Source organism: Triturus cristatus, chromosome 4_1 (genome assembly GCF_964204655.1).
Source record: "Triturus cristatus chromosome 4_1, aTriCri1.1, whole genome shotgun sequence".
Lineage (NCBI taxonomy): Eukaryota > Metazoa > Chordata > Amphibia > Caudata > Salamandridae > Triturus > Triturus cristatus.
The window spans coordinates 25,311,225-25,887,940 of NC_140585.1; the positions used below are offsets into that span (position 1 = coordinate 25,311,225).

The 576,716-nt window shown below is 48.6% G+C and overlaps 1 protein-coding gene across 2 annotated transcripts; it reads left to right on the forward strand.

The window, feature by feature from the left end:
- The first annotated feature begins 32,301 nt into the window (after positions 1 to 32,301).
- Positions 32,302 to 298,141, forward strand: LOC146839356 (glutathione S-transferase P-like). 2 transcript variants are annotated; one of them, XM_085651353.1, is made up of 8 exons: positions 32,302 to 32,331; positions 92,437 to 92,587; positions 92,935 to 92,970; positions 112,260 to 112,369; positions 112,455 to 112,542; positions 181,594 to 181,697; positions 256,964 to 257,071; positions 297,785 to 298,141. In XM_085651353.1, coding segments are annotated over exons 2-8 (636 nt in total). In that variant the 5' UTR covers positions 32,302 to 32,331; positions 92,437 to 92,586; the 3' UTR covers positions 297,974 to 298,141. The 2 variants fall into 2 exon arrangements, with proteins under 2 accessions (XP_085507479.1, XP_085507478.1); XM_085651352.1 differs by lacking the exons at positions 32,302 to 32,331; positions 92,437 to 92,587 and adding an exon at positions 82,475 to 82,541.
- Positions 298,142 to 576,716: the final 278,575 nt, after the last annotated feature.

Here is a 576,716-nt window from a genome sequence, read left to right on the forward strand (position 1 = left end):
AGACCTGTGCTCTGCCACCACAAAGCCGGCGCCGCCCCCTGTGGGGCGGCTGATGTCTCTGCCCTGCTGCTGAAAGGAAAGAGCAGAGTCACCATAACAAAGTGCTCCAGAACTGGACTGAGCCAGGCCTAGGCCCCCTGGCGCTAAAGAACAAAAGAATCATGGTATAAAAGTAGGAGCCTGGCTCCTAAGAAATCAGAATCCTGTTTACCACAAAGAACCTCTGCCCGACTAGAAGGAGAAGGAGACGCTGGAGGAGCTGGCCTGCTGCCTGCCTTGCTGAGAAAGGAGAGGAAGAGACTATTGAAAAGACTTTGCTACTTTGTGCTTGAACATTCTCCAAGGGCTTGATCTGAGCTTGCCCCCTGAACTGAACCCCAGGACCAGTGGGTTCTCTGTGCTTCTTGCTCGTCCTCCAATTCGAGCCGTGTGGGCATCCCGCTGGAAAAGAGACTGCGCCCCTCATCGCCCCTCCTAGGGCCGTGACACTCAGGAGCTCGCCTGCCGCAATCCCGTGAGAGCCCCGCTCCGTCCGGAGCCGCTCTCTGTCCCCGGGCTAGGCCGCCTGCACCCCTGTCACCGCCTGCCATTGGAGTGCGCTGAACGCGCTATCACCCCTCCCGCCGGAAGCCGTCCGACGACTGTGATCTACGCCGGGTCATCCAGCTGCACTGACTGTGCCCTGTGACCCCGCTTCGCTATCCCCGGACATCTCAGGCCGCGCCGCCCCCGCTGTGGAGACCCTCCTGCACCGCCGTGCCAAAGGGTAGCGGGCCGCGCCTGCCTACTTGCCCACACCTGCTGATTGCGGACCCAAGAACACTTCCCGAAGTTGAGAGTCGCACCGACCTGTGCCGACTCTCCACATCACGAAAGAAGTTCCAGTATCGGGCTCGGGGCCCGCAACGCCTTATTTCCCCGTTCGCAGGAACCAATCTCTGTGAGTACTGGAACTACAAGTAACATTTGCAAGAGACTGCAAGATATCTATTTGAAACTACGAACCAAGAACATTTGCCTGCTGTATAACCTGGTGGCCTAGCGAAAACGTTATTGGTCTTGTGATAAGTCTGCTGAGATATATATACCTTATTTTTACATAAAGAAACGTATTTTTATATATATCCAAGTCTGGTGTCCATTTCTGGGGGGATTAATGTATTTACTGTGTGTATGATTGTAAGTGCTTAACCAACAACGCCTGAGGAATCGCCTTGGCTGCTCACGCCACGCACCTAGAGGGTGAGCAAGGGTCATTCAAAAGGGGTTATCCTGCGCCCTGACGTGGAGGAGAGGGTTCCTGCTTGACACAAGGGCAACCTTGCGCCAACCAGAGATCCCCGACTCTAACACCATCCCTGGACATGTGTTTCGAGGTAGTTGCCTCTCGTCAGCAGGGAGCAGGACAATGTAAAGGGGTGCCGAGTGGACTGCCAAAATGTAATTAAAACACGTCAAATACCTCTCATGGCGCACAGGTGCAGACCCAGGGCTCGTCAGCCCGATAGCTCACGGGAGCCGTAATAATTTGAACACAAGTTGGTCGCACACTGCTCGTCACACCAGCAAGTTGCCCCGAAGGACTGTGGTGAATGTAGTGGCGACGGCGGGTACGCCTATGCCACGATGTGTAAAAAGAAAAAAGTATGTGTTGCATTTAGCCATCCCTGGACACGTGTTTCGAGGTAGTTGCCTCTCGTCAGCAGGGAACAGGACAATGTAAAGGGGTGCCAAGTGGACTGCCAAAATGTAATTAAAACAGGTCAAATACCTCTCATGGCGCGCAGGTGCAGACCCAGGGCTCGTCAGCCAGATAGCTCACGGGAGCCGTAATAATTTGAACACAAGTTGGTCGCACACTGCTCGTCACACCAGCAAGTTGCCCCGAAGGACTGTGGTGAATGTAGTGGCGACGGCGGGTACGCCTATGCCACGATGTGTAAAAAGAAAAAAGTATGTGTTGCATTTAGCCATCCCTGGACACGTGTTTCGAGGTAGTTGCCTCTCGTCAGTAGGAAGCAGGACAATGTAAAGGGGTGCCGAGTGGACTGCCAAAATGTAATTAAAACAGGTCAAATACCTCTCATGGCGCGCAGGTGCAGACCCAGGGCTCGTCAGCCCGATAGCTCACGGGAGCCGTAATAAGTTGAACACAAGTTGGTCGCACACTGCTCGTCACACCAGCAAGTTGCCCCGAAGGACTGTGGTGAATGTAGTGGCGACGGCGGGTATGCCTATGCCACGATGTGAAAAAAAGAAAAAAGTATGTGTTGCATTTAGCCATCCCTGGACACGTGTTTCGAGGTAGTTGCCTCTCGTCAGCAGGGAGCAGGACAATGTAAAGGGGTGCCGAGTGGACTGCCAAAATGTAATTAAAACAGGTCAAATACCTCTCATGGTGCCCAGGTGCAGACCCAGGGCTCGTCAGCCCGATAGCTCACGGGAGCCGTAATAATTTGAACACAAGTTGGTCGCACACTGCTCGTCACACCAGCAAGTTGCCCCGAAGGACTGTGGTGAATGTGGTGGCGACGGCGGGTACGCCTATGCCACGATGTGTAAAAAGAAAAATGTATGTGTTGCATTTAGCCATCCCTGGACACGTGTTTCGAGGTAGTTGCCTCTCGTCAGCAGGGAGCAGGACAATGTAAAGGGGTGCCGAGTGGACTGCCAAAATGTAATTAAAACAGGTCAAATACCTCTCATGGCGCGCAGGTGCAGACCCAGGGCTCGTCAGCCCGATAGCTCACGGGAGCCGTAATAATTTGAACACAAGTTGGTCGCACACTGCTCGTCACACCAGCAAGTTGCCCCGAAGGACTGTGGTGAATGTAGTGGCGACGGCGGGTACGCCTATGCCATGATATGTAAAAAGAAAAAAGTATGTGTTGCATTTAGCCATCCCTGGACACGTGTTTCGAGGTAGTTGCCTCTCGTCAGCAGGGAGCAGGACAATGTAATGGGGTGCCGAGTGGACTGCCAAAATGTAATTAAAACAGGTCAAATACCTCTCATGCGCGCAGGTGCAGACCCAGGGCTCGTCAGCCCGATAGCTCACGGGAGCCGTAATAATTTGAACACAAGTTGGTCGCACACTGCTCGTCACACCAGCAAGTTGCCCCGAAGGACTGTGGTGAATGTAGTGGCGACAGCGGGTACGCCTATGCCACGATGTGTAAAAAGAGAAAAGTATGTGTTGCATTTAGCCATACCTGGACATGTGTTTCGAGGTAGTTGCCTCTCGTCATCAGGGAGCAGGACAATGTAAAGGGGTGCCGAGTGGACTGCCAAAATGTAATTAAAACAGGTCAAATACCTCTCATGGCGCGCAGGTGCAGACCCAGGGCTCGTCAGCCCGATAGCTCACGGGAGCCGTAATAATTTGAACACAAGTTGGTCGCACACTGCTCGTCACACCAGCAAGTTGCCCCGAAGGACTGTGGTGAATGTAGTGGCGACGGCGGGTACGCCTATGCCACGATGTGTAAAAAGAAAAAAGTATGTGTTGCATTTAGCCATCCCTGGACACGTGTTTCGAGGTAGTTGCCTCTCATCAGCAGGGAGCAGGACAATGTAAAGGGGTGCCGAGTGGACTGCCAAAATGTAATTAAAACAGGTCAAATACCTCTCATGGCGCGCAGGTGCAGACCCAGGGCTCGTCAGCCCGATAGCTCACGGGAGCCGTAATAATTTGAACACAAGTTGGTCGCACACTGCTCGTCCTTTGGGGCAACTTGCTGGTGTGACGAGCAGTGTGCGACCAACTTGTGTTCAAATGATTATGGCTCCAGTGAGCTATCGGGCTGACGAGCCCTGGGTCTGCACCTGCGCGCCATGAGAGGTATTTTTCCTGTTTTAATTACATTTTGGCAGTCCAATCGGCACCCCTTTACATTGTCCTACTCCCTGCTGACGAGAGGCAACTACCTCGAAACACGTGTCCAGGGATGGCTAAATGCAACACATACTTTTTTCTTTATACACATCGTGGCATAGGCGTACCCGCCGTCGCCACTACATTCACCACAGTCCTTTGGGGCAACTTGCTGGTGTGACGAGCAGTGTGCGACCAACTTGTGTTCAAATGATTACGGCTCCCGTGAGCTATCGGGCTGACGAGCCCTGGTTCTGCACCTGCGCGCCATGAGAGATATGTGACCTGTTTTAATTACATTTTGGCAGTCCACTCGGCACCCCTTTACATTGTCCTACTCCCTGCTGACGAGAGGCAACTACCTCGAAACACGTGTCCAGGGATGGCTAAATGCAACACATACTTTTTTCTTTATACACATCGTGGCATAGGCGTACCCGCCGTCGCCACTACATTCACCACAGTCCTTTGGGGCAACTTGCTGGTGTGACGAGCAGTGTGCGACCAACTTGTGTTCAAATGATTACGGCTCCCGTGAGCTATCGGGCTGACGAGCCCTGGTTCTGCACCTGCGCGCCATGAGAGGCATTTGACCTGTTTTAATTACATTTTGGCAGTCCACTCGGCACCCCTTTACATTGTCCTACTCCCTGCTGACGAGAGGCAACTACCTCGAAACACGTGTCCAGGGATGGCTAAATGCAACACATACTTTTTTCTTTATACACATCGTGGCATAGGCGTACCCGCCGTCGCCACTACATTCACCACAGTCCTTTGGGGCAACTTGCTGGTGTGACGAGCAGTGTGCGACCAACTTGTGTTCAAATGATTACGGCTCCCGTGAGCTATCGAGCTGACGAGCCCTGGTTCTGCACCTGCGCGCCATGAGAGGTATTTGACCTGTTTTAATTACATTTTGGCAGTCCACTCGGCACCCCTTTACATTGTCCTACTCCCTGCTGACGAGAGGCAACCACCTCGAAACACGTGTCCATGGATGGCAAAATGCAACACATACTTTTTTCTTCATACACATCGTGGCATAGGCGTACCCGCCGTCACCACTACATTTACCACAGTCCTTTGGGGCAACTTGCTGGTGTGACGAGCAGTGTGCGACCAACTTGTGTTCAAATGATTACGGCTCCCGTGAGCTATCGGGCTGACGAGCCCTTGTTCTGCACCTGCGCGCCATGAGAGGTATTTGACCTGTTTTAATTACATTTTGGCAGTCCACTCGGCACCCCTTTACATTGTCCTACTCCCTGCTGACGAGAGGCAACTACCTCGAAACACGTGTCCAGGGATGGCTAAATGCAACACATACTTTTTTCTTTATACACATCGTGGCATAGGCGTACCCGCCGTCGCCACTACATTCACCACAGTCCTTTGGGGCAACTTGCTGGTGTGACGAGCAGTGTGCGACCAACTTGTGTTCAAATGATTACGGCTCCCGTGAGCTATCGGGCTGACGAGCCCTGGTTTTGCACCTGCGCGCCATGAGAGGTATTTGGCCTGTTTTAATTACATTTTGTGTTTAAAACATTTTTATTAAGACAAAAACAAACCATGGGGGAGGGGGATAGGAGGGCAGGATACATGGAATACAGTCAAAGAAAAAGGGTGCAACTCCAGAGGGTTGGCAATAGGTAGCGCGGTGGGTCAGGGGAAAAAACACAGTAAATGAGAGCTAGAAATACAAGCTGTGGAATCCCCGCACGCGTATCCGACACCCCAAATCTAAGCAGTAAAACCCCCCCCCCATCAACACCTCAGCAGAACACAATCCCCCCCCTTCCCATCCCCCATCCTCCCAGTGACAAAACAACAACCCTCCCCCCCGCCCCCGTCCTATGGTCCCGCATCAGAGTGATCCTAACCAGGAAGCCCCGCGCCCCCCCCCCTCCCCGGGGGGTCCCCGTCTCACATGTAAGCTAGTCCGCCGGGGTCACCGGCGGCATCAGCCTAAGAAGCCTAAGATACCTCGGGCAGGTGAGCTCCCGGAATTCAGTGGACAGCAGCGCTAGAAAGGGTTGCCACAGCTCTTCAAATTGGTCTATCTCCCCCGCAACCGTCAGCGACAGCTTCTCCATCCCCAGCACATGCCAGAGCCTATGCAACCAACCGGTGATGGAGGGGACGGTGGTTGTGCGCCAGTGGATTAGAATGTTCTGAACCGCAGACCCCAGCGCGATTGCGATCTGCCTACCCCTACGGGACTTCAGTGGATACATTAGGTCATTGGGGAGGCCCAACAGGACATACGCCGGGAGTCGCGGCAGCTCTATCTCAAAGTGCTTATCCACCTCGTCCAGGACTTCCCTCCAGTAGGCGGTCAGCACTGGGCAATCCCACAGAATGTGTGTAAGGGTACCTTCCTGCCCGCAGCTCCGCCAGCACCCCCTGTCAGTGTGTTTATGCATTTCATACAGCCTCTCCGGGGTGTAGTACCAGTATGTGGACACCTTAGTAAAGGTCTCCGTAAGGCCCGTGTGATATGCCGAGTGCCGCGCCCGATACGCAATTTTGTCCCATTCCTTGTGGCTAAGTGTCCTACCCAATTCCCTGTGCCAACGCTCCCTCCCCGGGTTGTAATAGTGAAACGGCGGGGGTTGTAGGTATTTGTACAGGTCGGTGATCAATTTAGCGTCGGAGGTCCGCGTAGCCAACCACCTCTCATACGGTGTAATTGGACGGGCGGCGGTGGCACCCACCTGGGGCTGGAGGGCCCAATGCCGGACTTGCATGTAGCGCAATCTGTCCAGCTCCGTCAGGCCGAACTCCTGGCGGAGTTGCTGAAAAGGAACCACTCCTTCCGGGCCATAGATCTGGAAGAGTGCCCTGCAGCCCGCTTGCACCCAGTGGGAGAAAACCCCCGGCTCCATCCCTGGGGAGAAGTCCGGGTTGCCCGCAATGGGCGTGAGCGGCGAAGGGAAGGTGGTAAGGCCCCGGGCCTCACAGACCGCGTCCCACACACGCAGGGGGACCCGCGTAACAAAGGAAGCGTAAAGATTGGGGGGGCGGTGCGCGCGGCGCAGGAATGGAACCTCTTGTAAGGTGCGGCCCGCCACTGCTTGGTCTTGGAAGAGCCAATGTTTATCGGACTCCCACCTGCTCCACTCCACCAGATAGCGAAGCTGCGCCGCCTGAAAGTACTTACGGAGGTCTGGAATGCCGAGACCCCCCGCTTCCGGAGCAAGCGTGGAGAGGACCCTCTTCATGCGTGGCCTGCGGCCCTGCCAGACAAAGCGGGAGATGTCAGCCTGCATTTGTCGTATCCAGCCCACCGGGGGTTGGAGCGGAAGGGCCCGAAAAAGATATAGTATCTGGGGCAACACCGTCATCTTGACCGCCGCGATTCGCCCCAGCCAGGACAGCAGGCCTTTGTTCCAGCGGCCAAGCTCGTCCTTGATCTTCCTGCTGAGGGAGGCATAATTGGCCGTAACCATCTCCGGTAATGTGGGCGCCAGCAGAATCCCCAGATACGGCACCGTGGACGAGGACCACTGCATGGGGAAGAGCCGCTGAAGATCCCTCCTGGTTTCCGCAGCCAGGGACACGTCTAATGCCATCGACTTGCTCATATTCATTTTGAAGCCGGCCACCCCCGCAAAGGCGTCCAGCTCTCGGAGGCAAGCAGGCGGCGACCTCCTAGGGTCGTCCAAAGTCAGCAGGACATCATCCGCGTAGAGACTGACGGTGTGAACGTACTGGCCCATCCGGACCCCGACTGCATCCGGATTATTACGAATCCTCTGAGCAAACGGCTCCATGTAGAGGGCAAATAAGAGCGGCGAAAGAGGGCAGCCCTGCCGCGTGCCGCGCTCGATGGCAAAGCCACCAGAGCTACACCCATTGACCCGCACCGACGCTGAAGGATGCTTATAGCAGTTAAATACCATGGTGCGGAACTTGTCGCCGATTCCCAGTTTCTTGAGGACCAGCTCAAGATACGGCCAGTGAACTCTGTCGAAGGCCTTCTCCGCATCAACGGACAGCAACATCCGCTCCCCCGAGATCCTTGAGGCCTTCTCCAGAACATGCGTCACCCTCTTGGTGTTGTCAACCGTCTGTCTGCCGGGCACAAAACCAGCCTGGTCCGCCTCCACCAGGTCGGGGAGGTGTGGACTCAGCCTGGACGCGAGAATCCCCGTGTACAACTTGAGGTCGACATTTAAAAGTGAAATGGGTCGGTACGAGCCGCAGAGGGCCCGGTCCTTCCCAGGTTTCGGGATTACTGCGACCGTCGCTCTCAGGAGATCCGGGGGGATGGCTCCCGGTTCGGCGAAAGAGTTAAATAGCCGAGTAAGGACAGGGGCAACGGCCGTGCAAAAAGTCTTGTAAAATAGCGACGTGTACCCGTCCGGGCCCGGGGCCTTTCCATGTTTCAGCCGCGCGATAGCGGAAATCACTTCCTCAACATGGATGTCCGGCTCCAGGTGGTCAGCCTGAGCCGGATCCAGCACCGGGAGGGTCACCGACTCCAAATAGCCGTCGGCATCCCGTGGCGAGGAGGGCTCCTCAGAATACAGCGCCTCGTAGAAGCCGCGGAAAGACTCCCCTACCTCCGCGTCCCCGGAGACAACCCCCCCGTCCGCGCCCACCAATTCTTTCACAACGCTGCGTTGTTGCGCGACCCGGTGCCGGTGTGCTAGGAGCCTGCCACATCTGTCCCCCCCGGTGTAGTAGGCATGTTTCAAGCGTAGGGCGGCGTACTCCGCCCTGTCAAGATCCAGAGCCGACAGGAGCTTCCTCGCTGCCTTCAGCTGCCTCCACACCCTCGGCGCCCCCGTGCGGCGGTGGACCTGCTCAAGCTCCCGGACTTGAGCCGTCAGCTCATCCCTCTTCAGTTGCCGCTCCTTATTCTCAGCTGCAGAGATAGAGATGAATTCCCCCCGAAGGACGGCCTTCAATGCTGCCCACTGTGTCGCCTGCGAGGTGTCAGTGTTGCTATTGTGGGTGAGATAGTCCTGTATGACCTCCCGATGCGTTGCACCACCGACTTTTTGTGTAGAAGTGTATCCCGGAGGCGCCACACCCCCCGAGAGGGGGAGGCCGCCGGCCACTGGAAAACGCCGGTGACTGGGGAGTGGTCAGATAGGGTCAGGACCCCGATGTCCGCCGCCGTGGCAGCGGCACGCATCGGTCCACTCACCAGGAGGTAGTCCAGCCGTGAGTAGGTGCGGTGTGCGTGCGAGAAGTAAGAGTAGTCCCTATCCGTGGGGTGCATGGAGCGCCAGAGGTCGTGCAAATCCATTTCCGCAATCCGGGCCCTCCCAGCCTGGGACAGTTCCCCCGTCTGCGGGAAGCGCTGCGCCGATCTGTCCATCATAGAGTCAAAGACAATGTTGAGGTCTCCCCCCAAGATAACGTGGCGGTCGGGGGAGGCAGTGACATCCACCAGCGCGGAATCTAGGAAGCGCTCTTGGTGATCGTTTGGGCTATAAACGGAGCCGACCGTAAATGCTATGCCTCCCAGGCGCATGCGATACGCAAGGAGCCTCCCCTTCTGTTCAGCACACTTATGCAACACCTCCCCCCGAAAGGAGCTCGCTAGGAGAATAGCTACCCCCGCTGTCTTGTTCGCTGCCGAGGAAAAGAACTGGGTAGGGAACCTAGCAGAGCGCATCCTGTGGCAATCTCGGGGCAATAAGTGTGTCTCCTGCAAAAGGCAAATGTCCACCTGCGTCCCCTCCAGCAACGACAGGATCGCTCTGCGCTTCACCGGGTTGTTCAGACCCTGAACATTAAGGGTCACAACCTTTAGGCCCGGCATTCCTCGCGGGGGTCGGGAGCGCCATGCAATGGGCAGGGAATCAACGGGTGGGGCGCGCGAGGCCGCAGCGCAGGACAAGCCAGAACAAAGCGGGCATAGACAACATCGGACGGGACCTTCTCAACCCCAAAACAACCCCCCCCCCACCCAAAACACAACCCTGGCGACTAGCCACCCCCAAACTCAAACACCCCATAGTCTCAGTCAAGCCCCAAAACGGGCAAGTCCGTAGGAAAGAGCGAAATGGACGTCCAGCCACTCACCTCCAACCGCTCCCCCCCAACCCCCCCGCCCCGTACCAAGCAAGTAAAGAAGCTAAAGACATCTCCCCCCGGAGTGTGTGTTAGGCCGTCAAGGCCACGCTAGAGGAGCCGGTCGAGTCCCCGGCCGCTGCCCTCAGGGCGTCTGCCATGTCCGCTCTGATGGTAGGGGAGTCCGGGCGCCCCGCACTGGTCGCTGAGCGCCGCCTCGATGACCTCCGCCGGTTCCGTCTCTCCGAGGACCTCCACGACGGCGTAGCTCCCTCCTCCTCCGCCGCCGTGAGCCCCAGAACCCCACAAATGTCTTGCAAGGAGCGTAGCTGGTGTAACACTCCGTTCCACCGAAAAATCAGGCGGAAGGGGTGACCCCAGGAGTACGGCGTCTCATGCTCGCGCAGAAAGTCAGTGGCAATCCTAAAGGACCTGCGCTTTTGCAGAGTGATGGCGGAGAGGTCCTGGTAAAGCGCCACCGGCCGATCCCGGAAAGTCAGGGGCTGTTTCCTGCGGGCCTCAGCCATGATGCGTTCCTTTAGTGGAAAGTCGGGCAGGAAGGCCAAAATGTCCGGTGGAGGTGCCGATGACTGGCGCTGCCGGCCAACCCTATGCGCCCTGTCAATGCTGATGGAAAAGTCCGCAGCTTCCCCCAGGATCTCTCGGAACAGGGCCCGCAGGTAGCCCCCCTGATCGGACCCCTCGTCTGCAGTCGGCACACCACGCACTCGAATGTTGTTCCTCCGAGATCTGTTCTCAAGGTCCTCAGAGTGGGCCTGGAGCTCCACACACTGTTCCCGGAGGCGAAGAACGTCCTGCTGGAGGTGGACTATCTCCTCCGATCGCTGTTGGCCCTCCGTCTCCACCGCTTCCACACGCTCACCAAGGCCCTCCACCTCCCTGCGCACTTCTCGGACCTCGCTGGCCACCTCCCGCTGCAGTGTCTGGAAGTCCTCCCTGAGGGAGCTAAACAGTTCCTCCATAAAGGCCCTCGTGACGGGTGGCTCCCCTCCAGTCACATCCGCCGGAGCCCGGGAGGGCCCCGGTGAGGGCTGCGTCCTGTCCCGCAAGTGCTGGGCCCTGCCAAGCATGTCCGGCAGGGTACGGTCCCCTTTTTTCGGGCCTCCTTTTCCAGACATCGCTAGCTCCGCAGTCGGGCCCCGATCCAGGCGCCCCAGGGATGCTCAGCCGCCGGCCAGCACTCGACCTGGGTATCCCCCACGAGTGAAGTCGCTGCGTCACAGGTGACAAAATGGCGGCCCAGTCCGGTCACCGTCAGCCGCAAGAGCTAGTGTGAGACAACCAAGGGGGCCGCAGCAGAGGGGTCCCAACAGCACATCCCTCCGGTAGTCAGCCCAGCAGTAGCGGGGGTCGCCTGCATCCAGCAGCCAGGACTCCAGCGAAGGCTGCCACCACTGCTCCTTCGGGGACAAAATGGCGGCCGGGCGGAGCAGGCCAAAACGACCAGGCCCGGCGACACCACCGGGGCCCCCGAGGCACCCCGCAGTAAAATAAGTTCCACCACCGGCCCCCGTTTGTCACGCACAGGGGCCCAGATGGACCAACCCCATCAGAGAGTCCGCTGTACCTCGGCTAGGGGTCAGGGCCTCCGCAGTGCGAGGTGTCGCCGTCACCAGTCCGAGTGCCGGGGCACCCGTCCCAAGCCTTCCACACCGTCGGGCCCCTTCCCGCAAGGCTCCTTCAGTCACCGTCGAACGGCGGGCCAAATCCCCACCAGATCGCAACTTTCAGCACCAGGCCCAGCCGAGGCGCCCGGACAGCTCTCCAATGCGCTCCGCCCCTCGAGCTCGCCGTCGTCGTTCCTTGATCTCGGTCGAACTTTTGGGGGGGTTCCCCCGGGGCGATCCGGACCAAAACAGCACCGATGTGCGCCCCTGATGTTCCGCCACGCTCCTCTCCCGCGCTGAGCCTCAGCGGGGGGAGAAAAGCATAAGAAAAGGGCTCTAGCTTGGCCGGGCCGGAGGAGCTACGGGAGGAAGCGTCCGCTCACCCCGCCATCCTGGCCACGCCCCCCTTTAATTACATTTTGGAAGTCCACTCGGCACCTCTTTACATTGTCCTACTCCCTGCTGACGAGAGGCAACTACCTTGAAACACGTGTCCAGGGATGGCTAAATGCAACACATACTTTTTTCTTTATACACATCGTGGCATAGGCGTACCCGCCGTCGCCACTACATTCACCACAGTCCTTTGGGGCAACTTGCTGGTGTGACGAGCAGTGTGCGACCAACTTGTGTTCAAATGATTACGGCTCCCGTGAGCTATCGGGCTGACGAGCCCTGGTTCTGCACCTGCGCGCCATGAGAGGTATTTGACCTGTTTTAATTACATTTTTGCAGTCCACTCGGCACCCCTTTACATTGTCCTACTCCCTGCTGACGAGAGGCAACTACCTCGAAACACGTGTCCAGGGATGGCTAAATGCAACACATACTTTTTTCTTTATACACATCGTGGCATAGGCGTACCCGCCGTCGCCACTACATTCACCACAGTCCTTTGGGGTAACTTGCTGGTGTGACGAGCAGTGTGCGACCAACTTGTGTTCAAAGGGTATTATAAGGAATTATCACAGACTGCAGACTCATGCATTATGAATTTAGCCGACATAGACATGTTATTTGGGAATGTTGTTCCACAGCCTTTGTGGGGATTGATTCGCCATACAGATCATGCGCAAGAGTTAGGTGACTCATGGGCTAATATTAGTACTGCAAATGATAGACAAGTTGGTGGTGCCAAGCCTGAGACTTTGGTAGCAGAACTTCCTGCTAGGATCATTACTTACATGAAGACTTTAATGCCTGCGATGCGTGTGAATTGGGATAAATTGTCTGCGTGTAAGCAGAAGAAAGATGAAACAGTGTCTGATTTCTTCACCAGGTTTGAAGAAACGTTTATCGACCATAGTGGTCAAGATATGAATACAGAAGGTGGTCAACGGTTGTTCGTTGACAAGTTTGTGCACAATTTGCTTCCCGAGCTGTGTAAGAAATTGAAAGATTCAGAGAGTTCTTGGGCCGTTTCCTCCTCAGCACAAATATTGGCTACTGCACAGTATTACGAAAATAGGGATAAAGATGAGAAAGATAGAGCAGAAAAGAAAACTAAAGAATTAAAGACGAAGGTTCTTTTGCAGCAAGCATACCCGCCTCGCAATACCCAGCGCGATTATCAGCAACCACAACAATATCAGAGAAACTCGCAAAGGTTGGAGTCTTCTTAACAGCGTTTTTCTGTAGGTCCTAATCAGTGTGCGTATTGCAAAGAAGAGGGTCACTTCAAGAGTAGTTGTCCTATTTTGTTACAGCGTACGAATGGTGCTTCTGGCGCAAGAGGTCGAGGTGTTCAACAAGCTCCTAGAGGTAGAGGACGTGGGAGTTTACCCCAGAACGCGCGTTCCCTTCCATCTCAGAATTCAATGAATAGTTTTGACCAGCAAAATAACGCGTCTGGTAGGACGGCTCAGTACTATGCTGACGACTACTATGCAGAAGATGAGAATATGGAAGGTAATGGCTGCTAGGACAGCCATAGACAAAGAGAGGGAGTTGTTTCAGTTCCAGTAGATCAGAGTGGACCATATGTTAAGGTGATTACATCAGGTGTGTCAGAGCCTTTTCTGTTGTATACTGGTGCTACTAAGAGTTCTATTATGCACTCAAAACTCCCTGGCGCACCTTTGTCTGGCGAGATGAATGTTTCAGTAGGTTTTTCTGGCGCCCCGGTTAGGAACCCGATTTCTAGTCCTATGTCCCTTTCTGTTGGACCTTGTGAATTGGAAGCACCCCTTATTCTGACAGGTTGTGGTGAAAACTTGTTAGGATTGGATTTGTTGAAAAGATTGTATGCGACATTATATTGTTCTCCTTCGGGAGTACAACTTACACTGGGTAGGAAAGTGATCTCTCCAATGTATTTGTCGAAGGATAAACTTCCGACCGAATTGTCGTTTCTTCCTGATATCCTTTGGGCTACTTGTCCTAATGATGTGGGTCTTTTGGAAATACCGCCATATGTTGTGACATTGAAAGCCAATGTTAAAGTGCCACACATTCCCCAATACAAGATCTCTAGTGAAGGTGAAAAGGCGTTGCTAGCGATTATTTATGATTTGATTGAAAAAGATGTAATTGAAGAGACAAGAGGCAACGTTTGTAATCGTCCTGTTCTGCCTGTTTTGAAACGTACTGACCCTTCTCAGCCACCTGTTTACAGGTTCGTGATTGATCTTAGAGAAGTCAATAAAATAGTTGTGCCACAGTTTCCAGTTGTTCCTGATATCACTGCCCTATTGACTATGATTCCAGCTTCCGCCACCTGGTTCTCGGTGATTGACTTCAAGAATGCTTTCTTCAGCATCCCGATTGCCGAGGAGAGCAGGGATATTTTTGGCTTCAGTTTAGGAGGCCGAAGCTTCCGCTTCAAACGCGCTCCTCAAGGCTACTGTGAAAGTCCATCAATATATAGTCAGGCTTTAAAAACACAGCTTGATGCAATTGTTTTACCTGATGGCGCTACCCTTATTCAGTACGTTGATGATTTACTAATCGCTGCAGATACTGAAGAGATTTGTAAAGAAGCCACCTTGTCGTTGTTGCGTCATTTGTCTGATTTACATCACAAAGTGTCTCTTTCAAAACTGCAATATTGTCGACAAGAAGTGACCTACTTAGGTCATCTCTTATCGAAGGAGGGAAGGAAACTGACCCCAGAAAGAATTCAGGCAATTGCAAAATTGAGTGTGCCAAGGACACAGAGAGAAGTACGTGCTTTCTTGGGCATTACATCATACTGCAGACAGTGGATACCAAATTTTTCTTTGCTGGCCAAACCTTTGGTAGCATTGACCTGTAAACATACACCGAATCCCGTTCCGTGGTCTGAAGATTGTCAGAAAAGTTTTTCCGAATTGCGTAATGCATTGTGTTCGGCTCCTGTGTTGGGTACCCCCGACTACAGTAAGCCCTTTACACTGTATGTCCATGAGAAAGAGGGTTGTGCATTGACAGTACTGACACAGTCTTTTGGAGCCAAGCAGCGTCCACGCGCGTATTTTACGTCGACTTTGGATCCGGTAGCTAAAGCATTGCCGAGTTGCTTGAGAGCCACAGCGGCAGCAGCTGTTTCTATTCGACAGTCTGCTGGGTTCGTGATGAATAATATGTTGATTGTGATGGTTCCACATGCAGTGGACATGTTGTTAAACAGGACCAAGACACAGCACTTAACTAGTGATCGATTGTCAGGTTACGAGTTGGCACTGTTAGCGAGTCATGTGCACATAAAGAGGTGCAATACGTTGAATCCAGCCACGTTATTGCCAATTTCAGTAGAGACAGATGATGTTGAACAGCATGATTGTTTTCTCAGGACAGAAGAAGAAACGAAAGGGAGAGTAGATCTTAAAGATACTCCTCTTGTAAAGTGTGATGGTACCTTATGGGTGGATGGTTCATGCTTCAAGCTTCCGAATGGTGATACGACTGCAGCATATGCTGTCACGACTTTGCATACGATTGTCGAAGCTGCACGTATACCACATAATTCAGCTCAAGCAGCAGAGTTGATTGCACTTACGAGAGCGTGTGTGTTATCGAAAGGAATGAAAGTGACCATATATACCGACAGTCAGTATGCGTTTGGTGTGGCCCATAGTTTTGGACGATTGTGGAAAGAACGTGGGTTCCTGACTTCGCATGGAGCTAAAATTCAGCATGGTCAGTTGGTGAATGAGCTTCTTGAGTCACTGACCTTGCCGTTACAAGTTGCGATTGTGAAATGCAGTGCACACAAGAAGGTTACTGGTGATGTTGGTCGTGGCAATGCATTTGCTGACGAAATCGCAAAAGAAACAGCAAAAGATGTGATGAATCGAATGTATGTTGCAGGCCCTGCAAGATGGGTTGGTGACGTTGGAATGTGTGAAGATACGATAGAGAGTGTGAAGTCTCTTCAAGCTGAAGCTTCAGAGAAAGAGTTGAGTGTGTGGAGAGAAAGTACGGGTAAATTGGATGAAAATGGTTGTTGGGTTGACTTGTCAGAACATCAGCGATGGTTGTTACCCGATGCGTATGTGCTTGCAGTGGTGACAATGGCTCATGGAATGGCCCATATCAGTGTGAAAGGGATTTGTAAGTTGTTGGCTCCAGTATGGCAAAATGCTGGAATTCCTAAATGTGCAGAGAATGTGGTCAAGAATTGCATGGTGTGTCTGAAATACAATCCTGGTAGGGGAACCCCAACTCCAGCTGGTCATTTTGCGCCTCCAACGTATCCGTTTGAGGCTTTGCAGCTAGATTTCATCCACATGGAAAGGTGCAATAATTTGAAATACGTACTCGTTGTTGTTTGTGCCTTTTCAAGATGGGTAGAAGCATATCCCTTAAAAGACAACACTGCCTTATCCACAGCTAAAGCCCTTGCCAAAGAATTTTTCCCTAGGTTTGGAATGCCGAGAATGGTCTGGAGTGATAATGGGAGTGAATTTGTGGGTCGAGTGATGAAAAAAGTATGTGAGGGGCTAGGTATCCAGCAAAAATTCCACGCTGCAAATCACCCCCAATCAGTTGGACTAGTAGAGTGCTATAATGGCACGCTAAAATTGAAATAGGCAAAGATACAAGTGAGCTCTGGTCTTAAATGGCCTGACGCTCTGCCTTTAGCACTCCTATCAACAAGAATGACTGTGCATTCGCGAGTGGGACTTAGTCCCTATGTAATTGTGTTCGGCCGCCCGGCCAACATATGGGGAGTGCCAAGGCCGACAAAATTCAGTGAGATCGAACACCCTGTACTGCTTGATTATTTGTATGAATTGACGGCTAAATTGCGTGTATTACACCAACAGGTTCACGATACTCTGCCTCAGGTCTCTGAAGCTCCAGGACATCCTATCGATCCTGGATCATGGGTGCTGGTCAAGAACTTCCAGCGGACGAAGAATGATCAGCCCCGTTGGACTGGCCCCCACCTCGTCCTTCTCTCAACAAGATCAGCTGTTCGAGTGGAAGGGAAAAAGAACTGGATCCACGGCGTACACTGCAAGAGGGTCCCTTTGCCTCTACCGTACGACCGGTGGGTCCAGGAGGGGATCGCTGACTCTGAAACTGAGACTGTGCCTCGTTTTTTGCCTTTTAGCGATGCACGTGTAAAAGGAACAATTTCTGAACAAGAAAGTGACAATATTTTGCAAGAAGCTGTGCCACCGTCAATTCGATTGAACACTACAGAGCCTGAACTCTTGTTCCAGAACCAGACAGTACCTGGAAAAACCCGTTATAATTTGAGGCCGAGAACTATGGACAAATAAAAAATTCTTTTTCTTTGCTATTTTTGAAAGTGCAGCTCTCTCATCTGAGAAACTTTCTTATTTTTGTTTTTCGAACCACCATCCGGGTTCAGCTGTAGGGTCGCGGTTGCCCAAGTCTTTGGAGTGCAGCTGAAGACGTTAGGTCTGGTCGGTCTAAGGGAGTTGCCCTGGACTGACAGAAGCATTCCTTAGCATAGAACACCCTACCACCGCGAGCAGCAATTAGAGAGGATGGAGTTTTTCGAGACTGACGATTTTTGATATTATGTATTTTCATGTTGCTTAGTGTAATGACGTTTTTAATAGGATATGTTTTATTCTCTTTTCAAGTGACATTTGCACCCACTACACAGCCTATACCTCCTTCTACTGCTTCCTCGCATTCTTTTCACCCTCTGCCTGAACACAAGTCTGCTAGAAGATTAGAATTTGTCAATAATTCATTCATTCAGCTTCTACACCAACACCAATTAGTAGTTAACACAACTAACTGTTGGGTGTGTGGTCTTATGCCTCATACTACTGATAAAGGTATCCCCTATCTGGTCCTGCCTTTCAGCCATGATGGTTCTGTGTGGGCATATAGAACGGTATTCATATACGCTCATGAAGCCAACCCCCTACGTTCAGTGAAAGATAATCCTAAGAATAGTGCTCTAGTTAAGGGTATAGTAGATATGATTAGGGAAGATATTTCCTATGAGACTATCCCGAGAGATGAGACACTAGCATATATTGGATGGAACATAACAGGATATGGAGTTACTCTGAGTGAGAACCAGCGAGCAAAGAGATCCTCCCCGATTTGGATTGTACCCCATCAGGGTCACCTATGTCTGCAAGGTAATGGCAAGAATCCCAGAGCTCAGTTAGGGAGAAGTATCTGTACTGAAACATATGTTTTTGCGTCTCAGACTTCCCCTTTGTTCTTAGCAGCTAAGGGTACCTATTTCATCTGCCATAATAGAGCCTATACATGGTTGCCCCCTGACTTCTCAGGCACATGTTTTGTTTTGTTCCTGTTGCCTCCCACCTACACGGCCGCGGCAGATTACCATAAGACAAGGATAGTTAGAGGTGTCATCAGTAAAGAAGACACTACAGGACAAGAACTTGGAGATTTTGTAAAGGGTTTTCTGCCGTTTTGGGGGCCTATGGTTAACAGCAGGAACATAAGGCAATTGACAAGGGTGGTTGAGTCCACGGTAGATGAAACCGCCGGTGCCCTTAGTAATTTGACTGCTGAGCTCCAGTCGGATCGCCTTATGACTCTTCAGAACAGGGTTGCATTAGACGTCATACTTGCAGACCGGGGTGGGGTATGTAAAGTGATCCAATCAAGTTGCTGTGTTTTCATTCCAGATAACGCTCCGACAGTCTACCAGGCCATTTCCAAACTGCATAAGATCTCCGAATCTATTCACGTGGATAAAGGAGATTGGTCATTGATGGGGTGGTTCTGGGAACTGATATCCGCCTGGGGATGGAAGATCCTGATAGTCATTGGGATGATCTTAGCCATTCTTTTCCTGTTCTGTCTGTGTGTACAGTGTGCTCCTGCAATATGTGGCCTCTGTGCTACATCGTGTGTAAGTAAACCTTACACACGATGCTAAGTAATAGGATGATGCTACAGCAACATCTCAACGACTTTATGAATATAGACCTGGACTCAGATTAACGTGAGTATAGGTTATTGCCTATGTAAGGGCAAAAGGAGGGTCTGTGGTACTGAAAATTCTAGACCCGTGTTATAAACATCGTCGTACCATGACGATTTTGGTATCAGCAGACCGAGAATGATTAGAATACTTTGCACAAGTATTTTCGTCATATTTGGGTGACGAAATCACCCTGAAATCAGAGTTTCTGTCCTGAACCCTCGGTTTCTCTTTTTGAACGGCAGCCATTTTGTGATTGCCCTCACATAGGCCAATGACTAAGGCCAAAAACGAGTCTGAAGGACACATGCACCTTTGCTGACTCCTCTGTGACCCGGGCAAGCTGACTCCACTGCCTGGAGCCAAACCTGTTCGGCCAGTTCCTTTCCCAGTGGCCGAATGAGATTAGTATCAAGGCACAGCATGTCATAAAACCTTTTCATCACACACGAACCATTCCTAATCTTACACACACCTGTCCCTGTTTCTTTACGAGTGACTTGCTTTACGAGGAGGAGGTGCCCGTTTTTATTGGGGGTCCTTCGATATCTGATGAAAGTACCGAGCCTTGCCGGGTAATTGATTGAGGGCTGGACAAACTGAAATATGGGCTTGTCATCATGACTTTGCTTTTTCTTTGTAGTGAAAATATGTGAATGGTCAACTGTAAAATAAGGAATGTTTGCCTAAAGCATAATATTTTGTATAAAAAGAGAAGGCTGGCTTTGTAAGGTTGAGCAGTCTCCTGAGAATATACACCGTGATGTACTTCTAGGATACCTGTTACTGGTTGCAGCCAATAAATACGATCTTTGACTTCACCAAGACGACTCTGTGTTTCTGTAGTCTGAAACAGGAAGGACTCGAAGTCTTAGGGTGTGTTCCCTGGCACCGCTGGGTTCTGAAAAACCCAGTACTTCAAGCAGGGACCCTTTACTTCTAGTCAGGGCGAAGGATGGCTCCTCAGAATGACCCCTGCTCACCCTCTAGGTGCGTGGCGCGAGCAATCAAGGCTAAACTTCAGGGCGTACACAGTTAAGCACTCGTCATTATACACACAGCGGAATCATCACATGCACCACAAATGGACTCTAGGCAGGTTGTATAGAAAAATAAGACTTTTATGTATATTTAGGCAGAATTGGTACAAGGCCCATAAACGTTGACAAGGTGGGGCCACAATCTCTATTCTTAAGGAAGTTCTTTAAGGTGGGACAACAAGGAGAACTGGAGGTCTTAGCGCGCTTCGCGCTGAGGCAGCGACCGGGTAGAGCGCGTCGGGTGACAGGGAAAACAAACGGTGTGGACCCTGGATCCGATGCGAACTCGCGGTCGAGTTCAGGTGTTACAGTACCTTGTTTCTTGCAGCAAAGGTGGTTGCGGGGCATCCAGCGGCTCTTAGAAGGGCGAGGCGGCGTCCGGGGCTCCCACACTTTACGAGGGGAGGGTTCTGATCCTTCAGACTCACAGGGGGAGTGGGGTGCTCAGGTGGGGCAGGTGAGCAGAGTGGGGCAGCCGGGTACGTAGTCTACGTCCGGGCCGTCCGAGGCTTCGGGATGCTCACAATGCCTATTCCGGCGGGAGGGGTGAAGATGCGCAGCGGGCCTCCAGCGGGCAAGGTGATGGGGGCAGCCCAGCACAGCATAGAGGGAGCGGCTCGGATTGAGCGAGTCTCGGCTCAAGGCGGGGGCAGCCGAGCAGCCCGGTCACGGCTCGAGGAGGGGCTGACAAGCACGAGGGTCACAGCTCCGGCGAGGGAAAGAACACCACAGTCCAGCAGCAGGCGGGTGAAGGTCAGGATGAGCCCAATGGTCCTGGGGCTCAGTTCAGGGGGCAAGCTCGCTTCCAGGCCCTTGGAGATCGTTTTTGGAAAGCACAAGTTTTCTTGAAAATAAAAAATGCAGCAAATCTTTAGTGAAGGGTTCCTCTTCACTCCTTTGGCAGCAAGGACACCACTGCAGGCCAGTCCCCCGGGATAAGGACAGTCTTACTCCTTACAGCTTTCCTGGCGCCTCCTCCTCAGGCAGAGCTTCTTCTTGGTTCCAAGCAGGACTGATTTCTTAGGAGCCGGGCTCCTACATTTATACTACATTTCTTTTGTTCTCGCAGGCCAGGGGGCCCCTTGCCAAGTTCAGTCCAGTTCTGGAGCACTTTGTTGACGCGATGCAGGCTTCTTCTTTCAGAGAGCAGGGCAGAGTCACAGACGCTCCACAGGGGGCGGAGCCGGCATTGTGTTGTCAGAGCACTGTCCTATTCAGAGTCCAGGTGTACTCCTCCCCCCATCTACCTGTCAATCTTTCTATTCACCACCAGGCTACCTAGCCCTGTCCACCTGGGTTTCCCCAGCCCTGTCACTCACACAAGCCAGACAGCAGATACACATCACGCAGAGGCGGGCTGAAATGGTTAGGCAAGCAAAGGCCAACTTTCTAAAAGTGGCATTTGCAAACGCAGAATATTAAAATAAACCTTACGAAAAGATGTACCTTATTATTCTGAGTTCAGGCATACTAAACTCGATCTTCTACCATGTTCCCTGGGCATGTTAGGATCATAGGATGTAATAATCTTAACAGCCCATTCTGGCCTATGAGAACAGGGTAGCCTTACAATAGTGAAAAACGAAAATGGATGTAATTCACGATTAGGACATGCCACACACATCAGGGCTTGTCCTACCTTATGCTTACAACGCACCCTGCCCTTGGGCCTACCATGGGGGTGACTAACATGAAGTTAAGGGAAGGTTTGGGGACTGGCAAGTGTGTGCACTTGCCAGTCAGCATGTCAGTACCAGACTGCACGCAGGTTCTGCAATGGCAGACCTAGACACATTTTACCAGGCCGCTTCTGTGGGTGGCACAACCAGTGCTGCAAGCCCACCAGCTGTATTTGTATTTACACACCCGGGCACTCCTGGTGCACTTTACTGGGGTCTGACATTAAACCAAATAAGCCAATCAAGGAATCCAACCAACATATACATTTTGCATAGGGAGCACTTGCACTGTGGCACTGGTTTGCAGTGGCACAGTGCACTGAGCGGCCAACACCATAAAAACACATGAGGCACAGTGACAAAAAGTGGAAGGGAGACTCACGCCAAGGTGCCAGGTCTAACACGTGTCCCCTCCAGCTGAATAGTGGGGAGAACTACCCTACCCCAGGGAGTTCCTCATCACTAAGGCGGAAAAATCTGGACAGACCGTCAGCATTGGCGTGATCTGTACCAGGGTGATGTTCCACCGTGAAATCCATACCCTGTAGGGAAATGGACCACCTTAACAGCTTTGGATTCTCACCCCTCATATGCATCAACCATCTGAGGGGCCTGTGGTCTGTCTGAACCCGGAAGTGAGACCCAAAGAGGTAGGGTCTTAGCTTCTTCAGTGCCCAGACCACAGCAAATGCCTCACGCTCAATAGCACTCCATCTCTGTTCCCGTGGAAGTAACCTCCTGCTAAGGAAGGCTACAGGTTGATCTAGGCCCTCTTCATTAATCTGTGAAAGAACAGCCCCCACACCATGCTCTGAAGCATCTGTCTGAACGATAAACTCTTTGGAGAAGCTGGGAGCCAAGAGCACGGGCGCCGTGCATATAGCAGCTTTCAGGGCCTCAAAAGCTTTCTGACAGGTGTCAGTCCAAATCACTTTCCTGGGCTGCTTCCTAGAAGTCAGCACTGTCAAGGGGGCAACAATGTTGCCATACCCCTTGACAAACCTCCTGTAGTACCCGGTGAGACCTAGGAAGGCTCTCACCTCTGTCTGGGTTTTGGGCGACTCCCAATTCAGGATGGTTTCTATCTTGGGTTGAAGGGGCGCCACCTGGCCGCTCCCAACCTGGTGCCCCAAGTACACCACGGAACCCTGCTGATCTGGCACTTACTCGCCTTGATCGTGAGGCCTGCCCTCCGCAGTGCCATCAACACTTCCCAGAGGTGGCGCAGGTGTTCCTCCCAAGTGGAGCTGAACACTGCGATGTCATCCAGGTAGGCAGCACTGAACGAATCCAGTCCAGCCAACACCTGGTTGACCAACCTCTGGAAGGTGGCAGGGGCATTCTTCATCCCAAAGGGCATAACCCGGAACTGGTAGTGCCCCATCTGGGGTGGAAAATGCTGACCTCTCTTTGGCCCCATCGGTTAAGGCGATCTGCCAGTACCCAGACGTTAAATCAAACGTGCTGAGGTAGTTGGCAGCCCCTAGCCGATCTATGAGCTCATCAGCTCTGGGGATGGGGTGTGCGTCAGTCCTGGTGACCGAATTGAGTCCTCTGTAGTCCACACAGAACCGGAGTTCGGGTGTGGCTCACGGCGCTGCAGCCTTTGGGACCAAGACCACTGGGCTGGCCCAAGGACTGCTGGAGGACTCAATTACCCCGAGTGCAAACATCTTGGAGACCTCCTCCTTGATGCATGCCCTCACCCTGTCAGTCACCCTGTAGGCCTTGTGCCTCACGGGTGGATTATCCCCAGTGTCCACATCATGGATGCACCAATCAGTGACACCGGGAACCAGGGAAAACAGATCAGAAAATTGCCCCAGCAATTGGCGAAAATCATTCTGTTGCTCAGGGGACAGGGCGGAAGAGAGGTTGACACCATCCACTGACCCATCTTGCTCCTGGGCTGACAGGAGGTCTGGAAGAGGCTCGGTCTCCTCCTCCGTCCCAGCATCTGTTGCCAGGAGCATGCCCACTTGGGACCTCTCCAAGTGGGGCTTGAGGCGGTTGACCTGAAGGACCCTTAAGGGGTTCCTTGGAGACCGCAAGTCCACCAAATACGTCACAGGACTCTTGCGCTCCACCACCTCAAAGGGACCGGTCCACTTATACTGGAGCGCACAGGGCTCCACTGGGGCCAAGACCCATACCTTTTGTCCAGGCTGAAGCTCTACCAGAGTGGCATTCTGGTCGTACCACCGCTTCATCTCCTCCTGGCTGGCTTCCAGATTTGCCTCAGCAAGTTGCCTGAATCGCCTAGTCTGATTCCTGAAGGCCAGCATGTAACTATATACATTCTGGGGAGGTTTCCTGGGAGATTGCTCCCAGCCTTCCTTGACCAGACTTAGAGGTCCTCTCACGGGGTGGCCATACAGGAGCTCAAGGGGCTGAACCCTAGAGACTTCTATGGCCCCTCACGGTAAGCAAAGAGAAGGCATGGTAAGAGGACGTCCCACTTACGCCTCATGGGTCCTTCTAGGCCCATTATCATGCCTTTGAGGGTACGGTTGAATCTCTCAACCAACCCGTTTCCTTGGGGGTGGTAAGATGTGGTGAACTTGTAGGTTACACCACACTCTTGCCAAAGGGATTTCATGTATTTGGACATGAAATTGGTACCCCGGTCAGACACCACCTCTAGAGGGTATCCCACTCTGGAGAAAATTCCCATCAGTGCACGTCCCACCACGGGGGCCGTCACTGTCCTCAGAGGGATGGCTTCCGGGTACCGGGTGGCATGGTCCACCAGGACCAGGATGAACCTATTGCCCATGGCTGTCCTGGGGTCCAGTGGCCCCACAATGTCAATCCCCACTCACTGGAATGGGGTACCGACCAAAGGGAATGGCTGGAGTGGAGCCTTCTGCTTCCTTCCACTCTTTCCACTTGCCTGGCAAGTCTGGCATGTTCTGCAGTGAGTGTCTGAACTCCTGCGCATTTGAGGCCAATAAAAGTGGGTGACAAGCCTTTCAAAGGTCTTGTCCTGCCCCAAATACCCTGCCAATGGCACATCGTGAGCCAGCCCCAGTAGGAAGGCTCTGAATTCCTGGGGTACCACAAGCGCACGGGCTGACCCAGGCTCAGCAACCTTAGGCTCTGTATATAGGAGGTCGTTCTCCCAGTAAATGAAATGTGACCCAGACTGATCACCTGCGGCCTGGTCTGCAGCCTGCTGCCGCATACCCACGAGAGAAGGTCATTCTTTTTGCGCCTTACAAAAGTCCTCCCTGGAGGGGCCTCCTTCCTGCTGCCAATGGGTCAGCTCCGGTAGGTCCCCCAGTTCAGCTATCTGTTCCCCTGTAGGCTCCAGGGCATCCCCTCAAGGTCTGCTTCCTCCTGGAACGTGGGAACCTCAGGGGCTGGTTTCCCGCGCCCCCTGCTCCTTCTCTCTAAGGCCGGTTCCTGGGCCTCCCTCTCAGGCTCCAGGACCTCTTGAGTACCTCTACTTGCTGCCATGGATCTTGTGGTGACACACGCCCAATCCGGCATACCCAACATCTCCAGGTGAGCACTCCGCTCCACCTTAGCCCAAGGTGAGCTCTCCAAATCGTTCCCTAACAGACAGTCTACAGGCATGGCGGGCTTCACAGCTACCTGAAGAGTACCAGAGACCCCCCCCCCCACTCAAAGGAAACCTGAGCCACCTTGCAGTGACTCTCTGTGTTGTCAGCAGCAACAACTGGATAGAATGCTCCTGGGACTACCTGCTCTTGAGACACCAGGTGACACTTGACAGCTGTCACACTGGCTCCTGTATCTCTCAGAGCTTCCACCCTACGGTCATTGATGGTCACCCACTGCCTGTATTTCTTAGTGTTATCAGGCAGCTGGGTTTGGGGGACCACTTCACAGTCTCCTAATGATACAAGGGACATCTCTGTGGGACCCCACCCACCTTGGTCACCCATCTCCGCCCCCAAGGCTACACTAGTCACCTGCCGGGGTGGAGCACCAGTGGGTGCTGGCTTACCATACAAAGGACACTTTACATCAGAGGCAAAATGCCCCATGTTACCACACTTGTAACATTTTAGGGGCTCCTTCTGAACAGGAGGACCTGTTGGGGCCCCGGTCGGTCTCGGGTGTGGGGGAGGCTGAGAACCTTTTCCTTGGTTTCCTTGGGGATTACTTTGGGGCCTTTTTGGGAACTCTCTCTGGTTACCCCTGTCCCCCCCACTCTTCTGCTGGGGACCCTGCCCACCTTTGGCGGAATCTCCCACGTGACCCTTGTGGACCCTGGTACTGACCCAGCGGTCCGCCTCCTCAGCAAGCTTCCTAGGGTTAGTCAGCCTACTATCTATCAGGTGCTGGCGTAGCTCAGGAAAACAATTACTGGACAAGTGCTCCCATGCCATTACATCAAGAAGCCCTTGAAAATCATCAACCTTGCTACCCTTTACCCAACCATCCAGTGCTCTGCAAAAAATAGTCACATACTCCACATACGTACTATTGGGAATCTTAGTGCAACCCCTGAACCTCTGTCTATACATTTCAGGAGTTAACCCCATACCTAGCCATTAAAGCATCCTTCATATGGGGGTAAGACTGATACACATCTGAGGGCAAATCTGGCAATGTGTCCCACCCTTCACTCAAGAACCGCCCCCACAACCCCGCTCCCCAATCCTTCTCAGGGACCCGGTGGGAGGACATGGCTACTTCTTAGGCTTTGAACCACTGCCCTATGTCATCATTCTTAAAAAACTCCTTAACCACATCTTTAGGAATATATACCCTTGATTCCGCCGGTACTGGCGGTGTGCTACCACCAGAGGGATTACGCTCTAAACCTTTTGCTTTTAGCTCCAGCTCCCTCAGCTTCATCTCATGTTTCATTTGGGTTTTTCTTTCTTCCATGGCTAATCTTTGCTTGTCCATATCCATCTGCCCATTGAGCTTTGCCATCTCCACTTCATGTGCCCTGGTTGCTACCCTGTCTGCCAACTCTTCTGGTGACAGGCCTCTGGCAAACTCTTGGACGCTTTCTGGGGTAACCACTTCCACCATATTCTCTGGTGCCCTTGACTCATACCAGGCCCTTAGCGCCTTTACAAGTTGGGCCTTGTTTTTCAATCCAGTTTGGGAAATTCTGAACTTTGAGCAAAATCCTTTCAAATCCTCATTTGTGCAGCTCTCAAGTGCGCCTTCTCCCCAATCTACATAATTCATTCCAGAGACTATAGAGGCTGCCCTTCCTGCAGGGAGTGAACCAGGCATGGTTTCTCAAAAGTGGAGATTCTTGGCAAAACAAAAAGTCAATAGTATTGTGGCTGCGTTACTGGTCTGCACTCACTATGTGGTGATCAATGATCCACTGTATGCAAACTACCAATGCAAATCCGAAAATCCTCACCGCTGCCTCCAATGTTAGAAATGAGGGGGCTCTGGTTGGCGCAGGTGAGTACCAGCGACAAGCAGGGACCCTTTACTTCTAGTCAGGGTGAAGGATGGCTCCTCAGAATGACCCCTGCTCACCCTCTAGGTGCGTGGCGCGAGCAATCAAGGCTAAACTTCAGGGCGTACACGGTTAAGCACTCGTCATTATACACACAGCGGAATCATCACATTCACCACAAATCGACTCTAGGCAGGTTGTATAGAAAAATAAGACTTTTATGTATTTTTAGGCAGAATTGCTACAAGGCCCATAAACGTTGACAAGGTGGGGCCACAATCTCTATTCTTACGGAAGTTCTTTAAGGCGGGACAACAAGGAGAACTGGAGGTCTTAGCGCGCTTCGCGCTGAGGCAGCGACTGGGTAGAGCGCGTCGGGTGACAGGGAAAACAAACGGTGCGGACCCTAGATCCGATGCGAACTCGCGGTCTAGTTCAGGTGTTACAGTACCTTGTTTCTTGCAGCAAAGGTGGTTGCGGGGCGTCCAGCGGCTCTTATAGAAGGGCGAGGCGGCGTCCGGGGCTCCCACACTTTACGAGGGAAGGGTTCTGATCCTTCAGACTCACAGGGGGAGTGGGGTGCTCAGGTGGGGCAGGTGAGCAGAGTGGGGCAGCCGGGTATGTAGTCTACGTCCGGGCCGTCCGAGGCTTCGGGATGCTCACAATGCCGATTCCGGTGGGAGGGGTGAAGGTGCGCAGCGGGCCTCCAGCGGGTGAGGTGACGGGGGCAGCCCAGCACAGCGTAGAGGGAGCGGCTCGGATTGAGCGAGGCTCGGCTCAAGGCGGGGGCAGCCGAGCAGCCCGGTCACGGCTCGAGGAGGGGCTGACAAGCACGAGGGTCACAGCTCCAGCGAGGGAAGGAGCACCACAGTCCAGCGGCAGGCGGGTGAAGGTCAGGATGAGCCCAATGGTCCTGGGGCTCAGTTCAGGGGGCAAGCTCGCTTCCAGGCCTTTGGAGATCGTTTTTGGAAAGCACAAGTTTTCTTGAAAATAAAAAATGCAGCAAATCTTTAGCGAAGGGTTCCTCTTCCCTCCTTTGGCAGCAAGGACACCACTGCAGGCCAGTCCCCCGGGATAAGGACAGTCTTACTCCTTACAGCTTTCCTGGCGCTTCCTCCTCAGGCAGAGATTCTTCTTGGTTCCAAGCGGATCTGATTTCTTAGGAGCAGGGCTCCTACATTTATACTACATTTATTTTGTTCTCCCAGGCCAGGGGGGCCCTTGCATAGTTCAGTCCAGTTCTGGAGCACTTTGTTGACGCGATGCAGGCTTCTTCTTTCAGAGTGCAGGGCAGAGTCATCAGACACTCCACAGGGGGCGGAGCCGGCATTGTGGTGGCAGTGCACAGTCCTATTCAGAGTCCAGGTGTACTCCTCCCCCCATCTACCTGTCAATCTTTCTATTCACCACCAGGCTACCTAGCCCTGCCCATCTGGGTTTCCCCAGCCCTGTCACTCACACAAGCCAGACAGCAGATACACATCACGCAGAGGCGGGCTGAAATGGTTAGGCAAGCAAAAGCCAACTTTCTAAAAGTGGCATTTGCAAACGCAGAATATCAAAATAAACCTTACGAAAAGATGTACCTTATTATTCTGAGTTCAGGCATACTAAACTCGATCTTCTACCATGTTCCCTGGGCATGTTAGGACCCTAGGATGTAATAATCTTAACAGCCCATTCTGGCCTATGAGAACAGGGTGAAAAACGAAAATGGTTGTAATTCACTATTAGGACATGCCACATACATCAGGGCTTGTCCTACCTTATGCCTACAACGCACCCTGCCCTTGGGCCTACCATAGGGGTGACTAACATGAAGTTAAGGGAAGGTTTTAGGGACAGGCAAGTGTGTGCACTTGCAAGTCAGCATGTCAGTACCAGACTGCAGAAAATAAATGCGTTGTTTCCCGTAGGAGTAATGTCTCTTACTCAGCACTCCGATATTTATTGAATTTTTAAATGATTGTACAAAGATTGTAGAATTGTAGTTTTGAAGCGTCTTTTATTTCAAGAATCCTTATAAAGTTCATATGATGTTCATTCTATTTTACTCATAGATTTCAATCAATAGGTTTCATTATTCATCACATTTCTGCCCAATGCATTTCGGGTGAACCCTTCATCAGGGGACTTGTATTCTGAAAACATTAAACGAATATCATATAGCAAGGTATAACACAAATAACAAACAATCAATTTCGCTGTTCTCATGCTAACAGTGATGGTTATAACAGAGCTGTGAGTTGGTGTGTCGGGTAAAAAAGGAAAGGGTGCCGGACCACGTGAAAGATTTAGTTATGAGCTGGTATTGTGAACGAGGTTATTCGTAAAAAATAAACGCACAAGCACACTTATCGTGTGAAAATTGTTAACGTGAGCAAAATACGGCAGTTTGGAAAGAAAAAAATATCGCAGTTACCGGAGGGTCGTGAATGGTAACAATGAAGTGCATGCTCAATAATCGTGAAGAAAAGAGAATTTAACGCTGTGGTGCGAGCGATATACAAGGTTTGATTCTAACCTTTCTGTTTAGGTTCTTGGGAATCTTGGATGCATGGCGAGAAGAACCACAAGGTGACGGAGCGATAAAAATAAGCTTTCTGAAAAACATGAAATAGTTTCGTGTAAACATTATACCATATGTGAAAATTAATCACTGGGTATGTAACACAATAATAATGTAGACATCACCCGTATGTGTGAGCTTACCGCGATGTGAGGTTTCGATCGGATTCCTCTATCAGACTTCCCGAGCTCCTTCGAAAATGTTTAGATCCTGTGTGTTAAGGATATGACGGTGATTTGATCACGTGATCATAGAAATTAAAGAAAGACTACCATGCTATAAAGTCGGCTGAACTTTCATAGACGAAGTTATCATAGAATTTTTAATTGTGATTAGTTGCTGTTTGAAAAAGATAGCAACCTCTGGTATTATCACAAGAATGTGATAGTTAGTGTACTGAATTGAACCTGAGTGTGAAAGCGATTATGTAAACGTCAACGTATGTGTGCACTTTCAGCGGTGTCAATAAAGTTAAATACCGGAAATTCGGTGAAAAAATGCGAAAGGGGTGCAAGAAAAAATAATAAATAACCCAAACTCTTTGGAATCAGAAAAAAGCAATATGCAGGGTGGTCTATTGAGGTAAGAGAAAGTGATCAATGTAATGGTTAATTCAGCTCAATACATAGAAAAGGATAAAGATCAAAGTCCATATACATATATGCATCTGTTGGTGTGATGTGTGAAAGGAACAGTATTTCACAAAAAACAATTAAGGTCTAGCCGTTCATTCAGACCTTTTGGCTGGAGGGTATTGAGATGGGTAATCCAAAATGTCTCTCTGCGTAAGAGATGTTGGGGATTATCTCTTCCAGGAAGAATGGGTACCTGCTCCAGTATACAGAAACGCTGTTGACTTGGGTTGTGGTGCTGTAAATTGAAGTGCGTGGCTACGGTGGATTTAGTGTTCTTGAGTCTAATGTTGCTTTTGTGTTCTATAATTCTTGTCTTTATTTTTCTCTGGGTTTTTCCAACATATGCTTGACCGCATTGGCATTTCAACATGTATATGACGTTGTTACTGTCACATGTACCTGTTACTCGTAATTTTATAGCTGTTCCTTTGGTGGGGTGTAGTATTTCATTACCCTTGATTATGGCGTTACAGTTACTACAGTTGTAACAGGGCAGGGTGCCACGGTATTGTACTCTGGAAACGTCATCTTTTGATTGTAGGAGTTCCTTGAAGTTGCGAGTACGTTTGTATGCAAATCTCGGGCTGTTGGAAAAAATTCCTTTGAAATCTTCTTCGTGTGCTAATAATGGCCAGTGTTTGAGAATAATTTTCTTAATGTTGTAGCTTCGTGTTGAAAATTTGGGATTGAACACTTGTCTTTGTTCCTCGACTTTGGATTGTGGAATTAACAACTGTGCTCTTTCAAGTTTCCGGACTCTTTCCTGGGCATCATTAAGTGTGGTTTCGGGATATCCTATCTGTTTGAATTTGTGAATGGTGATGGTTTTCGATTCTTTGTAGTAATCCTGGTTTGAAGAAATTATTTTAATACGTAGTAGTTGCGAGAAAGGTAGATGTTGTTTAATGAGGGTTGATGAAAACTTGAAAAGTGTAGGAAGTTGTTTTTGTCGGTTGGTTTGGTAAATACTCTAGTGTCGAGTTTTCCGTCATTGTTGATAACAAGTACATCCAAGAATGGAATTTCCCTTTTATTGATGTTGAATGTAAAGCCAATTCTATCATCAACTTGATTGAGATCTTCAATAGCTGTCATTAATGCTGATTCTGAGCCACTCCAAAGTATGAAAATATCATCTATAAAATTCAATAAATATCGGAGTGCTGAGTAAGAGACGTTACTCTTACGGGAAACAACACATTTATTTTCTGTATATACTTCACCCTCTAGCCCAGGAGGGAGGCACTTACCAGGCACCCTAAATCAATCCAATCCAGATTACCTGATCATAAGGAGTGCGAGGATCCACATTCCATTTGAAGTACCAGACTGCACGCAGGTTCTGCAATGGCAGACCTAGACACATTTTACCAGGCCGCTTCTGTGGGTGGCACAACCAGTGCTGCAAGCCCACCAGCGGCATTTGCATTTACAAGCCCTGGCATTCCTGGTGCACTTTACTGGGGTCTGACAGTAAACCAAATAAGCCAATCATGGAATCCAACCAACATATACATTTTACATAGGGAGCACTTGCACTGTGGCACTGGTTGGCAGTGGCACAGTGTGCTGAGCGGCCAACACCATAAAAACACATGAGGAACAGCGACAAAAAGTGGAAGGGAGACTCACGCCAAGGTGCCAGGTCTAACACCTTTTATATGTTATGTGATTCCTCATGTTACCGTTTATGTGTTTGGTCAATGATCATGTCATCTTTTACATGCTAGGTGATTCCTTATGTCACCTTTCACATGTTAGGTGATTCCACATGTCACCTTTTACGTGTTTAGTGATTCCTCATGTCATTGGTTACCTGTTTGGTGATTCCTCATGTCACCTTTTATGTGTTTGGTGATTGTTTATGTTGTCTTTTAAGTGTTAATTGATCCTTATTTCATTTTTTGTGTGTTTGGTATTGAGCCAGGCTGACAAGCCCCTAAGCACTGGGAAACGTCCTCTCTTGCTTTAATGATTTGGCAGTCAGTCAGGGCGTGGATGAATGAAATCACATCACATGACCTGGCTATATAAGAAGCTGTCGGTCCCACCCTGCAGTGCCAGGCCAGCATTCAGCAGGAGCTACGGGACCTCTTTGGACAAGTAAGAACCCCCGCCTCCCCCGTGCCTCTCTCATCCCCTCTTCCAACCCAGAGACAGCCCCAGGTCTCCCCTGTGCCTCTCTCCACCTCTTTTCTATCGCAGAGACAGGCCCAGACCTTCACCCCGTGCCTCTCTCACCTCCTCTTCCAGCTCAGCGACAGCCCCAGGACTTCACTCCCCCTCCCCGTGCCTGTGTCATCCCCTCTTCCAACCCAGAGACAGCCCCAGGTCTCCCCTGTGCCTCTCTCCACCTCTTTTCTATCGCAGAGACAGGCCCAGACCTTCACCCCGTGCCTCTCTCACCTCCTCTTCCAGCTCAGCGACAGCCCCAGGACTTCACTCCCCCTCCCCGTGCCTGTGTCATCCCCTCTTCCAGCCCAGAGACAGCCCCAGGACTTCACTCCCCCTCCCCGTGCCTCTCTCATCCCCTCTTCCAACCCAGAGACAGCCCCAGGTCTCCCCTGTGCCTCTCTCCACCTCTTTTCTATCTCAGAGACAGGCCCAGACCTTCACCCCGTGCCTCTCTCATCTCCTCTTTCAGCTCAGAGACAAGCCAAGGCCTATACCCCCACCTCTCCCTTCTTCCTCATCAGTGTTGTATCCCTCCTCTTCTCACCCTTCTGTGTGTCCTTGCTCGTCCCGGCCTCTTTCTTCCCTCAGAGTTCTTTTTGTTCTGCGTTCATCCCCTTTCTTTCTCCCAATCATTCACCCTCTTGCCTCACTTTGCTTGCCCCCTCGCCTTTGCTGTCGTCCTTACATTCCCCCTCTCCTCTCTCTCTCTTGATTTCACCCTTTCCTCTCTCTCGTGATTCAACCCTTACCTCTCTCTCTTGCTATTACCCTCTCCTCTCTCTCTTGCTATTACCCTCTCCTCTCTCTCGTGCTGCCACCCTCTCCTCTCTTTCGTCTTACACTCCCTCCTCTCCTCTCTCTCATGCTTCCACCCTCTCCTCTCTCTCGTGCTTACACTCTCTCCTCTATCTCTCATGCTTACACTATCTCCCACTCTCTCTCGCTTGGTTTTGCCCCTTTTTCTCTCCATCATACTTTCACCTCCGCCTCTCTGCCCGCCCTCATCTTCTCCTCTCCCCTCCCCTTCCATTGCTTTTATCCTCTTCTCTCTACTTTACTTCCACCCTCTACTCCTCCTCTCTCACTGTCTCCTTTGCTCTCTTCTTTACACTCACCCTCTCCTCCTCCCTCTCTCTCGCTCTCTTCCTTACATTCACCCTCTCCTTCTCCTCTCTTTCTTTCTCTCCCTCGTTCTTTTCCTTACACTCATCCTCGCCTCCTTCTCTCTCTCTCTCTCTCTTACTCTCTTCCTTACACTCAATCTCCCCTCCTCCCTCTCTCTCTCCCTCTTTCTTACACTCACCCTCTCCATCTCTCTGTCGCTCGCTTCCTTATACTCACCCTCTCCTTATCCTCTCTCTCTTTCCCTCACTTTCTTCCTTAAGCTCACCCTCTCCATCTCTCTCTTTCTCCTTCACTCTCTTCCTTACATTTACACTCTTCTCCTCCACTTTCTTTTGTATCACCTGCCTTGTCCTCCTCCTCTCTCTCCCCCTCGATATCTTCCTTAAACTCACCCTCTACTCCTCTCTCTCACTCTCTTCCTTACACTCATCCTTCCCCCTCCTCCTACTCCTCTCTCTGTCTCTCTCCCTTGCTCTCTTCCTTACTATCATCTCCACCTCTCTCCCTCACTGTCTTCAATGCTCTCATCCTTGCGGTCTTCTGTACAATCATCCTCTCCTTCTCTTCCTTCTTCTCCTCTCTCCCCCTTGCTCTCTTCTTTACACTCATCCTCTCCTCTATCTCACTCTCCCCTTACACTCAGCCTTTCCTCCTCCTCCTCTCTCTCTCTATCCCTCTCTCCCTCACTTTCTTCCATACACTCACCTTCTCCACTTCTCTCCCTTGCTCTCTTCCTAACACTCGTCCTCTCCTCCTCCTCTCTCTCTCTTCCTTACACTCACCCTCTCCTCCTTCTCTCATTTCCTTACACATCGCTGTAACATAATCTTGGGCACTTTACACTGTTGATGTCTCATTCATTGTCCAGACTTCAGAAACTGTTGACGCAAATTATAAGATTTCTTCACAGGAAAGAAGCAGGCAGTCTTTAACACAATCTTAACAGCCCTTGTTTCTTTCCACTAGAAGTCTCACAGTAAATGCATTTGTACTAGGCCTGGGAGTGAGATTCTACTATGCTTGCGGAGTATGCAGAGTTGTTCCCACTCCGCGCTCCACGTAGCGCGCGGAGTTACGAAAAGCTCTGCTTTCCTCGATCGCACTCGCTAACAGTAAGTTGGCGAGCGAGGAAAATCTTACTCCAGTCCACATCTTGGAGAGATTTCTGAACACGAGCAGTCACAGATGGCTGCTACTTCTCGTGTTGAGAAACCTTCATTTCGCATTGAGGAAGTTGGCGCTCGAGTAGAAAATCTACTTGAGAGGCAGAGAGAAGCAGCACCCTCTTGGGCTGCGTATGGTCCCGTTCACTCTGATTTTCCAGCGCGACAAGCACCGGGCACTAAAAATCATCACGAACGGGGTGACGTAACACGCTCCACCGCTTCTGGAACTCTGCGTAGCGTGGCAGAGTTTTTTGGTCACTTTGAGGAGGTCCGCTTGGTAGAATTCCGTGAACTCTGCCCAGGCCTAATTGATATGAAGTAGAGAAATGTTTCCTGTTCAATTGATTTGTGAATAACAGTTGCATGTGGTGCTTTTGTGCATGTGAAAATGTGCTTGCAAACATAAATGCTTTTTGTCTGCAAAGAAACAAAAGAATATGTATTTTATATTCACAAATTGTGGTGTCTACAATCAAGGAGTAATAAAAAGGCGAGTGTTAAGAATCAAACCTGAATTCTGTGAGCAAAGTAACAGTTACATTTGCCCTCTTTGTAACTATAACATGCATTCGCAAAGGCTTCGTTCATTTTATTTTTTTTACATGCTGCGCAGCAGTTGAGCTGCTGGGCAACATGGCTTAACATAAAAAGTAAAGCGCTATGACACAGCCAGTATCTTCCATGTCATAGCGGTTTTTTTTTTACATTAAATCATGTTCCTCAGAAGCTCAACTGCTCTCCAATATGTAGAAAAACATTGACGAAGTCAATAGGATTTGCATATGAATAACCTATTGGCTTTGCCAATGCTTGCTGTCTTTTTAATTTCACAGTGTGTGGCAGCCTGTTGTAATTGCATAATGCAGGTTTGAAACAATAACTTACTCATTCCCAGGGCTTTCTGTGACAGGCAGTGACCACCTTGCACTCAAAATACACAAGGCACTTTTACTTCTGGACCAAACATGATTCAGTTCTCTGCGCCTCTGTTACACACACATAAGTCTGCAGTAATCAATTAACCAACGGAGGTTTCATGACATAAAATAGTGCATTTCCCACTGATGAGTGTAACTTGCATTCATTTCTCATTCAAGGTGCGTGTTATTTATCTGATAGTGAAAGATCAACAGAATAGTTTCAGAATATTTTGTTCCTTCCGGCCACGCATTCGATTCTGTGTCCACGCTCACTGACCTCGTACCCATTGCGCTCAGGACCACAGCATTCAGACGATTTTAATGCACTTTGACTGCTGCATCCATACGATTTTAATGCACTTCGACTGCTGCATTCATACGATTTTAATGCACTTCGACGGCTGCATTGACGAGCTATGTAAAGTCTGAGACGGCCAGTGATGTTAGCCGATGAGTTCCTGCAGATCCTCACCTTCACTATGGGCCTGATTACGAGTCTGGTGGTCTGAGCACTGCCAGACCCGCGTGGGCTGGTGGGTGGTGGTCCAGCCACCGCTGCACCGGCGATCCGACCTCCCCATTACGAGTTGGGCACTCAGACTACCCTGGGACCACTGACACAGCCATAGAACTGCCGTTCCCTGGAGGTGGCGCGGCAGTCAGCAGGCTGCAATATGCTTGGCGGGACAGCAACGGTCCTGCCACGCATATTACGAGTTTCCTCTCCACTGCCGGTGACTTGGCATTTCCTCCTCCAAGTCAACCCTGGCGGAGAGGAAACAAAGGGGGCCCTACAGGAGCGCCTGTGCCTCCTCCGTTTATGCATGCACACAGGAGGGCATAACATGTGCCCCCATTGTGCATACGCAAAAGTTCCTGGACGGCATGGACTTTTCAGTCCATGCCATGCAAGAACCTTGTGAGGAGTTCCCATTGTGGTGCCTTTTTACAAAGGCTCCGTGGCCTTTGAACGAGGAACCACCCAGGGAATGCCACGCCGCCCGCTAGTCAGACTACAAATAATTTATAATCTGGTGGGTGGGCGGTGGTGAGTCTCAGTGGAGCGAGGGCACGGCGGGGAAGTACCACACGCCCCCGCACTGCTGAAACTCGTAATCGGGCCCTAAGTGTCTTGTTTTATATATTGTGTAAAATTTACCTGCGATCTGTAATTATCTAACACGGTGCACTATTCATCTGACAGAATTGTACAAAAACATGGTCTTCTGGTGTTACAGGGGATTCAGAAAAAGAAACAAATCTGGTCAGTGGCTTAATTGCACCGTGTATGACCAGGAAACCTGGATTCAAGCCACGACTTCTCTGCATGACTAAGCTGTGTGATTTAAGTAAAATCAAGTTACCTCATGTGTTCAATTCACAAGCTAGTGACATTTGAGAGCACTTTGAGTAATTTAGTTCAAGGGGATCTGTTAGACCTGGCACCTTGGCGTGAGTCTCCCTTCCACTTTTTGTCGCTGTGCCTCATGTGTTTTTATGGTGTTGGCCGCTCAGAGCACTGTGCCACTGCCAACCAGTGCCACAGTGCAAGTGCTCCCTAGGTAAAATGTATATGTTGGTTGGATTCCATGATTGGCCTATTTGGTTTACTATCAGGCCCCAGTAAAGTGCACCAGGAGTGCCAGGGCGTGTAAATACAAATACCGCTGGTGGGCTTGCAGCACTGGTTGTGCCACACACAGAAGCGGCCTGGTAAAATGTGTCTAGGTCTGCCATTGCATAACCTGCGTGCAGTCTGGTACTGACATGCTGACTGGCAAATGTGCACACACTTGCCAGTCCCTAAACCTTCCCTTAACTTCATATTAGTCACCCCTATGGTAGGCCCAAGGGCAGGATGCATTGTAGCATAAGGTAGGACAAGCCCTGATGTGTGTGGCATGTCCTAATAGTGACTTACGCCATTTTCGTTTTTCACTATTGTAAGGCTACCTTGTTCTCATAGGCCAGAATGGGCTGTTAAAATTGTTACATCCTATGATCCTAACAGACCCAGGGAACGTGGTAGAAAATCGAGTTTAGTGCCTAAACTCAGAATAATAAGGTACATCTTTTAGCAAGGTTTATTTTAATATTCTGCGTTTGCAAATGACACTTTTAGAAAATTGGCATTTGCTTGCCTAACCATTTCAGCCCGCCTCTGCTTGATGTGTATCTGCTGTCTGGCTTGTGTGAGTGACAGGGCTGGGGAAACCCAGAGGGGCAGGGCTAGGTAGCCTGGTGGTGAATAGAAAGATTGACCTGGGTGGGAGGAGTACACCTGGACTCTGAATAGGACTGTGCTCTGCCACCACAATGCTGGCTCAGCCCCCTGTGGAGCGTCTGATGGCTCTGCCCTGCACCCTGAAAGAAGAAGCCTGCATCACATCAACAAAGTGCTCAAGAACTGGACTGAACTAGGCAAGGCGCCACCTGGCCTGAGAGAACAAAAGATTTGTGGTATAAATGTAGGAGCCCTGCTCCTAAGAAACTAGATCCTGTCCTGCCAAGAAGAAACCTCTGTCCGACAAGGAGGAACCGGGAAAGCTGCATGGAGGAGTACTGTCCCTGACCTGGGGGATTGGCCTGCAGTGGTTGCCTTGCTGCTGAAGAAGAGGAAACGACCAAAGGAACTTTTATTTGACTTGTGCTAAAGATCTCCAAGGGCTTGGGAAAGAGCTTGCCCCCTGAACGAAGTCCCAGGACCAGTGGACTTCACCGCCGTGAGAGAGCGCTGGAAAACGGACCGTTTTCCTGTACTGTTGAAGAGAACTGCTGTGTGCGCTTCCCGATCGAAGCGTACCCCCCTGAAGCTTGTACCCGCTGTCCGGCCCGAACAAAGTGACTGAGGCCCCTCTACGAGCCGTAGCTTGCACCGCAAAGGAAGGTTTCCATCCGGCCTGAGCAACGCGGCTATCTGGCCCCTACGAGCCGTAGCTCGCACAGTAACGGAAGGACTGTGATCCGTACTTGCGTTTACCCCCCTACGAACTGTACTGCCAGCGTACGCTCCTTTCCCCTGCTTTTGGGAAAGCTGCGGCGCGAGTGGTGGTCGTGTACGTCTCCCCTGTGCGGAGCGTACTGTTGTTGTATCCAGCACTTCGAACCAAGATTACCGATCTCACGGTACGGCGCGAACGCTGCGACGAGCTGTGAAGTGCCGTGCCTACGCACCGTCCCCTGCCTGCACACCCAAGGTCCAAAGTACTGTAGTACGCAACGCCCAGGAAGACACCGCACCGGACACCGCGCCTGATGCCTGTGCAACCTTCGTGACGAACTTCCCCAAGATAAAGGTACTGTGCCAGATCACACCGTAGGGTGTACGCTCCTGCCTGGAGCGCCTACAGTGCATGCATGACCCGTTCCACGAGCCCCTGTTTAACGCGTCTGAAACAGACTGAAGGGAATGACGCGCACGGAACCGTAACATTACGCTAAAGTGAAGAACTCTTTTGCTACCAAGTATTGTGGGCCCTTTAACAGCTATCTGGTCTTGTGCTAATCCTATATCTCTATATAAAATCCTATTTTTGCATATATCCCAGTGTGGAGTCCATTTGTGGGGTTGTCGCTGACTTACTGTGTGTGTGTTCACAAATGCTCAACCATTGCGCCTGAGATAACGCCTTGTCTGCTCGCGCCAAGCTACCTAGAGGGTGAGCAGGGGTTATTGTTAGAGTGTACCCCCTTACCCTGACTAGAATAAAGGATCCCTGCTTGACACAAGTACCTACCTGTGCCAACCAGAGATTTCCAGTTCTAACAGGATCTTATACAAAAACCTTATTTATATATGATTTAATAGCCTGTAATGTTCCACCATCCATGAAAATAATGTTGGCCATGATGAAAAGGGCACCAGACAATGGGTTCACTTCGTTCACTCCTGGTGTTTCTTGATCAGTGAGTTTATCAATGTTTTGAATTTTTATTTTTAGAAACTTTCACTTCAAATGTCAACGCAATGTTGTGATCTAATGCACTAAATTGAAACATTTCCATATGTTAAAGAAACATTTTCTACATTTTGAAGTCTTTATCGTGTGCTAACATTTTACTGTAATTTGCACACCAAATATTTTGAAGCTTTTGCCTGTTTTTGGCACTTGGGGATGAGTCAGGTCACTGGCCCCGCAGTGGGCCCACCGCAGAGCCATTTAAAGTCATGGCCAGAGTGGGCAATTGCCCATGGCCCACCCTTCCAAGAGGCCTGTCTCCTTCCCATTCTACACAAGCATGACCAACAGACCACTGCATGAGCAGAGTTTACTCGGGTTTGGGGGAGCTGCTTATTCAACCACTTGACAGGGCCTCTTTTGTTTCTGGCCTCTCTGCTGAGACGATTCTCCGGGCCCTTTTCACACTCATGTCCCACCTTGTTGTTCTCCTCCTAGTTTGTTCGCTTCTACACAATGATCCTTTGACTCCGTTGCTGTGAATCTCCCGCCTGACACTGGTTTTAATCCTGCTTTTCCATTCTCTCTCTGGGGGTTCGGGCTCCCAGTTCCGAGGTACATAGAGTCCCTGATGCACGCTCTAATGCAGCAGTTAAGCCTTCGTGGCTCTGTGAGACTACAGACAAGTTGTGGGTACCTCAATTATTGGCACTAGTTGTGGAATTGTTGCCCACACCATCTGCTCTGCCTCCTTCATGGTCAGGCTTGACATGGCGAGGTGAGCCAGATATGTTTGTTCAACTTGTCTAAACTAGTAAAAGGTGAAAAGGTCACTTACCTTAATGCCTCCAAACTGTTTGCATGGGGTTTTAAATGTTTAGAAACATCATCAAAATGTAGCTGTTGTTTTCTCTCCAAGAAACATTGGGTATGGGTGATACCCTCTGACCTTTGACACTGTGCTCAAGGGCATCAATTTACTATTGAACAATGATGCAATTCACTATCTGAATGTAGCATCCCAAGAGGCGACCTCATACAGAGCACAGTGAATAAACAATGCCATGGAAGAAGTTGTAAACCAGTGTTTGATAAATTAGTGGTGTGTGGCCACTCCTCGGATGTGTCTGTAAAGTTGAGTTTTTTGTCCCAAATGTTGACCCTTTTCCTGAATGTTAACAGCTCTCTCCCGTATTGGCTTCCATGCCAGGTGGTCCCTCTAGCTTTAAACATAGAAATGTGAAAGTTCACTGGATTTTTTGCAGTTCGTTTTGACACTGGGACTGCGGCTGTCTGCAAAGTACATCCCTGAACATGACATTCTCACGAGCTTCCATTTCTCCAATAGTCACTTCAGTGTGCCAGCAATGGGGGGTCTCGGCAGGGGAGAGCACAGCGCCTCTGAGTGCCTCGAGGCACTTGTGACCTGCATAGACTCTGGCACAGTGCACTGCACGGATTGCGTTTGCGTGCCTTAGAAAATGAAAACAGTAATATCTGTCTAACCTGCCCCTGCCCATTCAAAGATTAATGGGGGTAAATCTCCTCTGCTCCCCCAACCCCATTGGTGCTCTCAGAGCAGGATGGGCTGCCATGACCCAACCATGAGCCCTGGCCACATTGTCCACATAACCTCTTGCACTATGGGCTGGATTGAACTCTTCGCCAGGGCAGATTTTGATTTCCAGTCTGGCACTGTTGGTGGCCCCTTTGTCCAAGTCACCTCTGCTCGAGGGTACATTTGAGTATGGACCCTCCCCCAGCCCTACCTTCTTCCAGGCGCATGTTCACTCTTTCTAAGTGCGTGCCAATCCTTTGTGTTTCCCACTGCACTGGTTAATCTCTAGAAATCTGTCTTGTCAGCTTGTCTTACCTGCCTGACCTTGCTTCAGGTACCTCCGCCTGCCTCCCCTGCCCCCTCCTCCTGCCACAAATATCCTGTAATTGCCAAGTAGCCGAAGCTGCGCCCAAGGGAGCCGTGCCAAGGCTGAGGTCAGACCAGGGTAGCGACTCGAGCGTGAGACCGAGAGAGTGGCATTGCACCACCTGTGCCCAGGAGGTGTGGTCCTGGCACTCTGCCTGCTTGCATGCAACTGTCACCTCATGCTCTTGCACAACATTCCCCCACAGAAGGTGCCAGCCCTGCAGGTGCCCTGGGCAGGCCTGGAGCATGGCTGCCTGTGCTTGGGACAGCGGTCATCACAATGCCCGCTGCTGCCCTGGCCAAACCCTGAGTCATGACTGCTAATGAAGGCCGGTACTAAGCGTGCAAGCGTCTGGTCCTGGGATCTGGCAGGTGCTAACCATGATTCCGGGCCCCAGTATAGGTTCAACAGTGCATGTGCCTGGTCCATGTTTGGAGGAACCTCCTTAAAATCTCTCATTCAGAGGTTATTACTAATAAGATGGGCACAGAGCATGTCCAGTGGCTCCATGTCCTTCGTATGTCGCCGATGAATGTGATTGATTGACAACATTCACAGCACACATCCTATAGTGTAAGATCTCCTGGTTTCAGGCCTGCACATTATAAGATAGGATCGCTTGGTGCAGGTCTGCACCTTATGACATAGGATATCCTGGTGCTGGTCTGCACCTCTTGACGTAGGATCTCCTGGTGCAGGTCTACACCTTATGACGTAGGATCTCTTGGTTCAGGTCTGTACCTTATGACGTAGGATCTCCTGGTTCAGGTCTGTACCTTATGACATAGAATCTCCTGGTGAATTTCTGCACCTTAAGATGTGGGATCTCCTGGTGCAGTTCTGCACCTTATAACATAGGATCTCATGGTGCAGGTCTGCACCTTATGACGTAGAATCTCCTGGTGCCGGTCTGCACCTTATGGCGTAGGATCTCCTGGTGCAGGTCTGCACCTTATGACGTAGAATCTCCTGGTGCCGGTCTGCACCTTATGACGTAGGATCTCCTGGTGCAGTTCTGCACCTTATGACGTAGGATCTCCTGGTGCAGGTCTGCACCTTATAACATAGGATCTCCTGGTGCAGGTCTGCACCTTATGACGTAGGATCTCCTGGTGCAGGTCTGCACCTTATGACGTAGGATCTCCTGGTGCAGTTCTGCACCTTATGACGTAGAATCTCCTGGTGCCGGTCTGCACCTTATGACGTAGGGTCTCCTATTACAGGTCTGCACCTCATGATGTAGGATCACCTGATGTAGGTCTGCACCTCATGATGTAGGATCTCTTCATGCAGGTCTCCACCTTATAACATAGGATCTCCTGGTGCAGGTCTGCACCTTATAACATAGGATCGCCTGGTGCAGGTCTGCACCTTCTAACATAGGATCTCCTGGTGCAGGTCTGCACCTTATGATGTAGGATCTCCTGGGGCAGGTCTGCACCTTATGATGGAGGATCTCCTGGTGGAGGTCTGCACCTTATAACATAGGATATCCTGGTGCAGGTCTGCACCGTATGATGTTGGATCTCCTGCTGCAGAGCGGCACCTCATGACATAGGATCTCCTGGTGCTGTTCTGCACCATATGAAGTAGGATCTCCTGGTGCAGGTCTGTACTTTATAACATAGGATCTTCTGGTGCAGGTCTGCACCTTATAACAGAGTACCTCTTGGTGCAGGTCTGCACCTTATAACATAGGATCTCCTGGTGCAGGTCTGCACCATGTGACGTAGGATCTCCTGTTGCAGGTCTGCACCTTATGATATAGGATCTCCTGGTGCAGGTCTGCACCTTATAACATAGGATCTCCTGGTGCAGGGCTGCACCCTATGATGTTGGATCTCCTGGTGCAGGTCTGCACCTTATAACATAGGATCTCCTGGTGCTGGTCTGCATCTTATAACATAGGATCTCCTGGTGCTGGTCTGCATCATATGACGTAGGATCTCCTGGTGCAGGTCTTCACATTATGGCGTAGGATCTCCTGGTGCAGGTCTGCACCTTATAACAGGATCTCCTGGTGCAGGCCTGCACCTTATAAGATAGGATCTCCTGGTGCAGGTCTGCACCGTATGACATAGGATCTCCTGGTGCTGGTCTGCACCTTGTGATGTAGGATCATCTGGTGCAGGTCTACACCTTATGACGTAGGATCTCCTGTTGCAGGTCTGCACCTTATGGCGTAGGATCTCCTGATTCAGGTCTGTACCTTATGACGTAGGATCACCTGATGCAGGTCTGCACCTTATGGCGTAGGGTCTCCTGGTTCAGGTCTGTACCTTATGACGTAGGATCGCCTGGTGCAGGTCTGCACCTTCTAACATAGGATCGCCTGGTGCAGGTCTGCACCTTATGGCGCAGGATCTCCTGGTTCAGGTCTGTAACTTATGACGTAGTGTGAGAAGTTGGCCTGATATATGTTGTCCACTAGTTATAGTGGGCACCCTGTATCAGTCCAAACAACCCCTTATGGTTATAGGTTAAAGAGAACCTTTACTGAAAGCTATCCTAGTGGTAGCTATGGAGAACAGCCTTCAGGCTACGTCGTGAAGGAATGTAAATCAGCTTGTTTTACCAGTCTATAATCTCTTGAATGATCAAATGAAAAGACTACCACACCAGGAATATATTTTAAATATATTTATTTAAGATAAAACACACCCCTCTAGTCTCTTTATGAGGCTGGAGTTCGAAGTACTAAAGTTACAAGTCAGTATTCAACAGAAAAAGCACAAATACATGTTTGGACCCTAGGGGCGTATCAAACCATATACCAATAAAGTGGTAAAGGAACCACGAATGAACTAGACACAAGGCCTAGAGCCTGTAGAAGTGCTTGGACCACAAGGAACCACCCAAGGCAGTGACACAGGGGACCCACGAGGGACATGTGCAGTGTGAGAACACAGCCGTGAATCGCCGTTAACTTCTATGGGGAAAGTCGCGGTTGGAAATTAAGAGTGTAAGGACACTTAGAGGATGTCTACGAGCGAACCCTTTTGGACTTATAGGTATCTAGGGCCAACACCCACGGGAGCACCGGAGCACTCGAGTTACCTCACCCCGGTTAAGCCGGGTGAATAGGTGTCAAATGGTGTCGGGTCGTGGCGCTGTTTTCAATAGAAGCTGCTCAAGAAGTGCCGCTGCCCTGAAGAGCAGAAGTGTTCGAATCGATCCAAGTCCGGATCAAGGATGGAAGGAACCTGAAAGCAGAGGGGACCGAGTCTGGGTCACTTACCAGTGACCAGGGGCACGATAGTCCAATGCCCACAGATGTCGGTAGCTTCAGGTGAGTTGATGGGTGTCTTGATTCTTCAGCCACGAGGTCCAGGAGTCGACGACGACCAGGAGCTGGATTCGAGCTGTCCCACAAAGTCTGTCGAGTGCTGCGATGTCGGCGACCAGATTGGACACAACAAGCCTTGGCAAATATGAAAAGGACGTCAGTGCAGACCAGCAAGGTCTGGGGGACTCACCCAGCGAGGGTAAGTCGGGGCACGTCTGGAGCAACCAGGACACAAGGCCTAGAGCCTGTAGAAAAACCCAATCAGAAGAGGAGTTGCTTCATGGGGACCTACTAGCCAACGGACTAGCGATCGCGAAGGAGCCTCGAGCGGTCGTACTTGAAACTGGCCAACGGGTCACTCGTGGAATGGAGGCCAGAGATCTTCGGTGCAGGAGGTGCTCAAGGCCGGGGCTACTCGGAGCCCAAAGCACAACTTCGAGGAAGACCAGGAAGATGATGGATCAGCAAAAGATCACGGTGTCCAGGGGTCACGGTTCCACGTCACCCACGATAGCCACGGGCCTTTGCTGTGGTTTCAGGGTAGCCTCGGTGAAGTCTGGAAATCTAGCTCTGGGGTTGCAGAGACTTCGGCGTCCGGCAGGAGCTTCAGATTTGCACACCGGACAGTTGCTTCTTTGGTGCCTGCCAAGCAGGGGAGTCTCTCCTTGACCCCAATGGAGATTTCTTCAGTCTTCTAGTTGAAATAGAACGTCAAAGGTCCAGGATATATTTTGCAGAGTTTCGTCCAGGGTAATCTAAAGTCGCAAGGACTGGGTTCCCATACTTATACAAAGTTTGGCGGTTGGACATACTCTAGGGACCCACCTATGGGAGGTTTTGGAAAGAGGGGTGGATACACCCATTTCCTTTGTCCAGTTTCGCGCCAGAGCAGGGGCAGGTAGCCCCTGCAACCGGTTTGATCTGGACTATGCACAGGAACACCAAGTGTGCCCCCAGTGCAGGACTTCAAAGCACCAGAGAGTGCTCCCGCCCAGCCCTAATACACATCTGCCTGTCTGGGGAGGTGGGTACACCTCCCTGGGACAGGAAACCTATTGTCCAGGCCTCCCCTGCCGGAGTTTCGGTCAGCAGCAGGAGGCCACACCCGTGTCTGTGGCAGTGGCATCCATTTTGTGATGCCAGGGCTGTAGAAAGTCTTTACCAGGTAGACCAGCGTGAACATGTCTCTCCCTCTAGAAGGGTGGAATGCTACCCCCGCTGCCAGAACTGGCAGGGGGTAGTATTCCAAAGCGTTTGACACCAAACACGACATGTTTCCCTTCAGCCAGTCCAAAGTTAGCATTTACCGCGAGGTTATAATGCACTTAAGAATATATGGTCAGGCTGCACCACAAACAGCATCAGAGGAGGTACTCCGAATTCTGCAGATGGGCTCTGCTCATGCAGGGGCACCCTCTCACATAAGAACCAAGCACTCTGCCTTCAGGATTGTTAAGGCCTGCCATACGAGTGACTTATAGGTTTTATATGTGTGTGCAATAGTAGTGATATAGGTAGCCTATACCACAGTAAGGGGTGCAGGCACCACCTTACCCAGGCTGCAATAGCAGACCTGTGGTATCATTTTGGAGTGCTTCCCAGGGGTGGCATAATACATGCTTCAGCCCCTGGTAGGCCTCTGAGGTACCTACGCCCTAGGTACTTAGTATACCATATACTAGAGGCTTATAAGGCACTCCAGAATCCAATTAGAAATGTACCTAATGTACATGGAAACCATTTTAGAGAGGAAGCAGCTAGGCTGGGGTCCTGATTAGCAGGGTCACAGCCAGACTAAGGTCGAAAAACAGTGAAACACCAGCAAAAAGTGGGGGTACCCATGTGAAGCAGATCCTACTCTCCTACAGGTACCATATACTAGGGACTGAAAAGGGTACCCCGGTATCCAATCTGGTATGTACCTAGGCACTGAAAACAACAGTTTAGGGAGAAAGCAGATAGGCTGGGGTCTGATTAGCAGGATCCCCGTCAGACTAGTCAAAAACAGCATCACATCGAGCAAAAATTGGGGTTACCATAAGAAGCAGATCCTACTTTCCTACAGAGATTGAGTAAATGCGGTGTTTTTGAAATGCTGTGTCTTTGCGACCTCGCCGTGTAATACACTCACCAAGCCCTTTAGGACCCTTTGGTTTCATTTGCCAAACCCTCAGCTCAACCCCGAGTAGCTGTGACACTGAGAAGGACGACTTACACAGAAGAACACGTGCAAAGCACTTCAACGGCACCAAAACAATTGAAGAAGAAATCAACACGACACTTCAGAAATCCGACACCAATTTATAAAAATAGACTGTATTTTTATAAGAATATTTTAGACTCTTGAACAAAAAAGACCCATTGGAAGATTCCTGATTTTACAAGTGATAATAATTGAAAGTATTTTCACCTAACTGCAAACAAGCCTTGGCATATTCAACAAGTTTGACACTTAGAAATGCAATTAAAGAAAACTTGGGTAAGTGTCAATGCAGTGGGGTAGAGGTACTTGGGCCGACCAACTCCATAAGGGAGCTAATCAGGGGTACCATCAAAGTGGAGTGGTCTTGATGCAAGGGATGAAGGATGCTGAAGATGGTTCAAGGATGCTGTGGATATGACGCAGTCACCGGTGGTCTTCTTGCCGGTAACTCTTTTATCCACAAAGATGGTGCTGGGTCCTGGTTGCAGGGTTGACATCCCACTTGGTCCTCTCCAGTCTGGTCGAAGTCCAGTCACCACCAGTGTCCTGTTGTGTCCATGTGCTGAAAACAGGAGGCCAGGCGACTGACTCTTGGAGTCTCCTGGTTTTTCTGGGCTCTGGTGATGACTTCTCATTTAGAGGGACACAGCAGGCACAGCCCCTCCCTTCTCTAGTCTCCAGGTGCAGCAGCTACAGTCCTCCATGGTGCAACCTCTCTTTGCTGGTCCCTCGGTGCAGCAGGTGCCGTCTTAGTCAGTGCAGCCTCTCTTTGCTGGTACCTCATGCAGCAGGTGCAGTCCTCGATGGTGCAGCCTCTCTTTTCTGGTACCTCGGTGCAGCAGGGCAGTCCTTCTTTGGTCCTCTTTCCAGGACAGTTGAGATCTGAGTTGTAGGTGCCAAGGGTGCCCTATATATCTTCTGAAAATGCCCTCGGCTGGAAGCGGTTTTTAGCCAATGGTCTACCCAGATTCACTCCCTCCTGATGACCACTTCCTGGGAAGCGTACCATCTGGCTATTGCAGGATGCACCATTCTGTTCCCTTCCAATATGGAAAGACCTCTCTCTCGACACTCAGAGCTTCTTAGCCCCACCCCAGAGGTGTGGCTGCCAAGGGGCTACATGCACCTTGAAAAAAAGTATGACATGCGGGTTCCACTCTCTGCTCCCTGTGCCAGCCTGTCTGCCTCAACAATAGAGTGCCCCTCTGCCAGGTGTTGACCATTTGCCCTCCAAAGGCGGATTCTCTTTTAAAGCCTGCCTTTTGAGGCTAACACCTAAGTTGCCTAAGAGTTGTAGGCACATCTCTCTAAGAGGGCAGAAAGCTGACCCGTGGCAGAGGCCCCATGTGTGCCAAGGAAGGCACAGGAGTTTTAAGGGCAACAAAGTGCCAGCTTCGCTGAAGCTGCCCGCTGGAACAAGTTGCTTTACTTTTGACTTGAGATACAAGACGGAGTTAATGGAACAAGTTGTTTGATACCTTGGAGTGCCCACTTTGGTCGCACCATTCAGGAGTTAGTGCTGATGAGGGGTCTGCGTGTAATCCTGTACTCGCCAATTAGGCGACCAAGCCTTACGACAGAAAAAACTATGTTTCCACATGTTTACTGTCAGGGCATGCAAGCTACATGTCCTGCATATGTTGTATGTTGCACCCTGCCTTAGGACTTGGTAGGCCTGCCAGAGGGGTGACTTACACAGATGTGCAAGGGAAGTAGTGGCTTTCCCAATGCTGTCAATTGCAAAATTTGGGTAGCATTGCATGACTGCTCTGCCAGTCTGCAGTCGCGGACTGGGGGACTCGTTTTACTTGGGGGACCTCCAGGGTGGCACAAGCATTGCAGCAAGCCCTGGGGCACCTCTTTAACATACATGCCCTGGGGCACTTTATTAGGCTTACATGTAAGTTAGCCATTTCCATTTGAGTGCAGCCAATTCGACATACACTTTAGGTTCAGGGCACTGGCACTGAGGCATGATTAGAGGCCTCAGTGTACTCTCAGAGTCGAAACACCAGCAGCATCAGTCAAACAACTTGACCATACAAAAAGAGGCATTTCCTTACAGATACCTCCACAGTATCACAGAGGAGGCACCCGGATACCTTTGCTCACCTTCCACAGGGGTAACCAGACACCTCTGAACAGCAACGGTACATTTCTCCAGGTTCCCCAGTAAGGGGTCAATGGAACGGCAGGTCTTGTGTACAAAGATTCCTGAAAAGAAATCGTAATTGCATCAAATAACGATTAGGAATCGACTTAATAGATTCGGTAAAGGTGGGTGCAATTTGCACACCGACTTCTACTGACTGCAGTAGTATTTTGTGAACCTACCTATGTCTTAATAGGTTGGATCACAAAATACCAATTTGTAGTGGGATGCAATGCGACGAACCTCATGAAAATGCATGAGGCGGGTCATAACTTGAGACAGAGCACAATTGATGAGAGTCACAGGCATAGTTACCTACTGGGGTCGGCACACACCACCATGTCTGTGATTGCTTTTAAACAAAGAAATCTTTTTTTTTAAAAGCAGCCTGGGATGTGTTTAAAAAAAAGGAACCTTTTATAAGAGCAGGCAGAGGCTCTAGGTAGAGGTGGGAATGTAAATTCCCCTCCACCGGCAGAGTTGGCGGAGTCTTGGCCAATCCGCTATTCACATGGAGCTCTGGCCACATTCTGCAGTGCATTGCTAGCCAGTGGTAGGTTGGTGAGCGCATCCCCTAGTGCTATTTTCAGCCGCTAGGAGGGCAGCCGGCTAGATTTCCCCAACGTGGGCGGTCGCTGTCAGAAAACTATCACTCAAGTAGAAAATCAACTTGAGAGGTAGCAAAATCGACTCGAGAGCCGGCGCCCTCCGGCACACCGCATGGTGGTGTTCGTGCTGATTTTTTAGCACAAAACAAGCTCCCTGCACCATGCCAAATTCCTCCTGATTGCGGAGCTCTGCAGAATCTCGCAGAGTTTTCATGTACTTAGGGCTTCTCACTGCTCTTAAGAAATATTTTGTCAACATTAACTATTTGGATCTGCTTGTTTCTGAATGACTGTCACCAATTTGGATTTGGTGGTAAAATATGAATGTTTTGCAACTAGATTTTGGTCGCAAAACATTAATGCATAACTTAAGGAATTGGTATGCAGAAGGGACGTCTTTTAGACACTGCTTCCAAATAACAATTCGGGGGCAGATTTACAAGCCCTTTACGAGACATTTACGCCGCCGTTGCGTCCCTTGTGTGACGCAGCGGTGGCGTAAACCATGCGCCATGTTGCACCTTATTTACAATGTGACGCATCTAGGGAGATGCGTCACGTTGTAAAGCCCTGCGCTACATTAAACCTGCGCCAGGTTTAATGTATGCAGGGTGGGTGTTCCCTCGGAAAAAGCCTCGGAAAAGTGACGCAGTGAAATCTACAAGATTTCACTGAGGCACTTTTCCGACGCTGCTGCGTCAAAACCCTGCGCCTGCTTGAAGCAGGTGTAAGGCATGACGCAGCATGTGAGGTATGGGCAGCCCCTAAGCATTGCTGGAGTTGCGTCGTGCTTGCGACACGACTCCAGCAATGCGCCGCCCTTATGCCATCAGATGCGTCACGCATCTGTTTATCCTTGCTCTACGATGCGCTGCATTGTAAATGCGACGCATCTGTGGTGGCGCAAGGGTAAACTTGCGTGACGCATCTTTCCTGGCGCAACCCTGCTGATTTGCAGGGATGCGCCAGGAAACATAAATCTGCCCCTCTGTATTTAGTCTTGTACCCAAATGGCAAGTAAGTAACTGGTTACTAAATCTCAATTTGGGTTTTGTACATTTAAAAAGCCAGTTTGCTGTTGCAAAGGATAAAATTTAACGTGTGAGACTGCAAAACTGCTTTGTACATTAGGCCCGCCATCCCGTCTATTACTTCCCGGCTGAGGTGCAGACTTTGGAACTGCGAAAGCATGTTTGAGTGCCAGCGTCTGCTCAGCATCCTGTGATTCTGGGCAAATCACTTTACCCCTTAACCCCCCCCCCCTCCCCTCCCCAGTGGCCAAAAAATTACTTTGTCCTTGTGCAATGTAACTGATGCTCATGTAAAGTGCTTGAATACCTTTGAATAGTGTTTGCCAAAAAAAAAATGCTGCAGGTCCCACAGAGGCATCTTAAACCAAACTGGACACAAAATGTCACTTTGCAGCATGAAAAGAGGGTATGGGGTCGGATATGGGATCTCGTCGTTTTTCCACAGGTTGGGCACAGGATATGAAATGCCTTGTCCAGGTTCAGATAAAGGAAAGTGAGTGTCCATGTGGCAGGGTCAGCATTAAATCCTAGGCAGGAAGCCACTTGTTCAGATGGATGTAAATGAGGCATTATATAATGTATAGCAGGGAAGCTCTGTTGGGTAATGTTCCTAGAGGGATCATTATCTGAACTTCCTTAGAGGTGTCTATTATATATATGATGCAATCTCTCTATACATTTTATCAGTGTTTGTTATCAGTGTACCTTTCCAAGTGTGACTCATTTAATTACCAGAGAACCTGTTTCACAAAGTTTTCTCTTTCACATTAGCTGGGTGGAGACAATTTCACATATTTGTTTTTTTAGGTCACAGAACTGAGTTTAATTTGGGAAAACAGGCTCATTTTAAGTAGAAAACTGCCATTTTAAGAACTGTGGACTGCCTAAAATCATTGAAAGTAACTGGAACCTCATTTAAGTGAAGAACTGTACTTTTGAAGCCTGCGTAAAGACATCTTTTATATAAAGAACTTTATTATTACATAAATACAGCCTTGTGTCTCTGTGTGGTGGGTTGGTGGTTATTGTGTGGGACACCTTGAATGCTTAACCTAATGCCCTCTGGAATGTAGCCTGACTGCTCGCACCACGTTACCTAGAGGGTGAGCAGGGGTTATTTTTAAAGAGGTAATCCTACGCCCTGACTTAGAGGAAAGGGTCCCTGCTTGTCGCAAGTGCATACCTGCGCCAACCGGAGACCCCGGATTCTAACATTGGTGGCAGCGGTGAGGATTTATGGATTTGCATTCTTGGTGTCTGCACAGTGATTACTAACCATTGCACGGGGAAGACAGTCCAGTAGCTTGAGCCACAGAACTTTTTAATTTTAATTTCTCTTGCCAAGTAAAGAAGATCCCTTGCGTTTGAAGCCATGCCGGGCTCAAACAGCACAGAGAATACAGCATCTGAAAGTGGAGAATCAGTATGGGATGAGTCCAAACTGGACAGCTACTCCAGAGCCCAACTCCAGCGTTTCTGCAAGGAACTCAAGGTTCCACATAAAGGATGCAGGCTCAAAGGACAACTCCAAAAGGCGATGACAGCCTGGATAGAATCAAGGGGTGCAGCTGATAATGTTGTACCTGAGGTTGACGGAGTGGAACCAGCGGAGAGCATCCATAGTTTTGGCAGAGGCCTGTCGCCAGAGGAGCTGGCAGACAGACAGGCCGCAAGAGAACAAGAGGTCACTTTGGAAAAACTGAAATTAAATGGTCAATTGGAGCTGGAAAGCAAAAGGCTGGCTCTAGAAGAAAAAAAATGGCTCTGGAAGAAAGAAAGATTCTGATGGAGCACGACGCGAGAATGAGGGAACTGGCGATAAAAGAGAAAAGTTTGGAAAACCCTCCCTCTGGTGGCAGGGCAACGCCGGTGCAGGTAGAGCCAAGGGTGTACATGCCAAAAGATGTAGTTAAAGAGTATTCCAAGAATGATGACATAGGGCAATGGTTCCGGGCCTATGAGATAGCCATGTCCTCCCACCGGGTCCCTGAGAGAGATTGGGGAGCGGGGTTGTGGGGGCGGTTCCTCAATGAGGGGCGGGACACACTCTTAGATTTGCCCTCTGATTTCTACAACTCTTACCCCCACGTGAAGGAAGGTTTAATGAATAGATATGTGCTCACTCCTGAATTATATAGACAGAGGTTCAGGGGGTGTACCAAGATTGCGGGGGGTACGTACGTGGAGTATGTGACCTTTTTCTGCAGAGCACTGGATGGCTGGGTGAAGGGTAGCAAAGTTGATGATTACCAAGGTCTCTTTGATTTAATTGCATGGGAGCACTTGTCGCTTAATTGTTTTCCTGAGCTACGCCAACACCTGATCAATAGCAAGCTGACTAACCCTAGGAAGCTTGCTGAGGAGGCGGACCGCTGGGTCAGCACCAGGGTCCACAAGAGTCAAGTGGGAGACTCCGCCAAGGGTGGGCAGGGTCCCCAGCAGAAGAGTGGGGGGGACAAGGGAAAACAGAAAGGGTTCCCAAAAGGCCCCCAAAGTAATCCCCAAGGGAACAAGCAGAAAGGTTCTCAGCCTCCCCCACCCCCAAAGCCGACAGGCGCCCCGACAGGTAAACCTGTTCCCAAGGGGCCCCCTCAATGTTAGAAATGTGGTGAACTAGGTCACTTTGCCAGTGATCCCAAGTGTAGCCAGTATGTGAAACCATCACCCACTGGTGCTCTACCGAAGCAAGTGGCTACAGTAGCCTTTGGGGAGGAGGTAGAAGTCCCAGGTGGGTGGGACCCCGTCCAACTGACCTTAGTCTCACTAGGAGACAGGGAGATGGTCCCAAACGCCGACTTGCCCTCTAACACTAAGAAATATGGGCAAGTGGTGACCGTCAATGGGAAGAAGGTAGAGGCTCTTAGAGACACAGGAGCCAGCGTGACTGCAGTGCGGCAACACCTGGTATCTCAAGAGCAGGTCGTACCCCATGCCTATTGTCGGGTTGTCAATGCTTATACTCAGAAAAAGGAGTTTAAGAGGGAAAAATCAACCAGGCCACCCTCCACTCAATCAATGATACACAATACAGGACCTGGAGATATCAAAGCACTATTTCCGATTAAATGGGATTGTTAACAGGGTAATATAAACATTTGTTATACCCTCAACAGTAGTTCATATCATGAACTATCAGTACCAACCCTAGTGCCTCAAAATTCAATATTTAAAAAAAGGCAACCTAACATGTGCAAATGATTCCACCTAGAACATAAACCAGAAAAAGTGTGGAGAAAGAGAAAGCATCTCACGTGCGCAACACCACAGGAGCTGCTGGCTGGTTCTCGCCAGTGTGCTCACGAGTTTCTCATCATCGATGTCTTTCTCATGAAAATATTGATGTGAAAAAATGATGTGAAAAAGATCATGTGTAAAGTAAACCGGGGAGGATTTATTTAGGCAGCCCAAAACCAACAAAAGGAGAAAATAGGAAGAAAGACCCGTGTGGTCTTGCAGATAAGATTAGGTATGACCCACGTATATAGTTCAAACTGTTTTATTCCGCTCTGTGAGTCATCCCAAGGTTAAAAACACGGTCATGTTCAATAACCACATCTATGAATGGCCAACATGTTTCATTGCCTACTTATCTTCATCGTAAGGTTTAGGAGCTCACACCGTTCCTGGAATGAGTTACGGTGTGAGCTCCTAAACCTTACGATGAAGGTTTAAGCAACACAAAAACAACGGATGTGCTTTGTATTAGGACTAATAGAGCTCTTCTAAAACATTGACAACGTGAGAGCTGGTACATGGGCCCTTGGCTTTCACTAGTGATTTCTGTCTCAAAACAGATTAAATCCAGGGAAGTGATTGCAGTTCCATGACGCCCTGATGAATTTGCCGCAAAGATAAGTAGGCAATGAAACATGTTGGCCATTCATAGATGTGGTTATTGAACATGACCGTGTTTTTAACCTTGGGATGACTCACAGAGCGGAATAAAACAGTTTGAACTATATACGTGGGTCATACCTAATCTTATCTGCAAGACCACACGGGTCTTTCTTCCTATTTTCTCCTTTTGTTGGTTTTGGGCTGCCTACATAAATCCTCCCCGGTTTACTTTACACATGATCTTTTTCACATCATTTTTTCACATCATTATTTTCATGAGAAAGACATCGATGATGAGAAACTCGTGAGCACACTGGCGAGAACCAGCCAGCAGCTCCTGTGGTGTTGCGCACGTGAGATGCTTTCTCTTTCTCCACACTTTTTCTGGTTTATGTTCTAGGTGGAATCATTTGCACATGTTAGGTTGCCTTTTTTTAAATATTGAATTTTGAGGCACTAGGGATGGTACTGATAGTTCATGATATGAACTACTGTTGAGGGTATAACAAATGTTTATATTACCCTGTTAACAATCCCATTTAATCGGAAATAGTGCTTTGATATCTCCAGGTCCTGTACAGGGTTGTCAATGCTGACAACACAGAGAGTCATTGTCCAATGGCTCAAGTTCCCTTTGAGTGGGGGGGGTCTCTGGTACTCTGCAAGTCGCTGTGAGAACTGCCATGCCTGTAGACTGTCTCCTAGGGAATGATTTGGTGAGCTCCTCTTGGGAAAAGGTGGAGAAGACAGCTCACCTGCGGATGGTGGGCTTACCTGATTGGGCGTGCGTGACCACCCGGTCGATGGCAGCCAGTAGGGTTGTTGAAGGGACCCTGGAGCCTGAGGGAGAGGCCCAGGAACCGGCTTTAGGGAGAGGGCGCGGGAGGCACGGGAAACCGGCTCCTAAAGTTCCCACGGCCCAGGAGGAAGCAGACCTTGAGGGGGATGCCCTGGAGCCTACCGGGGAACAGATAGCCGAACTGGGGGACCTGCCTGAGCTGACCCATTGGCATCAAGAAGGAGGCCCCACCAGGGAGGAATTCTGCAGGGAGCAGAAAGAGTGCCCCTCTCTAGTGGGTATGCGGCAGCAGGCTGCAGCCCAAGCCAATGGTGATCAGTCCGGTACTCACTTAATCTACTGGGAGAACGACCTCCTGTACTCAGAGCCGAAGGTTGCTGAACCTGGGTCAGCCCATGCGCTGGTGGTACCCTAGAAGTTCAGAGCCTTCCTACTGGGGCTGGCTCACGACGTTCCGTTAGCCGGGCATTTGGGGCAGGACAAGACCTTTGAAAGGCTTGTCACCCACTTCTATTGGCCCCAAATGCGCAGGAGTTCTGACACTCACTGCAGGACATGCCAGACTTGCCAGGCAAGTGGTAAGAGTGGAAGGAAGCTGAAGGCTCCACTCCAACCTTTCCCTGTGGTCAGTACCCCATTCCAGCGAGTGGGCATTGACATTGTGGGGCCACTGGACCCCAAGACAGCCATGGCAACAGGTTTATCCTGGTCTTGGTGGACCATGCCACCCGGTACCCTGAAGCCATCCCTCTGAGGGCAGTGACGGCCCCCGTGGTGGGACGGGCACTGATGGGAATTTTCTCACGAGTAGGATTCCCTCTAGCGGTGGTGTCTGACAGAGGGACCAATTTCATATCCAAATATATGAAATCCCTTTGGCAAGAGTGTGGTGTGACATACAAGTTCACCACCCCTTGCCATCCCCAAGGAAACGGGTTGGTTGAGCGATTCAACCGAACCCTAAAGGGCATGATTATGGGTCTTGAAGAACCCATGAGGCATAAGTAGGATGTCCTCTTACCATGCCTTCTCTTTGCGTACCGTGAGGTGCCACAAAAGTCTCTGGGGTTCAGTCCCTTTGAGCTTTTGTATGGCCACCCCATACGAGGACCTCTTAGTCTGGTCAAGGAAGGCTGGGAGCAATCTCCCAGGAAACCTCCCCAGAATGTATATAGTTACATGCTGGCCTTCCGGAACCAGACTAGGCGTTTCAGGCAACTTGCTGAGGCAAACCTGGAAGCCAGCCAGGAGGAGATGAAGCAGTGGTACGACTAGAACGCCACTCTGGTTGAGCTTCAACCTGGTCAAAAGGTATGGGTCCTGGCCCCTGTGGAGCCTTGTGCACTCCAGGACAAGTGGACAGGACCCTTTGAGATTGTGGAGCGCAAGAGTTCTGTCACCTACTTGGTGGACTTGCAGTCTCCTAGGAACCCCTTAAGGGTCCTCCATGTCAATCGATTGAAGCCCCACTTGGAGAGGTCCGAAGTGGGCATGCTCTTGGCCACAGATGATGGGACGGAGGAGGAGTCTGAGCCTCTTCCTGACCTCCTGGTAGCCTCAGAGCAAGACGGGTCAGTGGACGGAGTTAACCTCTCACCCACCCTGACCCCTGAGCAACAGGATAACTGCTGCCAGCTGCTGGGGCAGTTTCCTGACCTGTTCTCCCTGGTTCCTGGTATCACAGATTGGTGTGTCCATGATGTAGATACAGGAGACAGCTTATCTGTGAAGCACAAGGCTTACAGGGTAACTGACAGGGTCAGAGCCTGCATCAAAGAGAACGTCTCAAAGATGCTCGCTATTAGGGTGGTTGAGTCCTCCAGCCGTCCTTGGGCCAGCCCAGTGGTCTTGGTCCCTAAGGCTGCAGCGCCGCGTGCCACACCCGAACTCCGGTTCTGTGTGGACTACAGAGGACTAAATTCAGTCACGAAGACTGACGCGCACCCCATCCCCGGAGCTGATGAGCTCATCGATCGGTTAGGGGCTGCACGGTACCTCAGCACGTTTGATTTAACGTCTGGGTACTGGCAGATCGCCTTGACTGATGGGGCCAAAGAGAGGTCCACATTCTCCACACCAGATGGGCACTACCAGTTCCGGGCTATGCCATTTGGGATGAAGAATGCCCCTGCCACCTTCCAGAGGTTGGTCAACCAGGTGTTGGCTGGGATGACCGAGTTCAGCGCCGCATACCTGGATGACATCGCAGTGTTCAGTGGCACATGGAAAGAACACCTGCAACATCTCTGGGAAGTGTTGATGGCACTGCGCAAGGCAGGCCTCACGATCAAGGCAAGCAAGTGTCAGATCGGGCAGGGTTCCGTGGTGTACTTTGGACACCAAGTAGGGAGCGGCCAGGTGGCGCCCCTACAACCCAAGATCGAAACCATCCTGGCTTGGGAACCCCCAAAGACCCAGACGGTGGTGAGGGCCTTCTTAGGACTCACAGGGTACTACAGGAGGTTTGTCAAGGGGTATGGCAGCATCATTGCCCCCTTGACAGAGCTGACTTCGAAGAAGCAGCCCAGAAAAGTGATATGGACTGACACCTGTCAGAAGGCCTTTGACACTCTGAAAACTGCCATGTGCACGGCGCCCGTGCTCTTGGCTCCTGACTTCTCCAAAGAATTCCTAGTGCAGACAGACGCATCAGAGCATGGTGTAGGGGCTGTCCTACTCATAAGTAGGAGGTTACTTCCACGGGAACAAAGGTGGAATGCGATAGAGCGAGAAGCATTTGCTGTGGTCTGGGCGCTGAAGAAGCTGAGGCTCTACTTGTTTGGGACTCACTTCCGGTTTCAGACCGACCACAGGCCCCTCAGATGGTTGATGCAAATGAGGGGTGAGAACCCAAAACTGTTGAGGTGGTCCATCTCCCTACAGGGTATGGACTTTACGGTGGAGCATCGCCCTGGCACAGATCACGCCAATGCTGACGGTCTGTCCAGGTTTTTCCGCCTTAGTGAAGAGGAACTCCCTGGGGTAGGGTAGTTCCCCCCACATTTCAGCTGGAGGGGACACGTGTTAGACCTGGCACCTTGGCGTGAGTTTCCCTTCCACTTTTTGCTGATGTGCCTCATTGTGTTTTGTTGGTGTTAGCTGCTCAGGGCACTGTGCCACTGCTGATCAGTGCCACAGTGCAAGTGCTCCCTTTGAAAAGTGTATACATTGATTGGTGTCCATGTTTGGCTTATTTGGTTTACTATCAGCCCCTAGTAAAGTGCACCAGGAGTGCCAGGGCTTGTAAATACAACTGCTGCTGGTGGGCTTGCAGCACTGGTTGTGCCACCCACAGAAGCGGCCTAGTAAAATGTGTCTAAGGTCTGCCATTGCAGAGCCTGCGCGCGGTCTGGTACTGTCATGCTGACTGCGCAAGTGCACCTACTTGCCAGTCCCCAAACCTTCACTTAACTACATATTTGTCACCCCTCTGGTAGGCCCAAGGGCAGGGTGCATTGTAGGCATAAGGTAGGACATGCCCTGATGTGTGGCATGTCCTAATAGTGAATTACAGCCATTTTCGTTTTTCACTATTGAAGGCTACCTGCTCTCCATAGGCCAGAATGGGCTGCTGGGATTATTACACTCTATAATCCCAGTGGACTCAGAGAACATGGTAGAAAGTCATGTTTAGTATGCCTGAACTCAGAATAATAAAAAACTTATTTTAGTAAAGTTTATTTTAATATCCTGTGTTTGTAAATACTACTTTTAGAAAGTTAGTATTTACTGACCTGGCCATTTCAGTCCGCCTCTGCTGTGTGTGTGTGTTCTGCCTACTAACAGGGAAGAGCAGGGCTGGGGAATCCCAGGAGACAGGCTGGCTGGCAGGTGGTGGGTAGAGAGATTACACCAGGATGGGTGGGAGGAGTAAACCTTTGACTCTGAATAGACCTGTGCTCTGCCACCACAAAGCCGGCTCCGCCCCCTGTGCAGCAGCTGATGTCTCTGCCCTGCTGCTGAAAGAAAAGAGCAGAGTCACCACAATAAAGTGCTCCAAAACCGGACTGATCCAGGCCCAGGCCCCCTGGCGACAAAGAACAAAAGAAACTGGTTATAAGAGAAGGAGCCCTGCTCCTAAAAAATCAGATCCTGTTTGCGCCAAGAAGAAACTCTGCCTGAAGAGAAAGACCTGGGAAAGCTGCATGGAGGAGTACTGTCTCTAAGCCTGAGAGACTGGCCTGTGGTGGGTGCCTGCTGCTGAAGGAGAGGAGGAAAAGACTGAAAGACTTTGAAATTCAACTTGTGCTTATCAAACAATCTCCAAGGGCTTGCTTGTGAACTTGCCCCCTGAACTGCGCCCCAGGAACAGTGGGCGCTACCTTTCCCCAAGAAGAAGAGAAGCTGCTGGAGGTGATTCTACAAAACGCTGACCCCAGAGAACCTGTGTGCCCCTCATCTGAGCACCGCGACATCTGCCACCGGGGCTACTGTGAGCACAGCAAAGGCCTGCCTGCCTGGCCCGAGCACAGCAAGCAACTGCCCCCCGAGCCGTAGATCACACAGCAAAGAAGAGACTGATCAGGCTCCAAGCGCCGAGCCTCTGCGACCCCCCTAGCCGTGGAAACTCCTGTAAGGACCTGCGACGCACTGTTCATCCCCTGAGCAAAGCCGACAGCGCTGCGACGCGCTAGAAATCACCCCCGGCCGGCCCCTCCTTCTGCCGACCTCGTTGTGTGCCTGGGACTGTCCTGAAGCGCCCCACGAAGCATCGCCGCCCACTGACTACGAGGGACGACAACGCGACGTGGGACACTCCTCTGAGGACCCCTGAGGCTGCTACGACCATCTCCCCCAAAGAACAAAGGTACTGTGAGCTGCGCGCGCTGGTACGACCCGTCCGTTGATTGTTCGGGCCGTACTGGCGCTGCCGTACCGCTACGCTGTTCACGCATGTCTTGAATTGGCTGACTATAAGAGTGTGCTTGGTTTAACATGTCTTGAATTGACTGACTATAAGAGTGTGCTTGGTTTAACATGTCTTGAATTGACTGACTATAAGAGTGTGCTTAGTTTAACATGTCTTGAATTGACTGACTATCTCACAACAAAATGGCGGGACTGCGGGTAAACAAATCCATCCAGAAATCAAAAAGAACACCTACCCTAGGAGCAGGGCTGAATGGGGAGGGCAAGACACCAGATCTGGAATGAGGAAAGGCTGGATTTCGTCGATCCCTCGCAAGTCTTCGATTGTTAGAGAAGAAGTCAGCACAGGCACCAGCTACGGAAGGGGAAATAAAGCGGGAGATAAGGAGGGTGCGAAAGCACAAAAGAGGGAAAACAGGCTCAGGAAAAAAAGGCAAAGGTGCATCAGCGTCACGGAGCTCTTGAGGAAGTTCCGACTGGGAAGCAGGACCCCCACGTCTCAGCTGCAGCCGGAGAGGCACCTCAGGATGTCAGGAAACCGCAGCAAAGGTTCGGAAGGCAGGCGGTAATCAGAGGGGTCACCAGGGCAGCAAGGCAGGCATCGGCAGGGACGCAGAGGGCCAGAAGCTGGCAGATCCTCGCTGTTCACCAGATGGCAAGGGAAGAAAGGAGAAAAACAGCTGAGTGGCGAGGAGAACTGAGCCCGCTGTCCGGCTGGGTAGGTGTTGGCAGAGACGGTGAACCGGTGCCGATCTCCTCTATAGCTGTCGGTGCAGCTCCATCAGACATCTACCATGTTGCTCGTACTCTGCAGCCAGGAACACCAACCACGATTCCTCAGAAGGTTACAAGTCTAAAAGCGGGAGACCAGAAGGGCGAAGAGCGCAAACATAAATGAACCCAGGTATGTAGAAAAGGTCCAAGGAGGGGGAGGATTTCAGGGGGATTTAAACCAGAAAAGGCAATTCCAAGCCGGGAGCTCCCAGCCGGAGCTCCTCACCTGTCGGCCATCTTGTCGAATATGACGATATTTATCTTGTGATGTTCTATCTGATAAAGGGCCAGATATGATGTTAAGATCCCCCCAATGATAAGTGGAATATTACCTAACTGAAGCACCTCCGTAGTAAAAAGAGACCAGAACTCAGGATCATTAGTTGTCGGACCATTTACATTAATTAAATGAAGAACTGTGGCATCAATTTTAGTTTTGACTTTAATGTATTGCCCTTCTGCATCCGATCATTTACTCAGTATTTGAAAATTAAGGGGTATATTCACAAGAACGTGTGATAACCACCGCAAGAGTAGCGTAACGCAACTTTTAATATCGCAGCCCATCGCGGGAAAATAACCCCGTGACAACGTGGGATTCACAACAAGGCGGTAGCATACGATAGTCACCAGATAACGCGCCAAATGTCCGCGCCAAAATCAACACCACGCCGCAGAAATGCGATACACGAACGCAAAAAAACATGCGATGAGGCCAACTGCGACACAAAAAGTGGCGAAAACCAGCCACAGGCCTGCAAATCCCACGCATCTGGCTGAACAATGTACTATAAAAACCACAGAAAAAATACACCAAAAACAATCCAAAGTGCGTAGCAACATGGATGCACCCTGACACAGCACAGGGGCCAACCCGAACCCCACAACCCTCACAGACTACCAGCAAGGAACAATGGGGTCGGGGAAGGCCAAAGAGAAGAGGGAGAGGAAGACGGGGTGCAGAAAGCAGAAAAAGAAGACCAGCGTCACGGAGGTGACAGAACACTACCAGCAACTGACCCACTAGCAGACCACCTGGATTGCAGTCGGAGTGCCCAGGAGGCCAATCCAGGAGGCCAATAGGCGCCGGCATGACGTGACTACCTAAACCAGGCACAAACCCGCTGCCAACAGGAAGGAAGCAACGGCGACAGGAGGTGACAGGCCAGCGGCACGGGAGGAGCTAAAGGAAACCCAGGCCACAGTCATCAGTGTGGAGACGGTGCAAGGAGTAGGGAGTACGGACACAGCTCGAGAGGACCTGACACAACATCAACAGGGAGTGGGGTGACGGGGGGAGTGGGCACAATGGCACACATTCACAACGAGGTATAGCACACTGCACACCCACAATCACCCAGGTCCATGGGCCCGATCCCGTTGGCACCCGGCAGCACACACACATAGCACGAACAGCACACCCACATTGACGACAATGAGGAGCAATGCGCATAGCCATCACTGCAGAACAGAGGACACAACTGGCTCAGCACATGCACAGAAATGTACGCGTATGACTTCACATCCGTCATGTAGACCAAATATACACTGTCCCGCAGAAGAATCCAGCACTCCACAAACAGTCACAATGTACATTGCCATACAGTCTGCATGCAAACCTGCACAATGCGCCAGCATATATGTCAACGCAAAGTCAATACGCACCTCCCCTTCACTTCGCAGAGGGGCACACAACACCTTCAACAGAGCACGTAATACAATACATCAGTGATGCCGGAGAAGAGCACCACACCGTTGACACCGACGCCCTACAACAGCACATGGATATCCCACGCAACCCCCCACCAGGACCCGGATAGCTAAGCTACTCAGAGGAGAACACCCAGCCTGCAACAGACAAGCACAGCTGGCCCACGACACTTCACCCACCCACATATCGCACCCCAATGCCATGTTCCTGCATGCCCAACAGGTGTGGGTGGGGGCCGAACTCATGGAATGCGAAGCAGGACACATACGTTGGTGTCCATCACCCCTCAGGGGCCACCAACACCCCATTAAGGAGACCCACACTGCTATAGAGACACATGCTGTTGCAGTACAGAACCACGGGCAGGGGCGCTCAAATTCCAGTCACACACCCATGTTGGCTCTGTGTACGACGGCCCTGGCCACTCCCCTTATGAACTGAGTGGGTGACGACAAAGCTACATGTCCAAGCTCCAACCCGCTGCCTGCGGTGACACGTCTGCATCCGATGTACACAGCACAATGTAATGGCGTAGGGCCCAGGGCCTTCATGCATACAACAAGACCACAGGGACACAAGCAGATACCATGTTGAACTGGCTACGGGCACATGCGCCCGGCCCCTTTATTGGCAGGGCCACATGTACAATGACACCTGTGCTTTATGTGTGTGGGGTGAGTGTAAGCCAGCGCGCACGGAATGTCTGGTGCTGGCAACCGCTTGAACATTGGACACCAGTGCAACGGAAACAGAAAACACATGCATAAAAGAGTCAACTGCTGAGCAACATGGAGGGAGCCGGAGAATGTCCAGAGGACAGCCAACATGCAAACAGAAGTGTCCGTGAGTTGAAGTGCACTGGGGATGGGACAGTAGAGATGAGCGCACCCATGTGAAGAAAAAGTCTAGGATTGTGTCCCTCCGACAGACACCTGATGCAGATGCAGTGGGGTGTGTCATACCTGCATCATCTTCCCCATCAACGTCTCAGGGCTCCCACACTGTTTGGGGTGACATAGCTGCGCAACCTCTCCACAGCTCATAACTCTATCAGTAACGGACAATGGATTGCGGTGCACTGAGTCACTGGCACCTGGAGTGCTGAGCAGGGTATCAGGCCGATGATGGAATCCACGACAGGTCTGAGCAACTCCCTAAGTCTGTCAGGACCACCGTGTCGACTGTGGTAGATGGATGTTGGAGGTGGTCCTTTCGGTGGTGGCGTGTGCCTCCTGCAGTGATGCCAAGTCCGGGCCGGTCAGGACTCGATTTGGTGTGTGAGCCCTGCTGGGACGTTCTTGGGCCCGGAGGCTGCTCACAGTGCAGGGCCACAGAGAAATGGCGTTGATGACCCCAAGGCCAACCCTTCAGGGGCCATCCAATTTCTCAGAAGAAGGGGTCCCGGACATGACTAGTACAGAGTTAGTGGCCCCGGATGCACAGTGGCCGGCACAGGCACCCAGCCACGGAATGGTGACTTGTGGTGCAGTCAGAGGGGCCATGCGACCTGAGCGGGTCACCATCAATGTCCGAGGTGTATGTTGCAGAGGGTATCGGAGGACAGTGGAAGGTGTCCTCCAGGGCATGATGCCGAAAGGTTAGATTTTATCCGGAAGCAGCAAATGGAGGAGTGGAATGCGACAGCCTCGTTGCCACCACCAATTCGGTATCAGCTACATGAGGATGAAAACTGCTCCCTGGTCCATAGACTCAGAAGCCACCAAAGTTAGACCAGAGAGTGTTCATGATTGTCGGGGAACAGGCTTAGTGGCACAGGGGCTGAGAGGGGATGCAGTCTGCGATGATGCCGGTACGCTGATATGAACTCAGCCAATGCAAAATGAAGAGTCTGTGACCTACTGGACCGCAGTGTAGGCTGGAGGCAGCGGTCAGCACGGGCCATTCACCGAGTGTTGCCGGCATAGGTTGGTGGCCCCACCGGCCTGTGTAGTTCAGGTTCAGTGGCACCACGTGTTCGCTCACCCCCGTGACTGTGACCTGGTTTCGTCCGGACTGAGCCGCATCTTCCTCTTACTCCTCTCCGTGCAACCACTGTTGTGGACTCTGCCATTTGTGATTTGAGCCAAGATGCTGGATGTGGGACCTACTGGTCCGCAGGGTAGTCCTGGTCCCTCATCCATGTGTTGTTGGCTGGCGTTGAACAGGGTTAGTGGCACCACGTGTCTCAAATAGTCCATATGGAAGTATGCCTCACTGATCGGGGTGGGTCTGGTGCTGTGGCCGCTGGCCCGGAATTGGGGTCACTGCCATTCATGAATCTGGACACATTTTCGCACATGTGACCAACTGGGCCGAAGAATAGTCCAAAGGTGGCAGTAGAGTACGTCAACGAGAAAGTAGTTAAGCAGGCCTGTGTTGTGGAGGCCGTGATGGACTGAGGAGGCTGCCAAGGTCGCAGCCCTCAGACTTGGAGCTTGCGCCAGCATGTGGTGGGCCCTCCTTGACACACTCCGGTGTCGGCAGGTGATCAGTGTGGCCTGGCTACGCAGGGGCGGGCCTGGCGGGTTCGTGTGCCTGCGTGCCGGGTTCCGGTAGGCGCACGGCATCGCAGACAACTCCGCTCACGAGGTCGGCCTCTGCCTCATGGTGGGGTGAGAGGTGCTGCCCTGGCAGAGTCGTTGTGCTTTCCGGAAGAGGACCACGCCCAGGGCTACGTGCTTTTTATTCACACCCCTAAGCTGGCATGGCGTACGCCGGGCCATCCCACTCCGGTCACGCTTGGGGGGGGCGTAATAGGCAACATTTCTGCAAGGTCCCCCACTGGCAGGGGTGAAATGGTTGCGTCCACTGGACTCCATACCCCAGAGGTGTGTGCCCCCATGGATATGGGTGTGTTCTGCATATTGCGGTCTGTCCAGCACATCTCTGCCACTCTTGGCATTGTGTACTTTCCCAATCATGGGTCTACTGCATCCTTCACACATGCCTGGTTGCCACCTCTCCCCACATTCAGATGTTGTGTGGCTGAGGTGCCATGCCATTGATGGCTCATGTTCACGGCTTGGGCAGGTAACCATTGTGAGTTGTTTAGTCATGTCTGGTGGGTCGTCATGTTGGTAGTGATTTTGTGATGTGTGCATTGCCAGGGTTGTGAGTTGCATGGTTGTGGAGATGAGGGGAGTAGGGTGTCCATTTGAAACTTACCATGGGGCTGTGCATTTCCCTTGCTTCCATCCTGGGTACGCTGGTTGCTGATGGACTGTCGGAGGATGGAGGACTCATGCACACTGGCTGTGTATTTGCAGGCGACATTGTTGGAGGTTCCACGGTGTTCTGTTGTTGCCTGCATGTTGATGTGAGATGTGTGCTTCCTGTTGCGGTGATTGTGTGCGGTGTCAACAGGGGACAAAGGTGGGACATGTGTGCTGTGGATTGCCCCCAACACGTGCGTGCATCCTGCTATGGCATATGGTCCTTGCTTGGTCTCCATCTGATCCAGCGCATTGTGTTGGACGTATGGGGACTGGGGTACCAGGGTGATGGTGATGTCCAGGACAGGTGTGGGGGACTTGGATGTGGCTGGCTGTGAGACTCCTCCGACTCTGGTGGGTGTTGTTGGTGGGGGTGCCAGGGGCCAACAGGTGCAGCCAATCCAGCAGCTTGGTGTGGGGTAGAATGTTGGTTGTCCGCTATGTTGGTGCCGTCGGCCTGTTAAGCGATGATGGTCAGGATGCGTAGGATGGTTTTCCTTTTCAGCCTGTAGTGGACGGTGACATTATCAGATGTTGTGTCTGTGAGGCTGGTGCGTTTCCTGGGGGTCTGCTGTCTTTGTCTGCGCTGCCTCTGTGGTTGTCCGGGGGGGGTCCTGGTGTGGGGTCGGTGGGTATTGTAGCCCTCTTGGGTGTTCAGGCCGCATGATGAGTGGCTCCTTGACATCTGTTGCACTTCCGATGTGGCCCTGGGCTGGGCTCCCTTTTGTGGTCCTGGCTGCCGTCTGACTTAACACCAGGTCAGAGCAGGTGTAGATTTCCTGGTGCTAACGCGCCTTATCGCCTGTTTTGTGTTTTTATCCCTGATCTGTCTGGTCGTTGAGAACGTTGAGGAGTGGTGTGGTTGCAGCTTTTGGCACGGGTACGCCCACTCTGCATCTCATTAGCTATAGCTGCGGGGATTCTCTGTGGCGATGTTTTTTGCGGCTGCTATCGCAGGTAAACTGGCGCTGTGGGCTGTTAGCACCAGCTTGTGAATGGGGAGGTAAATTTATCACGACTTTGGCTGCAATAAAGTGCCGTTAATTCGGCAATAGTTCCTTGTGAATATGGCCCTTAATCTTTTTGCAAAAAGAATAGCCATACCAATTTTTTTTGTTAGCTGCAGGGGAAGAAACAACAGTACCGACCCACTTTTTCTTCATGTAAGCTAAACACATTTCATCAATAGGTGTGTCCTGTAGTAAACAAATATCTGCTTTGTAACTTGCTCAATAATCTAAAATCTTAATGCGTTTAACAGGGTCTCCTAAACCTTTAACGTTCAACGCAACAATTTCAATATTATTTGAATTAGTCGTATTAAAGATAAAAGAAAAGAAAAAGGAAGCAGATGAAAATGGAGAAGAAAAAGAGTAGCTCTAAAACTAAATGATGGGGATAAAAGGAAAGACAAGGAAAACATAAATCGGACAACAAAGAAACGTAAATAATACTGCGGAATGACACACACACATCAGCAATATTGACCTGGCTAGGACAATGCCCTCCTAGCTATGCACAGAAGAAAGGCAAGTTATAAAGAGAAATATCGCAGAAGAATCATGTATCTGGCCCATTCGTATCCATAGACAATGGAGATTGTTGATCTAAGATAGCTCGAAGATCTTCCAGGTGTTGAAATGATTTGCAGAAACCATCTTTCCAGATTTGCACGGTAGATGGGTAAAAAATGCATATTTGAAGCCAGAACTTCTGAATTGTGGTTGCAGTTCAGGACATTCTTTGCATATTTTAACAGTTTCTTTAACAAAGTCTTGATGAATACATATTTTATTACCATTCACCATTAATGATCGGATTTCCATGGCTGCCTTTCTGATCACCACAAAATGGTGATTGCGCAACACTTTAAAAATCATGTGTCATGGCTTATCTTGACACGGTTTGTGATGTGATGGAATTCTATGTTTCTTGTCAATTTCAAATCTTTCTGAAAACTAAATGGAAAAGATCTGGAAATAACTTCTCTAAATACTGTCTGCAGTCATTTCCTTCTACTTCTTCCAGGAAAGTAAAGATGCGTAAGGTTTATTGTCGATTATGATCTTCTAACTCCAATAGAAGCTTGCTCATTGGTAACAATTTTGCTGTCATAGGAATGCAACTGTAAATTTTGGATTCATTATCTTGAATTTTAATTGTATTATCGGAAACTTTCTTAGAAAGACCAGTTGTGTCTTTGTGAATAGTTTCAGACACATTGGAATCTGTATTCAAACGAAGAGCCTGCAATTCCTCCAACAATGTAGATAATGAAGGCAATTTTTTATTTAACTGGTGGAGAAGATATATTTTGTTTACACTTAAAATTTCTCGTCAGAGCACTTTTTCCTTCCATTTTGGCTGAATCAATGATGTTAAAATCAGTTGACTAAGAAATACATTTTTAAAAAAAAGTAAAAATCACCACATAAAATGAATGTGCAGCACCTAAAACCGGCTGTAGGAGGGGCCTTGGCCTCAGCCACGCCCTTTTATGAAGCAGACTCCTCCCTCGTGAGAAGAACAGCAGCAGGTCAGGAGCAGAGAAGTTGGAGCTGCACACTAGGAGCACAACAGGCTTACAACTGCTCACAAGGCCTCATAAACCACACCACAATGAGGCACTGATGATGACACTAGGAGCACAACAGGCTTACAACTGCTCACAAGGCCTCATAAACCACACCACAATGAGGCACTGATGATGACACTAGGAGCACAACAGGCTTACAACTGCTCACAAGGCCTCATAAACCACACCACAATGAGGCACTGATGATGACACTAAGAGCACAACAGGCTCACAACTGCTCACAAGGCCTCATAAACCACACCACAATGAGGCACTGATGATGACACTAGGAGCACAACAGGCTCACAACTGCTCACAAGGCCTCATAAACCACACCACAATGAGGCACTGATGATGACACTAGGAGCACAACAGGCTCACAACTGCTCACAAGGCCTCATAAACCACACCACAATGAGGCACTGATGATGACACTAGGAGCACAACAGGCTCACAACTGCTCACAAGGCCTCATAAACCACACCACAATGAGGCACTGATGATGACACTAGGAGCACAACAGGCTCACAACTGCTCACAAGGCCTCATAAACCACACCACAATGAGGCACTGATGATGACACTAAGAGCACAACAGGCTCACAACTGCTCACAAGGCCTCATAAACCACACCACAATGAGGCACTGATGATGACAAGCTGCCACACGAACTTCGAATGAGCAGAAATGAGCCTTTAAAGTAAAAAAAAATCAATGCTAAAATGGGCTAATGAGAGCGTTGGAGGGGGGCGGCCATCTTGACTTTGCGCACTCGTGGGACTCCCCCGAAAGTTGTCTTTTGAAGAAAAAAGCAAATCCTGGAAGCATTAGCAGGAGAGGACCTAAGAGTGGGATTTCCAGTGTTTGCGCTTCTGGCTTCCTCCCAGGGCTGAGAGACAGTAGTACTGGTAGTGCTATAGCTAGCCCTGAAGTGCTGTAGCTAGCCCTGGAGTGCTGTAGCTAGCTCTGGGGTGCTGTAGCTAGGCCTGGAGTGCTGTAACTAGCCCTGGAGTGCTGGAGCTAGGCCTGGCATGCTGTAACTAGCCCTGGAGTGCTGTAACTAGCCCTGAAGTGCTGTAGGTAGCCCTGGAGTGCTGTAGCTAGCCCTGGAGTGCTGTAGTTAGCCCTGATGTGTTTTAGCTAGCCCTGGAGTGCTCTAGCTAGCCCTGGAGTGCTGAAGTTAGGCCAGGAGTGCTGTAACCTGCCCTGAAGTGCTGTAGCTAATCCTGGAGTGATGTAGCTAGCACGGAAGTACTGTAGCTAGCCCTGAAGTGATGTAGCTAGCCCTGGAGTGCTGTAGGTAGCCCTGAAGTGCTGTAACTAGACCTAGAGTTCTGTAGCAAGCCCAGAAGTGCTGTAGCTAGCCCTGGAGTGTTGTAGCTCGCCCTGAAGTGCTGTAGCTAGCCCTGAAGTGCTGTAACTAGCCCTGGAGTGCTGTAACTAGCCCTGGAGTGCTGTAGCTCGCCCTGGAGTGATGTAGCTTGCCCTGGAGTGGTGTAGCTAGCCCTGGAGTGCTGTAGCTAGCCATGGAGTGCTGTAGCTCGCCCTGGAGTGCTGTAGCTAGCCCTGAAGTAAAGTAGCTCGCCCTGGAGTGCTGTAGCTAGCCCTGAAGTGATGTAGCTAGCCCTGGAGTGATGTAGCTTGCCCTGGAGTGGTGTAGCTAGCCCTGGAGTGCTGTAGCTAGCCCTGGAGTGCTGTAGCTCGCCCTGGAGTGCTGTAACTAGCCCTGGAGTGCTGTAGCTAGCCCTGGAGTGATGTAGCTAGCCCTGGAGTGATGTAGCTAGCCCTGGAGTGATGTAGCTTGCCCTGGAGTGGTGTAGCTAGCCCTGGAGTGCTGTAGCTAGCCCTGGAGTGCTGTAGCTCTCCCTGGAGTGCTGTAGCTAGCCCTGAAGTAAAGTAACTAGCCCTGGAGTGCTGTAGCTCGCCCTGGAGTGCTGTAGATAGCCCTGAAGTGCTGTAACTAGCCCTGAAGTTCTGTAGCTAGTCCTAATGTGCTATAGCTAGCCCTGAGTGGAGAGTCAGGCTTCTAAAGGATGCTCCTTGTCGTTCTCCACACACCGTAGATGTCTGAGGCTTCTGCCCTATAGAGGGCCTCGGAGTCACTGTGGAGACGGAAGGACAGGGCTTCGTTGCAGTGCCGTATGCTTGATAGATAAGGCTCTGAGGTGCTCCCTCCTGGCTGACGAAGGCGGTGGAAGCAGCACCAAGTGAATCAAGGACCCTCCCTGCCTGTAGTGCTTTGGCAGCTTCTCATGAAGGTTTGACCGGTGGAGTTTTAATAAATGGTGACCCTTTCATGTCTGGAAAAAGATTGTCCATGTAAGGTTCAAAAACTGCAGTTCGAATCGAAATTTAATCGTCAAAGCGCCCCTCACTTCAGCTCGTTGACGCTTCCGGGTTATTCCAATAAACTTCACAGCCCAGGGACAGAAGATTTCTTGAGATGTAATTGAACCATGGGAAAGCTGCTCACTCCAGGCAGCTCTACCGTAGGTGGCCAAGTCGGGCTTTGTCCAGATCCGTGCCAAATATAATACTGGTTTTAGAGCTAAAAGCGTTTTAATTGGTCTGATACCCCGTGCCAGCCGGCCAGGAGCATCGCTTGAGGTCCCTGGTCCCAAGCAGAAGAGGAGACGTAAAAATCTGTTTGCCACCTTGACAAATCCCTTTTGGTCTCTGAACCCCCAGAGCTCTGCACCGGAAGGTACTTTCCTGTACGAATGTCATGTAAGGCTGCCCGGGGGGGGGGTCGCGCAGCGGCCCGCCCCTTGGAGGGCGGCCGCCTTAGTGCCACAGGAAGGCACAGGGGTGGGAGGTCGAGTCCCTGGGCTAGTCCGGGGGAGACCCCAACAGATAGCTGTTTCCGGCAAGGGCGGGCAGGAGACAGGGGTACTTATACTGTCTCCGCCCCTTCCTCGTCCTCTTGTCCGCTCGTTCGCCTTGGGCCGAGGTCGCAGTTCGTCGTCGCAGAATCATCGTGTGCGCGCTCAGCCTGCTACAAGCCTACGCGGTGAGTTTGCCGGTGACCTTCCTCTCGCCCCGGCCCTGTCCCTGGGCAGTACCAGGAGACGGGGCCCTGTGGTCGGTGTACCACGGGCGGGGGGGGGGGGGCCGTGCGCGGAGTGCTGTCGGTGTTGCGTGGTTGTGGGGGGACTAGGGGGGCTGCAGGGTGGAGACGCGGTTCGTGTCTCACACTGGTGGTGTGCGTCAAGATTCCATCATGCGTTAGCAAGCGATGCATAGGAGGCCTGGTTTGTGGGAAGTGGGCCCAACTGACCCTTCATCGCGAGGCTACTGGGTCCTCTGTATTCACACCGTTCACCTGCCCGACATTCTTGCAATCCCCCGACGTCAGTACCCCCTGCCAACACGACTAAGTCTCCTGTCCGGAGTACGCCGCGGGTGGGCCCGGGGGGGGCTTCGCCCCGGTGGGGTTAAGACCCGGTGAAGCCCCAGGCCGCCACCACTGCCGCTACCAGTGCTGCCACGCTCCCTGGTGTTCCGGGTTCGGTTCCCGGTCAGGGAAGGTGCACTTTCGGTTGGGGCGGGCTCAATGTAGAAGGGTCCCCCTTCTCCGTGGCCATGTCCGGGGATAGTTTTGTCGCGGGCTGTCCCGGGGGAGTTAGGTCCCTTACTTCGGCGGGAAAGGTGTTGTGGGGATTTTCTCCCGGATTCGATGCTGATTAGGCCTGTGTTCCGGGCCAATCCCGACAGACGCTTTGTGGCCTAAGGGGCGGTCGGAGACTCCAACTGTTCGCTTGGAGAGGCTTGCGGCTGCTGAAGCGACGCGTGCACGCTGAAAAGACTCACGCAGCCACAGAAGTTCAAGCTCGCGCTCACCAAGTAACGGCTTTCAGTCTCAATTACGGTTTTTAAGGCGTACACGCAATTTGTGGTCTGGCGGCTAGTTTGCCGATTCTGGTGCTGGAAACCGGGGGTTCGAGCCTCGGGGACGCGTTCACATCCTGTGATTCTGGGCGAATCACTTAATCTTCCCGATCCTGAACCCAAGCTGTTGTCCCGGGTTCGACAAAAACGACGGGCTGCACCATGCTCCTCGTGTGTATGTTGAGTTTTGCTATTTGGAATAATTGCGGGCGCCTTGATGCCCGAAATGTGGCGGGTGCGGCCCTCTAGCACAGTTTGGGGTCACGTGACCAGGCATCTTGTTGAGGGATATGTTGCAGGTCCTATTTGGACTTGTAGGCGCATTCTTGTTGTCTAGTGGTAGTGTCTGCGCGGCCCACTGTACAGTGTTTGCTATCTTTGGTGTGATGCTTTTGAACTCTCACGCGTGGGCCCAGGCCTGACGGCATTCCACCAGACTCGTTAGTTGGTGTGAATTGTTTCTTCGTCGACACAGGTGCGTTAGTGCCCGACTGGCGCGAGTTGGCAGGCGCGTGGTCGCTTCGCCACTTTGCGACATGTGGAATTTCACCCCCCCTTCTTACTTTCATTTGGCGGAGTGGCGCGTGCCCTCCCCGCTCACCCTCGGTGACCCAACATTCAGCGAGGGAGCGGATGTGACCTGGGGAACTGGGAGATAAACTCGAGTCTTGTCGATAAGGCCGAACAGCCTATATTCTGCGCAATCACTCTACCTCCATTTGGCCTCGTGGCACGCGCCGGTGACCGGTGGAGGGGTCAGCCTGGTCGATGCGGGGTCACTCTTTAACATGGCGGTTGAGCCGGAGCGGGGGCGGTCGCGTTATCTGTGGGCATTTTTCGTATTCCCGGGCCGGTAAGGTTACGCAGCCGTGCACCGGGCCAGCGCTCCAGCACCGTCGGGTCGAGTCCGCGCTGGAGAAGGGGCTATGTGGGGGTTCGGGCCCCGGTTATTGGCATGCTCCACTGTTGTGAGAGGTTGGTTACCGGCTATAGTGCGTGTCCTCGGACCGGGGGCTGTGGTTTTCGAGTGTACCCATGTACGCATTTGGTGCGCGTGCTAAGCGCTCTGATACTTGGTTGGATTCGGGTCAATTTCACGCTTTAATAAATATTATTGTATGCGGCGGCCCTCGTGCCGGGGATGCAGGGTATCGGCGACAGTCATCTTGTGTTGGGGGCGGCCTCGGGGTCGGTGCGCTCGGCAGCCCGCCGCGAGCCGCTTTCGGGCAGGAGGGGGGGGGGGCAGCGCCAACTTCTGTTGTTGCGACCCCCCCCCCTCCCCCCATGAGGAGCAATTAGTAGCTTGGCTCTAGTGCAAGCCTTGCACAGGTGGTTGTCCAGCTCTCACAGGACAGGCCCTGTGTCCCGCCACTGCATTCCAGTACTCTAGTGGGGAACATTTCATCCCCCCCCCCCCCCCCTCCGCGCCTAAGGGGCCCGGGGGTGCATGGCTTAGATTGTGACTGGTGCCCGGCCGAACGGTGGAACTCGCTCGCTGCTGGACAGTCGGGGGAGGGACACGGAGAGTATGCACCCGCCTGCAAGCACAAGAATAGCTCGTGTATCTCGCTCTGATGCCTGATTGGATCCAGGCCAAGTTCGTGTTATATCAAACTGCTATTAAAAAAAAAAAAAAAAAAAATAATAATTATTTGCGGCGGCCCTCGTGCTGGGAGTCACTGAGTATCCGCGCTCCGGTAATCTCGTGCTGGCGGCGGCTTCAGGGTCAATAGGAGCCTGGGGCAGGTGCAAGTCTTGCGCAGGTGGTTTTCCAGCCCCCACAGGATAGGCCCCGTGAAAATCGCGTACTAGTGCTTTAGTGGGTAACATTTCTAATCCTCCCCCACCGCGCCTAGGGGGTCGGGGGGGAATGTCTGCAGGCCACAGTAGCAAAAAAAAAAAATAAATAAATAAATAAATATTGTTATTAACTTGTTCATTTTCCTCCTTAGATTGTGCCTGGTGTACGGCCGACCGGGGAATACGCTCGCTGCTGGACAGGGGTGTAAGTTCGCTAGGGGACGGTGGGGGACACGGAGAGTAAGCTCCTGGCCTGCAAGCACAGGATAAGGTCACCGTTGGGCGCAAGGCATAACCGTTGTTGTTCTCTGTTTTACACAGGTCGATAAAATGAGTAACACAGAGTCGGGTAACAAGTACCATCGGTTATTTAGTGCCAGGTGACCTAATTGCTCAGCCTTTCATCCATCATTGGTTGATAAAATGAGTACCATTGAGTTGGGTAACAGCAATCATCGGTTATTGAGTGCCAAGTTATCGTACTGCTCAGCCTGTCATCCACCTGCAGCGATAGAATGAGTTCCATTGAGTTGGGTAACAAGAACCATCCATTATCTTGCGCCAAGTTACTTACGGGTGAACGTGCTCCCTTGTGTGCTCCCTTGTGGTTAAGATTACTTGGGATTCGAGAGGTAGGGAGATTTGGTTAGGAAGTTCGAAACAGTTGAGAATAAGCCTTGATCTAGAAAGAAGGGATCAGGATTTCCTCTGTTTTAATCCGCTTCTGTTGGTTCAGCTGGTTAGCCAATAGATGGGCTTGTTGTAGGGAGTGCTTATTTTGTAGTTAATATAGGGATGCATGACATGTGAATATATGGCTTAATGAAACATAGGGGCTGCATCACACTATTTGGTACTGAAGTAGTCGCTACGCTGCACAAACGGCGAACTGCAGCTATATGCAGGGGCTTTGTGCCTCGACAGTTTCCTTTATTTAAGGAACGGTTTAGGTCTTCGGTGCTTATGTTCTCAATTAGTGTGCTGGTGAAGGGACAATAAACAGGCCTTTAAAACTTGTTCTACCACATGTGCTGTGCATTCAAAGACAGGTCAGATGTCCCTTGTTGCGGTTTGGGTTAGCGGTGGTCGATTTGCCTTCCTCCCATGCATTGACATGTCATGCCATTGTTGCTGGTCTTAGAGATTGGGTGACGTTTCTTGAGTTCTACCGGGCTGAAAACTGTCGGAGTGCACGTGGTGAGTCGTCCACCTGGGAGGCATGCTCCTGAAGGGGTAATGTGTATACAGCATCCATCAAGGGGGTAGGTGTCCTCCGCCACAGTAGATCACCTCATGGGCCGGAGTCGGTCAATGGCATAGGGTGAGGGGCCCGTTTTGTTGTGTCCGTCAACGTCCCTTGTCCAGGAAGGAGGTGGGATTTCCCGGCTATTGCCTGCGTGGGGCCAGGCAGGTTCACCTATTGTGTGAGTTCTTGGTGGCCAAGGGCAACATCTGTGTCCACTGCTTTACCAGCCTTTTGTGTACGTCGTTCATCGCCACCGGCCCAAACATCGTATTCGGGTGGTTAGGCATTGTGGATGTCCTTAATGTATTTGGTAACCCAGTAAATGTTGTAAATAGACCTGGGGAAGCAATGATCTGCCTGACTTTGCCTGGTCTCACCAGTAATGAGTACGGCTCTCACGGTTGGTAATGCACAACCTTCATCGGGATGGGCTTGGGGCCCGTAGGTATCCCTGTGCCTTCTGATTCTATAAATATTCACTCTGAAAGGGCTTGGGAGTGTAAAACTTTAGTAAGTTTGGCTAGTAGTGTTGGTGACCCGGCCTTACCATGCCTGAACGGAGGCATTTTTCAAGAGGATATGCCTGTTAGCCACAATGATGTCTCATTGTCCTATGCACCAAAGAGGCATAGTCTAGCCAGTACTGATGCGAGATGGGAGGTTGATTGGTAGTATTCCTGCCTCAGCGGTTCTGGGGGGGGGTGACTCTTCACCACTATGGTCGGGAGCAGGGTGAGGTGTCACTTTGCATCCAGCACCTAGGCTAAGCAAAGAGTTACGCCTAGTGTTGAGTGAGGGTTAATGTCACCTGGTCGTCCATTGGCCTCCTGAGGGTAGGATGACCTAGCGGCAAGGAACAGCTAGGGTGGTTTTCGTGTGCTTCAGTGATCAAAAAAAAAAAAAAGTATGTATATATATATATATGCTACGGGGGCCCTGGCTCACACGGTAGTGGGCAAAGATCACTCACGCCACAGGTGCCGAGGCCTGTCCTGATGCCTGGCGTTGGGCCCCCAGGTTACTTCTGAAGGGCTAGGCCTTCAGATGCTGAAATGATGTCCGTTGTTATTTACTCGATTGTTAAACGATTGGTTATTTCCTGGGTCATCCGCGGGTGTAGAGCGTTAGGCGCTTGTCTTTCCATCGGGTCGGTTTGATGCGGGATGGTGGTTTTTGAGCACAGCCACGTGGTGGGTCTTTCTGTGTCTGACTGGGGTTAGCCTTCCGTTAATCTCCCTGTGTCGCACACAGTTGTAAGGCGGGGGGCCACTAGCCCTGTTCTGATTTATTTGCTACCACTGTTATTAGTATTAAACACATCAGGTACTCGTTTGAACCCAACTATAGGTACGCTAGGACGCATGTCCTCCATCACACACATCTTCAGACCATACTGCCCCCCCTCCCCCCCTCCATCCTTGGAGCAATAGGGTTCCAAATACTTGGGGGGTGGCAGGCTGGGACAGAGGTTGGTGGCGAGCGCCCACATCATTCGGTAGGAGGATTTCGAAGAGTCTTTGGGCAGGTCATTGGTCGCTCCTCCCGCTGTATTTGCTGTCATCTTATTCTCACTGTAAACCCCTACTCCTTCACACCTATTGTAAGCGGAGGATGCTGGTTGACACTGTTAGACCTGCTATTAGTTATTACACACTCCTGTGTGCCTTGGCATGGTTTGTTTCGCATCAGGGTCAGTTTGGGGTTACTGGCGAATTGTTTGCTCCAGGGCTGAAGCAGGCGCTTCTAGAACAGGACTAGATTGCTTAGGCCAGGCAGCAGGACAAAGGTCTTTTCGGCACTGGCAGACTGGTGCAGGCTGCAAAGTAGTGCCATTGCAGAACATTGATTTGTCAACATTCTGCTAGGAAAGGATGAGCAGCAGGAAGGTATTGAACGTTGGTGAGAAATTGTTGTGGGTTTCGTGCTCAACAGGAGCAAGGGAATTGCATTCGGTTCGCAAGCTACAGGTACGGTCTACAGCACCAGAAACTGTAAAGCTGCTATGTTCGCCCGGGACCGGGCTGCCAATGTCATCTGACTTCACATCCAGCCACTAAGTGTGCAAAGACATACTTGCGATGGTGCAAGGGGCACTCAGCAGTAGAGTTAGTTGAGTGTCATCACACCCCGATATAACGTCAGTGATAAAACGTAGGTTGTGGCCACACACGACCAGGCACTCTAGGGCAGCTGGGGCGGGAGTGTGCCAGTGCCAGGAGGGTGCGGGTTGCCTGGTTAGGGCGGCTGGTTTGGAGGGAACACTAATACAGAGCACATTTTGCATTCATAGAAGGCTGAATTGATACTTTTATGGCATGGTGCCAGTTGCTTTAGTTATGCGCATGTTTCTGGGCCGCGTCAGGAACATTCAGAATGCAATGCTGGTGGTTAGCCTGTTTCATGCTGTTCAGAGGTGTTTTAGCTCAGGCTTGACCAAACATGGGTCATAGGCCGGTGGTCTGCGCTGGGATTCATGTTAACAATCAGGTGAAGCAGCAGAACGGGGGCATATGGTCCATATGATCAAGGGAAACCCCGGGGTAACACTCTGATAGCCACAATTTAGCAGGAGACTAATTGGCTTTCCCAGTATCCAAAATAGAGAAGAATTTTACACGTTGTTTCTCCTCTGTGGGCACCCTGTCCTGTCTCTCCCTGGTATACTAGCAGAATTTTGGGAGGGCAAGGGTTTACAGTTGGTGGTGACTGATGGAATATGATGGGCGTACTCCAGCTGAGTGGAAGAGGAAGTAAGGGCGCTTGCAACGGTTACCTCCTCCCGCATTGGCACTGCCAGGCAGGAGTGTCTTGTCAAAGGGATTGTTCTTTAGCCAGGCAAAGGCAACTTTGGACCATCGCCTATTCAAGGTTTAAGGTCATTTCAGTCAATTCCACGGGGGATTTTAGAATGGTTGGGGGAACCTGTCCTGATGGTACATGCTGGCCGTCGGCCCGGTTGGGCGGAGACTTGTTTTGGCTGGACCTGGGAGAAGTCCTAGTTTAGGCATGGATCTTTTCCTACTGGACCTAGGGGAAGCGTTGGCTGCAGCTGGTTGTAGGGAAATAGGTCTACCTTGGTGGGGGGCCCTGGTAGTGACGGTGGCCACTCCCAAGGCTGTGGAGGAGTTACAGGGCGATCCAGGGTCTGCACTTACCAAGGGGTACAGCATGCAGCAGCACCCTGGGGTGCTAAGCCAGGATACCCAGGGATGTTTAGCGGGTCCCCTGGAAGAACGACGGCGCCCCGTTAACCGAAAGGCGGTTGTGGGTCTGAGCAACCGGGGGCTGCCATTTATGCTCCGCCCACCCATCACGGGGGGCGTGTGAAGCATGTGGACTGGTGGTCCACGGATGGGAGGGGTGGACCCTCCCAATATTTGGTATACACCAGTTGGCGTTGCCATGGTGACTCTAGGCTTATCAGACGGGCAGGCGGCATAGGGCTGGCCTGCCCTGGGATCGCCCGTAAGATAACCCACCTTGTTTGCATATTGGTTATGCTAATAAACCGGCAGCAATATTTCTCCACTTACATTACAGTGTCGTGTGTTTTTATTTATGCACTTATGTCTTATGTGCTTTGTGATAACTGTTGCCGATATTGGCACTATGTAAGGCTGCCCGGGGGGGGGGGGTCGCGCAGCGGCCCGCCCCTTGGAGGGCGGCCGCCTTAGTGCCACAGGAAGGCACAGGGGTGGGAGGTCGAGTCCCTGGGCTAGTCCGGGGGAGACCCCAACAGATAGCTGTTTCCGGCGAGGGCGGGCAGGAGACAGGGGTACTTATACTGTCTCCGCCCCTTCCTCGTCGTCTTGTCCGCTCGTTCGCCTTGCCCGCCCCTCCGCTTACCCGGCGTCCGGAGGGACAAAAGGGGGGGGGGCAGGTTTTTTCTAACAATGTTACTTTGTGTTGCAGGAGGAGTTACAGGGCGATCCAGGGTCTGCACTTACCAAGGGGTACAGCATGCAGCAGCACCATGGGGTGCTAAGCCAGGATACCCAGGGATGTTTAGCGGGTCCCCTGGAAGAACGACGGCGCCCCGTTAACGGAAAGGCGGTTGTGGGTCTGAGCAACCGGGGGCTGCCATTTATGCTCCGCCCACCCATCACGGGGGGGCGTGTGAAGCATGTGGACTGGTGGTCCACGGATGGGAGGGGTGGACCCTCCCAATATTTGGTATACACCAGTTGGCGTTGCCATGGTGACTCTAGGCTTATCAGACGGGCAGGCGGCATAGGGCTGGCCTGCCCTGGGATCGCCCGTAAGATAACCCACCTTGTTTGCATATTGGTTATGCTAATAAACCTGCAGCAATATTTCTCCACTTACATTACAGTGTCGTGTGTTTTTATTTATGCACTTATGTCTTATGTGCTTTGTGATAACTGTTGCCGATATTGGCACTATTTGATAGGCGCGGGGTGCTAGTGAATGCGTTTGTGACCTCACTTGTAAAATGACCTGAGCTCTGCGTTGCTCTAGGGACGCAGGGCCGACCCTATATCAGGGTCCCTTTGCTCTTACATAGTTGACATACATGCCAACTCTCCCGATTCAGGCGGGAGACTACCGATTTGAAGGCTAGTCTCCGCCTCCCGATTCCTGCAAGCAAAAACCCGATCCCTCGGGGTTTCAGCTGACAGGGCTGGGAAATGTGTAACGTGCTAATTCTTCCAGCAATAGTCAGAATGGCGATGCAGGGGCTCCAGAAGGGGTGAAATACCAACAAAGCCCCATTAACAACCGAATGGTCTTTTAAACACCTGTGAAGTACTGGGGGGGATGGGGGGGGGAGGAGGAGGGGCGCGGCTGCGTGCGTGCCCGGAAGCTGGTTCAGCCCGGGCTGACGGGGGAGGGAGGGGGGGGGGTGTATGCACCGACCGCAGCCTGCCAGGCCAGTGCACAACTCTTGCATCCCCCTCTTTCTCTGCCTGCCATTGCGCTCCATGCTTCTGAAAGGTGATAAAACAAAACACATGAATTTGCTTTCAAATGTCCGATCCTGCAGCAGCACGCTTCCAAAGTCCATACATGACAGAAACCCGATTGAAGGCCCCATTCTCCCGATTTTTTATTTTTTTTCTTTTTTAAATCTCCCACTTTGCTCTTCTGAAATGTTGGCATGTATGATAGTTGAGCATCCCAGGGCAGCTGTTGGCTTCCCATCGACACGAGCCCCCGGTATGAAAGAGCGGACCCGAGTCAAGGGCTGTCCCGTACATTTCAAAGAATGACTTCGGAGCCTTCCTCGAGTCACTACCGGGAATGTCGTTTTTGTCGTGTTTATCACGAGGCTCTTGTTAGTGTGATAGATCTCAAACCCGTCAAGTAATTTATGCATTGAAAGCTGGGTGCAAGAGAGTAGAACTCCATCGTCACCAAAGAGCAGTATTGGGGTTCAGTCCCCCGATAAGGGGGAAATCCAGGTTCAGATTGATGAACGCCACCCTCATCATGTATGTGAAGACTTAGTGCCAATATCGGCAACAGTTGTCACAAAACACATAAGTACATGAATAAAACACACGACACTGTAATGTAGGTGGAGAAATATTGCTGCAGGTTTTATTAGCATAACCAATATGCAAACAAGGTGGGTTATCTTACGGGCGATCCCAGGGCAGGCCAGCCCCTATGCCGCCTGCCCGTCTGATAAGCCTAGAGTCACCATGGCAACGCCAGCTGGTGTATACCAAATATTGGGAGGGTCCACCCCTCCCATCCGTGGACCACCAGTCCACTTGCTTCACACGCCCCCCCGTGATGGGTGGGCGGAGCATACATGGCAGCCCCCGGTTGCTCAGACCCACAACCGCCTTCCGGCTAACGGGGCGCCGTCGTTCTTCCAGGGGACCCTCTAAAACATCCCTGGGTATCCTGGCTTAGCACCCCGCGGTGCTGCTGCATGATGTACCCCTTGGTATGTGCAGACCCTGGATCGCCCTGTAACTCCTCCACAGCCTTGGGAGTGGCCACCGTCACTACCAGGGCCCCCCACCAAGGTAGACCTGTTTACTTACAACCTGCTGCAGCCAAAGCTTCCCCTAGGTCCAGTAGGAAAGGTCCATGCCTAAACTAGAGAGGTGCACGAAGACAGTATATGTACCCCTGTCTCCTCCCCCGCCCTCGCCGGAAGCAGCTAGCTAGTGGGGTCTCCCTCGGTCAAGCCCAGGGACTCGACCTCCCACCCCCTGTGCCTTCCTGTGGCACTAAGGCGGCCGCCCTCGAAGGGGCGGGCCGCTGCGCAACCCCCCCCCGGGCAGCCTTACAGAGTGATCGGCAGCGCGGATGCACCCAGCCTTACACGCTCTTTGTGTCAAAGTTCGGCGTAAAATCCCTTTTACGCCGTATCTGACGGCTGCTGTGTTGTTGTGATGTTGCTGTTGCACAGCTGTCACAAGGTCATTGTTTATCATTTGGGGGAGGGGTTGAAAAGGTTACAAAGTTTGTGAGGTCCACATAACTTTGGGCTTGATTTAGAGTTCGGCGGATAGGTTACTCCATCACAAACATGAAGAGTATCTTGTCCGCAGTAGTGGGAATAAAGCACTTGTAAGAGGGCGGACGGCAAACTAAAGGGCATATTATCAAGCACAGCGTTAAAATTATCGCAGCTTTAGCGGCAGAAAACTGCCTGTAAAGCGGCGATAATGGGCTTGATAATATGCCGCAGAGAATTCCCATAGAAGCCCATGTTGACACCAGAACATGGGCTTCTTTGGGAATTCTCTGTGGCATATTAACAAGCCCATTATCGCCGCTTTAGCGGCAGTTTTCTGCCGCTAAAGCGGCGATAATTTTAATGCTGTTTCTTGATAATATGCCCCCAAGTATCTGTTTGTGACGGACTAACCCACCAAACTTTAAATCAGGCCCTTCTTTGGCAGCCGAAATTTCCAACTATTTTGTGGCTGGAAAATATTTTGTATAATGTTTTGTACTGATTTCCCTATAAAACCCGTTTCTTCCATCGTATTTTTTTTTTTTAAAGAGGCTTGTGTGGCATCTGCTTGCACCTGCGGCATCTATACTGAAGTGACGGTTACTGAAGAATGTATGTCGCAATGCCATGGTTGCAGCGTGCTCAGCATGAGCTGGAATGCTACTATGTGAAAGGTAACTGGAGAGCTGACTGACCTGTTGCCCTGCCTGGATGAGATCTTCTTACTCTACAATAAACCTACATCTTACTGCTTCAAACCGGCCTCGCGTCATCCTTTTGCCAGAATCTCAGGATCCTACAGCTTGTGGGATTTTTCTGTTGCCAAATCTATTTTTAACTATTGTATTAAAAACGTCCTTACAGTTGAGGTGATGACAAAGTTATAGAGGTAAAAAAACTTAATGAACTTGGCAGAAACCATCTTTCCAAAAATAATAGGTTTAATCAGTTAGGAGGTTTTGCCCATTCCACCGGCCAGGGGGTTGCTGGGTATTGCAAAGAGCAGTATCGGTTGACCAGAGGAGTTTGCTGAACGGCCACCAGATCATGTCACAGAGCAATGTCCATGAGGGAGTAATGAGTGGTCATTCCCTAGAGACGACTGAGGCCTGCTCTTGAGTGTGTAGAGACTCTCAGTTATTTGATAGTCGCTTATTTCAAAGGATCTACCATTGAAGACCTGCAGAAGGTGTAGAGCCGGGTTCAGCAGCGCGCTCGCGGCTAACGGCGTGCCAGAACCTGCAAGACCAGCAGATTAGACTCTTCGTTTAGGGTGCGAGTGACCTCTTTAACCCCTTGGCTGCGGCAGGAATTCCGCCACAGCGCTGGGGTGGGGGTTTGGGGGCACTACGGTGGCGCCGTGCTCATGACGGAACCACTCCGTCATGAGTCACGGTTGAGCTGTGCTCATGACAGAGTGGTTCCGTCATGACTCCGCCCACGGCGCTAATCGCCCGCACAGGCGGGGAATTAGCGCCGCGTGGGCGGAGCGGCCGCCAACGGCCGCAGCATGACGGAACCACTCCGTCATGAGCACACGGCACCCGTGGCTCATGACGGAGTGGTTCCGTCATGAGCAGGGAAGGGGTTAAGAGTTCATGGGTCTTGGGAGCATCCAGGGAGCCAGAGCTAGGACTGTCGCTCCCCAAGGTCTAAGACCTAGAACTAGATGGAGGGCAAGCAGCGCCCATGTGGCTGCAGATGAGGTGGATGTGAGAGGCTGGCCTGGCATATGCCGCCCACTAATGTAAGTCAGCATCTTGTACCAGTCCAGACAATCCTTACGGTGATTTAAGAGGTCTCAGACAACCTTAGAAAGCTATCCAAGTGACAGATGTGGAGAACAGCCTTCAGGCTTAGTCTTGAAGGAGTGTAAAGCAGCTTGTTTTATCAGAATGCAATCTTATGGTAGAAGATTAAACGAAAAAGAACCACTCAGAGTATTTATAGAAATATGTATTTATAATATAATACTCTCTAGAATGTTCAAGTATCTCCAACATGGAGATAAACACAATGCACACGATACTTTAGCAAAGAAAAATAGTAAATAGCACGAAATACACAGTTGTCCCGGTGGTGGGGGGGGGGGGGTGGTACCAAACCATGTACTAAGTAAGTGATATAAGAACCACGACTCAAGTCAGGACGATGTCGAGAGGATGTAGAATTGCTGGGGACCCACAGAACCACCCAAGGTAAGTAGATAGGGACCCCACGGAGATCGTGTGCAGTGTGGAAACACGACTGCGTGCTCCGTACAATTCTATGTGCAAGTTGCGGTTGGATTTTTAAAGATTAAGGATCCTTCCTAGTGGACCCTGAAGAAACCCAGTGGAACACAGAAGGTTGGAGAGCCAGCCCACCTGTGGATACCCTAGTACCCATGTTACCTATACCAGGGAAGCCGTATGCATACGTGTGAAGTGGTGTCGGAAACCGCTCTCGAACCCAACGGAGGACTTCAGGAAAGTGCCGCTGCTGGAAGCGAAGAAACTGTCTGTTGGAATTCAAACATGGATTCCTGAAGAGGAGCACCTGAAAGCAGAGGGGACAGAGTCTATGTCACTCGGGAGTGACCAGGAGACTTGGAAGACGAATACCTTCTGATGTCGGGTGCTTCAGGAGAAATGACGTTGACCTTGACTCTGCAGCTGTGAGGACCAGGCGATGCTGAGAAAGACCAGGACCCGGGCACGAGCTGTCCCACAGTGGATGTTGATTGCTGAGGGATCAATGTCTGGCAGGAGCACCAACAAGCCTTGGTAAAGGCAAGACACACAGTAATCAAAGAAGGTGCAAAGTCGGGACCAGCAAGGTCCAGGGGTCTAACCAAAGGCAGGGGAGTAAGGGCAGGACCCAGGCAATCAGGGGAGCTGAAACTAAACAAGTGAACCCACAGGCTTGAGGCACTGTAGTCGCAAGAGGACCTCAAGCAGCTCACCAAAAGATGCAGGCCATGGTGCACACGATGCTGTGCGGCTGAAGATTCTGGTCACAGGAGAAGCTCGAGGTTGGTGCTACTTGAAGCCCAAAGATCTTGTTGCAAAGAAGCCAACAAGCCTTTGCAAGTGCAAGTTAGACGTGGTACACAGGGGTTTGGTTATTGCAACCCGGGCGACTTAGTTGCAGTGCCTGCGAATGCAGGGGAGTGACTTCACTCCAAGGGAGATTACATCAGGTGTCTTTGATGCTTCACATGCCTTGGAGGTTCCTGTATGATGCACAGGCACAGACAATGCAGCAGACTGGAAGGGAGATGAAGTCAGGCCCAAAAGAAGTCCACGGTGCCCAGACGGAGGAAGTGCAGTGGCTTCAATTCAGAGTCTTGTCCACAACGAATCTAAGGTCCTACAGCCAGGTAAGCCCTTAAGTACCCATGGGAAAGGTTTGGAAAGATTCAGGGGACCCTCCCAAGGAAGCGTCTAGGCAAGGGGGAGGTTACTCCCATGTCCTTTGTTCAGTTTCGTGCCAGTGCGGCTCTCAGAACTGGTTTGAACTGGACTAAGCATGGGGACCAGATTTTCGTACCAAATGTGCCCCTGTAGCAAACTGAGTGGCACTGGCAAGCGCACCCACCTGGTCCCAATACACTAAATCCTGTCTGGGAGGTGGTCTGTGACAGGATGCCTATTGTTCTGCCCTCCCCTGCTCGAGCTTGGCTCAGCAGCAGAAGGGCAAAGCGCCGGGACACTCCATGGAGTAGCCGCGCGCTATATAAGACCCTACATAACATAACATAACATAACATAACATAACATAGATGTGCCTCTGGTCGTCAACAACCATTTTGTGCTGTCCGGGACTGGAAGGGTGGCACCGGGAATACTGAGAGCCTTGTGTGATTCCAACATGTTTGATACAAAACATGATAGGATTTGTTGCAGCCAGTTTCGAGATGGTCATCGCTGCTTCACTGACAACCCAGGAGAATGGACTCCATAGGCTGCAGGGGTGTCCTGCTCATGCAGGGGCAACCTCTCACTTACAAGCAAGCACCCTGCCCTCAGGATTGTAAAGGCCTGGTATAGGGGTGACTTATAGGTTTTAAGTGCAGTGACTCTAGATATAGGAAACCTATATCTTTAGTAAGTGGTGCGAGCACCAACGTACACAGGCGGTAATGGCAGGGCTGCAGATCCATTTTGAATGGTCTCTCATGGGTGGCATAATACATGCTGCAGCCCCTGGGAGGCCTCTGGGGAACCTATGCCCTGAGTACATGTTTACCATATGCTAGGGAGTGACAAGGGTACCCCAGTATCCAATCTGGGATGTACCTAAGTACTGAACAAACCAATTTAGGGAGAAAGCAGAGGGACTGGGGTCTGACTGGCAGCATCTCAGTCGGACTAGTCAGAAACAGCATCACATCGAGCAAAGAGTGGGGGGAACCAAAAAAAGCAGATCCTACTTTCCTAGAGTGGAGACCATTAGGCGGCCATCGAAGAGGAAGCAGAAGAGTCAGTAATGCTAGTGACAGTAGACCAAGAGTTGTCCCACCCTTTGTGAATGACAGCTTTCTATTGGTGGTTTCCGTGTATTGGCCTGTCTGGCCAGCATCTAGCCAAACGCTGCACTTTGCCCTCATTTACTGGATTACGCCAAAGTGAAAGGACAGGAGTGCACCGTATTTTTGCAATACAGTGCATTCCTGTCCTTTCTCCCTGCACTGGCACCGTTTCGGCAGCCTAGCACCAACGTAGGTACCCTTGCAGCCCTCTGTTGCATGCTGGATTGTTTTTGTGCAGGAAGGGGCACCTTCCGGTACAAAAACAATCCTAAGAGATGCTTTTCTCTTTCGCAGCACACATAGAAAGAGGGAATACCTAGGAGAAATAAAGATATTTCTGCTCGTTACGCCTCACCTCAGGAGGTGTAAGGATCTGGCGCTTCCCCGGGTTTACATGATGTTCTAAATCCAGGCAGTATCAAAATCCATGGATGTTGCGTGGGAAAAGCGACCGCAACGCCCGTGGAGCACCTCCCAGACGCAGAGTAAGGTGATGCAGCGATTTGCGCTGCGTTGCCTTACTCAAGGTTTATGCGGCCCCTCAAAGCCACGCAGCGAGGCTTTGATAAGGCTTCATAAATCTGATTGAGAGCCCTCCGCCACGCATGTATCACTTTAAGTGGTGCAAAAGTGAAGCAGGGCTCTTATGAATAAGTCCCTTGGCGTGTACTTCGGCACTCCTGCTGCACAAACTGCACTAGCATTACGCGTGACGTGACCTGGAGGTTTGTTCCGTGGGGTGTCTGACTGTTGGAAAGGGGGTGCAGCAGCAGGTGAATGCAGTAGAACGCGGTACAAAAGCTGTCAATCCTGTGCCATATGCCTCACTGACGTCATGAGTTTCGGGAAGGACTCGTGCACAAGCCTTACAATGTGCTCTTCCCGCGTTAGTAGTGAATGTAGGAAAACCTCTCAGAGATTCCCAACCCATGGTGGAAGAAGGGTGTTTCCTGTGATGTCATTTCCTGTTTCTGTCATATCTAAGGCAGCATCTGAAAGAGATGGATACATTGTAACTCATTTTTCCCTTATTTTTCATTCCTCCCTCGTTTGCTACTACTTCTATCCCTCATTTTTGACCCTTTGTAGCTTGAGATTTCGTTGGATTTCTCTTGATTGAACCCTCCTCCTTCCCGCTGTCTAAGGAACATGGGGCCTTGTTACTCATTTCTGCGTTAAGCTTCATTTACAATCAAGAGTTACAACACTGCCACAGGAGTTTTACTTCTTGTTTTATGGTAGAAAAGTGCTTTCACATTCCAAATGAATAGCTTTATAATCAACATAGACCGATAACACTATTGGCCTAGCCTTATCGAATCGATGCTGATAAAAACTCAACCACTCCTTCCCCCCATTTCTAACAGAGACTTCTCTTTCTGTAGCTGGGTTCATTTCAGTAGTATCTGAGTTTGTTAAGGCTATAGACTCCTTTCCTTTTCAAGATAAAGTGACTTTCCATGCTCAACAACAAAAGTAATAATGTGCATGATGTGCACAGCGATGAGTCCAGCTGGAAGCCCGACCTTCTAGTCCTGGACCAAGTCGGCCTCTGATAGAAGGGTGGCCACCAGGGGCGGAACTTCAGGGGGTGTTTGTGGTGTGACATCAACCCCCCCAGCAAATTCACTCTTGGCTTGGTTGTTGGGTCTGGGCTCCCTGAGTCGGGTCTGCCATGTCTGTGTCAGTTTTTCTTGTCTTGTGCCAAGAATAAAAAACAGCTAAGTGAACTGTGATGCAAAACAGGAGAAAGACAGTGAGACAGAGGGACAGAGACATATGCATGGTGGCTGAATGTCAAAGTGTGAAACCAGATAACCTGGAATCAAAATCAACACATCCCAGGCAAACGTTTTATTTCACAAAGCCTCCTTTGTCTGTATTATCACATGAGAACACTTCTAAATACTTGAGTTCAAGTGTGTGCTGTAAAAGCACCTGCTCTGTTTGATTTATTAGACTATAATGTTGCTCAAAAATCTAAGCCCTGTTAGGGTTTGCATGGCTACTGGCGTGCCTCTTAGTTCACTAGTGACCTCTTCGTTGTGTTGCTTAAAATCTAATACTTTCAATAAATGTCTATATATGCTCAGCTCTGGCTCAACTCTGGCTCGGCTTGCCCTATTACTTTGCTGATGTGCCCACCTTCCCAAGCCCAAATGGCCATTGGTGCCCCCCATCCCCAGGGCCAAAGTATAATTATAAGGGAGGGGGGCACCCAACCCCCCTCCACAAGCCTTAAGAGACCAAACATATTTATATTAGTGGATTGGGTGTGTGCCCTCTTTCCCTGAGTTCAAATGGGCTCTGGGGGCCCCATCCCCTGGGGCCAACAACTAATAATATAGGAGGAGGTGCATGGCACCACCTCCCGAGCCTTAAGCGCCCCCGGGGACCCCTTCCCCTGCATCCTTTGGCTTTTTGTGCGGCAAGGATACAGAAGTTTGTTTCCACCCGGCAGAGCTTTTTTAAATCTCCCGCCAAGTAAGAGCAAACGTATGTTTCCCTGCCCGTGCTGGTGCGGGGAGGAAACTACTGTGTCCCAGGGGTGGCCTTCCCGGGACACAGTCTGTTAGTTAGCACTGGGTGACAGGGTCTCCGACGACTTAAGAATCTCAGGGAAAGGGGCTGTGCAGCCCCCCTCTCGTTAAAGTTTTCTTTAGCCCCAGGGGGTAGGGTCCCCGGGGCCTTTTAAGGCTTGGAGAGGGGGGGCTGTGAGCCACTTTCCCTCCTTTAAAAGCCGGCCCCAGGGGATGGTGCCCCTGTTCGCAAAATAGGCACGGGCGGGGGCCCCATTCACCCCCTTCCACAAATATTAATTAAAAATTGTGTTGCGCCTTTTTTTCCTGAGTTCCAGCGGGACTCCAGAAGGAGCGCGAAAAAAACTCCCAATTTTTAAACTTTTTTGAGCTGGGGGCTGTGGTACTCCCCACTACAAGGGTTAGGGGGCAGGGTATTCCTACCCTGGCCCCTAATATTTCTGTATTTTGTATTAATTGCAGGACTGAGTCCAGTTATGACGATCAGTAACATTTTTCTTCATGTTTGGGAAGTCAGTCACAGCCTGGCTCCAAGCAAGTTGGCCCAAGGGTAAAACAAAGACCATGGCCAATTAGAAGGCTCTATTTTTTAAAACTGGGCTCAAGAGATTCGCACAAGAGTTCCTCCAACCCAACCATTGAGATGTACACATTTTTTGGGAGTTTAATATCTCCAAAGCTACTAAACAGATTTACACCAAACCAGCAAGCGCACGCTTTCTGGACCAAAGTCTAGCTTTATGCCAAATTTAGTATTCGGTGCAGCAGATTTCGAAGTACTGCTTCTTCCATGGAAAATGCACTAGGATTTTGCATTTTGGGCCCCCCTTTTTAGGTCGAGGACGTCCGGTCTGCCGAAAGGCAGAACCGGAAGTCGGAGATTTAATGACTTGGAGAAGAGGGGCTTGAACCCGCCCCTCTTCTCCCCTGTTCTCCATTGGCTGGCCTCTTGAATGCTGGCCAGCCATTGGAGAAGAGGTCAGTCATTCAAATCAGGCCCCGTCCTTTTCGGATCGGGGGGCGTGTTTTTTGCAAGAAGTCTCAAGGAGGAGACAACAGCAAAACACGCCCCCGAATCCGAAAAGGACGCTGCGTTTCTCCGAGGCATTTCTGCTCTGCCTCGGAGAAAGGCGGTGGTGTCTTCTGGTGCCCTCGGCTTGTCTAATGAAATCCGCCGAGTGGGAGATTGTGTTGTAACTTAATGTAAACCACTCTCCTTGGTTTGGAACAGAAGATTCCCGGCTCATCAAAGACTATTTCTCATTTTGGTCGTATGGCCACACCTCTGGTTCTCCCTTCTGCGCGACGATACACTTCCAGTACCCCAATTCTGAGTTCCAGGGTTCTAGACAGACAAACCCAACCAAATTCTGGAAAACAGGATTCTTAGAACAAGCAGCTGCTCTCTGCTCAGTTCCGGAAACCTAAAGCCACCCTTGCCCTCCACACCTGGGTTGGGCCTCCCTAAGGCAGGATATCTGTGTCAGCTCTCGCGCTGGCTCTGTGGTTCCTTGGTTCAGCACCTGCTGGTAGTCTCACGTTGGCTTCGATAAGTGTGCGTTCTCTGTCCTCCGTTCATATCCTGGCCTTAGACCCGGTAGCCCTCACTATCGGCCCTGACCCTGTGCACCTGTATCCGCTCTCTCTAACTCTCGACTCTCTCCCTCCCACCCACCCCCCAGGGGCCCCTTCACTCTCTCCGGCTTTGGAGTCACTGGCTCTCTCCTTTATTCCAGTGCTGCTCTCCAGCTCACGTTCCTTGTACCCAGCTCCCAGCCTAGCCCGTACCTGGCTCTCGGTGCGCCGCTGGTTCCGGTCTCTTCCTGGTCTCGCGCACCTGCAGCCAGGGGTATCAGCCTCTCCCGTGGGATTCAGAGCCGCAAATCTGACTCCAGGCCACACCCTTACCTTGTGTCGTAGGCCGGAGGGAGGAGCCAGGCGCGAGCGAGCGCAGCCGTCAACCCTCCCCGAGAGCACGCGCACGCTGTATCGCGCTTATTGGGCACGCGCACTTCAAACATGGGTGATGAGGTAACCCCGCCAGTGCTTTTCTTTCTCCTTGGCAACTAACTCTCATGCTAATGACCCCGCAGCCTGAGCTCTTTAAGTTTTGAGAATTCTAAGGAGTGAAAACAAATAATTACATTTGATGACATGGCAGAAAATTGTCACATAACCTTTGACATCTATGATACGTATCTGTTACCTTATCTGAATTAGGAAGTCGCCCTTTTTAGGTAAGAAAACAATGTATTGGAGTACAAAAATAAAAAAAGTGCTGTTTTCCCTTTTAGCCTTGAAAAAAGTCTCTCAGATTCATTGTCCAAAGGATCAGTATATAAAATCAACATACAATATTAACAAAAAGAGTCATGAACAAAAGTGCCCACTTTCATGGGGCATGTGTAGAACGTAGACGTATCACTCGTTGTATAAACATTGCAATCGAGTAACATAACCTCTCAGTAGATGACTTATGCAAAACCTCAATTACAACCCTGCACTGCCTTAAATCTGCCTGCCTCAAACGTGGTAAAATATAAGCAGACCTCAGTGTTGAATAAAATTTGCAGAAGAGGATAAAGTGCAAGGTGCTTTGTGCAGACAGTCCATCGCCGGGACAAACCGGAAGATTCACAGAGAATGTACCCTGACTCACGTAAGTGACAAGAAAGTGAACAACCCTGTTAAGACACAGTCTTATTAGCAACAAGCATTTACAATGCAATGGTCTCGGCATTGGTAAAGTTAGAGCTATTGGCATTGCTCATGACATTATTTTTGTTTATGTTCTTGTTTTTAAAACATTTAAAGAAACGGCATTGTCATGAGCACTGCCAATAGCTCTAACTTTAACAATGCCGAGACCGTTGCATTGTAAATGCTTGTTTTCTCAGCACCCACTTGACGGATCAACCCGAAACTTTCCAAGCACAAAGAAGGCAAAAAAAGAGAAACGTTTCGGAATGTTACAAGTGGCGATTAGCCAAATGGCGCCAAAGTTATTAGGAAAACAAAAAAGGTGTTTCCTAGGAAACGCTGACCTAACTATAACTACACAGTGGGCACTGCCGCTGGGTAACAATAAATCTATATTTAGTGATTAGTTACCAAAAAACTAGTAAGAGTACATTTGCAGCCATAGAATTGCTTCTTGAATGGATGCAAGGTGACTACTTTTTGGAACTCACAAACATTGGCAGTGGCAGGCTTGTTAATCTACATCAGTCCCAGGAGTCCATACATACTTCTGTCAATCAAGCACCTACGATAGGATGGGATGAATGTTTAGAAATAGTTTAACCAGTGGCTATTGCTCAGGTAGCATTCCAACCCGTAGTGTTTTGTCCACTTTACCACTCAGTACTGACCCTGTACCTTTTGGGAACAATCTATATCGAACTGTGGCCATCTCACCCCTTCACCACGAAGCTCACTGCTTTTTCAGGTGGAAAATTTGAGATTCACCCCCACCCCTGAATCTAACTGACCAAGCTATGTCCCTGGTGGCTACAGGTGCACCGGACCAGGGGACGGGGTCAGGAGAATGCGCCTGGATGGAGCCGGCAAACATCCGCACATCACTGAGGATTCAGGAAGGAACTCAAGACCTGGTTCTCTGACTGAGACCCTCACACCAGAGCCTGGATACCCTCACGTGTGATAAGTTGAGCTATATAAGAGCAGTTTGATCAATGTATTGATTGATTGAGATTTTGGCAAAACGATGGATGTAGATGAACAGGAAATTCCTCTGTTGCTGTAGGATATATTGTGTAGGGTATATTGTGTAGGATATATTGTGTAGGGTATATTGTGTGCCTGTAAATGTCTGAAATGAATATCCTTTTGGAAACAGTTATTGGCAGTTGAAGAGAATGAGTTATGGCCAGAGAAAAATGCAGAATTTGTGCTGGAACTGTTGACTGAAAAGTTACCCCTAGGCTTCATTGCCGAAGGGGGTTTAAGCGGGGTACACGTCAGTGAGTGAATAATGTGTTTTTTCTTTCCTAGTGCCTGGATACATCATCACGTACTTCTATTCGCGCGGTAAGTAGCCCATTTCCTCTGTCTCACTAACTCTGCTCTCTGTCAACCACTTCTCTTCATTGTGGGTAACCAGAACTTTCTGTTTCCTCCTCTGCTCCCTCCCTCGCTCCTTCTGCCTCAGCCCCTTATATCTCCTCGTCATGCTGTGGAAATGTGGATTTTCCTGGTCAGTTATGTCCCCTATCTTGGACCCCAACGGTTCTATATGCATGTTACAAGTACATGTATGTTCCCTCCAGTTCCAGTTTCTAAGACGCAAACATATGTGTGTCTACCGTCGACATGTTCTCTGTCAGATCCGCCATCAAAGGGCTGGATATTCGATTCATAAGTATAAAAGGCCACCGACTTTATATGGCTAAATTACTCCATTTTTACAGTTCAGGCAAGTAGGCCCGATTCTGTCCTCAAAGCCTTTCCCTGCTCTCTGTCTTTGACAGCTTCAGCTTGAGTTCGCATCTGTATCCATGAACTTTGTCCTACTCCCTGTGCAGCTAACGGTGCCTGCCTCGGCCAGTTTTCGCATGCCTGCCAAGAAGCTGTATTTCACCTTCGAATTATCTATTTTGCTCTTCAGCCGATGCATTCCTGTCTAGTGATTTAGGTAAACATTTCCTTTAGCTCACAAGCAAAGGACTCAGCCTTTCCGTCCTCCTGCAAGTGATTCATAGCCCTGCTGCCATGGAAAGTTTTCTGCCCCTCGCATCTCATATAGACACTTAGACGTTTGTGCACGCACACAGTCAGTATAGAATAGATTCTGTCCGAGAGTCCTTCCTTGTGGATAACATAGTTCTCCAAACATAGGATGGTAGATATGATTTGGGATTAGGTTGACTTGACCCCCCAGACTTCTCGTCTCCACATGTAGAGCTAAATGTCAAGTCCCCTTCACCCCCTAGTTGCACGTCAATTACACGTCATGCTGCTGCGCGCGCATCTATGCCAAGTATTATCTTATAGATCCACCTATGTCTGATAATGCAAACCAATCATGTTTCTTTTATTCCTTATTACGCCTAGTTTCGATTACGTACCTGTTTTGTCACTCTTCTTATCAAATGTTACGCCTTCTTACATTCGTTTCATTGTAATGCACTTATTATAAAAATACATGTCTGTCAATAAATTATTGTACTTCACTTCCTGAACCCTCGTGGTGACGGAACCTGAAGGCCGCGACTCGAGTCGGCCATTTTTGATGGAATAAAGCCCATTTAGAAAACCTCTTATACCACGGATTCTGCCTCTTGTTATTTTGAGCTATTTATTTTATTTTAAGATTCCGTATGAAATTCAGTCCGGTATTTTTATTTACCACATAATGGCGCCCGAACAGGGACACTTTCTCATCTCACGCGCCGGCGGTGCGTTGCAGGCCCGGTCTCCTGCCACAGCTGGACGGACCATAAACGCGTACCAGCAGGATTTCCTGTAAGCTCCCTCCGGTCAAGCGGGGGCGACTGAGGCTGCGATCAACCCAGACGAGGCGGTGAGAAGTGCGAAGTATCCCGACCAGAGCCTAGCTGAGAGAGCAAGATCCGAGGTATACTGAGGCCCACCAGGTTTTCCGAAATCCCGACGTCCAGAGGGTCCGCTGTCCGCAGTTATCGAGTCCTGTCCATTCTCTGAGGCCTTCCGTTTCAAGGAGCTACTCGGTGAGTACCATCGCCGGGGAGGCGTGTTGACGCGCACATAGGTTGTGCCGGTCAAGACGGATTTGGGTACACAAATCCGGTCTGCACTGTTTAGCAGTGTATATGTACTGTTTAGCAGTATATCAAGTATTCCGAAGTATCCAGTTATTGTCAAGAATTCAGCGTGGTGATTAGTTAGGCAGACTGTCATCATTGTCGATCATTGTTATAATGTTTAATGTTTAATGTTTAAAGTATTCAGAAAATGTCTTGCATATTGTGGTATGAATGACTGTTCATTGTTCACCGTTCATTTTAAGTAAATTCAAGAGTAAGTATCAGATCAGTTGTAAATATGCCGCTCTTCTCGAAGTTAAGACAGATTACTACTAGAAAAGGGGTGCTTGAAGAAGCAGTTCCTATTCCTCCTAGGGACACTCCAGGGCATTTTATGTACCATAAACATGGCTTAGATGCCATATTGTTTCTTGATCTATGGGTAGATTATACCAAGGGATTGCCGGAAAGTCAAAGGTGGCCCGTAGCGGGAACCTGGGATGCAGAGTGCATCATGAAAGTGGAGGAAGAGTTATGGAAAAGAAAGGTCAGACAGTCACAGAAAGACGCTGTTGAGTTATGGCGTAAAGAATCTCATAGACGAACAGAAAAAGCACGTAGACAAGAAGAGAGGAGTAAAGAAAGTTCAAATAAAGTTGAAGAAAATCTATTAATTAAGGAAGGTATCCGAGTGAAATCAGAACAAGTAAATAGACAAAGAAATGCTCTTATGAATGGTATGTATCCCCTTCTAGCCGAAGGACTACCTAAGGCTGATCCAGAGATGCCAAAAGACTTGCCACCCCCATTATTTCCAATTAAGGTACATCCAAAAGGGCATCCCAGAACCGCAGAAGATGTTTTTCTTTCCTCATATCTAGACGATGCAGCCCCCGAGTATGCTAACGCCACACCACATAGACCGTCTGGCGGAGGGGTTCAACGTCAGGATCAGGTATCTGTCCCCGTGCAACAGCAAGTTCCGACACAAGCGTCGGCAAGCACATCTGTTTCCGCATCTGTCTCCGCAGTCGATTCTACAGGGGCATCGACGCCCATAGTTGCTGTGTCACGTTCGACGAACCCATTCACACCCGACGCCCCAGATGGGGCCACGGGAGGGGCTAGCAATACCTTTACACCACCCAGAATAAATAAACTTGTTTTTCAAGAGTCAGCGCATTCACGTACACCTAAATTCGTAAGTGAACGTACGCTTAAAGAACTCCTTGTAAATTGTAGATATGACCCGGTGGTTGGTAAAGAGGATGAAATGGTCCTGGCATCATTACGTATCAGGCGAGCCGCAGAGTATTTAGCGAGGTTACCAGGGATGATTACGCATCTAGATAACATATATCATTTTGTTCAAACAGGACGAGATCCAGGATGTATTAACAGAGCTATGGAATTCCAGAAAGTAGAGATACAGGGGGAACTGTTACGTTTCCTCATAAACTGTGTAATCAGAAACCAAGATCGTCCAGGGGTAGACCCGAATGCAATGCTTACTCTTACAAGATGGAGTCAGAATATATCAGAAGGGAGACACGATAAGCAAAATTGTATAATAGCCATGTGCCGAAAAATACGTAAAGAAATAGAGCGTATTCATGAAGAAAGATTGGGAACAGACGAGTTTGAGCCAGATGAAGTGTCCGAATCAGGGAATTCCGCAAGACAGTCAGAGACCATAGCCTATGTAGGCAGAGGAAGATACTGTGAAAGTACTAGATGTTTTTCTGATCCCATACACTCTGTATGTCCAAATAATAGCAGAACGTATCCGACGCCTGTAATAAATCTGAAGTCTCCTGAACATTCGTTTCAAGCCGCAGATAAGATACTACGAGAACGAAGGGGTTACCACCTCCTCGATTCCATGGATGAGCAAGAATTAGCCAGATCAGCCGTTCACTGGATTGACAGTCCTGAAAAATACGGTGATGAGACCGTAGCACACACGTTTTTTAATCTCAGTACAGATGAACAACGTTTAGCTGGAATCTATATGATTCAGCAACTCCTCATATTATATAAGAGCCAACATGCTGACCCTGGTCCTTTACCTGATATATTAACGGAACTACTCACGAACAGATGGAGAGGTTCTAGTAACAAGCTAATTAAAGAGATATTAGTGTCACGTAAACAGTATGTCCTTTTTGTAAGTCCGGATTCTCTCTCGCTGCCCCACAGAGAAAGAACGCCGTACTATATGGATAGACAAAATCCTTTACGGGAAGTGCACCCAATAAAAGGCGAAGACAATGAGTTTCACCGTGTATTTGTTTACACACCCATATCAAAAATGGAATTATTAGAAATGAAGAAAGTAGTACCTAGTCACGACAAGGACCCAGCGGGTTTCCACCGAGAAATTAAAGACATGTTACTGATGGGAGAGTACACCTTTCCTGATATTATGACGATATTAAAGGTGCTTTTGCCTGCTGGCATTTATGAAAAACTGAAAGAAAAAGAGTGGGAAGTGGGAGACCAAAAGATAGACTGGACAGCATTAGCAGAGGAAGAAAGGGGCCGAACTGCAGGTTCAGGGCTCGGGGATAAAGTTAAACTGTTACCAGGTTTACTAGTACAGGTACTGCCACGTTTATTAACTACAAAAAAGGAAGATTGGGGTGCAATCACAGCCTGCAAACAAAAGCAAGATGAAGACACAAGCGATTATTATGCTCGATTTGAAAAATGTTTTGGTATAAATAGTGGTATAAAAGCAAGTAGTGATTCATATCCACATTTATTTGTGACAAAATTAGTGGAAAATCCAATGCATTACCTCCAGTAAAGAATAGAATATTGAAATTCGAGAGTACCTGGCAAAGTAACACTCCGTCGCAAATGCTACAAATGTTACAGTATCATCACAATAGAATTAGGGATGAACAAGAACACGAGCATAGACGCATGAAGGATACAAAAATGAAAATGCTAGTTTCTCAGACAGTACCAGCAGATGGTCACAAAAAGGGTGTGACACATTCTGGTGATTCTGCAGTTCCTGTAAAAGGAACCTGCAATTACTGTAAACAACTAGGCCATTATGTACATGATTGTCCAGTCCTGAAACGTAATATAGCTACAGGTATTGCAAAGGAGAGACCACGATTAGTTAGACAAGATCAGAATGAACAAGGAGCTATGCAGCATGGACAGTCCATGCCAGTTCAGCAACAGTCCATGCCAGCCTCACAGCAACCCATACAGTTTGTGCCAGCTGCACCACCGTTGCCTGCTCCTGCCACACAAACAACAACACGACAAATGTATCAGACTGCACAGTATGAATACCCTGAATATCAGCATTACGCATGAACCAGCCTAGAGAGGGAAGTTGACTTACCGCTTATCGAGATTCCTGTAGATCAAGAAGGACCTTATGTACATAGTGAATTATTAGGTCAAGATAGAAAATTCTTACTCGATACAGGGGCAAGTCGAACAACTATAAAACGTAGTGAAGTTCCAGGGGCACCCCTCTCAGGCTCTCAAAATGTTTCCCTTGGTTTTTCGGGAAAACCTATTGTTAATGAAGTATCACAGCCTCTACCACTTACGATAGGACCTTTGACACGAACTACAGATTTATTGCTTACTAAATCATGCCCAGAAAATCTGTTAGGAATTAAAACTCTGAAAGCACTAGGAGCCATAATATGTTGTTCTCCGGAAGGAGTAAGGTTGTTTTTGCGGGATTTTAAAGGTCACTATGTGTCTAGAGACATGGATCCCCGACTACAGACTTTACCAGTACATCTATGGGCACAAGGCCCTACGGATGTTGGCTGCATGAACATTACACCCTATCGAGTTACATTGAAAGCAGGAGTGGTACTACCACGAATGCGACAATACAAGTTACCGCATGATGCTGTAGTGGCTTTGCTGAAAATCATTGATGAGCTGATTGCCCAGGGAGTAGTTATAGAAACAGACTCCAATATATGTAATTCACCGATAATTCCGATTCTTAAACGAACTGACCCTACTGCCCCACCAGTATACCGATTGGTTATTGATTTGCGTGAACTAAACAAGTGTATTGTACCACAATTCCCTGTGGTCCCTGATATATCATCATTGTTGACAGCAATTGATTCCGAAGCAACATTTTTTACTGTAATTGATCTCAAGAATGCTTTTTTCAGCGTCCCAATAGATCCGGAAAGCCAATACTTGTTCGGATTCAGTTTAAATGGGCGCAGCTTTAAATTCTCACGCGCTCCCCAAGGATTTACAGAAAGCCCCAGCATCTACAGCCAAGCACTGAAACGAGAACTTGACAGTATCCACATGCCAGTCAATACTGCACTGCTTCAATATGTCGATGATCTGCTGATCACCGCAAGAAGCGAGCCAGAATGTGAAAAGGCTTCTCTGACAGTTTTACATTTCCTAGCCGACAAGGGGCACAAGGTGTCCCCTTCTAAGCTGCAATTCTGTGTTCAGCGAGTTATTTATCTTGGTCACTCGCTGTCCAAGGAGGGAAGGCAGCTTACACCAGATCGCATCCAGTTAATTGCTAACATGTCAATACCCCAGACACAAAAGGAGGTGCGAGCTTTCATAGGCCTCACTTCATATTGTAGGCAGTGGATCCCTCAGTACGCATTTCTAGCAAAACCACTCATTCAGTTAACCACACAGGAGGCAGCCACATCGACTGTTCTCCCTTGGACTCAGGAACATACACAAGCTTTTGAAAGCCTAAAGAAAGCTTTATGTCAAGCACCTGTTTTAGCAACACCATGTTATAGCAAACATTTTACACTCTTTGTTACAGAACGCGAAGGTACTGCCTTGTCAGTACTCACTCAGGATCAAGCAGGATCACGCAAGCCATGTGCTTATTTTTCCAGTACATTAGATCCCGTAGCTCAGGCTTTGCCTGCATGCCTGAAATCAGTGGCAGCGACAGCTTTAGCAATCAGACAAAGCGATGCCATAGTATTAGGACACCCATTGACAGTTCAAGTACCACATGCAGTAGAGGTTCTTGTGAACCGAACACAAACACAACACTTGACCATAGCAAGACTTACCGGTTATGAACTGACATTGTTTCAACCACACATAGAGATCCGACGGTGTAATACATTGAATCCTGCTACACTATTACCTGTAATTGGAACAGACCCACTAGCTCATGATTGTGTTGAAATCATTGAAATAAAGACGAAACCTAGACAAGACTTGACAGACGTTCCATTGTTAGATCCAGACCTGACGTTGTATGTAGACGGATCGTGCATGAGAACAAGTACAGGAGATTTAGTGGCCGCGTATGCAGTCACAACAGACACTGAAGTTATTGAGACACATTGTATAGATACTCTGTCAGCCCAAGCAGCAGAACTTATTGCTCTAACGCAAGCCTGTATTCAAGCCACAAATAAGAAAGTTAATGTATACACTGACTCACGTTATGCATTCGGAGTTGTACACGACTTCGGCGTGCTGTGGCGAGAGAGAGGTTATTTAACCTCCCATGGTGCCCACATTCAGCACGGGCCCCTCATTCATGCTTTGTTAGATGCAATACATCTACCCACTGCTATATCGATTATGAAATGTAAAGCACACACGAAGGTTACTGATACCATTTCTCAAGGCAATGATTTAGCTGACAAAACAGCTAAACAGACTGCTCAGAATCGCACATTAGACATGACAAAGCCAATAGTTCAGACACCAACACAGTGTATGACAATTAAGGATCCCGCACTTGACGTAATTGACATACAGACACATGCCACAGCAGAAGAAATAAAGAAGTGGACTGAACTAGGAGGGATCCAGACAGATCAAGGGTGGATGACGAAGGAGAAATCTGTATGGTTTCTCCCTGATTCCATGGTTCAAGCCATTATAGCTACAGTTCACAGTCCAGCACATTTAGGAGAGAAGGCTATGCTAGACAGCATTCAGCACATTTGGTTCAATAAACATTTACGAGCAGCAGCTAAACAAAAAGTTCGTACCTGTATGATATGTTGTCAGTTTAATCCAGGAAAGAGTGTTCCCGTAGAGCAGGGTGGATTTCAGCCTCCTGACCATCCTTTTGAAGTCCTCCAGATGGATTATATTCAGATGGAACGTTGTCGAGGATTCAAATATGTCCTCGTAGTTGTCTGCGCTCTCTCCCGTTGGACAGAGGCGTATCCCGTATCAGATTACACTGCTCCGACTACTGCCAAGCAGCTAGTTCGAGAATTCTTCCCACGGTACGGTTTACCACGTGTTGTATATTCAGATAACGGTCAGCCTTTCTCATCCGAATTAATGAAACATGTCTCACTTTTGTTGGGATATCAGTGGAAATTCCACTGTGTCCGACACCCCGAGGCAGCAGGTCTCGTGGAACGACATAATCAACTTTTAAAAATCAGATTGTCTAAAATATGTCAGGAAAAAGGTGTGGACTGGATAGTAGCCTTACCAGTTGCGCTATTCTACATGAGAATGGTAGCACACTCTCGAACAGGGCTATCCCCTTATGAGGTGATCTTTGGTAGACCACCGAATATGTGGGGGACGCCTATACCCCGTAAAATAACTGATGTTGACTGTAATATGCTGACAGATTACCTGGCTTCCTTGATGTCTGCACTACAATCTTGTCGTTCACAGGTAGTCGCAGCTTTTCCCGACAACACCGAGGTGAAACCTCATGATGTAATTCCCGGTGATTATGTTCTCATCAGAAATTTTGATCGGAAAACCCAACTGGAGCCAAGGTGGAGGCTTCCTAAGTTGGTCCTGCTGACGACCAGAACAGCTGTGAAGATCGAAGGGAGGAAAGGCTGGGTGCATTCCAGCCATATAAAAAAATTTCATGGACTTCCTCCTGACACAAACAGTACTCCCCGTGTGTCTTCCCCCATTGACTCAAAGCTACCTTTGGCTGAGGCCAGTAGCACCGAACTCTATAAACAGAAACTCAGGTCCAGATCTAAACTGTCGGACGATTTGATTGTTTAAGTCCTCTCCAAGGTGAAGCGGTTGAATCTGTCCCGACATGTATCCCTTAGGTCTGAATCATGTAGAGTCCAGAATCATAATGAAACGACATGCTTATTGTAAATCACTGCGTAGCCACTGTATTGTGACTTTATTAATTTTGTTTTCCTTGAGTTTTTTAATAGTTACTGCAAGTATATTGTTGCATATGTATTATCCTGTTTCTAAACGTACTTTCAATATAACTGGTGAACATTCTTTTAGTGACTTACCCCCACATGAGTTGTCCTATAGACTTGCGCTGCGTAATAACACATTCATTAGTATGTTACATCATTCCCATCAGACTAGTAATGCCACCAATTGTTGGGTGTGTGGCCGACTCCCTCCCTATCAGAATAACAAAGGAGTTCTGCCTTTCTTTCCACATCCATTCACACACAATGGCTCCTGTGGAGCATGGTTTAGTTTATTAAATTCCATAGACCCAGACACAGCCGTTTATCAACAACATTGGATATGGGGAAATCTGAATCTAGTTTTATTCAAAGTCTGTCACCCAATAAGGAGGGTCACCCCAGTAGAACAGGAACTGATTTAGAAAATGAAGTGTATAAATTAGGTAATTTTACGCCTAATCTTATGATTTTGAATGTCAAATCCGAAGTTGAACTAATTCTGCCCACTATGTCTGTATTTCCAGTTAAGGGTGAATTATGTGTGAGAAAAGTTGGTTCCATACATATGGGCCATAGCCAATGCATTACTATAGTAGAATATAGTGATCAAGGTAAATCTTCATTTAGAGCTTCTCGCCATTCTTACTTTATATGTGGTCAGACGGCATATATGCGTCTGCCTCTAGATTGGGATGGTACCTGTTACATAGCATTCCTTTTGCCACCTGTTTTCCTAGCTCCCCCTGATTATTATCGACATGTTCATTTAGTACACAAAAGAGAGCGGAGAGATCTCCCAGTTGTCGATTATACTGAGACGGCATGGGACAAGTATGTAGATTTCAATAAAGGTATCTTTCCCTATATAGGTACTATATCAAATAGTAAGCTGATACGCAGACTCACCAAGACTCTTGAAGCTGTAGTAAACGAGACTATAGCCGCCCTAGGCAATCTGACAGAGGAACAATCAGTGATGAGAATTGTTGTTCTCCAGAATCGTCTTGTCCTTGACGTCATCCTGGCCGATAGGGGCGGAGCTTGCAGGGTCATCGGATCCAGCTGCTGCATATTCATACCAGAAAATTCGCCATCTGTATATAAAGCTATAACACGCCTTCATAAGATTGTAAGCCAGATACACGAGAATCCAGGCACTTGGACGTGGTCCGGGTGGTTTTGGAGTGTGATATCAGCCTGGGGATGGAGAGTTCTATCCTTCCTAGGTATTGGCCTTCTTATGCTCTTCAGTTGTTGTTTATGCCTACAATGTGGACCAGTGATTTGTGGTCTGTGTGCCACATCATGCATTCCATATCAAAGTTCTCGTTCAAAATGCCGGAAGAAGAAGGAAGAAGAAATGATGCTCCATGAGCAAATCGATGGAATGATGAAGATTGATATCTCTTGAAGGGCAAGAAGGGGACAAGGAGGGAATGTGGAAATGTGGATTTTCCTGGTCAGTTATGTCCCCTATCTTGGACCCCAACGGTTCTATATGCATGTTACAAGTACATGTATGTTCCCTCCAGTTCCAGTTTCTAAGACGCAAACATATGTGTGTCTACCGTCGACATGTTCTCTGTCAGATCCGCCATCAAAGGGCTGGATATTCGATTCATAAGTATAAAAGGCCACCGACTTTATATGGCTAAATTACTCCATTTTTACAGTTCAGGCAAGTAGGCCCGATTCTGTCCTCAAAGCCTTTCCCTGCTCTCTGTCTTTGACAGCTTCAGCTTGAGTTCGCATCTGTATCCATGAACTTTGTCCTACTCCCTGTGCAGCTAACGGTGCCTGCCTCGGCCAGTTTTCGCATGCCTGCCAAGAAGCTGTATTTCACCTTCGAATTATCTATTTTGCTCTTCAGCCGATGCATTCCTGTCTAGTGATTTAGGTAAACATTTCCTTTAGCTCACAAGCAAAGGACTCAGCCTTTCCGTCCTCCTGCAAGTGATTCATAGCCCTGCTGCCATGGAAAGTTTTCTGCCCCTCGCATCTCATATAGACACTTAGACGTTTGTGCACGCACACAGTCAGTATAGAATAGATTCTGTCCGAGAGTCCTTCCTTGTGGATAACATAGTTCTCCAAACATAGGATGGTAGATATGATTTGGGATTAGGTTGACTTGACCCCCCAGACTTCTCGTCTCCACATGTAGAGCTAAATGTCAAGTCCCCTTCACCCCCTAGTTGCACGTCAATTACACGTCATGCTGCTGCGCGCGCATCTATGCCAAGTATTATCTTATAGATCCACCTATGTCTGATAATGCAAACCAATCATGTTTCTTTTATTCCTTATTACGCCTAGTTTCGATTACGTACCTGTTTTGTCACTCTTCTTATCAAATGTTACGCCTTCTTACATTCGTTTCATTGTAATGCACTTATTATAAAAATACATGTCTGTCAATAAATTATTGTACTTCACTTCCTGAACCCTCGTGGTGACGGAACCTGAAGGCCGCGACTCGAGTCGGCCATTTTTGATGGAATAAAGCCCATTTAGAAAACCTCTTATACCACGGATTCTGCCTCTTGTTATTTTGAGCTATTTATTTTATTTTAAGATTCCGTATGAAATTCAGTCCGGTATTTTTATTTACCACAATGCCCCAATCATCACTCTGCTCTCATCTATAAAGAGCTCTCTCCCCTCTTCTCTCCATCTCATTCTCCTCCGCTCTCTCTCTCCCTGCTTTTGGCCTCTCACCCTTCCTATTCACTAACCTGTTATGCGCGTCCTCCACAATCACCCCTCCTTCTCTCTCCTATTCACTCCCCTGTTATGTGCACCCTCCACAATCACCCCTCCTTCTCTCTCCTATCCACTCCCCTGTTCGGCGTTTCCTCCACAATCACCCCTCCTTCTCTCTCCCATTCACTCCCCTGTTAGGCGTTTCCTCCACAATCATCCCTCCTTCTCTCTCCCATTCACTCCCCTGTTAAGCGTTTCCTCCACAATCACCCCTCCTTCTCTCTCCTATTCACTCCCCTGTTAGGCGTTTCCTCCACAATCACCCCTCCTTCTCTCTCCTATTCACTCCCCTGTTATGCCTCCACGATCACCCCTCCTTCTCTCTCCTACTCACTCCCCTGTTATGCGCTTCCTCCACAATCCCCCCTCCTTCTCTCTCCTATTCATTCCACTGTTATGCGCATCCTCCACAATAACCCCTCCTTCTCTCTCCTATTCACTCCCCTGTTATTCGTTTCCTCCACAATCACCCCTCCTCCTCTCTCCTATTAACTCCCCAGTTATATGCGTCCTCCTCAATCACCCCTCCTTCTCTCTCCTATTCACTCCCCTGTTATGCGTTTCCTCCACAATCACCCCTCCTTCTCTCTCCTATTCACTCCCCTCTTATGCGTTTCCTCCCCAATCACGCCTCCTTCTCTCTCCTATTAACTCCCCGGTTATGTGCGTCCTCCACAATCAACCCTCCTTCTCTCTCCTATTTATTCCCCTGTTATGCGCTTCCCCCACAATCACCCCTACTTCTCTCTCCTTTTCACTCCCCTGTTATGTGCGTCCTCCACAATCACCCTACCTTCTCTCTCCTATTCACTCTCCTGTTATGTGCGTCCTCCACAATCACCCCTCCTTCTCTCTCCTATTCACTTCCCTGTGATGCCTCCACAATCACCCCTCCTTCTATCTCCTATTCACTCCCCTGTGATGCCTCCACAATCACCCCTCCTTCTCTCTCCTATTCACTCCCCTGTTATGCGCTTCCTCTACAATCACCTCTCCTTCTCTCTCCTATTCACTCCCCTGTTATGCGCGTCCTCCACAATCACCCCTCCTTCTCTCTCCTACTCACTCCCCTGTTATGCGCTTCCTCTACAATCACCCCTCCTTCTCTCTCCTATTCACTCCCCTGTTATGCGCGTCCTCCATAATCACCCCTCCTTCTCTCTCTTATTCACTCCCCTGGTACGCGCGTCCTCCACAATCACCCCTCCTTCTCTCTTCTACTCACTCCCCTGTTATGCGCTTCCTCTACAATCACCCCTCCTTCTCTCTCCTATTCACTCCCCTGTTATGCGTTTCGTCCCCAATCACCCCTCCTTCTCTCTCCTATTAATTCCCCGGTTATGTGCGTCCTCCACAATCAACCCTCCTTCTCTCTCCTATTCACTCCCCTGTTATGCGCTTCCTCCACAATCACCCCTACTTCTCTCTCCTTTTCACTCCCCTGTTATGTGCGTCCTCCACAATCACCCCACCTTCTCGCTCCTATTCACTCCCCTGTTATGCGCGTCCTCCACAATCACCCCTCCTTCTCTCTCCTATTCACTCCCCTGTGATGCCTCCACAATCACCCCTCCTTCTCTCTCCTATTCACTCCCCTGTTACGCGCTTCCTCTACAATCACCTCTCCTTCTCTCTCCTATTCACTCCCCTCTTATGCATGTCCTCCACAATCACCCCTCCTTCTCTCTCCTACTCACTCCTCTGTTATGCGCGTCCTCCACAATCACCCCTCCTTCTCTCTCCTATTCACTCCCCTGTTATGCGTTTCCTCTACAATCACCCCTCCATCTCTCTCCTATTCACTCCCCTCTTATGCGTTTCCTCCCCAAACACCCCTCCTTCTCTCTCCTATTAACTCCCCGGTTATGTGCGTCCTCCACAATCAACCCTCCTTCTCTCTCCTATTCACTCCCCTGTTATGCGCTTCCTCCACAATCACCCCTACTTCTCTCTCCTTTTCACTCCCCTGTTATGTGCGTCCTCCACAATCACCCCACCTTCTCTCTCCTATTCACTCCCCTGTTATGCGCGTCCTCCACAATCACCCCTCCTTCTCTCTCCTATTCACTTCCCTGTGATGCCTCCACAATCACCCCTCCTTCTCTCTCCTATTCACTCCCCTGTTATGCGCTTCCTCTACAATCACCACTCCTTCTCTCTCCTATTCACTCCCCTCTTATGCGCGTCCTCCACAATCACCCCTCCTTCTCTCTCCTACTCACTCCCCTGTTATGCGCTTCCTCTACAATCACCCCTCCTTCTCTCTCCTATTCACTCCCCTGTTATGCGCGTCCTCCACAATCACCCCTCCTTCTCTCTCCTATACACTCCCCTGGTATGCTTGTCCTCCACAATCACCCCTCCTTCTCTCTCCTACTCACTCCCCTGTTATGCGCTTCCTCTACAATCACCCCCCCTTCTCTCTCCTATTCACTCCCCTGTTATGCGCATCTTCTCCAATCACCCCTTCTTCTCTCTCCTATTCACTCCCTTGTTATGTGCGTCCTCCACAATCACCCCTCCTTCTCTCTCCTATTCACTCCCCTCTTATGCGTTTCCTCCACAATCACCCCTCCTTCTCTCTCCTATTAACTCCCCGGTTATATGCGTCCTCCACAATCAACACTCCTTCTCTCTCCTATTCACTCCCCTGTTATGCGCTTCCTCCATAATCACCCCTCCTTCTCTCCCTTATTCACTCCCCTATTATGTGCGTCCTCCACAATCACTCCACCTTCTCTCTCCTATTCACTCCCCTGTTATGCGCGTCCTCCACTATCACCCCTCCTTCTCTCTCCTATTCACTCCCCTGTGATGCCTCCACAATCACCCCTCCTTCTCTCTCCTATTCACTCCCCTGTTATGCGCTTCCTCTACAATCACCTCTCCTTCTCTCTCCTATTCACTCCCCTGCTATGCGCTTCCTCCACAATCACCCCTCCTCCTCGCTCCTATTCACTCCCCTGTTATGCGCTTCCTCCACAATCACTCCTCCTTCTCTCTCCTATTAACTCCCCGTTTATGCGCGTCCTCCACAATCACCCCTCCTTCTCTCTCCTATTCACTCCCCTGTGATGCCCCCACAATCACACCTCCTTCTCTCTCCTATTCACTCCCCTGTTATGCGCTTCCTCTACAATCACCTTTCCTTCTCTCTCCTATTCACTCCCCTGCTATGCGCTTCCTCCACAATCACCCCTCCTCCTCGCTCCTCTTCACTCCCCTGTTATGCGTTTCCTTCACAATCACGCCTTCTTCTCTCCTATTCACTCCCCTGTTATGCGTGTCCTCTTCAATCACCCCTCCTTCTCTCACCTATTCACTCCCCTGTAATGCATGTCCTCCACAATCACCCCTCCTTCTCTCCCCTATTCACTCCCCTGTTATTCGCTTCCTCCACAATTACCCCTCCTTCTCTCTCCTGTTCACTCCCGTGTTATGCGCTTCCTCCACAATCACCCCTCCTTCTCTCTCCTGTTCACTCCCCTGTTATGCGTGTCCTCCACAATCACGCCTCCTTCTCACTCCTGTTCACTCCCCTGTTATGTGCGTCCTCCACAATCACCCCTCCTTCTCTCTCCTATTCACTCCTCTGTGATGCCTCCACAATCACCCCCCCTTCTCTCTCCTATTCACTCCCCTGTTATGTGCGTCCTCCACTATCACCCCTCCTTCTCTCTCCTATTCACTCCCCTGTTATGCGCGTCCTTCACTATCACCCCTCCTTCTCTCTCCTACTCACTCCTCTGTTATGCGCTTCCTCTACAATCACCCCTCCTTCTCTCTCCTACTCACTCCCCTGTTATGCGCTTCCTCTACAATCATCCCTCCTTCTCTCTCCTACTCACTCCACTGTTATGCGCTTCCTCCACAATCACCCCTCCTTCTCGCTCCTATTCACTCCCCTGTTATGCGCTTCCTCCACAATCACTCCTCCTTCTCTCTCCTATTAACTCCTCGTTTATGCGCGTCCTCCACAATCACCCCTCCTTCTCTCTCCTATTCACTCTCCTGTGATGCCTCCACAATCACCCCTCCTTCTCTCTCCTATTCACTCCCCTGTTATAAGCTTCCTCTACAATCACCTCTCCTTCTCTCTCCTATTCACTCCCCTGCTATGCGCTTCCTCCACAATCACCCCTCCTCCTCGCTCCTCTTCACTCCCCTGTTATGCGTTTCCTTCTCAATCACGCCTTCTTCTCTCCTATTCACTCCCCTGTTATGCGCGTCCTCTTCAATCACCCCTCCTTCTCTCACCTATTCACTCCCCTGTTATGCATGTCCTCCACAATCACCCCTCCTTCTCTCCCCTATTCACTCCCCTGTTATGCACTTCCTCCACAATCACCCCTCCTTCTCTCTCCTGTTCACTCCCGTGTTATGCGCTTCCTCCACAATCACCCCTCCTTCTCTCTCCTGTTCACTCCCCTGTTATGCGGGTCCTCCACAATCACGCCTCCTTCTCACTCCTGTTCACTCCCCTGTTATGTGCGTCCTCCACAATCACCCCTCCTTCTCTCTCCTATTCACTCCTCTGTGATGCCTCCACAATCACCCCTCCTTCTCTCTCCTATTCACTCCCCTGTTATGTGCGTCCTCCACTATCACCCCTCCTTCTCTCTCCTATTCACTCCCCTGTTATGCGCGTCCTTCACTATCACCCCTCCTTCTCTCTCCTACTCATTCCTCTGTTAAGCGCTTCCTCTACAATCACCCCTCCTTCTCTCTCCTACTCACTCCCCTGTTATGCGCTTCCTCTACAATCATCCCTCCTTCTCTCTCCTACTCACTCCACTCTTATGCGCTTCCTCCACAATCACCCCTCCTTCTCGCTCCTATTCACTCCCCTGTAATGTGCTTCCTCCAAAATCACCTCTCCTTCTCTCTCCTATTTATTCATCCTTCCTCCCCTCTGCGCGGCTCTTATATTCCTTCTTCTCTAACCCTCTTCCTCTCTACATTTCTCTCACTCTCACTATTCTCTCACCCTTCTTATACTTCCCCTTCTTTATGCCTCTCTTTTCAGTGCTGCTTTTACTCACCTCTTCTCCCCCCTCTCTCTTTTCTACTCTGATCTCACTCGCCGGTTCTCTCACTTTTCCTCCTTTCTCAACATTGCACTTCTCTCACAATCCCCCTCTCTGCCTTTTTCATAATCTTTCCTTCTTTCAACGTTATTATGACTCCTTCTTTCACTCTATTCTCTTGGCACTGCTCTTACTTGTCTTTCTCTCCCCCTTCTCTACTCTACGGTACTCCTACTCTCTTCTCTCATCCTTCCTATCTGTACTTTGCTCATACTCTCCAATTCTCTCTCACTCCATTTCTCTCACCCTTCACCTTCCTACTCAGCTGTTACCTGCCCTTTTCACCTCTCTTCCTCTGTACATTGCTTTTACTCTCCTCTTCTCTTGTATCTCCTCCTCTTCACACTGATCTTTCTCACCTCTTTTCATCTCCTCTTCTCTCCTCCTCTCCTCTCTCCTCCTCTCCTTTTTTCTTCTCTCCTGCCCTCCTCTCTCCTCTCCTCACGCCTCCTCTCCGCTCACTCTCTCCTCTCCTCTCCTCTCCTCTCCTCTCCTCTCCTCTCCTCTCCTCTCCTCTCCTCTCCTCTCCTCTCCTCTCCTCTCCTCTCCTCTCCTCTCCTATCCTCATGTTTCCTCTCTTCTCACTCCTCTCCTATCCTATCCTTTCCTCTTTTCTCCCCCTCCCTTCCTCTCCCCTCTCCTTTCATCCCCTCTCCTCCCCTTTCCTCCCTTCCCCACCCCACCCCTTCTCTCCTCCGCTCCCCTTCCTTCCCCTCTCCTCTCCACTCCTTTTCTCCCCTCTCCTCACTTTTCATCTCCTCTCCTCTTTTCTCCTCCCCTCCCCTCCTCTCCTCTGCCCTCTCCTTTCCTCTTCTTACCTCTCATTTCCTGTTTTCTCCTCCCCTCCTCTCTCCTATCCTTTCCTCTCCTCCTATCCTATCCTATCCTCTCCTCTCCTCATGTCTCCTCTCCTCTCCTCCCCTCCCTTCCCCACCCCGCTCCTCTTCTCCCCTCTCCTCTCCTCCCCCTCTCCCTGCCCTTCCCCTCTCTTCCCCTCTCCTCTCCACTCCTCTTTTCTCCTTCCCTCCCCCCTCCCTTCCGCTCCTCTCCTCACTTCACCTCTCCTCTCCTCCCCTCCTCATCCTTTCCCCTTCCCTCCCCTCCCCTCCCCTCGCCGCCTCTCCTCACCTCACCTCACCTTCCCTCCCCTCCGTGTTGTTTCTCACTTCACTCCTGTCCCTCTAAAGGACCTCATCTGTCTCAGTCACATAGTACCCAACCCTACCTCTCTCCTCCCAGGGCAGGCTGAGCTCTCCCCTCCCCTCTCCTCTCCTTTCCTCTCGTCTCCTCTCGTCTCCTCTCGTCTCCTCTCCTCCCCCCTACTCTGCTGTTTCTTCTCTCACTCCGATAAGGAGTCACATAGTACCCAACCCTACCTCACTCCTCCCTTGCACGGGCTGAGCCCTCCTCTACCCTCCCCTCCACTCCACTCCACTCCCCTCCCCACTCCTCTCCTCTCCTCTCCCCTCTGCTGTTTCTCCTCACACTCCTGTCCCTCTATAAGGAACTTATCTGTCTCAGTCACATAGTACCCAACCCTCCCTCTCTACTTCCAGGGAGAGCTGAGCCCTCTCGTCTCCTCCTCTCGTTTTCTCTCACCCTCTTCTCTCCCCTCCCCTCCATTCTCTTCTCCTCTCCTCTCCTCCCCTTCCCTCTCCTCCCCTGCCCTCTTTTCCTCTCATTTTCCCCTCATCCTCTTCTTTCCCTCCCCTCCCCTCCCCTCCCATCCCTTCTCCTCTCCTCCCCTCCACTCCCTTCCCCTCCCCTCCTCTCCTCCTCTCCCTTCCCCTCCCCTCTCCGCTCCTCTCCTCTCCTCTCCCCTCTGCTGTTTCTCCTCACACTCCTGTCCCTCTATAAGGAACTTATCTGTCTCAGTCACATAGTACCCAACGCTACCTCTCTCCTCCCTGGCACGGGCTGAGCCCTCCTCTACCCTCCCCTCCACTCCCCTCCCCACTCCTCTCCTCTCCCCTCCCCTCTGCTGTTTCTCCTCACACTCCTGTCCCTCTATAAGGAACTTATCTGTCTCAGTCACATAGTACCCAACCCTACCTCACTCCTCCCTGGCACGGGCTGAGCCCTCCTCTACCCTCCCCTCCACTCCCCTCCCCACTCCTCTCCTCTCCCCTCCCCTCTGCTGTTTCTCCTCACACTCCTGTCCCTCTATAAGGAACTTATCTGTCTCAGTCACATAGTACCCAACCCTCCCTCTCTACTTCCAGGGAGAGCTGAGCCCTCTCGTCTCCTCCTCTCGTTTTCTCTCACCCTCTTCTCGCCCCTCCCCTCCCCTCCCCTCCATTCTCTTCTCCTCTCCTCTCCTCCCCTTCCCTCTCCTCCCCTGCCCTCTTTTCCTCTCATTTCCCCCTCATCCTCTTCTCTCCCTCCCCTCCCCTCCATCCCTTCTCCTCTCCTCCCCCCCACTCCCTTCCCCTCCCCTCCTCTCCTCCTCTCCCTTCCCCTCCCCTCTCCGCTCCTCTCCTCTCCTCTCCCCTCTACTCGGCTGTTTCTCCTCACACTCCTGTCCCTCTATAAGGACCTCATCTGTCTCTGTCACATAGTACCCAACGCTACCTCTCTCCTCCCAGGGCGGGCTGAGCCCTTCCGTCTCCTCCTCTCCGACCAGGGCCAGACCTGGACCGAAGAAGTGGTGTCCGCAAGGAGCTGGCGGCAAGGACAGTACGACAAGAGCTCCTTGGTGAGTGCTAGTAGGCGTTAGTTGTGCACTCCCCTCACTGTCCATGGTGGGCACTGACACCTCTCTCTTTCCATGACATACACAGCTCTTCGGGCAGCTGCCGAGACTCCAAGATGGCGACTTTGAGTTTTTCCAAACTAGCGCCATTCTGCGGTACCTGGGCAGAAAATACGGTGAGCAAAGGCAGGGACCATGGGCAAAGGGGGCTTCTCCAGGGTGGCCCACTATGATCACTCATATCCAATGGGCAGGGCCTACTGGGTGTATAGAATGACTGACAGACTGCTGATAGAGCTGTTGTGTATCTAGAATGGCTGACAGACTGCTGATTGAACTGTTGTGTGTATATACTGACTGCTAATAGAAGTGTTGTGTGTATATACTGACTGACTGCTGATACAAATGTTGAGTGTATAGAATGGCTGACAGACTGCTGATAGCGCTGTTGTGTGTATATACTGACTGCTAATAGAAGTGTTGTGTGTATATACTGACTGACTGCTGATACAAATGTTGAGTGTATAGAATGGCTGACAGACTGCTGATAGCGCTGTTGTGTGTATATACTGACTGACAGACTGTGGGTAGAGCTGTTGCGTGTACATACTGACTGATTGACTGCTGATAGAAATCTTGTGTGTACAGAATGGCTGACAGACTGCTGATAGAGCTGTTGTGTATCTAGAATGGCTGACAGACTGCTGATTGAACTGTTGTGTGTATATACTGACTGCTAATAGAAGTGTTGTGTGTATATACTGACTGACTGCTGATACAAATGTTGAGTGTATAGAATGGCTGACAGACTGCTGATAGCGCTGTTGTGTGTATATACTGACTGCTAATAGAAGTGTTGTGTGTATATACTGACTGACTGCTGATACAAATGTTGAGTGTATAGAATGGCTGACAGACTGCTGATAGCGCTGTTGTGTGTATATACTGACTGACAGACTGTGGGTAGAGCTGTTGCGTGTACATACTGACTGATTGACTGCTGATAGAAATCTTGTGTGTACAGAATGGCTGACAGACTGCTGATAGAGCTGTTGTGTATATCTATGTATGTATGTATGTAGGGAATTTGTAAAGCGCAGGAATCACCCCCACAGGGGTATCTCCGTGCTAACATAGAAAACAGAGCAGACTGACATAGATTTCCATAACTCAGACCTTGAATAATTCCGTCTTCAGGAGTTTTCTGAAGCGCGTGAAGCTAGAGCATTTTTCGAAGCTCCTCTTGTAAGGAATTCCAATAATTAGAGGCCAGGAAGGCAACTGTTTTACCTCCAGTTCGAATTTTCTTAAAGCGCGGGACCGCCAGCAGCCCTTTGCTTTCTGATCTAAGACACTGGTTCGGGCGATACAATTTAAACTTATCTGCCATATAACTCGGGCATTTGCCAAAAACAGCTCTATGGGTAAAGCAGCAGAGCTTAAACTTTAGTCTCTGGCGAATGGGAAGCCAATGAAGCGACTTCAGAAGTGGCCCGGAGGTGGTGCAAGGTGGTTTATTAAGGACTGAGCGTGTGGCCACATTTTGAACGATCTGTAATCTGCTAAGATTATATCTGTATTTACTGACTGCTGATAGAACTGTTGTGTGTATATACTGACTGCTGATAGAGCTGTTGTGTGTCTATACTGACTGACAGACAGCAGATAGAGCTGTTGGGTGTATATACTGACTGACAGACTGCGGATAGAGCTGTTGTGTGTATATACTGACTGACAGACTGCGGATAGAGCTGTTGTGTGTATATACTGACTGCTGATAGAACTGTTGTGTGTGTATATACTGACTGCTAATAGAAGTGTTGTGTGTATATACTGACAGACAGACTGCTGCTAGAGCTGTTGTGTGTATATACTGACTGCTGATAGAGCTGTTGTGTGTATATACTGACTGCTGATAGAGCTGTTGTGTGTATATATTGACTGACAGACTGCGGATAGAGCTGTTGTGTGTATATACTGACTGCTAATAGAGCTGTTGGGTGTATATACTGACTGACAGACAGCGAATAAAGCTGTTGTGTGTGTATACTAACTGACAGACTGCAGATAGAGCTGTTGTGTGTATAGATTGGCTGACAGACTGCTGATGAAGCTGTTTTGTGTATATACTGACTGCTGATAGAACTGTTGTGTGTATATACAGACTGTTGATAGAGCTGTTGTGTGTATATACTGACTGCTGATAGAACTGTTGTGTGTATATACTGACTGCTGATAGAACTGTTGTGTGTATATACTGACTGACAGATGGCAGATAGAGCTGTTATATATATAGAACGGCTCATGGACTACGGATGGAGCTGTTTTGTGTATAGATTGGCTGTAGGACTGCGGGTAGAGCTGTTTTGTGTATAGATTGGCTGATGCACTGCGGATAGACCTATTGTGTGCGTAGAACGACTGACGGACTGCGGATAGACCTGTTGTGTGTATATACTGACTGACAGATGGCAGAAAGAGCTGGCGTTTGTATATACTGACTGACAGACAGCAGATAGAGCTATTGTATGTATAGAATGACTGACAGGCGGCAGATAGAGCTGTTGTGTGTATAGAATGACTGACAGACGGCAGATAGAGTTGTTGTGTGTATAGAATGGCTGACAGACTGCTGGTAGACCTGTTGTGTGTATAGCATGACTGACCTACTGCGGATAGACCTGTTGTGTGTATAGAATGACTGAAGGAGGGCAGATAGAGCTGTTGTGTGTATAGAATGGCTGACGGAGTGCAGATGGAGCTGTTGTGTGCATAGAACAACTGACAGACTGCTGATAGAGCTATTGTGTATATAGAATGACTGACGGACTGCGGATAGAGCTGTTGGGTCTATAGATTGGCTGACGGACTGCAAATAGAGCTGTTGTGTGCATAGAACGACTGACAGACTGATGATAGAGCTACTGTGTGTATATACTGACTGACAGACTGCTGATAGAGCTGTTGTGTGCACATACTGACTGACAGACTGCGGATAGAGCTGTTGTGTGTATATACTGACTGACAGATGGCAGATAGAGCTGGTGTGTGTACAGAACGGCTAATGGAATGTGCATAGAGCTGTTGTGTGTATAGATTGGCTGATGAACGGCGGATAGACCTGTTGTGTGTATATACTGACTGACAGATGGCAGAAAGAGCTGTTGTGTGTATATACTGACTGACAGACAGCAGATAGAGCTGTTGTGTGTGTATAGAATGACTGACAGATGGCAGATAGAGCTGTTGTGTGTATAGAATAACTGACGGATGGCAGATAGAGCTGTTGTGTGTATAGAACGGCTGATGGACTACTGATAGACCTGTTGTGTGTATATGATGACTGACAGACTGCGGATAGACCTGTTGTGTGTATGGAATGACTGACGGACGGCAGATAGAGCTGTTGTGTGTATAGGATGGCTGATGGACTGCGGATAGAGCTGTTGTGTGCATAGAATGACTGACAGACTGCTGATAGAGATGTTGTGTGTATAGAATGACTGACAGACTGCGGATAGACCTGTTGTGTGTATAGAACATCTGACAGACTGCGGCTAGAGCTGTTGCGTGTATATACTGACTGAGAAATGGCAGATAGAGCTGTTATGTGTATAGAATGACTGACAGATGGCAGGTAGAGCTGTTGTGTGTATAGAATGACTGATAGACTACTGATAGAGCTGTTGTGTGTATATACTAACTGACAGACAGCAGAGAGCTGTTGTGTGTATATACTGACTGACAGACTACTGATAGAGCTGTTGTGTGTATAGAACGTCTGACAGACTGTGGATAAAGCTGTTGTGTGAAGAGAATGGCTGACGGACTGCTGATGTAGCTGTTGTGTGTATATACTGACTGCTGATTCTTAGTGCAGTGTTGTGAGAAACGAGGAAGCTAAACCCCTGAAGTCATCTGGCTTAGGAGCTGACAGTGTACAAGGTCTGGTTACTGGGCGTTGGGTCAATATAAATAAATATTGCCACTCGCCGAAGGAGTACCTGCCTGATCCAAGCCCTTGCCAGAAGCTGTGCGGAGCCCTGCCGGGCATTGATTTTATTGAACCTGGAAGCGGGGAGCCCCTGTGGACCTAGTGAATCGCCAGAGGGAGTGTGGGGGAGGAGGACGGGACGGCGAGGTCCAGCAGGCTGTGCGGGTTGTATTGAGCACACCTGCAGCCTCTTCCCGTGACCCCGCCCCTTGCTGACCGGAGAAAACAGCTCGCGGCCCCCGCTACGCGGGTGCCACTCGCCGAAGGAGTACTTGCCTGATCCAAGCCCTTGCCAGAAGCTGTGCGGAGCCCTGCCGGGCATTGATTTTATTGAACCTGGAAGCGGGGAGCCCCTGTGGACCTAGTGAATCGCCAGAGGGAGTGTGGGGGAGGAGGACGGGACTGCGAGGTCCAGCAGGCTGTGCGGGTTGTATTGAGCACACCTGCAGCCTCTTCCCGTGACCCCGCCCCTTGCTGACCGGAGAAAACAGCTCGCGGCCCCCGCTACGCGGGTGCCACTCGCCGAAGGAGTACCTGCCTGATCCAAGCCCTTGCCAGAAGCTGTGCGGAGCCCTGCCGGGCATTGATTTTATTGAACCTGGAAGCGGGGAGCCCCTGTGGACCTAGTGAATCGCCAGAGGGAGTGTGGGGGAGGAGGACGGGACGGCGAGGTCCAGCAGGCTGTGCGGGTTGTATTGAGCACACCTGCAGCCTCTTCCCGTGACCCCGCCCCTTGCTGACCGGAGAAAACAGCTCGCGGCCCCCGCTACGCGGGAGCCACTCGCCGAAGGAGTACTTGCCTGATCCAAGCCCTTGCCAGAAGCTGTGCGGAGCCCTGCCGGGCATTGATTTTATTGAACCTGGAAGCGGGGAGCCCCTGTGGACCTAGTGAATCGCCAGAGGGAGTGTGGGGGAGGAGGACGGGACTGCGAGGTCCAGCAGGCTGTGCGGGTTGTATTGAGCACACCTGCAGCCTCTTCCCGTGACCCCCCCCCCTCTATTCCCGACTAATATAAGACCGGAGGACTTCACGCGTTAGCGGGACGCGTGTGCGGGACATCGCCCGGGACAAAGCCCGGACTAAGGGCGGACCCTCTAAGACCCTCATAGACACGAGGAGACTGGACTGGGCAAGAACCTCTGCCCGACCATCGTTCAACATAGACCAATCGTGTAAGTGTTTGTTTTTGGGGCTCATTGTACGTACATCATGTCCATTGAAATCCCAACATTGGAGTTACCTGGCCATGTGAAGTCGGTGGGCTTGGTAGACGGAACATTAGACAGGTATTTTAAGAAATCCCTATTCGATCCTTCTATTACCCCTACCCTTGAAGAACTACGAACTGAACGACGGCGGTCGATTGAAAGTTTAAAGAACAGACCATTGCCGCTGTCACCGGTGCTAATGAGCTCCAAGGGCGATATTTGCACTACCTCACAGGATAGTATCCCTCTAATATTTAGAGAAGGTACATCTACGAGGGAACCTGAACTCTTGGGCACAAATAGCAATCAGGTAGACACAGTTACTACTCCCGGTATCATTAATCCAGCTGTGATAACTAAAGCGCAAATTACCCCAATTCCTACACATATAAAAGTAGTCAACAGTAGGGTCAAAAAAGTTACGCAAGTTAAAATTCATGGCCCCCCTCCGGCTAAACGGCGTAAAAGTAACCTTTCCAAGAGGAAATTTAATCATGCAGACTTTGGTACGAAAAAGGGTGTTAGTACCAAAGGAGGATTGGTTAAAGTACTAGACGAAGGAAGGAAAGGAATTTCTCCAACGCATACATGTGTAACTACGTTTACCGACCCTGTTATTCCTATTATCGATAGCCCCCCTGCGATGGGAAAGATACAGGCATCTCCAGACAGGGTCCTGATTGGGAGCATAGAGTCCATAATGAGGACCTATTCCCTGGCTATCATAGAAAGACTTGATAAACTAGAAGACAGACTTGGGAATATAGAACAAGAACTGGAGAAAAAGCTCGTACCCAACAAAGTACCGTTTATTCTCCCTATACAAGCCCCAACGGTACCTTCTTCATCAGGGACATCCGCTACAATAACATTAACTACCCCTGAACAGATTATTACTCAGCCTCAACCCTCAACTTGTATGAGTGGAAGTGTATCAGGGAATATCCCTGTTGGACCTAATAGTAAATCTATATCAGAACAGGCTGAAATGTCCAACGGACAGCGGAATAACTCTGGCCAAGCCGTAGGGAATATAAATAGAGAGAGAGGTAACGAGCAACTGGCCCGAGATAAACTTAACAAGGGTCCTCTTCCAGAACTTCCGCCAGAAGCAGTACCCCTAGTGGTAGTTCTTACTGGGGTGCCGGAGCTGGAGAAAGATAAACGGGAGAGCTTTACCCAGTTGAGAAATAAAATATCACACTGGCTAAGTCTACATAGACCTATTACAAATAATATAAATGGAGAAATTATTCATGTCCGCCGCCTTCCCTGGTTGGGAGGAAGACCCAAGGATATTGAGGGTGATATAGTGGTCATTAATTTTAGAGATCGGAATGCCGTCCACTTTATACTTAATTGGCCGACAGACCACGATAGCAAACCTATTACCCCCCGCCCTCTAACCTATTTTTACCCTCGCTCAGTGGTGTTTCCACCAAATCATCATTCACAGCGAGCTCCCCCCCCACTTTTATCGAGGCAATTGCAACCAAACCCATATTGCCCACCCATCTACAATAATGGACCTATGTTTAGTGAGAGGCAACCTCCACCAGCAGTAGATCTGTATGGGTGGAATATTATAGGCCCAAGATATAACCCTCTAATACATAGGAGAATGGAACAGCTCAAACCTTTTACACCCCTAGATACCACCAACAGGTTTGAGGTGTTTAGTGGACTGGAAGATTGCGATTGATGCCATCGAGTCATAGGGAAGGGGGAGAGGGATTTTGGTGGGGATAGCGGGGGAGATATGGGCGGACGAACGGGGGAAAAAGGTCTAATAGATATTGATACACCCATTGGATACAACGTTATATGTAGTACTGGGGGTTGTACAAGTAATTTTGCCCAGTTTGACTGCAACCTCAAGGCTCTTTCCCCGGCTAACGGAAGCAGTAGTCAAATCTTACCAATTGTAGATCACGTGCCAAGGGATTTAACCCATGTTCACATCTTGCCCCCTTTATCCACTGAGGCTGATAGCTTAATGGAACGGGGTTATAAGATGGCGAGCTGGAATATAGCGGGATGGAATAACAAGGTAGAACGTCTTGGATGGTTAGAATTTATAACCCAGTTTGATATTCTGTGTCTCCAGGAGACTTGGGCGGCAGAAGATGTCTATCTTGATGGGTATGTTGCCTATAATTGCCATGCCCAACCATCCAACATGGGGAGAGCCAAAGGAGGAATGGTAATACTGCTTTCTGTGAGTCTACCGGTTCGAGTAAAAATACACCGGATAGTCGGTCAACACTCTCAGTTGCTGTGGTTACAAAATAGGAATGGGCGAAATGTTTTAGTTATAAATCACTACAACAATGCCTTTAACCACTTAAATACTGACACGGTTGATGAACTTGAAGCTGAGGTGGAAAGCCTATATGGGTGTAATGACGTGCACTTTGACATTTTGTGGGGTGGTGATTTTAACATCTACATGTGTCCACTTGCTGGCGATAGGGTGTGTGGGTATGAGGATGATGGGGGGGATGAACAGACCCACTTTATGCACTCGGTTTATGGGGATTCTCTTAATTCGTTTTTGTCAAAAATGGATTTATGTATTATGACACCTAGGGGTGACAGCGAGGGTAATTCGGTACCAACCTTTATTGGTAGGAACTGTGCCACGATTATCGATTACCTCATTGTCTCTACCAGTATTGTAGCCAAGTGTTCCTTACCTGTAATAGTAGATCCGTCACTTAGTGATCATAATTGTTTAACAATGTTTCTTTCTTTGTGGGGGGTCAAAGAAATGATGGTACATGGTGTAGTGACAGATATAGCCCCACACAGACCCAATGGCCCTAGAATTAAATGGGGTAGGCAAAACGAGGAACATCTACTTTGCACTATCGTGTCAGCCTGTATAGAAGAGGTGGAATGCTGTCTTGAACCTGGAAAGAATAATGTTGACATTCTAGTTAGTTTCGACACTATTAATAAAAATGTTGCTGAAATTTTAACTGGAAGAATAAAAAAGGGCCCTAGGAGTAATGGGGGATGGTTTAACAGAGAATGTACCAAATCTTTACAAAGACTTAAAGCTGCTCTCAAGGGAAAACCGAGAGATAAGGAAGCAGTTAATACCCTCAGAAGGGAATATACAATTCATCTGAGGGATAGGAAACAGGAATTAAGGGAAGAGGCTTGGAACAACCTGACTAAAGCAGTGGACCTTAAGGATACCAAGCTTTTTTGGTCCACGGTAAATAGCCCCTTCCTTCAAAATGAAGATGTCCCGGTAATGTCAGCCCAGGTATCTGAGGAACAATGGGTGTCTCACTTCACTAGTATTTTCAACCCCGAAGGATTAGCTGAAGGGGGGGATAATGAAAGCATGGCATTAACCCCCATACCTCTTAATATTACAATCTTAGAGGTAGATGCAGCCATTCGGGCTAGTAAGGGGGGAAAGGCACCGGGCCCGGATGGGGTACCCGTTGACCTTTATAAAGCTGAGATCTCCATTTGGAGCCCATTGTTAACAAAAGTTTTCAATGCAGCTGCGACGATTGCGGCTCCACAGACCTGGGGGGAATCAATCATTATTCCGGTATATAAAAAAGGGGATAGGGGCGAGGCAAAAAATTATCGCCCGATCTCCCTTCTTACTGCTTCCCTAAAAATAATGAGTAGAGTATTATTAAGTCGTCTGGAAGAATGGGTAGAAGACAACGGGATCCTTGCGGATTCACAGTATGGATTTCGCAAGGGGTTGGGCACTATAGAACAGTGCATCAATCTAGATCTCATTATATGTAAATATACACGAGCCAAACAAGGCTCGTTGTTTCTTTGTTTTGCCGATTTATCCAGTGCCTTTGACTTGGTTGACCATGGTCTTCTGTGGTCAACCTTGTTGGATATGGGGGCACCTCAAGATATTATTTATTTCCTGGCCCAATTGTACAGGAATCTGACAGCAAAAATACGATATGGGCAATCGGGGGAGTGTACCCCTAGTGTTAAAATAGGATCAGGTATCAGGCAGGGATGTGTTCTTGCACCTCTTCTTTTCTCCCTTTTTATTAATGCGATTGAGACGGAACTTCGCTCCATAAGTGCAGATGTACCGACTGCAGGCGGCTTGCCCATTCCAATTCTGCTCTACGCGGATGACGCGGTTCTGCTCTCTCAAACCCCTTTAGGGCTGCAAAAACTAATGAATAAATTTGCAGATTTTATCAAGGGGAGGAAATTAAAAATTAATAATTCAAAAACTTTTATAATGCCCTGTGGGAAGAAAATTAAGAACTTAAGGCCCTTTACAGTTATAGATCAAACCATAACAGTGGTGGATAAATTTTGTTATTTGGGTATCACTTTTAATAGTGGGGGGATGTGGACCTCTGAAATGACAAATGTTAGAGCCAAGATGGCTAAGTGCTCTTTTGGCCTATTTAGGTTTGCATCCAAGCTAGGCTCAAGACGGATATTCGACATGTTATACCTATACCGTCATAAATGTGTTGCTCTGGCTCTATACGGATCAGGAGTGTGGGGCCACTGTAACAATAACATGCTCCAGGTAGAGGAGAATACATTTATTAAAAAACTCCTTTGTCTGCCATCTTCTTCTTCAACAAAGTTGATCCATCAAGAGTCTGGCTTAGAACATCTATCAGACCTGATTAGATTAAGACCCCTGTTAGTATGGAGATCTATCTGGTCGAAGGAACAGACTGGTTTTACTAGAAAGATAATCTCCGATTGTCTAAACCTGGATAAATGTTCCCGTATCCCGTGGCTTAACTATATCATTCGAACGTTTGATGACCTTTTTAATTTTAGGGTTTGTGATAACCCTTTCTGTGTTTTAGACATCACGAAGACTGAGATTAAACATGAATTTCTGAGGGTTAGCAGGATGAAGCGTATCGCAGCTACTGTCCAGTTTTCCACACATGTTTTTTATGACAAATATAACAAGGAAGAAATGGGGCCCCCAGGATACCTCAAAATGGTTAATATTCGTTCCCACCAATTTGTGTTAACAAGACTTCGGATGGGGACTGTTCATTTGCTTGTTGCATATCCTGAAATGAAGATATATACTACTGCCCCCTGTCCGTGTGATGGGACTACTAAACAAAGTACGGAGCATTTTTTACTGCTATGCCCTCTTTATCTCTATCTTCGAAAAATATACCTGAAACCACTTTTTAAAAAATATAAAGTATTTAATATTGTTTCAGCCATGGGGCTTTTATTTGGGCTTAACTCACAGGACATTTGCTATTTTACTGCTGTATATATTTTAAAATCGATATGTATGAGGAAAAGCACCGTTTTTTTGACATGTGATTAATTTAAAATTTGCTGAAACCTCATGTTTTTATATCTATGTATGTATGTACTTTTATGATCATTAATTTATGATCGAATAAAGTTTTTTGAATTGAATTGAATTGACTGCTGATAGAGCTGTTGTGTGTATATACAGACTGACAGACTGCTGATAGAGCTGTTGTGTGTATAGAATGGCTGACTGATAGACCTGGCATCTTGGCGTGAGTTTCCCTTCCACTTTTTTGCTGATGTGCCTCATGTGTTTTGTTGGTGTTAGCTGCTCAGGGCACTGTGCCACTGCCAATCAGTGCCACAGTGCAAGTGCTCCCTATGAAAAGTGTATACATTGATTGGTGTCCATGTTTGGCTTATTTGGTTTACTATCAGCCCCTAGTAAAGTGCACCAGGAGTGCCAGGGCTTGTAAATACAAATGCTGCTGGTGGGCTTGCAGCACTGGTTGTGCCACCCACAGAAGCGGCCTAGTAAAATGTGTCTAAGGTCTGCCATTGCAGAACCTGCGTGCAGTCTGGTACTGTCATGCTGACGGCGCAAGTGCACCTACTTGCCAGTCCCTGAAACCTTCCCTTAACTGCATATTAGACACCCCTCTGGTAGGCCCAAGGGCAGGGTGCATTGTAGGCATAAGGTAGGACATGCCCTGATGTGTGTGGCATGTCTTAATAGTGAATTACAGCCATTTTCGTTTTTCACTATTGAAGGCTACCTGCTCTCCATAGGCCAGAATGGGCTGCTGGAATTATTACACACTATAATCCCAGCGGACTCAGAGAGAATGGTAGAAAGTCAAGTTTAGTATGCCTGAACTCAGAATAATAAAATACTTCTTTTAGTAAAGTTTATTTTAATATCCTGTGTTTGTAAATACTACTTTTAGAAAGTTAGTATTTACTGGCTTGGCCATTTCAGTCCGCCTCTGCTGTGTGTGTGTGTGCTGCCTACTTTCAGTGGGGAGCAGGGCTGGGGAATTCCAGGAGACAGGCTGGCTGCCAGGTGGTGGGTAGAGAGATTACACCAGGATGGGTGGGAGGAGTACACCTTTACTCTGAATAGGCCTGTGCTCTGCCACCACAATGCCGGCTCCGCCCCCTGTGGAGCGGCTGATGTCTCTGCCCTGCTGCTGAAAGGAAAGAGCAGAGTCACCACAACAAAGTGCTCCAAAACCGGACTGAGCCAGGCCCAGGCCCCCTGGCGACAAAGAACAAAAGAAACTTGGTACAAAAGAAGGAGCCCTGCTCCTAAGAAATCAGATCCTGTTTGCGCCAAGAAGAAACTCTGCCTGAAGAGAAGGAGCTGGGAAAGCTGCATGGAGGAGTACTGTCTCTAAGCCTGAGAGACTGGCCTGTGGTGGGTGCATTGCTGCTGGAAGGAGAGCAAAAGACTGAAGAAAAGACTTTAATTTCAACTTGTGCTGTAAAAACAATCTCCAAGGGCTTGCTTGTGAACTTGCCCCCTGAACTGCGCCCCAGGAACAGTGGGCGCTACCTTTCCCTGGAAGAAAAGTAAGCTGCTGTGGGTGGTTCTGCTAACGCTGACCCCAGAGAACCTGTGTGCCCCCCATCTCGCTGAGCAACGCGACTTCTGGCTGCCCGTGCTGCTGTGAGCACCGTGAAGGCCTGCCTGCCTGGCCTACACAAAGCGAACAGCTGCCCCCTCGAGCCGGAGCTCGCAAAGTAAAGAAGAGACTGCCTGTGCCCAAACGCCGAGCCTCTGCGACCCTGAGCCGCCGAGACCACTGTGAGGACCCCAAGGCGCACTGATTCGCCGATCCTGGCCGATGCCGACAGCGCGACGCGCTGAGAATCACCCCCGAGCTGCCCCTCCTGCTTCCGACCTCCGTGGTGTGCTGTGAAGTCTGGGAGCGCCCCACGAAGCATCGCCGTCCACTGAAGAGCCGGGACTGCAACGCGACGCGGGACGCCCTTTGTAAGACTGCTGAGGCCGCCGCGAACTCCCTACGAAGATCCAAGGTACTGTGAGCCCAAAGCGCCTTTGTACGACACGTACTTTCCTGTGTACGGTCCGTACTGCGCCGACGTACTGCTACGCTACTCACGCGGGAAGCGTGAGGCTTTGAGTGGTACGTACTCAGCTCGTACGGCGCGTCCCTGCACCTGTACGGTCCGTACAGCTTTGAGAAGATAGACGCTGCTCACGCGGGAAGCGTGAGGAGTGGCAAGAGGCGTACCGGACTCGTACGACGCGTACCTATGAAGGTATGGCCCGTACGGCTTGAGTCCGAGTACGCGTGCTCACGCGGGAAGCGTGAGGAATCGTACGACACGTACAAAAAGGCCCTACGAAGTGCAGAAAGTGCAGATTGCACCAAAAGTGACCATTTTAAGAACTGTGGCCTCCTGAAAAGTCATTACAAGTAACTGGAACCTCATTTGAAGTGAAGAACTGTATTTTTTAAGCCTGCTTGAAGAAATCTTTTATATAAAGAGTTTATTTTTACAAAATACAGCCTTGTGTGTCCGTGTGGTGGGTTGGTGGTTATTGTGTGGGACATCTTGAATGCTTAACCTAATGCCCTCTGGAATCTAGTCTGACTGCTCGCGCCACGTTACCTAGAGGGTGAGCAGGGTTTATTTTTTAAGAGGTAATCCTTCGCCCTGACTTAGAGGAAAGGGTCCCTGCTTGTCGCAAGTGCATACCTGCGCCAACCAGAGACCCCGGATTCTAACATTGGTGGCAGCGGTGAGGATTTACGGATTTGCATTTTTGGTGTCTGCGCAGTGATTACTAGCCATTGCACAGAGAGGACAGTCCAGTAGCTTAAGCCACAGAACTTTGTACTTTTTTGCTTGCCAAGAGAGAAGATCCCTTGTGTTTGAAGTCATGCCAGGCTCAAACTGCACAGAGAAAACAGTATCTGGAGCCTCTGAAAGAGGAGAATTGGAATGGGATGAGTCAAAACTGGATAGCTATACAAGAGACCAACTCAAGTACTTTTGCAGAAGGCTAAAGGTTCCACATGTTGTCACGATTATGAGAGCTCCTCAGGATCCGTGTGGTGAAATAGGGTTCCACCTCCAGATCTCCCCGGACTCCAACCAAAGGTTACAGAGCCCAGAGGGGATCAGGCGAGGGAATGGATAGGGGTAGGATCAGCAGGGAAATAGGATCTGCAAAAGACAAAAAAACAACACTTCATAACATTCAATACAGAAGCAGGAAATAATAGTCTACACTCAGGTGATCTCACTAAAGTACCGAGTACTACACAAAGCTCACAACACCTACACTCGATTGGTCTCGCTAGTGTGAAGAGATCCTAACAGCATAACCACAAGAAACATGGCTTCCTACAATTCTCCCAGAAACTACTATGGTCTCCCTGCCTCCTAAAAGGATAATGTCACGGCCTCTTTCCACAGGTAAGGTGGCTTCCACGGTGAGACACCGCCGCCTAGGTTCTCTACGTAGCAGCGCTCCTTCACCGGGGAAATCAACACGCTGGAAGTTGACACTAGAATCCCTATAAGCAGCGCCCAAGGCCGGGTTAGCCAAGTCTCGTAATTCAAGAGGCGTAGGCGCACTGAGGCGCAAGAGCTAGCCAAAACACAGGGGGACTTGAAGGGTTCGCTCCGCCGAGCGCAACACACGAAAGTACTAAACACCCCTGGCGTTAAGATACCAAGAGCCCTACTATATTTACATCACGGGTAGGCTCCGTGAAACGAAATCCAAGTCAGCTCCTCCGAGCTGATTGCCTTCTCTCAAGGCTGTTCTCCCCAGAACACCCAGTACTAACACCCTGGGAGGGAATAGGGGGGGGGGGGGGGGGGTTGACAGGTCCGAGTCTCAGGTAGAGCAGGCACCGCACTCTCCGCCGAGAATGCTTCCTTCACGGGCTCAGCCGAGCCTCGATACTCCTACCTCTCGTTCTTCTTCCCCCTTCGTCAGTCTCTCCGGCCGTGTCTCTCCCCGCTTGGTCGCCAAGTTCCGAGGGGCGGGGAAAGCAGGTCCGTGGTGGTTTAACACCGGATACTCCGGATCCTTCCTGGTCGCTGGGACGCCGAGCTCCGAGCAGCGAGCAGGACGCGATACGAATTCAAAATAACGCACGCCGGGAGACGCGCGTGACGGCCTTAAGAAGCCTCCCACTTCCTGGTTTCAGGGTTGCTGGGATATGTAGTCCCGAGACGCTGGGTAGGCGCTTCGGTACCCGAACCCTCACAGTATGTCCTCTCCCCCAGCGCCTCCTAGAACCAGGCTTCTCCGGATGTTTAGCGTAAAACCTTCGAAGTGCCACAGGGGCATGCACTGCGTCCGAAGGTTCCCAGGAATCCTCTTCCGCTGGGTATCCTTTCCAGGATACCAGGAACCACAGCTGGCCCTTCCTATACCGGGCGTTTCGGATGCATTCCACCTCATACTCCAGGCCCCCCTCAACCCACACCGGAGGGGGAGGTCTTCTGGACGCTGTCAACGCAGGTTTCAGCAAACTGCAATGAAACACGGGGTATATGCGTAGAGATCCCGGTAACTTGAGCTTGTAAGCCACCGGGTTGATTTTCTTCATTACCCGGTACGGGCCTATGTATCTTGGGTGAAACACGCTTCTCAACTTAAATCGGATATACCGAGTGGAGAGCCACACTCGATCGCCCACTTCATACTCTGGACCCGCTCTCCTTTTCCGATCTTCCCACATCTTGTACTTCCTTTTCGCCGCCCTCAAGGCCCTTTGTGTGCGCCGGTGCAGTAGGCGTAATGCCCGCAGCCTGGAGTAGACCGCCGGTTGTTCTTCCACGTTTTCCGGCAATGACACGGGTAGCGTTTTCGCCTCATACCCAAAATTGGCTTTAAACGGGGACCCCCCAATCGAGCTATGCCATGCTCCATTGTACGCCAACTCTGCCATCCATAACATGGATACCCAGGACTCCTGAGCATGCGACGCGTAACACCTCAGATATTGTTTCAATGTTTGATTTAGGCGTTCTGTCTGCCCGTCGGATTGGGGGTGAAAACTAGTGGATGTAGCGGACTCGATCATCAGGGCTTTGCACCAGGCCTTCCAAAAACTGGCCACGAACTGAGGGCCCCTGTCTGACACGATGACTTCTGGCAATCCATGCAACCTGACCACATGTGTCAACAAGAGTTGCGCTGTTTGAGCCGCCGTGGGCAGATTGTGGCAGGGGATGAAATGACCCATCTTTGTCAGACTATCTACAACCACCAAAATAGCTGAACAACCGTCGTCATCAGGCAGCCCGGTAATGAAGTCCACGCTGATCGTTTTCCAGGGTTGTTGGGGCGTGGGTAAGGGAAGCAACAGGCCCTTTCTCTTTCCTCTTTCGCTTTTGTTCCGCGCGCACTCCTCGCAGGCCGCCACCCAAAGACGGATGTCCCTCTGCAAGGTGCTCCACCAAAAATGTCTCGAGACGGTCACCCTGGTCTTGTGTAGTCCTGGATGTCCTGCCAGCGGGGAGCTGTGACACCAGTGAAAGGCCTGAATCCGCAACGTCTTCGTTGGCAAAAACAGTTGTTGCCCATGAAAAGGGAGACCATCCTTGAGGCTGCGATTCGGTGCACTGCTTCTCCAAGCCTTCCAGCTGTCGGTCGATCGGCTGGCCCGTAGGTTACTCAAGAAATCTTCGGCCCTCAAGGCGCAAACCACCTTAGTCGGGTTGATTATCGAGAGAGGCGCTGGGGTGACGCACCCTTCTGTTAAGTTCAGTCGGGACAACGCATCCGCCTTCCTGTTTTCCGTGCCTGGACGGTAGGTAATGAGGAAATCGAACTCTGCAAAAAAAAGGGTCCACCTCATCTGTCTTGGCGTTAAGTGGCGCGCCGTCTTCATATATAACAAATTCCGGTGATCTGAATAGACCAACACCTGATGTTGCGCCCCCCACAGGTACTGACGCCATTCTTGGAACGCCTTTTTTATCGCCAGAAGTTCTTTTTCTGCTATCGTGTAGTTGCGCTCTGCGTTGTCCAATTTCTTGGACAGATACGCTACTGGATGGAGTCTACCCGTGCCCCTGTCTCTCTGTGACAGAATCGCCCCTATGGCTTCTTCCGATGCATCAGCTTCTACAACAAACTGTACATCTGCTTGGGGGTGCCTGAGGATGGGAGCCGTTGTAAAGCTGTTTTTCAGTGCCTCGAAAGCCCTCGTCGCTTCTGTCGTCCACTGGAAGAGCACCCCTTTCCTCAGTAATCTTGAAAGGGGTACCGCAGTACGGGAGAACTCCTGGATAAACCTGCGGTAATAGTTCGCAAACCCCAAGAAACTTTGTACCTCCCTTACTGAACGAGGTGTGGGCCAGTCTCGAATGGCTTGCACTTTCCTCTCCGACATGCCCAAGCCTTTAGGTGTTAAGATGACTCCCAAAAACTCCACCGTGGTGACCCCAAACTCACATTTACTGAGTTTACAGTACAAGCCATTGTCTCTTAATTTATCCAAGACTAGTTTCACGTGTTTGATGTGGTCCCGCTCTTCCGCGGAGTATATTAAGATGTCATCTATATAGACCACTACGATAATGTCCATGTACTCTCTAAGCACTTCATTTAAGAAATATTGGAAAGCCGCCGGGGCATTACACAGCCCGAACGGCATAACCAAATATTCGTATAGTCCAAACCGGGTCTTAAATGCAGTCTTCCACTCATCCCCCAACCTAACTCGTACCAGGTGGTAGGCACCTCTGAGATCTAGGCGGGTATATATTACTGCGTCTCTTACTTGATCCAACAAAACCCCTATCAGTGGTAACGGATATCTGTTTCTTATGGTGTTTTTATTGAGAGACCGATAGTCGCAGCAGGCTCTTAAATCTCCATTAGCCTTTGCTATAAAAAAGAGTGGAGAAGCAGCAGGAGAACAAGAAGGCCTAATAAAACCTAGCGCCAAGTATTTGTCCAAATATTCTCTTAAATGCCGCGTTTCTGGGTCAGATAGGGCGTACACCCTGCAGGACGGTACTACCGTCTCGTCTATTAGATCAATGCGACAGTCAAAAGGTCTGTGCGGGGGCAGTTGTTCCGCCTGGCCTTTATTGAACACATCAGCATACCCCTCATAAGCCGCCGGCAGTTCTACGTCTTTTTCCGCGGCAGTAGCCACATGAAAGGGACTTGCCAGTGCCTTGGCCGGTGATTGATGCCCTGTCAGGCAGTGGTCGACACACCCGTGAGACAGGAAGCGTACTGTTCTGTTCCTCCAATCCACAGTGGGATTGTGGCGAACAAACCAGGGCATTCCTAGTATTATTTCATACTGTGGGGCGGCTATGATATTGAATTCAATCAATTCCTGATGTTGTTGTTCTCCTTCTGTTAGTGTCATTTTTAGATTACCGGTGTGCAGGGTGATGTGACCCGACCTCAGAGGTTCTCCATCCACTGCCAATACCTCTTCTGGGGATTCTCTGGGAACTGCCTTAATGGAGAGTAGACTAACCAGTCCACTATCCATAAAATTCCCTGTGGCTCCCGAATCCAACATCACCAATACCTGATGCTCCTGTTCCCCTACCTCTAACCCCGCGGTTAACACAATATGTGCTTCCGTGGCGGTGGATTTGGTGTTGGCTAACGAGGGTATCCTCCATACGGTGGTCTCCGGTGGAGAAGAGGAGACAAGCTCTGGATTGCTTGCCTCAGCCACCCGTGTGGATACTGCGGCTTTCTTTCCTCGGTACGGTACTCCGGTTGTCTTGGGTTTAGAAGGGCATTCGCGTACATAATGCCCCCTTTTTCCGCAGTACATGCAGAGTCCTAATGCTCTCCTACTTTCCCTCTCAGCCCTGGTTAATGATGGTCTCAATGCCCCTACTTCCATAGGCTCATTCGTCGTCGTTGTCATTGGGTTATGTTCTCTCCTTAGGGGTTTCGTCGCCATCCCGCTCCCCTTATATCTGTCTCCCCCTCTTTCCGCTAGTCGGCCGTCTAGCCTTAAGGCCAGAGTCATCAAGGCCGCACAGGTCGTGGGTTGGGGGTCTATCTGGGCGACTATGTCTTTTAGCTCTTCGCAAAGCCCTTGATAAAACAGGGACATGCGTTTTTCCTCCGGCCATGCCGCCTCCGCCACCAACCGGTTAAACGCCGTTAGATACGTTACTAAGTCGTTCTTCCCCTGTCTTAACGTTAGCAGCTCTTTGTCCGCGCTGAAGGTGGTCGTGCGCCTATCAAACACCCCCTCAAAAGCTATTCTGAAAGCTTCCCAGTCTGAGAGCACCCCATCGTTATTCCGTACCAAGGGGACCGCCCAAGAGGCTGCATCTCCCACCAAATAGGAGATGGCGAACGCCACTCGAGAGTGGTTGGTGGGAAATGACGAGGGCTTGCAAGAGAAGTGTAACAGCACTTGCGTAAGAAAAATCTGTACTTTTTGCGGGTCTCCCGCATACCTTTCTGGATTGGCCAAGGGAATCGGAGGTGGTACGGTCACCTGTATATGTTGCCCAGCTGGTGCGGCTACCTCAAAGGGATTGCGCGACAGTCTCTCCACCCTGTCCCTTAAAGCGGCTGCCTCTACCCGGGAAGCCACTAGCTCTTGTTGCACCAAAGCCAATGCCTGCACTACCTCATCTAAGGTGGCCATACTCTATTCCGCCCCACTCCGGATCAGGAGGAGCACCAAACGTGGGTGCGTTATTCTGTCACGATTATGAGAGCTCCTCAGGATCCGTGTGGTGAAATAGGGTTCCACCTCCAGATCTCCCCGGACTCCAACCAAAGGTTACAGAGCCCAGAGGGGATCAGGCGAGGGAATGGATAGGGGTAGGATCAGCAGGGAAATAGGATCTGCAAAAGACAAAAAAACAACACTTCATAACATTCAATACAGAAGCAGGAAATAATAGTCTACACTCAGGTGATCTCACTAAAGTACCGAGTACTACACAAAGCTCACAACACCTACACTCGATTGGTCTCGCTAGTGTGAAGAGATCCTAACAGCATAACCACAAGAAACATGGCTTCCTACAATTCTCCCAGAAACTACTATGGTCTCCCTGCCTCCTAAAAGGATAATGTCACGGCCTCTTTCCACAGGTAAGGTGGCTTCCACGGTGAGACACCGCCGCCTAGGTTCTCTACGTAGCAGCGCTCTTTCACCGGGGAAATCAACACGCTGGAAGTTGACACTAGAATCCCTATAAGCAGCGCCCAAGGCCGGGTTAGCCAAGTCTCGTAATTCAAGAGGCGTAGGCGCACTGAGGCGCAAGAGCTAGCCAAAACACAGGGGGACTTGAAGGGTTCGCTCCGCCGAGCGCAACACACGAAAGTACTAAACACCCCTGGCGTTAAGATACCAAGAGCCCTACTATATTTACATCACGGGTAGGCTCCGTGAAACGAAATCCAAGTCAGCTCCTCCGAGCTGATTGCCTTCTCTCAAGGCTGTTCTCCCCAGAACACCCGGTACTAACACCCTGGGAGGGAATAGGGGGGGGGGGGGGGGTTGACAGGTCCGAGTCTCAGGTAGAGCAGGCACCGCACTCTCCGCCGAGAATGCTTCCTTCACGGGCTCAGCCGAGCCTCGATACTCCTACCTCTCGTTCTTCTTCCCCCTTCGTCAGTCTCTCCGGCCGTGTCTCTCCCCGCTTGGTCGCCAAGCTCCGAGGGGCGGGGAAAGCAGGTCCGTGGTGGTTTAACACCGGATACTCCGGATCCTTCCTGGTCGCTGGGACGCCGAGCTCCGAGCAGCGAGCAGGACGCGATACGAATTCAAAATAACGCACGCCGGGAGACGCGCGTGACGGCCTTAAGAAGCCTCCCACTTCCTGGTTTCAGGGTTGCTGGGATATGTAGTCCCGAGACGCTGGGTAGGCGCTTCGGTACCCGAACCCTCACACATGTAGGGTGCAGGAACAAATCAGAGCTCTACAAGGCGCTGAAAGCCTGGATTGAATCAAGGAGTGCAGCTGAGGATGTTGCACCTCAGGATGTTGCACCATTGGAACCAGCGGAAAGTGTTCACAGTTTTGGCAGAGGCCTGTCCCCAGAGGAGCTGGCAGACAGACAGGCCACCAGGGATCATGAGATAACATTGGCAAAGCTGAAATTAAATAGCCAACTGGAGCTAGAGAGCAAGAAGATGGCTCTTGAAGAAAGAAAAATTCACATGGAGCACGACATGAAAATGAGGGAGTTGGAGATAAAAGCCAAAAGTTTGGAGAACCCTCCCTCTGGTGGAGGCGCAACGCTGGTGCAGGTAGAGTCAAGGGTGTACATGCCAAAAGATGTAGTTAAGGAATACTTTAAGAATGACGACATAGGGCAATGGTTCAAGGCCTATGAGGTAGCCATGTCTTCCCACCGGGTCCCTGAGAGAGATTGGGGAGCGGGGTTGTGGGGGCGGTTCCTCAGTGAGTGGCGGGACACACTTTTAGATTTGCCCTCTGATGTCTACAATTCTTACCCCCACATGAAGGAAGCTTTAATGAATAGATATGGGCTAACCCCTGAATTATATAGACAGAGGTTCAGGGGGTGTACAGAAATTGCGGGGAGTACGTATGTGGAGTATGTAACCTTTTTCTGCAGAGCACTGGATGGCTGGGTGAAGGGTAGCAAAGTGAATGATTACCAAGGTCTCTTTGATTTAATTGCATGGGAGCACTTGTCCCTTAATTGTTTTCCTGAGCTACGCCAACACCTGATTGATAGCAAGCTGACTAACCCTAGGAAGCTTGCTGAAGAGGCGGACCGCTGGGTCAGCAGCAGGGTCCACAAGGGTCAAGTGGGAGACTCCGCCAAGGGTGGGCAGGGTCCCCAGCAGAAGAGTGGGGGGGACAGGGGAAAACAGAAAGGGTTTCCAAAAGGCCCCCAAAGTAATACCCAAGGGAACCAGCAGAAAGGTTCTCAGCCTCCCCCACCCCCGAAGCATACAGGGGCCCCGACAGGTAAACCTGTTCCCAAGGGGCCCCGTCAGTGTTATAAATGTGGTGAGCTGGGTCACTTTGCCAGTGATCCTAAGTGTCGCCAGTATGTAAAACCAGCACCCACTGGTGCTCTACCCAGGCAAGTGGCTACAGTAGCCTTTGGGGAAGAGGTAGAAGGCCAAGGTGGGTGGGACCCCGTTCAGATGACCTTAGTCTCACTAGGAGACAGTGAGATGGTCCCTAAAGCCGACTTGCCCTCTAACACTAAGAAATATGGGCAAGTGGTGACCGTCAATGGGAGGAAGGTAGAGGCTCTTCGAGACACAGGCGCCAGTGTGACTGCAGTGCGGCAGCACCTGGTATCTCAAGAGCAGGTTGTACCCCATGCCTATTGTCGGGTTGTCAATGCTAACAACACAGAGAGTCATTTTCCAATGGCTCAAGTTCCCTTTGAGTGGGGGGGGGGGTCTCTGGTACTCTGCAAGTCGCTGTGAGAACTGCCATGCCTGTAGACTGTCTCCTAGGAAATGATTTAGAGAGCTCCCCTTGGGAAAAGGTGGAGAAGACAGCTCACCTGCGGATGGTGGGTTTACCCGATTGGGCGTGCGTGACCACCCGGTCAATGGCAGCCAGTAGGGGTGTTCAAGAGAGCCTGGAGCCTGAGGGAGAGGCCCAGGAACCGGCCTTAGGGAGAGGGCACAGGAGGCGCGGGAAACCGGCCCCTAAAGGTCCCACGGCCCAGGAGGAAGCAGACCTTGAGGGGGACGCCCTGGAGCCTATCGGGGAACAGATAGCCGAGCTGGGGGACCTGCCTGAGCTGACCCATTGGCAGCAAGAAGGAGGCCACTCCAGGGAGGAATTCTGTAGGGAGCAGAAAGAGTGCCCCTCTCTAGTGGGTATGCGGCAGCAGGCTCCAGCCCAGGCCCATGGTGATCAGTCCGGTACTCACTTAATCTACTGGGAGAACGACCTCCTGTACTCAGAGCCTAAGGTTGCTGAACCTGGGTCAGCCCGTGCGCTGGTGGTACCCCAGAAGTTCAGAGCCTTCCTACTGGGGCTGGCTCACGATGTGCCATTAGCAGGGCATTTGGGGAAGGACAAGACCTTTGAAAGGCTTGTCACCCACTTTTATTGGCCTCAAATGCGCAGGAGTTCAGACACTCACTGCAGGACATGCCAGACTTGCCAGGCAAGTGGTAAGAGTGGAAAGAAGCAAAAGGCTCCACTCCAACCTTTCCCTATGGTCAGTACCCCATTCCAGCGAGTGGGGATTGACATTGTGGGGCCACTGGACCCCAAGACAGCCATGGGCAACAGGTTTATCCTGGTCTTGGTGGACCATGCCACCCGGTACCCTGAAGCCATCCCTCTGAGGACAGTGACGGCCCCCGTGGTGGGACGGGCACTGATGGGAATTTTCTCACGAGTAGGATTCCCTCTAGAGGTGGTGTCTGACAGGGGCACCAATTTCATATCGAAATATATGAAACCCTTTGGCAAGAGTGTGGTGTGACATACAAGTTCACCACCCCTTACCATCCCCAAGGAAACGGGTTGGTTGAGAGATTCAACTGAACACTAAAGGGCATGATTATGGGTCTTGGGGAACCCATGAGGCGTAAGTGGGACGTCCTCTTACCATGCCTTCTCTTTGCGTACCGTGAGGTGCCACAGAAGTCTCTGGAGTTCAGTCCCTTTGAGCTTTTGTATGGCCACCCAGTACGAGGACCTCTTAGTCTGGTCAAGGAAGGCTGGGAGCAATCTCCCAGGAAACCTCCCCAGAATGTATATAGTTACATGCTGGCCTTCCGGAACCAGACTAGGCGTTTCAGGCAACTTGCTGAGGCAAATCTGGAAGCCAGCCAGGAGGAAATGAAGCGGCAGTACGACCAGAATGCCACTCTGGTTGAGCTTCAACCTGGCCAAAAGGTATGGGTCCTGGCCCCTGTGGAGCCTTGTGCACTCCAAGACAAGTGGACCCGACCCTTTGAGATAGTGGAGCGCAAGAGTTCTGTCACCTATTTGGTGGACTTGCAGTCTCCCAGGAACCCCTTGAGGGTCCTACATGTCAGTCGACTAAAGCCCCACTTGGAGAGGTCTGAATTGGGCATGCTCTTGGCAACAGATGATGGGGCGGAAGAGGAGTCTGAGCCTCTTCCTGACCTCCTGGTAGCCTCAGAGCGAGACAGGTCAGTGGATGGAGTTAACCTCTCACCCACCCTGACCCCAGAGCAACAGGATGACTGCCGCCTGCTGCTGGGGCAGTTTCCTGACCTGTTCTCCCTGGTTCCTGGTATCACAGATTGATGTGTCCATGATGTGGATACAGGAGACAGCTTACCTGTGAAGCACAAGGCTTACAGAGTGACTGACAGGGTCTGAGCCTGCATCAAAGAGGAGGTTGGTTGAGTCCTCCAGCAGTCCTTGGGCCAGCACAGTGGACTTGGTCCCAAAGGCTGCAGCGCCGGGTGCCACACCCGAACTCCGGTTCTGTGTGGACTACAGAGGACTCAATTCAGTCACGAAGACTGATGCGCACCCCATCCCCAGAGCTGATGAGCTCATTGATCGGTTAGGGGCTGCACGGTACCTCAGCACGTTTGATTTGACGTCTGGGTACTGGCAGATCGCCTTAACTGATGGGGCCAAAGAGAGGTCCGCATTCTCCACACCAGATGGGCATTTCCAGTTCCGGGTTATACCATTTGGGATGAAGAATGCCCCTGCCACCTTCCAGAGGTTGGTCAACCAGGTGTTGGCTGGGCTGACCGAGTTCAGCGCCGCCTACCTGGACGACATCGCAGTGTTCAGTGGCACATGGAAAGAACACCTGCACCACCTCTGGGAAGTGTTGATGGCACTGTGCAAGGCAGGCCTCACGATCAAGGCAAGCAAGTGTCAGATCGGGCAGGGTTCAGTGGTGTACTTGGGACACCAAGTGTGGAGCGGCCAGGTGGCGCCCCTCCAACCCAAGATTGAAATCATCCTGGCTTGGGAGCCCCCAAAGACCCAGACAGAGGTGAGGGCCTTTTTAGGACTCACAGGGTACTACAGGAGGTTTGTCAAGGGGTATGGCAGCATTGTTGCCCCCTTGATAGAGCTGACTTCGAAGAAGCAGCCCAGGAAAGTGATCTGGACTGACACCTGTCAGAAGGCTTTTGACACCCTGAAGACTGCCATGTGCACGGCGCCCGTGCTCTTGGCTGCTGACTTCTCCAAAGAATTCCTAGTGTAGACAGACGCATCAGAGCATGGTGTAGGGGCTGTTCTCTCCCAGATGACTGAGGAGAGCTGGGACCAACCTGAAGCCTTCATTAGTAGGAGGTTACTTCCACGGGAACAAAGGTGGAGTGCAATCGAGCGAGAAGCATTTGCTGTGGTCTGGGCGCTGAAGAAGCTAAGACCCTACTTGTTTGGGTCTCACTTCCGGGTTCAGACCGACCACAGGCCCCTCAGATGGTTGATGCAAATGAGGGGTGAGAACCCAAAACTGTTGAGGTGGTCCATCTCCCTACAGGGTATGGACTTTACGGTGGAGCATCGCCCTGGCACAGATCACGCCAATGCTGATGGTCTGTCCAGGTTTTTCCGCCTTAGTGAAGAGGAACTCCCTGGGGTAGGGTAGTTCCCCCCACATTTCAGCTGGAGGGGACACGTGTTAGACCTGGCACCTTGGCGTGAGTTTTCCTTCCACTTTTTTGCTGATGTGCCTCATGTGTTTTGTTGGTGTTAGCTGCTCAGGGCACTGTGCCACTGCCAATCAGTGCCACAGTGCAAGTGCTCCCTATGAAAAGTGTATACATTGATTGGTGTCCATGTTTGGCTCATTTGGTTTACTATCAGCCCCTAGTAAAGTGCACCAGGAGTGCCAGGGCTTGTAAATACAAATGCTGCTGGTGGGCTTGCAGCACTGGTTGTGCCACCCACAGAAGCGGCCTAGTAAAATGTGTCTAAGGTCTGCCATTGCAGAATCTGCGTGCAGTCTGGTACTGTCATGCTGACTGCGCAAGTGCACCTACTTGCCAGTCCCTGAAACCTTCCCTTAACTGCATATTAGTCACCCCTCTGGTAGGCCCAAGGGCAGGGTGCATTGTAGGCATAAGGTAGGACATGCCCTGATGTGTGTGGCATGTCTTAATAGTGAATTACAGCCATTTTCGTTTTTCACTATTGAAGGCTACCTGCTCTCTATGGGCCAGAATGGGCTGCTGGAATTATTACACACTATAATCCCAGCTGACTCAGAGAGCATGGTAGAAAGTCAAGTTTAGTATGCCTGAACTCAGAATAATAAAATACTTCTTTTAGTAAAGTTTATTTTAATATCCTGTGTTTGTAAATACTACTTTTAGAAAGTTAGTATTTACTTGCTTAGCCATTTCAGTCCGCCTCTGCTTTGTGTGTGTGTGCTGCCTACTTTCAGTGGGGAGCAGGGCTGGGGAATTCCAGGAGACAGGCTGGCTGCCAGGTGGTGGGTAGAGAGATTACACCAGGATGGGTGGGAGGAGTACACCTTGACTCTGAATAGAACTGTGCTCTGCCACCACAATGCCGGCTCCGCCCCCTGTGGAGCGACTGATGTCTCTGCCCTGCTGCTGAAAGGAAAGAGCAGAGTCACCACAACAAAGTGCTTCAAAACCTGACTGAGCCAGGCCCAGGCCCCCTGGCGACAAAGAACAAAAGAAACTTGGTACAAAAGAAGGAGCCCTGCTCCTAAGAAATGAGATCCTGTTTGCGCCAAGAAGAAACTCTGCCTGAAGAGAAGGACCTGGTAAAGCTGCATGGAGGAGTACTGTCTCTAAGCCTGAGAGACTGGCCTGTGGTGGGTGCCTTGCTGCTGGAAGGAGAGGAAAAGACTGAAGAAAAAACTTTCATTTCAACTTGTGCTTTAAAAACAATCTTCAAGGGCTTGCTTGTGAACTTGCCCCCTGAACTGCGCCCCAGGAACAGTGGGCGCTACCTTTCCCTGGAAGAAGAGGAAGCTGCTGTGGGTGGTTCTGCTAACGCTGACCCCAGAGAACCTGTGTGCCCCCCATCTCGCTGAGCAACGCGACTTCTGGCTGCCCGTGCTGCTGTGAGCACCGTGAAGGCCTGCCTGCCTGGCCTAAACAAAGCGAACAGCTGCCCCCTCGAGCCGGAGCTCGCAAAGTAAAGAAGAGACTGCCTGTGCCCAAACGCCGAGCCTCTGCGACCCTGAGCCGCCGAGACCACTGTGAGGACCCCAAGGCGCACTGATTCGCCGATCCTGGCCGATGCCGACAGCGCGACGCGCTGAGAATCACCCCCGAGCTGCCCCTCCTGCTTCCGACCTCCGTGGTGTGCTGTGAAGTCTGGGAGCGCCCCACGAAGCATCGCCGTCCACTGAAGAGCTGGGGCTGCAACGCGACGTGGGACGCCCTTTGTAAGACTGCTGAGGCCGCCACAAACTCCCTACGAAGATCCAAGGTACTGTGAGCCCAAAGCGCCTTTGTACGACACGTACTATCCTGTGTACGGTCTGTACTGCTACGCTACTCACGCGGGAAGCGTGAGGCTTTGCGCGGTATGTACTCAGCTCGTACGGCGCGTCCCTGCACCAGTACGGCCCGTACAGCTTTGAGAAGATAGACGCTGCTCACGCGGGAAGCGTGAGGAGTGGCCCGAGGCGTACCGGACTCGTACGACGCGTACCTACGAAGGTACGGCCCGTACGGCTTGAGTCCGAGTACGCGTGCTCATGCGGGAAGCGTGAGGAATCGTACGACACATACAAAAAGGCCCTACGAAGTGCACAGACCCCCAGAAAGTGCAGATTGCACCAAAAGTGACCATTTTAAGAACTGTGGCCTCCTGAAAAGTCATTACAAGTAACTGGAACCTCATTTGAAGTGAAGAACTGTATTTTTAAAGCCTGCTTGAAGAAATCTTTTATATAAAGAGTTTATTTTTACAAAATACAGCCTTGTGTCTCTGTGTGGTGGGTTGGTGGTTATTGTGTGGGACATCTTGAATGCTTAACCTAATGCCCTCTGGAATCTAGCCTGACTGCTCGCGCCACGTTACCTAGAGGGTGAGCAGGGGTTATTTTGTAAGAGGTAATCCTTCGCCCTGACTTAGAGGAAAGGGTCCCTGCTTGTCGCAAGTGCATACCTGCGCCAACCAGAGACCCCGGATTCTAACACTGAGGGACTGCCATAGAGCTGTTGTGTGAATATACTAACTGACAGATGGCAGATAGAGCTGTTGTGTGTATAAACTGACTGACAGACAGCAGATAGAGCTGTTGTATGTATAGAATGACTGACAGACGGCAGATAGAGCGTATGTACAGAACTACTGACGGACTGCTGATAGAGCTGTTGTGTGCATAGAGCGGCTGACGGACTGCAGATAGACCTGTTGTGTGTATATACTAACTGACAGACGGCAGATAGAGCTGTTGTGTGTATATACTGACTGACAGACAGCAGATAGAGCTGTTGTATGTATAGAATGACTGACAGATGGCGGATAGAGCTGTTGTGTGTATAGAATGACTGATGGATGGCAGATAGACCTGTTGTGTGTATAGAACGGCTGATGGACTACTGATAGACCTGTTGTTTGTATAGAATGACTGACGGACTGCGGATAGACCTGTTGTGTGTATGGAATGACTGACGGACAGCAGATAGATCTGTTGTGTGTATAGAATGGCTGACGGACTGCGGATAGAGCTGTTGTGTGCATAGAACGACTGACAGACTGCTGATAGAGCTGTTGTGTGTATAGAATAACTGACAGACTGCGGATAGACCTATTGTGTGTATAGAACGTCTGACAGACTGCGGCTAGAGCTGTTGCGTGTATATACTGACTGAGAAATGGCAGATAGAGCTGTTATGTGTATAGAATGACTGACAGACGGCAGGTAGAGCTGTTGTGTGTATAGAATGACTGATAGACTACTGATAGAGCTGTTGTGTGTATATACTAACTGACAGACAGCAGAGAGCTGTTGTGTGTATATACTGCCTGACAGACTGCTGATAGAGCTGTTGTGTGTATAGAACGTCTGATGGACTGTGGATAAAGCTGTTGTGTGTATAGAATGGCTGATGGACTGCTGATGTAGCTGTTTTGTGTATATACTGACTGCTGATAGAGCTGTTGTATGTATATACTGACGGCAGATAGAGCTGTTGTGTGTATAAACTGACTGACAGACAGCAGATAGAGCTGTTGTGTGTATAGAATGACTGACAGACGGCAGATAGAGCTGTTGTGTGTATAGAACTACTGACGGACTGCTGATAGAGCTGTTGTGTGCATAGAACGGCTGACGGACTGCAGATAGACCTGTTGTGTGTATATACTAACTGACAGACGGCAGATAGAGCTGTTGTGTGTATATACTGACTGACAAACGGCAGAAAGAGCTGTTGTGTGTATATACTGCCTTACAGATGGCAGAAAGAGCTGCTGTGTGTATATACTGACTGACAGACAGCAGATAGAGCTGTTGTGTGTATATACTGACTGACAGATGGCAGATAGAGCTGTTGTGTGTATATACTGACTGACAGACAGCAGATAGAGCTGCTGTGTGTATAGAATGACTGAGAGATGGCAGATAGAGCTGTTGCGTGTACAGAATGACTGACAGATGGCAGATAGAGCTGTTGTGTGTATATACTGACTGACAGATAGCAGAAAGAGCTCTTGTATGTATATACTGACTGACAGATGGCAGAAAGAGCTGCTGTGTGTATATACTGACTGACAGATGGCAGATAGAGCTGCTGTGTGTATATACTGACTGACAGATGGCAGATAGAGCTGTTGTGTGTATAGAATGACTGATGGATGGCAGATAGAGCTGTTGTGTGTATAGAACGGCTGAAGGACTACTGATAGCCCTGTTGTGTGTATAGAATGACTGACAGACTGCGGATAGACCTGTTGTGTGTATAGAATGACTGACGGACGGCAGATAGAGCTGTTGTGCGTAGAGAATAACTGACAGACTGCGGATAGACCTATTGTGTGTATAGAACGTCTGACAGACTGCGGCTAGAGCTGTTGCGTGTATATACTGACTGAGAAATGGCAGATAGAGCTGTTATGTGTATAGAATGACTGACAGACGGCAGGTAGAGCTGTTGTGTGTATAGAATGACTGATAGACTACTGATAGAACTGTTGTGTGTATATACTAACTGACAGACAGCAGAGAGCTGTTGTGTGTATATACTGCCTGACAGACTGCTGATAGAGCTGTTGTGTGTATAGAAGGTCTGATGGACTGTGGATAAAGCTGTTGTGTGTATAGAATGGCTGATGGACTGCTGATGTAGCTGTTTTGTGTATATACTGACTGCTGATAGAGCTGTTGTGTGTATATACTGACTGACAGACGGCAGATAGAGCTGTTGTGTGTATAAACTGACTGACAGACAGCAGATAGAGCTGTTGTGTGTATAGAATGACTGACAGACGGCAGATAGAGCTGTTGTGTGTATAGAACTACTGATGGACGGCTGATAGAGCTGTTGTGTGCATAGAACGGCTGACGGACTGCAGATAGACCTGTTGTGTGTATATACTAACTGACAGACGGCAGATAGAGCTGTTGTGTGTATATACTGACTGACAAATGGCAGAAAGAGCTGTTGTGTGTATATACTGCCTGACAGATGGCAGAAAGAGCTGCTGTGTGTATATACTGACTGACAGACAGCAGATAGAGCTGTTGTGTGTTTATACTGACTGACAGATGGCAGATAGAGCTGTTGTGTGTATATACTGACTGACAGACGGCAGAAAGAGCTGTTGTGTGTATATACTGACTGACAGATGGCAGAAAGAGCAGTTGTGTGTATATACTGACTGACAGATGGCAGAAAGAGCAGTTGTGTGTATATACTGACTGACAGAAGGCAGAAAGAGCTGCTGTGTGCATATACTGACTGACAGACAGCAGATAGAGCTGTTGTGTGTATATACTGACTGACAGATGGCAGATAGAGCTGTTGTGTGTATATACTGACTGACAGATGGCAGAAAGAGCTGTTGTGTGTATAAACTGACTGACAGAAGGCAGAAAGAGCTGCTGTGTGTATATACTGACTGACAGACAGCAGATAGAGCTGCTGTGTGTATAGAATGACTGACAGATGGCAGATAGAGCTGTTGTGTGTATAGAATGACTGACAGATGGCAGATAGAGCTGTTGTGTGTATATACTGACTGACAGATAGCAGAAAGAGCTCTTGTATGTATATACTGACTGACAGATGGCAGAAAGAGCTGCTGTGTGTATATACTGACTGACAGATGGCAGATAGGGCTGCTGTGTGTATATACTGACTGACAGATGGCAGATAGAGCTGTTGTGTGTATAGAATGACTGATGGATGGCAGATAGAGCTGTTGTGTGTATAGAACGGCTGATGGACTACTGATAGACCTGTTGTGTGTATAGAATGGCTGACGGACTGCGGATAGACCTGTTGTGTGTATAGAATGACTGACGGACGGCAGATAGAGCTGTTGTGCGTATAGAATGGCTGACGGACTGCGGATAGAGCTGTTGTGTGCATAGAACGACTGACAGACTGCTGATAGAGTTGTTGTGTGTATAGAATGACTGACAGACTGATGATAGAGCTGCTGGTGTGTAGAGAATGGCTGATGGACTGCGGATACAGCTGTTGTTTGTGTAGAAAGGCTGACACACTGCTTTCCGAGCTGTTGTATGTATATACTAACTTTCAGACTACTGATATAGCTGTTGTGTGTATAGAATGGCTGACACACAGCTGATAGGCCCATCAGTGTCTAATGGCTGACAGACTGCTGAGAAGGGTGTTTGCGTGTATAGATTGTATGGCAGCGCACAGGGCAGTGTGTAGCGATATAATGTCTGATGCACAGCTGACAGTGCTGTTGTTGTGTCATGGCTGACAGACTGCTGTTGAGATGTTGTGTGTTTAAAACGGCTGACATACAGCTGAGAGTGCTCCTGGTATGAATAGATTGTATGGCAGCAGACAGGACAGTTGTAGTGTCGGAAAGAGCCAGGTGACACCACTGTGTACGTTATGCACAGGGAGGTAGACTAGTGGACCCCGTGTGCGTGGGTGTAATGAGAGCATTGGCGTATAGGCAGATGCATAAAAATAAAAAGCATGGGGGAGCCGGGCGTGGATTTAATTTTGGAGACCATTAAACTGATTCCTGTGTCCATGTGGTCTTTCCCTACGCGCGTGGGGCCTAATCATGAACACTACATTAGCGATGAGTTGGCCAGCGTTATCCACGTGTGCCTCAGCCCTCGTACCCCACCTGCGGCTCCTCACCGCGCTGGAACGGCTGTGCTGCCGGCACCGCGCTGGGACGGCTGTGCTGCCTGCACCTCGCTGGGACGGCTGTGCAGCGAGGTCTGGGGTCTGTGCTAGCTCAACAGCAGGAGTGCGGAGAATGGGCACCAATGGTATATGCCAGCCGCATGCTCACACCCACGGAACATTGCTATTCCCAAATAGAGTGTGAAGCAATCGCCATCTTGTAAGGTTGCAGGCATTTTTACATCTACCTACGGACCACAAGCCACTGATCCCGCTGTTCCGAGGACCTACATCGAGGCCTCCTCCCTGGATCAAAAAATGGATCCTACAACTGCCTGCAGGAGTTCCAGTTCACCATGAACTACCAACCAGGCACTCGGTACACAGCGGATTTCTTATCCCGGCTCGCTCTACCGGCCACCCCTCACAAGACGCTGAAGCCCGGGGAACAGAAGAATATGCCCGGCTGATTGTGGATTGCTTCAGGCTGCTCCCGATGTCTTTGGCGGAAGTATTGGAAGCTACATGGCAGGATGACTGCCTGGAAATAGCCATAGAGGCAGCTACCACCGTTGATTGATGGCTGCTTCAGAACCCAGCATCTTTCTGTACAGATTCAGCTCAGTCCATTTCTGTGCGCCGCACAGCGCCCCAGGAACTGTCAGTTACAAGTGATGGGTGACTTCCACGAGGCCTGTGGCTTGTGCTACCATAAAGCCTGACACAGAAGGCAGCCCTCCTCACACATGGAGCACATCAAGGCATAGTGAAGTGAAAGAGCAGGCTTAGGAGCAAGGCATGGTTTACCGGGCTGGACCAGAAAGGAGAAGCGGTAATAAAAGAATGCCCATTCTGCCTTGCAATGAGCCAGCCCGACCAGCCCGCACCGGTCATCCCGGAGGCAGGTCCTAGTGCCCCATGGCAGAGAATAAGCAGAGATACCGGCAGCCTCATGAATGGAGCACACATGCTAGTGGGGGTAGACGACTACTCACGCTATCCAGAGGTTGAAATCGTAGCAACAACATTGGCCTCTGAGGTTGTCCTGAAGCTCGAGAGACTCATTGCCGCACATGGTCTATTTGCAGTAATCCGCACCGACAATGGCCCCTGTTCAACGGTTCTGAATTGGCCGACTACTTGAGATCCCGAAGCATCAAACACTGCCGCATAATCCCCTGGTGGCTCCAAGCCAATGGGGAGATTGAACGCCTGATGAGAACTCTCACAAAAGTGATTCAGATTGTGGTAGCAGAAGGCACCAGTGTTAAATATGCCCTGTACCAGTTCCTGCGAGAGTCACCCCCCATTCCGCAACCGGCGTCTCTCCCACCAAGCTGTGCTTTGGAAGGTGCATGGTGGACCCAATTCCCCACCACCCTGCAAGGGAGGGAGCACCTAATCCATGAAACCGATCTGACTCTCGAAGACTCCGTAACAAAAAGTACACTTCACAGATGTAATCTCCTGAGGCTTGAACCGGGAGAATCGCTAGCTGCGTGTCGCGCTGGGTATCTTTTTCGCTAATCCTTTTTAGGTCTCGCCTGAGACAGCGCTTTAGCGCTACTCTCGCGAGAGCTTTTGTAAATGTGGGATCTGGAAGTGCAAACGAGTGCTTTCAGGCTTCCAAATACAGTGCATGTGCGCCGGGTGCGCGCACCATTTGGCAGCCTACACACCGTTTGCTTTCACTTTCGCGGGCCGCACGGCCGCATTGATGTGATCTCTCTCCCCTACCCCCTCCCTTATCCTACTTCCTTATAGCGCGAGGAGCTGTCTATCCCTAGCGCGCGCGCTTCAACGTTCCCCCCCCACCACAGAGTGCGACGCGCGGCAGCGCGTCTTCCACAACTCCTGGGCTTGTTTAATTTTAATTTTTGTGCGCGACAACTCCTGGCTGAGTCGTGCCGCCAATGCTTGTATGCACTGCTCTTTCGCGCGGCCGCGCGTCTTCCACAACTTCTGGGCTTGTTAAACATGCGAATGGAGTGCCCTCGGACACGCACATGAAGTGCTACTCGTCCCTGGGAGCCACGCACCACCCACGTTTTAAGCTACAGCGGCATGACTACTTTGAAAAGTGTAAATAACGTAATAACTTTTTCGTGCACATTAACGCAGCTGGCATATTTCTGAAGTACTTTGTATGGTGCCGCGAGCTCCGGTAAAATCATGCGTGTTCCGTCATTTGTTTTATAGAGTAAAATCCAGTGTGACATCTGATTTGTTCACTGTCTAGTACATATTTCGTGTAGCAGTTCCTAACATGTAAGACACTCCTCTCTGCCACTTGAGCTCACGATCCCAGCATGACTTTTACACCTGATTTCATGAAGCGCTTACGCCTGGCCTGCAGCGCCTACCAGACACGTCAAACGCCAGGCAGCTATCTGCAATGTCACTTTCCACTTGTGTGCGATATGGCCAATGCCTCGCGCTGAGGGGTGTAAGTTAGCAGCGCCTCCATTAATAACTGACTCCGCGCCCTCCCTCCCAGGTCTGCCAAGTTCTCTCAGCCTCGAGTGGGAGCTAAAAGCCCCGCTGTCACCTCTTGGCAACGTCAAGCGAGATATCCCCGCACCAGGGCCTGTCCGCCGCTTCCTGGAGTGCCTTGACGTTTACAAGACGGGACGCAATAAAAGCATCCTTATCCATAACAGATAAGCGCAGCGGGCTTTTCACTTGTTCCACAACTACTTTTCAGCATTCCTACATATCTAGCCCAGAAGACAACAAGAAGACGTATTTACAACTATTCCAGCCAGCTCGTCATTGCGATTTCAACCCTACTAGCAAAGTTGCATATGTCGTCATCTGTGTTTATTTTCAACCACCGTATAAAATATCACTTAAAATCTGGCCATTTTAAACATTATTTTCGTGAAATTAGACTACTTTGTCAATTTTGCCCAACCACAAGCTAGTGCAGGTGTAAATTTGTTACAGTCAAAGTCTGCTGTCACGCTGAAAATCGTTTAATTGGTAACTGCACAGTTTTATTTTTCTATCATTTTAGGCCACCGCCAGCGCAACTGCACATACAAGACCATGGGAGCCTTGCTTTAATTTCTCGCGTCACTCCATCCCTTACAAAATTAGCTCGCGAGGTTATTTTGTACGTCACGTGCCAATCACCTGAACTGAATGAGGCGCATGTGCCAACCCCCTTGACCCTTCATGTAGGATGCATCAATCACAGTTACATTTTGTGGAAGGGAAAGAAAATTACACGCTCATTGCATCCAAAGTGAACAAAGTCCGACACTCCTGCCCCAACCCTTCTCACCAAGGAGCCCAAACTCACACTTCCAGTAACCGCAACAGAGTCTCGGCACCACAAACCCGCCTCCCAGTACCAGCTGCACACAGAAAGCTACTCATGTTGTCACAGTGCAAGAAGGCCTACCCTCCACTAGTAACTCCACCAACAATACGTGCTGGATTTATTGTACACTCAAGAGCATTTTGTCTCGTTCATATCACACATAATTACCCTGACACTTCTGTTACAGGTCACGTCAAGATGCCTAACACGCAGCTTTCAGATTTCAGAATGAAACCACACGTTTGATTTGTTGTGTTTTAGTTAAAGGTGAGATATGTGGCGTAATAAACGTTCAAGGGTTCGATTCCTGGATATCTCTTTTTTACTTTAGCGTGATCTTGGATTTTATTTTGTAATTTGGTTACAGTACGTAACCCACCTGGGCCTGCAGTCTTCACCTCGGGCATTAGAACATATTTGCTTATCGGCTAATTGTGTTACCTACCCTAAAGGGAGAGTCGTACCGTTCCAAGACGGGGCGCTTAGTACCCCCAGGGGCACCCCGCTTTCCCCCCTCCCCCAAATTAGGTTACCCAATGAAAACACAAGAAACAGTTGTAAGTGGGTAACAAATGCTGCAGGTTTATTACATAATTCCAGTATATGTAATAGGTGGGTTATCTTACGGGCGATCCAAGGGCAGGCGGCCATCTACTTCACCTGCCCGCCTGATGAGCCGGGCAGCACGGGAACGACCCGCATGTGCTGCTCCCCAAGTGATTCTTTTTTACGATTGAAATTCTACTCACACCCCCCCTCTCGGGGCGGAGCGTCGCATAGCAAGCCCCCGGTTGTTCAGGCCCACAACCGCCCGCAGGCCTAGCGGGGCGCCGACCGGCTTCCGGGACCTCTCTGGAGGCTCCTCGTTTTGGCTCAGGCACCACGTGGTGCCGCGCAGAGGTACCCTTTGTACCGGCCTGCTTCCAGATCGCCCTGTAACTCCGCCTGCAACGAAAAGGAAAACATTACAACGCTCAGAAACCCCCCCCCCAACCACGCCTACGCCGGGTAAGCGGTAGGGAGGGAAAAGGCGAGGTGGGCGACAAAAGAGGTCGCCAGTGAGGGTGGGGGAAGGCTAAATAGCCTCCCCCTCACACCTGGGCCCGGAAGTGACGCGCATTGCGCGTCACTTCCGACCCTGACACGGAGGGGGGCACCAGTCTGTGTCCCTGCCCCCCCCCGAAGGAGGGAGTGGGGAGGGGTGACCGGGGCCCCGGGGCCACTAAGGCGCCGACCGCCGAGTGGCCCCCTGCGGGGGCCGCGGTCAGCGGCATAGTACCCCCAGGGGCACCCCGCTTTCCCCCCTCCCCAAAATTAGGTTACCCAATGAAAACACAAGAAACAGTTGTAAGTGGGTAACAAATGCTGCAGGTTTATTACATAATTCCAGTATATGTAATAGGTGGGTTATCTTACGGGCGATCCAAGGGCAGGCGGCCATCTACTTCACCTGCCCGCCTGATGAGCCGGGCAGCACGGGAACGACCCGCATGTGCTGCCCCCCAAGTGATTCTTTTTTACGATCACGTGCCGTTGAAATTCTACTCACACCCCCCCTCTCGGGGCGGAGCGTCGCATAGCAAGCCCCCGGTTGTTCAGGCCCACAACCGCCCGCAGGCCTAGCGGGGCGCCGACCGGCTTCCGGGACCTCTCTGGAGGCTCCTCGTTTTGGCTCAGGCACCACGTGGTGCCGCGCAGAGGTACCCTTTGTACCGGCCTGCTTCCAGATCGCCCTGTAACTCCGCCACAGCCCTGGAGGCGGCTAACCGTCGCAGCCAGGGCCCCCCACCAACCTAGCTCTTACCTGCACCTCTCCTATCTAAGGCTTCCTGCAACTAGCTGGAAGGGAACCATCCCTGCAGACAGAATAGTTTGACATTCTGCCACCTCATGACAGTTTGACAGTGCTCGCGGGACTCAAACCCTGTGAGATCCCTTATAACCACAGGCCCAAGACTTACCAGTGAGCTATAGCTCCTGGAGTTGAAGATGGCCCCATCTATGTCCCCAATCCCTAGACGCTATCCTAATCGGATAGGGTCTGTTGAAATAAAGGGGCCTGTGAAGATGTGCAATAACTATTCGCCCCCCAGCGGGAAGGTTACACCTATTCACAATCCTGGGCCTGCCCGCTTTGACTATTATGACGAGAAGGGTTTTACTTAACATTTGCCTGGGCCTATCTCCAATTGATGGTGATTACACCCAGCTGAAGGCCAGAGGCCCGCCTAAGGAGCCTATTCACTTGTTTTGCTACCCGGCTCCCTTCTGGGAGGGCCACAGAGTTAGGGCAACGCGTGTGCTCCCAGGGCACGGTGCTGCTGGAAAGCAGATATCTGATACTCACACGCTGGTACCTTATCTGTTGCTAAATGCCCTACTGCAGGAAGTTTCCCAAGAACCGTAGACTTCGCGGTCCCACCTAACTTGATCCCATCACCTGGGGGGAACCCAGTGGTGGCAGGACCTGCATGGTAACTCCATCCCGGCATAGCTATCGCTTATTTGTGCCGCCGAAGCAGGCAATGCCCCCTTAGTCTCAAGTTCTACCCCTAGAGGATAACCTTGGGAGCAGACAAGTCTGTGGGAACCAACCGGAAACTTTGGTGCAAATACCGGCCCTATTCTGAACGTAGCGAATGCTGCACGGTCAATAATGCCCTGATGCCCTGGGGCTCTACGTGGTCTTTACCAAACTTTGAACGACCGCACACTTGCTATATAACAACCATACCACCCACCAGCCGGGTGGAAGGTCTTCATTGAAGCAACCCGAAATCTGTCTTTGGTTGCAGGGGAATGCCCCCCAAAGTACATCTGGACCTATTCCTATATGGTTCCTTCAGCTACTCCTCCTGCAGGCCTAACTCTTGGTTATGGTGCCCAGCTCAGTGTTCTGCAGGCCAATCGGCTTAACCATGAACTATCGGTCGATTTGAGACAGAGGTAAACCACGGGTTGCAATCCGCTCGCGAGCGGCGCACCCGCAACCACTTGGACAATCACGCCGGTAACCTTGTGCCGTGATTTAGGCCCTAGTGATGCGCTATGTGGTGACCACTTATTCTTTTGCCGCTATGTCAGTGCGTCCCCGAATTCAATACGATTGGGGCACTGAGCTGCACCCATATCTAACCCATCTAGTGGCTCAATCCAGACTTCCTTTAGCATTAGATAATAACTACCATTCTATCTCGGTTGCGTTGCCCTGCCCGACTAGGCACCCACCCGGGTGTCTAGGTTACAGTTAGATATGTGTGAGTTCCCCATATCAGTGACCGTTGAAGGCGGCCCACATAAGCATGTTGGCGGGGCCAAGTTGCGGGCTTAAGCATACCTCTTTTAGACTGTCGGCAGCGACCCGTGTTTAACTGTTACTAACATGGCAATGACAGTTCTACGTTAGGACTATCCCCACACTGGTCCGCCCTGCCCAAGGACTGATGCACCTGGGAGGGCGAGGCCGTAAGCAATGGGGGTGGGTATCGAGACAACAACAATGACAAGCGACCCAAGCCCCCTTTCAGCAAAAGGTTGGAGACGAGCGACACGTGGTCACGTGTGGTCAGAATCGGACTGCGCGACCCTTACTGTAATTAGCACTTATATGTTGCGCGAACTCGACCCGAAGGTAATGGCGCGCCGTTCATGAGCACCGTATATACATACATCATCAGGCACGTCGATAATAATGATCTGGCCAGAGTCACCGCGTGACCCGCCCGAAGGTGTTGGGAGTGCAGTACATGAGCCCCGTATTTACATACCTTATTCGGGCACGGTCGATTAGTGATTAGCTCAAACCGTACTGCGCACCAAATTATTAGAGCGCCGGACACAAGCACCGACCAAATAACCCGTTCAGGTGCAGGAGGAGTCGTAATGCCCGGGATCGCCTAATGCGCGCGAATGTGGGCACGAGCAACTTCTTGTGAGTAATACATGTACCTGTATCATGTGTCTGCATCATAGGAAGCCAGCCACCACATGTTGCCTATTTATCTAGCGCGCGCTCGACCGGAAGGTATTGGTGCAAATTTTGTGAACAATGCCTGCACTTGTATCAAGTATCTGCCTTATAGGAAGCCAGCACATACATGTTGCATATTTGTGTCGCGCAAACTCGACGCCAAAGGTATTGAAGCGCTGTATATGAGCACCGTACTTACACAAGCCGGCACGGGGAGAATAGGGGATTCGTACCATATAACACGATCGCCGTGCCCGGCCACACGAGCACCGCACCAGATTAACCCTTGAGGAGCGGGGGGGATTAGTAATACCCGTAATCGCGTGATGTGGACAGTGCATGTCTTGGTATCATGTGTCCGCCTTATAGGAAGCCTGCAATTACATGATGAATAGTTATATCGCGCGAACTTGACCGGAAGGCATTGGAGCACTTTAACATGAGCACCGTATTTATATTACCTCTTCAGGCAGGGGGTGTTTACGACATTCATACCATATTACCCGCTCCCCGACCGAACCGCGCGAGTACCGCACCAGATTCTCCATTGAGGTGCGGGGGGTTTATTAATGCCTGTAATCACGTATGTGAAAATTGCATGCACTTGTAATATTTATCTGCCTTATAGGAAGCCAGCAATACATGTTGCATAATTATATAGCGCAAGCTGAAGGTGTTGGAGCGCCTTACCTGAGCACCTTATTTACATTACACATTCAAGCACGGGGAGCTTACAAGATTCGTATCATACTAAACGATCCCCGTGCCAGGTCCATTGCGCCTGCCGCACGCAGCCCACTGCATGCCCCCCCACCCTCATGGCAGCGTAGCCGACGGGAGGGGGGGCGATAACCTTAACCAGGGAGCGCCACATGTGTTGCACCTCCCGCGATCAGCGGGGACCCAGGCAGCTCCCAGCCGTGCAGTGCTGGTGTTTTGGGGCCGTGAACCCACGCCAGTCTCCTACCGGCTCCCACGGCACAGGGTATGCGGCTTCTTAGCCGGCCGCACCCCCCTTAATATACTTTGCTCGCGAGGCCGACCGCCATTGCGAAGTATGCCCCACGGACGAAAGGCCGACGGACACGCGATCACTAAAATGTGTGCTCTGCCGGACGGTAATTGATCTTTACACCGCACTATAGCTCCCGCGTGCGACGCGTGAGCAGGGGGTGACTTAAACCGAGCCCATGAGACCCCCGAAACCTAAGATGCGCAGGGGGTGAGGGGTACGCCACGAAAGGTACGCCAACGGAAACAGAATCAATGTAACTTGAACCTGCGACCTTGCGAGCAAGAGTCCCAGGGCCCAGGACCCACGCACGCTCATGCCCGCTCCCACCGTGCGCCGGGTGCGTGGCTTATTGGCCAGCCGCTCCCATATCAACTAACGTGCGCGAGGTCCACCGCCATCATGAGCACCGTAATTACATTACACCTTCAAGCAGGGGGTGCTTAAGAGAATCGTACCAAATTACACGCTTCCCGTACCGCATCACGCGAGCACCGCACCAGATTATCCATGGAGGTGCGGGGGGTTTAGTAATGGCCGTAATCGCGTAATGTGAACAATGCATGAACTTTGCTCGAACTCAAACTGCGGCGCTGTGCTATGAACTAGAGCCTGCCATCTGCCAAGTGATTAGCCCAAGATCACAGGAGGTGGGCACATCCTCGTCGCGGCGATTACGTGATTTGATCACGGAATACACAACTAAACCAGGCTATCTTTTATAGCCACAACTTTGTGTACCTGTCCCACTCGCTTGAGTCAACCATGCTAACCACACTCCCAAGCCAGTGAACTTTCCCTTGGACGAGAACTGCACCTCTTTGAAAGGTTGTGAAAATTGTTGCCTATTTATATAGCGCGAACTCGACCCGAAGGTATTGGAGCGCTTTAGTGGGGCGCTTCCCCCAGCACAGCGTATGGAGCTGAAAGGCCACCACGTCAAACCTGCCGGCCCCAAAAGTCGCGAGGCCAAACAAACATGGAAGCGCGAATGCCTGCATCCGGGTATGTATATGTTTTGCCCCTTGAATGGTAGGCCAGCTAGAGGTGCAGGGGGGCGAGGTGGGCGACAAAAGAGGTCGCCAGCGAGGGTGGGGGAAGGCTAAATAGCCTCCCCCTCACACCTGGGCCCGGAAGTGACGCGCATTGCGCGTCACTTCCGGCCCTGACACGGAGGGGGGCACCAGTCTGTGTCCCTGCCCCCCCCCCCAAGGAGGGAGTGGGGAGGGGTGACCGGGGCCCCGGGGCCACTAAGGCGCCGACCGCCGAGTGGCCCCCTGCGGGGGCCGCGGTCAGCGGCATGTTTGCTATATCATAACCTATAGGAGGGAGTTTCGTAAGCCAGGGGACGTAGCTCCGTGTTAGAGCGCATGCGTTGTAGGAATGATGCCCCGGGATCAAACTCCGCATTTCCAGTTGCTCATTTTTTTTATTAATTAATTCGGAGCTCAGAATAAATATACTTATATTTTTAATTTTACCCACCGGATAATGTGACATCGTGTTTCAGTGTTTGTGAGAGAAGTGCAAGCAGTGACGTCCTATAACAGCCCTCGAATGCTTTCGATATTTCTGTTCTGTGATGATTTATAGCGAAAGGAAGCGGACTTGACTAGATTAGAAACACTGCTCACGTTTGGTATGAGATTAAGGTACGCACTTCATTTGTAAAGCGCCACAATACTGCTGTGTGTTGTAGGCGCTTCACAAGCGGCATGCTTTTATCTTTAACTTGCAGCTTCAACACTGCATCTCACTGTGGGGTGCCTTCCCTCCCACCACCAAGGAAATGCCTGTAATGCAGCAGAAACAGCCCTCTGGTGGTCTCACAATGCTCCGCACAGGCCTTCTGGAACTTTGCTTCCATTCGTGTGATAAACCCTCCCCCACCCTCCCAGCACAAACACAGCAAAAACACTCCTTCAGGGGTCTGTCCATGCTCCAAGCAGCCCCCCTAAAACTTGGCTCCCAAGCTCTACCATCCGCCTCACCCGGTCCGCACATAGTCAGCTGCTTTGAGTGGTGTCTTTATGTCACTTTCACAATCATTTCCACCTCTCGAGGACACTGTATGCTCAAATGAAAGAGCTGCTCCAATAATCCTAATCTGCTTTAATGGGTTACGGGCTCCTTTTAGGCAACAGGGAGGCCTAAAATCCCCTTTACTTTCTGTTAAAATACCAGGTCCCTCCCGCACCTGATCCCTTCCATTTCACTCTACAGAGATTGGATCTGGAGCAGGAAAGAACACGCTAACCCCCCTCTTCATTACCCTGGTGGGGGGGCAACCCGCGCCCCACATGGTACTCACCTCTCAAAAGGGGCTGCAGCGGAGTCCCTTTGGACCGCCTGCCTCCTAAACCCCATAATTCTGCTGATCAACACAGTTTCTTTAAAAAGAGAGCTGAAGGAGAATCGTTTGCTCCTGATACTTGCACAATTGTCACTATTGCCTCATGTAACGCACCGTTTGATTTTGTAACATGCTCACTTGTAATTTTTCTCCTTATGTATCATTACTGCTCCTATTGTGAAGCGCTCTGAAACCTTCGGGTAAAGTCCGCGCTATATAAAAACACATTAAATAAATAAATAAAAAAATAACAAGCATTGGCATAGCCAATAGGTCTCGCTTTTGGGACCTTATAAGTATTTAGTTATGCAGCACAATATGTTTGGTGCAACAACATAAACTATTGCATGGCTAAACACTTATAAGGTACAAGGTTTAGCCATGCAACAGCTGATGTTGTTGCACCAAGGATATTGTGCTGCAAAACTAAATACTTATAAGGTCCCAAAAGCGAGACCTATTGGCTATGCCAATGTATAATTTCATAGTTTTTTTTTCTTCGTCCTATTTTAACGTTTTGAAAGTGCAACTGTTAGAGCGGGAACGGAAAGGGAACTTTAAAACAACATTCTGGTCTCAGTTTGAAACTTCCCACCTTGTTCTTTCCATCAATATGTACAAGTTGATGAAAGCCGCATATACAGCTCCTACCAGTGATAACGATCTTAACCAGGAGGCGACGTTTCTCTGTATTGTACCACTGCAGACTCCACATCAAACACATCTACAAACTATTCAAACGTTTCACACCGCTCCAGACTTCTTGGCGCATCATTCGGTCTTCTTCCGAAACCAAGGTGTGAACGCTTTTCAAACACATTCAGCTGAAAGGCTGCCACGGCAACACTGATAACTATCTTAATTAGGAGGCTAACTTTCAGTTCATTGTAGGATTGCTGGTTCCTTTCACAGCAGATTCCTAAACAATTTAAATCTGTTGGGCCACTCCAGACTTAGTGGCACACTGTTTTTTTATCCTTTCTTTTTTTCTAAAACAACGTCTAAAGTTAATTCAATGCCTTTGCTGGCTTTCGTTTTACATTTTGCTTACACAAACATTTACATGTAAAAATGCAAGTGCAGAATGCTTTACTCACTATTTTGCTCGCATAGTAAACATGAACTCACCATAACAAGCATTTGCAATGCAATAGGTCTCGCAGTTGTTGAGAGTTTGAGCTATTTGCACTGTAAATGGCAATGCCTTTTATTTATGTGTGGGTTTTTAAAACATAAATAAAAGGCATTGTCATTTACAATGCCAATAGCTCAAACTCGTATAAATGCGAGACCTATTGCATTGCAAATGCTTGTTAAAGTTTTAATGCTCATTTGCTGCTAATTCGTTTTATGTGGATGTATTTCTTGTTTTAAAAAAACGCTGGACACTATTGCCATTTTGCACAAGCTCACGAGGGTCTGGATCGGCAGGGACGGGGGGCGCCATCTTGGGGGGAGTGGAGGTCGGCGGTGCAGCTTCCGGGTCCATATCGGTACTTTAGGACGCATGACGCGGACGCGCAGCCCTGTAATCTCCTGTGGCTTGAGCCGGGAGAATTGCTAGCTGCGTGTCGCGCTGGGTATCTTTTTCGTTAATCCTTTTTAAAGTTTTAATGCTCATTTGCTGCTAATTCGTTTTATGTGGATGTATTTCTTGTTTTAAAAAAACGCTGGACACTATTGCCATTTTGCACAAGCTCGCCTGCTTAGGAGGGTCTGGATCGGCAGGGACGGGGGCCGCCATCTTGGGGGGAGTGGAGGTCAGCGGTTCAGCTTCCGGGTCCATATCGGTACTTTAGGACGCATGACGCGGACGCGCGCAGCGGGCGCGCCTATGGCAAGCCCGTCTGCGCCCAGCGCCAAAACTCTTGGTCAATTATTCTTAGGTGAATCACCTCTTCTCAGTTATTCTAGTGGGCAACTACTAGTGATGAATAATGTTATAAGGCTGCCTGAATGTGTTTGTGTTACACCCGGGACTGTGTTGGGTTCCATACCACTGCTATGCCCGGCAAGTTCTACAAACTTGCCAGGCTTAGGTATTAGCAAAACGCTAAGGGAAGCTCACGAGAATGGATTAAATATAAATAAAAACAGGACAGCGGCTGCGTTCAAATGTTTATTGGTGAATGCACACTCGTTAGTTAAACACAGTGTTAAATGTGCAACACTGATAGAGGACGATAACATTAAAATAGCGTTTATAACGGAAACCTGGACGGATGAAGCTTCGGGGCCAGATCTTGTGAAAGCTACACCCCCTGGTTTCTCATGTTATACTGCAAATAGACCTTTTAAGAAAGGTGGAGGACTGGCAGTGATCTACGACAGCTCTATTAAAGCGACTTTTGACATAATTGTCAATTCGTATTTTGAAGCCGTGTCCTTCTCTTTTATTCTCCACCATGTCACATGTTCAGGGTTTTTCTAATTTATAGACCACCGGGTCCTAGGAACCCGTTTTTAGCAGAGGTGGGAAGGGTTCTCGAGGAAGGTTTGACCCTGGATTCACTTACCATCTTGGGTGATTTTAATTTCCATTTGGAAATGGATGGTGATAAAGACACAGAAACATTTCTTGACCTCATGAGCAGTGTAGAGCTTAAACAATTGGTACGGGTTCCTACTCACCAGGCAGGGCACACTCTGGACGGGATTTTTTCAAATTCCCCACATCTTTCGGTCACTGATGTTCTTCCTCTTGCCTGGTCTGACCACTATGCCATTAGGTTCGAGGTAACTGGCCTGAAAGATCAGGGCAGAGACCTTTCTGTGGGGAAGTTTAAGGAAATTAGAGCTTGGAACAAGGTTGGAGGGAACCATCTTACGGATCTTTTACTTTCTACACAGAGACCCCTCCCTACAGAGGTTGAAGAAGCTTCCTCTGGATATACAGCATGGATTGAGGATGCCTGCCTTACTCTAGCACCTAAAAAAGTAATTATCCCTAAAAGGCTACAGCCTACGGCTCCTTGGTACTCGCCAGAATTGAAATCTCAAAAACTGAAATGTAAACAACTGGAACGGGCCTGGAGGAAGGACTATCTTACATCCGTAAAAGAGATTTATAAACAAAGCATTCGGTGTTATAAACATTTGTTGATGGAAACTAAGCGAGAGTTTTTTACAAAACAGATTAAACTCGCGAGCAACTCAACTAAGGAACTCTATAAAATAGTTACTAGGCTAGCGCACCCATTGCCTGTTCATTTTACTCCCACTCGGGATTTCTGTCAGGAAATCGCTTCTTTTTTTCAGACTAAAGTGGAAACAATTTTTAATACTTTTAAAGACCCGGCAGGCATTAATCCAGGCCCCAAGGCCTGTCCGGATTTAAATTACACTTTGGATATTTTTCCACCAATAGCGTATCTAGATACCCTCAATCTTTTGTTATCTGCTAAATCTGGGTCCCCTTATGATTAGGCCTGGGCAGTAAATTCCGTTCCGTTCGCGGAATTTGCGGAATTTGGGTAATTTCGCGTTCCGCGGAGAACGCGAAATTGCCCAAAAATCTGCGTTCCGCGACTTCGCGAAATTTTTTGCTTGTTCGCGTTGTCAATATGCGTGTTCGCGAGATATTTCACCCCGAGCACGCAAACAGCGATCGCGAACAGGAATAAAGTATCGCGAACAAGCAATTCCGCGTGTTCGCGGAATTTCTGCGTGTTCGCGGAGATTTTTTACCGTTTCGCGGAGATTTGCGGAACGCGATTACGCAAATTCCGCCCACCCCTACTTATGATCCTTGCCCAGTTGCGATATCAAAGTTGGCATCTAAACCCATAGCTATGACATTGACATCTCTTTTCAATGCTATGTTTTCTCATGGGCAGTTTCCTAACCGATGGAAGGTAGCCTCGGTACTTCCATTGCTGAAGAAACCTAACCTGGATACTAATGATCCAAGCAGTTTTCACCCTATTTCGCGTCTTCCTCTGCCGGCGAAATTGGTGGAAAAGCATATGAATAATAAACTGAGTGCCTTCCTGCGTGACGCTAATGTCCTGGATTCCAACCAATTTGGTTTCAGAGAAGGGCATAGCACTGAGACCGCCCTTCTCAAATCTACGGATGAGATTAGGAGAGGGCTGGACCAGGGTGGTAAGGCGGTGCTGATTCTGCTCGACCTTTCCGCGGCCTTCGACACGGTCCATCATGGAGTGTTGATGGACCGGTTGTCGGCGTGCGGAATACAGAATAAAGCATGGTCTCTTATAAAGTCCTTCCTTTCCGACAGACTACAGTCAGTGGCTTTGGGTGACTTTGTCTCCAATTCTTTCTCTCTCCCCTGTGGGGTTCCACAGGGTTCCTCCCTTAGCCCCACGCTCTTCAATGTTTAAGTATCTCCTTTGGCCCCTTTGATTGAGTCGTTCGGCGTTTGTTTAACATCATATGCCGACGACACTCAAATAGTAATTTCTATGCAACCAGGCCAGGAGTGGGCGTCAGGGGAGAGGTTACATGACTGGATGGGAGCAGTGGGAGGTTGGATGTCGCAAAATTTCTTAAAGCTTAACGTGAGTAAGACAGAGGTGATGCTATTCGGCAATAATGTCAATCTCTGGACTCCCAATTGGTGGCCTGAGACTATGGGTACTCTTCCAGTTCCTTCAAGAAAAGTTAAAAATTTGGGTGTAGTGCTGGATGAGTGCCTCTCTATGCAAGATCAAGTGAATGCTAAAGTCTCTACCACCTCCTATATTCTTAGGAGTCTTAGGAAGGTGCTTCCTCTCTTGCCGACTGACTGCAAATTTACAGTGGTTACGGCCTTGATTATGTCACGACTTGACTACTGTAATGGTCTATATTTGAACATGCAGGAGGGCAATTTACGAAAACTCCAAATGCTCCAGAATTCAGCAGCCAGGTTGCTTACGGGAACATCGAGGTTTGCCCCCATTGCCGGCTCAATAAAAAAACTGCACTGGCTGCCTGTAAAAAAGCGAATTCTTTTTAAATCCCTTTGTTTAGTTTTTCGCGCTCTTCAGAATACAGGTTCACTACATCTGAGACAACAATTTCGTTGTTATGTACCGGCAAGATCTTTGCGCTCCTTAGGAGCAAAACTGATTGTTCTCCCCATCATAAGGAAAGCTAGATGGGGCGGTAGAAGCTTTGTCGCAGGGGCGGCTAGGGCCTGGAATGAGCTTCCTTTTAGTTTGAGAAACTCTAGGGATCTTTTATCATTTAGGAAAGCGCTTAAAAAGATTCGCCTATCTTTTTGGGTGTTGGGAGGACTGCAGCAAGCGCCGGGACACCCTAGGGTAGCCGCGCTCTATAAAAGTCTCACTAACATAACATAACATAACAGAAGGGGTGAGCTTCAAGTGGGTGACAATGGGTTGATGAAAGTTTTCCACCCCGGATAAAAAGTTCAGACTGCCGTTTGAACTCAACCCATGAATCGTCCCCAAAGCCAATGGCACAAAAATAACAGCTCAGAAAGGCACAGAGAACGTCACATGGAATGTGTTCTAATTCAAAAGGATTCCGCTGAGAGCCGCAGCAGAATCCGCATCCATCGACCTGCGAGAGGACGTCGGAGGGGATGACCACCCTGATCAGGAGGAAGATAGTAGCCAGAACCAAGAGTGGGATACTTGCTCAGAAGACCTGTCCCCAGCACTCTCACCTGTCCCTCCGTCACATGCACTGAACACGCCCCAGGCAGCCATCAGCAGAAGCCAAAGACCGAGTCCAAGGGGTCCTCACCAGATCCCTCCGCCACAGGTGGTCAAGGATGGTACCGGTTGCGACCACACCCTAAATCATCCCTGAAGTATAAGGACTTCGTATTTGAAGGAGCAGATGCAGATGGTGGTGCTATGGTCATGAGTAAGCCTGGGCAGTGAACTCCGCTCGCGTTATGCGCGGAGCGGAGTTTTTTTCCTCACTCGCGTTCATCAACGTCAATTTGGCGAGAGCGAGTGAGGAAAATCCACCTCCTGGCGAGATTTTTCCTTGTTAGCGATCGTTAACATCAAGTTCGCAAGTGCGAGCGTGGAAAATAATCCCCCTGGCGAGATTTCTCAACGCAGGGTGGTAAGGGTTCTCATTGCGATTGGTCGCGTATGTTCGCGACCGCTAGCATTGAGAAACTGCCCGTTTGCGTTGAGAAAGCTGCCGCTTGAGAAAAAATCTACTCGAGCGGCAGAAAGGAAAGCTGCGCCCGCTTGCGCTGTGCATGGTGCCGTTCGCGATGACTGCACAGTGCAGACAAGCATTCGGCACTGAAAATCACCCCGAACTGCATTTTTCTATCGCAATCCGCTGCTTGGGGAGCTCCACGTAGCGTGGCAAAGTTTTTTTCACTCCGCGAACTCCGCCCAGCATTAGTCGTGAGTGACCCTGAAGAGAACTGTCATAATGGTCATGATATTGATGGACTAGAGTAATGTGTTTCTTGAATGTTTGGCATTTAATGTTTGAGCTTTTGTTTCTCATGTTATAAGAGGAATGTAGTGTAGTAAAGAGCCAGGCGACACCACTGTGTATGTTACGCTCGGGGGGGGGGGGGTAGACTTGTAGACCCCGTGTGCGTGGGTGTAATGAGAGCGTCCGGTGTACGGCAGACGCATAGAATAACTAGCATTTGCAATGCAATCGGTCTCGCCTTTGGGACTTTATATGTATTTAGCTGTGCAGCACATTAGCCTGGGTGCTGTAACATCTACTGTTCTTTAACATGGAGGGAAAGTAAGCACGCCAGGTATGGGAACACGTGGAGAGAAATATTGCCTTTCAGTGGGAAATGGTATAGTCCAAAGCTCTGTTTTTCGTATAAAATCAGGGCATTTGGTGGTCATAGCATTGAAGAGACAAGATTTGAAAAAAATATAATTGTCTATGGATGCTTGTGGAAGACAATTTCTATGGACTGGAATCTAGAGAATGTTAAGGGATTCTGGTAGTTTACTGATCTCTGCTGGTCGTTTTCTTTCAAGAAAGTTAAACAGAGGCAGTTGCCAGGAAAATTTAAAAAAAAGAAAGTCCCTCAGCTGAAATCAATTCTGGTATTTTACTGACTTCTACTGGTCGTTTTCTATCAAGACAATTAAATAGAGGCAGTTGAACAGAAAAAAAGTTCCTATGCGGAAGCAGACAAGTCCTAAGGCTGATCTCCAGAGCCCACAAATTACATAGACATATAAGTATATACTAAAGTCTATACAAGAGGTCTCGAATGCTCGACCTAAAAAATGTTGCATAGATTAGCATGGGTCCCCTATGCTTGTGGGGCCCCCGAGCAACTGACCAGCGTGCCCATGCGTTAAGAAGGCACTGCTTCACTCCACTCCAAAGCCCTCGGGCCCCCCTTCCTCTGCCCTCAAACAGAAACAATGAATCGGATATCTTACGACCCATCCGAGCAGATTTCCCCGTCACTCGCCCTTCGTTAGAGACTTTCCGCTGACACCCGTCTAACCAGGGCCGGTCCTAGAACTTCTGGGGCCCCTGGGCGAGAGGGAAGATGTGAGGCCCCTCTAATTTGCATGTAACATGACAAGAAATGACATCACATAAAGTGACATCGTAGGACTATTGATCTTATTTGACATCACTGAAGAGACCTAATGAGATATCCGTACCATGGACAAAAAGATAAATATACAAGTGAAAGAAGTCCATATATTTGAAGACTGTATTAAATGGATTACATTTGTCATATTGGATGAAAAAGCTAGGTGCAGGTCTAAAAAAGATGGATATTTTTTACTCCATGTTTCCAGATTCCATGATTGTTTCTAGATGAGTGCATGATAAAAATTCCAGTTCTATCTCAAATGGGAGAGATCCTGTTGAGGTAATCAGGGGTGGGATCATTCAAAATATAAAATTAAACAAGACAAAACCCCTCACACCATGGATATAATCGCAAATTTCGTAAGGCTCCGTTATCTTTCCGTGCCATTATTGTGCCACCTTAGTATGACATTAATACTTCGTAAGTTGTTATAAAGTTAATCCTCTCACCAGTATCCCATACGCACATGCTAAGACTCGTAGGACAGTATTTTTTTGTGTGTGGGCTCTTTACTCACCAGAATTATGTTAAGTGTAAAAACACAACACATATATTACAAAAATACAAGACACCATTGCAAACAAATAAAGATTGTACATACATTTAAAAAAAACTACTCAGAACCACCGAGACCACTACTAAATCATAAATTGGCTTGAAGGTATGCTGCAGATTCAAGGGGTTTTCAAATCAATGTTTTTGATTTAGTGTTGGAGCAGTAGGAAGTGGTAGAGGTCAGCTTTAGTGCTGGTGGAGCCGTGTGTGACAATGTTTGTTGGTGCTCCCCAATGACTCCCTCTGCCACAGATTCCCTCAATAGTGCCCGTCAAGCCTCCGCAACCACATTCTTGCTCAGATGCATTTATTTTGATCTACAGAGCCACTGATACCAGCGTAGGCTGTCAGACCACTTTACATCACACACATTACACAGACAATCAATTATATGTATGTGAAACACTGCATAGGAAATGTTAGATAAGACAAAGGTCTACAAGGTGTAGGAGTCACATGACAATCATACCAGTAGGCAGTAAAATGGAATAGTGATTGGTCTGGAGAAACACAAACTCTAAATTTAGAACGTAATACCATGGTTGGGTGTTCTCTTTAACAACCAGAATTGATTTCTATCTAAATGAACCCTTTTTGCAACACTGAGATATTCAAAGACTGGGCAAATAACCACAATGCTCTAATGTATACCTTGCAGTGTGCATGCAGCTCTAAGATGGCAGTTAATAGCTCACTGTTCTATGTTAATATTTTTGATTTATAAACTGCAAGTAACAAAAGGATCTCACTGACAAAAGCAGTTGCCCACTGACCTATTTACATTATGTGCACTTTGTGGTCTGCATGGTACATGTTCTTTGCAGCAGGCACACTAACCCTCTGAGCTACCTTTCCATGAGTCAAAACTTCCACTTGACAAAACTCCATCATTCTCTAAGAGGAACATTAATCAATGGAGTTATCATGACATTTTTATTGTTGCTGAACATTGCTGGAGTCCAGGAAGGAGGCAGCAAGTGCTTTTAAAAACATAATTTACTTTCAAACATGACGCCCCCACCCAAAGTGAGCGGTCGGTGCGATCGCACCGGTCGCACTGCCTTAGAGCCAGCCCTTCTCTAGGGTTCTATGACCTCAGTGGCAGGGTCACTGCTGCTCTAAGGTGTGCTGTTTTATAGGCCTGCCCACAAGACTGGAGTCAGTATGGATTGCGGTGGACAGGCCTTCAAGGTTAACCCACACTTGCCACCGCTATGGTCCACCTGCGGGCGCTAAGACACCAGGGATTCTATAGTCTGGCAGGACCTTCTAAGGTCTAGCACAGGAATGTGCCCCCTCAAGAGTGGCCTGGGAGACTGGTCATGAAGGCTGAACCTGTTTCCCCAGTCCCATGTTCACCAGCTCTGACGATAGTGCCACGTTGCTGACCCCCCCCCCCCCCCCCCACCCCGAACACCATACTGTCCCACTGGGAGAAACTCGCACGGCCTTCAATTACAACCCAATTGTGCCTCGCTATTAACATCTGGATGTGACACTATTCAAAATTACGATTAATTGAGAGTAATATTCTGGCTAAAAAAAAAGTAACAACATCCTGGAACAAGCAAAGACTTATAGGGAATGCAAGATAAGTAAAGTATGTGAAATGTAAGCGGGAGCAACATGGTCACCTTAACGCTTTCGCACTTATCATTCAGATACCAGCGAGTGCTTTTGCCTGTAAAGCTAAGGACATGACCAGAGGGCCCAGAAGGGACCCATTTCAATCTTCTTTACTTATATCCTTCAAAATCATAAGCAGGATGGTTTAAAAAGACCACATCTGTGAACACAGAGCCGCGGTACGCTTTTTATTTTCCAATCAACCCGGTATTGCAGTACCTCCAGGAATGGTGCACTTCCCCACCCTGGGAAAACAATGCTGTTCAAAGAAAGAAGAGAAAATAAAAGTAGCCCTTCACTGGAAACTCTGTAAAGTGAGGCTAATGTGTTTTGGGTGTGAATAAAATCAATCTGACCACTTTGTGACCCACCCTGTTTTGCTTCATTTAGTTATTTCTCCCATTTTGAAACTTTTATTTCTCTCCCTCCCGAGGCTGCACTTTGCAATAGAAAAATTTCCCAAAGAAGACATTTACAGCGAAGTGTTTTTCTTTTTTGGTCAATTTCACGTAGGACCAAAATAAATGAAAGGAGAGGACAGAGGGAGTAATGGCTACAAGGCCCAGGGAAGGGGGCCCCCACACCTAGACCTTACAGCTGGCTCCAGCGCTTCGAGGCCCAAGAAAGGGGGCCCCCCAACCCTGGGCCTTGAAGCAGTACGAAGTATTTTGCACAACACTCCCTAGAACCGGCAGCTCGACATACAATTTTAAATGCGCATTCACATTGTGAGAAACTGTCTCTATATACACTACACCAAAATGAGGTATAGTGGGGCAGATTTATGAGCCCCTTGCGCCACTTTTGCGTCACTTTTCCCATGTTAAAAGTGACGCATAAGTGGCGCAAGGGGCTCATAAATCTGCCCCAGTGTGTATAGAGTCCAGGTGACCCCAGAGGTAGGCAGAGGTTAAAGTTAGATATAACCTTACTCTCTAAAGTGGTAGCTTGGTCGAGCAGTAAGGCAGTATCAGAGGACAGTGTTAAGCATTTGTTGTACACACTCAGCAAATGAAGTCACACACTCAAGAACTGAACTCTAGGCCAATAGTTTTTGTATAAAAAATATACTGTTGTTTCATTTTAGAACCAAGAAAGAAAGCCTGGTACAGGGAAGCATAAATACTTTGTAGCAGTAAGTTGCGGATTGTAGAACAGTTCGAAAATGCAATAGAAATTGTACTTTGTTTAATTTACAGGGAATGCAGTAGGTTGCAACACTTAGCAAATGGACTACATTGAAATGAACAGGCTTTTTCAGTAAATTACAGGTAAGTTATTTTTTACGTTACTTTTCCGACTCAGTGCTGGATACCTAGATTCAGCACGGGGACATTTCCTGCAAACAGGTAAGAAAATACGTTTTGGTTATTTGTGCAATTTTTAAGGAATATCTTTAGTTTTCAAAAATCCACACAGAAACGTTTTGGAAGAAAAATTGTCAATGTTATCCTATGGAGGAAAAACAGGTGATCGGTTTGCAGGTAGGTAATCGACTGTGGGAGTTAGGTTTCTGGAGTTAGACTCAGGGGTCCCCCAGGGTCAGTGATGCACTGTTGTTGCACTCTCAGCGGCACTAGGTTGGCCGGGTGCAGAGTGTTGAGGCCCAATGTTATTCTACGGAGGATAGGGGGTCTCCGGTTGGTGGCTACTGACAAGTAGGCCACGGGGTTTTGGGAGCAAAACTCCTAGGGTTTAGCTCAGGGCAAATAGGGGACCAAATTAGCACCAAAGATGCCCCCTCAGCGGCACTAGGGCGGACGGTTGCAGGGTGCTGGTTTGAGGTCGGGTGCCCTGTTGTTTCCAATGGAAAATCTCTGGTACAAAGGAACACTGCAGGCTCGGGGACGAGGATCTTTTGGGTGCGACCACCACTTCGAGGGGTAAGTTGGGATGTCATGGGTTGGTTAGGATCTATTGGTTTGGGCACACAAGGCAGTGGGGCGTCGGGTGCAGGGGTGCCTTGGGGCATCGGAAAGTCTTACCTGCTCTGGTCGCAGTAGAGGGGATACTCTGGATTGAGGCCGGTCAGGGGTTGCCGGATCTCGGGTCAGGATCGCCAGGTGACCTCCTTGGTGTTTTTCCACTCAAGCTCGGCCAGGTTCGGCAGGTGCAGAGTGGCTGGATTCGCGGTGTCCGGCCGGAGCCAGAAGCTGCAGTTTGAACAAGTCCAGTGTTCACAGGGGATTCAGTCTTTGAAGTGAAGGCAGGCAGGTCCTCTGGGGTTTGTGAGGTTGCTGGCTGCGGGACACACCGGGATTTTGCAGGAGCAGGTTCGAGGGGAGACAGGCCTGTAGAGCTGGGGCCAAGTCAGTGGGCGTCGTCCTCTTGTTAGCTCTGCACGGCTCTTCGGTCCTTCTTCTTATCTTCTTTTCTTGTTGTTTCTGTATCTGAGGAACCCCTTCCCCCCACGAAAGATGATGAGACTAAACTTGCCCTAGAGAGTCTTCATTGTCTGAGTGGAAGAACCTGGAAAGTCCATCTGCATTGGCATGGGCAGTCCTAGGTCTGTGTTCCACTTCAAAGTCCATTCCATTTAGGGAGATGGGCCACTTCAACAGTTTAGGATTTTCTCTTACACCTGTATTAGCCATCTGAGAGGGCTGTGATCAGTTTGAATCAGGAAGTGAGTACCAAGCAAGTATGGTCTCAACTTCTTCAGGGACCAAACCATAGCAAATGTCTCCCTCTCAATGGCACTCCAACGCTGCTCCCTGGGGAGAAGCCTTCTGCTTATAAAAGCAACAGGTTGGTCTTGGCCGTCATCATTGGTGTGGGATAGGACCGCTCCTATCCCTAGCTCAGAGGCATCAGTCTGCACTATGAACTGCTTGGCATAATCTGGAGCCTTCAGAATTGGTGCTGAGCACATTGCTTCTTTCAGGGTGTCAAAAGCCTTTTGGCAACTACCTGTCCAGTTAACCTTTTTGGGCATTTTCTTGGAGGTGAGTTCTGTGAGGGGAGTCCCAATAGACCCATATCCCTTCACCAACCTCCTGTAGTATCCAGTCAAGCCAAGGAATGCCCTGACTTGGGTCTGAGTGGTTGGAGCTGCCCAGTCCAGGATGGCCTGGATCTTGGGCTGTAAGGGTCAGTACCTGGCCTCCACCCACAAGGTGGCCCAAGTACACCACCGTCCCCTGCCCCATCTGGCATTTGGATGCCTTGATAGTTAGGCCTGCAGTTTGCAGAACTTTTAAAACCTTCCCAAGGTGGATCAGGTGATCCTGCCAGGTGGAACTAAAGACAGCAATATCATCAAGATAAGCTGCACTAAAGGATTCCAACCCAGCAAGTACTTGATTCACAAACATCTGGAAGGTGGCAGGGGCATAAACCAAAGGGCATAACAGTGAACTGATAGTGCTCATCAGGTGTGGAGAATGTTGTTTTCTCATTTGCTCCAGGGGCCATGCCAATCTGCCAGTACCCTGGAGGTAAGTCAAAGGTACTTAGAAATGTGTCTGCCCCAATTTGTCTATCAACTCATCTGCTCTTGGGATAGGGTAAGCATCTGTCTTGGTGACAGAGTTGAGCCCTCTATAGTCCACACAGAACCTCATTTCTCTCTTTCCACCCTGTGGATGAGATTTGGGGACAAGAACCACTGGGCTGGCCGAGGGGCTCTCAGAGGTTTCAATAACCCCTGTCGCCAGCATCTTGCTGACTTCAGCTCTGATGCTTTCCTTGACTTCGTCTGACTGTCAATAGATTTTGTTTTTGACAGGTGCACTGTCACCAGTGTCCACATCATGGGCACACTAGGTTGTCAGACCAGGGGACAAGGAAAAGAGCTTAGCATACTGCTGCAAGATTTGCTTGCAGTCAGTCTGCTGTTGGGCAGAGAGGGTGTCTGAAAAGACAATTCCATCCACTGACCCATCTTTTGGGCTGTAGGAGCGGAGGTCAGGGAGAGGTTCACTCTCTGCTTCCTGTTCCTCATCAGTCACCATCAGCATGGTGATGTCAGCCCTGTCATTGTAGAGCGTTAGGCGGTTCACATGGATAACCCTTTTGGGTGTCCTGCTTGTGCCCAGGTCAACTAAGTAGGTGACCTCTCTCTTTTTCTCTAGGATAGGGTAAGGGCCACTCCATCTGTCCTGGAGTGTCAAGAAAGACGACTGGTGTTGTAGGGCTGGTCCCACAACATACATTGTGTACAATAAACCAGCGTGATTTTCTGATTGTAAAAATCCCACCCCTTTCCCGTGCTCCAGCACTTCCGTAGTGTATTGTGTTTATGTAACTTATTGTGTGAATGAATGAACCCTGACAAATGTTTTTGGAGACTTTTTATAGTGCATATGTTTTCAGTACTCTTTTATGCTTCACAATCTATTGAGGAATTGAAACATTGTTCTTTAAAATGTCACCGCGTTTCAAACATTTCTTGGTTGTTTGGAATATCATCGCGTTTCAGAACGAAACCTGAACGCGTTTGAAGTTTTGAGTCAGCTCGCACCGCCCGTACTACGTGACGGAGCGTGCGAGCGCTTAGGTGAGGTGACGGAGCGTGCGAGCGCTTGGGTGCGGTTGCCTATTTAAACCGCACCCAGCGTTCTGGAAGGCGCTTTGCCTTCCGTTTGTTTCACACGAAAGATCGCGTCAGAACTCCTCCTGTTTGGAAACCTGCAAACTTACCTGAACATTTTTAAGGCAGATTTCAACAGCTCCGGTCTTCCGTTTTTGATGGCTCTCATTTCTAAGACGGCAGGACCTTCAAAGGAAACAAAGAGAAGGAGATAAGTACTGTTTAGCATTTAAGGCGCCCTACGCAAGAAAGGCTCACTTAAAGAAATCTAAGTAATATTTGGAACCTTCTGTTCTGGAAGGACAGTGATTGATACATTAAAGACTTAAAAGGATTCAGCTACAAAAAATAAGGACAAAAGAACATTGCAGCATATAATTTGAGCGTAATAATCTAGTTTTATTATTTAGTGAAACACTACAAATATGATAGAAGTGTTTAGCAATTTGCGGTGTATTTGTTTATCACCTTTATGTTTCACAAAAGAATTTTAACAACAGGCTCAGAAGTGCAGAATGGCATTGTATCCTTGCGTCACCAGATAAACGAGTCAAGTAAGTTGAAGAAGAGACTGAAACAAAAGAACTCCAGGGTTGTTTAGAATAGATCTGATTTTTTGTTTGTCTTTTTAGCTCCAGAAATACACGGACAGAGACGCTTTTACAAGACACTGCCTGACTATCATCTACCATCATCAACACAAAACTACCTGACTATCATCTACCATCATCATCAACATGAGACAAGAAAATACTGGGACGTAGGCCAGACAAGTGTTGTTCGCAGGTAGGCTTCATTTAGTAGACAAGTCTCACTTCTGAAGGAACTAGAAAGGAACTAAAGATAAAATCTGTTAAAATGAATTAGATAGTAGATTTCTTGAACCTGTCTTTATTATTTTTGCAGGTCGACAACTGAACCCGACATCACGTCCAGTATCCGGCCCTCCTCCCTGATTTCTAACTTTTATCTTGGAGTGTGTAAAAAAATTACAAGTTTTAAATTAGTTATTTGGGAAGTTGGTCCCTTGCATCCCTGCGAAATTTTACTACGTCTCAGAAAACACCTTAAGGTAAGAGACGACGTAGTACCTTGACATGGAGTGCCCTTGGTGCCACTGGCTCCAAAACCCACACCATTTGCCCAGGTTGAAATTCAACCAGTTAAGCTTTTTGGTCATACAAGTACTTCTAAAGCTCCTGGCTGGCCTCAAGATTCTTGGATGCCTTTTCCATGTACTCAGCCATTCTGGACCTTAAGCCAAGCACATAGTCCACAATAGCTTGTTTGGGTTCTTGGAGAGGCTTCTCCCAACCCTCTTTTACAAGACAGAGTGGTCCCCTCACAGGATGGCCTAACAGAAGTTAAAAGGGGGAAAACCCTACTACCTTCTGTGGCACTTCTCTGTAAGCGGAAAGCAGGCATGGTAAGAGGACATCCCATCTCCTTTTGAGTTTCTCAGGGAGCCCCATGATCATACCTTTCAATGTCTTGTTGAATCTCTCAACAAGGCCATTGGTTTGTGTGTGATAGGGTGTAGTAAACTTGTACTGCACCCCACACTCCTTCCACATGTGTGTTAGGTAAGCAGACATGAAGTTGGAATCTCTGTCTGAAACCACCTCCTTAGGAAACCCTACCCTGGTCAAGACACCAATGAGGGCCTTGGCTACTGCAGGAGCTGTAGTAGTCCTAAGTGGAATTGCTTCAGGGTGCCCAGTGGCACTATCCACTAGTATGAATTTGTTCCCTGAGGCTGTGGTAGGTTCAAGTGGACCCACTATGTCCACACCTACCCTTTCAAAGGAAACCTCCACCATAGGCAGTGGTATCAGAGGGGCCTTTGGGTGGCCAACTGTCTTGTCATTGGCTGGCACAGGTAACACAGGAGCTGACAAACTCCATCACCTTTTGGTGCTTCTGGGGCCAGTGACAGTGGCTAACCAGCCTTTCCCAAGTCTTGGTTTGGCCCAGATGTCCAGCTAGGAGGATGTCATGAGCTAATACCTCCAGGATTGGGGTTTCTTGCCTCAGTGTACAGTAAACCCTCTTCCCAATAGACTCTGTGGGTACCACTGACATCTCCCTTTGCTCCTGAAACAGCTTGCTGCCTCAGGCTTTCAAGAGTGGGACAGTCTTGCTGCCCCTGGCACAGCTCTTCCCTAGAGGGTCCCCCTGGGCCCAAGAGTTCAAACTGGTAAGGGTCAAGCTCCATAGGCTCAGTTCCCTCTGGGGTATCCAAGTCCTCTGCCTGAGGAGAGGGGTCCTGATCCTTTTGCTGAACAGAAGCTGGTTCCCCAGTCTTCTTACCTTTTCTCTTTGTATGTTGGGCCATACTTTCAGGCTCCAACACTTTTTCACCCTGCCTTTTGCTCTGTAGCTTGTTTTCACACACACCAATTCAGGGATATCCAGCATTGCTGCATGGGATTTTAGTTCAACCTGAGCCTAGGCTGAGGTTTCCAGGTAATTGCCAAGCAGACATGCGGCTGGTAGCTTTGGAGAGACGGCTACCTGTTTCAGGCCAGTACCCCCCCACACCCAGTCTAATGTCATCATAGCCATTGCATGATTAGTGGTAACACTGTCAGCATTAGTGACTGGGTAAGTACGCCCAATCAAATATTGCTCAGGGGAAACCAGTGTGTCTCTCACCATAGTGTTGGTGAATAACGCACATCACGGTATGTAATTTGATCAATTCTTCTCAATTGTATCAATTTTGTGGGCGTGTGAGGAGGTATCGTCCTCTAAACCAAAGCATAATAATATGAAAAAGGTTGCATTTCCCTTCACGGGAGATGTCCCTTCATGCGCACTGCCAATAATGCAAAGTTCATAAGTTTATAAAGTGATCAATAAAGTTTGAACGGTTCAAATCAAAGATTTATTGCTCATTGTATGATGACACATACTCATTGTATTCATGAGATGATGATGTTTTTACTCAAATCCATTAAAGGGTTATTCTTAATCTTGAAAGAACATCTAGAGGAGAAACCCAATGCATACAATGAACAATAAACCAGTCTAAACAACCCCTTATGGTGAATAGGTTAAAGACAACCTTTAGTTAAAGCAGAGGGGACAGAGTCTGGGTCACTTGCCAGTGACCAGGGGCACAATAGACGAATGCCCACCGATGTCGGGTGCTTCAGGTGCGAAGAGGGGAAGCTAGACTCTTCAGCCACGAGGACCAGGAGGTGTTGAGGACAACCAGGAGCTGGATTCGAGCAGTCCCATGAAGGATGTTGAGTGCTGCAGCGTCGGTGCCCAGATTGGACACAACAAGCCTTGGCAACAGCAACCCATGCAGGAAGAGAAAAGATGCTTTAATGTGGACCAGCAAGGTCCTGGGGACTCCCCTAGCAACGGAGAGTCAGGGCATGTCTGGAACAACCAGCGAAATCCAATTGAAGTGAGAGTTGCCTTCACAGGGACCCACCAGTCAATGGACCAGGGATCGCGAAGGAGCCTCGAGCGAACACACAAAGGGCAGGCTCACGGAACACTCGTGGAGTGTAGGCCAGCAATCTTTGGTGGAAAAGGTGCTCGGGGTCTGGGCTACAAGTAACCCAATGCACAGCTTCAAAGAACATCGAGAAGCTGATGCACTTGCAAATGTGCACCCTGTCCAGGGGTTCCAGTTCCACTGTACCCACGAGGGCTATGGGTCTCAGCTTTGCTGGGGACTTGGGTCAGCCTCTGTGAAGTCTGGGAATCCACTTCCTGTGTTTCAAATTTTTCGGCGACCGGCGGGAGCTTTAGAGATGCAGACCGGACAGATGCATCTTTGGTGCCTGCCAAGCAGGGGAGTAACTCCTTTACTCCAAGGGAGATTCTTCAGTCATCTAGTCATGTAGATCGTCGAAGTTCCAGGACTTCTGTAGCAGAGTTTCATCCAGGTGTAATCTAAAGTCCTGTAGCCAGGGGTTCCTTTCTTATACCCAAGGAAGGGGTTGGACATACTCTGGGGACCCACCTATGGGAGGGTCAGGAAAGAGGGGTATCTATACCCATTTCCTTTGTCCAGTTTTATGCCAGAGCAGGGGCTGGTAGCCCCTACAACCGGTTTGAGCTGGACTAGGCACAGGAACACCAAATATGCCCCCAGTGCAGACTGCAAAGCACTCCTGGAGTGCTCCCATCCAGCCCTAATCCACTAAGGCCTGTCTGGGAGGTGGTAACACCTCCCTGTGACAGGAAACCTATTGTCCAGGCCTCCCCTGCCGGAGTTTCAGTCAGCAGCAGGAGGCCAGACCCGTGTCTGTGGCTGGCAGCATCTATTTTGTGATGCCAGGTCTCTGTTAGCTGGTACCGGGTATACCGGTGCTGTCAGGTCTCTCCCTCTAGAAGGGTGGGAATCATACTCCCACACCAGCTACTGGTGTGGGGGGTATGATTCCTAGGTGTTTGACACCAAACACGACATGTTTCCGTGTAGCCAGTCCAAAGTTAGCATTTACTGTTTGGTTATAATGCACTTAAGAGTATATGATTAGGCTGCATCACAGACAACCCTAGAGAATAGATTCCAAGGCTGCAGAGGGGCTCTGCTCATGCATGGGCACCCTCTCACATAAAACTAAGCACCCTGCCTTCAGGATTGATAAGGCCTGCCATAGGGGTGACTGATAAGTTGAAATGTGCAGTGATATGATGAGATATATTGAACCTATATCTCTGTAAGGGGTGCATGCACCACCTTACCCAGGCTGCAGTAGCATACCTGTGGTGTCATTTTGGTGGGCTTCCCAGGGGTGGCATAATACATGCTGCAGCCCCTGGAAGGCCTCTGGGGTACCTATGCCCTGGGTACATAGTATATCATATACTAGAGACTTATAAGGGCACCCCAGAATCTGATCTGTGGAGTACCTAAGGTACAGGGAATCAATTTATGGAGGAAGCAGCTAGGCTGGGGTCCTGAATAGCTGGGCCCCAGCCAGACTAAAGACGAAAAACAGTGAAACATCAGCAAAAAATGGGGGTAACCATAAGAAGCAGATCCTACTCTCCTACACCCTCAAACTCCTTTATGAGAGCTACTCTCACATTCCCTCACAGGAGCTGCCCTCACACTCCCTCACAGGAGCTGCTCTCACACTCCTTTATGAGAGCTACCTTCACACTCCCTCACAATAGCTGCCCTCACATTGCTTAATGAGAGCAGCCTTCAAACTCCCTCACAATAGCTGCCCTCACATTCCCTCATGGGAGCTGCCCTCACAGTCCCTCACGAGAACTGATCTCACATACCCTTACTAGAGCTACCCTCACACTCCCTCACGAGAGCTGCCCTCATACTCTCCCACAAGAGCTGCCCTTATAATCCCTCATCATAGCTGCCCTCACACTCCCTCATGGGAGCTACTCTCACACTCCCTCACAAGAGCTGCCCTCATACTCCCCCACAAGAGCTGCCATCACACTCCCTCATCATAGCTGCCCTCACACTCCCTCATGGGAGCTACTCTCACACTCCCTCACAAGAGCTGCCCTCATACTCCCCAAGAGCTGCCCTCACACTCCCTCATCATAGCTGCCCTCACACTCCCTCACAGGAGCTGCTCTCACACTCCTTTATGAGAGCTGCCTTCACACTCCCTCACAATAGCTGCCCTCACACTCCTTTATGAGAGCAGCCTTCAAACTCCCTCACAATAGCTGCCCTCACACTCCCTCATCATAGCTGCCCTAACACTCCCCCTACAGGAGCTGCTCTCACACTCCTTTATGAGAGCTGCCTTCACACTCCCTCAAGAGAGCTGCACTCCCTATCAACGGCCGCCCTCACACTCCCTCACAAGAGCTACTCTCACACTCCCTCACAAGAGCTGCCCTCATACTCCCCCACAAGAGCTGCCCTCACACTCCCTCATCATAGCTGCCCTCACACTCCCTCATGGGAGCTACTGTCACACTCCCTCACAAGAGCTGCACTCATACTCCCCCACAAGAGCTACACTCACACTCCCTCATCATAGCTGCCCTCACACTCACTCACAGGAGCTGCTCTCACACTCCTTTATGAGAGCTGCCTTCACACTCCCTCACAATAGCTGCCCTCACACTCCTTTATGAGAGCAGGCTTCAAACTCCCTCACAATAGCTGCCCTCACACTCCCTCATCATAGCTGCCCACACACTCCCTCACAGGAGCTGCTCTCACACTCCTTTATGAGAGCAGCCTTCAAACTCCATCACAATAGCTGCCCTCACACTCCCTCATGGGAGCTGCCCTCAAAGTCCCTCACGAGAACTGATCTCACATTCCCTTACTAGAGCTACCCTCACACTCCCTCATGAGAGCTGCCCTCATACTCTCCCACAGGAGCTTCCCTCATACTCTCTCATTATAGCTGCCCTCACACCCCCTCACAGGAGCTGCTCTCACACTCCTTTATGAGAGCAGCCTTCATATTCCCTCATGATAGCTGCCCTCACACTCCCTCATGGGAGCTGCCCTCACAGTCCCTCACGAGAACTGATCTCACATACCCTTACTAGAGCTTCCCTCACACTCCCTCACAATAGCTGCCCTCATGCTCCCTCATGAGACTGCCTCATATTCTCACAAATGCTGCCATCATGAGAGCTGCCTTCACTCTCCCTTATGAGAACTGCCCTCAAACTCCCTCACAAGAGCTGCCCTCAAACTTCCTCATAAGAGCTGCCCTCACACTCCCTCATGATAGCTGCTCTCACGCTCCCACATGGGAGCTGCCCTCACATTCTCACAAATGTTACCATCATGAGAGCTGCCTTCACTCTCCCTTATGAGAACTGCCCTCAAACTCCCTCATGAGAGCTGCCCTCAAACGTCCTCATAAGAGCTGCCCTCAAACTTCCTCATGAGAGCTGCATGAGAGCTGCCCTGACACTCCCTCACAAGAGCTGCCCTCACCCTCCCTCATGACAGCTGCCCTCACGAGAGCTGCCCTCACACTCCCTCATGATAGCTGCTCTCACATTCCCTCACTAGAACTGCCCTCACACTCTCTCACATGAGGTCCCCTCACAGTCTTTCACAAGAGCTGCTCTCACACTCCCTCACGAGAGCTGCCCTCACACTCCCTCGTGAAAGCTGCCCTCCTACTCCCTCACAAGAGATGCCCTCACACTCCCTTGTGAGAGCTGCTCTCACACTCCTTCATGAGAGCTTACCTCACAGTCCTTCAAAAGAGTTGCCCTCACACTCCCCCACGATCACTGCCATCACAGTCCTTCATGAGCACTGCCTCCCCAATCCCTCACGAGAGCTGGCCCCCCACTCCCTCACGAGAGCTGCCCTCACAGTCCTTCATGAGAACTGCCCTCACACTCCCTCATAAGAGATGCCCTCAGAGTCTTTCATGAGAGCTGCCCTCACACTCCCTCCTGAGAGCTGCCCTCACAGTCCTTCACAAGAGCTGCCCTCACACTCCCTCATGAGAGCTGCCCTCACACTCCCTTGTGAGAGCTGCTCTCTCACACCATCACGAGAGCTTCCCTCACAGTCCTTCACAAGAGCTGCCCTCACACTCCTTCATGAGAGCTGCCCTCACACTTCTTCACAAGAGCTGCCCTCACACTCCCTCATGAGAGCTGCCCTCACAGTCCTTCATGAGAGCTGCCCTCACACTCCCTCATGAGAGCTGTCCTCACACTCCATTGTGAGAGCTGCTCTCAAACCCCCTCACGAGAGCTTTCCTCACACTCTTTCACAAGAGCTGCCCTCACATTCCCTCACGAGAGCTGCCCTCACAGTCCTTCATGAGGGCTGCCCTCCCACTCCCTCACATGAGATGCCCTCACACACCCTTGTGAGAGCTGCCCTCACACTCCTTCATGAGGGCTGCCCTCCCACTCCCTCACAAGAGATGCCCTCACACACCCTCGTGAGAGCTGCCCTCACACTCCATCATGAGAGCTGCCCTCACAGTCCTTCACGAGAGCTGCCCTCCTACTCTCTCATGGGAGCTACCCTCACACTCCTTCACAAGTGCTGCCCTGACACTCCTCACAAGCGCTTCCCTCACACCCCTTCCTGAGAGGTTCACTCACAGTCCTTCATGAGAGCTGCCCTCACACTCCCTCATGAGAGCTGCACTGACAGTCCTTCACAAGAGCTGCCCTCCTACTCCCTCATGAGAGCTGCCCTCACAGTCCTTTACGAGAGCTACCCTCCCACTCCCTCACCAGAGCTGTGGAGGAGCGGCTGGAACCATGCTTTCATCTTCGGCGAGCTGTTTCTTTGATCTTTAAACTTTATGGACTCTCGATTCATGCCCCCCCTCTCCAAGGGGTAGGTTGTGCTCACCTGAACATCAGCAGCACAGAGTTGCCTCTAGCCACAGCAGGTGTAGGAGAGTAGGATCTGCACTTATGTTGCCCCCACTTTTTTCCTGATGTTAACACTGGTTTCTGGCTATAGTCTGGCTTGGTCCCTGCTAATCAGGGCCCCAGTCTCTCTGTTCTCTCTAAACAACTTGGAGTGCATATTAGATGCACTAGTGATTGGATACTGTGGTGCCTTATGAGCCCCTAGTATATGGTACCCTAGGTACCAAGGGCATAGGTACTTCACAGGCCTACCAGGGACTGAAGCATATATTATGCCACCCCTGGGAAGCAGACGAAATCTGACACCACAGGCCGGCTACTGCAGCCTGGGTGAGGTAGTGTTAGCACTCCTCACTGAGGTATAGGTTCCCTATATCCCATCATACACACACATATAAACCTATCAGTCACCCCTAAGGCAGGCGCTATCAATCCTGAGGGCAGGGTGCTTGGTTTACAATGTGAGGGGGTGCCTCTGCGTGAGCTGGGCCCCTTTGCAGCTGGCAGAGTCTATTCTCTGTGGCTGTTTGTGAATGCGGTTAAACCACATACTCTTAAGTGCATTATAACCTACCGGTAAATGCTAACTTTGGAATGACTGCATCAAAACATATCATGTTTGGTGTCAAACAACTTGGAATCATACCCCCACACCAGTAACTGGTGTGGGAGTATGATCCCACCCTTCTAGAGGGGACGACATGTCCCTACTGTGGAAACACGGTCGAAATCTGAAAGAGCCCTGGCATCACAAAATGGATGCCACCAGCACAGACACTGGGCTGCCCTCCTACTGCTGACCGAAACTTGCAGTGGAGGAGGCTCAACAATAGGCATCCTGTCACAGGGAGGTGTCACCACCTTCCAGACAGGATCTAGTGTATTGGGGCTGGGTGGGTGCACTTCTAGAGTGATTTGAAGTCCTGCACTGGGGGAGCAGTAGGCTCCTCTGTGCATATGCCAGCTCAAACCGGTTCAGGGGCTACCTGTCCCTGCTCTGGCGCGAAACTGGACAAAGGGAAGTGGGTGTAACCACCCCCTACCCTGACCCTCCCAGAGGAGTGGTCATAGAGCTAGTCCCTCCCTTACCTTTAGTATAAGATAGGGAAACCTTGCCATTGCAAGTTAGATATCCCTGGACAACGCTTTACAAGAAGAATCCTGGCCCTTCGACATTCCACTATCTTTGGAAGACAGAAGAATCTCCCTTGTAGTCAAGGAGTGACTCCCCTGCTTGGCAGGCACCAAAAACTTTAATCAACGGTCGCAAACTTTCCCGCTCTGGCTGGAATCCCAAGTCCCTGCAGCCCCGGAAATGGATTTCCTGACTTCTTGGCGGCCATTGTGAGTCCCCAGCAAAGCTGAGGTGAGTGGACCCCACGAGTGACGAGGAACAGCAATACCGTGCACTATTGTCAAGTGCAACCTCTTCACGACGTTCTATGAACTTGTGCATTGGACCATTTGTAGCCCAAGCCTCCAGCAAGATTTCCCTTTAAAATCAGAGGCCTACCTCGCCCCGAGTGACCGTGAGCTCCTGTGAAGTGAATCCTCAGGAGGCGTCTTTGCGATCCCTTGCCTGTTAGCTTGTGGGTCTCCTGAAGACTTTCTCATCAAACCAAAGGGCTCCCCTGGTTGCTCCAGGTCTGCCCTCACTTACCCTTGCTAGGTGAGTCCCTCAGACCTTGGTGGTCTGCACCGCTTACTTTATAAACTTTCCACAAGACTTGCTGTTGCCAAGGCCTGTTGGCTCCAATCCGGTTGTCGACACCTCAGTAAGCTGCAGACGTTGTGCGTCAGTCCGAATCCAGCTCCAGGTTATCGTCGATGCCTCCTGGACCTCGTGGGTGAAGAGTCAAAACACCCTTGATCGCCAGAAATACCCCGACTTCCATGGGCATCCATCTTCCTGGCCCCGGGTCACTGGCAAGTGACTGTGAACACTGTCCCTTCTGCTTTCAGGCCTTCTTCACCTTGAATCCAGCCTTGGATTCCACCGGACACTTCTTCAGTCTTCGCAAGCAGCAAATCTTCTTCGGCTTCCATAGAAAACGACGACGCGACCCAACACCAAAAGACAACTATGCACCTGGCTTCCCTGGGTGAGGTAACTTGTGCACTCCGGTGCTCCAGTGTGTGTTGGCCCTCGAATTACTTACCTTATAAGTGGCTTGCTTGTAGACTTCCTCGAAGTACCCTAAAACTTTAAAAATCCAACCGCGACTTGCTCCATTGAAATCAATAGGGAACCCGCTGCTGTGTTCTCACACTGTACGCGTCTTCCGTGGGTCCTTTACTTACCTGCCTTGGGTGGATTAGTGAGGCCCCAGCGCTTTTGAAGGCCCTAGGCCTTGTCCCCTTGCAAGTCTACTTTCCTAACCCTCTTTTTTAGTATATGGTCTGATACACCCCTAGGGCCCCAGCCATATTTGTGATTAACTTATTGTGAAACGTTGATATTTGTGAATGTCCTTGACTTCTAATCTCATAAAGAGATTAGTAGAGTGTGTCTAGTAATAAATACATATATATTTTATATATATATACCTGTGTGGTGTCCTTTCATTTAGTAATTCAAGAGATTATAAGGTAACACATGCTGCTTTACATTCCTCTAAAGACTTAGCCTGAAGGCTGCTCTCCACAGCTACCACTTGGATAGCTTTCTTTAAAAGGTTGTCTTAAACCTATCTACCATAAGAGTCGAATTGGACTGGTGCAAGGTGGCCACTTTAACTAGTGACCAGCATATGCCAGGCCAACTTCTCACAGCAGGACTCTCAAAGATGCTGCCTTCCCAAGTGCAGGGGTAGTCTGGTCTCTGGAGCAAGTGCTGCTGCTGTTTCTAGCCTTGTAATAAGAAAGTGAGGTGTACCGCCCCCAGCAGTGAGTGTCACCTGCTTCATCTTCACCCGCCCCTTCATTTATTCCACCCAAAGAAGTAATTTAGGCTCTTCTGAGAAACAAAACCATCCCTGAAAACAGAGTGAAAAAGGTTGGCAATAGCCAAAACCAGTTTAAGAAAGAGTGGGTGATAGCAGCACCGACTGACCGCCCTGGGACTGAGAGAAAAGAAGTGGGAGCATGCAGTGTTTGGATGCAGAGCTGGTATGGGTCCTGGTGTGTATGGAAGGCTTGCCAGACAGCAAAAGGGTTGTCAGTTCATGTGGAATGACTGACAGCATTAGGCCTGTCAGCACATGTGCAATGACTGACAGACAGTTATAGGGTTATCAGTTCATGTGGAATGACTACAAAACAATAGAGCTGTCGTCACATATGCAATGACTGACAGACAGCGATAGGGTTGTCAGCTCATGTGGAATGACTAACAGCGATAGGGCTGCCAGCACATGTTGAATGTCTGGCAGCGAAAGGGCTGTCAGTGTGCAGGGAATGGCTGACAGCGATAGGGCTGTCAGTGTCCATGGAATGGCTGACAGCGATAAGGCTGTCAGTGTCCATGGAATGGCTGACAGACAGAGATAGGGCTGACAGATCATGTGGAATGACTGACAGGCATAGGACTGTCAGCAGATGTTGAATGTCTGACAGGGATAGGGCTGTCAGTGTCTATGGAATGGCTGACAGCGATAGGGCTATCAGTGTCTATGGAATGCCTGACAGCGATAGGGCTGTAAGTGTCTATGGAATGGCTGACAGCGATAGGGCTGTCAGTGTTAATGGAATGGCTGACAGCGATAGGGCTGTCAGTGTCCATGGAATGGCTGACGGACAGAGATAGGTCTGTCAGATCATGTGGAATGACTAACAGCAATAGGGCTGCCAGCACATGTTGAATGTCTGGCAGCGAAAGGGCTGTCAGTGTGCAGGGAATGGCTGACAGCGATAGGGCTGTCAGTGTCTATGGAATGGCTGACAGCGATAGGGCTGTCAGTGTCTATGGAATGGCTGACAGGGATAGGGCTATCAGTGTCCATGGAATGGCTGACAGCGATAGGGCTGTCAGTGTCCATGGAATGGCTGACAGACAGAGATAGGGCTGTCAGATCATGTGGAATGACTGACAGCGATAGGACTATTGTGTGTAGAATTTCGTATCCAAATAATTGAATTGACTTCCAAGTGGCTGAACCTACATGTTCAAACTATCAATGACCAGAATGTCTTTATAGATTAGAGCACCTTATTTTATTTCTCTTTAATGCTCGTGTGATTTCCACTCATCCTCAATGTGGAGGGACAGGTAATCAAAGGGTGTGTAATAGGTTTGTCTACTTCCCGGCTCAACGGATTTATATCTTTTTCTCTCCCCAATCACTCCTCCCCATCCACAACCTCTTGGACAGACCTCTGTGGAAGTAACATACACGAAGCTGGCTACATCGATATGGTGACCGATGGCGTGGAGGATCTGAGGGTGAAATACTTCAAGCTCATCTATGAAAACTATGTAAGTCCTTGAAATTGCTCTGCTCTGACCTGAACTGTGCTATGCGCTTTTCTGCTGTAAAAGTACTTGTTTGTGGGCCCACACTCAGCTCTACCTGGAATATGAGCCTATGTTGGCTCCACTTGAGCTAATGTTCGTGGTCCCCTTATTACAATACCCGATACTTTAGGCGTTGGTGGACTCTAGCAGAACCAAGGTGGGTCATTACTCTGCCAGATACTATGCTCCTATGTTGACTCCATCTGAACAAAGGTTTGACGGCCCCTCATCTCTCTGGCAGATACTACAAGCCTATGTTATGTAACTGGATCTATGAGTGGGTGCATAACTGTCTGTGTGGGTCTGTGAGGGGGTTTGTGAGTCTCTCTGTGGGTCTGTGAGAGGATACATCCATTTATGAGTGGGTCTGTGAGTGTATACATGAGTGTGTGGACTTCTGAGTTGATGCATGAATGTCTGAGTGTGTCTGTGTGTAGGTGTGTGAGTGTCTGAGTTGGACTGTGAGTAGGTGATGGGTCTCTCAGTGGGTCTGTGAGTGGGTGTGTCAGTCTCTGACTGGGTCTCTGAGTGGGTGTGTAAGTGTCTGAGTGGGCCTGTGAATGAGTGCTTGAGAGTCTGATTTGGTCTGGCAGTGGATGGATGAGTGTCTGAGTGAGTCTCTGAGTGGGTACATGAGTCTCTGAGTGGGTCTAAGAGTGGGTGGATAAGTGTTGGAGTGGGTGCATAAGTGTATGAGTGGAGCTGTGAATGGGTGCCTGCATCTCTGAGTGGGTCTGTGAGTGGGTGCATGCGTGTCTGTATGGGTCTGTGATTGAGTACATGAGTCTCTGAGTGGGTCTGAGTGGGTGCATTAGTATCTAACGGAATCAATGAGTGAGTGCATGAGTGTCTGTGTGGGTCTGTATTAGGGAGTGTAAGTGTCTATGTGGGTCTGTGAGTGGATACATGAGTGTCCAAGTGCATCTGAGTGATCATGTATGAGTGCCTGTGTCAGTTTGTGAGTGGGAACATCAGTGTCTCAGCGAGTTTGTGAGTGACTGCATGACTGTTTGAGAGGGTCTGAGGGAGTGTGTGATTGTCTTAGTGGGTCTATGAGTGGGTAGGTAAGTGTCTGCCTGGGTCTGCCAGTGAGTGCATGAGTATCTGAGAGAGTGTTTTATGTTTGTTGTTTCAATTTTTTTTCAGGATTTATGACCCCGATGCAAAGTTAAATGGGGTGCCGCGCTGAGCATCACAACAGAGTTTTGACTCCACGCATGTGGGAAAAACCATTTAAGGGTATCTACTAGGCCATAAGGGGTCCCTCACTGACCTCTCTATTGCCCTCAGGGTACCTCTACTCTGCCCCCTTCTACTTCATTTGATCTTTTGTTTATTGCTGGGGACTGTCCCCCAATTTCTAACATGGCGGCAGCAACTTTCTATGCTTGTTGCGGTCAGCCATCAAGACATCGTTGTTGTCACTGGGATGCATGACTTTACTTAGGACTTGCGGACTCTCCATGTTCCCATATATACAAATTAGTTTAATATCTCAAATGCTACTGAATGGATTTACACCAATTCACAGAAAGGTCACTTTCTGGACCAAAATCTACCATTCTGTCAAAGTTGAGGTAATTCCGTTCAGCGGTTCGGGCTGTAGTCGTGTGTAAAATCTCTATTGGAATTAACAATGTAATGCACTTTTTTTGACCCCCACCTTTTTCTCTGCCCCCACTTGACGGATGATCCTGAAGCTTTTCATGCACAAGACCCAACTTGACACTTTTTGTTTGAAAATTTCTTGAAGATTCGTCAAATGGTGCCAAAGTTATAGGCAAGTCAAAAAAAGCTTTTCCTATAAAAACCAGGCCCTAACTATATGGGTAGAGGAGTTGACCTAACGGCTAGGGCGGTCGCCTTAAATCTGAGGAACTGGGTCTAGTCTCGGCAATGACGCTGAACATCCTGTGATTTTGGGCAAATCAATTAATCTCCCTGTGCCTAACAAAAATGAATGTGTCCTCATGTAACGCAACTGGTGCTATGTAAAGCACTCTGATTCCCGATACGGGTCAAGTTCGCTCTATATAAAACTCCGTAAATGAAAAATAAACAAATAAATAAAAAATGACTATGTACTGGCAACCGCCAGTAGGTAATATATATATACCTACCTCATATGCAGTGGTATATATTATCTACTGGCAGCCACTAGTAGGTAGTTCTAGTTAGGATCTAGTTTCCATAGGAAAAGTATTTTTATTTTTTGTTTTGCTAATAATTTTGCCACCATTTGATGAATCTTCACAAAATTTACAAAATGAATTTGCCAGTCACTTCAGCTGCTGTGAGGTGTGATTTGTCAAGAGAAAAAAGGGGGATAGATCTTGGTCCAGAGAAGTGCCTTTTGGTGTAAATCCAATCAGTAGTTTTAAAGAGATTAACCTAAATCCAAAATTGTGTATCAAGGGGTACAGACCTGCCGCGGAGGTTCTAAAGCAGGGTTCGGATTGGCGAGCCGCAAGCTGAGATAAAAGTTGCCGCCGCCATTTTATATCATGGGGAAAGGATTCTTGGGGCTTAAATGTTGTTTTAAATGTAATTGAATGGGTCAGGTGAGAGGTTCCCTCATATACACTCTTTCACAACCCCTCATATACTCATGCACACACTCTCACACCCACTGATATATTAATATTGACATTTAGATACCCAGTCACAGCCCCACTCCGGCATTTACACTTTCAGTCACAGATTGACACACAGTGAAAGATCCACACAGAACCCTCAATTTTGATGTGTTGCTTTGCATTGAATTTGTGCTTTTGTTTTGCGGACATGCGGGGGATCCACGGATCTGAGATACATTTCTTTTTTTTTTAAAAAGGATTTACAAAGAAAATTAACAAGTTTTTAGTGAATAGAGTGGCACTATAATCATCATCAAGTCTTTATTTGGATTAAAATAATCATAAAAGACAGCACAAACAGTATTAAGTCAAAATGCTTAAGATAAGACCACAGAGCCGTAAATAGCAATCATAAGAAATATCGCTAAAAACATTAATTAGTACTAAAAATTGTATCATGTAAAAAGGCTCAAGAGTACAAAAACCACAATAAAACCATAGAAATACATCGATAAAATGTGTGAGACCAAATAATTCAACACCATTGTAAGTTCATTAACAGGGCCACACTAAAATAACTTTACGTAAGAGTAGTTATAACTAGACTTGGGTTTCTCTTAGTTTTTTGGAACGGATAAGCCAAGCCCATTTCAAAAATTTCGCCATAGCATTAACTATTGGGTCGTTAGTGGATGTCTGCAGAATCCTTAGCGCCTTCGTGGCAGATCTAGTACCTAGGTTCATACAGATACGTTTCAACCATTTAGTCCTGGGTAACTTATAGGCCGGACACACTACGAGAATATGAGATATGGATTCCGTCTGGGCCAGGCAAACAGGACAGTGATCTGGCCCATGCAGAAGCCATTTACTTGTAAAGGTGTTGATCGGAAGAGAGCCAACCCTAAACTGGTGGTATAGTTTCCTATCCATTGGTTTTAGGATGACATCCCAGTAAGCTTCAAGCACAAAGTCCTGTTTGTGCGTCAAAAAGTCCCTCGACAGGGTGGGCCTAATAGTAGAGGAAAAATAATGACTCTTAATCATGTCCCAATGGGCAGTCTTAAACTCCATTTTTGTTGGGAACGGGTTTTGTTCAGGGTGCTCATAGACCACTTATCCCCATCCCACACAGGGTGTTTTTTACATTCTGTAGCCATTTGATCTTGCCCAAACAACCAACCCCCCTGAAATCCAGAAGAGATTTGGCATATTGGGAAAGCTTGGGAGTGACCCAGAGCCGTCTCCAGAATGCCACTGGTCTATATCGGGCTAAATCCTCAATACGTAAACAACCCAAATCCATAAAGAGGGGCAACAGTGGTGAAGATTGCGGAAGGCTCGTGATAGCCCTGACAAATTTATTCTGGGCTTGTACCAAGATGGAGATGTTCTCATAACCCCATAATTCGGCACCATATAGGATTGAAGTGGTGACCTTGGTGGTATATATTTTAAGAACAGGGGCTATGGGCTTGGTAAACGAGCGGCTATGTTCTTTCACAAGAGCTCCTGTCAGCTTTGCATGTTTTAAAGCTAGCAAATCAATGTGAGGTTTCCAGTTAAGCTTCCTGCCTAAGGTAATCGCCAGGTACGCAAACGCATCTGTCTGTTCTAAAAGGGCATTGTTCATGTACACACTGCTTTTAATGATCTTGTGTTTGTGAAAAACCATGAACTTTGTCTTGTCCACATTTACCACCAGCCCATGATCTTGACAGAACACCTCAAACCTAGATAAAGCAGCCTGCAGCCCCTTCTGTGTCTTAGATAGGATCAAGGTGTCGTCTGCGAACATGAGCAGTGGTATCCTCAGCCCCGCCAAACTCGGGGCATCAGTATGACATGTGGAGTAATAGTGGACCACCCTGTCAATAAACAGGGAAAATAGTGTGGGCGCCAGGTCACATCCCTGGCACACCCCCTTTAGGACAGGAAATTTATCGGTGACCTCACCCTTTGAGCCCCACCTAACCTGTGCATAGTTCAATTTGATTAACATGGCTAATAGCTCCTGTTGTATCCCTGCGTCCGAGAGGACGCTCCACATTTTATTAGAGTGGCACTAAAAAGAGCCTTTGTTTTATCATGTGTATGTCTTTGTTCTACGTAAAACAGGATGCAGTCTTTCAAATTGTTCAGGAACAACCTGTTGCCTTTCTCTGTAAAACAAACTCCATTTTGTTTGCAAATGCCATCCATGTCAAAGCGTAGGTTATTACTGTAGACAGAGCCCATGTTATGGTCCCTCAGGAATGCAGAATGGATGGATGACGGCTTTAAGTGAGGAACTAATTCCCTCAAAGCACACCACCAGAAGGGTAAGAGAAAACTACAGAACGATCAATGGTTCACAAAAGATCTAGCAAAACAACATCTACATTGTAAACAACTAGAACGTAGATGGAGAAGGGGATACAAATCTATTAATGAACATGAGATGGATCATAGGCAGGGCAGGCCCGTCCTTCAAGCCTTTCAAACTGTTACGTTACCCCAGACACATGAAGCCATTTTAGCATGCAAATCAGGTTTGCCACTGGATGCTTGCCCCCCAACGATACCACATCATATTATTGACATATATGAATCCTGTGATTAATAACATTGTAAATTCCTCTTTATCCTCAGGCATAGTACCGGATAAATGGAAATTCGCCATTGTAAAACCATTAAAGTAAAAACAAAATATAGACCCATCTAATCTTTCCAATTACAGGCCCATACGTACTACCTATTTTAGGTAAGATCACAGAGAGAATGGTCTATAAGGAACTCTCCAATTTTTCAGAATCAGCTCATATCTTCCACCCCCTTCAATCTGGCTTTCGCCCGAAACATTCCATGGAATCCGCGCTACTGGAGATATCGGACACCCTGAAATTTATTACAGACAACGGCAGGATGGCAGTTCTGATCCTTTTGGATCTGCCTGCTGCGTTTGACACCATCTCTCTTAACATTTTGCTATCCAGACTAAAATCTTGCGGCATTTCCAATATTGCTTTGGCCCGGATCACATCCTTCCTGTTGAATCAGAGGCAAGCAGTCTCCCTGGGTACCTTTGTCTCCTCAGAACGTACCATCACCACAGGTGTCCCACAGGGTGCCTCACTTAGTCCTCTTCTCTTTAATATATACATGGCCCCACTTATCTCCCTCATCTCGGCTCACGGGATTGAAACGACTTCTTAAGCTGATCCTGTCACTGGAAAAAAAAACCACAGAAGCTGAAGAAAATTTCAAAGCCTGTCTTACGGCGGTCATCAAATGGATGAAAAACAACCACCTCCGTTGCAATACAGATAAGACCGAAATCCTATTGATAGGGAAAAATAACCCCTTTCAACCAAAGGAATGGTGGCCAGAAGAGGCAGCAGCCCCCCCATCCACCGTAGAAGTGGCAACAAATCTGGGGGTGTGGTTTGATTCTTCCCTTTCCTTCAAACCCCACGCACTTAAGGTGGTGGGTACATGCTTTGGTCTAATTAAAACCTTAAAAAAATTCTTTGATTTGATTCCGCTTGCTGCAAGGAAAACAGTGGCAGTGGCCTTAATGCTCTCACGCCTAGACTACTTCTGGCAGGGGTTAACAAATCAAACCGGAGGAGACTACAGATAGTGGAACAAGCAGCAGCTAGATTGGTCTTAAAGCTTCCACGCAGGGCGTCAGTCTCAGCAGCTTTGAAAACCCTCCATTGGCTCCCGTTAATCAAAATAATTTTATTCAAACTACTCCTCACGACCTTCACTGCAACTCGCCCCCAACACTGCCCGAACACCACTGCACTGCCCTAAACCCTGAAACACCAGCCCCAGCATGACCACCTACACTGCCCGAACAGCACTGCACTGCCATAAACACTGAAACACCAGCCCATCACGACCCCCTACACTCCCCGAACACCACTGCACTGCCCTAAACCGTGAAACACCAGCCCCAGCACGACCCCCTACACAGCGCAAACACCAGTGCACTGCCCTAAACCCTGAAACATCAGCCCCAGCACGACCCCATACATTGACCGAACACCAATGCACTGTCTTAAACCCTGAAACACCAGCCCCAGCATGACCCCCTACTCTGCCCGAACACCACTGCACTGCCCTAAACCCTGAAACACCACCCTCAGAACGACCCCCTTCTCTGCCTGAACACCACTGCTCTCCCCAAAACCCTGAAACACCACCCCCAGCATGACCCCCTACACTGCCCGAACACCACTGCACTGCCCTAAACCCTGAAACACCAGCCCCAGCACGACCCCTCACACTGCCCGAACACCACTGCACTGCCCTAAACCCTGAAAAACCAGCCCCAGCACAACCCCCTACACTGCCCGAACACCCCAGCACTGCCTTAAACCCTGAAACACCACCCCCAGCATGACCCCCTACACTGCCCGAACACCACTAACCTGCCCTAAACCCTGAAACACCACCTTTCTGCACGACCCCCTGCTCTGCCCGAATACCACTGCACTGCCCTAAACCCTGAAACACCACCCCCAGCAAGACCCCCTACATGTGTGGAAATGTGGATTTTCCTGATCAGTTATGTCCCCTATCTTGGACCCCAACGGTTCTATATGCATGTTACAAGTACATGTATGTTCCCTCCAGTTCCAGTTTCTAAGACGCAAACATATGTGTGTCTACCGTCAACATGTTCTCTGTCAGATCCGCCATCAATGGGCTGGATATTCGATTCCTAAGTATGAAAGGCCACCGACTTTATATAGCTAAGTTACTACATTTTTACAGTTCAGGCAAGTAGGCCCGATTCTGTCCTCAAGCCTTTCCCTGCTCTCTGTCTCTGACAGCTTCAGCTTGAGCTCGCATCTGTATCCATGAACTTTGTCCTACTCCCTGTGCAGCTAACGGTGCCTGCCTCGGCCAGTTTTCGCATGCCTGCCAAGAAGCTGTATTTCACCTTCGAATTATCTATTTTGCTCTTCAGCCGATGCATTCCTGTCTAGTGATTTAGGTAAACATTTCCTTTAGCTCACAAGCAAAGGACTCAGCCTTTCCGTCCTCCTGCAAGTGATTCATAGTCCTGCTGCCATGGAAAGTTTTCTATCCCTCGCATCTCATATAGACACTTAGACGCTTGTACACGCACACAGTCAGTATAGAATAGATTCTGTCCGAGAGTTTCTTCCTTGTGGATAACATAGTTCTTTAAACATAGGATGTTAGATATGATTTGGGATTAGGTTGACTTGACCCCCAGACTTCTCGTCTCCACATGTAGAGCTAAATGTCAAGTCCCTTCACCCCCTAGTTGCACGTCAATTACACGTCATGCTGCCGCGCGCGCATCTATGCCAAGTATTATCTTATAGATCCACCTATGTCTGATAATTCTAACCAATCATGTTTCTTTTATTCCTTATTACGCCTAGTTTCGATTATGTCACTGTTTTGTCACTTATCTTATCAAATGTTACGCCTTCTACATTCGTTTCATTGTAATGTACTTATTATAAAAATACATGTCTGTTAATAAATTATTGTACTTCACTTCCTGAACCCTCGTGGTGACGGAACCTGAAGGCCGCGACTCGAGTCGGCCATTTTGAATGGAATAAAGCCCATTAGAAAACCTCTTATACCACGGATTCTGCCTCTTGTTATTTTGAGCTATTTTACTTTATTTAAGATCCCGTATGAAATTCAGTCCGGTATTTTTATTTACCACATAATGGCGCCCGAATAGGGACACTTTCTCATCTCACGCGCCGGCGGTGCGTTGCAGGCCCGGTCTCCTGCCACAGCTGGACGGACCATAAACGCGTACCAGCAGGATTTCCTGTAAGCTCCCTCCGGTCAAGCGGGGGCGACTGAGGCTGCGATCAACCCAGACGAGGCGGTGAGAAGTGCGAAGTATCCCGACCAGAGCCTAGCTGAGAGAGCAAGATCCGAGGTATACAGAGGCCCACCAGGTTTTCCGAAATCCCGACGTCCAGAGGGTCCGCTGTCCGCAGTTATCGAGTCCTGTCCATTCTCTGAGGCCTTCCGTTTCAAGGAGCTACTCGGTGAGTACCATCGCCGGGGAGGCGTGTTGACGCGCACATAGGTTGTGCCGGTCAAGACGGATTTGGGTACACAAATCCGGTCTGCACTGTTTAGCAGTGTATATGTACTGTTTAGCAGTATATCAAGTATTCCGAAGTATTCAGTTATTGTCAAGAATTCAGCGTGGTGATTAGTTAGGCAGACTGTCATCATTGTCGATCATTGTTATAATGTTTAATGTTTAATGTTTAAAGTATTCAGAAAATGTCTTGCATATTGTGGTATGAATGACTGTTCATTGTTCACTGTTCATTTATTGTGTTTTTCGTATTAAGTGAATTCAAGAGTAAGTATCAGATCAGTTGTCAATATGCCGCTCTTCTCGAAGTTAAGACAGATTACTACCAGAAAAGGGGTGCTTGAAGAAGCAGTTCCTATTCCTCCTAGGGACACTCCAGGGCATTTCATGTACCATAAACATGGCTTAGATGCCATATTGTTTCTTGATCTATGGGTAGATTATACCAAGGGATTACCGGAAAGTCAAAGGTGGCCCATAGCGGGAACCTGGGATGCAGAGTGCATCATGAAAGTGGAGGAAGAGTTATGGAAAAGAAAGGTCAGACAGTCACAGAAAGACGCTGTTGAGTTATGGCGTAAAGAATCTCATAGACGAACAGAAAAAGCACGTAGACAAGAAGAGAGGAGTAAAGAAAGTTCAAATAAAGTTCAAGAAAATCTATTAATTGAGGAAGGTATCCGAGTGAAATCAGCCGAATCAGGGAATTCCGCAAGACAGTCAGAGACCATAGCCTATGTAGGCAGAGGAAGATCCTGTGAAAATACTAGATGTTTTTCTGATCCCATACACTCTGTATGTCCAAATAATAGCAGAACGTATCCGACGTCTGTAATAAATCTGAAGTCTCCTGAACATTCGTTTCAAGCCGCAGACAAGATACTACGAGAACGAAGAGGTTACCACCTCCTCGATTCCATGGATGAGCAAGAATTAGCCAGATCAGCCGTTCACTGGATTGACAGTCCTGAAAAATACGGTGATGAGACCGTAGCACACACGTTTCTCAATCTCAGTACAGATGAACAACGTTTAGCTGGAATCTATATGATTCAGCAACTCCTCATATTATATAAGAGCCAACATGCTGACCCTGGTCCTTTACCTGATATATTAACGGAACTACTCACAAACAGATGGAGAGGTTCTAGTAACAAGCTAATTAAAGAGATATTAGTGTCACGTAAACAGTATGTCCTTTTTGTAAGTCCAGATTCTCTCTCGCTGCCCCACAGAGAAAGAACGCCGTACTATATGGATAGACAAAATCCTTTACGAGAAGTGCACCCAATAAAAGGCGAAGACAATGAGTTTCACCGTGTATTTGTTTACACACCCATATCAAAAATGGAATTATTAGAAATGAAGAAAGTAGTACCTAGTCATGACAAAGACCCAGCGGGTTTCCACCGAGAAATTAAAGACATGTTACTGATGGGAGAGTACACCTTTCCTGATATTATGACGATATTAAAGGTGCTTTTGCCTGCTGGCATTTATGAAAAACTGAAAGAAAAAGAGTGGGAAGTGGGAGACCAAAAGATAGACTGGACAGCATTAGCAGAGGAAGAAAGGGGCCGAGCTGCAGGTTCAGGGCTCGGGGATAAAGTTAAACTGTTACCAGGTTTACTAGTACAGGTACTGCCACGTTTATTAACTACAAAAAAGGAAGATTGGGGTGCAATCACAGCCTGTAAACAAAAGCAAGATGAAGACACAAGCGATTATTATGCTCGATTTGAAAAATGTTTTGGTATAAATAGTGGTATAAAAGCAAGTAGTGATTCATATCCACATTTATTTGTGACAAAATTAGTGGAAAATGCATTGCCCCCAGTGAAGAATAGAATATTGAAATTCGAGAGTACCTGGCAAAGTAACACTCCGTCGCAAATGCTACAAATGTTACAGTATCATCACAATAGAATTAGGGATGAACAAGAACACGAGCATAGACGCATGAAGGATACAAAAATGAAAATGCTAGTTTCTCAGACAGTACCAGCAGATGGTCACAAAAAGGGTGTGACACATTCTGGTGATTCTGCAGTTCCTGTAAAAGGAACCTGCAATTACTGTAAACAACTAGGCCATTATGTACACGATTGTCCAGTCCTGAAACGTAATATAGCTACAGGTATTGCAAAAGAGAGACCACGATTAGTTAGACAAGATCAGAATGAACAAGGAGCTATGCAGCATGGACAGTCCATGCCAGTTCAGCAACAGTCCATGCCAGCCTCACAGCAACCCATACAGTTTGTGCCAGCTGCACCACCGTTGCCTGCTCCTGCCACACAAACAACAACACGACAAATGTATCAGACTGCACAGTATGAATACCCTGAGTATCAGCGTTACGCATGAACAAGCCTAGAGAGGGAAGTTGACTTACCGCTTATCGAGATTCCTGTAGATCAAGAAGGACCTTATGTACATAGTGAATTATTAGGTCAAGATAGAAAATTCTTACTCGATACGGGGGCAAGTCGAACAACTATAAAACGTAGTGAAGTTCCAGGGGCACCCCTCTCAGGCTCTCAAAATGTTTCCCTTGGTTTTTCGGGAAAACCTATTGTTAATGAAGTATCACAGCCTCTACCACTTACGATAGGACCTTTGACACGAACTACAGACTTATTACTTACTAAATCATGCCCAGAAAATCTGTTAGGAATTAAAACTCTGAAAGCACTAGGAGCCATAATATGTTGTTCTCCGGAAGGAGTGAGGTTGTTTTTACGTGATTTTAAAGGTCACTATGTGTCCAGAGACATGGATCCCCGACTACAGACTTTACCAGTACATCTATGGGCACAAGGCCCTACGGATGTTGGCTGCATGAACATTACACCCTATCGAGTTACATTGAAAGCAGGAGTGGTACTACCACGAATGCGACAATACAAGTTACCGCATGATGCTGTAGTGGCTTTGCTGAAAATCATTGATGAGCTGATTGCCCAGGGAGTAGTTATAGAAACAGACTCCAATGTATGTAATTCACCGATAATTCCGATTCTTAAACGAACTGACCCTACTGCTCCGCCAGTATACCGATTGGTTATTGATTTGCGTGAACTAAACAAGTGTATTGTACCACAATTCCCTGTGGTCCCTGATATATCATCATTGTTGACAGCAATTGATTCCGAAGCAACATTCTTTACTGTAATCGATCTCAAGAATGCCTTTTTCAGCGTCCCAATAGATCCGGAAAGCCAATACTTGTTCGGATTCAGTTTAAATGGGCGCAGCTTTAAATTCTCACGCGCTCCCCAAGGATTCACAGAAAGCCCCAGCATCTACAGCCAAGCATTGAAACGAGAACTTGACAGTATCCACATGCCAGTCAATACTGCACTGCTTCAATATGTCGATGATCTGCTGATCACCGCGAGAAGCGAGTCAGAATGTGAAAAAGCTTCTCTGACAGTTTTACATTTCCTAGCCGACAAGGGGCACAAGGTGTCCCCTTCTAAGCTGCAATTCTGTGTTCAGCGAGTTATTTATCTTGGTCACTCGCTGTCCAAGGAGGGAAGGCAGCTTACACCAGATCGCATCCAGTTAATTGCTAACATGTCAATACCCCAGACACAGAAGGAGGTGCGGGCTTTCATAGGCCTCACTTCATATTGTAGGCAGTGGATCCCTCAGTACGCATTTCTAGCAAAACCACTCATTCAGTTAACCACACAGGAGGCAGCCACATCGACTGTTCTCCCTTGGACTCAGGAACATACGCAAGCTTTTGAAAGCCTAAAGGAAGCTTTATGTCAAGCACCTGTTTTAGCAACACCATGTTATAGCAAACATTTTACACTCTTTGTTACAGAACGCGAAGGTACTGCCTTGTCAGTACTCACTCAGGATCAAGCAGGATCACGCAAGCCATGTGCTTATTTTTCCAGTACATTAGATCCCGTAGCTCAGGCTTTGCCTGCATGCCTGAAATCAGTGGCAGCGACAGCTTTAGCAATCAGACAAAGCGATGCCATAGTATTAGGACACCCATTGACAGTTCAAGTACCACATGCAGTAGAGGTTCTTGTGAACCGAACACAAACACAACACTTGACCATAGCAAGACTTACCGGTTATGAACTGACATTGTTTCAACCACACATAGAGATCCGACGGTGTAATACATTGAATCCTGCTACACTATTACCTGTAATTGGAACAGACCCACTAGCTCATGATTGTGTTGAAATTATTGAAATAAAGACGAAACCTAGACAAGACTTGACAGACGTTCCATTGTTAGATCCAGACCTGACGTTGTATGTAGACGGATCATGCATGAGAACAAGTACAGGAGATTTAGTGGCCGCGTATGCAGTCACAACAGACACTGAAGTTATTGAGACACATTGTATAGATACTTTGTCAGCCCAAGCAGCAGAACTTATTGCTCTAACGCAAGCCTGTATTCAAGCCACAAATAAGAAAGTTAATGTATACACTGACTCACGTTATGCATTCGGAGTTGTACACGACTTCGGCGTGCTGTGGCGAGAGAGAGGTTATCTAACGTCCCATGGTGCCCACATTCAGCACGGACCCCTCATTCATGCTTTGTTAGACGCAATACATCTACCCACTGCTATATCGATTATGAAATGTAAAGCACACACGAAGGTTACTGATACCATTTCTCAAGGCAATGATTTAGCTGACAGAACAGCTAAACAGACTGCTCAGAATCGCACATTAGACATGACAAAGCCAATAGTTCAGACACCAACACAGTGTATGACAATTAAGGATCCCGCACTTGACGTAATTGACATACAGACACATGCCACAGCAGAAGAAATAAAGAAGTGGACTGAACTAGGAGGGATCCAGACAGATCAAGGGTGGATGACGAAGGAGAAATCTGTATGGTTTCTCCCTGATTCCATGGTTCAAGCCATTATAGCTACAGTTCACAGTCCAGCACATTTAGGAGAGAAGGCTATGCTAGACAGCATTCAGCACATTTGGTTCAATAAACATTTACGAGCAGCAGCTAAACAAAAAGTTCGTACCTGTATGATATGTTGTCAGTTTAATCCAGGAAAGAGTGTTCCCGTAGAGCAGGGTGGATTTCAGCCTCCTGACCATCCTTTTGAAGTCCTCCAGATGGATTATATTCAGATGGAACGTTGTCGAGGATTCAAATATGTCCTCGTAGTTGTCTGCGCTCTCTCCCGTTGGACAGAGGCGTATCCCGTATCAGATTACACTGCCCCGACTACTGCCAAGCAGCTAGTTCGAGAATTCTTCCCACGGTACGGTTTACCACGTGTTGTATATTCAGATAACGGTCAGCCTTTCTCATCCGAATTAATGAAACATGTCTCACTCTTGTTGGGATATCAGTGGAAATTCCACTGTGTCCGACACCCCGAGGCAGCAGGTCTCGTAGAAAGACATAACCAGACACTGAAAATCAGACTGTCCAAAATATGTAGAGAGAAAGGTGTCGACTGGATAGTAGCATTACCAGTTGCACTCTTTTACATGAGAATGGTAGCACACTCTAGAACAGGGCTATCCCCGTATGAGGTGATCTTCGGTAGACCGCCGAATATGTGGGGGACGCCTATACCACGTAAAATAACTGATGTTGACTGTAATATGCTGACAGATTACCTGGCTTCCTTGATGTCTGCACTACAATCTTCTCGTTCACAGGTAGCTGCAGCCTTTCCCGACAACACTGAGGCGAAACCCCATGACGTTGTTCCGGGTAATCTTGTCTTTGTGAGAAATTTCGACAGGAAAAGTCAACTGGAGCCCAGGTGGAAAGCACCCAAGTTGGTCCTGTTAACCACAAGAACAGCCGTGAAGATCGAGGGACGCAAAGGGTGGATTCATTCCAATCACATAAAAAAATTTCATGGACTACCTTCAGATATAGACACTGTGCCCTGCACTCCCTCACAGACTGATTCAAAACTTCCTTTTGTTGAACAGAATGACTCTCAGTGCTATAAATTAAAGCTTAGGCCCAAACAGTCGAGCAATTTGATTGTTTAAGTCCTCTCCAAGGTGAAGCGGTTGAATTGTCTCCGACATGTATCCCTTGGACCTGAGTAGAGAAAATACCCGAGAAATGTTGAAACGACAGGCGTATTGTAAATCACTGCGTAGCTACTGTATGAGGACATTATTAATTTTGTTTTTATTGAGTGTTTTAGTAATTATTACGAGTGTAATGTTGCACATATATCATCCTATTTCTAAACGTGTTTTCAATATAACTGATGAACATTCTTTTAGTGACCTACCGCCACATGAGTTGTCCTATAGACTTGCGCTGCGTAATAACACATTCATTAGTATGTTACATCATTCCCATCAGACTAGTAATGCCACCAATTGTTGGGTGTGTGGCCGACTTCCTCCCTATCAGAATAACAAAGGAGTTCTGCCTTTCTTTCCACATCCATTCACACACAATGGCTCCTGTGGAGCATGGTTTAGTTTATTAAATTCCATAGACCCAGACACAGCAGTTTATCAACAACATTGGATATGGGGAAATCTGAATCTAGTTTTATTCAAAGTCTGTCACCCTAATAAGGAGGGTCACCCCAGTAGAACAGGAACTGATTTAGAGAATGAAGTGTATAAATTAGGTAATTTTACGCCTAATCTTATGATTCTGAATGTCAAATCCGAAGCTGAACTAATTCTGCCCACTATGTCAGTATTTCCAGTAAAGGGTGAATTATGTGTGAGAAAAGTTGGTTCCATACATATGGGCCATAGCCAATGTGTTACTACAGTAGAATATAGTGATCAAGGCAAATCTTCATTTAGAGCTTCTCGCCATTCTTACTTCATATGTGGTCAGACGGCATATATGCGTCTGCCTCTAGATTGGGATGGTACCTGTTACATAGCATTCCTTTTGCCACCTGTTTTCCTAGCTCCCCCTGATTATTATCGAAATGTTCATTTAGTACACAATAGAGAGCGAAGAGATCTCCCAGTTGTCGATTATACTGAGACAGCATGGGACAAATATGTAGATTTCAATAAAGGTATCTTTCCCTATATAGGTACTATATCAAATAGTAAGCTGATACGCAGACTCACCAAGACTCTTGAAGCTGTAGTAAACGAGACTATAGCCGCCCTAGGCAATCTGACAGAGGAACAATCAGTGATGAGAATTGTTGTTCTCCAGAATCGTCTTGTCCTTGACGTCATCCTGGCCGATAGGGGCGGAGCTTGCAGGGTCATCGGATCCAGCTGCTGCATATTCATACCAGAAAATTCGCCATCTGTATATAAAGCTATAACACGCCTTCATAAGATTGTAAGCCAGATACACGAAAATCCAGGCACTTGGACGTGGTCCGGGTGGTTTTGGAGTGTGATATCAGCCTGGGGATGGAGAGTTCTATCCTTCCTAGGTATTGGCCTTCTTATGCTCTTCAGTTGTTGTTTATGCCTACAATGTGGACCAGTGATTTGTGGTCTGTGTGCCACATCATGCATTCCATATCACAGGTCTCGTTCAGAATGCCGGAAGGAAGAAGAAATGATGCTCCATGAGCAAATCAATGGAATGATGAAGATTGATGTATCGTGAAGGGCAAGAAGGGGACAAGGAGGGAATGTGGAAATGTGGATTTTCCTGATCAGTTATGTCCCCTATCTTGGACCCCAACGGTTCTATATGCATGTTACAAGTACATGTATGTTCCCTCCAGTTCCAGTTTCTAAGACGCAAACATATGTGTGTCTACCGTCAACATGTTCTCTGTCAGATCCGCCATCAATGGGCTGGATATTCGATTCCTAAGTATGAAAGGCCACCGACTTTATATAGCTAAGTTACTACATTTTTACAGTTCAGGCAAGTAGGCCCGATTCTGTCCTCAAGCCTTTCCCTGCTCTCTGTCTCTGACAGCTTCAGCTTGAGCTCGCATCTGTATCCATGAACTTTGTCCTACTCCCTGTGCAGCTAACGGTGCCTGCCTCGGCCAGTTTTCGCATGCCTGCCAAGAAGCTGTATTTCACCTTCGAATTATCTATTTTGCTCTTCAGCCGATGCATTCCTGTCTAGTGATTTAGGTAAACATTTCCTTTAGCTCACAAGCAAAGGACTCAGCCTTTCCGTCCTCCTGCAAGTGATTCATAGTCCTGCTGCCATGGAAAGTTTTCTATCCCTCGCATCTCATATAGACACTTAGACGCTTGTACACGCACACAGTCAGTATAGAATAGATTCTGTCCGAGAGTTTCTTCCTTGTGGATAACATAGTTCTTTAAACATAGGATGTTAGATATGATTTGGGATTAGGTTGACTTGACCCCCAGACTTCTCGTCTCCACATGTAGAGCTAAATGTCAAGTCCCTTCACCCCCTAGTTGCACGTCAATTACACGTCATGCTGCCGCGCGCGCATCTATGCCAAGTATTATCTTATAGATCCACCTATGTCTGATAATTCTAACCAATCATGTTTCTTTTATTCCTTATTACGCCTAGTTTCGATTATGTCACTGTTTTGTCACTTATCTTATCAAATGTTACGCCTTCTACATTCGTTTCATTGTAATGTACTTATTATAAAAATACATGTCTGTTAATAAATTATTGTACTTCACTTCCTGAACCCTCGTGGTGACGGAACCTGAAGGCCGCGACTCGAGTCGGCCATTTTGAATGGAATAAAGCCCATTAGAAAACCTCTTATACCACGGATTCTGCCTCTTGTTATTTTGAGCTATTTTACTTTATTTAAGATCCCGTATGAAATTCAGTCCGGTATTTTTATTTACCACACATGGCCCGAACACCACTGCCCTAAACCTTGACACACCACCCCCAGCAAGACCCCCTACACTACCTGAACACCACTGCACTGCTTTAAACCCTGAAATACCACCCCCAGTACGTCCCCATGCACTGCTCAAACACCACTGCTCTGCCCTAAACCCTGAAACACCAGCACCAGCATGACGCCCTACACTGCCCGAACATCACTGCTCTGCCCTAAACCCTGAAACACCACCCCCAGAATAACCCCCTACACTGCCTGAACACCACTGCATTGCCCGAATCCCTGAAACACCAGCCCCAGCACGACCCCTACACTGCCCGAACACCACTGCACTGCCTAAACCCTGAAACACCAGCCCAAGCACGACCCCATACACTGCCCAAACACCACTGCACTGCCCTAAACCCTGAAAAACCAACCCAAGCACTACCCCCTACACTGCCCAAACACCACTGCACTGCCCGAAAGCCTGAAAAACCAGACCCAGCACAACCCCCATACACTGCCCAGAACACCACTGCCCTAAACCCTGAAACACCACCCCCAGCAAGACCCCCTACACTGCCCGAACACCACTGCACTGCCCTAAACCCTGAAACAACACCTCCAGCAAGACACCCTACACTGCCCAAACACCACTGCCCTAAAGTCTGAAACACCACCCCCTGCACGACCCCCTACACTGCCCGAACACCACTGCACTGTCCTAAACCCTGAAACACCACCCCAGCACGAACTCCTACACTGTCTGAACACCACTGCTCTGCCCTAAACCCTAAAACACCACCCCCCACACATCCCCATACACTGCCCGAACACCACTGCCCCAAACCCTGAAAGAACACCACCAGCAAGACCCCCAACACTGCCCGAACACCACTGCACTGCTCTAATCCCTGAAACACCAGCCCCTGCACGACCCCCTACACTGCCCGAACACCACGGCACTGTCCTAAACTCTGAAACACCGCCCCCACCACGACCCCCTACACTGTCTGAACACCACTGCTCTGCCCTAAACCCTAAAACATCACCACCCACACATCCCCCTACACTGCCCGAACACCACTGCTCTGCCCTAAGCCCTAAAACACCAGACCCAGCACGACACCCTACACTGCCTGAACACCACTGCACTGCCCTAAACCCAGAAACACCCCCCTGCATGACCCACTACACTGCCTGAACACCACTGCACTGCCCTAAACCCTGAAACACCACCCCGCATGACCCCCTACACTGCCTGAACACCACTGCACTGAACCCTGAAACACCAGCCCCAGCATGACCCCCTACTCTGCCCGAACTCCACTGCACTGCCCTAAACCCTGAAAAACCAGCCCCAACACGACCCCCTACACTGCCCGAACACCACTGCACTGCCCTAAACCCTGAAACACCGCCCCAAGCAAGACTCCTACACAACCCGAACACCACTGCACAGCCCTAAACCCTAATACACCACCCCCAGCACGAGCACCTACAATGCCCGAACACCACTGCATTGCCCTAAACCCTAAAAGCCCACCCCCAGCATAACCCCCTACACTGCCCGAACACCACTGCACTTCCCTAATTCGTAAAACACCACCCCAAGGACGAGCCTTACACTGCCCGAACACAATGGAACTGCCCTAAACTCTGAAACACCACCCCCAGCACGACACCCTTCACTGCCCGAACACCACTGCACTGCCCTAAACCCTGAAACACCACCCCCAGCACGACCCGCTACACTGCCCGAACACCACTGCACTGCCCTAAATCCTGAAACACCACCCCCAGCATGACCCCCTACACTGCCCGAACACCACTGCACTGCCCTAAACCCTGAAACACCACCCCCAGCACGATCCCCTACTCAGCCAGAACACCACTGCACTGCCCTAAACCCTGAAACACCACCCCAGAACGACCCCCTTCTCTACCTGAACACCACAGCTCTCCCCAAAACCCTGAAACACCACCCCCAGCACGACCCCCTACACTGCCCGAACACCACTGCTCTGCCCTAGACCGTGAAACACCACCCACAGCACGACCCCTACTCTGCCCGAACACCGCTGCTCTGCCCTAGACCCTGAAACACCACCCCCAGCATGACCCCCTTAACTGCCCGAACAGCACTGCACTGCTCTAAACCCTAAAACACCACCCCCAGCATGACCCCCTACACTATCCGAACACAACTGCATTACCCTAAACCCTAAAACTCCACCCCCAGCACGACCCCATACACTGCCTGAACACCTCTGCACTACCCTAAACCAAAAAATACCAGCCCCAGCATGACCCCCTACACTGCCTGAACACCACTAACTACCCTAAACCCTAAAACACCAGCCCCAGAGCGACCCCCACACTGCCCAAACACCACTGGACTGCCCTAAACCCTGAAACACCAGCCCCAGCATGACCCCTCACACTGCCCGAACACCACTGCACTGCCCTAAACCCTGAAACACCAGCCCCATCACAGCCCCCTACACTGCCCGAACACCCCAGCACTACCTTGAACCCTGAAACACCACCCCCAACATGACCCCCTACACTGCCCGAACACCACTGCACTGCCCTAAACCCTGAAACACCACCTTCCTGCACGACCCCCTGCTCTGCCCAAATACCACTGCACTGCCCTAAACCCTGAAACACCACCCCCAGAAAGACCCCCTACACAGCCCGAACACCACTGCCCTAAACCTTGACACACCACCCCCAGCAAGACCCCCTACACTACCAGAACACCACTGCACTGCCTTAAACCCTGAAATACCACCCCCAGTACGTCCCCATGCACTGCTCAAACACCACTGCTCTGCCCTAAACCCTGAAACACCAGCACCAGCATGACGCCCTACATTGCCCAAACACCACTGCCCTGCCCTAAACCCTGAAACACTACCCCCAGCATAACCCCCTAAACTGCCTGAACACCACTGCATTGCCCTAATCCCTGAAACACCAGCCCCAGCACGACCCCTACACTGCCCGAACACCACTGCACTGCCTAAACCCTGAAACACCAGCCCCAGCACGACCCCATATACTGCCCAAACACCACTGCACTGCCATAAACTCTGAAAAACCAACCCAAGCACTACCCCCTATACTGCCCAAACACCACTGCACTGCCCTAAAGCCTGAAACACCAGACCCAGCACAACCCCCTACACTGCCCAAAAACCACTGCACTGCCCTAAACCCTGAAACACCACCCCCAGCACGACCCCCTACACTGCCCGAACATCACTGCACTGCCCTAAACCCTGAAACACCAGCGCCAGCACGACCCCCTACACTGCCCGAACACCACTGCCCTAAACCCTGAAACACCACCCCCAGCAAGACCCCCTACACTGCCCAAACACCACTGCACTGCCCTAAACCCTGAAACAACACCTCCAGCAAGACACCCTACACTGCCCAAACACCACTGCCCTAAAGCCTGAAACACCACCCCCAGCAAGCCCCCCTACACTGCAAGAACACCACTGCCCTACACCCTGAAACACCACCCCCAGCAAGACCCCCTACACTACCCGAACACCACTGCACTGCCCTAAACCCTGAAACACCACCCCCAGCACGACCCCCTACACTGCCCGAACACCACTGCACTGCCCTAAACCCTGAAACACCAACCACAGCACGACACCCTACACTGCCTGAACACCACTGCTCTGCCCTAAACCCTGAAAAACCACCCCCAGCACGACCCCGTACACTGCCCGAACACCACTGCTATGCCCTAAACCCTGAAACACCACCCCCAGTACGTCCCCATGCACTGCTCGAACACCACTGCTCTGCCCTAAACCCTGAAACACCATCACCAGCATGACACCCTACACTGCCCGAACACCACTGCTGTGCCCTAAACCCTGAAACACCACCCCCAGCATGACCCCTACACTGCCTGAACACCACTGCATTGCCCTAAACCCTGAAACACCAGCCCCAGCATGACCCCTACACTGCCCGAACACCACTGTACTGCCTAAACCCTGAAACAACAGACCAGCACGACCCCCTACACTGCCAGAACACCACTGCACTGCCTTAAACCCTGAAACACCACCCCCAGCACGACACCCTAGACTGCCCGAAAACCACTGCACTACCCTAAACCCTGAAACACCAGCCCCAGAACGACCCCTTACTCTGCCCGAATATCACTGCCCTAAACCCTAAAACACCAGCACCAGCACGACCCCCTACACTGCCCAAACACGGGACTGCCATAAAGCCTGAAACACCAGCCCCAGCACAACCTCCTACACTTTCTGAAAACCCCTGCACTGCCCTAAACCCTGAAACACCACCCCCAGAACGACCCCTTACACTGCCCGAATATCACTGCACTGCCTTAAACCCTAAAACACCAGCGCCAGCACGACACCCTACACTGCCCGGTGCAATGGCGGCCGCCATTGCACCGGGCGCGCTCGCCTACCACGCCCACTAGAGGCCACGCCTACTCCCCCTAGAAATGTGCTTGCATAGGAAGCGCAGCGGACGAGCGCAGCGGGAGCGCCGTTTGCGCGCCGAAGGCGCGCCTAAGGCAAGCCCGTCTGCGCCCGTCCGCGCTAAGATCGCGCCAGACGCCGGAACCCCTGCCCAAATTCCATCAGTCCTCAGGTACGCCTCTAGCGACCTCCACCAACTCCGAGGTAAGCTCGATTGCCCCTGCAAATTTGATCTATCTACGGTACTTGTCTCCTCCAGCTGCTCCAAATGTCACTGGACCCTCAATCTAGAAGCCGAACGGACAACATCCCCCAAAATCTTGCGACCTCTCTTTACAGGTGCCCTGATAAATGCCAGGTCAATGTGTAAACACAGTCAGGACATCCACGATCTTATCATTGACCTCGATCTGGACTGTCTCATGATCACTGAGACCTGGCTCACTGAAGACAGTAACCCAGACATTGCCACTGCCCTCCCCCCGGGCTACTCCTTCCACAGGCAGGATAGACAGAAAGGCAGAGGAGGAGGTGTCGCAATTATCCTTAGGAACACCTTTAACTGTCACACCTTCTGCCTTGATCCCCTCACCGACGCAGAAGGCATAGGATTTTGCATAAACCTTAGCCAAATACTCTCCTTCACCGGTGGCCTTATCTATCGTCCACCTGGTAATGCAACGAAATTTTTGGATTCGTTAGACGACGCTCTTGGAAGCTTCCTTCTTCGCTACCCACACTTTACCCTCTTGGGAGACTTCAACATACATCTCGAATCCACAGCAGACCCGCATACCAGTAACTTTCTGCAGTCGTTGGACATCTTCAAACTACAACAAAGCGTCAAACTTCCCACACACTCCCTTGGTCACACTCTGGACGGTATCTGTTCTAACTTTCCATCCCTCTCCTCCCTATCCCCCATACCTCAAATCTGGACTGATCATTGTCTAATCCCCTTTCATATTTCCAGCTGTCACACCCCTATTTGCAATAAACGTATGCGCCATCTCACCCACCCCATCAATTGGAATACTGTCCAGAAAAACCTCATTCTTCATCCTCTTTCCCCATCTAATGCCCCTTCCCCCTCGGGTGACATAGACAGAGACGCTACAGGTCTCAACAATTGGCTCACTCACGAAATTTCGAGTCGTTGCCCTCCCCACAAACTGGACAGGGCCTCGAAAACAGCTAAATACAAGGCCCCTTGGTACACACCGGACTTAACTGCCGCTCACCTCCTTTGCAGAAAAGCAGAACGGAGATGGCGTAGAACCTACGACATCGGCGATCGCAAGAATTACATCCTACAGAGAAAAATCTATCTTGCATCCATTAAATCAGCTAAAAAAACTTACTACGTCAACGCCATTAAGGATGCTAGTCAAAAGCAAAAAACCCTTTTTGCAATAGTTAACTCCTTTACCAAACCTAAAGCTCTTCAACTGGAAATCCCTCCATCTCAAGAATTTTGTGATAAAATCTCCGACTACTTTGATGACAAGATCATCTCCATTCACAAACATTTTCCCCCCCCTCCCCCTGTTCCTTCACTCCTGGACCCGGACCAATTCAACCAGCCTATCCATAGCCTCAAAAGCTTTACTCCTGTCACCTTGTCCCAGACCAGAGAAGCGATCCTCGCCTGCAAATCTGGCTCCCCCTCTGACCCCTGTCCACCTAAGATTCTTCACCTCATCATCGACGATGTCAACCCCTTCATCAATGCCATAATCAACCAATCCCTCTCATCCGGTTCTGTTCCCCGCTCTTGGAAAAAAGGGGTGGTCAAGCCGCTCATGAAAAAGTCAAACAAACCCCCCTCCGACCTGACTAACCTCCGCCCGATCACCCTCCTACCTGCACTAGGTAAAATAACGGAACAGTTGGTCCACAAGGAGCTCAAGACCTTCCTGGATTCACATAACTTACTTCACCCCCAGCAATCCGGCTTCCGGTCGAAACATTCCACTGAGACGGCCCTGATCGAACTGACCGATACCATCAAAATCCTTCAAGATCAAAGGAAGAAGGCCATCTTGATCCTTCTCGACCTCACGGCAGCTTTCGACACCATTTCTCATTCTATTCTGATCAATAGACTCTTAGATATCGGTGTCACCAACTCTGCCCTATCCTGGATTAGTTCTTTCCTCAGTGACAGGTACCAAACCGTCACCCTTGGCCCCTATCATTCCAAGGAGAAAAAGGTGTTCTGTGGTGTCCCTCAGGGTTCCATTCTGAGTCCCCTCCTCTTCAATATCTATCTTATCCCTCTCCTTACCCTCATAGAATCGTTCGGCATAACCGTCACCTCTTATGCCGACGATACTCAGTTGATCATTCCTCTTGATGACAATTCCAACACGGCTGAGCTCAACCTGAAACACTGCCTTACAGCAGTCTTCCAATGGATGGACTTCAATCACCTGCGCTGCAACTCGAATAAGACCGAGATTCTTCCCATCGGAAAAAATGCTTCCTTCTGCCCTGCCCTGTGGTGGCCGGACAACTCTGCTGCCCCACCACAAACTGTCTCATCAGCCAGGAACCTCGGGGTTCTCTTCGACTCCGAGCTCTCCTTCGATCTCCATGCCTCGACCACAGCTGGAAAATGCTTCGGCATAATAAAGTCCTTAAGGAAATTCTTTGATTTCCTCCCGCTCGACTCAAGAAAAACGGTGGCAGTAGCCCTCATTCTCTCCCGTGTAGACTATTGCAACGGACTCATGGCAGGGACCAAAAAGTCCACCCTTGCCAAACTACAAAGTGTCTTGCACACTGCCGCCCGGCTTGTCTTAAAACTTCCACGAAAATCTTCCATCTCTGCAGCCCTTAAGGCCTTACACTGGCTCCCCCTGCACAAGAGAATCCTCTTCAAAATTCTCATTGTAGCTTTCCGAGCCTTCAACAAATCCGGTCCTTCCTACCTGACTAAACGCTTCCCCCATTATACTCCGTGCCGCTCCCTTAGATCCTCACAAGATAACCTCATGACCCTGTCTAAATTCAACCTGAAATCCAAAGGCGGCAAAACTCTTAGCACCTTAGCCATTAAAGCCTGGAATAATATGCCAAGGCATCTCAGGCTTCAAACAGTCGAGAAGCCTTTCCGGAAGCTTCTAAAAACCTGGATCTTCAAGCTTCCCGACGACTGGTCCAAAGCTGCCATCTAGCCTTCCTCACTCCACCCTGTGACTTGGAATCAGGACTCATAGCGCCATGATGCTCCTTCCGGAGCGACCGTCTGCGCTTTAGAAATACTTTTCCAAATTCCAAATTCCAATAAAGCCTGAAACACCAGCCCCAGCACAACCCCCTACACTGCCCGAAATCCACTGCACTGCCCTAAACCCTGAAACACCACCCCAGCATGACCCCCTACACTGCCCGAACATCACTGCACTGTCCTAAACCCTAAAACACAACCCCCAGCAAGACCCCATACACTGCCTGAACACCACTGCGCTAAACCCTGAAACACCACCCCCAGCAAGACCCCATACACTGCCCGAACACTAGGCCTGGGCGGTAAATTCCGTTCCGCTCGCGGAATTTGCGTAATTTGCGTAATTTCGCGTTCCGCGGAGAACGCGAAATTGCTCAAAAGTCTGCTTTCCGCGATTTCGCAAAATTTTTGCTTGTTCGTGTTCTCAAAATGCGTGTTCGCGAGATATTTCTCCCCGAGCACGCAAACAGCAATAGTGAACAGGAAAAAAGCATCGCGAACGAGCAATTCCGCGTGTTCGAGGAATTTCTGCGTGTTCGCGGAGATTTTTTACCGTTTCGCGGAGATGTGCGTAACGCAATTGCGCAAATTCCGCCCACCCCTACCGAACACCACTGCACTAAACCCAGAAACACCACCCCCAGCAAGAACCCCTACAATGCCCGAACACCACTGCACTGCCCTAAATCCTGAACCACCACCCCGAGCAAGACCCCCTACACTGCCCGAACACCACTGCTCCAAACCCTGAAAGAACACCACCAGCAAGACCCCCAACATTGCCCGTACACCACTGCACCCTAAACCCTGAAACACCACCCCCAGCACGACCCCCTACACTGCCCGAACATCACTGCACTGTCCTAAACCCTAAAACACCACCCCCAGCAAGACCCTGTACACTGCCTGAACATCACTGCCCTAAACCCTGAAACACCAAACCCAGCAAGAACCCCTACACTGCCTGAACACCACTGCACTGCCCTAAATCATGAACCACCACCCCGAGCAAGACCCCCTACACTGCCCGAACACCACTGCCCCAGATCCTGAAAGAACACCACCAGCAAGACCCCCAACACTGCCCAAACACCACTGCACTGCTCTAAACCCTGGAACACCAGCCCCTGCACGACCCCCTACACTGCCCGAACACCACTGCACTGTCCTAAACCCTAAAACACCACCCCCAGCAAGACCCCGTACACTGCCTGAACACCACTGCCCTAAACCCTGAAACACCACCCCCAGCAAGACCCCGTACACTGCCCGAACACCACTGCGCTAAACCCAGAAATACCACACCCAGCAAGAACCCCTACACTGCCCGAACACCACTGCACTGCCCTAAATCATGAACCACCACCCTGAGCAAGACCCCCTACACTGCCCGAACACCACTGCCCCAAACCCTGAAAGAACACCACCAGCAAAACCCCCAACATTGCCCGAACACCACTGCACTGCCCTAAACCCTGAAACACCACCCCCATCATGACCCCCTACACTGCCCGAACATCACTGCACTGTCCTAAACCCTAAAACACCACCCACAGCAAGACCCCGTACACTGCCTGAACACCACTGCCCTAAACCCTGAAACACCACCCCCAGCAAGACCCCGTAAACTGCCCGAACACCACTGCGCTAAACCCAGAAACACCACCCCCAGCAAGAACCCCTACACTGCCCGAACACCACTGCACTGCCCTAAATCATGAACCACCACCCCGAGCAAGACCCCCTACACTGCCCGAACACCACTGCACCAAATCCTGAAAGAACACCACCAGCAAGACCCCCAACACTGCCCGAACACCACTGCACTGCTCTAAACCCTGAAACACCAGCCCCTGCACGACCCCCTACACTGCCCGAACACCACTACACTGTCCTAAACCCTGAAACACCACCCCCAGCACGACCCCCTACACTGTCTGAACACCACTGCTCTGCCCTAAACCCTAAAACACCACCCCCTACACATCCCCATACACTGCCCGAACACCACTGCTCTGCCCTAAGCCCTAAAACACCAGCCCCAGCACGACACACTACACTGCCCGAACACCACTGCACTGCCCTAAACCCAGAACCACCCCCCCTGCATGACCCACTACACTGCCTGGACACCACTGCAATGCCCTAAACCCTGAAACACCACCCCCGCACGACCCCCTACACTATCTGAACACCACTGCCCTGAACCCTGAAACACCAGCCCCAGCATGACCCCCTACACTGCCCAAACACCACTGCACTGCCCTAAACTCTAAAACACCACCCCCGCATGACCCCCTACACTTCTCGAACACCACTGCACTGCCCTAAACCCTGAAACACCAGCCCCAGCACGACCCCTACTCTGCCCGAACACCACTGCACTGCCCTAAACCCTGAAAAACCAGCCCCAGCATGACCCCCTACACTGCCCGAACACCACTTCACTGCCCTAAACCCTGAAACACTGCCCCCAGCAAGACTCCTACACAACCCGAACACCACTGCACAGCCCTAAACCCTAATACACCACCCCCAGCATGAGCACCTACAATGCCCGAACACCACTGCATTGCCCTAAACCCTAAAAGCCCACCACCAGCATGACCCCCTACACGGCACGAACACCACAGCCCTAAACCTTGACACACCACCCCCAGCAAGACCCCCTACACTACCAGAACACCACTGCACTGCCTTAAACCCTGAAATACCACCCCCAGTACGTCCCAATGCACTGCTCAAACACCACAGCTCTGCCCTAAACCCTGAAACACCAGCACCAGCATGACGCCATACACTGCCCGAACACCACTGCTCTGCCCTAAACCCTGAACCACCACCCCCAGCACGACCCCCTACACTGCCCGAACACCACTGCACTGCCTAAACCCTGAAACACCACCCCCAGCACGACCCCCTACACTGCCAGAACACCACTGCACTGCCTTAAACCCTGAAACACCACCCCCAGCACTACCCCCTAAACTGCCCAAACACCACTGCACTGCTCTAAAGCCTGAAACACCAGCCCCAGCACCACCCCCTACACTGCCCGAAAACCACTGCACTGCCCTAAACCCTGAAACACCACCCCCAGCATGACCCCTTACACTGCCCGAACATCACTGCACTGACCTAAACCCTAAAACACCAGCGCCAGCACGACCCCCTACACTGCCCACACACTGGACTGCCATAAAGCCTGACACACCAGCCCCAGCACAACCCCTACACTGCCCGACAACCACTGCACTGCCCTAAACCCTGAAACACCACCCCCAGCATGACCTCCTACACTGCCTGAACATCACTGCACTGTCCTAAACCCTAAAACACCACCCCCAGCAAGACCCCATACACTGCCTGAACACCACTGCCCTAAACTCTGAAACACCACCCCCAGCAAGACCCCGTACACTGCCCGAACACCACTTCACTGCCCTAAACCCTGAAACACTGCCCCCAGCAAGACTCCTACACAACCCGAACACCACTGCACAGCCCTAAACCCTAATACACCACCCCCAGCATGAGCACCTACAATGCCCGAACACCACTGCATTGCCCTAAACCCTAAAAGCCCACCACCAGCATGACCCCCTACACGGCACGAACCCCACAGCCCTAAACCTTGACACACCACCCCCAGCAAGACCCTCTACACTACCAGAACACCACTGCACTGCCTTAAACCCTGAAATACCACCCCCAGTACGTCCCCATGCACTGCTCAAACACCACGGCTCTGCCCTAAACCCTGAAACACCAGCACCAGCATGACGCCATACACTTCCCAAACACCACTGCTCTGCCCTAAACCCTGAACCACCACACCCAGCACGACCCCCTACACTGCCCGAACACCACTGCACTGCCTAAACCCTGAAACACCACCCCCAGCATGACCCCCTACACTGCCAGAACACCACTGCACTGCCTTAAACCCTGAAACACCACCCCCAGCACTACCCCCTAAACTGCCCAAACACCACTGCACTGCTCTAAAACCTGAAACACCAGTCCCAGCACCACCCCCTACACTGCCCGAAAACCACTGCACTGCCCTAAACCCTGAAACACCACCCCCAGCATGACCCCTTACACTGCCCGAACATCACTGCACTGACCTAAACCCTAAAACACCAGCGCCAGCACGACCCCCTACACTGCCCACACACTGGACTGCCATAAAGCCTGACACACCAGCCCCAGCACAACCCCTACACTGCCCGACAACCACTGCACTGCCCTAAACCCTGAAACACCACCCCCAGGATGACCTCCTACACTGCCTGAACATCACTGCACTGTCCTAAACCCTAAAACACCACCCCCAGCAAGACCCCATACACTGCCTGAACACCACTGCCCTAAACTCTGAAACACCACCCCCAGCAAGACCCCGTACACTGCCCGAACACCACTGCGCTAAACCCAGAAACACCACCCCCAGCAAGAACCCCTACACTGCCCGAACACCACTGCACTGCCCTAAATCATGAACCACCACCCGAGCAAGACCCCCTACACTGCCCGAACACAACTGCCCTAAACCCTGAAACACCCCCCCCAGCAAGACCCCCAGCACTGCCCGAACATCACTGCACTGCCCTAAACCCTGAAACACCATGCCCTGCATGACCCCCTACATTGCCCGAACACCACTGCTCTGCCCTAAACCCTAAAACACCACCCCCGCACATCCTCCTACACTGCCCGAAAACGACTGCACTGCCCTAAACCCTAAAACACCAGCCCCAGCACGTTCCCTACACTGCCCGAACACCACTGCACTGCCCTAAACCCTGAAACACTGCCCCTGCATGATCCCCTACACTGCCCAAACACCACTGCACTGCCCTAAACCCTGAAACACCGTCCACAGCAAAACCCCCTACACTGCCTGAACACCACTGCACTGCCCTAAACCCTAAAACACCATACCCAGTACGACCCCTACAATGCCTGAACACCACTGCACTGCCCTAACCCCTAAAACACCACCCCACCCCCAGAAAGAACCCCCTACACTGCCCGAACACCACAGCACTGCCCTAATCCTTGAAACACCACCCACAGCACGACCCCCTACACTGCCCGAACACCACTGCACTGCTCTAAACCCTGAAACACCACCCCCAGCACGACCCCCTACACTGCCTGAACACCTCTGCACTGCACTAAACCCTGAAACACCACCCCCAGCACGACCCCCTACACTGCCCGAACACCACTGTACTGTCTTAATCCCTGAAACACCACCCCCAGCACGACCCCCTACTCTGCCCGAACATCACTGCACTGCCCTAAACCCTGAAACACCAGCGCAAGCACGACCCCCTACACTGCCCGAACACCACTGCACTGCTCTAAACCCTGAAACACCACCCCCAGCACGACCCCCTACACTGCCTGAACACCTCTGCACTGCCCTAAACCCTGAAACACCACCCCCAGCACGACCCCCTACACTGCCCGAACACCACTGTACTGCCTTAATCCCTGAAATACCACCCCCAGCACGACCCCCTACTCTGCCCGAACATCACTGCACTGCCCTAAACCCTGAAACACCAGCGCAAGCACGACCCCCTACACTGCCCGAACACCACTGCCCTAAACCCTGAAACACCACCCCCAGCAAGACCCCCTACACTGCCCAAACACCACTGCACTGCCCTAAACCCTGAAACAACACCTTCAGCAAGACACCCTACACTGCCCGAACACCACTGCCCTAAAGCCTGAAACACCACCCCCAGCAAGACCCCCTACACTGCAAGAATACCACTGCCCTACACCCTGAAACACCACCCCCAGCAAGACCCCCTACACTGCCCGAACACCACTGCACTGCCCTAAACCCTGAAACCCCACCCCCAGCACGACCCCCTACACTGCCCGAACACCACTACACTGCCCTAAACCCCGAAACACCAACCACAGCACAACACCCTACTCTGCCTGAACACCACTGCTTTGCCCTAAACTCTGAAACACCACCCCCAGCACGACCCCCTACACTGCCCGAACACCACTGCTATGCCCTAAACTCTGAAACACCACCCCCAGGACATCCCCATGCACTGCTCGAACACCACAGCTCTGCCCTAAACCCTGAAACACCAGCACCAGCATGACGTGCTACACTGCCCGAACACCACTGCTCTGCCCTAAACCCTGAAACACCACCCCCAGCACGGCCCCCTACACTGCCTGAACACCACTGCATTGCCCTAAACCCTGAAACACCAGCCCCAGCATGACCCCTACACTGCCCGAACACCACTGCACTGCCTAAACCCTGAAACACCACCCCCAGCACGACCCCCTACACTGCCAGAACACCACTGCACTGCCTTAAACCCTGAAACACCACCCCCAGCACTACCCCCTACACTGCCCAAACACCACTGCACTGCTCTAAAGCCTGAAACACCAGCCCCAGAACGACCCCCTACACTGCCCGAAAACCACTGCACTGCCCTAAACCCTGAAACACCACCCCCAGCACGACCCCTTACACTGCCCAAACATCACTGAACTGCCCTAAACCCTAAAACACCAGCGCCAGCACGACCCCCTACACTGCCAAAACACTGGACTGCCATAAAGCCTGAAACACCAGCCCCAGCACAACCCCCTACACTGCCCGACAACCACTGCACTGCCCTAAACCCTGAAACACCACCCCAGCACGACCTCCTACACTGCCCGAACATCACTGCACTGTCCTAAACCTTAAAACACCACCCCCAGCAAGACCCCGTACACTGCCTGAACACCACTGCCCTAAACCCTGAAACACCACCCCCAGCAAGACCCCGTACACTGCCCAAACACCACTGCGCTAAACCCAGAAACACCACTCCCAGCAAGAACCCCTACACTGCCCGAACACCACTGCACTGCCCTAAATCATGAACCACCACCCCGAGCAAGACCCCCTACACTGCCCGAACACAACTGCCCTAAACCCTGAAACACCACCCCCAGCAAGACTCCCAACACTGCCCGAACATCACTGCACTGCCCTAAACCCTGAAACACCATGCCCAGCAAGACCCCCTACACTGTCTGAACACCACTGCACTGCCCTAAACCCTAAAACACCACCCCCAGTACGACCCCCTACAATGCCTGAACACCACTGCACTGCCCTAACCCCTAAAACACCACCCCACCCCAGAAAGAACCCCCTACACTGCCCGAACACCACTGCACTGCCCTAAACCTTGAAACACCACCCACAGCACGACCCCCTAAACTGCCCGAACACCACTGCACTGCTCTAAACCCTGAAACACCACCCCCAGCACGACCCACTACACTGCCTGAACACCTCTGCACTGCCCTAAACCCTGAAACACCACCCCCAGCACGACCCCCTACACTCCCGAACACCACTGTACTGCCCTAATCCCTGAAACACCACCCCCAGCACGACCCCCTACTCTGCCTGAACACCACTCCACTGCCCTAAACCCTGAAACACTACCCCCAGCATGACCCCCTTCTCTGCCTGAACACCACTGCTCTGCCCTAAACCCTGAAACGCCAGCCCCAGCATGACCCCCTACGCTGCCCGAACACCACTGCTCTGCCCTAGACCCTGAAACACCACCCCCAGCACGACCCCCTACTCTGGCCGAACACCACTGCTCTGCCCTAGACCCTGAAAACCCACCTCAGCACGTCCCCCTACACTGCCCAAAAAACCACTGCACTGCCCTAAACCCTGAAACACCACCCACAGCATGGCCCCCTGCACTGCCCGAACAACACTGCACTGCCCTAAACCCTGAAACACCACACCCAGCACGACCCCCTACACTGTCCGAACACCACTGCTCTGCCCTAAACCCTGAAACACCACCCCCCCTCCATTACCCCCTACACTTCCCGAACACCACTGCGCTGCCCTAAACACTGAAACACCACCCTTAGCAAGACCCCCTACACTGCCCGATCACCAGTGCACTACTCAAAACCCTGAAACACCACCCCCAGCAAGACCCCCTACACTGCCTGAACACCACTGCCCTAAAACCTGAAACACCACCCCCAGCAAGACCCACTATGCTGCCCAAACACCACTACACTGCCCTAAACCCTGAAACACCGCCCCCAGCAATACCTCCTACACTGCCCGAACACCACTGCCCTTAACCCTGAAACACCACCTCCAGCAAGACCCCCAACACTGCCTGAACACCACTGCTCTGCCCTAAAGCCTGAAACACCATCCCCAGCAAGACTCCCTACACTGCCGAACACCACTGCCCTAAACTCTGAAACAAAATCCCCAGCAAGACCCCCTACACTGCGCGAACACCACTGCACTGCCCTCAACCCTGAAACACCACCTCCCGCACATCCCCCCACACTGCCCGAACACCACTGCCCTAAACCCTGAAACACCATCCCCAGCAAGACCCCCTACACTGCCCGAACACCACTACAATGCCCTAAACCGTGAAACACTACCCCCTGCGCGAGCCCCTACACTGCCTGAGCACCACTGTACTGCCCTAAACCCTGAAACACCACCCCCAGCATGACCCCTACACTGCCTGAACACCACTGCTCTGCCCTAAACCCTAAAACACCACCTCCCGCACATCCCCCTGTACCGCCCGAACATCACTACTCTGCCCTAAACCCTAAAACACCAGCCCCAGCACAACACCTTACACTGCCCAAACACCACTGCAATGCCCGAAACCCTGAAACGCCACCGCATGCACGACCCCCTACACTGCCCGACCACCACTGCACTGCTCTAAACCCTGAAACACCACCCCCCGCACGATCCTCTACACTGCCCAAACACCACTGCACTGCCTAAACCCTGAAACACCACCCCCTGCACGACCCCCTACACTGCCCAAACAACACTGCACTGCCCTAAATCTTGAAACACCACCTCCACCACGACCTTCTACACTGCCTGAACACCACTGCACTGCCCTAAATCCTGAAACACCACCCCTGCACTGCCCGAACACCACTGCACTGCCCTTAACCCTGAAACACCACCCCTGCACGATCCCCTACACTGCCCGAACACCACTGCACTGCCCTAAACCCTGAAACTCAACCCCCTGCATAACCCCCTACACTGCCCGAACACCACTGCACTGCCCTAAACCCTGAAACACCACCCCCAGCACGACCCCTACACTACCCAAACACCACTGCACTGCCCTAAACCCTAAAACTTCCCCCAGCATGACCCCCTACACTACCCAAACACCACTGCACTACCCTAAACCCTAAATCTACCCTCAGCATGAACCCTACACTACCCAAACACCATTGGACTACCCTTAACCCTAAAACACTACCCTCAGCACGACCCCCTACACTACACCAACACCACTGCACTACCCTAAACCCAAAAACACTACCCCAGCACTTCCCCTTACACTACCCAAACACCACTGCACTACCCTAAACCCTGAAACACCACCCCCAGCAAGACCCCCTACACTGCCCAAACACCACTGCACTACCCTAAACCTTAAAACTCTACCCCTAGCACGACCCCCTACATTACACAAACACCTCTACACTACCCTAAACCCTAGAAAAGTAACCACCAGCCCATTCCCAATCCCCCTTAACTCTCATTCCTCGTGGTTCATCTCTCCTCATGGTTCCTGCTTCCTGCTTCATGCGGTGCACGTCGTTGTGAGGAAACGGAACAGCCTCTGTTTCCTTACAACGACGTGGATCATCTACATTTTTTTAGAACTCATGATCATTTACCATACATACCTTTACAACAAAATTCGTTGTAAAGGCATGCGTGATAAATGACCATGTGTTCTAAAAATATGCGTAGTAATGACTTCGCGATGTACAACGCATGCGTGGTAATGCATGCATTGTAATGGTATCGCGAAGTAAAAAATTTGTTGTAACGGCTGTTTACCGATCGAAGCTGGCCCCTGTTCTTTAGTGAGTCGTTTTTTGATAAATTAGGAGGAAGGAATGTGTTTTTTTTGCCGAAAAATGCATTCCCGGCTGTTGTATTGTGAAAGTGTCCGCGTGGCCTGATTTCACTTCCGGTGAGAGAGTGGAAGAGTCTACTGTTGGACGGGGCCAGCGCGATACGTCATCAGAAAACACAGAAAGCGTTGTCCCCGAAGTGGGGAGCAGTGCCATGAGAGGTCTACAAGTGTGCGTCCCACCGCAGTATGACCGTACTGCGTGACCCATGTACCGCCTCCAGTGTAGGGAAGGCAGAAGCGGCATCCATCGCAGGTCTTCTTGAAGACAGTTGTAGCACTAATTCTACATTTTGGAACTACGGCATTTTAACCTTGTTGTTCCTGCCAGATACAATGAGAAGATCCTGTGTTATTCAGTGCCCTTGTTACCTTTTCTGTGTGTAGTGGTGCTTGTCACTTCGCTGCCCCGCCGGTGCACACGACTGGGCTCCCCACCTCGTGTGCCATCTGCAGGGCCTCTGCCCTCGGATCACTGGTTTCGGTTTCCGAAGTGGTAACATAAACAGTTGCTCCCAAAGGCCTAGCCTGAACACGTAGGTGAATATCCTCTGCACCAGCATTCCACAGAAATTCTTTCCTAGCTCTCTCACGCCGACGACGATGTTATAATAGCACGACTCCGCTCTGGACACCGTACGACGTCATAGGAGCCATAAGAGGACCTCTTCGGCGTGCTGATGTCAGTTCCACCCATTTTTTCCATGCCACCGAGGTAAACAGGTGGACCGACACATTTTCACATGTATACATAGTATACTAAATATTTATATAACTATATATATATATATTCACTGAAAAAACCATAGGTTTCACACACGTTATAGTTAGGAATTAGCATTTAAAAAACCTTGCAAATTCACTTAAAAAACCATAGGTTTCACACATGTGATAGTTAGCTGGGCATTTCCCTCGTAAAAAACCAATGAAATTCCCCCGTTATAGTTAGTGCAGGCAACTATAACTCACGCGACCGCACTCCTCTGCTGATGACGTCAGATATTACATCACTGTATTTAGACACTTATTTACCCATGTCTTCTTCCATTCATCTTTAGCTATACATATATTACATTTTTTTTTTTTCAGAAAGACACATATGTCATCAGTGATGTAATATCTGACGTCATCAGCAGAGGAGTGCGGTCGCGTGAGTTATAGTTGCCTGCACTAACTATAACGGGGGAATTTCATTGGTTTTTTACGAGGGAAATGCCCAGCTAACTATAACATGTGTGAAACCTATGGTTTTTTAAGTGAATTTGCAAGGTTTTTTAAATGCTAATTCCTAACTATAACGTGTGTGAAACCTATGGTTTTTTCAGTGAATTTGTACGGTTTTTTAAATGCTAAGTTATGTATTTATTAATATATTTTTTTAAACAAAACTTTTTCACGGCGCGCGCACCGCGCGCCCACTTTACGCAGTTCGGGCCGTCGCCAGTAGATAGTTATAGTTACAACCTATTTTCCATAGGAAATCTCAAAATTCTATTTTGAATAACTTTGGCGCCGGTTGACGAATCCTCGCGAAATTTTCAAAACAAATGGGGCGCTCCGTTCAGCTCCTACCCTGAAAGTCTCGGGGTGATTCGTCAAGCGGGGGCCGAGAAAAAGGGGGGGGTCCCAAAACGCGTTTTCCCCATGCATTTTTCCATAGGACCTTTAGTCGCAGCTACAGCCCGAACGGCTGAACAGAATTACGTGAAATTTGGCAGAGAGGTAGCCATAAGGTCAAGGAAGTGCCTTTTGAAGGTCTTGTGTAAATCTGTTCAGTATTTCCTGAGAAAATAGCATTTAAAACCATATCAATATCTATACGCGCGCACCCTTACGTGCGCGAGCGGAATTCTGATTGGTTGTTAGATGTCGGTAAACATTTGAATTGGTCGAAACCAGGAAGTGTTGGCCGCCATTTTGTCTCTCGCAGTCTGAGGGGGTGAAAAACAAAGGTGGAGAACGTGAAAAGGGGGAAGGGTGGACAGTTCCTGACCCCCTAGCCTTTGTCATGGGGTCCCAGAAGGACCCCCATGCGCACGGTGAAAAAACTGAAAAAATTCCGCGAAGTGCGCGCAAGCTGAAAATTCCATAAAAAACAAAACCATACATAAATTAGCATTTAAAAAACCTTTGAAATTCACTGAAAAAACCATAGGTTTCACACACGTTATAGTTACGAATTAGCATTTAAAAAACCTTGCAAATTCACTTAAAAAACCATAGGTTTCACACATGTTATAGTTACCTGGACATTTCACTCGTAAAAAACTAATGAAATTCCCCCGTTATAGTTAGTGCAGGCAACTATAACTCACGCGACCGTAATCCTCTGCTGATGACGTCAGATATTACATCACCGATGACATATGCGTCTTTCTGAAAAATAAATATTTGTAATATATGTATAGCTAAAGATTAATGGAAGAAGACATGGGTAAATAAGTGTCTAAATACAGTGATGTAATATCTCACGTCAGAGGATTGCGGTCGCGTGAGTTATAGTTGCCTGCACTAACTATAACGGGGGAATTTCATTGTTTTTTTACGAGTGAAATGTCCAGGTAACTATAACATGTGTGAAACCTATGGTTTTTTAAGTGAATATATATATATATATATATATATATACACATATATATACACAAATGCATAACCAATAAAGGCATAAAGAAATAGCAACAGATCAAGCATTTCTCGCTAGTAAAACATAAGCGTGATGAAGACATATTAAAAACATTCATGCCAAACAGTAAAAGCATCTTTTTGGTAGAAACAGGTGGACAACGGGGAGGCGGGTGGGACAGTGAGGAATCCACAGGCAGATACTGTATCCACCAGAAAAAGCGTTACCGAAGGTAAGTAACTTGCTCTTCTGATGGATACTTCTGCCTGTTGATTCCTCACCCTTTGAAAGAATCCTCAAGCCGTACCTCACGCGGAGATGGGTGTCCACCTGACTAGACAAAAAAATATTGCAAAACAGGTCGAGCAAAATGGCCATCACTCCTAACCTCTGAATCCAATAATAATCGAATAAGTTTTAGTCGAAATTATATTGAAAATAATACTTTAAAAATACTTTTATTAATACATTTAGACAAACACTTAAAGGAAAACTTTTATTTGTAATTAATTTAAAGATATTTCAAACTTTACAAATTACGCCGAAGTCACAACCCCAGCGCGACTTTTCAAAATGGCTACCAGAATGCACACAGCCATCGTGTAGGGTGCGCGAAGGTTGCGCGACTTCTGTATATTATTTTTTTTTAAAAAAGAATGAATATAGTTTTCCTTACTAAAAATTATTCACAATTTTTAAAAATATATATATGTATTTATATACCATTGTGCAATGTCAGCTGACACAGTACAGGAAAGAGAAGCCGCAGCACTAATGATGTTTAGTGACTGCAGGACTGTGACCAACAAAGAAACCAACACTACCTCCAAACCTAATGAGCACAACACATCAATGAGAGAACAATTTAAACTACCAGAGAAAAAGAGCCGTTCCGAACAAAGTAAAGTAAATGGTGGGAATCCCGTTCATTGCAGATGTATCTTGATATGGACAGGGTCCCACGGGGCTTAAGGATACTTTTGGCACCAAGTTACGAGGCACCCAACCCACTTATGATGCGCGAGTGGGCTGAGTGTAACTTAGAATCCTCCAAACGGATCATGCGTATCTTTTTTTTAATATTAGTTTGGGAAATTTGGAACCCATGTAAGTTAGGATTTTGGCGAAGTTTTGAGAGAAAGGGTTCCAAGGCCAGATTGAAAAGAAAGGGGGAGAGAGGGCAACCCTGACGAACACCTCTGCCTAGATTGAAAAAAGGGGAGACTAGACCATTGGCGCAAACCGCCGCTCTAGGGCTGGAGTAAAGGAAGGAGATAAAAGAAATGAAATGCGGACCGAACCCAACCCACTTAAGGGCGGAGAAAAGGAAAGTCCATTCCACCCTATCAAACGCTTTTTCCGCGTCTAGGGCAATGGCTGCTAATGAGTCTTGGAACTGTGGAGATTTGGAAAGAACATTAAACAAAAGTCTGGTGTTATCTGTGATGAAACGACCCTTAACAAAACCAGATTGTTCAGGGCCTAGCAGTTCGGGAAGAAAAGGGTCTAGTCTTATGGCGAGAGATTTGGCATATAATTTATAATCAATGTTAACCAAAGAAATTGGTCTGTAATTCTTACAATGCTGGGTATCTTTTCCTTCTTTGGGTATAACACAAATGTGGGCGTCTGAAAATGTACCTGAAGAAGAGCCACTTAATATGAAGGAGTCAATAAGGGAATGTAGCCTGGGTTGTAATAGTTTAGAAAAATGCAAATAAAATTCAACTGTGAATCCATCTGGGCCAGGGGCCTTGTCTTTCTTGAGTGACTGAAGTGCGGTAAGTAATTCATCTCTAGAGATTGGTGATTCAAGGCCAGATAGGTCAACAGGGAAATTGGAAGGTGGTTGAATACTGGCAAAAAAAGTAGCAAGAGAGTGAGCAGTGGGGTGCGTTTCAGAAGAGTAGAGTTTGGAATAAAACTGGGAGAATTGCTCTAAAATATCGACATCTGTATGCTTTAAAACAGAATTAACATCGTAGACAGATTCAATATTCAGTTTGTTTTGCTTGACTTTTAGATAATTGGCTAAAACCTTCCCCGCTTTATTTTTACCCCCATAGAATTTTGAACTGGATTTCAACAAATACAATGAAGCATCTTCAGTGGATTGTTTGTTAAATTGCAACTTGGCATCAATGAGAGCAGTCAAACTTTCTTGCGAATGGGAAGTATAGAAAGAATGCTCTAATTTTTTAATTGTAGAAAGGAGGTCACTGGTGCGTTTACGAGCATTCTTACGTTTACTAGTCACAAAGCTGATAATAAAGCCCCTGGCAGCTGCTTTATAGGCGTCCCAGATAACATGGTTGGGCATGGTGGGTGTGTCATTAATGTTGAAAAATTCTGTAGTGAAATCAACAAAGGAGGTGGAGAATTTGGGATCGAGGAGTAAGGCGTTGTTAAAACGCCACCTCTTTGGTCCAGTGGACTTGGGTAAAATGTCAATGTTAATCAAAACGGGGACATGATCAGAAAATAAGATGGGACCGATGTCAGCATGGGAGAGGGATTGGGACATGTGATGGGAGAGAAAAATATAGTCAATACGCGATTGCGAATGATGGGTCGGGGAGTAGAAGGTGAATTCTTTAGAAGTAGGGTTACAAAGACGCCAAGCATCAATGAGTTTATGTTGGGATATCGCTTGAGCAAAGAGCTTGTGGGACTTATTAGGGACAAAAGATGCCTTGGAGTTTCTGTCTAAAAAAGGATCAAAGGGTAAGTTACAGTCACCTGCTAGGATAAAATTATCATCAATATATTCAGTGATGCGGGAGGCCATTGCGCGCCAAAAGACAGGATCACCACCAGTGGGGGCATAAACATTAAGTAGGGAAAGAGGGACACCCTTCGAGGAAAGTTTGACATACAACCATCTGCCTTCGGGATCTGATTCAGAAACCAAGAACAAATGAGCAAGAGATTTGCGGACTAGTACAACCACACCGTTTCTCTTACCATCACCCGGAGATGAAAATACAGCACCTACCCATCCTCTTTTAAGTTTAGCAGCTTCAGCATCAGACAAATGGGTTTCTTGTAAAAAGGCAATGTCTACATTTAATTTGGCTAAATGAGAGAGAATTTTTTGTCTCTTGATAGGAGAATGCAGACCTTTAACATTCCAGGAAACAATTCGAACTGACATTAAGGGTTAATCAAAGAGTGGACCAAATAGGGAATAGGACAACGAGGAAAAGCCTCGGACCGAGAAAGGGCACGAGAAAAAGAGAGGATGAGGTGAGAACAAACATGATGAAACATGAGCGAAAGAAAAAATGAGAGATGGATCAGAGAAGCCATGTAAATAGGAAAAAGCCAAGAGAATAATAAGAATGATAAGAAGACATAACAATTCTCAGAGATAATGGTAAGTAAGGACCCAGGGAGAGAAAGATAAGTAAAGAGAGATAAACACAAGCAAGAGATCCAATATACAATGGGGAGAAAAAAGAGTGAAGAAAGAGAAGAGAAGAAGAACCATGGAAAAGGTAATGACACCAGTAAACCTGAGAGCATCGGGGGAAAGGGTAAGTTAAGAGAATACAGAACAAAGAGAGACATGATAAATAAGGAATGAAGAGTACTTACGGGGGTAGCACGGGAGAAATACAATCAGGAATTGGGAACAAGCGAAGACATACGTAGAGACGAGGGGAGGGAGGTAGGGCCAACTGGGAGAAGCAAGGCATTCGGGGTGAAGGAGACGTCCAACCAGAGGAAACAAAACGGAACGCAAAACAATGATCTGTGAAGGGAGGAAAAGAACAAAGTTAGGCAATCAAATACAGTGAAGATAAAAAACAAACATATGATCAGCTGAGGAACCAGAACAACAATATCGGAAGCTAAAATAAAAGATATAATCTTAACGAGAGAACATACAATCTGAAGAACCAGTAAAAATGAAAGCACTGAAGCATAGTAAATTGGGGAATCAAACTGCAACTACAGAAAAAAGTCATGGTGGGTGGGAAGAGGGACCAGAGAGCTCCATATCAACTTGACCGCAGGAATTCAGGAAGCTTCGAAGTCGCGCAGGATCCTCATATGTTGTAGTCTTATTATTATGAGTGACCTTAAATAGACAAGGATGAAAGAGCCCATATGTGGCACCGATGGAGCGAAGGTCAGGTCTCATGTCTAGGAAGGCCTTGCGACGATTTGCAGTGGTCCTGGCATAATCGTATTGTATTGTATTGTATATCGATTTGTAGAGCGCGATTGCTGCCCGACGGGCGTCCAAGCGCTAAGGATGCAGCCAGAGTGGGGTGGTACGGCGGGAGTTAGGACAGGGATTAGGTCAGGGCGGACCTAGCAAACAGAAGAGTCTTTAATTGTTTGCGGAAGGATTGCAGGTTGGGATTGCATCTAAGTTGAAGTGGGAGTGAGTTCCACAGTTTTGAGGCATTCAGAGCGAACATTCTGCCTCCAGTTCTCGCTCTCTTAACTTTTGGAACCATGGCCTGTGCAAAGAACAGAGTGGAGCCTGACCATGTGAGACGAGGAGAGGCTCTGGCGGCTGAGAGAACTTTCAACAAGTCTGTGTACTCTAAAAAGTACATTATTACACCTCTAGGCTTCGATGACGCGGACAGTGAGGAGGATGCTCGACCAAGCCTATGAGCACGTTGGATATTCAGTGAGGTGTCATCAGGCAGGTGCAGAAGCTTAGGAAGAAAGGACTTGAAGAAGCTGATGGGATCATTCCCCTCACAACCCTCCACCAGGCCATAAAGACGAAGATTATTGCGTCTGTTGTGATTTTCAAGGTCCTCCACCTGCTTCTGGAGAGAGGAAATCTGCGCATGCATGTGAGAGACCTTGGTCGCAGAATCCTGAAGAGAGGAGACGTCGCGCTCCACTGACGACACTCTTTCATCCATCGAAGCCCAATTGTCAGTGAGAATCTGCAACTTAGCATTAGTCTCTTCCATGTAAGGGCGCAAGGCCCGTATCTCTTCGAGGAGTAACTCCATAGAGATGGGCGAAGAGGACTTAGGAGGCGAAGGCGGGTCCTTTTTTAACCTCTTAGAGTTCGCTTTTGCAGAAGATTGTGAGGAGGTGTCCGCAGTCGACGTCATCTCAGTTGAAGCTTCCAAATGGGCCAGTGCCGTGAATAACTTGGAATTTTTAATGAAATTACGCTTTTGAACTTTGCTGGAGCAATCCGCCATCAGCACGCCTATGTAGCGTGAGGTCTTAAGATATCCTATTGCCCGACTCAAAGAGGACCAGAAAGCAAATTAATACAGAAATATGCCAGGCTGAAAAATTGGAGTCATGAGTGTTGGAAAACTGGAGTCATGAAAATGGCCGCCGTATATGAGGAGAGTTGAAAATTCCAGTCATATCATGTAAGGTGATTATTATCTCAGCGCCTGACTAAAAAAGCTCCAAAGGACAGATTAACGTAGAGGTGTGCCAGATAAAAAAAAACTGGAGACGTAAGTATCAGAGAGTAAAGTCATAAAATGGCCGCCGTGTATGAGGGGAGCAAAAAATTCCAGTCAAAACCATGAAAAAGATCACCATTACAGAAGAAAAATAAAGAAGAGTCACCTTAGAGTATTGGTCCACCACATTTGTGCCTCAGGGGGTGCTGGGGTCATTTGAGTGCAAACGAGGCATCCAGGAATCCTATGCGCGTTAGGACCCGCTGCTGAGGCGTTCGCGGGCAAAAATAAACAAAATGGCGGTCGCGGCCGATGACAAGCCGCGACCGGAGGTAAAATGAGCTATAAAACCTAGAATAGCTGTGCCTTAGGAGCGAAAAGGGAGTGAAAGTGAGCCTGGCATTTTCCGGTTCGAAGGGCTTCCCTCCGTTACTGGAAACAAGTACGTGAACCGCCGATATCCTCCGGTTCGGACGGAGCTGTCACCCGGACGCCGCCATCTCCCATGGGCGCCTAGCCACGCCCCGATCATGCGTATCTTGATCAAATATGCCGACATTGACCGCACAGCCCTTCTGGAGGAGATAGCTAAAATTAATGAAGAATTAGACGCAATGGATCAAACTGAATATAAACTAAAATTGCACCAAGAAATGACATCCAGACTCAAAAAAGAGGAAGAGAAAATCAAGGAGCGACAAACCTATACATTTTTCCGTGATAAAACGGACTATGAGGTGGGCCAGATTTTCACTTTTTCAAGAAATTATGAAGTCCTAAGATCAAATAAAGACAAAAACATAGGAGCTGCTAAATCGTGTGCAAAGAAAGCCAGTGAAATATCCTCCGGTACACCTGTTGTAAAAAGGGGCGTGACCTCTGAACACCTCTCTGCAACCCGGCTTCCTGGCGCATACTGGAGGTACCTGGTGGACTAGTTGGCCCCCAGGGGACCTCAGGATTGAGGAGGAATTAATTCCCCAACTTAAAAAGCGCCACAGGGCGTGTTTGCACACATATCACCACAGGCCCCGCCCCCTTCCTTCACCATTGTGCAAATATTCCTCTAAAATCAGCCGAACTACGAATTCTGATTTACTCACCTGTTATCGGGAGAGAACCCAGTGCTGCATCTTTTAGACCAGCACTGACCCTGAAAAGTAATTCTAAGCATACTTACCAGTAACTTTTATTTCCTTCCATAGGAATCCATTGTGTGGTTTTCACCAGAAAAGTTTCGAAGTGTCGATTTTGGAAACGTACAAATATTCCTCTAAAATCAGCCGAACTACGAATTCTGATTTACTCACCTGTTACCAGGAGAGAACCCAGTGCTGCATCTTTTAGACCAGCACTGACCAAGAAAAGTAATTCTAAGCGTACTTACCAGTAACTTGTATTTCCTTCCATAGGAATCCATTGTGTGGTTTTCAGCAGAAAAGTTTCTAAATGTCTATTTTCACAAACTAAAAATAGTCCTAAAAAATCGTCTGTATGACTTAAACACATTCTTTCAACTGTTTACAAGAGATTCACCAGTGCTGGATCCAGGATCAACCACTGAATAAGAAAAAGTAATGATAACACTACTTACCTGATAGGTGAATTTTCTGCCATAGGATAACATTGGTGATTCTATGTGAAAAAATGTATCAACTTTTAAAATACAATAATATTCCTTAAAAATCACTACTGTAACCAAAATGCTTTCACTCAACTGTTTACAGGAGATGTCCAAGGACTGAATCTAGGATCCAGTCCTGTGGTTAGAAAAGTAATCCATAAAGTAACTAATTGCATTTGACTAGAAATTCACATTGAGCTCAATGTTGCATTGTGTTTGAAATTGTGTTGCCCATTGCAACAACTGTAACTACTGTACTTAAAAGTCTATTGCCTATTTGCAAAGTATTTAAACTAAAGTAATTCATTCTGAGAAAGTATATTTTGTATTGTAATGTATAATGTAATTATAATGTAATTAAAAAAATAAAATATCTAAAAATAAATAGTTTAAAAAATGTAGTAAATCAGTATAAAAAAAATCAGTATAACAATTAATACATTAAAAATTGTCATTTACAAAACCTTTGAAATTCACTGAAAAAACCATAGGTTTCAGGCCTGATATAGTTAGGAATTAGCATTTAAAAAACCTGTGAAATTCACTGAAAAAAACATAGGTTTCAGGCCAGATGTAGTTAGGAATTAGCATTTAAAAAACCTTAGAAATTCACTGAAAAACAATAGGTTTTAGGGGTGTTATAGTTAGCTGGACATTTCACTCGAACAAAACCATTGAAATTCCTCCGATATAGTTAGTTGTACTAACTACATCTCGCGCGCCCGCAATCCACTGCTGATGATGTCACATATTACATCCTTCATGACATGGTCAGTGACATCACTGATGACATCTCAAATGACATCACTGATGACATCATCCAGTATTATCTACTGGCGGTCGCCAGTAGATAGTTATAGTTAGGACCGAGTTTCCATAGGAAATCTGAAAATTCTATTTTGAATAACTTTGGCGCCGGTTGACGAATCCTCGCGAAATTTTCAAAACTAATGGGGCACTCCGCTCAGCTCCTACCCTGAAAGTCTCGGGTGATTCGTCAAGCGGGGGCTGAGAAAAAAGGGGGGTCCGAAAACGCGTTTTCCCCATGCATTTTCCCATAGGACCTTTAGTCGAAGGTACAGCCCGAACGGCTGAACAGAATTACTTGAAATTTGGCAAAGAGGTAGTCCTCAGGTCAGGCATGTGCCTTTTGCATATATGGTGTCAATCTGTTCAGTAGTTCCTGATAAAAATGCAGTTAAAAGTACATAAATATCTATAAGCGCGCACCGTGCACGCACGGTGCGCGCACCCTAACGTGCGCGAGCGAAATTCTGATGGTGGTTACATGTCAGTCAACATTCAAATCGGTCGAAATCAGGAAGTGTCGGCCGCCATTTTGTGTGTGACAGTGAAAAAGGAAAGGTGGAGAACGTGAAAGGGGGGCAAGGTAGAGAGCTCCTGACCCCCTAGCCTTTGTCAGGGGGTCCCTGAAGGACCCCGAAGGATGAAATTTATTTATTTATTTTTTCAAAAAATTGCGGGTGCGCGCACCGTGAGCGCATGGTGCGCGCACGGTGAAAAACCTTAAAAAAAACATTTTAAATGAGCCATTCTATATTACAGGATACAGTCAATCTATAACTATATACATAGGTAGTTTATTGTAAAATAAATATATAAAAAATATAATAATACATACATAACTTAGCATTTAAAAAACCATAGGTTTCACACATGTTATAGTTAGCTGGATATTTAACTCGTAAAAAACCATTGAAATTCCCCCGTTATAGTTAGTTCAGATAACTATAACTCGCGCGACCGCCACTCTATCACAAGGATGATGTCATCAGTGATGTCATTGGATTTGTGGAGTTTATGGGCGAATTAGATTTGTCCGTAAATTTGAGCAAATCGTATGTCATGATAGCTGGCAAGAAACCAAGCAGGAAATTTGCTTTTAAGATAGGGTCGCACAAATTGGAAACAGTGAGCTCTTTTTCTTATCTGGGTCTACTGTTTGACGGGGATACAAATTTTGATCTGTTAATGGAGGATAGATGCAGAAAGCTGGTATCGGCAAATGAGGCTATTCATAACTTTGCTCGTAGACTGGGGAGGTGGTCGCCGGAACAGGTGATGAATCTGTATGTGGTGGTTAGCACTGCAAAAGCCATTTACGGAGCGGAGGTTTGGGGATTTAGAGATGTAAGGCACCTGCAATTGGAGGAAGATACATTTTTTAGGAGGATATTGAAGCTACCACAGGGTACCCCAGGTATAACACACACAGAACTGGGGTTACCTTATATCACCGACTGGGTAAAGGTGAGACCCATTATGCTATGGCTTAGGTTATGGGTGAATCCCGCAGCGGAACTAAGCAGGCAAATAGCTCGGGACTGCTTGCAAATGGACAACCACCTACGTATCCCATGGCTGAGGTACATAAAAGAGACATTGGATTCAATCGACCACCTATCTCTTTTCAGTGATCCTACCTCCATTACCCCCACATGTAGAAACCAGATTAAGAGAGAGCTACTGGATAAATTTGAAGCACAAAGAGCAAGCACTGACTCCTTAAAGAAATCAGTTATAGCACACCACCGAGTGAGTAATGGAGCAGGAATGGAGCCCTATTTATATCTAATGCATAATCACCAGGACAGATTTTTAATGTGCCGTTTTAGGCTCAACCTGTTACACCACATTTTAGCTTATCCTCCAGGTTTCACAGTCACGGTTGAGCAGAAGGGTGCCTGCGGCTGCGACAATAAGTCTCCGCAGGACACCCTTCATTTTGTACTTCTGTGTTCTTTTTATCAAATCCCCCGTCACAAATTTCTTGTTCATATCCTAAAGGAGGCTAAAATACGTGAAGCCAAGAGTGCCCTGAATTTCTTACAAATGGCCGTGGACACCCGCACTTTGTGTTCGATTGTAAATTTCTTGAGAGTGTCGGTAAGATTGAGGAATACCCGTGACTGAATAATGATAAATTAATAGTGTAATGTGCCCTTTGCAAAGTGCCTTTTTAAAGTTTCGTTTTTAACCTGTTTTTAATGTCCGTCGGCTCAGATCTAATGTAAATATACTGTACACTGTATATTGCATTTGTATTTTGTACTTTTTATGTTGATTTTTAATCAGCGAAATAAAGATTTACTGAACTGAACTGAGTGATGCCACTGACCATGTCATGAGTGATGTAATATATGACGTCATGAGCAGTGGATTGCGGGCGCGCGAGTTATAGTTATCTGAACTAACTATAACGGGGGAATTTCAATGGTTTTTTACGAGTGAAATGTCCAGCTAACTATAACGTGTGTGAAACCTATGGTTTTTTAAGTGAATATACATATATATATATATATATATTTAAAGCTCCAAAACACCCTATCTGCCGAACTCTGGACGGGTGCCTCTGTTTCCATGAAAAAACGTGCAGGGTGAAGTCACGGTCAAAATGAAGGCTCAAGCATGGAGCACTCACGGGACACATTTAAATGAGCAGTTTTAATGAGCAAATGCATTTCGGCGCAATGCCTTCTTCAGTGCTCAGCTACATTTGCACCACAATTTCCGTTGGTTTAAATTGCGTGATTCAAGTATTTTCATTGGAGAATACAACTTTAAACAGCAACAAAGGACTGTGTGTAAGTGAAAATAAACACTTACGTTTTGAAGACATTATGCAAATGAAAAAACGTTATGTGAATTGCACGCTAAGGTGGCAGCCGTTTATTTTGTGCATTTGGACACTGATTTGAGACAGTCCTTTGTTGCTGTTTAAAGTTGTATTCTCCAATGAAAATACTTGAATCACGCAATTTAAACCAACGGAATGCTAATTCCTAACTATAATGTGCCTGAAACCTATGGTTTTTGTACAAGTGAAAAGTCCAGCTAACTATAACACCCCTGAAACCTATGGTTTTTTCAGTGAATTTCTGAGGTTTTTTAAATGCTAATTCCTAACTATAACGTGCCTGAAACCTATGTTTTTTTCTGTGAATTTCAAAGGTTTTTTAAATGCTAATTTCTAACTATGCCTACAGAGATAGGACATGTGAAGAAAGAAGAAAAATGCACAGAAAGAAAAAAAAGAAGTGCAGAAAGAAGCAACAGAAGTCCTCAAAGACGAAGAAAAGTGCAGGAAGAAGGATAACGTGCAGAAAGAACAAAAAGAAGAGCAGAAAGAAGCCTTGTTGCAAAATCATCCTGTACCCTCAACTTTTTCAGACGGATACTGGTGGTAACTGAGTCTGACTAACCAGTCCTAGAGCCAGTGCTATGTTAAAAGACACTTAGAATACAGTGAAAACACCTACATACACTAGGGAACATTATGCGTTGGGGTCCCCCTGTGATTAGCATGACCTCCTCTGTAAGCCCCTAGTATATAATAGGGCAGGGGGATTAAAACTACCTCTTAAAACAGGCCACAGGGCGTTTTTGCACACGTTAACTCAGGCCCCGTCCCCTCCCTTCACCACTGTGTAAACACGCCTTGTGTCCGTTTTTAGTTGGGAGATTAAGTTCATTTGAATCCTGAGGGTCCCTAGGGTCCAACTAGCCCACTAGGTACCTCCAGTAAGTGCCACAGAGCTGCATTGCAGAGAGGTGTAAAAAGTGGCACGGCCTGGACCACCTCTCTGCAATGCAGCTCATTGGCGCTTACTGGAAGCACTTGGTGGCCTAGTTAGCCCCCAGGGGCCCTCAGTATTGAAGGGAAATTATATCCCCAATTTAAAACGTGCCATAGTGCGTGTTTGCATACGTCACCTCAGGCCCCGTCCCCTCCCTTCACCACTGTGTAAACGCGCCCTGTGGCTGTTCTAAGTTGAGAGATTAAGTCCCCTTGAATCCTAAGGGTCCCTAGGGTCAAACTAGACCACTAGGTACCTTCAGTAAGCGCCACAGAGCTGCGTTGCAGAGAGGTGTAAAAAGGGGCTTGGCCTCAGAACACCTGTCTGCAGCGCAGCTCCCTGGCGCATACTGGAGATGCATGTTGGGCTAGTTGGCCCTCAGGGACCCTCAGTATTGAAGAGGAATTAATTCCCCAACTTACAACTCACCAGGGGGCGCGTTTGCAGAGTGCTGCAAGGAGGGGGCGTGGCCTCCGGCACGATGCCAGTCTTTTATTTATTTTAATTTTTTAAGAAGGGGGGCTGTGTGGTTCCCCTTCTTATTCTAATTTATTGGCCCTGATGACCCCATCCCCCAGGCCCTGTCTCCTAATTATATTTTTTGGACCGGCCACTGTTTTTTATTATTTTTAAGAAATATATATTTATAGACACACCTAGGACATGCTTGACAAACCGTACGTACCTATCACCATGACGATTTGCGTGATATTCATTAAAAGGCGACTATGCATACAATGAATCCACGTGGAATGTATTTACACCACTAGTGAAGCTCTGACATGTCTGTTGCCCTACCGTGCCTAATCCCGGTAGACACCCTTGTCGTTTATTTATACAAACATGGGTAGCTATTGACGGGCACATTTAATACACATGCACACCAAGCCATTCAAAGGGGATTCTACAAAAATTTGACCAAAACTATGCAAGAAACCCCCCTCACGGTTAATAAAACACACATCCACTGCCGGATGTGTAATACTTTTTATTTTACTCTCTGGAAAGGGGACGAACATCACTTGAGAGTCACAGCGCGCTCCTGGCAGAGCCCAATGCTGTGTTACACCCACCATTGCCTGCTGAGTGCCACACACCTCTGTGTTGTATTCCACCAGCTAGTGCATATGCTATGACACTCTCTAGCCTATGTGCACTGTAACACCACCCCGTGAATATGTCATGCCACACTTGTCTTCGCACTGGTTATATTGCCCCATCTAACGTGCCTTCCTCGATGCCTATGTTATAACGCACAGTGCTATGCCATACATATTACAATCTGGGATCCATATCTTTGTCACAGTGCATATGCAACGTTACACTCCCCAGCACATATTTTATATTACAACTTTAGAGACTAGTTAGGTTACACAACACTGCCCTGTGCATATTACACTCCAAGGCGCATATCGCACAGCACGCGCTAGTGCCTGTGCTATCTCGCGCTCTCCAATGAATCTGTCATTGCGCACAATGTATTGCATATTATATTTCACGCCCGGTTCATCTTATATCACACTTTTTGGTGCATAGTTTATACCATACACTATATCTAGTTTTCATTTTCAATCGTGCTCTCAGGACTATGTTCTATATAACACTGTGTTCACCTACCCTTTTCACGGGCATTACATTTTGCAATAGGGGGTGGAGGGTCAGGGGGTGTTTCTGCCAAGTGAGCCCGGAGTCACAGTCACAAACGTCCTCTTCTTCCTGAATAAAAGTGAGATTATGCTGCATACTTGTTCATATTTTAAGTAGTTCGCGCAGACACACGTTTTAAAAACAATAAAGTTCCTAATACCCGCCTTCTCTGAACAGTTAGATTGCTGCCCCATCCCCCTCCTCCCTATCCTCTGTTGTGTGAATCCATGGACTAGCCTCCTCCCTCCTGCCATGCATGGTCTGATGTGCTGCCACTGCCCTCAATTGAGTATGATGGACCAGTCCACTCCTCCTGCCTTCCATTGCCCAATTCTATGCACCATCATTGACCTCCTGCTTAAACTCTGTGCTTAGGTTGCTGCCCCTATTCTCCTTCCCCCTGCCCTCCGATGTCTTTGTGCATGCCCCTGCTCCATCCTTTTTGCCCACCATGTTCCATGGAACTGCCACTCCTATCTACTCTGAGTGTTCTGTTGAGCTGCCACTCCCCTCCCACCTGCCTAGCATTGTCAGATGACTGTAACCTGTCCCTGCCACCTCCACCCTGCCTGTCCACATGCCATGCCCCTATCCTCTTCCTCCTGTCCTACATGGTCCATTGTACTGCCACACCCTTCTGCCCTCCCTGGTCTGTTGTGCTGCAACTGCTCCTCCTGCCTGCCCTGTGCGGTCTGTTGTGAGGCCCCTTCCCCTGAACTTTCTTGTCTGTGCACAGGTCCGGACCCTCCCTTCTATCCTCCATCGTCCTTTGTGCATGCCCCTGCACCCTCCTTCTTGCCCATCATAGCCATTGTGCTGCCACTAACCCTCCCACTTGCCATGCATGGTCTTCTGTGCTGCCATGGCCCCTCCCACCTTCCCTGTGTGGTCAGTTAGCTGCCCCTGACCCCCTCCCACCTTCCCTCCATGGTCTGTGTGTATTGCATCACAGTCTCACTGTTGCTCTTCATGGTGTGTCTTGCTTCTAGTGCCCATCCTGCCTGACCTCCATGGCTATCTTGCTGCTCCTGCCCTGCCCCCTTGCCCCCAGCCCTCTGTTTACATGTGCAGACCCCTACTCCCTCCCTCCTGGCTTGTCTGTTCCATTGTAATGCCCCTGATCCGTCCCTCCTGCCCTTTATGGTCTGCTATGCTGCAGCTTTCTCTCCTGTCTGTCCATTATGGTCAGCTAGCTACCATTGCCTCTTGCCCCTCTGTTCTCTGTTGTCCATGTGCATAGTCCTGTCCCCTCCCTCTTGCTTTCTATGGATTGTTGTGCTGCACTCCCGTCCCGCATGCCCTGTGTGGTGTATTGTGCTGCTGCAAACCCTGATGCCTGCCCTGCAGGGTCAGTTTGGTGCATCTCTCCATGTCCCTCCTGTCCTCTGTTATCAAAGTCCATGTCCCTACCCCATGTCCTTCCATGATCCAATGTACCATACTTGCAAACATTTTGAACTTGGTAAGAAGGAGATTTTGAAAAAAAACTGGGGTATTGATTTTCCCCTTTGAGTTACATTGAAAAAGAGGAGATTGTAGACAGGAGACAGATCAAATAAAGCCCATTTGAGCTTAAAAACATTGGACGTTTCCTGGCTGAATCGGGTCTGTTGGCATGTATGGTTGTACTACCATTGCCTCTTCCTTCTGCCCACAATGGTCTATTACATTGCCACAGCCTCTCTTGCAAGTCCTGTATTGTTGGTTTGTTGCCCCTGCCCCCCTTTCCACTGCCCTCCATAGTCTGTTGTGCTGCCACGGCCCTTCCTGCCTGCTCAGTGTGGTTAAATTGTTGCCTTTGCACCCTCCTACCTGCCTTCAATTTTCAGAGTCCGTGCCCCTGGCCTCTGCCTCTCAACAGTATCCTAATGAACAACTAGATTGCTAACATTCTATATTTATTACAAAAGTGTGGAACGCCTGACGTCATCTTGATGTAATCAAAACTGTAATACCTAGAGCATTTCCTTTAGAAATTACAAATATGAGAGCGTCTTATTGGCATCAAAATTATGGTTAGTGCTCTAAAAGACTAAAATAAGGACATATTTTCTGAGTTTTCAAATAGCGACAAAGCACTTTTAAATTATTTGTTATCTTTATGTTTTTTTATCCAGTTGACCACTTGATTAAATGTTGCACTTAGGGGAGAGGATGTGGTGTTACTTCCAGAACTGCAGACTTTGCAACTGGGGAACCAGGTTGGAGTTTCTGCTTCAGCTCGACATTCTGTGATTCTGGTCAAATCACTTAGTCTCCCCATGTCTACAACCAAAATGAATTTGTTCTTGTGTGATGTAACCAATGTTCATGTAAAGCACTCCAATACCTGACAAGTCTGCACTATATAACACTGCAAAAACACAAAATAATAAGTGTTTTGCACACTTCTGTCATTGGGCTATATTTGGGCTACATCTTTGTGATTTTGGGCTATATTTGGGCTCTTTTGTCTCCGGTGGCCATCTTGGGAGATTTATTTGTTATGAAGTTTCCTAATTTCCTCATGTACTGCAGTCTCCTCAGTAGGAAATGCTTTCAGTTTTTTACTTTGATTCCATCATGAAGGTATTCAGATATGTCACACATTTGCCATAAATTCTGAATGTTAGCACTCTAGTTGCTCATTAGATCACTGTAGTAAAACTACTGTTCACCATGGAAGTCTGCTCCTGGAATTAAAAGTGCATGTTTCAGTCTGCATGTCAGAATATTTTAATGAAATAGAAGAGGATTTGAGAAGTCACTCAAAATGTGCCCTCATTTTCTTTCTTCAGCATTAATCATAATTTCTATGGCAAAATGAACCCCCTCATTGTGTTCCTTTTTAAATTAAATGTTTTAAGTGTTACCAGTTTATTCCAATCAAGATGGCTTCAGGTGTGCCATACTTTTGTCATAATGAAGACAGTAAGTGCTCTAGTTGTTTTTAAGAACACTCTGGGACATTCTGTCATTGGGCTATACTTGGGCTACATCTTGGTGATATTTGGGCTACATTTGGGCTCTTTTGTCTCTGGTGGTCATCTTGGGAGACTTATTTGTTATGAAGTTTCCTAATTTCCTCATTTACTGCAGTCTCCTCAGTAGGAAATACTTTCAGTTTTTTACTTTGACTCCATCAAGAAGGCATTCAGATGTGTCACACATTTGCCATAAATTCAGAATGTTAGCACTCTTTTTGCTCATTAGATCATTGTAGTAAAGCTACTGCTCACCAGGGAAAACTGCTGCTGGTATTGAAAGTGCATGTTTCAGTCTGCATGTCAGAATTTTTTAATGAAATAGAAGAGGATTTGAGAAGTCACTCAAAATTTGCCATAATTTTTCTTTCTGCAGCACTAATCATACTTTTTATGGAAAAATGAACCCCCTCATTTTGTTCCTTTTTAAATTAAATGTTTTAAGAGTTACCACTTTAATCCAAGCAAGATGGCTTCAGGTGTGCCATACGTTTATCATAAGTAGGACTGTTAGCGCTCTAGTTGTTCTTTGGAACACTCTGGGAAGCTGCAGTAGAACACAAAGGAATCAACTGACAGCCTCTGCCCTTGTTGGATGTACATGTTTTACTGAGAATGTCAGACTTCATTCTCACATGACTGAGAAAGATAATGTGAATTTACAGAAAATAAGCTCTCAGTTTAGCTTATAGATCACCTTCCAAACCTCTGTGGGAAAAGCATGAGAAAATATTTTTCTCTCAATCATGATATCCCAGCAGAAGGCTTTTTCACATGGTGAAATCACCTTAGAACATACCACAATTCCTAAAATGAGTATGGTACCATCAACAAATGATTTATAATGTAACTAAAGTCTTAAAACCTTCTATTAACTGCAATGCTTTTTAATGAGGTGCTATCATCTATATTGGTCCCAAGATGGCTGCCAACACTTCTTGGATGAAGTGCTGACAGCCAATCAGATCTCAGGATGAGATGTGTCGTTAGGCTCCGCCCACATATATATATGATTTTACTTTTGATTTTCTCAGGAACTACTGAACAGATTGACACCATATATGCAAAAGGCACATCCCTGAGCTGAGGACTACCTCTCTGCCAAATTTCAAGTAATTCTGTTCAGCAGTTCGGGCTGTACCTTGGACTAAAGGTCCCTATGGAAAATTGCATGGGAAAAACGCGTTTTGGGACCCCCCTTTTTTCTCAGCCCTCGCTTGACGAATCCCCCCGAGACTTTCAGGGTAGGAGCGGAGCGGAGCGCCCCATTTATTTTGAAAATTTCGCGAGGATTCGTCAACCGGCGCCAAAGTTATTCCAAATAGAATGTTGCGGATTTCCTATGGAAACACGGTCCTAACTATAACTATCTACTGGCGACCGCCAGTAGATAATATATATATTATCTACTGGCGACCGCCAGTAGATAATATATATATTACGCTTAAATCAGTGATGTCATGAGTGATGTCACTGACCATGTCATGAGTGATGTAATATGTGACGTCATCAGCAGTGCATTGCAGGCGCGTGAGTTATAGTTAGCTGAACTAACTATAACGGGGGAATTTCAATGGTTTTGTACAAGTGAAAAGTCCAGCTAACTATAACACCCCTGAAACCTATGTTTTTTTCAGTGAATATATATATATATATATATATATATATATATATATATATATATATATATATATATATATATATATATATATAATCTACTGGCGGTCGCCAGTAGATAGTTATAGTTAGGACCTATTTCCCATGGGAAATCTGCAACATTCTATTCCGCATAAGTCTGGGGCCGATTGACGAATCTTAGCAAAATTTTCCAATCTTTTGGCCAGTTCCGCTCCGCTCCTACCCTGAAAGTTTTGTGGTGATTCGTCAAGTGGGGGCTGAGAAAAAAGGGGGGGCCCAAAACGCATTTTCCCCATGCAATTTCCCATAGGATCTGTTGTCGCAGCTACAGCTTGAACCGCTGAACGGAATGACACCAAATTTGGGAAAGAGGTAGTCCTCAGTTCAGACTCGTGCCTTTTGCATAAATGGTGTGAATCTGTTCAGTAGTTCCCGAGAAAATTAGGGTAAAAAAGTTAGTGATACCTATGGCCGGGGAGGATCCGCAGACCCTACCCGCACCGTAAGCGCACCCTCCCCGAACCGAGCGCGCACCCTCCCGATCGCGCGCTGAATGCTAATTGGCTGTCGAGTGTCTCTCTACAATCGAAACCAGGAACTGTTGGCGGCCATTTTCTGCCTCGGTAGAAGCGAGGCTGAAGAAGCAAGGGGAATAACTGTGTAAAACATATAAAGGGGGCAGAGTGGAAATACTCTGACCCTCTAGAGGTGCTTAGGGGGTCCCAGAAGGACCCCTTTGGGCCCCCATTTAAAAAAAAAAAGAAACCGGCGAAATGCATTCACGGTGGGCGCATCCTATAGCGTTGGATGCACGGATCCTCTCGCGGTGGGTTCGCGGATCCAAGGGGAAAAAAATGAAATTGTTGGGAGATAAAGATTAAGCTTAAGTGTTTTGTTCTTGAGTGGCTCTAAAAAGAGCCGTTGTGTTCATTGAGAGTTTTTGGCACTTATAAGTAAGTACCTATACAGAGTCTAAAGTTGTTGAGGAAGACTCTGTTTCCTTCATCAGTAAAGTGTACTCCATCTCTCCTATACATCTCTTGCATATGAAAGCGCAGATTGTTATTGTAAATGGACCCCTTTCTGTAGTCTCGGAGAAAAGCAGAAACAGATTTATTCACATGTTTCCTAGCTTTCTCAATCTGTGGACAAAAATGATTGGGCCAGTTCCATTTCTGCCTTTGGCATATGTTAGAGTACACAAAGGCAGTTTTAGGGAAAAGTGAAAGCAGTTCTGTAAAGGTGTCCTTCATAAGCATTTCCAGACCTACCCCAGTCAAAGTGTCTAGGTCATTGCCACCACAGTGCACTATTATGAGGTCAGGGTGTTGGATTTGCATGAAGGATTTCACCAATGGCATCAATTGGTGCCACTTTAACCCTCTCTGTCCAATCCATTTAATGTCTACATTTGGCAAACCTAGGTCTTTGTGAATGCCTTTGTTTTCTGCATACCTTTGGCTCCAGAAAATGTAGCTGTGTCCCACAATCCACACTGTAAGCATCTTGTAAGGAGGTCTGGATGCACTCAGATGGTCTCTGTAAATGAAATGGCTGTTTGGAAAGTAAGATGTTTCTAAAATGGTGGCTAAGATGCAATTTTGAAAAAAGACAAGAAATCATTGGTTGTTTGACAACATTCTACACTGAAAGGTAGGGTGCATATTTCTGTTTTTTAAACGCATGATTCTTATTGGTGAACAAAAACTGATTGTAAGGAACATTATATATGATAAGCTGATATGTTGAGAAGTCAAGCACACTTGCTGTTTTGATTAGCAACATTGTGTGTGCTGAACTTGTGACCTGTGTGCTCAGTACAGTGTTCCATGACCTGTTTCTATGGTAACGGGCAGAAGGCAGATTGGGGGAAGGGTTGAAGTTTATGTCATTTGGAAAGGGTTGAAATGTTTAACCAATAGAAATGTGTGTTTGCTTTTGAATTTATGTGGGAAGGAATGTGATTTGATGTTTACATGTATATGTGTGGAAAATGAGAGGGAAACTTTGCCATTCTTTGGTTCTGCTGACAGGTGCAGAGTGCAGAGATTCTGTATAAGAAAATCTGGTGTGTGACTGATATCTGGTGTGGGACTGATATACTTTTTCATCTACAAAACATCTTGAAAGTTGAGTTATTTAATTGTGAGGAGATGTATGTAGACTATTTTTATTTTAATCAGACTAATGTATTTCTTCTGCTAAAGTGTAGGGAGTACTTTTTTTTCTCTACAATCTTATTGACAGTGTGTGTGCATGTAGAAACCATTTTGAGATAAGGATTTGTTTTTTTCATGCGTTTGTAGACAGATAACTATGCAGTTTTTATATTTTGGTAGAATTAGAAACCAGTCATTGTTTATGAATTTGTGTAATGAGTTATGTTTCTGCAGTAAAATGTAGTACTCTTTGTAGATGAAGAAATGTGTTTTGGTATAGTGGAAGGGATAGTGTTGTTTGTCTAGAATAACACAGAGAGCCTGTGTGCATTTGGGAACCACTGTGAGAGAAGCATTTAGTAATATCTTGTATTTGCTGACAGATCACTCTTTTAAAACCTGTCATGTTGTCAAGTTTTAGTAGCATTAGAAGCCAATCTTTGCTCATGCGTTGATTAAATGAGTCAGGCTTTGATACAAAAGTGCACTTTTGAAATATGCACATTCTGTGCAGTTCCCTTACCACTTCCATAGTAGGAAATAAGGTTTGATAAACTCGTAGGGATAGTGGTTGTTGTCTAGAATCACACTGCGAGTCTGTGTGCATTTGGGAACCAATGTGAGAGAAGCATATGGTAACATTGTGTATTTGCTGACAGATTACTATTTTAAATCCTGTCATGTTGTCAAGTTTTAGTAGCATTAGAAGCCAGTCATTGCTTATGTGTTGATTAAATGAGTCAGGCATTGACACTAAAGTGCAGTCGTGAAATATGTAGATTGTGTGCAGTTCCCTTACCACTTCCAGTGTAGTGAATGAGTTTTGGTAAACTCCTAGGGATAGTGGTGCTTGTCTAGAATCACACTGTGAGTCTGTGTGCATTTGGTAACCACTGTGAGAGAAGCGTTTGGTAACATCATGTATTTGCTGACAGATAACTGTTTTAAAACCTGTCATGTTGTCAAGTTTTAGTAGCATTAGAAGCCAGTCTTTGCTTATGCGTTGATTAAATGATTCAGTCATTGACACTAAAGTGCAGTCGTGAAATATGTAGATTGTGTGCAGTTCCCTTATCTCTTCCACTGTAGTGAATGAGTTTTGGTAAACTCCTAGGGATAGTGGTGCTTGTCTAGAATCACACTGTGAGTCTGTGTACATTTGGGAACCACTGTGAGAGAAGTGTTTGGTAACATCGCGTATTTGCTGACAGATAACTGTTTTAAAACCTGTCATGTTGTCAAGTTTTAGTTGCATTAGAAGCCAGTCTTTGCTTATGCGTTGATTAAATTATTCAGGCATTGACATTAAAGTGCAGTCGTGAAATATGTAGATTGTGTGCAGTTCCTTTACCACTTCCAGTGTAGTGAATGAGTTTTGGTAAACTCCTAGGGATAGTGGTGCTTGTCTAGAATCACACTGTGAGTCTGTGTGCATTTGGGAACCACTGTGAGTGAAGCGTTTGGTAACATTGTGTATTTGCTGACAGATAACTGTTTTAAAACCTGTCATGTTGTCAAGTTTTAGTAGCATTAGAAGCCAGTCTTTGCTTATGCGTTGATTAAATGATTCAGTCATTGACACTAAAGTGCAGTCGTGAAATATGTAGATTGTGTGCAGTTCCCTTATCTCTTCCACTGTAGTGAATGAGTTTTGGTAAACTCCTAGGGATAGTGGTGCTTGTCTAGAATCACACTGTGAGTCTGTGTACATTTGGGAACCACTGTGAGAGAAGTGTTTGGTAACATCGTGTATTTGCTGACAGATAACTGTTTTAAAACCCGTCATGTTGTTAAGTTTTAGTAGCATTAGAAGCCAGTCTTTGCTTATGCGTTGATTAAATGAGTCAGGCAGTGACACTAAAGTGCAGTCGTGAAATATGTAGATTGTGTGCAGTTCCCTTACCACTTTCACTATAGTGAATGAGTTTTGGTAAACTCCTAGATATAGTGGTGTTGTTGTGCATGATTGCACTGAATACTCATAGAACAAGACACATCTCCAGATTTATCAGAAATCATAAATCTCGATATGTGGGTGAATGCTGCACCATTCTAAAATTGGTGTAGGAAAGCACAACAAGGAGAATTGTTTTCATTTCTCCACATTTTTTTATCTTCAATGCATGCTGAAATGTTCAGCATACATTGAAGGAGAAAAATGCATTTTCTCATTGTTTTTGTGCAGGAAGGTGTGTCTTCCTGTAGAAAAACAAACAGCACATGACACAGATATCCTTGCACTATGGTGCAAGGGTGCCTGTGTCACCACATGGCTGCAGTTTAAGCAGCCGTGCAGAGAGAAGCATAGATTTGCAACATATTTATGTACATATGTTGCATCCCTGTGCTTCGGAAGTACTACAGCACACTGCATTTATAGAGGTTACTGTGTGATGCTGCAGCACTTCCTTATAGTTCTGCACTTATACATTCACCATACGCTACTAATGCATTCATTCAGTCAATTACGTACTACAGATACATTCATCTAAACTTTCACACACTAACAAAGAAATTTCGCTCTTTTTTTAAACCAGGAAAGTTAGTTCTTACAAGAACTTTTTTTTTCTTCTTTCTTCTTTTATATATTTTTTTGGGGGGTTTTCTAACAATTTTGTGATTTTTTTGTTTTTTCTGAAAAAAAAAAAAAAAAAAAACAAAACAGGAGAAACCAAACAATGAACTTCAGGGAACAATAAAAAAACAAAAAAAAACCTAGCAAATGTGAGTTTCTTGGCGGCGGCAGATCAGATCGATCGACTGCTCGCCATAGCACAAAGTCTTATTGCACTTAGTGCAGAGCACTTTTAAAAATTGAAGTTGAGGACGGATGTCCAAGGTTGGGGCTGATGGGTGCACTCTTGATGTGCTCGGCTGCGATGAGGTGGATGGCGCAGGAGCACGAGTGTTTCTCATCCGTCGGCACTCTTCTTTTGCAAGATTGTTTGGATGAAGGGTCCTCATGTGCTTCATCATACTTGCCCCTCTCGATAGGACTCTTTTGCAAATCTTGCACGTGACCAAGGTGGCATTGGTATTCTGCCCCTCGGGAAAAGTAAAAAATTTCCACACCACTGAAGGAAAACGTTTTTTGAGTGGTGCCTCCGGTAAAAATTCATCCTCAGAACTATGAGGTGATGCAGGTGATGCCTGGTGCCCTGAATCCATTTTTGGTTGAAAAAAGTTAGAGCTAAGTGTAAACTTAGTCTAAAAAATCTTCTCTTCTCCAAAGAGGTGGTTCTCCAAAGAAGCTCAAAGAAAAATGATTGAAATGGGTGGGGTCTTTCAGTAGTTAGAACAGGAAGTGTAATGAACCAATCAAATCTCTTTTTTTGCAGGTCACATGGGATCCGCACACCCTGCGCTTACGCATCACGCACACAGCGCGCATCTGCGAAATTGACCTAAAAAGAAATATATGATTAGATGTCAAAATATATTACTTTTAAGACTAGTTTAGAGTTTGTCTTCAATTAATATTCACATGAAATACATAAATATGTTTTTTTAAATGTTAAATACTTCACGGGATCCGCGCACCCACCGCGTCTTAGACGCAGATGACACATCGCGGAAGCGCGTAAACGTCGCGTTACGTACATCGAACGTGTCGCGTATAGGCTGGGAGTCGCGTATCGGTCGCATTGGAATAGCGCACTAACCACGTACCCGATGCATACCATGCGCAGATGCTATCGCGTAGGGATCGAGAGCGGTGCGCGGATCCGAAAACATGGAAAAAATATACATAAAATAAAGTTTTGCACATATAGTTAAAAAAATATTTTGAAAAATATAAAAAAATATGTTTGAAAAACCCATTAATTTTTAAAAGAATTAATTGAAAAAATACGTTTAAAAATGGTGATAAAAAAGTATTTTAAAAAAAATGTAACTAATGAAATGACACACTGAATTTGAAAAATATAGAAATCCAATCAAAATCATTAAACATGATATCTTCAGAGATAAGTTATAGATAGGAATTAGCAATTAAAAAACCTTTGAAATTCACTGAAAAAACCATAGGTTTCATGCACGTTATAGTTAGGAATTGGCATTTAAAAAACCTTTGAAATTCACTGAAAAAACCATAGGTTTCAGGCACGTTATAGTTAGGAATTGGCATTTAAAAAACCTTAGAAATTCACTGAAAAAACCATAGGTTTCAGGGGCGTTATAGTTAGCTGGACATTTCCCTCGTACAAAACCCTAGAAATTCCTCTGTTATAGTTAGTTCAGCTAACTATAACTCGCGCCCCCGCAATGCACTGATGATGACGTCACATATTACATCACTCATGACATGGTCAGTGACATCACTGATGACATCTCAAATTACATCATTGATGACATCACTGATGCCATCATCCAGTGACTGTGTGTTTCTGTAAAGTTTAAATATGTTTTATATATTTATAGTGAAAGGCCTGTGGAAGAATGAGTGGCTGTACAAGTGTGTAAATGGATGATTTTCTAGGTGCGTAATTGACTCTATAAGTGAGTCATTAAATGTATCTTACTGCAGACTAGTGACTAAACTGTGTGAATGTCTGTATGTGTCTGTCTGTTGGTGTATAAGTGGCTGCATGGTTTTGTGAATAGCTATATGAGTGTCTATATGGGTTATTGATTGGTTGTCTGAGTATCTGTATGGGTGCCTGAGTGTTTGTGGTGTGTGTGACTCTGTGCATAGATATGTGAGTGGGTGATTCTATGGGTGCATGGTTTTAAGAGTGCATCTGTGATGAACTGTATGGTTGAGTGAGTGTATGTATGGGTGTGTTAGGGATTGAATGTATATCTCAGTGGTACATTTGTGACTAACTACATGTGTGAAAGGCAGTATATATGCGTGTAAGAGTATATAAGTGGGTATATGTGAGAGTGTGTGATTGTGAGAGTGGCTGTATGGATGAGTGTGTGCTTGTATCAATGATTGTATAAGAGCGTAAGAATGTGGTACTATTTTTATGAGTAAGTGAACTTGAGTGTATATAACTGCATAGGTGAGTAAATGGGTGTGTGATTAATTATTTGCATGACTGACTAGGTGTGAAAGTACCTCTTTGGATGATTGGTGGTGTGTGAGTGTCTATGTAGGTGTATAATGCATATGATAGTCTTGTACAGAGTGACTGTAAGTATGAGTGACTGTACAGGTGAATGAGTGGAGGTGTATGTAGACCTAAGAGTTAATAAGTGGGTATGTAGTTATTGGTATTGGAGTATCTATGGTTTTGAGAATGGACGTCTGAAATTTTGAGTCGGTGTATCAAAGGTTATATTAGGGTGTGAGAAGATGCAGTAATTTATCACATGGATGATGTCATCAGTGATGTCAACAGTGATGTCATTTGAGATGTCATCAGTGATGTCATCAGTGATGTCACTGACCATGTCATGAGTGATGTAATATGTGACGTCATCAGCAGTGCATTGCGGGGGCGCGAGTTATAGTTAGCTGAACTAAATATAACAGGGGAATTGCTAGGGTTTTGTACGAGGGAAATGTCCAGCTAACTATAATGCCCCTGAAACCTATGGTTTTTTCAGTGAATATATATATATATATATATATATATATATATTGGTAGTGCCTACATGTACTAGGTTGTCTTCACAAATGTTCCATATTTTCAGTGAATATATATATATATATATATATATATATATATATATATATTGGTAGTGCCTACATGTACTAGGTTGTCTTCACAAATGTTCCATATTAGTCAAGATATGCACTGAGAGCTGTGATAATGCTTCATCAGCATAGACCAGCTTTACCATATGTACTTATCTCATTGAAACCAAGTACAATTTATTAAAGTACCAAAAGGTGATGTGTACATCTTTATGTTGAAGCCATATCCCCTCAACTTTGTGAAGGAAATCTCAAGAAGTTGTATCTAACTCAAAAGTGTCAGAAGTACCGGAATCTCCACAGAAGCAGAATTGACAAATATTTCCCAATGCCCACTCACCGGTGCCGTCACCTCTTGAAATGGGTAACCTCACCAGCAGAGGGGGAAAGGGGATTTGGACAGAGAAGAATAAACTCCAGATGGGCGATTGCTCCCTAGCTGCCAGGATCTCTTCGGGTACCTCTTCTGTTCTTCAGTAACCCAAAATAATCCCAGCCGGACTCAAGCACCTAATGCACACAATTGGGAAACAACAATGTAACCACATTTTCTCTATTTATCTTCAATTCAAGCTATCTTTTGACTAAACTCTTACCCAAAAAAGTCTGGAGTTTTGGCCTCTCTTCTAATAGTTGATATGCACCCTTATGCATCAAGCCAAAAACCAGTCGGTAAAATACCGATTCCTTATTAGCTCCCGGTATTAAGTAAAAAATACCCAATCCCAATGCATCAACCCAAAAGCAGAAATCGGTATTTAAGGAATCCTTAAATACCGATTCTTTAAATAGGGATTCCTTAAATACCGATTCCTTAAATAGCGATTGCATTTAAGGAATCCCAAAGTGAGATTCCTTAAATGCAATGCATCAAAGTTAAAAAATTAGCGATTTCGCTAATAAGGGGAGCAAATTACCATGAAGATGAACTGCATGGTAATTTGCAAAAACTTTGAAAAATGCACTTTTGTGCATTTTTCAAAGTGTCATGTTGCGCACACACATGCCCTTAGAGCATGTGTGTGTGCAACATATGTGCACATATCATTTTCAGGGGTGCAACAGGGTGTCCTTTTGACACCCTGGCACCCTTGAAAGTGCTCCAGCTATTAGCGATTCGGTAATACCGAATCGCTAATACAGAATGGCTTTACATTCATTCCTATGGGCCTCCAAGCCCATAGGAATGAATGGGTAGGTATTCCTTATTACCGATTCGGTATTACCGATTCGGTAATAAGGAATGTTAAGGAATCGCTATTTGAATAGCGATTCCTACATGCATAGCCTTTTGCTATTCCTTATTAGCGATTCCTTATTTTTCGCTAATAAGGAATCGCAAATGCTAATGTTGATGCATATGCCCCATGATGTCTTAACTGTATTTGTTGCAACCAGTATACCTCTCTGACGGGTCTGAATTACCTAATACACACAATAGGAGACAGCTATGTAATTTCACCTCACTAGTTCCTTCTACTTTAACTAATTCTAGTCCATTCTTACCCTGGTTATCTGGAGCTCTAACTTCTTAGCTTTAGATGATGTGCTATACCTTTTCACATTATTTACACAGTTTTGCCATGAAAATTAATTACATTACTGAGACTGTGCAAGGACTTCTGTCAATGCCTCCTGTAGACTTTTTCTGAGTGGAAGTTCTTAGTCTAACCTCCAAGCGCTGCCTCAGCTGGCAGAAGATGCAGGCAAATAGGAATGAGGGAGGGAAAGAGAGGAAGGAAAAGACAGGGAAAAGTCATCAAATAGGGGAATCCTGTGAAGGACAGTTCAACAGTATCTTTCCAACTGAATGTCAGAGCCTTACTGACTTTTCCAAATGTTGTTGCTCCCAAACATCTCTGCTTGGGAATGGGGGAGAAGGCACGCACAGGTACTGAGTCCTCAGGTGACGAGCTTGCAGCCTTCCTGAAGGGTGTGTCACCGCTCACTGCCAGATGCTCCGAAATACTAGACAGAGGGTTCGCTAGGCTGGGAAGTCTCCATGAGCTCCCACGAACGTCTGCAGCCGCTCTGCAGTTCTGTGAAAGCGAAACAAATTCAAAAACAACCTTCCCTCACAAAATTCAAATTGAAGTTTGCCGCGTAGAACGCCTGCCTGCCACTGGCACCCCCCAAATATCGCGAGAGTGTTCCTCATCCAAAATGGCTGCGAATAACAAGAGAACACAGCAATGTACATCCATTAACAGTCTTACAGCAACTTCCAGTGATTGTTCACTGAAAGCTTCCTCGCCAATCTTCTCTTTCGATTCCACCTTCTCCTCAACCTGCTCTGAACTAAAGATGTCACATTAATCTGATTCCTGACAGTAAGGGGCATTTAGTAACAATGTGAGTTATTGCTGTTTTGTGACAGACTTATTAGTAGATCATTCTGACTTGAGAGGGGCATCTAGTAAAGTTTTGGAAGGCTGCAGTCTTGTTAAAGACTTCACGCTTCTAGTAATTACCATACTGTAGCTAAGTGGAAGGCCCGACCAATTGGCTTTGCCAATGCTTGTTTGAATGGGACTTAAGGTGTAATAAGTTGTTGATTGCATGAATGTCTACAGGGCAGTTTACACACCTCAACATCACTAATAATAGAATATAACTTCTACTAAATATGTGTGTTTTCACTGATATGCTTCATGTCTTGTATGTTATGAAAGGTTCTACTCATTAGCACTGAAGAGGTGATGGGAAATAGGGTCTTCTCTATCTTGCCGACTAGTGATCAGTTAGATAAGTGCATAGCAAACTGTCACATTCATTGGATGATATCATTAATGACGTCATCAAAGATCATCAGTGATGTCAACAATGTTGTCAGTTAACATGTCACAAGTGATTTAATATGTGATGTAATATGTGAGGTCTTAAGCAGTGCATAGGAGGGGCACAAGTTAGCTCAGTAAAATAACTGGTGAATTTCAGTGTTTTTTTTTAAACATTAGTTGTTGTGTTATTTCAACATCTAACTATACAATCACTTTAAACTTTGTTTTTTTCAGTGAATTTCTGACTTCTTTAACATAAGTTCAAATCAAATTCAAATTCAAAATGGTATTTGATTCAGACCTCGACTGAGGTCAACAAATGCAAATACATAATATGAAATAGTTGTATTTATACTTTTAGGACTGCTTTAAAACTCATTATAGGCATAGTAAATTAAAATTGACAAAAAATACATGAGTTTATGATTGTTAGATTTATGCATTTTTAAAATAACTTTTTAAAAAACTCTTTAAAAAGTTAAACAAGTTATAGCAAACAAATTCATTTGGGGGAGACTTGCAAAGCATAATTAAATCTTCAGTTAAAATAGCATTGTATCTAGAGTGGATGGTTTTTGTAAACCTTTGTCGAGCCTCTACCAAAGTCGGATTTGGACAAATGAAAAGAACGTGGAAAAGGTCTTGTACTCCACAGTTACACAAGTCACAGATACCTGAAGAATGCTCAAGGGAATTCCATCTGAACGAATAAACTTTTAAAGGGAGGATTCCTAGTCACAGAAGAAGAATACAGCACCTTACTCTATTTTGTAGCTGAAACTGTAAAAAGTGCTTGAGAGTTTTACATACTATATTTTCCGCATCTTTTTTGTAATACTTTAATTGAGTACAGTGCTCCTTATCTATTACAAAGCTTATTCTCGGCATCGTATGTTTTAAAAAGAGCTTCAGATGCGCTAGAGCCCAGACCTGCAAAAGTGCTAATGTGCATTGTGATGCCACGAAGGCTACTTTAAGATTCCTATTAAAAGTATTCATTGTCGATTCTTCTCTAAAAGTCTCTAATTTTAATATATGTTTTAAGGAGCCGGGAGCTCCTTGTTAAAGGTTAAAAGCTCACAGTATATTCGATACAGCTCGAGCATATGTGCTCGTTAAAGAAAGCTCGAGGCATTATGCTTGTACGGGGACTGATTGGGAGATTTCAAGCACTTTCTGTAAAATAATCCCTTCTTCCACTTTTATTGTTCGCCAGGTTTTAATCTGTATATCTTCCAAGGCATAAGATATAATGGGTGTAATTTTCATACTGTAGACCTCCAGCAGGGGTTTAATGTGTCTATTCCCAGTTGAGGAATACAATTTCAGTAATGCTCCAACATGGGAGTCTGCCTTTCACCTGAGGTGCTGAAAATGGGAAGGGTTTTGAAGGTTATACGAAAAGATTCCGCCCAAATAAATGTATTCTTTCACTATCTCAATCAATTTACCTCCCAGTGTCCAGGTGAAAGGCGGAAATTTCCTTCTTCCTCTAAAAGGTAAAAATTTTATTTTAGAGATGTTAGGGACCAAAAGGTTTTCTTTTGCGTATCTATTTAATTCGATGAAATTACTTTGTAGACCGATTGGGGTACGATCAAACATAACGATGTCATCTGCGTACATTAGGCTATGGATATCACTTTGTGCTAGTTTTGGGGGTAAATTATTAATTTGGGAAAAGTACCCTGGTAGGTTGCTTGCATAAATGGAAAACAACAAGGGGGCGAGGAGGCATCCTTGTTTCAAACCATTCATCATGGGGATTGGACTAGTTTCTCCCCCCATTTTGACGCTACACCATATTGCTGTATGCAAAGATATGATTATTGTAAGGAGATCAGCGCTTAGAGACCCCTGTGGTTATAACGCGCCATATAAATTAAATAAATAAATAAATAAATAAATCACGGGGATCCCTAAACTCTCACAGAAGCAGGTGCTGACGCACCTGTATACCGGGTGCACAGCGATAAAAGTACTTGTTTGCTATTACATAATATACATTGGGTTGAGTAAAATTGTCATTACTTGAATGAACCACAAGAAATCAGTGAAGCTTATCATAACAAAAAATATATATACTCATTTACTTGTTGAGTTTTCAAACACACAAGTGAGAAAAAATTCAAAACAAATTTTTGTTGAACCAAACATGATAGAAGAATTAAATTAAACAAATCAATTGTCAATCTCAATACTTTGAAAACATCAGCAATAAACTTGTAATGCTGAAGAAAACGGCGATTATAGTTGATGATGCCCAATGCATTTCGGGATTCTCACAAAATCCCTTCTTCAGGGGCCTGTATTTGAAAAAATATAAAAAACATTTGCAACAATTCACTGTTTACAATAACGAAACTCAAATTACATAGATTGTTAGCTGATACAACGTACAAGACCAGAGTGGTACTAACACACCTGTACTTGTCCTTAGCCAAACATGTATCGGCTCCTATAGTGAAAACTAAAAAAGCAAACCAAGTGAAGATGTGGCTAAGAAATTTGGAGTCATCTTAATTAATAGAAATGAGCCAGAACATAAGACCAAGAATCAATAGAGACCGCTCCCTTAATTAGTGACGAATACTGTGCTCAATAAAAGAAAACTCAGGAAGAAATGAGAAGAAAAGGAGAAAATGTTTATGAATTAATAAACCTTACGGGAAATCGCCGTAGTTTGTTGAGTTGATGATAAGTGTAGAAGTTTGTCCCCTCTCAGCTACAAAAACAAAGCAACCATGCTTGTAATGGAAACTACCACCAAAAGGACCTGGATGTGAAATAGCTCGGTGCATGTTTGTGTACTCACTATAAAAAACTGTAGACCATACTCCGCTGGAAGATGTACGGCAACTTCAACAAACATACTGTGATCTATGAAGACAAAGCAAACTTGAACTCGCAATTCTTACACTAATGTAATGCGAACATATGGAGGGAAATTGAGAAAGCTGATGGCTGAAATACCCAAAGACTCGTGGCTAAAACCGTGGATTATTATAGAAACCGTGGCATTAACAGAATCCAAGAGACGACGCGTTACGCTGTTGGAATGGGTCCCAAATGTAACCATGCACATATAGCTGGCAACGGTAAAACCTGTAGGCAGAATAAACAAAACCGAAGAAACTGATTAACCGCTATGCTATCGTTGTTATGTACTGCTGGACATCGACAGAAAGCTGTACTATTGAAAAAAGGTTCCCCTTTACCTTGAAAATACATAAATCTTGAACAAGCTGATCAGCAAGGCAAATGCATGATGCGAAGTATGGAAAAGCGGCGTGATGCCGCTGCAGTTTTAGAATCCTATTGCCACGTCTGACGCCTTCGCGTGGGTGCTTGTAGTAGCAACCGAAAGAGGACTGAAACAAATGCCTGCTCGTTAGATGCCTTGCTTGTATCATAAGGGAAACTGAACTAAAATAAAATGGTGAACAAAATCTCTATACCGGTGAATACTCATGCAATTACAATGCTCAAACCTGAGGTCATACAATCTGAGAACCATCAGAGTTCAATGAAAAGCCGACTCAATGATGTAAAAATAATAATATGATAAGTGAACTCTATTAAACAGTCAAAGTGTGTAAACAAGATAGCAAACACCTACCAAATACATGGAGGTGACAATGCCCTTGACAAAACTGTGAACTAGTAATCATGAATGTAAAAATCATTAGACCACCGCTCTAAACTGCTTGTAAATATTTATGTCGGTATTAGACTTGTGAAATTTCAAAGTTTAAACACAGGTATATGAACTGTGATCCTCTAGGTATTCAATAAAAAGAATACACCACGTTGAAAAATGCACACGAAATGATGACTTGAAAAAATGAATAATGAAACTTGTGGAAATTGGAAACAAAAAAGTGAATAATCAAAAGTGCTGTCGAAAGATGACCAGTGATAGAGAGTCAGTGCTCTACTGAAAGTGACATTAATAATGTGCTAACGATTGTTAAATGAATGGTAAGGACAGTACTTACAGACTACACAAGAAAACAAAGCAATTCCAATTTATCTTTAAGTCCTGCTGGTACTAGTGTATGAAGAAATTTGGTCCACCAGACCATTCGAGTTTTCACCCGCCCTCCTTGTTACCTAATTTGCCTTTTTCTCAAACGCTACGTACTAATAGAATAACATCGGATCCTAGCCAGTTAGAGGAGGCACTTTCTGAACAATGCACCAAGTTTCGAGCTCGTGGCTTTCCAGACCACGTGCTTGATGCTGCAGTGGTCAAAACCAAACAAAGAGATCGACGAGAATTGTTATCATCGCAACCAACCAGAAGTCATAATAGACAAGTGTTTATTTCTAAATATTCCACCAACTCATCGAATATCAGCAAAATAATTAAAACTAGGTGGGAATTACTTCAACATGAACCAGATTTTAACGGTTTATTTTTGGAACCACCTCTCTTTGCGTACACACGCAGCAGGAACATCAAAGAATTGCTTAAAAGATCTTCAGCAGAGAATCAGACACCCTTCACCGGCATGCGTAAATGCTACAATTGTGTCAATTGCAACAATGTGATGACTGGGAATGTTATCAATCATCCACATTCTGGTAAACCCATTATACTTAAATACAATGGAGATTGCAACAGTACCAATGTCATTTATACTATCAAATGTCCCTGCGGACTTCTCTATGTAGGTAAGACTTCGCGCAAGATTAAAATTTGCATCTCTGAACACAAGAGCTCTATGTGAACTAAAAGCCACAAGTCTCATTTGGCCGCGCACTTGTTAGAACATCAACATACCAATGCCCAACTGAAATTCACAATTTTAGAAATGGTTCCATTTAGACCAGATACAGATATTCCAAAGTTGTTAGCTCAAAGGGAGGTCTGGTGGACCAAATTTCTTCATAAACTAGTACCAGCAGGACTTAACGATAAATTGGAATTACTTTGTTTTCTTTGAAATGTGTAGTCTGTAAGTACTGTCCTTACCATTCATTTAACAATCGTTAGCACATTATTAATGTCACTTTCAGTAGAGCACTGACTCTCTCTCACTGGTCATCTTTCGACAGCACTTTTGATTATTCACTTTTTTGTTTCCAATTTCCACAAGTTTCATCATTCATTTTTTCAAGTCATCATTTCGTTTGCATTTTTCACGGTGGTGTATTCTTTTTATTGAATACCTAGAGGATCACAGTTCATATACCTGTGCTTAAACTTTGTATTTCACAAGTCTTATACCAACATAAACATTTACAAGCAGTTATAGCGGTGGTCTAATGATTTTTACATTCATGATTACTAGTTCACAGTTTTGTCAAGGGCTTCGTCACCTCCACGTATTTGGTAAGTGTTTGCCATCTTGTTTACACCCTTTGACTGTTTAATAGAGTTCACTTATCATATTATTATTTTTACATCATTGAGTCGGCTTTTCATTGAACTCTGATGGTTCGCAGATTGTATGACCTCAGGTTTGAGCATTGTAATTGCATGAGTATTCACTGGTATAGAGTTTTTGTTCACCATTTTATTTTAGTTCATTTTCCCTTATGATACAAGCAAGGCATCTAACGAGCAGGCATTTGTTTCAGTCCTCTTTCGGTTGCTACTACGAGCACACACGCGGTGACGTCAGACGTGGCAATAGGATTCTAAAACTGCAGCGGCATTACGCCGCTTTTCCATACTTCGCGTCATGCATTTGCCTTGCTGATCAGCTTGTTCAAGATTTATGTATTTTCAAGGTAAAGGGGAACCTTTTTTCAATATTACAGCTTTCTGTCGATGTCCAGCAGTAAATAACAACGATAGCATAGCGGTTAATCAGTTTCTTCGGTTTTGTTTATTCTGCCTACAGGTTTTACTGTTGCCAGCTATATGTGCATGGTTACGTTTGGGACCCATTCCAACAGCGTAACGCGTCGTCTCTTGGATTCTGTTAATGCCACGGTTTCTATAATAATCCACGGTTTTAGCCACGAGTCTTTGGGTAATTCAGCCATCAGCTTTCTCAATTTCCCTCCATATGTTCGCATTACATTAGTGTAAGAATTGCGAGTTCAAGTTTGCTTTGTCTTCATAGATCACAGTATATTTGTTGAAGTTGCCGTACATCTTCCAGCGGAGTATGGTCTACAGTTTTTTATAGTGAGTACACGAACATGCACCGAGCTATTTCACGTCCAGGTTCTTTTGGTGGTAGTTTCCATTACAAGCATGGTTGCTTTGTTTTTGTAGCTGAGAGGAGACAAACTTCTACACTTATCATCAACTCAACAAACTACGGCGATTTCCCGTAAGGTTTATTAATTCATAAACATTTTCTCCTTTTCTTCTCATTTCTTCCTGAGTTTTCTTTTATTGAGCACAGTATTCGTCACTAATTAAGGGAGCGGTCTCTATTGATTCTTGGTCTTATGTTCTGGCTCATTTCTATTAATTAAGATGATACCGAATTTCATAGCCACATCTTCACTTGGTTTGGTTTTTTAGTTTTCACTATAGGATCCGATACATGTTTGGCTAAGGACAAGTACAGGTGTGTTAGTACCACTCTGGTCTTGTACATTGTATCAGCTAACAATCTATGTAATTTGAGTTTCGATATTGTAAACAGTGAATTGTTGCAAATGTTTTTTATATTTTTTCAAATACAGGCCCCTGAAGAAGGGATTTTGTGTGAATCCCGAAATGCATTGGGCATCATCAACTATAATCGCCATTTTCTTCAGCATTACAAGTTTATTGCTGATATTTTCAAAGTATTGAGATTGACAATTGATTTGCTTAATTTGATTCTTCTATCATGTTTGGTTCAACAAAAATTTGTTTTGAATTTTTTCTCACTTGTGTGTTTGAAAACTCAACAAGTAAATGAGTATATATATTTTTTGTTATGATAAGCTTCACTGATTTCTGGTGGTTCATTCAAGTAATGACAATTTTGCTCAACCCAATGTATATTATGTAATAGCAAACGAGTACTTTTATCGCTGTGCACCCGGTATACAGGTGCGTCAGCTTCTGTGTAAGTTGTTCAAGGTTGGCTACCTTTTCCGGTTTGCACGCACATCATGTTCTTGAGTCATTAGCATATGTTCAACATTAATCGTTGTTAAAACTACAGTAGTGCGCTGGCTGACTTTGAATTCTTCTGATCCCTAAACTCTCTCGTTTTTTTCATAACCTTGTCGAAAGAGGTTGAAAAGTCAATAAAAGCTCAGTAAAATATTTGTGAATTTAGCACTGCATACTCATCGAGGACAGTCTGAAGGATAGCAATATTGTCCGTGACTGAATGTTTTGGGCGGAAGCCAGCCTGTGTTGTAGGAATCACATTGTTCGAGAATGCCCAGTCTTTTAGGTGGTCCAATATACATGCTGCATAGATATTTCCAGTGGCATCTAGAAAGGCAATTTGTCAGCAGTTAATTGGATTCAGTTTTAGGGCCTTTTTTTAAAAGGGAGACAACAATGCTCCCTCGCCAGGATTTTGGTATATTCCCTGTATCAAAACAGTATTGAAAAAGAGGGTTTCATTCAAGGGCATAAGTTAAAATTGTCATATAATAAATAGCTGTGATGCCACTTCAACCTTTGTTTTTTCAATTAATTTCTAGGGCTTTTTGATCATATTCAGCCAACTCCACTGAAGAGCATTGTTTTTGGCTGTGCTCAGTAGAGGTTGGAAGCACCCAACTTGTTGCCCCCGATATGAACAGCCTCTGGAAGGCACCCAGCCCCCCTGATGTGTAGTGGGTGTTGGGCACAGTGCCTTGCCGGAGCCCTAACCCCCCACAGATACCAATCACCCGCAGACCTCCACCTGACATTGTATATATATCTTTTTTTTCAATGTGGTACAGTCATACTTCTCCGTTACTGCTACTTAGCTCAAGCTTCACCTCCATGGTAACGCGGGACCATGCATGCATCCCTCTGGAACCCCGCCCCCACACAAGTGCTAGGGGGTGAGGAGATGTCTACATTGGCCCCAATACCTATTTTTCTTCCTTCTGAACATAGGGAACGAGTCCTCGAGTCCTATAATGGCAACCGTAACATCTTTGTCAAGGTTGCAGCTAGCCAATCAGATCTCTTGGTACAGTGGGACCCGTACCAAAAAGGCTGATGGGAGAAAAGGTTCCTCTGACTAGGAACTCCAGTGTTGTAGAGAAGAAAGCAGGGAGGAGTGATAATGGATGAAAGATGGGGAGAAGGAACAGCAGTGAGTTTATACTAACCAGAAAACCATGGCAGACATGAAACGCTGAGAATGAGAGCTTGAGATGGTGCTTATCCTCTGGTGACCCTGAGCCTGGGGGGGGGGGGGACCGTCCTCATGGAAGATGCCTAACTACAGGAGGCCGAGTCTGACCTTCGTGCAGATGGGCCTAAGCGTAGAGTGGGCTATATTGCTGATGGAGTCTTCTTTGTTGCAAACCACCTTCAATGAGATATAGATGTTAGGGAAGACCATGTCTGCCTAGTGTTCCATAGGGTCCTAAAACCGTATATTATGGTGAGTTATCTCTGCATGGTATCCCATGGGGTCCTCCTGCTGTACACCCAATGGGTCATGTCTCTATGGCACCCCACGGGGTTCATCTTTGTGTAGGGTGTATCATGTCTTCATGACGTCCAGCAGGGTCCACCTGCTGCCTATCAGAGTGGATCTTGTCTTCATTGGGTCCCAGGTGGTCCTCCCTGTCTTTGGTGGGTCATCATTGCCTGGTGTACCATGTGGTCTTGTACATGACCCAGGGTATTCCTCTTCTGAACAACATCTCTATTCCATCTGACGGACCAGGCTCTTCCTCGAACAAGTGGTGATGAGGTCCAGAGGTCTTCAATTCCTTGGGACTGCTGCTTCTGACTGGTGGGTACAACAGTGGAGGGCTCAGCTCACCAGAGCTGCTTCTCACCACCTGAGTTTCTAACAGTGACATCTATTCTCTACATTGTCTCCTCAGGAAGAAGGAAAGGACAAGTACATCGAAAACCTGCCCAACCAACTCAGACCATTTGAAAGCCTCCTGGCCAAGAACAATGCAGGTGCTGGATTCATTGTGGGAACGAAGGTAAGCCGAACAACTACCCCGAGGATTGGGTACCACAATGCCATCCTCGGAATATCACCATACCTATCCTGTCCTAAATACCCTCTAAACATTATCTACCTAGTGGACTTAATAAAAGAAAGTCTACACTTAATGGGTTACTGGATTTGTAAATGAAATTAAGGGCAAAATATTAATGTCAGATTATATTTCTGTATAAAATTTTCTGGCATTAACCCATGCACACCTGGCTTTCCATCACCACCCATACTGCAGGCACCGCTCTACCAAACACCACAGCCAGTGCTCCCACAGCATCATGTACAGCCAGTGCTGTCACGCCATACATCACAATCAGAAGCCATAAACCATCCACCAGCACCCTTACAAAACTCCAATCCATCTACCACAACCAATGCTGCTACACCACTCCCAAACATCAGTGTAGTTCATACACCATCACCCCACAGCCACTGCTCCTGCAACATCCCCACATTTAAAGCCCGAAACAATCTTGACATCCAGCAACCTCACACCTACACCACAGTCAACACCTTACACCATCCCCCAAAGTCTGTGCCCCGCAGTCATGACCCACACCATGCCAACAGCCAGCACTCCTGCGCCATCTGCCATAGTAAAGGCCCCTCGTAATCCATCCCCAAAGCCCGTCCTCCTGCAGTGTCTCCAGATTCAGTAACCCATACTATAACCACAGCATATCCTCGTACAGTGTCTCCAGAGTCAGTGGCCTACACCATCCCCACAGGCCATCCTCCTTCAGTGTCTCTAAACTCAGTGCCCTACACCATACCACCAGCCTGTCCTCCTACAGTATCACCACAGTGAGTCACCTATACCATCCCCACAGCCAGTCCTCCTACAGTGTCTCCAGAGTCAGTGACCTAAACCATCCCCACAGCCCGCCCTCTTACAGTGTCTCCAGAGTCCGTGACCTACACCATCCCCACAGCCTGTCCTCATACAGTGTCTCTAGACTCAGTGACCTACACATCCCCACAGCCCATCCTTCTAGTGTCTCCAGAGTCAGTGATTTACACCCTCCCGACAGCCCGTCCTCCTACAGTGTCTCCAGAGACAGAGACCTAACCCATCGCCAAAGCCTGTCCTCCTACAGTGTCTCCAGAGCGAGTGACCTACACCTTCCCCACAGTCCATCCTCCTACAGTTTTTCCAGAGTCAGTGACCTACACCATCCCCACAGCCCCTGCTCCTACATTGTCTCCAGAGTCAGTGACCATCCCCACAGCCGGTCCTCCTACAGTGTCTCCAGAGTCAGTGACCTCCACAATCCCCACGCCCGTCCTCCTACAGTGTCTCCAGAGTCAGTTACCTACACCATCCCCACAACCCATCCTTCTACAGTCTCTCCAGAGTCAGTGACCTACACCATCCCCACAGTCCGTCCTCATACAGTGACTCTAGACTCAGTGACCTACACCATCTCCAAAGTCCGTCCTTCTACACTGTATCCAGTCAGTGACCTACACCATCCCCACAGTCTGTCCTCCTACAGTGTATCTATAGTCAGTGACCTCCACCATCCCCACAGTCTGTCCTCCTACAGTGTCTCCAGAGTCATTGACCTACACCATCCCCTCAGCCCCTGCTCCTACAGTGTCTCCAAAGTCATTGACCAACACCAGCCAAACAGCCCGTCCTCCTACAGTGTCTCCAGAGTCCCCACAGCCCTTCCTTCAAGTGTCTCCAGAGTCAGTGAGCTAAACCATCCCCACAGCCCGTCCTCCAACAGTGTCTCCAGAGTCACCTACACCATCCTCACAGCCTGTCCTCCAATAGTGTCTCCAGAAGCAGTGACCTCCACCATCCCCACAGCCCGTCTTTCTACAGTGTCTCCAGAAGCAGTGACCTACACCATCCCCACAGCCCGTCCTTCTACAGTCTCTCCAGAGTCAGTGACCTACACCATCCCAACAACCCATCTTCCAAAAGTGTCTCTAGAGTCAGTGACCTACACCATCCCCATAGCCAATCCTCCTACACTGTCTCCAGAGAGAGTGACCTACACCATCCACACAGCCCGTCCTCCTACAGTGTCACCAGAGTCAGTGACCTACACCATCCCCACAGCTTGTCCTTCTACAGTGTCTCCAGAGTCAGTGACCTACACCATCCCCACAACCCGTCTTCCAAAAGTGTCTCTAGAGTCAGTGACGTACACTTACCCCACAGTCCCTCCTCATACAGTGTTTCCAGAATCAGTAACCTACACCATCCGCACAGCCCCTGCTCCTACAGTGTCTCCAGGGTCAGTGACCTACACCCTCCCCACAGCCAGTCCTCCTACAGTATCTCCAGAGTCAGTGACCTACACCATACCCACAGGCAGTCCTCCTACAGTATCTCCTGACTAAGTGACCTACACCATCCATACAGCCCGTCCCCGTACAGTGTCTCCAGAGTCAGTGACCTACACCATCCCCACAGCCCGTTCTCCTACAGTGTCTCCAGAGCAAGTGACCTACACCATCCCCACAGCCTGTCCTCCTACAGTGTCTCTAGACTCAGTGACCTACACATCCCCACAGCCCATCCTTCTAGTGTCTCCAGAGTCAGTGATTTACACCCTCCCGACAGCCCGTCCTCCTACAGTGTCTCCAGAGACAGAGACCTAACCCATCGCCAAAGCCTGTCCTCCTACAGTGTTTCCAGACCGAGTGACCTACACCTTCCCCACAGTCCGTCCTCCTACAGTTTTTCCAGAGTCAGTGACCTACACCATCCCCACAGCCCCTGCTCCTACATTGTCTCCAGAGTCAGTGACCATCCCCACAGCCGGTCCTCCTACAGTGTCTCCAGAGTCAGTGACCTCCACAATCCCCACGCCCGTCCTCCTACAGTGTCTCCAGAGTCAGTTACCTACACCATCCCCACAACCCATCCTTCTACAGTCTCTCCAGAGTCAGTGACCTACACCATCCCCACAGTCCGTCCTCATACAGTGACTCTAGACTCAGTGACCTACACCATCTCCAAAGTCCGTCCTTCTACACTGTATCCAGTCAGTGACCTACACCATCCCCACAGTCTGTCCTCCTACAGTGTATCTATAGTCAGTGACCTCCACCATCCCCACAGTCTGTCCTCCTACAGTGCCTCCAGAGTCATTGACCTACACCATCCCCTCAGCCCCTGCTCCTACAGTGTCTCCAAAGTCATTGACCAACACCAGCCAAACAGCCCGTCCTCCTACAGTGTCTCCAGAGTCCCCACAGCCCTTCCTTCAAGTGTCTCCAGAGTCAGTGACCTAAACCATCCCCACAGCCCGTCCTCCAACAGTGTCTCCAGAGTCACCTACACCATCCTCACAGCCTGTCCTCCAATAGTGTCTCCAGAAGTAGTGACCTCCACCATCCCCACAGCCCGTCTGTTAGACGGCGACCTCAGAGGAGCCCGGAAGGGGGTCCTGACTACCCTGAGTCCCACCCGTGTAGTATTGTAGCCGGGCACTGGTGAGAGATTCCCCAGGGGGAGGAATCTCGCAACTAGGATCGTACTTCTGGCACCACGCGACACAGAGAGACCACACTGGGTATTCTCAGAAAACAAGCTTTATCAAATAGGTATCACTGCAAATATGTACAAGGTGAGCACGGGCTCAAGAGTCTCGGAAAGGTAGGGGGTAGCGGGACTGTCTCTGGTAACGGTTCAAAGCAGGGACGTATCCGGCGCACAGCTCACAATCCTCGAGCTGGGGGATACGTGGTCGGAGTCGGGGTCCGGCGGGACCGTGAGAGTCTGGGGGAGCCGCGAGTCACTCAGCGGGCTCAGGTACAAGTTTCGGAGGTCTTACGATCTTCAGGGAGTCGCGAGTCACTCAGCAGGGCTCAGGTACAAGTTCGGAGGTCTTACGATCTTCAGGGAGCCGCGAGTCACTCAGCAGGGCTCAAGTACGAGTTCGGAGGTCTTACGATCTTCAGGGAGCCGCGAGTCACTCAGCAGGGCTCAGGTAGGTTCAAGTTCCAGGAGCCGCGACCGCGTCGGCAGGCTCTCGTTGTTCCAGCGTCGAATCTGCCGGACAGCCTCAGAGCACCCCTTGTTATAGGTCGACCCCATCTTTGATGTCCGGAGTCTGTGCAGGCAGGGGTCTTGTCACCTGGGGGCCGCTTGTCGGGGTTTCCTGCTATTGTCTTTTGATCCTTTCAGGGCCGGGTCGGGAGGAGTCCCAGACACCCAGCAGGCACGGAGCCAGCCCGCAGGGAGGCCGGAGGGCCGATCGAAACCCATCGTCCCAGGGGAGTTAGAGGTGCGATAGAAACTGCTCCTCCCTCTCTCATCCCCTGGAAGCGTGATGTCCTCCAGCCGGAGTGGCGCCTCGAGGCCCGGGTCTCGCTGGGGCCGGGCGGCCATCTTGTTGCATGGAGTGGGCACGCGGCCCCGGGGTGGCCGAAAGGAGAGAGGCCATGGACGGGGATGTCCGGGGTTGGTGCGGGTGTCCTGGTGGAAAGGGTCGGCTGGGCCGTGTGCTTGGGCTGCAGGCCCAGGTTTCGGTGGTGCGGGGGCACGGAGGGCCATTCTACGAGGCCGGGTCCAACATGCGTCCCCCCCAGCTGAAAGCCGGAGAGAACTGCCCATCACCTTGGGGGGTTCTCTTCGCTGAGGCGGAAGAACCGGGAGAGGCCGTCAGCGTTGGCGTGGTCCGTACCAGGGCGGTGTTCTACGGTGAAATCCATCCCCTGGAGGGAGATTGACCACCGCAGTAGCTTGGGGTTTTCTCCTCGCATCTGCATGAGCCATCGCAAGGGCCGATGGTCAGTTTGGACTCTGAAATGAGTGCCGAACAGGTAGGGTCGTAGTTTTTTGAGTGCCCAGACCACGGCAAAGGAGGTGCTCCACCTCTGTTCTCGGGGCAGCAGCCGCCGACTGAGGAAGGCGACGGGCTGGTCTAGGCCTTGATCATTCACTTGGGACAGGACGGCCCCAATGCCATGCTCGGAGGCATCGGTCTGGACTATGAACTCCTTGGTGTAGTCGGGAGCCTGGAGGACGGGGGCAGTGCACATGGCCTTTTTTAGAGCATCGAAAGCTTCCTGGCAGGCAGCCGTCCACTGCACCTTCTTTGGCTGTTTTTTAGACGTGAGTTCAGTGAGAGGGCCGACCAGGCTGCCATATCCCCGAATGAATCGGCGGTAGTAGCCCGTGAGTCCCAGAAAGGCTCGGACTTCCGTTTGGGTGATGGGTGGTTCCCAGGCCAGGATGGCGTCGATCTTTGGCTGTAGAGGGGCGACCTGGCCACTCCCGACTTGGTGCCCCAGGTAGACTACGGATCCTTGCCCGATCTGGCACTTGCTGGCTATTACGGTGAGGCCTGCCTGGCGCAGGGCGGTTAGCACTCTCCGGAGGTGCTGGAGGTGCTCACTCCACTCTGAACTGAAGACAGCGATGTCGTCCAGATAGGCCGCGCTGAATTGTTCTAGCCCGGCCAGGACCCTATTTACCAGTCTCTGGAAAGTGGCCGGGGCATTTTTCATCCCGAAGGGCATCACGCGGAAGCGGTAGTGCCCATCGGGGGTGGAGAAAGCAGACCGCTCCTTGGCCCCTTCGGTGAGCGCAATCTGCCAGTAGCCGCAGGTGAGGTCGAAAGTGCTGAGGAACCGGGCGGCCCCTAGTCGGTCAATGAGCTCGTCGGCTCGTGGAATGGGGTGGGCATCGGCTCGGGTAATGTGATTGAGCCCCCGGTAATCCACGCAGAACCGGAGCTCGGGGGCGACACCGGGGGCTGCTGCCTTCGGAACCAGGACCACGGGGCCGGCCCAGGGACTGTCAGAGGGCTCGATCACCCCCAGGGTCAACATCTTCGAGACTTCAGCTTGAATGCAGGACCGGACCCGGTCAGGAACCCGGTAGGCTCGGTGTCTCACCGGCGGGCTGTCCCCGGTGTCCACATCGTGAACACACCAGTTGGTGACCCGGGGGGTCAGGGAGAAGAGGTCGGAAAATTGTCTGAGGAGCTGGCGGCAGTCCGCTTGTTGCTGGGCAGTGAGGGCTGGGGAGAGGTTCACTCCCTCCACGGAGCCATCCTGTTCCTTGACACACAGGAGGTCCGGGAGGGGATCCGACTCATCTTCGGCCCCGTCATCGGTGGCCAGCAGGAGGCTCAGTTCTGTCCGCACGAAGTGAGGCTTGAGGCGGTTCACGTGCAGGACCCGGAGGGGATCCCGAGGCGACTGGACGTCCACCAAGTAGGTGACTTGGCTCTTCCTCTCAACCACTTTGTAGGGCTCGGTCCTGGAGGGCGCCAGGCTTCACGGGGGCCATGACCCACACCTGCTGGCCCGGCTGGAACTCGACCAGAGTAGCATTCTGGTCGTACCAGCGCTTCATTTCTTCTTGACTCGCCTCCAGGTTGGCCTCGGCCAGTTCTCGGAACCTCCTGGTCTGATTCCGGAGGGCCAGGACATATTGGAACACATCTCGGGGGGTGGTCTGGGGTGCTGCCTCCCACCCTTCCTTAACCAAACTGAGGGGACCTCGGACGGGGTGCCCATAGAGTAATTCAAACGGGCTGAACCCTAAGGACTTCTGGGGGACCTCCCGGTAAGCGAACAAGAGGCAGGGGAGCAGGACGTCCCACTTACGCCGGAGGGGCTCTTCTAGGCCAGCGATCATCCCTTTCAAAGTCCTATTAAACCTCTCTACTAGGCCGTTCCCTTGGGGATGGTACGGGGTGGTGAACTTATAGGACACCCCACATTGTTGCCACAGGGACGTCATATACCTTGATATAAAATTAGTGCCGCGATCGCTCACGACCTCGCGGGGGAAACCCACCCTGGAAAAGATCCCCATCAGGGCCCGGCCCACCACGGGGGCCGTAATGGTGCGTAGGGGAATAGCCTCCGGATAGCAGGTGGCGTGGTCTACTAGGACCAAGATGAAACGGTGACCTTGGGAGGTGGGGGGGTCCAGTGGCCCCACGATGTCGATTCCGACTCGTTCGAAGGGGGTACTGACGACCGGGAAGGGTTGGAGGGGAGCCTTGCGCTTCCCCCCACTCTTCCCACTGGCTTGGCACGTGGGGCAGGACTTGCAGTGTGCCTCTACCGCTGCTTTCATCTTAGGCCAATAAAAATGGGTCACGAGACGGCTGTAGGTCTTGTCCTGACCCAGGTGACCGGCGAGGGGGACATCGTGGGCTAAGCCCAGGAGGAAATCTCGGAAGCGGAGGGGTACTACCAGTACCCGTCCGGATCCCAGCTCCACCGATTTCTGCTCACTATACAGGATGTTATTCTCCCAATAGATTCGGTGCGTTCCGGTCTGGTCACCTGCGGCTTGGCCCTCGGCCTGGCGCCGCAGCCCGATCAGGGAAGGACAGGTGGCTTGCTCCCGGCAAAATTCTTCCCGGGTGGGCCCGCCCTCGTGGCGCCAATGGGCCAACTCGGGTAGATCCCCCAACTCGGGGACCGGGGCGGGGTCGGATGGGGCGGGTTCGTCGCTGGCGACGGACCCTTCCGATGGGGGAACGGGAGGACCCTCGGCGGGGACGGTACGGGTTTCTTCGACCGGGGTGCTCTCGACTTCTCTCCGGGGAGTGAGTCGGGCTGTCATAGATCGGGTGGTGGCACACACCCACTCGGGGAGTCCCATCATTCCTAGGTGGGCCTTGCGCTCTACGTGCTTCCAGGGAGAACTCTCCAGGTCGTTCCCTAGGAGGCAGTCGACCGGCTGGGAGGTTCTTACGGCCACCTTGAGTTTACCTATCACCCCTCCCCACTCAAATGGCACCAGGGCTACCTGACACATACTTTCCCTATTGTCTGCGGATACTACGGGGCAAAAGACATTGGGGAGGATCTGCTCCTCGGGAACTAGGTGCCTGAGGACACCGGTGATACTGGCCCCGGTGTCCCGCAGGGCCTCTACCTGGTGGCCATTGATCTTGACGAGCTGCCCGTATTTCTGTGTGTTGGAGGGTAGGAGGCTACCAGGGATCATCTCCCTATCTCCCAGGGATACTAGGGCCATAGCGGCGGGTTCCCACTCCTCGGCTTCCTCAACCTCCTCCCCCAGGGCTACGTTGGCTATCTGTCTCGCAGGGGTGGTAGGGGTGACTTGTGTGGCCATGGAGCACTCTGGGTCATTGGCGTAGTGCCCGGGTTTCTGGCAACGGAAACATGTGACGGTCACCCGATGTCCTCGTCTCCCAGGGGGCCCTGTTACTGGTGGGGGGGGCGCCGGGAAAGGTGGAGGTGGTGTCTTCGGGGGGCTAGGCTGGGACTCTCTCGGCCCTCCTTGGTTCCCTCCCCCTCTCTGGCGGGTGGTCCCTGACTGGTTTGGGGGTATTCTCCTACCATGCCCCGGGAGACCCGGGTGTTGGTCCAGCGGTCGGCCTCCACAGCCAGCTTCCGGGGATCTGTGAGCTTGCTATCCAGCAGATGTTGACGTAGCTCTATGAAGCAGTTCGCCGCCAGATGTTCCCATAACATGAGATCAGTGAGTTCGGCAAGGGTGGTGACCTTGCTGCCCTTGACCCACCCATCGAAGGCCCGACTAAAAAAGTTTACATACTCCACCCAGGTGGTGCCCGGGATCTTCCTGCAGTCCCGGAACCGTTGGCGGTACATTTCTGGGGTGAGGCCGTATCTTGTGAGGAGAGCCTCTTTCATGTGGCTGTAGGAGGTCTGCAGGGAGAGGGGTAGGTCGAGCAGGGTGTCCCTTCCTTCGCTCAGAAACCGCCCCCACAACCCCGCCCCCCAGTCCTTCTGTGGAATCCGATGGGAGGTCATGGCGACCTCGTAGGCCCGAAACCATTGCTGAATGTCATTGTTTTTATAGTATTCCTTGACCACATCCTTGGGGATGTGGACCTTCTGTTCCGCTGGGGGGGCCGTCTCTCGGTTTCCCGAGGGCCTCCCGTCCTCATTTCGGGCCTTGAGCTCGAGTTCTTTTAAGCTGCGTTCGTGCTCCAGTTGGAGCTTCCTTCCTTCGTGCTCCCGTTGGAGCTTCTTTTCTTCCAGTTCGCCTTGTACGCGCATTTGCTCTACCGCTAGCTTTTTCTCCGCTAACTTCAATTCGCCCTCGATTTTGAGTTTGGCTAACTCGAGTTCATGACTGCGGCTTCTCTCTCTGTCCGCGAGTTCTTCCGGGGATAGGCCCCCGTCTGGTACACTGCCTCGCACCTGATTGTCGCTGCTTTCACTTGGAGGGGGTTCGGCTTCGTCGGGGCGCTCCCCCGTGCCTTCCGGGCGGGAGGCCCCGGTCTCCACCCAAGTTTTCAGTGCTTTCTGCAAGTCTTCCTTAGTGTTGAGGCCAGTGGTAGCGATTTTAAGTTCTTTGCAAAATTGCTTTAGCTCTTTGTGTGTGTATTCTTCCAGATGCTCCACCTGGAACACTCTGTTGGCGTTGGTTTCTGCGGAGCTCATGGCGCTTCCTTCTGCCATCTTTGTTGGTCGTGCGTCCGTTGTTCACTGTACGATCTCTAGGTGATGGGCCCGAATCCCGTCGCTTGCCACCAATGTTAGACGGCGACCTCAGAGGAGCCCGGAAGGGGGTCCTGACTACCCTGAGTTCCACCCGTGTAGTATTGTAGCCGGGCACTGGCGAGAGATTCCCCAGGGGGAGGAATCTCGCAACTAGGATCGTACTTCTGGCACCACGCGACACAGAGAGACCACACTGGGTATTCTCAGAAAACAAGCTTTATCAAATAGGTATCACTGCAAATATGTACAAGGTGAGCACGGGCTCAAGAGTCTCGGAAAGGTAGGGGGTAGCGGGACTGTCTCTGGTAACGGTTCAAAGCAGGGACGTATCCGGCGCACAGCTCACAATCCTCGAGCTGGGGGATACGTGGTCGGAGTCGGGGTCCGGCGGGACCGTGAGAGTCTGGGGGAGCCGCGAGTCACTCAGCGGGCTCAGGTACAAGTTTCGGAGGTCTTACGATCTTCAGGGAGCCGCGAGTCACTCAGCAGGGCTCAGGTAGGTTCAAGTTCCAGGAGCCGCGACCGCGTCGGCAGGCTCTCGTTGTTCCAGCGTCGAATCTGCCGGACAGCCTCAGAGCACCCCTTGTTATAGGTCGACCCCATCTTTGATGTCCGGAGTCTGTGCAGGCAGGGGTCTTGTCACCTGGGGGCCGCTTGTCGGGGTTTCCTGCTATTGTCTTTTGATCCTTTCAGGGCCGGGTCGGGAGGAGTCCCAGACACCCAGCAGGCACGGAGCCAGCCCGCAGGGAGGCCGGAGGGCCGATCGAAACCCATCGTCCCAGGGGAGTTAGAGGTGCGATAGAAACTGCTCCTCCCTCTCTCATCCCCTGGAAGCGTGATGTCCTCCAGCCGGAGTGGCGCCTCGAGGCCCGGGTCTCGCTGGGGCCGGGCGGCCATCTTGTTGCATGGAGTGGGCACGCGGCCCCGGGGTGGCCGAAAGGAGAGAGGCCATGGACGGGGATGTCCGGGGTTGGTGCGGGTGTCCTGGTGGAAAGGGTCGGCTGGGCCGTGTGCTTGGGCTGCAGGCCCAGGTTTCGGTGGTGCGGGGGCACGGAGGGCCATTCTACGAGGCCGGGTCCAACACCGTCTTTCTACAGTGTCTCCAGAAGCAGTGACCTACACCATCCCCACAGCCCGTCCTTCTACAGTCTCTCCAGAGTCAGTGACCTACACCATCCCAACAACCCATCTTCCAAAAGTGTCTCTAGAGTCAGTGACCTACACCATCCCCATAGCCAATCCTCCTACACTGTCTCCAGAGAGAGTGACCTACACCATCCACACAGCCCGTCCTCCTACAGTGTCACCAGAGTCAGTGACCTACACCATCCCCACAGCTCCTCCTTCTACAGTGTCTCCAGAGTCAGTGACCTACACCATCCCCACAACCCGTCTTCCAAAAGTGTCTCTAGAGTCAGTGACGTACACTTACCCCACAGTCCCTCCTCATACAGTGTTTCCAGAATCAGTAACCTACACCATCCGCACAGCCCCTGCTCCTACAGTGTCTCCAGGGTCAGTGACCTACACCCTCCCCACAGCCAGTCCTCCTACAGTATCTCCAGAGTCAGTGACCTACACCATACCCACAGGCAGTCTTCCTACAGTATCTCCTGACTAAGTGACCTACACCATCCATACAGCCCGTCCCCGTACAGTGTCTCCAGAGTCAGTGACCTACACCATCCCCACAGCCCGTTCTCCTACAGTGTCTCCAGAGCAAGTGACCTACACCATCCCCACAGCCCGTCCTCCTACAGTTTTTCCAGAGTCAGTGACCTACACCATCCCCACAGCCTCTGCTCCTACAGTGTCTCTAGAGTCAGTGACCTACACCATCCCCACATCCTGTCTTTCTACAGTATCTCCAGAGTCAGTGACCTACGCCATCCCCACAGTCTGTCCTCCTACAGTGTATCTATAGTCAGTGACCTCCACAATCCCCACGCCCATCCTCCTACAGTGTCTCCAGAGTCAGTGACCTACACCATCCCCACAGTCCATCCTTCTACAGTGTCTCTAGACTCAGTGACCTACACCATCGCCAAAGTCCGTCCTTCTACACTGTATCCAGGGTCAGTGACCTACACCATCCCCACAGTCTGTCCTCCTACAGTGTATCTATAGTCAGTGACCTCCACCATCCCCATGCCTGTCCTCCTACAGTGTTTCCAGAGTCAATGACCTACACCATCCCCACAGTCTGTCCTCCTACAGTGTCTCCAGAGTCAGTGACCTACACAATCCCCACAGCAAATCCTCCTACAGTGTCTCCATAGTCAGTAACCTACAGCATCCCCACAGCCCCTGCTCCTAGAGTCTCTAGATTCAGTGACCTACACCATCCCCATGCCCGTCCTCCTATAGTGTTTCCAGAGTCAGTGACCTACACCATTACCACAGCCCGTCCCATATTATCCCATTTTATCCCAAGGACAGAAAACCTATGCCTCATTATACTATCTTCCTCCTGTGCACACAGTCCAGTGTACTCATCAGTAAGTATCAGTGCTTAATTTGAGCCGGTGTTTTTTGTGCTTGGCACCAGCACTTAATTGTGAAGGCTAGCACTTCTGACAGTTAGCCACATGGTGTCACTGTTTGTCTAATTTAGAAATAAGCACAAGAATTGTTTATTAATTGATTATACATAAATAAAATAAATGACTAGTACCTGCCGCCCAAGCCATTCTTATAGCTGAGGGAGCCTGGAATAGGCTGAATTGTTGCACTTGTAGGAGTGCGAGGGTTTGCAGGTGTGTTTGTACTGTCATCGACAGCACTTGCAGGGGCATTGGCTGGTGTGAGTTGCAGTGGCCTCCTGGCTAGAGGACTGGAACTTATTATAAATTTTTGTTTTTACAAAGTGGGCACTGAGATGGCACTCAATCAATACGTAACTATCCTGCCTCCCTGTAAGCGGTCGATCGCTTCACTCAGCACCCTTACCTGAAGTTGCCCTGTGATGGAACATCCCCACTTCTTTAGCAATCACTCTTAAATTGATAGTTATGTGTTGGACAGGCCACACGAAGGGCTTGCTCCCTCCCCGCATGACAGGGCCCAAGCCCCGGCCCCCCAGGCGCGACCCACGAGAATCACCCGCACCCCGTCTCCCGACGGAACTCCTGCCCTCGGACCTCCATGTATCACGGGCCCAAGCCACCACCGGCTCCCTCGGCCGGGTCAAGCCGCCATCTTGGGCCCTGCGCCACGAGGCCGCGTGGCCTCCCCCCGACCCTAACCCTGGGCCTGGCCGGCCCCGACATCCCGGCACCACCATCCACCCAGGAGGTGAGCGGACCACTTGGCAGGTCAATGGGAGAACGAAGCGCCAAGGACTCTCCCCCGCCAGGTGACGATCGCCTCCAGCTCCCCCAGGCACCGGCTCCACCCCCCCGCTGGGTGTCTGGACACCTTCATCCCGGACCCTCCGATCTCCAAGTGCGAGGGTCCGGACATCAAAGGGCACCTGCCCTATAACTGGAGCAGCTCCGGAGCAGGAAGGCAGTTGTATCCTGGAGTCGAGAGACACCGAGAGAACTCAGCCTTGACGGACTACTGGCGCTGCCGTAGCCCTATCTTGTGAACTATCGACCTGCCTGCTGGCGCTGCCGCGGCCTTCTGCAACATCCATCCTCGTCGGGACCTGCTGGCGCTGCCGCGGACCGTACATCGACCATCTTCACTGGGACCTGCTGGCGCTGCCGCGGACCGTGTATCGACCATCTTTCACTGGGACCTGCTGGCGCTGCCGCGGCCCGTACCAGCTAGACCACCAAGCTCGAGGATTGTGAGCTACCCACCATACCACCTCAACTACCAGACTGGTAACCAGACTATCCCGCTACCCCCTTTCCCCATCATGAGAGACTTGAATCGAGGGGACCCCTGAGTCCAGACCTCCTTGTACCTTTTCATCGTACCTTAAGAAGTGCTTATAAAGAACGCTAACTCATCTCCTTGTGTGGTATCTGTCTTTGGGGGGGGGAAGTTATTTGTCTGTACGATCGCTGGAGACGGCTCTCCCCGGAGACCTCTCCCCTTGTCCTCGGCCGACCCTCCCGGTCCGTCTAACATTGGTGGCCAGCGGCGCGATCCGAATCAACGCGTAATCGTACAGAGAGTAGCTCACCCCACGACAAAACCACGATGTCAGCCAAAGATAGCGGTTCCACTGAAAAGTTCCAAATGGATAAGTTGGAAGAGTATAGCCACCGCGAACTTAAACAATTCTGCATGGAACTAGGCATTGCTACCACCGGCCTGAGTACCAAAGATGATTTGAAGCGCGCCCTTGAGTCGTGGGCAGAAACTTGGATCACCGGATCCTCCGACCAAAACAGTGTCGCACCAGAGAGGAACGCCACGGCTCCCGAGGAGCGGGGAACGGGCCTCTCGCAGGAGGAGATCCAGGAAAGAGAAAGGACCAGATTACACGAGTTGGAAATGGCACGACTCAAGATGGACGGTGAACTAAAGTTAGCCGAGCAGAAACTAAATCTAGAGCATCTGCGGCTCCGAGAGGAGCGAGAAGAAAAACAGAGACAAAGAGAGCTTGAGGAAAAAAGAATAACACTCGAACACGAGCGCAAACTGGCGGAAATAGAACTTCGGAAACAGAATAAAGAACCGGGGGTGCCTGAGCGACCGCACACCCCAGGGGCAACCGAGAAAAAAGTCCACATCCCCAAGGATGTTGTCCGAGAGTATGTCCGAGAAGACGACATACAGCAGTGGTTCAAAGCCTACGAGATCGCCATGACCTCCCACCGGATCGACCGGAGTGATTGGGGAGCTGGACTATGGGGGAGGTTCGTCAACGAAGGTCGCGATGCCCTGTTGCAGCTCCCAGATCACCAAATGTCGTCCTACGACCACATGAAGGCTGCCCTCCTCACCCGCTACGGCCTCACACCCGAGATGTACCGCCAGAGGTTCAGAGATTGCACCCGGATCCCGGGTACAACTTGGGTGGGGTACGTAAACTATTTCAGCCGAGCCTTCGAGGGTTGGATCAAGGGGAGCCATGTAACGACCTACGAACAACTCTTTAACCTTATGGTATGGGAACACCTGTCGAACAACTGCTTCATCGAGCTCAGGCAGCACCTCCTCGATAGTAAATTGACCGACCCCCGGCAGCTCGCCGCTGAAGCTTACCGATGGGAGAGCACCCGAGTGGGCCGGAGAGGACCGCACGAGCAGAACCGAAGCAACCAAGGCCAGCACCGTCCTCGGGGAGGAGGAGGAGGCCAGGGGCGAGGGAGAGACACCCTCCCGGCAACACCCGTGGCCAGCACCCCGCCCCCGGCCGGCCGGGGAAACCCCCGATGCGTCCAGGGTTCCGAGCCAATGTCACGTGCCACCGATGCCAGCGAGTCGGCCATTACGCCAATGACCCGAGCTGCCCGCAGAACCAAACACCCAAGCCCCGCCAGGTAGCTGCCGCCGCCCTGGGGGAAGAACGACTATCAGAGGAACAGGAAGAGTATGAGCCGGCCCAGCAAGAGTGGGAACCGGCCGCCATGGTTCTAGCATGCCTAGGGGGAAAAGACATAGTCCCGCGGGCTCCCCTACCCGCCAACACCAGGAAATACGGTCAGTGGGTGACCATTAATGGGCATCGGGCCGAGGCCTTACGTGACACAGGCGCCAGTGTGACGGCCGTCCGCTGTCACCTGGTGAAGCCCGAGCAGATCCTGCCGAACATTCTCTGCCCCGTCCGCTCAGCCGACAATTCCGAAAGTCTGTGTCAAATGGCCTGCGTCCCCTTCGAATGGGGAGGGGTCTCCGGCCTGTTGAAAGTGACGGTCCGGGATGATGCCCCCGTGGACTGCCTCCTGGGGAATGACCTTGAGAGTTCCCCGTGGGCCACCGTCGAGAGAAGAGAACACCTGGGGATGCTGGGCCTCCCGGACTGGGCCTGCGTAACCACCCGGTCCATGGCCGCCCGTGCCGTTCCCCGACCAGAAGAATCGGAATGGCCAGCACCTCCGCCCCCGGTCGCCCCAGTAGAAGACAACGACGAGGCCAACCCCCCGGAGCCAACGACCGAAGGGGACGCGCAGCCCCAGGACGTCCCCGGCCTGGCTCAGTGGCGTCAAGAAGGGGGGCCCACCCAAGAACAGTTCCGCCAGGAGCAAAAGACCTGCCCCTCCCTCGAGGGACTCCGCCAACAAGCCAGCGCCCAGAGCGCAGGGGACTCCACCGGAACTCACTGGGTCTACTGGGAGAACGACCTGCTATACAGCGAACAGAGAATCGCAGAGCTAGGGGCCGGTCGAGTACTGGTGGTACCTCTCCGCTTCAGAGACTTCCTGCTCAACCTGGCCCACGATGTCCCCCTGGCTGGACACCTGGGCCAAGACAAAACTTACAGTCGCCTAGTGACCCACTTTTTCTGGCCGAAGATGCGGAACGACGTCCTGAACCACTGCCTGTCCTGCCCCACGTGCCAGGCCAGCGGGAAGAGTGGCCGTAAGCTGAAGGCCCCTCTACAACCCTTCCCGGTGGTCACCACCCCGTTCGAGAGGGTAGGAATAGACATTGTGGGGCCCCTGGACCCCCGCACGGCACAAGGACATAGGTTCATCCTGGTACTGGTGGATCACGCCACCCGCTACCCCGAGGCGGTGCCTCTACGAACTGTAACAGCTCCGGTGGTTGGCCGGGCCCTAATGGGGATCTTCTCCCGGGTGGGCTTCCCCCGAGAAGTCGTCAGCGACCGAGGCACGAACTTCATCTCCAAATACATGAAGTCCCTCTGGCAACAGTGCGGGGTCACCTACCGATTCACGACCCCCTATCACCCCCAAGGGAACGGACTAGTGGAGCGATTCAACCGCACTCTCAAGGGGATGATTGGGGGATTGGAAGAGCCCCTCCGTCGCCAGTGGGATGTACTACTCCCGTGCCTCCTCTTCGCCTACCGAGAAGTTCCCCAGAAGTCCCTCGGTTTTAGCCCTTTCGAACTCCTGTACGGGCACCCTGTGCGAGGGCCCCTCAGCCTAGTCAAAGAAGGTTGGGAGATGGCCCCCCTAAAGACCCCTCCAGACGTCTTCAAGTACCTCCTGGCCCTACGTACTCAGACCCGGCGCTTCAGGGAGATGGCCAAGGCGAACCTCGAGGCCAGCCAGGAAGACATGAAGAGATGGTATGATCACAATGCCTCCTCCGTCGAGTTTGAACCTGGACAACAAGTGTGGGTGATGTCCCCCACCGAACCATGTGCCTTGCAAGATAAGTGGACGGGGCCCTTCAAGGTGGTCGAGCGCAAAAGCCCCGTCACTTACCTCATCGACATGGGGACCCCCCGGAACCCCCTTCGGGTCCTCCACACCAACAGACTCAAACCACACTTTGTGCGCTCAGAACTCAGCCTCCTGATGGCTACAGACAGTGGAGCAGAGGAGGACTCCGAACCCCTCCCGGATCTCCTGAAGACCCAGGAGAACGACGGTTCCGTGGACGGGGTCCGGCTCTCCGATGCCCTCACCCCAGAGCAACGCCAGGGCTGCCGGGACCTCCTGCTGCGGTTCGCTTCACTGTTCTCCCTCACTCCCGGGGTCACCCCTTGGTGCTTGCACGACGTGGACACCGGGGACAGTCCCCCTATCCGACACCGGGCCTACCGCGTACCAGATCGGGTACGGGCCTGCATACAAGAGGAAGTGGCCAAAATGCTCACGATCGGGGTCATCGAGCCCTCGGACAGTCCCTGGGCCAGCCCGGTTGTATTGGTCCCCAAAGCCGCTGCCCCCGGCACCACACCTGAACTGAGATTCTGCGTCGACTACCGGGGCTTGAACGCTGTCACCCGAACCGACGCTCATCCTATCCCCAGAGCGGATGAATTGATCGACCGGCTGGGGGCCGCCCGCTACCTCAGTATCTTCGACCTAACAGCGGGCTACTGGCAGATCGGTCTCACACCCCGGGCTCAAGAACGATCCGCCTTCTCTACCCCCGATGGCCACTACCACTTCAAGGTCATGCCCTTTGGCATGAAGAAGGCCCCAGCTACATTTCAACGTCTTGTGAACCAGGTCTTGGCGGGGCTCGAAGAGTTCAGCGCTGCCTACCTGGACGATATCGCTGTATACAGCCGCCACTGGTCCGACCACCTCCTCCACCTCCAGGAGGTCCTACAGGCCCTCCAGCGGGCCGGCCTCACGATTAAGGCCGGCAAATGCCAAATTGGTCAAGGGTCCGTGACCTACCTGGGGCACCAGGTGGGGAGCGGGCTGGTGGCCCCACTGCAACTTAAGATTGCTGCCATCCAGTCCTGGCAGCCCCCCGTCACCCAGACCGAAGTCCGAGCCTTCTTGGGGCTCACCGGCTACTACCGGCGGTTCGTGAGGGACTACGGCGGCATTGTGGGGCCCCTCACGGGTCTCACGTCCAAGAACAAACCGAAGCGGATTAACTGGACCCCCGATTGTCAAGCGGCCTTCGAAAAGCTGAAGGCCGCCCTGTGCACCGCCCCTGTGCTCCAGGCCCCCGATTACAGTCGGGAATTCGTAGTACAGACAGACGCCTCCGACCACGGCATCGGAGCGGTTCTTTCCCAAGTGAACCCCGAGGGTCATGACCAGCCGGTGGCCTTCATCAGCCGACGTCTCCTGGCCCGAGAACAGCGCTGGAGCACCATCGAGAGGGAGGCCTTCGCAGTGGTGTGGGCCCTCAAAAAGCTCCGGCCCTATCTCTTCGGTACCCACTTCCGGGTACAAACCGACCATAGACCCCTGCAGTGGCTGATGCAGATGCGGGGGGAAAACCCAAAACTATTGCGCTGGTCCATCTCCCTGCAGGGAATGGACTTCACCGTGGAGCACCGACCGGGCCAAGACCACGCCAACGCAGATGGCCTGTCCCGCTTCTTCCGCCTCGACGAGGAGAGTCCCCAAGGAGATGGGTGACTCTCCCCGCCTTCAGCTGGGGGGGACGCATGTTGGACAGGCCACACGAAGGGCTTGCTCCCTCCCCGCATGACAGGGCCCAAGCCCCGGCCCCCCAGGCGCGACCCACGAGAATCACCCGCACCCCGTCTCCCGACGGAACTCCTGCCCTCGGACCTCCATGTATCACGGGCCCAAGCCACCACCGGCTCCCTCGGCCGGGTCAAGCCGCCATCTTGGGCCCTGCGCCACGAGGCCGCGTGGCCTCCCCCCGACCCTAACCCTGGGCCTGGCCGGCCCCGACATCCCGGCACCACCATCCACCCAGGAGGTGAGCGGACCACTTGGCAGGTCAATGGGAGAACGAAGCGCCAAGGACTCTCCCCCGCCAGGTGACGATCGCCTCCAGCTCCCCCAGGCACCGGCTCCACCCCCCCCGCTGGGTGTCTGGACACCTTCATCCCGGACCCTCCGATCTCCAAGTGCGAGGGTCCGGACATCAAAGGGCACCTGCCCTATAACTGGAGCAGCTCCGGAGCAGGAAGGCAGTTGTATCCTGGAGTCGAGAGACACCGAGAGAACTCAGCCTTGACGGACTACTGGCGCTGCCGTAGCCCTATCTTGTGAACTATCGACCTGCCTGCTGGCGCTGCCGCGGCCTTCTGCAACATCCATCCTCGTCGGGACCTGCTGGCGCTGCCGCGGCCCGTTGTAACGACCATCTTCACCGGGACCTGCTGGCGCTGCCGCGGACCGTACATCGACCATCTTCACTGGGACCTGCTGGCGTGCCGCAGACCGTGTATCGACCATCTTTCACTGGGACCTGCTGGCGCTGCCGCGGCCCGTACCAGCTAGACCACCAAGCTCGAGGATTGTGAGCTACCCACCATACCACCTCAACTACCAGACTGGTAACCAGACTATCCCGCTACCCCCTTTCCCCATCGTGAGAGACTTGAATCGAGGGGACCCCTGAGTCCAGACCTCCTTGTACCTTTTCATCGTACCTTAAGAAGTGCTTATAAAGAACGCTAACTCATCTCCTTGTGTGGTATCTGTCTTTGGGGGGGGGAAGTTATTTGTCTGTACGATCGCTGGAGACGGCTCTCCCCGGAGACCTCTCCCCTTGTCCTCGGCCGACCCTCCCGGTCCGTCTAACATTATGTATCTGCCGTCAGTGAGTGCTTTTGTCTCAGTGAGTCCTGCTACCTGTGCTGTATGGAATTGTTTTGCCAGTGCTGGATCCCCCTCTCTAATGTATGTGTAATTGTGCCCTTCTTTTGGTATGTGTAATAGTCCCCTCTGTGCTTGATTCCTCCTCCTGGTGCTGTGTGTAATTGTGCCAGATGTGCTTGATTCCTCCTTCTGTTGCTGTGTAATTCTCCCCTCACTGCTGTACTCCTCCTTCTGGTGCTGTGTGTGGATTCTTCCTTCAAGTGCTGTGTGCAATTGTGCCCTCTGTGTTGGATTCCTCCTTCTAATGTTGTGTGTAATTATCCTCTCAGTGCTGGATTCCTACTTCTAATCTGTGTGTGATTGTCCCCTCAGTGTTGGATTCCTCCTCTTGTGCTGTGTGTATTTGTCCCCTCAGTGCTGTATTCATCCTCTTTTGCTGTGTGTAATTGTCCCCTCAATGCTGGAGTCCTCCTCTTGAGCTGTGTGTAATTGTGCTGAATTCCTCCTTCTAATGTTGTGTGTAATTATCCTCTCAGCGCTGGATTTCTCCTCCTGATGCTATGTGTAATTGTCCTCTCAGTGCTGGATTGCTACTCCTGGTCCTGTGTGAATTTGTGCCCTATATTCTGGATTCTTCTTTTTGTGTTATGTGTAATTGTCCTCTGTGCTTGTCAGATTTGGGGGTCTCTAGTTGGCAGAGGTAGGTACCTTTGACCAAATAGGGGCCCTTGCGTCTAGTCAGGGTAAGGGGTACACACCTAAAATAACCCCTGCTCACCCCCTTGGTAGCTTGGCACGAGCAGACAGGCTTATCTCAGAGGCAGTGTGTAAAGCATTTGTCAACACATACAGTAATCCAGTGACAATACTACAGATGCAAACCACACAGCTTTTATATAAAAAATAAGTATTCTTTATATAGACTTATCACAAGACCACAAACAACAAAAATCTACAATACTGTACTTAAAACGGTAGAATCTGTTTAGTTCTCTTTAGATGTTAAAATGCGACACTTTGAGTTCAATGTACCTTAGGATGCGTAATGCTATACAAGGAAAGTGTTGCAGGAAAGGTGATGCATCGGTTCCTTACACGCAGGAACGGTGATTCTTACTGCGCTTCCGTGGCGATGCGGCCTGCAACGCCGTGATGCGATGAAGATCCGGTGCAATGAAACAAAGATGGCATCTTCTTCTTGATGCGACACGATGCGTGCACGCCCGACGGCCGTGCGGCGACTTAACGATTCTTCTGAGCACGCTTTTCTGGCGATGCGAGACGCTTCGGTGATGCGATGCGACAGCTGCAGCAGCGACACCCTTCTTCAATAATGCAACGACAGCGGCTGCGGCGGCGACACTCTGTCATGTGTAATCGTCCCTTCTGTGCTGGATACCTCACCCTGGTTCTGTGTGTAATTGTCCCCTCTGTGCTGGATTCCTCCTCCTGATGCTGTGTGTAATTGTCCTCTCAGTGCTGGATTCCTCCTCCGATTGCTGTGTGTAATTATGCCCTCATTGCTGGATTCCTCCTCCTGGTGCCATGTGTAATTTTGCCCTCTGTGCTGGATTCCTCTTCCTGGGGCTGTGTGTAATTGTCCCCTCAGTGCTCGATTCCTCATCTAGTGCTTCTCCGGTGATGCGAGATGCTTCTGCGATGCAATGCGACAGCTGCAGCGGCGACACCCTTCTTCAGTGATGCGACAACAGCGGCTGCGGCACTCTTCTCCGGTGATGCGAGATGCTTCTGCGATGCGATGTGACAGCTACAACGGCGACACCCTTGTTCAGTGATGTGACGAATGCGGCTGTGGTGGCAACATGCTTCTTCTTTGTGAGTCACTCTTCCAGCTCCTTGCGACACGCAGTCCCTCAGAAAACCCAACACAACTGTAGGCACTTCCAAAGAACTCTTCGGGAGCTGGTCGTTGAAGTCTGTTGTCCCTGAGACGTCAGCAGGAGGCAAGCTCTTTCTCAAGCCCTTGGAGATCCTTTACAAGTTGATGAAAGTACACACAAAGTTCCTCTCTCCTCTCTTTGGCAGTCAGGCAACCACTGCAGGCCAATCCCTTCAGCTTAGGGATAGTCTCTCCTCGGTCTCTCTGGTTCCTCTCCTCAGCAAAGGTTTCTTCTTGTTTCCCAAAAGTGATCTAAAGTTCTGGGGTATGGATCCCCCTTTTTATACACAGTTTTTCTTTGTTCTCTGAAGGCAGAGAGGCCTTTGCCTAGTCCAAACCAGTTCTGGCCAGTCCTAGAGCACTCTGTTTACATGACTCCTTCTTTCCTTTCACTGTGCAGGGCAGAGACATCAGACGCACCACAGGAGGTGGAGCCAGCATTGTGGAGGGAAGGCACAGCCCTATTCAGGTCCCAGGTGCAACTCCTCCCACCCATCTGCATGCAGATCTCTATTCAGCCCTGTGCTGACTCACCCGGTCTCCTGGAATCCCCCAGCCCCTGTCACTCAAACACCAGACAAGGAATACACAACCTAGCAGAGGCAGGCTTGGGTGGTTCGACAAGAAAATACCTACTTTCTAAAAGTGGTATTTTCAAACACAGAATGTTAAAATCAACGTCACTAAAAGATGTATTTCATCATTCTGAGTTCAAGCATAGTAAACTCGAATTTCTACCTGGTTCTGTGAGTCAGTTAGGATTTTAAGATGTAATAATAAAACTGCCCATTCTGGCCTATGGGAACAGGTAGCCTTGCAATAGAGAAAAACGAAAATGGCTGTAATTCACTATTAGGACATGCCACACACATTAGGGCTTGTCTTTCTTATACTTACAATGCACCCTGCCCCAGGGCCTACCATAGGGGTGTCTGATATGAAGAAATGGGAAGGTTTAGGGACTGGCAAGTGGGTGCACTTGCCAAGTCAGCATGGCAGTACCAGACTGCACACAGACTCTGCAATGGAAAGCCTTAGACATACTTTAACAGGCAGCTGCTTCTGTGGGTGGCACAACCAGTGCTGCAAGCCCACTAGCAGCATTTGGATTACCAGCCCTGGGCACTCCTGGTGCACTGTACTGGGGTCTGACAAGGACACCAAATCAGCCAATGATGGAATCAGTAATCCATACATCAATTTACAATAGGGATCACTTGCACTGTGGTACTGAATAGCAGTGGCACAGTACCCAAAGCATCTAACACCAGCAAAAAACACATGAGGCAACAGCAAAAAATGGAAGGGAGACCCACGCCAAGGTGCCAGGTCTAACAGGTCTAACAGTGCTGAATTCCATCTCTTGTACTATGTGTAATCGTCCTTTCAGTGCTAGATTCCTCCTCCTGATGTTGTGAGTAATTGTGCACCCTCATTACTGGATTCCTCCTCCTAGTGCTGTGCGAATTACTCCCTCACTGCTAGGTTTCTCCCCCTGGTGCCATGTGTAATCGTCCCTTCTGTGCTGGATACCTCACCCTGGTTCTGTGTGTAATTGTCCCCTCTGTGCTGGATTCCTCCTCCTGATGCTGTGTGTAATTGTCCTCTCAGTGCTGGATTCCTCCTCCGATTGCTGTGTGTAATTATGCCCTCATTGCTGGATTCCTCCTCCTGGTGCCATGTGTAATTTTGCCCTCTTTGCTGGATTCCTCTTCCTGGGGCTGTGTGTAATTGTCCCCTCAGTGCTCGATTCCTCATCTAGTGCTATGTGTATTAGTCCCCTCTGTGCTGGATTCCTCCTCCTGGTGCTGTGTGTAATTGTGCCCTGTATACTGGATTCCTCCTCTTCTGCTATGTGTAATTGTGCCATCTGTGCTGGAGTCCTCCTCCTGATGCTGTGTGTTATATTCCTCTCAGTGCTGGATTCCTCCTCCGAGTGCTGTGTGTAATTACCCCCTCATTGCTGGATTCCTCCTCCTGGTACCATGTGTAATTTTGCCCTCTGTACTGGATTCCTCTTCCTGGGGCTGTGTGTAATTGTCCCTTCAGTGCTCAATTCCTCCTCTAGTGCTATGTGTATTAGTCACCTCTGTGCTGGATTCCTCCTCCTGGTGCTGTGTGTAATTTTCCCCTCTGTGCTGGATTCCTCCTCCTGGTGCTGTGTGTAATTATCCGCTCTGCGTTGGATTCCTCCCTCTAGAGCTGTGTATAATTGTGCCCCCTGTGCTGGATCTTCCTCCTAGTGCTATGTGTAATTGTGCTCTCAGTGTGGATTTCTCCTCCTGGTGCTGTGTGTAACTGTCCCCTCATTTCTGGATTCCTATTCCTAGTGCTGTGTGTAATTACTCCCTCACTGGCGGCTTCCTTCTCCTAGTGCTATGTGTAATAGTCCCCTCTGTGCTGGATTCATCCTCCTAATGCTATGTGTAATTGTGCTCTGTGTGGATTCCTCCTCCTGGTGCTGTGTGTACTCATCCCTTCAATTCTGGATTCCTCCTCCTAGTGTTGTGTGTAAGTGTCCCCTCGTTGCCGGATTCCTTCTCCTGGTGCTATGTGTAATTTTGCCATCTGTGCTGGATTCCTCTTCCTGGGGCTGTGTGTAATTGTCCCCTCAATGCTGGATTCGTCCTCCTGGTGAAGGAAGTAACCCTTTTAGGGTCACTAATGACCACCCCTTAGCCTTCCGTACCAAATGAAGAGTCGGTCAGACAGTAGATAATACAAACCAATAACTGTTTATTCATATGTACTCAGAGTGGAGCCTCATCTATACAGTCGCTAGGAGTGCTACAGAGGGAACTAAAATCAACAAGCACAGAGATAGTGTGGCTCAATGATTAGAGCGGCAGACCCGATGCAGAGATCTAGCCTGGGACCAGGGTTCGATTCCCCGCCTCGGCGGGTCTTGGGCTCAAAAAATTTCACGGACCTGATAATTCTCGCCTCGGTGCCTATTCCAATCATGGAGTCCCACTCTGCAACTCTGGGCAATAGTTTGCTTAATCTCCACAGTGGCCCCCACAACGCTAAGGATGCCTGGCCTCCACCTTGGGGGTGCCCAGGAGTGGACGCCTCACAGGGAAAGCCAGGATGGGTTCCACAGCGGTATTCATATAAGCGCCTTGAGACCCTTGTGGGTAAGTAGTGCGCTATACAAGTATCAAATTTAGATTTTTTACATTTAGATACATTATGTACGTTTCATACCCGGGCAAACTCAAGCCCACAGTGGAATTTTCCAGGCAGCTGCAGCTAACAGCGAAATGCAGAAAAAACGGTTACAGCTTTATAGCTTACAAAAGGGAACATGAATCCAAGGTTGTTCCATCCGGAGCCGGATGCGCTAATAAGAACATTGTATTCATTACTGAAACAAAGCCCAAGTGAAGAAACGAAACCCAGAGGTGAGCACTTCTCAGAATTAAACTAGATCAGTTTCGAATAACCTAAAATGGCGCCCCCAAAGAAAATGGCGCAGCAAATTCTAACTTACATAGGGCAGTGCGTAAGCATAAACATTTTTATTCTAACAGAACCTCCTTTTAGCATGAGCTAAAACATTTTCCAACAGCAACAAGAGAAAAGAAAACCATAAACAGTAATAAGAAATCTCACTAATAAACTGTTATGAGAACTCCATATTCTCAACACCAGGAAGTAAAACAGTAAGGAGGGAGGAATTCTCAAAACTTCTTTCATCAATATTCATCAGATCCTCAATATCCTTTTGAATCATTATAGCGGCATTTGTATCATGAATTGATATCTTATTTTTGGGTGTGAGGATTGTGGTACAATAAGAACAACAAAAGGGAAGACACTGGACGAGAACACAGCAAAGCACCAATACCACAAAAAAGATAAATCACATTTTCGAGAATCCACCCCAGCTGCAAAATAAAGACCAACTCTAATTCCCAGTTTCCATTCCTTTGACATGTTCAAGGATATCTAATATGTGTTTGGTGATATTCTTTTCCATATTCTTGATCTCAACTACACACTGATCACCTACTACCGCGCATACACCACCACTCTTAGCTAGAATAAAATCAACTGCATATCTGGTTTGTTCCGAATATATTCCCATACGCTCCAATTGAGTGGTGATGTCGCGTGAAGCTGCCACGGTAGTGTTAGATACAATTTGCAGCTTACATCTAAAATATTCTTTGGCTTTCTCACCCCTGGCCATGGAAGTGTCACCCAATGTGAATATGGAAGAAAGAATGAATTCAAAAGTGATCCCATTGCTAGAAATAGTGACCTCTATATCGGTCACTCCCTCACTGAATTCTTTCGTCAGAGTCCTTATAACCCATCTTATGTTAGGCTTAGTGTATTTACAAGGTACACCCAAGTGCAATACCATTCCCAGAGCTACATCATCTGTACCATTGTGAACATTAGAATACGTCCCATTAGACACAAAGAAAAACCCTGGATGCGCATAAATCGGTCCCTCATAATCCACTGCTGCGTACCTGGAGTTCATTCCGAAGGTACTTGGGTCCTCAGCTTTTACCAAGGGAATCCTATTTTTGTATATCCCTATTCCCGAGCAATTCATACACAGCGAAGTGTCAGTACTATTCACAATGGGGCAACAAGCAGGGTAATCCCAGCCTCTTGGGTAACTATCAGTTCCCTGTAATGCCAGCCCACTAATTATCGCAATATGTATTTTTATCACAACCTGGATAACCCATTCCCAGTGGCTTTCTATAATATAGACATGGCTCCTGATAACCAAAACCAAATACTCCCTTCACCTCTGTGAACTGGGGTGGCCGGGAGTAAGTATAATTTACAAGTGGCAATGGATATGCAGTCCACAAACTAGTGACAGATTCAGTGGGTTAACAAGCTGTCCCTTCTCCAAAGAACCTCTGTATGTCCCCAAAAATACATTCCTTGGGGCCATTCTTTTGCTTCTTTTAGGAGAGAGAATCATTTCCAAAGCCCATGACAGTCCACACAATACTATTATCAGCAGAATCAAAAGAACAACACATATGATTTTGTTTTTCTGTGACCACGTCACATTATGCTGCGCAACAAGAACCATTGGCTGCTCTTCGCCAGTGAACTTTCTACCAAAGGGATGCATAATGAATTGCAAAAAGGGAGAAAAGCCAAAAGAAATAAACAAGTTCCCAGTGTCCATCAGAGCCTCACTGGTACAGGCTCCTGTTGTCCATCAATACGTTGGCGCTCCTGAACACCGGCGGTGGAGCTTGCTCAGTCCTAAACTTTTTTAATGTATCCCATGTTGGTCCAGATGGTTTACCTTCAAGGTATTCTTCAGCTGTCCCTAAAACAATGTTCAAACAGCTAAGGTACAGTAAGCACACAATTCTCCTCTAATTTCTGGTAATTCCTTTGGTACTGTATCTCAGTACTAGCTACCTTACGCAGTCCATTCCTAATATTTCTTCTCTTTAGACTCAGTATCCCTCAGCGAAGGGCACAAATTGTACCTGCTAGCCCCAGGCACCGTGTGATCAATAAACAAAAGCTCGTGGATAGGTCGTATTTCTGGGGGGAACAGCCTAATTCAAAACATCCTTGTTCTCCTATTTCGTCTGCATCCAGACCAACTGGGCGTCACTGAAAGGAACAAACCTGGGCACCTGCTCACACTTGGTTTCGTCCACGCCCTCCTTGGCCCACTGGTCGTATGGCAATGGCAAAGGAATCCTCCGACAATGGGTGACATGCACCCATTTTTTCGACCAGCAACATTTATAGCCGTTCGTGTCATTAACAAAACCATGCTCAGGACCCTTCCAGTGAGGCTCCAAACTTTTCTCCCGTTGGTAATTCCTGATAAGCACGAAATCCCCAGGCTGAATATTTTGGCTGGATCCCTCTGCTGTAGAAGGTAGGGACTCCCGCACCTGTTGGTGAATAGAATGTAAACTTTCAGTTAACTGGCCAAGGTAATCAAGCATTACAGGATATTAAATATCTGAATACCTACGAGGACGTGGTACGCCCCAGACATTCGCCGGGTGTCCGAACACGACCTCATAGGGTGACAGTCCTGTTCTAGAATGAGCTGTGGTTCTTGTTAACAGAAGACCTAACGGTAGATCATCTGGCCATTTCAACCTTGTTGTCTCCTGAATATTTGCCATTTCAATTTGAGGGTACCGTTGTACTTCTCAACCAAACCCGCTGATGTGGATGATTGGCAGCATGAAATTTCTGTTTTACATGTAAACCTTCACAAATCAATTTAATCACTTTCACATTAAAATGACTTCCGTTGTCACTCCAGATAATTCGGGGCAAGCCAAAACAAGGAAAGAACTCTTTAAGGAGTACCTTTGCAGTCGTAATGGCTGTATTATCTTTAGTGGGGTGAGCCTCAATCCATTTACCGAATGCACATACAACCAACAAAACATATTTAAGATTATTGCATCTCTCTAATTTGATGTAGTCCATTTGGAGGACTTCAAAACGAAAAGTAGGTGGTGCAAAATTACCAGGTGGTGTAGGGGTACCCTTCCCAAGATTATGCATTATACAGACCATGCAAGATTTCACCAAATGTGCAGCCATCTTAGAAATGATGTCATTATGCTATACAGGGGCTAACAATTTACAGATGCCTTTCGCACTGATATGAGCTCGACCATGTGCCATATTAACCACTGGAAGGACATACGCATCCGGCAACATCCATTTCTGCTCTCCAGATTTATCAATCCAACACCCTTCCTCATTCATCTGTGCTGCACTCTCTTGCAATTTTGCAAATTCTTCTATCGTGGCTTCACTTTGTATCTCCTTTACACTCTCAAGGGTATTCTCATACATGACAACCTCGGAAACCCACCTAGCAGGTCCTGCAACAAACATGCGTTTCATCTTACTTTGGGCCATTTCCGTAGCTGTCTGATCTGCATCATCATCATCATCAGTAACCCTTTTATGGGTGCTGCACTTAATTATTGCCAATTTCTTGGGATGCGTTAAAGCAGACAAAAGCCGCAATATAAGGTGCCCATGCTGAATCTTGAAACCATGGGAGGTAAGAAACCCTCTCAGCCCACAGTCGCCCAAAATTTTGTGCAACCCCAAATGCATACTGGCTGTCAGAATAAATATTGACAACCAACCCTTCACTCAACTCACAAGCTGGAATAAGGGCAGCAAGCTCAGCAGCTTGAGCCGACTGATAAGGGACCTGTGATGTCGCGACCACCGCACACAATGTAGTGATAGTATAAGCTGCAGTGATGGTGCCATCTGGTAATTTGAAACAAGAGCCATTGACATATAGTTCCCCTTGAGGCTCAGATAACGGAACATCAGTCAGGTCTACCCGTCCTTTTGTCTCTTCTTCCGTCCAGAAGATAAAATCATGTTTGTCAACTGCATCATTCTCAGAAGGGAGGAATAGTAACTTGGCTGGATTCAGAGTGGCACATCTCTTGCTCATAATGTGTTGTTTAGCAAACAATGTCAATTCATAGCCAGTAAGATGTGCACTGGTGAGTTGCCGTGTCTTCGTCTTATTTAAAAATGTATCCACAGCATGGGGTACCAAAGCTGTGAGGTCAGTATCAAGTGCAAGTCCAGCTGACTGTCTGATTGAAGTGGCCACAGCCGCGACCGCTCTCAGACAACTCGGGAGGGCTCTTGCGACAGGGCCATGCACAGCAGAAAAATAGGCACAGGGCCTCTATGTATCCACAAATTTCTGTGTTAAGACAGAGAGTGCGCAACCAGCCGTTTCATAAACATAGAGCACAAACGGTTTGTTATAGTTCGGCGTGCCAAGCACCGGACCCAAACAAAGCGCAGTTTTTAATTGCTCAAAAGACTGCTGACATTCCGGCGTCCAAGGCAAAGGATCATGCACTGCATTCGTTGTTAATGCAAGCAAAAGTTTGATTAGTAGCGAGTAGTTTGGGATCCACTGGCGACAGTAGGAAGTAATACCTATAAAAACACATACATCTTTTTGAGTTTGTGGAATGGGCGTTTTAACAACAGTAAAAATACGCTTAAGGGTCAACCTCCTACCCTCCTTCGACAGTAGGTGACCTAAATAGGTGACCTCCTGTCGACAATACTGAAATTTAGAAAGAGAAACCTTATGTCTATGATGAGCTCTATGAGATTATCGACATACTACACTAATACACTACCTGAAGGAAGTGATAATGAATCCAACTGACTTTTTAATGCTTGACTATAAATACTAGGACTCTCTGTATAGCCATGAAGAGTGCGATAGGACCAAAAGCTTCTGCTGGCCAGTTTAAACCCCAAAAAATACCTACAGTCTGAATGACTAGAAAATGACTTAGCAGTAGAGGGAATTATCGTTAAAAGCGTAGTGATATCAGGAACCACCGGAAACTGCAGAACTACAATTTTATTAACCTCACGCAAGTCAATCACAAAACGGTAAACATCGTCAGGGGTCTCAGAGAAACCCGAGGGTGTCCTCTTAACGACCGGAAGATTAGGACTATTACAAATGTTGGCAGACGTTTCTTCAACTACTCCCTTTCAATTCAAATCCTGAATAATCTGCAGCAGAGCCCGTTCTTCTGCCAGTGGTCTCTTATACTGAGGAATGCAGGGTAAAATAGCATTATCTTTAACTTGAATAGAAACTGGTGATATATTCAACAAACTAACATCCATTCTCCTACAACGCCGCAAGGGCCTGGAACGCCCTGCCGCTGTCTCTCAGAGCCAACCCCAAGCTAACGGTCTTCCGCAAACAACTGAAAACCTTATTATTTCACTCAGTCTAACCTTCTCTTCCTTCCCTCTCCTGGGTCCACTGGTCGGATTACTGGTACTCTCAGTGCTTGGACGCCTTCGGGCAGCAATTCGCGCTCTACAAATGCACTTCCAATTCCAATTCCAATTCCAATATCACCTTTGGCCCACAGTGCGGGTGGTACGTCAGCAACTTCAGCTCAGAGGGGCGCATCCTGAGACAAACACTGTTTAGTACTTACATCGGGACCCATAGTAATATAAACACCTGCAGGGTAACAATAGATAGTAGCATGCAATTTCTTCAACAGACCCAAACCCATTAAATTTTCACCACAATTGGATGTTAACAAGAATAGAGATTCCACAGTGAAAGGACCAACACTTAATGCAAGGGGTCGTGAAATGGGGCTCATAACCGGTACACCTGAAAAACCTACCAAAACTTTATTGTGGCCAGACAGAGCTGCCCCAGGGACCATATGTCGAGAAACAGAACTCTTTGTTGCACCTGTCCAACAAAAATGCCTTAGTCGAATCTTGCAAATCTGCTGTGACATAAGGACCACACTGATCCACAGGTATGTAAACTGGTCCCTCACCCTGTACCTGGCTCTCCTAGCTATAAGACATACCTGTCACATCATCCATGTCATAATCATCATGATAATACTGTCCGTCTCTAGGCTCATCAAAATAATTATTAACAGAGCGGCCCTGAGAAGCCACAGCATTCTGATTTCTATCTGTCCCAAGGCCTCTACCACCACAACCTCGTCCTCTAGGGGATGCAGCCTTGTGTAGAAGCACAGGGCACTGGCTACGCCAATGACCTTCCTCCTTTCAATACGCACACTGATTCTGCCCTAAAGGTGTCATTGAAGGCTGTCTAGTACGTGGAAGTTGTCTAGAAGGACCTATTCGTCCCCTATTGTCCCCTATTGTTTCCTCTAAACGCTTGCTGCAGCAACACCTTTGTCTTTAGATCCTTATGGTTCCTATCAATTTTATCCTTTTCCTCCTGATCTCGGTGTTCATAATATTGGGCCTGATTCAAAATACCAGCGGGGGAAGACGTAGACCAAGTACCCTCAGATGCCTGCAAACTAGTCATTATCTCAGGAAGAAGATTAGTAACCAATCTATCAACAAACAAACTGACTCCTCCCTCAGGTGGACATATCCTGCCCACTATAATCCAAAAATGTATCTTCAAACCGAGTTAATCAGACACACTGTCATCCTTCTTCTGTCGATAAGCCGCCAATCTGTCCCTGCTGACCTTCTTGGGAGGAATAAGTGTGTGCATGTATGTAATAATACGACCAGGGAAAGCAAGTATCTCAGCACAAGGATTATCACCTGGCTTCCTTTCCTGATCCCATCCTTTAATCCCATCCCATGTACAGTCCCACTCCGCAACATGATATTGGGTGTGCACCTGTCTCCAAATATCGACCGGAACAAGAAGACCAAAAAACATTTCAATATCAGCAAGAGTCATTACAGTAAAAGAAGCAGCCTCTGTTAATTCCTTATAATAGGCAGTGGGATTTTTCCTAGGGTCGGGCAGATTAGTTTTAAGGGCTAAAACCTCACTCCTTTTCTACTGAGTTTACACCCATTGTTCCTGAAAACGAGCAGCTACAGCTGCTCTGGTGACATTACCGTGCTGATCCGTTAACTCAGGTATTTCTGGATGATATATTGGATGGACATCACACATAGGGAACTGAAAATTTTTAGTGGGACTCTTGTCATACAATCGAACTCTGTAAAAACAATAGTAGAAATATATGCAAGCACCTGACCTGGAGCTAAATCAGCGACATAAACACGATCCTTAATCTCAAATAACACTTGTGGGGTCTCCATCTTGATGTGTCTTCGCCAAAGGCCAATCAATGTAGCGAACATGTGTTGGAGAACGTGCTGTTGTAAGAAAGACTCAAACTCCTGCACAGCTTGCCAAATGTCCTCAGTCCTATAAAGCAGATTACTAGCCCACTTCATAGCCTGCCTCGCTAATACATCTTTCTCATCCTCCCTTCCTCCAGAACACACCAACTGGCCCATTGGTTCCCTAAATTTCACCCAATCCCTGTCATCAAACCCCCGTACTATTGTGTCCACATTCAAAAGGTTGGAGGGTGAATAACCATAGAAGGAGAAGCGGCAGGGGTAGTAGGTACTACTGTAGTTAACACTGGTAACAGAGGGGGAAGAGCAGATGACACAGGAGTTGAAACAGTGAATGCACTAGAGGTCACAGTCATCAAAGATGGCGAGGACAGAGAAGAAGCAGGGGGTGCCATAGCCAAAGCTGTTGAAACAACAGCCATAGATACGGGAACAACCGAAGCAGATGAAACAGGCTGCTGTGACTACAAAGGAACAGTGGGGTATATCCTCTGCAGGGCATAGGGAGGCGGGAGTCGAGTATCTAACAACTCCTCTACAAAAGTGTCATTTTCCTCTTTGGCCAAATAAGACTTATCAATGTGCAACCAAATCCTCCTAGTTTCACATTCAATTCCTGTCTCCTGTTTTTCTCTATCATATGCTACAGCTTTCTGTGTCAATGTTTGCATTCTCCCCTTCCGTGCATATCTTTCCATCTTTAACCGCCTCTGCATAGCCTCCTTCTGCCAACTTCGGAGAGAATCAAACATCGACATTCGGCTCGGAAACAACTGTTCCTGTAAAAACCAAATCTTTTGCTCATCAAAGGTGTCCGTCAAAGGCCACTGCAACTCAGCATTGTCCCTGGTATTTTTGTGCCATAATGTACTAAACATAATATGACCAAAGTCATGTTTTACATACATATAAAAATTAGGGCTACCCTCAATAGGCGCCGGGTGAGCTTCCTCCAACGGGGCATCTGCAGAATAGCAACGACAACACAAATTCAAAAATTTGCTTAGGCCAGGCATTTCAAAAGAAAAACAAAATCATTAGTTTTACCTGTCAAAGTATTTGCAAATACTTTTCAGCAAGACAGTCCTTAGACTGTACGACAACTAACAGAAGGTGCTAAGTCCGTTCATAAGGAACAGCAAGCCACTGAACGCTGTGAAAGAGTGCAAGAAACTCCTCAGATAGTTTGTACATCACCTGGCGGGAGTTAAGAGTCCATCAGCCCACCCTTACTGGCGGAGCTTCATCATCTGAGACTCTCGGGGGTCACGGTCTGGGCCCACAATATCGAGCCAACAGGCCCTGCTGGGTGCACAACCTGATGCTTCCCGAAAAAGGAGAACTCCTGCCAAGGTGTGTGTTCAAACTCTGAGGACTCCAGTGATGTGCAGTGCTCTAGTGTGAATGTGAATTAAAAATGGCTACCTGGGCAAAAAATATGTTTATTGGGAATTGTCCAGGTGTCATATTTAAAAAAACCAATAGTCTTGAAAAAATTTACTATTTCCTGGCTCAGTCTAATAAGGTCGACATGTTTCAGCCGGTATGGTCAACTGACCCGGCTTTCTTCAGGAGCTAAATACGGTGGAAAATAAAGGCTACTGCAGGGTAAACACGTTCAATGTAAATCGTGAAAAACAATATTTAGACAGTGAAGGTACAATCATCAGGTAAGTCTGTGGCAATAGCCACCCTACCGGACAAGCAGTCTCGTGCTTGGACGTAAGAACTATGTCTTCTTTCCTAGAAAGAATCCGGAAAATCAACCGTCAGAAAAGACATCTTACACATAAATCACAGCATTCATGACCGCTATTCAGCAGTGCCCATTATGCACTGCCTTCTTTACAAAAAGCCAAACGATGGTTGCATACAAACAAAATTGCAGAAAAACTGTTTTAAACTCACCCAGCCTTTTGTGGGAGAAACGCCTCACCTCACCCGGCTGACTGCTCGGAGATGGAGGCACCGCTCTGTTTAAATGTGAGGACAAACAGACAAGTTGCATACTGATACTCATCTGTCCGGACTCTTCACATATACCTTTAAACATTCTAATAAACCTATGAAAACTAAAATGTCAAAGACCTAAGGAAACCCCTATGGACATAATAGTGCAGGTAAGTCAAAAGATGTTCCTTTCAAAACTTCTTCATTTTCAAATGCAACAGGGTTCGGGAAAAAAACCATATGCCCTATGCAAGGTTTAAAGTGAGGAGTTATTACTATTTTACTGTTGACACCAAACAAAATATTGTTTGTTTAAATAAAGATGGACCTAAAATCCTATGCAGAGTTCAGAGCGAGGGGTGTAACTAACTTACTCTTAACTTCAAGCAGAACACTCTTTGTTAAACAAAGATGGACCATTAACCAAACACGCGGAAGCTCCCTCTCCTTACCTGTCCGTCGGTACTTCAGACCAGCCTTCGAGCTGTCTGGGAGGTGGCGGCAGGAAGGAAGGGGCTCCTTAAATACCCGCCCTGATTTAGCTGAATGACTCAATTAGAATCAGGTACGGGTGTGTTCTTAGTACCCGCGCGACTATACGTCAAATGGAGCATGCGCCAGCATTGAGACACTCGCCTCAGAGCAAGCGTGTTATACGGACTAGCCAAGTCGAATTGTGTGGCTGGCATGTCCTTGACAACAAAAGCGCATGCGTGTCAGGAAACCTAAGGAAACGCGAGCACCAAGACATTCACTACGGTGCATGCGTGTTTCAAAGTCGAGTTTTGCGGCTGGAGTGTCCCTAACGGCAAAAGCGCATGCGCGTCACGGACCCTTAGGAAACGCGAGCACCAAGACACTCACTATTGTGCATGCGTGTTTCAAAGTTGAATTGTGCCGCTGGAGTGTCCCTAACAGCAAAAACGCATGCGCGTTAGGAGACCTAAAGAAACACAAGCACCAAGACACTCACTACGGTGCATGCGTGTTTTAAAAGAATGAGTATATCGACAGGAACGGCCTCAGTAGAAGCCTTGCCTCGAGTGACCCCACTCTTTTAGGTTCATGCGCGGTAAACGGAACCCTAAAAACTTCGTGGTTCCGTACCCGTGCATGCGTGCTAGTATAGAAGCTAAATGGTTGTTTACAATGGCAGAGTCAGCACAAGCCAAAAAAGACCCAAAGCACGAACCAAACCAAACCACTCCATTGCTTGCTTTTCTACAACCTAAAGGGTTTGCTCTTATATCGGTGGACCTCATATCACGGTACCTGTCTATACTTTTCAAGATATGTAGCAGCTACCGATCCTGGGCTGTTTATCAAGTATGGTATAAGTACAGAAAGAGTGAAACCAAGGGACTTAACCACCAAAACACTTACTCTAAATACAAGATAGAATAATACAAATGTAGCCAACAGGGGAAACCAGCAACTGCAGCCGATTTCCATGTTCACATACATTGACCAAGGATATATTGACAAACCATAGAGACAGACAGTGCGTGAAGAATGGCGGATGCCTAGCTGTGAGATGGAGTATGAGTACTCCTATACACAATAGCGCAGATGTCCTTTAGGATCAACTATCCTATCAATGATTAGGAATATCGTGTGTGATGGAGTCTCTGATAAAGTATCTATGCAACAGTCGATTTTCAGACTGATGATTGTCAAATAGGATTTCAGATAGAGGCCCATGGTATACTATCATTAAGGCCGTATGTGTCTGTTTTCAATCTGAAAATCCACCTCTGCTCTTTGGAGAATAGAAACCTTGAAATATCTGTTACGTGCTGGGGAATGAAAGGACGTTCCAGCACAAGCCACCTCAGATCATCGGCCTTATGTTGCTTGGCCAGAAAATGATCTGTCAGACAAGTGGACCGTTTCATGCATCGGATAGTACTCTTATACTCACTTATGCGGAGCTTCACTTTGCGTGTGGTATACCCGATGTAATGCAGAGTACAAGGGCATGTGATCATATAGATCACACGCTCCGAATTACAGTTTGTATGGTTGTGTAGTATCCAAGGACGGCTATTCCCTATGTCCACTGATGTAGTCTTGGTGGTCTGAGGGCAGACACTGCACGAGCCGCATGGATAATGGCCTCGTACCGGGGGTAGTGACCACAGAGTATTAACATCACGTGTGGGCTGTGACAGTGGACGTGTGTGGACCAGGCTATTCCGTAAACTCGGACCCTTCTTAAACGCAAAAAGGGGAGGCGGGATGTTTTCGGATGCCGCATTGAGGATATGCCAATGCTTATGTACAGTTTTCTGTAATCGGTTGGACAGGGTACAGAAGGTAGTTACAAAGGTGAGCCTGTCATTGGGAATCCTGGGAGTGCTGTTATCCAATAAAGCATCTCGATTATTGTTCGACGCTCTCTTCCAAGCTTGCCGCACCAGGCGCCTAGGGTACTGACGCGACCGGAGTTGAATTGCTAATTCTTTGGCATGTTTGTCAAAAAGATCCCTAGTGGAGCAGTTCCTCCGCACACGTAGGAACTGACCCATGGGAAGATTCTCCCTGAGGGCCCTCAGGTGATAGCTGTCGAAGGGGAGAAGAGAATTCCTCGACATAGGTTTCTTGTATAATTCACATTGCAATGTATTCTCATGGAGAAAATGAATGTCGATATCAAGGAAGGATAACCGTCGTTGATTGAACTTGATGGTAAAGTTCAAAAAGGCATTTTGCTGGTTAAGCCAAGTGTGGAAGTCCAGAATCTCTTGGCTAGTGCCCCGCCATACCACTAGTATGTCATCTATGTACCTCTTCCACAGCACCAGATGATGACGGTAAGGGTTGCTGTGGTTCAGTACATGATTTTGTTCAAACAGATGAACATAGAGGTTGGCGAGGCTGGGCACAAAAACACTGCCCATAGAGGTGCAAGAAGTCTGGAGAAAGATCTGGTCTTCAAATCTAAAGAAGTTCTCCGTCATAGCTATTCTGGCGCACTCCATAATGAAAGTGACGGGGGTCATGCTGTTCAAATCACGTGCTGCCAGCCGTCCCCTGATGGAGTACAAAGTTTCTTGTTGTGGAATGCACGTATAGAGTGACTCCACGTCAAAACTGGCCAAAATATCGGTATTGATGTTGAACTTGATATCAGACAAAATCCGTAAGACATCAATAGTGTCTTTGAGGTAAGTCGGCATCTCAGTAACCATAGGCCATAAAAAAACATCCACAAATTTAGACAAAGGCTCAAGTAATGAGCCAATCCCAGAAATAATGGGTCGTCCTGGGGGTGGTTGTTGGTTTTTGTGGATTTTAGGGAGGCAGTAAAAATAGGGCATCACAGGGTTGTTAGTTACCAAAAATTTTGCCTCATGTGGCGTGATCCACCCTTCTGCCTCCCCTTCCTCGACTAGCTGTTTTATCTCCAGAGTTAATCTGGGTGTGGGATCTGTTCCCAAAACCTGATAGGATTTAGTGTCCAAAAGCTGTCTGAGGCATTCAGTCCGATAGATTGCGGCGTCTTGCAGGACAGTTGAACCCCTTTGTCCGCCGGCTTGATAATAACGGACGTATCTTTTGTCAGATTCTGGAGGGCCAATCTGTCCTTTTTAGAGAAGTTGCAATAATTCGTCGACCGTGTGTCACATAATGCCATCACATCATAAGTTACTGCCTTCTCGAAGGTCGAAACCTGGGAAGGGACCTGATGTGGCAAAGGTGTAAAGTTGCTTTTGAGACGTAACCCAGTGTTCACATTGTTTATGTCATCACTGGGGGATATGTTGTCGTCCAACTCTCTATTTTTAAAAAAGATGTGGAGTCAGATTTTTCTGAAGAAATTCTCCAGCTCACACCTCAGTGCAAAAGGATCGCCTGAGTATGTAGGCACAAAACCCAACCCTCTGTTTAGGACACTCTGTTCGTTTTCTGTGAGGGTCCTTGAACTAAGGTTGACTACGAGATCGTTCATTCGCTGGTCAAGTTGGAGGTTTGCTGCTGGTTGCCCCTCCTGCTCCGAGTGTTCGGGAATGTCTGATCTGGTTGCCAATGGACGGTGGGGGTGCCTCTCCGTTTGCCTCTGGCGCGACCTTGTCCCTGGTCTAAAAAAGACTGGTTCGGATAGAATTGTTGTTGTGGTGGGAAGGATTGCATGTGTGGTGGGAAAGGAGGTGGTTGACAACCCCAAGGAGCCGGTGGCCATCATTGGCCTTGGTTAGGGTAAAATCCCTGAGTTCCACGCCTCTTGTTATATCTGCGGAACTGTCCTCTCCCTCTCCCTTGGGGGGCCCCAGTTGTGGAGGAATCAGAATCGTCAGATCCTAACTCGGACCCAGATGATGAATAATTGGACCCATAACGCCTACCTTTGTTGTTAAATAATGGGGCCACATAAGTGTCACTCGTGTAGGGGTAGATTTTCTCCCAAGAAAAACGGGCCAGGTCTTTCTTAAACTTGTCTATTTTATTAATCAAGATGTTGTCTCTATATTCTTTATTAGTCTTATTTGTCTCATCCAGTTGTTTCTTGTATAGAGCTGATGTAATGGTGGTTTTGATTTGTCCCTCTAATGTTTGAATTTCAATGAGGATGGCGTCAGCCTGGCGTTTCGCCGTGCTGATAATCAAAATTAACCAGTCGCGGGTACACTGCCAGGCAATGAGTGACCAATCCCGCATAAATTGTTTGTCAGTGAGAAATAATCTCGGCGTGTTGGTCACAATCAGACCAGTAGGGGCGCACTTCCCTCGCAGATATTCAGCCATGACTAAACCATGGACTGCTGTTCATGACTGTGTCTTTCTAAGATTAAGTAAGGTAACCCAGTCGTCCTTAGGGTTCCCTGTCATTTCTGGTAGGGAGTCTAGGATACTGGTATTGTCAGACAGTATAGTACTAAGGGTTTCATCATCAAAGGCTAAACCTGCAAAGTCAGCCATCATAGGGAAAGTGTTCTAGAGGTCAAAGACCTTAGGGAGCGGATAAAGACTTCTAGAGAATCTAGAGTCTAGACAGAACCCACAGCCGTAGCTGCTCTAATAACCAAAAACACAATGTATATAAGGGTCACAGGGGAATTTAATTTAGGGACTACTACACCTCCAATCCCCGATAGACACTACGACAACTAACAGAAGGTGCTAAGTCCGTTCATAAGGAACAGCAAGCCACTGAACGCTGTGAAAGAGTGCAAGAAACTCCTCAGATAGTTTGTACATCATCTGGCGGGAGTTAAGAGTCCATCAGCCCACCCTTACTGGCGGAGCTTCGTCCTCTGAGACTCTCGGGGGTCACGGTCTGGGCCCACAATATCGAGCCAACAGGCCCTGCTGGGTGCACAACCTGATGCTTCCCGAAAAAGGACCAAACTCAAACCACAATGGTACCATATCCACAAAGAACCAAAACAAACTCACCCGATATCAGTGGTACAAACAAACCAGTTCTTCACCGCTGACTCTTCAGATCTAATGGTCAGATCCAAGGGTTTCGCCATTCAGGACTCCAGTTGGGATGACCACTGGACGAGGCACGTCCGGCGGGACAGAAGGGGCAGCTGCAAGTAACAGAAACTCTTCTTGCAGAATCCCTCAGCCGTCAGTCCGACCCGACGATGTCCTCGGCCTTCCCTACGTCTGCTGAAAGGGGATAGATCAATCACCCGAAGGAGTCCCTGTTCGAGCACCAACTGAAGGAAGTAACCCGTTTAGAGTCACTCGTGTCACTAATGACCACCTCTCAGCCTTCCGTACCAAATGAAGAGTTGGTCAGACAGTAGAGAATACAAACCAATAACTGCCTATTTATGTGCACTCAGAGCGGAGCTCCATCCGTACAGTCACTAGGAGTGCTACAGAGAGGACTGAAGTCAACAAGCATAAAGATACATTATGTACGTTTCATAGCCAGGCAAGAACACGCCCACAGTGGAATTTTCCAGGCAAGTGCAGCTAAACAGCAAAATTCAGATAAAAACGGTTTCAGCACTCATATCTTACAAAAAGCAACATAGTGCAAGGTTGCTCCATCCGGAGCCCGCCACTCGACAAGGGATAGAGGGCCTCTTTCTAGTGAGAAAGGTATGCGCTAATAAGAACAGTGTATTCATTACTGAAACAAAACCCAAGTAAAGAAACGAAACCCAGAGGGGAGCATTTCTCGGAATTAAACAAGATCAGTTTCGAAAAAACGTAAATGGCACCCGCAAAGAAAATGGCGCAACAAATGGTAACTTACATAGGGCAGTACGTAAGCATAATTTTTTTTATTCTAACACTATTGCTGTGTGTAATTGTCCCCTCTGTGCTGGATTCATCACCCTGGTTCTGTGTGTAATTGTCCTCCCAGTGTTTGATTCCTCCTCCCGAAGCTGTGTGTAATTTTGCCCTCTGTGCTGGAGTCCTCATCCCGATGCTGTGTGTCACTGTCCCCTTGGTGCTGAATTCCATCTCTTGTGCTGTGTGTGCTTGTGGTCTCAGTGTGGATTCCTCTTCCTGGTGCTGTGTGTGCTCGTCCCCTCTGTGCTGGATTCCTCCTCTTGTGTTGTGTGTAATTGTCCCTTCAGTACTGGATTGCTCCTCCGTTTCTCTTTGTAATTGACCTGTTGGCACTAGATTCCAGCTCCTTATGCTCAGTGTAACTGACTCCTCCTTTCACAGCTGTGTCTGCTCTTCCTTCCTCCCTTAGATCTCCATCGCTGATTACACCCTCTTGAGCCTCCTCCAGGAGCATCTGCACCTCGACCCGTGCTGCCTGCAATCCCTTCCGCTCCTAGAAGCCTACGTGCAGCGCCTCTGCACCCGGCCACAAATCGCAGCCTATCAGAGAACGCAGGAGTACAAGAAGCGCCCAGTCAATATTAACCTCGATGACTGATAGGCCCATGAGGCGGAGCCGGGTGCAGCCGTCCAATCCCCTGCCTCTGATCAACGAGCACACCTGAAGGGCCAATCAGGAGCGGCACATTGGAAGTTGCCACTTTCCAAGCATGCACCACACACTATTCTGTGTTGTCACCATATTAAACATTTTATTAAAGACGGATTGTGCTGTTTGTTTTAGTGATACAGTGGGTGTCTCCTGGGTGTAATGGTGCACAGGTCCTGTGGCTCAACTGGGTGTACTGGTTTGGGTGTAATGATGTTCAGGTCCTGTGACTCTCATGGGTGGGATGGTCTGCAGGTCATGAGGCTCTCCTGGGTGTGATGGTGCACAGGTCCAGTGGCTCTCCTAAGTGTGATGGTGCATAGGTCCTGCAGCTCTCCTGGGTGTAATAGTGCACAGATCCTGTGGCTCTCCTGGGTGTAATGGTGTGCAGGTTCTGTGGCTCTTCTGGGTGCAGGTCCTGTGGCTCTCTTAGGTGTGATGGTGTGCAGGTCCTGTGGCTCTCCTGGGTGCAGGTTATGTGGCTCTCATGGGTGAAATGGTGCCTAGGTCCTGTGGCTCTCCTGGGTGTGATGGTGCACAGGTCCAGTGGCTCTCCTGAGTGTGATGGTGCGCAGGTCCTGTGGCTCTCCTGGGTGTTATGGTATGCAGGTCCTGTGGCTCTCCTGGGTGCAGGTCCTGTGGCTCTCTTAGGTGTGATGGTGCGCAGGTCCTGTGGCTCTCTTGGGTGTGTAATGGTGCGCAGGTCCTGTGTTTCTCCTGGGTGCAGGTCCTGTGGCTCTCCTGGGTGTGATGGTGCACAGGTCCAGTGGCTCTCCTGAGTGCGATGGTGCACAGGTCCTGTGGCTCTCCTAGGTGTGATGGTGCGAAGGTCCTGTGGCTCTTCTGGGTGTGATGGTGCACAGATACTTTGGCTCTCCTGGATGTGATGGTGCGCAGGTCCTGTGGCTCTCCTGGGTGTTATGGTATGCAGGTCCTGTGGCTCTCCTGGGTGTGATGGTGTGCAGGTCATGTGACTCTCCTGGGTACGTGTAGGTCCTGTGGCTCTCTTGGCTGTGTGCAGCTCCGGTGGCTCTCCTGGGTGTAATGGTGCGCATGTCATTTGGCTCTCCTGGGTGTGATGGTGAGCAGGTCCTGTGACACTCCTGGGTGTGTGCAGGTTCTGTGTCTCTCCTGGTTGTGATGGTGCACAGGTCCAGTGGCTCTCATGGGTGTGATGGTGCACAGGTCCAGTGGCTCTCCTGAGTGTGAGGGTGCACAGGTCCTGTGGCTCTCCTAGGTGTGATGGTGTACAGGTCCTGTGGCTCTCCTGGGTGTGATGGTGCACAGATTTTGTGGCTCTCCTGGGTGTGATGGTGAGCAGGTCCTGTGGCTCTCCTGGGTGTGATGGTGTGCAGGTCTTGTGACTCTCCTGGGTCTGTGCAGGTCCTGTGGCTCTCCTGGCTGTGTGCAGCTCCGGTGGCTCTCCTGGGTGTAATGGTGCTCATGTCTTGTGGCTCTCCTAGGTGTGATGGTGAGCAGGTTCTGTGACTCTCCTGGGTGTGTGCAGGTTCTGTGGCTCTCCTAGTTGTGTGTGCAGGTCCTGTGGCTCTCCTGGGTGTAATGGTACGCATGTCCTGTGGCTCTCCTGGGTGTGTGCAGGTTCTGTGGCTCTCCTGGTTGTGATGGTGCACAGGTCCAGTGGCTCTCTTGGGTGTGGTGGTGCGCAGGTCCTGTGGCTCTCCTGGGTGTGATGGTGCGCAGGTCCTGTGGCTCTCCTGGGTGTGATGGTGCGCAGATCTTGTGGCTCTCCTGGGTATGATGGTGAGCAGGCCCTGTGACTCTCCTGGGTGTGTACAGGTCCTGTGGCTCTCCTGGGTGTGATGGTGCGCAGGTCCTGTGGCTCTCTTGGGTGTGATGGTGTGCAGGTCCTGTGGCTCTCCTGGTTGTGATGGTGCACAGATCCAGTGGCTCTCTTGGGTGTGATGGTGCGCAGTTCCTGTGGCTCTCCTGGGTGTGATGGTGCGCCCGTCCTGTGACTCTCCTGGGTGTGTACAGGTCCTGTGGCTCTCCTAGTTGTGTGTGCAGGTCCTGTGGCTCTCCTGGTTGCAGCAGACATAGAATGAGGAAAACATAGACAGACAATAAATGTGGAAAACACCTCTTTTGATTGTTTTTGTGCAGATAGGAGTCACATCATGCTCAAAAACAATTTTGCCAACAACACAGACCCCCTTGCACCATGGAGCAAGAGGGCCTGCGTTGGTGCTCGGCTGCTAATTGTACACCGGTGCCGGCTGAAAAGATAGGAATGCACCATATCTTTTAAATACAGGGCATTCCTGCCCTTTCAAATTGGTGTACGGCAACCCAGCAAGAAGAATTGTGTCACTACCTTATGCCAATTTCTTGTAAATGAGGCCCCTAGACTCTTGCGATAGAAACCAAAGTCCTGACCTTAGAATCAGAGTCTATTGTCTGTACTTAAAATGGCAATTATTTTCTCCTTCACTGGCCACACCTCAACCACCGGGTATTTGGAATGGTCATCTATGACGACAAAGGTGAACCTCCAGTCCAGGAACCTGCCACAATAAATTATTAGAAGGGTCCACGGGTGAGAGTGGAACTCTTCTGCTACAACCGGAGCTGGTGCGATCCTTCCTCCCGTGCTTGTTTAGACTTGCCAGCCTTAGTGAAGTGGTACTACATGAATCCAGGTCCTGTTCATTGATGTGCCACCCACTTTAGAAGCCTTTTAACCCCTTCGCTGCTAGCCCCCCCGTGCTAAGCCTTTTTTTGGCTATTTGGGTAGTTAGCGCTTAGGCCCCTGCAACTTTTTGACCACATAAGGTATTCACGCCAAATGTATGTCCTTTTCTTCCAACATCCTGGGGATTCTACAGGTATCCAGGGTTTGTGGATTCCCCTGGAGGGGACCCAGAAATTAGCCAAAATACAGCAAAATTTTGTTGTTTGAGGGAAAAATGGGGAAAAAGTGCTGCAAATGAAAGCGTCTGGGTTTTCCCCTACAAATGTTATTAAAAAAGGGGTTGTGGGGCTGAACTCACCATTTTCCCAGCTTTTAGGGAATGACAGACTTTAGTCAGAAAACCAACATTTTTTACACAGTTTTGGCATTTTTTTAAACCTAGCTCTGCCGCTGCACCGAAGAAAACCTTGCAAACCTATACATTTTTTAAAACTAGACACCCAGGGAATCCAGGATGGGGTGACTCGACTGGCTCTCACCAGGTTCTGTTACCCAGAACCCCTTGCAAGCCTCAAACAATGTTTAAGAAAACACATTTTGCTCACATTTCTGTGGTGGAAAGTTCTGGAATCTGCGTAGATCCACAAATTTCCACCGGCCCCGCTATCCCCAAAGTCTTCCAAGAACAAATGGTACCTCACTTGCGTGGGTAGGCCTAGTGCCCGCGACAGGAAACGGCGCAAAACACAACGTGGACATACCACAATTTCACAGTGAAAAATGACCCTTTTTTGGCAAAGTGTCTAGCTGTAGTTTTTGAACCCTAGCTCTGCCGGCACCTAGGGAAACGTAGCAAACCTATACATTTTTTAAAACTAAACACCCAGGGCAATCCAGGATGGGGTGACTTGACTGGCTCTCACCAGGTTCTGTTACCCACAATCCCTTGCAAACCTAAAAAATTTTTAAAAAAACAAATTTTCCTCACATTTCTGTGGTGGAAAGTTCTGGAATCTGCGTGGATCCACAAATTTCCACCGACCCAGCATTCCCCAAAGTCTTCTGAGAAAAATGGTACCTCACTTGCCTGGGTAGACCTAGTGCACGCAACAGGAAACTGCGCAAAACGCAACGTGGACACACCACAATTTCACAGTGAAACAAGACCCTTTTTTGGCAAAGTGCCTAGCTGTAGTTTTTTAACCCTAGCTCTGCCGGCACCTAGGGAAACCTAGCAAACCTAAATATTTCTGAAAACTACACACCCAGGTTAATCCAGGATGGGGTGACTTGACTGGATCCCACCAGGTTCTGTTACCCAGAATCCCTTGCAAACCTAAAAAATTGTCAAAAAAACAAATTTTCCTCACATTTCTGTGGTGGAAAGTTCTGGAATCTGCGTGGATCCACACATTTCCACCCACCATGCATTCCCCAAAGTCTTCCAAGAAAAATGGTACCTCACTTGCGTGGGTAAGCCTATTGCCCGCAACACGAAACAGCGCAAAACGCAACGTGGACACACCACAATTTCACAACGAAAAATGACCCTTTTTTGGCAAAGTGCCTAGCTATTTTTCTTGAACCCTAGCTCTGCCGGCACCTAGGGAAACCTAGCAAACCTATACATTTTTGAAAACTAGACACGCAGGGTAATCTAGGATGGGGCTGAGCACAGTCCTGGGCACACGTGGTGAGTATATCACAAAGTCAGTATACGTGTTTTATGTAATAACAATGCGGCGGTCGACACTAGAGTAAGTTTGAAAAAAGTATTTTTTATATCACAAGGCAACAACTGTATTAAACCAAACACCCAGCCGACACGTGTTTTGTCACAAGGAGTGATCCTGTGACTCTTCAGGGCTGGGAAGAATACAAAACAATGGGTGAGGGGTACAAGAGGTGAAAGTAACAAAGTTGTTTGCACTATAAAACAAGGAAATGGGGGGAGGGGATCCCCCTAAGTGCACCTGCGGACCGAGCACTGGATGAACAGTGACTGGTGGAAGCGCGCCGCTCTCATGTGTTGTTCATCATGAGTAATGCACGGGAAAACACAGTAAAAGCAGTGACTTTAGTGAGTGTGCCGCTTTCATGGGTAGTACCTCATAAGAAAAGCGCTGGAAAGCACAGAACATTAGAATAAGTGACATGGTACACAAATGGAGAATTACGTGTGGGTGATAGCAGTGGTGTAAAGTGGTCGCTGTGGAAACGCAGAAACCAAGTGAATAATGAACAGAGGTATAGTATGACAGTGGTGAGTAGAAAGTAATACAAGATGGGGAAATTCCTAATGCACTCTATTGCCTGAATGTTATCCCATATTTGCTAATGTGGTGAGTCGGTGACTGGACGTACAGTCTGCAGGATCTGAGACACACTAGAGGCGCATTCGGTAATACAACCTGAAAGAGGAGAGAAACCTACTATGGTAGGCGGGCATTCAGGGTGGGAAAGAGAGGGAGGGAAGGGATGGGTCGGGGAAGGTGGGTGGACAGGATCTATAGCGTTCCAGATACGCGGCTAATATAGGAGAAGGTAGGTTGTTTACCTGTTCTGTGTTGGGAAACAAGAAGAGAACAGGCCCCTGTGTAGAGGGGAAACAGGATGAACAAGTGATTAGTCCACAGGCATGGACATGGGGTGGGGGGATAAAAGGGAAAATTGAGAAGTTCCGAGGTGGAGCTCACCATGTGACCGGTGATAATTCCAACCCAGTCTGGGGTATGCGGTGCGCAAAAGGGTGGAGTGCTGGGTCAGCAAAACCTGTATGAGAATCCTGCGTTGAGTACTAGATGCGGGTGGGATGTGGGAGCCCCTGGGGGAGAGGACCAAAAATGTTAGATGATGGTACACCGGAGCGGCAAGGAGGGCAAGGAGGGAAGGGACAGTTTCTTACCGGACAAAAAGAAAGTCGTTGGCTGAGGAATCAATGGGATAGATCAAGGCGGGTGTGCCGATGCAGCAGGTAGGTGTGAGGCACTGCAAAAAGTGAGAAAAGTGGGAAGGGGGCGTGAGGAGGAAAACAACCGAAAGGCTGAAGGACCTGGACTGTACATGAGGTGGACTTACCCCGAGGATGCGTGTGTGTGAGGTCCAGTGTCCAGGCCGTGGGCAGGGTAGGACGCCGGGTATTGGCGGCAGTGGGGAGGCTGCAATGAAATGGCGAAGGATGTAAGGCAGGGCAGTGGTGGGAGGAGGCTGGAAGTCCCTTGATGAGATACCAAAAAGGAGACTTACCCAAGAATTAGGAAAATATGGCGATCCACGAGGAGTGTAGAAGGCATAGGCAGGTGTGCCTGTAGGGGTAAAAGTGGAAGTGAAGTCTACGTTAGCGGGACAAAATTGGAATTGAAGCACGGGTGGATACAAGTATTGGTTTGGGGGCTGCGGGAGGCAGCTTACCTGTATATTAAGACGGACGGGGTCGTAGGACACTGGAAACGTTGTGGTAGCCGGGTACGACATAATCAAAAATAATGTGTCTATTTGAGCCAAAATGCTCACAAGAGAACTAGACCGCGCAGGGGGTTCGAAGAGCCACCATGTTGAAGGGCTGAAGGGGGTCTAATGCGCATGTGTGAAAGCTTAGTGTATCCAATCGGCAATGCCGTGGCCATAGCAACTAGCCAGTCTAGACGCCAACAGAGAAAGGACTGCCAAAGGAGGAAAGAAGCAAAGCATGCAGGATAAAAATTGATGTCGGTGATGGTCAAGGGTAGCAAAAGCAGAATTGAAATGCAAGTGGTACCAAAAGAGCACCGCGGGAGAATGGGCAATGTCACAGGGTTTCGCAATGAAGTGGGGTGACATGGGGGGGTGGGAACGAGAGAGGAGAACTCGCTATACTTGTTCCAGCAATGATGATACACCGTGAGGCGGCGCGGACAGAGGTCAGAGCTGTAGTGTTAATGGAAAAACACAGTATGACATAATCATGCAGTTGTCCCGAAGTGACATGGTGAGTGGTATAAGGGACATATGTAATGAAATAATCAATTAGTCATATGGAATTCTGTGCAAAGGTTCTTGGTGGGCGTTCATTCACCCAAGAAATAGTGTAATTCATGGTCCGTGTTGAGTCCATTCTGAACCGTCCGTAGACGCAAGATCCTCGTGGCTTCTAAGCGTCTGAGCCTCAGTTCTCTGTTGCCGCCCATGGCGCTGATGGCTGCTACATCAAATCCAAAGAATGAGATCCGTTTTCTTGAACCTTGGTTGGGGCATGTAGCCGCATGGACTGCCATGGGATATCTGGTGTCTTGGTGTTGCAGGGCTCTGACGTGCTCCCCAGTGGGCTCTTTCAGTGGTCTGATTGTGCTGCCGATGTACCAGCATTTGCAAGCACATTTGAGAATGTATACAACGAATCTGGTGTTGCAGGTGCTGGAGCAGAGTTTTCATTTAGAAAATTCAGGGGCTTTTGAAGCTCTAGTATGTCTATGCGTTTTATTAAATATTAATAAATAACAGTTAATTATTCGTCTTGTGCAAGTGTGTTTTTTATTAATCAATTCGTTTGTCTTAACATAAGAGAAAGTTACACGAGGGTTAGCATGTGTGTGCTGTTTCTGTTTTCTAAAAAATAACGTGCAAGTTTTCATGTTTAAACGTTGCTGTGTGCTGTTTATTTTGAGCACAAAACGCTGTCTGAATTAATGCTTTTTTATGTTGCAAAGCTAGATAAATGCATACACATAAGGGTATTAGTGGGGTTAACACTGTTTAATCATTATGCTGTAGTAACGTTGTTTTTATTTCTTTTAATTGAGATGGTCTATTGCGGCCTATGGAGGCCTAATCCATGATGGCTAATTTTGAAGCCTGGCCTCGAGTGAATAGGTGAAAGACGTGACGAGGGAGACCCCTGCTGGAAATGGTCTTGAAGTTGACTGACCATGGTCCTTCTATGAAACTTTCCATGAGGACAGCAGCAGTTTTGGGAGTTCTCCAAGAAAAGTGAAAGTGTCCTTGGCAATCTCGAAAGACAAAGGAGCCTTAGAGGAAAACTCTGAACTGTGGCTCGATGGCCGAGGAGAAGTCGGATTAAATGTGATACATGTTTTATTTTCTTGGTTCCTGTTCCGTAGTCTTCGCTATGTGTATTTTTCCTGAGCGGAGTTTCACAAATGTTGCAATGTTGCATCCTTTCCTTCTCGCTCTGCTCAGTGATTCAGTGTATTCTTGCAAACTTGATGAGTGTTTCCATTGTAATTTTTATTATAAAAACTGTTAGCTTAGGGAGGGATCTTGCCACCCTTTTGCCACTTGCCATTTTACCTTTGCTGCGTGAAGCTACGTTGCTGAGGATTGATGCTGAGGACTTCGTCTTGAGAGACATTTACCGAGAGACTTGTCCTGACCCGTTCTGACACTTAGTTAGAATAGGTAACTATGAGAAATGATTTATTCTGATTGATTTTACTTTGACTAATTTTAGATAAAGCAATATAATTTTAAACATGGTGTTGAATTTTCTTTCTTGTCAATTATTGGGTTTATATTTTTGATCATTATTGTATATGTTGTGTAGATTATGTTATTGATTAGGACAGTCACTAAACCAGATCTGATCGACCTGATATTGATGCAGGGTGTTTAGGTGTTTTCTTTCCACAGGTTTATTGCTGGTAGAGTATTTGAGCGTATGTTAGTGAAATGGGCCCTAGCGTATGATGAATGTATGTGCGTGTAACTGTGTGATTACTCTATCCGTGGTAGTGGGCATATTTTAGATACCCTGATCTCTATCAATTTCCTGGTAGCAGAGATTGATGGTTTTAGATGGTTGTCTTGATCTGATAAGATTGCTTGTACATTGGCTTATTGATTATTGATTTTATTTTGTCAATATTGGTATAGGTACTAATATTATATGTTGAAGTCGTCATGTTGAGTTATATGTAGTGCTTCTGGAACTTGGAAGCTGTTGTAGCAGTTCCGTAGTAGGGCAGAGGGAAGTATATGCTGCTCTCGGGAAAGACGGGATTGTAAGGAATAACGTGTGACAATTGAAGTTGCGCGTTCACATTGTCTGGGTTCGGAATCAGTGACATCGTCGTATGTTACTATTAGAATATATTTCTGGTATATAAGGAGTGTGTATCGTAGTGAAGGTTATCTTTGAAACTCTGGTCTTAAGTCCCAGGGATCCGTAAGGATTTCCGTTAAAGCTTATCGCGGGAGGAGTAATAGGTATTCTCTGAGCTTGTTTGAGGAACTGGGCAAAGTTGCTTAGTTAATGTATGTTATAATTCTGTAGTGGGACAGATTGTGCGCTGTTTCCCGAAAACAGGATTCTGTGTGCATGTACTATATTTTTCTTGTATGAATGTGCGTGAATGTATATACATTTATTGATTGTAAGACTCTTTGGATAAGTCCTAGAGGAAACAGTTATGAGATGTATGAAAGTCTGTTGACTCTTGAAAAATAGACTTTCTTTTACTATTCTGTGGTTAGCGAAGCAGACAATGGAGATGTTTTTATGTTGTAACTAATAGATTTTGTAGAAATCTTGACACAAAGTCTACTGAGAGATTTTGTAAAGGAGGGGTAGACGAGTGACAGAAGACAGAGACAAACTGCAGCGACTGTTGACGTCAGAAAGTCCGCGCTCTGATTGGATAGTGGATCAGAATAGGGTTCCGCTAGGATTGGTGCGTTAGTGTGAGTCGCGCAGGGATTGGAAGAGCTGTTTAGTGACGTAGACGCTCCAGGATTGGTGCGTTAGTGTGAGTCGCGCTGCTATTGGTTGAAAAGTTCGTATTGTATATTTATAATACGAAGAGAGTAGAGAGTTTTTGGTAAGCGCTAAAATGTATTATCAAGAGGAGAAAAAGAAAAAAACGTTCTTTGGGAAAGTTAAAAAGTGGTTTACCAAGGATAAAGAGGTTAAAACGAGAGAGGGTGAGTTGCTACCTCCAGCGAAAACACCTGCATCCTTCATGGTTGCGAAATATGGATTACATACCTGTATATGGTTGCAGAATTGGGTTAGGTATACTAAAGAAGATGGTGTTCTAGCATTTCCAGAACATGGTTCATTTAATTTGGCCGTGTTGAGAAATTTACGGGAAAAGATGGTACGTCTGGACCCGAAGCCGAGACCTACGCAGTTCGAGGCTTTAGTGGAATGGGAAGAGGAAGTTCATGAGCGAGAAAAGCAAAGATCTGGAGGGTATTACAGGAATATGTTTGGGAGGAGACATGATCGTGAAACACATCATGATCGGATGAAAAGATGGCGAGATGTTAATATGTCAGAGGGATTATATCCTATGAGAACAATTGAAGAAGGAGCAGTTGGAGTTAATGAGTATGATGATGAGGTCTGAAATGACATGATTTACAAGAGACCACCCCGATATAGACCAGAACCAGATGAGAGTACACCAGTTGTTTCTCCGATAAGAGATACAGTCTGTATTATTGAAAAAGAAAAAATGACACCTGAATCAAGAAGTAATAGTTCTTTCAGGGAGAGAGAGAATCGAAGTAGTGAGGAAAATGCCAGAAAATTAGCAAAAACGACAACAGAACTGACTGAGAAAATTAGGGAGTTAACGAAGAATCTGGAAGCTGTTACGGTGCCTGTAACAATAGGTCCGGTTATGCCTGTGTTTGACAAACAGAGAGCAGGTGAAAATGGACTAGTGATTCCATATGTTGGGAATAATCTGACAAATTCAGTTGGTCCTTCAGGAGATTCAGATAAAAGAGCAGAAAGAAGTGACCTGAGACAAACGAGACATGACACATGTAGTGAACTACTGGATGCTAGTGAACCTAGTTGTTCAGGGATGCCAATTTTAGAACCGCAGAAGAGAGTGGTTCCAGTGAGAAAAACTGCTGAAATAACAGTTGATGATTTGAATGATTGGATGAAGGTTCTTCAGAAAAAGGATAAGGATTCACAAGTTATTGATGTGGCTAGGTTACGTATAGAATTAGAAGAGCTTGTGACAGGAACAGTTCCAATAGAAATACTGAAGAGTCATCATGATGGTGAGCTATTGTTTATGTGCAAAAGTGTTACCTGGAGAGCAAGGAATACACATGATAGGATAAGAGCAATAGCAAATGAGCAAGGAGTTGACATTGATAAAGTAAAAGCTTTACAGAGAACTTACAGGATGGATTTTACAGAGAAGGACATTGAAAATTTGAATGCTTCTGGTAGAACAGGACAGATTAAAGAAATGGTGGCATTATTGCGAAGATGGGGTGATGTTGAAAAGTGGAAGGATAGGTGGTATAAGAAAAGAGAGGAATCTGTAGATAGAACAACTTATTCAGCATTTCCAGTGAGAGAAAAAGAGAAACCAGTGGATAATTATCCTATGAGAGAAATACCTGGAGGAGGATATGTACATGTTCCATGGACCAGACAGGATATTTTATCATTTACGAATGATTTCCCTCGATTGAGAGAAAAGCCCGTCGAGTGGTATAGGCAGGTAGATAGGTTTGTGAAATTGTCAAAAGTGCTGTGGGTTGACCTGAATAGTCTGTTTGATATAATTGTTCCAGCAGACTTGTGGACTGAGTGTAAAATAGTTGTGAGTTGGCCTACTGAGGAATATCCAAGAGATCCAAGAACAGGGGCACCAGATCCAGAAGTAATGAGGAAGTATGATCAGGTGATGGTATACCTGAAGAGTAAAGTTCCTCCAAAAGAGACAGACTGGGTTAAGATAGATCGAACACAACAGGAAGCAAAAGAATCAGTTCATGCTTTTTACGAGAGGCTGATACTGGCATTTAAACAATTCAGTGGAGACGAACACCTGGGTGACAAAGATTTGAGTCACTTTGTATACAGATTTGTATATGGTCTAAGACCTGAAATTGGTGAGAGAATTCGTGAACACACAGTGGATTGGCAGAGTAAAAAAGTAGATGAGATTCTGAGACATGCAAAATACTTCAGTGATGAAATTGAAGCAAAACAAAGAAAGCTGAAAGAGAAAGCAATGTGGGCACAAGTGAAAGTTGCAGAAAGACAGGAAGCACAGTTAGTGGAACAGGCGAATAATCCAGGAAATAATGCAGGAAATAGACCCAGATATGCAGGAAAAGGGAAAGGAAGTCTTGAGGAAGCAAAGAAAAAGTTCCCTTGTCACAACTGTGGCCAACTGGGACATTGGAGATCTGAATGTCCTAATCCACCATTAGTGAGTAATGAGAGTAAACCTTTAAATCAACAGGTGCAGAACCAGAACGAAGGGAATAATCAACAGCAACAACAGAAAGTTGTGAGACAGCAGAGTCAAGAGCCAAACCCGCCCTTGCCGCAGAATAGAGGGGTACAAAAGTATAATCAGGATTCAGGATTCTACAATGATGAGCAGGTAAACAAACCAAGACGTTCTAACAAAGTACAGCAGTACTTGTTAAAGAGTGAAGGGAGTGAGTCTGAGGGTGATTATTGACGGTGCCGAAGAGAGGAGGAAGAGTGCATACTTGGTGCAACTCTAGAAATAGACCAGGCAGGACCATTTGTGGATGGGAAAATAAATGAGGAGAGTGTTGCTTTTTTGGTAGACACAGGTGCGACAAGATCAACTGTCAGGTCAACAGATGTTAGAAATCTTCCTCTCTCGGATGAAGCAATCCAAGTAGTTGGTGTAGCCAATACACAAATCAGAACACGTCTTACTGAACCAGTAAGAGTACAGATAGGGACATTTTCAGACATGCACAGATTTATTGTCTGTGACACGAGTCCAGTGAACCTGTTAGGTAGGGACTTATTGTGTAAGATGAATTGCACAATTTTTTGTACACCAGATGGAATAGCTTTTGAAACACCAGATGATGATGTTTTCTACCGAATGACTCTAGAAAATAGAGAAAGTGAGTTAATTGGTGCATTTGCTGTGTTTAATCCGGAGGATTTGCCTCAAGAGCTGAGAGACACAGTGAAAAGAGCAGTTTGGGATTTTACAGGAGAGGATGTGGGATTGATGAATAATGTAGATCCAGTGAAAATTGCAGTGAAAGAGGGAATTACATATCCTAACATTCCTCAGTACAAAATGACACCAGAAATAATTGAAGGGATAACTCCTATAATTGAGAAAATGATTTAGCAAGGAGTTCTGAGAGAACTATTGAGTAGTCCGTGTAATTCACCGTTAATGGGACTGAAAAAGCCCAATGGGAAATTTAGGATCGTACAGGATCTGAGAAAAGTTAATCAAATTGTGGTGGCATGTTGTCCTATTGTGCCAAATCCATCAGTGATTCTGTATCAAATTCCACATGATGCTGAATGGTATACAGTGATTGATTTGTGTCATGCGTTCTTTTCAATTCCATTGCATCATGACAGCCAGCCGATTTTTGCATTTAGGTTTGGCCAGCGTATCTTAGCATGGTGTCGAATCCCACAGGGGTATACGGAGAGTCCTTCGATATTCAATCAGTTATTGAAGAAATCGTTGGAGAGTTTGATCATGCCTGAAAATTCAGTGTTAGTGCAGTACATTGATGACCTACTGGTGGCATCAAAGACACGTGAAGCTTGTGAAGTGGATACCATAGCTTTACTGAATCATCTGGCAGATGGAGGGTTAAAGGTATCTCCAGCCAAATTGCAATTTTGTAAGAAAGAGGTTCATTATCTTGGACACAATATTGAAAAAGGTCTGAGAAAGGTGACTACTGACAGGATCAAAATAATAAGAGAAATGAAAGCTCCAAAAACCCAGAGAGAAGTGAGAATGTTCCTGGGTATGGTGGGTTATTGTCGTCAGTGGATAATTAATTTTTCTCTGATAGCAAAGCCACTGATTAAACTGACAAAAAGTGAAATGACAGATCCATTAGATCTGGATGCAGAACAATTGGCAGCATTTGAAGAGCTCAAAAGTAAAATGTGTGAGGCTCCAGCTTTGGGTATGCCTGACTATGAAAAAGAATTCGAGCTGTACTGCAGTGAGAGAAATGGATGTGCACTTTCAGTGTTAATCCAGAAACATGGACAATTGAGAAGGCCTATTGCGTACTTCTCATCAACACTTGACCCTGTAGCTGTGGGTTTACCAGGTTGTCTGAAATCTGTGGCTGCAACATGCAGAAGTCTGGAACAGAGTGAGGGAATAATAATGGGATATCCTGTAAGGGTATTCGTACCTCACAATGTGGCAATTCTTTTGACAAGAAGCAGAACTCAGTACATGTCACATAGTCGGTTGACTAAGTACGAAAAAGTGATACTGGGTGCATCAAATGTGACTCTTGAGAGATGTGTGAATGTGAATCCAGCGACACTCTTGCCGGATATTGAAAATGTGGGTATAAAGATGGAAGATGATCATGATTGTTTGGATGTGCTTGAGTACTGTACGAAACCAAGACCAGACATAAGGGATATTCCCTTACCTGAGAATGACCATGTGTTGTTTGTGGATGGATCATGCTTGAGGAATGATGATGGTGTGCTATGTGCAGCATATGCGGTGTGCAAAGTTTCAGAGGTCATGGAAGCATCACCATTGAAAGGAGTGAAATCTGCGCAAGTTGCTGAATTAATAGCATTGACAAAAGCTTGTGAGATTGGGAAAGATTTGAGGACGACTGTGTTGACTGATAGTCAGTATGGATTTGGAGTGGTGCATGATTTTGGCCAACTTTGGCTACAAAGAGGTTTCTTGACATCGAGTGGAACTCCAATAAAGAATGCTGAAATGATTGGGAAATTGCTTGAGGCGATACAGCTGCCTAAGGAGTTAGCAGTTGTAAAATGTGCTGCCCATGGTCAGGGGGAGGATTTTATAACGATTGGAAATAGGTACGCCAATGATGTTGCACAGTATTGTGCTAAGACCAATCAGTCCATTAACAGGGAAAGAGAAGGGGAAATGTCTTTTCTTTCTGTGATGTTTACTAATGTCCTAGAGACCTTGGATGAAGTGAAACAGTTATAAGATGAGGCAGGAGATGAAGAGAAACAAGATTGGATTAAGGCAGGATGTGCTCCAAGAGAAACAGACCATGTTTGGGTCTACAGAGATGGCAGACCAGTGATGCCTAACTCCATCTTGTCGTCAATGGCAAGGATGTATCATGGCCAGGGACATTTGGGGAGAGACGCGATGGTTAGGTCGTTTAAGCAGACCTGGTACAATGCAAAGTTCAGGACAATTGCAGAGAGCATCTGTCAGAGGTGTTTAGTTTGTCAGCAATTTAACACTGGGAAAAAGACAGTGGTGAGTCTGGGAACAATAGGCAGAGAAGGAGGTCCTTTTACAAGAATGCAGATTGATTTAATTGAGATGCCCCAAGTGAACAGACTGAGGTATGTTCTAGTGGTAGTCTGTTTGTTTTCAAGGTGGGTGGAAGCTTACCCGACTAGAAGAAATGATGGATTAACAGTGGCAAAGTTACTGTTGAGGGAGTTGATTCCTAGGTACGGGTTTCCAGTTACAGTTGAGTCTGATAGAGGTAGACACTTTCAAAATGAGCTCATGGGTTTGATTTGTGAAGCATTGAAAATACAGCAGAAGCTACATTGTGCATACCGACCAGAGGCTTCTGGTGTGGTTGAGCAGATTAATGGCACGATCAAGAATAGGATTGGAAAAATGTGCTTAGCCACTGGCATGAAATGGCCAGATGTTTTGCCTCTAGTTCTGATGACAATGAGATCTACTCCAGATAGAACTACTGGTTTGAGCCCGCATGAAATAATCATGGGACGTGCTATGCGCCATGCATTCGTGCCTGTCAATAAGTTGGTGACAATAACTGATGACATGATTTTGGATTACTGTAAAGGCCTGGCTGACGCAGTTCATTCTGTGTTTCACCAGGTTGGAGAAGAAGCTACCACACTTGAGAAGAAGCAAGCCCATGATTTGAGTCCAGGGGACTGGGTGAGGATTAAGGTGCACAGAAGAAGAAATTGCTTGATTCCAAGGTGGGGAAGGCCGAGACAAGTCATTCTGACTACAACGACTGCAGTAAAGTGTGCTGGAGTGAAGCACTGGGTACATGCAAGTCATACTCTGAGAGTTCCAAATCCAAAAGAAGGGACTGGTAAAGAGTATTTTGAAGAGTCAGATTCCAGTGATGATGAAGATACTGATGATACGGAATCAGTGAGAAAAGAAGCAGAGAGAGCTTCAAGAGAATCACTGCGAGTATCAGAGAGAAGATCAGATTCTGTAAAAGAGCCTGAAGTTTCAAACAGCAGAGAAGGAAAAAGAAAAGAAAAGAGAAATCACACAGAGATTACTCCTGAATCAGAAGAGGAGGAGATTGAAGAACCACTTGAGATTATACTTGAAGAGGTAGGGTCAGAAGAAGATAGAGAGGGACAGATTGCGGAAGACCCCCGAGGAGGTGTAGGGAACATTCATGAGGAGCTAGGTGAAGGGACAAGTAGACAGCAAGAAGATTGCGTGTCGGAGACCCGAGGAGGGACAGGAGTAGGGAAGTCTCAAATAGTGGTGGAAAAATCTGTGGAGAAGAAGAAAGCTGCTGGAAAACGGAAACAAGAGGCACTTGAAACAGATGATGAGGATGAACAAACAGAGGGTCGAGTTCTGAGAAAGAGAACTTGGATTAGAGAAAGGAGTAATAAAGAAGCAAAGCCGAAAAAGGTGTTAAGAGGAGACCGTTGGCCTAACAACAGAGTTAAGAGGCTGAGATACAGAGTAATAAGAGCAAATACATCGAAAGCTGAACAAGTGAATGAAGTTTCGAGTCAAAGTTCAAAAGCTGAAGGAGAAGAATCAAAGGAGTCAAACGAACCAGTGGAAATAAAAAGAGTAAGAAGACCCAACCAAAAGTACAGATCACCGGAATGGTCTTATGTGGCACTGTCTGAAGGAGGAGAAGAAGAAACAGTGACTGGAGATAATCCGGAAGTGGTCTTGAGAGAAGTGGTTGAGGAAGATACTGGTGAAATTTTAAAAGTACTTTTGACTGACATTGGAGAAGAGTCGAGTACTGAGGATCTTGATGTTGGAGATCTGATACAATTTGATGTTGAAGAAATTGAAGTGAAGAATGACAAGTATCCAAACTGAGTGAAAGAAGGATTCACTTGGATCAAGTGAACGAAGAGATCATTTGGATAAACTGAAAACTGAGGAATTGCTGAAAAATTGAAGAAGTTCAAACAGTAGTGGAGTAGTAGAGGCTAAACTAAAATGGCTAACATAGAGAATAATAGTAATAGATGTGCCTTCTTTAAGAGGTGGTGTAGAATGTGCTGCTGTTGTACTGGATTATTAATGCTTCTATGGGGTGTTTTAGTTTTATTAGTTACTTTTAGAGTAGAGTTTGGAATGAATATAGAAAATGTGACTAATGTAGAGAAGAATTCACAGAAAGTAGTTCCAATTAGAATTAGTAATGCTTATACACACAAAGATAGGTCAATTAATATTTTTTCTAGTAATGTTTTTTCTAAACTGTTATATGAATATGTGAAAACAATGGAAGTAAGGGATTGCTACGTCTGTATGCAATTACCTGCATCCGTCTTAGAGGGTGTTACTTATCACCATTTACCAGCTACATATGGTATTTCCTGTAGTATTTTAAGTAGTGTTTTTTATTTGTTAGGGAAAATAGATTATAAGATGTCTAACAGAGATAGTATTTTTGGGCACTTGCCAATGAACAAAGAGCTGAATCCAGCTAAAGAAGCTAACACTTTTGGTGAGATTTTTATTGAAGAAAAAGGATTAACATTAGATTACATTTTTAAGAATAATTTAACTTGCAGTTTGAAAGAAGAGGAGAAAGCTTTCCTGGATATGGTAGAAGAAAGGAGAGTGAACATGCATGAGAAAGGGGGAAAATATGAAGTGAGTGAGACAATTTGGGACATTGAGATGGGAAAAGAGTTGAAGAATGGGGCTAGTCCAACGTTAGCTCTAGATGCGCCGCAGAAGGGTAAACTTTGCATTACCAGAAGGAAATCCCAATATGATACATATTTTGTGGGAACTAGTGAGTGCCATGATACATACTTCATTGCGACAGGTTGGGGTTTCAGAGGTGGAGAAGATACGATTTTTCCAGGAGTGTACTATGTTTGTGGGAACAAGGCTTATTACAAGTTGCCTGATCATTGGTATGGCACATGTTATGTGGGCCTGGTTTTTCCTAAGATTTTTCATACAGATAAAATAAGAGATATAGAAGATATTAACTTATTAACACGTTTTAAGAGAGAAACTTGGTCTGAAATTGTGGGTGATATTTTTGGGGTTTTGATTCCAGCAGTGGGAATTTCTTTAAATGCTTATGGAATTCGGAAACTGTCCACAGTGGTTGATCGCTTATCGACAAATACCGCAGGAGGGTTTCTTTTGGTGAATACGGAATTAAGTGCCGTACGTGCCATGTCTATGCAAAATCGACTTGCCCTTGATATTCTTTTGGCCAAGGAGGGTGGAGTTTGTGGAATATTGAAAGTTCAACATTGTTGCACTTACATTCCTGATGAAAGTAAAGACCTAAAGGTCTATATCAAAAATATTACTGATTTGCATGAAGAATTAGTACCACTTGAAGCTGGGAGTTTGTGGACTAAAATAGCTAATAAAATGATAGCTGTTAAAGATTTTATTGTAAAAATAGGTAGTACAATTATAGGTAGAATATTGTTTCCCTTGTCTTGTATAATTGTGGCTTTATTAATAATAAGATTGGTGTGTGTGTGTTGTAAAAACAGGGGAGGGAAAAAGAAATTGAATAAGGAAAAGAAAAATAAGAAGTTGAAAAGAGAACCTCAAGAAATTGAACTAGAAGAATTGAGGGAGAGTGTTTACTTAGAGACAAAGAGAGATGATGAAAGAGTGACTGGTGTTTAATGTTGTGTAAGGGGAAAAGACATTTCTGATTTCTCCTAAAATGGGACTAAATTTTCACTAATTTTTTTTTGGGGGTTTATTTGGTGATAAAATCACCAAAGGGGGGATTGCTGGAGCAGAGTTTTCATTTAGAAAATTCAGGGGCTTTTGAAGCTCTAGTATGTCTATGCGTTTTATTAAATATTAATAAATAACAGTTAATTATTTGTCTTGTGCAAGTGTGTTTTTTATTAATCAATTCGTTTGTCTTAACATAAGAGAATGTTACACGAGGGTTAGCATGTGTGTGCTGTTTCTGTTTTCTAAAAAATAACGTGCAAGTTTTCATGTTTAAACGTTGCTGTGTGCTGTTTATTTTGAGCACAAAACGCTGTCTGAATTAATGCTTTTTTATGTTGCAAAGCTAGATAAATGCATACACATAAGGGTATTAGTGGGGTTAACACTGTTTAATCATTATGCTGTAGTAACGTTGTTTTTATTTCTTTTAATTGAGATGGTCTATTGCGGCCTATGGAGGCCTAATCCATGATGGCTAATTTTGAAGCCTGGCCTCGAGTGAATAGGTGAAAGACGTGACGAGGGAGACCCCTGCTGGAAATGGTCTTGAAGTTGACTGACCATGGTCCTTCTATGAAACTTTCCATGAGGACAGCAGCAGTTTTGGGAGTTCTCCAAGAAAAGTGAAAGTGTCCTTGGCAATCTCGAAAGACAAAGGAGCCTTAGAGGAAAACTCTGAACTGTGGCTCGATGGCCGAGGAGAAGTCGGATTAAATGTGATACATGTTTTATTTTCTTGGTTCCTGTTCCGTAGTCTTCGCTATGTGTATTTTTCCTGAGCGGAGGTTCACAAATGTTGCAATGTTGCATCCTTTCCTTCTCGCTCTGCTCAGTGATTCAGTGTATTCTTGCAAACTTGATGAGTGTTTCCATTGTAATTTTTATTATAAAAACTGTTAGCTTAGGGAGGGATCTTGCCACCCTTTTGCCACTTGCCATTTTACCTTTGCTGCGTGAAGCTACGTTGCTGAGGATTGATGCTGAGGACTTCGTCTTGAGAGACATTTACCGAGAGACTTGTCCTGACCCGTTCTGACACTTAGTTAGAATAGGTAACTATGAGAAATGATTTATTCTGATTGATTTTACTTTGACTAATTTTAGATAAAGCAATATAATTTTAAACATGGTGTTGAATTTTCTTTCTTGTCAATTATTGGGTTTATATTTTTGATCATTATTGTATATGTTGTGTAGATTATGTTATTGATTAGGACAGTCACTAAACCAGATCTGATCGACCTGATATTGATGCAGGGTGTTTAGGTGTTTTCTTTCCACAGGTTTATTGCTGGTAGAGTATTTGAGCGTATGTTAGTGAAATGGGCCCTAGCGTATGATGAATGTATGTGCGTGTAACTGTGTGATTACTCTATCCGTGGTAGTGGGCATATTTTAGATACCCTGATCTCTATCACAGGTAATGTTATGCTTGATTTGGTATTGTTGTTTGTTCGTGGCCGTAAAGTTTCAAACCCCATTTTGGGCTAGGCTGCAGACCCCGCAGCACCCGCACTTGAAAAAACCTAAGGTGTGGGTGGTGAGCCACGAGGGGCTGGTGCTGGGACTTGGTACGCTGGGGCTGAGTCTTTTCTTAAGTGTCCTACCTCTTCTGTATGTGATTTGAGGTCTGGGAGATATGAGATCTCTGAGTGTGTTGTCTGCTAGTAGCACGGCCCAGTGTCTATTAAGGCTCTTCCTCATCTCTAGACCCATGTCGCTGAAGTCAGTGATCAGTCTGACCGGTTGGTCCTGGTTGGTGGTTCTCTGTAGGGTGTGAAGTGTTTCTTACCTGTCTATGTTCTTAATTCTCCTTTCTGCGGAGCAGATGGTGCGGGCACCATAGCCCCTAGCCTTAAATCTGTACAAACACTTGTGAAATTGTGGATCTTCGCTGCAATTTCTTCTGGCTCTCACGAATTCCCCATAAGGAATTGCTTGGATTTGGTGAGATGGATGTGAGCTGTCTGCGTGCAGGATGGCGTTGCATGATGTCTCTTTTCTATGAAGGCGACTCTGGAGTGTGTCTGATTTTATGTAGATTTCTACATCTAGAAAAGTGATACTGGAGGGGTTAGAGTTGCTCGTGAACTTCATGTTCATATCAATGGAGTTGAGATGTGCGCAGAATTCATCAAGTTCGTGTTGTGAGCCTGCCCAGAGTAAGAGACAATTGTCTATGTAACGTCCCCAGTATATTATGGAGTCTACCCATGGTGCCCCTGCGGTGCTCCAAATCCATTTGGATTCTAGGACACCCATGTATAGGTTAACGAAGGAGGGTGAAAATTTCGAGCCCGTGGCAACTCCCTTGTTCTGTTTGTACCAGACATTATCATATATGAAGAAGTTGTTGTTTAAAAGGATGTCCATCATGGCCACAAGCATTTGTGTGTGTTGCCATAAGGTGGCAGGTCTGTTGTTGTGTAGGCTGGTCACAGCCTCCAAACCTAATCCTGGTTCGATGGTGGTGTATAGGGAAACTACATCCAGGGTGGCTAGGATCATCCCCGGTTGCCATTGGACATCAGCCCAGATACTCAGAATGTGTTTCGTAACCTGTATGTATGAGGGCAGGTTTTTAACCAATGTGCCAAGGAAGAGATCCACATATTGCGCTAGCCTTTCGGTTGGCCTGCCGATACCCGATACTATAGGTCGGCCTGGTGGAAAGGGTGCCGATTTATGTATTTTTGGCAGGGTGTAAAGCCAGGGAAATGCCGGTCTGTGGACTTTCAGATACAGGAGTTCCTGGTCATCAATGAGACCAAGTGTGTGCCACTCCGAAAGACTGTTCGTAACAAGATGTGTCCTGTAGTTGGGACAGGATTTCGCAGTGGTAGCCAGATCTGTTCATGACCACTATGTTCCCCCCTTTATCAGCCTCCTTAATTATGATCTCTCTATTGGATGTGAGGTTCTTCAAAGCTATTCTCTCATCTCTGTTGAGATTGTTTCTGGTTCTGTGCCTGGTTTTGAGTGTTTTGTTCTCATGTTTGTCCATGTCGGTCAGCACAAGATTATAGGAAGTGTCAACAGCGGTTCCCCCTGGGAGCGGGGGTGTCCATTTGGATTTGATCTTGAGGCCACTGTTCAAACTGAGATCTTCCTCTATGTCTAAATCTTGGAGGAGATTCTCCATGTTGATAGGTATTTCATCCCTATCTGTGAGTGAGAGTAGTAGGTGGGTGTCCTGAATGTCCTTGGATGAGGTTACTTGACTGCCTCTCACCAGGTTCTGTTACCTAGAATCCCTTGCAAACCTAAAAAATTGTCAAAAAAACACATTTTCCTCACATTTCTGTGGTGGAAAGCTCTGGAATCTGCGGGAATCCACAAATTCTCACCCACCCCGCGTTTCCCAAAGTCTTCCGAGAAAAATGGTACCTCACTTGTGTGGGTAGGCCTAGTGCCCGCGACAGGAAACGGTGCAAAACGCAACGTGGACACACCACAATTTCCCAGTGAAAAATGACCCTTTTTTGGCAAAGTGACTAGCTGTAGTTTTTGAACCCTAGCTCTGTCAGCACCTAGGGAAACCTAGCAAACCTATACATTTTTGAAAACTAGACACCCGGGGGATTCCAGGGAGGTATGGCTTGCGTGGATCCCCCACAGGGGATTCTGGGTGAGGAAACGTTGGGGGATTCACACAAGCTATACCTCCCTGGAATCCCCCAGGTGTCTAATTTTCAGAAATGTGTGGGTTTGGTAGGTTTCCCTAGATGGCCACCGAGCAAGGGGTTAGAAACACAGGTGACCCCCTTGCAAAACCAGGTTGTTTTGTGATAGGCAATTTTGATGTCGCCTCAATACATTTTGGGACCTTGCCTGTCGCAGGTACTTGGGCCTCCCACACGAGTGAGCCACCATTTTTATCGGGAGACCTGGGGGAATGCTGGGTGGTAGGAAATTTGTGTCAGCCCGGTGATGCCACAACCTTCCGACACAAAAATATGTGAAAAAAGTGATTTTTTAAAACTAAAATGTAGGTTTGCATGGGATTCTGGATAAGAAAATGTTGGGGGATCCACGTAAGCTGTTCCTCCCTGGAATCACCTGCGTGTCTAGTTTTCAGAAATGTGTGGGTTTAGTAGGTTTCCCTAGATGAGCGCCAAGCACGGGGCCAAAAACCCAGGTGACCCCCCTTGCAAAACCAGGTTGTTTTGTGATTGTGATAGGCAATTTTGATGTCGTCTCAATACGTTTTGGGCCCTTGCCTGTCACGGGTACTTGGGACTCCCACACAAGTGAGGCACCATTTTTATCGGGAGACCCAGGGGGAATGCTGGGTGGTAGGAAATTTGTGTCAGCCCGGTGATGCCACTACTTTCCCACACAAAAATGTGTGGAAAAAGTGATTTTTTCTGCTAAATTTGAGGTTTGCAGGGGATTCCGGGTAAGAAAACGTAGGGGAATGCACGCAAGTCATACCTCCCTAGAATCCCCCGGGTGACTAGTTTTCAGAAATATGTGGGTTTGGCAGGTTTCCCTAGCTGGCCGGCAAGCACGGGGCAAAAAACCCAGGTGACCCCCCTTGAAAAAAACAGGTAGTTTTGTGATAGGCAATTTTGATGTTGCCTCACTAGGTTTTGGGCCCTTGCCTGCCGCGGATACTTGACCCACTCATGCGAGTGAGGGACCATTTTTATCAGGAGACCTGTAGGAATGCTGTGTAGAAGAAAATTTGTTTATCCACGCAGATTCCAGAATTTTGAGGAAAATGTTTTTTTTTTTACAAAGTTTGAGGTTTGCAAGGGATTCTGTGTAGCAGAACCTGGTGAGAGCCAGACAGGTCACCCCATCCTGGATACCCCGTAGTGTCTAGTTTAAAAAAATGCACAGGTTTGCTAGGTTTCCCTACGCACCAGCTGCGCTAGGGCCCAAAATCCACAGGTAGGCACATTGCTAAAAAAAAGTCGGAGCCTAGTGGGCATTCTGCTGCCCTGGGGGGATATCGGGGGAGGGGGGTTTGCCCTGATATACCCCCAAAGGGGGCAGAAAGACTGTGGCTAATTTTTGTGGGGGTGGGTGCATTGGTATGACTATTTTGGGCAGCCCCCACCCCCACGCATAAAAAAAGCCTGCATAATCGCTGGCGCCTAGTGGGCTTTCTCCCCCCAGGGGGCAGATCAATGGCCACTGCCCCCCTCTGCCCTCCAGGAGGGCAGAAAGACTGGAATTTCTCTGCCACCATCTGCCCCACAGGGGAGGCAGAAAGGCTGTAATGTTTGCAGGGGTGGGGGCATGGGCATGCCCGTTTTGGGCAGCCGCCACCCTAATTCGTATATGCCAAATAAATCCCTAGGGTCTAGTGGGCTTTTTGCCCACCCCGGGGGGGAGAAAGACTGTCATTTTTGCGGTGGGGTGGGGGCATTGGAATGCCCGTTTTGGGCAGCCCCCACCCTAATTTAAATATGCCAAAAGAAAATCCCTGGTGTCTAGTGGGCTTTTTGCCCCCCAGAGGGGCAGATTGGGGGTTACTGTCCTCATCTGCCCCCCGGGGGGGCAGAAAGGCTGTAATGATTGCGGGGCAGCCCCCACCCTTATTTTTATATGCTAAAACAAAATCCCTGGTGTCTAGTGGGCTTTTTGCCCCCCTGGGGGGGCAAAAAGACTAAATTGTGGCAAATTTAATTGGGGGAGCAAAGGCCCTTGCCCAAGGGGCCGCTCCCCCCTCCCTGGTGTCTAGTGGGTGGATCCCTGCTTGGGGATCGCCCTCCTGGGGCAATCCCCGGGCAGGGATCCACTGGGGAGATTCTCCCCTTTCCAACGATACCTCTCCCGTCTTTCTACGTGCTCAGGGGGCTGAGATAGCCCCCTGAGCACTTAGAAAGGGAAACTGAAATGAGCCTCTTGGCTCATTTCAGTTTCGGTTTCACAAAAATGACGCCAGCGCGACGTGCGCGCCGATCGTCATTTCAGGGAAACCAGTGGGGGGGCCTCTGGAGCTGGGGAAGCTCTTCCCTAGCTCCTGAGGCTTTTAGGGTGTAAAGGGAATCCCTCTGGTGCCATCACCAGAGGGATTCCCGGGGCCATGTGATATGATGGTCGGTAGCCGTCATGAGCACATGCCCACCATGTCTCATTACGGCTCCCGGCCGTCATGAGCACCGAAGGGGTTAAACATATCTCAGGGGGTGTGGCAAAGATGGCGAGCGAATGGGACGTTCCTGCTCGATGCTCTGCCAGACTGCCCGGTCCCACTCCCTAATTACTTATTAGCTGGACCCATAGTACCCGTTCCAGCCCTAGACAAGTGCCGGGGAGTTAGTGCTGAAGGCAAGCGCATGAGATCCGAGGCTGATGGGGAGCTTGGGGGACCGACAGATGAGGGCCGTGGGGCCTGACGGATCTGGGGTAGCATGGCCCAGCGACAATCGCACAGCTCAAAGTTGGCCCGGTGGAGCAGTTGGTGCTGTACTGTTTGGCAGCGGGCCGCACTGGAAAGACTTTGGGCTTGGCATATTTCCTTCCACCCCACCCCCCCTGGGGTCTAGGTAGACTGAACCCAGCTGTCTGCAGAGGCGTGTCACGTGCCGGGTGGCGCGGTCTTTTCAGGTGTCGCCGCAGCTCCGATAGGCCCTGATGAACGCTGCGCCGCACCTCATGATACGGGAGGTGGAGTATTGAAGACAACGGTGCTGCACAGCCCAACAGCTGAGGTGCCGGGGCTGCTCCGGGCCCGGCGCACCACACCTGGACCTGAGCGGGCCAGCCCTGGTCCCCTGCATCGGCGAACGGCCACCTTTTCGTCCCTGCTGCTTCGCCTGCCCGGGCACGAGCACTGGGCCTACCTCCTCATGGGCTGGCTCCCACAGAGGACCTGGAGCGGGCGCCCCGCAGGGTGGAGCAGGGGATCATTCAGCAAGACAGCAAGGACAGCCTTGAGCCATGGAGGGCCAGTGGGAGGATACCAGATGTTGTAGCGGAGAGGCCGATCCATCAGGCAGAGGCAGAAATGAGGAACATGAGAGGGCCTGGCAAGGACCCCGCCTGGTGCACAACAGGAGGGTAAGTTGTGTGCCCCCCTGCTACAAATCTGCGGCCTACCTAATCCCTATATCTTGCACCTGGGCCTCCTCCCTGTGAGACTGCCAACCCTTGGGGAATTAGACAGCCCAGGACCGAGAGAGGCGGGGAGGCCCCAATCCTAATCCCACAATGGAGAAGACAGCGCTGCCGGAGGCCCTGGTTCACATCGAGAGGCCTGGGGAGCAATCTGTATGGACCTTGCCACATAGGGGATAGAAATGTCCGACTGGCTCACTGGGATATCTCGCTTCCCATAGGCGGGATCCTGCAAGTTGGGGCGTCTCTGTGGGGATACTGCTCGGCAGCTTAGGCCCTGAAGACGATGCGCCGCGGCCCATACACACGCATCACAAGGCTACATCCTGGGCTCTGGAGGGTCTCTCCTTCGATCCTGCGCCTCTCCTGGCGCTGCACCAGGGACCTATCCAACTTTGGCCAACGATCTCGCAGCACCGCCACTAGTTAATTAGCGGGGAGCACCTTAAGGTAAAAGCGGAGGGGGACACCACTTGCAGCACCTACCTCATTCCCCCCCAACGGCCAAGTTCTAAAATGGCGGCCACCAAGGGGAAAAAGGACCGTTCAGTCAAGGACCTCCTCCTTAAATCGTCTGGCAATGACATGCAACCGCCTGAAGCGCAGGATCCCATTGAATTGGGAGACGCAGAAGCCCCACTCACCGGTCCTTCATTGAAACGCTCTTTGCCTCACTACGGGATGACCTGGAAACCATGAAGACAGATCTAGCAAAGGAGCTCAGAGGTTAGAAAGGATGTAGATGCACTGAAAATGCAAAGCTCAAACAGAGACTAAGAGATCGAGCAACTCCAACAAGAGGTGATCCCCCTCAAAGATCAGCACTTGGACCTACAGGCCCACACCGATGACTTAAAAAACCAATTGAGGCGCAACAATGAACGCATTAGGGGCATTGCGCATGGAGCGGAACGTCAGGATGTTGAAGCATTCATTGGCAGCCTCTTCAGGTCTATACTAGGAGCCACTGCAGACAAGGAAATTAAGCCCGATCGTACCCGCCCTACCCGGCTCCCCCTGCAGATATTCTCACATGTCTCCATGACAATCAATTGAAGGATGGTATCCTCCAAAAGGCGCTGGATAGCCACCTAATCCATTACCAGGAGCACCAACATACCAGGACCTCGCCGCCGCCACAGTGCAAAAAAGTTAGGCAATCCGCATGATCATTTCTCACCTGTGAGACAGCAAAGTGCCACACTCTTGGGGCCATCCGTTTTGACTTATCTTCCACCTAAATGGCGAAACCCACCAAACACATTCACTACAGAAGGCTCGTCAATTGCTGAATCTCACAGATGATCCTCTAGATGGCCCTCCCATTGACTGCTGGTTCCGGCAGAGAACGTGACATTCTCAGATGGAAGACGATGGGCTAATCTGCAACTCGGCTGCGTCCAGACCCTGAAACAATTGCTAGGGAGCAACAGGAGGTGCTGGCATCCCTGGAGGTGGACTCTGTGGGCCCAGCATGAAAAGGCGCCAACTGCTTCATTGATCCCCTGGCGCTCTTTAGTTGCTAATATTTCAAAGCTTCTCTGTAGATGTGATGGGCCTGGGTGGGTCGGGGAGGGCCACGATGTCTCGACTTGATCCACCCTTCTTCCGTGGGACTTACCACCCACGACAGTCATAGTACTATGAGTGCAATGTTCACTTTTTGTTGTGTTATGTTGGGATTGTTAGGTCTCTCCGTCTCCCCATGCTCCCTGAATCTGACCCTTTATGCTGGCTTTAGGTTTTGCCACAAGTATGGATTAGTTGCTCTGTCCCTCTGAAATCCATAATGGCTCTGCCTTGCAATAGTAGTATGTTTCTTAGATTCCCTACTCGACCGTCAACATGCCACACTCTCTTAAGATACTCACATTGAAAGTTAAAGGTCTCAACAACCCCATCAAGCGGCGCGCTATCCTCTCCTTTCTTGAACATTCTGGGGCACATATTTGCCTCCTTCAGGAGACACACCTTCTCCCGGGCGATTCTCATGAAAATTCCCCCAAACAAATGTTTTCGTCCATGAACACCAAGCCATCAGGGGTAGCCATTCTCCTCTCTTCATCCATTCCTGGGAAACTAGGTCTCAAACAAGCTTAAGGGTCGACTATTAGCCTACTCCTCCACAATAGGGATGCACACTCTCACCATAGGCTCAGTCTACATCCCAAACGAGGGTCAGGAGCGATTCCTCCAGAGGGTGATAGGAGAGGTTGGTGGGTCCTCAGACAGGATGGTATTACTGGGAGGAGACTTAAATATAGTCTTCAACAGCACACTCGACAGATCTGCTCAGAGACAGGGACTTCAGAACTTGCGGGAAAGGGGCGATGTTGGACTTGGCCCTTTTTGCAGGGTCATCCCTAAACATTTTGCCTTGCACCGGCATTTTTTCTGACCGGTTGTTGGCTGTTTTATGACTCTGGGCACTTTACCACTGCTGTTCAGTGCTAAAGTGCATATGCTCTCCCCATTGTAAATGTATATGTTGGTTGGATTCCATGATTGGCTTATTTGGTTTATTATCAGACCCCAGTCAAGTGCACCAGGAGTGCCAGGGCTTGTAAATACAAATACCGCTGGGGGGCTTGCAGCACTGGTTGTGCCACCCACAGAAGCGGCCTGGTAAAATGTGTCTAGGTCTGCCATTGCAGAACCTGCGTGCCGCCTGGTACTGACATGCTGACTGGCAAGTGCACCCACTTGCCAGTCCCTAAACCTTCCCTTAACCTCATGTTAGTCACCCCTATGGTAGGCCCAAGGGCAGGGTGCATTGTAGCCTAAGGTAGGACAAGCCCTGATGTGTGTGGCATGTGCTAATAGTGAATTACAGCCATTTTCGTTTTTCACTATTGTAAGGCTACCCTTTTCTCATAGGCCAGAATGGGCTGTTAAGATTGTTGCATCCTATGATCCTAACGGACCCAGGGAACGTGGTAGAAAATCGAGTTTAGTATGCCTGAACTCAGAATAATAAGGTACATCTTTTAGTAAGGTTTATTTTAATATTCTGCATTTGCAAATGCCACTTTTAGAAAATTGGCCTTTGCTTGCCTAACCGTTCCAGCCCGCCTCTGTGAGATGTGTATCTGCTGTCTGGCTTGTGTGAGCGACAGGGCTGGGGAAACCCAGATGGGCAGGGCTAGGTAGCCTGGTGGTGAATAGGAAGATTGACATATAGATGGGTGGAAGGAGTACACCTGGACTCTGAATAGGGCTGTGCTCTGCCACCACAATGCTGGATCCGCCCCCTGTGGAGCGTCTGATGGCTCTGCCCTGCACCCTGAAAGAAGGAGCCTGCATCGCATCAACAAAGTGCTCCAGAACTGGACTGAACTAGGCAAGGACCCCCCTGGCCTGAGGGAACAAAGTATTTGGGGTATAAATGTAGGAGCCCTGCTCCTAAGAAACTAGATCCTATCCTGCCAAGAAGAAACCTCTGTCCGAAAAGAAGGAACTGGAAAAGCTCCATGGAGGAGTACTGTCCCTGACCTGGGGGATTGGCCTGCAGTGGTTGCCTTGCTGCTGAAGAAGAGGAAGAAAAGACTCAAGAAACTTTTATTTGACTTGTGCTGAGAGATCTCCAAGGGCTTGTGAGTGAGCTTTCCTCCTGAACGAAGTCCCAGGACCAGAGGACTTCACCGCCGTGAGATCGCCTTGGAAAACGGATCGTTTTCCCCGCATCTTCGACTCGGACTGCTGCATACGTCTCGCTGATCGCAGCGTACCCCCTGAAAGCTGGTATCCCACTGTCCGGCCCGAACAACGTGACTAAGGCCCCTCTACGAGCCGGTGCTCGCACCGCAAAGGAGGGTATCGTCCGGCCTGAGCAACGCGACTAACAGGCCCCTACGAGCCGTAGCTCGCACTGTAACGGAAGGACTGCGAACCGTACTTGCTGCTATCCCCTACGAACCGTACTGTCCAGCGTACGCTCCTTTCCCCTGTTTTGGAAAGGCTGCGGTGCGTAGAACGTACTGTTCGCTTGTATCCAGAACTACGAATCAAGATTGTCGATCTCATGGTACGGCGCGAACGCCGCGACGAACATTGAAAGCACCGTACCTATGCACCGTCCCCTGAAGCCCTGCACGCCCAAGGTCTAACGTACCATAGAACGCATTCCACCAGGAGGACAACGCACCATACACCGCGCTTGATGTCAGCGCAGCATCCGTGACAAACTCACCAAAAGTAAAGGTACTGTGCCTGTTCGCACCGTAGGGTGTACGCTTCATCCCGAAGCGCCTCTAGTGCGTGTGAGACCCGTTCCCAAGCAGTTTTGACCGTGTCCGAAGAGTACGGACAGGAACGAAGCGCACAAAACTTTAAAACTACGCTAAAACCAAGAACTCTTTGTCTAACAAGTATTGTGGGCCGTTTAAACGTTATCTGGTCTTGTGCTAAGCCTAATCTATATATATAAAGTGTTTTTTTTATATATCCCAGTGTGGAGTCCATTTGTGGGGTTGTCACTGAGTTACTGTGTGTGTGTTCACAAATGCCTAACCTAAACGCTCTGAGATAGGCCTTGTCTGCTCGCGCCAAGCTACCTAAAGGGTGAGCAGGGGTTATTGTTGGAGTGTACCCCCCTACCCTGACTGGAGGAAAGGTTCCCTGCTTGACACAAGTACCTACATGTGCCAACCAGAGAACCCGGATTCTAACAGGCGATTAAGACATTTGAAGAGCCGCTCACTCCAGTGGCAGGAAATACACATTTTAATCCCACTCCCACAAAACATACGCGAGGCTAGACAACTTTTTAGGCACACAGAATATTCAATTGAGCACTCTGCAAATAGAGATCTTACCCTGTTCACTCTCAGATCACTCAGCTGTACTTCTAACCCTCTCCCTGAGTAGCATTTGCCCCAACACGATGCTCCCTGAGGTGGTCCAGCAGATCTCCAAGGCAATACAAGATTACCTGGAGATAAACAACACACCAGAGACCCCATGAAGGCAGTTGTCAGGGGCAAATTTGTCGCAATTGCGGTTTCCGACAATAAAGCCTGTAGCGATAAAAGAGACCTCTCAAAACAGGTGCAAGAACTAGAACGCATCCACCAAAGGACAGGGGCCCTACGAATCTGGCGGCAGCTAGAAGCTGCATGCATCCAATTAAGCGCCTTAGATATACATAGGGCAGAGTGCGTAGCGCTTAGGCTCCACCATACTTTTTACACTGGGTGAGATAAATGTGGGAAGCTACTGGCCAATAGACTGCGAATACAAAGGCAAGCCACGGGAATCACTTCAATACTCACCCCAACGGGAGAGGAGAAGGACACAGACCAGCAAATTGCTGAGACTTTTCGCCAGTTCTATGCTGAGCTATATGAAGAACAACCTCTTCCCCCTGAAGCACCCACTCAATACCTGCATAATGCTGCGACAGCCAAAATCACGCCCGACCAGGCCGAAACGCTTGAACCCTTATTAGAATAGAAGAAGTGATAACCGCCATCTCAAAACAAAAGCTGCTGAAGTTCCCGGGCCCGGATGGGTTTCCCACCCTCTTCTACAAGACCTTTTGGCCCTTCCTGGCCCCTATTCTCACCCGACTCTACAACTCTTTTGGAGCCTCCTCATCTATACCCTGAACAATGCTGGAGGCATCGGTAGTTGTAATACCCAAGCCTGGGATGTAGAGGCATCAGCGCTATTCTTATGGGCCGATTTTGCTTCTTAATGTCGATTTAAAACTATTTACTGGGATTCTGGCACACGACTTTCCTCCCTTCTCCCCGGCCTGATTGACCCGAACCAGGCAGGTTTCTCCCCCAACCACAGTGCGCCGACAATACCAAGAGACCGCTCTACATTATTGATAAAGCGCATCGCTTTGATACTGAACGCATGCTCCTCTCCATCGACACAGAGAAAGCGTTCAACAGGGTGCACTGGCCCTACCTACGAGAAGTCTTACAACATTTCGTTGCCACGTTCACAAACTGGGTCTTCAGCAGCTACACTGAGCCACTGAGCCAGGGGCGTCAGTGCGAGTCAACGGTTACACATCTACTTCCTTTCCGATTTGAAGAGGTACCAGACAGGGGTGGCCGCTCTCCTCTTTACTCTTCGCTCTATATACGGAGCCAATGGCCCAACAAACCTGCGACAATCCCCTCATCACGGGTGTTAGAACTGGGGGTCTCTAGTTGGCAGAGGTAGGTACCTTTGAACAAATAGGGACCCTTGCTTCTAAGTCAGGGAAAGGGGGTTACACTACTGGATAATCCCTGCTCACCCCTTTGGTAGCTTGGCACGAGCAGACAGGCTTATCTCAGAGGCAGTGTGTTAAGCATTTGTGAACACTGTGAGAAGTTGGCCTGATATAAGCTGTCCACTAGTTATAGTGGGCACCTTGTATCAGTCCAAACAACCCCTTATTGGTTATAGGTTAAAGACAACCTTTTTTGAAAGCTATCCTCGTGGTAGCTATGGAGAGCAGCCTTCAGGCTAAGTCTTGAAGGTATGTAAAGCAGCTTGTTTTACCAGTCTATAATCACTTGAGTCACTAAATGAAAGATATCCACACCAGGGGGCGTGGCCGAGCCGAGCTGCAAGATGGCGGCCGTGTAACGGGGCTCTGCCGGCCGAACGCCGAATCCGTCAGTTCATCCGTATAATGCCGACATCCTGTACCGACAAAGCTGAGGCGGAGGGTGCCCGGACGTAGAGGCATCGATTCCTGCAATCCGGACCGAAATCGGTGGCGACGATCCGGAGCGGTGTTCCCTTGATGCCCAGACGGCGGCTCTCCTGACTCCCGGCCGGGGATCCCAGCTACGCAAGTCCCGTGTCGCGGGCCGGAACACGACGTGGAAAGGCCGCGGCTGCCGGAGGGGGGCGAATCCTGCTGTCCCTGGCGCCCCGGACGGCCCGGGGGGCCCTAATCTGCGGCGATCTCCCCACCTCCTGAAATCTGCATGAGCGCTGACTGGGCGGCCCTGGGGCTGCGGGTGCGGCGCCGATCCTGCTACCCTCGACGGTGCCCCGGGTGGTGAAGTGCGCCTTCCTCCTGCCTCCGCCAGGTGCATAAATATCGAACTGCGGAGATCCAAGGACTGCGGAGTGTGTGCCTGCTGGGCGGTCGCCCCAACTGCTGGTCACTAGCTGTGTGCCCATTTGGAGGGCCTGTCCCGGCGGCGGACCCGCGCTTGGTGAGAGCTGCAGGCCTGCTGGGCCCGATTGTGCGTTGGAGATTCCCGCTGGCGGCGAAGGCGCCAAGGCGGCCTTGGGTGAGAGCGGATTTGGCATGGTAGGCCCGTGAATTCGCCCGGGCTCGGAGGCCAGTGCAGACTCTGTTGAGCCCCTTTTCCTCCCCCCCTCCCGCTGAGACTCTGATGTGGTGACCCCTTTGCTGCGCCATGGGGAAGACGGATGCTAAGCAGAGGAAGCTCCAGTTTGGGAAGCACATGGCTCAGGACACTGAAACTGTCCCAGCGTCCCAGACGGTGGTCCCTGAAGCGCAGCTGGCGCCGACGCAGGACGCCGAAGATGTCAAGAGCATGTTTCGGGAGCTGAAGGGCTGCCTAAAGGAGATTGACGGCAAGTTGGACTCCATGGCCCGGCGACTGGACGGAATATCGCACAAGGTGGATCAACATGAAGAGCGACTGGCGGCGGTAGAGGCGCGGGTTGCCGACTGCGAAGAGAGTAACGGTGATACCCGGGAGAAGCTGCTGCGCATGGACAAGGTCCTGGAGGTGATAAAGGGTCGCAACGAAGATTTGGAAGCCCGCTCTCGCAGAAATAACGTGAGAATTATTGGTATTGCGGAATCCACGAACATTGGCAATATGGAGCACTTCGTTGAAGGGATGTTCCGCGACCTGTTTGGTGAGGCCCTGTCGGCCATGTTCCTGGTTGAGAGGGCACATCGCACACTGGGACCGCGGCCGGTGCCGGGGGCGCCGCCGCGCCCGATCCTTGCCAGGATCCTAAACTATCGAGACAGAGACACGATCCTACGGCTGGCACGTGAAAGAGGTGAGCTTACATTCCAAAATATGGCGATATCCCTATTTCCCGACTTCACTCAGGCTGTGCAGGCCGCCAGGCGTGAATTCCTACCGGCTAAGCGGATCTTCCAGAAAGTGGGGACAAAATATGCGATGTTATATCCTGCTAAGTTACGGGTCCACCACGGGGGGAAACCGATGGTCTTCACGGCGGCGACGGAAGCACTCAAATTTGCGAGGCAGGCGGAGCGGACGCTGAGAGACAAACGTGCCGGGCAGGGGACACCACCGCACGACCAGCTAAGTGACGTTGAATAACTAGGCCTACATTTTATGTACTCATGAAACTGGAACATATAGAGACGCCGGACAGCTTGGTTATACCGTATATCACTTGATGTTCTATTAAGGGGACTCTGAACCTATAGCATGTTGTGGTTGCCGGGGGGAACGGAGAGACTCAGGGATACGAGGTTCGGGGAATATTCCTGAACATTGGCAGAGAACTTGTGAAGGGATCGGTGTTGGGCTTACCCCGCCGCAGGCAGATAGTGTATATGTCAATGGGCGGTAATGTTCGGCCACCCTGTCGCCTTTTGGACAGGGGAGTATGCCGGTGACCCACGCCCTCACAGGGATGATGCCCGTAATTTCATTGATGCAATGCTGTTGTTGGGTTGGGTGGGGGGGGGGGGACAAGTGTCTCAACCTGATTGGGGGGTTGGAGTGGGTGGTAAGGGGATTTGGTTAATGTTGTTTGGTTTTCTTACACTGCACTATTTGAATATACCACTGCAGGATGATGTGGCCCTGCTGCTGGCCGCTGCCATGTTCTTATTGTTGGTACGACATTCAGAGCGAGAACTCTCCCTGTGGACCCAGAGCGCGCTACCGCTGCTGACTTCATTGCTGCGTAGGATCCACCACCGCACACATACCTGACCGCGCTGCGTTGTTTCACATGGAATATTCGTGGTCTGAATGACCATCGCAAGATCAGATTGACCCATGCATATCTGACACGACACCAAGTTGCCATCTGTTTCCTTCAGGAAACGCATTTGCCCCAAGTAGCCGGGGTGAGGCTTCGACATGCTAGATGGGGCGAAATACACACGTCCGGCTACTCCAGCTACTCCCGGGGAGTGGCTATTTTAATACGACGAGGCCTACCCTGGCAAACATATCGGGTGCATGCCGACGCTGAGGGGCGCTACATAATATTGCAGGGGAAGCTTTTTCACATGCCGATGACACTAGTCAACATATATGGCCCAAACTCAGACAACCCTGATTTTTTCAGACACGTCTGGCACAAGACACAGTCGCTGGGAGAGGGTGCATGCATGTGGGGCGGCGACTTCAATGCGGTGATCTCGCAGGAACTAGACAGGGAGGGAACGGCTCACGTACATCACCCGCATGTGGCTGACCTCCTCCGTGGCCTAATGACGGACTATCAGCTATTAGACTCGTGGCGCGTGCTGCACCCCGAGGTACGGGAGGGCACCTGCTTCACCCCACACAGGGGAGCTTGGTCCAGGTTAGATTTTTGGCTTTTAACCCCACAGGTGCATGCATGGGTTTCGGACGTCGCGCACAGGGCGCGCACCCTTTCTGACCACTCGCCAGTGGAACTGCTGCTACGCGTGCCACAGCCATATGTGACGCCCTTCGCGTGGCGCTTACCAGCACAGGCCCTGAGCGATCCGGTGTTTCGGGAAGACATATACCAACGCGTGACGGAATATTTTGAACAGAACACTGGCTCTGTTGCGTCGGAAGGCACCCTGTGGGACGCTTTCAAGGTGGTGATAAGAGGTCACTGCATCGCGGGACAGGCCACAGTGCTGAAGACCATCAGGGGAACGCTGAAGCGGCTGGAAGACAGCCTGCATACTCTGGAGGTGCAGTACTGTTCGGACCTATCGGCGACAACTCTGGCGGAAACACGCACCAAGCTCACGGAATACCAGGCTGAAGCAGATAGGGAGCTTAAGTTTCTGACTAAACAGGCTGTGGCCCGCAGATATGGCGAGGGGGACCGACCGGGCAGGACACTCGCTCTATTGCTGCGTTCGCAGAGGCCATCCCCCTTCATCTCCTCAGTGGCAACACCGGAGGGTGGGCATGCGTATACTCCTCCAACAATTCTAGATACGTTTCGGACTTTTTATAAAGAGTTGTACCGCACCCGGGGTGCGCCGCCGCTGACGGAGCTGTCGGGATACTTTGATACGATCCAGCTCATTTGGTTCAATGCACACCAAAAGGGGTACTTTGATCGCCCCTTCGAGATAGAAGACGTTAAAGAGGCGATAGGCGCATTGGCGGCCGGGAAAGCGCCGGGACCGGATGGGTTACCGGCGCAATTCTACAAGGAATATGCGGAACTGCTGGCCCCCAAACTACTGGCAGTATATGCTGAGGCCGTTGAAGCGGGTGTGCTCCCGGAATCGATGAGAGAGGCGGTCATTATCGCCCTCTTAAAACCGGATAAAGACGCGCAACACTGCGATTCCTATAGGCCGCTGTCCTTAATTAATACGGATGCAAAGATCTTCGCGAAAATGCTAGCATTGCGGTTGCAACCGGTACTGCCACTTATGATACGCCCTGACCAATCGGGCTTTGTGCCGGGCCGCTCTACGTTTCACAATCTTCGAACTTTATTTGGTGTGCTACACTACTTAGCCCCGCATGTACAAGCCGTAGCGGTGCTGTTGGACGCAACAAAAGCGTTCGACTCCCTGGAATGGGGATTCCTGTTTCCCTTGCTGCAGCGAATGGGTATGAGTGAGGCATTCATTGGCTATATTCGCTTGCTGTATACCAACATCACCGCCCGGGTACGGGTGAACGGGCTCGTCTCTGCGCCCTTTGCCATCGGTAGGGGTACGAGACAGGGCTGCCCCTTATCGCCCCTGCTATTTGCCATCGCCACAGAACCCTTGGCGGCTCGTATCCGACAGCACCACGCAAACCGGGGCATTGGCTTTTCATCGAGGGCACTGACCGTGTCTCTATACACGGATGATATTACTTTATATGTAACCGACCCGCAGGAAAACCATTCGCCCATGACCGGAGAATTGATAGAGTATGGCTTGCTATCGGGTGTAACCATAAATTGGGAGAAGTCGGTTATTCTACCTTTGACGGCCGAGACGACTCGCTTTTCCCCGAATTGCCCGCTGAAGTGGGCGGACGGACCGGTGCGATACTTGGGGGTCTGGATCAGCACTGATATGCAGCAAATATGGTGGGAGAATTATGGGCGGGCACTGGGCTGGGTCGAGGAGCGGGTCGGCCGCTGGAAGCATTTGCCCCTTTCGCTGGCGGGCAGGATTGCAGTGGCCAAGATGGTCATCCTGCCGAAGTTCTTATATCTCTTCGGGAACATTCCGCTGCCCCTGACTGCTAGTTTTTTGCGCCAATTGCGCTCGCAGATGGTGGAGCTAGCGTGGGGTGGTAAGCAGCCGAGGGTGGCGTGGGAGACCCTCACTCTCCCGCAGCGGCAGGGAGGCCTGGCGGCGCCGGATTTCCCACTCTATGCCTACTGCGCGCAGGCACAGTTTTTACACCACTGGGTCCACCCAACGCCGTTCCAGCCACATGTGGCGATAGAAACGGATAGAGCGGCACCGTTGCCACTCGCCGTGGCCCTATATGCGCCGCACAAGCGGAGATGCACCGACATAGACCCGGTACACGCACTTAGATGGGCCTGGGATGGGCTGCGGCGCAGGGCTGGACTGGACCTTTTGTATGACGGATCGATGCCGCTGCGAAATAACCCGATGTGGTCCCCGCTGCAAAATATGCGCACTGGCGAGCGGGCTGCGGCGCACAGCCTTCGCACAGTGGGAGATTTATTCCCGGGGGGTTCCTTCATCACGTTGGAGCAGATGTGTGGCGAGGAGGCTCCGACGCTGTTGGACACACTACTTTACTACCAGTTACGCCACACAGGTCAAAAACTGTTTCCTACGTTTCCGGCTCCTCCGCCAGATTTACCAGCCCTGGAGAACATGCTAGCGGTGGAGTCAGGACGCAAGCTTGTATCCAGATTGTACCAACGTATGCAATATAGCCATCCCGTAGTGATCCCGGCGGCCCGTGAGCTGTGGTCTGCGGAATTGGGTGCCGACATTTCTGATGAACACTGGGATCTATGCTGCAGACTCCTGGGGGTCCTATCCCCCAATTACCGACTTCGCCTGATACATTTTAAATATATTCATATGGTATATCGTACCCCTCACCGGCTCCACCGCATGGGATTGAGAGATTCCGATGCTTGCTGGCGGTGTCATGCGGGCGGGGCGACCTTCATACATATGGCGTGGGACTGTCCCCCGCTGGCGACTTTCTGGGGCAAAGTAATGAACATAGTGGGAACAATCACTGGTCTGCAGCTCCCATGCACCCCGCAGGCTACACTGCTAGGTATATTGCCTATGGTCAAACCCAAGCACCGGAAGTTGCCAGCGATGCTTATCCTACTGGCCAAACGCCAAATTGCGATGCACTGGGGGGTTGCTACAGCGCCTAATATTAGGGACTGGGTTCGAAGTGTAGTATATTGCCAGTCGCAGCTAGCGCTATATTGGGAGCTGATGCCGATGCGTTCCAGGCCAAAGGATATCTGGGAGCCCTTTACTCACTGGTTGGCGCAGACCACGCTTCAAGCACTGTAGTTTCCATGTACATGTCCTGATATTGCTGGGAGACGGATGCGGGTCGGATTGCATGTAGGGCACGCTGGATTACATAGATGGGTCATGAGACAGTACGGCGGGAGGGGGTGGGTGGATGGCTGGGTCAAGCGCATGTTGTTCGAACACTTTGTGGGGGAGCATATCTATAGTATTACTGGCGGTGGATTGATGGGCGACTGTATCGTCCATAACATGTTATATGTACACAGCAGTGGGTTGCATTGTTTTCTGTTGTTTAAAAATGCAAATAAAAAGAATTTAAAAAAAAAAAAAAAAAGATATCCACACCAGGTATATATATAAAATATATGCATTTATTACTAAACACACCCTCCTGGTCTCTTTATCAGACTAGAGGTCAAAACACATAAGTTACACAATAATCACAGTAAAATAGCACAAATACACGTCAGGCCCTAGGGGCGAGCCAAACCATATACTAAAATAGTGGTATAAGAACCACTACTTAACTAGACACAAGGCTAGAGCCTGTAGAATCGCTGGTACCCCACTGAACCACCCAAGGTAGTGACACAGGGGACCCACGGGGGCCGTGTGCAGTGTGTGAACACAGCCGCGAGCTCCCTTTAGCTTCTTTGGGGAAAGTCAGGACCAAACCCGTTTGGACTTAGGAAGTTCTACGGCTAACACCCACGGGTGCACCGGAGTACTTGTGTTACCTCACCCAGGGAAGCCGGGTACATAGGTGTCTTTTGGTGCCGGGTCGCGTCGTCGATTTCAAAGGGAGCTGGCGAAGAAGTGCTGCTGCCGTGAAGATGCGAAGAATCCGAAGAGATCCGAGCTTGGATCGACGATGAGAAGAACCTGAAAGCAGAGGGGACAGAGTCTGGGTCACTTGCCAGTAACCAGGAAGGTGATGAGCAGATGCCCACCGATGTCGGGTGATTTCAGGTGAAAGAGGTGAAGCTCGACTCTTCAGCCACGAGGTCCAGAAGGCATTGAGGACAACCAGGAGCTCAATTCAAGCTGTCCCATGAAGGATGTCGAGTGCTGCAGCGTCGGTGCCTGGATTGGACACAACAAGTCTTGGCAACAGCAACCCACGCAGAAATGAGAAAGATGCTTCGGTGCAGACCAGCAAGGTCTGTGGGACTCACCACTTGGTTGGGAGTCAGGGCACATCTGGAGCAACCAGGAAAGCCCAAGGAAATGCAAAGTTACCCCCTGAGGGACCCACCAGTCAACAGACCAGGGATCGCGAAGGGACCTCAAGACGAAACACAAAATGGCGGCCCACGGGTCACTTGGAACGACCAGGCAAACAATCTTCAATGGATTCAGTGCGCGATGTGGGGGCTACAAGGCAGCCCAAGCACGACTACGAGAGATGTCAGGAAGTCAATGCACTTGCAGAAATGCACGGTGACCAGGAGTTCCGGTTTCACACTACTCACGAGGGCTGCAGGTCTCAGCTTTGCTGGGAACTCGGGTCAGCCTCTGAGATGTCTGGAAATCCTCTTCCTGGGCTGCAAATACTTCGGAGTCCGGCGGGAGCTTCGATGATGCAGACCGGCAAATTGCTTCGTTGGTGCCTGCCAAGCAGGGGAGTCACTCCTTGACCCCAAGAAAGGTGAGCAGTCTATATATCGACTTTTTAATATCGAGGGACATAAATATCGAGTCAAAAATATCGAATGTCCAAAATATCGAAATAGCTAATATCGATGTGAAAAATATCGTTATTTTTTTTTTACTTATATGTCGATGTAAGTAATATCGTTCGTAATAATATCGACATGTGAAAATATCGTTATTGTGTGTTTAGTAAATATTTTGAAGTTGTTTGTATAAATATTTAAAATGTATATAATATGAGAAATATTTATATTGTTTTAGGGGCGGGATGTTGGGTTATAGGGGATAAGGGTGGGGAGTGTTTTAAAAAAGTTAATATTTTTTTTTAATATATTGTAAAATTGAATTATTAAATTTAATTTAAAATGTGAAATGTATATTTAATTTTAGGAGCGGGATGTTGGTTTATAGGGGATAAGGGTGGGAAGTGTATTAAAAATGTTTATATATTGTTTGAATTTGTTGAAAAATTAGTTTAAAATTGTAAATTAAATTTAGAATTTTAAAAAAAATGTTAGGAGCGGGATGTTGGTTTATAGGGGATAAGGGTGGGAAGTGTATTAAAAATGTTTATATATTGTTAGAATTATTTTAAAAATTATTTAGAAATTGTAAATTAAATTTAGAATTTTAAAAAAAAATTTAGGAGCGGGATGTTGGTTTATAGGGGATAAGGGTGGGAAGTGTTTTAAAATATTTTATATATTTGTAAATTTTAAAAAATAAATTTCTAGAAATTCTAAATTATATTTTGAAATTTAAAAAAAAAATTAGGAGCGGGATGTTGGTTTATCGGGGATAAGGGTGGGAAGTGTATTAAAAATGTTTATATATTGTTAGAATTTTTTTGAAATTTATTTAGAAATTGTAAATTAAATTTAGAATTTTAGAAATAATTTTAGGAGCGGGATGTTGGTTTATAGGGGATAAGGGTGGGAAGTGTTTTACAAATGTTTATATATTATTTAATTTAAAAAAAAAACATTAATTTAGAAATTGTAAATTAAATTTTGAATTTTAAATAAAATTTTAGGAGCGGGATGTTGGTTTATAGGGGATAAGGGTGGGATTTTTTAATTTTTTTTTTATATATTTGTTAATTAATTTTTTTTAAAAATTTATAAATATGAAATAAATTTTCGATTTTTACAAATATATTTCGCTGCGGCATGTTGGTTGATAGGGGATAAGGGTAGGAAGTGTTGTAAAAATGTTTATATATCTGTTAATTTAAAAAAAAATTAATTTAGAAATTGTAATTTTTTTTTAGAATGTTACAAATAATTGTAGGAGCGGAATGTTGGGTTATAGGGGATAAGGGTGGGAAGTTAATTTAACATGTTTATATATTGTTAATTTATAAAATATTAATATTTAGAAATTTTAAATTTATTTTTGAATTTAACTAATCCCATAATTAAATATAGATTTCAGTCAGAGTATTAAATTAATTAAGTTCACTGTCCAGCACTTATTTTAATTTAATATAGAATGGAGTGGGAATAGTAAATTAATTTAGTTCAGTGTCCAGCACATACTGTAATTAAATATAGGTTGGAGTGAGAATAGGAAATTCATTAAGTTAAGTGTCCAGCACTTATTTGAATTTAATATAGACTGGATTGGGAATAGTAAATTAATTTAGTTCAGTGTCCAGCACCTACCCTAATTTAATATAGGTTGGAGTGAGAATAGTAAATTAATTAAGTTCAGTGTGCAGCACTTATCTTAATTAAATATAGATTGGAGTGGGAATAGTAAATGTATTCAGTTCATTGTCCAGCACCTACTGTAATTTAATATAGTTTTTATTGAGAATAGTAAATTAATAAGTTCAGTGTCCAGCACTTATCTTAATTAAATGTAGATTGGAGTGGGAATATTATATTAATTTAGTTCAGTGTCCAGCACATACTCTAATTAAATATAGGTTGGAGTGAGAATAGTAAATTAATTAAGTTCACTGTCCAGCACTTATTTTAATTTAATATAGAGTGGAGTGGGAATAGTAAATTAATTTAGTTCAGTGTCCAGCACCTACCCTAATTTAATATAGGTTGGAGTGAGAATAGTAAATTAATTTAGTTCAGTGTCCAGCACTTATCTTAATTAAATATAGAGTGGAGTGGGAATAGTAAATTAATTAAGTTCATTGTCCAGCACCTACTGTAATTTAATATAGTTGGGAGTGAGAATAGTAAATTAATTAAGTTGAGTGTCCAGCACTTATCTTACTAAAATATAGATTGGAGTGGGAATAGTAAATTAATTCAGTTCAGTGTCCAGCACATACTCTAATTAAATATAGGTTGGAGTGAGAATAGTAAATTAATTAAGTTCAGTGTCCAGCACTTATTTCAATTTAATATAGACTGGAGTGGGAATAGTAAATTAATTTAGTTCAGTGTCCAGCACCTACCCTAATTTAATATAGGTTGGAGTGAGAATAGTAAATTAATTAAGTTCACTGTCCAGCACTTATTTTAATTTAATATAGACTGGAGTGGGAATAGTAAATTAATTTAGTTCAGTGTCCAGCACCTACCCTAATTTAATATAGGTTGGAGTGAGAATAGTAAATTAATTAAGTTCAGTGTCCAGCACTTATCTTAATTAAATATAGAGTGGAGTGGGAATAGTAAATTAATTAAGTTCATTGTCCAGCACCTACTGTAATTTAATATAGTTGGGAGTGAGAATAGTAAATTAATTAAGTTCAGTGTCCAGCACTTATCTTACTAAAATATTGATTGGAGTGGGAATAGTAAATTAATTCAGTTCAGTGTCCAGCACATACTCTAATTAAATATAGGTTGGAGTGAGAATAGTAAATTAATTAAGCTCAGTGTCCAGCACTTATTTTAATTTAATATAGACTGGAGTGGGAATAGTAAATTAATTTAGTTCAGTGTCCAGCACCTACCCTAATTTAATATATGTTGGAGTGAGAATAGTAAATTAATTAAGTTCACTGTCCAGCACTTATTTTAATTTAATATAGACTGGAGTGGGAATAGTAAATTAATTTAGTTCAGTGTCCAGCACCTATCCTAATTTAATATAGGTTGGAGTGAGAATAGTAAATTAATTAAGTTCAGTGTCCAGCACTTATCTTAATTAAATATAGAGTGGAGTGGGAATAGTAAATTAATTAAGTTCATTGTCCAGCACCTACTGTAATTTAATATAGTTGGGAGTGAGAATAGTAAATTAATTAAGTTCAGTGTCCAGCACTTATCTTACTAAAATATTGATTGGAGTGGGAATAGTAAATTAATTCAGTTCAGTGTCCAGCACATACTCTAATTAAATATAGGTTGGAGTGAGAATAGTAAATTAATTAAGGTCAGTGTCCAGCACTTATTTTAATTTAATATAGACTGGAGTGGGAATAGTAAATTAATTTAGTTCAGTGTCCAGCACCTACCCTAATTTAATATAGGTTGGAGTGAGAATAGTAAATTAATTAAGTTCAGTGTCCAGCACTTATCTTAATTAAATATAGAGTGGAGTGGGAATAGTAAATTAATTACGTTCATTGTCCAGCACCTACTGTAATTTAATATAGTTGGGAGTGAGAATAGTAAATTAATTAAGTTCAGTGTCCAGCACTTATTTTACTAAAATATAGATTGGAGTGGGAATAGTAAATTATTTCAGTTCAGTGTCCAGCACATACTCTAATTAAATATAGGTTGGAGTGAGAATAGTAAATTAATTAAGTTCAGTGTCCAGCACTTATTTTAATTTAATATAGACTGGAGTGGGAATAGTAAATTAATTTAGTTCAGTGTCCAGCACATACTGCCAACTCAGTCAATTGTGGTGTACCAGAAACTCACCTCAGAACCCAGAACCCAGTCTCTGGCTAGTATTAGTGTCCCATTCGTTATCCGAGATTAGGCTCAGAAATCACAATGAAAAGACAACACAGAACTAGCGACTCAGGTGCCAATTCCGATCCGGTAAAAAAATTCCCCGTCCGACTCGTATCCGGATTTTTTTCCGTCCGAATCGTCAAAGTAGCGTACAAACTGCCAAGTACGATTCGAACGGAAAAAAGTCCATACGAATCGCATTGGGAAGATTTCCCCACACGTCCTCGGGTCGGGAAAAGTCACCGACACGTCCCCGGGCGAGAAACCCACCGTGCGGAAAAATAAAGTCCGACTGCGCAAGTACGATCCCTCCCGTCCTCCCCATTTCACAACCGTACGCAAAAAACACCGTCCGAACCGAACTCCCATAGCAACCATGGAGACATGTGCCCGCATACGCGCCGAACACCCCACCACCCCCCGCCCGCGTATGTACGGCCCGAACCCCCACCCGTGTATGTACGCACCAAACACCCACCCGTGTATGTACGCCCCCGAACCCCCCCCAGCCGTGTATGTACGCACCGAACCACCAGCCGTGTATGTACGCCCCCGAACCCCCCCCAGCCGTGTATGTACGCACCGAACCACCAGCCGTGTATGTACGCACCTAACACCCACCCCAGCCGTGTATGTACGCACCGAACCACCAGCCGTGTATGTACGCACCAAACACCCACCCGTGTATGTACGCCCCCGAACCCCCCCCCAGCCGTGTATGTACGCACCGAACCACCAGCCGTGTATGTACGCCCCCGAACCCCCCCCAGCCGTGTATGTACGGACCGAACCACCAGCCGTGTATGTACGCACCAAACACCCACCCGTGTATGTACGCCCCCGAACCCCCCCCAGCCGTGTATGTACGCACCGAACCACCAGCCGTGTATGTACGCACCAAACACCCACCCGTGTATGTACGCCCCCGAACCCCCCCCCAGCCGTGTATGTACGCACCGAACCACCAGCCGTGTATGTACGCCCCCGAACCCCCCCCCAGCCGTGTATGTACGCACCGAACCACCAGCCGTGTATGTACGCACCAAACCCCCACCCCAGCCGTGTATGTACGCACCGAACCACCAGCCGTGTATGTACGCACCAAACACCCACCCGTGTATGTACGCCCCCGAATCCCCCCCCCAGCCGTGTATGTACGCACCGAACCACCAGCCGTGTATGTACGCACCAAACACCCACCCGTGTATGTACGCCCCCGAACCCCCCCCAGCCGTGTATGTACGCACCGAACCACCAGCCGTGTATGTACGCCCCCGAACCCCCCCCCAGCCGTGTATGTACGCACCGAACCACCAGCCGTGTATGTACGCACCAAACACCCACCCGTGTATGTACGCCCCCGAACCCCCCCCAGCCGTGTATGTACGCACCGAACCACCAGCCGTGTATGTACGCCCCCGAACCCCCCCCAGCCGTGTATGTACGCACCGAACCACCAGCCGTGTATGTACGCACCAAACCCCCACCCCAGCCGTGTATTTACGCACCTAACCACCACCCCACCAGGGAATGTACGGACCGCACCCCCACCAGTGCATGTACGGACCGTACTGACGCCAAAAAAACACGTACTGAACCCGGACAAACCATATTTACACAAGGAGAGTCAAGTAGAGTTTCCCCACACCACCAAACAGGCCCAACAACCCCACAAACATCACATACACTCACCTGCAACTGCCAAACTGCCAAACAGAGGCCCAAAACTCAATCACTCCTCATAACACACCCACACAAATTTCAAACACAGCCACACCCACAAATGGACCAATAAAAATGGACCACACACACAAACCATGAGCCTTTGCAACAGACCCACTGCTGCCAGAGCCCACAGACGACCCACACCACCATACTTGAACCTCACACTTGCATACCTTCACACAACCACCTACACAAACACCCCCTCATCACATTCACACACACACCTCCACTACCACACCCACACACCCACAGCCATCCACACCCACACCCCCACAACCACACCCCACGCCATGTCCACCACCAAGAATCCAAAGTTCACAAAGGAGGAGCTGGAGATCCTTGTCGACGAAATCCTCAGAGTCGAGCCACAGCTCTTTGGGACATTGGTCAGACAGACCAGCATATCCGAAAAAACCGCCATGTGGCAGAGGATCGTCGATTCTGTGAATGCTGTTGGGACAACCAGAAGGACCAGGCACGAGTGCCAATCCAGGTGGTACGATCTGCGGAGGACGGTCAAGAGGAAGATGACTGACAATCACAACCAGGGGAACATCACTGGAGGAGGGCCGCCCCCCAGACCGGTACAATACCATCCCTGGGAGGAGAAGGTGATGTCCACGCTGGCGGTGGAGGGACTACACGGACTGCCAGGACTCCCAGACCCTGGTGAGTACACAAACAACTCACCTCACATGGGGGGGATGCCATACACAATCAATCATGCATGCCACCCCCCCCAAGCCACCACCGGACACAACAACACTCCACAAACACACACATGCCACTGGCGCCTCCATGCCCCATGCATCAATCAGGGCCATGCCAAGTCACAGGCCACACAAAACACCAACACAACACAGGATGTGGTCGATGCTGGGAGTGGGGGCAGCAAAACTAACATTGAGCAACTCACAAGCACACAACAATGCCCTCAGCCCATATGGCCCAGGGCACAGCCATACAAACTGTGTGTACCCACACAGTACTGTCTTGCCTGCAAATGATGGCTGCCATGCAGGATGCCATGGGTCTGAAGGCACAATTTGCACATAACAGCAGACAATGAAGATGCATCGCTCTGATAGAGTCTCAGCACACACCGCCACAGCAGCAGCCTACACTCAGACACACTGCCCAATGGGTGCCCGGAGAACAGGGACTAACTCACATGAACAAGCCAATGGCCATTCAAAGACCGGCTAACTGTGTGTGCCCAGGAAGCTGGCCTGAGGTGACAGAGAGTGACAAAGAGAGGGAGGGAGAGGGGGAATGAGAGGGAAGGAGACAGAGGGGGGACACAGGGAGACAGACAGAGGGAGGGAGTAGGGTGACAGAGGGAGACCGACAGAGGGAGGGAGGAGGGTGACAGAGGGAGGGAGGAAGGGAGACACAGGGAGACTAAATCACCCTTGGGTGGTGTGGCCATGTCCACTCGTCAGCCGGTGGACTGTGTGCATGCAGACCAGGTCTGGCAGTGCCTCAACCCCCCCTTCCGTAGATGAAGACCGGTCCATGTGTCAATCTGTGCACGAGTCCATCCGTGCTGCAGGCACAGACCTAACCACACACCCAGTATACCCACCCACCGTGTCGGTAAGAACCCTGTCACAAATGCTTCAGTCCCCTACCTGCAACATCAAATTGCCTTTCCAAAACACCATTTGGCCACGTACAGTGCAACACGTAAGGCGCCTCTGCATGGCTCGCTACGCCCGCACACCACACTGCTGACTGTGTACCCAAATAGATGCATCAACTAAGATTGTGTCTCACACATGCGTAAAGCCCTGACAGCTGTGGCCAAGGGACATAGCCATGCACAAGTGCACTGTGAGAGGAATGCAGGACAGATCCAACTACCCAGAGGAAGAGTGCCAAATCAGAAATGCATGCAACATGGATGCCACATGTGACACTGTTAACATTGTCTCTCTCACACACAGGTCAACGTCGACGAACACCCCCCAACACTGGGGGGGAAGTCACACAGGACCAGGCTCCGCGGGATGATGACCCCACCGCCAGCGATGACTCTCACCACTCCGTGGATGACCCAGACCAACCTGGCCCCTCTGGTGTCCAACCACCTGCAGCACCTGCGTCAGGTACAACTGTGCCAACCACCACCCCCATTCCTGCCACATCCCAGGAGACGTCCAGGAGCCCTGCCCGCACACGACCACCCAGCCAGTCTGCCCAGGAGGGACACGGTCCTCCGGGCACCCAGGAGGAGGCAGGCGGCAACGCAGATGCCATCCCTCAGGGGTCCCGGAGACCCGATGCACCCACAACGGCAGGCCAGGTGCACGTGGGCAGGGGTGGCGGGAGTGGAGGACGGCGGAGGCGCGAACCTGACCAGGCAGCTCAGGACCCGGTAGTGTCCCAGGTCAGCAACATCCTGGATACATACCGGCGTGACACCAGGGGCATGGACCAGATTGCGTCCACCCTCAATGACATCAAGGGGACCCTCCAGGAGATGAAGACCCTGCAGTCCCAGCAACATGCCTGTCAACTGCAACACCAAGGAAGGATGGAGGATAGACAGGCTGAGCTCGTGGCGGTGCAAACCCAAATGACCGGTGTACTCCGTCGGATTGCCGACAACATGGGCAACCCTCCCTGTGGCACCAGGCGAAGGCCATTACCAGACACAGGGAGGGATCAGGAGGAGGAGGATTCATCCGACGGAGCGTCACAGACATCGTCACGGACTGCTTCCGAGGGTCCCCGCAGGAAGGTGGGTCGTCCACGAAAAAGACTGTGAGAGTCAGCAGAACATCACCATCTCCCAGGTCACCTGGCCTGGCACCTGGCCCTCTGGCCCAATAGCAGCACATGACATTCTCTGCCACATGGACTTGCTGGTCACTGTCTGACCTATGTTGACGAAGACTGTGGCATGGACTCTGACATTTTGCTACGACAAGGATACCAACTCCCCCAGTGAACTCTGGATTCTACACTCCCGCTGTGCACCTCTTGTCATCCCCACAAACCCGTACCCCACCACAAATAAATGAATCACACTTACAAGATGATGCCGTGATTCTACATTATTACAATACATGTGTGTGTCGTACAGTCAAAGCATGCCTGATCTCAGAATTAACTCCAACCATCCAAACCGTGGGGTCGCAGTCTTGCCCAGGACACACATGGGTCCCAATGTCTCATCTGATACAGACATGGAGTACCAAACTCACCTGTGCTGGGCCCAACCAGCTGAGTGGTTCCCGCACAACTGTGGCAACAGACACATTCAGGGGAGCAACAGTCATGCGCAGAGGTCAGGGATCATGTGGAGTGACCTGGCTTGCCGCTCCCAGGTATGTCTAGACATGTGTCCCTACAATGTGCAGCATGCTTGCGTCAGGCGGATGTTGAGAATGGTGGCTAGGCCAAGGTTGGATGCATGGAGATGCCAGAATGCAGTTTAGGATCACTGTGCCACATGGTTGTGTTGGGGTTGTGGGCTGCATCATGAGTGTGGGCGTGGATCTAGAAGGTCATCCTGCAGCTGGCTGTGAAACATTCCCCCCATCCCGTTAGGACGTTGATGTGGCCTGGTTGCCCGACGCAGTAGCAGAGCTGTGCAGATGCACTCCGGATATGGACAAGTACCATGGGAGTCGTGAGGCACATGTCCGTAGACTGCAGGGTAGGATTCTACACAGATGTTGTAGTTTCCCTGGGGGATGGTCTCTCTTGCCTTGAGGTGGATGGAACTGTGCATCTTGTGCATAATACAGTTCCCACTCCCTGACAAACCCCTAGCATCTTGTCACTCTACACATAGACACATATGCACCACCTATGAAAACTATGCCAGACCTGCGGCACGCACAGTGGCAACAGGGCACCATTGACAGGGAAGAGGCACCTTGGAGACAGAGGGACAAATTTATTAGTCATGTGTGTTGGAATGACAATGATACTCTGTCAACACATACACAGGTCATGTGGATGTACATGTGGGAGCAACACTGGCACCCCCCATTGCAACACAGATGCTGGCATCCCATTGACCTGGCACACAAGTGACGGATAACAGCTAAACACCCCCTGCTGCCACGGAGAGGCCGCTATACACCATTGAGGCCCTGATGGGGCAATCACACACCATGTCAACCCGGTGCAACCTGTATGTTTCCGAGGCCAGTGTTACACACAATGATGGCCTCATCACAATCCCCAATCCCCTGCCACATGACAGTCACCAAGTCTGAGCATGGCTCCAGGTGAAGCCTGCCCCATGTCATGTTCCCCATGTAGGATCACCATGTATGCAAATGGAACACACATGAACCGGAGAAGTGCACACAGACTACAAACAATTCACACACCCAAAACGACGTGAGGCATCCCTTACCCTGAGGAGATTTCAACACTTGCCCGTGCATGTGACGCTGAATCAGCACATGTCGCTGTGTTCATGAGGAGTAGCAGGAGCACAACAATGCCACCAGCAGACAGCATGCACATGGACCTGTGGAAGAGAGACACACAAGGATTCAGCACAAAGGAGCACATCCGCAAGCATGTACTTAACACGTATCATGTTGTTAACATGACAGGTGACAATGATGACCCTCAGACAACATCCTTCCATTGCGCCATCACTTGAGTGACACTTCAATACACACCACTGACTCACTTGGCAGACATGCAGATGGACACACACATTGCAACACATGCCACACACGGCCCAATGCGTGCACACTCAGACACTGGAACTCACCACTAAGCAAAGAAGTTGCGTATGAGCCGACTCCGCATGTCCTCCACAGCCTCCTCCTCCTCCACATCACTTGCCCCGTCACCAAGCCCTTCATCCTCCACGGGTGGATGGTCCTGGTCATCTTGATCCAGTATGAGTGGAACAGCTTCCTCCACTGCCATGTTGTGCAGCATGCAGCAGACGATGATGATCTTGCACACCTTCACCGGGGCATATGGGAGTGCTCCGCCGGTCTTGTGGAGGCACCGGAATCGGCTCTTCAGAAGTCCAAACGTCCTCTCAATGACTCTCCTGGTCCGCCCATGTGCGTTGTTGTAGAGGTGCTCGGCAGCCGTGCTGGGGTTGCGGACAGGCGTCATCAGCCATGGCATGTTGGGATAGCCAGCGTCCCCTACAAGGAAACATCATGGACAGAAGTGTGTCAGCACAGGCAGTGAGATTGGAAGATGACGCCAAACACTGAACTGCCAGAGTCTACCCACCAACAATACATGCTCGCTCGTTCCGCAGCTGCAGCATCATTTCTGGCACCCTGCTACGCCTCATGATGAAGGCATCGTGTGCTGATCCTGGAAAGCGAACACAGACATGTGAAATCACCATGTTGGACAGACACACCACAAGGGCATTAATGGAGTGATAATGTTTGCGATTCCTATACACCACCTCCTGTGCCTGTGGTGGTACCAACGCAACATGTGTCCCATCTATGGACCCAATGACATGGGGCATCCCTCCCAGGGCATAGAACTCACGCTTGACATCTGTCAACTGCTCACGATTTGGGAATTTAATGTACTCATCCAGGTGAAACAACATGGCCTCTAAGAAATCATGCAGAACACGGCTGAACATCGTCTGGGACATGCCCCCGACATCAGCAATGGTATGTTGGAACGTACCCGTGGCAAGGAAATGTAGGGCTGCCATCACCTTCAACTTGGGTGTCAGTGCACTTGGATACCTGTGGCGCGGGAGGAGTTGTGCTTCCAGCCGGCCAGTCAACTCATCAATCAACCGTTGGCTGAATCTGTAGCGGCGTATACAGTCCCGTTCATGCAGGGCAGCAATGTCTGGCATACGTCGAGGGAGAGGCGGAGCCCTGCAGTGAAATGGAAGGAACACCTAAGAGTGAGCACTGTACAACAACATCGTCAATGCACTGAGCACATGTTACACAGCCAATACACATATGCCACGTTGTGAGTCAGGTCTGTGCCACAGTTCCTGGACACGAACGCCAGTCAGGTTACACTCCTACCAAGGGACAGCCACTAACGGAGGGGGGCAAGATCACGATGACATGGCATGAGACTAGCTGTGGGCCAGTGTAAGTGAACATGCACACGCATCACAGGATTCACAGACATCCACACATGTGCAGAAGTAGTATGCGTATGGTACAGACAGGTAGTTGGATGCGATATGCACTGGTCACATGTCATAGGAATAGGACAGGCCACACACATTGCCTTTGAGGAGTACATGTCGAGACAGAACATACATAGGGAGCATGTGGATATGTACTTGTGTTGATACTCCGTGTAGTTGGATACATACACACCTCATGGCAAATCACATATGTGGGCTGGTGTGCGGAACAGTGTGCCATGCCCATCGACACACAGACACATGTTGGCAGCAGCAACTGCTGACACATTGAATCACACACCTACAGCAAAATCATGGAAAGACATGCCACACACATGACATGGTTGCAGCATGCAACGCAGCCATACACGTGTCATATGTAATATTCCGTGTACCTGGCATCAGGGGACAGGTGCGGGTGTCCGTGACTGGGACATGCAAGTGACTCATGGCTCCACTAGTGTGTACGACATGCACACATGTCAAAGGAGTGCAGGGGATGTGTGGTACAATGCGCACCATCACACACGACATGTGTACACAGCTCATCGTACATGTGCTTTGCCCACACCTCAGGGGTAAAGTGCCACATCACATCCTGACACACCTGTGTCACACACAGGTGGTATTGCACAGACAATGCATTGGTGTCCACCCTTGGCAATACCTGTCCGCTCCATTCCTGTCTGTGTGCCGCCTGTCACCACTGACAGTTGTAATACGCACCGTACATACGCTCGGAGCGCGTGTATAGGGTCCCTGGGCCAATATTGCCGCTGGCGTATGCGTACGCCACAGTAGTACGGACTGTACACGCGCTTGTGCGGTCCGGATCACAATATGGGCGCTGGCGTATGCGTACGCCACAGTAGTACGGACTGTACACGCGCTTGTACGGTCCGGATCACAATATGGGCGCTGGCGTATGCGTACGCCACAGTAGTACGGACTGTACACGCGCTTGTACGGTCCGGATCACAATATGGGCGCTGGCGTATGCGTACGCCACAGTAGTACGGACTGTACACGCGCTTGTACGGTCCGGATCACAATATGGGCGCTGGCGTATGCGTACGCCACAGTAGTACGGACTGTACACGCGCTTGTACGGTCCGTACTACTGTGGCGTACGCATACGCCAGCGCCCTTATTGTGATCCGGACCGTACAAGCGCGTGTACAGTCCGTACTACTGTGGCGTACGCATACGCCAGCGCCCATATTGTGATCCGGACCGTACAAGCGCGTGTACAGTCCGTACTACTGTGGCGTACGCATACGCCAGCGCCCATATTGTGATCCGGACCGTACAAGCGCGTGTACAGTCCGTACTACTGTGGCGTACGCATACGCCAGCGCCCATATTGTGATCCGGACCGTACAAGCGCATGTACGGTCGGTATCACTGCTTGTGGGGTGCCCTAGGGCGTGGAACGCACCGTACCTGTGTGTAAATGTATGAAAACACATAGGGGACACATGAGGGACAAGTATAAGGGCCTAAATGCCTGATGGTTGCCATGGAGACTGAGTTAAATTTTTGATTTTGAGCACCAGGTGCACAGCAGAAGTCAGTTTGAAAGAATCTACATTGTTGCAATGTGGATGTTGACTTGACATCATTATCAAAACTGAAACCATGCAAAGCCACACACTGGGGTAGGTTTGAAGGGATTGGATGAAACGTAGGATGCTAATGTGACTGACCAATCAATCTGTACTCCTATACATGAACAGGCCAGCCAGGCATATATAAGGCAGCCAGGTCCCATGAGAGAGCACTTGCCTGCACATCCATTCATCCATTACCACTGCTGCTGATAGTGATTCCTCTGGCACCATGTCCAGGACTGTGGAGAGGTCACAGCCATTCACCCAGGAGGAGAACCTTGCCCTGATAGATGTGATCCTCCCACAGTTCCAGAGCCTGTATGGTCGACCAGGGGTTCAGGTGAGTGCAGACTCCACTAGCTTAGACTGTGCCCCTTTTGTGTGACAGTGACTTCTGGCATTGTGTCCATGTGTGACAGACATGCACTGTTGTTTGGAGTGGGTCCCAGGGTGTGGAAGGCCTCATGTCACCCATGCAGAGCATGCTGTGTTTCCTGTGTGCACTCCTCACTTGCATAGTGCCTACTGTGACAATGAATGCAAGGTGCATGCCACATTCTGCCTGCATACTCCTCCTGGGGATGTTGTTTCCACAGTCCTGATGTGATCCTGTGTTCCCCCCAGTGTGACAGGTGTCAGTACCCATGGATGTGTGTTTGTTCAGTGTACCTGTGCTGTGAGTGTCCAAAGGCCGTGTTCGTCCCCTGCACATTGGTGTGTGTGTTAGTCCCCTGTCATGTGGGTGAGTGCATATGGGGAGTGTTGCACACAAGCAGCATGAGGGATGGATATGGCCTGGCCATCGGATGTGAGCAGGGAGCAGTGCTGTGTGCATGCCGTGCTGAGCCAGCCCCACACCTGTGACACCCCCGTCTACTGGCACATGGGCAGAGTGAGGTGTGTACCCGCAGTTGGCAATGCCATGTGATTGTCCTGTACCTGTGTGTGTCTGTGTACTCTGCTGAGGTAGCATCAGTGTGCTGGGGCAGGTGACTGCTGTGAGGTGCTGTACATAATCCTGGTGTAGCCTGTGAGGCACAGTGTGATCCCTGGTCAGTGAGTGTGTGGTACCCCTCATGCCACCCGTGTGCTTCCACTGGCACGTAGTGCATTTGGCCTTCCACAGTGGATAATGTCCCTATGACAAAGGTGCAATTAGTTGCATGCATACCATGGCCTGTTCATAATGAGGATTGTTCTATATGTGTGTCTCTGTGTCTTTGCTCATGTGGATTAATGTATTCTCTCTTTTGCATCCTCACAGGTAGGCGCCATTGCCAAGGGGGAGATCTGGAGGGAAGCCGTCAGTGCCGTGAGGGGTACAGAGGGTCGGAGGCGGAGCCTGTCTCAGGTGAGGAAACGCTGGCAGGACATCCGGTGCTGGACGAGGAGGATTGCACGGCTCCTGCTGGGGGACTCACCTGAGAGCCGTAAGAACCGTGGCCGCCGTCGTCTGACCCACATCCAGAAGCGTGTGCTGGCGGTGGTCTTCCCCGATATGGACAGGCGCCTACAGGAGAGGCAGCAGCAGGAAGGGGGTAGGTACATGTGTGTCAGTTGTGTGTCCCCAGCCAATGTAAGTGTGCAGTTGCATGGATACACTGCCAGGGTTTGATTGTGCAGTGCGTCAACTTCTCCACAAAGTAGCACAGTGCTGTTCTCACTCCCTCCCTTCCCCTCCTTGCAATGTGTTCCCTGGTCTGTCGCCACTCTTGCACAAGGTTATTTATGCAGGCAGTTCATGCAGGTGCCCTATGCTATCAGCATCATGTGTGGGGGTGATGTGCCACAGGTATGGGGACCTTGCGTGTGCCATGGCCAATTTCAGTCATTGTGGTGTCCATGTCACTTGGCACTGATTGTGAATCACGACATAGGGGTGTGTCTCCAAACTGTACAGCCTTCCAGCATGCATGTCCAATTGTGTGCCCTCTGACATGATGTGCCTGAGTGGGAGGCCTGCTAAGTGCAGGGACGGTTGCTTAATTTGCAGTCATGTCCATCCTGGACCATGGAGGAGTGTGGGCACTACTGTGCCCTGGGGCACCTCTTCCTAGGTATCATGTGCGTCATCCAACAATATGGCCATTCACTGTGTCTTTGCCATGGGTTGCGTAGGGTGGCATTGTACCCTGGGCTCAACTGTTAGGACCTACAGGTTGCTACATGTGTCCACTGTACAGGGGGACCCATTTTGCTTGTGCATACTCACAGTGGGCATTACCTGTGTGTGTTGTTGAGACAATCTGATGATGTTTGCCTGTCAATGATGTGTGGACATGGCCACCAGGGGCTGTGTGTTTACAGTCATGAATTAGTGGAGGCCATGTGTTTCCATCCCAGAGTAAGAGGTGTACATACTTTCTCCGTCTCAATGAGATTGTCTCAGGTGTGGGTGGTTTGTGCGTACAAGGCCTACATGTCAGAAGCTTCATCCTCCTTGCTGGGTTTAGCCTGTGTGTGATGTTTGACTGGACATACGCTCAAGGTGCAGTGACCCTGTCATGTGTGGCCTGGTTTCATGTATTGCCTTTGCAGCATGCGGCAAGAGTAAATGGATATGATTCATGCTCATCCCTTTTTGACGACGCAGTGTGGTGCAGGTGCTGTGCACATTTGTCCCCAGAGGCTGACTCCTCTCTAAAATTTCAGGTGCAGTGATTTGCTGTTGTGTCATGATCTCCATTGTGTCTCAGTGGCATGGTGGGTAGAAAAACTGTGTGTTCCATGGCCTACATGTGTACATTGTTTTGTAGGTGTTACTCCTGTTGCTTTTCAGGCTATGCAATGTGACCTATGTATATTTGACTCATGTGACATATGTGTACAGGTGTCTGATTTTCTCCTGTCTCTTCACCTTGCCCACAGCATCGCCGGGGGACACGGAAGGAGACACTAGCACGGACCGGGAGGAGAGATTGAGCACCAGTACCAGCAGTGCTGTCCTGTCTGGCACATGGAGTGGCACGGAGGCCGAAGGGAGTGAGGCGGAGGACCTGTTGACTGCCAACACAGACTATGACGCAGACGGGTCCGAGGCTGAGCTCCCAGAGGTGGCGGAGTCTGCCCCCCCAGCTGATGGCAGCCCTCCACATCCCCCCGCCACCTCAGGTTCCATCACCGGCCTCCCACATGCTCGTGGCCCTTCCCTCCGTGCTCGGTCCCCACATGTCTCCTTCCTGCCAGGCACCGCACCCCCTGCCCCTGTCACCACTGCTGCGGTGAGTGCGGAGTCTGTGGACATCCTGAGGCAGTTGCAGGTTGGTCAGACTGCGATGCTAAATGTCCTCCATGCCCACACCCAGGTGCTGACCCAGATGGAGGCATACATGGAGGGCATGTCGGCTGCGCAGTCTGACCAACGGCAGTTGCTGAGGTCCATAGACTCCACACTGACTGCAGCACTGGATCTCCTGCAGCGCTGCGTAACACCCCCTACCCCTGCCCCATCCCCAATTCCCACTCCCGTGCCTGTCCCACGCACATCCAGACGTCAGCGTGCACGCACCCCAACAGACACAGGCACCACACCACCAGGGAAGTCGAAGCGCACACCTCCTGTCACGCACACACAGGGTGAGGAAGGCACACCCACTGGGTCGGGGGGGAAACGTAGAACACGCAGCCACAGTGGGAGTCCGCATTCCACACAACCCACTCCCTCCAAATCCACTCCCCTTAGCTCTCCTGGCCAACAGTCAGTGACAGCATCATCCACTGCGAGTGTGCCCCCCAGCCCCAGGATGACACCACCCCGCAAGCGGTGGAGGCGGGACCCGGCCAGGGGAGTTGAGTCCCCCACCCTGTCCACACCCTCCCCCAGTGGCGCTGCGACCCATCCCTTTGCCCCCCCCCCCTCCTTGGGGCCTGTGGTTGGATTGGGTACGGGGGAGTCGCTGGGGGAACTTGCCGACGTGTGCAGCGCCATTCTGTCCTCCACCTTTGGCGCTGGCACCCCCCCTGTGGCAGATTCATCCCTCCCTGCACCCACAACACCTACCCTTTCCCCTCCTGTCCCTGCGGTGCCTGTTTCCACCCTCCCCCCTGATGCCCCCTCTTCTGTGGATGAAATGGACTTGTGAACTGTGCAGCCAAGCTAGGGGACACACGTCCCGATGTGTACCCCCCCCCCGGACATTGCTGCTGGGCTGGCCCATGGCCCTTGTACATAGTGGACATTTTCTCTGATATATTTTCCTGCTGAATAAAGCCTTTTCTTTTTGTTTTGCACACTGATGCTTTCCTGGACTTGCTGTTGGTGCTGGTGCTCCCTGCGTTGGGGTGGTGATAATGTGTTAGGGGTCTGTGAAATGTTGGAGTGTGCTGCTCATGGGGTGTACCCTGCCATCTGCGTGCCATCACAAAGGTCTCTGCAAATGGTATTTGGTCATGTTTGCTCTCACTGTATGGTGACATTGTCCCAAGGTGTGTTCCGTCCTCTGTGGCCCAGCCCATTTTTCCTGCAGGGTGTCTCCCAAATGCTGTGCTGTGCTGTGTCTACATTTCCTGGATGTGTGAGGGTTGCCTTTCAATATAGCCATGCTGGCTCAGCGATGTCTCCGCCTGCATCTGGGGTATCACCCTTGTAGGTCACTGAACTTGTTGATGGGGTATATTGTCCGATGTCTGGGCACTGCTGGGAGTGATAGGTACACACCCCTCCTGTGTCTGGGCACTGCTGGGAGTGATAGGCACACACCCCTCCTGTGTCTGGGCACTGCTGGGAGGACCCTGCACCCACCCCTCCTGTGTCTGGGCACTGCTGGGGGTGTTTTGCACACCCCATTCTTATAGCAGGTTCGGTGCGTACATGCACGGGTGGGGTGGGGGTTTGGTGCGTACATACACGGCTGGTGTGGTGGTTTGGTGCGTACATACACGGGTGGGCGTTTGGTGCGTACATACACGGGTGGTGGTTTGGTGCGTACATACACGGCTGGGGTGGTGGTTTGGTGCGTACATACACGGGTGGTGGTTCGGTGCGTACATACACGGCTGGGGGGGGGTTCGGGGGCGTACATACACGGGTGGGTGTTTGGTGCGTACATACACGGCTGGTGGTTCGGTGCGTACATACACGGCTGGGGGGGGGTTCGGGGGCGTACATACACGGGTGGGTGTTTGGTGCGTACATACACGGCTGGTGGTTCGGTGCGTACATACACGGCTGGGGGGGGGTTCGGGGGCGTACATACACGGGTGGTGGTTCGGTGCGTACATACACGGCTGGGGTGGGTGTTAGGTGCGTACATACACGGGTGGGGGTTCGGGGCGTACATACACGGCTGGGGGGGGTTCGGGGGCGTACATACACGGGTGGTGGTTCGGTGCGTACATACACGGCTGGGGTGGGTGTTAGGTGCGTACATACACGGGTGGGGGTTTGGTGCGTACATACACGGCTGGGGGGGGTTCGGGGGCGTACATACACGGGTGGTGGTTCGGTGCGTACATACACGGGTGGTGGTTCGGTGCGTACATACACGGCTGGGGTGGGGGTTTGGTGCGTACATACACGGGTGGGCGTTTGGTGCGTACATACACGGGTGGTGGTTTGGTGCGTACATACACGGCTGGGGTGGTGGTTTGGTGCGTACATACACGGGTGGTGGTTCGGTGCGTACATACACGGCTGGGGGGGGGTTTGGTGCGTACATACACGGGTGGTGGTTTGGTGCGTACATACACGGCTGGGGTGGTGGTTTGGTGCGTACATACACGGGTGGTGGTTCGGTGCGTACATACACGGCTGGGGGGGGGTTCGGTGCGTACATACACGGGTGGTGGTTCGGTGCGTACATACACGGCTGGGGTGGGGGTTTGGTGCGTACATACACGGCTGGTGTGGTGGTTTGGTGCGTACATACACGGGTGGTGGTTTGGTGCGTACATACACGGCTGGGGTGGGGGTTCGGTCCGTACATACACGGGTGGGGGTTCGGGGCGTACATACTCTGCTGGTGTGGTGGTTTGGTGCGTACATACACGGGTGGGCGTTTGGTGCGTACATACACGGGTGGTGGTTCGGTGCGTACATACACGGCTGGGGGGGGGTTCGGTGCGTACATACACGGGTGGTGGTTCGGTGCGTACATACACGGCTGGGGTGGGGGTTTGGTGCGTACATACACGGGTGGGCGTTTGGTGCGTACATACACGGGTGGTGGTTTGGTGCGTACATACACGGCTGGGGTGGTGGTTTGGTGCGTACATACACGGGTGGTGGTTTGGTGCGTACATACACGGCTGGGGTGGGGGTTCGGTCCGTACATACACGGGTGGGGGTTCGGGGCGTACATACCAGGGTGGGGTGGGGGTTCGGGGCGTACATACACGGGTGGCGCTTGGGTGCGTACATACACGGGTGGCGGTTCGGGGCGTACATACACGGGTGGGGGTTCGGGGCGTACATACACGAGTGGGGGTTCGGGGCGTACATGCACGGGTGGGGGTACGGGCCGTACTTCCACGGGTGGGGGTACGGTCCGTACATACCCCTGCCCACGCTCTGCGTGCCTGGGTACGGGCCGTACCCATGCCTTTGGTGTGTGGGTACGGTGCGTCCCACCATTGTTGCGGGCCGTGGGGTCCGCACCGTACACAGGCCTTGGGGGCGTGGCTACGGGTCGTACCACGCGTACCCCTACATGACCCCAGCAATGCTGGTACGAGCTGTACCAAGGCCTTTCTGACGTGGGTACGGGCCGTACCGCTATTGTTGGAGTGACGTAGGGGGACGCGTGGTACGTTCCGTACCCACGCTCTTGCGGCCTGGGTAGGGTACGTACCGGTTCGCGTGACCATCCACTTCCGTTGTGGCGGACGCTTGCGTTGCTGGCCTTGCCCCCACCCCCTGGAAGTGACCAGGCCCTGATGGTCAGGTATGTCCAGGCCATGTGTGATTTGGTACCATGTGTTGGTGTTGTGTGTCCTGCCCCTGCCCCCCCCTTTGCCCCTGGTTGTTGTGCTGACCTTCTGCGGCGTCTGCGTCGGTTCCTGTACGCCAGGTGGACTGCTAGGAGGGCAGGGATGGCACGTAGGTTCGGGTCCATGTCTGTTCGTCGCGTCCAGCTGCTCCTTGCGTGTGTCGTCCTGATTTCCCGGCTGTTTTTGGCAGCCGGTAAATATTTTCCGTGCGGGATGACGTCGGTTCGAATCGTACTTCCTGGTTCGTGAAACGTAGGCTGGATGCGTACCGACGTCACGTCGGCTCCTTTCAGGATCGGAATTGTGTTTAGTTTCTGTTCGGTCGGTGTTTTGTTCGAATCGTACGGAAATGGTGTTTCCGTATGATTCGTACTTGCATTTTCGGATGGATTTCGCACCGGGTACGAGTCGGACGGAGAAAAGGCTCCGTCCGACGGTTCGTACCCGGTTTTTACCGGATCGGAATTGGCACCTCAGTATCCTCTCAGGAATGGTGGGAATCCGAAATACCTGTCCGTATATTATTCTCACATCAGTCCACAAGAAGAATCAACAGAGACACGGGGAAAATAAAAAGAGTCTATTTTTATAGACCACGTGTCCTAAAATGCAGTAGGTTGGCTAATACAAGCAGACAAATGATTAAAATCAAAACCATCAGCTTCGTTACAATACCATAGAATATAAAAGGGGTGATCATATTATAATGACAGTGGATAATATCACCTTCCCTTTACTAAGAAGCTAATATTATTATTATGCTAATAGAAGGTCTCTTAGGCTTCAATAGGGGACCCCATACCTCAAAGATCAGCTTAGTGAAATCACATCACAGGAGCATCAGGAGTCTTCTCGCAGGAAGGCTCGTCTTCGGTCTGAATACTAAACATGATGTCTGCATTATTAAAAGCACCAACTTTCAGGTATTCGCAGCTGCCTGTGTGTTATGGCTAAATAGTGGGTCGATCAACCTGGAGTGGAAAACATGCTTTGTCTAACGACCCAGACTGTTTTGTCACGCCATGTACAGACCAAGGTCGCTGCGCAGAGCTCGGGATGGTAACAACAGATTGCTTCCGTGTGAGGCAAAGCTCGAGTCAGCAGTTTGTTTAAGCAATAACATGTAAACGCAGTGTCGTGCGCAAAAGCGGCAAGATGGATTTCTAACATCTAACACGGTTATGCTAACTTCACAATGTATGTACGTATTAAGGGAGTCCTCACTACATGCCCCCTTGATGGAAGCACTATACAGTAGGCAAGAAAAAAGAGAATGCAAAGTTCAGTTTCGACAGAGCAGAACAAGGTGTATTCAATTAATAAACAATTTATAGTTCAGGCAAAAGCCGAAAACATGAAAATCGAAAAGGGGAGAAAAAAACCACAAACTTGTGATGGGCAAAATTAAAAATTGTTTATGTGGACAGCAGTCCAAAGGCACGGGAGAAAAAACATAGAGGACCACAGTTTACTCAATCCATGAACGTATATGCAGCATACGTGGCCACTGCTTCCAACAAGAAATCGTTTGCAGAGCCATGAAAAGTTTCAGCCATCCAATTAATCAAAGAAAAGGAACATACATGTTCTTCAATGAGCGGAGCCTCTAGCACAATCAGAGGGCAACCCAATTGTTCCTCCAGATAGCTCATATTCAAGAAATTATAGGCTGCTCTTGCGATGTCCCAATTACCCAGGATACCATGCGCCGCACCACAGGCCATAATCCGAACACCAGAACAGGCAAACTCGTGAGACACTAAGGGCCTCATCAGTCGATCATAATCTGGCACCGGAGACACCATGTTGGTTAAGCACAAATCCAAAGGCCATTCAAAGGGACAATCTAGGCAGTGAAAGACTGGCTGTACGCAGGTGAAGTAGGAATACCGGAAGGATAATCCATACGCCAGGCTCAAAGTCGCCAATGGTAGCGTACCATAATATTCAAGCATCCTGTCACGGAGAAGATGCAGACGGGACAGGTTGTCGTGTGGCACAGAAAGAGCAGCCATTTCGCAGTATGAAAAGTAAAAGCAGCACTCCTGCCACAAGCGCCAGAATCAGCGGGACACCTCCAAAGATGCTCGAGAAAATAGAGTGAAAAAATGCCACAATCACACCACAAATAGTTTGGAAAGAGGTCACGAGGCCCAAGCCCACAAGCTTAAAAAAATGAGCTAGGCCAGTCGTGGACGAGGAATTGAAAATTGTTTGGATCAAAGCACCAAAATGTAGGGGGAGGTCAGTATTCAAAAGCGCCTGTACCTCAGTACGCGTATTTGCAACGTGAAGGACAAATGTTTCACCGGAGGAAGTCAATGGCACCTCCTTTTTGGACAATAGCGCCTTTATTCTGCTCATTTTGTTGAACTCTGCTTTCAAGGTTGGAATCTAAGGCCAGATGGAAACATCCAGCAGCCCATGCGGGGGTAGAAATAGAACATTATTGCAGCAGACAAGTCTCTGCGATACAGTCACTATGTAAGGGATTCCCACTAACATCCCGCAGCAAGCTTCATTGTTCAGAATTAAATAACTACCGTTTGCAAGCAGCGTGAAAGATGGCGTAATCACTGGCACTGGGATACCTTTCATGACGCAGGCCAAATTTGGAGTTTGTACATTGTATGCACTGTGTAATTGAATGTGTCTATATACTACAGAATGATCAGGTGTCGTTGTACATTCTTCACCTGTCAGAGAAACCTCAGTACCGTCCCTTGTACATCTATACATAAAAGGGAGGGACCAAACCTCATGTATGAAAGCGGTGCCCAGCTGTTCATATCTACCCAGAGCATAGTTTTTTATACAGGACGTAAACTTGAAAAGCGCGAATGGGAGAGTGATCAACCCATGTAATAACCACACGCCTGTATCCAATTCCGCTACAGAGAAAGGTAAAGGTTCAAATTTTTCAATATGTAACAATGAATATGTAGCATCTTTCATGGACATTAATTGCTGTTTTTCAGTAAGGTTAAAGGGAAGCAATAAAGATGTTGTATTAAAATAGTCCCAGGGGACCTTCCCTGCCTTTAACGTTTGTAATGTCCATGTTATTGGTTGTTTTCTGTATGTTGCCTTTCTATTGGATGGTTTGATTTTTTTTTTGTTAATTGGTTTCCTTTTATAGAAAATGCTAAGTAAGAGTATATTTAGTTTTAAAGGAGGAGAGTTTTAAATCATTATATATAAAAAGATTGTTTATAATGTGTAGTGAATGTTTTTTAAATGTGTTCGAAATGCCAATGTGATAATTATTTCAGTGTTTTTTTATTATGTTGTTAAATATTGAGATGGCTATAAATGTTATGTTTATGTTTAAGTAGAATCTCATTTGAAAAATGTAAGTTTTGGGAAAATATTGTCTTTATGTTGTTTAAAATATTGGTTTTATTAGTGTTAGAATAGTCGATATTTTTTATAAAAATGATATTCTTGATGTCTATATTTTGGTTATCGATATTTGTGACATGTGTCATATTTATTTACTCATGTCGATATTTAGTATTGCGATATTAATGTGTGCGATATTTGTGTGATCGATATAATTGTATTACGATATTGTAGTGTCGATATTAGTGTAGTTTTTTAAATAAGTATACAATGTCGATATTTTTGATGTCGATATATTTGATGCGATATTTGTGTAGTTCGATAATGTGTCTGTCGATAATATGTCAGAGATCCCCCAAGAAAGATTTCTTCAGTCCTCTGATCTTGAGCAGCGCGTCGAAGGTCCAGGATTCAGCTTCAGAGTTTCATCCAGGGTAATCTAAAGTCCTAAGGACAGGGGTCCCATACTTATACTAAGGTAGGGGGTTGGACATACTCTGGGAACCCACCTACGGGAGGGTTTGTAAAGAGGGGTGGCTACACCCATTTCCTTTGTCCAGTTTCGTGCCAGAGCAGGGGCTGGAAGCCCCTGAACCGGTTTGAGCTGGACAATGCACAGGGACACCAAATGTGACCCCAGTGCAGGACTTCAAAGCACTCAGAGAGTGCTCCCACCCAGCCCCAATACACATAAGCCTGTCTGGGAGGTTGTTACACCTCCCTGTGACAGGAAACATATTGTCCAGGGCCTCCCCTGCCAGAGTTTTGGTCAGCAGCAGGAGGCCAGACCCGTGTCTGTGGCTGCAGCATCCATTTTGTGATGCCAGGGCTCTATTAGGTTTCTACCAGGCAGACCAGTACAGTTATGTCTCTCCCTATAGAAGGGTTGGATCATACTCCCACAACAGTTACTGGTGTGGGGGTATGATTCCAAGGTGTTTGACACCAAACACAACATGTTTCCGTGCAGCCAGTCCAAAGTTAGCATTTACCGTTTGATTATAATGCACTCAAGAGTATATAGTCAGGCTGCACTATAAACAGCATCAGAGAAGGGTCTCCGAATGCTGCAGAGGGGCTCTGCTCGTGCAGGGGCACCCTCTCACATAAGAACCAATCACTCTGCCTTCAGGATTGATAATGTCTGCCATAGAAGTGACTTATAGGTTTATATGTGTGTATATATATAGTGATATCGGTAACCTATATCACAGTAAGGGGTGCATGCACCACCTTACCCTGGCTGCAGTAGCAGACCTGTGGTGTCAATTTGTGTGGCTTTCCAGGGGTGGCATTATACATGCTTCAGCCCCTGGTAGGCCTCTGGGGTACCTATGCCCTGGGTACACTGTATACCATATACTAGGGACTTACAAGGGCACCTCAGATCCAATCTGGAATGTACCTAAAGTACATGCAATCATTTTAGAGAGGAAGCAGCTAGGCTGGGGCCCTGATTAGCAGGGTCCCAGCCAGATTAAAGTCGAAAAACAGTGAAACCCCAGCAAAAAGTGGGGGTAAACATGTGAAGCAGATCCTACTCTCCAACAAACACATGCAGTAATACAGTGAAAACACTACAGATGAACACCACACAGGTTTTATAAAAATAAGTATTTTTTATATAGACTTAACACAAGACCACAAACGACAAAAATCCACAAAACTGTCCTCAAAATTGACTTAAAGATGGTAGAATTAGCTTAGTTCAAGTTGTTGGTAAATGAGACACAGTTCTCACAAAAGTACCTGGATGCGTAACGCAAAATAAAGAAAAAGGCTCGCAGCATTGGAGATGCGTCGGTTCCTTGCTTCGGGGGGAGACGATGCGTCGCGCCTCAATGCTTGCGCAGAGTAGGGGATGCGTCTTGATCCTTACCAGAGAGGAGGTGATGCGTACATTCTCATGTTGCAGCCCAGTTGTGATTCGCCAAGATGTCACCTCGATGCGATGTGACAATGCGATGCGATAAGATGGCGCCCTTCATGCGACGACATTGAGATGATGCGACATGCCCTGGCAGCCTTGCGGCCACTCTGTACTTTGGAGCCGCGACAGGCCCTGCGACATGCTTCTCCGATGATGCAACGGCGACCCTCACGGTTGTGATGTGCTTCTCCGGTGATGTGACAGCAGACAGCTGCGACGAAGGCACGCTTCTGGGAGATGTGGCGGCGGCACGTTTCTCCGGCGATATGATGACTACAGCTGCGGCAGCGACACGCTTCCAGCTCCCAGCGACACGCAGGCTTCTGCAGATAGAATTCCCAGCAAGGAAATTCAGAGGGGAGCTGGTGCTGAAGTCTGTTATCCCTGAGACTTCAGCAGGAGGCAAGCACAAGTTCAAGCTCTTGGAGAAATATTCTGCAAGATGATGAAGTACACACAAAGTTCCTTCTCCTCTCCTTGGCACTGAAGACACCACTGTAGGCCAACCCAGCAACACAGCACACGGGCAGGGGGCAGTCCACTCCTACAGCTTCCTTTGGTTCTTCTCCTTGGCAGGGGTTTCTTCTTGTTGTTACAGAAGTGATCTAAAGTCTTGGGGTTTGGGTCCCCATATTTATACTACTTTTCTCTTTGTTTTCTGAAGGCAGAGAGGCCTTTGCCTAGTCCAAACCAGTTCTGGTCATTCCTGGAGCACTTTGTTTACATGACTCCTTCTTTCCTTTCAGTGTGCAGTACAGAGACATCAGACACACCACAGGAGGTGGAGCCAGAGTTGTGGCGGGAAGGCACAGCCCTATTCAGGTCCCAGGTGCAACTCCTCCCACCCATCTACATGTAGATCTTCCTATTCAGCCCTGTGCTGACTCACCCTCTCCCCTGGAATCCCCAGCCATGTCACTCACAGAACCCGACACACAATACACAACCTAGCAGAGGCAGGCTTGGACAGTTAAGCAAGTACCTACTTTCTAAAAGTGGTATTTTCAAACACAGAATGTTACAACCAACTTTACTAAAAGATGTATTTTATCATTCTGAGTTCAGGCATACTAAATTCGAATTTCTACCATGTTCCCTGAGTCAGTTAGGATTTTAAGATGTAATAATCAAACTGCCCATTCTGGCCTATGGGGACCAGGTAGCCTTGCAATAGTGAAAAACGAAAATGGCTGTATTTCACTATTAGGACATGCCACACACACCAGGGCATGTCCTACCTTATACTTACAATGCACCCTGCCCTTGGGCCTACCATAGGGGTATCTGGTATGAAGATAAGGGAAGGTTTAGGGACTGGAAAGTGGGGGCTCTTGGTCAGTCAGCATGGCAGTACCAGACTGCACATAGGCTCTGCAATGGCAGACCTGAGACACAGTTTACAAGCTGCTTCTGTGGGTGGCACAGCCAGTGCTGCGAGCCCACCAGCAGCATTTGATTTACAAGCCCTGGGCACACATGGTGCACTGTACTAGGTCTGACAAGTAAATCAAATAACCCAATCATGGAGTCACAAATCAATACATCAATTTAACATAGGGAGCCCTTGCACTGTGGCACTGAATGGCAGTGGCACAGTGCCCAAAGCATCTAAACCAGCAAAACATATCAAAAACAGAGGAGGCAATCAGAAAAAATGGAAGGGAGACTCACGCCAATGGTACCAGGTCTAACACGTGTCCCCTCCAGCTGTGGATGATTCCATTCCTTCCCAAAAGGGCAAGACCCTCGAGGATATACCTTTCCTATGTTAAGCGGGACAAGGTGGCGGAAAAAAGAGCATTAACAACATTCCCATCACCATTAACACCTATAGTGGGTAACCTGGACTTCACCGCTGGCCTTCGTGAAGAGACTTTCGCTCACTGGACCAGGGATAGCTGCAGATCCATAGGGCACTTCTTCGATGAGACAGGCCCTTTGACCTTTGAGGACCTTTGAATGCAACTGTAGCAACCCGAGTCCAAACAATATAGATATCAGCAAATTAGACACTGGGTGGTGCACCCCGAAGTTTGCCCCGGGCACAACAACATCTAACTACATTCGAAAGATGGCTTTTAACCAAAAACACAGACTCACATCTCATATCAGAGATATACAACCTAGTGAAGCCGCCTCAAGCGGTAACTAAATCCCTAGGCCAAAAGAGGTGGGAAATGGAAATGGGTCGGGAATTCACACAAAAGGAATGGGAAGACATATACTATAGGGCCAGGCATACAGTGCACAATGTGGCAAGCATAGAAACGGCTACTAAAATAGCCACCTATTGGTACCTCACTCCTCCCAGACTCCACAGAGGAAACCCTGCAAGAAATCCCCAGTGCTGGCGAGTCTGCAGATCCCGCAAAACAGTAACACATATTTTGTGGGACTGTCCTAAGCTTGCTAACTACTGGTCGCAAGTGCTTGATGACGTAGATAAATACTTCGACACACAGGTTCCTAGATTCCCAGCCTTTTCCCTTCTGGGCCTACCCAACCCCCTAACATTCCCCCTAAAATCACGCAGGGGCTGCCAAATGGGACTGGCACTGGGAGCGGCTCTACAAAATATTCTCACACACTGGGGATCCACCCACCTTCCAACACACCTGGGGTGGCTGAATCGAATGTGGAACATCCTGGGTATGGAACGCATCTCCCTTTCCCTAACGAATCAAGGAGCCTCTTTATCCGACCTTTGGAAGCCACTCTTAGCGTTGCTCTTCAGAGAGCTCACATGCCCCAAATATTTGCGACTCTTAAGTCTCACTGACCCTTCACCTGAGGCTCTTTGAGAAGAATCCATAGTTAATATGAACTATTGGAGGGGTGGCGGCAGAGGGGAAAGCGGGGGAGGAGACCACTGGAGGGGGGGGGTGGGGTTAGTTAAATGTTGGAATATTACAGAATTCCTACCACAGTAGGGTCATTAGAATGTAACAGCGTACTGCGTTATCTTTATGTTGTAAAACCCGTAAAGAAGTTATAAACCTAAACATGTCTCATATCTGCTGTTGGAGATGGACCTTTTTGCAGGGTTATCCTAAAACTTTTTGCTTCTTCCTCCTATTTTTTTCTGACCTGTCTTTGTTGGTTTTAGGACTCTGAGCACTTTACCACTGCTATTTAGTGCTAAAGTGCATACGTTTCTGTGAAAATTGTGTTATGGATTGGTGTTTCCATGATTGGCATATTTGATTTACTAGTCAGTTCCTAGTACAGTGCACTGAGAGTGCCAGGGCCTGTAAATCAAATGCTACTAGTGGGCCTGCAGCACTGATAATGCCATCCACATGAGTAGCCCTGAAAAGGTAACTCAGACCTGCCACTGCAGAGTCTGTGCGCAGTTTGTAACTGCCATGTCGACCTCGTAAGGGCACCCACTGGCTTCGCCCCTAACCCTCCCTCCACCCCTAAGGTTGGCCCAAGGTACCCCTGTGGTAGGGGGCAGTGTATATTAAAGGTAGTACATGTACTGGTGCGTGACATGTCCCGATAGTGAATTACAGCGTAATTTGTTTTTCACAATGGAAAGGCTATCTGTCACATCTTATAAGCATATCTTCCCATTGGGACACAATAGAGAAATGGAATTTAATATGCCTGGACTCAGAATGTAAAAATGCATCTTTTAGTAAGGATGATCTTATGTTCTGTGTTTGAAAATATAACTTTTAGAAAGTAGGTATTTTCTTGCTTAGCCATTCTGTGTGCCTCTGCTGGATTTGTGGATTGACTGTCTGGCTTTGGAGTGACACGTGCTGGGGATGTGCATTCTCTTCAGTCAGTCACTGGGGGAGGGTCGAGGTTTGTCCTGGTTTTCCTGGATGAGTCAGGGCTGGGCTGAATAGACTTGAGATGCATGTAGAGGAGGAGATTTCCTTGCACCTGAATGGGCCTGGTTTGCTGTAGACAATGCTCTCTCCACCTCCTGCCGGGAAGCTGGCCCAGAGAGGACCAAACTGGTTTGGACTAAGCACAGACTCTCTGCTCAAGATAACAAAGAGAAATGCAGTATAATAATTGGGGCCCAGCCCCCAGAACTTGAGAACTCTTTTGGAGCCAAGAAGAAGAGCTGGAAGATCTGTGAGGAAAGACTACCACTTTGCAGTGTGCTTTGTTGTGTTGACCTGTAGTGGCTGCGTCTGTCTTAGGCAGTGAAAGGACTGAACTTTCTGAAACTACTTTTTGTGAGTTTCTCAAAAAGGCTTGAGGTAGAGCTTGCCCCCTGTTCAAGAAGTATCAGGAACATCAAAGACTTCAAGTTCATCTGTTACCCACACTGGGGACTGTGTGTTTTGTGCTGCAACAGAAGGAAAAGCTTGTGGGATACCTGTTCCTGCAATAGGCGCCCCTCCAGAGGGGCATAGTCCGGCAGAGAAGAGGAGAGCGAGTGTTCGGCTGTCCAGGCATGGCTCAGCTGCGCATATTTAAAAATGTGGGTAGTGTGTAAACCAAACTCTGTCGCTAGTGTCCTAAACTTTTTGAGTTCTCCGTTGGCCACTATGTTGCCTATAGTGGAGATGCCAATGGCATCCCAACCCCCAAAGCCCCTAAGTTTGTGGAGCTCCTTCAACCCAGGTGCAGTGCTAGATCGGTGTCTGCTTTGTTGGGTTGCGTGCCCAGCCCATTACCTTAGTCGCTCTGTCCCAGACTTCCAATGTTACTTGTGTGGCCGGTAGTAAGCGACCCCTACCTTGCCCCCCATAAAGGAAATATAAGCATGAACGTTGTGCTATGCTGTCTCTCTCTAGCCTATAGGTGGGGTGATCTGCCGAAGTGTGGATCCATTCGTTCACCAGTGTCAAATGTTGGACCCAGTAATAGTCCTCAATGTCTGGCAAGGATATCCCTCCATTATATTGGTTCCGCTGTAGCGTGCTTAGTGCAATCCTTGGTTGCTTCCCGAGCTACAGCAGGGAGCGCAGGGAGCGCAGTTCCGCGTCTATCATCTGGAAAGTCTGCCTGGAGAGGGGGAAATACTCATTTTGGAGGGCATATAGGAAACGGGGCAGGGTGATCATTTTGAACATCGCAGCCCAACCAAGGATCGTGAAGGGGAGTGCTTTCCACCTCAGCGAGTCAGCTGCAAAGTTCGTTACGACCCGCTGAATATTGTTTTGATATGAGAGTTTTCTGTCTGTGGTGTGATAAATACCCAAATACGTAAACCCTGTCTGCGCTACCTGAAGGGCCCCTGGAAGAGAGGGCAAAACTTCCCAGGCCACTTGGGCTATATATGACCGATTTATGCCAATTTATGGCATATCCCGAAAAGGACCTGTATCTGCCCATGAGCTCAAACAGGGAGGTAATTGTGTCATCCAATCGGGTAACATATAATAAGATGTCATCTGCATAGAGTGAAATCTTTTCTTCCCCCACATCAGTCGGTGTAATTTGGAACCCTCGTATCTCCGTTTTCTAACGAATCTCGCACACCACTATTTGTATTGTGAGGGCGAAAAGTAGGGGGGACAGCGGACATCCCTGCCGGGTTTCCCGACTGATGGGAAAGTCGTCAGACATTAGTCCATTTACCTTAACCCGAGCTCGAGGGTCCGCGTACAGGAGCCCGATCCATTGTCGGAACCTGGGGCCAATACCAAACTTAACTAGAGTAGCCTCTAAAAAAGGCCAATGTACAGCGTCAAACGCTTTTTCAGTGTTTAAGGAGAGGAAGATGTGGGGATCTTCACGATCCTGCACCTCCATGAGCCAATTGTGGGTCCTTCGCAAGTTTTGTCTAGTCGCCCGGCCTGGTAGGAAACCCATCTGGTCTTGATGCACCAGGGCCGTGATGACCTGGCGGAGACGGAGAGTCAGTATAGTCGCCAGGAGTTTGACCTCTATGTTGAGAAAGGAGATTGGATGATAGGAAGCGCAATCTTCAGGAGGTTTCCCCGGTTTGTAGATGGGGATAATTGTGGCCATTCTGAGATCTAACGGTAGGACAACGTCCTGAGCCACGTCTCGGAACAGCGCCAAGAGGTGCACAGCCAAAAGTTCTACTCCTTTCTGATAAAATTCCGGAGGGTGTCCATTCGGGCCTGGGGTCTTCCCAGGATGCAATTTAGTTATTGCGTCTTTAAGTTCGTCTACTGTTATGTCTGATTCCAGCCCTTCCCTCTCATCATCACCCAGGCTAGAGGTCTGGATAGTTTCAAGGTATGCTAAAATCTCCGACGGGGTACCCAGCTCCCGGGCCTTATTCAATTTCTGGAAATATGAGGCGAACATCTGTACTATTTGTGCATCTCCCGTCTGCATCTTTCCCTGGTGATCTACTAATTTCTCCACCCACTGGGCTTCCACTTCCTTGCGACTAAGCCAATAGCTTGCCAGACCTATTCCCCACATCGTATAGTCTATGAAGGGTCGCCTGTGCCTGTGTTTTAGCCTCCTCTGTAGGCAGGGCCCTTTAGTGCTGTTGTGTGTCTGTCAGTTGTCGGAGGACCTGTGGGTCTTTGCCTGTGAGGTAGTGCTGTTCTAGCACCATAATTTGAGATTCCAGGGTGGCGAGCTCCTCTTGTGCCTTCCGCTTTTCCCAAGCTATTCGATATTGGGCAATATCGCGGAGCACTGTCTTATAGGCCTCCCGCAATATAACATCCGAATGTACCAATCCCAGATTTTCGGCAAAATAAACTTTTGTGTCAGCCCGGAGTCCCTGGAACACCTATTTGTTCTGCAGATCCCAGGCCGATAGCCTCCAATTCCCTTGTCCCACCTGGGGCCTCCCTTAACAAGCAGGGGTGAGTGGTCAGAGATTCTACGGGCTAGCTATTCCACCGTAGATGTTTCTAAAGACACCTCTGGGGAGAAAGATGTAGTCCAGTCATGAGTGAACCCTGTGCGTCCCAGAATAGTACGAGTACTGTCTTGTGTCTGGATGTAAGTGTCACCATACGTCCACCAAACCAAGGGTGTCTGTCAGTTGAGGCAGTTGTGTAGTCGGCGGGGGTCAGCGTGGTCCCCGGAACGGTCCTTAGGAATGGACATTACATTGCTAAAATCGCCCCCAATAATATGCAACGTACCCGGTGTCTCCAGGAAGATATCAGTCACCCCATGGAGAGTCCTTGCCTGTACCTTTGGAGGGACATAAACAAAACTAACCTCCCCCCACCCCAAACACATAGTCCAGAACAATTGAAAGTGTCCAACGCGTCCCCCTCCCACACTTTGCAGGCACCCCCACCACCCCCAATCTCGTAAACATGGCAACACTGGTGCAGGTGAACCACCCAGAGGTCTGTAACCCTCCCCCACCCCCACTTACACAACTATAAAACACTACAAAAAGAACACTCCACTGCACACTTCCCTCTCTCACAGCAAAGGCAAGCTCAATACAGTAACTACAATCCACTGTACACTTTCCTGGATCGTGACCAAAGTCCCAAAAGTTCACCAGGCCCCGGGAGTTGTACAGCTTCTTTAGGTGGGTGTCTGGCCCCATATCGTCATTCCTCTTCGTCCTTTCTCTGCGGTTGAGGTGGCCTTGAGTCTACCTTCATGAGGTCCGAGCCTGACGCCTCCAGCCGTTGAATATGTTCCAGAAGAGGGTGTTCGCTATCCACGTCCATGGAGTCCTGTCGCTCCAACTGGCCAGATTCTTAATTTTCCATCGATTTCTGAGACGTACGAGACACACAGTCTAGAGCCGTATTGTCATCCGAGTCTGACACAGTGACTTTTTGCTCCCTCGACCTCAGGGACCTCGCCGGTGTTGCCCCAACAGGGGTCCAGCATTTGAGCACTCTTCGCCGCCGTCTCTCCTTAGGACGTTCCCAAATAGAGTTTGGACGCTTGTCTGCTTGTGACCCACGCCGCAGTTGAGGCCACTCCTTAATCCAGGACCATGCCTCCTCCGGCGTTTGAAATAACTGTGTAGTCTCTTGAAAGATTACTTTAAGTTTGGCTGAGAACAGCAGCATGTATTGGATGCCAAGGGTGCGAAGTTTCACCTTCACCGGATCGATGGTGCGTCTCAATTTCTGAACATCACATGAATAGTCCAGGAACACCATCACTAGTATTTTCATACTTGACCTCACCCTTATTTCGGAGCTCCCTGAGTATAAGATCTCTGTCTTGAAAATTCAAAAAACAGGTTATTAGTGGTCTGGGAGGAGCCCCCGGCTGCAGCCGTACTCCAGACATTCTGTGTGCTCTTTCTATGACAGGGTCAGACTGATTTGCATATGGCCATGTCTGAACTGGGGTGGCAGAGTGGGCTAAAGAACGGTGATGGATTAAACCCAGATCAGTTGACTGGGGGTGAGTGCTTGCAATGTTCAACACTCCGTCTATCATTTCCTTTGGTTTTGCTTTGTTCGCCATAAGTTGGCAGGGTATGCTCAGACGTGAGTCCCTTGCTCACTTTGCCACTGGATTCAAGCAAGCCTGGCTGAAGACGGCTGAAATGCCAGAAACCGGTCCTAGGAAGCTTGTGTCCGGTCCAGGGAAGACATGGCTTGGCAGTTCGGGCTGGACTGTTCCCATGAGGCACAGGGTCGGACTGACTTGCATATGGCCATGTCTGAACTGGGGTGGCAGAGTGGGCTAAAGAACGGTGATGGATTAAACCCAGATCAGTTGACTGGGGGTGAGTGCTTGCAATGTTCAACACTCTGTCCAGCATTTCCTTTGGTTTTGCTTTCTATGACAAAGCATGAGGAGAAATGCATCTCTGGGAGGGCATTCTTGAGAAATGTCAGTAGGAAGTGACCCAGATCAGAGCGTTCCGCATTTTCCGTAAAACCTATAAAGCAAAGGTTGTTCCTTCGGGCCCTATTTTCAGCATCATCCACTCGCCATGCCACCTCCCTTACAGTTGCTATAAGTCCCGCTACATCCTTACTTGTGGTTCGCGAGGAGTCCTCCAGCTCCGATATGCGCTGTTCCACCTCGACTCGTTTGGAAACTTTTTGTAAGTCTTGGCGCAGAAAAGAGACCTCTGTCCGAACCTCTGCACTTTTACCTTCCAGTTTTTCACGGGACACATGGATTGCCTGCAGTATTGCGTCGGTGTCGGGGGGCCAAGCCACCCTCCGCCCCGGCGGGGGTAGTCAGCACCATTGCGAATCGGTTCAGCTTTCCTTGCTTGGAAGCCTTGGGGTCTTTATCCTTCGCCGTCTTAACCCCACATTCAGACAGGCACTCTCTGCCACTACCAGGCCCTCAGGCCACGCTGACCCCTACGGAAAGACCACCACGAACCTCGATGGGGTACCCTTATACTAACCCTGGATGTAGTACTACGCTACGCTCGCAGAGCATGCATTGTTTGCACTACTACGTACTACGCAAAATGCATGTAGCACAGTGCAAAAACTGTGCTACAACACGTAGCGTAGCAGCAAAATAAACAACACCCACAAATGCTTTGATAAAGCAATTTTACATGCTAAAAGCACATAACCAATTCACAAAAGTGAGCTGTGAATGAAAATATTACGCAATGAGAGAGGTGATGATTTTGGGGTCCCCTCTAACCTAGGGGGAGGACCAAGCAGATGCATTGAACACAAAGAGCATTTCATGCTGGTGAACGATTCAGTGGTTGTCCCTTCCTCCTAGGACCACCCCAAGCACAGTTATGGGCAAAAATACAATCGAAATTAGCAGTGGGTAGTGAATATTATATTGTCCAATATCAAAATATTTCTACAAAGAGCTGCAGTTCAACTAGTCGTTACTAGATGTCCCTACGAGTCAAATGCAAAAGCATTGAAATCAATATTACATCAAGCTGCAGTTCCACTAGTCGTTACTAGATGTCCCTCATGAGTCAAATGCAAAAGCATTGAAACCCTTTCATGAAGCTTTTGCATTTGACTTGTGAGGGACATCTAGTAACGACTAGTGGAACTGCAGCTTGATGTAATAATAATTTCAATGCTTTTGCATTTGACTCGTGAGGGACATCTAGTAAAGACTAGTTGAACTGCAGCTCTTTGTAGAATTATTTTGATATTGGATAATATAATATTCACTGCCCACTGCTAATCTCGTCCCATAATGCTTTGCAGGGCCTTTGGTTGGGATTGTATTTTTGCCAATAACTGTGCTTGGGGTGGTCCTAAGAGGATGGGACCACCATCGAATCGTTCAAGAAGATGTGCTTTTTGTTTTCAAGGCATCTGTTTGGTTTTCTTTTCTCCCTAGGTTAGAGAGGATCCCAAAATTATCACCTCTCTCACTGCTTGCTAATTTATCATTTTCACTTTTGTGAAATGACTATATGCATTTTAGCATATAAAGACAGAGCTACTTATTTTATCTTAACTTGTACTGTACAATATGCTGTTTGCAATTATTGCACAGAACAGACAAGCACACCGTGCTATACCTTATACTCCATGCCCTGCCAGCCGGCCAAGAAACAGTGTGTGTAGCACCCCTCTAGGGGCACCTTCCCTATTACGTTGGCCAGCCAATGTGCAGGGACCCCTCAAGTCTGGACAGAGGAGTCTTGCACACTCTCCGGCCCCTCAAACTCTTCACTGGATCAATTGTGGGTCACTTCCCCGCCACCATGGTATCTCTAGAGGGGTCTAATAGGTCCTCCATCACTGCTCCCACCGGGCCTCCAATCCCCCCTCTACACAGCCACTTCTCTCTCAGCGCAGGGGACCGCAGCATGCACCCAAGCCTTCGGCCACCAACAATCAATAATGTAGAAATAAACAACCACGGGACATCCACAGGATCCTCAGGAAGGGTGCCGCTTATAAAGGAGAAAGGCAGGGGGAGTTCACTGCAGTCACCTTTTGCCGGCGTCCATCAGTTATGCCCACAGGTCCTGTTGCTCCCCTGAGCAGACGAGGCAAGGAAGAGTGCCCCAGCGGCTGAGTTCATGCAGTGCCAGCGGGGCCCCGTGCTGGTTGTACCGATCAAAGGAGCCGACTGCCGCACAGGTCCAATCCCTTTGTCACTGCCACAGGCCTCCAGGGCCTAGAGCAAGCAGGCGGTGGGAGGGCACTCTGCACAGTTTACCCCCGTTGGGTCTCTTGGGAGTTCAGTACTTTAACAGTGCCAGAGGGCCTACGCATTGAAGACAAGAGGTGGCCTCAGGTAGACAACGGGGGTGAAGGTGTGAGGTCCGGGCTCTCCACCACTGTGATGCATCCCCCACTCCTCACCTGTTGAAGTGAAGCACGGCGGGCCACACGCTGCATCCGCTGGTCAGGAGAGCCCTCAGGCCAGGACAAGTGCAGCTCCGATACAGCAAAGAAAGGGGGTCCCCGCAGGCATCCAAATAGAGGTCTGCCAGGCACTGTAGGGCCTCCCCACCAGATCACTCCTCCACTGTGGGCAATGCACAGGCTTCACTGGAAACCACTCTCACCCCGGAGTCGCCTTTCCGCCAGCCGTTGAGGACCACCCGGATTCCCCGCCTCCCTGCCGGAAGGGTCAGGTCCACCTCAGTAGTACAGGAACTCCCTCGGGCCGCTTCAGGTCACGGAGCTCCTAGGTCTTGCGGCGGATCGGGATGCGTCTCATCTCTGATCCGCTGCACCGCAGTCTTCACCCTTCTCGGTGCACCCCGGCCCCCTCAAGGAGAGCACAGTCACTCCGGCACTCCACTTCAATCATTACACCCCGGCCGCCATTTTGATTGAGACTGCGCACCGATCCGTGCACCGACAAAGTCTCGATTGCCGTCCTCAGTCTGATGCCCACAGCACACCGAGCACTCCAGCGCACGCCCTCACCTTCCGGTTCCCGAAGATAAGTTTTTTGGGCGAGGAGGAACAGGGTAAGTTCAGGATCTCGTCTGGGGCCAGCGGAGCTCGCGTTAACCGCAGCTACCTGGCCATGTTGTTGGCCACGACCCCCGTCTATTTTGATTATTGAAGATTTCTGAGACCTCTATGCTGGAGTTTTATCATTTTTGGTCTTGTTTTGGATGTATAAAAATATTGGATATTTTTCTAAAGTGGTGTGGTGTCGTTTAGTAGAGCTTTCACTGTATTACTGTTGGTTATGTGCAAATTCTTTACAGACTGCCTCTGAGATAAGCCTGACTGCTTGAGCCAAGCTACCAAGGGGGTGAGTAGGGGTTATTTTAGGAGTGTAACTCCCTTACCCTGACTGGGAAAAAGGATCCCCATTTCGATAAAGGTGAAACTCTTGCCAACTAGAGACCCCTATTTCTAACACCTGCCATTGCAGCCTGTGTGTGCAGTTGTAAACTGCCATTTAGACCTGCCAGGCCTAAACATTCCTTTTAAATTTAGATAATTCACCTCTAGGCTAGGCCTTTAACAGCCCATAGGGCAGGATGCAAAAGTTGGACATGTGCTTTTAAGTTTTACGTGTCCTAGTAGTGAAAAACTCTTAAATTTGTTTTTCACTACTGCAAAGCCTACCTCTCCCATAGGATAACATTGGGTTGCCTTATTACATTTATTAAGTGATAGCTTTCAGTTGGGGTCAGGCAAGAATATCAAGTTTGGTGTCTAAAGATTTGTAATTTAAAGCCCTCTTTAAAGTTGGATTTTGAGTTATGATTATGAAAATACCACTTTTAGAAGGTTGGCATTTTCTTATCTTAACCATTTGGTGCCTGCAGCTGATCCCTGGGTCACATGACTAAGTGTAGCTGGCAGATGGTCCTTGTGGTTTGGTCTAAGACAGTGAGACAAAGGAGAAAAGGTGGGAGCAGAATGGGCCATCTCTGACTTGATGAGGGGGAGGAGCTGCCATCTACCTCATTTGCACATTGCAAATGCTTTGCCCAGCACAAGCACAACAGTTTTTGACATTAGTCTTTTGTGACCCACAAATAAGCTGGGGCAAGTGCAGGGAGACAGGAAATGTCAAGCACTTCTGGTGCTGAAAGCAGGATTGTCACTCTGATGCCCTGCTGTGCTGCTCTGCTGCTCTCCTGCTTGAGTGAGAAGGCCTGGACCCGCATCTTGAACCCAGGACCACCAGAATGACTCCAAGGGCTAGTTGGCTGGCCTCCTGATCAGAGGCTCAGGGCTAGAACAGGCTCCGACACCCTTGTAACCAGCACCAGGACTCTGCCAGCAATTAGCCCTACCCTCCCAAGTGGTGCCACCAAGTGTGGGACCCTTGGAAGTGGGCCTGAAAGTGCTCTGCAAGCACAGCTGTAGTCCCAGCATAACCAACATAGCGTGACACATCACCTCCCAAAACTCTGCATCGGAAGCGCAGCGCAACAAATTGCCTCACTAAACTGCACAGCAGATGCATCCCCAATGCAGGACTCCACATCGCAGCTCACAGGATCCTCGGAACCAATGTTGCGTGACCCATCCTAGACGCAGGTCTTCGCCTCACATACCCTGCATCTTCTTCAGAGACAGATGGTGCTGGATGCATCTTTAACACAGGACTCCTTGACAACAATGCAGGACCTCTCATCATAGCGGCACAGCTTCTGAGAACCCGCACTGCACCATGCAGCTCCACACTTGGCCTTGGCTACATGACACATCCCCAACTTGGGATCTCACAATGCTGCGGAACCAGGATTTAAGGTGCTCTTGTTCAGTGGGCCTAACTTAATTCCTGTATCCGCCCCACGCTTCATCACAGTCGGCTTGAACTTGTGACTTTGTCCTGGTCCGGAGCAACCAGATAACCACAGTTGGTGCTTTGTGCTTTTAGAAATATTTTCATTTAAATCTTTGAAATTGCACATCTCTGGTTGTAGAGACTGTATTTTTGTTTTGCTGTTGAATAATTTATGAAATGTTACTCTAATCTTCTAAATTGGTGTGGGATTTTCCTTGTGCTGTGTTTTCACTTTATTACTGTTTGATGTTCTTCGTAAATACTTCGCACATTGCCTCTAAGTTAAGCCTGCCTGCTCTTATGCCAAGATACCACAGGGTTAAGAACAGGTTGATTTGTGGTTTGTTTGTGACTTTACCCTGACAAGAATTGTAGTTCCCCCTCGGGTAGGGTTTCACTCCCCTCAGCCAGTAACTCATTTTTAAATGGTGCCCCAAAAGTCAAAGGACAGACTTGTGGGGAGACCAGGTACTGGCCCATAAACTGCTGAATTATTCCAGGCCCATCATGTCATTGAAAGAAATGCTTGCATGGTGTTGTGACGAGACAGGACTATGAGCTGTTGTTCTGCATTTAACTGCTGAAAGCAGACCTACCATCAAGTGACTTTATACCTTTGCGTTTTACGGGCTATTTTGTCAGCAGCAGGTGAATTGTTAGACTTGCAGTTGCCCCTATTCAGGTGTTGCTGTTGGATAAACATGTCAGCCCTTATTGATGGGGATTTACCGTAGGGCACTGAAGCAAGTCATCGTGTTGCGATGCCCTGCGCCAAAGTGAAAGGGCAGGAACGCACTGTGTTTATACAATACAGTGCGTTCCTGCGCTGGCGCTCTTTCGGCAGCCTAGCACCAATGCAGGCCCCCGTGCAGCACGGTGCAAGGGGGCCTGTGTTGTCCGCAGGATTGTTTCTGTGCAGGGAGGGGCACCTTCCTATACAGATAAAACCAGAAGAGTCATTTTCTCCTTTCTATGTGTAGTGCAAAATGCAGCACACTCTGAAAGAAGAAAAAACAAGGAGACACAAAACAATTCCTCCTTGTTACGCCTCTCCTCAGGAGGCAGAAGGATGTAGCACTTCCCCAGGTTTGCATGCTCTTGTGAATCTGGGGCAAAGTGAAAATCCTAGGGTGTTGTGTTGGAAAACCTTTGTCTATGAGGCCATTGAAAGTCACGCATAGTGGCTGTGCGTGGCCTCATAGATATGATTTTGTAATCTGCGCTGCCTGAGCGCCACAGAAGGTGACGCTCCAGCGGCATAGGGGGCTTGTAAATATGCCTCAAAGTACCTGGGAGGAGGAGGCGAGGAGGCACTCACACTCACATTGGCAGACTGCTTTAAGGCAGGCGCTGCTTCTGGACTCGGGTGGGTCAGTCCGAGTGCACACGGCGTAGCACCTGCAGTGACATCATTTCCTCTTCATCCATCCGGGCCATCCAGGGCCGGGACAGTCTTACTTGGGCAATGCTCCTCCAAACTCCGTGAGGCCCAATGGGATCAGGCCACCACTTATCTTGGGCAGGCTTTGCAGACTGGCTGTCCAATGGGATCAGGACACACTTCTACGGGGCAGGCTTTGCAGACTGGCTATCCGATGGGATCAGGCCACACTTCTCCGGGGCAGGCTTTGCAGACTGGCTATCCAATGGGTTCAGGCCACACTTCTCCGGGGCAGGCTTTGCAGACTGGCTATCCAATGGCATCAGGCCACACTTCTCTGGGGCAGGCTTTGCAGACTGGCTATCCAATGGGTGTTGAGGAACAGCAGCTTTTTTCCCACCTGGGAGCAGCACTCACACTAGCAGCACAATTTTTATTCAGCATGTCATTCACTTAATTTACAACTCATTTAGCCAGCTCAAAAACAAGCCGCATGGCAGTGTATACTGAATGTAATTTGTGGATTGGGCAATCCCTGTATAAACGCCTGTCTCTAATTTCTTTGTAATTGGCAATTACGTCAGAACTCATCTGTAATAATTTATTACAGTTGAGTTCTTATGTCACAATGCCTTATGCCAGAGCCAGCAGCTGAGGGAAAAGGTAGGCCAGGTCATGAAAGTGAAATGTGACTTTTCTTTCTTCCGCTCTTTGTTTCTAGCTGAAAAGTGATAATCAGAAAGGAGATATTTACGCTAACGTTTTGCACTCCCTGGACAGTTAAAGGAAAGTTTGAATCTTTGGGAGTGTTTCTACACATTCTGACCTACTTCACTTTTTTCTTTAAAAAAAAAAAAACTGGCTTGTATTAAACTGATTCTAATATCTTCTTGCAACAATTATCTCACAGCTTTTTGGATGTGTTTAGTTTTGCACTAGAGGTTCTGTTTTTTTATTCTTTGTTTGTAAACATGCTCTCGTTTATATGGAAGAGGTAGGTGTAGGAGAGTAGGGTCTGCTATCCTATGGTCACCCCAAATTTTTGCTTTTTGCTTCACTGGTTTTTGACATATTGAGGCTGTGGGCCTGCCAATCAGACCCCCAGCCTGCTGTTCTGTCTACTAAATTTACACTATGCACCCTAGGTGCATAACCAATTGGAAGTGGATCACCCTGTGAGCCCATGTACCAGTGTACACTAGGTACCCAGGGCATTGGTGTATCTAAGGCCTACCAGGGGCTGAAGCATGTATTGCGCCACCCCTGGCCTGGCCTAACAAATTTGACACAACTGGCAGATCACTCAGCTGGGGTAAGTTGGTGTAACCACCTCTTACTTAGGTGTAGTATACCTATACCTAACCTTAAATGGGACACATGTTAACCTATAAGTCACTCCTATGGCAGGCCTTAACAATCCTGAAGGCAGAGTGCTTGGTTCCATGTGAGATGGTGTTCTGGCATGAGCTGAGCCTGTCTGCAGTGGTCGGAACAACTTCCTTCTACTGTTTCCAGATATCGTCATACCATATACTCTTAAGTGCATTATGAACCTCGCGGTTAAATGCTATCTTTGGTTTGGCTTTATCAAAACATGTCGAGTAAGGTGTCATACGAATTGGAATACTAACCCCTCGCCAATTCTGGCGACGGGGTTAGCATTCCACCCTTCTAGAGGGACACGACATGTACAGTACCTGAAACCCGGGTAAAATCAGACATAGCCTCAGCTCCACAAAATGGATGCTGCCACCACAGACACAAGTCTGCCCTCCTGCTGCTGGGAGTCCTTCCAGCTTGGGAGGTGTGGACAAAGGGTTTCCTGCCAGGGGAGGTGCGTGCACCACCCCACACAGGATTTTGTGTATTGGTCAGGTAGGGCTTGAAAGAAACCAGACATGCCTGTGGCTAACAAGGAGCCTCGGTGCATATGCCAGTTCAATCCGGTCCTGGGGCACACCAGTCCCGGGCCTGGGGCGAGCTGGACAAAGGATTGGGGGTGTAACAACCCCCCTTCCTGGTCCCACCCTTAGGGAGGGACCTAGCAGGTAGTCCGGCCCCTAGAATCCGCTTAAAGGTAGGAGCTGTGTCCTAAGACTTCAGACATCCTGGAATCAACTTGAAACTAAGAAGAAGACGGGAACTTCGACATTCTGCTGCACAGAAGACTGAAGGAAATCTCCCCTGTGGTCAGGGAGTGACCACCTTGCTAACGCAAGCACCATCCAGCGAATCAACGTCTGCTTTGCCGCCGCCTCCCGCCGGAGCCCGAGCCCAGAGACTGACAAGACCTGGACCTCCAGACCTCTCACCGCCCGATCCACAGTCCCTGAAAAGAGGAGACCCATGGAGGCAACGAGACACGTGGAGCCAGCCATCTTGAAACGACCACGACAAGCTGCAAGTGCAACAACCGAGGCTCCCTCCAAGTTGTGCTTTGGGATCTGAGAAGCCCAACCCTCGAGCAGCATCTGCATCAAAGGTGAGCCCTCCAGCATCTCCACGATCTGCGTGGGGCCCTTCTGCATTTTGCCACTCAACGCGCCTAACCGGTTGCTGGCCCGCTGGCTAGTGGCCATCTTGGCGACGAACTTCAAGAAATACACCACTGGTCTGGTTGCTCCAGACTGGCCCTTGCTCCCCTCCAAAGGAGCAGTCCCTCTGACCTTGCTGGTCAGAACCATCAGCTTATTTCGTTTTCCACAACAATTGCTTTTGCCAAGGCTTGTTTGCTTCAATCAAGTCGCCGACAGCGAGAACCTGTGTGGGACAGCTTGTGAACCGACTCCTGGACGTTGTCGACCTTCAGGGACCACGTGGCTGCAGAGACAAGCTACACCTTTCTTCCTGTTTGCACCCGACATCGCCTGGTACCCACCTGGTGCCACGCTGGTCACTGGCTAGTGACTGTGAACACTGTCCCCTCTGCTTACAGGTCTTCTACAACTCCGATCCACCCTTGGATCCACCGCATCCCTTCCGGACCGACCGCCTGCAGCATCTTTGTCCACAGGCTCCACTGAACAGGTAGAAGAAACCCGACGCACTTCGAGGCCTATGCACCCGCTTCCTGTGGGTGAGGTAAAGCTGGCACTCCGGTGCCCAAGTGTAGAGAATCATCTCTAGTGTCTGTGTTTCCAATCTTGAGTTCATAGTCCATCCGGAAGATCCTTTTTGCAGTAACTTTGTAACTTTTACGCACCCATTGAAAACCTATGGGAGCACGCGTGTGACTATTTGCTCTGCACACGCAACCCGTGGACCTCCTGGTCACTAACTAAAGTTAGCTCCTTGTAGGCCCAGCGATTCTAGAGGCCCTAGGCCTTTTCCCTTTTCTGTTCGTGGTACTTATACCACTATTTTAGTATATGGTTTGAGCGGCCACCAGGGCCTATCCATATAAAGTGCAACTTCTGTGTATTCTACTGTAATCTTGTTTGACGATTTGTGCTCCTGTGCTCATAAAGAGACTAGGGGTTACTTTGAGAAATAAATACATATATATTTTGAATATATATCTGTGTGGTGTCCTTTCATTGGTATAAAAGGGGGTTGCATTTGGTAAAACAGCTGGCTTAACACGCTTCACGAGTTTAGCCTCAAAGACTGCTTAGCCTACGCTACCACTAGGGCAGCTGGTCCGAAAAGGTTGACTTACAACCACACCATAAGGGTTGCTTGGCATGGTACAGGGTGGTCACTTTAACTAGTGAACATCATATACCAGGCCAACTTCTCACATTGGTGAGCAGCGGTTGGATTTGAGCTTGCTGTGTTTTACCATTGTAATCTCTTGGTTACCAATTGAAAGATCACATAGGTACCTGTAGGTACATATAAAACAAGATTAGATATACTTAAGTTCTACTGAACTTAGTTGTTGTAGAGCAAAGGGAGTAGCACACCCTGACTACAACTACTAGATAGGTTTAGTAGGTAAACCCAAGTGTAGGTAGATTGCAACACATCCACCCACACTTAAGAGCAATGGCTGGGGCAGAGGGGTCCACTGTACCCATTTCTGTTGAGAGTGACCCCCAGAGGGCACCATCCATCTTTGCTACCCTTAATCAAAATGAGCTCAGGCAGTTGGCAAATATCAGGGGCCTTAAACAGCCCAAGAATCCTACTTCTGCTGAACTCAGGGAGCTTTTACAGGCTGATGAAGATCAGAAAGCTCTCAGGAAAGCCGCCCAGTTAGGCCCCTTAGGGACAGGAACAGGAGGCCCCCCTTCTGAAGATGCTACTGAAGTACCCCTTTCCAATAGCCATCCCTTAGATGAGAATCATACTACAGAGGAGGAAAGTGGGGAGGATACAGAAAGTAGTGAGGATGAAGGGAGAAGTAGCCCAGTGCCAAGTGCTATACTTGGCCCAGCTAAACTAAGGCTATTGGGGACTGACAATGGGATCATCCCATTGGATCTCCCCAGTGGACTTAACCAGGGGTCTGGGAGGCAAAGGAATCACTCAGGTGAATCTAATGCTTCTCATGCATCTAGAGGCTCTCAAGGTCACTCCAGGAGAAGGATGACCACCCCTCAGAGGAGGGAGCATGAGGCCAGAATGCAGGAAGCCCAGCTGAGGATCAGGAAGCAGGAGCTAGAGGTAGCCCTGATAGAAGAGAAACTGAACAAAGCTAGGCAACCTAGAGAGAGTGGGTCTATACCCACTGGTGGCAGCATTGTCCCTAAGGACAAAGATAGGGTCTTTGATAATAGGAACCTGTCTAAGGTTGTGCCCCCCTACAAAAGTGGGGATGACATCCACAAATGGATGACTGCTCTTGAGAGAGCCTGCAAAGTGCAGCAGGTTCCTGAAGACCAGTGGGCAGCAATCCTCTGGCTCTCCTTTGAAGGAAGAGGCAGAGACAGACTCCTCACTGTTAGGGAGGAGGATGTCAGAAACTACAGAGCCCTGAAGAGTGTCCTAGTTGATGGGTTAGGCTTAACCACTGAACAGTACAGGTTAATGTTCAGAGACACCCAGAAGACACAGACTCAGGACTGGTCTGAATACATTGAATGTGCCACTAAGGCTTTGGAGGGTTGGTTGCTGGGAAGTAAGGTATCTGATTATACAGGATTGTACAATTTGATGATGAGAGAACAGATTTTAAATAACTGTCAAAACCAGCAACTGCATCAACACTTGGTTGACTCTGATCTGACCTCTCCCCAAGAATTGGGAAAGAAGGCAGACAAATGGGTCAGAACCAGGGTTAAGCAAAAGAACCAGAACCAGGGCCAAGGGGGTGATCAGAAGAAAACAGACCAAAAGGGTGGAGATCAGAAATCTAAAGACCAGAAGTCTTCAACAGGGCCCCAAACTACTGCTAAAGATGGTGGGTCCCAGCCTAAAGGGAAGAAGAAAGAAGGTCAAAAGAAACCCTGGTGCAATCATTGCAAGAATACAACTCACTGGACTAGTGATTGTAAAAAGGGTGGAGCCCCCAACACTGTTGCCCCTAAGGCACCTGCTCCCAGTACTACTGTTAGCAGTGTTGGTCCCCAGACAAAGGGTGTAGTGGGAATCACTATGGGAACTGAAGGAGATTCTGACTTAGACAGAACCCTGACACAGGCAGTCTTGATCTGTGATGGGGACATTGATTTGTCCCTGACCGTGAGCCCCAGTAACCTGGGCAAGTACAGACAGACTCCTTTAATTAATGAAAAAGTGGTTCAAGCCTACAGGGACACATGTGCCAGTGTCACTATGGTGACACCAGGCTTTGTGGACCCTGGACAGTACATACCAGGTGAGAATTACCTGGTGACCAATGCCAGCAATGCCACTACTTCACATAGTGTGGCAGTTGTTAACTTCTCATGGGGAGGGGTAACTGGCCTCAAAAGGGTTGTGGTTAGTGCAGACCTCCCAGTAGAATGTTTGTTGGGCAATGACCTAGAGAGTTCTCTGTGGTCTGAAGTGGAGTACAGGACACATGCAGAGATGTTAGGTATATCACCACATGTCCTTGCTGTGACCAGGTCACAGGCCAAAAAGTGCCTTACTGAACCTCAGGTCTTGGATCCTGGAACAATGGACCAAGCACCTACCAAGAAGAAGAACAGGAGGGTCAAGGCTGTGCCTTCCCCCCTGCCTCAGAGTGGTGATCAACCTTCCCAGGAAGCTGATCTAGAGGACCCTGAAGGAACTGTCCCTGAAGAGCTTGAACCTGATCAGGTTGAGTTTCTGGGGACAGGGGGACCTTCAAGGGCTGACTTGAGGCAGGCTCAGTTATCCTGTCCCTCTCTTGAACCCCTCAGACAGCTGGCTGCTGCTGAGGCTGCTGGGAATGCTCAAGGTACCCATAAAGTGTATTGGGATGAAGGGCTCCTTTATTCAGAGGCTAGAGACCCCAAGCCTGGTGCCACCAGGAGGTTGGTTATACCTCTGCAATTTAGGGGCTTCCTTCTTACCTTGGCCCATGATATTCCTTTAGCAGGACACTTAGGCCAGAACAAGACTTGGGACAGGCTTGTCCCTCACTTTCACTGGCCTCACATGAATGAAGATACAAAGGAGTTTTGTCGCTCCTGTGTGACCTGCCAAGCCAGTGGCAAATCAGGTGGCACAACAAAGGCCCCCCTAATACCACTACCTGTGGTGGGGGTCCCCTTTGAAAGAGTGGGAATAGACATAGTGGGTCCCATGGATCCTCCCACTGCATCTGGGCACAGATTTATACTGGTGGTAGTGGATCATGCCACCAGGTATCCAGAGGCAATTCCCCTTAGGACCACTACAGCACCTGTTGTGGCCAGAGCCCTGCTGGGAGTATTCTCCAGAGTGGGGTTTCCGAAGGAGGTAGTTTCTGACAGAGGTACCAACTTCATGTCAGGATACTTGACAGCTATGTGGAAGGAATGTGGTGTCAACTACAAGTTCACCACCCCTTATCACCCACAATGCAATGGGCATGATCAAAGGATTACCTGAAAAGCTCAGGCGAAGATGGGACATCCTTCTACCCTGCCTTCTGTTTGCTTACAGAGAGGTCCCACAAAAGGGGGTTGGCTACAGCCCCTTTGAATTGTTGTTTGGGCACCCTGTAAGAGGCCCACTGTGTTTAGTGAAGGAAGGATGGGAGTTACCTCTCAAAAAGCCTAAACAAGACATAGTGGACTATGTACTTGGTCTCCGCTCCAGGATGGCTGAGTATATGGAGAAGGCATCCAAAAACCTTGAGGCAAGCCAGGCCTTACAGAAAGCTTGGCATGACCAAAAGGCTGTCTTGGTTGAGTTTCAGCCAGGACAGAAGGTATGGGTGTTGGAGCCAGTGGCCCCAGCAGCACTCCAAGACAAATGGTCTGGACCCCATACAATCCTGGAAAAGAAGGGAGAGGTCACCTACTTGGTGGACCTAGGAACTCCCAGGAGTCCCCACAGGGTGCTCCATGTTAACAGGTTAAAAGCATATGTTGACAGGGCAGACATGGGCTTGCTCATGGCTACAGATGAGGGACAGGAGGAAGAGAGTGACCCTCTCCCAGACCTGTTGTCTCAGAACCCTGAAGATGGCTCAGTTGAAGGAGTGACCCTTGGAGGCAACCTCACTGCCCATCAGCAGACTGAATGTAGACAAGTTCTACAATCATTTCAACATCTGTTTTCCCTAATACCTAGCCAAACTGACTGGTGTACCCATGTGGTGGACACTGGTGACAGTCTGCCTGTAAAGAACAAGCTTTACAGACAACCTGACCACGTCAGGGACTGTATAAAGGCTGAGGTACATAAAATGCTGGAATTAGGTGTCATTGAACCCTCAGAGAGCCCCTGGGCTAGCCCAGTGGTTCTGGTCCCCAAACCTCACACCAAAGATGGCAAGAGAGAGATGAGGTTCTGTGTGGACTACAGGGGTCTCAATGCTGTCACCAGGACAGATGCACACCCTATTCCAAGGGCAGATGAGCTCATAGACAAACTAGCTTCTGCTAAGTTTTTGAGCACATTTGACTTGACAGCTGGCTATTGGCAAATCAGATTAGCTGAGGAGTCTAAGGCCAAAACAGCATTCTCAACCCCAGGTGGGCACTACCAATTTGTGGTGATGCCCTTTGGTCTGAAGAATGCACCTGCCACCTTCCAAAGGTTGGTGAACCAAGTCCTTACTGGGTTGGATGACTTTTGTGCAGCATATCTTGATGACATTGCTGTCTTTAGCTCCACTTGGGAGGATCACCTGATCCACCTGAAGAAGGCTCTTGAGGCTCTGCAAAGGGCAGGCCTCACTATCAAGGCCACTAAGTGCCAGATAGGGCAGAGTAAGGTTGTGTATTTGGGCCACCTTGTAGGTGGAGGCCAAGTTCAACCACTGGAGAGTAAGATACAATCCATCAAGGACTGGTCTCCTCCAACCACCCAGACTCAAGTTCGAGCTTTCTTCGGCTTGACTGGGTACTACAGGAAGTTTGTTAAGAACTATGGGTCCATTGTGACTCCTCTTAATGATCTGACATCCAAAAAGATGCCCAAAAAGGTTCAGTGGACAGTAAGCTGTCAAAAGGCATTTGATGACCTGAAGGAGGCCATGTGCTCTGCACCTATCCTGAAAAGTCCTGACTACTCCAAAGAGTTTATTGTCCAAACAGATGCTTCTGAGTTGGGTGTGGGAGCTGTGCTGTCACAACTTAATGTAGATGGTCAAGACCAACCCATTGCTTTTATTAGCAGAAGGTTGACCCCCAGAGAGAAGAATTGGTCAGCTATTGAGAGGGAGGCCTTTGCTGTGGTGTGGGCCCTGAAGAAGCTGAGGCCATACTTGTTTGGCACTCACTTCAAGATTCAGACCGACCATAAGCCCCTCTTGTGGCTAAATCAGATGAAGGGTGAAAACCCCAAACTGCTTAGGTGGTCCATTTCCCTACAGGGGATGGACTTTACAGTGGAGCACCGGCCAGGTACTGACCATGGGAATGCAGATGGTCTCTCCAGGTACTTCCACTTAGGACATGAAGACGAGACTGGTCAAGGCTAGTTTAATGTCCCTGCGTTTGGGGGGGGGGGTTGTGTAGGAGAGTAGGGTCTGCTATCCTATGGTCACCCCAAATGTTTGCTTTTTGCTTCATTGGTTTTTGACATATTGAGGCTGTGGGCCTGCCAATCAGACCCCCAGCCTGCTGTTCTCTCTACTAAATGTACACTATGCACCCTAGGTGCATAACCAATTGGAAGTGGATCACCCTGTGAGCCCCTGCACCAGTGTACACTAGGTACCCAGGGCATTGGTGTATCTAAGGCCTACCAGGGGCTGAAGCATGTATTGCGCCACCCCTGGCCTGGCCTAACAAATTTGACACAACTGGCTGATCACTCAGCTGGGGTAAGTTGGTGTAACCACCTCTTACTTAGGTGTAGTGTACCTATACCTAACCTTAAATGGGACACATGTTAACCTATAAGTCACTCCTATGGCAGGCCTTAACAATCCTGAAGGCAGAGTGCTTGGTTCCATGTGAGGTGACCGTCCTGACTCGTGCAGATCCGGTTTCTCCCCTCTGTTCTCCTGCTGGGTATCGTAGCGCTTCTCCCACGCTGCTTGTAATATCTGCATTCTTCAGCTGGACTACCATAGCGCCGCATTGTGCATTTGACTCGCTCTGTCCTCAGCGCTGCTTTGCTGCTTTGTGATTGCTGCTCTGTGTTTGCTCTGTGCCCAATTTCATAGCGCCGCCTGTCACTCTTAATGTGCTGTGCTCATAGCGCTACTCTATGTCAGCCATTTCTTTTATAAAATATGTATTTTGATCATTGCGCCCCACTGCTCGCCCCAACCTCTCCCTGCGTTAAGTGTTTGTTGTTGTTGCAGCCATTTGCTTCCTGTGACGTCCTAGCCCGTCCCTCCAATCACGCTCCCGCCTCCCAGCTGAGCCTGCCTCGCCCCTCCCCTTCAACTTTCCACTTATGACAGTGGCTTTTGCGCGCAGCGTTCACGCGCAGCGATCGCGCCCCATTCGCGCCGAAGGTGCGCCAAAGGTAAGCCCGTCTACGCCCGTCCGCGCCTGGACCGCGCCCAGCGCCAGAGCCCCTGGTCCTCGTAATGCCCACCCCTCCCGCATTACTTACGATGCCACCACCCTCCTAGCCCTTAACCCCGGCCGTTCCCCCAACTGCGTCCAAGCGGCTCCTGGACACACCCATGGACCCTTTTCCTGCTACTCCTGCAAGTTCGACGGCACCAAGAACAACTCCTCATCTACGAACACACAACAGATATCCGATCCCAACCACCTACAAGGCATCCTGCTCAACACCCGCTCGGTCCACAGGCACGCCATTGACCTCTGGAATCTACTCGACACCATCTCTCCGGACGTCGCCTTCCTAACAGAAACATGGATGAATGCTTCCTCCGCACCAGACATCACCATTGCCATCCCTGAAGACTATAAGATCATTCGCAAGGACCGTACCGGCCACACAGGAGGAGGAATCGCTATCGTCCATAAGAAATCCATCCGCATCTCAACCAGCTCAGACGTCAATCTCGCCAACTCTGAACACCTTCACTTCCAGATCCACATCGACCCCAAGACCACACTCAGAGGCACTCTCCTTTACAGGCCACCAGGACACCGCGCACAATTTAGTGAAGACATCACGGACTTCATCACTCCACACGCGCTCCCCTCCGAGGACTACATCCTTTTGGGAGACCTCAACTTTCACCTTGAAAAGAACAACGACCGCAACACCACCACCCTCTTGGACAACCTCGCAAACTTGTCACTACCCCCACCCACATCGCAGGTCACACACTCGACCCTATCTTCACCTCCAGCAAGCATGTTTCCTTCAGCCACACCACAGCTCTCCTTTGGACTGACCACAGCTGCGTTCACTTCACCTACAACAAGCCCACATCCAACAACCACCCCCAACCCACTCTGCAAAGAAACTGGAACAAAATCACCATCGACCAGATCTCCTCATCGCTTCTTCAAAGGCCCCCCGCCCACTCTTCAAACCCAGACCAAGCAGCCACCAACCTCACCCAATGGTTATCCAACAGCGCCGACATCCTAGCACCACTGAAAAAACGACAAATCAAACTAGGCAGCAAGAAGGCCTCATGGTTCAACGATGATCTTAAGAAATCCAAGAAACTCTGCCGCTCCCTCGAGAAGGCCTGGAAAAAAGACCCAACCACCAGCACCAAGGACGCCTTCAAAAACGCCACCCGCATACACCACCAACTAATCCGAAATGCCAAGAAAGCAGCCCTCAAGGACCGTCTAGATAACAACGCCCACAACAGCAAGGAATTATTCAACATCGTCAAGGAATTTACCAACCCCTCAGCCAACTCCAACGACATCACCCCCTCTCAAGCCCTCTGCGACTCCCTAGCCTCATTCTTCCACAACAAAATTGCAGACATCCACAACAGCTTCGACAACCAACCCGAAGACCAACCCACCCAATCCCCTGCAGGACCCCCACCCCCCCTGAACATCCTCAATGACTGGAAACCAATCTCCACTGAGGACACCATCCGTCTGATGAACTCTATCCACTCAGGATCCCCCACAGACCCTTGCCCTCACCACATCTTTAACAAAGCAGACTCCATTATTGCACCGCACCTCCGAGACGTCATCAACTGCTCCCTCAACTCCGCAACCTTCCCGGAAAGCTGGAAACATGCCGAACTCAGCGCCCTCCTGAAGAAACCCACAGCTGACCCCACCGAACTCAAAAACTATCGCCCTATCTCACTCCTTCCATTCCCGGCCAAAGTCATCGAGAAAGCTGTCAACAACCAGCTCGCCGCATTCCTCGAAACCACCAAATCCCTCGACTCCTCACAGTCCGGCTTCCGAGCCAAGCACAGCACCGGAAACCACCCTCATCGCAGCAACAGACGACATTCGAACTCTACTGGACAATGGAGACACAGTCGCCCTCATCCTCCTCGACCTCTCCGCAGCCTTCGACACAGTCTGCCATAGCACCCTTCTACAGCGCCTCAAAAACATCGGAATCCAAGGAAAAGCACTGGAATGGATCACCTCGTTCCTCTCCGGAAGAACCCAGAGAGTCCGCCTTCCACCATTCAAGTCAGAGGCCACTGAAGTCATCTGCGGCGTACCTCAAGGGTCCTCACTCAGTCCCACCCTCTTCAACGTTTACATGAGCCCCCTCGCGGCCATCGCACGCCAACATAACCTCAACATCATCTCCTACGCCGACGACACTCAACTGATCCTATCACTCACCAGAGACCCTAACACGGCCAAAACCAACCTACACGAAGGAATGAAAGAAGTAGCCGAATGGATGAAGCACAGCCGTCTGAAACTGAACTCAGACAAAACAGAAGTCCTCATCTTAGGTACCTCCCCCTCCGCCTGGGATGACTCTTGGTGGCCAGAGGCCCTTGGAAAAGCACCCATCCCGACGGACCACGCACGGAACCTGGGCGTCATCCTGGATTCCTCACTCTCGATGAACAGACAAGTCAACGCCGTTTCTTCATCTTGCTTCAACATTCTTCGCATGCTCAAAAAAACATTTAGCTGGATCCCTACCGAAACTAGAAAAACAGTCACCCACGCTCTGGTCACGAGCCGACTGGACTACGGAAACACCCTCTACGCCGGCACCACCGCAAAACTCCAGAAAAAACTACAACGCATCCAGAACGCCTCAGCCAGGCTCATATTAGACATCCCGCGTAAAGAACACATCTCTGATCACCTGAAAAACCTCCACTGGCTCCCCGTCAATAAGAGGATCACTTTCCGGCTCCTAACCCACGCACACAAAGCACTCTACGAAATCGGACCCGAATGCCTCAACACACGACTATCCTTCTACACCCCCTCCCGCCAGCTACGATCCTCCAACCAAGCCCTTGCCACTGTACCTCGCATCAACAAAACCACCATGGGAGGTAGATCCTTCTCCTACCTAGCAGCTAAAACTTGGAACTCACTTCCCACTCACCTTCGCCTTACTCAGAACCACCTAGCATTCAGAAAGCAACTCAAAACGTGGATATTCGACAAGTAACTCCCCACCCTTCTACAAGCGCCTTGAGACCCTCTGGGTATGTAGCGCGCTATATAAATCTTTTGACTTGACTTGACTTGACATGGTGCTCTGGCATGAGCTGAGCCTGTCTGTAGTGGTCGGAACAACTTCCTTCTACTGTTTCCAGATATCGTCATACCATATACTCTTAAGTGCATTATGAACCTCGCGGTTAAATGCTATCTTTGGTTTGGCTTTATCAAAACATGTCGAGTAAGGTGTCATACGAATTAGAATACTAACCCCTCGCCAATTCTGGCGACGGGGTTAGCATTCCACCCTTCTAGAGGGACACGACATGTACAGTACCTGAAACCCGGGTAAAATCAGACATAGCCTCAGCTCCACAAAATGGATGCTGCCACCACAGACACAAGTCTGCCCTCCTGCTGCTGGGAGTCCTTCCAGCTTGGGAGGTGTGGACAAAGGGTTTCCTGCCAGGGGAGGTGCGTGCACCACCCCAGACAGGATTTTGTGTATTGGTCAGGTAGGGCTTGAAAGAAACCAGACATGCCTGTGGCTCACAAGGAGCCTCGGTGCATATGCCAGTTCAATCCGGTCCTGGGGCACACCAGTCCCGGGCCTGGGGCGAGCTGGACAAAGGATTGGGGGTGTAACCACCCCCCTTCCTGGTCCCACCCTTAGGGAGGGACCTAGCAGGTAGTCCGGCCCCTAGAATCCGCTTAAAGGTAGGAGCTGTGTCCTAAGACTTCAGACATCCTGGAATCAACTTGAAACTAAGAAGAAGACGGGAACTTCGACATTCTGCTGCACAGAAGACTGAAGGAAATCTCCCCTGTGGTCAGGGAGTGACCACCTTGCTAACGCAAGCACCATCCAGCGAATCAACATCTGCTTTGCTGCCGCCTCCCGCCGGAGCCCGAGCCCAGAGACTGACAAGACCTGGACCTCCAGACCTCTCACCGCCCGATCCACAGTCCCTGAAAAGAGGAGACCCGTGGAGGCAACGAGACACGTGGAGCCAGCCATCTTGAAACGACCACGACAAGCTGCAAGTGCAACAACCGAGGCTCCCTCCAAGTTGTGCTTTGGGATCTGAGAAGCCCAACCCTCGAGCAGCATCTGCACCAAAGGTGAGCCCTCCAGCATCTCCACGATCTGCGTGGGGCCCTTCTGCATTTTGCCACTCAACGCGCCTAACCGGTTGCTGGCCCGCTGGCTAGTGGCCATCTTGGCAACGAACTTCAAGAAATACACCGCTGGTCTGGTTGCTCCAGACTGGCCCTTGCTCCCCTCCAAAGGAGCAGTCCCTCTGACCTTGCTGGTCAGAACCATCAGCTTATTTTGTTTTCCACAACAATTGCTTTTGCCAAGACTTGTTTGCTTTGATCAAGTCGCCGACACCGCGGACAGCGAGAGCCTGCGTGGGACAGCTCGTGAACCGACTCCTGGACGTCGTCGACCTTCCTGTTTGCACCCGACATCGCCTGGTGCCACGCTGGTCACTGGCTAGTGACTGTGAACACTGTCCCCTCTGCTTACAGGTCTTCTACAACTCCGATCCACCCTTGGATCCACCGCATCCCTTCCGGACCGACCGCCTGCAGCATCTTTGTCCACAGGCTCCACTGAACAGGTAGAAGAACCCGACGCACTTCGAGGCCTATGCACCCGCTTCCTGTGGGTGAGGTAAAGCTGGCACTCCGGTGCCCAAGTGTAGAGAATCATCTCTAGTGTCTGTGTTTCCAATCTTGAGTTCATAGTCCATCCGGAAGATCCTTTTTGCAGTAACTTTGTAACTTTTATGCACCCATTGAAAACCTATGGGAGCACGCGTGTGACTATTTGCTCTGCACACGCAACCCGTGGACCTCCTGGTCACTAACTAAAGTTAGCTCCTTGTAGGCCCAGCGATTCTAGAGGCCCTAGGCCTTTTCCCTTTTCTGTTCGTGGTACTTATACCACTATTTTAGTATATGGTTTGAGCGGCCACCAGGGCCTATCCATATAAAGTGCAACTTCTGTGTATTCTACTGTAATATTGTTTTACGATTTGTGCTCCTGTGCTCATAAAGAGACTAGGGGTTACTTTGAGAATATATTTTGAATATATATCTGTGTGGTGTCCTTTCATTGGTATAAAAGGGGGTTGCATTTGGTAAAACAGCTGGCTTAACACGTTTCACGAGTTTAGCCTCAAAGACTGCTTAGCCTACGCTACCACTAGGGCAGCTGGTCCGAAAAGGTTGACTTACAACCACACCATAAGGGTTGCTTGGCATGGGACAAGGTGATCACTTTAACTAGTGAGCATCATATACCAGGCCAACTTCTCACAGTAGGTACCAAGGGCCTGATTTATCATAGTATTGCGTTGCCCATGTGTCATGCACGATGTTTCAAGCAGCGCAACACTAAAGTGAGATTTACCAAGCAACGCAAGGCCACCTTGTGTCGCCCTGCGCTGCTTGGTAAATCTGAAGTAACACAAGGCAGCGCAAGTCACATTCTTGCGTTACCCTGCCCCAGGGAGGCTTCCAAGGGTGGCGCTTCCCAGATTTACCAACAATGGGAATGCATCAAAATGCTACACCTTGCCAGGGAAGGCGCAACGAGGAGAAACATAAGCATTTCTCCGCTTCATTCGGCAGCTCACCGAGGAAGAGGGAAAAGCCTCCGAGGATTGTTTTTGTGCAGGAAGGTGCCGCTTCCTGCACAAAAACAATCCTGCCATGCCGTAAGGTTTGCCTGCTTTGGTGCTAGGCAGCAGATGGTGAGCCAGCGCAGGCAGAGAGCAAGCATGCAGCATATCTAGGTAAATAAGGCACATCCCTGCCCACTGCATTTCACGCAGCGCAGCAAGTTGTCTTGCTGCGTTGTGTGAAAGTTTGATAAATCTGGCCCCAAGGATTTAAGTGATTTGTGCGAAAGATGATGGTGTTACCATGTATTATAAGGGATAAAGTACCCCCTCTCGTACTTGATAAGGAACCTTTTACAGGAACTTGGCCATCAGCCTCTTCATGGTTATGGAGCTCCTTGGTGACCTGCAATATCCTTATAATGTTCGGCCGGGGGCACTTTTCCCCATTTATATTTCTTAAAAACGGCAGCTGTTGAGGTGCTTGAAAGTGATACATAAATGGGGCCTGGCTAACACATAAGCCCCCTGGGTAACAAAACTGAGTTTGCAGGCAGCAAACCGAAGGGCATAGGGCGAAGTAAAGAGGAACAGCATAGAACTGTCCTCGGTGTGCAAAGGATGGGGTGCGTCACTCTACCCTGAAAGCAGATTAGCATATCTCCTCTGGGGTTGGGGCACCGACTGAACCAAAATGTAAACAAAGCGCAGGAGTAATTCTTCAGTTTTTAAGTGGGTAAATTTACAGCATGAAAGAACAGAGATCAGTGTTGAATAAATTGTCCTCAAATATGCAAAAGGACAAGTGTATTGTGTATTTTATGGTAATATCAAATGCCGACGCTGCCACCTACTGTTCCTTTGATTAATTGCCTTCTCACCCTTCTCACCATCATCTCATCAAGCAGCTTTGTTACTGTAAGCCAGTAGCGGATCCTCCGTTAAGGCGGAGGAGCGTCGCCCCATTGCTTTAAGAGCAGCGCAAACGAAAAATATAATTATAATAACTGAACATTATCATTTTATTTTTAGTATTGAGCTTGCAGTTGCAGCCTGGTTAGGTTAGGGTGGGGCTGGGCTCCTGTGACCCAGCGGGAGGAGTGGTTGCTGCACCTTAAGCACGCATGACATGAGCTAACAATTACAATTATGAGGCATCTGAAAGGAAGTCAAGAGGTGGCTACTGGAAGTAATATCTTTAATGTCCACTGTTGGCACCAAAGCCGAGACAGCTGCTGTTGCACCTGGATGACATGACAACATCCTGATGGAATGCTTCACATAGCAAGGCACGACTATACCTAGAACACCCCCCTTCCTTTATAAAGCAAAACAAAGACACAGTGAATAAAGTATAAAAAAACAGAATTCAAAGTAAATCATTACAAAAATAAATATTGAATTAATAACCCTGCATAATGCATAGCTAGCTAACCAGGTGAGTTCAGCACAACTACAGGTAAATTCCGAAACAGTGCATAGCAAATCAAGGACCACCACATGATCCATGAGATTTTTGACTTGGTCTGAGAAGAAAAACCTGAAAATGTCTTCCGAACATGACCACGTTTCTTGATCCACACTTTATTTCATTTAATAAGTGCTAACATTGGATTGGGAGCAGATACAGATATCATGTTTAACTTCAAATGAATTGTTAATCCTCTTTAATGGCAAAGGCAGATTTTAAGTCATAATTCTGAAAATTCCACATTTAGAAAGTTTCCATTTTCTTGTCCTAACTATTTGTGCCTTCTGCCAGTGACATGGATCACATGAATGTGAATGGCTCTGCTGTTGGAATTTGTGTATTCCTCCAATGTAGTGACACAAAGGGGGCTAGGTGTGGGCAGGATGGGCACTGCTCTACTTGTACTTTAGAGGGGCTTGCCTCCAGCACACACGAAGTAACCGGACACTAGTTTTGTGGTGTGCCAAAAACATCTTGGAGCCTTGACAAGGGAATAGAATAACTTCCCAGAACCAGATGTGGGAGTAACACAGGGTCTTCCACCACACACGAAAGCTGGCACAAGGTATACATATTGGACCCTCAGACATCTATTCAGTACACTCCTGGACCTGTTTATGACCTCAGAAGGACTGTCTTGCCACCAGAGGACTGCCTTGATGCTACCATAGGATTGCCCTGCTGCTTGAAGGGCTGCATTGTTGCTTGAAGGAGAACTGAACTATATCCTTGAACCCAGGGCCACCAAAGTGGCTCCAAGGGATAGGCGGCTGGCCTCTGGTGTGAGCTACAGAGACATAACAAGCTCTTGAGGCCTTAATCGCTGCAGTTGGACTCTGCTGGAGTGAGTCCTAAGACCGCAAGTGGAGCCCCCAGATCCTGGACCCTTCATAGTGGTGTTGGTAGTAACTCTGCAAAAGCTGGGAATTCTTTTAACCAAAAACCTCCTGGAGACTTGACAGAGGACCAGGACCTACAGAAGCCCAGGACCTACAAGCTAGCTGATCTGCCTCAGGTGCAACGCCAGACATCTTTGACTTCGCACCAGCTCCCACTACGTTCTTCTCCACAGCAGCAAATCCTGTTCAGTGGAACCTCCTGGAACCTGTATGTGGCCTCATGGAGCCTTCTTCGGCTATAGCCTGTAGCTTCATCTCGCTGGAGATTTTCAACTTCCACAAAGTTGTCAAAGTCCAAAGGTAAAAATCTTTACCAGGCTCAACGATGACAATCTCCTCGGCCAGAAAATCCAGCTTTTCCTGCTTAGAGTTTTTTCCTGCTATCATTGATGGCTTCAACAAGACTTTGCCTAGCGGCTTCCTGGCATTGATGTCTCCACCTTGGACGCCGCCTGCTGCCTTGCCCCATTGAACTCTACCTTCTCGGGAAATTTTCTTCAGAACTTTTTCTAAGTCCGAAAGAAGCCAAGAGGGGGGCCAATCCACCCCGTGTATCTGATCCACACTGCAGCACGGTGGGCCTTAACCTTTGCCTTTGACCCGGCCTTGTACAATTACCCGTGACTGCTGCTTTGATCATTGAGGTGCCAGATTTCACAAAAAATGCTAAGAATTCATAACCCCGCTTCTACTGATTGGATGTAACTCATTTTGGTGCCATTATATTTGTTACAATTTTTGCCAATTTTCTAAATTTGTTGAGGATTGTTCTTGTGTTTTCACTTTCTTGCTGTTGGTGTGCTGCATACATACTTTACACATTGCTTCTAAGTCAGGTCTGACTGCTTTTGTGCCAAGCTACCCAGGGTGATGAACAGTTTTATTTGTGACTTTGGCTGCTGCCGGAATGGGGATTCCACTTGCCTCAACCAATAATCCGATTTCTGACAGAAACTGAAATATGGGTTGTAAGAAGTACAGTGATTTGGTTAACATCTGTGTGATGTACAGTGAAAAGGAGTATCTCACATTTTCAGAACACAGGAGTGGGTGGACAGGACGAGGCAGCGCAGTGACCCCGATACGTTCTCGCTATTCGCTGCCAATGTCTGAGCAATAAACGGCTGCCAAGCGGGCATTTTTAGTAGGACGTTGCTGTGGTTTTTGAGCTCCAGTCAGTGCTGGTTTATTTTCCATCAGGCAGCATGGAGCCCACATGTGAGAGGCTTGTTGGTTAAGGTGGGGATCGAGCCGCGCAGCACTTCTGTTGAATCGATCGTCTATCCTGGTTTGAAGCGTTTGCTCTCTTGACGCCTAATTTACAAAGAATTGGCATAGGGCAGCACCAAAGTCATTTTGCTGCACTGCCCTACGCCAATATACAAGGCCAGGACTGCTCCACATTTACAAGATATGGCACATTCCTGTCCTTTCAGCAGTGTCGGCGCACATTTTGCAGCCAAGCTCCAACGCAGACACCCTTGCACCATGGTGCAAGTGTGTCTGTGTTGTTGACATGATTGTTTTTGTGCAAGGAGGGGAACCTTCCTGTACAAAAATAACCAAATTAGGTGTTTTCCTCGTTCTATGGGTGCTGCAGAGTGCTGCACACACGGAAAGAGGAAAAAACTCTGGGGAGGCGTCAGTTTTTGGCACTGCCCCAGGATTACATGATGTTGTAAATCAGGGGTAGTGTGAAAATCCATGGATGTTGATTGGGAACGCCCACAGTAACGCCCATGGAACATCTCCTTGACACGCAGTTAGGCAAGGCAGTGACTTCTTCTTGTACTCCATATCACAGAGTGGCTTTGCGTCGCCTCAGATATGATGGAGAGGTTTCCACCGCCGCTCCGGCAGCGCAGGCCTCTTGTAAATGAGGGCCTCGGTGCTTTGCAACTGTTTGATTGTGATTGCTGCTGGGTCCTCCTATGCACAGAAAAAATCTTGAAATGCCGTTTGGTAACTTGTGTGTGTGCTGCTTAATGCGGCACATATAGAAGTTGCAAAACGGCATTTAAAAAAAAAATGATTGTTTATGCGCAGGAAGGAGGACCTTCCTGCACATAAACAATCATTGGCATTTTGCCCAAGGCAGCACACATGGAAACAGCAAAAACGAGGAGAAATTAGGCATTTCTCCTTGGTGCGCCTGTTTAAGACTATGTTTTCCCTGCTCTTAACTTTGGCACTGCCTCCTATTTACACCTGCCTTGTAAATAGGGGGCCGGGTCAAAATCAATGGGTGCTGCAGTGGAACGCCCCCCAGAACACTCACTGCCAACCCCTTTCACACTAAGCATAGCGTGAAAGAGTCCCTTGTTTACAATGCAGTGTTAGGCCACATTAAGTGGCTAAACACTGTCTTGTAAATAAGGTGAAGGCCCTATCACCATCACAACGTGACGTTGTGGTGGGGATAGGGGCTTGTAAATATGCCCCTCAGTGCGCTATACCCCTGCTCCCAGGGAGACTGTTCCTGGCATTCGAGGGGTCGGAAATGTCCCTCCTTTTCAGGGTTGTCTGCGCTGGGAAACAGAGAGGTGTCAGAGGGTTGGAAGGAGAACCCTGTATCCCTGGCAGCCCTCCGGTGCAACACATACTACTCCTGTCCAAGGTAGGACACCCCCCAGTGGAGTGACATCTCAATCACAGCTGCCTGTAGGCACTGATGGCCCGAGGAAGAACGGTGCAAGCACATTGTTCTTTCCTCTGTGTGAATCTTCACAGCTATTCCTTGCTTTCCAGGCATGAGCATGTTGCATTGTGGGGCTTGTAGCCTTGCTATTTACGCTGTTACTTTGGGATTCAAAGCCTCCAAAGTGAGACTGGCGAAGGGACAGAACTGCCTGAAGGTTTTATACAAGAGATGGAGGCCATTGTCAGCGACGTTTCGTACACTTCAAACCCTGGGGCATATGTGCAAGCCCCTATCGCCACGGGAACGTCACTTTTACCGATGTTCTGGTGGCAATAGGGGCTTAGCCTAATTTACAAGGCAGCGTTAAGCCACTTAACGTGGCGTAATGCTGCCTTGTAAATAAGGCCCCCTTTCACGCTATGGTAACGTGAAATGAGTGGGCAGTGGGTGTTGCAATGGGCGTTCCACTGCAACACCCATTCCTAATGGGTGTTGCAGCTAACGCCTCTCTCCACCACTTCCTTAAATATCCCCTCCCGTCTATTTCATGCGCAGAAACAGAAGTAAACTCTACTCTCAGGTTGTGAAAGCTGAAAAAGGCACTAGTGAGACAGTGCGGTGCAGAGGTGCTAGTGAGACGGTGCGGTGCAGAGGCTCTAGTGAGACGGTGCGGTGCAGAGGCGCTAGTGAGACGGTACAGTGCAGAGGCGCTGCAGATGCGATAGTGAGACGGTGCGGTGCAGAGGTGCTAGTGAGACGGTGCGGTGCAGAGGAGCTGCAGAAGCGCTACTGAGACGGTGGGGTGCAGAGGCGCTAGTGAGACGGTGCAGTGCAGAGATGCTAGTGAGATGGTGCAGTGCAGAGGCGCTGCAGAGGCACTAGTGAGATGGTGCAGAGGTGCTAGTGAGACGGTGCAGTGCAGAGGCACTAGTGAGACAGTGCGGTGCAGAGGCGCTAGTGAGACAGTGCGGTGCAGAGGTGCTAGTGAGACAGTGCAGTGCAGAGGTGCTGCAAAGGTGCTAGTGAGATGGTGCTGTGCAGAGGCACTAGTGAGACAGTGCGGTGCAGAGGCACTAGTAAGACGGTGCGGTGCAGAGGCGCTAGTGAGACAGTGCAGTGCAGAGATGCTAGTGAGACGGCGCGGTGCAGTGATGCTAGTGAGACGGTGTGGTGCAGAGGCGCTAGTGAGAATTGTGGTGCATAGGCGCTAGGATGCAAGCCGGTGAGTGTGAGTGCCCGGAGTGGGCACTGTGTGGTCTGAATGGTGAGGGGATCCTGGTGAATCCAAAGCAGCAGAAACAGCAGAAACAAGAAGCAGTAAAAAGATGACAGCACTCTCAAATGTGGTCAATATTCACATGGAATATTTCAAAATGCTGCCGAACTGTTTCAGAGGACAAGCAGAACAAGAGTAGCAGTGCAAGCTTCTCTCCTTCAGTGGTCAGATAGAGTGATAGCAGCAGGGCAAGTTTCTCTCAGCTAGAGGACAGGTAGAGCAACAGCGGTGCAAGCTTCCCTCCTTCAGAGGACAAGTAGAGCCAAAGCAGCAGTAGTGCAAACGTCCTTCCTTCAGAGAACAGGTAGAGCTAGACCAGCATAAGTGCAAGCTTCTCTCCCTCAGAGAACAGGTAGAGCGAGAGCAGCATAAGTGCAAGCTTCTCTCTTTCAGAGAACAGGTAGAGCGAGAGCAGCATAAGTGCAAGCTTCTCTCCTTCAGAGGGCAGGTAGAGCAATAGCAGTGCAAACTTCTCACCTTTGGAAGACAGGTAGAGCAGCATCAGTGAAAGCTTCTCTCATTCAAAGGACAAGTAGAGCAGCAGCAGTGCAAACTTCCTTCCTTCAGAGAACAGGTAGAGCGAGAGCAGCATAAGTGCAAGCTTCTCTCCTTCAGAGAGCAGATAGACCGAGAGCAGCAGTGTAAGCTTCTCTCATTCAGAGGACAGGTAGAACTAGAGCAGCAGGGCAAGCGTCTCTCCTATAGGGGACAGGTAGAGCAAGAGCAGCAGTGTAAGCTTCCCTGCTTCAGAGGGCAGATAGAGCAATAGCATTGCAAACTTCTCACCTATGAAGGACAGGTAGAGCAGAATCAGTGCAAGCTTCTCTCATTCAAAGGACACGTGGAGCTAGACCAGCAGTGCAAGCTTTGATCCTTCAGAGTACAGGTAGTGTGAGCCGAGGAGTGCAAGCTTCTCTCCTTCAGAGGACAGGTAGAGCAGCAGCAGTTCAAGCTTCTCTCCTTCTGAGGACAGGTAGAACTAGAGCAGCAGTGCAAGCTTCCATCTTTCAGAGGACAGGTAGAACTAGAGCAGCAGTGCAAGCTTCCATCCTTTAGAGCACAGGTAGAACTAGTGCAGCAGTGCAAGCTTCTCTCCTTCATATGGCACGTAGAGCTAGACCTGCAGCAGTGCAAGATTCTCTCCTTCTGAGGGCACATAGAGCTAGAGCAGCAGTGCAAGCTTCTCTCCTTCAGAGGACACGTTGAGCAGCAGCAGTGAAATCTTCTGTCCTTCAGAGGACAGGTAGAGAGCAGCATCAATGCAAGCTTCTCTAATTTAGAGGACAATTAGAGCTAAAGCAGCAGTGCAGAGCTTCTCTCCTTCAGAGGACAGGTGGAACTGAAGCAGCAGTGCAACTTCCCTCCTTGAGAGGACAGGTAGAACTAGAGCAGCAGTGCAAGCTTCTCTCCTTCAGAAGACAGGTGGATCTAGAGCTGCAGCAGTGCAAACTTCTCTCCTTCAGTGGACAGGTAAAGCAGCAGAAATGCAAGCTTCTCTTCTTCTGAGGCCAGGTAGAGCAGAAGCAGTGTGAGCATCTGTCCTGCAGAGTACAGGTAGATGTAGAGCAGCAGTGCAAACTTCAGAGGACAGGTAAAGCAGCAGCAGTGGAAGCTTCTCTTCTTCGGAGGCCAGGTAGAGCAGCAGCACTGCAAGCTTCCCTCCTACAGAGGACAGGCAGAGCCAGAGCAGCAGCAGTGCAAGCTTCCCTCCTTCATAAAATAGGTAGAGCTGCAACAGCAGTGCAAGCTTCTCTCTTTCACAGGGTAGGTAGAGCTAAAGCTGCAGAGCAAGCTTCTCTCTTTCAGAGAACAGCCAGAGAGAAAAAGCAGCAGTGCAAGTTTCCCTCCTTCACAGGACAGGTAGAGAGAGAACAGCAGTGCAAGCTTCTCTCCTTCAGATGACAGGTAGAGCGAGAGCAGCAGCACAAGGTTCTCTCATCTAGAGGACGGGTAGAGCATCACAAGTGCAAGCTTGCCTCCTTCAGAGGAGGACAGGTAGAGCAGCAGCAGTTCAAGCTTCTCTCCTTCTGAGGACAGGTAGAACTAGAGCAACAGTGCAAGCTTCCATCCTTCAGAGGACAGGTAGAACTAGAGCAGCAGTGCAAGCTTCCATCCTTCAGAGGACAGGTAGAACTAGTGCAGCAGTGCAAGCTTCTCTCGTTCATAGGACAGGTAGAGCTAGACCTGCAGCAGTGCAAGATTCTCTCCTTCTGAGGGCACATAGAGCTAGAGCAGCAGTGCAAGCTTCTCTCCTTCAGAGGACACGTTGAGCAGCAGCAGTGCAATCTTCTGTCCTTCAGAGGACAGGTAGAGAGCAGCATCAATACAAGCTTCTCTAATTTAGAGGACAATTAGAGCTAAAGCAGCAGTGCACAGCTTCTCTCCTTCAGAGGACAGGTAGAAATAGAGCAGCAGTGCAAGCTTCTCTCCTTCAGAGGACAGGTGGAGCTAGAGCTGCAGCAGTGCAAACGTCTCTCCTTCAGTGGACAGGTAAAGCAGCAGGAATGCAAGCTTCTCCCTTCAGAGGAAAGGTAGAGCAAGAGCATCAGCAGTGCAGGCGTCTATCCTTCAGAGCACAGGTAGATCTAAAGCAGTCGTGTAAGCTTCTCACTTCAGAGGACAGGTAGAGCAAGCAGTGCAAGCTTCTCTCAGTTAGAGGTCAGGTAGAGTAGCAGCAGTGCAAGCTTCTCTTCTTCTGAGGCCAGGTAGAGCAGAAGCAGTGTGAGCATCTGTCCGGCAGAGTACAGGTAGATGTAGAGCAGCAGTGCAAACTTCTCTTCTTCAGAGGACAGGTAAAGCAGCAGCAGTGCAAGCTTCTCTTCTTCGGAGGCCAGGTAGAGCAGCAGCAGTGCGAGCTTCTGTCCTTCAGAGTACAGGTAAAGGTAGAGCAGCAGTGCAAGCTTATCTTCTTCAGAGGACAAGTAGAGCAGCAGAACTGCAAGCTTCCTTCCTACAGAGGACAGGCAGAGCCAGAGCAGAAGCAGTGCAAGCTTCCCTCCTTCATCAAATAGGTAGAGCTGCAACAGCAGTGCAAGCTTCTCCCCTTAGAGGACAGGTATAGAGAGAGCGGAAGTGGAAGCTTCTCTCCTCCAGAGGACCAGTAGAGCAATCACAGCAGTGCAAGCTTCTCTCCTTCACAGGGTAGGTAGAGCTAAAGCTGCAGAGCAAGCTTCTCTCTTTCAGAGAACAGCCAGAGAGAAAAAGCAGCAGTGCAAGTTTCCCTCCTTCACAGGACAGGTAGAGCGAGAGCAGCAGTGCAAGCTTCTCTCCTTCAGATGACAGGTAGAGCGAGAGCAGCAGCACAAGGTTCTCTCCTTCAGATGACAGGTAGAGCGAGAGTAGCAGGGCAAGCTTCTCTCATCTAGAGGACGGGTAGAGCATCACAAGTGAAAGCTTCCCTCCTTCAGAGGACAGGTAGAGCCAGAGCAGCAGCAGTGCAAGCTTCCCCTTCACAGTACAGGTAGAGCTGCAGCAGCAGTGCAAGCTTCCCTCCTTCAGAGGACAGGTAGAGCCAGAGCAGCAGCAGTGCAAGCTTCCCCTCTTCACAGAACAGGTAGAGCTGCAGCAGCAGTGCAAGCTTTCCTCCTTCAGAGGACAGGTAGAGCCAGAGCAGCAGCAGTGCAAGCTTCCCCTTCACAGAACAGGTAGAGCTGCAGCAGCAGTGCAAACTTCCCCCCTTCAGAGTGTGGAGATTTAGCAGAGATCGCTGTTAGCATGAGCTGAATCCATCTTGTTTGTAGCAGCCATTTTAGTTGACCATGTGCTCGCCATGTGCTCTTTCCGTCTTCGCTGTTGCCTACCCTTGTTGCTTTGCTGAGAGACTGTTTATATTTAGCTCCTGCAATACTGCACATGCTCAGAAGAGTCTGTAGCTGCTCATGCACCTGCCTTAGACTGTAACTGTCAATCAATCAATCAATCATATCATTTGTAAAGCGCACTACTTACCCGTGAGGGTCTCAAGGTGCTGGGGGTGGGGAATGCTGATACTGCTTGAAAAGCCAGGTTTTGAGGAGTCTTCCGAAGGTTAGCAGGTCCTGGGTCTGCCGTAGGTGGGTGAGGAGGGTGTTCCAGGTCTTGGCGGCGAGGTGGGAGAAAGATCTGCCGCCGGAGGTCGCTCTTCTGATATGGGGGACTGTGGTGAGAGCGAGGCCGGCGGAGCGGAGCTGGAAGGTGGGGGTGTAGAAGCTGAGTCGTCTGTTGAGGTACGCTGGTCTAGTGTTGTGGAGTGCCTTGTGTGCGGGGGTGAGGAGCTTGAAAGTTATCCTCTTGTTGACGGGGAGCCAGTGCAGGTCTCTCAGGTGGGGTGTGATGTGGCTGCGGCGAGGGATGTCGAGGATCAGGCGCGCAGAGGCGTTCTGGATGTGTTGCAGCTGTCACAGGAGTTTGGCCGAGGCTCCTGCGTAGAGGGCGTTTCCGTAGTCCAACCTGCTGCTAATGAGGGCCTGGGTGACCGTTCTTCTCGTTTCGGTGGGGATCCACTTGTAGATCCTGCGGAGCATGCAAAGGGTGTTGAAGCAGGAGGAAGAGACAGCATTGACCTGCTTAGTCATGGAGAGGGTGGAGTCGAGGAGGACCCCTAGGTTGCGTGCTTGGTTGGTGGGTGTTGGAGCTGTTCCCAGTGCAGTTGGCCACCAGGAGTCGTCCCAGGCCGAACGGGTGGATCCGAGGATGAGGACCTCCGTCTTGTCCTCAGGCTGTCCTAACTGATGTCAGCAACTCATTACTCCTCCTACTTGTTGACTGTGCATTTTTCTGTATGACCATCTATGTGTGTGTGTAACTCTTCTCATGTGTACTTGTACCGCCTCCTTTTGAGCCCCTGTGTGGGTATAAAAGACCCACAGTCTCAGTACTCCTTGTGCTACCTCATACACTGCCGAAGGGTTTTGTATGGATGTAGTTCCACCTCATGAGGTTTAATAAACTGTTTTCTTGATATTCCAGCTTCCGTGCCAATCTCTACTTATTGGTCTGAGGACTAGTGCGCCAATGAAGGACGAACCCCTAGCACCGGTAGGCCTCGCTGAGGTCTACTTCTACAAATTGGCGCCCCACCCATGGGGCTCATCGGCGACTCGGATGCCTGATGGAGTGGTCTTGACGGAGGATTGGAATCTCGCTACGGATGATCACTGCTTGAGGAGACCCGTGTCTTGGCAGCCAAGGTGATTCCTTCTGGTGCTCGCCGTGTAGAGACCATTTGGTCGATTCAGAACTTGGCAGTGGGAGGCTGGAGATTTGTGCTTGGTAAGGTCGTCGACATTTGTTTGCTTGTTTGGCCAAAAACTTGATGTGTCTGGGTATATATGAATTGCAATTTATATAGGCAGGTAAGGAGAGAACTTTGAAAACTTGAACGGCACACTTTGAGTTAAGTGCTATTTTTACGTATAATATTGTATATAGTATAATACTCTTGGCACGCCTGTTCTAACCACACTTTGTAGAATGGGTTGCTTTCTTGGAGGTACCAATATGGATCTAGAACAGAATCAGCCGGCTCCCCCCAAGGGAATACCAAATAGAGATATGTACATTAAATATGGTATTTCTTCTATGATGTATAGTGCATTATGGAACAAATACACTAGCAAGGATCCTGAGTTGCCCTGGCCTATAAATTGGTCATTTGATCTTAGAAAAATTCAGTATGTGGAACAATGTATGTTGAAGCGCAAAAGTAGACAGGATATGTTTGACTGTGTACGAATGTGGGAGAAAGAAGTGCGTGAACGAGTGAGAAGAGAGCAAGCTTTAGTAGAAAAACAACAGCACAAAAATATCTATGCGAAAGCACTGGAAATGAAACTTGAAGATGGGAAGGAAACAAAAGAGAGGGAAGATAAGGAGCATCGTTTCCAGGTTAATGGCCAATACCCTGTTCGGAGTCCCCTTTACCCTCTGCTTCATAAACCACAGGACTATTCATTTTTATTAGATCGTTCTCCACCTCCTTATACCTTTCCCTCTGCTCCCAAGCTTGATTCTGGCGATGATCTCTCTTTCACAGATCAGGATGAATCAGGATTGGGCACTAAACGACAAACTCGCTCTTTTATGATGACTGGCCGTGCGGCCACTCTTAGATCTTTGGCATGGAAAGCAACCCGTGGTGATATGCCTGCTCCAGACCTTATAGCAAAAGTTCAGAAATGGCCTGAGGTTGAGCAGTTATATTTTACAGAAATATTTGCTAGAGAAGTAATTGAAAGGTTTAGAAAACATTCCAAAGAAGTGGAGCCTGTTGATATAAAAAATTATCATAAACAGTTGAGTGACGGTCTTTTTCTCCCTTCCCAGATGGCTGACTTAATTAGACGCTTGGTTAAACTACGAGCTGAGGCATTCCGTGTGCAAAAGGAGAAAAAGGCAGCTGATGCAGCTGAACAAACACTTCAGCCCTCCGCGTTGCAGGATGACAATCCAGGGACTGATAAGGCTATTGTAGTTCATGGGAAGCCAATGCGTGAAGCTGCGCCTTTGTATGTTTCTCCTAAGTGTGCGGAACGGATGACGATAAAGATTCAGCTGATGCGAAGGGATATTTTATTTATAATTGGTCTATACTCCTTGGAGTAGAGCGGATGTCATGGCTCTTAAACCCTTCAGCGCGGCGCGGATTTTCGCGCTGTGCGGAAGGTTCTGTGCGCGGGCTGGGCATGGGCACAGCGCAACCGACGCTCATGACGGAACCGCTCCGTCATGAGCGTCGAAGGGGTTAAAGCTGCTTTGCCAGGCCCACGGAAAAATCCAGCGGCTTTTTCTGAAGAAGTTGAAGGAGCTATTGGTTCTTATATTATGACTTTGCCTGATATTGAAATGTTTTTTGGGCTAATCCTAACCGCTGATATGTGGAGGTCTATTCGTAAAGTAGATGATCATGCAGCTTTTGGAGATGTCTGGAGGGAATTAGAGAGGATAGATAGAAAAAGGGAACCAGCACAGAAAACGCAACAACTGATTTTTGATCTTCCAAAAGCTATAATAGTTAAATTGAAAACTATCATTCCTCCTAAAAAGATAGATTGGACTATGTTAGTGATGGAGCAGGTAGTGCAAACTTTTGTATACCTCCTCTATTCTTGCATGAAAATACTAATTTTATAATCTATCAACTATATTATTATTAAACGAGTGCTGCATGTATACGAATCAACATTATTAAAACTTAAACTACACATGGGATTTGCTATTTGCATGGCTTAATAACTCTTATAACTAAAATCTGTACGCATATTAATCAATCTTTATCTTTATTTCGGTCACTAGGACCATAAAAGAATTACACATCAAAAAAATTCACACATAAATAAAAAAAATAAAAAAACCCAGATCAATTATAAAACAGAGGCATAGAATTTACAAACAAATTCATTCAACTGGTATTGACTTAATACAATGGTTGCGACAGAACCACATAGCTGTTAAAAATTTTGCAACCGCAAATACAGTTGCGGCCGACAAATCTTTTTTTAAGATCATGAATGCTGGAAGGTGCCGTCTACAGCCCAAGTTTTTGAGGAGTGAGACAAGCCAATAATTCCTTGCTCTTCGATAAACTGGGCAGAAAAATATAACATGCAAATCAGTCTCCCATGGATGAGCGCAAGCTGGACATTGCGGTGTAAGCTGGGAGTGTGTCCAACGATCAGTATGCGCTCTAAGGGGGAGGGTGCTATACCGCCATTGCATGTAAAGCTTCCTTGTTAGCGAAGGGCCTATATTGTCATCTGCAAGTTCCAATTGGTATGAGTCTTTAAACCCCAGAAAATTTTTCGATAGGGGCCTCTCCCTTACACTCTCAATTAGAACGCGTAGATGATGCTCATAGTAAGCCTTAGCGATGGATTTACGTGAGATTCTGGGACATGAATTTCCAGGATCAAACCACAGATCCGATCTTCCTAAGGATTTGCATATTTGCTTAATATATCTGAGCCAAGGAATTTGTGCAGGTTTGGCAAGGCGCATGATCTCCTGGAGCTCCGCTCTGTAATTTGACAATTCCGGCGTGCACCATAGTTTGCACCAGTAAATAATGGGTTTAAGACCCAACTCCTCTGTAATGGGTCTGAGACCTAAATCAAGTCTCAGTGGGAGGAGTGGGGTACTGGACGGAAGACCTGTTAATTGCCTTAAGAAGTTATTCTCCGTGACCTGCAATTTCTGGGTGGCGATATGCCCCCATAATTCACCTCCATAGGACACTGCCCCTTTCGCGTGAATTCTGTAAATTTGGAGGCGAGGAGAAAATGGCCTATAGGTCAATCCTCGTGACATCCTTGATATGCCACCTGTCAACTGGATCAATTTAAGGTTTGCCTTGGTTCGATGTGAGTCCCAAGTCATGGTCTGGTTAATCGTTACTCCCAGATATTCGAATGTGTAAACCCTCTCTAATCTAGAGGGACCTAAAACAGGATTTGCACGTGTAGATGAAGGTGGATTGAAGATCATATACTTGGTTTTAGAAGCATTAATCTCCAATCCACGCATCACGCAAAAATCCGCAAATCCGTCCAGGACCCGCTGTATACCCATGGGGGATTTGGAGAGCAGCAGGGTATCATCCGCAAACAAAATAGCGGGAACCCTGCTGCCATCCAACCTGGGGGCATCGGTATTACTCAACCCATTAAGATGATTAATCACCCCGTTGACAAAGAGGCAGAAAAGAGTCGGCGCGAGCACACAACCCTGCCTAACCCCCCTGTCAACGGGGAAACCATCCGAAAGAGTTCCTCCTCTTCCACATCTGACCCTGGCAAAATTTCCCTGGTGTAATCTTCTCAGAATTGATAGGATATCGGCCGGTGCACCAAGGTCCGATAGGACAGCCCACAGTTTGTCCCTAGGCACTAAGTCGAATGCGGCACGCAGATCCACGAAAACCGTGTATAGGCTGCCGCCCTCGATTAACACAGTCTTCCAATGTATAAGATTTAAGCGGAATATCTGGTCAATAGTAGAGATTCTTCTTCTAAAACCAGCTTGGTATGTACTCAGGATTCCGCATTCCTCTATCCAATCTTGTAAACGATTGAGGATAAGTCTGCCGAATAACTTCTGTGGGACATCGATGAGGCTAATAGGTCTATAGTTGGCTGGGAGCAGAGGCGAACCCTTTTTAAATATTGGAACAATCTCTGCGCCCAGCCAAGTATCTGGCAACTCCATGCCCCCCAGAATGGAATTAAATAGAAGCATGAAATAGGGTGCCCAAACATCTGGTTCTTGTTTAAATAAATCGCCGGGCAAACCATCCAAACCTGGCGACTTGCCTGATGCCAGCCCTGCAATAACAGTTCGCACCTCCTTTAATGTAAATAGCAACCCCTTCTAAATATTGCTAGCCGTCTGGATGGATTTTATTCTGGCCTCATCAGGTAACTTATAGAGGGACTGGAAATGATCCTGCCAAGTCTTAGCTGAGATATTGGGCTCGATTGCAGAGGCCAACTCCTCAGAACCTGTGTTCTCGCAACGCCAAAATTTGCGCGAATCCCCACATGCCAGGGAGATAGTCAGTTTCTCCCATTTTTGATGTTCCCACTCACTCTTGACATTAGTGGTCAGGATTGTATAGGTGATTCTCCTGGCCCTAATTTCCACGCATCCCTTCCCTGCCTTGATTGAAGTCAGAAGATCGGTTTTAGCCTTCCGACAGGCAGTATTATACCAGGGTGGACCGGGAGCAGGTCCATTGACCCTTTTGGATGTAATAGTGAGGATTTCGGATGCAGATTTAATAAAATCAGCATGTAGTTGCCCTAACTGATTATATGCACCCTGGGTGCTGCCTTGCACCTTTAGGGCCTGGACCTTTTCAAGTATGCGAATTAGTTGGGTGTACAACTTAGGTATCCTCCCTGGTTTGGCAGCTAGTTTCTCCCACTTTACTCTGCGTCTATTACTCGAGAGGGATAACCCCACCTCAGATACATCCCTCTTCTTCCCCCAGGACTCCAGACCAGGATGATCATATTCTAGTTCCAACACGTTGTGGTCGCTATCTCCTCTCGGTAATACCCGGAAATCTCTGACAAGGGACCACGAAGACAATGGGACCAGGATATAATCTAGTCTTGACTCCCTACCCTCTCTATTGAAGGTGCATCTTGGGGGAATATCGGATTTTAATTTGACTGATGGGTTGTTTCCTGTGAGAAATGCTGAAGAAATTAGCAATAGAAAATGTATGGAAAAGAGAAATAATACAGAGTCAGGAGGGTATGGTGTGCATGAATCGGAGGATGAGGTTCTTGACGACATGTTTTATAAAAATCCACCCCCATATCAATCATATTCCACATTATTGACACCAAGTGCCCCAATGAGAGAGACTCCATGAAATATAAAATTTGAATCAGTACCACAAGAAGTAGGAAAAAACAATCCTTTTAGAGAAATAGAGAAAACACAACATGGTAAAACGGGTAATGAAAATTCAGCTGAATTAGCGAAAACCACTTTAGAGTTAACTGAAAAGATTAGGGATTTGACCAAAAATTTGGAAGCCATAACCGTTCCTGTAACTATAGGACCTGTAATGCCTATTTTTGATAAACAGAAGGATAGTGAGCATTGTCTGATGATTCCTTATAACAGTAATAAACAGACTGAGAGGCCAGAAAAGAATTCAGATGAGAACCCATGGAGACAAACAGCAGGTATTTCAGAACAAAGAACGCCTAAAAATTTGACAGTAAATCAAAGTTTAGTGGATAGAATGATAATGACGACAGAATCAGTCCCAGGATCACCAAAGATGAGAAAAATAGTGAAGGGCCTACTTCAGAAGAATTAAGTGAATGGCTGAAGAGTTTACAGTGGAAAGATACAGAATCCCAATCTATAGATGTGGCCAAGCTGAAGATTGTTTTGGAAGAATTAATAGTAGGGACTATCCCCACGGAGAAGTTAAAAGCCTATCAGGATGAAGAATTATTATTTTTATGTAAAAGTGTGACCTGGAGAGCAAGGAATCTTCACGAGAGACTAGAAGAAGTGGCAAATGAAATGGGTATAGACTTTGAAAGAGTAAAGGCGTTACAAAAACCATACCGAGTGGATTTTTCTGAAAAGGATATTGAAAATCTGAACACCGCAGGAAGAACAACTCAGATTAAAGACATAATCATTTTGTTAAGAAAATGGGGTGATGTAGATAAATGCAAAAGTAGGTGGTTTCGAAAACGAGATGATGTCTGGGTGCAGGGTGCTTTTGAGCCTTCGGGCGCTCAATTGATTTCAATGGGAAATCTCCGGTTTAGAAAGAGACTGCAAGCTCGGGGACGAGGATTCTTCAGGTGCCACCACCACTTCGAGAGGTAAGTTGGGTAGTTGGGAGGATAGGTAGGTACCCCGGGATTGGGCACAGGAGACCGTGTCGGGAAATCTTACCCTCTGTTGATCGCGGTAGGGGGGGCACCTTGTTCTGAGGCTGCAGGCTTCTTCAGGAGTGTTGAGGGGGATCATTGGGTGCCGGACTAGGGGTCACAGTCGCCGTGGGGTCGTCCTCATGGTCTTTGTTCACTCCGGCACTAGCCAGGCTTGGCTGCTGCAGAGTGTGCTGGGTTCGCGGTTCCGGGCTGCTGCCAGGGATTAGAGGTAGGTTTTTAGTAGAGCCTCTACTCATGGGAGTCCCAGGGGCTTAGAGCCAAAAGGTAGCCAGGTCCTCCGGGGTTTGTGAGGTTGCTGGCCACAAGAGATGCTGGGTTGGAGCAGGAGCAGGTTTGAGGGTCGACAGGCCGGTAGGGCTGGGGCGAAAGCAGTTGGTGTCTTCCTCTTCTTAGCAGCTGCAGGGCAGGTCTTCTTTCTTCTTGCTCTTCTTTGTATTTCGGAATCTGGAATCTCGGGAAGGAAGGTTAAGGGTGCCCCTAAATACTAGATTTAGGGGCGTTACAGGTAGGTGAAGGGCAGGGACCAATGGGTCCCTGTCCTGGGGCGGGTACACCCCCTATCCTGCCTCTCTCCTGTGGGAGGGGGGCAGTAGCCTAGTCCTGATAGGATAGGGCTTCCCATCTTCAAGATGGCGAGAGCCTGGAGATGTGCTTCACCTCGCCTCCCCCACCTGAGGGGTGGGGTTGGCAGGCTGGCACATCCCCTGTCCTTATTTGGGGTTTCCGGCCAAGCTTCCCGCCAGAGTGGGGGGTTGCAGTGGCCTGGGGAAGCTCCCAGAGGCGGCATGCCTTTGAAGCTTCCCCCTGCCCATCCTGGGGGAGGAGATTTAGCACCTTGCCCAGGATGTGCATTGTTGCAGGACCAGGAGAGCAGGGGCTCTCCCACCCAGGGGTCCAGCAACATGTCTGCTGTGTGGCAGCCTAGGCAGCCTCAGAGCAGACGTGGATTGTAGGTTACGTTTAAGGGGGCATCTCTAAGATGCCCTCCGGGGAGCTTGGTACATTAAATCCCACACTGGCATCAGTGTGTGTTTAGTGTGCTGAGAAGTTTGATACCAAACTTGTCAGTCTTCAGTGTTGCCATTATGGTGCTGTGGAGTTCGTGTTTGACGAGCTCTCAGCACCATATACTCTTACATGGCAGCACTGCACTTACACTTTTAAGAACTGAATGCGAATTTTTTATATTGGAGTAACAGGAATTTAATCCTGACTAATCTTCTACTCAACAGGTTTTCAATCTCCAGCGTACTATAACTCAGAGAAAGCTGAAGAAAACTCTATTTTTATATTTCGTTTTAAGGGCAGCAGGTGGCGCTGTTTACTAAGTATGTGCTAGCACTTTAACAACATCTTCCTTGTTGCATAAATCTTAGAATCGGTCATTATTGTGAAGCTTAGAATGTTAGGAGCCACTTATACGTCAGCGTCTCCAATACAAGCTCACCACAGCCTGAGCTTTTAGCTAATAGATTTATGCCCTTGGAGACCTTGTGTCGTAGTGTCTTTAATTCCCTCTTGACTTCACAAGAACGCGAACACGGAGTTCTTCCGTGGACACGAGTTAAATTACTTTTATCTCACTTAGAAATGTTACGAGCTGACAAAATCTCGCATGCTTGCTCTTTATTTAATTACTCTTGGAATAACACAAGAGCCTTCAGAGGAGGCTCCTCACTGGCTCATTCAAGTTTTAACGACCCTATTCCACTTTAATCATAATGCGGCTTGAAGGTTTACAGTGCTCGCATTCCTGTCAACAAATACCTTGCAACCTTCGGAATCTCCTGACAGACACTGCGTGGAGAGAGATCACGCCAGCGCCAGTCAGGTACTATGACGGTTCCGAACTGCCAATAAGACTGGTTAAGTGTCTATGAAATTAATTACCACAAGGTTTTTTCTTTTACCGGCTAGCAAAAAATATAAGCCAACTTTTACCTATTTAATTCCTCTCAGAATATTTTAGTCTTTTTTATAAGCAGAATTAAACGTGCTAACCTGTTCTTTAAGTATGTAAGTTGACCGGCGAATCTAACCCCGTGGAAAACGTGACTACCCTGACTAACTTCCACGACGCTTGAATAACAGGTGCTCTTCCTATGAATTCCTCAGTGAAGTGCACAGAGGAATGGTGATGAACATTCCTCAGGCAGTTGATGCTAGAAACACTAGACTGCTAAACAGCGGTGTGATGTTGCAGTGTCAGAATGTTGGCAGCCATGTTGGAATTTCTGCTGTGCCAACAATTACTCCAACTAAAGGGATTACTTGCTCTTTGATGGGTTTGTAGCGAGAAAATGGTAGCCACTGTGGAGGTAGAGGGAGGAAACCTCCCGTGATTCCTGACACTGGGTGAGAATTAAAGTACACAGAAGAAGGAACTGTTTGGTCCCACATTTGGGAAAACCACAAGTGATTTTAACTACGACAACAGCTGTGAAGTGTGCAGGAGTAAAGAACTGGATTCATGCTAGTCATACCTTACTAATTCCAAATCCAGTGGATAATAAGGAAGGAGAGTACTTTGAAGAATCAGAAACTAGTTCTGAATCTGAGACTGAGGACACCAGAACAAGAGAAAATCCTGTGAGGGGGGATTCAGAACCAAATGTGATCTTTGCCCCAGAGAACATTCCCTTGAGGAGGAAGTTGCAGATTTCTGACACCAGCTCAGACTCAGAGACTGAACAAACACAGGTACATACTGGAAAAGTGAAAAGCAGTGAAGAGACAATTAAAGAAATTGTCAATAAGGAATTTCCTGATGGAAAGCTGAGAGAAATTCCACCTGAAGTAACAAAAGCAGATGGTCAGGTGCCAGATACAGAAAGTGAGGGAAAGATTTTTGCGGAAGACCCCCAAGGAGTTGTAGGGAATTCAAACATCCAGTTAGAGGAAGGGACAGTTAGTCAGCAGGAAGATTGTGTGGAAGAACCACAAGGAGGGACAGAAGTAGGGAAAATAAAAGAAGTGGTGGAAAGAAAAACAGTTGAAAGTAAAAGTCAAGTTGAAACAGAATCAGAGGACAGTGATGAAGAAGTACCAGAAGGTCGAGTCCTGAGAAAGAGAGCATGGAGAGCTGAGTAAATTAAAAGGGAAATAAATTGAAAAGATCAGCAAAAGATGAAATTTGGCCAAACAAAATAAAGAGATTGAGATACCGATTTACACAAGTGAATTCACCTAGAGCTGAACAAGTGAATGAAGTATCTAGTCAAGAAAAATTGAAAGACGAGGGTAAAACAACAACAGAAGAAAATAAGTGAACGAGAAAACCTAACCAGAAGTATAAGTCACCGGAATGGTCATATGTGGCGCTGCCTGAAATAAAAGAAGAGGCGGATAGCCAAGAAAATCCAGAGGTGGCTATACCAGAAGTGGTTGAGGAAGACGAAGAATCAGAAATCCTGAGAGTTATCTTGTCCGACATTGGAGAAGAAACGGATGTTCAGGAAGTTCTGTATCAAGATTATGAAAGAAAAGTGAAAGACGATCAAATGCCAAACTGAAAAGACCAAAAGTGATTCCAATGGAAAGACAATAAATACTGCAAAAGACAAAACTGATAGAACCAAGTAGGTGCTTAGAGCCTTGGGTTAGACAATACTAGTTGTGAAGTAGAAGAGGCTAAGTCAAAAGACACTGATCATTTTTCGAAATGGGAAACACAGAAAGTAGAAAAACTAGATGTGTATTTCTTAGAAGATGGTTTAAAATGTGTTGTTGTTGTATAGGATTACTAATGCTTCTATGGAGTGCGTTGGTTTTGATGTTTTCATTTAAAGTTACACTAGAAACAATAGAAGGACATAGAGAGAATAAAACTAATGTAGAAAAGATTCAGAAAGTATATCCGACTAATATAGATAGAAATTATTTACATAAAGACAGGTCTATAAATGATTTCTCTAACAATGTATTTTCAAAATTACGATACGAATATGTAAAGACGATGGACGTGAGGGACTGCTACGTGTGTATGCAGTTACCTGCATCTGTGTCTGAGGGAGTGACATATCATCACCTCCCAGTAACATATGGAATAACATGTAGTGTAATAGCAAGTTTGTTTTACAAAATAGGGAAATTAGAATATTATTTTTCAGATGTAAATAACATATTTTCACAAGTACCTGTAGTTAACAAATTGAAGAAAGTGAAGCCTGCAAAGGTGTTAGGTAAATTTTTCTTAGAAACCAAAGAACTAACATTAGAATCTATATTTAGAAATAATCTAACTTGTAGCTTAATGATAGAATGGGGATTCTCTGGTTGGCACAGGTAAGTACTTGTGACAAGCAGGGAACCTCTCCTCTCGTCAGGGCAAGGGACTTACTCTTTAAAATAACCCCTGCTCATCCTCTAGGTTACGTGGCGCGAGCAGACAAGGCTAATCTCAGAGCGTTATGGGTTAAGCATTTGTAAATACACAGAGCAACTCAGTGACAACACCACACATGGACACCACACCAGGGTTTGTAAAAAAATAAGTATTCTTTATATAAAAGGCTTAGCACAAGACCCAAATAACGTTTTTAAAAGGAGGCCACAATACTATCTTAGGAAAGAGCGTTCCTTGTTACAAAAATGCGTATCTTTATGTCCCGTGCGCTTCGCGCTGACTGTGCGGTTCATTTTGGGGAAGATCGTATCAAAAAAAAGAGTTAGCTAAACGTTGCAGACTCGCGGGTCCGATGCGCACACAGTCAGGGGCGACTCTTACAGTACCTTTGAAGTTCGTAGGGGTCAACGCGGATGATGCCGCAGGTGAAGGTGTCCCAGAAGCGTGCATTGGTCTGGGCGGGAGCACTCTCTGGTGCTTTGAAGTCCTGCACTGGGGGCACACTTGGGTGCCGATCACGATCCGGCAAAAAATTTCCCCGTGCGACTCGTATCGGGTCTTTTTACCGTACGAATCGTACAAATGCCGTACGAACTGGCAATCACGATTCGCATGGTAAAAAGTCCATACGACCCGCACCGGGAATCATTCCCCACACGTCCTCGGGTCGGAAAATGTGTCCGACACGTCCTCGGACGATTTACCTTACAAACGTAAAAATCCAAGTCCGACCGAGGAATCACGATCCATCCCGTGCGTCCGAGCCTACAACCGTATGGAAAAAACACCGTCCGCACCGAACACCAATAGCAACCATGGAGACATGTGCCCGCATACGCGCCCAACACTCCCCCCAGCCCCCGTACGTCCGACACGTACCCCCCGTATATGTATACCCCCACCCGTCTATGTACACCCCAGTACGTTCCAGTCGTACCCCCACCCCAGTACGTGTCGTACCACCGTCAATGTAAACCCCCCCACCCCTGTACGTGTCGTACCACCGTCTATGTACACCCCAGTACGTTCCAGTCGCACCCCCACCCCAGTACGTGTCGTACCCCCCGTGTACCTACACCCCAGTACGTTCGAGCCACACCCCCACCCCAGTACGTGTCGTACCACCGTCAATGTACACCCCCCCACCCCTGTACGTGTCGTACCACCGTCCATGTACACCCCAGTACGTTCCAGTCGTACCCCCACCCCAGTACGTGTCGTACCACCGTCAATGTACACCCCCCCACCCCTGTACGTGTCGTACCACCGTCAATGTACACCCCCCCACCCCTGTACGTGTCGTACCACCGTCCATGTACACCCCAGTACGTTCCAGTCGTACCCCCACCCCAGTACGTGTCGTACCACCGTCAATGTACCCCCCCCCACCCCTGTACGTGTCGTACCACCGTCAATGTAAACCCCCCCACCCCTGTACGTGTCGTACCACCGTCAATGTAAACCCCCCCACCCCTGTACGTGTCGTACCACCGTCCATGTACACCCCAGTACGTTCCAGTCGTACCCCCACCCCAGTACGTGTCGTACCACCGTCAATGTACACCCCCCCACCCCTGTACGTGTCGTACCACCGTCAATGTACCCCCCCCCACCCCTGTACGTGTCGTACCACCGTCAATGTAAACCCCCCCACCCCTGTACGTGTCGTACCACCGTCAATGTAAACCCCCCCACCCCTGTACGTGTCGTACCACCGTCCATGTACACCCCAGTACGTTCCAGTCGTACCCCCACCCCAGTACGTGTCGTACCACCGTCAATGTACACCCCCCCACCCCTGTACGTGTCGTACCACCGTCAATGTAAACCCCCCCACCCCAGTACGTGTCGTACCACCGTCAATGTACACCCCCCCACCCCTGTACGTGTCGTACCACCGTCCATGTACACCCCAGTACGTTCCAGTCGTACCCCCACCCCAGTACGTTCCTGGCGCACCCCCAACACAACCTCCTAAGTACGGAGCGCACCCCATGCCCCAACATCACAACCGCATGTACGAGTCGTGCAAAGCCACACACAAGGACCAAATCGTACAACCAAATGGCCCATGTACACACCGTACACACGCTCAAAACGCACGTACACAACAAGGACAAAACAAAACAACTCAACAATACACCATTCGAAAGGCACACAGCCACTAAACATGGCCAACAACCACTAAAATAACACAATCACTGACCTGCAACTGTCAAAAACAAACAGAGGCCCAATACACCACCACTCCTTATAACACACCCACCCAAAATTCAAACACTGCCACACCCACCCATGGACCAATAAAAAGGGCCCACACACACAAACCATGAGCCTTTGCAACAGACCCACTGCTGCCAGACACCACAGAACCAGACTACAAGCGACACCACATCTTACACTTGCACACCTTCACACGACCACCCTCACAAACACCCTCTCATCACATTCACACACACACACAACCATCCACACCCCCCCCCAACATCCACACACCCCCCACACCCACACCATCCCCACCCACACCCCTCACCATGCCCACTACCAAGAATCCAAAGTTCAGTCACCGAGAGTTGGAGGTCCTTGTTGATCAAATCCTCAGAGTCGAGCCACAGATCTTTGGAACATTGGTCAGAAGCACCAGCCAGGCAGCCAAAACAGCCATGTGGCAGACCATCGTCGATGCTGTGAATGCTGTTGCGGACACCAGGAGGACCAAGCAGGATTGCCAGAACAGGTGGTACGATCTGCGGAGGAGGGTCAGAGCCAAGAGACAGGAGGAACACGACCAGGCCAACGCCACCGGAGGAGGGCCCTCCCGCAGACCCGTACAGTACCATCCCTGGGAGGAGAGGGTGATGGCCATACTGCCGGTGGAGGCAGTTGAAGGAGTAGAAGGACTCCGAGACCCGGGTGAGTACACAAACAACGCACGTCACATGGGGGGAACTGCAACCACAAACAAAATTACTAACAGGCACGCAACCACCACAAGCCATCGCATTACTCAACCACACTCCATGAGCAGGCACATGCCACTGCTGCCACCATGCCCCATGCACACAGCTGGACAATGTCAAGTCACAGGCCACAGAAGACAACAACACATGACACGGTAACCCGGATGGCGGGAGGCTGGGCACCAAGAATCACATAGTGCGACTCCAAAGCAGACAACAATGCCCTCTGCCCATATGGCCTAGGTCACAGCCAGACAAACACTGTGTCCCAACACAGGAATGACTTGCCAGCAAATGGCGGATGCCTTGCATCAACACATGGGGGTGAAGGCACTGTTTTGCACATGCCAGCAGCTAATGAACAGCCAACAGTGTGAAAGAGTGGCAGCACACACCACCACAGCAGCAGCGCACAGACACACAGCAGACAAAATGGGTGCCTGGAGATCAGAAACAAACTCACATCAACAGGCCAAGGGCCACTCAAAGATCTGCTAACAGTGTGTGCCCAGGAAGCTGGGCCAAGGTGACAGAGGGTGACACACGGAGGGAGGGAGAGGGGGACACAGAGGGAGGGAGAGGGGGACTGAGAGGGAGGGAGACACAGGAAGATGGACAGAGGGAGGAGGCTGACACACAGAGGGAGGGAGAGGGGGACTGAGAGGGAGGGAGACACAGGAAGATGGACAGAGGGAGGAGGCTGACACACAGAGGGAGGGAGAGGGGGACACAGAGGGAGGGAGACACAGGAAGATGGACAGAGGGAGGAGGCTGACACACAGAGGGAGGGAGAGGGGGACACAGAGGGAGGGAGAGGGGGACACAGAGGGAGGGAGAGGGGGACAGAGAGGGAGGGAGAGGGGGACAGAGAGGGAGGGAGAGGGGGACACAGAGGGAGGGAGAGGGGGACAGAGAGGGAGGGAGAGGGGGACAGAGAGGGAGGGAGAGGGGGACTGAGAGGGAGGGAGACGGACAGAGGGAGGAGGCTGACACACGGAGGGAGGGAGAGGGGGACAGAGAGGGAGGGAGAGGGGATCAGAGAAGGAGGGAGACACAGGGAGAACAAATCAGTCCTTTGGTGTGTGGGAATGTCTGCTCGTCAGCAGGTGGACTGCGTGCATGTAGACAAGGGTGGCCAGTGCCAGAACCCCCCCTCTTCATCATGGCAAAACGCAGGGCCATGTTACAACCTGTACACGAGCACAAGGACAGCCACCTGCATCATATAAGTGTGTGGATCCACTCCATGTGCACATGTACAGTGCTACAAGGAAGGCGCAAACGCATAGCTCGGCACACATGCACACTCCACTGCTGACTGCAGTCACACTTGACGCAGCAAGTAAGACTGTGCCACACATAGTTAAAGGGGACAAATTGGTGCCCAAGGGACACACACATGCACAAGTGCACTGTGAGTGGAATGCAAGACAGATCCTAATTCCAAGAGGAAATGTGCCAACTTTGTAACGGATGCAACATGGATGTTGCATGGATCAAAAGTAACATTGTCTCTCTCACACACAGGTCGACGTCGTGCTGCACCCCCCAACACTGGGGGGGAACACTCACAGGACCCGGATCTGCAGGAGACCGATCCCACCGGCAGCGACCACTCTCAGCACTCTGCGGACGACCCCGACCGACCTGGCCCCTCTGGTGTCCAACCACCTGCAGCACCTGCGTCAGGTACAACCGTGCCAACCACCACCCCCACTCCTGCCACATCCCAGGAGACACCCAGGATCCCTGCCCCAACACCACAATGCAGCCAGGCTCGCCAGGAGGGACACGGTGTCCCGGGCACCCAGGAGGAGGCAGGCGACAACGCCAATGCCACCCCTCAGGGGTCCCGGAGACCCCATGTGCCCACAAGTGCAGGCCAGACGCAAGTGGGCAGGGGTGGTGGGAGTGGAGAGCGGCGGAGGCGCGAGCCTGACCAGTTGGCTGGGGATCCGGTATTTTCCCATGTCCGTAACATCCTGGACTCATACCGGCAGGACACCACGGGCATGGCCCAGGTTGTGTCCGTCCTCGAGGGGATCAAGGTCCAGCAGGCCCAGCAACATGCGGAGCTAATAGCCTGTCTACAGCTACACCAACGGAGGATGGAGGACAGACAGGCTGAGCAAGTGACGGCGTCCCAGGGGATTCACGCTGAACTCCGTCGGATGGCCGACACCATGGCCGACCCTCCCTGTGCCAGAAGGCGGAGAACATCACCACCCACAGGGAGGGATCATGAGGAGGAGGAGGAAACATCCGACGGAGCATCCCAGACGTCGTCACGGCCTGCTGCTGAGGTTCCCCGCAGGAAGCCGGGTCGTCCACGGAAAGGACCGTGAGGGTGGCTGCTACATCACCATCTCCCAGGACACCTGGCCTGGCACCTGGCCCACTGGAGCAACAGCATCACAGCATCAAGAGACATTCTCTGCCACATGGCCCTGCTGGTCACTGGCTGACCAATGTTGACAAAGACTGTGGCATGGACTCTGAGGATTTCCAATGGCAAGGACACCAACTCCCCTACTGAACTTTGGATTCCCTAATCCCGGAAAGGCCCTCACTTGGCCCCCCCCCCCCAATAATAAATCACACTATTAAGAGTAGATGCCTGCTGGTAGCATTATTACCTAACATGTGTCTTGTACAGTCTAAACATGCCTGAGTCATCTGTTCACTTCAACCATCCACACCCTGGGGCCTGAGTCTGGCACAGGACACATGGGTCACAGTTTTCTAGGCAAGACAGACATGGAGCACCATACACACCCGTGATGGTCAGAACCAGCTGAGGGGGTGGCCGAACAACCGTGCTGACAGACACATTGAGTACAGCAACAGTCATGCGCAGAGGTCAGGGATCCTGGCCCGTGTCCTGGGGGGCACCCAGGTACGTGTAGACAGGTGGCAGAACCATGTCCTGCAAGCTTGAGTCCGGTGGATGCAGAGAATGGGGTCATGGATAACGTTGGATGCATGGGGATGGCACATGTCACAATACCCACACAGTCATGGACATCATGCCCATTACACAGTCTCAGCACACACACACAGCTTGCATCTTGCCACTCGACACATTGACACATAGCCACAATCAGGGAATACCATGCCAGACATGCAGGATGCACCGTGCCAACACACCAGCATTGACTGAGAAGAGGCACCTTGGAGGCATAGGGACACCTTTAATAGTCATGTGTTTGGGATTGCAGAGGCAACTTGAAGTACACATGAACACATCATGTGGAGTAACATGTGGCTCCAACACTGGCACCCCCCTTCTGCAGCACAAATGCGTGATAGCCATGGAACTGGCACACAAGTGTCGGATAACAGCTAAATACCCACAGCTGCTCACGGAGAGCCTGCCATACACCATACATCCGCTGATGTGGAAGTCCCACGCCATGTCAAGACAATGTTAACCGGATGTGTCCGAGGGCAGTGTCACACACATTGATGCCTTCATCACAATCCACCATCCCATCACTGATGACTGACAACCAGGCAGCCCATCTATTCAGGTGTACCCAGCTGCATGTCGTGTCCCATGGGGATGCCACATGTCTGCAGAGGACCCAAACCCCGACCGGGGCAGTGTGCACACATCGTGAACAACTGCCACACCCAATACACCCCAGATGCATCCCTTACCCCATGGAGACTTCCAAACGTGTCCGTGCCTGTAACGCTGAGTCAGCCCACGATGCCATGTCCATGAGGAATAGCAGTGCCACAACAATGCAACCAGCAAACGGCATGCGCAGGTACCTGGGGAAGAGAGACACACAAGAAGTCAGCCACAAGAAGCACAGCCACTTGCATGTGCATGTACTCGACACATGTATGTATGACAACATGCTATGTCACAATTATGTCTGGGGAAATACTACCATCACTGCCACCATCACTCCAGTGACACACCCACACACACCTCTGACCCACGTGCCATACATGCAGGTGGAGACACACATCACAACGCATGCCACACGGGGACCAATGCGTGCACACTCAGACCCTGGTACTCACCACTAAGCAAAGAAGTCGCGTATGAGCCGAGTCCGGATGTCCTCTTGCGGCTCCACATCCTCCACATCACTAGCCCCATTGCCAAGCCCTTCGTCCTCCACGGGTGGATGGTCCTCGTCATCTTGATCCAGGATGAGGGGCACAGCTCTTTCAACTGCCATGTTGTGCAGCATGCAGCAGACCATGAAGATCTTGCAGACCTTCGCCGGGGCATATGGGAGTGCGCCGCCGGTCTTGTGGAGGCACCGGAATCGGCTCTTCAGCATGCCAAACGTCCTCTCTATCACTCGCCTTGTCCGGCCATGGGCGGTGTTGTAGCGGAGCTGGGCCGGCGTGATGGGGTTGCGGAGAGGTGTCAGCAGCCAAGGCATGTTGGGATAGCCAGCGTCCCCTAAATGGAAAGCACATGGATATCGTTAGAACAGGCGAAGCGGTAGTGCTGCTCGGCCAAACAGAATACAGGACAGACAGACTGTACCCACCAACAACACATGCACGTTCGTTGCGCAGCTGCATCATCATATCAGGCATCCCGCTACGCCTCATGATGTAGGCATCGTGTGCTGATCCTGGAAAACGAGCACAGACATGTGAAATCACCATGTTGGACAGACACACCACAAGGGCATTGATGGAGTGGTAGTGCTTCCGATTGCGGTACGCCACCTCCCGTGCGTGTGGTGGTACCAAACCTACATGTGTCCCATCTATGGACCCAATGACATGGGGCATCCCTCCCAGGGCATGGAATCCACGCTTGACCTCAGTCATCTGTTCAGGGGTTGGGAACTTGATGAAGTCATCCAGGTGAATCAACATGGCCTCCAAGAAATCATGCAGCACACCGCTGAACATGCTCTGGGACATGCCACCAACATGAGCTATGGTATTTTGGAAGGTACCCGTGGCAAGGAAATGTAGGGCAGCCATTACCTTCAGCTGGGGTGTCAGTGCCGTAGGATACCTGTGCTGCGGTTGCAGGTGTGGTGCCAGTCTCGCCGTCAGCTCCAGAATCAACGGTTGGGTGAAGCGGTAGAGCCGGATCCTGTCATTCTCCTGCATGGTGGCCAAGTCTGGAATTCTTCGGGCAACAGGAGGCGCTCTGCAGTAATTTGGAAGTGACAAGGAAGAGTGAGTGCACTACGAGAACAACTCATGTCTACTGAGCACATGTAAATCAGCCAATACACACATGCCACATAGGGAGTCAGGCATGTGCTACATGCCCAGGACACGTATGGATGCAAGGTGACACTCCTTCCAAGACCCAGCCACACACGGTGATTGAGAACCTCCCCATGCCACGCCATGGGAATAGCTGTGTCCCAGTGCAAGTGAACAGCCCGACGCAAGACAGAAGTGACATACACCCACACATCAGCAGAAGTGTGATGCTGATTGCAGAGACTGGCAGCGGAACACTTGAGCCACAGGTCACATGACATTACACTAGGCCTGCCCACACACCATGCCATGAAGGTGCACATGTCATGACTCACCACACATTCCTTGTGAGGATGCTGACATGGCCTTGTCACGCTACTCCGTGTCCCATGCATACATGTGCACCTCACATCAGACACCACATGTGGCATGGTGTGCGGAACAGTGTGCAATGATAATCTACACACAGACACATGTTGGTTGCTGCAACGGCTGCAGCTTTTGAGGGTGCTACAACATCAACCTGATGTAAATCCCGGACACATAAATGACATAGTCACATTGTGCACTGTGGGTAGTGACAAGTCAGGTTTCATGACCCCTGTACCGGCCATCATGGGACACTTCCGTGTGTTGGTGTCCGTGCCATGCCAGTGACGCTCACCCCAAGTGCGCAGTACGACATGCACACATGTCAAAGGAGTCAAGGGCATGCCTGGCACACATTGCACCCTCACACAGTACACCTGTACACATCTCATCATACATCTGGTGCCTTCTCCACTCAGGAGGCATGTTCCACATCACAGCCTGTCACACCTGTGCCCCACACATGTAGTAATGCACAGACGATGCCTAGATGTCCATTCCTGGACAAGTATGTCCATCCATGGACAAGTATGTCCGCCCTATTCCTACCTGTGTGTCGACTATCACCACAGTGATGTGTACAAACCGGCGTACTGCTGCTAAGAGGGCCTGTGTATGTTCCCCAATCACTGTGGGAGTGCTGCCGTATGTGTACCCATCGTGATGGCGAGTGTACAGGCATTTGTACGGTCCGTACCACAACGAGTACGCATACGCGTGCAGACCCATAGTGAGAGGGCCGTACACTCGCATGTACGCTCACTATCACTATGGTTCTGCACGCGTATGCGTACACGTAGTGGTACGGACCGTACACTCGCATGTACGCTCACTATCACTATGGGTCTGCACGCGTATGCGTACACGTAGTGGTACGGACCGTACACTCGCATGTACGCTCACTATCACTATGGGTCTGCACGCGTATGCGTACACGTAGTGGTACGGACCGTACACTCGCATGTACGCTCACTATCACTACGGGTACACAGACCCATAGTGATAGTGAGCGTACATGCGAGTGTACGGCCCTCTCACTATGGGTCTGCACGCGTATGCGTACTCGTTGTGGTACGGACCGTACAAATGCCTGTACGCTCACTATCACTATGGTTCTGCACGCGTATGCGTACACGTAGTGGTACGGACCGTACACTCGCATCTACGCTCACTATCACTATGGTTCTGCACGCGTATGCGTACACGTAGTGGTACGGACCGTACACTCGCATCTACGCTCACTATCACTATGGGTCTGCACGCGTATGCGTACACGTAGTGGTACGGACCGTACACTCGCATGTACGCTCACTATCACTACGGGTCTGTGTACCCGTAGTGATAGTGAGCGTACATGCGAGTGTACGGTCCGTACCACTACGTGTACGCATACGCGTGCAGACCCATAGTGATAGTGAGCGTACATGCGTGTGTACGGTCCGTACCACTACGTGTACGCATACGCGTGCAGACCCATAGTGATAGTGAGCGTACATGCGTGTGTACGGTCCGTACCACTACGTGTACGCATACGCGTGCAGACCCATAGTGATTTTGAACGTAGGCATGCATGTACGGGCCGTTGCCATGCTTTTGGGGTGCCCTAGGGCCCGGAAACGCACAGTACCTGTGTGTGATTCTCCTAATTACATAGGGGACAAGTATTAAGGCCTACATGCATGCTGGTTGTCATGGCGACCAGGTTCAAATTTCGATTTTGTTCTGGAAGGTGCACAGCAGAAGTCAGTTGGAATTCTTCTACTTTGTTGCAATGTGTTTGTGGGGCTGACATCATGCAGGAGAATGAAACCGATAGAGAACCCACAGACTGCTAGGTTTGAAGGGATTGGTGGAAACATAGGATGCAAATGTGAGTGACCAATCACTCTGTACTCCTGTGCATGAGACTGGGCAGAAGGCCACATATAAGGCAGCCAGGTCCCATGAGGGATTACTTGCCTGCACATCTTTGCATTTGTCGACCAAGCTGCTGCTACTGATTCCCTGGAAACATGTCAAGGGCTGTGGAGAGGACACAGCCATTCACCCTGGAGGAGAACATGGCTCTGCTGGATGTGATCCTCCCACAGTACCCCATGCTGTATGGGCGACCAGGGTATCAGGTGAGTGCATAGGCCACTGCCACAGACTGTCCCTATGTTGTGACTGTGTCTTCAGGCATTGTGACCCGGTGTGACACACATGCCATGTACTGTCGGGGGGGTACCAGGGGGGGGGTGCCTGATGTCTCCCAGCAGTGCCCTGAGACAGGAGGGGTGTGTGCAGAGTCCTCCCAGCAGTGCCCTGAGAAAGGAGGTGTGTGTGCAGAGTCCACCCAGCAGTGCCCTGAGACAGGAGGGGTGTGTGCAGAGTCCTCCCAGCAGTGCCCTGAGACAGGAGGTGTGTGTGCAGAGTCCACCCAGCAGTGCCCTGAGACAGGAGGGGTGGGTGTGGAGTCCTTCCAGCAGTGCCCTGAGACAGGAGGGGTGGGGGCCTATACCTCACAGCAGTGCCCTGAGACAGGAGGGGTGGGTGTGGAGTCCTTCCAGCAGTGCCCTGAGACAGGAGGGGTGGGTGTGGAGTCCTCCCAGCAGTGCCCTGAGACAGGAGGGGTGGGTGTGATGCACAGTGTGAGCCTTGATCATTGATTGTGACATTGCCATCATTCCACCTGAGTACCCACTATGGCACGTACTGCCTTTTCCCTCACCAGAGGATGATGTCCCTATGACAGAGGTGCAATGCGTTGGCTGCATTACATGCCATGTAGTAACCAGCTATTATGTTCACATATGTCTCTCTGTGACATGTGGCTGGTGTATTGATGTGGTGTCACTTGTACTTCCTCACAGGTAGGCGCCTCTGCCAAGGAGCAGATCTGGCTGACCGCCGTCAGTGCCGTGAGGCGTGTGGATGGTCGGAGGCGGAGCCTGTCCCAGGTGAGGAAACGCTGGCAGGATATCCGGTGCTGGACGCGGAGGATTGCACGGCTCCTGCTGGGGGACTCACCTGAGAGCCACAAGAACCGCGGCCGCCGCCGTCTGACCCACCTCCACAGGCGTGTGCTGCCGGTGGTCTTTCCAGACCTGGAGAGGCGCTTACAGGCGATGCAGCAGGCGGACGGGGGTAGGTACATGTGCGTTTGTTGTGTGTCACCGGCATTTGTAAGGGCACAGTGGCATTCATTCACTGGCAGGGTTTAAAGGTGCTGTGCCCATCCAGTTTGCCCAAGTGTAGCGCTGCGCCCCTGCCACCCTTCCCCTCCTTGCAATGTGTTCCCTGGTCTGTGTGTAGTCACTCCTTCACAAGGTAATGTAGGCTGGCGCTTTGTCCACGAGAACAATGACTGTAGCATCATGGGTGGTAGTGGTGGGTAACAGGTTGTGGGACCTTGCCTGTGAACTGTCAAGTTCACTGCATGTGGGTTCCATGTCAGTTGGCACTGATGCTGGCTCCAGACATGGGAGTTGGTCTCTCATGTGTCATGCCTTACAGCGCGCATGTCCTATGTAGTGGCCTGTGACATGATGTGCATGAGTGTGCGCTACGCATAGTGCAGGGATGGTGACGTGTGTAGCAGTCATTCCCATTCAGCCATTCAGTAGCATGTAGTTGCGTGCCCAATACTGTCCCCTGGGGCACCTTATCCTCAGTGTTGTTTGTGTCATCATCAACGTGGACACTCTCACTGTCTACAGCGTAGGTTGTGCTCTGTGCCATTGTCCCCTGTCACCATGTATATAGACGTGCTATTATGTACAGGTGTCCACTGTGCAGCCTGACCTGATTGTCCCTCTTCATACTCACAGTTGCCAGTGCCTGTGTGTCTTGTTATACTCATCTGAGGATGGGCACTGGTACCTCATTATTTGTACAGGCGCACCTTTGCTGATTTGCGTCCAATCTTGCCTTTTGCCTGCCACTGTGTTTATCACCCAGACTATGAGATGTTGGTGCCACCTGTGTCTCAGCAATTAGCATCGTGTGGGGGTTGCTTGGGGCGGGCAATGCCTATGTGTCAAATCCTGATTCCTAATTGCTGGGTCTGGACAGTGTGTGATGTTACTGGACACACACGCAAGGTGCAGTGACCGAGTTATGTTGGGCATGTTTGCAGCATTACCTATGCAGCATGTGTCTCAAGTTCATGGATATTGTCCCTGGTCATAGGTATTTTCACAAACGCTGTGTGGTGCAGAGGCAGTGCAGGATTGTCCCCAGGGCCTGGGTGCTATGTCAGACTCCGTTTCCTGTCATCAGCTATTGTCTCATGCTCTCCATGGTATTTCAGTGGCATGGTGGCTCAACCAACTGTGTTTCATGCCCTACATCGGTACCTTGTTTTGCAGATGTTAGGGATCTGCCTCTTCAGGCTATGCAATGTTGACTATGTAGATTGGACTCATGTGACAGATGTGTACAGGTGTCTGATTAATTTCTGTCTCTCCACCCTGCCCACAGCATCGTCGGGGGACACAGAGGGAGACATGGACACGGACCAGGCGGAGGGACCGAGCACCAGTGGCAGCCGTGACATCGGGGCTGGCACATCGAGTGGGACAGAGGCGGAGGATAGTGTGGCCGAGGACCTGTCGACTGGCACATCAGACTACGAAGCTGACAGGTCCGAGGAGGATGTCTCAGAGTTGGCGGAGGCTGCACCAGCAGCTGACAGTGGAACAACACCTGCCACCGCCCCCTCAGTTCCCACCAACCGCCTCCCACTTGCTCGTGTCCCTTCCCAGCGTGCCCGGTCACCGCATGTCTCCTTCCTGCCAGGCACCGCACCCCCTGCCCCTGTCTCCACTGCTGCCGCCAATGCTGAGTCTATGGACATCCAGCGGCAAATGCAGGTTGGTCAGGCTGCGATCCTGAATGTCCTCCATTCCCACGGGAAAACCCTCAGCAACATCGAGGCATTCTTGGAGGGCATTCATTCTTTGCAGGCTGACCAACGCAACTTGCTGAGGTCCCTAGACTCCACACTGACTGCAGCAGTGGGTCTCCTGCAGCGCGACCTCCCCCCACCTACCCCTGCCCCATCCACACTTCCCACTTCCATGCCTGTCCCACGTACACCCAGACGTCGGCATGCACCCACCACAACAGACACAGGCACCACACCAGCAGGGAAGATCCACCGCACTCCTCCTGACACGCACACACAGGGTGAGATAGGCACACCCACTGGGTCGGGGGGCAAACGTGTGACACGCAGCCAGAGTGGGAGTCCGCATTCCACACAATCCACTCCCTCCAAATCCCCTCCCCTCAGCTCTCCTGGCCACATCTCCCCCAAGGACTCCTTCATGGCCGCTCTGTCCTTGAGCCCCACAGTTACGCCACCACGCAAGCGGTCAAGGAAGTCCTCGGTCAGGGTGGTTGAGTCTCCCCCCCTGTCTCCACCCTCCCCCGGTGGCGCTGCAACCCATCCCTCTGAACCCCCCCCCTCCTTGGGGCCTGAGGTCCCTTCGGGTGCAGGGGAGTCCCTGGAGGACCTTGCTAAGGTGTGTAGTGCCATCCTGGCCTCCGCCTTTGGCCATGACACACCCCCTGTGGTTGAGTCCTCCATCCCTGCACCCACAACGCCGCCCCTTTGCCCTGATGTCCCTGCGGTGCCTGTTGCTTCCCCCCCCCCTGATGCCCTCACCAGTATGGAAGACGATGGCATTTGACTGTGCAGGCAAGGTAGGGGACACACATCCCACTGTGTCCCCCATGCAGCTGGGAATAATTGACTGCCCTATGGCCTTTGTTGACTTTGAACTGCCGTTGATCCACGGACATTGTGCTCATGCTGATTAAAGCTTTATTTTTTTTTTCATTATCACACTCCTGCTATGGTGGTATTGGTGTTGGTGGGGCTGCTACATTGTTTTGGGTGGTGTTTAAGGCTTTGGGTGTGTGGGATTTGTAGTAGTGTTCTGCTCTTTGGGGCCACCCTAGGATCTGTGTGCCATCACAAGGTGTTGGCTAACTTCCTTAGGTCATGTCAGCAGTTACTGCATGGTTCAATTGTCCCAGGGTGTATTCCTTCCTCTGTGTACCCAGTTTCTTCCCTGCAGGGTGTTCCCAATGTTTAGCGCAGAGCTGTGTCTACATGAGCTGTGTGTGTGACGGAGCCCTTCTACTTTGGCCATGCATGCATGGCCATGTCTCCACCTGCAACAATCGTGGCATCCTTGCTGATCACTGTACTTGTGTGTGGAGTCAGTTGACATGAGTTCATGGGGACATGTTCCCTTGTAGGCAGTATGGATGTGGGTAATTGTGGCATCACACACATGTGTTACACCCCTCCTGGGTGTGGACACTGCTGGGAGGACTCTGCACCCACCCCTCCTGGGTCTGGACACTGCTGGGAGGACTCTGCACCCACCCCTCCTGGGTCTGGACACTGCTGGGAGGACTCTGCACCCACCCCTCCTGTCTCAGGGCACTGCTGGGAGGACTCCACACCCACCCCTCCTGTCTCAGGGCACTGCTGGGAGGACTCTGCACACACCCCTCCTGTCTCTGGGCACTGCTGGGAGGACTCTGCACACACCCCTCCTGTCTCTGGGCACTGCTGGGAGGACTCTGCACCCACCCCTCCTGGGTCTGGACACTGCTGGGAGGACTCTGCACCCACCCCTCCTGTGTCAGGGCACTGCTGGGAGGACTCCACACCCACCCCTCCTGTCTCAGGGCACTGCTGGGAGGACTCTGCACCCACCCCTCCTGTGTCAGGGCACTGCTGGGAGGACTCCACACCCACCCCTCCTGTCTCAGGGCACTGCTGGGAGGACTCTGCACCCACCCCTCCTGTCTCAGGGCACTGCTGGGAGGACTCCACACCCACCCCTCCTGTCTCAGGGCACTGCTGGGAGGACTCTGCACACACCCCTCCTGTCTCTGGGCACTGCTGGGAGGACTCTGCACACACCCCTCCTGTCTCTGGGCACTGCTGGGAGGACTCTGCACCCACCCCTCCTGGGTCTGGACACTGCTGGGAGGACTCTGCACCCACCCCTCCTGTGTCAGGGCACTGCTGGGAGGACTCCACACCCACCCCTCCTGTCTCAGGGCACTGCTGGGAGGACTCTGCACCCACCCCTCCTGTGTCAGGGCACTGCTGGGAGGACTCCACACCCACCCCTCCTGTCTCAGGGCACTGCTGGGAGGACTCTGCACCCACCCCTCCTGTCTCAGGGCACTGCTGGGAGGACTCCACACCCACCCCTCCTGTCTCAGGGCACTGCTGGGAGGACTCTGCACACACCCCTCCTGTCTCTGGGCACTGCTGGGAGGACTCTGCACACACCCCTCCTGTCTCAGGGCACTGCTGGGAGGACTCTGCACCCACCCCTCCTGTCTCAGGGCACTGCTGGGAGGACTCCACACCCACCCCTCCTGTCTCAGGGCACTGCTGGGAGGACTCTGCACACACCCCTCCTGTCTCTGGGCACTGCTGGGAGTGATGGGCACCCACCCCTCCTGTCTCAGGGCACTGCTGGGTGGAGTCTGCACACACACCTCCGATTTCTGGATATGTGCGCTTGGCACATACACGGTGGGGTTACGCACACTGCATTAGAGGTGAGGGTACGAGTCTACTGACACTGGTGTGGTGGGGGTACGCTCCGTACGTCCGCGGGTGGGGGTACGGGTCGTACTTACACTGTTGGGCTGGGGGTACGCTCCGTACGTCCGCGGGTGGGGGTACGGGTCGTACTTACACTGTTGGGCTGGGGGTACGCTCCGTGCGTCCGCGGGTGGGGGTACGGGTCGTACTTACACTGTTGGGCTGGGGGTACGCTCCGTACGTCCGCGGGTGGGGGTACGGGTCGTACTTACACTGTTGGGCTGGGGGTACGCTCTGTGCGTCCGCGGGTGGGGGTACGGGTCGTACTTACACTGTTGGGCTGGGGGGTACGCTCCTTGCATTCGTGGGTGGGGGTTCGAGTCGTACTTACACTGTTGGCATGGGGGGTACGCTCCATGCATACGCGGGTGGGGGTACGGGTCGTACTTACACTGTTGGGCTGGGGGGTACGCTCCTTGCATTCGTGGGTGGGGGTTCGAGTCGTACTTACACTGTTGGCATGGGGGGTACGCTCCGTACGTCCGCGGGTGGGGGTACGGGTCGTACTTACACTGTTGGGCTGGGGGTACGCTCCGTACGTCCGCGGGTGGGGGTACGGGTCGTACTTACACTGTTGGCATGGGGGGTACGCTCCTTGCATACGCGGGTGGGGGTACGGGTCGTACTTGCACTGTTGGGCTGGGGGGTACGCTCCTTGCATACGGGGTGGGGGTAGGGTCCGTACATATCCGTCCCCACGCTATGTGATGTTTGTGCGGCCCGTACCCAGGCCTTTGCCACGTGGGTGCGATCCGTCCCGCCATTGTTGGGGTGACGTGTGTGGGCGTGGTCCGACTCGTACCCACGCTCTTCATGCGTGGGTACGGGACGTACCTGTCTGGTTGTGTTGCCGGTTCGCGTGGTGACGGACTTCCGTTGTGGCGGTCGCTGGCTATTCAGGACACGCCCCCACCCCCTCGTGGTGACCAGGGCATGGGAGTCAGGTATGTCCAGGCCATGTGTAGTGTGTCACTCATGTGGTTGTTTTGTGGCCTGCCCTGGTCGTGCCACCCCCACCCCACCCCACTTTCCCCCCTCCCTTAGTTATTCTGACCTTCTGCGGCGTCTGCGTCGTAACCTGTAGAGGAGGTGTACTGCTATGAGGGCAGGGATGACTCGTAGGTTCGGGTCCATGTCTGTCCGTCGCGTACTGGTACTCCTTGCTCGCGTCGTCCTGTCGCGTACGGGTCCTCCTTGATCGCGTCGTCCTGTCGCGTACGGGTCCTCCTTGGTGGCGTCGTCCTGTGTGTCCGTCACGTACTGGTCCTCCTTGTTCGCGTCGCCGTCTGTCCGTCGCGTACTGGTGGTCCTTGTTCGCGTCGTCCTGATTTCCCGGCAGTTTTTGGGTGCCGCAAAATATTGACCGTGCGGGGTGACGTCGGTGCGAATCGTGATTCCTGGGTCGTGAATGGCTGGCTGCGTGCGTCCCGACGTCAGGTCGGCGCTTTCCCGGATCGCATTGGTAGGTGTTTTTTGTTCGGTCGGTCTTTTTTACGATTCGTACGGTAATGGTGTACCCGTGCGAATCGTAATTCCATGTTTGTATATTTTGACGACCGGGTACGCGTCGGACGGAGAATATGCTCCGTCCGACGGTTCGTACCCGGTTTTTGCCGGATCGTGATCGGCACCTTGGTGTCCCTGTGCATAGTCCAGTTCAATCCGATTGCAGGGGCTACCTGCCCCTGCTCTGGCGCGAAACTGGACAAAGGAAACGGGTGCAACCACCCCTCTTTCCAAACCCTCCCATAGGTGGGTCCCCAGAGTATGTCCAACCCCCTATCTTAGTGTAAGTATAGGAACCCAGTCCTTGAGACTTTAGATTACCCTGGACGAAACTCTGCAACATATATCCTGGATCTTTGACTTTCTATTTCGACTACAAGACTGAAGAAATCTCCCTTTGGGTCAAGGAGTGACTCCCCTGCTTGGCAGGCAGCAAAAAAGCAACTGTCCGGTCTGCAACTTTGAAGCTCCCACCGGACACCGAAGTCTTTGCATCACCAGACGTAGATTTCCAGACTTCCCCGATGCTACCCTGAGTCCACAGCAAAGGTGAGGCCCGTGGCTATCGTGGGTGACATGGAACCATGACGCCTGGACACCGTGAACTGTTGCCGGTACATCATCTTCCTGGTCTTCCTCGAAGTTGTGCTTTGGGGCTCCGAGTAGCCACAGCCTTGAGCACCGACTGCACCAAAGATTTCTGGCCTCCACTCCACGAGTGACCCGTGGGCCAGTTTCCAGTGCGACTGCTTGAGGCTCCTTCGCAATCACTAGCCTGTTGGCTAGTGGGTCCCCACGAAGGCAACTTCTTTTCTGCTTGGGCTTTCCTGGTTGCTCCAGACATGCCCTGACTTACCCTTGCTGGGTGAGTCCCCCAGACCTTGCTGGTCTGCACCGACATCTTTCTTCTATTTCCACTTGACTTGCCGTTGCCAAGGCTTGCCGGGTCCATTCTGGTCGCCGACACCGCAGCACTCGACAGACTTTGTGGGACAGCTCAAATCCAGCTCCTGGTTGTCCTCAACGCCTCCTGGACCTCGTGACTGAAGAGTCAAAACACCCGTCAACTCACCTGAAGCACCTGACATCTGTGGGCATTGGACTATCGTGGCCCTGGTCACTGGTAAGTGACCCAGACTCTGTCCCCTCTGCTTTCAGGTTCCTTCCATCTTCAATCCAGGCTTGGATCTCTGCGGACACTTCTCCTCTTCACGGTAGCAGCACTTCTTTGCCAGCTTCCGTTGAAAAAGACGCCGCGACCCGACACCAAAAGACACCTATGCACCCGGCTTCCCTGGGTGAGGTAACTTGAGTACTCTGGTGCTCCCTTGGGTGTTCGCCCAAGACACCTCTAAGTTCAAAAGGGTTTGCTTGTAGTCATCCTCTAAGTGTCCCTAACTTGTAATTTTCTAACCGCGACTTTCCACATAGAAGTTAACGGCGATTCGCGCCTGTGTTTGAACATTGCACGCGTCCCCCGTGGGTCCCCTACGTCACTACCTTGGGTGATTCCTTGGGGCCCAAGCACTTCTAAAGGCTCTAGGCCTTGTGTCTAGTTCAGTAGTGGTTCTTATACCACTTTATTGGCATATGGTTTGGTACGCCCCTAGGGCCCAAACGTGTATTTGTGCTTTTACTGTTGAATACTGACTTGTAACTTAAGTACTTCGTTCGAACTCCAGCCTCATAAAGAGACTAGAGGGGTGTGTTTTATCTTAAATACATATATTTTGAATATATACCTGGTGTGTTTGTCCTTTCATTTGATCATTCAAGAGATTATAGACTTGTAAAACAAGCTGCTTTACATTCCTTCAAGACTTAGCCTGAAGGCTGCTCTCTATAGCTACCAATAGGATAGCTTTCAATAAAGGTTGTCTTTATCCGATCACCATAAGGGGTTGTTTGGACTGGTACAGGGTGCCCACTTTAAATAGTGGACAGCGTATACCAGGCCAACTTCTCACAGAATGCTTTTCAACAGTTGCGTCAAGCGCTAAGTTCTGCACCAGTATTAGGCACTCCAGACTACATTAAGGTTTTTACACTCTATGTACACGAGAGGGATGGTTGTGCACTTTCAGTTTTAGTACAGACACCCGGTGACAAGCAGCGTCCTTGTGCATATTTTTCAGCTGTCCTTGATCCAGTCGCTCGTGCGTTGCCTGGGTGTTTTCGCTCTGTTGCAGCAGCAGCTGTGTCCATACGTCAGAGTGAAGGGATAGTCCTGTCACATAGATTGCTTGTGCTAGTACCCCATGCAGTTGATGCCCTTTTAAACCAAACTAAAACGCAGCATTTAACTAGTGCTCGTTTGACAGGATATGAACTGACACTTTTGGCCCCTCATATCACTCTGAAAAGATGTTCAACCCTTAACCCGACTACTCTGTTGCCATATCCGGCTACTCTATCCCAGTCACAAGAGTTTCATGATTGTATATTCCTTACTGAGGAACAGACAAAGGGTCGTGTTGACCTACAAGATACGCCCCTTTCAAATGTTGATGGAGAATTATGGGTTGATGTGTCCTGTTTACAATTACCAGATGGCACGACATCAGCTGCATTTGCAATTACAACGCTTCAGACAGTAGTTGAGGCAGCTCGTGTTTTACAGAAGTCAGCTCGGGCAGCTGAGCTCATAGCACTAACAAGAGTGTGTGAGCTTAGTACTGACTTGTCTGTTAATATCTATACAGATAGCCGCTATGCTTTTGGAGTGGCTCGTGACTTTGGGCTACTCTGGAAGGAAAGAGGATTTCTTACATCACATGGAACGCAAATAGTGCATGGAGAATTAGTGCATAATCTCCTGACTGCCTTGACATATCCGAAGAAGATAGCGATTGTTAAGTGTAGTACACCCAAGAAAGTGACAGATAAAATAGGGCAAGGTAATGCCTTCGCAGAACGCACAGCCTGCGAAACTGCAATGCAGTCAAGAACCACAGCAGTGTATGAGGTGAAGTCACAGGCTGAACGTTGGCATGATGCCAGGCAGGAAGTGCTTGATATGCAGCGATCTGCCTCCACAGAAGAACTTGAGTAATGGTCTAAGGAGGGAACATTGGATGATGAGGGCTGTTGGAGGAATAAAGACATGACTAAATGGAGACTGCCCACAGCCTATTTACATCCTATGGTTCATATGGCACATAGGCCGGCACATGTTGGAGCATCCTCAATAACGAAGTTGCTTACGCAAGTTTGGGATCATCCAGAAATTGCTGGCATGGCTAAAAAGATAGTGCAGTCTTGCTTGATTTGTCCCCAGTACAATCCTGGAAAAGGGACACAAACTCCAGCAGGAGGGTTTGCTACACCAACTGCGCCATTTGAGGTTCTGCAGATGGATAACATCCAGCTTGAACGCTGTAATAATTTAAAGTATGTTCTAGTAGTGGTATGTGCCTTTAGTAAGAGGATGGAAGCATACCCTTTGAAAGATAATACAGCTCGTACTACAGCGTAGGTGCTTCTAAAGGAATTCTTCCCTAGATTTGGTGTTTGCAAACTTTTGTGGAGTGATAACGGACCCCATTTTATTGGGCAAGTTGTTAAGTATGTCTTGAAAGGATTGGGGATTAAGCAGATGTTTCATGCTGCCTTCCACCCACAATCAGCAGGACTAGTGGAATGATATAATACTACTCTTAAGCTTAAACTAACTAAAATCCAGGCTTCCACTTCTCTGAAATGGCCAGATGCAGTACCCTTGGCATTGCTGTCCATTAGATCAGTACCGCATACACAATCTGGCCTTACACCATATGAGGTGGTATTTGGAAGGCCTATGAATATCTAGGGGATTCCTAAGCCACGCCCCATACATGATGTACCTTGTGTTATGATGAACGATTATCTATCGCAGTTGACTGATAGCCTGCATTCTATTTATCAACAGGTTGGAGAAGCTCTTCCTGACAGGTCGGAAGGTGAAGGCCACGGATTGCGACCTGGAGACCATGTAATGGTCAAAGTCTTCCAGAGGTAAAATATCTTGGAGCCCAGATGGCGCGGTCTTGAGCAGACGCTCTTGGCAACAAGAACTGCAGTCCGAGTGACCAATCGGAAGAACTGGATTCACTCCACGCACTGTAAAAAGGTGCCATCTGCCCTGGTGGAACCTGCTGCACTTGCCGACCATCGAGACATCCTGGACACAGAGAGAGGCCAAGCCATATCACCTGAGGAACCTGAGGAAGTCTTCCCGGACCACACGATCCCTGGTACATCTCGATATCAGCTACGGCCCGGAGAAAAACTGCATTGCTGAAAGAGACTGGTTGAGCAACCATCCTGGGGTAGTGAAAAACTGGGTTGCAAATGGGGGGGGGGGGATCTATTAGTGACACCTGTCTCAAACTCAGAGAAGAAACCAACGGCTGCCCAGGACTTTAGAGTTCCATCTGCTTTGTTATTTCAACATCAAGATAAACATGCCTATGAAAGAGACATCGACTGCTGCGAAAATCTGCAAGAAGAAGACTATGTGCGTTGTTCGGTTTATTGTCAGTGTGATCATTATGGCAGTAATTGCTTGGGTTGTAGAAGAAGTGGCTCCTGCTCGGCGAGTTTTGACTGCCACTACTCCAGCACCTATTGAACACCACTACTTTACTCTCCCTTATCATGAGCAGAAGCATCGACAGTCCTATCTGAACAAAACGTTTAACCAGATGTTACACCCGACACATAATGCTATGAACATTACCGACTGTTGGGTGTGTTGAATGATGCCAGCTCATCAGAAAAAGGGAGGAACACCTTTTATTCCGTTGCCATTCTCACACAATGGTTTTTGTAGGGCCTGGTTTGCACTGCTCTGGGCCACCCATGTTGCTAATTTCACTGATTATGGTGTCGGAAGATTGAACTATCAGCTGAATAAGGTGTGCCATCCTGATGATGAAGGTGATCCGCAGGCTAAAGGAACTATATGGGAGATGGACGAGTATCGTAAAGGAAACTCTTCTACACATTATGTTTTTCCAAACATTCGAACTGCTAAGGGCAATGGACCATTTGTTATAGCTGTGACTAGAGCTCGTGCAGATTTGTGTGTGAACAGTGTTGGCAGAATTCCTGTAGGGAAAAGTGATTGTACTTTGGTTTAAAATATTTCTGGAATAAATAACAGCAGCTTTACATCATCACATAATACATATTTTATTTGTGAGAACCAGGGATACTATAATTTACCTGTTGGCTGGTCAGGAACATGTTTTGTGTCCTTTCTATTACCACCTGTGTTCGTAGCACCTGCATCATATCATAGAGATTTCAAACTGTTCAATGACATTTCCAAAAATAGATTTAAGAGAACAATAAATCACGATGAAGTGGATCAGACTGATACTACGTTGCAGCAATATGTTGATGTCAATTTGGGGCTGTTTTTGTTTGTTGGGGCTGCTTTGAATAGCCGAAAGATTAGACGTTTGACACGAGTCGTAGAGACTGTAACTAATTAGACAGCTATGGCACTTGGGAACATCACTGAAGAACTACAGATTGCGAGGATTGTGGTGCTCCAAAATCGTATGGTCCCGGATGTCGTTCTAGCTGATTGAGGTGGTGCATGTCGCATCATCGGGAGTAGCTGTTGTGTCTTCATCCCTGATTATGCCCCTTCAGTTTTTGATGCGATCTCTAAATTGCATAGAATCACTGCTGAGATTCACCCTGATACCGGAACATGGACTTTAGCCGGTTGGCTATGGACGTTGCTTACTACCTGGGGCTGGAAACTGTTATCAATATTATGTATATTGTTTGCAATTTTGATGACATGCTGCCTATGTATACAATGTGGACCAATATTTTGCTCCCTCTGTATCACTGCTTGTACACCTGCTAGACGCAATGTCAAGATGATAAATGCCCAATATGTATAAGACAAAGAAGTTAATGAAATTATGCAGCTAGATGTATGTGATGTATATTTGGACTCTTCTAAATTATAGATGTCTTCAGCTAATGCTAAAAGGGGCATCTGTGGGAATTTAGCAGAGATCGCTGTTAGCATGAGCTGAATCCATCTTGTTTGTGGCAGCCATTTTAGTTGACCATGTGCTCGCCATGTGCTCTTTCCGTCTTCGCTGTTGCCTACCCTTGTTGCTTTGCTGAGAGACTGTTTATATTTAGCTCCTGCAATACAGCACATGCTCAGAAGAGTCTGTAGCTGCTCATGCACCTGCCTTAGACTGAAACTGTCAGGCTGTTCTAACTGATGTCAGCAACTCATTACTCCTCCTACTTGTTGACTGTGCATTTTTCTGTATGACCATCTATGTGTGTAACTCTTCTCATGTGTACTTGTACCGCCTCCTTTTGAGCCCCTATGTGGGTATAAAAGACCCACAATCTCAGTACTCCTTGTGCTACCTCATACACTGCCGAAGGGTTTTGTATGGATGTAGTTCCACCTCATGAGGTTTAATAAACTGTTTTCTTGATATTCCAGCTTCCGTGCCAATCTCTACTTATTGGTCTGAGGACTAGTGCGCAAAGAAGGGCGAACCCCTAGCACCGTTAGGCCTCTCTGAGGTCTACTTCTACAAAAGGACAGGTAGAGCCAGAGCAGCAGTGCAAGCTTCCCCCCTTCACAGAACAGGTAGAGCTAGAGCAGCAGCAGTGCAAGCTTCTCTCCTTCAGACAGGTAATGCTAAAGCCACAGACGTATAAACTTTCCCCATCATAGGACATATACAAATCAGGCAGCAGCATCGCAAACTTTGCTTCCTCACAAAACAGGTAGAGCATGGCAGCAGCAATGCAAGCTTCCCTCTCTCACAGAAGGAAGGGAGTGCAATCTTCTCTTCCTCAGAGAACAGATCCAGCAGACCAGATTGGAACACGCCTTCCTCTCTCACAGAACATGTGCAGTTAAGGCATGAGCAACACAGGAGTTACAGACAGATGTCTGGAGCGAGTGAGTAAGTCACTGAGGGGAGCAACAAGGGGGACAAGTGGGTGAGTGTGTGATTTCAGACTCCATTCATCCACCTATGTGCCCCCCTCAGTTACTTATGCACTAGCTTCAGACATCTATCTGTAACTCATGTGTGTGAGTGGGTGAACATGTGAGTTCAGACACCATTCTCACTTAAGTGATAGTGCACATCAGCGCACTGAAGAGTCCTACAGCTGTCCCTCGGAGAGCCTCTGCTGTGTTGATGCTCTGGTGTTTCAGGTTTGGAGAAGTAGGCGCCTTAGTAGGTGATTCTTGTTTGCAGCAGCCCGGCTAGCGCCCAGGTAACTCTGCACTAGACAGGCACACATCTGCCAGCCTCCTCGAACTGGTTATAAATGCATGTGCCATGTATGAAGAATGAAGCCATACAGACTGTGGGGCCACAAAGGCTCCCAAGCAGCTCCCCATCCATAGCATGACACTGCCCAGGGCACAGAGCTAAAGTCTGAGGGTGTGTAGTGTGAACTGTGGCCTTCACCCCGCTAGCTGCTGGTGAGAAACTGTACCTAAAGTTCCTTTGATGGCACAAGTTCTAAGCAGTGCAGGCCACGTCATTCCTACAACCATCCACCGGCTCACCGCTGCAGTGACCCTACACTACACCCAGAGGCAGAGATCCTACACTGTCCCCCTACGGCAGCGTTGCTGCACCTTACCCACAGGTAACATTTCTACACTGTATTCCCCACAGAGAGCAACTCTACACCAAACTACAGACATACTACACAGTCAGCATTCCCACACTCCCTCCCCCACCAATGTCCCTACAGCATCCCACACAGACAGAGCACCTACACTATCCCGCACAGACAGCACACCTACACTATCCCGCACAGACAGCGCACCAACACTATCCCGCACATACAGTGCACCAACACTGTCCCACACAATCAGCGCACCTACACGGTCCCACACAGACAGCTCACTGACTCTGTCCCACAGAGAGAGCGCACCTACACTGTTCCACACAGACAGCACACCTACACTATCCCCCACAGACAGAGCATATACAGTATCTGACACAGACAGTGCATCAACTGTTCCCCAGGGACAGGGCAACTACACTGTCCCACACAGACAGCACACCTACACTGTCCTACACAGACAGCGCACCTACACTATCCCCCACAGACAGAGCACCTACAGTATCCCCCAGAGACAGTGCAACTACACTCTCCCACACAGACAGTGCACCTACACTGTCCCACACAGACAGCACACCTACACTATCCCCCCACAGACAGAGCACCTACAGTATTCCACACAGACAGCACACCAACACGGTCCCACACAGACAGCACACCAACACTTTCCCACACAGACAGCGCACCTACACTGTCCTACTCTGACAGCGCACTGACTCTTCCCCCCACAAACAGGGCACCTACACTATCCCCCACAGACAGCGCACTTACACTATCTCAAACAGACTCTGTCTCTCACAAACAGCACGCCTACACTAGCCAACATTGCGCGTACACTGTCCCACATAGACAGCACATCTTTACTATCCCCCACAGACAGCGCACCTAGACTGTCCCACACAGACAGCGCACCTACACTGTCCCGCACATTGTATGACTGTCTCCCAGAGACAACGCAACTACACTATTGCACACAGACAGTGCACCTACACTATCCCCCACAGACAGAGCACATACACTATCCCCCACAGACAGCGCACCTACACTGACACAATCAGTGCAAATACACTGTTCCACACAGACAGTGCACCTACACTGTCCAACATAATCAGCGCAAATACACTGTTCCACACAGACAGCGCACCTACACTGTCCCACACAGACAGCACACCAACTCTGTCCTCCAGAGACAGTGCAACTACACTATCACACAGACAGTGCACCTACACTATGGTATGTTTTGTTATGTTAGGTAAACTTGTATAGCGTGCAGCTGTCCCAGTGCTGGTAGCAGTGTCAGTCGAGAGCAGGGGCTAGACTGTAGGAAACAAGTGAGTTTTGATGGCCTTATGGAAGGGTAACAGGCAATCTAAGCAGCGAATCTGAACAGGGAGAGAGTACCACAATTTAGCTGCAAGACAGTGAAAGGACCAGCCCCCCGCTCTGAGGCGTTTCACCCGGGGGACCGTAGCCAGAAATAGCTCAGCGAAGCGTAGCTGGCATGCGGGAACATAGGGGACCAACAAATTAGATATAGTCTCAGGGAGCGAGAGTTTTAGTATTTTGAATGTCGACAAAGGGCCTTCAATTCGATCCTCTTAGAAACGGGTAGCCAGTGAAGGCGCCGCAAAGCACCCGACGTAGAGCAGGTTCTTGGGAGCCTGAGCTGGACTCGAGCGACTGCATTCTGGACTCGCTGAAGGCGATTCACTTCCGCCTTAATAGCGCCTAACATCAGTGAGTTAGCATAGTCCAGGATGGACAAAACAGTTGCCTGTACTATCAACTGGCATGTGGCTGGGTCAAAGAAACCCAATATGGGCCTCAGACCCCGTAGGAGTCCAAAGCAGGTACCAGCGATCTTTTTGGTATGCTCCTGGAACCCAAGAGTGGAGTCGAGCCCGATACCTGATTCTTTACTACCGTCTTAGGGGTGGCGGCGTTGCCCAAGGACACCAGCCACCACTGCTTACTCCAGAGCCCCTTGTGGCTCACCACCAACAGCACTTCTGACTTGTTGGCGTTAAGTTGAAGGCAGTTGGTGGTCATCCAGCGTGCGACCGCCTCTAGCCCGTTGCAGAACTGCGTGGCGTCCCGAGAATGGGGAGAGGGCCACCACCAGCTGTGCGTCATCGGCATACGAAACCATGGTCAGGCCATAGTCCCGCACCAGGGGTTGGACGTAGAGGTTAAACAGAACAGGGCTTAGTGCCGAGCCCTGGGGAACCTCCTGCTTGATGGAATGGGCGAGAGAGAGGAAGGGGGGGGAGAGACCTGGAAAGCTCTGTCAGACAGAAAGGAACGGAACCAATCCAGTGCCAGACTGACCACCTCCGCCTCCTCTAGGCGACACAAGAGGATCTGATGGGAGACCGTGTCCCTCATCCAGAATGGTCCGCAGATGGTCACTCACCGTTAAAAGCGCGGTCTCGGTACTGTGACCGGGACGGAAACCATTTTGAGAACGGTCCAAGGTACCGCTGTTGTTCAAAAAGCCCGAAAGGATGTTATTGGTGTGGGCCTCAGCAATTTTAGCGACCCAAGGCAGAAGAGATATAGGTCGAAAAATTTCTGGCTTAGTAGGGTCCAGTGAGGATTTTTTCAGCAAGGGGACCACCCTTGTGAGCTTCCATGGCGAAGGCACCACCGCCGTGGTGAAAGAGGAATTGATCATCTGACATAAGGGAGTGAGAAGTATCGGTAAGCAGTCTCTATGGGGCATATCAACAACAACCGGCGATAATTATCTCTAAGCGCACTTAGCGCTAGGATAATTATCGCCGGCTAGCGTGAATTTTTATCGCTGAGATAGCGTGCTATTAGCAACGCTTATCTCAATAGCGATAAAAATCCTCACGCTAACAGGCTAACGTGAGATTATCGCTGGAAACCCGGCGATAATCTCACGTTACCTTGTTGATAGGGACAGGCAAACTTAGCCATGATATCCTCCTTCCATAGGATATCATGGCTAAGTCTGAAAAATACCAGACGTAAAAAAGTAGCGTTAACCGAGGTTAGCGCTGCTTTTTTTTGTCTCTAACAGGGTTAGCGACATTCTTGATAATAGGAGAAATGTCGCTTAGCGACATTTCTCCTATTATTTTACTCTGGAACGCCCCCTTTGCATCTCATTAGAGATGCAAGGGGAAGCATAGAGTAAAAGGGTGCTAACATGCAAATTTGCATGTTAGCACCCTGTTGTTGATAGGGCGCTAGTTTTAGCTCTCCTTTTTTGGCTTTTAAAGCCAAAAAAGCAGAGATAAAGCCCTTGTTGATATGCCCCTAAATTGGGCAGGCCTCATGGGATCCAGAGGGGAACCTGATTTGACCTTTGTGCTCAATGTAAGAAGCTCGTCCTGAGAGATAGGGGGTATTGCTGCCAAGGTAGCAGTGGGAGGAGAAGCTAATGGAGCCACGAGGTCCATGGGGCATATGGGGACGGATTTATAGATGGCTTCTACCTTCTGAAAAAAGAAGGTGGTCAGATCCTCGCATTGCTGCCCACACGTGATTGTCGAAGTGGGAGGATCTTTCCTGTTTTTGAAAGTCGTTGAGTATTTAAAAAATGCGTTTCACAGAGTTTTTGCTGGACTTAATCTCGTTAGTGAGGTAGGCCGCTCGTGCCAGATGTATAGCCTTGTGGTATCGTTTAATCTCGTCCTGGTACAACATTTTAGCCCCAAGGTTGCATTACTTTCTCCGGGCCCGTTCTAGCTTTTTGCATGTGCTATGCAAGGCGGCCAGAGAGTCATTGTACCAGGGATTGCAGCTCGAACAGCGACCTTTGGACAATTTAGCAGGAATAAGAGTGTCTAAGGCCTGCAGTATCCAGTCGAAGAGTGCTTTACACGATTGCTCTGGGTCAGTGTCTAGGATAGGGGGACAGGATGCCAGGCAGGCAAGTAGGTCCTCTAGTTTGAGTTTATGCCAGAAACGTCTGACGGTGGCCTTGAGGTGAGCTCTGGGCATTGGCTTGGAAAGCGGGAGGGAGATGGAGTCTAGGAGGTGATCGGACCAGCACACCGGGCAGACCGTAAGAGAAGAGATGTTAGAAAAAACAGGTCAAGTAAATGCCCAGCAGTGTGGGTAGGGCCCACCACCAGCTGTCTTAATTGACAGGCAGCAAAGTCGGCGAGCAAGCTGCTGATTTCCGGGTCGGAGGGACTGTTGAAGTGTAGGTTTAGGTCACCAATGAGACTAAAATTCATGGCTGTCCACGCCAGGGAACTCACGGCCTCAATAATGGATAATTTGAATTCCGAGATCGGTCCTGGGGGGGCGGTAGACTAATAGACCGGTGATAGAAGAGTGTGCACTAAAGGAGATTACAAAACGAGCACATTCGCACCCGGCTACATCCTCCTAAACAAATGTACAGTGGAAGTTGGACTTAAAGATAATAGCTATGTCCCCGCCTCTTGTCTCCCTGTTAAGAGTCAGAATACAGAACCCCGGGGGGAGTGCAAGGCCTAGTTCAGCCACTGTGGCATCCGTTAGCCAAGATTTGGTTATCCCACTATCCCACACAGACAGCGCACCTACACTGTCCCACACAGACAGATCACCCACACTGTCCCAAACAGACAGCTCACCGACTCTGTCCCCCAGAGACAGCGCAACTACACTATCGCACACAGACAGTGCACCTACACTATCCATCACAGACAGCGCTCCTACACTATCCCCCACAGACAGCACACCTACACTGTCCCACACAAACAGCGCACCTACACTGTCCCACACAGACAGTACACCAACTCTGTCCCCCACAAACCGCACACCTACACTACACAGATAGCACACCTTCAATATCCCACACAGACAGCACACCCACACTATTCCACACAGACAGCGCACCGACCCTGTCCCCCACAAACAGCGCACCTACAATGTCCCACACAGACAGCACACCTGCGCTATCACCCACAGACAGCACAACTGCACTATGCCACACAAACAGTACCCTTACACTATCCCCACAGACAGCGCTGATGCACCATCCCCACAGACAGCACCCCTACACTATCGCCCACAGACAGCGCATCCTACACTATCTCCCACAGACAGCACTGCTGTACTACACTCCACAGACAACGCACAGACACTACCCCCACAGACAGCATTCCGGCACTATCCCCCACAGACAACGCACCTGCACTATCCCCCACAGACAGTGCTGCTGTACTATCCGCCACAGACAGCGCACCTACACTGTTCTCCACAGACAGTGCAGACACTATCCCCACAGACAGCGCACCTACACTGTCATCCACAGACAGCGCACAGACACTACCCCTACAGACAGCATTCCTGCACTATCCCCCACAGACAGCGCACCTGCACTGTCCCACATAGACAGCGCACAGACACTACCTCCACAGACAGCATTCCTGCACTATCCCCCACAGACAACGCACCTGCACTATCTCCCACAGACAGCGCTTCTACACTGTCCTCCACAGACAGAGCAGTCACTACCCCAACAGCCAGCATTTCTGCACTATCTCCCACAGACAGCGCTCCTACACAATTCCACACAGACAGCACTGCTGTACTACCCTCCTCAGACAGAGTACAGTCACTACCCCAACAGCCAGAGTTCCTGCACTAACCCCTACAGACAACACACAGTCACTGTCCCACACAAACAGCGCACAGACACTGTCCCCCACAGACAGCACACAGGCACTGTCCCCCACAGACAGCGCACAGACACTGTCCCCCACAGCCAGAGTTCTTGCACTCTCCAACACTTGCCAGCCTGTCCTCCTCAGCATCCACTGAGAGCTCCAGGGGTATCAGAGAGGGCCCCTTAACAATGCAAAAGCAGGTAGAGGAAACAGGGGAACAAATGCATGAGAAGAAAAACACAAAAGACTACCTGAGGGGCTCAGGTGGTTGAGTATCTCACATTACTTCAAGGATGCTTACCACGTCATCTCAGAGTCATGGTGTACATGTCTATATTTTCAGAAATAAAGTTATTCAGGAATGTACAGAATCGTCAATGTCATCATCCAAAGTTTTATCAAAAATATAAAATGTTTATTGTAGTCGTTATTAAAACAAATTGCACACATCTATACGTATCACAATACAAGACTTTCCAAAGGTCCCTACATAACAGGAAAAAAGTATAGCATACATTTGGGCACCATAGAGCCACCCCCACTAATACTCAAATTCATCACCCATACAACTCTCGCCACATTCATTCAACTGACAAACGTCTTGGTCACACCTTCTTCAGGGCGCCAACAAAATCTATCGTAGGGGGACAAGGGGTACATCTTGAACGGTATCTGGCCTCTGGCGAACCGCTCTGAATAAAAGCGGGGCTCCCCTATAAGTTTATGGATGAGATGGGGCTATGTCCAGGGAGCTATGTCCGCCTCCTCAGCAGATATCTGTTATAAACTGAAGAGCGAACAACCCAGCACAATGGCACAAAGAATGAGGCAGGAGCGGCTCAAAGCGGCTGCAAATATTGGGGTGTAGGTGCACACAAAGGCTGACTCAGTCTCAATACCTCCAGGGCAGCAATTAAGTCAAGCAACATCTCCTGGGTTTTTTAACAAGAGCAATAATAGTCTCCTGTACTGTTGACTGTGGCGTCCACCACAATCGAGGCCAGGTGTGGCTGCCAACGGTCCAGCCCACAGCTCCACGTCTGGAGAGGATGTTTTGCTTCATCATTATCCCTCAGCAGTCCTGAACAGGTGAGGTTCCTTCTCTGGTTACCTCAGCGCTTAATTCGTAAAAGAAAAAGTGTCTGGTCCAGAGTTTTGCTCAGAAGCCCAAGGGCCTGTGCTACTGAGTGTCAGGGTGCTGAATACAGTGGCGGCGGAGTTTTGATTTCATCTTGGGCCTCTTTAATCCATCGCCAGAAACTCCTGCCCCTTTATCTCATGAGTCCATAGGATGTCTACTCTCGAAGCCGCCTCTTTCATCCACCACCAGACACTCCTACACCGTTATCTCATGAATCTCAAGGATGTCTACCCTTGACTCCACTCTGTGCCTCCTTCATCCACTACCAGACACTCCTGCCCCTTTATCTCATAAATCCTCAAGATGTCTGCTCTTGAGTCCACCCCAGGCCTCTTTCATCCACCACCAGATCCACCTGCTCCTTTATCTCATGAATCCTCAGGAGGTCTGCTCTTTGAGTCCACCTCAGGCCTCTTTCATCCACCACGAGGCTGCAAACCTCAACTGGAAAATGTGTACAAATGTATGTAGTGAAAGATCAATTCCGGCCTAGCCTTGCTACAACAGCAGAATAATAAACAGAACTAACAGGATTAAGATTTGAAGGGAGAAAAGCAAATGCATGTCTTCATAGACTAGAGAATATATTTAGGCAGCTACCATAGCTGTGAAGGCCACAGGCCTGCTTTGTATGGTACACGTGCTTAATAAAATATGTTGATAAGAGTAGAATAGATGTGCGGGCAGCCAGGATGTTAGGCTTCATAGAACCTCAGACATGTAGGTGTAGTGTCTCACGCTTCAGACCCAGACAAGCCAAGGACAGCAAGCTAGTGTAGAAATGTAGAAAACCCCAGGTGCAGACTTTTATAATCACCTGACTAGTAATTGTTGTAGAATAGTATTGCCTTTGTTAACAAAGACTTCTGCTGGAAGTTTCCATCAATAATTATGTATGTGACATATTCACCTTTGAAATGAAACAGTATATATTTCACTGCGTGCTCATGTACCACGGGACATGTTAGGTCACAGCTGAGCAGAGGTGTCTATTCTTCCCCCTCAATCGAGCAAATAAACTCTGTGCTTTGCTTCTAAAATCTAAGTAATGTTTTCTTTTCTTTCATACTGAGAACAAGGCACTTACTGTCCCTTTATCTCATAAACCCAAGGATGTCTACTCTGAAGTCCACCTCAGGCCTCTTTCATCCACCACCAGACACTCCTGCCCCTTTATCTCATGAATCCCGAGGATGGATGTCTACTCTGGAGTCCACCTCGTGCCTCTTTCATCCACCACCAGACACTCCTGCCCCTTTATCTCATGAATCCCGAGGATGGATGTCTACTCTGGAGTCCACCTCGTGCCTCTTTCATCCACCACCAGACACTCCTGCCCCTTTATCTCATGAATCCCGAGGATGGATGTCTACTCTGGAGTCCACCTCGTGCCTCTTTCATCCACCACCAGACACTCCTGCCCCTTTATCTCATGAATCCCGAGGATGGATGTCTACTCTTGAGTCCACCTCGTGCCTCTTTCATCCACCATCAGACACTCCTGGCCCTTTATCTCATGAATCCCGAGGATGGATGTCTACTCTTGAGTCCCCCTCGTGCCTCTTTCATCCACGACCAGACACTCCCTGCCACTTTATCTCACGAATCCATAGAATGTCTGCTCTTGATTCAACCTCATGCCTCTTTCATCCTCTTCTGGGTGCTCCCCGCCCCTTTATCTTATGAATGCCAAAGATGTCTACTCTCAAGTCCACCTCGTGCCTCTTTCATCCACCACCAGACACTCCCCCTTTATCTCATGAATCCCGAGGAAGTCTACTCTTGATTCCACCTTGTGCCTCTTTTATCCACTTCCGGGCACTCCTGCCCCTTTATCTCAGGAATCCCAAAGATGTCTACTCTCAAGTCCACGTCATGCCTCTTCCATCCTCCATTAGACACTCCCTGCCCCTTTATCTCATGAATCCCAAGGATGTCTACTCTCAAGTCCACCTCATACCTCTTTCATTCACCACCAGGCACTCCTACCCCTTTATCTCATGAATCACAAGGATGTCTACTCTCAAGTCCACCTCATACCTCTTTCATTCACCACCAGGCACTCCTATCCCTTTATCTCATGAATCCCAAGAATGTCTACTCTCGAGTCCAACTCATACCTCTTTCATTCACCACCAGGCAATCCTACCCCTTTATCTCATGAATCCCAAGATTGTCTACTCTTGAGTCCACCTTGTGCCTCTTTCATCCACCACCAGACACTCTGCCCCTTTATCTCATGAATCCCAAGGATCTCTACTCTCAAGTCCACGTCATGCCTCTTCCATCCTCCACTAGACACTCCTGTCCCTTTATCTCATGAATCCCAAGGATGTCTACTCTCGAGTCCACCTCATACCTCTTTCATTCACCACCAGGCACTCCTACCCCTTTATCTCACGAATCCCAAGAATGTCTACTCTTGAGTCCACCTCGTGCCTCTTTCATCCACCACCCGACACTCCCGGCCCCTTTATCTCATAAATCCCAAGGATCTCTACTCTCAAGTCCACGTCATGCCTCTTCCATCCTCCACTAGACACTCCCTGCCCCTTTATCTCATGAATCCCAAGGATGTCTACTCTGGAGTCCACCTCAGGCCTCTTTCATCCACCACCAGACACTCCTGCCACTTTATCTCACGAATCCATAGAATGTCTGCTCTTGATTCAACCTCATGCCTCTTTCATCCACTTCTGGGTGCTCCCTGCCCCTTTATCTTATGAATCCCAAAGATGTCTACTCTTGATTCCACCTCGTGCCTCTTTCATCAACCACCAGACACTCCCCCTTTATCTCATGAATCCCAAGGAAGTCTACTCTTGATTGCACCTTGTGCCTCTTTTATCCACTTCCAGGCACTTGTGCCCCTTTATCTCAGGAATCCCAAAGATGTCTACTCTTGAGTCCACCTCATACTTCTTTCATCCACCACCAGGCAATCCTACCCCTTTATCTCATGAATCACAAAGATGTCTACTCTTGATTCCACCTCATACCTCTTTCATCCACCACCAGGCAATTCTACCCGTTTATCTCATGAATCCCAAGATTGTCTACTCTTGAGTCCACCTCGTGCCTCTTTCATCCACCACCAGACACTCCTGCCCCTTTATCTCATGAATCCCAAGGATCTCTACTCTCAAGTCCACGTCATGCCTCTTCCATCCTCCACCAGACACTCCTGCCCCTTTATCTCATGAATCCCAAGGATCTCTACTCTCAAGTCCACGTCATGCCTCTTCCATCCTCCACCAGACACTCCCTGCCCCTTTATCTCATGAATCCCAAGGATGTCTACTCTCAAGTCCACGTCATGCCTCTTCCATTCTCCACCAGACACTCCCTGCCCTTTTATCTCATGAATCCCAAGGATCTCTACTCTCAAGCCCACGTCATGCCTCTTCCATTCTCCACCAGACACTCCCTGCCCCTTCATCTCATGAATCCCAAGGATGTCTACTCTTGATTCCACCTGGTGCCTCTTTCATCCTCCACCAGACACTCCCCCCCCCTTTATCTCATGAATCGCAAGGATGTCTACTTTCGAGTCCACCTCATACCTCTTTTATACACCACCCGACACTCCTGCCCCTTTATCTCACTCTTGCAGGTTCCAGCTTTCTCCCTTTCTCCTATTTTTCAGTCCTTCCGCCACCCCCCCTTGTGTGTTTTTCTCTCTCTTGCTCAGGTCGAAGTGAAGTAAGTGCCAGTCCCTAAATAATTAGTGCTGGTGGACCCCTCCTGCAAACACCGGCTCAACTTAAGCACATGGTTATCTAACAGAGCAAACCTGACTGGAGGCTCATGGGACTACAGATTAATGAGCAAACATCAACCCGACAGCCAGCGATCGGAGAGCATTCCTCACAACCACCACTCTAGCATATCTCTCAGCGCTGCTAGACTGCTCCACTGCCAGCCTCCACATCCAGAGAGACATCACCCTATACACCTCTAACCCAGAGAAACAACACCCTACACTCCTCTCACAGAGAGACAGCACCCTACAATGTCTACAAAGCCTGTCAGTTCTCTACCCCAGAGAGACAGCACCCTACACTCTCCACACAGCCTGTCAGTCCTCTCACCAAGAGAGACAGCACCCTACACTTCTCTTACACAGCAGAGAGATAGCTCCCTACACTCCTCTCACCCAGAGAAACAGCACACTACACTCCTCTCACCCACAGTCAGCACCCTACACTCTCCACACAGTTGGTCCTCTCACCCAGAGAAACAGCACCCTACACTCCTATTACCCAGAGAGAAAGCACCCTACAATATCCACAAAGCCTGTCAGCCTGTCAGTCCTCTCACCGAGAGAGACAGCACCCTTGATCCTCTTACACAGAGAGATAGCTCCCTACACTCCTCTTACCCAGAGAGACAGCACCCTACTTCTCCACACAGCCAGTCTGTTGTATCCTCTATATTGCATTTATATGTAAACCAGCCTAGGTCCTCGTAGCTGCTCAGCCAGAGTGTGAGTTGGTTACGGAATGTTGTTGTGACTGTAATGAATGGAATGCCTGGGTGCCTGAGTGGGTGAGTGTTGTAAGTTAGAGATGGTCTGAGCAGCTAGGCAGGCGGCTCCGGGTGGGGCTGGTACTTGACCAGAGCTGGCTGGTAAGATTGGTGTCACTTGGACATAGATCTAATAAAGAAGACTTTGAAACTCAACATGGCTACCTGTGTCTACTGGTGAAGGGCACAACACAGTCCTCTCACCCAGCAAGACAGCACCCAACACTCCTCTCACCCAGAGAGACAGCACCCTACACTATCCACACAGCCCGTCAGTCCTCTCACCCAGAAAGACAGCACCCTACACTCCTCTCACCCAGAGAGACAGCACCCCACACTCCTCTCACCCAGAGAGACAGCCCCCTACACTATCCACACAGCCTGTCAGTCCTCTCACCCAGAAAGACAGCACCCTACACTCCTCTCACCCAGAGAGACAGCACCCCACACTCCTCTCACCCAGAGAGACAGCCCCCTACACTATCCACACAGCCTGTCAGTCCTCTCACCCAGAAAGACAGCACCCTACACTCCTCTCACCCAGAGAGACAGCACCCCACACTCCTCTCACCCAGAGAGACAGCCCCCTACACTATCCACACAGCCTGTCAGTCCTCTCACCCAGAAAGACAGCACCCTACACTCCTCTCACCCAGAGAGACAGCACCCTACACTCCTCTCACCCAGAGAGACAGCACCCTACACTATCCACACAGCCCGTCAGTCCTCTCACCCAGAAAGACAGCACCCTACACTCCTCTCACACAGAGAGACAGCACCCCACACTCCTCTCACCCAGAGAGACAGCCCCCTACACTATCCACACAACCTGTCAGTCCTCTCACCCAGAAAGACAGCACCCTACACTCCTCTCACCCAGAGAGACAGCACCCTACACTATCCACACAGCCTGTCAGTCCTCTCACCCAGAAAGACAGTGCCCTACACTCCTCTCACCCAGAGAGACAGCACCCCACACTATTCACACAGTCTGTCAGTCCTCTCACCAAGAGAGACGGCACCCTACACTATCCACACAGCATGTAAGTCCTGTCACCCAGATGGAAACCACCCTACACAATTGAATTCAATTTAATAATTACCTTGTTCGATTGACATTGCAATCATAAAAGTACAATAAAAACAATTATAAAGATATATTAGGAACATCAGTTAATATCATGAAGTAAGTGCCATGCGATTCAGTCTCAAGCATAAGCATAATGCACAGCTATTAAAAATAGCGCTACAAACCAACAAACTGTAAAATTATCTAAAAATTGTAGATATAAAAGAGCGGGTCTCGATTGATTGAAATTCAGATGTACAAGTAATGGGCGAATATACTTTTGATGCAAATTAGCCAATTTAGGGCAAATTAGTACAATGTGTAAAGGTTCCAGTGCAGAGAACTCATCACAAGAACATACGGGAGGGTCTCGTGGCCTGCGCCATCCTGCTGCCAGCTGCGAGAACATATCCAAACAAAAATATATGTTAAAAATCTTCTATGGTTCGCCGGCATATCCAATGTTAGATAAAATCCCATTTTATCAAAAGATTTTACCATAGCATAATGTGTGCAGCAGCGTTTACGCGGCGAGTCTTCCATTTTAACATCTTTGGTCTACTCGTAAAATGCTTTCTTGGCTCCTTCAATAACTGAATTGGAGATTTTCTGCTGCGAATTAAAACCACGCGATCGGCCCAGATTTGACAGGATCGTTTTTATATATCTCTGCCAGGGCATACGCAAGCTAAAATTCAAATTCAAACAATCTCTAAATATTAATCTGTTAAAATCCAATTCTTTTTTAGTCCATATAGAGCACCATAATAGTATGGGATCCAAACGTCTATAGTTAGCTATATAACCTGCCCCTATCTCTTCATGAGCTATTTCAGCAGGGACATTCTGTGGGATTCGTAACAGTTTCCTTAGATATTTATTTTCTGCTGTTTGTATTAAAGTAGGCGATTTGTAACCCCAGATTTCTGCCCCATAGGTTACAGCTGGGACACACTTAGCCTTATAGAGGTGTAATATTATAGACTTTATGTGACTATGGCCTAAACACCTGGCGAAAGCATCGATTCTAAAAGCCACCCTATTAAAGGATTGAGTATGTGATTTTAATAATGGCGCCCCGGACTGTCTGTCATGCAACAGCATGCCTAGGTAGCTGAACCTGTCCACCCTGCCTATATTATTATCCTTTATCACATATTTTCTTGTCTTAGTACCTGTGGGTCCAAAGGTCATAGTATGATTTAGAATAATTCATTTTTAGCCCCAAGTATTCCATAAAATCATAAAACTGGCTTAATAAAAATTGCAAGCCATTCGCTGTCCGGCAAATAAGAACGGAATCATGTGCGCACAACAAAGCGGGAACCGTTCTATGTCCATCCTTGGGACGTCTTTACAATATTCCCTTAAAAACTCATCTAATCGATTTCTATATAGAATGAAAAGAAAAGGAGCTAAAATACATCCCTGGCGGACCCCTTTCCCCCGCTTAAAGGGCTTGGTGCATTCTCCTGATGGGCCAAACCTTACCGTCCTCTCGAGCTCCGTGGGTAAGTTGGGCGAAAGCGCAACTATGGCTTCATCCATCCCCACGTCCCTCAGCGCAGCCCACAGCTTAGATCTTACCACTGTGTCAGGTGCTGTGCTGAGGTCCATAAAGGCTAAATGTATACCTTCTTTTTTAGCCACTGTGTACTTGTTGACTATAAGATATAGATTCAGATTCTGTTCAACCGTGCCTCGTTCCGACCTAAATCCATACTTAATTTCTGATAAGAAATTGTTATCATTAGCCCAATATATTAGACGCTTTAACAAAGCCCTATCTAACACCTTTACTTCCGCATCTATCAAAGAGATCGGATGGTAGCATGCTGGGTCAGCTTGGTTCCCTTTTTTAACAAGCATTGAAAATGCAATAGGTCTCGCCTTTGATAAGGTTAAAGCCGTTTGCTTTGCTAATGGTATTGTATAGCAAAGCAAATGGCTTTAAATTAATGAAAGGCGAGACCTATTGCATTTTCAATGCTTGTTCCTATTGTGAAACTGGGCTGTCAGTGATGGGGTGTTCATAACCTCCGAACTCAATGCGGACACAACATCTAGCGCAGTACTCGTGATTTAACTGGAGGAGGCGCTGTACTGTGAAGACGGAGTAGCAGGGGCAGAGTGCACTCAGCGTAGTTTAGGGTCAAAACCAGGAGAGCCTGGGACTAAGGATTTCTCAGCGAAAGGATGCATGACCACATCTCTTGAAGGGGCTCGGTTAGGCAGACACTCTTGCAGGTGCAAGTGCTTTTCAGATCAATAATTCTGCCCAGACAGTCGCTGGTTATGCATTTTCAAAAGATTGATCTGGCTGCTTTTGCCTGTTCCTTTCCTTGTCCCCCCAGCAGGACCCTCCCCTCCAGCATGCACTAAATAGGGGCGGAGTCGGGACAGTCCAGCCTAATTAAAGGCAGGCATGCACAATTCTCACCATACCCTAAAAACACACAGATAATGTTACCATAAATCTAAAGCACCCCTAAGCACCGGTCTCACAGACAGGGCTTGTACTGCTAGAATAAACCAGCATAGTACCCCCAGGGGCACCCCGCTTTCCCCCCTCCCCCAAATTAGGTTACCCAATGAAACACAAGAAACAGTTGTAAGTGGGTAACAAATGCTGCAGGTTTATTACATAATTCCAGTATATGTAATGGGTGGGTTATCTTACGGGCGATCCAAGGGCAGGCGACCATCTACTTCACCTGCCCGCCTGATGATCCGGGCAGCGCGGGAACGACCCGCAAGTGCTGCCCCCCAAGTGATTCTTTTTACGATCACGTGCCGTTGAAATTCTACTCACGCCCCCACTCTCGGGGCGGAGCGTCGCATAGCAAGCCCCCGGTTGTTCAGGCCCACAACCGCCCGCAGGACTAGCGGGGCGCCGACCGGCTTCCGGGACCTCTCTGGAGGCTCCTCGTTTTGGCTCAGGCACCACGTGGTGCCGCACAGAGGTACCCTTTGTACCGGCCTGCTTCCAGATCGCCCTGTAACTCCGCCTGCAACGAAAAGGAAAACATTACAACGCTCAGAAACCCCCCCCCAACCACGCCTACGCCGGGTAAGCGGTAGGGAGGGAAAAGGCGAGGTGGGCGACAAAAGAGGTCGCCAGTGAGGGTGGGGGAAGGCTAAATAGCCTCCCTCTCACACCTGGGCCCGGAAGTGACGCGCATTGCGCGTCACTTCCGGCCCTGACACGGAGGGGGGCACCAGTCTGTGTCCCTGCCCCCCCCCGAAGGGAGGGAGTGGGGAGGGGTGACCGGGGCCACTAAGGCGCCGACCGCCGAGTGGCCCCCTGCGGGGGCCGCGGTCAGAGGCATTGCCACAGAAAACAGGGGAGGGTTTAATGCACTAAAGAGCGCGCTAGGTGAGCGCATGAGAGAAAGCCATACAAAGGAAGAGGAAACAGAGGCGGCTATAGTCTTAAACAAGTCTCTCAGGTTGTCCAATGCAAGCGCTCTCGAGGGGAGCTAGGAAATGAAGAGGCGAAACCTTTAGGTGAGAGACTAACACTGCACCAGGCTTCCCGCAGTGGCGAGCGCTTGTTGCCAGCGTCTGTTGCGGTGGGCCAGTGCTAAATTTGTAAAATATGAAGTGCCAGGGCTCTGGCCAGGAGGCCAGTGCAGCTTGCACTCCCCATCGCCCAAGTCATATTCCCTGCCAAAAAACTACTAACTATCTCTCCCGCATGTAAATGCGACAGTACAGATTATTCCAGGTTCCCAAAGCTAAAGGAATCGCTGGGGAGGCGGGGATTAGCAATTTTTTAATGTACATTGTTTTCCTGAACAACTGTTATACTGCTCATCTCTAAATTACATGCCGCTGACCGCGGCCCCCGCAGGGGGCCACTCGGCGGTCGGCGCCTTAGTGGCCCCGGGGCCCCGGTCACCCCTCCCCACTCCCTCCTTCGGGGGGGGCGGGGGCAGGGATCCTGATTGTTGCCCCCCCTCCGTGTCGGGGGCCGGAGGTGACGCGCAAGGCGCGTCACTTCCGGGCCCAGGTGTGAGGGGAAGGCTATTTAGCCTTCCCCCACCCTCACTGGCGACCTCTTTGTCGTCCACCTCGTTACCCACCCCCATTGCTTACGGCCTCGCCCTCCCAGGTGCATCAGTCCTTGGGCAGGGCGGACCAGTGTGGGGATAGTCCTAACGTAGAACTGTCATTGCCATGTTAGTAACAGTTAAACACGGGTCGCTGCCGACAGTCTAAAAGAGGTATGCTTAAGCCCGCAACTGGCCCCGCCAACATGCTTATGTGGGCCGCCTTCAACGGTCACTGACATGGGGAACTCACACATATCTAACTGTAACCTAGACACCCGGGTGGGTGCCTAGTCGGGCAGGGCAACGCAACCGAGATAAAATGGTAGTTATTATCTAAGGCTAAAGGAAGTCTGGATTGAGCCACTAGATGGGTTAGATATGGGTGCAGCTCAGCGCCCCAATCGCATTGAATTCGGGGACGCTCTGACATAGCGGCAAAAGAATAAGTGGTCGCCACATAGCGCATCACTAGGGCCTAAATCACGGCACAAGGTTACCGGCGTGATTGTTCAAGTGGTGGCGGGTGCGCCGCTCGCGAGCGGATTGCAACCCGTGGTTTACCTCTGAGCCGATTGGCCTGCAGAACACTGAGCTGGGCACCATAACCAAGAGTTAGGCCTGCAGGAGGAGTGGTATGGTTGTTATATAGCAAGTGTGCGGTCGTTCAAAGTTTGGTAAAGACCACGTAGAGCCCCAGGGCATCAGGGCATTATTGACCGTGCAGCACTCGCTACGTTCAGAATAGGGCCGGTATTTGCACCAAAGTTTCCGGTTGGTTCCCACAGACTTGCCTGCTCCCAAGGTTATCCTCTAGGGGTAGAACTTGAGACTAAGGGGGCATTGCCTGCTTCGGCGGCACAAATAAGCGATAGCTACGCCGGGATGGAGTTACCATTCAGGTCCTGCCACCACTGGGTTCCCCCCAGGTGATGGGATCAAGTTAGGTGGGACCGCGAAGTCTACGGTTCTTGGGAAACTTCCTGCAGTAGGGCATTTAGCAACAGATAAGGTACCAGCGTGTGAGTATCAGACATCTGCTTTTCAGCAGCACCGTGCCCTGGGAGCACACGCGTTGCCCTAACTCTGTGGCCCTCCCACAAGGGAGCCGGGTAGCAAAACAAGTGCATAGGCTCCTTAGGCGGGCCTCTGGCCTTCAGCTGGGTGTAATCACCATCAATTGGAGAGAGGCCCAGGTAAAAATGGGCTTTCCGTAATGCTTGGAGGACCATTGCGGTTGGTGGCACCCCCCACCGGAATCACTGGTCGCGTACGGCAGCTGCAGGAGACTGGTGCTGCTGTCCCAATATCTGGGGTGTCAGCGGGGCAAACACAAGGGGACATTATGACAGCGCGCAACGCTTAAGCCAAACAGATTCCCGAAGCTGGTATGCCTAAGGGATCATCACTGAGGGATCCGTAGGGGCATAATTCCTATAAGGTATAAGGGATGGTGGGCAGGGGCAAGAGTCGCCCCTTGCCCATGGTCACGCGCTGGCAGTGAGGTGCACTCCTGTGCCCCAGGTTAGCTATCTGAGGGGACTGTACAAATGTTAAGTAACCCTTCTCGTCATAATAGTCAAAGCGGGCAGGCCCTGGATTGTGAATAGGTGTAACCTTCCCGCTGGGGGGGCGAATAGTTATCGCACATCTTCACAGGCCCCTCTATTTCAACAGACCCTATCCGATTGGGATAGCGTCTAGGGATTGGGGACATAGATGGGGCCATCTACAATCCAGGAGCTATAGCTCACTGGTATGTCTTGGGCCTGTGGTTATAAGGGATCTCACAGGGTTTGAGTCCCGCCCAAAGGGGTTTGGGCTTTATTCGCCATGAGATGATTCAGGGGAATGTAAAGGGGTACTTCGACTTGGATGGAGTACACCTCTCCCAAATAGGCATGGACCTGTTTTTATTGGATTTAAGCGAAGCATTGGTGAATAGAGGGTGCAGGTAAAGAGCTAGGTTGGTGGGGGGCCCTGGCTGCGACGGTTAGCCGCCTCCAGGGCTGTGGCGGAGTTACAGGGCGATCTGGAAGCAGGCCGGTACAAAGGGTACCTCTGCGCGGCACCACGTGGTGCCTGAGCCAAAACGAGGAGCCTCCAGAGAGGTCCCGGAAGCCGGTCGGCGCCCCGCTAGGCCTGCGGGCGGTTGTGGGCCTGAACAACCGGGGGCTTGCTATGCGACGCTCCGCCCCGAGAGGGGGGGTGTGAGTAGAATTTCAACGGCACGTGATCGAAAAAAGAATCACTTGGGGGGCAGCACTTGCGGGTCGTTCCCGTGCTGCCCGGCTCATCAGGCGGGGCAGGTGAAGTAGATGGCCGCCTGCCCTTGGATCGCCCGTAAGATAACCCACCTATTACATATCCTGGAATTATGTAATAAATCCTGCAGCATTTGTTACCCATTTACAACTGTTTCTTGTGTCTTCTTTGGGTAACCTAATTTGGGGGAGGGGGGAAAGCGGGGTGCCCCTGGGGGTACTATGCCGCTGACCGCGGCCCCCGCAGGGGGCCACTCGGCGGTCGGCGCCTTAGTGGCCCCGGGGCCCCGGTCACCCCTCCCCACTCCCTCCTTCGGGGGGGGCGGGGGCAGGGATCCTGATTGTTGCCCCCCCTCCGTGTCGGGGGCCGGAGGTGACGCGCAAGGCGCGTCACTTCCGGGCCCAGGTGTGAGGGGAAGGCTATTTAGCCTTCCCCCACCCTCACTGGCGACCTCTTTGTCGCCCACCTCGCCCTTTTACCCTCCCTACCGCTTACCCGGCGTGGTGTGGTGGGGTGGGGTTTTTGGCTGAACGTTTTAATGTTTTTCTTTTCGTTGCAGGCGGAGTTACAGGGCGATCTGGAAGCAGGCCGGTACAAAGGGTACCTCTGCGCGGCACCACGTGGTGCCTGAGCCAAAACGAGGAGCCTCCAGAGAGGTCCCGGAAGCCGGTCGGCGCCCCGCTAGGCCTGCGGGCGGTTGTGGGCCTGAACAACCGGGGGCTTGCTATGCGACGCTCCGCCCCGAGAGGGGGGGTGTGAGTAGAATTTCAACGGCACGTGATCGAAAAAAGAATCACTTGGGGGGCAGCACTTGCGGGTCGTTCCCGTGCTGCCCGGCTCATCAGGCGGGGCAGGTGAAGTAGATGGCCGCCTGCCCTTGGATCGCCCGTAAGATAACCCACCTATTACATATCCTGGAATTATGTAATAAATCCTGCAGCATTTGTTACCCATTTACAACTGTTTCTTGTGTCTTCTTTGGGTAACCTAATTTGGGGGAGGGGGGAAAGCGGGGTGCCCCTGGGGGTACTATGAGCAGCGCCACCTTGTGCCAGACTGCCCTAAGTGTGATGTTGACAATAAGGTGCCGGTGCCGAGCACCGGAAACCAATTAAGTGCCGGTACTCAGCACCGGAAAGCACCCTCTCAAATTAAGCACTGCCGTGGGCGCTATGAGCGAGCGCTTGTTGCCAGCGTCTGTTGCTGTGGGCACTATGAGCGAGCGCTTGTTGCCAGCGTCTGTTACCGTGGGAGCTATGAGCCAGCGCTTGTTGCCAGCGTCTGTTGCCGTGGGCGCTATGAGCGAGCGCTTGTTGCCAGCGTCTGTTGCCGTGGGCGCTACGCTGGCTCCATTGCTGACACATGTCCTTATCACCCGCCAGGGTTCCTTACCCCGACATAAGGTTGGCATTGGCAATTGTATAGGAGCGTCCATTCTTCTGCCACGGGACAAAACTCAGAATGGGCCTGGCTGCCCAGTCCTCATGTGCGTCGAAGACATCTCACCTGCTACAATACGGAGCAAGTGCTTGCAACTTTCCTCTTGCAAGTTACTGGAGATGTATCGTCGGAGTTACAATTAACACTTCTTGCAGCGCTCTTCCAGTGGAGACACCCAGCCCCATGTCAGCCCGCATGACCCTGCCGTTCCAGCTCCTGGGCTGCCCACCGCATCCCTAACCGGCTCCCTGGACCCGCCGCGCGCGGCTCTCTGGGCTCAACGGAGCAGCACATGGCGAGCATCTGGAAACCCCTCGGATGCAAGTCAGGCGTGAACCCTGTGAAAGGACTGCAGGGGGGGCCGCCTTACAGTCAACTATTGGCGGGGGGGTGGGGGGGTGGGGACTGCAGGGGGGCCGCCTTACAGTCAACTATTGGCGGGGGGGGTGGGGGGTGGGGACTGCAGGGGGGCCGCCTTACAGTCAACTATTGGCGGGGGGGGCGTGGGGGGGGACTGCAGGGGGGCCGCCTTACAGTCAACTATTGGGGGGGGGGGGTGGACTGCAGGGGGGCCGCCTTACAGTCAACTATTGGCGGGGGGTGGGGGGGAATACCCTCAAAGCTGCGCTTGTCTGGGAATGTAACCTAAACAGCGCGACATTGTATCAGAAGCTCCTGGGCATCTATCAAGCTTGTAAAGGGTTCGCCTTACAGTAAACTATGGGGGGCATACCCTGAAAGCTGCAGTCCCTCAAATTGTTTACGGCGGTTATTCTTTCGATAATCAGTTGAAATGCAGCTGCACGAAGTACTGGGTGGTTTCACCCCCTCCTTCCCAGGTCAAACAGGATTACATTAGAAGCAATCCCAGAGTCATTGGATGATCATCCAACTACTCTAGAAATCATTTTCACATCATCAGACATCATCAAGCTCTTGAAGTCATCAGCAGAGTTTAGAAACTTGAGCTCGATGACTTGTGGATGACTTGAAAATGAGCATCTGATGACTTCACAAGGTGTGACTATTCCTGATGATTTCAGCCCCTCTAACTCCAAGCAAGTGTTGAGACCGCTTTGAGTCCAGCCCTCCTCTCCTCCAGATTCCGAAAGACCGCAGACACTAAGACGGCCAAGTGGCTGAGCCACGACCTTTGACACTCTCTTCGGGCGCAAGACCCAGCGAGTCGAGCTGACTCTGGATTTTTGAGGACTGACAGAAAACAAATGGGAGCCAGGCCAGGCCCGCGGAGGATGTGTCCCAGCTTCTGGCTGCACGTGAGCTGCGGCGCTGGATTGTCCGCTGCATCTGTGGGTGTAGAGGCCGCTGTCGGTGTTGCTGGGGGTTTCACAGCTGGCATCCCTGTCTTTCGCCCGTGGTATTTGCTGCTGGCCGAGGCACCCACAGGGGGCCACTAGAGAGGTCAGCACTCTAGTGTCGCCTGGGCACCCCACACCCCCGCCCCCTTCAGGGGCAGGGACTCTGGTTGGAGTCCCCCCCTCTCCAGCCTGGTTGCGGCGCACTAGGGGCGTCACTTCCTGGGCGACCAGGACTTGGGGGAGGGTATATATCCCTCCCCCACCATTTTGGCGACCTCTTTTAACCGCCGCACACACCGTCTCCCTCCCTACCACTTACCCGGCGTGGTGGTGGCAGGAGGGGGCAGAGAATATTGTAATGTTTTCCTTTTTTCGCTGCAGGCGGAGTTACAGGGCGATCTGGAAGCAAAGGGGTACAGAAGGGTACCTCTGCGCGGCACCATGGTGGGTGCCAGAGCCAAATCCTAGGAGCCTCATGGGAGGTTCCTGGAAAACCGTGTCGGCACCCCGCTAGTCCTTTGGGTGGTTGTGGGCCTGAACAACCGGGGGGTTTGCTATGCGACGCTCCGCCCTGAAAGGGACGTGAGTAAGAAGGTACCAACGGTCACGTGATCCGGGAAGAGGATCACTAGTAAGGGCAGCACAGGCAGGGTTCGCCCCAGTGCTGCCTGGCTCATCAGGCGGGCAGGCGGCCCAGTTGGTTGCCTGCCCTTGGATCGCCCGTAAGATAACCCACCCATTACATAATGGTGTATGTAATAAACCTGCAGCAACTTTACCCAAACAAATATCTGTGTTGTGTGTTTATTTATGGGAAATGTATAATATGTTGGAGGGGTGGAAAAGGATGCCAATGACGATACTATGGTGGTTGTGCGTAATCTAGACAACAAGGGAATGCAACTTTAGATGCAGGCCCATTCCCAGAGGCCTAATGAATTGGGACTCTGGTTCATGTGCCCATTCATTCCCAGGCCTCGACACAGCACCCTAAGTCCTCTCACCCAGAGAGACACCCTACACTATCCGCACAGCCTGTCAGTCCTCTCACCCAGAGAGACAGCACCCTACACTCCTCTCCTCAGAGAGACAACACCCTACACCATGCACAGCCTGTCAGTCCTCTCACCCAGAGAGACAGCACCCTACACTCCTCTCACCCAAAGAGACAGCATCCTACACTCTCCACACATCCTGTTAGTCCTCTCACTCGGAGAGACAGCACCCTACACCATGCACAGCCTGTCAGTACTCTCTCCTGGAGAGACAGCGCCCTACTCCCCTATCTCCCGGAGAGACAGCGCCCTACACTCTCCACACAGCCTGTCAGTCCTCTCACCAGAGGGACAGCACCCTGCGCTCTCCACGCAATCTGTTAGTCCTCTCACCCAGAGAGACAGCACCCTACAATTCTCTCACCCAGAGAGACAGCACCCTACACTATCCACACAGTCTTTCAGTCCTCTCACCAAGAGAGACAGCATACTACACTTCTCTCACCAGAGAGACTGCACCCTAAGTCCTCTCACCCAGAGAGACAGCACCATACACCAAGCACAGCCTGTCAGTAATCTCTCCCGGAGAGACAGCTTCCTACACTATCCACCCAGCCTTTCAGTCCTCTCACCCAGAGAGACAGCACCCTACAATATCCGTGTAGTCTGTCAGTCCTCTCACTCAGAGAGATAGCGCCCTACTCTCCTCTCACCCAGAGAGACAGCACCTTACACTATCCATGCAGTCTGTTAGTCCTCTCACCCAGAGAGACAGCACCCTACACCATGCACAGCCTGTCAGTCCTCTCACCCAGAGAGACAGCACTCTACACTCCTCTCCTCAGAGAGACAGCACCCTACACCATGCACAGCCTGTCAGTCCTCTCACCCAGAGAGACAGCACCCTACACTCTCCACACAGCCTGTCAGTCCTCTTACCCAGGCAGAGAGAAAGCACCCTACACTCCTCTCACCAGAGAGACAGCACCGTAAGTGCTCTCACCCATCTGAAGGTTACCGAGAAGGTTATTTTATTCCAGGGGTGTTGGAGGTCGATGAGTGTCTTAGAAACAGGATAACTCTGAGACTGATGGATTGTTGGAAAGATCGTCAAGACTTGGACTATATGGGTGATTATGCCATGTCTGGGCTCTTGTTCCCGTAGAAAGGGAGGAATGGATTAGTCTGTTGGTGACAGGTAACAGTCCAATGAGACCTATGCTAAAGTCCAGTGAGACCTATGCTAAAGTCCAGTAAGACCTATGCTAAAGTCAGTGAGACATATTGTTGGAAGGCGTTCCCCGGGGAGGCTGCGGAATGTGTTCCTGACCACCCTGAGGCCCACCTTTCCCAGAGTTAGGCCGAGCAAGAGCAGGGGGGCCCTTCCTGGAAGGGTCTCGCACCTAGGATCGCACACGCTACGCTTCTCTCTTCTGCGGATAGAGGGACACCACACAGTAAATCGTTGCAAGATAATAAGCTTTTATCGGTGGTTATCAGGGATCTTTATGATCCGGCAGGCAGATGCAGGATTAATGCCACAAGCGGCAGCGATCTTATGGTGGAGGGAAAAGGGGTAGCGGGACAGTCTTTCAATCAGTGTCTCTGCGAGGTATCCGGCGCCCAGCTCTCAATCCTCGAGCTGAGGGGATGTTGCTTCTCTCGGCGATCTCTGCCGATTCTCTTGGAGGAGCGGGCCGCGAGTCACTCAGCAGGCACCGGAGGGTCTTAGTTCAGGGAGCCGCGACGGCGTCAGCAGGGCTCAGATGGTTCAGAGTTCGGGGAGCCGCGACAGCGTCAGCAGGGCTCAGATGGGTCAGAGTTCGGGGAGCCGCGACAGCGTCAGCAGGGCTCAGATGGTTCAGAGTTCGGGAAGCCACAACAGCGTCAGCAGGGCTCAGATGGTTCAGAGTTCGGGGAGCCGCGACAGCGTCAGCAGGGCTCAGAGGGTTCAGAGTTCGGGTAGCGTTCTTCTGTTCGGGGAGCGATCGAGCCGCAACCAAGTCCGCAGGCTCTCGTCAGTCCAGGTCTTCTCTGCCTCCCGTCCCTTCAGCACCCCTTGTTATACTCCCCCTCCTCTTTGAAGTCCAGAGTCCTCGCGGAGAGGGGTCTGGTGCCTGGGGGGCGGTGTGTCGGGGTTTCCTGTCGCTCGGCCCTTTGATCTGTTCAGGTGGGTCTGGGAGGGACTCCAGACACTCAGCAGGCGAGGCGCCCGCTCACCGGGGGCCTGGTGGTCGATCGAAACCTCCCTCGGGGGAGAGACCAGAGGTGTGACAGGGTCGGCGCCTCTCGGTCTGGTTTGGGGGGGAGGGTTTCGTTCTCCCTCGGCCGGGCATGCGTGTTGGGGATCTGGTCGGCCCTCGAGATGCTGGTCCACGGAAGCCGGTAGGCCGTGCCCACGAGGTTCGGCGTGGTTGTAGTGTCACTTGCTGGTCAGGAGGGCCCACGCCACGAGGCCGGTCTCACACATATGCTAAAGTCCAGTGAGACCTATGCTAAAGTCCAGTAAGACCTATGCTAAAGTCAGTGAGACCTATGCTAAAGTCAGGGAGACCTATGCTAAAGTCAGGGAGACCTATGCTAAAGTCCAGTAAGACCTATGCTAAAGTCAGTGAGACCTATGCTAAAGTCCAGTGAGACCTATGCTAAAGTCCAGTAAGACCTATGCTAAAGGTCAGTGCCACCTATTTACCACTCTTGGATTATGAATATCCCTTGAGAGGGAAGGTTTGTTTATTTGTATCATGAGTTTTCTGATGTCAGTGACTGGTTGGAACTCACAAAGGGGGGTTCGACGACGCATGCGCACTGGGCTCAGGGCCACCAGGTCACGGGGCGGTGGAAGAGATACTCTTCTAGAGCAGTCATTCGGTCAGTTGAGAAGGTGAGGGCGTTGTGACTGCTCATTTCAGAGGATACGAAGGCTAGTCCTGAGACCACGGATGTACAAGCCGTGCAGATATGACACACACAACCTGCCTCAGTGATCCACACCTGGAAGGATTTTTTTTTCCAGAGTTTACTCTCCTAGGGGCAGGATGGGATAGTACCTTTGACTTATTCTGGATTCTTTCCAGAGATCTGACTTGATGCTTCGATTGCTGAGGCTTTCTTTGAATCATGATTAGTGTTTAAGGGATTAACTTTGCAGTTGCACAAGGCAGCAAGATCCACAAACACACAGGATAACTTTTTACGATGTGGGTCCAAAGCGATTTTGTGAAAGCAGAAGGTTAGAGTTAGTCTGACCACCACGCCTGCTGGGGTGCCAGAGCGACGGGTTCAGTGACTGTGGCCATGGCCGGCCCTTGAAAGGCCATTGGGACATTGACAAGTTGGGGGAAGTAAGACCTTCCATTTGATGCTTTGACTGGAGAAGTTGGAAAATCCTCTACCCAGTTACACCCAGATACTCAGTAATGGGGAGGCTATGCCAGCCTATGGGCCAGGGGACTTCAAACTAATGGCGGACCCCACGGGGGGCCTCAAATGATCCCGGGGGTGCCAGGCTCTGGCCAAAAGAGACAGTATTGCTGATAACAGTGCTTCGTATGAATGAGCGAGAGTAGGCCGCTCTGTAAGGGGCCATCACTAACATCCTTTGTCATTTGTATCCTGGCTGGGAGAAGGTGTCAGAAGTGGACACTTGTACACGTTATTAAGGCCGGACTGGCCTGAATGGTATGTTTGGCGATCGTGTGTTTGATTGGATTTGTAAAACGGTAACAGAACTTACCCGCAATGTTTCAATAAGTCTAGACATATTTAAACATTGCCAGTTTAATTAGTAACTTTCGAAAGCTTTTATGGGGGGGGCAGATGATATAATTTTTTTACGGGGGAGGGTGAGGGTGGGGCGGTACCATTAAAACGCTTGAAGCCACTGCTGGAGGCTGGGTGCCATGAGTCCTGCTGAAAGTAAGGAATTCATTGCTACAAACCGATGCCTGAACCCCTGATCCCACCTACTGTTGTTATTAACATGCCGCGCCCCTCTTTTGTGTGTCTTCCTCGTGTTTTATCCTTTTCATTCCACCCATTCTTTGTCCCGTTTTTCCTGTTTACTCTTCTATCTCTTTTACTCTCAAATCCTATCTCGCCTCTCTTCTCTATGACATCATTAGTGATGTCATCAATGATGTCATTTTTGTTTATTGAGAAATCAAAGGTTAAAGTGACATAGTTAGGCATGGTGATAAGATCTTAGCTTGCGTTAAAAAAACATGGAAATTCACTGAAAAAAACAAAGGATAATGTAATGCTAAAGTTAGGTACTGAAATGTGGTAAAACTAATGTTTAAAAAAGAAACGAAAGTACAATTTACCAGTTATAGTTTAGTGAACTAACTATAACTTGCACCCCTGCCATGAAATGCTTGTAAACGCACATATGATATTTGTGGGGGGTTTCTTCAGTGAATTTCTGGGTTTCCTTAGTTTAAGGGAACATCATAGCGCTCTAACCAACTATAATGTCTCTTTAACCTTTTTTTGTTGTTGTGGATTTCGGTTTTAAAAAAAAATAATATTCAGCCAACGCATCCACTGTGCACGGCCTATATAGAGGCATCACAGCCCAACTCACCGAAAGGCTCCAAGTGGTACAAAGCGCACCAGCCAGACTCACCCTCAACCTGCCCTACCACACTCATATCCAAAGACCGCCACTGTCTCCCAATTCACAAACTAGCGCTCTCTATTTAAGCTCCTCACAACCACCTACAAAGCTCTGTACAACTCATGCACAGCCTACCTCAACAACCGCGTCCTGCTGCACACCCATCCAGACAGCTCCCTCGGCGAGCCTACTCCTCCACAATGTCTGCTGCATTCAGTGAGCCAAAGCCAGAGGGCACTCTTTCTCCTGCATCACCCCCAAAGCCTGGGTCAGTCTCCTGTACCACATCCGAGGTGGCAGCTCCATCCTCGAATTTTACAAACTAATGAAAGTCTTGCTCTCCAATAGCTCCACCCCAGACAAGTCCAGATCTATCTCCTTCTCAAGTGACAGGATACACTCCAGGGTGATACGTGTACCCCATAAATCTGTATAACATAACGCAGAAGAGACTCATCTCCAGGTTGTACAGAGGTGCAGAATAATGTCCACTTTGTCCACCGTGAGACAAAAAAGGACAAGTGTGGCTCAATGGTTAGAGCGGCAGACCCTGATGCAGAGATCTGGCCCGGGACCAGGGTTCAATTCCCGCCTCGGCGGGTCTTGGGCTCAATTTCCTTGGACCTGTTAATTCTCGCCTCGGTGCCTATTCTAATCATGGGTCCCACTCTGCAACTCTGGGCAATAGCTTGCTTAATCTCCACAACGGCCCCAACAGCGCTGGGATGCCCGGCTTCACCTTGGGGGTGCCCAGGAGTGGACATTTCACAGGGAAAAGCCAGGAAGGGTTCCACAGCGGTATGAGTACAGCGCCAGGACACCCTAGGGCAACAGTGCGCTATACAAGTACAACACATTTACATTTACAACGTACGATGGGAATGTTTCTGCTGATAAAGCCACTCTCGCCCAATTATAGAGTGCACTTAATGCACTTCAAATTGCTTTGCAAGATCTATTCCACTCCCACCTCTTTGCTCTGAATAAGATTGCACACTGACACACGCTGCTCCACATCTGGTTGGGCAGATGCTGACCTTGTACACGTGGTCTGGTGCTGCCCATTAGTTTATGACATTAGGTGGACAACACTGAAAGCACTATCAGACATGTGGGCTGTAAAGTACCACTTGTTGTGGGAACAGCACCGCTGGGATATGTCACAGAACTCTCCTCGTCCATCTGCGAGCTCATAGTATAGCCACGCTTCCGCCTCAGCGGAGAGTGGCAGTGTATGGGGACCGGGTTCATGTAGTCTTAAAAATAGATAATGACATAGAGATTTGGGAAAAAGATCAAATCTATTTGAAACTAAAAGGATAAATAAAGTATTTCCCCGCATCTACACACGTCTCAGACTACAAGGATTGTGGTAAGAAGAAACCATTGCGATGAGCTTGAAAGGCTGGGAAATGAACTCTACTTCATATTTAATTTGCTATAATTTGGAAAGAGACATACAAGATGTTGCCTTGTTCCATAAACATGATGAGAGTATGGGGTATATCTGTTTGAATCCCTCTCTGAATATGAACTTTGTTGTTTTCTGAGGATAAACTTCTCCACACAGGACAAACCTGAAATCAATCTAACACCATGGAAGTGCCAGTCAGACACTGTTCAATGTTTGTCCCCTTTAACCTTTGGAGCAAAACTTTTAAAAACGTTTTTTGGGTGCCCAAACATTGGCAGGTGTACACTTCCAAGGCTGCCAGAACCTCTGAGGGAGTACTGAGACTCTCAGGGTGGCTGGCAGAGGGCAGCAGCTAAATACAGTCCATGTACAGTTGGCACTGATCAGCTGGTACTCTTCACAGGAATGTTTTCTTCAGTTTATATTGAGGAAGCCACCCGGGGGTTCGTCCTTATGACCCTAGGAGATCTTTGGGTCCAGTATGAAGTATGCACTGGATCCATAGCAAAATCAGAGACAGAAGTCTGGTAGGACAAAAGCAGGGACCTTCAGCAACCAGGCAGGCGAAGCAAAGCCATCATGATCAGCACACCCACTTATCTTGCCGACAAGCTCACCATCTCTGGTGACTCTCGGCAGCGCTGCAGCCAAAACACCATTCGACTGCAGGATAAGAAGGGTAAAAAAGAAAAAGCAAGGCAGCAGGCCTTTTCCATTTATTCACCCAAGCTCTGGAACAACATCCCTGTATCTATCAGGACTGCCCAAGGGAAGGTGAAACCTTGTGTTTTAGCTTAAACAAGTGACGCAATAGTGCAACAGTGACATCCTTACAGATATCTTCTGAATCGGCAGCGACTAACAAGTCGTCCATGTATTGGATAAGAGCAGCACCAGACGGCAAGTGGAAAGTATCAAGATGACATTTCAAAGCTTTGCTGTAAATGGAGGGACTTTCACAGTACCCTTGGGGTGCGCACCTAAATCGGAAGCTTCGGCCTCCAAGAGAAAAACCAAAAATGTCCCTACTCTCTTCTGCAATTGGAATACTGAAGAAGGCATTCTTTAGATCAATTACAGAAAACCAATTCGCTGTGGAAGGTATCATAGTCAACAAGGCAGTGATATCTGGAACAACAGGAAATTGTGGAATCACAATTTTGTTTACTTCTCGCAGATCAATCACAAACCGGTACACAGGGGGCTGAGAAGGATCAGTACGTTTAAGAACAGGAAGAATAGGACTATTGCATGTGTTGCCTCTCGTTTCTTCGACCACACCCTTCCGAATTAGATCATGAATGATTTCTAAAAGCGCCTTTTCACCTTCAGCAGAAATTTGATATTGTGGAATACGTGGTAATTCAACATTGGGCTTGAGAGTAACAACATAAGGCGGTATCTCAAGACAACCCACATCGTTCGGACCTGTGGCCCAAAGTGCTGTCGGAAGAGAAAGCAACTCAGAAGGAAACTGATCTTTAGACAGATACATTGGGGAGATCAACTTCTGACCTAGAGTGAGATGTACGCCTGAAGGAGAACAATATATCGTAGCATGCATCCTTTTCAATAGGTCTAGACCCAACAGATTTTCACCACAACCATTCGTTAACAGAAGTGAAGCTTCCAAGTCATAAGGACCAACGGAAATAGGCAAAGGACAAGAAACCGGATTGCGAACAGGGGCGCCAGAAAATCCTACAGAAACATTTGTTAAGCCAGACAAAGGTGCCCCAGGGAGTTTAGAATGAATGATAGAACTTCTCATCGCACCAGTATCTAGGAGAAATGGCTCTGAAACACCCATTGTAGTGACGTTAACATAAGGTCCATTTTGATCTACTGGGATTGGCACAACTCCTCTACTTTGTCCATGGCTGTCCTAGTTGGCATGAAGACTCTCATTTTCACCTTCAACATAATGGTCCTCATTATAATATTGAGTGGATCTCACATTCTGCTGATCAAAGTAGTTCATGGAATTAGGAGAAGGAAGGGCACGCTGTTCTTGAGTTAACATGCCTCGACCTCTACCTCTGTTTGCTGACTGGAGGCCAGCACGACCTCGTGGAGCAGATGACGCTCCATTGCGCTGCAATAAAACCGGACAACTATTCTTAAAATGACCTTCTTCTTTACAATAGGCACATTGATTAGGACCTAACAAAGGTCGCGGAATGTATGGCTCAGGTTTCTGATACAATCTCTGAAACTGTGGTGGCTGTTGAGTCTGAGGCTGAACATAACGTGGCGGATAAGCTTGTTGCAAGAGAACCTTTGTTTTTAAATCTTTCGTCTTTTTCTCTTGCTTTTCTTTTTCTTCTTTGTCCCTATTCTCGTAATATTGTGCAGTAGCCAATATCTGGGCAGAAGAAGAAACAGCCCAAGAACTTTCTGAATCCTTTAATTCGTGTGACAGCTCGGGAAGCAAATTGAATACAAATTTGTCCACGAATAGTCGCTGTCCACCCTCGGTAGCCATGTCCTGACCACTATGATCAATAAATGTCTCCTCGAAACGAGTAAAGAAATCAGAGACACTTTCATCTTTCTTTTGTTTACATGCTGTTAGTTTATCCCAATTCACTCTCAATGCAGGCATCATAGTTTTCATTAACTTAATGATTCTACCAGGAAGCTCCGAGATCAAGGCGTCAGGCTTTGCACCACCCACTTGGTCTCTATCTGTATCAGCTATGACATCCCAAGTAGCACCCAGTTCCTGTGCATGATCCACTCTACGAATCTTAGCCCATATTGTCTGTGGGACTACATTACCCATTAACATATCAATATCTGCCAGATTCATAATACAAGCATCGATTGTCTGCGATAATTCTTTATAATAACCTGCAGGGTTCTTACGAGGATCTGGTAGAGTCTGCTTAAGGGCCAAAACTTCAGATCTCTTCCATGGTACATGTACCCATATACGCTGAAAGCGAGCTGGAATAGCTGGATTAGCACCTGCTGCCGCAACCTCTTCCTTCCACACTGGCGGAACCTCTCTCATGGGGTAATTTTTCGATGTCAATTTAACCGACGGATCAGAATCAAGAAAAATCTGAGAGAACAATAAGGTTCTATAGGAGATGAGAGTCCTTAGAGCTTCCTCAACTTTGGAACCTACAATAAGTCCTTTTTCAAAATCGGCTTGGACATCTAACAAATCTTGTGAGATCGGACTCGAACTCACATCTTCCCATTCTTTAATGAGAATATCGCACATTACATTAAAACATACCTTTGCGTAGGTGCATTCTATTGCAAAAAGGTAGGCATAATATCAGACATACTATATTGTGGACCCTTCTTGATCCATCTTCCTGCCAGAGAATCTAGCTTCTCTCGTTCCTTGAAATCTGGGAACTGACTACGAGATTGTCTTCGAGCAAAAGCCGGAGACGCATTAAGAGCTCCGAAGAAAGGAGATAAAATACTAGTGACAGAATCTGTGAGACGCTTACGCATAGATGGTGAATTGGACATTAGAACTGGAGACAGAATATTAGGAGAATTTTCAAGAGAAGGACTAGTAATTACAGGAGGAGCAGAAGGTAAAGGAGAGCTAAGATCAGGAGATGAAGGCTGAGAAGTTGGAACTGATGGTAAAACCGGCAAGGGCGGTAATACTGGAGGAGGCAAATGCTGAAGAGCCGGAACCGGCGGAGGTATTACCAACAACTGAGCAGGCTGTAACGGCTGAGGCACATTAGCATTTTGCGCATAGGGCGGAGGCAACCTCAATAAATGGGACATTAGGGGATCTTCTTCTACATCTTTCTTGTTATCAGAAGGAGAAACAGGCAACACCGGATAGCATTTATCTATCGCCATACGATGTTGTCTTTCTGAAATTTCAGTCGCATTGTCAATTTCATCATTTTTTAACTGTTGGGCAGCCTGTATAATCGTCATACCCTGTGCTTTCCTAGCTCGTTTTGCTTGTTTAATTTCTTTCTGTTTGGCTTCCTTACGCCAAAGGCGAAGAGAGTCAAACATTGCCGGCCGGGCTTTTCTTTTGAACAAAACTGTTTCTAAATTATCTAACACATCAGGGTCAAAACTACCATTTTCTGGCCATTTAAGAACACCATCCTTCTTCGTGTATCGAGCCCATGTCTCGTTAAAGGCAATGGGGCCAATACCATGTTTTGAGTAGAGCTCATATGTGGGAGTTCCAACCGAAGGAATCGGACAAGAGTCCTCAAGTCGGGAGTCCCTATTACAACCAAGACAACAAATTCTTCCAAACTTAGTCAGACCAGGCATTTCACAATGTCTCTGGACTGTTCACAAACTTCAAGGGAGTAAAACTCAGTTTACGCAGCACAAATGCACTTACCCTCAGCTTTAGTCTTTGCAAAGACTGAATATAAGTGACCTAAGGACATCAAACAAAAAAACAAAATTTGTGGGCGCGACCCACGAAAATACTTAACTTAACTAAGGACGTCTTCTTCCACCAACAGAGGCCCGTCTATCGTCTTGCTTTACCATACATCACCAAAGGAATGGGCCAAAGCAGGGCAGCAGTCAGGGCAGTGGTCGCCAGTAGCCGTCAGGAAGGAGTAACCGCGCTGCAAAAGACCTTCGGACCACTTTCGACATACAGGGGCCGCTTAGTGTGGCTCGCGAACCCTCCGGAATTTTCTTGCGAGGTTCCCCACGACCTTCAAGCAGAACCGGTACCACTGAAGCCGCCCATTGTTGGGCGCCAATTGAAGAACCAGAACCTTTTGGACCTGGCGGCGCAGGGTACGCCCACCGTCTTCTGGGTTCACTTGCTTCGTTACACAGAGACACGGGACACTCTGTCGGCGTTAGAAGATTGGATTTATTTAGTAGGGGTGGGCAGAATTTGCGTAATCGCGTTACGCAAATCTCCGCGAAACGGTAAAAAATCTCTGCGAACATGCAGAAATTCCGCGAACACATGGAATTGCTTGTTCGCGATGCTTTTTTCCTGTTCACAGTTGCTGTTTGCGTGCTCGGGGAGAAATATCTTGCGAACACGCATTCTGAAAACGCGAACAAGAAAAAATTTCGCGAAGTCGCGGAAAGCAGCATTTTGGGCAATTTTGCGTTCTCCGCGGAACGCGAAATTACCTTAATTCCGCAAATTCCGCGAGCGGAACGGAATTAACCGCCCAGGCCTATTATTTAGCTGCAGCTAGTACAGTTATCCTAGAAGTACACAAAGTAGGTTCTCAGGAGACTGCCACTTCACTCTGTGGCGCATCAGATTAAATATCATACAATACAGAATTATTAACAAAACACACGCCCCAAGCAAAGAAGAAAAGAGCCAATAGGGTAAGTGGAAAACAAAGCGGAACCAGTAAGAAGGGTTCGAAAACAGAAAGATCAGATGACTCGAAGAGACCTCTCCTCCCACTGTGTTTGTCATCCCACCCCCAAATTTAATTTATTAACAGATTACAACTGACTTGCAGGTGGTGAGATATGTTTGTGTGTATTGGAGGACAGGCATGACACAAGAGAATGCTAGCAGGAGACAGTGAAGGCCAGTCGATAAGATATAATCGGGAAAGAATGGTGTGAGCCTACAGATAGTTGAAACAGGGATTAGAAAAGCCAGACAAGGATTAGTGTACTCGGCTAGTCCAAACACCAGCTTCACAAACAAGGCCGAGGACGTATTTTGACACCAGGCTACGGGAAAAAGCAGAATAGACTTCGTTCGCCGTGCTGCCTGAGTGATGGCAACACAAAATGGCGGCGGGTTACAAAATGGCGGGTCGATTCGATCGTGATCAAAAATCGAAGTTCCTCAAGTCCCTAGGACTTTATATTACCCTGGACGAAACTCTGCAACGTACGTCCTGGACCTTCAACGTTCTGTCCTGACTAGAAGACTGAAGAGATCTTCCTTGGGGTCAAAGAGTGACTCCCCTGATTGGCAGGCACCAAAGAAGCAACTGACTGGTCTGCAATTCTGAAGCTCCCGCCAGACGCCGAAGTCTCTGCATCCCCTGAGGTGGATTTCCAGACTTCCCAGAGGCCCGTGGCTATTGTGGGGGACGTGGAATTGTGACAACTGGACAACGTGAACTTTTACAGCAACACTATCTTCCTGGTCCTCTTTGAAGATGTGCTTTGGGCTCCGCGTAGCCCCACCCTGGAGCACCTCCTGCTCCAAAGATTGACCCATGGGCCAGCTTTAAGTGCGACCCCTCGAGGCCCTTTTGCGATCACTAGCCCGTTGGCTAGCAGGTCCTCACGAAGGTGACTCCTTTTCTGATTGGGCTTACCTGGTTGCTCCAGACGTGCCCCGACTTACCCTCGCTGTGTGAGTACCTCAGACCATGCTGGTCTGCACCGCAGTCCTTTCTCTAAATTCCAGTGACTTGCCGTTGCCAAGGCTTGTTGGGGCTATTCTGGTCGCCGACACCACAGCACTCGACAGACTTCGTGGGACAGCTAGAATCCGGCTCGTGGACTTCATCGACGCCTCCTGGACCTCGTGGCTGAAGAGTCAAGACACCCATCAACTCACCTGAAGCACCCGACATCTGTGGGCATTGGTCCATCCTGTCTTCGGTCACTGGTTAGTGACCCAGACTCTGTCCCCTCTGCTTTCAGGTTCCTTACATCCTATATCAAGGCTTGGATCTCTTCTGACACTTCTCCTCTTCACCGCAGCAGCAGTTCTTTGCAGGCTTCCATTGAAATCGACGACGCAACCCGACACCAAAAGACACCTATGCACCCGACTTCCCTGAGTGAGGTAACTCGAGTGCTCCGGTGCCCTCATGGGTGCTAGCCCTATAACTTCTTAACTCCAGAAGGGTTTGGTCCAGACTTGATTAGAAGTGTCCCTAATCCAACTGCGATATTGCCCATAGAAGATAATAGGAACCCGCGGTTCTGTTTACACACTGCATAGAGTCCCCGTGGGTCCCCTGTGTCACTTCCTTGTGTGGTTCCTTGGGGTCCCAGCAATTCTAGAGGCAATAGGCCTAGTGCCTGTTCCAGTCGTTGTTCTTATACCACTTTTTTGGTATATGGTTTGGTACGCCCCTAGGGGCCAAACTTGTATTTGTGCATAAAGAGACTAGAGGGGTTTGTGTTAACCTAAATACATATATTTTAAAAATATACCTGGTATGTTGGCCTTTCATTTGATCATTCAAGAGATTATAGACTGGTAAAACAAGCTGCTTTACATTCCTTTAAGACTTAGCCTGAAGGCTGCTCTCCATACCTACCACTAGGATAGCTTTCAATAAAGGTTGTTTTTAACATATCACCATAAGGGGTTGTTTGGACTGATACAAGGTGCCCACTAGAACTATTGGACAGCATATATCAGGCCACCTCACATCTGGGTACTGGCAGATCGCCTTAACTGATGGGGCAAAGGAGAGGCAGCATTCTCCACACCAGATGGTCACTACCAGTTCCGTGTGATGCCCTTTGGGATGAAGAATGCCCCTTCCACCTTTCAGAGGTTGGTCAACCAGGTGTTGGTTGGGGTGGAGGATTTCAGTGCCGCCTACCTGGATGACATTGCAGTGTTTAGTGTCTCCTGGGAGGACCACTTGCGCCACCTCTAGTAAGTGTTGATGGCGCTGCGCAGAGCAGGCCTTACAATCAAGGCCAGTAAGTGCCAGATTGGGCAGGGTTCTGTGGTGTACTTGGGTCACCAGGTTGGGAGTTGCCAGGTGGCACCCCTTCAGCCAAGATTGAAACCATCCTGGCTTGGGAGCCCCCAAGGATCCAGACCCAGGTGAGGGCCTTCTTAGGACTCACGAGTTACTACAGGAGGTTTGTCAAGGGGTATGGCAACATTGTTGCACCCTTGACTGAGCTGACTTCCAGGAAGCAGCCCAAGATTGTGAACTGGACTGACACCTGTCAGAAAGCTCTTGATGCCCTCAAGACTGCCATGTGTACGGCACCTGTACTCCAGGCACCCAAGTTTGCTAAGGAATTTATTGTCCAGACAGACGCTTCAGAGCATGGGGTGGGGGCATTTCTGTCACAGATAAATGAGGAGGGACTAGACCAACCTGTAGCCTTCATCAGTAGGAGGTTACTTCCACGGGAACAGAGGTGGAGTGCAATTGAGCGTGAGGCATTTGCTGTGGTCTGGGCACTGAAGAAGCTGAGATCATACCTGTTTGGGACTCACTTCCGGGTTCAGACAGACCCCAAGCCCCTCAGAAGGTTGATGCAGATGAGGGGTGATAATCCCAACTTGTTGAGGTGGTCTATTTCCCTACAGGGTATGGACTTCACGGTGGGACACCGCCCTGGTACAGAACACGCCAATGCTGATGGTCTGTCCAGATTTTTCTGCCTTAGTGATGAGAACTCCCAAGGGGGTGGGTAGTTCTCCCCACATTTCAGATGGAGAAGACACGTGTTAGAACTGCCATCATTGGCGTGGGTCTTCCTTCCATTTTTCGCTGTTGTCTCCTCTGTTTTTGCTGGTATTAGATGCTCTGGGCGCTGTGCCACTGCCATTCAGTGCCACAGCGTGAATGCTCCCTGTGTAAATATGACATGTGAATTGGTATATCCATTATTGGCTTATTTGGTTTACCTGTTAGTCCCTAGTAGCGGGCTGGTAAACCAAATGCTGCTGGTGGGCCTGCAGCGCTGGTTTGCGCCACCCACAGAAGCAGCTTGTAAAGTGTGTCTCAGACCTGCCACTGCAGTGTCTGTGTGCAGTCCAGAACTGCCATCTTGGCTGTGAAGTGCACCCACTTCCCAGCCCCTGAACCTTCCCTTGGCATCCTGTAAGCCACCCCTATGGCAGGGTGCATTGTATGTGTAAGGTAGGACATGCTCTGTTGTGTGTAACATGTCCTGGTAGTGAATTACACCCAATTTCGTTTTTCACTGCTGTAAGGCTACCTGTTCTCCATAGGCCAGAATGGGCAGTTTGACTATTACATTCTATAGTCCTAACTGACCCAAGCAACATGGTGGGAAAAACAGATTTAGTATGCCTGAGCTCAGAATACTAAAATACATCTTTTAGTGAAGTTTATTTTTATATTCTGTGTTTGAAAATACCACTTTTAGAAAGTAGGGATTTTCTTGCCTAAGCCTTCCAGTGTGCTCTGCTGTTATGTGTATTGGCTGTCTGGTTTTGGAGGGACAGGGCAGGCAGAGTCAGGCCTGGGTTGAATAGAGAGATCTGCATTGGAGTATGGGGAGGGGTCGCTCCTTGACCTGAATAGGGTTGTGCCTGGCAAGGTGAATGCTGGCTCCACCTCCTACTGTGCGTCTGATGACAGACCCCCTCTTTCTGAAAGGAAGGATGCAGCCTGGTAAACAAAGTGCTCCAGGACTGAGCAGAACTGGTTCTGGCTGGGTTCAGTGACTTGTAGCTTCTGAGAACAAAGACTTTTGGGGTATAAATATCTGTGCTGAAACCCCTACAATTTGTATTGCTCCTGGACAACAAGACGAACCTCTGTCCGTGTAACTGAAGGAATCTGCAGGAGGTGACAATCCTTGTGCGTGTGTGCTGTTTCTTGGATTGGCCTGCAGTAGTTACAATTGGACTTGGAAGAAGAGGGAAAAGGACTTTGAGGCAACTTTTATTTATCTTGCTACAGCAATCACCCAAGGGCTAGAAGAGAGCTAGCCTCCTGTTGAAGTCTCAGGCACATCAGACTTCACCATCAGCCTCCTGTTTCCTCCCAGCGAGGATTTCTATCTGCAGGTGAGGCTCCTGTGAGTTCTAGGGCCTCTAGTTCTACTACAGAGAAAAGAGGGCTGAAATTGTCGCTAACGCCCGTTTGCGAGCCGCCGCAGCCGAAAGCACTCGGAAAATCATTGCGCTGCTGCCGCTGAGTGCTCGCAACCCAAGATCAACTCATTGCACGTTTGCGGGCTACCAAGTGCTCGCTAAACCCAAAGATCATCTCATCGCACGTTTGCGGGCTGCCAAGTGCTCGCTAACCAAAGATCATCGCATCGAGATCGTCGCGTCACGACATCGCAGAGCGGACGCCGGGCATCCACCATTTTCATCGCATCGCATCAGGATCGTCGCTCCCTCGCGGAGTGCCCTTTCTTCGCATCGCAACCTGATTGCACACGCAACAGAATCGTCGCATCGTCTCCTCCCTCGCAGCAAGTAGTCATCGCATCAATGGCCTAGCGTGCAGAAGTTTGTCGCATCGTCTCCGCACACATCAGCAGATCGGCGCTCATCCTCCATAGCGGCAAGGATTCATCGTATCGCCGGCCTCGCGTGCAGAAAATCATCGCTACAGCTCCTTTGTGACATTTTGGTTGTTTTGCTACGAAATCCAGGTACTTTGTAAGTAAAAGGGTCGCAGAGACCACTGCTTTGAACTGAACTCCTCTTTGCACACTTTGAACTATTTTTGCAGCATTTCAAGAGTAATCCTATTTTTCAGTATTGTGGCTTTTACTGTTATCGGTCTTGTGTTAAGTCTATATATAAAGATACTTATTTTTTATAATTACTTGTGTGGTGTCCCTTTGTAGTGTTCTTCACTATGTTACTCTGTATGGTCATAAATGCTTCACACACTGCCTCTGAGATAAGCCTAGCTGCTCGTGCTACGTTACCACAGGGTTGAGCAGGGGTTATCAAAGGGTGTAGCCCTCTTACTCTGACTTAGGAAGAAGGGTTCCTACTTGGACAGTAGCCAGCCATTGCCAACTAGAGACCCCCATTTCTAACAGTAGTCATAGAGAGATCCTGTAAGAACAGCAACGTGTGACCTCAGAACTGCACTGGATGAGAACTTCTCGCATAGCAGATGATGGTTTATTTGATTTGAAAGTTGTGTACTCACACTAAGATGCCTGCCGGGGACCTTTATTACTTTTCGGCAGCCCAAAGCGGTGCACATGGTCAATCTGGATGTCTGAGGGGCCCTCGTCTCCCAACACTTGTTGAAACTGCGCAAGGACATATGAATGGAAATCCTCTACTTCTGCTTGAGTTGGCACTCTTCTGATGCGAACATTATTTCTCCGCAAGCAATTTTCCAGGTCTTCGGCTAGCGCTTGCAGTTCAATATTTTGCTCTCGTAGCTGAAGGATTTCTTGCTGCATCATTTCCAGCTCCTCGTCTCTGTCAGTCTCTCGCTCTTCTAAAGATGCGACTCGGTCTCCCACCCCATCCAGGTCCTTCCGCACCACCTTTAAGTCTGCTGAAAGTTGGGATTGCATCGAGTGTAGGTCTTCCCGAAGAGAGGTAAAGAGTGTAGTCATTAAGGCCTTCGTGGCTGGGCCGTCTGCTGCAACTGTTGCTCTTCTTTCCCTGTTGGGGCTCTCGATGGGGTACCCATCAGAGACTGCTTTACCAGCATGTTCTTCACTGATTGGTCCTTTTTTAAACTGGCGGCAGTCATTGATTCTGGTCCTGTGTCAGACCCAGTCTCGGATATCCGGGAGTATGGGACATGCCGCCTCCAAACGCCTCCCTTGTCATCCTCCGGTGCTCTATGTTGGTCCCGAGGGTTGCGATGTCACTGAGGACCAGGCAGGGGGGGGTGCGCGGCTCTTGGTCTCAGCTGAATGGGCTTGGGTCCACTGCGCGCCCTGTCCCCGCCTGTTAACTTGTTGGTCTAGTGGGGGTAGGTAGCGACCCCCGTCTCCTCACTCCTCTGGTTGCTGGCCTGGCCCCCTCCCATGCTTCACAGGTAAGAGCGACGATAAATCACTGCCTTTATGCCCCCTAGCCCACCTAGTCTCAGGCGATTGTTATTTTGATGATGTGCAGCTGGATGAGGATTGGCGAGGTTGTGATGTGTGAAGAGTCTCCAGAGACACTAGGCCTTTTGGGTGAAAGGCAGCGGTTTCTCCTAGCTCACAGTAACAATTTAGCGGTACCTGTATTCTTTGGTAGGGCTGAGCAGGGCCCACTGTATATGGTCAATGGTGCTTTACAGGAGGACACGCCGCTCAGATACAGGGAGCACTCACGTTGGGCAGGGACATCCCCCGTATTTTAGGTCTTCTTCTGTTGCACAACAAGGAGGTATCCCGCTGTGCACGCACAGATAACACTGTGCCGTCCAGATCAGCGGAGTGCAGCCGCGAGCTGAGCTCTCTGGCCGGGAATCTCTCCGGAACCACCTTCCTATACAGATACCCGCACTATTGTCTGCACTCACCGGTCTTCGCCGCGGGCACCCTCAGAGCTCCATCTTCTCCACAGACCCTTGCTTCATAGACGGCATCACGGAGCAGCACAGAGGGCTGGGCCACCTCACCAGCCAGAGGGGGGGTCTTGATCTGCATCGTACAGCCCCCAGACTTCTTGGGTCGATCTTCTGCCGAGTACACCTCCTACTAGCCGCTCCTGGGTCGGTTTCCCGCTGGGCAATGCAAGACCCTGAGTGCCAGCCGGGCGTTGCCCTCCACAATTGCAGAAGCTCCGCCCAGTCCGTTTTCGTCCGAGTCCGCTGCACTGTCTTTGGTGATTTCATAGGCGGTCCTCCGGAGGTCTGTTTACATGGCTGGGGGGGGCTATCGAATGTCTGTCTGCTGGGTGGGCCGCCGTCCAGCTCTGCAGGCTCTGGCACCACGCAATCACAAGTCAAATCTCACCCGGCCGCCATTTGGCCACGTCCCCCCCTCCTGTACTTTTAAAGGGGATTAGAGATCCCTTTGCAGGCGGGTGCAGTCAGTGACATAGAAGCTACAAATCGCCTTTTAAGATTGTTATGTGCAGCTTCAATATCGATGGGTGTTGCAGCCGAACGTCCACTGCAACACCCATTGCCCGCTCCCTTTCACTCTAAGTATTGCGTGAAAGGGGGCTTATTTACAAGGTGGCGTTACGCGGCTTAACACTGCCTTGTAAATAAGGTGAAGCCCGTATCGCCACAGGAACATCGAAAAAAGTGTAAATATGCACCATTATTCTTTTTCTACAACAGATTATTTTAACTCCCGCATCTCTTCACAGGTATAAACTCTCCACTGCTAACAACTGCTGGTCTTGTCTGCAGGAGGAAAGCAACATGTTTCATATGTTTTGTGAAAGTCCCATGTTCGCGTATTTTGGTTACAAGTTTGGGGCAAGACATCTGATGTTTGTTCTATAACACACCCATGGACAACATATTAGGGTGTCCAGGCGTCCCGGATTTGCCCGGACGGTCCCGGTTTTTCACCACCTGTCCCAGCAGATTTCAGGAATTTTAGCTCCTGTCCCGGTTTTTAGAGAGGGTGGACTGAAAACGGCAGAAGGTGTTTTCTATGTTTTACAAAGCAGGGATGGTTATCAGTTGTTTCACAAAGCAATTTAATTAACTGGAACTCTTCTGGGTTTAAAAATTGCATTTTTTGTAGGTTCTCACTCCCTGTCCTGTAGTTCTCTGCTGAGGAGTGCTGTCATTCTGTGCACTCGCTTGAAGTAAAACTGTAGTCCTTCTTCTATTTCCGTGAAATGTCCCGGTTTTTGGCTTTACAATTCTGATCACCCTACAACATATGCATTTTTAGGTCTCGCCTGAGCTAGCGCATGCGCTAACTCAAGCGAGACCTTTAGTAAGCGGGTTTTTAAAGTGCTACCAGAGAGGCTTTTGCTGGTGAAGCTTGCATGCATGTGCATGTGCGCGTGAACATGCACAGGCCATCTGGCTTTTGTAATGGCTCATTAAGCCTTACAATGCTCCTCCATCCCCTCTGTCTCTCTGCTCTCACTACCCCATCCCTTCTCCCCCTCCCTCTTCATCAGCTTACTGTACGATGGTTGCCTTTGTGTACAATACCCCCGTCTCTTCCCCCATAATCTGTACATTTAGGTATTTTGTGCAAAGTGGTTACATTCTTGCTAGAAGCAGCGCGTTGTGAAAGGTGCTTGCACAAGCGGTACATTTCTGTCTGCCGGATTTCTGAAGTATTGTTCTGAACCGGGTTTGCTTTTTAGGTTAATATAAAGGTATGTGTCTGAGGGCCGTAGGAAATGGCCTTTGTATCCAAGTGCAGTCACAGAAATGAGCAGAGCTTTACGAAAGGCTGTGGTAATTGCCAGGAAAGCTGAATGTCCGTGCGTGGTACAAAAACGCTCGCCTAATGTACTGTGAAAGCATGCCCCCCTCCCCCCCTAACCAAAGCATGGTATCTCCTTGCGCCAATCGCACACACGTTCCTTTGTATGTTTATCGGCAGCTTTTCTGAATGGAGCGCAAGCATTTTAAGTTTGACAGCTCCCCCTACAGAATGATTGCCACAATTGGCCACCATGCACGCCGATGTTTGGCAGCAGATCTTGTTTTCCTTTCTTCCCATCCCTCTTTCCTTCCTTGTTTTTTACTTCTCTATTTTACTGAATCATCCATATTTATTCTTTATTCCTCCTGTTTGTTGTTCTGTTTGTCTTGCATTTTTCTCTTAGATGTCTTTCTTTCTCTATATCACCCTTTCTTCCTCTTGGCTCCTTTCTCTTTAATCATTTTCTTGTTTCTGTCTCTCTGTTCTTGCCTTCCCTTCAAACCCCTTTGTGTTCTATTTTCCTTTTATTCTCCCTTTCATTGTTTATTTCCTCTTTCTCTTCATACTTTTCTCTTCGGATCGGCAGGAGTTTCTTTCCCTCATTACTTTCAGCCTTTTCATTTTCCTTACATTCTGCCAAATTTGCTTCTCTTTTTTTCTTCCCCACTGCTTCTCTTATTGAATTATTCCTTACTTCGATTCCGTCTCAGCTTCTTTGTCTTGCCTGCCTTTGTGACCCCCTGTAATCTTTGTTTTCCTCGTGACAAACACATTTATAACCACTCGCATTTAAAAACGCCAGGCAGTGGCTAATGCAAGCTATTTTAATAGGTGTTATTGCATTGTTTTTTACAAGCATCGGAGCTGCATTATTCCTTCTACCGATGTGCACGGATTGCATTATGAGTGTTTATGTTTCTAAAACCTAATAAAAATGTAAATAAAAAAGGGAGGTCGCAGACTAGCGGCAGCCTGTCTGTACTTTGTGTTTGTGCTGTGTTTATAACAGTCGGCTCCTGGGCAGAGTTTATGCTCAGCTGCAGAAAGGATTTTGTTTTGCATACTGCAGGCACTAAGATCTGTACAGACAGGGCTTCAAGAATGCAAAAATCGACTTTCTGTGACCACCAGTTGAATCCGCCTCGGTGGCGGCATTTAGGGGCATAAAACACTGGGGCATATCAACAAGCAGGCGATAAAAAATTATCGCCGCTTTTGCGTCCGTTTTCGGCCGAAAAGCGGCGATCATTTTATCACCTAATCAGCAAGGTCACGCTAACGCGTGTAACCTTGCTTTAGTGTCAGGATTTATATGTGAGCGTTCCTGACCTGGCATGACAGGAGAAATGTCGCTAAGCGACATTTCTCCTATCAGCAAGCCCCACGCTATGAAGCATAGCGTCAGGAAAAGTAGCGATACCCCTGTTATCGATACTTTCCTAACACCTGCTTCAGGACTGACTTAGCCATGATATCCTATGGAGGGTGGATATCATGGCTAAGTTTGTGAGTCCCTATCAACAAGCGAACGTCACATTTCATGAGATTATCGCTGGGTTTCCAACGACAATCTCACATTAGCCACTTAGCGCCAGGATTTTTATCGCTGATGAGATAAGCGTTGCTAATAGCACGCTATCTCAGCGATAAAAATCGGCGCTAGCCGGCGATAATTATCCTGGCGCTAAGTGCGCTTTGCGATAATTATCGCCGGTTGTTGTTGATATGCCCCACTGTTTCTTTTCTAGGAGAGAAAAAAACACGATAGAGGGAAATGTGATACTAAGACATATTGCTTTGAAGACAAACCATATCAAGCAGAATCAAGGAAGAAAACAAACTCGAAACAATCCACAACAAGCATTGGCACAGCCAATAGGTCTCGCCTTTGGGACCTTAGAAGTGTTTATCCATGCAGCAGTTGATGTTCTTGCACCAAGGATATTGTGCTGCATAACTAAATACTTATGAGGTCCCAAAAGCGAGACCTATTGGCTATGCCAATGCTTGTTCTAGGTGGTTCACAAGTCAGCGAACCTAGACAATCTCTTACCTCTGCAGCAGCAATCGCTAATTTGGAAACTCCAGGACTCGCACATAGTATGAATAAGTAACTTTTGACATTGTGTATCATGTTGTATGAATTTATCATTATTCTTTACTTGTATGCGCCTTAATGGGCCCCCTTTCACCTCTCGTTTCCTCTGCTTTCCGTCTCTTTCCCATCATCTTTTCCCCCTTTCTCTTATTTTTTTTTTAATGAAATGCTGTGCTGCTTGTTGGGATGCGTCAGTGATGCGCCATGCTTTCACCGCCTCTCTGTGCTTCAGACCTGCTCTTTCATGGTCCTATCAGTTGATGTTAATTCCTGTTATTTTGTTCTCTCTTCAAGCGCCTGCTCCCGCCTGCCTCAGGCGCTAGGCGCTGGGCGCGGCTGCTCTCAGTCTGCCTTTGTGTGACCTGAACCGGGTGAAAGGGAAGGAAAGAAAGGGCCTCGGGGGTGGGGCGGGCGGGGTGGAAGGGAGGGGGAGACAGGTACACCTGGAAGCAGCAACAGGTAGAACCGCCTCGTCATGCCCCTGCCAGGATCTGCCGCCTCCTTCCTAGTCACAGTGACTGGCCACAAACCGCCACCGGAAGGAACCGGAGCGGCAGCGACAGCGGACATCACAAAGTGTGCACCTGGCTTCATAAGGTCAGGGCACGTCACTCAGGAGCTCTGTGGACACATGAAGCTACCCGGCGCCATCACTTTATACGATCAGCAAGTCTAAGGTGACTTGAAACACTCTTTCTTTACACCAGGGGTACTTTATGTCGTATAATATGTGGTCTCTATTTTTAAACCGTTGTCTCTTGCTTCTTCTGATGAGATAAACTACGAAAATCAGGTGTAAAAAAACTGCAATCTCTACTGCAAAAATAAGTCCATTTGTTGTTTATAAATCGCTTCTAATTGAGGCCCTTTTAATGTAATTTCCTATGGCTGCTGGCTTCACACTATAAACTGTAAGGTCGCGCGCAGGGAGCCCAGCTCCATGCAGGGGCTGCAGCGGTGACAGAGAGCACAGTAAAGGGCTCCGCATCAACCACGAACCCTTACTTTACAGGGAAGAAAAGTTCAGAAGAGACAGAGCAGAAGTGGGAGTCGCCCCTTGACCTGTTTGAGCGCTAGTGAGGCAGTGTACATGCCCCCCCCCCCCCCACACACACACACACCCCCTCCCCCTACACGGGCTTGTATTCTTGTTTAGGGATTACTGAGGGATTTTCGAACAGCAGGTATCTTTAGTCTATACCACATCAAAGCCTGCTTTGGGGCCACAGGGCAGATGGGCTCGGGGTCCACAGCTGTGGGGGGGGCGGGGGGGGGGGTGAGGTCACGGGCATCTGATATCCAGGGGGTCCACCCTACCCTACGGCTCTGCAAACAAGGCCAAGTGCAAACCCTTCAGCACCTACTCCTGGCTGTGAGCAGGAGCGATGCTGAGAAACCTCAGGCTTCAGAGGGAGGTGGAGATGGGGAAGAGACCCAGACCTCACCTGGGTGTGAGCTGGAGCGATGCTGAGAAACCTCCGGCTTCAGAGGGAGGAAGGGATAGGGAAGAGACCCAGACCTCACCTGGGTGTGAGTGGGAGCGATGCTGAGAAACCTCCGGCTTCAGAGGGAGGAAGGGATAGGGAAGAGACCCAGACCTCACCTGAGTGTGAGTGGGAGCGATGCTGAGAAGCCTCAGGCTTCAGAGGGAGGTAGAGACGGGTGCAGAGACCCAGACCTCACCTGGGTGTGAGCGGGAGCGGTGCTGAGAAGCCTCAGGCTTCAGAGGGAGGTAGAGATGGGGAAGAGACCCAGACCTCACCTGGGTGTGAGCGGGAGCGATGCTGAGAAGTCACAGGCTTCAGAGGGAGGTAGAGATGGGGAAGAGACCCAGACCTCACCTGGGTGTGAGTGGGAGCGATGCTGAGAAACCTCCGGCTTCAGAGGGAGGAAGGGATGGTGCAGAGACCCAGACCTCACCTGGCTGTGAGCGGGAGCGATGCCGAGAAGCCTCAGGCTTCAGAGGGAGGTAGAGATGGGGAAGAGACCCAGACCTCACCTGGCTGTGAGCAGGAGCGATGCTGAGAAGCCACAGGCTTCAGAGGGAGGTAGAGATGGGCGCAGAGACCCGGACCTCACCTGGGTGTCAGCGGGAGCGATGCTGAGAAGTCACAGGCTTCAGAGGGAGGTAGAGATGGGCGCAGAGACCCAGACCTTACCTGGGTGTGAGCGGGAGCGGTGCTGAGAAGCCTCAGGCTTCAGAGGGAGGTAGTGATGGGTGCAGAGACCCAGACCTCACCTGGCTGTGAGCGGGAGCGATGCTGAGAAGCCTCAGGCTTCAGAGGGAGGTAGAGATGGGCACAGAGACTCAGACCTCACCTGGGTGTCAGCGGGAGCGATGCTGAGAAGCCTCAGGCTTCAGAGGGAGGTAGAGATGGCTGCAGAGACCCAGACCTCACCTGGGTGTGAGCGGGAGCGATGCTGAGAAGCCTCAGGCTTCAGAGGGAGGTAGAGATGGCTGCAGAGACCCAGACCTCACCTGGGTGTGAGTGGGAGAGATGCTGAGAAGTCACAGGCTTCAGAGGGAGGTAGAGATTGGCGCATAGACTCAGAACTCACCTGGGTGTGAGTGGGAGCGATGCCGAGACACCTCCGGCTTCAGAGGGAGGAAGGGATGGTGCAGAGACCCAGACCTCACCTGGCTGTGAGCGGGAGCGATGCCGAGAAGCCTCAGGCTTCAGAGGGAGGTAGAGATGGGGAAGAGACCCAGACCTCACCTGGCTGTGAGCGGGAGCGATGCTGAGAAGTCACAGGCTTCAGAGGGAGGTAGAGATGGGCACAGAGACTCAGACCTCACCTGGGTGTGAGCGGGAGCGATGCTGAGAAGCCACAGGCTTCAGAGGGAGGTAGAGATGGGCACAGAGACTCAGACTTCACCTGGGTGTGAGCGGGAGCGATGCTGAGAAGCCTCAGGCTTCAGAGGGAGGTAGAGATGGGCGCAGAGACCCAGACCTCACCTGGGTGTCAGCGGGAGCGATGCTGAGAAGCCCCAGGCTTCAGAGGGAGGTAGAGATGGGCACAGAGACCCAGACCTCACCTGGGTGTGAGTGGGAGCGGTGCTGAGAAGCCTCAGGCTTCAGAGGGAGGTAGAGATGGGCACAGAGACTCAGACCTCACCTGGGTGTGAGCGGGAGCGATGCTGAGAAGCCACAGGCTTCAGAGGGAGGTAGAGATGGGGAAGAGACCCAGACCTCACCTGGGTGTCAGCGGGAGCGATGCTGAGAAGCCTCAGGCTTCACAGGGAGGTAGAGACGGGTGCAGAGACCCAGACTTCACCTGGGTGTGAGCGGGAGCGATGCTGAGAAGCCTCAGGCTTCAGAGGGAGGTAGAGATGGGGAAGAGACCCAGACCTCACCTGGGTGTCAGCGGGAGCGATGCCGAGAAGCCTCAGGCTTCAGAGGGAGGTAGAGATGGGGAAGAGACCCAGACCTCACCTGGGTGTCAGCGGGAGCGATGCCGAGAAGCCTCAGGCTTCAGAGGGAGGTAGAGATGGGGAAGAGACCCAGACTTCACCTGGGTGTGAGCGGGAGCGATGCTGAGAAGCCTCAGGCTTCAGAGGGAGGTAGAGATGGGCGCAGAGACCCAGACCTCACCTGGGTGTGAGCGGGAGCGATGCTGAGAAGCCACAGGCTTCAGAGGGAGGTAGAGATGGGGAAGAGACCCAGACCTCACCTGGCTGTGAGCAGGAGCGATGCTGAGAAGCCACAGGCTTCAGAGGGAGGTAGAGATGGGCGCAGAGACCCAGACCTCACCTGGGTGTGAGTGGGAGCGATGCCGAGAAGCCTCAGGCTTCAGAGGGAGGAGGCCTGTGCCGCCGGAACCCCACTTTCTGTGATGCTCCGGTGGCGCCTGCCTCTCAATCATATCTACGAGGCGACGCCATGGCACTCTGCGCGGCTTTGAATGGCCCCATAGATATGGAGTAAGGCAAGGCAGCGCAAAGGGCCGCCTGGCCTTACTCTGCACCTGGGGGGCGTTCCATGGGTGTTGCTGTGGGTGCTCCCACTCAACACCCATGGATTTTCATACTGCCCAAGCTGGGGCAGCGCCAAAAAAATTACGTCTCCCAAGATCAGGCGTAACGTGGAGAAATGTTCAAATTTCTCCTCGTTTTTCCCTCATTCAGCAGCACATATAGAATGAAGAAAATGCCTCTTGTGATTGTTTCTGTGGAGGAAGGTGCCCCTTCGTGCACAAACACAATCATGCCATCAACACACTCTCTTGCACCATGGTGAGAGGGTCCCTAAGTTGGCGTACAGCTGCAAATTGTGCACTGGCTTTGGCTGGGAGGGCGGGAGTAAACCGTCTTCTGCTCCAGAAATGCAGACAGTAGATTTCCACTGTCTGCGAAATATTTACTCCAACCTCCGTTTTATGCCATGCGAACCAGGGGCAATCAGAAATGGATACTTCTGGTTCCAGCAACCTTACACCACAAGACGGAACTTTAGCACCACCCATACCGTGCACTCACGCTCACGTACATGCCAACCCTCCCGATTCAGGCAGGAGATTACCGACCTCAAGGCGACTTTCCCGCCTCCGATTCCCGCCTCCGATTCATACATGCAGAAACCTGATTCGGGGTTTTGTACAACTGCCAAAAATAAAATGTTGATGCCTGTCACGCACGATCCGATCTCCCCCTCTGGCGTGAAAAGGAGGAGGGTTTGTTTCTTAATTCTCCGAGGGGAGAGGAGAGCATGTGACAGGCCTCGACGTTTTATTCTTGGCAGTTTTAAATAGAACTCTGTTTTTGTTTGCCAGAGTTCGGCACTCTGTTTTTGGGTGTGCTTTGTTATTAAACTGCCGAGGCTGAAATGCTGATTGTCTGTCGCCACGCGCACCAATAGATCCGGTTCCGGCAGAGTGTCTCCAGTCCAATGGAAGGAAAATACACTCTCTGACTAATTTTCAAAATCTCCCACTTGTCTGCTCTGAAATGTTGGCATGTATGCACACACATACTCAGTATGCACACAGGATATCAGCACATGGGTCTGGTTCCCGCATATGAGCACAACTTTACTTTACGGTCGGCACGGCACTCCACCTACAACAGGAATAAAAGGTCTTTTGAGGGCTCTCATTCACAAAAACGAGAGCTGCCCCCAGGGCTTCATGTTAACAACCCAGTTACCGTGCCATGTCAAGGTAAAGGGCGGGCTTGGAGGACCCTCCAGGTCACAGGCCGAGCTCTGCATCTCTGCGCTGTCATGGACAGGGCCAGGCCTCATTAGCATGTGAGCTGTCCCACTTCCACATGCCAGCCACAGCAGGGGTACTTGCCATTTACCATGAAAGGGGGCAGTCCTGTCTCCACAGGACGACTCACAGGTGGGTGTGCAGCCCCCAGTCTAAGGACATCCACCCTGCAAAGTTACTGCAAACGGCAGAGTGAACACTTTCAAAGTTAGGACAATGCGCACCAGACGTTCATAGTCTTTTGTGAAAGTTTATTATTAGTTATTCTAAACATGTTCACGGGCCAAACAAAAGATACGTTCCCCGCATATGACACTCTCGAGCTGTGAACAGTGAGAAACGCAACACCACCTTCCGTGGCAGCAGCTGCGTTGTAGGGCCACTGACAGTGTGACAAAACATGACGTGTATTTGTAAAGCGCGCATCTTCACGGGGCATCTCGGCGCTGAATAATAGATGCTTATTGTTACCCAACTCAATGGTATGCATTTTAACGACCTCAGAAGGATGAAAGGCTGAGTGAACCTGCCAGGATTTGAACCTGTGACCCTGAGGTCGAACGTAGGCCCCTGCAGTGGATGCATTAGTCCCCTAAGCCACCAGAACCACCTTGTCTCCTCACTTGTTGTGGGGGGGAGGGGGAGGGGAGGGGACGGGCTGGCAGCATTCAGTGTCATGGTTTCTTCCATTTATATGTTCCCAAATGTTGGAAATGTGCCCTCTCTGCAGGGTCCACCTGAATTTGTTTGCCTTTTTACTGAACCCCATTTTTGCTTGCTATAGAGCTCTGTGTACTTTACCCCTGTCAATCAGCAGTAAAGCGCTCCTCCTTTCACATACCCAGGTCCTCATCCCATCTGCCTTTCGCTGCTTCGGAGGGGTCCGGCTGGACACTGTGCGTGCCCTGCACCTCTGGGACGCTGCATACCTGCGTAAGGGAGCTGCCAACAGCCACTATCCCGAGGCGTCCCCTCTGCCACCCACTGCCTGGGAGGGGGTCCGGCTGGACACTGTGCGTGCCCTGCACCTCTGGGACGCTGCATACCTGCGTAAGGGAGCTGCCAACAGCCACTATCCCGAGGCGTCCCCTCTGCCACCCACTGCCTGGGAGGGGGTCCAGCTGGACACTGTGCGTGCCCTGCACCTCTGGGACGCTGCATACTTGCGTAAGGGAGCTGCCAACAGCCAATATCCCGAGGCGTCCCCTCTGCCACCCACCGCCTGGGAGGGGTCCGGCTGGTCACTGTGCGTGCCCTGCACCCCTGGGACGCTGCATATCTGCGTAAGGGAGCTGTCAACAGCCAATATCCCGAGGCGTCCCCTCTGCCACCCACCGCCTGGGAGGGGTCCGGCTGGTCACTGTGCGTGCCCTGCACCCCTGGGACGCTGCATACCTGAGTAAGGGAGCTGCCAACAGCCACTATCCCGAGGCGTCCCCTCTGCCACCCACTGCCTGGGAGGGGTCTGGCTGGACACTGCGTGCCCTGCACCCCTGGGACGCTGCATACTTGCGTAAGGGAGCTGCCAACAGCCACTATCCCGAGGCGTCCCCTCTGCCACCCACTGCATGGCAGGGGGTCCGGCTGGACACTGTGCGTGCCCTGCACCCCTGGGACGCTGCATACCTGCGTAAGGGAGCTGCCAACAGCCACTATCCCGAGGCGTCCCCTCTGCCACCCACTGCCTGGGAGGGGTCTAGCTGGACACTGTGCGTGCCCTGCACCCCTGGGACGCTGCATAATTGCGTAAGGGAGCTGCCAACAGCCACTATCCCGAGGCGTCCCCTCTGCCACCCACTGCCTGGCAGGGGGTCCGGCTGGACACTGTGCGTGCCCTGCACCCCTGGGACGCTGCATACTTGCGTAAGGGAGCTGCCAACAGCCACTATCCCGAGGCGTCCCCTCTGCCACCCACTGCCTGGGAGGGGTCCGGCTGGACACTGTGCGTGCCCTGCACCTCTGGGACGCTGCATACCTGCGTAAGGGAGCTGCCAACAGCCACTATCCCGAGGCGTCCCCTCTGCCACCCACTGCCTGGGAGGGGGTCCGGCTGGACACTGTGCGTGCCCTGCACCCCTGGGACGCTGCATAATTGCGTAAGGGAGCTGCCAACAGCCACTATCCCGAGGCGTCCCCTCTGCCACCCACTGCCTCTCATGAGAGATTGTCGCAGTTGTGTACATCGAAGACGCTGCCCTCTGTTGATTCAGACTGGCGCTGACGTTCCTTAAATGGGAGGGTTCCATCTCCATCCCAAATATTTCCCAGTTTGGAAATTCGCAGTATATCCCTCTGCCTTCTTCCTTCCGGGCACATGAGTTCACCCAGGACATCTGACTCCCTCGTGGGACCTGCCCCGCCCAACCCTGTGTCTCTTTCTTCCAGAGTCCTTCACTGGATCTGTTGGGGACAAGGGTCTGATGCCTGGGGTCCTGCCCTACAATCAACACATGTTGCCCTCTCTGGGTCCCTCCCCCTCCCTTCCGACGGTTCCTGCTGAGAGGTAAGCGCCCACTCATTTGCCACCTGTAACTGGACCGCCCTTTAATAGGGCTGTAGGTTCAGGAGCGCTGGATTGGCTTCTGCTCAGATTGGCCAATGCTATCTTGGCGGTGCCCCTGCCCCATAGCAACGTCCGCGTCACTGCACCAACCGACAGGGCCCTCATGCGGGGGTATGGCTTCAGGGGGTGTTTGGGGCAGAACTCCCCCCAATATTTGCATAGTCGGGTCATGGCTTGGCAGTGCCAGTCGCGTCCTAATGCCTATGCTTTTCCAGAGGGCCCCTTCCTGTCACTCACTCCATGCCTCGTTGTGCCTTGGCACGGCGCTCGAGCTCTGGGGCACAATGCTCCAGCATAGTACCCCCAGGGGCACCCCGCTGTCCCCCTCCCCCAAATTAGGTTACCCAATGAAACACACGAAACAGTTGTAGGTGGGTAACAATTGCTGCAGGTTTATTACATAATTCCAAGATATGTAATGGGTGGGTTATCTTACGGGCGATCCAAGGGCAGGCAACCATCTGGGTCGCCTGCCCGCCTGATGAGCCGGGCAGCGCGGGAGCGATGCCCGCCGGTGCTGCCCTCCAGGTGATTCTTTCTACGATCACGTGCCATTGGTAATTCTACTCACGCCCCCCCTCTCGGGGCGGAGCGTCGCATAGCAAGCCCCCGGTTGTTCAGGCCCACAACCGCCCGCAGGACTAGCGGGGCGCCGACACGGCTTCCGGGACCTCTCTGGAGGCTCCTCGTTTTGGCTCAGGCACCCCCTTTGGTGCCGCGCAGAGGTACTCTTTGTACCGGCCTGCTTCCAGATCGCCCTGTAACTCCGCCACAGCCCTGGAGGCGGCTAACCGTCGCAACCAGGGCCCCCCACCAACCCGCTATAGTCTTACCTGCACCTCTCCTATCTAGGGCTTCCTGCAACTAGCTGGAAGGGAACCAACCCTGCAGACAGAAGAGTTTGACATTCTGCCACCTCATGACAGTTTGACAGTGCTCGCGGGACTCAAACCCTGTGAGATCCCTTATAACCACAGGCCCAAGACTTACCAGTGAGCTATAGCTCCTGGAGTTGTAGATGGCCCCATCTATGTCCCCAATCCCTAGACGCTATCCTAATCGGATAGGGTCTGTTGAAATAAAGGGGCCTGTGAAGATGTGCAATAACTATTCGCCCCCCAGCAGGAAGGTTACACCTATTCACAATCCTGGGCCTGCCCGCTTTGGCTAATATGACGAGAAGGGTTTTACTTAACATTTGTACAGTCCCCTCAGATAGTTAACCTGGGGCCCGGGAGTGCACCTAACTGCCAGCGCGTGACCATGGGCAAGGGGCGACTCTTGCCCCTGCCCACCATACCTTATACCTTATAGGAATTATGCCCCTACGGATCCCTCAGTGATGATCCCTTAGGCATACCAGCTTCGGGAATCTGTTTGGCTTAAGCATTGCGCGCTGTCATAATGTCCCCTTGTGTTTGCCCCGCTGACACCCCAGTTATTGGGACAGCAGCACCCATAGCGCGGTAAAAGTGTCTGTAAACCAGGATCCCAGTCTCCTGCAGCTGCAGTACGCGACCAGTGATTCTGGTGGGGAGTGCCACCAACCGCAATGGTCCTCCAAGCATTACGGAAGGCCCATTTTTACCTGGGCCTATCTCCAATTGATGGTGATTACACACAGCTGAAGGCCAGAGGCCCGCCTAAGGAGCCTATTCACTTGTTTTGCTACCCGTCTCCATTCTGGGAGGGCCTCAGAGTTAGGGCAACGCGTGTGCTCCCAGGGCACGGTGCTGCTGGAAAGCAGATATCTGATACTCACACGCTGGTACCTTATCTGTTGCTAAATGCCCTACTGCAGGAAGTTTCCCAAGAACCGTAGACTTCGCGGTCCCACCTAACTTGATCCCATCACCTGGGGGGAACCCAGTGGTGGCAGGACCTGCATGGTAAATCCATCCCAGCGTAGCTATCGCTTATTCGTGCCGCCGAAGCAGGAAATGCCCCCTTAGTCTCAAGTTCTACCCCTAGAGGATAACCTTGGGGGCAGACAAATCTGTGGGACCCAACCGGTAACCTAGTGCCGTGATTTAGGCCCTAGTGATGCGCTATGTGGGGACCACTTATTCTTTTGCCGCTATGTCAGTGCGTCCCCGTATTCAATGCGATTGGGGCCTGAGCTGCACCCATATCTACACCCATCTAGTGGCTCAAACCAGACTTCCTTTAGCATTAGATAATAACACCAGTCTATCTCGGTTGCGTTGCCCTGCCCGACTGGCACACACCCGGGTGTCTAGGTTACAGTTAGATATGTGTGAGTTTCCCATATCAGTGACCGTTGAAGGCGGCCCACATAAGCATGTTGGCGGGGCCGAGTTGCGGGCTTAAGCATACCTCTTTTAGACTGTCGGCAGCGACCCGTGTTTAACTGTCACTAACATGGCAATGACCGTTCTACGTTAGGACTATCCCCACACTGGTCCGCCCTGCCCAAGGACTGATGCACTTGGGAGCGCGAAGCCGTAAGCAATGGGGGTGGGTGTCAAGACAACAACAACGACAAACGACCCCAGCCCCCTTCCAGCAAAAGTACGGAGACGAGCGACACGTGGTGACGTGTGATCAGGATCGGACTGCGCGACCCTTCCTGTAATTAGCACTTTTGTGTCGCGCGAACTCGACCCGAAGGTATGGCAACGCTGTGCATGAGCAACATATTTACACACATATTCGGGCACGGGAGTGAGATCATGAGCCGCCAGGGGGGGAAGGCTAAATAGCCTCCCCCTCACACCTGGGCCAGGAAGTGACACGCATTGCGCGTCACTTCCGGCCCTGCCAACGGAGGGGGGCTCCAGTCTGTGTCCCCGCCCCCCCCTTAAGGAGGGGGTGGGGAGGGGTGACCGGGGCCCCGGGGCCACTAAGGCGCCGACCGCCGAGTGGCCCCCTGCGGGGGCCGCGGTCAGCGGCAGTTAAAGTTGTGTCGCTAATTCTGTGCACTGTGCTGCCCTGTGCAGAGAATCACAGTGCAAACATGTGCAGGTACTCACGCTTCCTTAGTATACGGATGATTGGTTCCTATAGCGCTCCATCCTGTGTCATTCCAAAGCGCTGTAAATAAAAAGTGTTCTGACATCTGGTCCCTTGATTAACACCACGGTTGGAGCCACAGTTTTCTGTAAGCAATGTTAGAACTGGAATGCGCATGGCAACTCCTTACTTACAGTGCCACCATATGTTATGCCTCATTCTGTGATGGCTCACATCGCGGGTTGTGCATGCCACCCCTTTATTTTCAGTGCTGCCACATGTTATTCCTCATTCTCCGATGACTCATTTCTCGGGGAGTGCATGTCACCCCTGTATTTTCAGTGCCACTGCATGTTATACCTCATTCTATGAAGGCTCACTGCTTAGAATGTCCATGCCACCCCTTTATTTTCAGTGCTGCCACATGTTATGCCTCATTCTGAGATGGCTCGCTTCACAGAATGTGCAAGTCATCTAAGTGCAATTGATGTTGTCAATGTTTTTAGCCATGTTGAATAGCAGTGGCAACACCCTTCTTAGTGCCAACTATAAATCCCCAACATGAAAGTGTGAACTTGTTTGCACTTTCTTTTATTTCATGATCACAAAATCTTTATTCTGTTGTCCACAAAACCATAAAAGAATAGAAAAAGATACAGACATCTGATTTAAACACAAATGTACAAAACAGAATAAAAGACCAAAGAATACTGCGTATACAATGGGTTTGTAATCAGTCAATTCTGGAGCGCCAGGGCATCCAGGCAGCCCACAAGAAACGGAAAAAAAGCTTGGTCATTAGGGGGCATCTGCAAGTACACAAGGGCTGGGCGTTCCTGAGTGAAGTTTAAGGTTTTAAACAGAGGAACTAAAAACTGCCTCCTGGGCCTACTATAATAGTGATGATTCATATCTATATATTATTATACTATAATATAAATGCATGATGTCGTGCGGCGACCTATTGTCGCAGCCACAGGGCAACCTGCATCCTGATTATGCCGAGCCATTAGGTGAGGCCAGAAGACAGGATCACTGCCAAATCGAAACCATTCCAGTACCAATCTACCTTGCCTATTAGTGCCCTGCACTAAATAATGCACGTACCTTGGGCAGACGTTTAAAGCATGTGCTCTCCCACCAAGGGTTTAATTACTTCAGACTCTTCACGGGTTAGCTGAGCCCGCTCAAGAAATGTTGGATCTCTGGGTGACGGTAGATGGTGGTTCAAAAACGTATCCACTCTCCTATGATGGCAACCCCCACCTTCACACAGGCTAACCAGCGAATTCCATGTGCAGCACCAAGGGACAGACACAATCAGTCTAATCTATTCTATTTATTTTATTTCACTTACTCTGTTTCCCGAAGCCAGAAAGGTAGCTCAATGGGCGATACAGTACTGCAAAGATGTGCCCTAAACCTTCAGGCGACAAGAAGCGGCTTGATGAGTGCATGCCATGGACCAACGGAAATGAAGGATCAGAGAGCGACGAAGGAACAAACAAATGGTAATCCTATGGCCGGGCTGAGGCCCACTGAATTGTATACAACAGTCTCTTCGAGACAGCGCATGCACTGTCTACCCTAGACCTAATGAATGAGAGACAGCAGCAGCATGAGCTACGTGCTGCCCATCAGTGCCCATAAAAACAGCACCTTGCCCTGCGTCCAAAAAAAACAAGCATTGGAAATGCAATAGGTCTCGCATTTGTCTGAGTTAGAGTTAATGGCAATGTAAATGGCGGTTCCATGATGGAATATCGTTAACATAAATATCGTCAGAAATAAATATCGTCACTAAAATATCGCTTACATTAATATCGTCATCCTATACTTAAACAAGGATTCACACAAAGATCGATTTTTTTTTATCGACAACCCTAATATCGTTCACACTAATATAGACAACATAAATATCGACTACTACATGATCGACTTTATTTTAAATAACATGACCTTAGACATATATATCGACTACACTAACATCGACGACCTATCTGCTTATAGAAATATACAAAAAATATCGTCTTTTTATTACCAACTCGATATGCACTATTCTTTTATTTTACACACTTTTTTAAACTATTTTACTTTACAAAACTATTCACACATATATTTATTTAACGGTTTTCTAATTCAAAATAACGTTCTCGACCAATGATTTTGAAATTTCACTAATTGAACCAATCAAAAGCTACCATTAATTAACTCACTAATATAAAAACAATTATACACTTAACGTAATTTACCATTTTTGGGCCAAACTTGGAGAAAAACGGTTACCTTGCTGAGAGAAGAGAATACAAACCTACGACTACAACTACAAAACGTCATACTACACTTGAAGTAAGTAAAATCCCATTGCTTTTTTCATTCGAACTTAGCAGAAAGTAGATAAACTCCCTAAATTAAAAAGTGTTCTTCTTTAGAGTGAAAAAAGAACATGTTGAACTTATCAACAACGACCAGAAACTTACATGTAAAAACATTTATTAACTACCTTATCCATGTCTACTTAGATAGCTAATAAAAATTATTTAAACTTGCTAAGTAAATGTACAATTTACTTAATATATTAACAACTACTATCATCCAAATACTATAAGTAACACAATGATTAGAAAAAAAAATGAATGCTGCGCTAGGTTGCTGTCCAGTAGCACAGGCGCAAAGGAGGATAGTTCAGTTAATCCATGAATGTATAGGCAGCATACGTGGCAACTGCTTCCAACAAAAAATAGTTTGCAGGGCCACTAAAAGTCTCAGCCATCCAATTAATTAAAGAAAAGGAACATACGTGTTCTTCAACCATCGGAGCCTCTAGCACAATCAGAGGGCAACCGGAATGTTCCTCTAAATAGCTCATAGCCAAGAAGTCGTAGGCAGCAGTTGATATGTCCCAATTACCCAGGATACCATGCGCCGCACCACAAGCCATAATCCGGACACCAGAACAGGCCAACTCGTGAGACACTAAGGGCCTCATCAGTCGATCGAAATCCGGCACCGGAGACACAGTGTTGGTCAAGCACAAATCCAGAGGCCATTCAAAGGGACAATCCAGGCAGTGAAATACAGGTTGCACGCAGGTGAAGTAGGAATACCTGAAGGATAATCCATATGCCAGGCTTAAAGTCGCCAATGGCAGAGTACCATAAAAGTCAAGCATCCTATCACGAAGAAGATGCAGACGGGACAGGTGCTCGTGTGGCACAGAAACAGCAGCCATTCCGTAGCACGAAAAGTAAAAGCAGCACACCTGCCACCAGCGCCAGAAGCAGCGGAACACCTCCAAAGATGCTCGAGAAAATCAAATGAAAAAATGCCGGAATCACACCAAAAATAGTTTGGAAAGAGGTCACGAGGCCTGAGCCTACAAGTTTAAAAAAATGAGCCAGGCCGGTCGTGGACGAGGCATTGAAAATAGTTTGGATCAGAGCTCCGAAATGTAGGGGGAGGTCAGTATTCAAAACCGCCTGTACCTCAGTGCGCGTATTAGCAACGTGAAGGACAAATGTTTCACGAGAGGAAGTCAATGGCACCTCTTTTTGGGACAATACAGCTCTTATTCTGCTCAACTTGTTGAACTCTGCTTTCAAGGTTGGAATCGAAGGCCAGATGGAAACATCCAGCCGCCCGTGCGGGGGTGAAAAGAGAACATTATTGCAGCAGACGACCCCGCAGCAAGCTTCATTATTCAAAATTAAATAACTACTGTTTGCAAGCAGCGTCAAAGAAGGCGTAATCACAGGCACTGGGACACCTCGTAGGACGCAGGCCAAAATCGGGGCTTGTACATTGCATGCACCGTGTAATTGAATGTGCCTACATACCAAGGAATGATCTGGTGTCGTGGTACATTCCTCACCCTTCAGATAAACCTCAGTTCCGTCCCTAGTACATCTATACGTAAAGGGGAGGGACCAAACCTCATGTATGAAAGCGGTGCCCAGCTGTTCATATCTACCCAGAGCATAATGTTTCATACAAGACGTAAACTTAAGAAGTGCGAACGGTAGAGTTATCAACCCGTGTATAAGCCACGTGACTGAATTGATTTCCGCCACAGAGAAAGGTAACGGTTCTAATTTTTCAATATGTAATAATGAATATGTAGCATCTTTCATGGACATAAATCGCTGCTTATCAGTAAGGTTAAAAGGAATGAATAACGATGTAGTGCTCAAATAGTCCCAAGGGACCCTCCCTGCCTTTAACGTCTGCAATGTCCATGCAAACTGCATAACAGAACGCAACTGGTTTTGACCATTATATAACACAGACATATCATCATGCACAATATCAACAACTGACGAAACAATATTATCTAATGTATAAATTCTGGAAGAGAGAGTGCTAATGCTGTTATCTATAACGGCTAAAACCTTTTCCATGTTTGCTTGGTCAATAGCTCTCAATCTTGAAGCCACCTCAATTTGCGAAAATTTCCACACTTCGTTGTAAATAGCATACGCCCACCTTTTGGTTCTGCCACCCACAGGACCTTTAACAAAATAATTCAAATCTATTTTGTCATGTAACTTCGATAAATGAACTTTGACAGATGCTAAGGTGGAATGTCGCAGCCAGGATTGACATAACTTTCCCACAGAATATGTAGTTACAGTATGTGACGACTCAAACCGAGGGTCTACGCGTTCCAGAGGACTAAATACCCTTTTGATCAAAAATAAATTGTAAACTCAGGGAAAGTTCTGGATAGTAAACCATAATAAATTACTATTCTAACTCCAATCCAACATAAGTCAGGGAAAGTGCTGGATAGTAAACCATAATAAATTACTATTCTAACTCCAAACATAACATAACTCAGGGAAAGTGCTGGATAGTAAACCATAATAAATTACTATTCTAACTCCAATCCAACATAAGTCAGGGAAAGTTCTGGATAGTAAACCATAATAAATTACTATTCTAACTCCAATCCAACATAAGTCAGGGAAAGTGCTGGATAGTAAACCATAATAAATTACTATTCTAACTCCAAACATAACATAAGTCAGGGAAAGTGCTGGATAGTAAACCATAATAAATTACTATTCTAACTCCAATCCAACATAAGTCAGGGAAAGTGCTGGATAGTAAACCATAATAAATTACTATTCTAACTCCAATCCAACATAAGTCAGGGAAAGTGCTGGATAGTAAACCATAATAAATTACTATTCTAACTCCAAACATAACATAACTCAGGGAAAGTGCTGGATAGTAAACCATAACAAATTACTATTCTAACTCCAATCCAACATAAGTCAGGGAAAGTGCTGGATAGTAAACCATAATAAATTACTATTCTAACTCCAAACATAACATAAGTCAGGGAAAGTGCTGGATAGTAAACCATAACATAAGTCAGGGAGAGTGCTAGATAGTAAACCATAATAAATGACTATTCTAACTCCAATCCAACATAAGTCATGGAAACTGCTGGATAGTAAACCATAATAAATTACTATTCTAACTCCAAACATAACATAACTCAGGGAAAGTGCTGGATAGTAAACCATAACAAATTACTATTCTAACTCCAATCCAACATAAGTCAGGGAAAGTGCTGGATAGTAAACCATAATAAATTACTATTCTAACTCCAAACATAACATAACTCAGGGAAAGTGCTGGATAGTAAACCATAATAAATTACTATTCTAACTCCAATCCAACATAAGTCAGGGAAAGTGCTGGATAGTAAACCATAATAAATTACTATTCTAACTCCAATCCAACATAAATCAGGGAAAGTGCTGGATAGTAAACCATAATAAATTACTATTCTAACTCCAAACATAACATAACTCAGGGAAAGTGCTGGATAGTAAACTATAATAAATTACTATTCTAACTCCAATCCAACATAAGTCAGGAAATGTGCAGGTTAGTAAACAATATAAATTTTTCTATCTAAATTATTTTTTAGACCCTATTCCCCTATAATACCAAAATAACGCTTCTTCAATATTAATTTAATATTTTTTATTAATATTAAAAAATAAATTTCGTGTAAAAATTTTAATTTCGATGTTAAATTTTGATTTCATGATAAATTTCTAATTTATTAATATTTTATACAATTTTTAAAGACTACATTTCTAAATGACTACCCACCCTAATCCCCTATAATACCAAAAACCCGCTCCTAAAATTTTTATTTGAAATTTTTACATTTAATTACAAATTTAAATTCGGAAACAATTAGAAATTTAAAATTAAATTTTAAATTTCTTAATTATTTTCTAATTTGTTTATATTTTATAATAATTTACTATTCTAACTCCAATCCAACATAAGTCAGGAAATGTGCAGGTTAGTAAACAATATAAATTTTTCTATCTAAATTATTTTTTAGACCCTATTCCCCTATAATACCAAAATAACGCTTCTTCAATATTAATGTAATAATTTTTATTAATATTAAAAAATAAATTTCGTGTAAAATTTTAAATTTCGATGTTAAAATTTGATTTCATTATAAATTTCTAATTTATTAATATTTTATACAATTTTTAAACACTACATTTTTAAATTACTACCCACCCTAATCCCCTATAATACCAAAAACCCGCTGCTAAAATTTTTATTTGAAATTATAAAATTTAATTACAAATTTAATTTCGTGAACAATTCGAAATTTCAAATTAAAATTTGGATTTCTTAAATATTTTCTAATTTGTTTATATTTTATACATTTTTTAAAAACCAAATTTTAAATTACTACCCACCCTTATCCCCTATAATACCAATAACCCGCTACTAAAATTTTAACAATTCTTTTGTAGAAAATATTTTTTAACACATATTATTACTAGTAGGAGTTTTGTAAGTTTTTTAAAAACATAATACATATTTTTTTATAAATTTTATAACAACTTATATTTTTCTGTCGATATTATATAAAACGACATTTTGATCAACGATATTCTGTTCATCGATATTTTTTTATGACGATATTTTTGTCATTCTCACGAAACGATATTTTTTTACAAAGATATTTTCTATTACGATATTTTTCACAGTCGATATTCTTACCACGATATTAATGCTAGTCGATATTTTCCCGTCGATATTCTATCTTTATACCGTAAATGGCAATGTATTTTACCTATGTGTTATGGAGTGTATGTATGTGGTGTGTAGTGGAATTATGTGTATTGGATTAGTTAGTTGTGGAATTGTGAGGCGTGGAATTGTGTTGTGGAATGATGTTGTATGGTGTGGAATTATGTGGATAGTAATCATTTGGTAGTGAGTATAGTGGAGTTATGTAGAGTGGGGCTGTGTGTTATGGGATGTCATTATGCAGAATGTATTTTGTTTTTTGGAGTGGTAAGTAGTGGCAGGTAATTATGTGGTGTGCAGTCGAATTCTGTGGCATGATGAGGAATTTTGTGGTGTGAATTGGATGTATGTTGTGTGTAGTGTAATACATTTGTTGAGTTGATTTATGTGGTTTGGTGTTGAATTGGGAATGTGTGGGTTTTAATTGTGTGGTGTGGAACTGTGTGGATAGCTTTTTATGTTTGGTGACTTAAAAAACAAATAGGTAGGAGCTTTGCTTTAGATCTGTCTTTTAGAAAGCTGATGTCTGGACATATAAGTGGAGCAATGTTTGTAAAAATCAAAACATTAGTGAAACGCTAAAGCACGCCAGTGAAAAACAGTGCAAATATGAGATGATGGTGATGTAACAGATCCACTGGTAGAGATTAAGCAGTTGCTTTGATTAGAATGATTTAATGAACACCATACATGTAAGCCTCTGTATAATTGAGTTAGCGAACATTGAAGTAACTTTAGAGCAATCTAGCAGCGCGCTCCGGTTCAGATATAAACACTGCCATCCCTAAATACATTCCGGTACTTGTTTCTGTCAACGTCGTGAATGTGCGTTTTAGTGATATTAGTTTAAATATTAGAGCACTCACGCTGTTGAAAGTGTCTAACTAACATCTGAAAGAGTGCGTATCTTTCCATTTAATTTACAAAATTCAATAAATTAAATAGAAAGCAACGGAATCTTCCCAATGCTAGTTAGGCACTTTTAACAGCGTAAAAACATACATAAAAAAGTGTGCATTTAATTGCGCTCTAAACCATATATTAGCGCAATGCTTTAAAAAGCAAAGCATAAAATCGCAAAAGTGCAACATTAAAAACAATGCGTGCGAATTGTGAGATAATGGTGATATAACATGTGTTTTGTACTTATTAGTAGTGAATCGTTAACATTTCTAAGCATTTTGCAAACACAGAGGGGCATATTACCAAGCCCCTATCGCCACCACAACGTCACTTTTTGTGTCGTTGTGGTGGCAATAGGGTCAGCGCCCTATTACCAAGGCAGTGTTAAACCACATAACGTGGTTACACTGTCTTGGTAATAGGGCCCCTTTCACGCTAAAATTAGCGTGAAGAGGGCGTGCAGTGGGTGTTGCGGTGGGCGTTCCACTGCAACACACATTTACTTCGACGCTGCCACCTATTATCAAGAGAGGCGATAATAGGTGGCAGTGCCTAACTTAAGACCAGGAAATTCCTGGTCTTAAGGTGGTGAAATGAGGAGAAATGCTTCATTTCTACTCGTTTTTGCTTTTTCCATGTGTGCTGCCTTGTGCAGAACACATGGAAAAAGCAAAATGCCCCTTCCTGTACATTAACAAACCTTGTTTTAAAATGCCGTTTTGTACCTTACATGTGTGCTGCATGACCCAGCACACATATGGTGCAACCTGGCGCTTCCAAAGTGGTGATGAGAGGCGTTAAGCCAAGAAGGCTAACGCCTCTCACTGCCACTACCTAGATAACATACCCCAATATTTCGCACAGATAGTTTTAACAAGCATTGGCATTGCCAATAGGTCTCGCCTTTGGGACCTTATAAGTATTTAGTTATGCAGCACAATATCCTTGGTGCAACAACATCAACTGTTGCATGGCTAAACACTTATAAGGTCCCAAAGGCGAGACCTATTGGCTATGCCAATGCTTGTTTGTTTGGGTATCTAATGAACTTGTTTGGTTAAATTTCAGTTGACTTCGCTGAATCTTGAAATTTGCTTATTGGTTTCTAATGGTGTATTTTTGTTCCTACAACATTTTTCTTTCACTTAATTTATAATGGTGGCAGTTGTCATTGCAAGAATGAACTAGTTAGAAAGCAGACTTTTTGTAACACAATTGAAAGGCAGTTCAAGACTGCCTTGAGTCGATGTTTAAATGTCGAATTAAAAGTTCCACACAGTGGCAGCATTGTGTAAAGGGCGAACACTGCTTATACTGCTCTACTGTGAAATATCAGGAAAAACGTTTTGAGGGACTTCAACTATAAGTTAAACATAGCAACAGTTTTGCTAGTCCCGAAACACTAAAACATAGACACAAACCTCCCACCATTACAGAACTACGTGTTGAAATAAAAATCATGGCCATGTCGAAGTTGTAAGCGGACAAATAAGAAAATACCCAGTTCTTCCTTTGCCAGGCTCTGGTGTTTTTATTACTATTTGCACTATTGTCACTTCAACAGTCCAAGTACTGCTTAGTAAGAGCGCCCCTCACACTTGCCGATTTAATCACCAATGTACTTGTTACATGACAAGTCGTCTTGAAATACATTTTCTGCTGCTAAACCATATTGTGCATTTTTTTGGTGATTAAATGCAAAAGAGCAGCAACGTTTTGATTTGTAGGTGCACAAAAGAGTGGCCACGCAAAACACCTGACATATTTAAGTCATTTACAAACCCCATTTATCCGTAAAGCGGTTTCCCTTTCTCTTGTCCAACACAGGAGACCGGTTTTATTTAATGGTTTCCCATATACATATGCAAACAAGCACGCTCGCGCTGCAAGTTAAAACAAGCCCAATGCATAGATGGGGGCTGCAGCGGGAGAGAGAGGCGGAGGGAGTTGTGTGCGTGCGCGCTGTGCGCTAAAGCACTTAAAGAGCCATGACGGCTGGTAACTGTAAAACAAGGATTACTGAGATAAGAAAGGCAGATGGCGGCTGCCCGCGTTAACGTGCACATGCACTTAAGCTTTAGGCCAGGAAAAGCTTTTGGGTAGCACTTTGAAAACCCCCTTACTAAAAGTCGAGCAAGCAGCGCATGCGCTGCTCTAGGCTCGACCTAAAAATGGCAGCCATGTCATAGAATCTGCTGCCTTTCACTGACTGGATTGTAGGTAGTTCATTTAGTAGAGAACCCGGGGTTTACCCAAGGGTAAAAAACTGAACGGAAAAGAACTTCCCTGATTGTGAACAACATGTACGATAACACTATCTTGGTGTGTAAACTATAGAATTCACAATTAAAAACTTGAAACACTACATTTTTTTCAAGCGGGTTATCTCAATCTAAAAAAACATAACCTTGAGGCTTGCTGGTTTTCTCTGTGGTGCCTTACTTTAGCTACCCTCCCTTTCCTCATCCCAAGTACTGCTGGACAGTCAGGAGTAAAAGAAAGTACCTGTAGTAATGGTCATGGCCACATCAACTGCTACCTTAGAGAGTGTACCAAAGAATGGCTTTTTCCATACATTCAATAGAATACTATAAAGTACACTCTGATCTAAGCAGACTTCATCCTACTTTATCACTATTTTACAGGATGCGTGCTTTAATGCATCTTTGAGATGACGTTTATCCTTATAGCAAATAATTACAATCAAATTAAATGCCCACATATAACCCAATTATTTTAACTGATAACACAGATTATCAATTATAAAAAAACTGCCATAGAAATACGAACTAAGCAGTGGGCGGCAACTTCCTGAAAGAAATTTGAAGCACATCATGCAGAAAACACATAATGAAGTCCAGTGCCTACAGTTCAGTGCTTCTGTTTTGTTGCAGTTCGGATTTGTACATCTCTGGAAGTCGCTGCCTCATACATTTCCCACACCCTGTGTCGTGTACGCCAATTGTTGATTACAATCAGGAATGCATGTGACGTTTGTTCCACCATCCCTTCTGGTTACGGAAGCAGGTGCAGGCTTTTATTTAGAGCATAGATGCAGGTTTCTATTTATAGTATCAAAGTGACGAAAGGTCACACTACTGGGTTACTGCACGAGCACAAAGCTTTTTTTGACCCGTTGTTCTGCCGTTTGACGTCCTCAATGCTTTCCCAATCTCAGGTCAACATCAAGGACCCTACACTTCCGCGTCAGTGTGGGGCTGTAGGAAGACCTTCTGCTACAACACTGTTCCCTCTCCTCCTAAATGAATGTGAATGGATCCAGCTACCAAGAGACCCCACGTTATCTGCGAAACCTTCGGGCACCCAGGCTTTTTACCTAAAAGCACTATGCATGGTGGGAATTTTATACTCCGATGCCACAGCAAAACTACAAGGTCCAGAGTGCAATGTTCTGATGACTAAAAAAGCCGTAACTGACAGACGGGGTAATACATGTCATACGGCCACCTGGCAAATAAAGGTTGCTTTCCCTATCCTAGGAGCTGGTGGCTGCACTCTGCGCAGATGAATTGCACAAGTGCTGGAGGCGCGAGGCCACGAGGGGGCAGGCACCCCATGGCGCTGCAGCCACAAGTCACTCTCCTCTTGCAGCCACAAGACCAGCCGCCAGAGAGAACTGGTATTTTTTCCACCTTACCTACCCGGTAGGAGAATGCTGGCCCTTCTTAATCGAGCCACCCTACATCCCACCATCCACCCAATAGAATCTAGTAGTCAGGCTGGAATATGGAAAAGGCATGTGGAAAACTGTAACCAGACACCCCTCGAACGATGATTATTATTTTTTTTTTACCAAGACTGTTTTACATAGTGCATTCTTGGATAATCGCTGGGAAAGATACGCGGGAGAAGCAGTTACTTTAATGTGTGTGACATTTAACACTGAGATGTGAGCAATATGCATATAAAGCAAAAAGTTCAAAATCTCTCAGTCGGCTGGCCAACTGGTGTATGCCCCTGGAGAAACAACAAGCACAAGCGCGCGCGCCTTGTGCGGCAGCAGGGGGGGGTGAGGAGGGGGCCTGCGCGATTCACTTCCGGGAGAGTGATAATTGATAACACATGGCGCCAGCTGCTCGCTCCCGCAAGTGAATCGCCACACGTGCACGCGTTGCCATTGAAGGCGATGGAACGCGTGCACTTTTTTGCCCGCAAAGCTGTGCCGATGACTAAAGGTCTGTCCTAAGCTGCGCATGCGCGCTGCGTAGGCGAGACCTAAAAATGCATCATAGAGGGTATCCTTGAATCACAGACCCATTTTTTTTTAACGCCAGTTAAAGCCACTGATTGTATTATTTATAAGGCTGCATTTTTAGGATTCGCAACATATGGGTATATTTGTATTGATTCTATAGCAATATCGTCAGATAACACTACAAAAACAAAAGATGAGATTGGAGTTTTGAACCACTAAACAATCCACTTCTTGCAAACAAAGCAGCACCAGAAAAATACAAGAAGCTTGGGCCTTGGTAAGGGCTGTCTTTAAGAATAATTAAAAATGTATATGATGAATTTTTTTTTGTAGTAAAAAATACGGAAAAAAGTGATTACAACATGGAATCAGCATTATCAAAGCTCACAAAAATAAAAAGTAAAGGATTGCTACCAACTAAAAAATTACAGGACTGCTGGAAGGGAGTTCACATTTTTAAGCATCTCTGTCAACATGTTAAAACGTGTCCCTTTGTAAAGTGCTTCCACCCCAAGCTTGTCAGTGAAGAACGTTAGTTGTGGCTTGTCTGAAAAAGTCGAGTTGGCAGAAAGTGAAATGCAGTTGTTCACGAAGCACCTTTGGGAAAGACTCCTTGGGCTGACGTGACGTAGTCAGAGCTCCAGCTTACTGCGCTTAAAGAGAAGCATAAACACTTTGGGGCAGATTTACACTCCCCCTGCACCACCTGTACATCCCTTTTTGTGTCGAACTGGTGGCGCATTTTACTCCTCCATATTTACAAGGAGAGGAACAGCCACCCTGTGTGACTTTGCCTGTCTTTGTAAATACGGCCCCTTCACGCGCAGCACTGTGCGTGGAAGGGGCGTTCCATGGGTGGTGCTGTGGGTGTTCCCACGCAACACCCATGGAAGGAGACACATCTTGAGAAATCGTAAATCTGGAGATGCGTCTGAATGCTACGCCACCCGAGAGGTGGGGTAGCGAGGCACAACGAGGAGAATGTTTTCATTTCTCCTCGTGTTTTCCTCTTTCAATACGTGCTGCATTCTACAGAACGCATTGAAAGGTAAAAATGCCTGTAGTGATTGATTTTATGCAGGAAGGTTCCTGCACAAAAACAATCTCCCCACGACGCAGGCATCCTTGCATCAAGGCGCAAGGGTACCTGTGCCAGCGCATGGCAGCATTTTGTGCGGCAGCGCAGGGGAGAGCACAGGAATGCGACATATTATTGTAAATATGTTGCATCCCTGTGCTTCGGCAGTGCCGCAGCGTGGCGCAGCTAAAGGGCTTGCGATGCCACGCTGCGGCACTTCCTCGTAGATCTGCCCCATATAGTCCAAGGCATCAGACCAGCTCCATAGGAATACGTTTTCCTGGTAAATAGAGAACTCCCGCCTGTTTGTTCGCTTGTCCAGAGCCTCCCATCTTGGCTGAGAGAGCACATCCCTGTCTAGCAGAGCCTGAAGCGGTACATGGTGTGAGGCTGCCAATTCTGCTACGTTTGGTATGCGGGTAAGATCTACCTTCTGTATTTCATCTCTGGGCTCTGGCACGGTTATACTGTAGGCATGTGTTGAGTGGTGTTGGCTGGCCAGGCCTTGGACACCTTCTGCATCTAACTTTCCATTGTGAGCAGTTGTTGTCGCTGGACACTTCTCCGGGTAAGATGACCTGACGTTATGGAGCCAGCAGCGTAAGGAACACATCCCAGCTGACCAGAAGAGTAACGGACATGAATGGAACCTCTAGCAAGAGGAGCGCTAGGACACAGCAGGGGCTGGGGAGCCAGGACACAAAGAAAGGGCGGAGACGTGGCTATTACAGCATATGAGCAACTTATTATGCATGCCACCGGTATGTGGCTTCATAGCAGCTGATATTTAACAGAGAATGCGTCATCCCATCAGTATCACTTTCAATGTTATATGTGCATGTCATGAATCTATTTCACATGCGCCTGCTGAGTCTTTCATGACATTAATTATGGCCACTACACACTGATATCATCCCTCTGTTTGCTTGCTTGTATGCTATTTCTGAAACCTTGCATGTTTTTTCCCTAGTTAATGGCATCTTATTTTGTATTCCACCATCAGCTGAGACTCGAAGGGTATAACCAGGGGCACTAGAGTTATGCGGCAATGGACGAGCACATTATGTGGCAGGGGCTACCAAATCATGCAGCAAGAAAATGCTAATTATGCTGCATAATTGTGCACATTTAGTGTAATATTAATTCATTCTTTTGTCCTTTGTTTTGTTATGTTACTTTTATTTGTAGCGCGCACGGATACTCACGTTAACACTGTCTGGACAAAGGTTTTGCCCTATTAGTAATAGTTTACCGCACAAATACCGCAATATTCAACTGTAGGGTGAACAGTCAACCTTTGCAAACTGCCTTCTGCTGCAAAACAATATGCTGCATGTTTGATAACTTTTGATCCACTTGAGCTCAAAACAATGTTTTAACTAAAATCTGCAAAATATGCAGCAGATGATGGATTACATGGTAAACGCAGTAAACCCATTAATATACTAAACATGCGGTGGCTCCAGAATCGCATCATTCCAGCGTCCCTGGATACTACAGTGCCCATTGGGCAAGCTCCTAAATCAACTAGAAGCAGTTCATAGGGCAGCGGTCTGACTTCATAAGCAGTTTAGGAAGACCAGCCACACCTGCAATGCCACACCAGCAATGCCCCACCGGCAATGCCACACCTGCAATGCCACACCTGCAATGCCACAGCAGCAATGCCCCACCGGCAATGCCACACCAGCAATGCCACACCGGCAATGCCACACCGGCAATGCCACACCTGCAATGCCACACCATCAATGCCACACCAGCAATGCCACACCTGCAATGCCACACCAGCAATGCCACACCTGCAATGCCACACCAGCAATGCCACACCGGCAATGCCACACCAGCAATGCCACACCGGCAATGCCACACCAGCAATGCCACACCAGCAATGCCACACCTGCAATGCCACACCAGCAATGCCACACCGGCAATGCCACACCAGCAATGCCACACCGGCAATGCCACACCAGCAATGCCACACCGGCAATGCCACACCTGCAATGTCACACCTGCAATGCCACACCTGCAATGCCCTTGCTGCACATCATGGATCATGAGACTGTCGCGTTCCCCCCCTTGGAGATGTCCCTCAAGTGCACTGACTGTATCCGAGATGGAATCAACTTAGGTCAAAGTTCAAGAATTTTAATTTAATAAGACTTTTTATTTAGTTCATCATAATAATCATCTTTACGATTTCTTCAAGAATTAATCACGAGACAATACTAGCACACTTTGAGATTAATGATCAGTCCACTGATGATCGTCTCCGCGAGTGGGACGCATTTAAAGTCACCCTATGTGGATATTCCCTGGGGACCACCTGGAGCATTCGTAAACAGCTGCATTCCTCGCTCAGTGCAATTGAAAAGAAGCTGCAAGACCTGGAAGCCCACCAAGCAGAGGAGGCACGTAGCGATACAGGGTTGGTGGACGCCAGGGCAACACATGCTGACTTGATGGAACAACTTCGCTACCACAACTATGCAGCACATGCAATACACACACATGCTACTGCAGATCGGGCGGGCAGAATGCTGGCTTGGCTGACACATCAAGAACAGCCATGATAACCTATAGTAGCTCTGCGAACTGACATGGGATTGATAGTGCATACGCAGCGGGAGATACATGAGACAATGACGAAGCATTACGGTGCGCTATAGCAGTCTCAAGGACTACATGCGCCACAACGACTTGCCTCATTCCTAGAATCGTTGCACCTGCCAGAGGTCACAAGCGAGCAGAGGGATAGGAGATACGAAGTGTAATCATGGCGCTGGCGAGCCGGAAAACGTCTGGGCCAGACGGATTCCCAGCGGAATTCTACAAGGCCTATGCCGCCACGCTCACCCCTTTCCTGAACGAGCTATATAAATTAGCCATTGAGGCGGGACGACTCCCTCCATCAATCCATCAATGATTTATCGTCGCTCGTACCTGTGAACCATGGGAGGGGCCAGGCCATCAATGAACGAGGCCAACCTGGTGTCACTACCCAAACCTGACAAAAATCCCATGGACCTGGGTTCATACAGGCCGCTGGCACTTCTTAATGTCGACGATAAAGTGATAGCGAAGCTGTTGGCGGCCCGGCTGGTGCAGGTAGTTCCCACCCTAGCACATCCGGACCAGAACGGGTTTGTGCCTTCGCGAAACACATCTCTGAATCTCAGGAGCTTCTTCAGGGTTGCCACCTACTCGACTGCCCAATAGCCAAGAGCGGGCTGCTTGGTATTGGACCTCGAAAAGGCATTCGACTCCCTAGACTGGGAGTTTCTCTTTACAGTGTTAGAAAAGTAAAAACTACGAGACTCCTTCCTGGGGTTGGCCCAGCTGCTTTACAGTGCTCCCATGATGAGAGTGAAAATGGGCCCCTATTTATCGGAACCAGTATACATCAGGAGAGGTACGAGGCAGGGATGCCCCCTCTCCCCGTTGCTCTTTTCACTAGCGATTGAACCACATACAAACCGGGGTGAACGACGGCATACCTTTAGGAGACAGAACGCATATAGTATACCGACGACCTCATGGTATATGTCAGGGACATCAACCACATCCCACAGAACCTGGCAACGATATTAGAAAATGTTGTGGCCATATCAGGGTTGCGAGTAAATGCATCTAAATCCGGTCTTTACCCACTCAGCGAACAGAGCAAAAACCCCGGCTACATGCTCGGTGGGATGGAGGGCCGTTGGTTCCCGGACATGTTCCGTTACCTCGGGCTGCGGATATAGCAGAATCCAGTGGATTTACAGGAAGGTAAACTAGACAGGGCCCTGACTGCGATCAGAACGCAGTCAGCTTTCTGGAGCACTCTCCCGTTGACGATGGCGGGGAGGGTAGCCTTATTAAAGATGGTGATACTACCCCGGCTGCTCTTTTACTTCACAAATCTCCCACACTATATAGCGCCTTCATTCTTTCGTCCCTTGGAAAGGCTAATCAAGGACTTCATATGGAGCAACTCCGGTCACCAGGCAGCTGTTTGTAAGCTTTACTTACCTACAGATCAGGGGGTCCTGGCAGTCTCACACCTGAAGCAATACTATTTAGCAACGCAGCTTCAATGGTGTAAGAGGAAAGGCTCTGGATTGGATCAAATCCTTCCTGGCAAATAGAACCTTTCAGATCGCATCTGCACAAGCCGTGTCAGACACCCTACCTGCATCACATGGAGTGCCTCAGGGGTCCATCCTGAGCCCTCTGTTTTTTAATATCTATCTTAAACCTCTGGCAGAATTTGTTGAAAAGTTAGGTCTAACGCTTATGAATTATGCCGACGACACCCAAATCATTTTTTCCCTATCTGAATCTTGTCCCCACTCCCCGTCGTTACTCAAGGAAGGACTATTAAAAATATTGAACTGGATGACAACAAACCAGTTAAAATTGAACGGCGACAAGACGGAAATACTGATTTTGGGTAAGGATCAAGTTCTCTGGAATCCTGCACATTGGCCGGACCAGATGGGCACTTTTCCTACCCCGGTGTCCCATGCTCGAAATCTGGGCTTTATATTGGACAATGCCTTATCCATGGACAAACAGGCCAGCAAAGTAACCGGCCTTTGTCTCACCATAGCTAAATGGTTGAGGAAGATCCTGTGGATGTTGCCAGTGTCAACGCAAAAGACCGTAGTCAATGCCCTTATCACATCAAGGCTTGACTACGGCAACATCCTCTATCTGGGCGCAAATAAATCTGTGATCGGACGACTACAGGTAGCGCAAAACGCTGCGGTCAGACTCCTTTGTAATATTCCGAAGAGCTCTGGAGTCTCGAACCATCGTCGGAATGTTCATTGGCTCAGGATAGAGAGCAGAATCCGCTTCAAGGCCCTGAAATACATGTTCAGAATAAAAGCAGGAATAGCACCAAAATATCTCCAATCTCTTGCCTGCCTCTATACGCCCAAGAGAAACCTCCGGTCACAGACAGCAGCCTGTTTCTGCATACCAAGGTTTAAACGTGCAAGAACAGGTGGCAGATCTTTTGCCTATCTGGGACCTTCCCTGTGGAATACGCTTCCCCCCGGTAATATTCCGAAGAACTCTGGAGTCTCGAACCATCGTCGGAATGTTCATTGGCTCAGGATAGAGAGCAGAATCCGCTTCAAGGCCCTGAAATACATGTTCAGAATAAAAGCAGGAATAGCACCAAAATATCTCCAATCTCTTGCCTGCCTCTATACGCCCAAGAGAAACCTCCGGTCACAGACAGCAGCCTGTTTCTGCATACCAAGGTTTAAACGTGCAAGAACAGGTGGCAGATCTTTTGCCTATCTGGGACCTTCCCTGTGGAATACGCTTCCCCCCGGTATCCGGAAGGAAGAAAACTACTGTAGGTTCAGAAAGCTTGTAAAGACCTGGCTGTATGAACAATAACCACTTAACAGTCACCTCCTTCTCTGTCCTCAATCTAGCTGTGTCTAGGCGCCGGGAAACCCTTTTTGGGTAGCTGTTGCGCCCTATAAATTGATAAAATAAATAAAATAAATAAATAAATGGATCTCTAGATGGCTGGTGGGACACCACACTGGCGACACGGCATCCATACAGCCGCCGTTGGCGACTGCAGAACTAACAAGGCCATTTCACCCATGCTCAAAAGTCAAACCGCCCGATTCAACACTGGTGACGGTGGCACACAGAAGTTACCTCAGGACGCTATACATCACTCAGAAAACAGTCCCATACAGACCTGCATTACCACTGGAGGGCACACCCAGGGGCATCAACACCACAACATTAGCAGAACTGCACGATTGGCATGGAGTAGGGATACAAACTATAGGAGATCTATGTAGGAGAGTAGGATCTGCTTCACATGGGTACCCCCACTTTTTGCTGGTGTTTCACTGTTTTTCGACCTTAGTCTGGCTGTGGCCCTGCTAATCAGGACCCCAGCCTAGATGCTTCCTCTCTACAATGGTTTGCATGTACATTAGGTACATATCTAATTGGATTCTGGAGTGCCTTATAAGCCCCTAGTATATGGTATACTGTGTACCTAGGGCATAGGTTCATCAGAGGCCTACCAGGGGCTGAAGCATGTATTATGCCACCCCTGGGAAGCACTCCAAAATGGCACCACAGGTCTGCTACTGCAGCCTGGGTAAGGGTGTGCTTGCACCCCTTACAGTGGTATAGGCTACCTATATCCACATATATACAGACACATATAAACCTATAAGCCACTCCTATGGCAGGCCTTGACAATCCTGAAGGCAGAGTGCTTGGTTTTGTGTGAGAGGGTGCCCAAGCATGAGCTGAGCCCCTCTGCAGCTTTCGGAAATACTTCCTTATGGCTGTTCTGTGATACAGCCATACCATATGCACTTAAGTGCATTATAACCTCAGGGTAAATGCTAACTTAGGAATGGCTGCATCAAAACATGTCATGTTTGGTGTCAAACGCTTTGGAATACTTCCCCCCCCCCACGCCAATTCTGGCGGCGGGGGTAGCATTCCACCCTTCTAGAGGGAGAGACATGTTCACACTGGCTAAACCCGGTAGGACTTTCCTGAGCCCTGATATCACAAAATGGATGCCTCTGCCACAGACACGGGTCTGGCCTCCTGCTGCTGACCGAAACTCCGGCAGGGGAGGCCTGGACAATAGGTTTCCTGATGAAGGGAGGTGTAACCATCTCCCCAGACAGGCAGATGTGTATTGGGGCTGGGCGGGAGCACTCTCTGGTGCTTTGAAGTCCTGCACTGGGGGCACGTTTGGTGTCCCTGTGCATAGTCCAGTTCAAACCAGTTGCAGGGGCTACCTGCCCCTGCTCTGGCGTGAAACTGGACAAAGGAAATGGGTGTAACGACCCCTCTTTCCTGGCCCACCCATAGGTGGGGACTTAGAGTTAGTCCATCCCCTAAACTTACTATAAGTCTAGGAATCCAGTCCCTAGGACTTTAGATTACCCTGGACGAAACTCTGCAACATACATCTTGGACCTTCGACGTTCTATCCTGACTAGAAGACTGAAGAAATCTCCCTTGGGGTCAAGGAGTGACTCCCCTGCTTGGCAGGCACCAAAGAAGCAACTGACCGATCTGCATCACTGAAGTTCCTGCCGGACGCCAAAGTCTTTGCATCACCAGAGGTAGATTTCCAGACTTCCCCGAGGCTACCCTGAGTCCAAAGCAAAGCTGAGGCCCGTGGCTATCGTGGGTGACCCCTGGACACCGTGAACTTTTGCAGCAACACTATCTTTCTGGTCATCCTCGAAGTTGTGCTTTGGGCTCCCAGTAGCCCCAGCCTTGAGCACCTCCTGCACTGAAGATTGTTGGCTCCCACTCCACGAGTGACCCGTGGGCCAGCTTCAAGTGCGACCGCTTGAGGCTGCTTCATGATCACTAGCCTGTTGGCTAGCAGGTCCCCACGAAGGCAACTCCTTTTTTACTTGGGCTTTCCTGGTTGCTCCAGGTCTGCCCTGACTTACCCTCGCTGGGTGAGTCCCTCAGACCTTGCTGGTCTGCACCGCAGTTCTTTCACTAAATTCCAGTGACTTGCTGTTGCCAAGGCTTGTTGGGTACAATCTGGTCACCGACACCGCAGCACTCGACAGACTTTATGGGACAGCTCGAATTCGGCTCGTGGACTTCGTTGACGCTTCCTGGACCTCGTGGCTGAAGAGTCAAGACACCCATCAACTCACCTGAAGCACCCAACATCTGTGGGCATTGGTCCATCCTGCCCTCGGTCACTGGCAAGTGACCCAGACTCTGTCCCCTCTGCCTTCAGGTTCCCTACATCATAGATCCAGGCTTGGATCTCTTTGGGCACTTCTCTTCTTCACGGCAGCAGCAGTTCTTTGTAGGCTTCCATTGAAATCGACAACGTGACCCGACACCAAAAGACACCTATGCACCCTGCTTCCCTGGGTGAGGTAACTCGAGTACTCCGGTGCTCACGTGGGTGCTAGCCCTAGAACTTCTTAAGTCCAAAAGGGTTTGGTCCAGACTCCATTAGAAGTGTCCCTAATCTTTAAATTTCCAACCGCGACATTGCCCATAGAAGATAACGGGAATCCGCGGTTGTGTTTACACACTGCACACAGTCCCCGTGGGTCCCCTGTGTCACTAACTTGGGTGGTTCCTTGGGGTCCCAGCGATTCTACAGGCTATAGGCCTAGTGTCTATTCCAGTCGTGGTTCTTATACCACTTTTTTGGTATATTTTTTGGTAAGTACCTAGGGCCCAAATGTGTATTTGTGCTATTACTGATGATTGCTCACTTGTAAACAAAGTACTTCGAACTCCAGCCTCATAAAGAGACTAGAGGGGCGTGTTTTATCTTAAATACATATATTTTGAATATATACCTGGAGTGGTTGTCCTTTCATTTGATCATTCAAGAGATTATAGACTCTGTAAAACAAGCTGCTTTACATTCCTTCAAGACGTAGCCTGAAGGCTGCTCTCCAAAGCTACCACTAGGATAGCTTTCAATAGAAACGGTTGTCTTTAACCTATCACCATAAGGGTTTGTTTTGACTGATACAATGTGCCCACTAGAACTATTGGACAGCATATATCAGGCCACCTTCTCACAATCTATACAATGAAGGCACATTAACGCCGTATACTACACTCGTGACAGAGACTGAAGTGCCCCCGGGTCAGTTCCTACTCCACCGCTCCCAAATTCAATTTCACATATTACACAGAGCATATCTTACGCCCGCAAAGATTAATCGGTATTTTCAGCGCACCGACTCGGCATGCCCTAGATGTAAGCATGTAGATGCAGACATATTACGTATGCTGTGGGAATGCCCATGACTAACTAGTTATTGGTCACATGTGGTGGAAGCGCTGGCCCAATGGCACATCTACTTGTTGCACTTACTCCGCAGGAGTCGTAATAATATAGCCACATCTAGATTCTTAGATTTGGGAATGGCTGTTGGGAAACGCTTGATTACTAAATGCTGAAAACACCCTGATCCCCCAAATATATACATGTGGAGATATTGAATGCACACCTGGGCCAAAGCAGAGAGTGTTGCTTTAAGACGCGAGGGCACATTGGGCCTGCGTAAGGTACCCCTAGCCACACACTGGGACGCAATACTGGCGCTTTGGCCCCCCCACAAGCTGCCGCAGTCTCGCCTAATTTCTCAGATGAAACCGAGAGCCGACCAGCAGAGACACCCACAGATTGCATCCAGGAAAATACACAACTTAGCGCATGTCCTGCACTACACTCATAAGCACTGCTGATACAGAGTCACTCATAGCAACAAGGGCGAGGGTGGGTTTAGGCAGTATCGGTTCCCAGTTTCACACCGATTATGTGTTAATTTGTCCCGGTTCGGTTAACACCCGCCTCCACGGTTTTCTTTTGAACCAAGCAGTAATGGTTGATTTATGCCGAATGGTAAAACGTGAAGCTCATGAAATAAACTCTGTGAACCTTTTGCTGTGATAACATGTAGCCAAATGGGCAATCCAAATGAATGTATAGAAAAATTGACAAATAACCTGCATGTCTTGAAAAAGATTGTTAAACATGTAAAGTCAATAAAAACAGATACAAATAAATAAATAAAATGAATGAATCACGAGCGTTCGTGGCTGAAGTAAGACGTGTAGACTTGGAACCACAGAAGGAGCCGACGAAGGGCACTCATGCCAGAATGCATGGGGGATGATGCTTCATTAACAACGCTCCAACATGAGTGACGTCATTGATTCATGATGACATCGTAAAGATGATTCTGATGAACTAAATAAAAAGTCTTATTGCATTAACATGCTTGAACTTTGACCTAAGTTGATTCCTACTTGGATACAGGCAGTGCACTTGAGGGGCATCTCCCAGGGGGGACACGCGACAGTCTCTTCGAACTGCACGTGCAGGTTCAGAGGACGATGCCTCACTGCACGCCAAATGAACAAGTATATTCCTTACACAAAGGGAATTTGAATTTAAGATTACCCCACGCAGTGCGGGATCTATAACCCATTGATTGATACATCATGGATCATATAATCTTTACCCTGAATTACATTTACTCAAATACTTTCAGTTCCTTCCCATCTCACCAACTGCTCGAGATTCAACCACTCTGTAAGGCTGCCGCGGGGGGGGGGGCATTAGTCACATTCTCAGTGTGTATTTCTAATGTACCTATTGTAACTCTAAAAGTAACTAATAAAGCTAGCACACCCATAATAGCATTAATAATCCAGTACAGCAGCAGCTAAGAGGGCGGCCGCCTTAGTGCCACAGGAAGGCACAGGGGTGGGAGGTCTAGTCCCTGGGTACACCAGGGGAGACGCCAGTAGATGGCTGCTTCCGGCGGGGGCGGGGAGGAGACAGGGGTATTTATACTGTCTCCGCCCCCTCCTCGCCCTCTTGTCCTCTCGTTCGCCTTGATGCACCGCCTCGACTGGGTCTGGCATCATGGTTTGTCGTCGTCGCGTTCGTGGGTGCCTGCAGGGCATTTCGGGTGAGTCCCTCGCTACGGGGGTGCCACGCTGCCTGTTTGTCGCTGGATCGTGTGCCAGCTTTGTTCCCTCGGGGCATGGGGTGGGGGTGCTGCAGATCAGGGCATACAAATACTCCCTACTTCCACGGATAGAGTAATTTCACAGACACACGCACATGCACTCATCATACGCTTGGGCCCATTTCACTAGCATACGCTCGATTACTCTATCAGCACTGAACATGAGAGAAACTCCTGAAACACCCTGTATCTACAGTAAGGCCAATGTGACCAGTTTGTTACTGTCCTGAGTCATGATTTATACAACAATAATCACATTAGAATACTCAATAATCGACAAGAAATAACCACCAACAGTGTAATTCATAAATGATTTTTTATCTAAAATTAGTTCAAATGAAAGTCAAACATTAGCAAAAATCATTATTCTCATAGTTACCTATTCTAGCTAAATGTCATAAATGGGTCAGGACAGGTCTCTCATTAAAGTCTCCCGAGTCGCCGTCCTCACAGCATCGATCCTCACCAACGCAGGTTTGGGAAGAAGTGGCCTTAGACCCTCCCTAGTCTAACAATATTTATAATATAACTTGCAAAATAAAGCAACATAAAAAATTCTAAATGTTCATTGAATCACCAAGCGAAATGAGCAGGAAAGGATGTTGCATCGCAACATTTGTAAGAACCTCCGCTCAGAAAAAATCACAAAAATAAAAAGACGGAAGAAGGAAACTCGAGTTTTGCAAAAGTAACTTTCATGAACGCATTTCCTCGGAACCATAGCGAAGCCACCGCTGTAATCACAAAGTTCATTGTGACTTTCTTTTCCTCCAAGGACATTTGGAAGCTTGCCTGGAGTCGCTGTCATCACGGAAACTTTCAAAACTCCAGCAGAGCCATGGTCAGGTGACTGTCAACCATGTTCAGCAAGGCCTTCTGACATTTTCACATTCACTCGAGTGCAGGCTGTAAACGGCAGCCATCTTGTTATAGGCCAAAACAGACCATCTTAATTAAAAGAGACACAAAACAACGTTACCACAGCATAATGATAAAACAGTGTTAACCCCACTAATACCCTTATGTGTATGTAATTATCTAGCCTTTTGCAACACAATAAAGCATTAGTACACGTTATTTCAAAAGCGTTTTGTGCTTTAAACAAACAGCACTTAGCAACATTCATTTAATTAAACCTGCACATTATTATTAAGCAAAATATATGCATTCCCACGTGTAGTTTCTCCTGTTAGTTATGTTGGTTAGTCAAAGTTTTCACACAAAACCAATAATTATCGATTATAGATTAATAATTTTAGTCTCGACTTATAGACAAAACTGGAGCTTAAAACCCGATAAATTTTCAACAGAAAACCCTGCTCCAGCAATCCCCCCTTTGGTGATATCATCACCAAATAAACAACCCAAAAAAAAAAAAAAAAATTAGTCCCATTTTAGGAGAAATTGGAAATGTCTTTTTTCTTCTCCACAACACTACACACCAGACTCCCTTTCATCATCCCTCTTCGTCTCCAAGTACACACTCTCCCTCAACTCTTCTAATTCTATCTCTTGAGGATCTCTCCTTGACCTCTTTTGTTTCTTTTCAGTATTACTTCTAATTATTCTCTTTTTCCCTCCCCTGTTTTTACAACACAAACACACCAATCTTAGTATCAACAAAGCAACAATTACATATGTCAAAGGAAACAATATCTTACCTATAATAGTACTACCTATCTTAGCAATAAAACTCTTAACAGCTATTACTTTATTAGCTAATTTAGTCCAGATACTTTCAGCTTCCAGTGGTACTAATTCTTCATGCAAATCAGTAATATTTTTGATATAGACCTTCAGGTCTTTGCTTTCATCTGGAATGTAAGTGCAACAATGTTGAACTTTCAGCATTCCACAGACTCCACCCTCCTTGGCCAATAGAATATCAAGGGCAAGTCGATTTTGCATAGACATGGCACGTACGGCAATCATCTCCGTATTCACCAAAAGAAACCCTCCAGCGGTACTTGTCGATAAGCGATCCACCACTCTTGACAGTTTCCGAATCCCATATGCATTCAAAGAAATTCCCACTGCTGGAATTAAAGCTCCAAAAATGTCACCTACAATTTCTGACCAAGTTTCTCTCTTAAAACGTGTTAGTAAACTAATATGTTCTACATCTTCTATCTTATCTATATGAAAGATCTTTGGAAAGACCAGGCCCACATAACACGTGCCATACCAATGGTCAGGCAACCTGTAATAAGCCTTGTTCCCACAAACATAATACACTCCTGGGAAAACTGGATCCTCTCCTCCCTTGAAACCCCATCCTGTCGCAATGAAGTATGTATCATGACACTCACTAGTCCCAACAAAATATGTATCATATTGGGATTTCTTTCTTGTAATGCACAGTTTACCCTTCTGTGGTGCATCTAGAGCTAAAGTTGGACTAGCCCCATTCTTCAACTCTTTTCCCATCTCAATGTCCCAAATTGTCTCACTCACTTTATATTTCCCTGCCTTTTCATGCATGCTCATTCTCCTTTCCTCCACCATATTTAGGAAAGCCTTCTCCTCTCCTTTCAAGCTACAAGTTAAATTGTTCTTAAAAATGTAATCTAATGTTAATTCTTCTTTCTCAATAAAAATTTCACCAAAAATGTTAGCTTCTTTAGCTGGATTCAGCCTTTTGTTCATAGGCAATTGCCCAAAAATGTTATCTTTGTTAGACATCTCATAATCTATTTTCCCTAGCAAATAAAAAACACTACTCAGCACACTACATGAAATTCCATACGTAGCTGGTAAATGGTGATAAGTAACACCCTCTGAAATGGATGCAGGTAATTGCATACATACGTAGCAATCCCTAACTTCCATCATCTTCACGTATTCGTACAACAAGTTTGAAAAAACATTGCTAGAAAAATCATTAATTGACCTATCTTTATGTATGTAAGTGTTACTAATTCTAGTTGGAACTACTTTATGCAAACTCTTCTCTGCACTAGTCACATTCTCAGTGTGTATTTCTAATGTACCTATTGTAACTCTAAAAGTAACTAATAAAGCTAGCACACCCCATAATAGCATTAATAATCCAGTACAGCAGCAGCACATTCTACACCATCTTTTTAAGAAGGCACATCTACTTTGATTATTCTCTATGTTAGCCATTTTACTACTTTAACCGTGTCTTTTGACTTAGCCTCTATTATTTCACTACTGGCACTTCTAGAACTTTGGATTACTTCAAAACAGCTTAATTTCAGACTTTCCTCTCTTCACTTTTCTCCAAGTGACTCCTTTAGTTCACTCAATTTGGATATTCATCACTCTTCACTTCAACTTCTTCGACATCAAATTGTATTAGATCTCCAACAACATCCTCAGTATCTGACTTTTCTTCAATGTCAGTCAAGATAACTTTCAGGATTTCACCTGTATCTTCCTCAACCACTTCTCGTACGGTCTCCTCTGGATTTCCTTGACTTTCTGCCTCTTCACCTTCAGACAGTGCCACGTACGTCCATTCCGGTGACCTATACTTCTGGTTAGGTTTTCTGATTCTTTTGATCTCCTCTGGTTCTTTTGAAACCTTTTGTTTTTCACCTTTTGCTTGATTCTGACTCGACACCTCGTTCACTTGCTCAGCTTTTGATGTATTTGCTTGTGTCAGTCTGTATCTCAGCCTCTTTATCCTGTTGTTAGGCCAAAGATCTCCTCTCACAACCTTTTTTGGTCTTACTTCTTTATTATTCCTTTCTCCAATCCAAGTCCTCTTTCTCAGAACTCGACCTTCTGATCTCTCATTCTCACTTTCATCTGATTCCGTCTCAATTGCCTCTTTTTCTTCAGCAGTTTTCCTTAGCTCCACAGTTTTTCCCACCACCAATTGAGATTTCCCTAACTCTGTCCCTCCTCGGGTCTCCGACACGCAATCTTCTTGCTGTCTACTTGTCCCTTCACCTAATTTATTAGGAATGTTCCCTACACCTCCTCGGGGGTCTTCCGCAATCTGTCCCTCTCTAACTTCTACTGACCCTGCTTCTTCAGGTGCAATCTCAAGTGGATTCTCAACTTCTTCATCTGATTCAGGAGTAGTCACTGTGGAGTTGCTCTTTTCTCTTCTGTTTTCTCCACTGCTCGTTGGAACTTCAGGCACTCTTACAGAATCCGATCTCTCTTCTGAGACTCTCAATGGTTCTCTTGAAACCTCCTCTGACTCTCTTTCTCCTTCACCTCTTCTAGAATTCCGATTCCTTCTCACTGACTCAGTTTCTTCATCATCGCTGGAATCTGACTCTTCAAAATACTCCCTACCTGTCCCATCCTTTGGATTTGGAACTCTCAGAGTATGACTTGCATGCACCCAGTTTTTCACACCGGCACACTTTACTGCAGTTGTCGTAGTTAGAATAACTTGTCTTGGCCTTCCCCACCTTGGAACCAAGCAATTTCTTCTTCTGTGCACTTTAATCCTCACCCAGTCCCCTAGATTCAGATCATGAGCTTGCTTCTTCTCAAGTGTCGTAGCGTCTCCTCCAACCTGGTGAAACACAGAATGAACTGCGTCAGCCAGGCCTTTACAGTAATCCAAAATCATGTCATCAGTTATTGTCATCAACTTATTGACAGGCACAAATGCATGACGCATTGCACGTCCCATCAAAATCTCATGTGGACTCAAACCAGTAGTTCTATCTGGAGTAGATCTGATAGTCATTAGCACTAGAGGCAAGACATCAGGCCATTTCATTCCAGTGGCTAAACACATCTTACCAATCCGATTTTTGATTGTGCCATTCATCTGCTCCACCACGCCAGAAGCCTCTGGTCTGTATGCACAATGTAACTTCTGCTGTATACTCAATGCTTCACAAATCAAACTCATGAGCTCATTATAGAAGTGTCCACCTCTATCAGACTCAATCGTTACTGGAAACCCGTACCTAGGAATCAATTATCTTAACAGTAACTTTGCAACTGTTATTCCATCATTTCTCCTAGTCGGATAGGCCTCCACCCATCTCGAGAACAAACAGACTACCACTAGAACATACCTCAATCTGTTCACTTGGGGCATTTCAATGAAATCAATCTGCATTCTCGTAAAAGGACCACCTTCTCTGCCTATCGTTCCCAGACTCACCACTGTCTTTTTCCCAGTGTTAAATTGCTGGCAAATCAAACATCTTTGACAGATGCTTTCTGCAATCATCCTGAACTTTGCATTATACCAAGTCTGCTTAAAAGACCTGATCATCGCATCCCTTCCCAAGTGTCCCTGGCCATGATACATTCTTGCCATTGTCGACAGCATAGAGTTGGGCATGACTGGTCTATCATCTCTATAGATCCAGACATGATCTGTCTCTCTTGGGGCACAACCTGCCTTGATCCAATCTTTCTTTTCTTCATTTCCTGCCTCATCCTGCAACTGTTTCACTTCATCCCACGTTTCTAGGACATTAGTAAACATCACAGAACACAAAGACATTTCACCTTCTCGTTCCCGATTAATCGAGTGATTATTTTTAGCACAATATTGTGCAATGTCGTTTGCAAAGCGATTTCCAAGGGTAACAAAATCATCTCCTTTTCCATGAGCAGCACATTTCACAACTGCTAATTCTTTAGGCGGCTGTATCGCCTCAAGTAATTTCCCAATCACTTCAGCATTCTTTATTGGAGTCCCACTCGATGTCAAGAAACCTCTCTGTAGCCAAAGCTGGCCAAAATCATGCACAACTCCAAATCCGTACTGACTATCAGTCATTACAGTCACTCTCAGATTCTTTCCAATCTTGCAAGCTTTCGTCAATGCCACCAATTCAGCAACTTGAGCAGACTTCACTCCTTTCAATGGTGAAGCTTCCATAACTTCTGAAACCTTGCACACTGCATATGCTGCACTCAGCACACCCTCATCATTCCTCAGACATGATCCATCCACAAACAGCACATGATCACTCTCAGGCAATGGAAGATCTCTTATGTCTGGTCTCGGCTTTGTACAGTAATCAAGCACATCCAAACAATTATGATCATCTTCGTTCTTTACACCCACATTTTCAATATCTGGCAATAATGTTGCTGGATTCACATTCACACATCTCTCAAGTGTCACATTTGATGCTCCAAGAATTACTTTCTCATATTTAGTCAGCCGACTATGTGACATATATTGAGTTCTGCTTCTCGTCAAAAGGATTGCCACATTGTGAGGTACGAATACCCTTACAGGATATCCCATTATTATACCCTCACTCTGTTCCAAGCTTCTGCATGTAGCAGCTACTGATTTCAGACAAACTGGCAAACCCACAGCTACAGGGTCAAGTGTCGATGAGAAGTACGCAATAGGCCTTCTCAGTTGTCCATGCTTCTGGATTAACACTGAAAGTGCACATCCATTTCTCTCACTACAGTACAACTCAAACTCTTTTTCATAGTCTGGCATTCCCAAAGCAGGGGCTTCACACATTCTGCTCTTTAACTCCTCAAATGCTGCCCTTTGTTCTCCATCCAGTTCTAATGGATCTTTCACCTCACTTTTTGTCAGCTTAATCAGTGGCTTTGCTATCAGGGAGAAATTACTAATCCACTGACGACAATAACCCACCATCCCCAGAAACATCCTCACTTCTCTCTGTGTCCTTGGGGCTCTCATTCCCCTGATAATTTTGATCCTGTCATCAGTCACCTTTCTTAGACCCTTTTCAATATTGTGTCCAAGATAATGCACCTCTTTCTTGCAAAATTAAAATGTGGCTGGGGATACTTTTAACCCTCCATCTGCCAGATGATTCAGTAAAGCTATGGTATCTACTTCACAAGCTTCACGTGTCTTCGATGCCACAAGTAAGTCATCAATATACTGCACTAGCACTGAGCTTTCAGGCATGATCAAACTCTCCAACGACTTTTTCAACAACTGATTGAATATCGAAGGACTCTCTGTATACCCCTGTGGGATACGACACCATGCTAAAATACGCTGGCCAAACCGGAATGCAAAAATCGGCTGGCTGTCATGATGCAATGGTATTGAGAAGAAAGCATGACACAAATCAATCACTGTGTACCACTCAGCATCATGTGGAATCTGATACAAAATCACTGACGGATTTGGCACAATGGGACAACATGCCACCACAATTTTGTTAACCTTTCTCAAATCTTGTACAATCCTGAACTTCCCATTCGGCTTCTTTAGCCTCATGATCGGTGAATTACACGGGCTACTCAGTAGCTCTCTCAAAACTCCTTGCTGAATCATTTTCTCAATAATAGGAGTTATTCCTTCAATTATTTCTGGTGTCATTTTGTACTGAGGGATATTAGGATAAGTAATTCCCTCTTTCACTGTAATTTTCACAGGATCTACATTATTCATCAATCCCACATCTTCTCCAGTAAAATCCCAAACTGTCGTTTTCACTGTGTCTCTCAGCTCTTGAGGCAAGTCCTCTGGATTAAACACAGCATATGTACCAACCATCTCACTCTCTCTATTATCTAGAGTCATCCGGTACAAAACATCCTCATCTGGTGTTTCAAAAGCTATTCCATCCGGAGTACAGAAAATTGTACAATTCATCTTGCACAACAGGTCCCTACCTAACAAGTTCACTGGACTAGTGTCACAGACCACAAATCTGTGCATGTCTGAAAATTTCCCTATTCTTACCCTGACTGGTTCAGTAAGATGTGTCTTGATTTGTGTATTAGCTACACCAACTACTTGGATTGCTTCATCCGAGAGAGGAAGATTTCTAATATCTGCTGACCTGACAGTTGATCTCGTCGCTCCTGTGTCTACTAAAAAAGTAACACCTTCTTCATTTATTTTCCCATCTACAAAGGGTCCTGCCTGGTCTATTTCTAGAGTTGCACCAAGTATGCACTCTTCCTCCTCTCTTCGGCACCGTCAATAATCACCTTCAGACTCACTCCCTTCATTCTTTAACAAATACTGTTGTATCGGGTTAGAACGCCTTGGTTTGTTTACCTGCTCATCATTGTAGAATCCCGAATCCTGATTGTACTTTTGGGACCCTCTATTCTGCGGCAAGGGCGGTCTTGGCTCTTGACTCTGCTGTTTAACAACCTTCTGCTGTTGCTGCTGTTGATTACACCCCTCAGTCTGCACCTGTTGATTTAATGGTTTACTTTCATTATTCACTAATGATGGATTGGTACACTCGGATCTCCAATGTCCCAGTTGACCACAGTTGTGGCACGGGAACTTTTTCTTCGCCTCTTCTAAATTCCCCTTTCCTTTCCCTACATATCTGGGCCTATTCCCTGCATTATTTGCCTGTTCCACCAACTGTGCTTCTTGTCTCTCCGCAACTTTCACCTGTGCCCACATTGCCTTTTCTTTCAGCTTTCTTTGTTTTGCTTCAATTTCATCACTGAAGTATTTCGCATGTCTCAGGATCTCATCTATTTTCTTACTCTGCCAGTCCACTGTATGCTCACGAATTCTCTCACTAATCTCAGGTCTCAGGCCATATACAAATCTGTATACAAAATGACTCAAATCCTTGTCACCCAGGTGCTCATCCCCACTGAATTGTTTAAAAGCCAGTATCAGCCTCTCATAAAAAGCATGAACTGATTCTTTTGCTTCCTGATGTGTTCGATCTATCTTAACCCAGTCTGTCTCTTTTGGAGGTACTTTATTTTTCAGGAATACAATTACCTGATCGTATTTTTTCATTACCTCTGGATCTGGTGCTCCTGTTTTCTGATCTCTTGGATATTCCTCAGTAGGCCAACTTACAACTATTTTACACTCAGCCCACAAGTCTGCTGGAACAATTATATCAAACAGACTATTCAGATCAATCCACAGCACCTTCGACAATTTCACAAATCTGTCTACCTGCCTATACCACTCGACAGGCTTTTCTCTCAGTCGAGGGAAATCATTCGTAAATTATAAAATATCCTGTCTGGTCCATGGAACATGTACATATCCTCCTCCAGGTATTTCTCTCATAGGATAAGCATCCACTGTTTTCTCTTTTTCTCTCACAGGAAACGCTGAATAAGTCCTGTCCACTGATTCTTCCCTTTTCTTATACCACCTTTCCTTCCATCTTTCTACATCACCCCATTTTCGCAATAAGGCAATCATCTCTTTAATCTGTCCTGTTCTGCCAGCACCATTTAGATTTTCAATATCCTTATCCGTGAAATCCACCCTGTAAGGTTTCTGCAAAACTTTCACCTTATCCATGTCAACTCCCTGTTCACTCGCTATTGTTCTTAACCTTTCATGTGTATTCTTAACCCTCCAAGTGATGCTTTTGCACATGAATAACAATTCTCCATCATGATGGTTTTTGAGTATGTCTGTAGAAATTGTCCCTGCAACAAGCTCCTCCAATTCAATGCGCAACCTGGCTACATCAATTGCCTGTGAATCTCTATCCTTCTTTTGAAGGACTTTCAACCAATCATTCAAATCTTCAGCTGTTATTTCAGTAGATTTTTTCACTGCAACCACTTTCTCTGGCATCCTTTGTGGTTCCAAAATCGGCATCCCTGAACAACTAGTATCACTAGTATCCAATCTTGAATTAGACTGCACCTCTAATCCTCCACTACATGTGTCACGTCTTGATTGTCTCAAATCATTATTTTCTGTCCTTATTCCTGACTCTCCTGAAGGACCAGCCAAACTCGTTAATTTATTCCCAACATATGGAACCATCAAACCATTCTCACCCGTCCTCTGCTTATCAAAAATAGGCATAACCGGACCTATGGTTACAGGCACCGTAACAGCTTCCAAATTCTTCGTCAGCTCTCTAATCTTTTCAGTCAGTTCAGATGTAGTTCTGGCTAATTCTCTCCTATTCTCGTCACCACATCGATTCTCTCTCTCTTTTTCTCTGAAAGAGCTACCACTTTTCAATTCAGGTGTCACAACTTCTGTCTCAATGATACACAAAGTATCTCTTATTGGAGTAGCAACTGGTGTGCTCTCTTCTGGTTCTGGTCTATATGGAGGTGGTCTCTTGTAAATCATGTCGTCCAAGACCTCATCCTCATAATCATTAACTCTATACCCTTTCACTTCTGCTTCAGGTACCCCTCTTGTTTCCTTTCTTTCTTCCTTCTCTTCAATCGCCCTTATAGGATATAATCCTTCTGTCATGCTAGCATCTCGCCATCTCCTCATTCGATCATGATGAGTTTCACGATCATATTTCCTCCCAAACATATACCTATAGTTGCCTCCAGACCTCTGTTTTTCTCGCTCATGTACTTCATCTTCCCATTCCACCAACGCCTCAAACTGTGTCGGCCTTGGTCTTGGGTCAAGACACAACATCTTTTCCCGTAAATTTCTCAACACAGCCATATTAAATGAACCATGTTCCGGGAAAGCCAAAACACCATCCTCTCTAGTGTACCTAACCCAATTGTCTAACCATATACAGGTATGATACCCATATTTCGCAGCCATGAAGGATGCAGGCGTTTTCGTTGGAGGTAACAATTCACCTTCTCTTGTTTTAATGTCGTTATCCTTGTCGAACCATCTTTTTAATTTACCGAACAAGGATTTCTTCTTTTTCTCTTCTTGGTAATACATTTTAACGTTTACCAAAATCTTCTAATCCCTTCCGTTACGCAACTGTACGGTACAATCTTTTCGTCCAATAACAGCGCGACTCACACCAACGCACCAATCCTGGAGCGTCTACGTCACCCTGTACTCCTTCCAATCCCTGCGCGGCTCACACCAACGCACCAATCCCAGCGCGTGCACTGTTCTGATCCACTACCCAATCAGAGCGCGGTCTCTATGACGTCACCAGTCGCTGACTGCAGCTTCTGCTCTGTCTCCTGTCACTCGTCTACCCCTCCTTTACAAAATCTCCTCAGTAGACTTCGTTTAAAATTTTTACAAAATCTATTAGTTACAACATATAAACATCTCCATTGTCTGCTTCGCTAACCACAGAACAGTAAAGAAAAATCTTTTTCACAAGAATCCCGTCTTTCCCTGAATCAGCACTCACTTCTGCTCCACTACGGAATTAATACTCTCGTTGACACAGTAGCACATCCCTCTACTCTGCCCTTCTAACATGCATTCATTAACTGTTTCCTCTAGGACTGCTCCAAAGAGTCTTACAATCAATTAAATGCTCATACATTCACGCACTTTCATACAAGGAAAAATGTAGTACATACACACAGAATCCTGCTTTTTCCGAGAACAGCAAACAGTCTGCCCTACTACAGAATTATAACATACGTAAACCAAGCAGTGTTTACCTCTGCCTAGTCCTTCAAACAAGCTCAGAGAATACCTATTACTTCTCCAGCGGTAAGCTTTAACGGCAAACCTTACGGATCCCTGGGACTTAAGACCAGAGTTTCACAGATAACCTTCGCTACCATACGCACTCCTTTTATACCGAACATATGTCCCTAATAGTAACACACGACGATGTCACTGATTCCGAACCCAGACAATGTGACGCGCAACTTCAATTGTCACACGTTTCTCCTGCATACGTACAGGACCAACAATCCCGTCTTTCCCGAGAGCAGCATATACTTCCCACTGCCCTACTACGGAACTGCCATCAGCTCCCAAGTTCCAGAAGCACTACATAAAACTCAACACGACGACTTCAACATATAGTATTAGTACATATACCAACATCAATCTATAAATCAATGAATCAAAAAGCCAATATACAAGCGATCTAATCAGATCAAGACAATAATCAAAACCATTACTCTGATACCAGGAAATTGCTGCAGATCAGGGCATACAAATACTCCCTACTTCCACGGATAGAGTAATTTCACAGACACACGCACATGCACTCATCATACGCTTGGGCCCATTTCACTAGCATACGCTCGATTACTCTATCAGCACTGAACATGAGAGAAACTCCTGAAACACCCTGTATCTACAGTAAGGCCAATGTGACCAGTTTGTTACTGTCCTGAGTCATGATTTATACAACAATAATCACATTAGAATACTCAATAATTGACAAGAAATAACCACCAACACTGTAATTCATAAATGATTTTTTATCTAAAATTAGTTCAAATGAAAGTCAAACATTAGCAAAAATCATTATTCTCATAGTTACCTATTCTAGCTAAATGTCATAAATGGGTCAGGACAGGTCTCTCAGTAAAGTCTCCCGAGTCGCCGTCCTCACAGCATCGATCCTCACCAACGCAGGTTTGGGAAGAAGTGGCCTTAGACCCTCCCTAGTCTAACAATATTTATAATATAACTTGCAAAATAAAGCAACATAAAAAATTCTAAATGTTCATTGAATCACCAAGCGAAACGAGCAGGAAAGGATGTTGCATCGCAACATTTGTAAGAACCTCCGCTCAGAAAAAATCACAAAAATAAAAAGACGGAAGAAGGAAACTCGAGTTTTGCAAAAGTAACTTTCATGAACGCATTTCCTCGGAACCATAGCGAAGCCACCGCTGTAATCACAAAGTTCATTGTGACTTTCTTTTCCTCCAAGGACATTTGGAAGCTTGCCTGGAGTCGCTGTCATCACGGAAACTTTCAAAACTCCAGCAGAGCCATGGTCAGGTGACTGTCAACCATGTTCAGCAAGGCCTTCTGACATTTTCACATTCACTCGAGTGCGGGCTGTAAACGGCAGCCATCTTGTTATAGGCCAAAACAGACCATCTTAATTAAAAGAGACACAAAACAACGTTACCACAGCATAATGATAAAACAGTGTTAACCCCACTAATACCCTTATGTGTATGTAATTATCTAGCCTTTTGCAACACAATAAAGCATTAGTACACGTTATTTCAAAAGCGTTTTGTGCTTTAAACAAACAGCACTTAGCAACATTCATTTAATTAAACCTGCACATTATTATTAAGCAACATATATGCATTCCCACGTATAGTTTCTCCTGTTAGTTATGTTGGTTAGTCAAAGTTTTCACACAAAACCAATAATTATCGATTATAGATTAATAATTTTAGTCTCGACTTATAGACAAAACTGGAGCTTAAAACCCGATAAATTTTCAACAGAAAACCCTGCTCCAGCAGGGGCGCTTGAGCGTGCATCGGTTCACGTGCGGGCATTGTTTGCCCTACGTTTCTTTGCGTTGGGGGAGTGGTTCCCTGTTCCCCTTGTGGGGTGGATGCTCGGTGTCCGGGGGAGGAGGCGGCGCTGTGCGGGGGGCGGAATTGCTTCCCTCGTGGTCTGTCGGGGGGGCATGCAGACCAGCTGCTGCGGGTCGCCGCTCCGAGTTTGGGGTACATTGTTGCCTGCAAAGGGGTTTGGGCGCTGGTGATGGCCACAATTGTCGGGTTTGCTGTTTGGAGGGATCACTGGAAGGGGTGGCCCTATTGTCATGTATACTGCAGAGGTTTGGATGCGTGGAAGACGTGGATTGGCAGTCGCGCTCGGCTGAAGACGGGGGAGCGTTCCGTGGTGGGGCTGCCTGGACTGCGGTTTCTTGGATTCAAGTGTGGTAGGATTAGCCTTGGATGGGCACGGCAGTCGGTCGGGCACGTACTGGATGAAACGCTGCCCTGCCTAATAGATAGGACTGTGCATGGTGCACAAGCGTTTCAGTTAAGGTCTGAGACTCTGTTCAGCTAGATCTCTTTTGGTAGTGCCTGCTCCGGGACACCCGGGCCCGCGTTACCGTCCCCCCCCTCACCTAGAGAGACTTACGGGTGATTGTTCGCGTTTGTGGCAGAGCTGCGGTCCTTGGGTCTGAGGTATCACGGTTCGAGTCCGGGCTTTTAATTTCTCGGTGGTCAAGTGGTAAGGCGTCGATCTCATAATCTCGTAAACCGGAGATCACGGGTTCGGACCTCGTCCGAGCCTCTTATTGAATTATTTTGGACTCGGCAAGTGGTACATTGGCGCCACTTGAGTGCTTTGGCTGGCGCATGCCGGGGGTTTCTATACGCCTGTCGGGGGTCGGTAGTGATTAGGTGCGAAAGGGAGCAGTCAGGGCACCCGGGTCTACGCGGCCCCTTCTCCCGTAATCTCCTCGAGGCAGTGGCATGTGTCCCGGGAGGGTTGGTGGTCCGCCGGAAGCGAGCCTGCTGTCGGGTGTAGGAACTTGTAGATCGCGGATCGACTAGGGGAGAGGAGTTGGCAACGGACAGGGCGTCCGAGCTCAGACCTGGGCACCTGGGTTCGAGTTCGTTTTTGACGCTGAACTTCTTAACTTCTTGTGATTCTGGGCAAATCACAATCTCCCTGTGCCCGACAAAAATAAATAAATAATGTGCGTCCCCATGTAATGCAACTGTTGCTATGTAAGGCGCTCTGATACCTGATTAGACTCCGGATAGCTAGCACTGTATACAACTCTGCAATATTAGATAAATAATAATGTGCAAGTTTTCAGCTATCCTACATGCTTTCTAAAAGTAAGAATAACCTTTCTTTGCGGCAGTGGCCTGGGCAATTCTCTCCGCCCCCGTCTCGTTTTCTGCTGTGGTGTGCCACGCTCAGCGGTCGACTGGGTGGCAGGCACCCTGGGTCGGGCCGCGGGGCCGCGCTCCGTCCGCTACACTACTGCTGGAGCAGGGTTTTCTATTTAAACTCAAACTTCAGTTTATATTTCTATATGTCATAATTAAAATTACTAATAATTAATTATTAAGTATTAATTTTTGTCGAGTGTTCTAATTAATCAACCTTACTAATGAAAGAATTACACGTGGGAATGCAATTGCATGGCTTAATTAAAGTTGGTGAGCAAATTAATTGAATAAATGTGGCTAAAGTGCTATTTGTTATGTGTTTGCGCTTTAAAATATTATGCTTTAATGCTTTTTTATGTCGCAAATGGCTAGATAATTACACACACATAAGGGTATTAGTGGGAATTAACACTGTATAATCATTACAATGAAGTAACGTTGTTTTGTGTTTCTTTTTAATTAAGTTGTCCATTTTTGGCCTATTGGGAAATGGCCGACATCTACAGCCTGCATTTGAGTAGATGAAATACGAAGAGAGGCCTCGCTGAATATGGTTGAAAATGTGACCTCGGCCTCTGACTGAGCTAAAAGTTATGAAGGACAGCAGCTCTGGGCTCATCGCCAGATATCCTTGGAGGAGAACAATTGTCACAAATGAACATTTTTGATAAACTTGCGGTGGCTTCACTATAATTCCGGAGAAGAGCATCCATGGATGTTGCGATTTTAGTTTGTGCTTCCTTTTTCCGTGTTTTTATTTTTGAGATATTCGAGAGCGGAGGTTTTTTCTAAATGTTGCGAGCCAACATCCTTTCCTGCTTGCTCTGCTCAACGGACGTTTGGAGCTTGTTTGTAACTTTTAATGTGTAAGTTTTGGTATAAATATTGTTAGACTAGAGAGGGTCTAAGGCCACTTCTTCCTGAACCTATGCTCAAGAGGATCGATGCTGATTGAGAGGACGGCGACTCGGAAGACTTTGAGAGACCTGTCCTGACCTAAAATACGACATTTAGCTAGAATAGGTAACTATGAGAATAATGATTTTGCTATTGGATGACTTTCCATTTGAACTAATTTAGATAAAATAACTATTGTTTGAATTCCAGTGTCGGGTGGTTATTTGTTTGTCATTTAATTGAGATCTCAAATGTGTTCTTATTGTTTAAATCATGACTCGAGACAAATCAATTAGGTTGCATTGACCTCAAATTAGATGCAGATTGATTTAGGAGTTCTCTCGTATATTCGGTGTGGATAGAGTAATAGAATGAATGTTGGTGTGATGGGCCCTAGCGTATGGTGAGTGTATGTGCGTATGACTGTAGAATTACTATGTCCTTGGAAGTAGGGAGAATTTATATGCTCTGATCTGCAGCAGTTTCCTGGTAGCAGTATGATGGTTTTGATTATTGTCTTGATCTGATAAATTGCTTGTACATAGGCTTCGGATTTATTGATTTATTGATTGATGTTGATACATGTACTAACACTAAATGTTGAAGTCGTAGTATTGAGTTATATGTAGTGTGTACGGCTTCTGGGACGTAGGGAGTCGGTGACGGTTCCGTAGTAGGGCAGAGGGAAGTGAGTGCTGCTCTCGGGAAAGACGGGATTGTTGGCCCTGTACGAATGCAGGGAAAAGCGTGTGACATTTGAAGTTGCGCGTTGCATTGTCTGGGTTCGGATTCAGTGACATCGTCGTGTGTTACTACTAGAGACATATTTTCTGTATAAAAGAAGGGTGTATGGTAGCAAAGGTTATCTGTGAAACTCTGGTCTTAAGTCCCAGGGATCCGTAAGGTTCGCCGTTAAAGCTTACCGCTGGAGAAGTAATAGGTATTCTCTGAGCTTGTTTGAAGGACTGGGCAGAGGTAAGCACTGCTTGGTTAACGTGTGTTATAATTCTGTAGTAGGACAGATTGTTCACTGTTCTCGGGAAAGGCAGGAGTCTGTGTAAATCTGCTACATTTTCTAGTGTGAAAGTGCGTGAATGTATGCGCATTTAGTTAATTGTGAAACTCTTAGGAGCATTCCGGGAGGAAACAGTTAATGGAGTCATGTTAGAAGGGCAGAGTAGAGGGATGTGCTACTGTGTCAACGAAAGTAATAATTCCGTAGTGGAGCAGAGGTAAGCTCTTTCTAGAGAGAAGCGAGATTTTTGTGGGAAAGGTCTTTACTATTCTATGGTTAGCGAAGCAGACAATGGAGATGTTTATATGTTGTAACTAATAGATTTTGTAGAATCTGAAACAGAGTCTACTGAGAAGGCTTTGTAAAGGAGGGGTAGACGAGTGACAGGAGACAGGAGTAGAAGCGACTGCAGCGACTACTGACGTCAGAAAGACCGCGCTGTGATTGGACAGTGGGTTAGAACAGCGAAAGCGCTGTGATTGGTGCGTTGGTGTGAGCCGCGCAGGGATTGGAAGAAGTACAGGGTGACGTAGACGCTCCGGGATTGGTGCGTTAGTGTGAGTTGCGCTGTTATTGGACAAAAGATCGTACAGTTGCGGAAAGGACTAGAGGGTTGTGGTAAACGCAAAAATGTATTATCAAACGGAGGAAAAGAAGAAGAAATCCTTGTTCAGTAAAATTAAAAAGTGGTTCGACAAGGATAAGGACATAATAACTAGAGAAGGTGAATTGCTACCTCCGACAAGAACCCCTGCATCCTTCATGGTTGCGAAATATGGGTATCATACCTGTATTTGGTTAGACAATTGGGCAAAGTACACTAGAGAAGATGGTGTTCTAGCATTCCCGGAACATGGTTCATTTAATCTGGCCGTGCTGAGAAATTTACGGGAAAAGATGATGTGTCTAGAGCCTAGACCAAGGCCGACACAGTTCGAGGCATTGGTAGAATGGGAAGATGAGGTGCATGAGCGAGAAAAGCAGAGGAGTGGAGGTAATTATAGGTACATTTTTGGGAGGAAATATGATCGTGAAACTCATCATGATCGAATGAGGAGATGGCGAGATGCTAGTATGTCAGAGGGACTGTATCCTATGAGAACTGTTGAAGAAACAGAAAGGAGGAAAGGTACGGAAAAGGTACATGATGCAGAATTGAGAAGGTATGGGGCTAATGAATATGAGGATGAAGTCTTGGATGACATGATTTACAAGAGACCACCTCCATATAAACCAGAACCAGAAGTGAGAACACCAGTTGCTACTCCAATAAGAGATACTTTGCGAATCGTTAAAACAGAAGTTGTGACACCTGATCTGAAAAGTGGTAGCTCTTTCACGGAAAGGGAAAGAGAGAGAGAGCGAGAGAGAGAGAATGCAATTGGGGATGAAAAGACAAGAGAATTAGCAAGAACGACATCTGAGTTGACTGAGAAAATTAGAGAATTGACCAAGAATCTAGAAGCTGTTACAGTGCCTGTAACCATAGGTCCGGTTATGCCTATTTTTGATAAGCAAAGAATGGGAGAAAATGGTTTGACAGTTCCATATGTGGGAAATGGACTAGTTAGTTCAGAGTCAAGAATGAGGACGGAAGAGAATCATTTGAGACAGTTGAGACATGACACATGTGGTGGAGAGTTAGATGTACAGCCTAATTCAGGATTGAATACTGGTTGTTTAGGAGGATCAATTTTGGAACCACAGAGGATGGAAGAACAAGTGAGTACGGTGAAAAGGTCTACAGAAATAACGGCTGAGGATTTGAATGATTGGTTGAAAGTTCTCCAAAAGAAGGATAAAGATTCTCAGGCAATTGATGTAGCCAGGTTGCGCATAGAACTGGAGGAGCTTATAGCGGGAACAATTCCTACAGAAATGTTGAAAAATCATCATGATGGAGAGTTGTTATTCATGTGTAAGAGTATCACCTGGAGGGCTAAGAGTACACATGACAGGTTAAAAGGAATAGCGAGTGAAATGGGAGTTGACATGGATAAGGTGAAAGCTTTACAGAAGCCTTATAGAGTGGATTTTTCTGACAAGGACATTGAGAATCTAAATGATGTTGGCAGAACAGGGCAGATTAAGGAAATGACTTCCTTATTGCGAAAATGGGGTGATGTGGAAAAGTGGAAGGATAGGTGGTACAAGAAAAGGGAAGATTCAGTGGATAGGACTTACACAGCATTTCCCATGAGAGAAAAGGAAAAAACAGTGGAAGCTTATCCTATATGAGAGATTCCTGGAGGAGGATATGTACATGTCCCATGGACTAGACAGGATATTTTGTCATTTACGAATGATTTCCCTCGACTGAGAGAAAAGCCCGTCGAGTGGTATAGGCAGGTAGACAGGTTCGTGAAATTGTCAAAAGTGCTGTGGATTGACCTGAATAGTCTGTTTGATATAATTGTTCCAGCAGACTTGTGGGCAGAGTGTAAAATAGTTGTAGATTGGCCTATTAAGGAATACCCGAGGGATCAGAGAACAGGAGCTCCAGAACCGGAGGTTATGAGAAAATACGAGCAGGTTATTGTGTTCCTGAAGAATAAGGTACCCCCTAAAGAGACAGATTGGGTTAATATAGATCGAACACATCAGGAAGCAAAAGAATCAGTTCATGCTTTCTATGAAAGGTTGATACTGGCTTTTAAACAGTTCAGTGGAGATGAACATCTGGGTGATAAGGATTTGAGTCATTTTGTATACAGATTTGTATATGGCTTGAGACCTGAAATCAGTGAAATGATACGTGAGCACACAGTTGATTGGCAGAGTAAGAAAATTCATGAGATCTTGAGACATGCGAAGTACTTCAGTGATGAAATTGAGGCAAAACAAAGAAAGCTGAAGGAAAAAGCGATGTGGGCACAGGTGAAGGTTGCAGAAAGACAAGAAGCACAGCTGGTTGAACAAGCAAATAATCCAGGAAATAGGCCTAGATATGGTACAGGAAAAGGAAAGGGGAACTTAGAAGAGGCGAAGAAGAAATTCCCGTGTCACAACTGTGGACAATTGGGGCATTGGAGATCCGAGTGTACGAATCCACCATTAGTGAGTAATGAAAATAAATCCTTGAATCAACAGGTGCAGAACGAGGGGTGTAATCATCAGCAGCAAAAGCAGAAGGTTGTCAAGCAGCAGAATCAAGAGCCAAAACCGCCCTTGCCGCAGAACAGAGGGTCTCAGAAATATAACCAGGACTCAGGATTCTACAATGATGAACAGGTAAACAAACCGAGACGTACAAATCCAGTACAACAATATTGGCTAAAGAATGAGGGGAGTGAGTCTGAAGGGGACTATTGACGGTGCCGAAGAGAGGAGGAAGAGTGCATACTTGGAGCAACTCTAGAAATAGACCAGGCAGGACCATTTGTAGATGGGAAAATAAATGGGGAAAGTGTTACTTTTTTAGTAGACACAGGAGCGACAAGATCAACTGTCAGGTCAGCAGATATAAGAAATCTTCCTCTCTCGGATGAAGCAATCCAAGTGGTTGGTGTAGCTAATACACAGAATAAGACTCGTCTTACCGAACCGGTAAGGATAGGGACATTTTGCAGATATGCACAGGTTTGTGGTGTGCGACACCAGTCCAGTGAACTTGTTAGGCAGGGACTTATTGTGTAAAATGAATTGCACAATTTTTTGTACTCCGGATGGAATAGCCTTTGAGACACCGGATGAGGATGTCTTATACAGGATGACTCTGGATAATAGAGAAAGTGAGATTGTTGGAACATATGCTGTATTTAATCCAGATGACTTGCCTCAAGAGTTGAGAAACACAGTAAAAGCAGTAGTCTGGGATTTTACTGGAGAAGATGTGGGATTGATGAATAATGTAGATCCAGTAAAGATTACAGTGAAAGAGGGAATTACTTACCCTAATATCCCACAATACAGATTGACACCAGAGATAATTGAAGGAATAACACCTATAATAGATAAAATGATTCAGCAAGGTGTTTTGAGAGAGTTACTAAGTAGCCCATGTAATTCACCGATAACGGGGCTGAAGAAACCTAATGGGAAGTTCAGGATTGTACAAGATTTGAGAAAAGTTAACAAAATTGTGGTATCATGCTGTCCCATTGTGCCAAATCCATCAGTGATTTTGTATCAGATTCCTCATGATGCTGAATGGTACACAGTAATTTATTTGTGCCATGCTTTCTTTTCTATCCCATTGCATCATGACAGCCAGCCGATTTTTGCATTTCGGTTTGGACAGCGTATTTTGGCATGGTGCCGAATCCCACAGGGGTATACAGAGAGTCCTTCAATATTCAATCAGTTGCTAAAAAAGTCTTTGGAGAGTCTGACTATGCCTGAAAGCTCAGTACTAGTACAGTATATCGATGACCTACTTGTGGCATCGAAGACACGTGAAGCTTGTGAAGTTGATACCATAGCTTTACTGAATCATCTGGCAGATGGAGGGTTAAAGGTATCTCCAGCTAAATTGCAATTTTGCAAGAAAGAAGTACATTATCTTGGACATAATATTGAAAAAGGTCTGAGAAAGGTAACAATTGACAGGATCAAAATTATCAGAGGAATGAGAGCCCCAATGACCCAGAGAGAAGTAAGAATGTTTTTGGGAATGGTGGGGTACTGTCGTCAGTGGATAAGTAATTTTTCCCTGATAGCAAAGCCACTGATTAAATTGACCAAAAGTGAAGTAAAAGACCCATTGGAATTGAATGCAGAACAAATGGCAGCATTCAAAGAATTAAAGAGCAGATTGTGTGAAGCTCCTGCTCTGGGAATGCCAGACTGTGAGAAGGAGCTTGAACTGTACTGTAGTGAGAGAAATGGATGTGCACTTTCAGTGTTAATCCAGAAACATGGACGTCTGAGAAGGCCAATTGCGTACTTCTCATCAACACTTGACCCAGTAGCTGTGGGTTTGCCAGGTTGCCTGAAAGCAGTAGCTGCTACATGCAGAAGCTTGGAACAGAGTGAGGGTATAATAATGGGATATCCTGTACGGGTATTCGTACCTCATGATGTGGCAATTCTTTTGACGAGAAGCAGAACTCAATATATGTCACATAGTCGGCTGACTAAATATGAAAAAATCATTCTGGGAGCATCAAATGTGACTCTTGAGAGATGTGTGAATGTGAATCCAGCGACACTGTTGCCAGATGCTGAAAATGTGAGTGTGAGAGATGATGTTGATCATGATTGTTTGGATGTGCTTGATTACTGTACAAAACCAAGACCAGACATAAGAGATCTGCCACTGCCTGAGAGTGATCATGTGCTGTTTGTGGATGGATCGTGTCTGAGAACAGAAGAAGGTGTGCTGAGTGCAGCATATGCGGTGTGTAAAGTTTCAGAAGATATGGAAGCTTCACCTTTGAAAGGAGTTAAGTCTGCTCAAGTAGCGGAATTGGTGGCACTGACAAAAGCTTGCAAGATTGGGAAAAATGTGAGAGTGACTGTAATGGCTGATAGTCAGTACGGATTTGGAGTGGTTCATGACTTTGGCCAGCTTTGGCTACAGAGAGGTTTCTTGACTTCGAGTGGAACTCCTATAAAGAATGCTGAAGTGATTGGGAAATTGCTTGAGGCGATACGGCTGCCTAAAGAACTAGCAGTTGTAAAATGTGCTGCTCATGGACAGGGAAATGATTTTGTTACCCTTGGTAATCGGTTCGCAAATGACATAGCACAGTATTGTGCAAAGAACAATCATTCGATTAACAGGGGAAAAGAGAAGGAGATGTCTTTTTGTACTGTGATGTTTACTAATGTCCTGGAAACATGGGATGAGGTGAGGCAGTTGCAGGATGAAGCAGAAGATGAGGAAATGAGAGATTGGATCAAAGCAGGTTGTGCACCAAGGGAAAAAGATCATGTTTGGATCTATAGAGATGGAAGACCAGTCATGCCAAATTCTATGTTGTCTACAATGGCAAGAATGTATCATGGCCAGGGACACCTAGGGAGGGATGCTATGATTAGGTCCTTTAAACAGACCTGGTACAATGCAAAGTTCAGGCTGATTGCAGAGAGCATCTGTCAAAGATGTTTGATTTGTCAGCAGTTCAATACTGGAAAGAAAACAGTGGTGAGCCTAGGAACAATAGGCAGAGAAGGAGGTCCTTTTACCAGAATGCAAATAGATTTCATTGAAATGCCTCAGGTCAATAGATTGAGGTATGTTCTAGTGGTAGTCTGTTTGTTCTCGGGGTGGGTGGAAGCATATCCGACTAGGAGAAATGATAGAATAACAGTGGCCAAGTTGCTGTTAAGAGAGTTGATTCCTAGGTACGGGTTCCCAGTGACAATTGAGTCAGACAGAGGGGGACACTTCTACAATGAGCTCATGGGTTTAATTTGTGAAGCATTGAGCATACAGCAGAAGCTACATTGTGCATACAGGCCAGAGGCTTCTGGCGTTGTTGAACAGATGAACGGCACAATCAAAAACAGAATTGGTAAGATGTGTTTAGCCACTGGAATGAAATGGCCTGATGTCTTGCCTCTAGTGCTGATGACCATTAGATCTACTCCAGACAGAACTACAGGGTTGAGTCCACATGAAATATTGATGGGACGAGCAATGAGACATGCATTCGTGCCCGTCAACAAGCTGATGACAATAACTGATGACATGATTTTGGATTACTGTAAAGGCCTGGCTGACGCAGTTCATTCTGTGTTTCACCAGGTTGGAGAAGACGCCACCAAACTTGAAAAGAAGCAAGCCCATGATCTGAGCCCAGGGGATTGGGTGAGAATAAAAGGGCACAGAAGAAGAAATTGCTTGGTTCCAAGGTGGGGAAGGCCAAGACAAGTCATTCTGACTACAACGACTGCTGTGAAGTGTGCTGGAGTGAAGAACTGGGTTCATGCAAGTCATACTCTGAGAGTTCCAAATCCGAAGGATGGGACTGGGAAAGAGTACTTTGAAGAGTCAGATTCCAGTGATGATGCAGACACTGAAACAGTGAGAAGAAAAAAGAATCCTGAAAGGGGGGAAAGAGAGTCAGAAAGAGAGTCAGGTGATTCTTTTTTCTTACCAGGAGAGGCTTCAAGAGGAACATTGAGAACCTCGGAAGGGAGTTCAGATTCTGGGAAAGTGCCTGAAGTTCCAGCGAACAGTGAAAAAGAAAAAGAGAAAGAAAGAAGAGAAAAGAGCAATACCACAGAGACTACACCTGAGTCAGATGAAGAGATTGAGAATCCACCTGAGATTACTTCTGAAGAAATAGGGTCAGAAGAAGATAGAGAGGGACAGATTGCGGAAGACCCCCGAGGAGGTGTAGGGAACATTCCTGATAAGCTAGGTGAAGGGACAAGTAGACAGCAAGAAGATTGCGTGTCGGAGACCCGAGGAGGGACAGTAGTAGGGAAATCTCAATCGGTGGAAAAGAAGACTGTGGAAAAAGAGAGAATTGTTGGTGAACAAGAGGAAAATGAGACAGAATCGGATGAGAGTGAGAATGAGAAACCAGAGGGTCGAGTTCTGAGAAAGAGAACTTGGATTCGAGAAAGAAACAACAGAGAGGTGAAACAGAAAAGAAGTGTAAAAGGAGATCTTTGGTCTAACAAGATAAAGAGGCTGAGATATCGGCTGACACGAGTGAATTCATAGAAAGCTGAACAGGTGAACGAGGTGTCGAGTCAAAATCAAGCGAAAGAAGAACCAAAAGAACCAAAAGAACCAGAGGATATCAAGAGAATCAGAAAAACCCAACCAGAAGTATAGGTCACCGGAATGGACGTACGTGGCACTGTCTGAAGGTGAAGAGGCAGAAAGTCAAGGAAATCCAGAGGGGACCTTACGGAGAGTGGTTGAGGAGGAGAAAACTGTTGGAATCCTGAAAGTTATCTTGACTGACATTGGAGAAGAGACGGATGTTCAGGATCTGATACAATTTGATGTTGCTGAAGAAGAAGTGAAAAGTGATGAAAATCCAAATTGAGTGAACTAAGGGGTCACTTGGAGAAGAGTGAGGAAGAAGAAATCAAAAAATTGACAGATTGAAGTAATCTAGTGTTCTAGAGATTCAGTAGTGGAGTAGTAGAGGCTAAGTCAAAAGACACAGCCAAAGTAGTAAAATGGCTAACACAGAAAATAATCAAAGTAGATGTACCTTTCTGAAAAGATGGTGTAGAATGTGCTGCTGCTGTACGGGACTATTAATGCTACTATGGAGTGTGCTTGCTTTATTAGTTACTTTTAGAGTTACGATAGACACTTTTGGAATACATACTGAGAATATGACTAACATAGGGAAGAGTTCACAGAAAGTAGTACCAACAAGAATTAGTAATATATACATACATAAGGATAGGTCGATTAATGATTTTTCTAGTAATGTTTTTTCAAAATTGTTGTATGAATACGTAAAGACAATGGAAGTAAGGGATTGCTACGTCTGTATGCAATTGCCTGCATCCGTTTCAGAGGGAGTTACTTATCATCATCTTCCAGCTACGTATGGGATTTCATGTAGTGTGTTGAGTAGTATTTTCTATTTGTTAGGGAAAATAGATTATGAGATGTCTAATAAGGATAACATTTTTGGGCAATTGCCTATGAATAAAAAACTGAATCCTGCTAAAGAAGCTAATATTTTTGGTGAGATTTTTATTGAAACGGAAGAATTAACATTAGATTACATTTTTAGAAACAATTTAACTTGTAGTTTGAAGGAAGAAGAAAAAGCTTTCCTAGACATGGTAGAGAAGAGGAGAATGGGTATGCATGAAAAGGCAGGAGGATATAAAATGAGTGAGACAGTGTGGGACATTGAGATGGGAAAAGAGTTGAAGAATGGAGTCAGACCAACTTTGGCTTTAGATGCACCACAGAAGGGTAAACTATGCATTACCAGAAGGAAATCCCAATATGATAATCATTTTGTTGGGACTAGTGAGTGTCATGATACATACTTTATTGCAACGGGATGGGGATTCAAAGGAGGAGAAGATCCAGTTTTCCCGGGAGTGTATTATATTTGTGGGAATAGGGCTTATTACAGGTTGCCTGACCATTGGTATGGCACATGTTATGTTGGCCTGGTCTTTCCAAAGATTTTTCATATGGATAGAATAGAAGATGCAGAACAAATTAATCTACTAACACGCTTTAGAAGAGAAACTTGGTCAGAAATTGTAGGAGATATTTTTGGAGCTTTGATTCCAGCAGTGGGAATTTCACTAAATGCATATGGAATTCGGAAGCTGTCAACAGTGGTGGATCGCTTATCGACAAGTACCGCTGGAGGGTTTCTTTTGGTAAATACAGAGATGGTTGCCTTACGTGCCATGTCTATGCAAAATCGACTTGCCCTTGATATTCTATTGGCAAAGGAGGGTGGAGTCTGTGGAATGCTGAAAGTTCAACATTGTTGCACTTACATTCCTGATGAAAGCAAAGATGTAAAGGTCTATATCAAAAATATTACTGATTTGCATGAAGAATTAGTACCACTGGAAGCTGAAAATATCTGGACTAAAATGGCTAATAAGATGATTGCTGTTAAGAATTTTATAGCTAAGATAGGTAGTACCATTTTTGGTAAGATATTATTTCCATTGACATGTGTGATAGTTGTTTTATTGATTCTTAGATTAGGGTGTTTAAGTTGTAAATACAGGAGAAGTAAAAAGAAAATAATAAAAGAAAATGTTGAAAGGAGACAAAAGAAGTCAAAAAGAGACCCACAAGAAATAGAATTAGAAGAATTTAGAGAGAGCATGTACTTAGAAACGAAACGAGATGATGAAAGAGAAACTGGAGTGTAGTATAAATGCAAAAAGACATGAATTTCTCCTAAGAAATGGGGACTACATTTTTTGGGTTGGATTTTTGTGGTGATGATATATCACCAAAGGGGGGATTGCTGGAGCAGGGTTTTCTATTTAAACTCAAACTTCAGTTTATATTTCTATATGTCATAATTAAAATTACTAATAATTAATTATTAAGTATTAATTTTTGTCGAGTGTTCTAATTAATCAACCTTACTAATGAAAGAATTACACGTGGGAATGCAATTGCATGGCTTAATTAATAAGTGAACTAAGTTGGTGAGCAAATTAATTGAATAAATGTGGCTAAAGTGCTATTTGTTATGTGTTTGCGCTTTAAAATAATATGCTTTAATACTTTTTTATGTCGCAAATGGCTAGATAATTACACACACTTAAGGGTATTAGTGGGAATTAACACTGTATAATCATTACAATGAAGTAACGTTGTTTTGTGTTTCTTTTTAATTAAGTTGTCCATTTTTGGCCTATTGGGAAATGGCCGACATCTACAGCCTGCATTTGAGTAGATGAAATACGAAGAGAGGCCTCGCTGAATATGGTTGAAAATGTGACCTCGGCCTCTGACTGAGCTAAAAGTTATGAAGGACAGCAGCTCTGGGCTCATCGCCAGATATCCTTGGAGGAGAACAATTGTCACAAATAAACATTTTTGATAAACTTGCGGAGGCTTCACTATAATTCCGGAGAAGAGCATCCATGGATGTTGCGATTTTAGTTTGTGCTTCCTTTTTCCGTGTTTTTATTTTTGAGATATTCGAGAGCGGAGGTTTTTTCTAAATGTTGCGATCCAACATCCTTTCCTGCTCGCTCTGCTCAACGGACGTTTGGAGCTTGTTTGTAACTTTTAATGTGTAAGTTTTGGTATAAATATTGTTAGACTAGAGAGGGTCTAAGGCCACTTCTTCCTGAACCTATGCTCAAGAGGATCGATGCTGATTGAGAGGACGGCGACTCGGGAGACTGTGAGAGACCTGTCCTGACCTAAAATACGACATTTAGCTAGAATAGGTAACTATGAGAATAATGATTTTGCTATTGGATGACTTTCCATTTGAACTAATTTAGATAAAATAACTATTGTTTGAATTCCAGTGTCGGGTGGTTATTTCTTTGTCATTTAATTGAGATCTCAAATGTGTTCTTATTGTTTAAATCATGACTTGAGACAAATCAATTAGGTTGCATTGACCTCAAATTAGATGCAGATTGATTTAGGAGTTCTCTCGTATATTCGTGTGGATCGAGTAATAGAATGAATGTTGGTGTGATGGGCCCTAGCGTATGGTGAGTGTATGTGCGTATGACTGTAGAATTACTCTGTCCGTGGAAGTAGGGAGAATTTACATGCTCTGATCTGCAGCACTACCACCTCCCCAGGCCGGCAACCTTTTAACTTACCAGGAGCAGATGGTACACAGTAGGTTTTCGGGGCTCACGTGCAGCAGCCGACATCGGGCAGGCGTAGGCGCCCGAGCCTTGTGTCTCTATCATGCTATCCGGGGTAGCAAATTTTTCCTCGCCTGGACAGGTTGCACCTCGGCGCCCGGGTGCTGCCACCGCTCTGAGGGGTGAGTCTGCGGCCAGGGCCAGGCCTATTCCCCGAGACGGCCAGAGAGGAGGTAGTCTGTTGGCTAGATGGGCCACTTTGGTGCAGGAACCAGGGTCGAACCTCGGGTCCCGTTCACTGACGGTGATTCTGTGGAACTCACTTCTCCTCTCTTGCATGAATGTGTTAGGTATATACTGTGCTCAGGGAAGCGCTTCACTCTTCTGGGGCGAGTTTGCGCCGCCGATTTGGTGCTGGAACCAGGGTTCTAGCCTCGGGGTTGCGTTCACATACGGTGAGTCTGGGCAACTCACTTAATCTCCCCGTGCCTGAAAGTGCAATGTATGAACTGTGCCCATGTAAACACTCCTACTTTAGGGTCGAGTCGCGCTGTCGATATTGGTGCGGAATTACATTAATCATAATCAGTATAGCGCAGGACACAAACCACATTATTTGCGGCAACTAATAATAATTTTCTGGGGATACCCAATGAAACTTGTTTATCGGGCGGAAAATAACAGAGTTCAAACATTTACCTACTGAAACATATGCTTTCCATGCACAACTATCTAGTGCATGGCCCATTACGATATGCTGGAGAGAACCAGGCCCGAAGTCTCAGCGCCTTCTCAATATGCAGTGATTCTGGGCAAATCACTTAATCTCCCCGTGACAAAAAAGAAATGAGTGTGTCCTTGGTGTAGCGTTTTTGGTGCGCAGGGTGTATAGACCAATGCAATAATCCTGCATCAGTTGTAATTTGGACTTCAGCCCGCCTGAAAGAGATTGTTTATTTGTTGTTACAATGCAGGATATGGTTTAACTTGGTTGAAGACTGTTTAGATAGCACCATCTTATTATGGAGAGGAGCATAGTTGAGTAGACTGCCTCAAGTCTTTAGTTTTGACTAGGCACTATTTAAGAACTCTGCTTCATGTGTGTGAGATGACTTTCATCTGGCAAGGAAATATATGGAAAGGGCTTTTAGAGGACAACATATTCTGATTGGCACGAAGTAGAAATAACTCCACTCTGTCCTTGACACGTCACGCTCTCCCGCGGCTCTCCAATTACCATGGAAAGCAGTAAAAAAAAACAAGCATTTACAATGCAATGGTCTCGGCATTGTTAAAGTTAGAGCTATTGGCATTGCTCATGACATTATTTTTGTTTATGTTTTTGTTTTTAAAACATTTAAAGAAACGGCATTGTTATTTACAATGTCAATAGCTTAATCACTCTGAAATGCGAGACCTATTGCATTTGCACCCACACACAGAGCCACACACACAAAGCCACCCACACACACAGAGCCACCCACACAGAGCCACTCACATAGAGCAACCCACACACAAATAGAGCCACCCACAGAGCTACCTACACACACACACACAGTTACCCACACACAGACAGAGCCACCACGCATAGAGCCACCTACAAAAAAAGCCACCCACACAGAGCCACACACACAGAGCCACACACACAGAGCCTCCCACACACACACAGAGCATTTGCAATGCAATAGGTCTCGCATTTGCAAAGTTTAAAGTTGTTGGTATTGTAAATGGCAATGTTTTTTGCATGGTCTGGTCTGTTGTGCACCCTCAGGCCCCATGAAAAGCCTCCTCCCCCACCCAAGAGCATGGTCTGGTCTGTTGTACACCATCAGATCCCAGAAAAAGCCCCCCCCCCCCCCCGAGCATGTGCTCTGAAGATCTGTTTAGATCAAGCGATGTGGGCCCCTAATATTACAGAAACAACCTTTCAAATAATGTATATACGAATGTATGTGTGCACGAGCTGCATCAGTTATAGGGTAATGTTTCATTGTTCTGTAACTTCGGGCGAGGCTTGGCCGCTTTCTTGGCTTGCTTGCTGGCGCTCCTCTGCACCTCATAAACAAGCAACTAACAACCGAAAGGCACGCCAGCTGCCAGTAATCCAACTGAGGCTTGCCGCGCTAGTTAAATAAACATGTGCAGGTCCAAAAGGGTGTGTTGGGGGGGGGGGGGGGAGAGGGGCTGGTGGGGGGAGGTAAAGCACTGGTGAAGGGCTTGTGATTGCTGGCCGTGGCCGGTGCTAAGTTAGGGCCATTGTAGGCAGCTGCCTTATTGCGCTATCATGATCTCACCAGATGGATGCTAATGTCCGTGTTGCAAGATTAGAAGGAGTGCCCAAACAGCAAATATCATTTAGCAGGGGACCCCGATAACCGTAGCACAGGAGCGGTTTCTGTGCATGGTCGGCGGTGCACAGCTGATTGGTTAGAACGTCGCAGCACAAACAGTGCAGTTGACAGTTCAGAGCACTGTGTTTTTTGGCGTCGTAGATTACAGTAGGAGCTCAGTCCCCGGCTTAATTTGATTCTGCCCTGAAAACAGATGAATTGGGCCAACAATCCCATAATGACTTCTCATCACTGCGTTAGACATTCACTGCATGTACTGGTGTTTTGAGACCACCTCGTAACCAATTTAGTCCCGGTGCATAGCATAGTAGGAGGTGAAGAATTATAGCCGGACCCTCCTGCAAATACAACTCGGATAACAGCACCCGGTTACACTCCTGCTTAGAACTTCACAGCAGCGTTTGATTCCAATGCACGTGCAGGTGGGAGACGTGCATGTTTGCCGCCTACTTCCTTTACACGCGAGTTTAGACAACCACATTTGTGCACGGCAGCCTAATTACACCCCCCTCCCCCCCCCCCTTACTGGCTGTTAGTCCCTTTTCAAGGGTAGAGGCAAAAGTTAGGGGTGGTCCACAGAGGCTGGGAATAAAACCAAGAGTTATTTTCTTTCTTTTTCCAGTTCTATGTAGCGCATTGGAACGCATTACATGAGCACTAGTTACATTACACAAGGTAAGTAGGATTCATTTTGTTTTAGCACAGAAAGGTTAAGTGATTTGCCCAGAATCACAAGATGGTGAGCCGGCGCCGGGACTGGAGCTTGTTTCTCAGTGCCAAAGTTGGCAGATCTGGCTATAACGCCACATCATTGAAGGTAGCAGTAAAGGCTGCATATAGATAGCGTAGAGGGCAGGTATTAGAGGCCAGGGGCGAGAGAAAAACAGCATCTAGAGGCGGAGAATTGGCGAGAGCAGTACTTTAAATGGACCGGTACTCTCCGGTACTGAGTACCGGCACTTTTTTATTTTAAGAAGGAGAGTACCGGCACTTCTCAAGAGTGACGTAATACTTTTAATTGGAGAGTACCGGCACTTCTCAGAAACAAGCAGGTACTCTGGTACAGAGTACCTGCACTTCTATTGTTCCATTTCAAGCACTGGGCGAGAGGGACGTGGCTAGGGAATAGTAGTATACATTTTGTGGATAATAATTTAAAAGTGCAGAGAACCCAGGAGAAGGGAGGGGCCGAGCGTATGCAGCAGCGCTGAGGCGAGAGAGGGCGAGGGGACACATCACCCAAGCGGCAGGCCACAGATTCTCCCGGAGCAGACCCATCCGTGAGAGCTGCGCGTCACGTCACGGGGTAGCTTCGGCCCGCCATGAACACCACCATCTTTAGCCCGAGGAGAGGGAGCGAACGCCAGGGGGAGGAAAGCGAACAGCGCCAGCCAGAGAGAACATGGGGGAGGAGACCAGAGCAGCAGCCGGACACAGGAGCACCGAGGGAGCCGAGAGCAGGGGGAGGAGACGAGCACCAGCCGGGCCGTGTACGGGGTACCATGGTGGACGGGGATGACGCCATGAACACCACCATCTCTCTCTGAGGTCAAGCAGAAATGCCTTGGAGAAACGCAGCGTCATTTTCGGATTCGGGGGCGTGTTTTTCTTTCTCTCCTCTTCCCATTGGCTGGAATGTTTACATTCCAGAGGAGAGAAAGAAACTAAAAAACACGCCCCCGAATCCAAAAAAGACGGGGCTTAAATGGACAGACGCCCCTCTCCTCCAATGGCTGGCCTCCGTTTAGGAAGCCAGCCAATGGAGAAGAGGGGCGGGTTCAAGCCCCACACTAAGAAACGTAAGATCTCGCCGGCGAGACTGCACAAGCGCAGCCTACGCAGGCCGAGACCTAAAAAAAGAACTCTGCTGTCTGTGTGACAGATTAATAACTTTTCTTCCTTTTAATAAAACAAAAAGGTTTGATTTTCGAATTTTAAATCTATTTGCTTCCACCCTTTGACCATCATTCAATGCACAGTTTTAGGGTGTAAACTCCGAAAACAAAATTAATGTTATACCCGAAAATCGGTGGTAAGCAATGTGGGGGGTTGTAACCTAGGCTGAGGTACCATGACATCGGCAGCCTCTAGGTGTGATGGGCAGAGGAGTGTCATGGTTTCCTCAGCTCTGGCAGCATCACTCGTTTTAAGGCAGCGGATAGATTCGGGGCTGCCAAACATGCTTTAATGTTGGGGTGCGGGTATTAACCACTTACGACGGCGAATGTCCGCACCGGGGCTGACGCTGGAGTGACGCTGCTGAACTGTAAACGGCCCTTCCCAGTTGTCCTGTCCGATGCTTGGTATGTGTCGAATGCGGCCCCAGTGTCGCTGGAGCAGACTCACCGGGGTCGGGTCTCCTTTCCCCCAGGGTCTCCTGTTTATTAAATGATATATGATCGACAGCATGGTATGGGCCTGGGCACAACGAACCGTAACTTAGAAGGGGTTTTTAAAGAGCTGATTTATGACATGATCGAAGACAAGGTATTGCTTGTTTTGGCAGGATGCATGCGCACATTGGCCACCTGCTCTGAGAAGGTATTAAATACAAGCTCTGGGCTGGGAGTGGAAGCAGGGCAGAAGGACAAAAGGAGGAGTGCCCTGTAAAATGAAATGCTTGGGAATAGACGGGGGCACGGAGCATGTAAATCGGGCATGCTGTAAAAGATCGACAATAAAGCGGGTGCTGTGCTCACATAAAGCACGGCGACCGAGTTGTAAATATGAAAGTAGCCCCAAAATGGTGTGCCGCGCGAGAAGTGCGTGTCATGATATGGAAACAAAAACAAATATTGAAAATGGAAGCGGGCTGGGAGTAGAAGGAGGGCAGAAAGACAAAGGAGGAAAGGAGTACCCTGTAAAATAAAATGCTTGGGAATAGATGGGGGGCACAGAGCATGTAAATCAGGCATGCTGTAAGAGATAGGCAAAACCAAGAGAAATTAAAGCGGGTGCCGTGCTGACACATAAAGCACGGCGCCCGTCCACATACTGTGCACATAAAAGTTATGCGTATGGCGGCCCGTGAAGCAGCCGCCATGGTATATAAAAATAAAAATATGAAAGTGGGCGCCGTGCTCAAACATAAAGCGCGGTGTCCGAGTTATAAATATAAAAGTGGCCCCAAAATGGTGTGCCACGCTAGAAGTGCGTGCCTCGAGAATGAAACAAGTAATGAAAATGGAGGGCAGGGAGAATGGGTGGGAGGGAGAAGAAAGAGCACCTTATAAAAGCAGACACGCACTTATAAATGGAAATGAAAGTGTAGTTAAGCAGTGCTCCTGACCAAGACAACGGAAGTGACGTTCCAGGTTAGGAACCAATTAGCAGGCTGTAAAGAAGAGTGATGCCGCAATCAACCTATGGTATCAGCAGGCGGGATTACAGTCCTGTATTGAATACAAAAGGTCTTGCAGACAGCGCAGGTGCGCTGACGCTCGACCTAAAAATGGCAACAACAGCCACTGTAATCCCTGTACTCAGATCCACATCATATCCACTCACCGAAGTGTGCAGCTCTTTTTCATTGTTGTCACTGTTCTGCTCGATTTTCCCGGCCTTTTTGTGTTGTAGGGTGATTACTGTGACTTCAGTCTCTTACCATCCAAGTCTAAGGGTTAGAGTAGTGAATGGAGCCTATCTGCTGGGCACTTCAACATGATCCTGTGCTCTTCCCATAGATCAGGGCTTACACACATAACCTAGGGGATAGATTTGTTAGTATTAGGGATAACCTGTCCTGTAGTGAGGGTATTTCCTGGAGCCGTGCTGAATTCAGACCTGGTAGGCCTTAAACGGGAGAGACTCCATCTTTCTTTCTGCTCCGACAGCTTGGGAAGCTTCTAGGTCAAAGGGAGTGTTTTAGTTATGAGGTGTTATTCGCTTGGAGAGAACCGGTTCGGGCCGGCCCTTATCGAAGGATTGTATTTTTCTTCATGCCGAAGACACTACATCAGGCCGGCCGGCTGGGAAAGTGTCCTTGGTACGGGGAGGTACAAGAATTTGGTGGGCGGCAGGTTACGGGCCGGAATTTTCCATGAGGAAATGCATCTCTATATTAGTGAAAGTCCGAGGCAGTTGTGGGCACTTGTTTTCAGTCCGTAGGCGGCGTCTGGCCGTTAGCAGTAGAGCTACTACTTATTCCAGGGAAGACAAACGCCATCTTGAAGGCGGAGAAGAAACCGAGAGACAGATACTCTCCTAGTAGAGTAGCCAGAGAGGAGAGAGTAGCCGATGAGGAAGAGGTCCCAGTGACTCGGAGAAGGGTGAAGGGAACAGATCCGTGCGCGGAGGTGTGACTTCCAGACGAGCCGAGGCATAGACGAGAAGGGAACCTAGATGACCACGGAGTGCAGGCTACACACTATTAAGGTGATGTCGACCCTTTCTTATTAGATTGTACAACTTAATCTTTCACTTTTCTTTACAGGTTGTGAGTTATATTGTAATGTTATGAAATAAGTAATAAAATACCTGTTTGTGGTGAACCAACATGTGCTGCGTGTTCTTGTGTGGGAGGGTAGCCTATTCCTCTAGTCAGCTGCGGCTATATGAACAGATGTCAACCCTGATCAGGTAAGTGGTAACTGAATAAGGGAGAAGAGGAGCCCCTCAAACCAGGGAACAGGTTGTGCTCGAACTAGTAGTCTTTGTGTGATCCGATGAATAATGATACCCCAGTTTGTAGTGGACCAACGTGTGCTGTGTGTTCTTGTATGAGAGGGTAGCCTATTCCTCCAGTCAGCTGCGGCTATATGAACAGATGTTAACCCTGATCGGATGAGTGGTAACTGAATAAGGGGGAAGGGGAGCCCCTCGAACCAGAGAACAGGCAGTGCTCGAACTAACAGTCTTTGTGTGATGATGTTATGGTGATCATAGGATGAACTTGTGCTGATACTGCCGTCTGGGTAGAGAGTCCTGGGTTCGTATGGGACCGCGAGGCCGCCACTTGTGATACTGCCGTCTGGGTAGAGAGTCCTGGGTTCGTATGGGACCGCAAGGCCGCCACTTGTGATACTGCCGTCTGGGTAGAGAGTCCTGGGTTCGTATGGGACCGCGAGGCCGCCACTTGTGATACTGCCGTCTGGGTAGAGAGTCCTGGGTTCGTATGGGACCGCGAGGCCGCCACTTGTGATACTGCCGTCTGGGTAGAGAGTTCTGGGTTCGTATGGGACCGCGAGGCCGCCACTTGTAATACTGCCGTCTGGGTAGAGAGTCCTGGGTTCGTATGGGACCGCGAGGCCGCCACTGGTGATACTGCCGTCTGGGTAGAGAGTCCTGGGTTCGTATGGGACCGCGAGGCCGCCATTTGTGATACTGCCGTCTGGGTAGAGAGTTCTGGGTTCGTATGGGACCGCGAGGCCGCCATTTGTGATACTGCCGTCTGGGTAGAGAGTTCTGGATCCGTATGGGATCGCGAGGCCGCCGATTGTAAAAGGTCTTGGTATGTGTATTAGGAATTCCCTGTCCTTAGGCGGTAGATATATGTGGTTACCTATTGTAAATAGGTCCTAGGGACGAAGGAACATTCTGGCTGGGTTAGTGAGGCTCTGAGGAGCGAATTCTACCTGATCCAAAAACCCAAGCAGAACATTTGGCGTCACGAACCGTTTACGAAACCTGTGTGCGTTGTGGTTGTGTCGTGTTTGCTTTCGGCGCGTGTGTGGTTTTGTTTGTATATTATTTGTGGTATATTTCTGCGTATAGTTTTTTTTTCTCTCTCTTCTTTCTTTTCTTTTTCTTCTTTTTCTTTTTTCTTTTCCGAGATGTTTTCTAGAAAGTCGAAATCTACTTTTCAGTTGCCCGTTGAGATTCCCGGTTGGGGTTCAACGCCTTATGAAGCCTTAGCCCGTGAGTGGGCTGATTCCACTGGTTTGAGTGAGAATTGGAATTCTTTTTTGGAGCTGGCGGAGCCGGCTAATGTGATTACTTGTTTACAGAAGGCACCCGTATCGAAGGGTGATGAGCTTCCCGTTTTGGGGCGCAGAGGTTGGATTGTTCTGTCTGCATACAGGATTCTGCATGAGAGGTTGTTGAAGTTACAGAAAGTGCATAAGGATGTGGAAGCGAACTTTGTTGAAATTCAGAATGCTCATACTTTGTTGCGGTGTCAAAATAAGTTGCTTGCTGACAAACTTGAGACGTACCAAACTATTGCCGAGAGGGCGGCTGTGCGAATTGCTCGTTATAAATACAAGCACCGGCGTGGTCGGGTTTCGCCGCGGAAGGTGCGTCTGGTTGTGGCGAAAGCCGGACTAGATTGGAATCCTGATGAATGGGATGGTAATATCTGGAACTCGAGTGACTCTTGTTCCTCGGGTGAGGAGTCTGCCAAGCGCGAGTCCTCTCGCTCCGGCCGTGATTGTGAGTCTGCTTCTCGCACCTCTGATGGTGCACCCCGTGATTGCGCTCGTCCCTCCAGTGGGGTCGCTGCTTCTTCCACTGATTGTTCCCCTGCGCGTACTGATCGGGCTCCTTGTGATGCTCGTCCCGCGGTCTCGGCACATCCAGTTTTTCGACGGAAATTGCAGCAGTCTCCCGCTGCTCCGAATGGTGTTTCTTTGGATTCTTTGGAGGATTTTACTCAACAAGAAATTAGTGATATTTTGCAGCGCTTTCGCCAGCGTGCTGGTGAGACCTTACTCACATGGATGGTTCGCCTTTATGAACTGGGCGCTGCTGGCATTATGTTGGATGCTGGCGATTGTTTGAAGTTTTGTTCCTTGAGTTCGGATTCTACTATACAGGATCATTTTCGTAACTTTAATGGTGGTGGTCAAATTTCTTTGCTTCAATTGGCGACTGAGGGTTGTAATCAAAAATGTCCTACTGAGTCTGACTGGCCTGTGAATGATAAACCGTGGTATACTTTGCGCGATGCTGCACAACGCCTCAAAGAGGAGGTGATGAAAACGGCAATTTTTCTAAATACTTCTGACAGGTTGCTTGATGGTTTCTTGACAACTTCTGTGCGGAATCGTATTATTCGTTCTTCCCCTGTTGCTTATAAGCAGGTCATGATGACTTTATTGATTAATCAGACTGGCAACATGTTATCTGTGGTGCTGGAGTCGATACGCCAACTCGGTGAGTTGGGTGAGTGGTTTAAACCTGAACGACAGTCCCGGCCTGACACTCGTACTCCTGGTGACAATAAACTTTCTAGACGTGATATGTTTTTTGGTCTTGTGGCTGATGGTGTGCGGAAGGAGGATATTGACGGTGAGACTACTGCTCGTTTGTGGGAAATGTTTCGCAAACGTGGCTTGGATCGAAAGGAGGGTGCCCGGCGTGTCCGGACGACTGAGTGTGATCGTGGTTTTTCTGACGGTAGCGGTGATGACGACCGCCGTGGGCGCTCTGTTCGTCGTGATGATCGACGTCCTGTACGTGGTTTGTCCCCCCGTCGTGACGGAGACAGAGAGAGAGAGGGGGAAAAAGAAAGGGGGAGAGATGATTATGTTAATAGCAGACGTAGAGATGATAGGGATCAATCCCCTGAGTTGAGAAGGAGAGAGGATCGGCACAGATTGGCTGATCGATACCCGCAGCACAGTACAGAGGACAGGAATCCATTTCGTAATGGAGATGGATATGAACAGGAGGTATCGATACCTAAGAAACGTGAGAGTCTCTATCCTGATTTATCCTGGTACACAGAATGCAGTAAAAATGACTAGGAGATAGGTCAAGCTCCAGTACACAGATGGGCTCACAGAGATAATAGACCCTATGTAGATATTGATATTTATTGGAGACATCGTAATATCCAAAGGGCCCGAGCATTGGTAGATACAGGAGCGGAGGCCACTCTTATTCATGGAAAATCAAAGAAGTTTAAAGGTCAGTCTTTTACAATTACCGGATTAGGAGGAAAGGAAACTCCCGCAGTTCAAACGTTACTTGAAATGAGAATAGGTAGAATTCCTAGAAAAGAATACTCTGTATTATTGGTGCCACTCTTAGAATTCATAATTGGAATTGATATTTTGAAAGGAATGACTTTGCACTTAGATGACGGATGTTACCAATTTGGAACTAAAAATTATATATCGTCCAGGCCTGTACGGGTTGGTCGTTTAAGAATGCCCCCCATAACAGTTCCCCAGGCGACAAAAGTGGTTTGTCAGAAGCAGTATCGTATTCCAGGTGGTCATGAAGAGATTAGTACCACTATTCAGGAGTTGGTGGATGTAGGAGTTATAACCCCAATTACTTCTGCTTGGAATAATCCTGTTTGGCCTGTACGTAAGAGTGATAATTCTTGGCGTATGACTGTTGATTATCGAGAATTAAATAAACACACACCCTCTTTGACTGTTGCAGTACCGGATGTTATTACCCTAATTGAAAGAATTCAAAAACATCCAGGTACATGGTATGCGTCCATTGATATTGCTAATGCTTTCTTTTCGATTCCGATTGCCCCTGAGTGTCAGGAACAATTCAGTTTTACGTGGAACGGGCGTCAGATGACGTTTAGAAGTCTTCCCCAGGGCTATGTACATAGTCCTACGATATGTCACCGGCTGGTGGCAGAGCATTTGGCTGAGGTACCGGTTCATCCACAAATTCAGATATGTCACTATATTGATGATATTTTGATCCAAGGCGAGACACAAGAGGAAGTTCAGACCCAATTGGACAGAGTCATTGAGTGCCTGCGTGAGAAAGGTTGGGAAATCAACCCGGATAAATTACAAGGTCCGTCCCAGGCTGTGAAATTTTTGGGTATTAATTGGCATGAGGGGCACCGAGAAGTGATCCCTCAGGTTAAACAGAAGATCCTTGATTTTGCAGTTCCGAGGAGTAGGAAAGAAGCCCAAAGCTTCATTGGTTTGTTTGGTTTTTGGCGACAGCATATTCCTCATTTGAGTCAAATATTGGCCCCTTTGTACCGTGTCACTCGTAAAAAGAATGCATTTGAATGGGATAAACCACAGCAAGATGCGTTCAGTCTGGCAAAAGAAGCGATTCAGCATGCTCTGGATTTATGGCCTGTACGTGATGGTGATGTGGATTTGAATGTGTCGGTACAAGGTCTTTATGCGAATTGGAGCTTGTGGCAGAAACAAGGCAAGAGTAGAGTACCGTTAGGTTTCTGGACCAAAAAGTTACCTGATGCTGGTGAGCGTTATACACCTTTTGAGAAACAGTTACTTGCATGTTATTGGGCTCTGGTGGATACCGAGCAATTGACTTTGGGACATGATATAGTTTTGCGACCTGAAATTCCTATCATGCAGTGGGTTATGAGTTCGCCGAAAACTCACCGAATTGGACATGCTCAAGAGGCGAGTGTGATTAAATGGAAGTGGTATATACAAGACAGGGCGCGTGTGGGACAAAAAGGAGTTGCATCTTTGCATGAGCAGGTGGCGCGAGCGCCATCGACTGAGACTGAGAATGAATGTTCCTTACCTTTAGTACAGGAGTCTCCTGTTAAGTGGGGCAGACCTTTTGATGATTTGTCCGCTGAGGACAGAAATCATGTCTGGTTTACGGATGGTTCAGCAAGGTTCATAGGGACGAAGCGGCATTGGAAGGCGGTGTCCTATAATCCGATCACACAAAAATTGCTGAGCACAACTGGTGAGGGTAAGAGCAGCCAATTTGCTGAACTCTATGCTGTCTATCAAGCTTTGAAACAAGAGTTACATGGTACATGTCATATTTTCACCGACTCCTGGTCTACTGCCAATGGACTGGCAGTTTGGTTGCCGACTTGGCATTCCCATGGTTGGGAATTCCATTCCAAAGAACTATGGGGAAAAGAATTATGGCAGGAGATTTGGGAAATGCTCCCACAGAGTACTGTTACAATCTTCCATGTGGATGCTCATACCCCGATAGACTCTCTTGACAAATTTTTTCATAATATTACAGATGAGAAATCCAAAATTGCTGAGGCAGTGGTGGACAGGCAAGATTCTGATATTGCGGGATTGGCGAAATGGGCCCACCAGAAAGCAGGACACTTTGGAGAGAAAGCCACTAGCAGGTTGGCTGCTGATCGAGGAATTTATATTCCCCTAGACTTAATTAAAAATGTTATTCTACATTGTCCCATTTGTCAACATATCAGGCAGCGTAAAGTGCCCCAAATTGTTAAAGGTCATTTGCATCGCTTGAAATTGCCCGCTCAAATTTGGCAGATTGATTACATCGGCCCACTTCCTATGAGTAGGAATTGTCAATATGTTTGCACTATTGTTGACACATACAGTGGCCTATTGGTGGCCCTTCCCTGTAAGCAAGCTACTCAATTGAATACCATTAAAACATTGGAATTGATTATGATGTATTATGGTGTGCCATTCCAAATTCAATCTGATAATGCATCCCATTTTCGTGGAAGATTGGTACAGGAATTCTGTGTGGAAAACAATATTGAATGGATTTTTCATGTCCCATACTATCCGCAGGCCTTGGGTCTTGTGGAGAGATTGAATGGTCTGCTGAAGGGGCAGCTGCGTAAATTAACAGATGACAAATATAAGAATTGGCGAGACTTTTTGCCTCAAGCGCTATTGATTTTGAATAACCGTCCTTTTCTAAATGCTGAATCTCCACTTATGCGTTTGTTCCCTCCGAATGTTAATGCTCAGCCAAATGAAATCAGAGAGACTGTGATGTACTGGGAAATTACTCCCGGAGCTTTGGCTCCATGTAGAGCGACCCCAGGGTCGGCAGGTTTAGACTTGCATGCCATGGATGACACCGTTTTAAAAAGTAAAGATCGGGTCATCATTGCAACCTGTGTTGGTGTTCATATACCAACTGGGAATTTCGGATTAATCGCCCCTAGATCGGGGCTGGCTGTGAAAGGCGTTCAGGTGCTTGGAGGAATAATTGACAGTGATTATCAGGGAGAGATTAAGGTGCTCCTGCTAAATAGCAGTGAGGTTGACTTACTATTACATCAAACTGACCGAGTGGCTCAATTGTTAATAATGCCTGTTTTCAGTGGGGAGGTTATAAAAGGCACTGCCCCAACGTTGCTAACTGTACGAGGCCAGAAAGGCTTTGGCTCCACGGATAATCCTGGGGCCAGAGTTTGGGTGCAGTCGCCTAAGAATCCCCCTGAACAAGCAGAGGTCATTGCAACCGGTCATGATAATACCATTTTAGTTATGAGACCAGGGAAAGATAGCTGGGAAGCAGTCCCGGCTGACAAATGTTACTTACGAGAATGAATAATGCCTGTATTTGATTTTCTTTCAGATCATTCTTTGGACTGTTGCTGCAGGATGTGTCGGAAGTGGACTGTTTTCGGGCTGGTACGACGAGAGAGGAGGGATCCCTTCAACCCGGGATGAGCCAAGAATCCGAGTGTCGCGTTCATTCACTGCGTGGGATTCGTCGTCGAACTTTTGGACTGCACTAGCGAAGCGGGTGACTAGCGCCCCTCATTTCTGCTTGACACCGATGATATCAGTGAACGATATTTTAGCAACTTGTCTGGTTGCTGTCCCTGCGTCACTGGAGACTTTAACTCGTGTTTTTAATATATCCGAGGCTCGCCCCAATGTTCTTCTGGGAGACTTTGCCACCCATGAATATTGCCCCTCATGTACTGAACTCTCAGACCAGATACCTCCCATCCAGTCTCAAATAACTACCTACAATATCACACAAGGTGATCTATGTTTTTTCCTCACGTGTAATCCTAGTGCGATCTCTGAATGTGTGCGCTTGAAACTAAAAGGTGCCACGTTATTTACCGCTCATGAACGAACTTTGTGCCTTCAAAGGACACCGAAAACATGTACTCCTGTTCTAAATAATATGACTTGCAAGAGCTTGGTAGTTACCCCCAGCCATTATCACACGATGTTACTACCCGCCGGATGGCTTTTCTCATGTGGTAATACTTCCTGGCCATATGTCCCCGCAAATATCTCTGGAGGCCCTTGTGCTATTACTAGACTGAGTTTACTCATGTTCGCTTCACATCCAAATGCCAACTCTCGCGTGATTCGAGATACAGTGAAGTTACATGAGGATTGTGACTCATCTTTACATTTATATTCCAAGTCTGAATACCTTAGCCTGGCTATTTCAATTATTGGTGTTCCTGCTTTGGCAGTTTATAATGCCAAATCTATTGGGAAAATGGCTTGCTGGATGGTGAAATCCATTAATCATACGTCTACAGTCCTGTCTGACATGCTATTAGACGCCCAGGGTGAACGCAGGGCTATCCTGCAAAACAGAGCGGCCATTGATTATCTTTTGCTTAAACATGGACATGACTGTTCTGACTTTGAGGGTCTTTGTTGTTTTAACTTGTCTGATCATACACAATCCATTCGAACCCATATCAATAAGTTACATGACTTGACAGAAGAAGTTAGAAAACACATTGACCAGGGCTGGTTTGACTGGATCTTTAATTGGTTACCCGATGTCCATATGTTACGTCAAGTATTAGGAGGTATTCTGATTGCTATCGCCATTTTAATATCTATCTGTTGCTTTATTCAGTGTATTCCTTCACTACATCAATTTTGCACACCTGGTACTAGACATAGATCAGTTAGCTTTGTTTCATATTATTCTTCCACAGATGTTAGTTCCGTTTAATGGATGTATAATAGACTGAAGTCAAGGGTGAAATGTTCTGCTCGATTTTCCCGGCCTTTTTGTGTTGTAGGGTGATTACTGTGACTTCAGTCTCTTACCATCCAAGTCTAAGGGTTAGAGTAGTGAATGGAGCCTATCTGCTGGGCACTTCGACATGATCCTGTGCTCTTCCCATAGATCAGGGCTTACACACATAACCTAGGGGATAGATTTGTTAGTATTAGGGATAACCTGTCCTGTAGTGAGGGTATTTCCTGGAGCCGTGCTGAATTCAGACCTGGTAGGCCTTAAACGGGAGAGACTCCATCTTTCTTTCTGCTCCGACAGCTTGGGGAGCTTCTAGGTCAAAGGGAGTGTTTTAGTTATGAGGTGTTATTCGCTTGGAGAGAACCGGTTCGGGCCGGCCCTTATCGAAGGATTGTATTTTTCTTCATGCCGAAGACACTACATCAGGCCGGCCGGCTGGGAAAGTGTCCTTGGTACGGGGAGGTACAAGAATTTGGTGGGCGGCAGGTTACGGGCCGGAATTTTCCATGAGGAAATGCATCTCTATATTAGTGAAAGTCCGAGGCAGTTGTGGGCACTTGTTTCAGTCCGTAGGCGGCGTCTGGCCGTTAGCAGTAGAGCTACTACTTATTCCAGGGAAGACAAACGCCATCTTGAAGGCGGAGAAGAAACCGAGAGACAGATACTCTCCTAGTAGAGTAGCCAGAGAGGAGAGAGTAGCCGATGAGGAAGAGGTCCCAGTGACTCGGAGAAGGGTGAAGGGAACAGATCCGTGCGCGGAGGTGTGACTTCCAGACGAGCCGAGGCATAGACGAGAAGGGAACCTAGATGACCACGGAGTGCAGGCTACACACTATTAAGGTGATGTCGACCCTTTCTTATTAGATTGTACAACTTAATCTTTCACTTTTCTTTACAGGTTGTGAGTTATATTGTAATGTTATGAAATAAGTAATAAAATACCCCAGTTTGTGGTGAACCAACATGTGCTGCGTGTTCTTGTGTGGGAGGGTAGCCTATTCCTCTAGTCAGCTGCGGCTATATGAACAGATGTCAACCCTGATCAGGTAAGTGGTAACTGAATAAGGGAGAAGAGGAGCCCCTCAAACCAGGGAACACGTTGTGCTCGAACTAGTAGTCTTTGTGTGATCCGATGAATAATGATACCCCAGTTTGCAGTGGACCAACGTGTGCTGTGTGTTCTTGTATGAGAGGGTAGCCTATTCCTCCAGTCAGCTGCGGCTATATGAACAGATGTTAACCCTGATCGGATGAGTGGTAACTGAATAAGGGGGAAGGGGAGCCCCTCGAACCAGAGAACAGGCAGTGCTCGAACTAACAGTCTTTGTGTGATGATGTTATGGTGATCATAGGATGAACTTGTGCTGATACTGCCGTCTGGGTAGAGAGTCCTGGGTTCGTATGGGACCGCGAGGCCGCCACTTGTGATACTGCCGTCTGGGTAGAGAGTCCTGGGTTCGTATGGGACCGCGAGGCCGCCACTTGTGATACTGCCGTCTGGGTAGAGAGTCCTGGGTTCGTATGGGACCGCGAGGCCGCCACTTGTGATACTGCCGTCTGGGTAGAGAGTCCTGGGTTCGTATGGGACCGCGAGGCCGCCACTTGTGATACTGCCGTCTGGGTAGAGAGTTCTGGGTTCGTATGGGACCGCGAGGCCGCCACTTGTAATACTGCCGTCTGGGTAGAGAGTCCTGGGTTCGTATGGGACCGCGAGGCCGCCACTGGTGATACTGCCGTCTGGGTAGAGAGTCCTGGGTTCGTATGGGACCGCGAGGCCGCCATTTGTGATACTGCCGTCTGGGTAGAGAGTTCTGGGTTCGTATGGGACCGCGAGGCCGCCATTTGTGATACTGCCGTCTGGGTAGAGAGTTCTGGATCCGTATGGGATCGCGAGGCCGCCGATTGTAAAAGGTCTTGGTATGTGTATTAGGAATTCCCTGTCCTTAGGCGGTAGATATATGTGGTTACCTATTGTAAATAGGTCCTAGGGACGAAGGAACATTCTGGCTGGGTTAGTGAGGCTCTGAGGAGCGAATTCTACCTGATCCAAAAACCCAAGCAGAACAGTCACTCAGGCAACAAATGCCCACTGCTGCATATGAATACCTCTCCTAGACACCTCTAACAAGTGGGATGGCCTTGTGACACTGAGTTAAGAGCAGATTGTACTTAATTTGAGAGCACACATACTGCGTGCCTTTCATGCCATGCATGGGTATGGCTGCAGGTGATGCATTATTATGCACTGGTATTTTTCCCATCCTGCTTTGCGACAAGTAATATACAGCACCATTAGGATCAAATTAATAAACATGGCTGAGGAATACTAATTCTCCGTTTGGATAAAGTCTTGTTCTATTCTTCGAAAGCAGAATGGAACAAAGCCTCTGGTGTGATGTTGTCACATGTGAACCAACAGTTTACACAAGCCCAAGCCCTTCAGTAGTTAACATTTTACCACTTTTACTGTTCTAATAGAGTCAAAGTTCATGCATCTGACAAGGGTATCCATCTGGAGATTTATTAACAAATTTAACACATTATTGTCTCTCACTTCTGCGCAAGATTGAGGTGTGAAGCTGGAGAAATATAAAGCCACAACCAGTAAGACTTCGTGCCTGTACACACACGCCTGTACCTGCCACTAAAGAGATATTCATGAACATTCTCGTATTTAATGAAGGAAATAACTTAACGCCGACAGTGTCGATGGAAGAATAGACATTTCCTGGCTGACTTGCAGCCCTCAGAAAATGAGATTGTGGCTGCCTTCATTTTCATATCTTTTCAGGGTTTCTTGCGGTGGTATGCAGCAGCCAGGATGCGTCGCATGACAGGCCACCAGTGAGGTCACTAAGGCCTCCTACTCCTCACCCACCATGCACTGAGTATCTCAGCCTGGTGAGAGCGAGAGCAGGTAAGATGGCCAGATTTTCAAATTTAAAAAACTGGACTGGTCCCAGGCCTAGGAACGGGTCTGTATGTTGTCACCTATCATGGGCAAAAAGGGACTATAGTAACATAGAAGAAGGACTGCATGGCCATTAATCATGGATCCCTAAGACAGACTCAATATAGGGACAGTAATCAGAGGGGTCTTTTTTCTGTACTTCAAAAAGTTGTGTCTAGCCCAAGGAGGAGAGAAAGGAGATTGCTTGTTGACCCATGTCACAGGACTAATGCATCCTGGACCTTGAAGTCTTTCATTTATATTGATAAAAAGCCACAAGTGCAGAAAAGTAAGTCAAGAAACGAGGCCAGTACAATGAAACATGTGTCTCTGAGGGGCCACAATGAGGGAGAGATGTACAGAAATCATAAAAGGGAACTATCTGCAATAGCTGTATTTCAATAGACACAGAAAAGCGAATTGTCAACAACTGCTAAGCATATAACCAAAAAGAAAAGAATCAATGACCCTTTTCAGTATCAATACTGCTCTTACAACAACAACAGCAAAATAGTCATCCATCTAAGAATATATCTGATACAATATGAAGTAAAAAATGCTTACCTATAGTAGCATTCTATCTAAATAAAAATTATAAAAATCAAAAAAATACTTAGGACTGCCTATGAAATATTATATAAAACAATCATATTATGTAATCAATTAGTTGATATTCAGAACAACATTCAGAATCTTCCAAATTAGAAAGTGGCTTCTCATTCCTATTAAATGAAAATTCAATTCCATTTCTCATATAATATCCCAAAAACACATGGACATTGAAGATATGTCATTAGCAGATTTCCAGATGATAATAATGGGTTTCATAGCAGAAGAAATTAACATATCAAATAATTTAGCATTCATACACAAAAATGGAAATGTAATAAGTGAAGATTTACCAATAGTAATTTGAAATGTAATAAGACATTTTGAAATGTAATGGGGGATCAATATGAAAAAGTTGTAAGATATTACTCCATACATCAACCAAAATTTACTAATAGGTGAAGACTCAAAGATCATATGTTTTATAGAACCAAGTTAAATTTTACACTTCCAACAATCTGGTTTGTCAATTACTTTCACATGATATAACCCAAAAGGAGTTCAGTAGCAATTAATCAATCCGAAACAATTGATCAGGCATAGAGAAGATAGAAACAAGTGTGAAATATTGCACAATCAGATTTTTTGCGACAGTTGCATAGAGTAGTTATCGTCTAAAATGGGATTTCGGAATTCACTTAGTTTTAATATATTGATAGAATATACACAAATAATTTTTTTTATGTTTTAGAAGTGATATGACCAAAAAACCAATGCATTTCAACACACAGTTCCTTACCCGAACATTAAGAATCTAGAATAGAACGTTTGTAATGACTGAGAATTGCATTGCACTATATAACATATCTATGACATTCAAAAGCAGGAATCTGAAATTGAAATTATGAATGAGAAAAAGATTTTAAAAAACATACTAAGGTGCAAAATATCTGAAATATACAATATACCGGCATGGATCCATTTTTCCCAACAAGAAATCGGAGTATTCAGTGTAATCAAAGGATTATTCCATAGATGCCTTCTTAGAAGATATAATTTTGTTAGTAAATATTGTGTCTAAACTTACTATAGCAGTTTTAGTAGCACTGAGATTTGGAGAATAAAACTTTGCTTTATTGAGATCCTTAGTGAGAATTGCTTGTAAAAGAAACAGTGCAACAATATTTATCTTGAGTAAAAGCCATGAGGGTGTTTAGTGGGGATCCGGATTAGAAAACCAATTAACACTTTGTGCTGTTAAAAAGGAAAATTATATTTCTTAAAATCTGAGATACCTAACACTCCTTCTGATTTTGAAGTCTGCAAAGTTCTATATTCAATCCACCGGGCCTTATTATTCCAAATGATTATTAAAGAGTTTAATAATATTGGTAAAAAGATTTAGGAAAAGTAACGTAGGATTGATAGTACATATAGAACCTGTGGACCTATTACCATTTTAGTTGACTCAGTTTTGCCCCACCATGATAAATTGGGGGAAGACCATTTGTACAGTTTCTCCATAATTTTAGTGAACATTTGTTTTTTAATTTAGATCAACTGTATTTTGTATCGTACTTAAGACCCGTGGTATTCCATATAATGCCTGTGCCATGAATCATAACCGCTCTGGTCCCTTTTATAGAAGCAATTTAATGAACACAGGGATACGATCTGGCCTATGTTTGGACATAGTTTTGCATTTAAAGATCTAACAGCATTGCAAACTATAGTAAAAGGAGCATTAGGAATACTTCTGTCAGAGTTTGATAAGTTGCAATTGAGCAAGGATTTATCTAATACGGTGTTTTGAATATTGTGAGGTTTACTGTAAAGGTTTGAATAAAATTTCTGAAATAGTGTAGCTATTTCCTTAGCAGAGAGAAATAATATTTCCCATAGCAGGTAACTGTTTTTTGTCTTTTTTTTGATTCGCAAGTAAATATCAAATGTGCAGTCATATTTATTTGTTTGCAAATAAAAAGACCTGCTTTTTTACTAAATATCTTAAATTTTATAATTATGCTTTGACTTGAATGCCTGAAGATGATAGAAACATCTCTTCAGCTTTGGAAATTTGCTTTTCTAACTATTAAGATTTAAGTTAACTATTTTTTTTTCATTTGCCATGATAGAGATAGTAATCCTCCAGTAAAAGCTTTAAACGCATCCCAATGAGTAATGTGGGAGGTATTCTCTGGTTGACCATTGTTTAAGTATTTATAAATAGCAGATGTAACATGTTTCAGTTTGCATGTCCTGGGAGGACAACCAGACCTTATCTCCAACCTGATAATCAGGTTCAGGATGCCGACATTTGTCAGAATATGCTTTCATCCTATACCTGCCCAATTGTAGGTTCTTCACCACTTGTTGTCTTGTTTCATCTTGCAGATTGCAGGAACAGATGTAGGCACCCTCATTATCTTTTGACATGATTTAGGATGAAATCCCTGCAGACACAAAAAGGAAGTGACTTTGGTGGCACTGTGAACACAAATGTTAAAGGCAAACTGCAAAAGGAAGAAAGAACACCCAGTTATCAGCAGTAGCACTACAAATACACCTCTAGTATTGCTCTAAAGTTTGGTTGGTCCTCTCGGTGAGTCCATTGGTTTGTGGGTGAAAACCTGAAGTTAACGCCGCTCGGGATATACCCAATACCGAGCAACCATCTTTCCAACAAGCATTTGCAATGCAATCGGTCTTGCCTTTGGGCCTTATATGTATTTAGCTATGCAGCACATTAACCTGGGTGCTGAAAAATCTACTGTTCTTTAACATGGTGGAAAGCAAGCACCAAACTGCGTGACACACCAGATATGGGAACACATGGAGAGAAATATTGCCTTTCAGCGGGAAATGGTATAGTCCAAAGCTCTGATTTTAATATAAAATCAGGGCCTTCTGTGGTCATATCAATGAAAATACAAGATTTGAAAAAATTATTATTGTCTACGGGTGCTCGTGGAAGACAATTTCTATGGACTGTAATCTAGAGATTGCTAAAGTGATTCTGGTATTTTCCTGACCTCTGCTGGTCGTTTTCTCTCAAGAAAGTTAAATAGAGGCAATTGACATAAAAATTATAATAAGAAAGTCCCTCAGCAGAAAGCAATTCTGGTATTTTACTGACCTCTACTGGTCCTTTTTTAACCCCTTCGCCGCGGCAAGAATTCCGCCGCGGCGCTGGGGGGGTTTGGGGGCAGTTGCGGTGGCGCTGTGCTCGTGACGGAACCACTCCGTCACGAGCCACGGTTGAGCTGTGCTCATGACGGAGTGGTTCTGTCACGTCTCCGCCCACTGCGCTAATCGCCCGCACAGGCGGGGAATTAGCGCCGCGTGGGCGGAGCGGCCGCCAATGGGCGGAGCATGACGGAACCACTCCGTCATGAGCACAGCGCAACCGTGGCTCATGACGGAGTGGTTCCGTCATGAGCAAGAATTCCGCCGCGGCGCTGGGGGGGTTTGGGGGCAGTTGCAGTGGCGCTGTGCTCGTGACGGAACCACTCCGTCACGAGCCACGGTTGAGCTGTGCTCATGACGGAGTGGTTCTGTCACGTCTCCGCCCACTGCGCTAATCGCCCGCACAGGCGGGGAATTAGCGCCGCGTGGGCGGAGCGGCCGCCAACGGCCGCAGCATGACGGAACCACTCCGTCATGAGCACAGCGCAACCGTGGCTCATGACGGAGTGGTTCCGTCATGAGCGGGGAAGGGGTTAAGACAGTTAAATAGAGTCAGTCGAACAGAAAAAAAGTCCCTAAGTGGAAGCAGACAAGTCCTAGGGCCAGTGGTTAATTTGTAAAATAAAAAGTGCCGGGGATCTCCTCAGGAGGCAGCGCTAACAGGAGAAATATGCTGGTGCAAACTGCCTCCTGACTAGAGCCCTGGCACTTAATATTCTGGAGAGGACTTGGCCTAATGCCTAGAGCTGCCGATTTCAGAGCTAGGGAACCGGGTTCGAGTCTCGGCGGGGCTCAACATCTTGTGATTCTGGGGAAAATCATGTACCTTGAAAATGACTGTGTCCTTAATTGGTGCTATAAGCACCGGTGCTGCGGATTAGGTGCTGAGCACCGGAAAGCACTGGCTCAAATTAAGCACTGCCTAGGGCTGATCTCCAGAGCCCACAAAGTACATACACATGTAAGTATATACTAATATATAAGTATATAGTAAGATATATACAAGAGGTTTTGATTGCTCGACCTAAAACTGAGATATAAACTGTGGGCCTCGGGCTAAGGTTACCTTCTTTGGAGAGCCATGTAGTCTGCAAACCTCGCAAAGGAAATGTGTGGCCATTTCCTTGGCACTGGGTAACTTTGTTAGAGCTGAAAAATGGGCCATCTTTGAAAAGGAGTCCATCATGACCATTATTGTAGTTTTGCCCTAAGCTCTGAGATTGGTAGGTCCACAATAAGATCTATCTCAATAGGACCAGTGGCCACAGGTAAAGGTTGTAGTAAACTCATGGGTCTTTGGTGTGATACTTTTGCTTGGGCACAAGTCGGACAACAGGAAACATAACTCTTGGTGTCCTGCTCTATCGATAGCCACCAAAAACGTCAAGAGAAATTTGGTGCCATTACATAATTGAAGGGCAGTCTTTTGTACATCTTTGGAAGGTACGAAAATACAATCCTTGTAGAAATACAATCTATCGTGATGATCAAAGGGTGTTTCTCCAATTAGAAGTGGTGCTTTTTGTTGCAGTTTCCGCACTCGATCAATGAATGAGGTTATGCTCAGAAGCAATCTGTCAGGAAGTCAAGATGGTTAGTTGTGGAATCATGGTCTCCTCACGGAATCATAGAGATAGAGCACCTGCGATCTTATTAGCAGTGCTTGTAATGTATGTGACATGGAAGTCAAACTGAGAAAAGAAATAAGCCCACGAGCCTGTCAAACATTGTACAATGAATAGTTTTTAAAGATTGAATGTTACGATGGTATGCTCTTATTTCAAAAGGAAACCTGGCTCCTTATCTACATTCAGTGCACACCTACTTCATGGACAATAATTCTCTTTCTAACATTTAACAGTTTCCCTCAGCATGTGTTAGAGAACGAGAGTAATAGAACTTGGGGTGTACCCGAGAGTCCTCACCTAGTCTCTATAAAAGAATCGCCCCAGCGCATTCTCCGATGCATCCATTTCCACCAATAAAGGGCTTCTCAGTGTCAGGATGACGAAGGACAGGGGCACAGGTAAAGGCTTTCTTTAGATACTGAAAGGACTTCCCAGGACATGGATCTCATTGGAAACAGTGGCTTAGATTCCCCTTCTTGAGCAGGCAGGAGATTGCAGATGAATAGACAGAGAAATTCTTTATAAACCATCAATAAAAATTCAGTCAGTCAGTCAAAGTTGGCTTTATTTCGATATAAAACATATCTTTGAAAGCAATACAATACAATACATCATTTAAAAAAACCAATTTATAAAAAACAATTATACAGATTCAAAATACGAATGGCATAGATAAATTACATAAAAACTCCAATTCTAAAACCATAATTAAACAACATACAAAAGCCTTTTTGATCTGATCGACCATGCCCAGTTTAAGAACTTCGCCATACCACAGACGAGTAAGGGGCGTGTGTTGAATTTTAAAATACGGAGGGCCTCACTACATTGTCTTGTGCCTAGCTCTTTACATAGGGGTTTCAACCACCTGAGGCGAGGAGCTTTATATGCAGGGCATTCAAATAAAAGGTGGGGAACCGACTCAATCCTAGTCTCACAGAAAGGGCAAAAGGGAGTAGTCTGTGCTGGTATCTTCCATCCAGCGGTCAACTCACACACGCGCAGCACACCTATCCTAAATTTAAAATATAAAGCCCTATCTCTAGATTTTGAAATGATATCGAGATAAGGCTCAAGTAGTGCCACCTCCTTTACTAGTAGGAATTCAGCAGGACATCTACATAAGTTTGGATTAGAGTTTCTGGAATCCATTACCCATTTCCAGTACAGTTTTTTCAGGACAAACTTGGATGGTGCGGTCCTGGACTGCCAGGCCTCTCCAAGACCCAACTCGCCCAGCAACTGCTTAACATCCCTCAACCATCCTATTTTGTGCCAGCCAGGCATTGATAAAACCTCATTTAGCCCCTCCGCATAACTAACAAGCTCCGGAACTCTCCATATACGGCCCCAGAGGAGTAGCGGGCGCAACCTTGCCTGATCTTTAATAGGGCGGCAGCCCATGTCAAGGAATAAGGGAAGGGTGGGGGTACTATAAGGGAGGCCCATTAAATCCTTCAAAAACTTGTTTTCTGAACGGGTCAGCTGATCCACATTCTGCGCCCCCCAAAGCTCTGCTCCGTAAAGCGCCGCACTCACCCCTCTTGCCTTGTAGATGTCAAGTACTGGGGCAATCGGTTTGAGGGTGGAGAACCGTTGTTCTTTGAGCAGTGCCCCCACCACCCTTTTGTGACTTAAGAGCATTTTATGGAGATGACAATTCCACCTCATGGTGTCAGAAATGCGGATTCCTAAATAGTCAAACTCCTTGACCCTGTCTAGGGACACTGAGTTCAGTGAAGGTGGCCTACCCATTTTTCTTCGGGGGATTCAAGACCAAATATTTGGTCTTTCCCGTGTTAATTTCTAATCCCCTCGAGTTACAAAAAGTATGAAACCTATCAAGGAGGCTCTGCAACCCAACTGGAGTCTTAGAAATCAAGAGGGTGTTGTCTGCAAATAATAGAGTGGGTATTCTCCTGCCCGCCAGGGATGGAGCATCTGAAGGATTTTGTAAGAGATGCTCCACCACTCCATTGACATACAATGAAAATAGAGTGGGGGCTAGAACACAGCCCTGGCGGACACCTCTATTTACAGTTATTCGGGCGGTCTTTTGGCCCTGTTTACCCCACCGAACCTGTGCAAAATTTTCTGCATGGAACTTAATTATCAAAGACAATAGGTACGGTGGCATACCTAAATCTGACAACACCCTCCATAGGCGGCTGCGGGGGACTAGGTCAAAGGCAGACCGTAAATCTATGAAGGCGAGATACAGACTGCCTTTGCCCAGCACGACTACCTTCCAGTATAACAACAGCAGACGAAATGACTGCTCAATGGTCCCAGTGCCTGACCTGAAGCCCGCCTGAAAATCAGAGAGTATCCTATTCTCCTCTACCCACTGGAGCATCCTCCCTAAAACCACCTTTCCTGCCACTTTTTGTGATGAATCCAGTAGGCTTATAGGGCGATAATTAGCTGGGTCGTCCCGACTCCCTTTTTTGAAAATCGGGACGACCTCAGCGCCCATCCAGGAGTCTAGGAGAGGTGCATCATAAAAACTTGCATTAAGTAATGATGTAATGAGCTTTCCCCATTCCAAGGTATTAATGCGAATCAAATCCCCCGGCAGCCCATCCGGGCCCGCAGCTTTATTTGGGATAAGACACGAAATCGCATCCTCCACTTCCTTCCCTGTAAACCGGAGGTCCTCGCTCAGCCCGAAAAAGTCAACCGAAAAAATTTCAGCTGAATCTGCCCCAACCCCCGTGGCCACAGTATAAAGGTTGGAAAAATGGTCAAACCATGACGCCTCAGGGATATTGCATGTTATAAGGGAATCCATGGGTTTGTCCCTGTTTCTGATTAAATCCCAGAAACCCTTCGAGTCCCTCCCAGCACTTGCCAGTTTTAGATCGCACCAGAACTGATTCTCCCACTCTTTCTTCGCCTTGCCAATAGCACCCCTGTACAACTTCCTGGCTGTACTAATCACTTCTATATCCTTAAGTTTGACTGCGTTAATTAGGTCCCTTTTCGCACTTCTGCACGGAGCAGAGTACCAACCAGGGTTACCCTTAGGGCGCCCCATCTTGTTGGCCCTATAACCTGGGTTTCGCACAGTAAAAAGGTCGCCTAGTGCTTTGGTGGTATGGCTAAAGAGAGTGGAAATCTCATGAACATTTGGCACAAGGGAATCTAATCTGGACAAGGCATTGGCCATGATTGGCCACGATTTTGCCCTCATCGAGAGCTATACTTTTCCCTTTTAAACGCCTCCCGCAATTCGAGGGACAAACATCGCTTGTTGACTTCCACGCCTGAGGTGCTTGCAGTTTCTCCCCAATCGTCCACATTGGGGACAGTGACAAGGACAGCGGATTAGGATCGCTGTCGCACGAAGGGAGGACTGCCATATCCAACAAATGCCCACAGAGCTTGAAATTCAGCAGGATATAGTCAATTCGAGATGAATGGCCTACCCTATTAAAGGTGTGGGCCCCACAGGAGTCCGACTTTGACCGTCCGTTTACTGCCCTCACACCATATTCCAGGGTTAGGGCATTTAAGTGGATAGCACCTTTGGTCCAGCTCTTAATAGGTGGTATTAACAGGGGTGGAATACCTCTCCTAACATCTTCTTCTTGGGTGCTAATATGTCATCCTCGGCTAGGGGTTCAAAAGTGCAGTTAAAGTCCCCTGCTAACATAATATACGTTTCTGTCCCACAAGATCTAAGTGCATCCTCTAAGCACAGTAGTGTCAATGAGGGCGCGCCCCCTTTCGGGCGTCTAGCATAGATATTAAAAATCTCTAAAGTCCGCCCCCCAGAAGACCCTCTGGCTACTAGTCTCTGCAAGTCTGGGGACTTAGTTTCTATACTCCTTATGTGATACCCCAATAAAATGCTTACCCAGATTAATAGACCGCCTGAAGGACGACCTCTCCCGGCGGGCGAAGGGGTTGCAGGTACGAAGTAGGTAATATAACCAACCTTTTATCGGGGTTCCAGACACCAGGTTTCCTGGAATAAACATATCCCGAATGACTCAATAAATGAGTTCCATTCCGATATGTCCAGGTTGCGAGAAAGGCCCGCTATATTCCAACTGACAATCTTCAGGACCTCATCATCAACTGCAACCTGCGCAGAGGAAAACCTCTGCACGGATAGACTGACCTGAAATCCAGAGTTGGTTGATACATCACTCACTGGTTTCAGCTGGTTTGGGGCGTCAAGGGCGAACTCATCGGGATTTATATAGCCTGTTGACTCTACAATATGGGACGCAGCACTACCCTCAGAAGAAGATGGATTATAACAAAATGGCCCCAAAACTACCCCTTTACAATCTGGAACACAACTCTCCTCCACCTCAAATACAGCAGGTGACTTCATGGGAGTTTGGTATCTATTTTGTCAACAATCCTGCCAAGACCAAATGGGAAATGGGCATGGATTTTGACGGAACAGGCTGAATTGGGGGAGATTGTGAAGAGCTTGTCTGCCATTCCAGCCCTCCCAACTAGCGGCTCTAATAGGCCGGGCAGGAGCTACATAAGGATTAAATAAATAAAAATTGGCATAACCCAAAAAACATTGATTTTCCTTGGCAGTCTATGGAACTGGCCAATCAAGAACTGCAGTGAGCTTGCTAGAATCCATACCACACCAGTGGCATTGAGGATGAATCCCAAAGTGTCTAATTGTAGCTTTTCAAATGTGCACTTTTCAGATTTGCAAGTTAAACAATTCTTCCATAATCTGTATAACGCCTCAGGCACTACAGACACATGTTGACGATGGTCAGATAAATTCTTAGTAAAGATCAGGGTAGCATCAAGATATATGATGACATATAGATTGAGTATGTGTGTGAAAATGCTATCTATAAATCTCTGGAAGACTGAAGGAACATTGCAGAGACCGAACGGCATTACTCTATACTCATAGTGACCAAATGGGGTACGAAAAGCTGTCTTCCACTCCTCACCCTCTTTTATTCTATCTATCTCGGTATATATACTAGATCCTCGAACGGCTTCCAAGATGTTCCTCATAAGTGGAGGAGGGTATTGATCCTTAATTGCTATCTTATTCAACTTCCTGAAATTGATACAGGTCTGAGATCTTTCATCTTCTAAGGCATGAGGAATAAGGGAGCTCCTGCAGGTGACGTAGATGGCACAATCATACTGCTTTCTAAGTTCTCCTTTAAATATTGCTGTGGAACATCATTATCAGATTCAGATAGGGAATATACCTGACTAAAAGGGATTTCACATCCATGTTTCAACTTGATGGCACAGTCACATGAACGTTGTGGGGGTAACTCCTTCACTGTAGGTGATGCAAAGACATCTAAATGTTCTTGACAGGGTTCCAGAATAGCTGCATAGTAGCCACCAGTGGAGTCTGTATTTGTTTATTTGACAAATCACAATTGTCCGGTTCCTGCGGACCTTCCAAACAGCATTGGTTGCAA

What these genes read in the sequence shown, in the direction of transcription:
- LOC146839356 (XM_085651352.1), top strand. Translation starts at nt 82,478, where the DNA reads ATGTATGTCGCAATGCCATGGTTGCAGCGTGCTCAGCATGAGCTGGAA. An exon ending in AGCTCATCTATGAAAACTAT is followed by an intron (nt 181,698 to 256,963) that starts GTAAGTCCTTGA and finishes TTGTCTCCTCAG; the next exon opens with GAAGAAGGAAAGGACAAGTA. An exon ending in GATTCATTGTGGGAACGAAG is followed by an intron (nt 257,072 to 297,784) that starts GTAAGCCGAACA and finishes TTCCTCCCTTAG; the next exon opens with ATCTCCATCGCTGATTACAC.